The sequence below is a fragment of the Corvus cornix genome, chromosome 3 (genome assembly GCF_000738735.6).
Source record: "Corvus cornix cornix isolate S_Up_H32 chromosome 3, ASM73873v5, whole genome shotgun sequence".
Classification (NCBI taxonomy): domain Eukaryota; kingdom Metazoa; phylum Chordata; class Aves; order Passeriformes; family Corvidae; genus Corvus; species Corvus cornix.
In genome coordinates, this window is record NC_047056.1 from 45892220 (window position 1) to 46351039 (window position 458820).

Below are 458820 nucleotides of genomic sequence, written 5' to 3' on the forward strand. Positions count from 1 at the left end.
AGCAATCAATTTTTTAAATTATCTTGAATTTTCTAATATATGACAAGAGTTCTAGTCTACAGAAGTCCAATATGTAGATATGCAATCAAACTTTAGTAATATAAAATGACAAAAAGTAAGAATATAGACTTATTCCAGACTTACTGAAGTACCACCATAAAAAAGGAAGTTATTAGATTTTTTTGGTAGAAAACTGTAAAAGAAAAAAAAATGTGAGGTTTTAATCTCAATATTCTTTGATATAAAAGGAATTATTAAGCCCTAGGTGAACTGAAAAGAAAGAAAACAAGTCAGACATACAGATAAACAGAGCAGATTTTACTTTTCCATTGCTTTTCTTTCTCCTTTTAGGTATAGAATTTTGACTTACTGTGAACTCAGTCATATATGTGTAATGATTACACCAGTAAAATTTTCAAAACTTGGACTGCAAATGAGAGCAAAAGCTGAGCAAAGGCACCATGCTCTCCCCTTTCTGGCTGCAGCAATGGTTCACAATGGGAGAATACAGAACACTATGAAACAGAGCCACAGCATGCCTGGCACCCAAGCTGTAGGCTTAATTCTTTGTTAATACTGCTAGAACCTGTGTGGACCTGCTCGGTGGGTGTACCAGAGCCATGCAAACTGACAAGCCTTGTAACAATCTGAGGAGAGGAATTCACCATTTCTGGGTATTTGAGCACAGATATTTGCATCTATCTCATTGTCTGCAATCTCCTAATCATCAGTAGAACAATCCTGGAGAGAATTCAATCCCATCCTGAAGTAAAGGTCTACAACAGAGCAGATTAATTGGTAATTAAATTTGTCCACTATATTTTGTTGATCTAAATAGCCTATACAAGTGTCTAAAGGTAGGTGAGGAGATTCCCACCCCCAGTTTATCAACTGATGTAGAAGCTGGTCTGACCTTCAGTGGTGGAGATCGTAACAATCACTTTACTCAATGTATTCCCACATTCATTATAATTTTAAAAGTATTTTTTAATTACAAGCTGTAAATTAAGTCAAGTATTTTAATGCAGTCTATCACTGAGAAATAGAACAGAATAGTTTTTCTATTTTGAATTTTTTTTACGTACTTGAAGAAGGGCACATCTCATTTTGCTTTTGCCTTCTCTAGGTTAAACAAACCCAGGGTTCTTGATACTTACCTGCATATCATGCTTTCTACATCTGTGCTCATCCCAAACAATATTCATTTGAGCGAAGAATTTTTGCTGAAGCATCTAAGGACGGCTGTAATTTTCCAGCTGAGACCTTATCACAGTAATGTAGGCATCAGAGAAAATCTACTTCAAATATCATAGGCACAAATTTTCTGCATGGAAACTGCTTTTATCCCTCTCTCCACTCCTCCTCTGCCCGCTTCCATCAACAGCAAAAAGGTTACTCATCCTTGTTCTCTTTGTAAATCAGTCATTTTGCAGGCATGTCAATAGCCTATGCTGCTTATTCCTGCCTGTATGCAATAAGTTGCACTAGAAAAATAGCATGTTTTTCCTGATCCCATCTAAAATCTGCTAAGATTTCTTAGGATTTCATGGTAATAATTGCGATTTTCTTGCCTTGGTGGCCATTCATACTTAATGAGCATACTTCCTGTTCACTTCTTGAGGTCATTCATACAAATATTTTACAGTTTTATATCCTGCAGAGACCTTTTGGAGAGAGGAAACTGCTGAGCTTTCCATTTACCTGTCGTATTTTTATCTAAACCATGGTTTTCTATATTTCTTCCAGGAAAGGCACACAAACCTGTGTTTAAAACCTTACTGGAACTGCGATTTGACATGTGATGTTTCTCCTATATCCATATGACATTTACCTTTTGTAGGAGGAAATGAAGCTACTTAGGCATGGTTCATTCCAGAGACACAAAAGTTGATGGTTATTCATTCCTCTGCTTTACTCAATGTATTCCCAGTTTTCTTGCTTATTGGCTACATGCTTTTTTAAGGAGTGGGAGTTAGGATATCTGCATTTTTCAAGAACTTCCTATAAAGCAATACACCACTTTTGCCTTTTGCTATTTTTTTCATATCCATCTGTCATAACTTCTCAGATGCAGCCAAACACTCAACTTTTATGTATGAATTCTTTCAGTGCTCTGAGAAAAAAAAAATCTGATGAAAGCAGTTTGAAAACATCTGATTAAGCCAAGTATCAATTTGTTCCTTGCTACACCAGGCTGAAATCTTGATCCTTCACGCCTGATATTAACTATGATAGCAAATGAGCTTTTTAGCGAGAGTGGAAAAAGTCATTAAGTGTTCAGAAATTTTCAGCATTGAATGCCAATCACTTTCAATCTCTGCAGGAGCAGACTAATGATCTCACTTTTTTTCATCCTATTTCTGGAGTACTTACTTGTAACTGGTTTCTCTTGCGATTCATTTTCTCCACGATTTTCCTTTCCTGACTTTGTTTTCCTAACCCAAAGTTTAATTGTAGTGCTGCGTTTTCGCACCCATCCTCAGTAGTTTGACCTGGGGTCTGTTTTCTAAGCTGTTCACTTTGTGATTAAAAAGGCAACAAGATTACAGTTTCTCAGCTCGGTGCCCTTGATATTCTTGTAAATTACTAATCTCTTTTACGCTTTCTCCTAATACAAGCCATTTGAAAAGTTCTTTCCTCCAGTTCTCTGATTTCATTGAAGTCTGCCTTTCTGAAAGCTGTGGTTCTCCTTCTGGCGTTTTTTGTGCACTCTGTTAGGGTCATGAAGTTACAATGTTATGTTCACCCTGACCCAAGTTATCTTTTAATCTGATGGCCTCAGAATTCTTTTCTCTTGGTTGAAATAATATGTAGATTTTCTCCATTATGAATTCCCTACAGCTTTGTTACTAATTGGAAGAACTTGTAGGGTAGTCAATGTCTAGCTATGTCTCTGTTCGTTATTAAACATTTCCACTGATGATTACTCTTCTAAGGATTTTAAAGGATCGTAATGGCATTACCTACTCTGGTTTACACTTGCAGGAAATACTTCTGTTTGAGATTTTTCACTGGCTAATTCTATATTTTGTGACACTTTGCCACTTGAATACCTTTTATTTCCATTTCTTTTTATTTCCATTTTAGGGCCAGATATGAGCTTCAGCTATGGCTGAGAATTCAATCTTTTGAAATAACAATCCCTGAAACTTTCATATCCTTTAACAATGCACTCATTTCTACCCAATTCCTTTGTTTTGCCTGTGTTGCCATCTTGCCTCTATTTGTTCAGCACAGTGAACCTGTGTGTGTGTGTGCGTGTGTGTCCAGGCCTGCACTTGTCTGCATACTGAACTTAGAGAGTGATTTTGCATTAGGAGGCTAAATAATAATAGACAAAGGAGTGTTTGATTTCTAGAATTAAAAGTGTCAACTAACCTGCCTACAATATGAGGATTTAAAAACCTTTGGGAACAACAGGCAGATCCATGAGAACAGTGTAGTGACGGCAGCAACCTCAAAAATACTTCAAATATTCCCTTTTATAGAAACAATGACAAAGTCATCTTAGCAATATGTAAACAGGGTCAATTTCATAAACCCCCATAGATAATAATCTGTTCAACATTCAATTTTAAAAAGCATTTAATTTTGCTTTTTCCTTACCATATGTGACTTTAGTTATATATCCTTTTCTTTAGAGGTTTTAGAATTGGAATGAGACAATTTGATTTACTTTGGTCATGTTTCCTGTAAGTCTGCATTTAAGCATCTTATCCATGAAAGATAAGTAAAAAGAAAGCATATCAAGGATGCAAAGGACTGAGAAAAATGTAATGTTCTTCTATCCTGGAGTTAGAGTACCTGGGAATTATAATTTCAATCTGCATTAAAAGTGAACTATAATTTTTAATTCTCTGTGCCCTTAAAATCATGATTCAGTGAGGCTTTTAAACACCTGCTCTACTTCAAAGTATGCTCAAAATCGCTTTATTGGATCAGGTCCTAATTTTCTCAAAAACATAAATGGACCTTATCAAAAGTCAACAAGCTTGTGCTTTGTGGCTTACTTTCAAGTTATTTCATTTGAAGCACGGGATCCAATTAATTCCAATAGAACTGTTTTACAGATATTAAATTTACATATTAACTACTAAATTGAGGCCAAATGGAGGAATACCAATAGTCTAAAGGCTTTTGGTTCTATAGCTGTCTTCAGTGCAAAGCTATATTTGTGGAATAGTTTCCTGTTATTAGACAATTTTATAAATTATACAGATTCAATTCTCTTCACCTAACATTTAGTTCATAAATACATGCATCTTTCTTACACTGCTAGCACACAGTCACGGAATGATTTTCAAATATAGATAATAAAGTAAGTTAATGTAAATAAGTGGTACGTTTATACACTGGACATACTATATATTGAATTCCTCAGAATTAATTTTTGGAACACTTTAGCTGTATCTTGTTAAGACAAAGTTTGGTTCTGATTTACAGGATCACCGTGGAGTTCCTTATTAAACTGTCACTCAGAGAGTACAAGAGTGGAAAACCCATTACCGTGTTAATTAGATCTGTGGTAGTTTTCAGGCTGGTGGTGACAGCTGCCCGCATGTGGCCCAGCATATGCATTATGCTAGTGGCAACACTACCTCTGCTGTGGTGGAAGACTTTTCACAGCCATGACAAAAGGGAAAAGGATGTTGCTTTTCCCCTTAGGGGGCAGTATCATAATCCAGAAAAAAGCTTCAAAGGTTAGATTTATTTTCTTGCAAAACACTATTAATGACAAAACATGCTGCAGATTCATTGCACTTTGCTCTTTTTAAATTTATATCTTCCTTAAATGTAATTGCCTTTCACAAATACCCAGGTACATTCAACTAAGTACAAATGTTACCAAGAAAAAGTTAGATTAATGAATACTAGGGGACTATATTGTCCAAATATGTTGTGCTTCTTGCATGAATACAGGATTTCAGGAAATTATTCCATGATAAATTAGGTGGTTTTACTTCTGGACTATACCATGAAGGGTCAGGTGACAGGTAGCCCCCTACATCTCTTAGCACATTTCAGCTGTTCATTATTTTCAGTTTCAGAATTGGGGTGAGACAGAACATCCTAATGTGCCTTTGTGACATGAAGACTAGTTGAATTTTCAGCAGTATTCATGAAAGTAATGTCCCGGGACTACCAGCCTTAGGCTGCAATACACCCAGCTGTTCCAGCAATGGAAACCAAGGTACAATATTTGGAAGTTCACCTGCTCTTGAGCAAACTCATGTAGGCGCACACTTACCTCTGGTATAAGTGTAGCAGCAAACCCCACCTCCACTGATGTTCAGAAAGGCTGGTGAGCTCCTTCAAATTGCCTTGAATTTGCTCAAAACTGATATCAATTACTAGCTAATACTTCTCATAAACCCTAAAACTCCACATCACTAGTAAGCATTCACTCACTCATGTGGTCAGCATGTTAAGTCACATTTGAAAAGCAGAGTATTCTTTGTCAAGCCAGTACAGCATTTCTTCAAGAGCAGCTCAAAACTAGATTCAGTGAGTCAGGTCAGGCCCACCAAAAACAGGAGTACCGCCTGCTGAACCCAAGTGATTTTTCCTTTCTTCTACTTTCAAAAGGAAAGCACTCTCTCTTTTTGCTCCTGTAGTGTGCCGGGAGCTGTTGCTCAGCAGTGTGGCAAGCAGATACGGTACACAAACTGAATCATTCATTTAGTGAGTGTTCCTGGGCTGACACTCATACCAGTACTTGGGGAACATGATAAGTAACTATTCCCACACACGCTGCTGTTTCTGTGCATTAAAAAACAAACCAGTCCAAACAAGAATCTGCTGTGCATCCATTGAAGTCAGTGAACAGTCTCTCCCTGCCCTTTGTGTCAGTGTCTCATGCTGTGCCCTGCTGAGAAAAATGACCTAATGGATTTTTCCCATCTCTGACTTTGATGACTCCCTGATGTTATCTTCACCAGGTTTCCACTTCAATCTCATTTTCTTCTACATACTTTATTTCATTGTATTTTCTGTCACATTTTTTAAATTTGACATTTAATGCTGAAAATTATGTAGAATTTTTGACATTTAAGGGATCACGGACTGCTCAAAAGAAATAAGCCAAGTCTGCCAATCAGAATACAGGCCACAATTAGTGTGGAATCAAAACTTTTCCCATGGTTATAAATTATTCCCTTCTCCAAAGTCATAGAGAACAGGTGGATGAGACTTTAGTATCATAAAGTTTTGTTGATTAAAACAAGAAGCAGTAATTGGGACAGGAAAAATCTTTCTGTTCTTCAATTTTTGGTCTGAGCTCATGAACTTGCTTTCAGCCAAAGGATGGAATCCAGAGTCACTTCTCTGGAAAAATAAAGTTGTGGTCAGCTAGTAAAGCAGGTATTTCAGCCAGAATATTTACAAGACTGAAAAAAAATGTTACTTACATTTGTCTGGAAGCTTTGTGATCACTGAAGGGGATGTGTGACTGAGCTACTAAATTCAAAGCAAGGACAGCTAACATATGAGAGAGAAAATAGAAAGTGGCATCAAGATTAACTGCTCAGTGTTCATAGTCCACCTTTCACATGGTGCAAGAATATAATGGTAGGTTAAGTTTTTTCCACTCTGAATTAAGGAGTCTTTGCTCATGGAAATCACATGCCATTTTTCTTCCATCACAACCTCCTTTGGAGATCTCTACTGGTCAAAGATTTTAAAAAGTGATGGTAATCCACATTAGAACAAGGAAATCAGAAACTTCTTGTCATTTTGCCAAAAAAAGTTTACATTAGTAGTTTTCCTTGATTTACCTTTTAATGATAGAGGTAAGACCTTCAAGACAGACAGTGGATGAAGGATAACACTTTATATCCATCCCCAGTAAAGCAAGGATGCCAAGAAACTGGATTTTCAGAGGAAGGCACAAGAAATCAGGAGCCACTAAGAACATTTCAGGTTTTCTACTTATTATACCAAATATATTTTAAAGTCTGATATAAAAGAGAAGTAAAACATGAAACAATGATCATTTTCTTTTATTGTGTTCTCAGAAGTAGTGTCTGTCCCCCCAAAAAGAGTTCAGAATTTTTTTATCACCTTAATGTCACACAACTTGTTTGGAAAACAGGTTCTCAGAAGCAGCAACATGTAATTTCATGTGGGGTGAAAACCAGTAAGAGTATAGTACATTATCTTAATTTGACAGTTATGGCTCTATACCAGGGTTGCTCAGCTTGATTTTTATATCCACTGGAAAAACAAAGTGGCATTACATTTCTGATTTTGAAATGGAGAAGAATTTATGGTTCAGAATTTAGTCAAATTCTCTTCTTGTTTACACCTGAACAAAAGCAAAACTGAAAATTTCATTGTCAAATGAAGATTGCTACACCCACAGGTATTCACTTCAGTATGAAGATTGTTCTTGAACATGAATAGGTGTGTAAAGGCAATGTGATTTAAATTATGAAAGATTTCTAAAAATATCATAATTCAGGAATGCATTCACTGCAAAATTCAGTCCTGCAGCTCTGATGAAACTGGCAAGATGCATTGGCTAAAGTTATCATGAATCACAATGTACACAGCAGCACTAAATTTACTAGTTTCTCTCATGCTTATAACTACACTTATTCCAATAATGACTCTGACTATTTTGTTTTTGTATAACACTGACAATTTTGTTTCTTACAAGAACTTGGCAAAGGAGATGGAGAAGTAAATTCTTTTATTGCATACACTAAGAAGAAAATATTAAAACCTTTTTTTTTAACAACTTGGATTCGCCTTCCTAAGTTAACTGTTCTCTTGCCACCAGAAACTTAGATGTTGCAGTATAATGCAGCAACACAAACCACCAGTTTCTCATGCCAATATGTTTATTTCCATGAGAGAGGCTAGAGGAGTATTAGGTTTGTAACAGCCCTGCTATAAGGAAACACTTGCTCTCCTAGCTGCCATAATTATTATCAGCTGCAACTTACTGGGTTTCCTCTTATTAATGTTATCACTTGGCACAGAATCATAATGCAGGTTTAGCCAGTTATTTAGCCATCTGTGAAGTGGCTTAACTCTGTAAGGCTTGGTATTAAATAAAAAATCTTATTAGTTTTGAGGAATATGAGTTCACGATATTGTCTGCAATTCAGTTAAATAAAAATGAAGTCAGTTGGGAAATTGCTATAGTTGGACTAATTGCATATAATAGGCTAGAAAAATATGGGGATTATAGATGAAACTAATTCCTTCAAGAAAGCCTCCTTATGCTAGAAAGTTTTTGGATTCCCTCTCCTTGCAACAAACTATGTAAAAAATTGAACATCTCACTAAATTATCTTCCTTTAATTATTCAAATTTCAAATAGAGTATTTTTCATCCCTTGTCTTCATTTCCTGGCAGAGACCAGAAAAAACAAATTAATTTCATTAAGAGACATTAGAGGTACATTATAGAATACTAAATCTGGTCAATAATACACTGACTTATTGAATCATCTTGTAGTAAATTAAAAATTATTTCAACAGCCCACAGGCTAAAGCATTAAAACCAACATCAAAACCCTTTCTCTTTCACATGTAAGAATTAAAGGAACCAAAGGACTAGAGTCTAAACACAGAATCCTCTGCTCATTTATTCCCAGGGATGCCACCAGCAATTTCAGGCTTTCTGCCTACCATTGATACACACAAAATTTGCCAAGACTAATATTCCTATACCAGCAGAATATCCTAAGCTCATCTGTGTACCCCAGCCCACATTGCTGGAGGACCAATTTTCTGAGTAATGTGCTAGAAAGATCAGAATGTTCAGAAACCAGTGCCTACACCAGTATGAAGTTGTAAATTAGGTTAGTTATGTTGCTGAGAAGCCAGCATATTTTTTTCATCATGTCACATAGGTTCTAGATCAAATTAAAACAAAAACAAAAACAACAAAAACAAACCAAAACCAAAACCAAAAATTTTTTAAATTAAAAAAATCAAATATGCTTTTTTTTAAAAAAAAAAGTGCCACAATAGAAAACTTAAGAACAGAGCAAGAAATCATAGAGCCTTGTTGATGGTTTGATACATAACTAAAATTTACGGGACATAATTATTTTATCAAGGAATAAAGTAATTCTCATTTTCCACATCTTTGCTTGGGTGAATGGGAGTGCTCACAAATTTTATGTTTCTTGTTTGAGCTAAAAATGTATGAATATATACACATCTGTACATACATATATATACAAATATACAAATTAAATTCCCTCCAGGCAATGTATAGTCTTCAAGGATACTGAAGCCCATTGCAAAAGCGAACAGGACAATCTGTGTCTGTGGTGGATTTGATGAGCAGAAGTGGATTTAACAGTGTGAAGGAAGCCTCAACTTAATCTTTATTAGAAGTGTTTGTAAAGCAAGTAATATCCAAGAGGGAACAAACTAGAATAGATTATGTGGGAAGTGATAAGTCTACATTTTTGGACATTTTTACAGGCAAGATGGAAAATACCAGGAAAAATACAGTTAATCCTACATTAGGGGAAGAAAGCAGATCAGCTGACCTCTTCTCAGACCCCTAGATATACAGAGTTGTGTACATCCTGCTGAAGGGCAAAGATTGGAACTTCAGCTCAGGTATTTAAGCATGCATCCACATGACTCTTAATTTGGCTCAGGAAGATGCTTTCCAAGTGAATTTTGCAATCGTTCTCTCACAGCACCTTGGTTTGCATAGCAGAGGGGGTCTCAGAAGGCATGAACTCTGTTCCCTTTGGGTAACACTAAAGTGAAAGCTGCAATCTGGGATCACACTTAAGATATTTTAGCCACTGTTTGGCAATCATTTCATGGGGTCATACTAAATTGGTCTGGAGGAAAGTGACTGCAGTGCAGACAAAGTTCCTCACACCATCTGTGTTGCTCTACAGAGCCTTCCCTGTTAGAACATTCCCCTTGCTAGTGTAGACATGATTTAAGGATTTTACTTGTTACAACAATAAGTTGCTAATGCAGCCAGGATCTGTTGAACTTCTGAATCCTGTACCACACATACCAGGAAAATCAAGCTGAGGAAAATAAAAGGAGAGGCAGAAATTAAGATAAACAACTTTTAGTCCCCTTTAACAGCAGAAATAATTTTATTAGAAAATATTTATGCTGTATTAGATCATCTCTATGCTTCTCTATTTCTATATATGAAAATACATTCATAACATTGAGATTCAGTTATTTGAAGACAAGTCAATAGACACCAGGATTCTGCTTAGGCATCACAGTTCTTCATGTTTCCTGAGAGTACTTTCCAAAACAGACATTTCTAACACAGATTGCAAATGAAATAAAAATCTTTATGGTAAAAGATCATGCCTTTCATTCTTTTTCTCAATTCATATCTGACCTATTTTTTATCTTAGGAAGACACTATCTTTTGAAAATAGTAAGTCACTGATGGAATATAAATTAGTAGATCACCTCACAATACGATGGTCTCTCTCCTCTTGTGGTCCCCCGTGCTCCCAGCTGTCATCCAGCTACTAACACACAGCTGCAGAAGATTGGGAAAAGATTGTGAAGATCTGGAGAATAGGCTTCTGATTTCTCTAACATTAGAAACTCTTTCTTTTAGGCCTCAGACTCATTTCCAAATGCTTAAATGGGTCTCGTCTCTCTTGGTGGTTTCTCAGAGTGTTTCATATTACGTTGAAACCCATGGAGAATCATGATTACAGATAGTTTATAGCTAGAAGAACTTGTTTGTAATCCAGAAAAGGATCAGGAACAGACAGCAACATTAAAAATGGGATGCTAGAGGGATGGGCAATGGCTTGACTGTCAGAACTTTTTCCTGATGGTTGCAAACTACAGGGAGCTGCTGGAGGCGCTGAATGAGAGACAGCAATGTGCTAATTGTCAGTAAGCAAAGATTAGCCAAGAAGCATTGTGTTCAGGTGTTCGGGTTGGATGCTTTACTCAAAACTGAGCTGCCCTTTTAGGCTTTATCACTTAAGCAAATAAAGTTAAAAGAGGTCTTGTGAATCTTATGTCTAATTACTTTTGAAATTGAATGTCCTTGGAAAGAGCTAAATGGTGAACCCGAGTGCCTGCACCTTGACTGAAATGCTGATGGAGCATGAAAGAGTGATTGTGGAGGTTTGGGGGCAGCTTTATTCATTCTGACATAAAAAATATTTAGTCTACAGGTGACCGGACCTCTAGGAGTTCTCACAAAGTCTTGAAATTCCACTCTGAAATAGGCATACTAAAGCTGGAGAATAAAATCAGAGCCAAAATACTGTAATATCCTGAGATGATGAAAAAATAGGAATTTCTCTCTACATGTACAATATATATGCATCCTTGAAGCACAAACACACATACACGTACACACCCACATCGTAATTACCAGTAAGCTCACAAGAAGCTCTCATAGCAATTTGTAAGGAAAAATGACAAAAAAATGAAATGGTGAATTGTCTAAAATGCAAGAAGTGGCTCCTCTGACCAGTTGCATAATGGTAAGATTCACAACTTGAAATCGGCAGACTTTTTGTGATCCAGCTACAATGTGTTGCAGATATGTCCTCCCCCAGATGCCCTCATGGGCGGGACTTCAAAGTAGTCAAGGCAGCCAAAAGAAGAGGATGGTGGAATACTATTGAATATGCATGTATTTAGGAAAACATAGACTCTTAAAAATTTGCCAGTAATTGTCTTTCTGTCTTACAAAGCCATTTTTATTTCTCCTATGAGAGTGTTACTTCTATTAGCTTTGAGTACAAAAAAGCACAATCACCTGTTCAAACAATGAAGGACTGTCTTCTCTTTTAAACACAGACTGAGTGCTGGTAGGCTGCAGTATTTCACTAAAGACTGAGGCTAGACTGAAGATAGGAGACCAGGTAAGAAAGAAGATAAAAAGGGCAACACATTCCTGTGTGAAACGTTATATTCATTTTGTCTCAGAATCAGACACCGACTTCCACCTCTGTGTGCGTGCAAGCGGGCCCCGCCGGCACCACAGGGTATCGTTCGTTTCCTCCTGCCCCACATCACCAGGGCAAGATTTTGAAATTGCAGCTGAGTTTAACTCTCTCACAGACACATGGTCCAATCTCACAACTACTAGCATCTGTACAGCTGAATTGCAATAAACATCAAGGAAATGATAACTCTCTGTGGCACTGACCCTGCCCAGTGCTAACTTTTTGTATCTCTGCAGGCTCTTGAGGTTCATATATCCAAATATTAAGAAGGTTTAGCATCCATCCAGATTTCTTCCGCAGAAAGTATTAGGCTTTGGGAATGATGTTTTTTGGTGAGGAAGAGATTTCTAGCTCTGACCACTGGATAATAAACCCCACTATTTACAACAAACAAAGAAACCTCTATTAAGGCCAAAGTCAGTGCTCTTGACTGGGTTGTATAAGATGGCATTAATTTCATAATCTGTCCTTTTTCCACAAAAAAATGAATGATTCCTCAACCAGGAGCTTATCTTAAAAATACTGAGCCTTGTTCTTTTACGGTCTCTATCTGAAGTAATCTTTGGAACTAAATAAGAAATTATTTTCCTCTCATATTTCACAGTAGTATTGATTGAAATGAAAACTAACTTTGACGAGTGCAGTTTTACTCATTTACTTAGGGAAATGTCAGCACGGTATTTAAAGGAGGCATGGCAAAGGAATGATCCCTTAATGCCTGCTTAGGCCTTTCCAGACATTGCATCTCCTGAATTTTTTAAGGAGAGAACAAAAGAAAAGTCAATGCTGTGCAGTTGGTGTATAAATAATCCTTTGGATATTGTCCATGATAGTTGGCTCCCACACTAGAGCAGGTGAATTCCTCGCAACCATTTCAGTGTTAGAGGAAGTTGACAATTTGTGCAATAACAAGTGAATACATAGTTTAGGTTAGAAATGTGTACCAGGAGACAAGGTTACGGATGTTTTCCAGAAGGCAGAAAACAAAAGGCCAGTTATTCAACAGTTCCAGTTGGTGGAGGAGAGGAGAGTCAGCCTGTTTTGTGACTGTGTGTATGTGACTTATCTCACATAGCTCCTGCAGGGAGCACTTTTTGAACATAAAAAAACTGAAATCAGGTCACTAAGAGCAATAGAGAATTCTAGAAAGATTTTTCCCACTCCTAGAGTAAACAGAAGCTTTTCTCCTGCTGAGGTGAATTTTCTTTAGTCCTGTTGACACAGTCTCTAAAACCAGCAATGTTGTCTGCTTCACATAAACCATGAGGTTCTGCATGCAAACATGCTTCACAGCATCTTGTGAGCAGAGACCGTGTAAGAGTATTTTTTTAACAAGGTAATTACAGCATGTTACTCATGAGGTCACTGGAGATTGCTGCACAACGGGACTTTGTTCTCTGCCATTCTGGGTAATTCTGACAATTGAGCTCCTTATCCAATAACACAGTTGCAGTCCTGCCTTTAGAAAATCATGAGAGATGTTAAATACATGGGATAGTCATAGAAAAAAACCACATGTGATGTGTGTTATGCTGTACTACTACATTCTCCAAAGCAAATTCTCCTTGATTTCCAAACAAAAAGGAAATGGATGGACAAGCAAAACCAATCTAAATAAGCAAACTCTCAAAAATTATTGGCTTAAACACCTTTTTCTTTAGTATTTTTATTTTCTTCATGTGAAACCTGAGAAGTTCACTAAGGTTACATTTTTAAGCTTTCTCTGCAACTAAAAGGAAAATTTTCTTCTTAGCTGAAAGTTAACACTGGCATAGACTCAGGACTTGTGGCTGAAAGGAAAGCACCAGATACCACAAGAGTCATGATAATATCATCAGAGCTCACCTCAAACCTCCTGGTTGTGAGGCCGGTGAGTTGGTTGCAGAAACAGCTGGGATTGAGGAGATGACTCAGGTGCCAGATTCAGGATTGCTGTCATGAGGTGCCAGTTTCAGGGTTGCTATCATGAAACAGAAACTGCGGACACTATATTTCTACCCTCACAGAGATAGTAGAGTACGTGCTCAAGCCCAAAGGTGCTTCACCCCTGTAAGGTAAAGAAGCCGCGGTGAGACTACAACTGCACAACACTGTCCCGTTCCTTCTTCCCCTTCCTTTGGCTTTGCTCTGTGCTATTCCCTCCCTTTCCTGAGCACAATAAACAGCTCGAGCCTTTTGGCACCTACTTTTTTTTTCCAAAAATCACTCCAACAGATTTTTTAAAAATATTGTTTATTGAGGAAAAACATATATATTGTTTATTTTGCCATGGGTTGTGTTTTGCATATCTTTTCTCCTTCCACCCTTCCCTCTTCCAGTCCACAAACCCAGGTGTTGTGTAACTCTGAACAAGTAGCCAGTGCTAGAACTGGAATGTCAACTTCACTAAGACAGCAGTGAAAAATAACATGAAAAGGTCACGACTGTGATAAAGTATCCCTGCATCTTTCTCTTGAGAAATACAAGGCTTCTGTTGACTTTGCAGAGCTAATCAGAAACAGAATGATTTGAAATCAGGCTTCCTTTTTCCTTACGTAAGCCACTTACATAAACCAAGAGGTAAGCAACCACTTAACCTGGATTAAGGACTATCTGCGAGTTACGACAGCCTCAGTCAAGGAGTGACCGTGACTGGAAAGGTAGTTTTTAGGCATTATCAGCCTATTCATGTACTTAAATTTAGGTTTGCTACATAAGCAGAGCAGCTCCATTGACTTATCTGCATTCTTACCAGGGTTACTAAATGGAGATGTATGCCCTTCAACATGTAAGAGGACAATTTATTTTCATTTTAATGGAGTTTCTTTTAGGTTGCTAATATGTTACTTGGGAATCACTTCAAAATGCAAAATGAGAGGCATTTTCCACTGTTGGGAATCAAAACCAAGAAACTATATTTTGAAATTTATTGTCTCAAAATATGTTAAAGATTCTGTTGAAAGTGACTTGGATTAAATAATGCATTAAAATAATTGTCAATTGTCAATTAAGAAAGTGAGACTATTAAGGGGATACATTTCAGTGGACAGTTTAATATTTACTCTGAAAAACAGTCCAAGGCTTGAGTGAGTCATCATGATGAGTGGGAGAAGGACTTGAGGAAGGCTTCTCAGAGGTGGAAACAAATTTGAATTATTCTGTCTTAATGAAAAGGGTACAATCAGGTAGCTCTTGCTTGCAAGGTGTACTCTTTTTTTCTTATTTTCCTTTTATCTCCATCACCTCATCTGTTTCAGGAGCTACTTCCCCCACTCTGGCCCACTGCTTGGAAAGGAGGGTTTCGGGTTTCATACTCTACAGCTTTGTGTTGCAGAGTGAAGTGGACAAGACAGATTACTTGTCTGTCTTTTGGGGACATGTCCTGATCCCAAGAACTCATCCGGGCTATGAAGATGCCACTTTTGCCCACACCTACAGTGGCAAGTATCAGACCTTCCAACCAGATGCAACTCATTGACTTAAACAGCTTTCTTTCCATATGCTACAGAGCAAGAGAGGCAAACTCCCTATGCTACTGTGCTCTAGAGAAAACTGTCTCTGCATTAGTTATCCAGAAAAGCTGATGTTCCTAGACATTTAGTGTGTCTAGAATTAAACTTCCAATATCACCACATTATTATGCAAAGTTATTAATATTTCCCTTCACCAGGAACAGTCCTGTCCACAAGAGTTAGCTCCACAGAAAACTGGTCATTTGTAGTAGTTATTCCTGCATATTTTGATCTTTTTTAGGCTGAAATTAAAATTTGAAATCCAATTTTATTGATTAATGGAAAAATCTAGTGAACTAATAGAAAATTTCTAAAGATATGAGGGAAGCAGCAAGTATTGCAAGTATCTCCAAATGAGCCAGGGAAACAGTAATTATTTTTCTTTATTGAGGACAAGAGCTCATGCCTAGTCTTTCTTATTTGCAAGAATGTGTTAGTGGTAGAATTACAGGGATGTTAAGAAGCTTATGTTCAGAGACAAAAATCCTGGATTAACTTCAGAGGAAGCTTGAATGTTCCATTTGTTCTCCAAAAAACAAATCTTTTATGTAATTAGATTTTTTTCAGTCAGATTCAAGTAAGAAAATGCTAAAAAATACAATATATTTCACCTTTCTTGTTGCTGAACTGACCTCTCTTAATCCCTAATATATTGACTGTCTGGATCTCAGTATTCATATCAGAAAAGACCTTGAATCTGCACCCCGGAATTCAAACCTCCACCCATACTTTATTCTATCATATTCTTTATTTCTTAAGACCTGAATTCCTGAAACTGCCAAACTCCACTCAGCTACAAAAAAATTTCCACTTTTTTTTAACCTTGTAAAATCAAATGTGGGACGTTTGTGTGAACACAGAGCTCAAAGTTAAAATTAAACTTGTGCAGCTAAATCTGGCCAGCATCACTATTTGTACTGATTATCAGGCATAGCTTAAAGGGAAACTGGGAAAAAAAAATTTGTTACTTGTGAAGTCTGTAGTGCCAAGAATGAAAACTGACAACAGGGCAGAAGATTTCAGATCTCATTTCAAGTGCTTTTATGCCTGAACATTCCACTGTTGGTGACCTTGCAGTACAACTAGGATACACCTAAAACCAAAGTTAAATCAAAGTGATGCTGATTTGAAATTTTCATATGAATAAGCTTCAACAAACACACAAAAACCCCTCATTCCCCCTACAGAAAAATCAAAACATCTGACTCTGATTTCAATTAAAGAAAAAGGTTTTACGAAAATAATACAGACTGATGTGATCTTTCAATAGAATGAGTCCTGACTTGTAATTGGATATATTTTGAGTTTAAAATAAAACTGTTAACCAAGGTCATAATTTTTATATTTTGGACAGGAATAGTCATACCATATGAAATATTATAGCATTTTATGTTTTCCAACAGAAAAAAAGTATATGTCAAGGTTTTCCCTATACCAACAAAATCCCCAATGATACATTTTCTGTCATGTAAACAGCTGCCTTTCAAAGTCTTTGTTATCACATGAAACTTCATAAACTGTTCAAACCTCTTATCTATAGGGAACTAAGTGATGTATGATGATTAGGCAGGTTTTCCTTTTGTTTTGAAGGAGTTATCCTGGTCATCCTTCTATTCTGTGGGAATTGACACTCACCTGAAAACCTGACCATTAATTTCTGCAAAACGCCATCATAGCCATAAAAATCCTGAAGACATTTATTTCTGAAGCTTTAAGAGGAACTTCAAATTTCTGTAGCAAGTCCGTGTCTGTAGACTATAAACATCACTTTATCTTCACAACCCTGTTATAATAATTATAAAAAAATTAGGCAGAGCTTTTTTCTTTTCTGGTAATCACACATAGAACACTTCTGCCATAAGCATATTTCGGATAATGAGGGCTGCAAGGACCAGTGAGCAGCATCACTCTCCCTTCCAAAGTACAGCATTTATTGCTCAAGCTGTCAGAGCTGAATGGATTTAGCATGTGTGCTTGTAACAGTGTGTTAGCTGTTATGTGCTTGACATGTGGCAGCAGCTTAAAACCATTTGAAAACAGAGGTTAAAGCAGTCTTTTTCACAGTGAGGGATCATATTGCTGGAGCAATCATTACTGCACCTGTGAGGATAGCCGACAGACACTGCCTTTTAGATGCTGTTTTGCATCCTACTGTGAGAAACCTGCCTATGTGGTGTGAGCCTGCATTTTGTACAGGCTGCCTGCTCATCTACAGTGCAGGTGAGGGAAAACCAGCCCCCGCTTCCCCAAACCCCCTCAGTCTGAGAAGAGGCACCTTTAAAAGAGTAAATGATTAACATCCACTCTCACCTGAAATATCTCCAATGGCTGCATCAGAACATTGTTATGGTACAAAATGCAGTTGTATAGAGCAAAACCAGCAAGAGATTTGGAGTTCCACTTTCCTGGACTAAGACAATAAGCACCAGAACTCTGCTTTGAAATGAGCAAAGCAGTGCACAGTGCACTCAGCAGTCAGGCTGTATCTTTTCTTCTAAGTTGTTGCATTTTGAAGAAAGAATTTTTGGGAAAAAGATGGTAGTACACAGACTACAAAACCTCTTCCCCATTTGTTTTTTCAAATGCCTGAGGAAACCTTGCACACTTTTATCAGTAGATTTTGTCCGGTCTGGAACAAGGTGGGAAATTAATTCTAGGACCTCATCTCTCTCTCAGAAAACATGCTAGTGGTTCCCCCCTGCAACATGCCAGCTCTGCACCTGCTCACTTATGTCCTGCTTTCTCAGCTGGGGCAAATAACACAAAGGGGTAGCAATACTCTCATGGTCTTCATATTTCTTCACAAAAAAAGTAAAGCAAAACATCAACTCATATATCCACACTCTGTGCTGTTTTAAAAGAAGTTTTATCCTGTAATTGTTGTACAATACTTATGTAGTAAATTCGATCTAATCAAAGATTAGCTAAGAAAGTAATGGGTTCATCCCCACTTATTTCTCATGTTGAGATATACTTCCAAGAGATGCTGCTCTTCATCATATCTCAATAATCTCCCTAGTTTTGTTCTTCTCACTCAGTGACTCCTTAAACACTGCATGCAATCTGAAACTTTTGAACAAACTGAAATGAAAGTTCCCTATTCTCCATCACAGCATGTGTCCATAGGGACATCTGAACTGCTGGAATTTCCTTAAGAGAGCTTTCAGCCTCTTAGACTATTTCTTGCATAATCTAAAAATAGAAACTTGCTTTAATAAAAAACTAAGCCGTAGGCTTCACTTTCCTACTCGAAAAATATTTTTGTAGAATGCACTTTGTACAGAGGAAATAATTTTGGATCGTACAGAGATTCAAACCAATATGAGTGCTCAACACTGCTGAACTACTGGTGTCCACTGGGCACAAGTGCAGTTACAAGAGCTTAGGGAAATAAATACTTTCAGGGTTTCACCTGGGATGAGGTTTTAAACATTCTCTATATGGGAGTCAAGTGTTTAAATTAAATACTTAGTCTAAAAAGAGATTTATACAGAAATCCTCCAATATTGAGCAAAATAATTAATCCAAATCTTGAAGTTAATAACTGCAACAGTGAATAATACAGCAAGAGATAGTATTTTCTTTCAGTGCAGGGGAAGAGAAAAATGGCATTTGTGAAGAAGGAAGACAAAACAGGTGTCCATCATGCTTTCTTCTGATTTTCCACACCTATGAGAGAGGTAAAACTTCAGTAGATATTAATGAGTTTTACCTTGCTGATACATGAGCAGTTCTCCAGTGCTGCCATCATCCCTTAGTACTTCCTCTTCCTTTTATTTGTTTGCTAACCCAAATCTCCACACTTCACCTTCAAAGAGCAAGCAAACCCCTGAAGGCAGAGACTGTCTCTCACTCTGCACAGAACACTGCATGATCCTGACAGGAGCTACAGGAGCACACAAGCATAACTTCATTCATCAAATACTCCCAAAAGGAATGAGTATTTTTGAGGCAACAAAAATACTCCAGTGATCCTGGGGGAGAATGGACTACGGATATTTTTGCTTGGGGTTTATTTTGTTTGTTTTGGGGGGTTGTTTTCTCATTTTTTGGTGTTTTTTTTTGTTTGTTTCTTTGCTTGTTTTGCTTTGCTTTTGTTTGTGGTTTGTTGGTGTGTTTTGTTTGTTTGTGGTTGGTTGGTTGATTGGTTGGTTGGTTGGTTGGGTTTTTTTCCCCCAGAAGATTTGTCAGATCAGGGCTGAGCTGTATCAATGCTGTTTTATTCTGCCACACCAGCACTGTAATCAGGTCACTCTTGGTTTGCTCCCAGGATCTTCAGACATTGAATTCTCAGGTTTGCTTCTTATTTTATTTTCAGATTTTGATTGTGTTATCTAAACAGATTTTATCTGTTTCCTCTGTTTTGATGTTCTCTGAGCATGTTCTCAATACATAAATTTTTTTCCGTAAGATCTAGGGAGCCAGCACCCACTAACCCCAAACTCCACCTCCTCCTCAGGTTGCTATCACAGTTAAGTATGTTCTTTTGCAGAATTCTAGAAAGGGTACATGTCCTCAGGAAGACATTGTTCACAGATCAGCCCATCATCTACTTGTATGGTGAAGCTGAGTGAGCTGCAGCTGCTCTTTCCCTTAAAAGACAAAGCCCTTGCAAATCACAGGAAGATGGTATTTTGGCTTTTGAAAGTAAAGCTTATATCTACCTTATTAAATGGCTGCCTAAACAGCCTCTCTTCAGCTTCAGCTGCTAAAAATTTTTGAAGGAGTTACTATTCTCTCCCTTTCACAATTTTCAAAATCTGCATGAAATCTATTTGGCAAAATCACTATTTGGCTGCCTTAGGAGTTTGCAGACCTGTTACCAAGCCAGGGAGCTTTGCTGTTGAAGTGATGGTCTCTTTTGTGAAAACTCTGACTACTGGGTAGTGTACTACCTAGATGACTAAGTTCAGGGAAAGGACAGCTCAGATGTAGCAATCTCTTCTTGATGGGTAACTCGAATTTGAGATTTCCTGGGAGCCCTCAAAATCCTGTATCTGCCATTGCCCCCTTACTCTAACTGCTGCAGTCCTTTAGAGGAACTCAGTCAATTTGCTTTCCAACCACTGGCTTTCTGGAAACTCATGAATAAATACAGCAACATAGGCTACCTTTATTTTCTAAAAAAATCAGTCAGCTTGGAAGTAATGTGCTGTCATTATAGGTCATTTTCTTAGTTTATTATCTGGTCATTTTTTAAAGTCCATGTGTTAGTGGAAGCCAGGGGACAGAAGACAGGTAATTTGCACACACACCTATAAGTCATCTTTCCCTAAGTGAATGAAAGGTGAACTAGATGGCTCATTTCTTTCACATCCTTTAAGACCCCCAAAACCAGAAAGACAGATTATAACAATTTACCTGCACAGCTGCTGAATCTTGTATTACTTTTTTCAGAAACCAGCAGACTAATGCAACCATGGCATTCGACATCTTGTGTGCTAAGGCTGCATGCCAGCACTACAAGACAAAAGGTATTATCGTATATCACTTAAAAAATGGTGCATCGCTTCTGGAATGGGTTTGTGAAAAAGAATTCTAGGAGGAGCTTTACTGAGCACCGGTTTTCCTGTAACTATAGAAGACAATAAATAAGCTCAAATCTAAAGAAAATGATACTGTAAGTGGAATGAAGCTGTGATGCTTTGTGACTTATACAATTTCTTGTGATGAGTAGAAAAAAAAGTGTGGAAAGTTACACTATATATCACAGTTCTGCAAACGGCTATTTCCTCTTTAGAAAAATCTTATGGGTATTGAAAACTGTTTTCCATTTATACAAAATCCAATTATCTGTGAATAAAGAAACCCAAACACACAGCAACAAAGTACAGAGGTTTTGCCAAAACCAGTGGGCTTGATATAAAATACATAAAGAATGAACTTTGGTTCATAAAATAGGCTACAAACTGTGCTCACTACAGAAGTTGGGATCTGCTCCCCCAAGAATATCTTGCCAATTTTGTGCTGAGGTTCTCACCTTCCAGAATCTCAGAAGAAGCTGCATGCTGGTCAGCAAATATGAGTTTCAGATAATTCTAGTGGTTCACCCATTCATAAATCCTCCAACAAAGCTCATTGATGAAAAAAGCATTTTCACAAGAGCTGTTGATTATACTCACATACTACTAACTCAAGTATTGTTTTTCAATTATTTCATGGTGTGCTCAGCCCTGAAAATCATCAGGAAAGTTAGAAAATCATCTTGTCCTGAATTAATCTATTATCATAAGTGTTTGTGGTGTTTTATGTCAAGCTGATCTAAACATAAATGGATACAAAATGCATATTTAAAAAAAAAATAAGGTAATCTTTTGGCTCAGTTAAATTGCAGCCTGAAGTGTTCCCTCACGCTTTTGTCTTCTTAACATTTGCTCTGAGCCATTAAAAAAGCCTTGGCTTCACTTTGTTCCTGTCCAGAAGACTGTCCAAAATTGTGTTTGTCTTGTATGAACAACAACAAAAAAGTACTGCAAACCAAGCTAAAGTTGCTTAGCAGGCTTCTACTTTTGCAGACATTATTATTCATTTATACACTGTGGCATGCTAATGGCAATTATTAAAGCTTTCTTTACTAAGTATTTTGTGGGGTTTTGTTATCATTTACATGGTAAATACAGCAACAATGTCCACCTGACTGCCAAATCTTCTTTATGAGATCTATCACAGATGAGAATTCCCATATCCCATTAATGATTTGATTTTGTCACAAAACACACAGGAAAATCAAAAACAGTTAAGCAATAGATGGGAAACAGTCTCAGGCCTAAATGGATAATACCATGCTTTTTTCTTGCCTCTTGAGACAGGAGAATAGGAGGGAATATACCAGGACTATATCCATATGAACAGTTCTTAACTGCATTTGGCACTAAAGTTTTCAAGTTTTGAAATATCTAAAGATAGCCTTGAAAAAAGGATAGGAATAAAACTTTAAATTAGGCCTGGTTTTTGATATATGATATATGAAGGTATATATGCTGTTTCCATCCTGCTTTCTATACCTTTGCCTTCACTGGCTCTTTTCTCCTGGACTCCTGAGGGGCCACTAGAAATGGGAAAATTAAAACAACAACAAAAAATGTAGTTGATGCAAAGGGTTCTGGAAACTAAGGGGCAAAGAAAATCTCAAATTTGTGAGGAAGCAGCAAGAAGTGACTGTGACAAATTTCAGTTTACAAAATTTGATGCATGTTAAAGTAATGAAGCTTTTAATGAACTATCTCTATTTTCTCTATCAGTTTTAAGGGCTTCGAAAATTAGTGGTTTAGAAAAAATTTATCCAGTAGTTCTGGATATATCTACATTAGCATTGCCAGTGAACATTTCTTGGGCAGTGAAAATTAATAATCCCTATTGTCAAACTGTCCCCCTGTCTGTCCCTGGAGCAATCTGGCTGTCAGCCTGGGCCAAGGACAGATGCTGAAGGGAGCTGCCCTGTTCTGAAGGAAAAGGGCATTTCATGGGAGAAATATAGGCTGTCCCATACCTGTCGGTCTCAGTGCCAACCCATGTGTCCTGAATACATTAATTTTTAACCCAGTTATAGTCTTATCCTCCTAAAACCCAGAAAATAAAATGGTGATATGTTACTTTCACTTTGAGTTTCGCTTCTCTCGTGTGTAATTCTGGCAGACTTTTAGGGGCACTTCAGCTCTGTAGCATCACAAATTTACACACAATAAACATAAATGGATAAGTAAAGGGCTAAAGCAGCCTGGTACAGACCTCAGCTTGTATATTATAATCATCCACATATTTCATCAGCTAACCTAGTGTTTCTCCATCCATGATTAGCCTCTGAAAAAAATTATCCTTTTCCAGAGCAATACTTTTCTGCTCTGTGATATAGTTGACTACATAGTTCTCCCTGGCAAATTGCAGTGTCAACTTTATTGGCATAATTTAATTTCATTTACCAGGAAACAAAATTCTTCAACCAGAAAAACTGGTTGTGGCTTTTATTTTTCAAAGTTACAATGAAGTGGGCTTTCAGAGAGCAAAGTAAATATTTAATTAGCAGCAAGTTATATAAAGCAATTACCTGTATAGGAAGTGCACTTTCCCCTTCTTTATGTAAGAGATTTACTGTTTCCAAACAGGAATTTGGTCAGAATAATGACTGTAGGATATATTTATATGAAAGGAGAGAATATCATACACCAGTAGTGATCATAAGTAATATTTAGCCATTATTGGTTTATCTTTTGTCAAAAGTTCAGAGTATTCAAAGGAAATTAAAGAGGCCTTATTTGCATGCTGCATAAGGCTATCTGTGCTATAAGTGTTTATTACATTGAAATCTCATAAATATGTGTGTATTTGTGTAAACTGCCATCTTAATGCTTGATATTGTCAGAAAGTGACAACATCTTATTGCCCTAAATTACTGTCCTTAGAGATAACATTACAGAATAAGCAAATACCTTTAAAAGTATGTAGAAGGGAAACAAGAGACCTGTCACAACTTCTTGTTTTGCCTGGATAATTTTTCTGCTGCTCACTGTACCTCTGCTGCCTTCCCAGATGTTCCCGTCCTATGCCAGCACTGATCACCTCTTCTGTCAGAGTCACAAAAGTTGCCATAGCCCTGTCTCCCTCTGTGAGACTTCTTCCATGAGCAATGCTGAGAAATTAAGGGTAATTAAGAGTGACTAACTACTGAGATAGCCTCATAGAGCACAAGTTATTTTTTTAAAGCTCTTCTTAGTCAATGACCCCTCACTGATAACTTCATTGTCCAGAGATTGCAACAGTCAGGAAAAGCTTTTTGATGTGGGTATCCTGAGCAAAGGGAAAAAGAAAACAGAGTCACGTAAAGGACCCTAAAAGCTCAATATTTACAAGAAAAAAGTGTTCCCATTCCACTGAGAGAACTGAAGAAAACAGTGATATGACTTCCTGGGATTATTTGCAAGCCTTACTGGGGATCTTTGACATGGAATATTTCTCTCAGAAACTGGACTGGCACAGTGTCTCAGGGTTGACAGAGGTTCACAGGGCAAATAAGGGATGAGCTGATAGAATGCAGGCAGCTGTTGAGGCTGTTTGTGCCACAGGCTTGCTGGCCCAGGCAGTTGCCCACAAAGGGACTTTACCTTGTCTCTGTTCACTCTTGGGGTGAGTTCTACCAGTTGACTCCCAGAGTTACTGGCTGCAGGTCCATAACAGCTTCAGTGCATAGGCAAACCTGAGAACTCTGTGCTAGGGTCATGGCTACACAGACTCAAGGAAGCAAGTGCTGGATCCTTGTTTGTCTTCTTTCATTTGTCTTCACTGTCAGGGAAAACTGAAAGTACAAAACACAAATCTGCCCTGGGATGCTCTTACCCATATAATCTCTTCCACTGAGCGGTTTCTCAGCAAAGAACCAGATACAATACACGGGCTCTTTTCAGTAACCCTTTATCAGTCTTGAGGGGGCTAGGCAAAATACAGAAACTTTCTTCACAGTAACATGAGATAAAGGCATCTGAAGGGAAATCCCCTAAGTAGCTGATTTACAGAGAGCTATCCATGCTTAAAATTAAGCGCTAAAATTGAAGGGTTTGGGTGGCTGGGTACCAAAATTCATACATAGCGTCTTGGAGTATCAGACCCTTTATCAGTGTGTGTGGCATCAATAAGCATGGTAGAATTGAGAAACATTACATTACAGATGATTTCCATTTTGCTTTTAATTATGAAAATAATTCACTGTTTTATCATAATAGCCATCCTAACTCTACAGATGACTCTACAATGTTATATTAAAAAATAACTTTAGTCCTGCCAGTTTCAAAGACACATAAAATTATAGTCAGACTTTGAGACTTAGAAAGTGTACTCAAGATATCTGAAAAAGGGAAAACTCACAAGTTTACTTTCCCTTTGGCTACTGAAACATTCTATCTTTGAATTAAATTGTCTCAGGTTTGTGAGTGTCAGGATGGATTTACTGGAAATGCAGTGATGGCTGTGACACTGGCACTAGGAGTAATATTAAATGCATACAAAAGGTCTATTCTATGATACCACAGAAACATTGTTCATTTGTTTAATTGCCCATAGGGCTCAATTACAGGGTTATTAGTTGTCCCTACTGGCAGTGTTGTTCTCTATTTTTACAGGGCTACTTTCATGGTTAATGTATCGCTTACAATACAGAACACTCTTGAACTTCAAAGCACTGTGACTTCTGCTGGGCCTTGTCGTACCACCATAGTCCATATTTTTTAGTCTTTCTCTTATAAGGTATAGGAAGAGTTATGCCTTTATATGATTGAATTCCCACCTAAGGAAGCCTCTCCACCACAGGAGAGGCTGGAGCATCTCTTAGGAAAGGCTAAGAGAATTCATTTAATGGATTCTTCAGCCTGGAGAAGTCTTTGGGATCACCTAATTGTGGACTTCCAGTACCTGAAGGGAGTCTACAAGAACGATAGAGAGGGACTTTTGACAGGGGCATGTAGTGACAGGACAAGGGGGAATGGCTTCAAGTGGAAGGAGAGTGGGTTTATATTAGGTATTAGGAAGAAATTCCTTGCTGTGAGAATGGTGAAGCATTGGAACGGGTTGCCCAGAGAAATTGTGATACTCCGTCCCTGGCAGTGTTCAGGACCAGGCTGGATGGGGCTCTGAGCAATCAGGTCTAGTGAAAGGTACCTCTGCCAATGGCAGGTTTTTGGAACTAGACAATCTTTAATGTCCCTTTCAAACCATTCTATGATACTTTGATTCTAAAATACAAAATCTTGTATCTATTTTCTACTTCAGAAGTGCTGTCAAACTAGATGAGATGGATAAACTGATTAGCTGTGAAGATTGATACAGAATAGACAAAATCTCAGAACCTTCTTTTGGAAGCAAATAAAATCACAGTTGCAGATACCATAAATTTAAGCCATCTTGTTGATAAAACTTGTTATAATAAGCTATTCTGTATGTTGGGACTCATTCATCATTTTGAAAAGAGCACCCAGACAGGATTAATTTTTAAAATCTCTTTTGTTTTCAACTATAAAAGTCAAGAGAAAAAAAAAAAATTCTGACAAATGGAAGATACACATATTATTTCTATTATGAAATTGTTTTCTGTAGAAAGATGGTAAGAACAAGGAGTTGCATTTTTATCAGTCATCATTTGAGTAAAAGAAAACAGTTAAAACATGATTAAAATCACACTCTGAAGCCTTATAATAAGTCTGTGTGAAGTTTCTGGACACTGATTACAAATCTTATTTTTAGAGAAATCACAATATGCAAACATATTATATTCTATTAATAATAAGCCTTTAGGACAATATATAATCTATTTTATTTTTATTGTCTAAATTCTGTATATTACATGTGAGTTTATACTTTTAAAAATATGCTAGTATTAATAGGTTCTTTTTAATAGAGATAACAGTACTGTAAATGCCTGAATTTTTAACAATTTATTTTTTTACCATACCAAATCTAATTAGATTATATTAAATATTTGGCTCTTGACATTTTTAAAGCAAAAGCAAATCCACAAAGATTAGAAATTGTTATTCCATTTGTTTATGATTGTGATTAGGAACTCAGAAACATCATTACTTTGATTTTGAACATGATATTCTTGCCAGAGCTACGAATGAGATAGAGGTGAAATTTGCTTTTTCTTGAAATTGGAGGGAGTTTATTATTGACATTTTATGAAAGTCAGCATTTGTTTCACACTTCTTGGTTACATATCAACACCTCCTGTATAGTGTTTCAAGCACAGTTGTTTGGGGCATGATCATTCTGGTACGCAGTTGATACCCAAATTAATCTCACATGTGTTTTGCAGTGCCTTTTAAATTTGTAGTAAGGCACCAGAATGCTTGACGAGTACTGACTGTGTCTTGCTTTTGGCTTGGCTTGTACAGTGTGCCTTACTGCAGAGATTCACGTCTCTGATTGTCTCTATTTGCTATGTGAGCCCCAGGATAAGTTATTCTAAGAAATATGATGTTGCCAGTTACAAGACCAAACTTTAAAAAGCTGCTCCAAGAGGTTGATAAGGCATTGTCACAGCCATGTTGTCCATAGGAGTACACAATTCAGTAGCATATTTCTTTTCTGAATTTTATTTGCTAAATTTTGCATTTATTTTATCAAATACATACTGTTGTCTATCACAGAACCGCCAGTGACCCAAATCAATGAGGATGTTGAGTCTGTTTATACCGGAAATTTTAAGATTTTTCTCAGAAAGAGGAAGACAGAAAAAAAGCTTGAAATCATTTCATCGACATTGCCTGTGAAGGACAGAAGAAGGTTTAGACAATTACTTTTATGAAGCACCCCTAAGAAGTACACTCTCATCCCAAAAGGCAAACACAGAAAAATACAGGGTTTTCAATGGAATTCTCAATGGAAGAACAGCAGCACAAGTTGAATACAACCAAATGCTAAAGAGCTATCAAAAGACACGACTAAACACTGCTTAGAAAACACTTGTATAAAAAATGAGCTTATAAAATACTAGGTCTAGCTCAATGCTCCAAGTTCTCCAAGTCTTAAAAACAAGATGAGACAAAAATTGCCCTTGTTTCAACCTGTACCCATCCAGGTTCAGCTGAGATTAGCCACAACAGTATAAGTTTTAGTGTAAAATGTTTAATATTTTAATCTGCTCTGCTTCCAAGCCTATTTAAGAAGGCTGTGTATCAACTAAATTCCCTACTGTCAGGAGGTTTTCCTCAGTGCTGAAAGCGAACTTTGTCACCTTAAACTTGTGAAGATGCCCACTGCTGATTCCTTCCCATGTATTTAATTCTGTGTAACTATTTCAAGTTGCACAAAATCCAGCTCTCAGTTTCTAACCTCAAAAAAAACCCCTACAGCTATTTTTTCTCTGATCTATCGTAAAGATCAAAAGTAATGACTTTGGGGTTTTTTATCTGTTACGTTCAGAACAGAGAACAGTATCTGCATACTTACCAAGCTGATCTCATAACATAATTGCCCACATGAAACTCATATATGTCCTCCAACAAGTTTGCAGCAAAAATGTGCCCTCAATGGCAATTTGCACTTCATTCTCACTTGCATTATCACAGAATTAAATTTATATTTTTGCTTAACTTTTCAATTCACCTTGCACTGAAATATTTTCCTCTATTTTGTTCCATAATAAAATAATATTCTACAAGACTTATCAAGACATATTTGGCTGTATTTCAAATCTCCCCATGTTTTTTATTCTGTTCTTGATTTTTTATATTTCTAAGTCTTTTGTGGGGTGACCGTGGCTGGACGCCGGGTGCTGAACAAAGCCGCTCTGTCACTCCCCTCCTCAGCTGAGCAGGGAAGAGAAAATAAAACAAAAGGCTCATGAGTTGAGATATAGACAGGGAAAGATCACTCACTGATTACTGTCATAGGCAAAGCTTCAGGAGATTAAGGAGATTAGTGTTATTTATCACCAATCAAATCAGAGTAGCATAATGGAAAATAAAACCAAATCTTAAAAATGCCTTCCCTGCACCACAGCCTTCTTCCTGGCATTAACTTTACTTCAAAATTCTCTACCTCCTCGCCACAGCAGCATGGGCAGATGGGGAATGGATGCTGTAGTGACTTCGTCTCACTTTTTCTCTGCCGCTGTTTCCTAAACAGGGAGGGGACTCCTCACACTCCTACTTGAGCATGGGGCTCCTTCCATAGGAGATAGTCCTCTACTAGCTTCTCCAAGGTGGGTCCTTCCCATGGGCTGAGGTTCTTCATTAATTACTCCATTGTGGGTCACTCTCATGGAATGTAGTCCTTCAGGAACAGACTGCCCCAGCATAGGTCCTCCATGGGGTCACAAGCCCTGTCAGCAAACCGGCTCCAGAGTGAAGTCCTGTCTTCATAAGTCTGCCAGGAGGTGATCCAGCAAGGTCTTCCCACAGAGTCATAGCCTCTGAGCATCCACCGGTCCTCCATGGGCTGCAGGTGGATCTCTGCTCCACTGTGGACCTCCAAGGGCTGCAAGGACTAAGTTGTTTCACCATGGTCTTCATCACATGGGAATCTCTGCTCTGGCAGCTAGAGCTCCTCCTCCCTCTCCTTCTCCACTGACGCTGCTGTCTGCAGAGATGTTGCTCTCACATATTCTCACTCTTCTTCAGCTGCAGTTGTGCAGCAATTTTTTCCCCTTTAGCCTGCTACCACCACCGCTGATGGGGCTGGCCTTGGCCAGAAGCAGTTCCATTTTGGAGCCAGCTGATGTTGTCTCCATTGGACACAGGGGAAGCTCTTTGCAGCTTCTCAGAGAAGCCACCCCCGTAGAACCTCCACTACCAAAACCTTGCCAAGAAAGCCCAATACAAACTCAAATTTATAAATATTATTGAAGAGTTCTTATTCCTCTTTTTGCAATAATAATGGAGATGCTAAAATTGCTAGAAATATTTATCATTGTAATATCTCTTAACAGCTTGATGGGTCACCTTTTATTATATTTTTCAGTATGTACTCTTCAGGAAGATGTATCTTTTCCTGTCTAAGGCAATATGTGTTGATAGTGAGAACAAACAAGCTGTATTGCCATAAAGCTTGTCTACTTCAAGTACTTTATAGCTGCAATGTCTATGCTTAATTACTTAATATTTCATATAATAATAAAATGTGCTTCACTAGAAAATACTTCTAGAAAATATTAACAGCTTGCTGTTTATGTCTTTTTTAATACAAAGCTAGCTGGAATGTGCAACATGAACATTTGCTCATTTGCTTGTGCATCATATAAATTTCACTAAGCACTCAAATTCTGGGTTTGAATGTTCGTGCTGCAGTTACTCTTCTAAAATCCCCCAGACCGTTATCAACTTTCTTCACAGCTTTTAAAAATACTGCTTAAAGGTACAGTGTGATAGGTTAGCTAACCTTCCTAATGACTTGGAAGGATCAGGTAACCTCCACATATTCCATTTAAAGTACTTTCTTCCTCTTAGCAAGCTATTTTTAATGTCTTACTTTGATACCTCATTAATTTTTTCAGTAACTTAATTTAGTTACCCTCATCTGGTATGCAATCTATGTTGTTTTACCATATTTTTCTCTTATGCATTCATGAAAAACCTTTCTCACTTTTTTATACCCTCTCATTAAGTCCTACTGTACATATTAGATATTCATAATATTAGGTTACTCCAAAGTGTGATCTCATAATTGTTGGATTTTTTTTTCCAGTCATTCGGCTGAGACCTGCATGCATTGCTACAGCTGAAACAAGTCTGTTTAGATGGCACCAGGAATTTTGAGGAGCAAACAAGAGCTGAGGTTGCAGGTCCAAAGAATTTCCCTTGAAAGCTTGAATGATGCCTAGAAAAAAGCAATGTCTGCATGAATATCCAGGTAGCAAAAAAAAGAGATTGTGAGTCTATCATTCACAGCTTTACTCCAAGAAGAAGGTGGAATTTAGATTTCAGCAGAAGTCAACATTTGATAAGGAAGACTAAATAATGGCTTGGCTATTGGAAAGATTCAAATTCAACTTGAAACTGTAAAATTTCTCTGGTTCTGCCTATGAATATATGTATTGCATGTGCTGCATTCAGATTCATTAAATGTTACAAAACTAGTGAGCATAAGTGTGCCGGTTTGGACAAAATTTGGAGGATAGGGGATACACATCATAAAATCACCCCAAGAAAATAAGAAAGACTAATATTGAGTTACTCCCAATGAAAAGAAACTGGGTATAAAAAATCCTGCTTTTTTAAAAAGAGAAAAATCTACACCGAAATACTATTCTTGCATACCTACACTGACGTACATTGTTTTATAGCTTTCTTCCTACTGCTTTTGTAGGCATGTTAAAGCACAGGCGGTCACTAGCAACAGAATGTCTGCAGCAGCTGAACCTGAGCTTCAGGACAAAGCTACAACACAGTAAAGGAAATTAGGAGACACCACTTGCAGTATATAGACAAGGGAAGAGAAAAAAGATGAAACATTCTCTACTGTTATTGGATTTTTCACACCAGATGGAACTGAAGAAGAGGGGTCTACAGCTTGATAATATCACTTAAATATGCATTTCTATTGCTGTGCCATTAATTGATCTCTGGTGTGCCCTAAACATCTTACTGGCCATGAAACAGAGCAGAAACTGCAGCTGTACTCAGCCCTGGCATGGAAACTCTCCTACATGAGGCAGACAAGGTGATAACCACCTCACTGGAATAAAGAAAATAAACCCAGCTAATAATTAGTAGTAAAGGCTAAAGGCTTTAAGGCTGGGAATCATTTACAGCATAAGCCAATTAATGTTGCCATACTCCATATGACTTCCCCAGGGTATGTACCTAGGGGACTGTGGTTAATCAGCTTGACTAATTTCAGCCTATTTCATACACTTTATTTATAGGTGACCATTTCTACTCTAAATCCACAGTTGTCCACAACAGGAAGATTCATGCCCTGTCTTGGATTTCAGATGTCATTGATGTTTGCAGTTTGATTTAACTGACATGCATCTGCATGCAGTTATGTAATCAAGCTTCAATGTAAATACCCCTTAAAGATCAAGGCCATTAAATGTCTCCAAAACTCTAGGCCTAAGGCTTTACTTAGACGCTTTCAGATGTGAATTTTTCAACCTGTTCTACTATTAAGTGGTGACTATGGTGGCAGAAACAAAGATTTTGCAGTGCTGTGCAGGAAGTGAAAGTTCAAACGTGGCACCTGCTGAAGGATATCCCCACATGTGATGCCCATGCCAAGGGGTACCTAACCTTCATTCTGAACTAAGGGAAACTGGGTGAAATCTTAGCTATACTGCTGTCTTGTTACTTCATTGAAATTAAGCACTGTGCACCTTGCAGGTTTCAAAACTCCCCTTGAGTCATGTAGGCAGGTTCTGAGATTGTTTTAGTCTAAAGAACTTATCTACATTCCTGACAAAATTTAGTCAAACCCATTTGGTCACCCACAGAACAGTGAATCTTGGTACAACCCTGCAGCTCCTACCTCATAACTTAATTACCACTCCATAACTTGATATTTGATCATACTCCTATGTGTATTTACATGCCCTCACAAAGAGGTTGTATAGCAGTGCTCTCTTGGGACAGATTTGACTTTACAAGGTTCACATTTCCAGGTTCAATCATTTCATGGTTTTTCCATCATAGGCAGCTGTCCTTTAAAGAGGACTCTTTAAGGGCCATTTACTTCAAATGGTGAAAACTGCTGGTCTGTGGCAACGGTTTCTATCTGGGAGTAGGTTCTGGATCCATCTGCTTTTCACAGGACAGTTCATGCATTTCACACTAAGCAGCAAAAGAGGCCTTGAAGTGAATCTTTCATCCAGCAAGTAATGTACACAATTCAGTGCTGTATTCAGCTTGCTAATTAGGCCATTCATTTTGTCCCCTCATCTTGCTTCTGGCCCTCTGGAAAAACAGTTTTTAAAAACAGTCTGGTCAGAACTAAATTACTGCTTGGAAAACTTTCTCAGAAAATAGTCTTTGCTTCTTTCTCCCTGGAGAGACTTGGTTAAAAATAAGAAATGTGTTAAGTAAAGATTCAAAAGCTAATGGTATGTGAACTCTACTCTGGGCCAGACAGAGTATTTGGATTAGAATTGGTGTTAGCCTCCAGCAAATTTCTACATAAGCTCTGCTATAGTCTCTTGCCTCCCCCTTTTCTTTGTTGGAGTGTACTTTCTTCATTCACTCTATTTCCTGATTTATTTTTTTTCTGAAAGTATACTGAAGAAGTAATGCGGATAACAAAGAGGAACACAAAATTGTTGAAAGGTGGGGAAAAAAAATGTAAGAAATCTGTCTGGTTTTCCTCAGCCAATTAAGAATCTCATACTCAGTCTGAATACACTGCCTGTGGCATTTCCCAATCTTCTCTTAAGGATTTTGGAGCAAATGACTTTTTGAAAAGAGTCTGAGAGAGTGTGATTTGGCAAATGTGGAAAAAGGATGAGAGAGGAAGGGGTTTTTTTGCTTTCTTCTACTTCCTAATATGTAGTTATAGAGAAAGTGCACAGAGACTTTGACTGAAGAGGCACCCTGATAGTCTGAGAGGTAACAGGCATTTATTTCATCAAAGAACACTTCAATTAGTTTTTAACAAAAAAAAAATATTTCTCAGTGTTGGTCCAATAATTTACCCAGATATTTTTCCTGGAACCTCCCACTTTGGAGAGAGTGTATACTCAACCAGGAAAGGATATGACTAACTCCTAGTAATTTTTACTTTGGCCCTTCTCTGGGATGGAGGTTGGACCAGAAAAGTTCCATAGGTCCCTTCCAACCTCAGTTACTCTCTTTTTCAATAATTAGCAGTAGATCCTGTATCTGACACATGAATAGAAACAAGGAATATATTTAACAAATCATGCTCCCATTTCATGCCTTCTATCTGGTTAACTATTTTGCATTCTCCAATGCCGACATTTTCAGTACAGCATCTTTGGAAAAAACAACCATTCTTGACCTATCAAAATGATTTGCTTGAGTGCTTAAAAGTCTTCTTTTATCTCCCTGAGAGTCATGGAAGTTTTTAAAACTACAGCATTCCCTATGAAAGTACCTGTTATAAAGTAAAATAAAAATAATAATTAGGAAAAAAACTACCCAAAAATTTTTGAAAGCTCGCCACACCTGAATGGTTTACTTCAATACAAACTTTTAATCATTCTCAGATCAGCCTGATGTGGTCTCCATGCTGTCAAGGAAATCTTTTGCCTTTCTGCAAGATCCCAGTGGTATGAAGATCAGAGAGATAATGTTCATTTTCATACCCAGCTGTAGTTATAGTACTTCCAGAGAACAGTAGGTAATACCCAATCACATAGGGCATGCAGCCCTTGAGGTTCTCAGCTATTTCCCACTAGGACACTCAGTTACCAAGTGCATCTTAATTGCACCAGAACTGTAAGTATTTGCATTTATTTTTACATACTGTAGCACTGTTTTAAGTGTAATGTCTATATGAAATGAACTTCAAACAGTGCTCTTTTTCTATTTTCCAAAATGATAATAAATGGAGAATTGTTCTTTGTTCTGCAACAACAGATTCTGTTTAACTTTTCCGTGTGCAAAAACTGTACAAACACTGCACTCTGGAAGAGAGAATTGCAGCCTGTGCCATAGTCTGCATGAATCTGTATGAATCGCACAAATTAAAAGCTAAGCTTTGTTTTCACATGTGTAAAGGAAGTAAAATAACTCTAAGTTCCCACCAGGTTGTTCTCTGCCATGAGACCTTTGTGCTGCAGTGTGGAGTGGGGTCAGCCCTGGCAGGCAGGGTCTGTGCCAGCAGCATGGCTCTTTGCCCAGTCAGGGCAGCATAAAGGTAATCCACAACTGACTGGGGGGGAAGATAAAAAATATAAATATGTCCTCTCAGAGAAAAGGCAGATATTAAAGTATAACTTCTGCAATTTAAAAAAAATGCAATAAACAAATATTTATGAATAAAAGGACTTTGCTGACCGCCAAAGTGACCTTCCTTATCAGTTTTGACGTTACATAAAATGCAATCTTTATGAGCCTACATGGACTTCCTCTATATCTAACTGTGTGCTTTATAACATTTTCACAATAAAATTAATTAGAACTCCTAAAATTGATTTTGAGGCACAAAAAGTCTCAAAATTATTTTTTAATTGGGACTGTGCAGCTTTATGCCATAGCTTGGTCACCCAGTCTTTTCACTTGGCCTTTACCTCCATACACTTTAGGATCTTAAAATATTTATCTCACTGAAAATACGCCAATATCTATCATATCTAATATAAAAAAAATCAAGGTCTCATGATTTTGTTTTTACTGCAAGCACTTTTCCATAACTACTACATGCACTTCCCAATCAAAAAAAAAAAAAAAAGTCAGTTGTATAATTTCTGGTCCATGCTAATTTGCTAGAAAAGAGTTTTCTAACATGCAGAACCCAGTACCTCATTTACAAGTTGTTGTCAACTCACAGGACTCCAGTGATTTGTTTTAAGCAGAAGGTCGGAGGAAGATAAGAATATGAAACCTTGCTAACTTTTTTACAGGCTCATAGCTTTCTATAAGCAGTTGCAAGTGAAAATAATAGCACTGAAATTGTTAAACCAAAAAGAATGAACTGCAGAAAAAGGTCAAGATTTGTTGCTGAAGTACAAACGCTTCCATCTGGAAAACAAACCAGTTTTGTTCTCGTTAGCAAGGTCATGCAGCCAATTCTTTTCATCTAACTTTAACAAACCATTTTTAAAACTCTCAGTTTATTAGATTTAGGGCTTTGAGCTGATATAGATTGTTGTGGCACCAGCAAATCTTTGGAGTTACATCAGCTTGGCAACTGGTGCTTTTTTTTTCTCCTGTATCTTTCCAGGTAAATAAAAGAGGCTATGACAAGATTTCTTTTCAGAGAATTTTATAGGTCATGGGGTCACCAGCAGCAGGAACTCACTGAAATAATTTGTAGGTTCTTGTGTTACACGGGATGCAACTATATTTTTCCACCCCCAAAAGGCAGAAATACAGTTCTCAATGACAACAGACAAAGATCTACATGTGGCTCCTTAAGGGATCCTGCCTGTCACAAAGATCAAGTATGGATTGGTAAGATGAACAGATACCTCCCTGACCAACTGTGCTTCCTCCCGAGGTGCTTCCTCCCTCTAGAAGGACCAAAATCAGTCTGAGTTTCCTGTAGGAAAGGATCAATCCTAAAACTTAATTTGGCTTCTATATATTTGAAAGTAGATCAAATAAGAAGATGAACAAACCATTAGGTGTGTGTTGAATCCAAGGGTGCAGCTATTCTGACTGAAAGCCTGTTGTCTCTGCAGGCCTGATGCATGACCTGGGCTCAGTGGGGCTTCACTGGTGTGAGAAGGTGCTGGGGTGCTGGGGCTGGAGCCACCAAATGGCAGGTAAGAGGGTAAGAGATAGGATGTCCCACAGCTGCAGGTGCTGTATAACATCTAGCAGCTCCAGGATTAAAAAAATAAAAAAAGGAAGAAGTGAAGAAATAAAAAACAAGGGGGAAAAGGGATTAGGGGGAACCTATGGTGGGTAACACAGCAAGCTTTGGATTTCCTTCTCTAGGCTGAAGCAAAGTCTCACCAACCCCTCCCTGATGGAGAGCTGCCTGCAGAAGTGTTTAGTCTGGAAGAACATATTAGTGTTTCGTCCACCACGGTGTTGGTCTTGGCCATCTATTGCATCCACTACCCCCAGTAAATAAATAACTGCTGTGCTTTCTATGCTGTGCCCAGCCGCTTGCAAAGTCTCTCTGCATGTGGTAAAATGTGCCTGAACGAAGGTGACTCATGAAGGAGTGCTATTGGCACAAAGATTCCTGTTGATTTAACATCAGTGTTTGCATTTCACTATAAATATTTTAATTACTGATAAAAGTATTATAAAGAGGGCTTGGGGAGGGACAATTAATGGGAAGGGACAGAGGAATGGGGCAGAAGGGAGAAAAAAGCAGAAGCATTTCTGAACTTCGTCTGAAGCATAGGTTAATATGATATTGTACTCAAGCCAAGAGTGTCTTGACATGCGAGCAGAGATCTCCATCATGAGTAGAAGGTTGTTGAGACCTCTATGTTGCTCCACAGATTACCCTGCAGCCCTACCTGTACAGGGTGGGCATTTGACCCCAATGTGTGGCTTGAAGGGTGCACTGACTCTTTCAAATACAGTCTCCCCTGAGTTTCACACCACGTTTGAGAACAGAGGGATGACAACAAAATGTCAGGGCTTGGGACAGAGAAGGAAAAGGGCAAAGGAAAGAAAACCAACCTTCCTGGAAAAGTGAAATAGTTATCTCACAGTGGAATAATACCCACAGAGGTATTATAATTCAAATTTTGTCACATTTTTCTTGGTTTAAGTGTACTTAGCCACAGAGAAACATTTCAGATGAGCTGAATTTCAGGTAAAATATTAACCTTTAGTATTCCATACCCTTAAATGCTAAAAATAGTTTGAAGCATAAATTTTTCTTTTTCTCCTAAAACTGTTGGGCATGAAACATTTCATTATATGCTTACAAAAAAAAAAAAAATCCCCCTTGTAATGGACCTGAGTGTATTTTCTTTCCATACTGAGTGAAATTTGTGTGCAATATGGGACAAAACAGATCATTCAGTTTCTTCTACTGCAAGCCTCTGTGGAGCATGGAAAATCTCAGATACATCTCATTAGCTTTTCTGCATGTGGGTTTCTAATTATGAAGTGCTATAATTGATCATTTTCCTTTTCAAATTAATTTATAACATAAGAAGATTTGATTGCGGAAATATTCAAAAGGAATACTTTGGTTTGACCTTACAGCTTGTTCCAACTCTTTGGCTGGTATCCATCAGGATCATTAAAATCAATTAAGGAGTTAAGTACAGGACATCTATTGTTCTGCCATAGAATCAATAGACCCTTTCAAACCTCCTATAATTTTAGGGATCACAGCAGACTGTTTAAAGAATTGCTCTTTTGTAGAACCATAGGTTCTAATCCTATGATGGTTCTAAGCATACAATGACTTTTTAAGCTTTATTTATTATTTTTAATGGCAAACACATACACTTTTGGGGTTTGGAAATATAGCTCAATCTTTGGAAGAGGCATGCAATCCATATTGCATTTCTGATACCACAGACATGCTCAGTGAAAACTGAAGTATAACTGATTTCCTTGCTACAATCAATTTAATTGAAATTGTTGAATATTCAGTTCACTAATGTCTGGCCATTTGTAGCTGCAGCTATATTTAGAAAAAGAAAAAAAGAGGTATTTGTATCCCAGTAACAGAGATGTGGCCCACGTCATAGCTCCGTGGCTGGATCAGTCAGTGGCAATCATTGCAGCAGCTGAAATGAGAAACATGGGAAAGGACAGACTAACACTGTCGTTAAGGCCCAGAAACTACACTATTGCAATAGTAACTTAGGGCCAGAAATAAGTTTGACTTATTTGGTGAAATAGTATTATTTCACAGGAAGCATGTTTCTTTACAGTAACTGTATACTGAGAGCTAGGGCAGTGTTCACTCATGTTTGTGTAGCACCTCACAAAAGGGACTGGCAGTGCCGAGGGTGTCAGTGCTAATGCTGGGTACATGTTAAATGACTCTTATGCTTTTTATTATTTAGAAGCTGTTGCTGGGCTTTGGAGAAGGCAGTGCAAAATATAATCAATTTCAATTGCAGTGAAATATTACAGACCAGACAGTCATGCTGAAAACTAAGGATGAATGGAATATAATATCACACACCTTATTAATGACCGAGTTTAATACATATGAAGGAGAAAGAAATGAGGAGAGGAAATTCTCTAAAGTCGATGCCTACAGTTACATTCACACCTTATTTGTGGGCTCAGAGCAAGCATGCCTTATATATATAATGACAAAAGTTTATTGCTCATATAATCAAAATTGAAAAAGTCTAACATCCAAAGTTTTTCATCCAAATCTAATTGTTGAGGAAAAAGAAAGAAGAATAGAATTTGCAGTGGTATGCACACACATGTTAGTTTCTATCCCTTTTCTCAGGGTTATACTCCCCCTTTCCATGTTCTGACACTGGGAGGCTTAGGGCAAGCTCTGAGCTTCTGGAGTTCTTCACTCATAGGAACACTGTGGTCACGTTGATGGTTTCACCTAACTTGGCCTCCTTCTTACATGTTTGCTATCATGCCTCATTCTTTCTTCACTGGTCTGCTGCTCCATGTGATTTCCAAACCTATTGCCTACAGTATCTTTTTTCTATGCTGGATACTATTTCTTTGTTCTCTTTTCCACAGCCTCATGTGCATTTCTTTGACTGACCATGGCTGAGCAGTTTATATCCTTGGAGTCTCCAGTGCCAGCCCCTTCCCCATCTCACCAGTCAGCTGTGTTTGGTGCCTCCACTTCCCCAGCTGCTGTCTCACCAACCTGTGATTCTATAATTGATATCATCATGTTAGACTCATCAGAACAAAGGAAAACAAATTAGCTGTAGACAATCTGCAATTAGGAAATATGTTGTTACAGCTAAACCACATTAAAGTAAAGCTGCTGGCAGGTCAATAAAAGTTCAGACAGAGCAGGCATGACAAACCTCAGACCTCGGGCCTTGCAAACTGAGAACACTTATGGTCAATTGCTAACACTGGCAATACCATATTGTAGGGCTACAGGGTAACATCATTAGCTACATGTAAGTTCAGCAGCGTACCTTATAAAATTAATATTTTCTTTATCTGACTATGCATTAATACACTGTCAGCCTGCTCTGAGAAATAATATTTTTTTCTTCTGAAAAGCCAGTTTGCATATGTTTCCATATGTCGGGGTCCCTCCCCCTTGCCATGTAGCCCTGGGAGAGAGACGGGGTTTCCCTGCCCCTGGTCAGCCTCGTTCCCCATTGGTTGTTTTGTGTTCCCCTGCACAGGCAAGGACCCTCAGGTCCCGTGATTGAGCAGTTCCTCGGCAGAGCTCCGTCCATGCAGCTGGAGAAATAAACATCTCTGAAACATCTAGCAAGAATCGGTCCATATATATTTCTTTTCCACGGGACTCCTTGTTGATATGCGTGTTACAGTATTCACACTGTAACATCCATATTCAGTCAAAGGATTTCTGGGCACTGATTACTGCATCATCTGTAATAAACCATCAGAGGTGCCTATGTTAAAAAAATTAATAAAATACCAGTGAAGTAACTTCCCCTTATAATGTGATTTTTGGCTTACTTGAGAATAAGACTAAACATAAGCATGATACATCTCATAGTCCATAATGCCATCCATATTTGTTATCAGCCACAATTTAAGGGTAATTAAAAAGAATTTTCTTTCTTAATTTGTGGGAAGAGATGCTCAATTTCTACACTGGAAATGTGAAGACATTAAAAATTATGCTGCTTTTCTTAAATTAGAAGCTATTCCTCTTCCTCTTTGCTCCTCAAAGTTCTCGAGCTAATACCCCATCAGACTGCAATGAGCTCTGCTGCCATCTGGGCAGTGACAGAGGTGAGTTTCCCTTCCACCTGCAGACACCTGGCCAAGCAGGGGCAGGAAGGACACCCAGGAGTGGAAAGCAGGAAGGGACAATGGCAGGGCATTCCCTCCTTGGCCACCAGTCTCTCGGGGGTGACAGGGAGATCTTCTCTCTTCCTTGGTTGTCAGAAAAGCTACAAGCACTACTCTTTGATAGGCTCAGAATGAGGATGGAGAAAACCTGGAAGGATCTCTGCTGTGGCCCCTGTGAAGAAGTGGGACTCAGTGTCCCCTTGTGATGTGTCTCCAGGGTCACCTGCTGGCATGCCCATTGAGGGCTTCTCCACCCTTTTCTTACAGGGAGCTTTAAATGCCTCTCTTCCATCTGTGGGCCCCAGGCACATTTCTAAATGCGATGTGTGACTGCCAAAGTGAGAGGCAGGAGCTAAGCACCCTGCTGCTCCTTGGCTTGCTCTTGCTCTAGCAGCTATCTGGGTAACTGCAAAATGCTTACAGCTGAAAATTCATCATTGAAATGTTCTTCAGCATCAGTCTTTCTTTCCCCTATCACCAGCAAGCCACCAACATCAAGACAAACAGGGTGACCCTGACAAAGAGCTGACTATTGGCTTGTGTGTGCCAGCTATCAGGTTTTATTACTGCTGGTTTCTGTCTTAGCAGAGCTATTCCTAATTGTGTGTCAAGAACATTTCCTGCCTCAGAAAGCAATAATCTATATTGCAAAGAAATAGGCCACCTAAAGTACCTCCATGAGCCAGAGCCTCTTTTGTCCCTAGTAGTGCTTTGAGGGCTCAGCATCCTCTTTGTCTGTTCCCTGCACAAGCTGCAAATCCACAAATATCCGGAAATGAAAAAAGGAGAAAAAAGCTTTTTGCTGAAATACTTCAGATTCAGCAGAAACTGCAGGGTTCCTCTTGTAGCCTTCACTTGAAACACTTGAGATTATAAGGGGCAGGATACAAACAAACACACTTGGGAAACAGAGGAGCCTTGGCAAGAAAATCCTCTGTTAATACTCATTGATTTAGATCGTCCATGTGAAGAATGCAAAGCAGCACTACGGAAAAATAAAATGCTGCATACATTTCTTCTGTGGAGCAATTACCAGAACTGGCCTGCATTTTGTAATAAACTGCCTTATGTTTCTTCAACTATAACATTTTGATGTTTCAGTTTGTGCTACATTTCCCTTATGGAGTCCACGGGAAGAACATTTTCAGCTCAGAACACATGTTGAGAAACAGACTTGCCTGTCTATAATATTATTACATTCCTAAAAAAACCAAAAGGATGCTTCTGAATGCCATCAGAGTTTATACTTTTTTTTTTTTTTGAGCATGTTGATATTTTCCAGGAAAGCAAATTTCCACACCCAAACTGTTTATTCTGAATATTTTTCTTTGACAACTGTTAGCTATTTATATCTGGAAGATATGAACTTTTGTAGCTCTAAGAAAGCAGCCATTAAACAGCCTGACAGACTGTTTTCTTCTGCTTTTTCATGATGTCTTTAAACTTAAAGTCCTTTCAGCCTTTTTTATTTTCTTGAGAAGTCAGACATATAACATCTTATGTTACTCCTATAGATCATAAATTTTCTCCTTATAATTTTATGTCTCACGTAGTTTGCAGTATGTTCTTGTGTGCAAGCCATTGAGTACTCCAATTTCTACATATATCTTAACTGTCAAAAATATATATAATATTTCAGTGTTTACTACCTCTGGGGGAAAAAAAGGTATTTCTTGTTTTAATTACCCACTATGTGACAAAATTATTTTCACTATTTTTTTTCATATTACACAGATTAAAAATCCTGACAAAAACACCCTGTTAGGTAATAAAAAGCCTTTTAAAGAAAAGAACCATACAAATTTGATGTAGTTAATGTATTTTGAGTGGCACATTCTGCAGCTAAAAGGAATGATGTAGAAATCCACATTTTTCAATTACTATTGTTACATTCAGAAAAAAATAAAGATAAACTTATCAGAATCGAAGCAGGACTAAAAGTTTCCCATTTAACTCCATTTCCCCAGCTGTTATTTTTTTCTGAAAAACACTTCAACAAAGGCTCAAGAGAATATTTTATAGCAAAAACTGAACACCTGAATGACAACCATGTATAACAAACGTACATATTCTGTTTCATTACTCTGCAATAAACTGGGGGAAAAGTTATATAACCCTGATGGACAACATCTCTCTTTTATGTGATTATTATTTATGTGATAATTTATATGGATTAAAATAATCATTTTGTAACAATATAGAAAAAATAGTTCAACTCTTTTTTCTCTTGCGTGTGTAGCTTCCGCCTAAATGAAATCTGAAGATCTGTTTACTACAGGCTCTCAACTTGCTCAGTGAGAAAAGACACATTGTGTATTTAAGTCTGTATAGGAGGGAAACCTGCTTCTTAAATGATCTTGAACTAGAACTTTGAATGCAAATTACCTTCCCACACAAATTAAAAAAGAAGAAAATGGAAGCATCAAGAGTGCTTGTTTAAATCAAAGTCAAAAGGAGTAATTTTCCAAAATGTTTACCCAAACTTGGTACAAACAATAGCTTTGTTTACAAAAATTTCTATAATAAATTAAATCCAGGTCTCTCTCCTCACCTTCCTTTCATAATAAAGTTATCCAGTAAAATATGTTATTGCTGAATGAAGCAAAGCCAAAGTGCAATAGCCTTTGCCAATGGAAGCAACTCTCCCGCATATTGTCTATGTGCTTCTATTTGCACTTTCCTTCTGCAGCTTCCTATCCACAGGAACAGTTAATCTACATTTCAGTCATATCCCATTTTCTTGTCCTACTCTTCCATTAGTATGGGATCTGAGTGCAGACAAGCATTATATATAGCCCAGGCAGTGCCAACAGATTGTTTGTTTGTGTTACGCTGTCATCACTGTGATTTATTGCTACCACTCCCAGAGAAAGACACTACATTTACCTTATTGTTCATCATGGACCAAGTTTTAGAGATTATAGTGGAGAGCAGAGTAGAGTAGATGAAGGCTGTATGGCTTCCCACAGTCACTAAATTGATTTTTTTATGTCACTCTGATGCTGAACCACAGATTCATAAACTTAGATTGAAAGCAGTGTTTTCATGAGGACATTTCAAAAACACATGTACACAGTGTTATATGCTCCTCTGTAAAACATGAAAGTGCCAAATGCTAATCACAAGACTCTGACATCCTACAGGTACAGTAACACATGATCTCTATTAACTAATATTTTCTTTGCCATATAAACCACACTGGGGAATTATTTCAGAGTCAGAATATTAGCACAGTAGTCACGTTGCTAAGATCAGCTTCAGGTCCACCTTCAACTGCACAAAGGAAATACCTGGAAGAAATGCTTACTTTAAATGTTTCTGAGTTACCTTTACTTTCTGTCAAAAATTTCTTACAGGAAAGGTTTCTGTTTATCCTGCATGACACCAGATGTCTGTCAATCCTGCTGTGACACCAGGTGTCTGTCATCTGCTTCAGGAAAGTGCAGTCTGCTGAGATATTCCTGCTTGTTGGTGGGAGAAGTGACTGACTGAGTCAGAAAGAGGCAGCCACCCACAGCCAATCCTAAAATGGGATTGTTCTTATCTTAAGAAAACAATGCAGTATGATCAAAACAAACAAACAAACTGACCAATCATTCACTATCTTTACTAAAGGAGACATGACAGTGCAGTGTTGACTCACTTGTAACCTTTTGGGTAGCATGTCTATTTCATCACACTTTTGGGGTTGTTTTTCACAAGGAGGTATGCAGTAAAGCTGTGAACTAGCAGAGAATGTTAGGCACATTGCACTAAACATCTTCAGAAGCAAAGAGATGAAACATGAATCCTGTTAGGACAATGTAAAGCTCTGTGGTTTTGCTGTTGTTTTGTATTGCAAGTACCAGAGAAATCAAACCCAGTTTGCTGTGCTGTGTTTACCTTTTTCATTGCACATTCCATCTACCTGCAGTCCCAGACCGCTGAACCTTCAGGTTCAATATGGTTAGGAGTTACATATACCTAAGCCAAGAAACTTATAAACCAATCCAAACTTCAGCACCTAGTGCATATTGAAGGAATCAAGAAATGCAGTTTTTACTTGTGGGTGGGATTTCTGACACAATTGGGTTGCTGTGAGTAATGATAGCACTGTACACATTTAAGGAACAGTAAACTGAAATTTCTTGCCATCTCCATTTCTAAAAGTGAATTTTTTAATATCAGTAAAGCTAAAGCATAAACAAGCCATTTGGATGAAGATTCATTCTTCAGAACATTGCACTTGTTTTTGCTGGCATATCATATAAAGGTATTTAAGAGGTATTTCATATTTCGATTTAAAAATAGAGAAAGTTATAGAAGAGCAAAAGAGGAGATTTTGGCATAGAGGAAAGACTGCAGGAGCAGTTAACTACGTAATTTGTTTGTGGCTGCAAAAGGCTGTGGATGTGAACTAAGACTAAAAAAAGAAGATAAAGATATAAAAGACATGACATTAAGCTTAGAGCACAATGGTACAAGGTAATGGAGAGCAGCAGCTACTCCCACTCAAAGATATGAGGAAGTCTGAGGTCTGTTTGTATGGGTTTGTTGCAGTGGCTAAGTCCACTTTACACCTCCCAAGTTACCCTAAAAGTGGTGTCTCCCTACAACACTGTGCTAGAAAGTTCTCCCTTTGTCTAGATTCTGCAGGTCACTGCCCCTCTCCCCCCTCCCATCCCTTTTCCCATTGGCCCCTGTGATGTCACTCAACCTTGCCTCTGCCCCCTAGCCCTCACACTATTGGTTTTGGATGCTCTGCTCGCCTTTGGGAGTTTTTGCGATAAAACTGGCGCGGGCTTTTGTTCTTGGTTCTTTGCCTCTGTTCCCTTCAAGTGTGTTGGTTCCATTAAAGGCCTCGGAATTGCATTCAGAGAACCCCTCTCACCTCTCCGTCTCCAGTTCGTGCACAGACTGTGTGTGTGAGCGGCTGTTCGCAGCCACCCGCGAGGGTGAGATCGGGGGCACGCGTAGGCGCTATCACAGTGCCAGCTAAGTGTGTCCACGAGGGACCCTGTGGAAAAAACGCGCCATCAATCCACCGAAACCCTCCTTCCATATGGGTTGTCACACAATGTTGACCCATCCTCATACCCTCCTGTTTGGCATGCATAAAAACAAACTTTCAGCAGCACCTTGCACAAAAGCTCTTAACTTACCATGTCTATCAGCAACCTACTAGATGTTAGCACTGGAGTGGAGACACAATGAAGTCCTTTCACTGTTAATAAATTTCATCTGAAATGTGTAATTCAGCCACACAAAATGTGTCACCTGAGGCAAGGTCCCCCACCAGCCAGCTCCAAGGATGGCTATTTGTTACCCCCACTGTTAGCAAATGTGCTCCCTTGCTGGTCAGCTCCAAAAGGAGGGTATCCAGAGCTGACATGGGATCCTCCTGTGGGGCAAGCATTTGTCATGCTATTGGGGAGCCTAAGAGGGTTGAAAGCTGGGGATATGGATCATTCAGAGGCCATTAATGAAAAACTCCCCTGGTTCTGGGGAGTTTAAAGGGGAGAGGCAGTCCCTGGGAAATCTGTACAGGGAAAGAATTTTAAAAACATAAACATCAAACCAGTAACTGAAAGAAAGGGAGAAAGGAAATATATTCAATATGGGTAACGTTAAGGCTCCAGCTTGATATACAGCATGGGCATGCTCTATGTGACGCTGGGCAATCACCTGAAAGAGAAAAGCTGTTCACAAAAGTTGTAAAGGAGGATATAGCGTTGCAAACAACAAAGACATGCAAGCATAATTCAACATTATGACTGGAGACATATACAGAAGATTTAGGGTAACTTCTATTTATTTAAGAGCTGGTCTGTATTTTTCATCCCATGAATAGCAAGATAGCTTCCAAAACTATGTTCAGGGTTCTGGAAAACAGGAATTTCAAAAGAAAGAGCCAAAATCCTTCTTAAGTCTTAACAGTCTTGGCCATGTGTCCATGACAAGAAGAACATGATAACATTATCTGCCTTAGGAACTCCTGGTTTCCTCCAGCATGTATCTGAATAATGTGGCCTAATTTCAGCATTTTTTCTAAATCCAGAAAACCTCTGCTTAAAAAAAATAAATTAGAATGCATACTCTTGAAAGGAAAGCCTTTCTGACTCATATACCTAAACCAAATAAGGCAAAACTCACTCCTTCCCCACAGGACTGTGTGTATTAAATGTTGTGCATTACAACATCTGCACTGAAAATGGCAAGTCAGTCAAAATACAGAATTATCACCTTTAGCCATTTTTCATACATTTTTCAGTAGCTGGTTTTTTTACTTCTGCTTTATTCCATACTTGCATAATGTATGAAAATAAGTCTTTTCCTACTCTCAAGCTAATTTTGCAATTTCTCATTTACTGGCTTTTACACAAGATAAAAATACTTTCCAAGGTATATATTTAACTTGTTTAAGAACACCATATTTCCTTTAACAATTATGATGATCAAAATAATATCTAATACTAGTGCAGAAAAATAATTTGAAAAAATTGAAGTAAGATGATAGAATGGATTGTCTAAAAGGTTCTATAGTTTAACTCATTGTCTTGGTTTGAGACAATTTAAAGGAAAACACTCTGGAATGAATTTCCTCCCTTTTAGGGTTCCAACAATCCCTTTTTAAAAGTGGAGAAACCCCAACCTAGGACACTGATCAGTAATATTTGAGTTCAAAATGACACATTGTAATGAAGAAAACAAACAAGCTAGACTCCACCTGTCTGCCCTCACATCCAGGAGGGCCAACCATTTCCTCGGGGTTATCAGGCACAGCCAGTTGAGGGAGGAGATTGTCCTGATTATTTTGCACTGGTGCAGCCTCACCTCAACTCCTGTGTGTGGTTTTGGGCAAAACAATATAAAAAAGACATTAAGTTATTAGAGAGAGTTCAAAGGATGGCCAGAAAGATGGTGAAGGGCCGTGAGGAGAAGCCATACGAGGAGTGGCTGAGGTCACTTGGTCTGTTCAGCCTGGAAGAGACTGAGGGGAGACCTCATTGCAGTTACAACTTCCTTGTGAGGGGAAGGGGAGGGACAGGCACTGATCACTTTCCTCTGTCTGAAGGGGTAGGATCTGAAGGAAAAACATGAAACTGTTTCAGGCAAGTTTAGTTTGGATATCAGGAAAGGTTTTCTTACCCAGAGGGTGGTTGGGCACTGGAACAGGCTCCCCAGGGAAGTGGTCGCAGCACCAAGCCTAACAGTGTTCAAGAAGAGTGCGGACAACACTCTCAGGCACATGGTGTGATTTTGGGGGCTGTGCTGTGCAGGGCCAGGAGTCTGACTGCAAGGATCCTTGTGGGTCCTTTCCAATTCAGGATATTCTATGACTGTATCATTCTCTGCATTCATAACTGCATAAATAGGCTTTGAAAAACAGAAGTGGAAACACACACTATAAAAGCATCATAATCCTTTAAGTATCCAAATCTGTGGTGCTAAATATAAAGGAAAATATTTATATTTCAAATGAAACATAAGCAAAAGGCTAAAAGAATAATGCTCAAAATCCCCTCCACATCAACCTAATTTTTCAAGATGCTGTACCATTATATTACAACTCTATAACAGTTCTTCAGAATATGTGTTAGTAGCAGACTGTGTTAATCTGAATCAAGTTTCCCTGAGTAAGAGGATACAAAAATCCATTTTGAACTATTCTCCTATCTAAATATTGAGATAATACCCATTTCTCATGTGGCTAGGCTGTTCTCTGTTCAAAACCACATCTAAAAAAGATTAATAAATTTAGTAAATGTCATAAATGTCTGGTTGATGTTCTTTGTTTTCATATTTCAAAAACTTGTGACATCCAGTCAGGAAATATAAACAGTGGCATGTGTCAGGGAAAGCAGTCATATCCTGCACCTTACAAATTTTGAATTCTCTGCTTCACCTGTGTGGTTGTACTGTTCTCTAACCCACCTATATATAATGAAAGTGGTTTACATACTTACAGCTTGAAATCTATAGGCTTTCCTCACTCTCACCATAACCTTTAAACAGAGCCTAGCATTACGTATGCACCCATGTCATTTGCTTACCCAAACCAGACTGGGGAAAATACCTACATTCTTTGCCAAATTCATGTCTTTGCTGGTGTTACTGGATTCATGCATATACTGGCCCAGATGAAAGCCATGTAACTATACAACCAGATGATTGCATGAACACAAGAATGACTAGAATCCTAGATAATGCTTAGAGAGTGCTGCCAAAGAAAAGCCTTTGGGAAGAATGAAATAATTAATCAAGATTGTACTATTAACAACCCACATATATTTCACTTTCGGTGCTCAGAAACTCCTCTTTAGGACTTTCTGTCCCCAAGCTCATCATGCAGCACTCAAGAAAAACAACAAAAAAGTACTTGCTTCTAGATGTAGGAGTTTGTGTCTTACATAAAGACACACTGATAGATGAATGTCTAGACTCATTAAATTAACTGGATGCTGTTTTATAGGAAGTGGCAGCTGGTCTTAACAAGCTGCTTTGAAAAAGGTCTCTGTGCTGTCTTTGCTCACAAGCAGCTAATACATTACTGTAGGCAGGAACCATGCTTACATTAACATATGAGGCAAGATCCAGCTCTACCAGTGGTTGCCACATTTCTGTTTGCTCATGTTATAATAAATTACTATTTAGTTCAGGATAAAACTGAACACCAAAGCCCCTTTATGAGTCTATCTATTTGACATTGGCAGGCAACCCTCAAGTAGCTGCACAATATCTCCACGGAAGGGGACTAGTGACCTGGAAACTCCTAGGGAAGAACCTCATGTCAGTGTTTTCACAGTGATACTAACCGAGGCAAAAAACAAGGCAGCTGACTTCTTTAAAATCCAAATGTAGAGTTCACAGAGACACAAGAGCATTCAAGGAAATGCTTCTTACATCAAACTTTTGCAAGTCAGAATTAGTAGCCAACTTGAATTTTTTTGGCACAAAGCCTCACTTTGCCGGTGAAGCTATCTCTCTACACAGAAGGTATTTATAGACCTTCAAGGAGGGACAGAGGTAAAATTTGTTTTCAATGTACAAACATTCAGCCAATAATAATTTCCTAAATTTCCTTTATTCAGGCAGAAATAAATAACTTTAAGGAAATATCCCTTGTGCAAAAAGAAAAAATAGCCCTTTACTTTCAAATGCTGTGTGCCAAGTGATGTAAAATCATTTAGTGGACCAGCTCTAACTAGGACTTAAAATTTGAGTAAAAGTCTCTTGAAAATTTTCAGCAATCACACATTTTTAAATGTGAACTTTTGTTCCATTGTTTTAAAATTAATTCTGTGGAATGTGTATGTAGATGACAAGTAATAGATCTTCTAAAAATATCCCTGGATTTTCTCTGTGCCTAAAGATTTATTTTATACTTTCTTCAAATATCTAAAATCATTGCTCCTCTCTCTCTCTCTCAAAAAAAAAAAAAGAAAAAAAAAGAAAAAAAAAAAGGAAAATAAAACCAAGAAAGCATCAGCCTGTCTCAACAAATTAGTTCTTTGATCTGAATGCATCTGATGTGCTATATATGCTCTACACATCACTGCTAGGTGTCAAAGGTCTCACATTTCAGGATAACATTTTATTTTAAAGCATCTGAATTTATATAATCAAGTTCTGTTCCTCATTCATGACACTTTAACAAGCCCTTACAACTACGTAAGAATCTCTGATTCTTGTATGTATTTCTGAAGCCTTCTGTGCAGGAGGACTGTGGAGAAAGGCTTAAGATTTTGAGTCAATCTTAAGTCAAAAATGAACAAAGTAATGCAAAATATTGTATCTACATGTTTTTTCTTTTTTTTAAAGCCACTTCCAATGAAATCAGAAAAGTTGGTGCAGGTCTCTCTACACAGGTTTTAGTTTTACATATGTCTACCTGCATAATAATGATCAGACCAAATTATCATAGCACAACTACATCATATACATCAACCCTGTGTTCAGCACAAATCCAAAACATAGCCCCGTACTAGCCACTGGAAGAAAATTAACTCTACCCCAAACCAGCAGAGAAGGGAAAGTTGTTCCTTTCCACCAGAGGAGATAAGACTAAGCTCTGACTGCCTATAAAATACAAAGAACAAGGTCGACATAGCAATGCAGAGCAGAGTCAAGGAGCATTTTGGACCTGAAAGCTCTTGTCAGCAGATGAGAAAAACAGCATGGTGGCTAAGATCTAAATTGTCTTCAACCTCTCTCATAGCAGCGAAGAGTAGATGACTGAATATCAGAACAGGATAAATTGCAGTGTAGGGATATAATGGACCAGAAGCAGACCTCTGAGTTTAACAGCCTCTTGACATCCTCAGTGTTCCATGGCAAGAAAGGTCACTTTAATCCTGTGAAATAGGTCTATTCACTGCCTGTTTAATTTTTAAAAGCAGACATCTTTTCAATACTTCCTTCAGTGAAGACTGTTACTTTGGTCATATTTGTAACTCTTCTTTTACACTTTGTAAAATTATTATATTTTTTTGAGATAGGATTCAGGATCGTAAGCAAACCACAAACCTAAAAGGTGTGTTGTGGATTAGTGCAGTGACAATGTGATGCATTTTGAAATTTCCTAACATTCTTTTTGCTTTTTGAATTGTTGCTTTTCCTTTAAACATTGAGAGTATTGATGATTGTTCTCAAAATGTCTGATTAAAAAATGCAAAAATGTTATTGTAATTTCTGTAATTATTCAGTTTGACAGTGCTATAAAAACACCTTGATTTCATGAAAATTGCAATCACTGTAACATGTAACTGTTGACTCTACACTGTCGGTAGATGTTAGCACTTGCATGTACTCCCAAAAGATCTCTGACAGGTTGTCATCACTTCCTGAACTGTCTGTTAGCATTATGGTAAATTACACATTATAATCATAGTTTGTTCTTGTCTGCTCCCAAATTGGTTGTTAGTGTTTCAGGTATGATTGTTATCTTGTTTTTGAAAAAGTACAAATATTTGTGCTGGATGAACTTTTTTTGGCAATGACTTTAATGGCAATTTAATCTTGATATCCAAATGGCCTATCCACTGATGAGATCTAAGGATAACAGAGAGAATTAATTATCTTAAACAAGATCCATATTTTCATCATCATTTAAAGAGTAGAAATATTTCTTGCAAGATTCATTTTGAGTATGCTAGAAACTCTCAGCATAAAAAAAGCAAAAATCTTCTTTACCAAGCTGAAACTGTCATTCCCTGAATATGATTTCTAAGCTGGATTGCCAGCCTAGTCTAGAGATTTCCTACAGCAGTGGAAAACACCCTCTATGGATAGGACCTAACACAGCTTCACTGAGGACAAAAGAGTTGTCTCTTACCACAGGATGCTTACTTTGCTAATGCGTATGAAACACTGCCATTACCTGCCTCTCTACTGTGTCTTCTACTTGTAACTCCTCCCACATTTCTCATCTGTAATTGCAGTGCATGCAAAGGGTGCCTTCATGCAGGCACAGCACTGCACACAGAGCTGTAATCATAAATAGGGTTTGTATCTGAAAAACAGCTGACACAGACAGCAGCTCTGTGGATGGCACTGCACATACCACATCCATCTGGGAACAGAGCAGAATGAATATAGCATAAGGGGATTTCTGAATATTTCAGTGAAACCTGCTGAGTTTCACACTAGCATTGTTGAGGGCCTCACAACCCCCATGCTCACTGATCAACAGAACTGGAAGGTTTTCTCATTATTCATGTAGAAGACCTGCACAGTTGCAATAGTTCTGGAACAATCCAAATGAAATAACAGGGCCTTTCTCTACAAACACATACAGAATAATTTGATATTCACATATTATGTTATGATATTTGTCTAAACTGATGATGCCAGTGATTCCTCACATTATGAATCGTAAATGTACAATAATATTTGTGGTTTGTGAAGAGATTATTAATACACAGATATAGCAACTATATCTAATAATTGGGACACAGTCTAAACCCATTTCCTTCTTAGATTGATTGCCCCTGGCTTCGGAACCTATGAACTTAAAGACTACTACTCCTACCTAGACCTCATAACCACAACTTCTGTGTCAACTCTAAGAAAAGCCTAGAGAAGAAAAAACCTTCAAAAAATCAAAATCTCACTGTTTGATGGGCACTCTGTGTCATTAGGCTGACTCTTCTCTGAGAACTCTGCAAGCTCATATCATGTGTCTTCATTAACAGCTGACACTTTGCTGTGAGTCTCCAAGGCAAGGTGGGTAAGAATGCCAGCAGGTGGAAAGCAATGTTAAGGAAGTGGTTGCCTGTGTTAAGGGAAGCCTGTGTCCATGGATTGACTACATTCAAAACTTTCATTTATTGTGCTGGAAGTGCAATAATCACATTCTTTTTCATTTTCATATTAAATGGAGGACTAATGGATGCTGCTACCATAGTATCATTAGAGTCCACTTTCCTCAAACAGGTCTCTGTATGCCTTACCTTTGTTCATATCCACACATAAATACTTAGCTGCACCTTCCTGGAAAAGACTTCAGTTCAAAGCATGTTAAAATTAGTTTGAAATAGGTTTTATTTATAGAGATGAACATACATAACAGAGATGAACACAGGTTATTATAGTTCAGGCTAGGCAACCAAGTTCTGCATGGAGACTATGCAACTCATTGTGATTTATAAACTAGATGTGTATCAACAATGATGCCTGTTCCGGAAAAATAAGACAAGCATTTCATAGATATGTAAAGAAGACTTATATGAGATTTGAAGTAATCCTCTAGCTTTACTCAGCTGTACTTCAAAGGCCATGCTCTTATATATAGTGCTGACCATTAAAGACAGGGTCCAAAACAAAAAAATTGTCATAACCTTAGTAAAATAGCCTTCAAAGAGGGAAAATGTAGTTATTCAGCATATTAAAAAGGAGAGAGAGAGAGAGAGTGAAAGACACAGTAAATATTTTAACATGTACAAAATATATGCAAAGAGGAAGGAAATTAACCCTGCTGTTGATTTCCAAAACACATGAAAACATATACTGATGCTAATGGAGTAACATGACATCAGCTATGTTCTAAAACTCTCCTTCTAGATACACTAAGACAGAACCTGCTTTGGTCCATCCTGATGATTAGCAGACTGGAGAAAATTTGAACCTGATAGGAATTTGCTTTCTTGATCAGGGAATCCAGATACATGTACATTGGATCTAAAATTGGCACTGAAATCCTAATTGCTTTTCCTTTCTTAATTTTAAAGAAAATCTTTGCTAGATCCACAGGGACAAGTCCACCCATTCATTGTTCTCAGGTTTAACACACCCATCCATTCTCCTTTCTGATCCCATTTGTTCTATTTTAACTTCCTTATCTTCTGTACTTCCCTCTTGAATTCTAATATTTATTTTAAACTATAAAAGCTAATAAGATCTGCCAGAAACCTAGAATTCAAAACCAGAGATTACTGCCGATTATAATGTTATCTTAATTGTTATCTAACTGTTGGCAGGTACTGCAGAGTTACTACTGAAAACTTTGCTAACTGACTTTACTAAGCATAAAAATAAACAAAATCAGTAAGTTTAAAATTAAAACATTAAAAATGTTTACATTGAAGAATGAGTTACTATCAGTATTTTAATAAGATATAAAATTAACATGAATATTGTCCACTGAAACATCTTTTATTATTACATATGAATAATTGGTCATACATGTGCTCATGTATGTCTACATGCAGTAAATGAAAAATGAATGCAACAAAATTTCAGATTAAATGCCATTATTGATAACTGGATCATTGCATATAAAAAAAATTAAAAGACACATTCAGCAGATTTCAGTTTCATGAATGTACTCCATCTCATGCAGCTTTAAGACCAACAGTTCCAACTGAGTCACATGTATAAGTTGTATCCTGTTACTGTACTTATGGTGCACCATGCCTTTTGTCAGTGAATTTTCTGATACAAGCAAACTCATTTTATTCAGCACCTGTAATGTGCTAAAACCATGGCTACAGCCAGTTTTGATGGCTTATCTAGAAAGCAACAGTTTAGTTGCTTACAATCTTTATCCTAAGATAAATACTAGGTATTTAGGCTTTTCTATCACAGACAGGAGCTATAGACAATGTTATATTTATGACTAATAAAATTTGATATGCACTCATTGGGCCAAAACAAAGGACTTCAGTGACATAGAACATAAACCCATGAACACTGAGATTCAAGTGATTTGCGTTGTCCTGCACAGATGATTCTGAACCTCCTTTGTATACTGTCATTACAGTGATTGTCTCTGGCAGAGGCTGACCAAAATACTGTGGACCCCAACAGACACCTGCCTGCTACTCCTTGGTCAAAGAGCAATCTCTGTCCTTTGGTGACAACTGATTGCTGTTTTGGATGATAATAAACAAAACTAGCGTATTTTAATCTTAAATCGTGAATCTATTTTTTCTATTGTGTAATCCCTTTGTCCCCTGAATCAGCATAAATAATAGCTAGTGCATAGCATTCCTTATGGTTTTCTGTTTCTCTCATGGTTCATCTCAGGAACTATAGGAAAATGCCATCAGCAATATTGTTTGAGAATGATTAGGAAAACCAAAAATTGGATTTCCTAACGGCAAATACACATTTTTTTAATACTGAAAATTATAGTAAATAAATATGATCACAAGTTAAATGTGATGTTATTGTTCTTTTCTTGAATGTAATAGGTACACAGCTAAATTTAAAAATAATGCCACAAGAATCCCTGACAGCATAAATTGCTCTTGATCACTCTTGCACACCAGGGCTACACCACCGCCTCACACACAGATTAATGTTCTAATATTTGTCCTTCTCAGAGCCTATTTCATAGAGGACTCACTGTTACTGCAGACTAATTATTTACGTATGTTTTCTGAATCATCAAATTAGTGTAGGAGTCCCAGTTTGAAAAGGGAATTGTGAATTTGGGGCACAGATTCCACCTACATGATCTTGAAAAGGATGGGATTTGAAGAAAAACGAGAGAAATCACAGGGAGAAGAAGTAGGGCTCAGAACATTCAAGTCATGCGAGAGGACCTGTTAGAATATAGACTACTAAGATGAAAAAAAGAATACCTTAGAGTACTGAGCAACTACAAGCAGATAGTACTGTAACAACTTTCAGATAGCTGTTAAGACTCATGGTAGTGCAGTAATGGGAAGCAGACAGATTTTCTCTTATTTCCCTGCACAGCTTTACCTGAAATGTCACTGTGCATCATGCAAATCTCATTGCTATTTTTTAAAATTAATTTTCACATATATGTGATGTGTGTTGAAAGCAAGGAGTATGACGACTGATATTGAGCAATTTCAGGACTTTTCCTGGAAGAAGCACCACAAGTTCCTTAATTTGTGTGACAAATTAAGGAACTTTCACTAAATGATCGTGGGTTTTGCCAGTTACTTAGTCCACAGGAATTTCTCACAGGTGGAATTGTGCCCTTCAGTCACAGGAAAGAAGCGACAATATATTTTATTGATACAACATAATTCAGGAGTAAATGCTTCAATGGCACGGTACACTTAACTTAACTGCATAGAAGACAGGACCAGACAAAACTGCCAAGAAAACCCTCCCATGCTGTTCAGAAAGGACATCCCTGCTTTCTAAATTCCTTCTCAGAGGGGATTGTAGATGTGACTGGATCGACTCCTGGTTCCAGACTTGGTAAAGGGCTAATGTCTAAAGGATTATATATGTGTAATCAATCCTCTAGATCACGTAGCTAAGATTTCAAAAAGTTTAACATGCTATTAATCACTTACAAAATATCTGACACCATAAGGATTCTCTCAACCTCGAGGAGTAACCTTAAGAGGTGTCCCTACTTGGGAATATCCCAGTGTGCCACCTGCTGTAGTGCATGAGAACTCAATGGCCCTATGGCCACTGTTTATGGAGTAAGATGATTGACATATAGTGATATTTGCAATATTTGCATATTTGCATGATGTCTGGGTCACCCTTGCAGCCCAGCTTCCAGGTTGTTATTTGTCCCCCAAAGTACAGGGTAAGGTGGACGCAGCCATCACAACTCCCAGTGGTGGTTATGGCATAAGGTGGGGGGCATGCCACCACGTACTTGTACTTTTAAATGCGTGCTCCAATCTTGGTATCCATATGAAAAATAATGAGATAGAGACACAGACAGAAAATAACCTATTCCCAAAGAAAATATTGAGAAACTCATTGTGGAGCGGACAACAGCATTCTAACTATGCAAGTCACTATGATGTGAAAGAATTAAATTAAAGCCCCTGGTCCAAACTATTAAGTTAGACTTTCCTTATTTGACTATTCTAAATGAATCCAGAGCCTCCTGTTGTCACAGGAGTGGAGCTTTTGACAAAATTAATATAGGTTCACTGAAATACTGCTTTATCTGAACAGCCATAGAATTGCAAAGGTTAAATCTCATCTTTTTGTATCTTCTCAAAACTCGTAAATCCCATAAGATCAGACCATAGAGGTGTCCTTATCCTTGACTGGCTTGATTGTGTACAGAGGATACTGAGTAGATTTCAATTTAATTAATGTTATTCCCCAATTTCTTTAATAATTTCTGGAAGTTTCCTAGACCCCACCTCTTGGAAAAGTATTTTCTAATCAGTGCCAACCTGACCCACGTTAAAGACAGTGATTTTTTTGAATTTCTTATAGAAACTCCCATGACTTTGATGAAGTTCAACTTCTTCCATTTTCTATTTTCATTATCATAGTAGAATAAATTCGCCGCTTTTCTATACTGACATTTTCTTTTTTATTGTCATCTCGGTGCAAAGCAAGATCCTAAATGTTTAGTTTGACTGTGCTACAGCAAGTTTTTAAATTTTAACAGTGGTATTACTTGCTGGGCAAGAAATGTTTTTGCCCTGTAAAACTGCTAAATTATTTAGTACTTATATGTGTTACAATAATGTTCATTCTTAGACCAGTGGTTGCATAGAATAATTAATTTTATCAAAACTTTGAATTGTAAGATTTGTGCCAACACAGAATTCAGTCGGTCAAGAAGTCCTTTCAGTCTTTTATTAAGCAAGCAGTCGTAAGAGATCTGAAGTGCACATAAAGTAACAGTGCTGCTGTACCTTAGAGTTACTCCCCATTTTATAGCAATGCTCTGTTTAGTTCACAAATATGCCCCTCATGTATAAGCAAAGCAACAAGTGAAAGAGACCATCTATTACAGAGGTCAGTTCTCAGTGCTCATGCTCCAGGAAGGCCTCTACAATCCTGCTGTAAACCTCTAGCCAAATGTTTTGCTGTCAGGCAGGAATTCCCTGTTTGTGCCCTGCTCTGCATACTTGTTTCTCAAAGCTGTCAGAAAAGGCTGCTAAGAAGGAAAAAGTATAAGAAAGAGGACATGCACTTGTTCTCCACTGACATGGAGTCCATGAAGACCCTGGAAAAGTTTCTGGACTGCTTCACTGTGCGTCAAAGCCAAATTCTGACCCTGTGTGTAAAAAAATCATCTCAGGCTTCTTGAAATGCACTTATTCTTTACACATTGCTGTAGCTGGAAAAAAAAGGAGATAACAAAGAGTCTGTTTTGAAATCTTTGCAAGCTGATCTTGATCACCGTATTCCACAGAAGCCAGAGGGTATGTGGGACATTTGTAAAGAACTTTTTCCCACAGTCTTCTTTTAAAATAAAAATAAAAATGTGATTATATGCACAACTTTTAATTTTGTCATGGGAACACTGTTAGGAATATCTGATAACATATGAGCATATAATGAGCAGTAAAAGTATAAAAACACAAGTTAAGTGATTGCCTTTTCAGTGGAACTCACTCAAAAATGTGTTATTTCTCAGAAATGCCCATATCTACTTTCAAAAATTATTTAGGTTCTTTGCATCCAGAGTCCTGTTGCACACTAAGACTAACTGTCTTTACACCTTTTGAACATTTTATTTTGTGTGTTAGTAGTGTATTATTACCCCATTCCACTAGACTAGTTCATCAAAGCTAATTTTTTGGTGTTCTTTCTGTATAGGGAGAACTTAATAGCAGGACCACATATTTGTTTGCACATATTTTTTGTAAATTAAAAGGATTATGTCAAAATCTGATCCCTCTGAATGCAACAGGAATCAAATAGAAGGAAAGGTGTTTACTCCCTATTCCAGTATTTTAAAAAGTAATATACAAAGATTGTCTGGGCTTCATTTCAGGTTATGCTATAAGCGTTCTTTTGGCTGCCCACTACTTTTTGCTCCTTTTTTTTATCCTGTCTCTGCTGTTTCCCTCAGATACAAACACATTACTACAATCCATCCATATCAATATCTCATCCCATCTCTTTTAGCAAAACTTCTGGATCTCCTTATAGCCATGGCTTAAGTTCTATTACCTACTGTCGTACATAATCTGTTTCGACAATAAAATCATATTGCTTTGGATTAATATTTCATGGAAAATACAATTTTCTAATTTCTCTAAACAAAATTCTGCCAAACACAGTTTTCATTATGTTTTCTTATGCCTAAATTTTGGTTTTTATTGAAAATGGCAAGCCTTCTCAACTAAAAAGTTCTAAGGGATTTATCTATCTTTATCACTTACTCACTGTGGTCAGAAAAAGAGAGGACTGATTTATTACAAATGCTCTACATGCTGCTATTTTCAGGAGGTCCTCAGTAAAACATAGTGATGGATCAACCTGCTGGTTGACTGAAATAATTTACCTCATCTTCTTGAAAGGATGTCAGTGCACAGTGGAAGGCGCTGAGGGGAATCTCGACCATACTAAATGTCTTTAAAGTTCTTCCGAAGCAAATGAAGAAATCTGAGGATCTGAAAAGGTAGAACAGGGCAGAGGAATTTGCATTTCCCTGGCTGGGGAAGTGATATTCAGCTGCAGAACTGCAAGGCATGTATGTTTCCCTATTCAAAATGACAGTGGTGTAAAGCCTGATACAATTACCTCTTCCTGAAGCATCTCAGGAATTTCAAACTTGAAAATGGCCAAGTTGGTTAAAAGTGTGTGTTCACTTCTTCACTAGAATGATACAGAAAAATACAATTTTAAAAAATAATTTCTTTAAGTCAACATCAGCAAAAAACAAATCTTGACTAATATGGAAATAAATTGACCTTGAAAGAACTTATTGGATGACACACTGAGAATAGATCAGACAAATACATGGTAAACGGTATACATTTAGCCTTAAACTCTATTTCAGCAATTACATCAGAAGCACTGCTTCTAAATAGGTTATTAATATGTGTCAAATGCCTCTGTCTGTCTCTGGCTTAGTATAATCAAAAGTAAGATTTTTCAAGACAGAGAAGAAATAACTACACAACACACACTAGTAAAGGAATATGAGAAAAAGTGGAATTTCCAAATGTAAATTTTATACCAGTTCCTTCTTCATTTGACTTGGGTTTAGGAAAAGCCAATATTTATTTTCAGATTATTTCCTAGGCAGAATTGAGCAAATATAAAGACATATTCTTTTCCTGGCACAACTGTTCAAATTCACATAAAAATTAACAGATTCTGTTTATAGCAGCAGATAATTTTACCCCAAATAGTTGCTCAAAATCAGTGCATTTCCTGAGTGGTTCGTATCTTATTCTACTGCAGTAAATCTGCTGAGAGTCAGTATGTCTTGTTCTGCAAATAAGACAACTTCTACAAAAATAATTCTCTCTTTTGAAAAAGATGACCTTTCCAGACTGTTTGCATCTGGCTGGCAAAAAAAAAGTACAAATTTCAGCTCATTAATTCTTCCATTTTCCACATGGATCATCCTGGAATGAATTTATTCCTTCTGTCCAGGGTACACTTCAGAAGGTTAACTTCCACTGTGTTGCTCAAGCTGTAACAGGGCATTCACAAAACTCAGGTTTTACTCCAATTCTGTCAGAATGCTCCTGCCACTCCTCTAGTATCACCTTTTTTTAAATCCTAGTGCTTATGAAAGGTTTATGCAACAATGGAGATTCCAAGACATGTATGTGGTGGTACTAATAAATCAGGACCCAAGTCATTCCCAGTTATGAAGTCTCTCTGATGCTTTTAATTTGCATTTAAATGTTGCAAGAACTTTTTGTTTAAAAGAAGATGTGAGGCAATTCATATTTTAATTCACTATGAACTAGTTACCTTAAGAATTCATGCTGGGAATCAGTATTTTGTGTACTTAGCATACACACTCTGTGTTAAACATTACGTGCCTGTAGCTGGTTTGGTGTTAGTCTTGTCTGGAAAGCTGCCAGTGAAGCTGAAACCAGCCTTTTGACACATTAAGAATAGCAGGAAACCTCTTCATGAATAATTATTTCTACAGAATTGTTTACATTCAGGAGTTTTAAATAAATATAACACTCACTTTAAGTAGAGCCACATTCATCTTAGCATGCTGTTCAAGTGCATATAAATCATAATTTACCTTTGCTGCACAACCTAATGCAATCTATTAAGGAAATAGTTCTTTTAATAACAAGACTACAGGAAACAGAGAGCTCAATCACACATAAAGAGACAATAAGATTACTGTTAATACACTTTTAACCTTTTAATAAATCATCCTGATTAGTACACAGGGCTGAAAGGATCAGTGGTTGTTGTCTTACAAGCCCCCTTTATGGACTGAAAAATTTGCCACCCCAGAAAACCCACAGAACATGGTGTCCTCATTCATTCCTTCATCCTGCTGCTAGAAAGACTGGTATTTCTCATTCACATTCATATTTTTATAATTAACAGAAATAATTTTTAAAAGGAAAAAATGGATGCAATTCTTACATTTATCTGTGGTTCAAAACATTAAAATAAGTCTAAAATACAAAACTCAGAAGACAAATTGATACTTTAATGGTGTTCAAAAATCTTAAAATGTTAATAATTTGAAAATATTTACGAAACACTTTTGTTTTGGAGGCAACTTCCAGTACAGTGCAATCAATGAGGCACTAAGCCAATAGAGTTATATAGTGTAATAAACCTCTTCTAATTTGGTCATATAGTTGTAAAAAAGGCATACCGATGCAAAGAATACTAACCTTCACACCAGTCTCAAATTGTTTAGCCCTGAAGAGTTATAAGGGATTGAAAGTTTATAGTAAAAAACAATTTGCTTTGTCAGAACAGAATTATAACATACTACTGGCAAGTAGAAGACTATTCAAAGTTTAAATGGTGGATCAATATGGAAAAATATTGGTAATCTGAAGCAATTATACTTCAAGCATCTGCAAATATCAGAAACAAACTTGCTCTTAGTACTGACAGTATCTTTCACTTCTGGTCTCTGGCCAGTCCAGCCTGGTTGTAGTGCCAAAAAAATTATGTTTCTGAGGATTCCTTCACAAAGCCTTAGCCACAATTGCAAACATGGCAAAAAAAGTTTTTCAAGGGGGTGGTTGGATTCAGGACTACAAGCCTATTCTCATTTTGGTTTTGTCTTGAAAATTATTTTCTTTCTTCTTTCAAGCAACTTGGTTAAACCATGGATAGCTCACAGGAAACCTTGAAGTTTGTTTCAGAAGTGCAAACAACTTTCTAATCTCCATCTGATTTATTACCTGAGAGGTTGCTGGCAGCCAAATAGCCAGTAAACACACAGATTAATATCTCACAAGCAAAAATAAAAAATAAATAAGAGAAAGCATCAAAAAGACACTTTTGATATCTAAGGGTGTTACACACAGATTTTTACAGCTTTTTTTAAAAAAAACATACATGCATAACTCATTATTTTTAACTTCCTTCCAGGAAAAGGATGTATTCATTAGATGTACCCAAGGAGTACACAGACTGCAGTGAACCGGATCACACCTTGTTCTAGCTTACAGTGTGTTCCTCCCATATTTTGCTGAAGGGTTTTGTTTAGCCACCCATGTTTGGCTGGTGACATCATCAGTATGTCTCTCTGGCCATTGAAATAAAGCTCTAAAAACCCCTTATAGATCGCAGTTAGCTTGGAGAGTGGGACTTACCAAGGTAATTTCTAGCTTTCTGATGCTATATTTACTGTCCCTGAGCTGTAGATTTTGGATTTGCTTACTCCAAATACACCCTGCTTTGTAGCTAGGCATCCTGGCTACCTCTGCAGGACACTCAGAGCATTTCAGAGCATTTCACAGGGCTCTCAATGACCAACCTGCTCCCACATGTGCCAGTCCTTTGTGATGCCTCCTCTGGGCTTTCGTAGCCCCAACAATATGCACAGACATCCATGCACATCAGTACTGACACTGCTGCAGGGACACCCCACACCCTGCTGTGACTCCACATGGAGCACTCTGAAATAAACCACCAAGAGCAGGAGACAAGGCTGTGACTGTTTGGTGTAGATGACAGCTAGTACAGAGCACCATCCAGGAAAGAGAACCCTACGGAAACCTGTGATTTGCTGAAATTTTATAACATTTTACGTGGAAGTTTGGAGGAAGGCAATGCTTCATCAACTGATGGACTTCAGCCATTAGTGTTCAGCACTGAAACCTCAAGGACCAGCACTAGCCAACTCCTACCAACACCTGATCTTTTCCCGGTGTCATGTAGACTTTAGAAGCCTGATCTTTGTGACAAATTTTGTTTACCTTCGTATCCATGACAAACAACAAAAGCTGATCATGGGCTGTTTGTGCAATCAAAAGGATTGATAAGACCAGCAGCACACAGAAAAACAACAAAGTAAAATTAAGCTTTGGTTAAAAATTAATTAGCTATATATATATCTGATAAAAACATGCAAACAAACGTATTATATGGTAAAAGCTCTAGGTAAAAAGAGAAAGCTTAGAGTTATAAAATAACCAAGAGAATATTTACACATTTAAGTGTAGACCTTGTTTCTGTATTATAGGACACTCTCGCTCGCTGACTTCTTCATGGCTGATCCTTTCACCTCAACTCATACACTTGAGGTAAACATTGTCTCGGTTCTATCTGAATGAATGCTCACAGATAAAAACCCTTGTAACAATCTTCTTATAATGCTATTTCAAAAAAAACAAGAGTATATTCAGAAAATTAGTAGGTAGAAGTATTTATGTTGTCGTGCTTACGTACTCTTCCTGTGAAGAGAAACAGGTGAATATTATTACCATAATCCAACATAATTTAAAGCTTTTCTTCTCAAAAACTAGCTAACAGGTCTCTGAACTGGGTTTAGGTTTTCTTTCCTCTTTAGTGAACTCTAAAAAAACCCAAGGTTAAGTGGCAGAGCAGAATACTTGTAGTTTTCCCACATCTCCATCCAATAACAAATTTAAATATGTCACACCATATAAATGCTGAATAATAAAGATCACTAAATGTAAAGTTTAGGGATTATGAAACAGTTATAAAATCATGATAAAATTCACTTGCCTGTAGACTGAAGGGTGCTTTGAAACACTTTTGTTCACTTTGCAAAGAGTATACCTGGTGTCACTTCAGAGAGGAACACAATTCTTGTTTTCTTCATTTCCAGCTTGGCTTCTCTGATTTGGGTTAATGCTTTTTGGGATGACTGTTCTTGGAGGTGTTCTCCGTTTTGTTAAGATGATATACAGAACAATGATGTAGTGTTTCTTCTCAGCCTATAGACCACGCATAGCAAACAGAAGTATTCACTTTTTCTCCACTGTTGTTTCTTTCTCAGCTAAATTTCATATGGTTGTGGTAGTCCAGTTTGCTGTACAAACAAGGCACCACCAGGAAAATAAAGCAGAGTAATATAGGGAGTAATGCGTAGCTCAGATAATATATCAGCACAGTAAGAATACCTCTAGGTGGCATAACATAATGACTTTTTCTGCCATGCAAGGCCAGTTGACAGCAACCAGAAGCCATCATCTTGTCAAGAAGCATTTAGAAATAATGTGAAACACTGACCTAATACAATATTATTAATATTGTTTTCAAATTTAGGAAAATATTTGCTGGGTTGCTTGACATAAAGTAACTTTTTAATTTATGAATATTTCTGTAACAGAAATTCCAGAATTGTCAAAAAATATCAATAGTCAAAAGCAAGGAAGTTCACAGGATAACTTCTACAAAATGTAATGCAGAAACCACTGGTATTTTCATTCCATATCTTTATCTTTAAAAAGATAGAACTTCTGGTAGAAAAGTTGTGTATGTATTCCTGAATGGCTTTTTTTCTGCATGTATGGGTGATAGCAGCTGGGACTGGCTGCTATGACCTCTGTCATTTAGAAAGCTGACTGTACAAGCAGTGTGTCCTTTCCTGTCCCAGCAGTTCATTGTGATGCACTGTTGAAGTCTGCAGCTTACTCCAAGGAAAGCAGGTGAGAATCAGATCGATCTCTCATTTGTCCTTCTGTGTGTCTTCTGTTCATAAAGCAGAATTTCCATGAACCCACTTATGAAATTCCCCACCATGAGGTTACTTTTCCAGGCTTCTTTTAGGTGTTCCAGAGCTTTCCCATGCTCCATATTGGCCACAAGCCATACGTTTTTGTTAATACAGTGCTAAGCCAATGCTAATAGTCTTTTCCTTTCCAGTAGATTTTATTAGATTGAGTTAAACTTAGTTACACAGCTTCCAGTTCAAATCTGGCTCAGATTTGGATGCTTTGCACAGAGGATAAAGTTTTATATTTGCAGAATTTAGTTTAACCGTAGTCTCCATTAAAACACACGGTTACAGTATTTTACTGGCTCTGGTGTTAGAATTTTTTAACTGAGATCTGCTACATATAATTTCAAAGCACAGAGTTTTCACAGTTATCTATCATTTTAAGTAAGAGATCTAAACTCTATTTTGAAAGTTTTTGAGGCAGAGCAGGCTGACTATTCACAAAAGAGGTTGTGAATGTTATAAAACATGAGGCTTTGCTTAGAACAGAATTAAAGACTCATGTACCCATATCCTTCTTACCTGTACCAAAATGTGTCCTTTCCTGAGCTACGATATATCCTATACTTTTTATTTACTTCCTATTGCATCTGCTAACTTCCTGTCTCTGATGCTTATGCTTTCCCTGTGTATGCTCTGTAGGAAAAACCTTTAGGAAATAGTCTTGAATGCAAAGTCAAAATTTGCATTCAAGAAAAGTTGAATATGTATATAGAAGTTCACCATACTGCACTTAGATGTCAACCTTGAAAGTGACTTTGAGTAAAGGAAGAGCTTTATTTTTTCTTTGGAAACCTTTTTCCTTGGCATTTCATCAAGAGATCTGGTCAACTTGATGGCTTCCCTAGTGACTGCAGTAAATATCTATCCACAGGCAGTCATTTAAATGTTATTTCAGTTAATTAAGTTGGTGTTTGCAATGAAAAAATAAACATGTATTACTTCCCATGTTATCCAGTTTTTTCCTCACATTTTAGTTCTCATTTTCTAAACTCTACTGATCATCATAAGAATTTAGTGACTACACTAAAATTTATCAATTTTCGCCCATGATTATTAGAAATTATATCTCCTAAACATGTTTTTGCCTTACTTCTCCCCAACTAATTGATTTTAATCTACAGGTACTTAAACTGGCTTGACTTAGTTAATTAAATCCCTGACACATCATGCCTACTAAATTGTCCTTTCCAAAAGCATCCAAATGTATAATTACTTTCAACACATATCCACTCAACAAGTATCTTAGTACAGTAATCAGGTTTTCTAGTGTCACAAAGACCCACTTGCTTCCTTACTAACAGACAAATGAAGGAAAAGCATTATATATTGACAACATTTTGTGTAGGAGCAGTCTATTTCCATGTGTAAACTCCAACACCCGTCAGAGCAGGTGAGGGACATCAGACTGACTTCATTGTGCTTTTTATACCACAGTGTGGTACGGTGCTGAAAGGTATGTAAATAATAGAACAGTGTGTGGGACTGAGTTTATGTAAGTCTGACTAGTTCACAGAGTTTGATATAAAGATACATATGCATGGATACTCACTAAAGCAACACAGCATATTTATCTTCAAACTGTTTATATGGCACTAGGCAAAAGACAGTAAGAGTTGTCCCTTGTTAGCAAAGAAATTACGTGTATTTATATATACAAAAAGAAATCCAACAGAAAGGAATGTTGAATGTTTGAATTTCACATCCAAAGGATATAGCTGTTCATCTGTGGGGAATAGGCAGTGTGTGCAGAAGCGAAGAAGCTTTCAGATTTTAAATTAGTAAACAATCCATCCTGATCCTTGAAAACCTTTGAAGTCTAAATATTGCCTACAGAGTACAAGGTGTAATTGAAACTGTGTTTTTCTGAGATCAAACCCAAGGGAAATTGCCTGAACTTGAGTACACTAGTCAGGTCAATTTAAAACAGCCTTCTGAAGACAGCATGGGCTTTGTTTGCCTGATTGTTTACTTTTAATCCAACACCTTCCTAACAATTGTTTGGTAAAAGCCCCTAATTAAAGGTGGGTGTTATTGTGAGCAAGATTACTTTTATGAAGAAGCAGTTTCTAGGAAAGGTCTATTATGATCAGCATAGAAGGAAGCAACACTTTTGTCTTGTTTTATGTCAAATTTATTTGCTCCTTATTGACAAAAGAGTGGCGTTTCAAAGCCAGACATTGAAGCTCGGGGAGAGTCATGTCAGACATATTTTGCGTCACAAATGCAAGGCAAGTAATTGCAACTGCCTTTAGAAAAATCCTAACAGGACATCTGCCTGTGTGTGAAGCGTAGGCATCTATCTGAGAGCACACAGACATACTGTGCACAACTTTGCAGGACACTTTATGTAACTTTCATATGCTGCAGAAAGTTAAGAAAAGAATGAAATGACAGTGGGAAAAATTCTCTAACATTTTCCCTCTCCTGCGCAGTACAAAGGACTCTACAAGCTGGAAACGAGTTGATCTGATGCCTGCTTATCCAATAGTAAGCACAACAATGCCCAGAAAATTATCTTAATGGGGTTTTTTTCTTGTGTTTGGTCATTACAATTCTATCCTAGCTACATTTACTGGCAAACTTACTAAACAAACAAGGCTGTCCAAACTCTCCATCTGGTACTCTGACAGAAAGTGGAAGTTTGACTTTACACGCCCTTGTTATGGACTGATCATTATCACTTTGTATATGGTTTGTGGGGCGCTATTTTTGTGAGACAACAAGGGCCAACAGAACCACATAGAAGTACACTCTGTAGGTTTTCTATCTTCTGCCAAGTAATTGTTAGCAAAGTGAAGTATCTATTGCTTCACTTTAATTGTTGGGAAAACAATGCTTACACAGTATGCATCTTTCAGTGGAGAGAAGGGACAGGAGCCAGAAGCAGACAACTTCTTTAAGCCATCTGGAGGAAATATACATGAACCCACATGTAAAACCTCACTTGAGCCGAATATTCCAAAGCTGAGATGTAATAATACTGGTTAGCAGGACTGGAAATACCTGTGTGTTTTAGATACCCCCTGCCAGTTAAGTGCCTTATTTCAAATTAATGATGATACTTGAACAGAACTCCTGCTTGGAGCAGAAGTATGAAAATACAGGATAGGGGAAGCATCACTCTTGCAACTCCTAAGAGTGAATTCTTTCACATCTTCTATCATAAAACCTATATCAAAATAAAGATATTAATTCAGATGATTTATTTTCACTTGGTGAAACTCTGCCACCATGAAGCTGTAGTTATGATTGAAGGATAAAAAGGAATACAAAAGTACAATCACTGATCACGGTTGGAGGAATTGAATCAGAACCATGAAAAACAGCCCACATTACCACAGCGGTCAAATGATTCTCAGAAACTTCTTCAAAAGCATTAAAAATTACTGGTGCCTTGGGCTAAATTTTAAAATTATACCATGTATTAATCTGTGTACTTCAAATTTTAGATGAGATTTGTCACGCTCATTACAAATGCAGCATCGAGGGCTTTTTTCTACCACAGTACTGCATCATATCCTGATCTTTGTAGTTTCCCAGAAAGTTGTTCCTAGGAAACTAGATCCAGGGAAATCTATAGGGGAGTTCTCTATGCTTCTCCATATATAAAGCTAGGTGTCCAACATGAAGCTGACTGAGAGATAATCTGTGGATGGGGTTCAAACCCACTCTAGTACCAGCTGCAACAATTCTGTCAAAGAAGCTGTATTGTGCCCATATTTAGGGAGAAAAGCAAACAGGGCCAAGAGCTACTTTCCTATGTTTGGCATTTGACAAAACTTTTTCACGTGCACATGGCCAAAAAGACCACGGTTTTGGGAGCAACTCATTGAACTCAGTCCAGAAAAAACACGTCAGGACCATTTCCCAAGTAGAGAATGGCTCAAGGGCCATTGCAAACAGGAACAAAACTCCATGCCGGACTGGGAATTCAGCTGAGTTTTGTATTTGTTTGTCCCAGGCCACAAACAGATGATTAAAATCTAGAGCTGCATCCCAATAACCATTGCTGGGATATGGACTGAGAGGGAGGAGGCTGAACTCCCTCCTCTTTCTGGATCTTGCCCATGCTAAATGGCCCCACTCCATGATCCTCAGCACACAAACCTTGCTTTCTTTGAGTTTTGTAAGACAGCAAGGCTGTCAACATCAAGATTTTCTCCTCTTTTTTTACAGTTTGCTCCACTCAGGTTTTTACATAGTTAGACTCTCTTCCAGCATTTCTGAATTGAAACAATTTTAACTCCCTGTACCATCTCCTTAGCAATTTTACACAATTTATCACAGGAATGCAGTGCTAATGGCTAGGCAATCCAACTTCTGCACATCAATGCAGTTGAACTGTTGTGATTAGAGTCTGACTTGAAAAGATTATGATATACCTTTGATTACAAACAGCAATTTTAATGCTTAAATGACAAGTTCTCCATTTAATAGCCACAAATGAAAACCTGAAAAAAAAAGCACATGGCAACAAGAACTATTAAAATAAAATATGAAAGGTATAATTTATTATTCAACAGATACTGAATAGCAAAACATTAAAAAGGCAGTGCAACCATAAATTGCAATCATCAAAAAATAAACTACGAAAAAGGCATGGAAAAGCAACAGTGGCTAATCCATGTCACTAGATGTTTTCTGTTTAGTGCAATAAATTGGTAGACAACAACGAGGAAAACTCTAGACACGGAACGATACTGCTCAGCTATCAACTGGAGCTATCATTTTATTTTTATTCACTTTCAGAGGATGTTAAAATTGTACCATTCCAGTTTACTAGCTGGAAAGGGAGGATGCCATGGGTAATAATTTTGGGTTGAATAATTGCACTTCAAACTTTGTAATGGAAGTTCCCTAAGCATTTATAAATGTACCAGCAGAGCAAAAATATGTTGCTTTTCACTTTATCAGAAAAATGAGATTTTACATGCACAAACTATTTACATTTCAAAATCAGTATTACATGCTGAAATGGTTCATTGAGTGGATATTTTGAAAAGTAGATTAATGGCCCACCTGGGAAAGAGATTAAAACTGAAATTCAAATCTTGTTTTGTAAGAGTAATCAGAAGTTTCCTGGATATAATTTACAGTCCATAAGAGCAGAGTTAACTGAACATTAAATTCTTAGTTAACACCAATAGACTATACAGCTGCTGCTGGCAGTCTGGTCAGGACTGCAACAGTTAAAACTGAATCACTGAAAATATTATTATACTGTAGTATTGCAAAATAATAGTGATCCCAGTATTCATATGACTGTGTTTTTGTAAAAGCAAGAAGACACAAAAAAATGCTCATGGGCTGGTGCACAAAAATATTTCATAGAGTTTCTATAACACTCTAGCTCTCCCTAGCCTGCCTGATATTTGGATAATTTTTTGACCTGCCAACATCAGAGGGTGTCCCTGCTCATGGGACTGGAAGTGCAAAGGCATTTGGGACTCATCAGGGAGACATAGAATCACATAATTCCAGAATATGCTGAGTTGGAAGGGATCCACAAGGATCATAAAGTCCAGCTTCCTACCCTGCACAGGACACCCAAATGTCACACCATGTACCTGAGAATATTGTCTAAATGTTTCTTGAACTCTGTCAGGCTTGGTGCTGTGACCACTTCCCTGGGGAGCCTGTTCCAGTGCTAAACCGAAGGAACTTTTTCCTGATATCCAGTTAACCTCCCCTGACTCAGTTTCAGACCATTCCCTCAGGTCCTGACACTGGTCAACACAGAAAAGAGATCAGTGTCTGCTCCTCCTCTTCCCCTCATGAGGAAGCTGTAACTGCAATGAGGTCTCCCCTCAGTCTCCTCCAGGCTGAACAGAACAAGTGACCTCAGCTGCTCCTCATACGGCTTCCCCTCAAGGGCCTTCACCATCTTTCCTGCCCTCCTTTGGACTCTCTCTAAGAGTTTAATGTCTTACATTGTGGCACTCAAAACTGCACACAGGACTTGAGGTGAGGCCGCCCCAGTGCAGAGCAGAGAGGGACAATCCCCTCCCTTGCCTGGCTGGCGATGCTGTGCCTGATGCTGACACACTTGGCCCTCCTGGCTGCCAGGGCACTGCTGCCTCATGTTCAACTTGCCATCAACCAGGATACCCTTACCACAGTGCTGCTCTCCAGCATTGCATGCCCTGGTTTGTCTCTACATCCAGAGTTGCCCCATCCCAGGTGCAGAATCCGGCACTTTCCCTTGTTGAACTTCACATGGTTGGTGATTTCCCAGGCCTGTAATTTGTTGAGATCTCTCTGCAGGGCCTCCCTGCCCTCCAGGGAGTCAACAGCTCTCCCCCAGTTTTCTATTGTCTGCAAACTTGCTTAGTATCCCCTCTAGTCCTGCATGCAAGTCATTTATGAAGATGATGAAGAGCACAGGGCCAGAGATGGAGCCCTGCAAAACCCCACTAGTGACAGGGAGAGGCCATTCTTGGAGAAGGGAGTGCAAGGCTTGAGGGCCCGCCTAGCCAAAAAAGGCCCCAACATCTGTCCTGCACTGGGACCAGAAGGATGTAAACTTGGGAACAAGCACCCCAAATGGCTGGTGGATTCTGCAGCATGATTGCTCAGAAGAAGACTGTTGTTTCAGAGAGATTTGTTCCTGATTTTCAAAGAAACTCTTTTATTAATAAATTCCCTTTTCATGGAAAATGTAAATATTGTCAATCCTCAATCTCATTCAAAATTGAAGCTTCAAAATACTGGAATTTCGCCCAGAATGAAAAGTCCAGGCTTTAGTAAGCAGGTCCCTTTGTTTATGTTTTCTTTTGCTTAATCTCTTCTTTGTTTTGAATTCCGTTTTTATGTGCTTTCATATGATACCATGAGCTGGACAGTTGTTTCTTAAGCAGCTTGGTAGAAGGGTTCTGCAGAGCAACTTCTCTTTTATCATTTGAATTTTCAAAGTAATGGATGTTATTGGATTGATGCAGAAATTTCATACAGAAAATGAAAAATATATTTTCAGCTACTAAATACATTCCAAAATACTAGCTAGGGTGGAAAAAAGTGGGTTAAAGTTGATTTTCCTTTTAACAATGTCTTGTCCCAAATTTACATTTTCTCATTTCTCATGTTTGATTACACAAGAACATGAGTTTTCTCAGACATCAAATGAGCATGTCTCTTTCTCATTCCTTTCCCAAAATAGGCATCTGTCACCTTAGCATCAGTCAGATCTATGTCTGACAGGCAAAGGTTTTATGAAACAAAACTTACATACATTTTAAGTTCTTGAACTTTCTGTAGTTATCTCACTGCTGCAGTCAGTGAAAATATGCATGGTAACAGTGTGGTCAAACAGGCTAATTAGCCCTCCTTGGAATTTAGCCCACAGCATTAGCCATGGTCTCTTCCTCATAAACAAATACATCCATCCCTTCTGCAAAACCGAAAGTGTGAAACCTGGGTTAACAGCAAGCACAAGCTCTGGCCCTGTGACATTTAATTCTTCATCATAGCTGACCTTTTGTTAAGAGGAGCTAGCCCTTCATGTTGTTTGAATAAAAGTTTGATTTAACAACTTACTCTTCAAAAGTGTAAAACACTTCATGCTTGCTTCTTAAAAAATTACTTTATTGTTACATTTCAAAGTTACCACTGATAAAAAAAACCTGCAAACCTCAAAGTAAATGAAAGGCAAAGAAAACAAAGCACTTCTGAAAAGGTTATACAAATAACTGTAAGAATTGTTAAAGCTCTTTTTTCTTTGGATAGAAAGTTTGGGATTTATTCTTAGGCCAGTCAAGAACAGCACACTGAGCAATTTTAAAACAAGTTTTAAAGTAGGCAACTCAGCTACCCTACATTAACAGGCTTGTAGAGTGCTGGATTTCTGCGCCCCACACCACTCGTTACATGCAGGCAAGAAGGCTTTACTCAACACCATGGCTTTGGAAAATAATACCCAGCTATTTGTCATTTGAATATCTACCTATGTTCATATCCTGGCACCCAAAGGTTTCCTTGGCTGCAGCATCTTGTTCCAAACATTCAGGGCTTCTCCGTCTTCCTTTTTGCCCCTGCCACTAGGGACTGTACCATAGCCCATCCATGCCCTGAGCTGTGTGAGGGCCAAGTGGGGCACGTAGCCCCAGGGAGTCACCAGTGCAGCGTGAGCAAGCAGGGGACTCCCAGCCTCCTCTTCATCCTCCTGGGTGTAACTGTTTCCCCACATCTACTTCTCTCTCTGCTCTTTCACTTTGCTGAGGTTAAGGGTAGAATTCCTATCCTGAGATGACATTATTTTAAGCAGACAAGAAAGAGACTAAGCCCAACATGAAGCAAGATGTTCATGACAAGCATTTAGAGGATAGTTCTGTGCTTTGTGATTTCTCTCTTTTCTTCACATTTTTAGATTTTGCCTTCAAAGCCCCCTGAGTGCTCAGAGTTTCATTTTGGTTCCTTTCATGATGATTAGATTTTCCCCTTTTCCTTTCATTCTTGCAGTTTAACTCACCTTTCTTTGCTAATAAAATCACTCTGGCAGCCTTATCTTGTAGTCTTGTTTCATTTGTGACTATCCCAGCTGTTTCCTTATTTATTCTTAAGTCCATTATTAGGTCTAAACAATGCCTTTTAGAGTCCATTTTTTGCTTTAAATGTCCTTTAGCTGCCCATGACAGCTATTGGGTTGCATTTTAACACTCTGGTTCCCTCTTTTCCAAGCTGAAATGCTGAACTCTTTCTCATTCTCTTTTTCTTTGACACATTCATCTGAGGAACCAGGTTAATACACTCTGAATTTCTTTTGGCCTATCCCTTGTGTGCCTCTTTCAAAATTTCCTTCATAAAAGCCAACTCCTTATCCTTTTCTCATAGTCTCCCTCCTAGTTCTCCCTGTAGTGTTGCTACATTTCCTTAGAGTTTCACTTCAACACATGGCCCAGCTGCTGAAACAATACCCTGTGACCGAATGTTGTGCTTTAAACCAATAAATCAGATACAAGTTACCAGCACTGAATAAACAGTACGTTGAGGTTTCTGGTTTGTACTGCTGCATTTTTTTTTTCTTAAATTCTACCAGTTCTTTACAATTGAATTACTGCTTTTTAACTTTCTCTTATTGCAAATAAATCTTCCAAAGGGCATGCTCTGCTGCAGCATGCTTACACAGTGCAAGATAGGAGAAGATGCAAGCAGGGAAAGTCTCTGCCTACAAATTTAGGCTCTGTATAGGCTACCTTTAATGCTCTTTGAATAGGATCATGCATCTGGTGCCTATCCTCCTTCCATGCCAAGCAGACACTGTGGGTTATTGCTAGGCAAATCCAGAGGCAGCTGGGGTGAGGAGAGCATGGCCAGAAGCTGTCCCACCCCAGATGCTGTGTTGAGCACAAGCCAAAAGAGAAAACTTCACCCCTGCCCTTTAGGAGGCTTATTCACAAAGAAAGTAGGGAGAAGGAATGTTATAGCCTTTGCTTTAAACATCTGGCTGGGTATCTTCTCTTTGAGCCGTGGTCAAGCAGTGGCACCTCCACAGTGCCATCAATGCACCAGCAGCAGCAGAGCAGCTGCCTGGGATGCACATTTCAGCTCTGAAAGTCCTGACTTCCCCATGATCACCTGAGACTCATAAATACTTACTGATAACTGGCTCTGAGAGTCCCAGTCCTTAAGGTTCTGTCACTTAAAAGAAGAGAGTCATAACATGATTAAAAGCCTTTGAAACATAGCAGGTATGTGATCCGTTTCTGGTTTGAAGCCCCAGAGGTACAGTGAGAAGTAACTACTCATTATCCAGGGAGCTAAAAAGTCAGAGCAGAGGGGAGTGGGTTGTGAATTCTCTTCATTTCTTTTTTTTTTTTAAGTTTTGGCATTTTCATGCTGGTTTTTACCTCTTCAGAAAATATTTTCGTTCAAATAAAAGCCCCAAAAAACTACAGCCACCATCAATTTAGGAAAATAACCAAAGTTAAAAGCGATTCCAACCACAAAATATTTAAGAGCTCCTTATGCAACAACAACGACAAAGTATAATTGCAAGAAGGTAAGAAAAATATGAAAACTTATGTTGTCAACACAGCAGTACTTCAAATCAGTGATATCTGAAATATGGTCAGAATAAATCCCTCTGGTGTTTGCAGCAGTAAGCCAGTTACTTCTTCTGTGGATCAAATTATTTCTTAAGAAAACCTTGAGGTTTTTCCAAACTGAGTCTGAAAAGAAATACTCATTTTCAAAAATGCAAGATCTCCATAATATGTGTTAACCTCAAGGGTCCTGACTGGTTTATCAAATTTTACCCTGTTCATTTTAATGTACAAAAAGATACATAGGTGGTTAGAGATTGGTGTTCGTGTCTCTGCATGTCATTCAGTGGGTCCTTGACGGGATGATTTTACACACATCTGCTCTCTGCCTATGTCTGTGCCAGCTGTTAACCCTCTCGCTCTCTTATTTGAACATACAGAGAAATTAAGGGAAAAAGTTAGTGTATATATGTTATTGGCATAAGCCACCTTTTTTTAACCTTCTGAAAACTGGGGAAATGTTGGTGAACTACTCTGAAATGTGTGAGAGGCTGCCTCAGGAACTGCAGAGTCATCTCCAGGAGGGCACGTGACAGGTGACTTCTGTCCCCGTTTTCTCCTGGCCCAAGTACCCAAAGATGCACTATCGTCCTGGAGATATGTGCCCAAAAGGCTGTTGATTCTCTGTTTGTCTCCTGCCTGTCCAACCTGAGCATTAGGCATAGCACAACTCCTAAAGGCTGTCCCAGAAACTTCAAGTAACAAATTGCTCACAAGTACAACCAAAAGCTGACATTTTCTGGAAACATAATGATTCTGTGAGTCTGGGTTTTAGAGAAACAATGATTGTTGCAAAATTTTGTGAAAACAGGCTGAAATGTGTTAGGACTGCAAGCTGGAGAATGTGCTTAGGGAGTTATCCAAAGATTTTACATGCTCACAACAGATCTTGTTCTCAGCTATCATACAGTAGAGCCACCAACACTAGTGACAGACAGAGGTTGGTCGTGGATGGAGCGAGGTTTCTCAACTTGTCTATTTTCACCATGTTGGAAAGTTTTTGATGAAGTCATAAACCTCCTAAACTAAGGTACTCATATAATGTTTTCCTATGTATATCCACAAACACTTAACAGGGTTAGCTCTACAGTTCCTTTTCAGCCCAAGATCAAAATGAAAATAAACAATGCTGGAATACTTGGCTGGTCGAATCATTTAATTAAAATACAGGACCGCACCAAAATGCCTCCTCTTCTTTACTCTGCCCAGTCATTTGCACTGGGCTACTTAATGTTCTCTAATGTATTGATATCCATGTGCTTCTTCATAAAAATTAAAAATAAAAACACTTAACAACATTTATTTAATCTCTGAGGCAATTTTGCAAAGCAACCTGAACCTTTTGTTTGAAATCTTTCTGGCACAGTGTTTGTAGGTGGCATTGCCCCTGTTTGTTGTAAGCAGAAGCCAGCAAGTGGAAGTGGTTCACCCAGAAAGCCAAGGGCAGACCTTGAACCTGAGTCTCTCAAAATTTGCTCGGCACCTTGGCACGTTGCCTCTCGTCAGCCTTCTCTATTTGCCTTTCACAGGGTGAATGCCCAACCCTTTGTGCCTGTGGGTACAGCTCTGCTTTGGCTTCAATGGGTCTGCACAGTCCTGCCTGCCCACACTCCTTGGGCAGGGGTTAATGGGAACAGGAGTACACATAAAGTAAGGTCAATCCATTAAACACAAGACTTCAAAGGGAAGTCTCTGTTCTTAAAGCAAGAACTCTGCTGGAAGTAGTGTCACACTATACAATAAATTCTATTTTCTTGCCCTTTTTCTACTTCCATGGTTGTAGTCAATCAAAGATTTAGAAAAATCATAAGATCATCGTATTTTCTTTTGATGGGTATAAATGATGGTGATGATTCCCATGTGCTAATATTCACATTTTGCAAGAAAAGGCTCCTAGAGAAAAATGAAATTAAGAGTGTGTGTAATAGACAAAGGTAATTTCCTTGCATTCCTTTTTTTGGCCACGGAATAGTCTGAAAATTTAAAGTGGGGGTATTTTGCAAACTTTGAAATCCTGCATGCTAACATTACCTCCTTCAGTTAAGACACAAGTAAAGCACCTGCACATTTCAGAGGCAAAACTCTGACAATAGTAGATTGAATTTTAATGGCAATAGGCCTCTCATATAGACAACAAGAGGAACTGACAGAACATGATTATCTTGCTACAGTTGCTTGAAAATGTATTGGGTGAGGGAGCCTGGAATTCCTGGTTGGTATTCCCTTGCTGACTGTCGCTGTTGTGCCAGCCTTTACGCCCACATATCACACTTCAGGAGTAGGGGCTTTCTCTTCTGCCTGCACCTTCCTCTACCCAGTCATCCCCTTTCCACACCATGTCACCTTCCTGATGAGTGCCTGGGGCACTCTCACAGCTTTTTCACCTTCAGCACATCCTTGCTTCTTAGCTTTACACTATTTCATGACAACTGTAAGCTTAAGCGTAAAATGTGCCTCCTGGCCAGGCCCTGTAAATCTTACATGCGTTTTTCTATCTACTCAAGAGAGGTTTGGGCCATTTTCAATGTACGGCTGGGGCAGGTGGCCATGCCAGGGGGTTTTACTCTTAGCCCCAGAATTCATCTTCTCCGCATGGCATTTTACAGGCTTGCTTCAACTATATATATGGAGATTTTTTTTTAAATGCAATTTACCGTATAAAGGAGTAACACTTTTTCAAAGCACTCAGTTCAGAAACACCTCTGCTTGAACAAAGCTGTAAAAAGGAGTCTTCAGATGATATGGGTGTAGAAAAGCAGAAAAATAGCTTTTTGGAGTCAACACTGTAAAGTTTCTTCAGTCAAAAAAAGCCATATTAAGCACAATATTTCAGTTTTATTTAAAAGACTTCTAATAAAATAAGTAGATTTCTAGACAGAACATTGTGCTAAGGTTTTATCACAAAAAGAATTCAGGATATTTTGACAAAATAAATCTAAATATTTAACTTTTATCAGTTAATTTTGTGGTGAAAAATTATAACTTATAAATTCATCCAGTTTTATTCATGGGCCTAACTCTTGGATTATGATTTTTTAAAACATCCAACCTTTTTTGAATTAGATCTATGTCATGATTTCCATTCCAGTACAAAGCTCAAAATGGCATAAAGAGTCTTTGTAAAGGCATTCTCTTTGTAAAGAGATTACAATAAATTACTATAATGTAAAGTTTAAAGAAGTTTAAAACTGTAAAAAGACAATGTAGCTCTTTTTTTGAAGAACTAATAAGCATTGTGTTTAACCTAAAATACTTTTCTGTTCAGCCAGTGAACTGAAAACTTAGCTATTGAGAAGTGTAATAAGAGTACTGACTATATTCTGCAAAGCATTTCTCAGTCCTTGGCATAAAACACTTTACAAAGAATATAAGCATCAGTTTCTGGCAATAATCGTGATAAAATGTTACTGATTGAGGGACTCTTTGCCAGGCAAGGGACGGGATGCGACATGATGGCAAAGCAAGGAAATGCAAGGCAAGATGGGGGAGGGATCTGTTATGTCAAAAGGGCAGTGCGTGAAGGCAGTATCCTCCACCTCCACTAACAGAATCCTGCTGAAAGTCTGACGTGCATTTGACATTTGGACCTGTTTCTGAAGAGCAGGTTTTTTTTTTTTTAGGTGTTAGAGAAGTTACTAGATTTGAAAAAGCTGATCTCCTTAGAGAGGCCTTGTATATTAGTTTCTGTTTCAATATATGTGCTGACTTGCCATGCAGGGACCGATACAAAAGCTTTGCATTTTTACTTGCTTAATTTAGTAATAAAACATGTTCATGAGATCACTGTTGTGTCTAAAAAGTTAGGAAAATATCAGACAAATAACTTCTTCCATTGAAATATCTAGAAAATTGTACTCTATTGTATCGGAAATATCCTTAAACATCGGGCGCCCTTCCATGTATAAGCAAACATATTAATGGCCAGATTTAAGAATATGGTTTCAAGCAATTCAAAGATATGAAGTTCCTGGTTTAGTAGGGTTAGCCAAATTCTCCAGTAAAATATTTTCAAATTAAAAGCAAGCATCTTTTTTATTATCCATGGTAACTGAAGTAACAGTGTCTGAAACTCTACTCATAAACATACTTTTTCACCTCTGCAAGGAAAGTTTTCTTAAATGAATAAATGAAAAATAATTATACAGATAGTCTTTTAAAAATAAAGTAATAAATATTTTTAGCATTCTAAGCCAAATATTTTACATATTGTGTTCAAATGACCATATTATTCTAAGACACAAGATTAAGACTGATTAGCCCAAACTTTCATTGGTATGCATGCTGCACATTATTTTTACAGTTGTTTTGCACGAAGTGTTTGAGAACTATGCAGTTAATTCCAAGCAGGTTGCTATCTAAGGCAACCAAATTAGGAAGAATTATGTACATAAATTATCCTTCAGAGAAAGACTGTCATTATTTTCATCTGTCATGGAGTGGAATGAACGGCGCATGTTTCTCCAATATGGTGACATTGGGAATAATATTCTCAGTTAATTTTCAAACTAACTTTATTCTATATTGTGTCTGAAATGTGCCACACAATTGTGTGATTGGTGTTCTAGAGGGTTTTATGCTGTTGAAGGAAATGTTATTTACTTCTAATGTAGGTCTATTTCTTTTTTCAGAGAATTAGACGCTGAACATTTCCATATCTGATATGTATGCAAGGGAGCCCATAATGTACCCAGAGTCCCCAGGCTTCCTGCAGGCAACTTGGGGAAGGAGCCACAGATGTCAGCTTATTACCAAGATATCGTGCTTGAACCTAACAAGTTGAGCTGTCAGTTTTATAAATTCAGGCTCAGGTGGCTCAATGCCCCACCTTCAGGGTCCAAGAAGCACATTTCAGGAGCCATCTTTGCAGCTGGACTTTTGCTAACTAGGTAGCAGAAAGGTTAGTGGAGCTGAGAAGCCCTGAACTTCAGCCAGGCGAGCAAAGTGTCCAGGGAGAGCTTAGCTCAGACATTGTAGCTGCAACCATGGCTGGATGCCTCAGCCTTCACTCTTTGGTTAGAGAAGGAGGATATGCATTTTGGTCTTTTGTCTTGAAAATCACTGTGTACTAAAAGATTACTTTGATTTGGGTGAGAACAGGAAAACAAAGAATGCTAAAGATTCCTAATGACTTTTAAAATGACATCTTTTTTTGTGTTTGAAAAATAAATATTAATAAAAAAATCATTCCTAAAACCCAACATTTGCTTCTATAACTGTAATGCAAATGATAGTGCCTATAATCTAATAATTTCAGGGACCATCTTTCCAGAATGCTTTCACAGATGGGAGTATTTGCTCTCCTATTCTCCTAAATAAGAGAAGTGGAGGGTACTGTCTGCCTATCAAGAGACACACACTGCCTAAGATTAGCTCCATCTAGAACAGACTGCTTCTTCATCTTGCTCCTGAATTTCCTCTGGTACTCTGTGTTCCTTAAACAGAAACATTATTTTAGTTTGTAAGATGTCAAAAGTGATGTTCTAGATGCCCACCAAAATCTTGCTCCTGCAGTAGGAACCTGAGGTTTTGTGTTGCAAGCTCTGAGATCTGGCATGAAGGGGTAGGAGGGTACAAAGCTTTCTGAAGATGTGTTGCAGGACTTCAGGATGCCAACCAGCTTTCAGTCTTGGGAATGCTGTCATTTGGAATCCATCCTTGGAGTGAGCTACCTTCAGACTGTATTTGGAGAGAGCTGGGTGATGTCACCCTGAAGGAGAACTGGAGAATAAGCTAATATTAAAGTCAGAAGGGCATGGGTCCAGTACAACAGTTGCCACCAGCCTTCTTTTATTTTGCAGTACAAAAACTTTCCGGAGTCAATTAAAAAAAAGAGCTTCATCACAGCCATCCATGACAGTCTATGAAGTGCACAGCCACAGCGGCACTCGGGGCTCACAGCTGCACTGAAAAGTGATGCAAGGGTAACCCACCCTCGCCTCCTTCCCTTGAAAAAAGCAAGCACAACACCTACATGCTGTTTATATCCCAGTTGCATTTTACTCTGGCCTGAATGCAATTGAGATACAGACCTTGTATTACAAGGACAATTCCTTAGTACAATAATAAATTAAATTCTAGGGGACAAGCTATATCATATGGTTGAGAAATTCTGAGACTTATGTTAAGGATCTATCCAAGACTTGCCAGGTGTAGCATGAGCTCTTGATGTGATCCTCTCCTCTATTCATCTACAGCACTAAATGCTGATCTGGAAGCCTCTTATGCTTTTTGCTGTTGAAATCAAAGCTATGACTCCTCACCAGTGGCATAGCTCCTGAGAGTTAACTGCAGTGTCTCAAGGAATACCTCTGCTGCAGTGTTGCATGTCAAGGCTTTAACAGCAGCTAATGGTTTTGCTATTACTTATTTTATTTTGGGATGACAATGATAGATATTTGCTTTAAATATAGATGTACTCATGCCAGTAAGCTGAAATGTAATGTCTAAACTACTTGGAAGTATCTCTTTAAACACATAAGTAAGGACAAAAGACTTCCTTTTCTGTTTGAAAAGGAACAAATTTTACTGGGTGAAAAGAAACACAGCAAAGAAAACACATGCAATCAGTTCTAGAAATACAAAAGATTCTGACACAGCACAAGACAAATATTTTTCCCTCCTTTTCTATAAATTACAATAAATTCTTTCTTAAAACAGGAAAGTGATTCTGGATTTTGGACAATGGCACATTAATTCTTGGTCCTTGCTTGGCCGAGCTCTGTACAAGCCCATCACCATGCTGTCATCCACATGTGCCTTTCCAACCATTGTTCTCTCCCTGAGGCTTGAGAGTGACATTCAGTAGAAATGGGTTTGGGGGAAGCCTGCTGCTGCAGAGATGTTTCAGGAAGTGTTCTCCCTGCCCACCTCCCCTTCTTACCAAAGTCACCCCACACACAGCTCTGAGGAGCTTGAGCCTCTTTTATAGAGAGCTCCATGTGCCACCTTTCTGCCTGGAGGGATGCACTGATGGCTGGGTACAGCATGGACATGCTCAGTAATCAGAGTAAGGCCAAAGTCTGCTTTCTGCCCTTGCACTGCTAATTTAGGCAAGATGGGGAGAAAGGGGCTGCTTTACAAAACACATTTTCATTAAAATCTCTGAGATGAAGAATTGCCATCAGTATGAACAGACACAGAATAACTGACTACAATACAGTATAATTGACTTCTACTAAAACTGGGGCTTTGAAAGATAATTGCTGATATCTTTTTCCTATATAAAAAATGGCTTGCAGATTATGAGTAAATAAAATGGAGGGAATTTAAACTTTTTTTAAAAAGTTCCCAGCACAAAATGTCTTTGAGAACAGTAAGTAACTACATGAATAAAGACCATTATTTAAGAAGATGATTTCTTGTAAGGATATGTTAAATTATACACTAAATGACGTTACTATGCCTAATACTAAAAGTTAGGTCTGTGCTATCTTAGATGCTGCAATGAGAGGGCCTAAAAAAGTGAAGATGGTGAAAATCATTGTGTCTCTTCCTTTGAGTATGCCACTGTCAGTCACCCTGCTGATAGCGAGGAGGGTTGTAGGGAGGCCCTGATCCATCTCTCTTCTCTCCAATCTGCCCACGCATAGGCCAGCTCTGGTCTAAAAGCTGCAGACCTGAGGCAGGGTCATGCAGAGCCCAGGCTTCACTCACGTCAGCAACTAGATTAAGTCCATGCATTTATAATGCAGAAGTAAAGTAAGTTCCTGTACATCTTCCAAGATTTGTGCAAACATGCCCGTGGTGTCCGAGTAGAAAGTAAAATCCTTTGGATGTCTGTTTTCACTGCAGGGTGTGTACAGTGTAATTCAGCTTCTGTTTCTTTGTATTCTGGAGCTGTTGAGAGAAAAACACTTGACAGGTTTCCTCAGGTGGAATTTTCCTGCATGTCACAACTACCCACATTTTTTGGGGTTTTTGAACTCTAAAAGAAGGATACCTAAAGATAACACAAGTGTCCACCATGCAAGTAATAAATAGGTCACTTAAGAGATAAGAATGGCACATATTATTTAGTTGATTCTAGAAGTTAGCTACAAATTTCACTCCAATAAGACAAAAAAAGAGTGATAGGAATTAGTGTAAAACTAACATAAGCCTTTAAATTTTTTTTAAATGATTGATTGTGTACTTTGTTAATTTTTTTTCTTCAGAAAATGAAGAAATCACTAACATCATTTAAACAGGAATAATACTACTAGTAATACCAATACATAGCACATAATACTGAGATTTTGTGGTTTGCAATTAATTTGACATTTAGAGCTATATTGAAAGTCTAATCCACATGACCTGTGTTATATTGCCAAATTTGCCCATTAAAGCTTGTTAGGAATTTTTCAATTAAGTAATTTTTAATTCAAAACTTTTCCTGGAAAAGATTCAGACAAGAATTCCAATTAAATGAAAGGAAAAATAAGTGAACAAGATGTATAGAAAATACCCCATGACTAAGTAGTCATGGCACTCTTCAGGACAAGGGAAGCTCTGGTACATGTCCTTCCTGTACTTCTGAGCTCATTTTTCCGTATTATTGACATAATAATTTCTAAAAACTGAATAGGAATTTTAAAAAGATTTGAAATATCATCGTTGTGCAGGATACAGAAATCATCTATTCTGCAGTCTCTGTAGCCTGCCTACCTGAAAAAAATTGTGTTGTCACAGAGCACATGCGTAGAACTGAGAGTGTCTTTTCACTGAACAAGAGTAATCATCAGGCCTACAGAACAAATCTGGGTCAATAAGATCTGTGTCATAACTTCATTCCATTCCAGACCTGCCTTTATGCATCAGACAAACAATAACACTGTATCTACTGGCAGCTAGTATTTGTTTGCATTGTGTAATTTCAGATATATAGCAGCAGCAAAGCAAATGGTGGTAGCAAAACAGTGGCAACGTAGTTAACCTTTCTTTACTCTTAGAAGGTTATATGTGGAAAAGAGAACTGATTTTACCAGTGGTTTCTAAAGAAGCCACAATATAAATACTCAGCTACCTCCAGTGTTGCTTGCTTAATTCAGTGTCAAATCCTTCCCTAGCAAACAGGAACTCAGTATTTACCTAAATGGAATAGCACATATGAAACAAAATTTTGTCTGATTATTAGATATAATGCTTACCAGCATGACCAGAACTTGTATGATTATGTGACATCAAGGAAAGGAACATCCCACATAAATATTTATTTTCACAATCTTCAGTGGTTTGAAAAATATATTTACCTGTGAGAAGAAGATTTTGCCATAGCAACTCATGCTTTTTTCCTCCAGTTCAGGTCATTCCTTGGGATAAATTACTCTAAGCTGTCTACAAACGCCATGGAGAATGATCAGGAAGTGTCTCTGGCCACTTCCAAACCAGTATAAAAGGGAAAGAACAACCCATGCCTGTGAATCAGGGAGCACTGCTCAGAGGACTTGCTTGAGAGGTAAATAATTTGGTCAAGAGATATTCCAGAGACCTCATCCTCTCTGACTACTGCTGCCAAGAGGCCATGTCCTTAAAATTCAAAGCTACTGTTCATTTGTCTTGACTCAGTTGTATCAGGTAGAAAACGCAACACATTTCAGAAGCTTAGCAGGAGGAAAGAAATTTTAAAAGCCTGGGAAGCTTCCAGTGGCATGATGCAGGACAGAAGATCTCATCACCTGCTGCAGTTGAAAAATGAAATGAGGAAACTGCCTGTATTCCCTCTGCCTATGACAGTATGGATGTTTCCCAGAAACAGAAATTAGAGAAAATATCAGGGTGGGAGTAGCATATTACACTCTCTCTCCCTTCTGCAAGAAAGGGAAAACTACACCTAAACTATTCCTAATGGAGGAATATGTACCGAATCAAAGCATAGTGGGTTCCCCCTTTGATGCCCATCTCTGAGACATCCTGGCCAGCCTGTTCCATGCCCTTCTGAGCACACACCCACCAGCAGCTGGATTGGGAAGCTGTGGGATTTCTCTGTACCAGAAGACAGGAAGAAGGAAAGGGCCAGCCTGCAAGGCTTTTCTCCTCAGCACTGAAGGACAAGCATGGATGGAGGGGCAGGATCAGCTCCTGCCATGCAGTAATCTCCCAGCAGCAGCAGCAATGGCAGCAATCTCCTGCAGTCCCCTCTCGTTCCCTTCATCCCCATTTTTTCTCTACCCACAGTAGTAGGATGAGACTCTGGCTGGTTTTGGAATTGTATCAACTTCAAACATTGCCAGGCTTGGGGGAGTGGACAGGCTCTTGGAGGGGGTAGTTCAGCTCTTCAGTTTCTTCTACAGAACCTCAAACATATCCCCGAGATGCTCCAGCCTCAGGACACCCCCATACAACTGCTTCACCTTTTTTGCATCTTGCAGGCCTCCAGGGACAGGCCTCCTGCATGTGATCTCTAACCCAGAGCCTTCATCCATCTGGGAATTTTACCATGCCCCACATGCCTCCCCCAGCACCCCTTCCTTGTCCCCATACCCCAACAGCTTCACCTTTTCTGTGCCTGATCCCTGCAAGGTCTTCTTTCCAACAATGTGTCTCTGTAGCAGGGCTTCACTTCAAGCATGGGACATTGATTTCCCTATCACACTTGTACAAAGAGCCCATTAACAGAGACATACGTCTGCACTTCCATAGCACCTTATCTAACAGAAACAATCTTTCCTCTTAATAAATTGCATATGGCACAGCCATTAATAGTGAAAGCTTTGCAGCACCACTATTTGTTTTCAGAATGCGTTAACACTTGCTTCTACGCTTTTGGTGTTTGCCCCTTCATCCATTTTCCTTTGTGTTTGAGCTTTGGCTGAGCACAGAAAACAGTTCAAATAATTATTCCTCTATTTGGACAAAAATGGATAGCCTCTCTATAGTTACAACTGAAATCAGCACATCTTTTTTTACACTTCTACAATTTAAATTCCACAAAATTCGTTTGACATGCAATTTTAATCCAATATTACCTCCAGATTCAGAGAGAAATAATTAAGCTGTCTTTAAGCTAAATTTAAAGAGCACAAAGGAAAAGGCAGTAAAAACTTTTTCAAGGTTTGCATTTTCAAGTAACATTCCTTTGTCTACCACAAGCTTCTTAAAAATTCATGCTTAAGGTATATTTGGCAGTAGTTTTATAATTACAAAGCTATTAAGCTTTCATAAGGAAAAAGTGAAACTGTTTTTTTCCTAATTAGCTAATCATGAATTTTTCAAGGAAATCGTCTTCTGCTAGAAAACGATGATTTGAAGAGGCAAAATCATCACTGGTATTATGCTGATTATAATATATTCTTCTTACAAAAATCAGTATATCTCCCCAGTTAATTAAGTCTGTCCTTTGATAGCAAGTTCACTTCTCTGCCTGGATAACTCATATCCTACCTCCCACTACTGCCTTTATATATGCTGCACAGTGAGATGCTAGGAAATCAAGCAGTTACGGTGCTCACCACCTCATTAATTCCATTCTGAAAAGTTGACAGAAACTTCTGAATCATCGTTTCCCAGTGAATTTTCTAAATTCAGTGGGAAATATTTATGTCTATAAAGGAATATTTAGTGATTTGGAAAATTCTTCTTAAACAGATCACTGAACTCTCCAGCTAATACAATATAATTGTAGTTTAGACTTGTAATTCATTTTCCCAAAGGCCATATAGATCTTATGCATATTAGCTTTCTATTACAGACATGTGATGGCCAGACCGAGGACACATTTATAAAAATGATAGCTCTTCACTGCAAAGGAGGTACTAATATCTGGCCTCATGATTATAGTGTTGCATTACAGAAAATTACCAGCAGACTGGAAAAGTAGCTTGTTGGTTAACTGCAAAGTGATTATTGGGTGTATTTTCATCAATACATGCGAGCTCTTCCTTCTGCTTGCAGAACCTCTCTTAAAGATACAAAAATAATTTTTCTCCAGATATTTTACAACTCAGCATCAGATTAATATGTTCCAGGTGTGTTTTAGACATTAATAAAAATAAAAATGGGCTTTGCAAAGAGAACAAGGTGGCTGTATTCAACGTACAGAAAAAAACAAACACTTTCTACACCCATTCAGTCACACCCCCCCTACTTGCATGCATCAACAGTAACCAAATTTCCTGTCACAAAGAATTTCTACCTGCTTTTGCAAGATGTTATGAGAACTCTTATTTAAAACATATATTTGATATCTGATACCAAGTTGCCGAAAAACTCCTGCAGATTTTTTAGGCTCAAAGCAAAATCCTTTCTGCAAACACCAAAGAAATCTGAAAGCAGAGTATATGTTTTTATTATCTAAACTGACTTAGGGATCTTGCTAGTGCTAACTTGATTGTTTCTTGAATACCTAAAGTACAACATCTTTCTCCCTGATCTGTAAAACTAAAGTTAAATGTGGCAAGTGGGGAGACAAAAGTGAAAATTACAAGAAATTAGTGCATCTCCTGTGGGAAAGCTTTCTATTGCTCAGTAGTGAGAACTGGGAAATGAAAACAGGAGACCTTATGAAATGATCTTCTAAACCCCAAAATGAAGAGGGGTTTTTTTCCCTATCCCCAGAACAGACTTATCCCACTTCTCAAGGTTTTTAGTCCAAGCTGATCTCAATACTTCCCCCTTGTTCCTAAATTAAAAAACTCAGAGAAAAGCCCATTTCCTTTGCCTAGCAGTACTCAGAGAGAAGCTGTTTCCAGCAGCTCAAGATGTGTCTTGCAGAGAGATCACAAGCCGCAGGGTGCTGGTGGCCCACCGTGAGCCTGGAAGAGGGCAGAATTTTTTAATATTGTTTCAGCATGGGAGAGATGAATGATTTCTACCAAAGGATGAAAAGAAGTGTGAAGTGGATGGGACTCATAGGAGGACACAAAGCAAGCCTGTTGCTCAGGAGACTCATTCCCTTCTTCCAGAGCTGGAACAGCTTTATGCCACCCTCTGTCTTTCTATTCCTTGCCAGGTTTCCCATTGCCAGTCTCTTTTTCCGGCACCTCCATGTAGAACTCCAAGCAAATGACCTTCTGTGTCCCACACATGGGCTCACTTAAGCAGCCCTTGGCAGTTGCATTCATTGAAAAGCTTCATTTTTCCTCAGCCCAGGACAGAGCATAAGGATGGAGGCTTGCAAATGGAGGGAGTAGGTAATGCAGGCTTACTCTGGTGGCTCCTCTAGAAGAGGTGAAAATACTTGGCAGTGTAGTTCAACCTTCTCACATCGCCATGTGAGAAAGCCCGGGGATGAGCATTCAAATGTTGCAAAGAGATGACTTCTTGTCCAAATGAAAATGTGAGGCCTGAAGATAGGTTGAGAAAATTCTGCAACTGTGATATGTAAAATAGCTGCTGCCTAAAGTGAAATAACTATGGATTTAATAAGATTGTGTCAGGCTCTGTCATTTTCCTTAGGAAGAATTTTACTCTGTGAAAGATGTGAGTTACAGGAAAATCAGGTTGGAAGAGTAAGTTCAAGGTTGTGAAAAGATGTCTTCTTCAATAAAGCAGCAGAAAGAGAGTTTTCATAGTTATAAGGAGAGTAAAATGAAGAGGACCTGGAAAGAAAATGTTTGCTGGTCCTATGTCAGTATAGTTAATATTTCAGATTATATCAATTAATTATTATGTAAATAGCTATTTAAACTAAATGACAAGTCACTGTGATCTATTATGAACACTGTATGTGTAACCATAGATGCACTGCCAGCTTGGCTCTGATAGAATAATCAAGGCCCAAATTAATAAAGGATGATGAGAGATATTGTTGACTGACATGTCTTCCATTTTGAAGGCTGGCTTTAGCCAATTTGGCCTTAAATGAAAGAGAAATCATTTTTGATCCACATATCCATTCTGTTTTGTTCGCAGATTGTCTACTTTTGTTTGCAGATTCGCATGGGTTCCTGATGACAGCCGACTCACACATACTGTAAACCAAGAAATATCAAGTACAGTGCTGTTTGGCAGCAGAGTAACTAAAACATATAATCATTTAAATATTGACACTTGACTTTTGTCAGCATATTTTTTATGTGTCTTTTTCTTTTAAATAAATTCTTAAGATCCTATTGGTGAGCAGTATTTTGTCTACCATGCTTGATCATGCAATGGGCAGAGCAGCATTCAAGTTAAAGGGGGAATTGAAGGGAGCCTGCAGCTGCTCAGACCAGGCACCAAAACACTGAGGTTCTCTAATAAATGACCCATATAGCTTTAGAGATGGACAAGATAGACAGAAAGAATAAAGTATCAAAAACTTAGTGCTTCCTAGTTCAATAGTACCTGCTATTCAATTGGAGTTAATGTGTTAGGACATGTTGCCAAAGCACTGAGGAGAATAAAGATGAGACCAACCAGTTTTCTCATTCATATAAAGAAGGAAAGATACGTTATGCCTCATGTCATCTTTAAAAGAAAAATGCCCTTAAAGATCTGATACGAGCATCATGCACTGACAGATTGTATTTATTCTCAAGCATCGTCATTTTTATAACATTATTATACAGAAATTATTAAAGGGAGTGTATACAGAAAGAAAAGTTTCATAGTCAGTTAAATACAAAGGTTTTCTGAGTTCTATTTTCAGTTCATGAGCATGGAAAGTGAATGTGCAGATGTGAACTGAGAAGCCACGCATCTTAATATGCCTAAGAAATTATTTCTCACTTTGAACTGTTTAAGGAAAATTACTTTAACTAAACAGTTTTTTTGATAAGAGTTACATTCAAAGACATGAAAAAATATTTAATTTATTTCAATTTTACCAGATCATTCATTTTGGTTTCATAATGTTTTCTTCTGACATTTTGATGAAATTTTAATGTAAAGACTTGTAATAAAACTTAATAAAATAAAACCAAAAATAATATTTGTGAATTGTCAAAAAGTTGACTTTCCCTTGGTTTTGACCTGATTACAGTTGAAATGTTGCCAGCTGAACAACCCAATCAACCAACTAAAGAAACCAATTCGTTTCACATGCGTAACTTGGAAGAGCAGCAGGAAAGCCATTTTGTAGGTATCTCAGTGGTATAGGAAGGGATAAGTGCTAATGATGTAGTAAAGTTTATTCTCTTCTCACATGCTTCACACATCCTAGTTGACTTTCTCTTTTGTGTTGCGCCACTAACATATCTCACCATTACAGAAATTATATGGTGTCATACTCCCTTAAACTATACATCCCACAAATCTTTTTCTGCACATTATCATATGTGGCTGTAACTATGTAACCACAACTGCCAAAAATGATGTCAAATTAAGTTAGTCTTGAGTCTAAGTCCTTCAACACTTTATTAGGGGTAATTGTCTCAAAAGACAGAGACTTTGAAGAGCTACTAATAAAGTGAAAGATGTGTTGCTGTTCTTAGACAGGACTACTGTTCATTTCCTAATAGAGCTCAGTAGCAACTCCTGTGACTAAATGGATCCTAGCATTAGAACATGACTTACAAGAGCTCAAATGGCTCTACTGGTGTACTAGTTTGAAAGCAAACCAGTGGGAGGCACCAAGTCAGAATAACAATTTAATAGGAAAATTTTTAAAAATAAATAAATAAAGGCAGAAAACACTGGTTCAAACTGACAGTCAGAATACAACCTGACACCCTGTTAGTCAGGGTGGTGGTAGCAGTCCAATAAAATGGTGGCTGCAGTCCTCTTGAGGTGATAGATGTGGTTCTGTCGAAGCGGTAGTCCTGTAGAAGGGTCTGCTCTTCCTCAGAAGGTTCAGTGGTGGTTATGTAGCTCCTGCCCTCTAGGAACCCAGTACATAAGGGCTGACTGTGGTGTTCCAAACCTCAGATTATATCCAGATTATATGCAATGCTTGGTTCCTCCCTCTGGGTGGATCAACTCACAATGGGATGATGAGTCATGAGGCAAGGTGTTGATGAGCTCATTAACAGAAGATAGTCTGGAGGTAGTTATCTGTGAGTCATGTGGCAGGGCATTGATGAGCCATTAACAGAAGATAGTCTGGACGGTGGAGGCAAGGAAACACTGCCCCACCTGGTTTCAACAGCTCATTATCATGTGGTAATAGAATACCCTGCAACCCAGGACAACTTGGAGTAAAGTCAAATGATGAAAATAACTTACAGAAGAAAACTAGTCAAGTATTTTCCTAACTGCCGTAGATTCCAGGCTACTGCATTATTAAGGTAAAAAAAAATATTTTTAACTACACTTTTGACTTTCAAAACACTGAAAATAGCGTGAAATGTACATTCTTATGGTTTTTGTTGTTGAGAGTCTATGTAAGAGGTTTAGATAGATGTGGTGTTGTATTTCCCACTGATTCACTTATTAAACGCATGCCTTCCACACTGTTCCCCCCCTGCCCCTAGCCCTGGCCACTCCCTCCGGTTCTCCCTATTGGTTCCAGTACCCCAACTCCGCCCATGTATCGCCCCTGTGCCCTGAGAAAGCCCCCTGCTGCCTGACCACGAGGTCTTTCTGCCTCTGGGAATCAGCTTCTCACCATGCAATAAAAGCTCCTCTGAGGTCCATATGGAGGGACCCTTCTTGCCTCCTTTACTGTCACTGTGTTGCAGGGCCGACAGCTAGCTGGAACAGGAGTGTCCGGAAGGACTACGGGAGAGCGGAACTGCCGCTCTGTCCTAATCAGCCCCGCTGCTCTTTCTGGGAAGGCTGCGGCTTGCTAAACCACACCAAGCACTGCAACAGATAGAAAGATTTTTTTTAAGTTTAAAAACCTCACGCATTCCTAAAATATCTGGTGGGCGTATCAAGCTTTTCTGGTTGTCATTAATACTGACCCACACAGATCTGATCTGGGCTATGCTGTGCTTCTGGCCTTCTACAAGAAGCATGGTAGAAATAAACATCTTTAAGGAAGAACACTGGCATATCTCACACGGGTGTTATTTTTCCTCCTACTCCTTGTTTATGCTTGAAGATACAAAATCACAGCATCCCTTTGTAAGTCAGCACCATTTTGCCATGACTGTGAGCAAACAGACCACCAGCAGCTCTGTGGTGCAAAGCTGCCACAACTGCACAGGCTCTTCAGTCTCTGTGGTCCTTGAGCATCACAGAGCCTGGGCACACCAGGAGCAGAAATAGAAGCAAGAATTGGATAGAAATGGTAATTCCTAATACATAGTCAAGTTTGCCAGAGTTAGGCTCATCCGTAAATGCTGCTTTTTCTGAGAATGCATTTACATTTTATATAGCATTTCATTAACTAAGAGAATCAGTTTTAGTCATTGCTCCTGATAAAACTGTTTCTTGCCCAGCTGCAAGGAAGCTAAACTTTGCTGTGACTGCTTTTTTTTTACTGTGAAAACTATAGCACATTCACCTTCACATAGTTTACATAAGTATGATAAGAAATGCATATAAAAACACTGTTTTCTCTTTCTCTTGCCTCTAATGTCAATATGTTGTGTGAGAGAGGAAGCTGGGAGGAAATTGAAGTTTTCCTCTGAAAGATCATAAATCTAGATCTGTTACTCATTAATGAACTCCAAGTAGCTCTTAATTACCAGTAGATTTGCTCTGTAGAAAAAGAGCACAATGGAGAATCAGGAAGACACAAAGGCAGCAGGTGACCACAGGTGCAACTGGTGCCTTCTCTACTGTAGCTTGCTAAAGTGCCTGATAAATATACTGAAAACGTATAAAAATTTTGATTGAACCAAGTCTACTTGGCCTGCATTTGTCATCAAATTGATATTAAAACCACAAGTATTTTCTACTTGGGACAAGTCCTCAGAGGAAAAGAACCCTCTGCCTGTTAGGATGAGTTTGGTGATGAAGCTGGACACCTCATTGCTTTATCAGCTGCTGGATTTGTGAGGGCTGGTGCTTAGCTTGTGGTCCTTTTTGTCAAAACTGCTGAAAGAAGTCATCATAAAGACAAAGCAGTTTTTCACAGACTCACACATCTCAGCTGTAAAAATTGAGAGTTTTAGGCCATAAGTAGCTATTTAAATAAGCTGCATGATATACACAATTGCAAAACCCTAGTATGTCGTATTACTGGGAATTAAAGCCTTGGTGCCTGTGAGCATCACAGAATCATCTAGGTTAGAAAAGATCTTTAAGATCTTGAAACCAACAGTAATCTATTTGGAATGGCTAAAATGTGAAAAGATGATCTTGCCTGGGACGTCCATGAAGAAACAGCGTGTTTTGCATTTTGATAAGAGGTACTGAAATAATATGTACAGAAACAAACGAGGGTGATGAACCGCTGAAAGACAGAAGATAACAGGGTTTTTTTGTTTAAATTGCCATTTGAATCTAACAGAGCTGTTATTGACAAGACAATGAAGAAACATATTTTTCTAAAATTTCTTATCACATCCAACGGATACAGGCTAGAACAACTAAAATTTCTAACCCAAACAAATATGGGCTGTTTCCAAAGGCAGACCAGTTAATTAGTTTTCACATCAGTACTTTTCAGCAATGACAGTGAGAACTCTGTTGTATCACACTTGGGTTTATGCATGACAGCAGGCAAGGGAGAGTTATGTGAAAACCCTGTATTTTGTATGTTTATGATACCCAAATTGCTGCTAGGCACTGGGTGATGGGAGTTCTGTATGAAACAGCACTCTGCAACATGTATGCTCCCTGTCTCAGTTTGCTGCCCAGACTCAGTGTGCATCACCCTCAGGGCAAGTAGAAAGACACAAAGCAGAATTCACCTAATGCCTCATCTTGCTTAAAACACACTGAGTGCTTTGTTTTAATCAGGACCTTAATGGTAAACCATGCAAAGACTGTTTGGATGCCTAAAGCACACTTTTTCTTTTTTTATATCAGGAGAGTCTTATAGAAAAGATTAAACAGATAAACACTATAAAGGGTCCTGCAGTTGGGACAGCTGGGGGGCTCATGGTTCTCTCCTGCTGTGCATTGATGCGCTTCATTGTTCTGGAGTAGCCAAATGAGCAGGCTGCCATAAAACATCAACATTTTGTTACTTCCTTTTCTTTTGCTTGTCTTTTAAACAAATTGTTTTCAGCCAATTGATAAATTAAGAAGTTGGAGTAGAAGCAACAATGGATATATGACCACCTCTTCAGGACAAAGAACTGGGAGAACTGGGTATGGTTTAAGTGAACAAAATCTATTTATTTGCTTGATAGCAGAACAGTGCATACAGGTGTTACAAAGGAAGTGGGCATCTTTAACATATGGCGCACCTCGTGTTTGCATTTCCCCTGCAGTGCAGACTTAGCCTTTGATTACTGCTTCCAGCTCAGCTGTGGCTCAGCTTGGATTTATCCTCTTGTTCCCATCTACTATCCTTTTATTTATTTCCACCCTCAGTCTGCAGAAAAAAAGCTGAGCTAAAGTATGTGCTTAGGTTTTATCTTTCAGCCGTTGCTTCTGCTTGTTTACTCCTCAGCTTCCAGAACTTTATACTCTCCTTTGTAATTTTTAATTCTTCCTAATTTTTCTTTATTTTTTCTGTTGACCTTTATACCACTTGACCTTTAAGTTCCAACAATTTGCCAGGAATACTTTTTCTGCTCCTTGGGCTCCCTTCTTAGATATTACATCTGTCATACAGGAGAAGAATATGAAGAAAATGGGGATGAAGGAGAGGAGAGGAAGATCTGTTTTCACCAAAAGCTTTTTCCCTTTTGCTTAACATACAGATTAAATCTGTACTGATCCATGTAGGTAATTGACTAAAATTTATTAAATCAGAAAACAAACAAAAGAAACCTATCAAACAACCCCAAAAGACTATAAGCATATATAAGGATAACAGAATATGTGCTCAGTTGCTCAGTTCTGATTTATCCCTGGCTAGAAAACTGTATCTACATTTAAAATGCCACTACATATCAGTCACACTTTTGAGACAGTACACATCTTGCATTTAGTGATCTTAGACACATTCTTTACAAGAATTATTTCTTAAATGCCTTTTTTCATTTTGTGGAAATTACAGAATTGTTCTAATTTTAAAGTTTTCTTAAAAAACCTAAAAACTTTCACTGTTAGACAGTTAAGCTATGAAGCAAACTTCCTTGCAAGAACTTTCTTCAGACAGGTGCTGTCTCTTGGAATTGTCAAATAAATTTTAGTTGCTCCAATGGACCATATAAACAGGCTATTTTACTTACATATAAAAGATGGTTAGAGCTGTTATAGTTATAATACAGTCCGATTGCAAAATGGCATGGTATAATTCATGATGTGTGTAAAACAACCTTGCCACTTTTATTGAGGTACTCAAGTGTCCAAAATACTAGCTAAATAAAAGCAGAAACATGGATTAATTTGTGTAGCTTCTGTACACTGACTAGTCTTTCATACAAACGTCTGGTTTTAATCCTAGTCAGCAAAGCAACTTAATCTTTAAAACTAAATTGGACTTAATCTTCCATAGGTGAAAACTAGATGATCTCTGATGAAACTCATAGTTTGCTTGAAGTATCTCATCCATGCTGAAAAATCTAAGGCATAATATCTGTAGCAATGGCTGTGTAAGTGTATTGGTGAGCCCCCTTAGTGCCTCATAAGATACTATGATCAAGTTTGCTCCACTGTGGGAGCTGGTAATGCAACAGAGAGTTTCCAAGCAGCTCAGGAAAAAAAGTCTCTGACTCCCTTCACTTTTAGGACAAAACCAGAGAGAGAATCTTAGAAAAGATCACTGTAGATAGTGTGAAATGTTTTCAGCTGAGGAAAACGTAACACAAAAAAAACTTACGTAACTGCAGAGCAAGGAGGTGGTGAGTATAGGGGAAAAAAAACCAATTCTACTATTGTTAATAAAAGTCTAATTTATTACTCATTCCACTGTTCTCTGTAGTTCCATCTATGTTAAAACTGACAAAATCGGGATTAAAAAGAAACTTTCCACTAAGATGACTAAGACAGGATCATTTACCATCTCATACCTCTTTTCTTCTCTTTGAGGTTTAGGAAGTTATCACAAGAAAATTCATTTTCCTCTGCTCTAAATTTATGTATCACACAATAGAGCTGTCTACAGAGCAACATCACATCTAATCCAGAACACGAATGTTAAAAATAAGGGGTTTTTATTATAGGCTCTCAACAGTGTTTTGTAACGCACGGTTTTTACTTAATCTTTTTTAAACCATTTCATCCTCATCTCCTCCTCTTGATAATTAATGCAACTGATAAACATGAAGATTTGGGGTTTTCTACAGCTTTTTAGTGAGCTCTATGGAAAAATTGAAAAACTCAGTTAGAAATTTGTTTTTTCACCATTTTTGGTTGTTGAGAACTAAGATTTGCATTCAGATTGATTTTCAGTTACACGGATCTACAAGTCAATAATGTCATTGATAAAGTATGGTTTCAAAACAGCAGGATATTAAGAAGTCTGTGTAAAAGAACAATTTGGATCCAAGAATCAGACTGTTCTTTTGAAAAGATAAGAGAGATTCAATAAAATTCAAAGACATCAAGAAAACTTTACAGTTGTTATACTTTTTATTACCATAGGATTCATTGGCAATGAATAACTGGTTTATTACTTTCTTTTTCTCATTTGGAAACAAACACATGAATTTGGTTGCATGTGGAGAAATTTTACTTGTGCTGGCATAGGAAAAGATTTTAAACTTCGTCATTGAAAAGTACATGGTCCCATACAAAAAGTTCTTACAAGCTTTGTGAGCAAAATCCCCACAAAAATTAAACTTCAGTGAAATGCAACATGATAAACGCCTGAGTCACATCTGATTAAATCAGCAAATCAATACTGGTTCTGAAGACACCCCTAGATCAGGCAGAGGTGAGCACAGCTCTTCCTTGGTGCACAGTTACACATTTCAAATCCATCCAGCAGAAGCGAAGTGCTTGATCTCAGGTTCCTGTGAGCAGAGCCTACCTCACCATATCCCAGATAGGCCAGTTTGGAAGGCAAGTGGTTCTTCCCAGGCCCCTGACATTTCTCTGTCAGATGTCTGTGATTCTCACAGAAAATAATCATGATATCCAAAGCTGGATAAAAATCATTGCTGTTTCATTTGAAAAAATATTTTTAATAGTTTATCTCCTATTTATCTCATATATGGAAATTACAAAGAAGTTCACTAAGAGAGGACTTCAAAAGACTGTGGAATTTTCTGGATATATGATCAAATATTTGCCTATTGCCTCAACCACAAGTCTGTCATTGTAGAGGGAGAGTTGAAGAGAATATGGTCAGCACATGGACCCAGACTCCCTTGAACATGTTGCTGATGCAGTTACTCAAATCCACTGCCCAGAAGTAACTGCTGTCCTCCCCTGCCCTGATAACTGATGTCAGCATTTTACATTTTATTCAGTTTGAACACATATTTTAAAAATACAGATAAAAGCACTTCCTGCTTTTCTTTTTTATAATGGTATGCAATTAAAGGCAAACAAAAATGCAAACATTCATTATCTTTCTCTGCCCTTCAAAATATACAGACTTTCTTTGACTTCAGTTACAGAAATTTGACAAGGTTTTCTTACTCCGGTATAAAAGCAGCTTCTTTCTGTCTTTATCAGTGTATGAACAGATTCTCACTCATCTGTCTGGGGAAGCCAGGCAAAAGAAGGCCTGAAAAGAGCATTGAAGAATAGTCACTTGCTAGTTTCCTTGCTAGCAGTCTGTTCTCATTTACCTGTGGTTTTTTTTCCTTCTGTAGTTCAATATTTTTAGGCCTTTTCAGCAGGGGCTGATACATCTTCTCATTCTAGAGTTTTCTTTGAGAATATAATTTAGTTCTGTGTCTACAAAAAACCAAAAAAGCCCCCCAAAACCCCACAGGTATATATTTTTCTTTTAATTTATCTTTGATTATCAGATAATGTAAATTAATTTACACATGTTCACAATGTTACTAAATCTCTTCTAGTACTTTCTCGGGAAGTGATTCTAGAGTGCTTCCTGCAGACTTAAGTTGATGCTATAACAAAAATTTACAAAGACACATACTAAGTGGCAAAAGGAATTACATGGGGTTATCTAGGTAAAATAATTACTGAGATATTGGATAGTGAGGAAAGTGATTAATTTCTAGAGGATATTCACATTTTCCATGCATGATTTCCTGTGGGAAGATTTTATTCACACACTTTGTTTGGGTTTGAAAAAAACCCAGTTTAATAAATGTTTTCCTTTCTCTCCCTGTTTTGCTTTTGATCTTTTTAATCTTTTCTTCCATTGTTTGCTGCTGTGTACCGTAGTACTGCAGGGGTGCTCTTTGCTTTGTCTTTTATTTTCCCATACTTACTCTTCCTACTTACTACCACTAGTTCTTCAACTGTAGAAAAGTTGCAGAATGCTACAGAGAATAAAAGGGTTAAAGGGAAAAGCTGTTTTTTTTGCATCACCTGTTATATTTGTAGCATGTTGATAAAATGCATTTATGCATAAACCACTTTGTAAAACTGTTTCTTCCTCCCCTTCAATACACTAATACATGTGTAAAATACCTTTTAAAGCATTTTAAACAATCCTTATAATAATTGATATTTCTCATCTCAGTCTGTGACTTTTTTATCACTATGTGTTTTTTATCACTATAGAAGTTGTGTTCAGTCCTAGAATCTGATTTACAGGCACCTATAATATGCAGGTATTGCATTAGTTACAACCACACAAAGATACAAGAAAATATGGCCTCTATATTGTGATGAAGTTCAGGTTCAGACAGGCAAAAAGGTGATGTGATAGTTCTCTTTATTTTATAATAATGGCACAGACAGTTTTTCCTTTTGTGTCTAGTGGTAACCTAATTTCATGGTCTACTGTGTAACTAGACTCTACAGACTAGTAGAAAGTATGTGGGAGATTAAATTATTGATGTCAGCATGTTCCTCATACAGATGTTTACAGAGAAAGAATTACTTGAGAAAACAATTATTGCCTTCTAAAACCATGAGGGCAAATTCATTCTACAAGGCATAACTCTGGAAACACAAGAATCCTGAAGTTATATCAGAACTATGTAACCTAATTTTTTGTCGAGCTTGAAAGAAGTGTACTTGGAGGAGCCCTGCGCAGGGTAAGAGCTAAAAGACACTAGATTCCTTCTGCAGTGTTTTGGGCCTTACTGCACAATCCTGCTTCCAAAATTCGCCCCCCCACACCCCCCCATCCCAAACTGATTTGCTATATTTTAAAAACAAGTCTAAGTTCTACTGCCTTTTTTGCTGCCTGCTGCCAACAGGGGATGTAATAAACAGAGCAGAGCAAAATTTATCCTCTTCTGTACATCTTACTGTGTATACACAGAGACTGGCAAAACCTGCACCTCTTCCTACAGACAAAGTCTTTAAATCTTTCTGTATAGTTTATACAGAGGTGCCCTAGCTCAAAAGGCCAGTGAAAAAAATAAAGGTATTCTGCTGGAAGACTTTTATTCAGATGAAACCTGAGGGCTTTTTAGGATTCCTTTTTTTTTTTTTTTTTGCCAGGTTGGGATAAAGTTAGTTCAGGAAATCCTTGCTGAAGGGAGATGAGAATGTTGTCATTAGCTAACATTTAGCAGCTTGGCTCCAGCTAAAGTGTATCGTATGGCTTCCTCCTCCAAAATCCCAGAAAAGAATTTCTGTAATTCACATTGCAAATTTTTAGCAATGTTTGATACATATTGAAGTGTTTGAAATAAAATCATCCTAGTTAACTAAGAAATTTATTTCAGTAACTGGAATAAATATTTACTAAAAAAACTTGAATAAATATTTATTGATGGCAGGTATTTGTGATGTTTGCTAAGAAGGCAGGGAGCTTAATGTCTCATAAACTTTGTGCGTAAGAAGATCATTACTAAAATTGTATAAGCTTTGAGTTTCTAACTGAAATGTGAGGTCTTAGTGATATAGATCTTTATCTGAAAAATGAATCAAAAGATGAACTTCAGTTTCATGTACTAGAAACACCCCACCTTTCAGTTTTACTGGGGAAGATGGACTATTTCTGGCTTGCCTACTTTTCACACCAAGCTTTCTGAAATCCGGGGTTCATAGGTGTTTGTTCCTGGGTAGGACTAAGATGCATCTGGAGTTCTATTTGAACAGAATTTGTATTTGAATTAGAATAAGAGCCTTGAATATGCAGTAGCTCTAGGGATTCACCAACCATAACCTTTGAACAGCAAAATCAAAAATAAATTATCCAGCAATGGACCATGACAGAAAATCTGGACCTATATCAGATGAGCTGGATCCCACCCACCGATTTTTCCTATTGTGAAAACTGCCATCATTGAAGGAATGAAGAGACCATCACAAAAATAGTCTGTTGGATGTAAAAGAGAATTTTTGTTGTGCTTAACAAGAATCAAAGAATAAAATTACCTATGTCGTCATATGCATAAAGAGTGTTGGACTTTAAGGTGGGTACAGTCCTGTACTGTTTTATAATGTTTAACATCTGATGAACTGAGATTCAAAACCAGCTGGATGGCTGAAGAGATTTTATGGATGTTAACTCTCATAATACCATGGTATCAGTTGATGTTATCAATAACAATGAATTCTAAGATTAACATACAGAAAAATGAAAATGGAATGTCCAACCGGTCATTATGGAAATATTGTTTGCATATGAAATTAAATTGAGATAATCACATCTGGAAACTGCTTAATGGCACCCCACCAACTTTATAAATCTACATGCTATATGGTGACTTTTTTTTCTACTTTATTTCTTTTCTTTTTTTTCCCCACTTAAGTGTATATCTAACCCTGAATGAAGGTTAAAAAAGCATCAGGATCTATATGCCTCATTTGGAACCTATTTTCTGACCCTGTCATGGCTTTTGCTGAGCCTAATTTGGATGAAGGAAACATGAGAGAAGGAACTTTTCACAGGTAAGCCATTTTTACCTATTTTCACTATCATAATCTCCTAACAAAAAAAACCCCATCCAAACTATTTTTTTCCTCTCTCTGTTATTCTAAAGTCATGGTTCAAATTCCAAATAGATACATTGAACTAATGAAGTCTAAATATCAGGGATGGGTTTTTTTCCTTTTAGCTCCCTGAATGTACAGTGAGTTTTTCCTACTTCACGGAATAATTGAGCACTATGCTCTGTGTTGTTTTGTGGATTTCCGTGTGCCATCCTAAAAACTATATCTCCTGAAGTTACTGTGTGAAAATAGTGTGGTATTTTCTGTAAGTGGAGGATTTGTTACAATACCTTCATGGAGAGTTTCTCCATTGCTTCTAGGATCTCTCAACGGGCTGGTTTTTCACTACAGAAATTACTCTCTCACTACTTTGAGATAAAGGTTTCTTTACACCCAGGGAACCAGACTGCTCAATTGTCTAGATGCCTATTGATAATACTTGCTATAAGAAAATTTTTTAATTATCACAACATTTACCACATTTTTCATGATACTAATGATTTAAAATCTGGACATATATGAACCTGCAGTACAAAATATTACAAAACTCCCAATTTTAAAACATAGACCACAGTTTTCTGATGTGATAAATCTAATATCATACTGTTCTCCAGAAAAATCTCACCTTTTTATGAAGAAAATATGTAAAAAGTGATGTCAAATATTATCAAACAGAAGCTCTGGTAAAATACAAGTGGCAGAATCAGTCACTACACCTACCTTGCAATTTGAGCTGGTCAGAGATAGCCTGGCAGAAAACTTTTCATTTAAAATAATACAAAAACTTCTGCAAGCATGCCTTCATTTTATGTCTGCATGCATCTCTACACACATGTACCAAACAAGCGTCCAAAGAAGGGCAATAAAGCTGGAGAAGGGTCTCGAGCACAAGTCTTAGGAGTAGTGGGTGAGGGAGCTGGGGTTGTTTAGTCTGAGAAAAAGAGGCTCAGGGAGGCCTAGAAACCTCCTCTCGTGTTATGAAATTAATCAGTCCGTTAATTAGATAGACACCCTCAGAGTTATTTTGGTAGACGTTTTATCGCTCTCTTAGTTTCCTTTATTAAGGATTATTTACTTTATATCAATAAACTTAATATTTTTTTGTCTAAATGAAGAAAGTGTGATTTACTCTGTTATCTAGCAGTTGTATCACTTACCAGAGAAGCCAAAGTTCAAGTCCTTGCTCTGGTTTAGGCACGTGTGCCAAACTTGTTTTTAACAAAAAGAGTGACTTGCAATCCTCAAAAATCATGGTATATTTTAATGCAGACACTGGGAAATCCACTGCTGGTTTGACACCACATTGCCTTCAAATCCTCAGAACAAGCCTTTGGGCAAAGGACAAAGAGTGCTATAAATTCACAGGTCTGCTGTGAGCTGCAGCAGTCCATGCTGCACGTACCAAATTCTGCCTTTCAGTTGAGCTGCTAACTTATCACCTGCCTCCAGCACCTTCTGCAATGAAACAGGAGTTTTTTTCCAGTGGGAAAAAATGAGTAATTAGACCAGTGTAGTGCATGTAGCAATGAACTAACAAGAAGGTTTATGTCAAATAAAATAACACATCCAGACAGAATTTACTTCTTTCCTTGAATTTCAACAAAAAAAAAACCAAAATGGAAGGCATTACAAAACATTCAGATTTCACATTTTCAGATATTTGGATTTCCATTCAAATAGTGACCATGAATTTAGAACCATGTACTTAATATTTTGTTTTGATTTAGATACTCTAGATTTCAAAATTGAAGTCTTGCATCTGAAAATATGGACTTGACAAAGAAAATGAAGAATGTAGGAAAGTTAAGACATAAACAATATGAAAATTAAATATTACTTGCAGTTTTCACAAATAAAACATAAAAATTTTATACTGATTTTTCTTTTACGATGAGGGACAGTGAACCATTCTTGGTTTGCAGAACTCAGGTAGGTGTATCACTGAACATGTATCAGTATGTCAGAGTACCTTTGCAAATATTTCCTTATAATCTTTTGTTTTTCTAATACTGAGGTGGAGCTTAAATCTGCCAGGCTGTGTTTCTCCTGGCATACAGTGATGGCATAAAACTGATGAGTAATAGATGAGTGAAGACTTGCTCTTGTGTAAGTGAATCCTTATGGAATACCCTCTGAGCATAGACAGGTTACAAAGGTTGGGATGCAAATGTAAATGTGGGAAGGCAAATGTGTTGCAAAAACCTTCTTCCGAAGGAAAACATATTACAGATTTGGCAAGGTCCAAAATCAAGAAATTGTTGGCTTTTTTATTGAGCAAATTAAAATTTCTGGAATTCAGAGTTTGATCAAACACACAAACTGGGAAAATAACTTTCGTAAGCCCCTTTGCTCTTTTTGGAAAAGAGCTTAGAGCACTGAAATAATGATGTACTAAGCAATAGAAGTGGCATTTTCTCAACCACTACATCTTGCAGGCTGCAATTTTCGGCCTGCCCAGGGACTCTTGATCATGCAAACTAAATTGAACTATTGCATGAACGATTTAAAAGGTGCTTTTATCCAGGGCTGAGTTCTGTAGCTGAAATGCCCTAAATTAGATCATTTTGCTGGCACTATCATGTCTACCTCCAAAACCCTCCATGGTTATTTGCATTCCCAAGTTAAATAGGGACTATACTGGAAAGGGTTTGGGGCAAAAGACGGAAACAGAAGAGATTTTGCACTATTTTAAAATTAGCAGAAGACATATCTGAAAGTAGATATCTCTCCCTGGTCAATAGTGTGGAATATATCAAGTGCTACCAGAGGATGTCTGAATGCACAGTGGGTTACCCAATGAATCACGAGACCCCTCTTACATCCCAAATGGGTGACAAAATCCAGCAAGATAATCTTATCTGTAATAATTTTCTTTCATTAGAGTTTCCATCCACCATATACAATAAAGATAGGGGGGAAAAAAAAGGAAAAAGCCAACCACGAAAATCAAACCATAACCCACATTTGTCAATCACTTGTATTCAGACATAAAGAAACTGAAGCAACGGTTGGGTGTTTGTGATCTTGTACCTTTTTACCTTCACTGATTTTGTTTCTATTTATTAGTTCTGTGCTGGTTTCACCAGTGCTACTGTACTTAGAAGTTGGGAGAACTTTGACATGTTTGCATCCATGTCCTGCCATCACAACACCCCAGTCTGGGAGAACACTTCCTTGATGTGTGAGCAAAACAACAGCAACAAAGTGATGTCATGTATGCAGCAGGCTACCTATTTAACTGGTCAGAAACCACCACCTAAAGAACAAAAAATGTCACTGAGCAGCAGAAAATCGTATTTATTAAAGGTCAGAGGAAAACAGGTCAGAGTTTAAAGACCCCAATCTATACAGGGACTCCTAAGAAGATTAAGATCAAATTTCTTGCAATATTTTTTATACAAATAAATAATATTTGTCAGTATTTCATAAAGAATAGAATGTTATTGTGCATTAATATTTTGGCTATAAAGCAATGAAAACTAAATTAAAACTATTTAGCCTTATAAAGGGGAAAGAAAGAGGAAATTAATCCACTTGAGGACGTATACTGCACTAACACTTCACATGTTAATGGAGATTGGCGTATATCCCTCCAGAGAGTAGGACAAAATAATGGTTCTCAGCCTGGTATGAATTTTTATTTTCCCTTAATTCCATTGCTGAACTAAAAAATTAGTTTGTAGGGTTCTGGCCAGAAACATCGTATTACCCTAGCAAAAGATTTTCATCCTGCAAAGTTAGCCGCACTCCTATAAAACCTATCAACAGACAGGAGATCTGCTTCAAACATCTTTTTAAGTTTGCCTTTTGCTCAGATAAAGTCAATGGCAGGCTAAATCCAGAGTTCATGAAACTTGTGCACCTGCCTGCCTATATAACATCCATGTCATTCTCTCCAATAATTTATAAACATGTAAAATTGGGACTTTAGAATCAAAGCTTACATTAAGTCTCAAGAAGTGAAAGACTCATGCATTTGGTTTGCTGCATAATTTTTTACTGGATTTACCTTTCCAGATTTACCTTTCCAGCCCTCCCAGAAGTCGTGATTTTTTTTTTTTTTTTTTTTTTTTTTTTTTTAATTGAAGACAATTCTGAAGCTCAAGCCAGAGCCAGCACGGGGAGATTCTGCAGCCACTGGTAGACAGTCAGGAGAGGCAAATTAACAGCTCCTGTCGAATACAGCGAATCTGTATTTCTGAGAATGCTTTATGTTTTGACTACACCTGTTGGTATGAGGGAGAATCCAGAGATAAAAACAAGCCAAAACACAATAAATAACCTTTAGTTGGCTATTTAAAGTAGCTTTAGCTCATACACCAATGCATTCATGATGCACAAGTAAAGTCCTAAGCAGACATTTTTTCCTGGAAAATAAAATAAGTCTGTAAGGAATTTGATCGATACAGCTGTAGAAATTAAACACGCTGCAATGTAACACATCATGGAGTATGTAGTGTTCTTGCAGCAAAAAGGTAAACACAGTAACATTTACATGGCCAGAGCACCAATTTATGCCTAAATTCAGCAAAGAACTCTATGCAAAAGTAAAACTTTGGATGTGTAAGTCATAGAAAATAGTAATCTTTTTCCCTGCTGCTTCTTAGAGTGTCGTTTGCTTCAACACATTTGCATTCTGCTTGGATCTCCCAAGTAAGCCCCTAAGGAAGCCTGGGGATCATGCCTTCAGCAATTTATGGTTAAAAGAGGAGTGGGCTGCTCTTCTATTTTGTTGCCATGGCACCTGGAAAATAATTGGCATGTTATCACAAATGGTGGCTTTCAGCAGCTGTGGCATTCAGGGATTATAGCCTTAGCAGATATATTGGTTCCCCAGCTGACATTTTCAAGAGGGCTTCATGATGCATGAGCAGGATTGAAATGTGGGCCCAGGGATAAGAGAGAGGCCTCATATTTTCATCTGGAGTGACAAAACTACTTCTGACATGTATGAGAGCAAGAGGCTGGCTTTTAGATCACTTACTTTTCTTGAACTAGGATACCCAGTGGTCACCACTGTTACTAGTTGCTCAGGTGAATAAAGTGGCCCTGGTTTTCAATAGAAAATTTTGCTTTCTGTTCCACAGCTGTTCTTGTAACACTGTTTTTCAGGAACTCAGTCTGCTTCAGCTTGATCATCTTTGCAGAAAGTGCACTTCCTACCAAAAAAAAACTTCTCTACCAAGGAGGGAGAATTCTGAAACAGTTACTATTTTGATCCAACCTGCTTAATTATCCAAAACTCAGCCATTCATGTATAGTTTACAAGGGCTTCTCAGAAATCATAAACTTTATTTAACAAGTTTTCACAGTGAAAAGTCATGAAAGAATAAGCTCCCTAGCTAAAGACTGGATGAGAACATAATTCAAAAAAATCATTCAACTCATATGTCTATATTATTCTCCAGACTTTTAGTTTAGGGCTTGGGGTGATTTTTTTTTCTTAAATTGCAAATTCTTTGGAACAAGGGCCATTTTATGTGTGTACATGTTCTCATAGTAGCTCAACTTGAATCTTAGTCTTGGCTAGATTTTCAGGAAAACCTATCAGCTCAAATCACTCTGTAAGAGAGTTCTGCTTCCACATTAGAAAAGCAATCAAGACTGCAATAATTATGTAGTCTGAAGCACATTAATGATGACAATTTAAAATGTAATTTCACATCTTCCCACCTTTCTGTCCCACTTCTCAAGCTCTGAGCAGAGACAGCAGAATGGAAGGAAGGTGGGACAGAATTAATCAACTCTCATCTGCCTCTATTGTGCAATTTTAATGACAGGTTCACCTTTCACATTCCTCTGTGAAACAGAGCAAGACAACAGAAGATCAAGTGAAATAAAGTAGTAGTGAAAGTGCAAAATAAGTCAGAATAAAGTAGACCACGGTCAACAGCTAGAATAGATTAAATGGGGAGAGGGGGAACGGAAGTGGACAGGTGGAAGTGGAGTGAAAAGTGAAGCAGATAAATCTTAATGAGGCCTGAGAAAGTGCAGCAAATTTAAAGGTGCAGAAATTGAGATGGAAAAAGCAATCATTAAAAAGAAGACTGTTTTCTCAGAGTACAGAAGCAGAAAAGAAATGGTGTCTAAGAAGGCGTAGGAGAATTATTCATCAAACAAAGGCATGGGGGAGAGGAAACAGGAGTAAGAAAAAATAACAAAAAGACTGGGAATTAAGAATGTCGTTGAAGAACTGGAAAGCAAATCAAAAGATGCCAAAGAGCTGGAGGTAGGAAAGCAGATAGTGTCAAGAAGCGAATGAGAGCATAAGTAACGAAGAACACATTTCATAAATAGAATCAAAATATGGAATAAATAAAAGATATAAGGACAAATATTAAGATTAACCACAAAAGACAATAGCTTTGTGCCATGTGAATATTACTTAAGTTTGCCCTAATAACTGGTTGTATTTTTTCCAGTGCTGGTGTGGAATTTGTTGATTAAAAATATTAATATATTATACTAGTGAAAACATTTTCCATAGTGAAAATATGTGAAATTTGCACTTTTCACAGTGAAATTGCTGGGTATCCAGAATAGAAATGGACTTGGTATCTACATAGCCTGAGCACATAGCTTCAGATAACTTGTCTTCTGTGCTTCATTATGCTCCCTTACCTATGGCTTTATCCTATCATGCTGATACATGCTGAGTTGTACCATGACCTGTAAATGATTTGGGTGAAATCAATAGGACCTCTTGCTGAGCAAGGATAGGATTGTTGCTTTGCCTAGGGTCAACAGCAGAATTCCCATTACTTCCTGAATAACGATCAGGCTGTAAGATAATAGTGAGAAAGAATGACAGAACTGCATACAATACATAATGAGTACATGCACTGATATGTGTGCACAGCAACACTTTATGTTATATATAAATATCACATGTTAACAGCTCTTAGGAATGTTTCCCTTTTCCACAACAAAGTGCAGATGAAAACCACTGCAGAATAATAGGATATCAAATGAATGCCTTAATTTTCAAAAATATTGCACTCATAAACACTAGCCAGACATCGTCCAAAAGGTATAATGTGGTCTTCAGCACACCCTATTTATAATCCGATGTTAGAAAATTATATTCATTTTGAAATGTATAAAAAATTTTTATTAAAATCTTGTATTACATAGTGAGTAGATTATGGATGGATAGCAAACACAGCTCCCTTTGTCTTAATGCAGTGTAAATAAATAAAATGGGTCCTGAGGAAGAGCAGCTGGAATGCATTTAATTACACTTAGCTAACAGGCTTCCACCACCTAGAAATTCTTTTTTCCACCAAATCAGCAAAACATTTAAAGATCTTTGTAAGGTAAGCAATAGTCCATTGACAAACTTTTTAAAACTTGACCCTTCTGGTCTTAAGGTATCTTCTGTTTTATATGGATAAAAAGGAAATAGTCTCTGACTTAATGCCATTAAAAAAAAAAATCGGGAATTTTTTGCAGAACTGGTTTCACTGCATTGAACTGAGTGAGAATATTCATTTGATTCATCTGTAACTTTCTTTCGACTTCATGCATTGAGTCAAGCACTGAGAGGAATAAGACCGTTTCTTTTTTAACTGAAGCTCTCATTTTATTTACTTATTTGTCAGTCTCCTAATATTTCAGAGGCTCATTTCTGAGCACACAAACTCAGTAATGGTTTGAAGCTTTCATAGCCAATGATCAAATCACATTTGTACCTAAAATATACGTTTACTAAACCTAAATTTCAGAGTACACCTCTAGGGGGAAAAAAACCCCTGTAGGTCACTCAAGAAACAAAGCAAGTGGATACATAATGGTGAAACCAGAGAGTTCAAATGGCATGACTAAACAATCAAAGAAGACTGCAAAGACTAGATAAAGATGTGTCTAGGCTTATAACAGCTGGAAGTTTTCTGACCATTCAAATGAATTGTCTTTCCATATCCACAGTATTAAATACTGAAACTTACGGGTTTTGTTAGCTTGACTAGAAAATTGCACATAAGGGAACATTTGGAATGATGAATCAAGGGGAGAAAAATGAGAAATAGCAACAAGAAGATAAATACTATCATTGTACTACCCATCCCTGTCACAAAATGCCTCCTACTTAACTCCATGCTATTGGAAATCCATCCGAGATCCTGTTTGCTAACTGACAAAAAATTTCACACAAGGACACTCTTTCCAGATAGATCTTTGCTAAACAGATCTTCTATACCTAGGAATAACTTTGTTGTACAGTTGTTTTGCTTGCAATGAGCCAACACACTATGAAGACCTATTCGTGAGTGAAAGCAACTTCATATATCTTCATATATGGCTACAGTCATGCAGAAAATAGCTATCAGTCACAATAAAAGTAATAAAAAAAAATAATGCCAGAAATTAATGTAGTGCTATGAATTTTGTCACACTGTCTGGGTTTGTGATTCAGTAGGATTTCACAAATTAAATAATCTGTGGCCTAGTATAATAAACTTGTGTGCTTACAGACAGATTCATTTACCAGATCCATCATGTAGGCACCTCATGACTCATGGCTGGAGGCCAGCCCTACCACCCCAAAGCCACCAACCTCTTGGGCATATTGGGAGTTCAGTATATAGTGAGATAACATATGACTTATCTGAACCCTTGGAGACTATTATTTATATCTATTTCCAAGCCCTAATTCCTCTGTAAATACACATCTCTGCATTTTGTCGTGCATGTTGGATCAATGTGCAGATGGGCTGCTTCTCAGAAAAATCTATTTACTCTGGAAAAGATTCAGAAAGCATCATTAATCCGCACTCTACAATTGCTTGGTGCTCCAGTAGGGCACTAGAGTTACTATGTCTCACAGAAATAGAAAAAATATAAGGTTGTTAGGTCTTGGTAAGATTACAAGTCAGGGAGAGAAAGTTCATCTTAGCAGGCTCTGCTATCCATAGATTCTCCCATATTTCTTTTGCTATACCGTCCATTATTTCTATATGCCATAGTATTATTCACTTCCCTAGATCTTTGTTCTACATGTCCTAGAACAAGCCATCACAGTAGGAGACTGGTCCCACTGAATTCAGAGGAAACACTTACACTGTATGGTTTAAGATTTCCCGATTTGTTGCTACCTGGTTAGTAGCATTGAAGAACTTTGCTGCAAAACAAAGGACATATTCCACTTCTAAGTGTCTAGTTTTAGGACTCAGGTGTTTTCAATACTAGTATGAATTTATGTCCCTCACTGATTTTAGTGCATACGGTACACCTATTCTTGCTTAAATACTGTAGTAAGCTGAACCTAAGTCGTCTATTTCTCTCCTCTCCTTGTGTAATGCTTTCAATCACTCTGTTACATAATTTCACATTGTAAAGGCTTAAAAGAAACCGTGCACAGCAACAACAACAACAGCAACAACAACATCAACAACAAAAATCCAACCCTGAGGAACTTGCCCTCAAATGTTTCAAAACTCAGTTAGCAACAGTAATCTAATCAGAAATATTAGGAACTGGCAACTCAGGATCCCTCGTTGTTTTTAATTGCAACCTTGCAGCAACTTGACTAGCTCATTAAAAAATCTTCCTGTCCTCTTGGAACAATTTCATGTGTCTTTAACAGGAGGTCTGGATATATCTGCAGCTTTTGGAACCAGAGCTGGCCTTTGCTATTTCAGTCCCCTGAATAATGGGAATGCATCCACTGTCTCCTCTGTATCCCCATAATTTACTGTGCTCACCAATCAAAAACCTCTGAATGAAATTGTGAGAGCTGCACAGTCTATATGTAGATGGAAAACCTAAAAATGTAAATATGAGTGTATTTCAGAAACAGAACAAGCAAATAAAAATTCACCATCCAAGTAAACAGTTTTGCTGTTTTGGTGTGGTGTCCTCACATCATCACAGACACACATTTTTGATGAGACTCTTCAAGTCACTCCACACCCATCCTTTTACTGGAAAACACTTTACGGAAAGACAAGAAACTGCCTTTTTGTTGCTTTGCTTCTCCATTATGCTAATACTAGAAGGCAGCTAAAAGAAGACATTCATGAGGCATCTCAGCTGTAAATCAGAGAGTGGACACTCCTTCTCAGCCCTAGCCGGGTCCTCTTTGTGGCTGGAGACCCAGCTCCTTCCAGACCTGAACAGATGATGCATTAACTTTATCTTGCTTTGCCTTCTGTACTATAGTCCTCTGTAAAGATATCCTTGAGCAGGACTCTGGAAAGTGAAGAGAGTATTGGGATGACTGACTGTCACTAGGGAAAAGAAAACTGAAATCCTAGTAGATTATAAGCAGAGATATATTAGAGGACCAAGTAATACAGAAAATCTGTATATATGTACTGGTTTTCACTGGGATGGGGCTGGTTTTCTTCATAGCATCTCATGTGATGCTGTTCCAGATTTGTGACCAAATCAGTATTGATAACACACCAGGGTTTTAATTGCTGCTGAGCCTGTTTTACATGGATAAGTACTTTTAGGATGCGGGGCTTGAAAATAAGAATCAAAATGCTGGAAATTTGAGTTTTAATCAATTTTGTTGTCTAAAAGTTTCTATTAGTTTGTGTTAAAGTAATTTTGTATGCTAATAGTAGCTATTTATCACTGTTGAATAATCTCATTACATGACATCATATTAAAAACTAACATAACAGATCATTTTGGATTTTTCACTGTCTTTTTTTTTTTTTCTTTTAATATGCACTTAAGTTGCTGTATCATAGGGTTAATTAAGAGATTTATCTTTTCCTGGATAAAATATTGATGAAAGATTCAGCAATTATGAGTGATAAAGGTCATGGGAACATTGTGATTTTTTTCATTCCTGATGTAATCTTTAAGCCAAGAAGAGCAGCAACAAATTTTGTAAGACCATTAGCAAGTTGTGAAACAAAGCACTTCCATTTAATTGGCACTTCATTCTCTCTAGATTAAAAAGTATGCCTTGGAGCCCAAATGTATTACTTACATATATTTCATGATTTTTATACTGTTGATTTTAAGAACAAAATAATGATTTCTGTCACCTCCCACAGTGTGTGTATATGCACTCTGCATCATACATGTGTCCCACGTGGAAAACAAAAGAGTAACAAAAATGATTTTTTTTAATAACAAAGCTTTCCGCTTTCAGCCTTCATTCTGGTGAAAGGTTGCAGATAATAATGCCTGACTAAGATGTCTCCTTTTTTACCCGCTTGAAAACATTTTCTTTGTTCTTTTAAGTCGCAATTAAGTATTACAAATTACCAAAATTGAATTTTTTCTAACTGAAAAATCAAAGAGTCTGATGGAGGAGGACAGAAGGAAAGGATGCAGAGTGGGAAGAAAGGAGTTTTTCAATAAAGTAATGTTGTCATCAGAGATTGTTCTGTGACTCATTTGTTTGGAGACACAACAATAAAGTAGGACAGTGGGATGCTGAGATGCTAATCAGGAAAAGAGACTTCTTTCCCACACACTGCAGTGTCACTGCAGTTCTGCTCTCATCTCTGAAACTCAGTCCTCAAAACATACGTTCAGTTGGGTGATATAAAAATAAGTCTTAAATTACAGCCTTTACCATGGTAATTTTTTTTCCTAAGTTTTACATCTTGATGTTCTTCATCCTTCCATGTATTTGTCATTGCCTTTGTTCTTGCTGGAACAGGGGGACCAGCATTATCCCCAAATAAGGAAGAAGTCAAATAGCCCAAGTTGTCTTAGTCTTCTTTTTATTTAAGCCTCTATTCTCAGACATAATAATGTCTCTTCGATCACTGCTATGCTTTGGTGGGATCTGACTCAGGATCAGTCTTTTATCTCCTGTCTTGGTACTCAATATCACATAGACTTTATAATGTCCAAACATATACAGATTTGCCTATCCTTTGTAGTGATTTTGGTACCAGCATCTCTTCTAATATATCTTTATTCATTAATTTCTAAATATTTTGCTGCAACAGCTTCACTAAATGTTGCTCATTTTGCCTTCCATCTTATTATTTAATGTCACAGTTCATTTTTTCATCGTGTGTTTTTACTCACACAGGTTGTAGAAACTTAAATAATAAACACACATGGTACTCCTTCAATGGTTGTAGCCAGAGTGGCTGGAGAGGTGACTGACATAAAATAATATACAGTAAAGGATTAAAGGAAAATAAGCATACAGAATGAATTCAACAGAATTTATTTGTATTTCCACACAAACAATTCCTAATACCAACTGTCTGTCCGGCAGACTTATGTGCCTGTATATGGAAAATCAAACTAAGTAGGTGTAAGAAATCACACAACAGATTTTAAAGTTGATCTCCTAATGATCTTTCTCTGTCATAGCTTAGCTATAATATCCTCCCCTATTTTATTGGCAACCCTGTAAAAGATCTGCTTTCTCTCCACATGCAAAAAAATGAAATTCAAGCAATCAGTGAAGGAAGCCAAAAGACTTCCACAAAATTCAGCATGTCCACTATTTAGCTAGAAAACAAATGTTTGTCAAATAGAACAAGGAAAAATTTGAAGGATAAGTGAAAGGTCCAAATTATCTGGAGATAGAAGTACAAATCTATCATTCACTGATTTTTCATTCCAGCTGTTTCCTTGAGTAGCAGTCTGAGTTTCCTTTCTGCACATAACCCAAAGCCTGGCATAAGTGGGCTGAGAAGGGCAGTAACTGCAGGTGAATATCGTGCTGGGTACTGCCCCCTGAGCTTGGGTAGCTGACCTGATGATGGTTGGGAAAAAGGCTTGGGAGGAGACAGGGACACTGGTGTTCTCCAAGTTCCAAAATATTCTGCTAAATACTATGGCTTTTTACTAGGAAAAAGAATTATGGATTCAAGGGAAAATGAGAAACTAGACATGGTTCTCTGGTCATAACAGTTTGGTGCAGGTCTTGGGAAAGTTTGAGAGATCAGGTTTGCAGTTTGCAATGACAACCTAAGGGTTTACCTGGACATTCTCAATACCTCAGATGTCAGGTTTCTCCCTGAGATCCATATTTCTGACTGCTTCCCAAACTCTGGGGCAGCAGCTGCACCCTGCCATTGTACACAATGAAGTTATGAAGAAGAAACTACTTTTCCTCTGAACCCTTGCTACAGTGTGAATACTGTAACATGATGTATCAAACCAGGAGTCCCGTGGAAAAGAAATATATATGGACCGATTCTTGGTAGATGTTTCAGAGATGTTTATTTCTCCAGCCGCATGGCCGGGGCTCTGCCGGGGAGCTGTTCCAGTCACGGGACCAAGGGTCCTTCTGCCCGCGCAGGGAACACAAACCAACCAATGGGAACGAGACTGAGCAGGGACAGGGAAACCCCGTGCCTCCCACCCAGGGCTACATGGCAGGGGGGATGAACCCCAACAAACCCTGTACAATTGTGTCATGGTTTAACACCAGCCAGCAATTAAGTAAAATAAAGTAGGTGAGGTGGGGATCTGGGTTAGGTGAGTGACCAGGTTACGGGACACTGGGCCAAAGGGCAGCAGGCTCTATCTCCATCCCCACCTGCTTGAGAATTTTGGGAGTGATGCCATGTGGTATGGAATATCCCTTGGGTCAGTTGGGATCAGCTGTCCTGGCTGTGTCCCCTCCCAACTTCTTGTGCACCCCCAGTCTCCTTGCTGGTGGGGTGGGAAGCACAAAAGGCGTTGACGCTGTGCAAGCCCTGCTCTGTGCATTATCAGAGATAATGCTACTATATTATCAGTACTATTTAAACCACAAACCTATAACACAGCCCCATACCAGCTACTGTGAATAAAATCAACTCTACCCCAGAAAAAACAGTACAAATTTTTGTAGATTGTCTTTAACAGCAGACAGTTGGCATTTGAAGGAGGGAATGAACAGTGAGATGAGAGGGATGGTGGTGTTATTAGTGTGAAGGACACTGGAGGTCTTCTGTGTGCAAGGAATGTCACTGTATCCTTGACAATCACTTAAGTAGGAACAATGAGTCAGTTTGTGGTCTCTTAAAAACTTCCTTCTTCACTGTACATTTAGTTTTCAGCATGACAAAATGTGCTATAGGATTCTGCTGCTTAGAGTCTCCAGCCACAGTGTGCATCCCACCGGCATCTGTGGGAACAAATCCTCACAATTGTGATGGATTCATTCATAATGTGATGGCTTTGGCAGACCAGACAGTGTCAATTATGGGGATCTCTCAGACCAAGAACCAAAATTAAAATTCATGGATCCAATAATATCTAAAATTCCTAGGATATTTTTGAGGAGCTTATTTTCAGTTGTGTGTTTAATATGCATTAGGAAATCAGCTCAGTGGGAAAAGATGCTTCCTGAAGGTGCAGATAGAGACTGAACAGCACTGATTTTCTCACTGCTAATGCAAAGCTTCTTCACTGCTCACATTACCATCTAGCAGTTAACTTAGCAATTATACAACAGGAAGGAGGCTGGAGAACATCAGTTAATATCGACCCCAGTGCAGCACAAGCCTAGCAAATAGTACATTTTGCATTTGCTGCTGTATTTGTAAGTATTTGTCTATTGAAGAGGAAACACTCAATCAAGGCTGTAAATAGTGATTTTTTTAATTAATTCTTTTATCCAGGAAAGAAATATCACTGATTTGAGATGTTAACATTTGAGAATGGAAAACATTCTCAGACTATTCTAGATATCTGACATTTCACAAATTAGTCAGTTGAGAGGAAGTGCTTACACAAAATTAAGTTAAAACAGCTACAAGTCTAGACATAGCTATTAGAAATTATGCAATAAATGATATTACATTATAATGTTTACAGTCAAAATTTTTCTATCAATTCTTTTCTTTTTAACAAAATTTTTGACAAAATGCAACCTTTTATGGAATGCTTAATTGAAAAATGTAGATGTACTTTTAGGAGATTAAAGCACTCCAAATGAAAAAATTCCTGGACCAAAAAAAAAAATTCTCCCAATTTTCATGCTGTGACAAATAAAAAGCAAGGGAAAAAACAAGCCTTTCTTTCCAGACTAGACAAATTAGATTTTTATTATGCCTCTTCCCCTTGGGAAAGCAATCTATCCAAATGGTATCTGGCAATCCTACTTGTAAATATGTCATAAAAATATGTTTTATTTGCAAAGCTTCAGATAGCTCTTATTAAATAGTTCAAGTTTGTAATCAGTAGATACAAAAAAGCCCCACCCCTTTTTTCCTATTTCTTCCAACAAAATAGTGACTGTATGCAGGAAACCCACTCCATTTCTCAGGAAATGTCCAAACAATTTCCATTTTAAAATACTTTATTTATATTTCTAAAAAGGAGACTTTTCCTTTTGTTTTCCTGTCTTCAGTAGGAAGGTAGTAGTTTTAAGTCTGAAGACAATTCAGTGTTAAACTGTCTAGGTGAAATATAAAGAACAAGACCTTTGGTGCTTCTAATAAAACCACTGTCTAACTAATAACTCCTAACATTAACTACTTTGGCTTCCAGAAGTAAAAATGTATCCATGCAGTTAATTACTGCCAAGATGCAGTTTCAGATGTGAAATTTTAGAATCTATTTACTTCATCTAAAGTTCAATCATGATTTTTAGTTTCATTTTTAAATTTTTGTGCACTTAAATGTAGTTTAGCGTAGAAGTACATGCATAATGATGCTGAGATGAAATTATTCTTTTCTTGTACCTGCTTCAAGTTATCTTATAGAGAGTATAAAATAATTCATAATAATAATTATAAAATGATTTTATTTTTCAAAAGTTTTTTTATTTCCTAAGTAAGATCTAATATACATTTTTTATCTTTTCCTCAAGAGCAGCACTGCACTAGCACTGCACCAGCATTGTGGGACACTGCATCATCTTTCCCTGCCATCATTTGGAAATTTGATGTTTCTTCTGTGCAACTACAATGCAGACAATGGGGCTCTCCCATCTGGAGCTCCGTTTGCTCCTTTTCCCATTTGCTGTTTGGCAAAGCAGAAGCTTGGAAGTTAACTCTTAGCTTTTACAACTTCTCCCTGCAGTTGCTGAGCTACAGTTCCAATGGAATGCTCAGTTTATCCATGAAAAATCTGGAATGGGAAGTTTACTTTGAATTCCCGTCTTCTCTCCTCTCATGGTTCAGAGTTCTGCATGGGCTCTGAGTCAGGGCCACACCATGGGCAAGCCCCGTGGAATTGGGTCACAGTCCTGGACAAATGTTCCCACATGGGGCACAGCAGCTCTGCCCCAGCTTTCCCACAGTGCCTCTGCAGCTGCATCCCAGCTTCTTGACCTTTGATTTCGACACCAATTTCAACATTAAATGGTACAAAGATAAAACAAGTAGGTAGTATTAATGCTGGCCCAGGCAAATTACAATGGTTGCAAGGCAAAATTAACCAAAATACTCTAGAGTGCATCAGGCTTTGGCAGACTGCCAGCTGTCAAAGTCTAAGGATAAAATCCGTCTTGACCTGATAACAGAAGGGATTGAATATTGACAAAAAGCACTGTGGAGTCTGTGGAATTTCAGCAGTGTTAAAGACCAAAACATGACTTGGTATTCTGAAAAAGACAATACCTGACCATAAACATTCCTGAAATGAAATATTTTCATGACAATAACATCTGACCAGCTCAATTATGTAAAAGCTGCGAGCATTGTCATCCTATTCCTGTACATTTTTCTCACACATGATATTACTATTGATTTCTAATCAAATTGGAATTAATTTAAAACATGACTCAGAGCACACACTGAAGGCTTATAACAGCAACGTCTAGTAGCAGGCTTTCCTTATTTTTCCTGGTTCTGAAAGTTGGCTTTTAATTGCTTTAAACTGTTCATAAAGCATAGTTTCTTGAACAGACAGGTGGAACCACCAAATAAGCAAGTTTTGCACTCTAAGGCTCCAAATATGTGGTCTTCATTTAAAAAGGAATGAAGCTATTCTAGAAAACAGCTTTCAGTTGTCTTTCCTAAGTACTTCAAAATGGGTCATGAATTCTTCTGAGACATTCTGGGTTTCTATTCACTTGATACACATGAGCCCTTCCTTGGTGTGCAGTCTGGGCTATGTTGTGATTCCAAGAGATCTGGGTTTTGCTTTTTTTTCAATTTTGTTTAAGGTCTGCTTCAAAAGCTTAATACTCTATGGCAAAGAAAAACTACATATCAAAGATTAATACATGGGTTGAAGAGCTCTGTGAAATATATATAATAGTAAGACAGGTTTAATAATATCATTGTGACTTGTTTTTTAAAACATTTTTGAAGGATTTTTAATGTTATTGGCCAAAATTTTGGGGGATTTTTAAATGTTCAGACACAATATTGATACTTGTTTTTAGCACTTAGCTTCACCCAGCAGGAACTATAGTTCATAGCTTGAAATAAACATTGTTTCCTATGTCCTTTTGACTTTTTGTTGGTTTTCTGATTAAAAAACTTAATGGATAACAAATGAAAAAGCAGCTAATAAAATGAGGCAAATATTAATAACATATGTATCTATACATTTTCATTGTGCATATCTAAACCAAGGAAAGGTCTCAGAATTGTTTCAAGTGTTTTATGACAGATGTTATGGAATTTGCTACCCTCATGAACACACCTGAGTGTGCTGGGAGAAGCACTGAGGGAATATCTGCAGCTGCCTTGGGGCAGGACTGCTGCTGTGGGTGGACACCTGCTGCATGTGTGTCAAAGGAAAATGTTGTTCTACTTTTCCTTTTTATGGGCAGAAAACACAGCTTGAGTGTGATGTGATTTTGCCATCACGTGCCTCCTTGCAATAAGATGGTGCTCTTATTGTGTTATTTATGAGGGATGACATGCCTTTGACAAAATAAACAGAGATAGCAGAAGTATCCCATGTACTCCCTCCCTCATCTTGCAGAACTTCAGGGACTCTTAGGGATTCACTATGGCTAGTTGGGCTCCTGAGGTCTAGTGCCATCTCTAATTAAATTTAAATAAGTTAAACCACAGCCTTTCATGTCCTCTCACATGAATCAATCTCATTCTGTTCTGGGATTTCTAACAGTTTTGTGAATTAAATTGATTTTTACTTTTCCTATTCATCTGCATAGCTACATGAATAAATTTAAAGTGAGTTAGTGCTGTAAGCTGGGTTAGAAATTTACTTCATATGATTTCTTGAACTAGACTGAGAAATGTTCAGTACTTCCAGAACTAGGTTTTCAAAACGTAAAGGAATTTAAAGAACTTGCTTTATTGTTGAGTCCAATCCCTCTGCTGTCATAAGCAGATGTAGTACGTGTGGGCTCTTCTTCTATTTAGCCAAAACAACTGGCCAGATTTTCAGAATAAAATATTTAATTGGGAGTCATTCAGCACAGATTTGCCTCTGATAGCAGAGGAATTAGTGACCCCATATTCTTAAGGCCATGGGATATAGTCCTGACAGAGAGAATAATAACCAACATTAGAGAACTTGAAATAATAACCAGGTCTTTCAGAAAGACACAGAGACCAAAAATGTTATGAAAATAAATCAGGACAGCAGCTGGACAGATCTGGATGTACTCAGACCTGGAAAGGACAAAGCATTTTTAATTTTTTTTTACACACAATCATTGAAAATATATTTGTTGTACTTTTCCTTTTGTGTGGCTTAATTTTCCTGCAAACTTAAACCAGTATCATGTACATTTCAATAGTCATTGCATTCATTAAGGACCAGCTGTCAAGTAAAACTGTAGCAGCCGTGGGTATGTGATTGAGACAGGCTCCAGGCAGTTGTAATGCAAGTTATGATGAAAAGCCTTTATCAGGACTGAAATGAGGGGATTGTTTTTGTTACATGTGTCAACTTCTCCCTTCCTGAAATACTTCTACAGAATGTTACAATCCCTTAGTTAAACCCTGAGCTTAAGTTGGAATACATAAATCAATTAAGAGATACTTTTTGATTGTTTTGGAAGATAAATTATCTCCTTGCTTACTTAACTGTTTCATAGAAAAATGTTTCTTATTTATTATCTTTTGCATTTCATGTCGAGAAACAAGGTGTGTGAAAGTGACTTGACTCAGAAATCCTGATAGTTTGGAAGAGTAACTGCAAGACTTTTCTCTTTTTCCAGCCTCTCTAACACTCTCAGTGAAAGCAGTGGAAAATGTGACTTTACTAGGAAAGAGAGAGATCAATATTTCAAATTATTTATTTATATAATTAACTATCTTGAAATAAATCAAGCTGTAGCTCCAAAAAGCTTCATATTTCTTACAGACAACTGATCAGATACTTGCAGTGAAAGCCATTAGCAAATCCCATGTGCAGTATTCACCATTTGTGCGGTGCATTTACAGTTCTTTGCTAAGCAAGTGGTGGAAGGGTGAATAATTTGCCTTATGGAGCAATATGAGACTGTTTTTCATTAAATGCAGAACTACATGAGCTGCTTACAGAAGGGAGACAGCTTGGAGTTAAATCTCCAGGGAGAAAGTCACTGCTTCAGCATGAGAGACATTTTGAAAACTTTCCTAAAACATGAATGTGACAACCTCACTACCCCAGATGCACCAGATTTCAGTCACCATATGGATTGTTCATTGTGCTCATCACAGCCTGGATTTTGTAGAGTTATGAACAAGTGTGGCACAATGGTTGGACCATAAAATACCACTAAAGGCTCTGCTGCCACTGATCCAAGCTCTCAGCTGAGCTACAAAGTTCCCTGTGTCAGAATTAGTGCCATAGGTGGCAACTCTGAAAGCCTAAGGTGTGGGTGGGGTATCCAAGGTCACCAGCAGGAAATAATGAGAAGAAAGGCTACATCTAAACCCTCTTTAAGAGAGATTTGAAGGACACGGACCCATTTGGGACAATTAGAGAGAGAGTATTCAATATGTAAGAAACACCCTGGAAGAAAGCACAAAGAGGTTTGCAAAGTAGAGAGGAAGGGACTGAAGGACAGTGGCACTGGCACAGTAACACTGATTTTTGATTCTGTATAGAAATACAGAAGTTGGTTTCTGTGTGGAGCAATCCAAGAAGTATTAATGAAGAAAACAGCACTGCTACTGCTCAAGTCATGTAAGAAAACCTCAAAATATGAGGTATATTTTCAGCTCTGTGTGCCTGCTGGCTTTAGGAGAAGCACATAGTCTGTGAGCTCAGTTACCTTCCTTACAGAGCCTGTGCAGCTCCACTCAGGACACTGGGTCCCTGCCATCTGCACTCAGAAGGGACATCAAATAGAGATGGTGCTGACACACCACCTGATGAGGCAAAATTATTACATGCAGAAAATAAAGCAGTATCTTTGTGTATAACAACCCAAACATCCAACCCTAGATATAAATTACCAAGTTTTTCCTGGAGAAATTAAAAGTGAGGTCAACCTAATTGCTTACTGCTTGGTCAAGGGTCACATTTAGAGTTGCACAGACCTGACTTGGTTCAGTTCACATGATCAAACAAATGATGTGAAAAAAAATTTAAGAGATTATAAACAATATTGTAACAAATAAACCAAGAGCCAGATTGCATTCTGGTAATGCTGAAAGACATAGATATAGATATATAAAATGTTATATTTATGGAATATGTTCCTTTGCTGAAAGTTGTTACCAATGATCTCTGTGTACAGATTGGAGACTGAAATTTTAATCACTTGTGACATTTCTGTACATCTACTCTTCATGTTTTTAGCTTTGTATCTGCTACTCAAATGGAGAGGGAAAGTTCACAGTTTGGTAGAAAGCAAAGTGTCTCTTTATTCTTGGAATTCACCCACAGGAATTCCTCCTCTAAAAATAAATTCCCTGGAAAGAAAAGAGAAGGGGGAGAGGAGAGTAAGCAACAATTGTTTTATTTATCAATCCAAAATGAATAGTGACATTTATGCAGCATATAAGCATAAATATCTTAAGATTTATTATGTTTCCCATGTCAAAACAAGTTATGAAGTATATATGCTATGATCATGAGCTTTTCTGGGGTCTTGTCCTTTATTTGGATTAACAATCTCCTATACCAATGGAGCCAGCTGGAAGAGTGAGTACAAGAAAGAATGAGAACATATGAAAGAATAGGAATCTTAAAGAGAAAGGAAATACAGGAGCTGAAATTAGAAATTAATAAACTGATTTTAGAAAAAAAATCTCTAGTATTTAAAAGAAACTATGTGGAAGAAAGTTGACATGAAAATTTTGCTGAGCTGCTGATACCAAGCTCCAAATCTGAACCAATCTTTAGATTAATTTGCAGTGGTTTTTTGTTTTTTAGCTTAATCGGATTTAGTTCCTTTAGTTGCTTAGTTGCTTTCTTGCTTAGCAGGAAAGCAAAAGAACAATTGCCCCCTTTATATTATTTGCTGTGCTCTACTTTTACTTTATAGCATATCTTTATAGGATGTCTCCTCTTACTCATTCTCTCTCTAAATGAGACAATATTTCAATTTCCTTCCATACAGTAGCCTTTTTGATAACACTTCTTATCTGTTTGTGAACCTTCCATTACTGTCACATCCTTTTCTGAGATAGAATGATAAGAAGTGAGCCAAATATTCTGAAGAAGAATCTATAATTGATCTTCGTAATGACACTATCAGTTTCTTTGTGCTGTTTTCTAGCTTATTTTCACATCTTGTTCTTGCAAGCAATGCTTTGGACTTGAACAATTATTAGAGCAGAAGACATGAGCAGCTTAAATTTCCTTTCTATTGTACAACATCTTGATTTTTTCAATAATTCAATTAACTGTCAGCTCTATACCCTTCCTCCAAACATTCTGACCTCTCTGAAGGTGTTCAGAGCTTTCTTTTGTTATTTACAGCTCAAATGTTTGCTCCTCAAATATCCATGTCGAAGTAGTCCATCCTGCATCACAAGATGTATGTAAATCTCCTTTCTCCTCTCAGCTCCCATGCAGTGAGTTGCATTTCATAACTTTCCAAAAATAATTTTTAAAAAAAACCCCAAAACTCAGAACAAAAGCAAGGACGTCAGATTTCAGGTTCACTTTCCATTATAACTCTCTGAGGGGATGCAAATGCATCAGCTCAAATTCTTTTTACTAACTTTTTTCATGAGCTGTGAGAAGGAGAGACACCTTGCCATCAAATGTTCTGAAAATTCAAAATATTATTTATACATGATAATAAAAGAAAATTTCTCAAAACTGTACTCCCAAACAGTTCCCTCCTTCCCCTCAATCTGGAAGCCAGTACCCAGAGACTGACAGCAGTGGTGCCAGGGGAAAACCTACGTGCCTGTCTTGTGCATATCTTCCTACCACCAAGCCACCTACAGCTTTCCCTGGCACCTAACCAAGGCCTCTCTTGAGGTGTCAATGCATGTGTAATGTGGTGCTGCTCCTCTCTTTTCCCCTCTTACTTCCCTTCCATTTCTGCTGTCTTTCACCCTCAGTAGTCCCCAGCTCCTCGTTCCCAGCTCTCTCCTCCCACTGTGCATCCCCTGCCTTCTCCATTAGCAAGCTGCACCACCTGCTGTCCCCTTCACCCTGGGGATAAAAGTGTCTGGGGAAGGGGACCATGCCTCCACTCTGTCCCCTCCATCACTCCTGCTGACCTTGGTCCAGACGGTGTCCTGATCTTAACATAAGCCCTCCTGCAGGTGTCACCCCAAGAAGAGCTTAGCCTTTTGCACAACCACTTTAGCCTTTTGTTCCCACGAGACTTTCTCATTCAGAAAGTGCACACAGCCAACACAATTAGCAATGCTTTCCTGTAGCTTTTTGCAATTCATTGCATCCACTGCCTTTTCAAAGTCTCATGGTATAAAACTTGCTGTTCTTTCTCCAGGTAGGAATTCTAAAATTCCCTTTGAATAAATCAGGGCAAATTTATGCTGCTTGTTCGTTACACCTCTATCATTTTCTGTTTATATTTAAGGGTTATTATGTTGTCATTTTCCTTACAGAGTGGAATTTTATAAATACATAAATATATTAAATATGTTTGTTGTAAAGTGTTGCCCACATTTACTCACATGCTGGTGCACCTCTTGATTAAATGACTCATACAGATCAGTGACTCAAAGCCACTTTATATGCAGATATATTCTGTGTTTATCCTGGAGACCACCCACTGCTAGCAAATATAATTATAATGTCATAACTGGAAGAGAGCTGGAGAAATGCAGGGTGTGTCTGCCTCGCTTGCTATGTATGTGTGTTTATGTATGTACCAGTACATGGATGTATAAAATGCATACGTGCATACTCACTGAGGGTGAAAAATAAAGGAAATTAACTGAATTAAATGTCCTGGGCAATATGATTGCAACACATTCAAAAAGTATCATATTGGCAACAAGTGCACTGCAAATGACTGTGGAGGTCTCCATTAAGTGCAAGGCTAATGGCACTCCAAACCTCCTGCTCTGGTTTGCCTGGCTTTGGTAGAACGTTTAAAGCACAGCACACAGGGAATGGGATGGAGGAAGGGCAGTGCACTGGTTCTGCCTCACCCAAAAGCCCACTTCTCTGTCACTTCATATCTTTTACACAATTAAGATTAATTAAGGAAATAATTGCAGAGGATTAAATAATAGCATTAAATTCTGCAGGAATGTGTTTTTCCAAAGGCTTATAAAAGTAAGGCAATACAAGAGTAGCAAAAATAATATAATTAGAAATAATAATTTTGAAAGAAGACACCTTGCTGTGATGTGATTTGTAGAAACAGCTATGATACAGTCACAGTGACTAAGTGTTTGCAGTGCTAGTAGGTATTTACTGCCATACAGAGATGGCTGTGAATTCTTCATCAAAACACCTTTTGAAATAATCATGCTGATTTTGTCTAAATCAAAGTTTAATTCTCTTGAAAAAAATTAAATGTGGCATAAATTTTATGTCCTTTGTGAAAAGTCATAATAACTTATTAGTAAAATACTCTTTTCTTTTCTGGTACCTCATTTTCTCGTAATAATTTGTGTTTGCATTACCATTAAAACTGAACACCGAATTGTACAAGAGAAGAGGAAGGATGTGCTTGTTCTGAAAAAATAAGAGAAAATGTTTCAGTGAGGTAGCAGCTCTCTTTAGCCACATTAATAAAATTGAAGTAGAGCATCCTAACAGCATTAACAAGAGCTAGCATTATTCTAGTGACTGCAATTTCTGACAGTAAAAACCACTGAAATAAGAGATGTGACTTAGAAGATTTGAAACAATTTTGAATTTTTCCAAACAACTCAAAATCCAAATGTTGAGTTTCCCTATAAAAAATGCTTTTGTAATATCGAAAGTGGAAACATATTTGAAAGAGAGTGGAAATGAAAACAATGATTCTTAGTTACACTATTTATTTTACATACATATTTGTAGACACGCATTACAACATGAAGACAAATGTATTGCATAAAGTAGGCCACTATCATTCTTATGTCAGCAGAAGAGACTTTTCCAGGCTTCATAGCAAAGCTATCACAGGGAAGAGGAATGGATCCCATGGAGCTAGGAAGCAGAAAACAGTTTTGACAACCAAGACCTTCAGTGCCTGGGAAGAGCAGAGGAGCAGCACCATGGCTCTTTCCTTCCATGGAGAAACCATGGCTCTTTTCTTCCATGGAGAAATCATGGGTGTGGGTGTGAACTCCCAGGCAGCCAGCACAGCACCAGGGGACTGAGAAGAGCATGATGCAGTGAGTTAATGTGTGAGATTGTGACAGCTCTGAAAATGTAAAACTCCAGATGTGTGCATGCAAGTGTGGTGTACATCTCTGTCCTTCTCTTTTATAGATAATAATTCTTCAGTGACTTTTTAAGAATAGTAAGGTAGAGCAACTTCAGTCAGCTGATAGGTACTCATCACAAATAAGTTTCTGTGTAGCTGCTTACATGTGTATTTCAGGCCATATATTAAGGTGTTAGCAATATTTTTTAATGCACCTATTCTTCAGCAATCTCACCAGATTATTCCACTGTCAGGGGCTGGTCCCTCTCACAGTCCCATATGGTTTCTAGATGAAGAAATTTAGCAAGGAAATGTCATTTGAATTTATTCTCCTGTAAGCTTTAGGCAATGAGTTGTTTGATTTTCAGTTCATGTAATTTGGATAATTATTTTCCCATTTTTCCAGGTAACCACTTTTAAAATTAGAGGTCTGCACTGGACTCATGTGGTGGTGTGACTGAGAGGGGACACCATGACCTGCACATACCCATACCAGTGGAGAACTTTGCTTAGGGTCTGGGACTGGAGCTTTTGTTTTCCTCTCATGGACCTTTCCATTTTCATCCCACTGTCTGTTTAAATCAGGTGGTGAGGCTACAAAAATAACCCCAAGCACTTCTTTTCCTACAAAAAGATCCTCTAACAAAAACAGCTGATGGAGTGGACACAATGGATTTTACATTACGGGATTTTGTGGTCACTTCTCTTTTATTTTCAGCTATTTGAAAATGCAGTGCAGATATCAAGACCATGGTTTTAAGAACAACGTAACTGCTTTATTTAAAAGGATGAAAAAGTGATATATGCTCTTATATTAATGAAGACTACCATCTTAATTTCATGAAAGTTAGAATAACTATCCAAGATTGAGATTTTGGACATATAAGGTTAGAAGAAATCTTCCAAACTACTTAAAATAATTTAAATATTCAGTGAAAAAACACACACTTTCTGCAAACAGCCTGTTAACGTCAAATTTCTAGTGCCTGCCAAACTCCAACAGCTTATTTTTTTCTCCTTTTTTAAGTCAAGATTCACTCATTCAAGTCATTTATGTCAGTGTCTGGAGAAGGTGACACAGAGTGATTCCAGTGAAATCCTGTGTGTTGTGTCAAATCTGCTGCCTGCTGTGCCTCATCAACCATAGCATTCATTTCACATCTTATGCATTGTGTCATTGCAAAGGGAAAATATTTTCTCTTCTGTTTCCCCAGTTTTTAGTGTCAGTGCATCACTGTGTCACTCAGAATATGTCACAGACCACTCGCCAGTAAAGGTAATGAAGTGAGATCACCCACATCATGATTTTTGGGAGTTAAATCCGCATGCCTTAGTAATAAGTCAAGCATGCCAGCTGTTTGCCAGCAACATTATTTAAACCTTATTTAACATGCTACAAGGGTCCTGCCAAGAGGGTAGTCAACATAAATGAGCATCTTGAACTGAGAGGCTTCCTGGGGATGGGCAATTAAAAACCTGCAGTCTTCATAAAGGGAATATAGGCAGTGGTGGCAAAACATTGAATTGGTGTGTTTCAGCCTCAGACTGTATGGATCACCCCCACGGATACAAGGAGATGCAATTTTTCATGCTTATCTTGCAAGTCCTGACTGTGACCATGGGTTTCTATTAATATGGGGCACTGGAAACAGTTTATTTACACAGGCAGGCTTTCTGATAAGCTGTCTCCATCTTTTCATCTTTGTTGCATCACATTGAGGCAAAACACTGAAAAGTCCAAACAGAATTAATTGCTGCAGAAATAGCTCTTGACAATGACCTACCTGTGAAAATATATTTATGCTGAACCTCCCAAGCAAAGGAGTAATTTACCTGATTAATACTGGTTATTTCTCCTCTTTCTCTTACTTCTTTGAAGTGTGTGTCCTTACACCTTGCTGAAATGTAGCAAAACCCCCACTGATCAATCATGGTCGTGCATGACACCTTTCAAAGACTTTTCTTGCACTCTTGACTGGCTTAATCTAGACTTAAATTGGATACTGCATGCAAAAAATTACCTACTATATTTAATCAGTCTCCTGAAACATCTAGTCCTGTTCAAGAGCTTCCTTTACATGCAGTTATTAAAATATAGTGTGGTGTAAAAATGTCCTCTTCCTATGTGACAGCCCACACCATGAAGCTACCAAGGAATTTGCTGAGTATTTTCAAAATATTTGCAAAGCCACCTTTCACTTTGGCAAGGACTACTGAGAACTTCACCCAGAACAATCTGTGACACAAAAAACCTGATGGCTGCTGCTTGCTGTGATGTAAGAAGGAATCATCATTTTCCAGACTAAGTGCAAGCAGTAAAGCTTGTAGGGAAGGTGAACCAAGCAGCTCCTTTCACCTCTTAAATTATTTTTACTGTTTTAGTTTGCCTTAGCTCTGTTGCAGCCCTTCAGTCAGATTTTTCACTTGCATCAGCCTTACTTTAAATACTTTTCTCTCTTCTGTTGTTCTGATGTCCTGAGCAAGATTGCAACAAAGAAAACATACAAATTAGTTTTAACAAGACATTGTTGTGTGCCCACCATCTTTCTGGTTTATGCTCTTTGCCCAGTCACTAGGTACAGGCATATTTGGCCTGGAAAAACAAATCAAAACAAATTTTTCACTGATTAACATGTTGGGGTTTATTACGGTTAAGTTTATGAGGAAAGGAAGCTTGCAATTGCACCAATTTCTCCTGACCTTTTGGACAATTTATGTTTGCACATTCTCAACTTTAAGCTTTCCTACAGCTGCAAGAACTTCGTCCAACACATTCCTGCATTGCGCTGTAGGACTTTTCATCACTCCTCAGCCAGACTCATTTCTTATACAGTGTTGTGTTTGATTGTACTTGCCTTCAAATTTTCAATTTGCATCTTCCCATTAAGTTTTAGACCCACTGAAGGATTAGAACAACTCTCTTCAATTAAAGCTGTTCTTTGTACATGGCTGGTGATGGCAATAATTCAAGAACAATAACAGAAATCAGACAAAGGTGGCTATGATGATTCTGAGTGCTTGTTCTGGTTTTGACTGAAATCAAAGTAACTTTCCTCATAGTAGCTGGTCAAGGCTATGCTTTGTATTTGTGCTGGAAACAGTGTTGATAACATAGGGATGTTTTAGGTATTGCTGATCAGGGCTTGCGCAGCTTCAAGGCTTTTTCTGCTTCTCACCTCACCCACAAGGGAAAAGACAGGGGGGCGCACAGAAGTTGGGAGAGGTCACAGCCCGGACAGCTGACCCCAGCTGACCCAAGGGATATTCCAGACCATATGGCATCATGCTCAGCATGTAAAGCTGGAGGAAGAAGAAGGAAGGAGGACTTGTTTAGAGGAACAATGTTTGTCTCCCAAGTTACTGTGATTTGTGACAGAGCCCTGTTTCCCTGGGAATACTGAGCACCTGCCTGCTTGTGGGAAGCGACAGATTAATTCCTTGTTTTGCTTTGCTTGTGTACATGGCTTTTGCTTTACCTATTAAACTGTCTTTATCTCAACCAACAAGTTTTCTCACTTTTACCCTTTTGTTCTCTCCCCCACCCCATTAGAGGAGAGTAAGCAAGTGGCTGTGTGGGGCACAGTTGCTGTCCAGAAATTACCCATGATGGTGCTTTTTAAAACAGCTACATTTTCAGCTAGAAACACAAGAAAAATATTTCTTTGTGGCCTTAATCAATCTCAAATTGTCCCATAGATGAAATGCACTTTTCATTTTGGATGTATAGCTTCTTCCAAAGCATTAGTGCTTTTGGCTGGCTAACCACTACATCTCTCCTACCAAATTATTAATGATACAATTTATCAAAGCAAGTAGTCAGATAAATGGTTTGTCCTGTCTCCTTTGCCTTTTTGCTGTCTCAAATCTTCTTCCCGCTCACATGGAAGGATGAATATCACAACATATTCTTCTTCAACCTTAACCTGAAAGAATTTGGGATTTGGTGTTCATTGCTTAAGGGTGGGAGGAAGGAATGAGCTTTTGGGACAGCCTTTACATGAAAAATTAATGCGGGCTACAGTGCTAAACCTGAATGTTCTGATAGGAGGAAAGCCTGGAGGGAGTTTTGGAAGGAGGAATCTCGATCGTAATTTTTTTTTGTACTGTTATGACACTCATTTCTCCACCATTGCCAACTCATTTGACCCTGCTGAACTGGTGTAATAAACTTTTCAGAAATTAAGTTAGTAACAACTTAAAAATAAAAATTGATATTTTGGTTCTAATTCAGCAGTAAAAAAATCATTCTTCTTCTAAAACAAAGGGATCTAGGATCTGGCAATTCCTATTTTACACTTCTTGACAGAACAGCATAACTCTGTGTCCTGGGGTGACGTTATGAAGCCGCTTTATTCCTTACCCACCGCTCATTGCCCAAGGACGCTGTGCCTTTAGGATGGACCCGGGGGCGGGGCCGGAGCCAGGGCCCGAGGGGGCGGTTGAACGGTTCAGCCCAAGGGCTTCAGGCTCCGGGCAGGGCTCGGGAGGGAGCGCGCCGGGAGCGCTGTGCTGCTTTTTGGTTGCCTTTGGGTTCCAGCTAGCTGGGAAAAGGTTCTGTTGGCTTTTTTCTTGTTCTTTTTTCCCTTTCCTTCCCCTTGCCTCACTGCCTCCCTTCCCTCCTCGCCAGTCCGGGGAGCCTGTGGGGTGGCCCCGGCTGGTCTGAGCCCGCGTGTCTGTTCCCTCTCGGGGAACTTGTTGTATTTTGAGGGGGTTTTTTATCCTGTTGTACCCTGTTTTGTTTGTGTGTTAATAAACAGTTTGTTTTTTTCCACTTTCACTTGTTGTGACCCACTTGTATTATTGGTGGGGAAAGAGGGGAGGCCCTTTCCTCCTGAAGTTTTGTCTCCAAAACCAAGACACTCTGCCCTCTAGGACTCTGAACAGCTCCTTCCAGTGTCCGTTACTAGTAACACTATTCTAGAATCCATTCTGTCTTAATTCTTCTGCTGTTTGTTCAAAATCATGCAAATCACACACAGCTCAAAGCTAAGTTTAAGTCTTTGCCTTTGTGCTCGTGTACAGCCACTAGTTATCCAATTTAGCCAGCTTTCATAGAAGAATTATTCATTTTGTTTACTATTCTTCTTTTCATTATTCTTCTTAGAAAAATAATTATTTCCCTGTAATCTCCAAAAAACTTCATAAAGTAGTTTAATTCTGTGAGTTCAGCAGACATTCAACTCTTAATAGTTCCTTCTGGGCCAAGGAATAAGTAATGAACTCAATGCCGCTACACCTCTTCTTTATTAAGAGTGTGTTTTGGGAAGTGGAAAATATAGTCTGTCTTGCTTGAAATACTGTGATCCCACACCAGCTCTGGGTTTTAATTTTGATCTTCTGATTAATATAAAAAGTGCATCTGAGAAAGTGAGGAATTTTCCAAGTGCTTTCTCTTCTTACATTGTATTCAGCACAGAGTGAGTCTTTCCCAGACCCATGTCCTGCTGTTCCTGAAGCTCAGCCCTCCTGACAACATGACCACCTCCAGCTACACAACACACTGACTTCACCTAATGAACCCATCGCCTCAGTCCTACACAACAAAGGTGATAAAACTGTATGTCTTTCACTCCTTAACTCTTCTCTGTCAAATTTGGACTAGGAAAGACCTACCAGTGGAGGTGTCCAAGTTACATCTCCTTGGAAGCCACCTGGATGCTAACGTGTGCCACTGAGCAGTTTGGCTCTGGATTTTAATGTTTCTTTTGCTTTGATCCCTTTCATGAACATGGGTTGTACCAACTAGCATTTGTCACTTCAAATTTCACAAGTGAGGAAATGAAGCACTTGCTTTGTCTCCAGAAGCTGTGACGAGACGATGATGGTGTTTCTACCTGAGAGCTGATGATTTTCCCCTGCCACAGTGAAAATTGCAGCAATTTATGAAGTAGTCATCTCTGTAGCTGACAGAACAACACATATCCAAAAATTTTAGTATGGGCACAGACAGGTGTTCAATGTGATCAAACACTTCTAGATGGAGAATTCTCAATTTTTCATGGGAAAAATATTTAAGGGGCAGAAAGAATTTGGAATAGGTTAGAATAAATCTTCCAGGTTATTAGGGGTTATTGTTCTTGATGAATAAAGTTTTACTAAATAATTTTTTTAAAGTTTGCTATGGTTGTATTGATTGCAAGGAGATGATACAGGCAGCTTATACTTTACTTGTATACCTTTGTTATCAGTTAACCCTGAATTAGGACCACTTTTTTTTTCTGTGCTGATGACATCAAAGAGAAAAGAGACAGGTTTTAAGGGGAACAAATTTAAGTTTCAAAGCCATGAAGGGCTCTTTAAAGCTGTCACTACACTAAAAAAAAGTAGTACTTCAGTCACAGTCCACTCATCAGTGCTTTCTACTGGGTAATGGAAGCTGTTCAACATGCAATATGATGACAGTCTTTCTTCTGTGTAGAAGATCACTATGCATTTTCTAAGAGAAATATAGAACAGTGGGTGCCTGTTCTGGCTGCAGACACATAATAGGTTTGATAACATTTGCTGTACCATCCCTTGATAAGCAGTACTCGAGGCTGCATAGAATATTCCGAGTTATTTCAAGAGGCAAGTGTTGCCTTTCAGGTGGAAGAGTTATAGTCTGTATGGTATCTGTTTTCTGTCTTTGGAGACAGCGTATGTGTGCAGAATGAGAAAAAAAATTATGCTCACGTTGTGATTTTGTCAGGTTAATTGGATCCAATCCAGCATGAGATTTCTAATTTCAATTTAGATTCTATTATTTTGACAAAGACGCTACATATATAGGGCAAAAATAATAACTACATTATATTACCTGCCAGACTGAACTGATGGAAGTGATGAATTCTGAGTTTGAAGCCACTACAATTTTAACTAAATTTAAGAACCCTGATGCAGTCGGGCCGCATTACTAAATTCACTGTCTTATTGTTAAATGATTTTTGCTATTAAAAGATAAGAAAGTTGTCATATGCATTTCTTTCATTCAATATGCTTTCAAATCTGTGGGTAATATGCAAGTGTTGCTCTTAAATAACTAAGTTGTTTCAAAGTTGAGTTAATTTAAAGGTGTTTTTTTTTAAATGTACACATTATTCCTCATGCCATTATTTTCTTGCTACTGTAAGGAGAACTGATTGCTTTCTTTAGTCAAATATTGACCAGAAGAGCATCTGCAATGGTAATCACCTAGTATGCTTTCTCCAGACTAAATATTTATAGATTAAAAAAAAAAATTAAAAATCCTAGTCCTGTTACCAAGTTGTTCTAACTTCATGGACTCATCTACAGCCATTTTCATTCCTTCACTGTCACAGTGGGAGCCTCATGGACTGTGCCTTTTAATAGAATTTTACAGTATTCCTGCCCTGTGTCTTCTGGTTCAGGCAGAAGAGTAAACTCCTACTGCTGCTGACAGGTACTGCCTAAAAAGAGTGCTGGAACAGTGTAGAGGTTTCTTTTCTTTCAGTACAAGGCCCTAGGAAGTATTTATTATGGCCCCTTGGAAATGGAGAGGTGGCAGCTTTTGGATGATATGGAAGGGAATATAACAGCAATAGAAGCAGCTCAAGATTTCAAATCCTTTTGCTCCTTTCTAATCTTTACCTTCAAGTGGTACTCCCTGGAGAGCCTGGGGTCAACTCTTCCTTGCTGAGCCAGTGTTTCTAAGGTCAAGGAACTAAGTTTGACTTGTAGCTGAAGTAAGCAAGGGACTCCCAGTTGGCGATGCACAGAACTGTATTCAGAGCTCAAGGGAATGTGGATGTTCATGTGTACATAGTTGATGCCACAGATTTCTGATTACTCATGTCAATCCACAAGTCACATTTAGATGCTACAGCTGCCCCAGTTCTCCACTATATACCACAACTCCTAGAATAGGCCATGTTCAAGAAATGATAAGGCAAAAGTGGAAAGAAAGCCCTCCACCAGCTCTTTTTTCCAGCCAATCCCATTTGGTTCAGTTTAAATACTTCACACAATTCAATTTCTGTGAAGCTTAGAAAGAAAACAAGCAGGTCTCTTACCTAGAAGGCAGATAAAGGTTTGAAAGAACTAAGGACCTACTCACCAAGTGCTGGCTTCCCCTTATGCTGAGATGCCAAGTTACGTATTCTGGGATTGGGATCTGAGACCTCAGGGTTTCACAGTGAATTCTGAAACATGAGGCACAGGAGAGACCTCTCCATAACCCCCATGTTTTCACCTTAATTCCTTTCCTTCCTGAGTTTTTGAGAACTGATTTTGTTATTCTCGTTTGTTGACAGCTCTGTTCTTGCTTGATAAAGGAAGATATTTGCCAACTGGAAAAAAATGAAACGATGGAATGAAACAAAAAGGTGTCCTAAATGTATATGCCTTGGTGAAAGCATGATGGTCTGTAAATAGCTAGGGGTTTAAAGGATGGAGTTTAAAGACAGTGTTTGGATAACAGAAGTCATCTTTTATGAAATATCAAGATTTTATCATCAAGTTATTGAGGTACATTTTGAAATGGTTAAAAAGAATGGGCTATTGGAAGTCTACCACAAAAGGAATAAGCCATCCTTTTCTATGGATTATGTAATTACATGCTCAAGCAGCATTTGAAAATATTACAGTTAATACCCAAAGAAGATGCTCTTAAATGCAAAATGTGTCCAGAAAATGAAGATGACCATAATCAGAGCTAGAAGCTGCTGAAGTCATGATCAGGTATCAGTTAAATGCCCTTGTCAGTAAGGAGTGGGACACAATCACTACCCTTGCTAGAAGGGATGGCTCAAGAGGGAACATGGATCCATGAATTCACATTTAGGGTGCACTCCTTGGGAGAAGTTCACAGGAGCTAGGTATGAATTTTTAAATAATGTCTAGAGAAAAAATCTTGGCAGCCACTCCCAGAACTACTTCTGATGTGCAACCAATGCAGCCAAGCCTATCAACCGGGCTTGCACAGCCATATTCCTTCTTATGCTTTTGCGGTTTACCACTGTGAATCTTTCATTGCTTTCTGAATCTTTCATCGCTTTCTGAATCTTTCATCTTTCTACACAGAAAGCAATCCTGTTGTAGTCCCATCGGGAGGAACAGACATGACCTACTACAAAGCCTGTGACTTGGACTGAGTGTCTGGCAATGGTTACAGCACAGTCAATAGGCTTCTGGCAGATGTTCTTTGTCTTAGTTTTGCCCAGAAGAACACCAGTTTCTGGGCTCCCAGGCTGTTCCACACTGCAAACCAAAACACTGTGAAAGCTGATTAGAACATTTGCTTTGAAGATGCACTCTTGATCAAATGAAGCTTTTGAGATAAATAAAAGTCCTCTTAAAAATAGGATACATTACTTGGACACTCTGAGGATGACAAATGAATCAAACTTCAGTCCCTATCACCCTGTGCAAATGTTTTAGCCATTGTGTTCAGGCAAAAAATTATACAATAATAACTTTATTCTCTTCCGGGTCACTGTAGGTTTGGGGTTATTGTTCCATCCATGAAGATAGCAGTTCTTAGGGCATTAGTCACTGCTGAGACTTGGTACCTGTTGCCAGCCAGGGCTCCCTGAGCCAGGGGGTTTAAATGTCCTTTTTGTAAAGCTCTGGATGTTGTCTTACTTAACGGAAGAAAGTTTTTTGGATCTGAGTTTGATATCTTCCATGGAGACTAATGACGTAGTTTGGGGGCTTGGTACCTGGAAGTCGGATACTACAGTATCCAACAAATAGAGAAAGAAAAAAACCCCACAAACCAAACCAAGGGAAAAAAAGGAAAAAAAATTCTATCTTCTGCATAACAGAATTTCATAGAAGCTAAAAGTTTTAGAATCAGAACATACGGATGCCATATTTCAGGTTCAAAACCACACAGGTAGTAGATTCTTAAAAGGAGAAGCATTTTCATGGTATTTCTTGCTGACTTATTGGGCATCCCTGACTCCTGTCTGCTGATGACAGTGCTTAATTGGCTACTTCTGTCTCTTGTGCCTGCTTTCATCTCTCATACAAACACAGCCAGTCCCTAGCAGCAGCCTTTTACAGATAATTTCAGACATTTATTCTTTTGACCAAGAGCAGGTGAAACTTCCATATTCACCTCTCCACAGTTTAGCAGGCTGTCATACTAAAAAATAATTAAAAATATCCACACCACTAAAATTTAAGCACCAAACCTACACTCCTGAAATAAATTAGTACAATACAGCCAACTTTGCAAAAATAACTAAAAATAAAACAGTTCACCATATGGGACTCTGTCAAGCTCTGTGCCTGTGGGTGTAGGCTAGTCATCCCAAAACACCTCTTTGTATCTGACTGTTTTTATTTTTAAAACATACAAAGGCAAAGCAGCAGCAACAACAATAATAATGATATAAGAGCTGACTTGGTATTTTTCACAACAGGGTGCTTCCTATGCAGCAGATGTATATGAAGCCACAGTAAGACAGGCAAGTGCATACACCCACTCTCTGTTCACCCACATACACAAGGGCAAATACAGCTCAAATGATGAGTTTAAAAGAATTTTTCCCAGCTTTTGTGATTTTTATTGCAGAACATCCTCTAGTCTGAATAAGGGCTAAAGAAGTTCCCTTATAATTTACATATATAGATCATAACTTCTACTTAATCTGCAGCATATCTTTTAGACAGACTACCTTTTGGATAGCAAGCTTTAAAGGATGGAGGATCCTGTATTTTTCTAGGCAAATTAGTACAGTATTTTTTACTCTTGCTACTAAATTGCATATAATTTCTATTCTGAATTTGTCTAAATTCAATTTCCAGGCATTGGATTTCATTATCCTTGTTTTACTAAATTAAAGAAGTCATTATAGGAAGTCTTCTCTCCACTGAAGTACTTCTGAAGGCCATGATCACATCACATGTTAGACTAATTAACTACCCTGAGTCCCTTAATTCTCTCTAGACCTCAAATCAAGTTTGTAGCTCTTTCCTGAACTTCTCTAATCTTTCAGCATCCTTTTCCAAAGTGTGGATGGAATCAGGCATGCCCCTGCTCCGTAGGTGGCTCACTGCGGTGACAGAGGACTGTTACGTCCCCATCCTTTCCTGGCAATTCTCAGCTCAAACTTCCAAGGACTGAGTTGACCTTCGTGGCTTCAACAATGCTGTGGGAATTGTATGCAAGTTATTTGGCTCCTAGATGTCTGACTTTTTATTTAGATACGCCAAAAGGCATTTCTCTCTGATGAACCTGCACAACTGCTTTGTCCTTAGCTACATATAGCACTTTGCCTGTTTTTGCGTAATTTACTATGTTTTCTGATAAGGACACTTTATATGTTCTCCAGATCATGTTTAGGGTTACTAAAAAGCACAAGGAGCTGAAAAAATATATATGCATAAAAAGATTATACAATTTGAAAGTAATGAAGCAATGTTTAGTTTGTACAATGAAGACTGTCAGCTTGTTTGCTTCTTGAAACAACCAATTTGAAGATGTTTAAAGTCGGTATAATACACTGTTATTAAAAAAAATTCTAGTTTTAATTGAAAATGGAATCTAATTTGCTTGGCAATAAATTCCCTACGCAGGCTCATGTGAATTTGCATGAACCATAATTCCATCCTTTGAGTTGCCCCAAAGAACATTCCCATGCAGCACATATACAGCTCAGGCTGCACACCATGTCACATAGTCAAGGTTGAATCCTGAATAGTCTTCTTTACTTCCAAATTTCTATAATTTTTCTTCAAATCTTTCTTCACTAGTGAGCTCGAAATGCTTAAACACTTTCAATTCCCTTCCTGTGTCTGGATTTCATTCATGATGTTTATTTCAGTGCTGTATTTTAACTTCCTTTACCCTTAAAAAGAGGCATCCTGCAAACTTAATCAGGAAACCTAATGCCTGCACAAACAGCAAATGCAGGGCTCACAGCAAACTCTACTTTGCAGTGGGTTTGACTCACATTTTCAGTCCTAAATACATTAAATGCTCACTCCAAAATGATGACTTCAGTGGAGGAAAAGCCATTATTTGAAATTAGTTTAGTCTGAAAGTGTACCTGTAAATTTGTTTGATTTCTGTTCAGAAGACCTAGTGCCTAAAAGCATTCAGTTAAATATCAGGTGCCCAGTGGGAGTGAGGTTTGGTTGTCCGTTTGGAAGGGCAGTGTACCAAAAGTGCCAGAAAGCATATCTGCGTCTGGGCTGTATCCCAGCTACCACTTCAGTCCTTCCTCATTCCTTCTTCAGAGCTCACAGCAGAAGTTCAGGTTGGAGAGCAGGGAGTCAGAAAGATCTCTGTCTGATTTCAGTATTCATTTGGGGCTTGTTGAACAGGGGGTTTGGAAAGACTACTTTCTCCATGTAAATGGAACATCAATCTTATCTGCAAATCTCAGAGAGAAAATGGTAAGTGGCATCCACAATGCTACTTCCAAAATAATTTTGTGGATTGGTTGTGCTTTCAGAGCATTTAAGAGGGTACCTTGACTGCTAATTTCAACAGACTTTAACTATAAAAACTATTCATTTGAAAAACACATGTGACAGATCCTCTGTAGATTTATTAATATAATCATGATGAGCAAATTAAATGAAGAAGACTTCCAGGGAGGGTAAATTCACTTAACAATATGGGGAAAAGGTAATTTATACTTAAATAAAACTCTGCTAAAGATGAATACAGGTTATTTTTCATATTTTGGGAGAGAGTTTCCTCCAATTCAGACTTCTTTGAGTTTTTGTCTTTCCTTCATAGGATAGCTAACTGATAAAAAAATTACAAAAGGAGTTTTTAAGACTGTCAAGGTGTCAGGTTTCCTACTTCAGTATAGTGACATGATTAATTCCTGGCTGAGAAATAGGTACTTTCAATCACACTTAAGAGATTTCCATGAGAGGGAAGGTGCAATCACTGTATCCAATAAAATAAAAGTTAAATTACATCCCAGTCTTGTCTAATTAAGATTGTATACACTGAGAAAGCAGCTGGATGCTCTGTCAGAGCAAATATATAATTTTCCTATATTCCAAACGTGTAACTGGAGGAACAACATGCTCAGATATTACATTATGTATGTACACATACATAACCCAAAGTTCAGGAGCATTCTTTCCAATATGGAAATGCTATCTCTTCTTGAGTCCTAAAAAATCAAGGGATTTCTTCTCAGGTAGTCTGAAAAAAGTTTTTGAGATCATCTGAAAATTGCCCAGGCTAGGGATACATATTCCTGTCCTAAGTCTTATTAGAAACATAAGTCATCATTTCCTTCGACCTTAATGAAAGCAGTGTAGTTAAATCCAGGGTAATCATTTTATGAGACAGAGCTACATCTCTCCAGAATATTTGTACCATAATCAACTGAAGCAAATTGTCAGTAATGTCAGAGCAGCAGAAGCAGATCAGCAGAACATACCAAAGCCATATAGATAGGCTGGTACCCTTATTTGTCATATGTTTATATAACTAACCAGCTCAATTACTTCCATTGAAGGTATCTGAAATAGAGAAAAATCACTTGAGTTTGGAAAATAGTTATTCTTACAGCTGTTACTCTAAGTGCTGTTTGACAAATAATGTATCAATATAATATAAAAAATATTAATGTAGTCATACAACTGTTCCTGCGAATGTGCTCCTTATTTACCCAGCTGTGAAAATAAATTCAGATATTCCCTTGATAATTGGTATGAATGTATCATTATGTTAATGACATCTCTTGAGGATGAGCTACAAAATAAAGTTTACTTGGGAGTATTTCCAGCAACATATACAATTGCAGATTTCAGACAACATTTTCTTTGAAAAACCCGCACTACTTCCTATGATCATCATTCTTGTGCGTAATTTTCTTTTAATAGTCCCTTTAGAAAGCTGATAGGTCTAATCAGAGCTTGCATAATTTCTGTTCAACATTTAGGAAAGTTAGCTAGTTTTTACCAAAGGAAAACATCTCTGGCAAATAGTACACCTCAGCTCATTACTGAAAGAGATATATGAATGTATCACTGAGAGTTCTCCTTTCCTGGTAAAATTCATGTTTTGTTAAATCAAACTAAATTTGACTATAGGAAGTCTGGAGATTTATAACTTCTTAAAATAAATTAATATTCCTAAGTATGAAATGTACAGGAAACAGAATTCTTGCCAGCAGACAGATATAATCATCTATCTAATCGGCAAGAACATTGGTTAAAAAAAGCCAGTCTTTGGTTAATGGCTCCATCCCGGTGATCTTCAGCTGATGCATTTCCAGAGGCAGTCCTGCACAGGGACAGTCACAGACTCATAGACTTCTACCAAAATGCAACCTGGAGCTTGAGCTGGTGTAGTGGCAGCCCTTTAGTTCTGTCACTGCGAGATTTACTGAATGATAGACTTCCTCTTTTGCTTATTGATGCAAAAATTGCTTGCTAGAAATGCTCTGATTATACTCAACTGCCTTTAATTTTATAGAGGCAGAAGTGCCTTTTACTGATAATGCAAAGCCTGCACCCTTCCTGGCCCATGTCTACTATTGCTCTCAAAATCACAATTTCTGATGCTGTGAGGTATTCACACAGTCTACAGTTTGATGAAATTTCTTTCCTGAATCTTATCGTGCATAAAGAGATAACCTAGCCCACTGGGATATGTGAATACAAATAGTTTTATTATTTGTGCCTTCTTTAATTGTATCAAAATGTTTTTAATGCAGATGGATATTTACTGTATGTGATGCCTTTTCCTGGTCTTAAAATCAAGAGTCATACATGGTTAGAAGGGGAAAAGGGATTTTACCTTGGTATTTATTTTAAGGATCCTTAGTTGTACACGTCCAGGTCATACGCATCGAGATGCACCCCACCGAGTCTATCTCTGTGTCCCCTCCCCCCAACATTGGGTATAACATTTTAGGTTTTACTAATTAGCATAGCTATCAAAGATTCCCCAAGGAGAGGCTCAAGTGAGCCCCCCCTCCCCAAGGAACCTTCCCCTGGATGGTTCTATCTTGGTTTACAGAATGTGTTCTGGAGAGGACCTTGGGGTCTGGGGCACACTGATCCCTAGCTACAAAGCCTCTAAAATGTTTGGTCTCTTACCTTGACAAACAAGTCCAAGAATGTAGGCAAAAAGCACTGGGAATACAGAAGTTGTAAAAAGGTATAACAGGGGTATAAAAGAAAAGGCAAAAATCTTCATGGCATCATATGCAGTTCCAGCATCTTGAACAAACAAGTCTGAAATGTTTTCAAAGCATTTTGATGGGTAAAAGTATAAGTAAACAAATGTTGTTTGTGCAGTAGTGGGTGAGAGACTGTTTCATGTGTGCTCACTTTTTTTTTTTTAATTAAATTTAATTTGAAATGCTATCTGTATAGAAGATTTTTTTTCAGACTAGATTGTTGATGCACTGTGGAAAACCAGGTTGAACAGAGTTATGAAGCAAGGTACAGGACTACCCAGCTTTTTGTGATGTGATGGGGGCTTTGAGCATTTTCTTGTTCGTATGATCTTTAACATCCAGAAGGTCTTCAAGTTACAGCTAAATATACCTCTTCTAAATGACAATGCATGTGTAGTTTTAACAAGAATTAGAATGCAGAAGACATATTTTGCCATAAATACAGTACAGAAATGATGGCTTTGTGGTTAGGATGTAGTAGTGAAATTCACAAACCCCAGGATGTATCTTCCTTTGTGTTTCATTCTACTGCATTATGCATGTTAATGTAAGGGCTACCATCAAAACCACACCTTCTGAAAGTTACTGCTTTTAGGGAGAAAATAACTGCATGACAAGAATCATAGAATACTGGGTTGGAAGGGACATGAAGGATCATCTAGTCCACGCTTTTTTTGCCAAAAACACAATCTAGACAAGGTGATCCAGCATCCTGTCTAGCTGAAACTTAGAAATGTCCAACACTGTGGAATCCACATCTTTGCTGTCCCCACCCCTGAAACAAGGTGGTAAAATCCCCCCTAAGCCTTCTTTTCCCAAGACTGAACACATGCAGTTTTCTCAAAATTTTCTCAAGTGACAGATTTTTCAGTTCTTTGGTCATCTTTGTGACCTTTCTCTGGACCTTAATAGATTCTGTGAAATTAATATTTATCCCTACAATAATGCCTGTTGTGAATTCCAGTGAGTTCAGAGGAAATTACTCAACATCTCATCTGTTCCTTTCAGTGTAAAATAAGCATAACATCTATTTATCCACCTGTCAGGTGGATTTGAGACAAACATACAGATACTGGGAAAGAAGAAGCTTCAAAAACACAAATCCAGATAAGCTATCCCCAGCCTTAGATACTGTCTAGATGTTGTGCATTCCTCTTCCTGACTCATCAGAAAAATTAGATTTCACTCAGCATACCTTTGACACTGGACTTGTGCACCACCTTAGCTGTGACTTTCTGGATTTGTTTCTTTGCTCTTCTCACAGCTGTTACTTCTTTTCAGGCATCACACATGTACATCATGTAACTACTTAAAGCTACTACCTGATCATTTTAAAGTATATTTTTTCTTAAAACTTATTTAGAAGAAGAGGAATAAATTTAATTTTTTATGTTATTTCTATGCCTTTCCAACATATACAAAAGAGAGGTAAAGCATTGGTTTTCTGTGTGTGTGGTGATGCGATACCTTTATTGTATTTTTATATAAGTTTTCTGTACCCCAGTGGTTCATCCCTACCTTCCCCACTCCTATTCCTAGTTGGTTTCCCCCAGACCCAAGCCGCTCCCCCGGTGCTCCCTACGTGGTTGTTCTCCTCCCCTTGTTCTAGCTCTTTCCCTATCAATCACCCAAACCCCTCCTGTTGTTCCCGAAGGTCCAGTGTCCATCATCTGAAGCCTCCCAATTTACCTGGTCCCCATCAATCCCCCGAGACCCTACGCCTCTAGATACCTCCCCCTTTGGAAATCCCCTAAACCTCGATGCCCCATTGGGGCATGCGATCCCTTTCCCTCCTCCCCTTGAGGCTATTGGCCCAAGGAAATGTCTATCCTCATCCATATCCCTCCCTTAGAGATTTCTATTGGTCCCCAGTTAAGCCATCCCCATTTTAACACCTCCCTTTATAAGAGGTTCCCTGGAGCTGCTTGAGGCTTGTCCCCTGTTCGTTGCCTCCAATAAAGTTGGGTCGTCCGGTGTGGCAAGCCTCCTTGCTACTTTTTATCCTCTCCCTCGTCCAGACTGCTGACAGCCACTGTGCCTGGAGCTTCAGCTCCCCTGGGCAGAGCTGAACTCCTGAGGAGCAGCTTTAAAGCCAAGAGCCTCCAGCTGCTCCCCACTCCTGTCGCACACCACAGGAGCTAGCCTGGGCAGTGGTCAGTGGCGGTCATTGCGACATGTGTGTGTCATTTTAAAATAGGATCTTAAAATATAATGCAATCTAGAGATTATTCACTAATGAAATTCTAGAATTTCTTTTTTCTTCCCACAGAAAATTATTACTTCTCAGATAATTCAGGATAATTTAAATAAAGCTTCCTTATGAATTCCAAGTATATATTTTTACATCAAAAACTCCTAATCAGAATAGGATTAACGAAAACTCCCTATAGAGATAAATAAATCAGCCAATGGAGATTTGAATCACTAAAGATGCAATAAACAGATGCTCATCATGAGATATATAGCTCATACTCAAAAGATAAATAACTCCAAGGCTTTCATTACAATGCCTTGGGTAGCTAAATTTTCTTATAAGGAATTGATAGGTGCCTGCCTGAAACAAGGTGGTCAGCCCTGGGCTGATAGATTCCTTTACAATCCCAGCCCCAAAAATCCTGCTTCTTGCTTCTCATTCTCTTTTTCCTCAGAACAAAAATTTAATGGTACAGAAGAAGTAAGGAGCTAGCTTCTTAATTTAGCTCTGACTTAGCAATTTTTAGAGGCTTTACTACATTTGAAAGGATACCAAATAGTGGCTATTTGAAACTAATATTTTTTTTTTCTCTTGTAATCAAATGGTCAGATTGGGTGGTGCATCAATCCAGGATGGTGATCTGGCTTTTCCCATGCCACTGTCCTGGCATCTGTCTCTGTACTTCGGAGAACTCTTTAAGACTGGGACAATTTCCTTATATGCCCTATTAAGTGATAGTAAAATACAGCTGCAGCACTATTATACTGTAACTTCATTTATGGTCTGTGTACCTGTGTGCTCATGTGTTTGTAGGTGCGTCAGTGAAGAGGAAAGCCTGTACATCACTGTTCCATGCTCCCCAGCACAATCTGCAATGAACATTATCTGTTCAGCTGTGTCTCTACAACAGACACTCTGTCTGAGCAAAGACACTCTCTGAGCATGAATTAAGTTACCCTCAGTATGAAAAGCAATTTATTGATCCAGTCCCTGATAGATATCCTTTTGACTCAATTTTTACCTACTGTTAGCAAACCATAGAGCTTTAAAGGGAAAATTCAATAACTGCTGTTCCTCTTGGGTACTTTGTATCTGGACGACATAGAGCTTTAAAAGCATATGAACTTGTAAGAGCTGTACTGGGGAAAAAATGGCAAAAAAGAAACAGAGAGAAAGTGGTACCTTGCTTCTTTGGGAAGATCAGGATTTAAATCCTTGCTTTTTCTGAGCCAAATCTTAGAGAAGATTTTAAGTAGCATCCCAATTCATCACCATCGGGCTGTAAGCTATTTATTTTCCCACGCTTCAAAGAAAAGAGGGGCCTGTGTCAATCTCTGGACAAAACAAAAAGAAGCTAAAATCTTAGAAATACTTCCAGCTTTAAGATGTATAACTACTATTGGCATTTTCCTTTGGAAGAAGTATTCTTCAAAAGAATATATTCTTCAAATGAACAATGCCTTGATTTATGATGACAACCTGTTTATAAAGTTTATGCTACACCAGGAAGATTCTTGCTGTTCTGTTTGCTTTAAAGTGAAGCTAATACATTTTTGAAAGCTTTCGTGTCATCCTAGTGCGGTGTATTAGCCAGGGGTTGGGAGCAGAGCCTCGCTTTTTCCGTATACAACTTCCTTTTTCCTCCTCTCCCCCATGTCTAGGTGTATTCTTTCTTCCAGTGCTTCTTAGGAAAAAAATATTCGTATTCTTTCTTCATTCAGATGAGTGATTATAACTTCTAATCTTTCTCTAATATGTGTGATATGTTGGACTTGGGCCCTGGTTCTACAACTGAATCTGGCAGCATGCATGCCCCTCTGCAGGGACTGGCTTTGGCATGCTGCTGTCAGCGTGCAGCCGTTCACGTTCATGCTACCTACCATATTTCTTGTGAGTAACCATTTGGCCTCTCTCCATGTAGCTCGCTTTGCTTTCATGCCAGTTAACCAAACAATAACTACTTTCTTTTCCCTCTTTTTTATTGCTTTCTTGTGTTATTGCTGCTTTAGTAATTGCAGGTGAGTGATATTGGCAACAGTCTTCCCACAAATGCCAAAATACTAATTGCTTGCTGCCATGGGACAGTATAGTCTTCAAATCTCCAGGACTCATTGCTCTAACACAAAACATAAGGACTTCTGTTAAGACAAATACAACATATTAATAAAAAGAACAGTCATTAATGATAAATGGCTCCAAGTGCCCATTATGTAATAGACATATGCAGGGGTTTGTGACCTCAAATACTCACATGCACTCAATGTTTACAAAGAATTATATTCTTCCACAATAGCCATAATACAAGGAAGTTTATTTTGTCATGCTCAGACTTCATAAAATAACATCTTCAAGTATAACTTCCCTATCCTGAGTAAAACAAGAAAGCTTTTGTGTATTGCAGTACTAACACAGAATTCGGATCCTGAGGAGCATCTTAGATATACAGAGAAGAGCAAATGATTCTATGATTTTAATATGATTTGATACAAAATATGGCAAAAATTATAAGGCAGCATTTGCCAGAATTTCTTCAGCAAAGTTGTAGTCACCAGAGGAGACAATTACTATGAAAATCATACCATAGGCTTTGATGAATGGTGAGGATAAACTTTGTGAGTTAACAAAAAACTGGGATCGGAGTATATTTGATGGATTCAGAACAGGAGTTGAAGTTAAAGAATGACACATAGACAGAAGGAAAGATTTCAGAGCACCAGGAAATGAAAAGCCCATATTTACAGGAATAGACAGGTAGGAATTCTTTTCCAAGTTCTGTGCTTGACCTGCAACATGATCTTGACATCTCTGACATCTCTTGATGTCTCTGTCAGGTTTGGTATAATGGTGTGGTAATTTTCTTGCAGGAAGTGCCTATTAAAAAGATGCTTTCCACTGATTTTTTTGGTTTGTTTTCACTGGAAACAAAAAATCACTGAATCTGCAAACATTTTAAGTAAAAAACCCTGAAAACTTAAAATAAAAAGTTAGATGTTCCAAAAGAATTCTTCCTTTGCATCGCCATCAAGGATTTTCAAGGAATGCTACCACTTTCTGAAAAAAAGAAAAAAAAGAAAAAGAAGAAAAAAAAAAGTATTTGTCAAGAAGCACATCTGCCCATTAAAATTAAGCTTTACTAGAAACCACAGAGCAAATTTGGCCAGCCAACCATGCCTACTCATCCATCCATCTATCTGTCTATCTATCTATCTATCTATCTATCTATCTATCATGAAACAAGAGTTTTCAGTGCCCATAAGAATGTGGCTTTCAGCTGGCCAGATGGACTGAAATACACAGAGCTAGCATGTGACAATCTCCCTGCAGTCTCTGACCAGCAGCATGCCATACACTTGGATGCATCCATGACAAACCTCCTAACAATATCCAGCTCAAAACAACCTTCTCTTAGCAACAACTCAACACAATTCCTTCAATGACACTCATTTATTTCAATCACTTTGCTTTTAATTAGCCCAAATAACTGTTCACTGCTTTCTCACACAGCTCCCACTACCTCATGTATAAACTGGCAGGGTAGTGACAAGACTGTCTGCTCAGCTGACGAGATAGAATTATTTCTGGATTCATTCAAACTGCAGCACATATAATGACACACATCTGATAGGGATGTGATGAACACTCCACAGTGTACAGAGAGTTAATTGGCACGACTTGGAACAAAATGTGTGCAGGACATAGACAGCAGATTTCCAGAGCCTGAGATGAAACATGAAACTGGCTACAATTTCATAGTCATAAGTAAGGAGGAAACACTGAAAGCTGCTGAACAGAACACAAAATTCATAGGATTTCCAAAGATTCTCTCTGAAATGTCTTCCTTACTCTCTCATTTCCTGATGAAGCCAACAAAATGCGACTAACTTCTCAGCTTCATCACACATTTGTTTCTGCTTCAAAGCTAATTCCTTGGGTTTTTTACTTTCTGGCTTCCTGGAGATTCACATGGCAATGAGTTTGTTTTGTTTTACTTATGAAGGACTGGTTTTTTGGTGCTAACTGTTCATACATCTGTCCTGAAGAGGTCTGTAGCTTTTAGCCACTGGTTTGTCTTTGACTGAGCCAAAATTGAGGTCCCCCTAATATTTTCCTGGGTTCACTGAGGCTGAAGTTAGTTTTTGAGAAAGACAAGACAGGGAGTGTTTGCTGCTTTCACTCTGCCTTTGCACCCTTGGTACATAAATAAAGCATGGACAGTAATTTATAGCACCTCTAAAATTATCTGCTTGTTATCTTTTTGTGCTCATTTTTGCTTCTGAATCCAGTCTAAATAAACTCTTATGTCATGGCTACAGTGGCACAGTTACACCTTTCTCATGCAGAAAAAAAATCCTAGATGGCTGTGAGCTTGATTCCTGCCTGACTTCTCTAGTCATGTAAGGTAAATGGGTATGATGAGGAATAGGTAAATTTGCTTATAAGGAATTGATCAGTGCCTGCCTGAAACAAGGTGATCAGCCCTGGGCTCACAGACTCTCTTACAATTACTTACTTAATTTTTCTGAATATTTGGCTTAATCATCAAGTCAAGAGACTAATTCCAGGCTTAAGCCTAGTTTTGTGATGTCTGATTTGAACTATAGCTTTTGCAATGATAGCTTTTGAACTGTAGTGCACCAATACAGATTAAGCAGTGTAATCTGTCATGAAAAAATATCATCCAGAACTTCCCAGCCATAGTTCCAAGGCCTCACAGTTCCCCCCAAAACTCCTGCTTTTTCTTTCCTATTGTTGTTTTCCTCAAATTGAAAAACTAGTGGCTCAGAAGAAGTAAGGAACTAGCTTCTTAACTTAGCACTGTATTACTCAGCAGTTTTAGAGGCTCTAAAATCATCTGCTTGTTATCTCATTGTCCTCATTATTGCTTCTGCTGAATCCAGACTAAATAAACTCTTATGTCATGGCCAGAGCTGTGCAGTTACATCTTTCTCATGAAGAAAAAAATCCTAGATGACTGTGAGCTTGTTTTCTGTCTGTCTTCTGTAGCCATGTATAAGCCAGTGGCTATGAGTTGTTGCTTTTCTAATTTAATATTTTGCACTTACTTTGGAAGACATAAATATAGGAAAGCAGAAAGCATTTCAGAAAGATTAAATCACTGGAGAATAGTTCTATGTAATCTATGTAAATTAACTAATCTAGACCAATTTAATTTATTAGAAATAGCACAGGTCTATGCTGATAGCTTTTTAAAATACTTTTTCTTTATTTTCCATCAAAGGTTACCTTCGATTGCTGCAAACAAAATGAACCACGTGTTCTTTAAGAAAATATTTATTATAAAGATGACTAGCCTTTTAGTTAATCTTTTTCTGACTTAAGTCATTATTTAGATAATACAAAAAGTAAACGTTTTAGGCAAAGGCATTATTTACAAGAGAAAATAGACTTACATATATTGCAATAGGATACTCAAGTTTTCAAACACGTAAGAAATTTCCAGTTTGAGTCTAGCCCTGAAATGGATGACACTGACTTCTGAAAAGCAGTCCTTCATAATGCCTGTTAACTTGTTACAGGTAGCCACGTAAGGGCTGTCCAAGCATTCTCAAATGCTGCCATGACATCTCTGAACTTCCTTGACTGCTTGCTAACCAATAAATGTGCTCCAGCACCGTCTCCCTGGCCCATGCCCAGCACCGACAGGACTGAGTGATAACATGAGTTCCTGCTCACACCAGCACTTTTGCTTGTAACAATTCCTTGGTATATACAGATATGAAAAATTATAGCATTCTTCAAGGACAGATTTAAGGGGGTTTTGAGGTTTGTGGGGTTTTTTGGTTTTTTTTCTATATCTCTATCATCTATCTATCCATCCATCTGTTATACTACAAAACTAAGAAATTGGAAGGCAAGCGCTACTGCTGATGTATCTGAGATTTTACTTCTGATCTGAAAATCCTAAGATTCAGTCTATCACTACTGATACTTGATTTTCACTAAGAGACAGTAAAGCAGCATTTCTGGAAAAAAAAAGTAAAAAATAATCTTTGTCCCATATTAGACATGCTTTGAACCATTTTAAAATGCTTGGCTTATGTAATGTGGCTTTTACCAAAACCTGGGATACGAGACAGGAGCAAAACCCAAGAATATTTTCCTAATAAAGTCAAAGAAATCTCCACTTTTATAATGTGATAGGTAGTGCTGAATATCAGCTGGATACATGGTTAAATTATTATATAACTTAAAAATATAATATAGTAAGTAAAGAACAGCATAAAAAGAAAATACATGATATAGGCAATTCACTCAATTTATGAGTAAACAAACCACAGATGTGAAGAAAAATACATGTAACAAACATTTGTGTTTAAAATTAGAAAAATTCTCAAAAAGTATAAAAATATGGTACTAACCTACGAGGGAATCAAACCTTTCCCTAACTTAGAGGCTAAATTAGAGGTTTAATTAAAGGTTTGGGGGTATGCACAGATGGAAAATCTCAGTTTGAACATTGCTTCAAGATCAGAGAGACACCATGTTGGAATAAACATTTAGTTATTGTTAACATAAAAGGAATATTTTTAGAGTAAATAAATCTCTCACATTAAAAGAGAACCATATGTATATAAAGATAAGATCCCTAAGCAACCTTTGTGATTTCTATCCTTGCTATTTTTTCCTTCTGAAACATTTATTGTTTGATGGTTCCCTATCACATAATTTCCTGTTATCATAATGAAAATTAAGTCAAATGTATGCTGCTTATTATAGTTCCTCACCTTTGCTAAGCTTTTCCTGATTTTATATTCTCACTGAGGGATATTTTACACTGTTTTTATATAATCTTATGCCATTTAACACCTATAGACTGACTAAGTGAATGAGCATTAAGTAAAAGGGTAGTAGCAGAAGCGTAGCAGGAAAAAACGCCGCAATCGCAGCCTGCTCTGAACATCTGCTCAGGAAACTCTGCATTAAGGTTGATATAAGTTGATATAAAAAAATGCTGCCCTTCACGGGCTCATCCTTTTGTACTTGCTTCCTTTATGTTTCCTGTGGTATTTGCACCTTGATCTCTGGCAGGCTTACAGTTCTTCAGAACTACTTTCACAGGCCTATGGAACTACACTGTGTGTAATGGTCAGCATTAATCTCCTGCTCTCAAATCATATTTATTTGTGTGTGTTTGCATGGTATAACTTGTACTGACAGAAGTTCTTCAGATGTGCTTCAAAGTCGGAGGTTTTCCACTCATTCTTCACTCAACAGAATATTCTTCACTCAATATTCTTGCTGTGACAAAAGATAACAGAGCATGTTACACTAAATCTTTATGTTTACATATACAATTAAAGCCATAATATTACCATGGCACAACTAAAGGCTACAAGGTATAGAGTTCTTGAAAAAACTATTTCTACACACTGTAAAATTTCATTACTCCTGCTGCTACCTCAGGATCCAGGATTTGCTTTCCTAAGGGCTTTGTAAAAGGCTTCTGAAAGGGTCTCTGTTTTCTTTCTATGAGAATTCTGAACACAATAAAGAAGGAAGTTAATCAGAGCAGTTAATCCGGTAACTCCATGTTTTGTCTTTTTCTATTAACGTTCCATATCTAGCAGTCCCTGTCTACTGATATGTAAATTTGGAGTAGCTCCTTTCCTACATTTTAACTGACCGTGATCTCTATGAACATATGCATGCTTATCAGTATAAATATGTACATTTTAGGCCTTGGCTTCACAAACAATTAAACCAAATATTTACAGAATATACACAGTAGAATCCTACATTTGTTAGTGTGATTCATGTTTAACACTAGTGTGTAATAAATCCATGTCTGTGTTGGCATAACCCTTTGCTTGCACTTTTTAAAATTCTCAGGATTAAAAAAAAAGGAAATTGTCAATCTTCTCTCTCAGATGTGCTACCCTGATGAAAAATAATTTCTAGAAAAAGTTCTGCACCAAATTTTGAGAACAGGTTGCCATGAGCAAAAATGAAATGTGTGGGAATGTGGAAGTTATTATCAGTCAGATTACAAGCACAGAAAACTGGGGGAGAAAAAAAAAAAAAGGAATAATAATGAGAAAATTCCATCTTTTTTTGTTTGTTAGGGTTTTTTTTAAATATAAACTGTGGCACATCCTCTGCCTGAATCTTTATCTGCATTAGTGCAAAGTGCTTTTCAAATCTATTCGTTTCCTGATCAACTTTCCTAACTGATTTAAGTATCTGCTGGAATGCCCCAGAAGAGTATATTATTTTATGGGCATGACTTTTGCATATGAATATGAACATAGAAAATGTATGAAAAATCCATTACTGACTCTGAAGCAGATAATTAGCCTCAAACTGAAAGTTGTTGAAAAAAACCCCAATAGCTTGATTTGTGAATCTTTTGGCTGCATAATTCTCATAAATTTAATTATTCTGCAAATTCAGAAGAGTGGGATTTCAGCACTTTTAGGTTGCCTTTTTTTATTCAGAGACCTCAAAATAGATCACAAATACTAATTTATTAACCCATGAACTCATGACCAAAAAAATAAATGGGATCCCTGCCCCTCTTTCCATCTTTCCTTCCAAGTGACCCCTGCTTCTCCTTGCTGCCTCAGCCCTGGAACCAGCATATTGCTGGGGCTCTTGGAAATTACTTCAGCCATACACACAAATTTTTCCCTCTGAATAATTTCCAGTTGAATATACATATCTTAAGGAAACTGCCAAATCCTTTTCCTACACTGCTCAGCTGCAGAGATGGCATCTAACTATACCTCAGGGGACTTTTATGAGAATTTAAGACTCCTGAGGATGAAAGCCAACCACAATTGTTCATTCTCTTTTCAGATCTCAACAGGATCTCAACTTATTTCTCTCTAATCTACAGCAAGACGTGGTCTTTTGAAGTGATATAGCAGCAAAATACACATTTTTTCTGTACTGAGTGAATTGGAAAATCATGTGGTTTTAATTAGCTGTAAAAGGACAGTACAGCAGCTGGTACTACAAAGCATATGAAAAGATTTGCCTTGCTTTGGTTTTGCACTTAGAGAATCAAAGAGTTAAGTGCCTGCTTTTGTACAGTGAGTGATGTCTGTGAATTATTTGGATTGGAGAAGGCGTGGGGTTTTAAACACAGACTCTTCCCATTTCACTTTGGTGCTGCTGGGTGGCTGCTAATTAACGCCTGCTCTAGTGCCTGTTTCTGGATCGTTACTGAAACTGTGTTAGTCATAGACTCCCTGAGATGTTTTACAACATTTCTTGAATAACAGGCAGCTGGTGTACAGTGACAGCACAGCATACAGGCTCCAGTCAACTCTATACTCCCTTGTATGCTCCCAGGCAGAGGCAGGCAAAGCAGAGAAACCTGCAGAAAAATCTCTGAGAGGTAAAAAAGGAGACGTCTCCAGAGTGGGATTTCTGCCTCCCTGTTCTGTAAACTGCTGTGGTCTGAAAGAAAGAAAACAGGAATTTCAGGTGGTCAGGTGGCACATCTCCCTTCCTTGACTGTCTGCTTTTGGAGAAGCTAAGGAACAGTGCCAAATGTGCTCCATTAATATTTCTTAAAGCTGTATGAATATATTTCATGTATTCAGTGGTACTCATTTTAGGAGAAACAAACTTCTCTCAGGGTCCAGCTTCCCAGCAATCTGCATTAGCCTCATTCAGATGAAAAGGACACTGCACAGGAGTATTGAAGATTGGAATGTGCAAACAATGAATATTAGAGGCTAACTAATATTTTCTCTGTTTTGCCAGAGTTTGCCTTCAACCTTTGAAAGTGTATGGAAGCAACTTTTATAGAATCACAGACCGGCTTGGGTGGGATAGGACATTAAAGATCATTTAGTTCAAACCTTCCTGCCGTGTGCAGGGACACATTTCACTAGACCAGGTGGCTCAAAGCCCCATCCAACCTGGCCTTGACAACTTCCACAGATGGGGCATGCACAGCTTCTCTGGGCAACCTGTTCCAGTGCCTCACCACCCTCACATGTGAAGAATTTCTTCCTAATATCTAGTCTAAACCTACACTCTTTCAGTTCAATGCCATTCCCCCTTGTCCTATCACTAACTGCCCTTAATAAATGGTCTCTTTCAATCTTTCTTGTGGGCTCCCTTCAGGTACTGGAAGGTTGCAATTAGGCCCCAAAACCTTCTCTTTCCCAGGCTGAACAATCCCAATTCTCTTTGCCTTTCCTCATAGGAGAGGTACTCCATCCCTCTAATCAATTTGGTGTCCCTCCTCTGGACTCTAACAGGTCCATGTCCTTCCTGGGCTGAGGACCCCAGAGCTGAATGATGAGGTCTCACTAGAGTGGAGTAAAGGGGCAGAATCCCCTCCCTGGCCCTGCTGCCCACGCTGCTTTGGATGCAGCCCAGGACACGTTTGGCTTTCTGGGCTGTGAGCACACACTGCTGGGTCATGTCCAGTCTCTCACCCACCAGCACCCCCAAGTCCTTCTCCTCAGGGTACTCCCCACCTGTTTATCCCTCAGCCTTTATTAATACTGGGGGGTTGCCCCAACCCAGGTGCTTGCACTTGGTCTTGTTAAACCTCATGCCATGCCTGTTGGCCGACTTCTTGAGTCTGTCCAGGTCCCTCTGGCATCCTCTCCTTCAGGTGTGTCAACAGAACCACTCAGCTTGGTGTCATCATTCCCATCACCTTCTACTTAATTTGTGGATACACAGACTAAAATAGGTTTGTACTTTTCCATGTTTTTTCCCCTTCTCACTATCATTTGCAGATACTGGCAGCATTTACCAAAGCTTGTACAACTTCAGTTCCCTTCAGGACCCAGCATAACCATTCCCAGTTAGCAATATCGCACTATTATGATACCATGGAAATGGAAGATGTGTATGAGTATTAAATAGCCAGTATTATGTATTGTTATCAGAATTATATACCCTTCAAATCTGTGCACACCAACCTTAAGGCTCTAGAAATGAATCACATTTTTTATCATATTTATATATTTTCGTATATAATGTTCTAGGTACCAATGTGAAGAGTTTCCATGTTTTGATAACTAATCTGCTGTTATCACAGAACATTTTGCTGACATGCTAAGGTCTTGGCTAAAGTTGCAGTCACATAACCACAGATTTCCTACATGTATACCTACTTTAGTACAATTTTCAGACTGATTCCTTAAAGCCTTTTTGTCCTTCTCACAATTTCTGTGCAAATCACTACACTTTCAAAATATTCCTATAGTTTTTTATCGTTTCTAGCAAAAATAATGGAAAGTGAATTATTTAAATAAGGAGTAGCAAACACACAGTTTTAGAAAAATTTCCAGGTCAATGATCAAGAAATAGTACCTGCATCCTAAAGGTGGAGTTGCATGAATTGGCAGAGTGCTGATTTGTTGCAATGTGAAGAAGTATCTCCAGCTCCTTTGATATTTCACTGAAGAAATTCCTCAGTGTGTTCTCTACATAAGAATTGGACACAATTTCCATTAGTGGGAAAGCTATCTCTGGGGGAAAAAAAAGCAGCCAACCAAAGGAAAAAAAAACAACAACAACAAAACCCAGCAATTTTTTAACGCACAGAAACAGCCCGTAATTTTCTTAAACTTGTCAAAAATTAGAATCTTCTTTGCTTAAACAAAACTCAGATGTGGAGATACTAAGGATGAATGAATGGATATTTGTGTGACACTATTCCAGAATTAACTTTTGGTCCCCCGAAACTACTGAGCTTCATTCTTCTGAGGTATTTTTCAAAACAGCACCAAATAAGCCACTAGATGTGTTGGCTTTTCCCCATATAGTGCATACACCATAGTGACTGTCCACATAGATCCCCCAGCAGCATTGCAAATTCAGCTTTAGGGACATGGTGGGTTAACCTTGGTCAACTGCCAGGCACCTATACAGCAGCTCTCTCCTAAATCCCCTCCTAGACAGGAAGGGAGGAGGAAATAAAATGGAAACCTTGCAGGTCAGAACAGAGAGACCACTCACTGAGTACCCTCATGGGCAATACAGACTTGTCAATTAATTTAGCTTATTGCCAATTAGTAAAAGTGTTGGATGGTGAGAAATAAAAGGCAAAAATTAAAACACCTCCCCCTATCTCTCACCTTTTTTTCCCAGGCTCGACTTCTCTCCTTCATTTCGAGCTCTGCTTCCTTTCCCCCAGTCCCAGGCAGCACAGAGGGTCAGGACAGGGGTTGTGCTCATTGTGTGGCAGCTGTCCTCTGCTGCTCCATCCCCTTTGCACTGCTCCCTGCTCCAGCCTGTGGTCTCCACGGGCTGCAGGTCCTGCAGGGCATGGCCACCTGTTACTGCGTGACTCTCCTCAGGGGCTGCAGAGAAACCATGCTCTGGTGCCTGGAGCAACTCCCCCGTGTCCTGCTACTCCCTCCTCGCTGTTCATTTTGCTGTTTAAAAAATTGTGTTTGGCACAAAAAACCAAAAATTTGCTTTCCCCAAAGCAGCTGCAGCACGGCTGCAGGGCTCAGCCGAACCCTACACTAGCACCTTGGAGCCCGCTGGAATTGGTTGTGCCCAGCTGGGGCAGCCCCCGCCTCTCCGCAAGGAAGTTCCTGCGCCTCCTCCCTGCCAGCGCCTCAGCACCGGCACCTGGCAGAGGAGGCGAGGAGACTCCAAACCACAGTTTGATGCATCTCACAAGTGCATGGCCTGTTCTTAAAAACACGCGAAGCAGGTTAGATTTGAAATGGATGCAGCTGTCTAGATACTCTGAGCTAAAGGAGCTTGCTTGACCTACAAATTTCCGATGTGCATTGGATGTCCATAACATGCACTGGAATAATATGTACCTAAAGTTTATTTTTATAACTTAGAATCAATTAAAATATGTGCTTCAAGACCTGAATCTTACAAAACTGAATAATCGGAAGTATTTATAAGTTTTAAATATTCTGTCATAAATGCTTAGAAATTTATGCCAAGTAATACGATGTGCCTCTGGTTTCTGCCCAGCAGACCCTCTCCCAATCCTTCCATTACCATGTCACCATCTACACCTGATTGATGGTGCTTCAGGACTTCACAGTCTGAGATTAATGACCAAGTTCCCACATCTTGGTCCTCTGATTTTCATAGAAGAAGTAGGATTTGAATTGTGGAGGTTAAGAAAGGAAAATATTTTTCCTGCCTTGCAATGGCTGAAAGGTCATTCTTGAGCTCAAGTTGTTTAAATAATTTATCGTGAGCTACTGAGTCATAACAGTTACTGATCTGTCTTTTACTACAGTGACATTCTATTTTTTAAACTCTGTACTTTTTTATTCTAGGGTATTAAATAGCTCTCAGTCTGCAGTAACCAGAAATGTTTAAGCGTGCTGCAACTGCATAATGACACACCAGATCTGTACCTTTTACAGTCTGTGTAGCAGAGAAGTGCCGTTGTGGGATTACATGCTAAAAGAAGTGTTTTGCTTGTGAACAGCATTCCTCTACCAGCTTTGAGTGCATCATTTATTTTCTAAGCAGCCTGTGCATACTTGCTTTGCAACAGGAGATGATTTGAAACTCCAATGCTGATCTACTTTTTTCATTTCTGCATTGGCACTGAGAGCCTTCCTACCTCATTAAACTTGTTTTCTTTGTTTTGTGTGCTTCAGTGTTCTGTGCAGTCTAGGGGTTGATATACACCTTATTATAGCTTTTAGTAACTGAAAAGTTGCCTAGAAGACAAAATTGCTAGTATTTCACAAATTTAATTTTGTATTCAAGTTAAATAACAAAGTATTTTTATTTTCCCCACCTAACTTAAAATATTTTTAATTACTGAAGACATTCTGGATCACATTACTTGAGAGAATATGGAAATCCAACCCCATGAAAAGTGTATCTATCAAAATTGCTTTCCAGTTTCTAACTGCTTTGATTGCAAAATTTTCCCTCACCATAACTGTAAATGCTTCTAGTTGCTGTTGAAAACAGTCAGAACACCTTTTCTCAAGTAAGACTGCACAATCCTCCTCTTCACACTTGTTCTTTTTTCCTTGTCTCTTTTTTTGACCCTGAACAATGATTACGGACTGGAGCTATGGCGTCTGCAGGGATATGGGTCTCATTATGAGAAAATGGTCCCATTGGCAAAATTTCTGTCATTCAAGAAACGAGAAGTAATGTAAAACTGTCATGGAAAATAAAAAGCATAGGAGAAAAAACCACAACAATCCACATATAAAGAAGGAAAGAAAATGCCAGATCCTGTAATGAAGCTTTTGGGCTCCATGCAGAGCTAGACCCTATGCTGGTTGTATTTTGGCAGCATAGCCTGGTTGAGGACCGAAATTCATCTGTGTGGGCAAGGGACCCACAGGCTGCCACAGATTTCCCCCCTTTCAGCTCTACAGGCCAATTCCCCCATCAAGCCACTGGAGACTCTCCTCATGCATTTTCCTCTCACTCATCCTGCACAAAGTGTTCTGCCCAGGCTGAGGTGGGGCATCCTTAAGAGTCTCTTCCCAGCACATAAAGAGGTGGAAGCTTAAAACAAGAAAGGTAAAGAATATGGGAAATCATAATACTGAAAGTGAGCTATGGAAAATCTGCTTTTAAAAGGGAAGAACTGCTGTTAAAATGAGCATACACTCAATTTATACTTCTGCTGGGCATTAACAGGTGTCAGGAGAGGAAGGCAATAAATGTACTTCTTTTTGTATCACGTTAAGAAGAAAACCTTCATTTCTACTTACCTCATTGTTAGATCTGTTATTGGTACTGCGTGCATTTCACAATTAGGAAAGAATGATCTAAAGCTTACAAATGTCTTCAAAATATTAATTAATTGTTTTGGAAGTGTTTCCCATTATGTGAAATCAAAGTGTTACAAAAATCAAATTAGTATGTTAGCAAATATTTGGCCTAGAACTTGAATTGCTGTCTTGACTAGACCAGCTTTATGTAGGCAAGGTCCCATCTGAACACACTTTTCTGCTTGTATTTGTTTTTCTCGCAAACAAACAGTCAGATGTTATATCCAACAGTGTTTGAAATTACCAATTTGGAAAATTGTGAACCACTGTCATCTTTGTGGGATGTCCTCTGAAACCACTATGAAATGTGAATGAAATCATATTATAAAGATGTATTAAGAAAAAGGCATAAATTGTGTCTCATTGTTTAAGCTATGCTTTAGTTGCTGGCTTTAGCGTGACTAAATCATCAGCCATTAACATGACTTTGACTTTGCTTGCACTACAAGGATCACCTGAGTTTATGGAATGGTGTGTGGTTTGCACTGATTTACATGATGAAAATTGGATAAAAGGCAGTTTTAGTAGATTGTGCCTAACTTGGTCCCTTTTTTTAGACAAGACATAATTTTCTTGACAAGGGTAATTCTGCGGACTTGATTTATTTGGCACTCAGTAAAGCTTTTGGCACAGTGACATGTGAGAAATTGTTAGTTAAGCTGAGGAGGATGTGGATTAGTAAAAGAATGTCAATACAGTAAGGCATTGGACTAAGAGGAGACAATGAGGTGTGTTGTGTTGACACATCGTCAGGCTAGATGCCTACTGCTGGTGAAATTCCTTTCAGAGCAGCAGTTGCTTGGCCTTGGCCATAGTGAGGCATCTGCCAGCTGAGGCTCTTGGTGAGACAAAGTTTAGAGGCGCTGCCTGGGCTAACTGATGAGTATCTGGCGATTGGACCAAAAAACCATGGAGTGACCATAAGATCACAGTAAGGCACAAAGTGAGAAATACAATGAGGCAAAACAGAATAGTACACAGAGAAGCTAAATACTGGAATTTCTGTTGTGAGCTGGGCGTTATCACTTGGAAACGAAAGAAGTGGAAGAAATACTTGTCGATACTATTTGGCCAGAAGGTAACTACTAGACAGCAATGCTATGGAGCTGTGGAGGCAGCAGAGTGGACACTGGCTTACAGTCCAGGGCATTCTAACCACTCTGAGCTCTTTCTAACTGGCTGTATTTAGCACCTGGTTCAAAAGTGGTATATAATTTCACCTCTATTGAAGGAAACTCAACTCAAAAATAAAATGATGATACAAAAATGCAGCTTGGATAAGCAGAAAAAGAAGGACCCCATTTACAAAATAACACTATGAAAGCACAGGCTTAGAATAGCACAAGTATGCAGGGGACATTATAAAGACATTAAAACACAGGAGAATGGTGAGGTAGCTCAAGTCATGCTAGTATCATCAGGCAAGACGAATGGGAATAAAGTACTCAGAAATAAATTAAGGTTTAAAATTAGAAGTTCCTAACTATTATAGATGTGAGGATCTGCTGTTCCAGAGGACCAAATGGGCACCGGCAAAAAGTAAAAGATGATCTTTATCATCTGATCTTCTGAATGAAACATTACATGATTCCTGATTCCATGTAAAGAATGAAACCACAGACAAGGAAGTGATGTTGCCCAAGAAGGTCCTTCAAGGGTAACTTCAAGGAGTGCTCAGTTGATTTCTTAATGAGCTTGTTTGTACCTTAGCTGCAAATACACAACCACACAGTATCCAGAGGATGAATGCACATATTCTGGGAACAGCAGTGCCATGAACACAGGCACAAAAAGCACAGTAGTTCAAAGATGCAGAATCAACATTTCAGTGGTCCTCAATAAAACTGTGTGTTGTCCATCATTTGTCCAGTCATCCAACTGCATGGTGCCCACTTGTACATCCCCCCCTTTCTTGCAGCACTGCTCTCTGTGAGGGCTGGCATGCTCATGGTGACTTGGTCTTGATCCTCCAGGGCATCCCACATGTCATTTAAGTTCTATATTGTTCAGTAAGAGGAAAATAAAATGTTGAGAGATGTGCAACTTCTGATGCCAGATTTGTGTCTTATTCCCATAGATACCTCATAAAAAAAACAAACAAACAAACAAAAAAAAAACCAACAAAAAACCCAAGTAAGATTTTCTAGTTAAAAAGAACCAAACCAACCAACCAAAACAACCCACCAAAAAACCAACAGCCTTCTAATTCATCTCCACCTCAATGCCTTCTTAGGAATATAATGTAAAGACGTGTATTATAGCTAGGAGCTGTACTGTGCAGGTTTAAACCTCTGGTCTTTGCTCAGCTAAAGGTCTTGTTAAAATCAATGGATATTTTCCTTAAAGAGTATTATTTAGCAGTGTCATTGCAAAATTTATTCCCATACCTTAGGCTTCCCTAAACAGTTCCTTGCCTGCCTTGACACTTACTTCTTTACACAGACATTGTCCTATATAGGTTTTCTAGGATCATTGATTTTAGTGTGTATACGCTTGCTTCAAAGGCTCACTTTGCATGACTCAAGGTTAAATATATTTATGTTACACAATTGTACTAGGCAACTGAGCCCTGATTTATAAAGTATTGATATGTGCCTTAAAATATGGCAAATTCAAAGACAAGCTGGTCTCAGCTTGCTTTGAATCTTAAAAAGGATGCATTTTCTAAAATACATTCTGCATTATATACATAGATGACTTTTGCTACAATACAATCTCAGAAATTAATGAGGTTGTGGTAGATACAAAGCTATGTATTTTTTGACACTAATCATAACATAATTTACCATTTGGAGTGGTTTTCCTCCCCCTTATGAATGGTCTATGCATTATAAAGATCTCAGCCTGAGATTGCCTTAGCTATATTTAGTGTGATCACAACTGGGAAGCCCTTACACAAATTTAATGGTTAACGGAAGGGACAAAGGGGAAAAGATGGTCGAATTTTCAGCTACATCTTCAGTGGCACAAAAATAAATGCACTATTTCTAATACAATCTTAAAAGCCAGGGGTGCATCCTGTGAGCTCACCTCCGACACGTGGGGGTGCTGAGTGCTCAGCAGCTGAGGTGCAGAAACACCAAGGACAACCACACTATTAAGGATCACCTGAGATGACTCAGTCAGAGGGGCTCGCAGCTGCGCCAAAACCCCAGCTTCCTATTACACGGGATAGAGCTTTTTCTGATGCTATTTTGAGATGCAAGGTAAAAAGAAAAGCATAGTTTGGCAGTAAAGCAACACACCCAGAGCTCAAAAGCAGGGGAATCTTTGCACACCAAGAGATCTTCATTTTTTCATATGTGAGTAGTTCTCATTTTTTTGCTTTTTCATCCCACAGGTATTTTTAGAGTGTTGTGGATTACCACTGAATTAATTTAAAACCAGCAGATTAACAATTTTTGTTTCTTAGTGCGGAGAATTGATACCTGGAATTTTATATATTCTTTCACAGGCTCTGGTCATGGCTACTCATCACTAAGGATCCTATGGCATGTTCTGTGAAAACTCTGGCGTAAGGACATAGGGTGCAGGTGATTCCTCCTCACTGAACGCATAGGGTGCAAGACAGACCCCAAGTTTTCAAAATTTTGTTCTGAAGGTAGCAGATAGTCTAAGCAAAATTATTGATACGATTAATAGAGAATTAGTGCCCTCGAAAGGATACACTGTTGTTTTATGTTCTCCAGAGCACTACTTTGTAACTTTTCTCTTACCCCTAGCCAAGAAATACACAAGCAGGCAAGCAGAACACACCCTGCTCCCTTATGCCGTAGCAACGTGGCGGCCAGCAACGCAGCCCGCAAAAACAAGTGCTAAGTGCTGAACTTCTTTTGTGTTGAATGATTTCAAGTTAAATTTACCAATCTTTTATGACAGAAGAAACACGGCAGTGTGAGACACCTCAGTTTGATGCAGTTAAGTTATACTTCTACAGGATCTTTTAAAATGCAGATTTCTTACATTCTTCTGATACAACACATTTTAATGGAGTATAAGCATATATTAATAAATTATTTGGCTTCCTATGAATTTGTAGCACTGATTAGATGAGAGGGGAGAATATTTTAAGCAGACCTTTTGAAAAGTTGATAGTAATGAATAAATACCATATTAATATATATTACAGAGCTATATGAGGGTATGTGATTTGGTTGATGTCTCATTAAGAGGCATATTTAATATGCAACAGAACATTATTTACTCTCCACAAACGGACCACAATCTTCAAGCGATAGCTGCTCACATGTCTCAATTAAAACAAATGAAAATAGATTAAAAAAAAAAAAGGGGGGGAGAGGGAAGGAAAAAAAAAGGAGAGAAGGAACCATCGCAGACTGACGGAAGGCTTTCCCGCATAACCTCATCTTCTGTGGGTCCTTGCTACTTTTCAAGTTGTTGGCAAGGGCGAGGGATGCCTTTGGCAACCCTCTGCTTTTAACTCCCTGCACCCCGGGGCGGGGCTGCGGGCAGACTCCCTCTCGCTCGTCCCCGCCCGCCCGCGCACCGCCTCCCCCCGCAATGTCCCACCAGCTCAGAGTCACCCCGGGCCGTCGGGCCACCCAGCTTCGCACCTCGGCGGTGCCGCCGGTTGGCCGCCAGCGCGCTGCCCGCGGTGCCGCCGGGGCACCCAGCGGGCCGGGGTCGGCGGGCGGGGCGGGCCCCGTGAGGTCACGGCGGCCGGGCCAATGAGCGGCGCGGCGCGGCGGGCGGCGGAGCCGGGGTGTCCCTCGTGCGGCGGCTGCATGGGGCGGGCGGCGGCGGCGGGCGCGGGGTGAGTGGTCCCGGCTCGCCCCCGCCCACCCAGGGGCCGGGACTGAAGGGGCGGTGCCGGTGCCCGGGCACAGGTGCGGCGGTGTCGGCGTCGCGGGCGGGTGCGGAGCGCCCTCCTCCCGGCGGGGGATGTTCCGGCCGCCGGGGGGCGCGCCGCCCGTGGGAAGCGCGCTCCTAACGCCACCTGGGCGCCGCAGGGAGCGCTCGGCGCGGAGCGGGCGGTGCGGCGTTGCCGGGATCTGGGCAGGTAAGAAGGAGGAGAAACGCCGGTTCGGGCGGGTCTGAGGGGCTTTTGTTTGTTTGTCCTCTCTTGTGTGTGCGGGTGTCAGCGGCGGGGAGTGGCGTGCGGCGCCGCCCGGGCCGGCAGCGCAGCAGAGCTCGCCGCGGGGAAAGTTGTGCGAACGGTCCCCTCTTCGAAGCGGTTGAGGAGCCGCAGAACCCTCTGCCCGCCCGGGGCGGGGGGCTGAGGCTGTGGCAGCGGCGGTGGCCGCCGGAGGGCTCCGCGTACCGCGGCGGGGCTGCCCCACTCCCGGGGGGCACTCGGAGGAGCGGCCGCTCCCGAGGGCTGCCGCGCCCCTCGAGCAGCGCGGCGCGGTGCCGCCCGCCCGCCGTGCGCCGCTGGGGCAGTGGGGTCGGGGATCGCGGCTGCACGGTGCGGCGTCCCGTCCTGTGGCGGCTCGCCCTGGAGCAGGGCTCGACGTGCCGCCCGCTGCCGGGCTGGTCCCGCTGGGGCAGTGAGGAGTGCGCGGCGGTGCGCGGCCTCCCCCCGGGCAGGTGGTTGTAGTCCCCGCGGCTGTGCGCGGTGTCCGCTCCGTTCTGGATCAAACGAGGTTCTTCGGGACTGCGCACCGGAGCGCGGGCTGTCATGCAGCTGGAGTTTGGGAAGGCATCGGTGGGTAGGGTGTGCGCTGCCAGCGCACCCACAGGAGTGTCTGAAGCAGAGCCCAAGTGTTTACTTAAAACCAGAACTAGCCATATTCCCTTCGCTGTTTAAGTCTCGGGGCAGAGAAACCCAAATGGACTCGTGTGCAGGGCTGTGGATCCGCTCGTGTGGGTTTTCTTACTGATTAACTGGCTTCTGATTGCCTGGGATTACTTTGGAAAAACGCAAATCCCAGCTAATATCTGTGCTGACCATATATAGAAGTAGTCGCAGTCAGAAGTACTATAACTTCAATATTGCTGACACAGGTCGAGAAACTTTAAAAACAGCAAGCCAAAGCCGGGATCTGTCCTGAGGATATTTTTGTCCAAGGGATTTATTTTCCTGTGTTTGCATCCCACATTGACTGAATTATTCATACTGTTTGTTTGTTTGTTTACCTGCCTATACACCTCAAAGTTAGTGAATGATATATTGATTTTATTTTGTCTGCCTCTATTTAATCTGGCATTGTTTGGTTTGCTTACTTGTCTTGGACCAAGACTGCAGTAGGGAACACTGCTTTTTCCGGAACGGAAGCCTGGTTTGGTGGCTTTCAGAAACGTGCCTCAGCTTGGAAGCAAGCAGGTTGCTCATACAGTAGCAATTTTCCATGGCGTGGAAGAAGTATTGTAGGGTTTTCTGATGTTGTGTGTTTTGTGCTCTCTTAAAAAAAAAAAAAAAAAAAAAAAAAAAGAAACCCCCAAAAAACCACGTTGGGTTGTTGTTTTTTTTTTTTTTAAATAGCTCTGCCACTACCAGAAGCTTTTATGTGTACATTATTGTCCTATGGAGCGATGTGAAGACTATATTTTCCAGTGCTGAATCTCATTCAACATAATGTGCTTTTATTTCAGTGTCATGTGCATGTTAACAGGGTAACTCCAGCAAGAGGGAACAAGAATCCGTTGACTTGAGCTGAAGCATTGAAAACAATTCTCTTGGACTGTTTTAGATGTAGCAGTTTTGTTGGATTTTAGTAACAAAGAAATGAGATTCTCCAGGGATAATCCAGTATGAAATTCATCTGATTTGCTGGCAGCTATATCAAAACATGTTGCAAGTTCTTGTCTTCTACCTGATATACTTTGCCATCAAAACCAGAAATTAAGTTTTATATCCTTTTACGTTTAATTCAAAAGAAATAGAACTTAACCTAATTTATTACAGAAACTGTCATGAGGTGTAAATTCATCTCATTTTCAAGTAGATGAATGGTAACTTTCTGAAGGGAGCTGATTGCGTACTTTATATCATATATCTGTATATTGTCAAGTACAGTGCATTTTTCTTTCTGTTACTGAAAAGAAATTCATCTTTCTCGTAGTAATATAGTCTGCATCCAACAGCTTATTAGTATATTTTAGAGTAGCAATCTCTGAGGTTTTCATGGTGGAAACCAACCATGACCATATGAAACATCATAAACACAGTGCTCAATGGTGCCTTAAATTACAGTTCTACGTATTAGTGCTAAGGAGTAAAATGTCTTGGTGAATTTGTAAGCTGGTCTAAAAAATTGTCACACTTACTACATGCTTCATTCTAAAGCTATAGTAACTGCTCTAAAACTAACCAACCTCCCTTTCTTGAATTAGTGTTTGGATTTTAGTCTTAATGCTATGAATGTTTCCAGGGTCAAATCCTGGAATGCTAAAGAAAATCTTGTGATGAGTAATGTGGAAATTTCTTCCACATGAATACTACAGCATTATGGTTCTTATGTTCATATCTTCCATTCTCCCTCAGTCTTGATTGCAGCAGACAGCCTAATTGTGTACTTTGTGCCAGCAATTACTGTGCTTACGCAGTGTTATGTGACTCAAAAAGGAAGGGGTGCAAAAGGTGCTTGACACTAGGAAAATGTTTGAAGTGATCTGGATGACCTTAATTAATATTGTTCATTATCATATTACGGCTTGTTTGCCATTAAGAGGAGATGGTGTTCTGAGGATGAGACAAAAGTATCTGTGCAATATTTGAAGGCAGCGAAAGCTCTGCTCAGTGCATGAAACTACATGGTTGCTTAGTTCAGTACAAAACAAGATTTATTATGAAAGGTTTACTAATATTTATTTTATCTCTTACTGTAATGGCAGATTCTCTTTAGTGAAGATATATAATTAAGCTTTAAAATGAGGAGCAGTATGTATAAGAGATTATGTGGGGGAAGATATGCAATGCTATCTCAGTATCCTTATCTGTGTTTAAGTACCATAGTTTGTGAATATGTAACAGATGTTTAAATGGATCTGTCAGTTTGGAATGAAAAGAAAGAGCCTGGTAACACCAAAAGTCGTCTGTTTCAACAGTGTTGCTACTTTGTGACTTTGTTCTGTGTCTTTTTTCTTTTGAAGAATATCAGTTCTGCTAAGCTGCATGGCTGCTGTACACATGAAACTGTCAGAGGTGCTGGGAGAGTGCCCATCACCTACACCTCTAGAAGCACAAATTGTGCCTCCCAGTCCACCCAACAGTGTTGCAGCATGTACGAGTCTATGTTCCTGATGGTGTTGGGGTGCAAAACATTATAAATAAATTTAGTATAAGCCTGGTGTGCCGTGATTAGATTAAGACTTCATGCTCAGGAGTTGTTTATGTCTTATTTTTGTTTTAAGAGAGGCTAAGAGCAGGCTGCAACATTTTCTATTTCTTGTGCCTTGGTTGAGTGCCAGCAGAACACAACCTTGTCCATGCAAGCCTGGCTAGGAGATTCCGTGAGGGCAAAGAGAGAAGACGTTCTCCAGAATGTAAAATGTTGAAATTACTGTGTGTAAAATAGGCAACGATGTACAGTTAACCCCCTCGCATATTCCAAGTATGTGGTTTCATGCTGGAGGCATCTGTTGGTGTAAAGGAGGGAAGGCTTAAGTGAGTTTCTTTATTAAGTGTTTACAGACTGAAGGCAAAGTGTTTTCTATGGTTGGAAAATATTTGGAAAAACAAAAGATGTCAGTTATATTACAAATGATAAATTATCGGTTGCTGAAATGAGAGCTAGAGGTTGTTTCATATTTCTCTAAATTAATCTTGATGGAGATAGTTACAGAGAAATACTTAATAGTACAGCTCCAGTATGGATTATCAGAAAATGTTTTCCTGGGCATGATTAGAAAATGCAGATACTTGTCGATGCCATTACTTTTCCTTCTGTGTTTTCTGTGCTTTCTTTCTAAAGATAGAGTAAACAAAAACCTAACTGTTTCATTTAAAACAATTTCCTGCAAGCAAATTCAAAGTTTTGTTCATTTAGCCCAGTGCAATATAGCACTTTAGCCACAGTATCAGAGTTCCATGCACACCAAACATCTGATAAAGTGGCTGTTCTCTGTTGTGGGTGTTAGGCCTGGTCTTGCTCTCCAGGATGTTGTGGCTGCTCTGCTAGTTTGTAGACAGTTCTTGTGAGGGTAGTGAATATGACTGGGGGGTTCCAGGATTGTCCAGTTACATTCAACACGTTGATGGACTTGTGTTCTATAATGATATATATTTCTGTATTTCTATATTTTTCCTTTCCCTCTCTGGATAAGAAGGCTGTGTGATGATGTGTAAGGTTAATCTCTCACATTATTTGGATGATAATCTTTCCTCCTTCATTCTCACCAGAAGAAGGGTAATTATGACATACAAAGGTTTATAATACAAAAAGTCAAAAGTTTACCTCTTATAAATAAGTTCATAGATGACTGAGAAATTTGGAAGGAAGGGATTAAAAAAAGATGTTTGAAGTTACCAGGACATGTCTCTGTGTGTACATCACTTCTATTAAAGAAAACAATCTAATCTTGGTGCTAGGGGTTGGCCAAGGGGCTTTGTACAATATTATTTGTGTGCTGAGCTCTAGGTGTGTTTGTGTGTAACATTTTGTCCATCACTACCTTACTTGACAGCATTAGGTGTACTGGAGCCAGATGCTGAGGGCTCTTCTTGGACCTTTAAGGCTCCACGAAGTACGACGGGACAACTTTTCAGGTCAAGTGTATAAAGTCGTGACAACATACATTGTCTTGCAGCCTCATTACTCCTGTCTGTCCTTCTCATAAGCAGGAGAAGACCCTTCCAGCATCTAGGATTAATGGGTTTTAAGAAAGCTTCCCAACAGTCCTGCATGAAAGTCTGAGGTATCCACTGTAGCATCTAAAGGAAATAAACCTGACAGCTTTGAACTGTCATGATAGACATGCTATCTATCATCCACAAGGATTTATAAAAAGCCTCCATTATTTCATTATGAAATAAGTAAATTCGAGTTCAGTAATTACGTGGGTTTCTAGTAGTGGGAAATACATTATTAAGGCTGTCAAATCATACATTACAAAAATCTCACTAAATACGTACTGAAGAAGCAAAGTGTTCCATTTCCTTCAGCCTTGCACTACAGTCACGTAGAGCCACACTATATCCTTTATAGGATTGAAATAACAAGTCAAGTCTTAAAATAACCCCAAAACCGTAAATACCTTGTAGAAGGTCCTGGACTACCACAAAACCAAATAATTTGGTGAGATAATAGCAGTCTTGGTGTACAAAATTAATTACCTCTTTTGGTTTCGTGTGACCTGGAAAACACTTACCTGCTTCATGGCTGTTAATCAGGGATGAGAATAAGCAGGTCATTATCTTGAAGCAACATACTTGCATTCACTAAAAATGCCAAAGAAAGGTCCCTGAAAAACACTCAAGGAACAGTGTCAAATCTGTAGAGAAAGGTATTCGATTCCCCTTCCTGATACTAATGTAATGTCCCACAGGGTGCTGTTATGTATGAAAGGAGACACATCCCTATGGTCTTATGGGAATTCCTGAAACACAACAGAGCCTGAGTCTGTCTCGAGGTATTAAGGCAGCAGTATTCATGCTGCATGTACTGAAGCGTGAAATATCCATTATGCTTGCTTTTGTAGCTGCACGTTCTATATTGGTCACCTATGCAAAATCTTACTGCTTTTTTTTTTTTTTTTTTTTTTGGCCAGAAGCCTTTTAGCAATTTCCCATGTTTCTCTAGTAAAAATTAATAGTGCTAATTGCCACTTCTTTTATCATTAATTTCTGAATCAACATGAAATATTGCTATAGCAACAAATCCTTTCGAATTTCACTGCAGACAATTAGTAGGAGAATTCAATCTCAATATGTAATAAGCACAACTGTAAGAACTATTTGAAGGATTAAGGAACTTCCTTTTTAAAAAGAAGGGGAGTAATGCAAACACTCAAAACTGTCACGAAAGAACAGAACTTGAAAATTTTCAGCATTCTCTTCTTATTAATCATCTCCAGTTCCTGTACAAAGGTGCATAGTTGCTTTGAACAAAATAATTACAGCACACTGTGTCTCCTCGGAGAAAAAATACATAATTCCATGGAATGCTCTGGAGATTTTTATCTCTGAGAATAATAATGTTTCAACATAAACTGCTGCATCTTCTTTCAAAGGATGGTGGCTCTTCAGCCCTGACAGTGCATGTACGGGAAAACCCTAAGCAGGTTTCAGGATTAGCTGGACAGCAAATAACACAGATTTATGAAGTCAGAATTAGATGGTGCTTTATCGCTGCTTTTTCACCAGTTGAAGCATTTTTTTCGTCAGAATGGATTGCTATTTGCATTTTACCTTGTCATCTCTCTTGATAACAGGCAGACAGGGGAAGTTGCACATGTGCACACACAAAAATCAGGAGGCATAAGGGGTGTGGAAGTGCCAAATACCTGAGGAATACTGGAATAAAAGGGAAGGGTCTTGCACTGCAAGCCCATGATCAATGTTACTACCTGTGATAGATTTCGAAGTAGTGAAAGCTTATAAATCTTTAGGGGGAGCTATGCTTCTAAGGATGCTGATTGCGTTGAAAAAAGCTTGTGTGAGAAGAAAGTATGAGGACAGGTGAAGGGTACAAATGATAAAACTGTAAATTAGGGAAATGAAGGGGATAGTCAAAGGAGGGGCAGTGCTTGTAAGAGGGAAGTCTGAACAGAGTTTCCTGGGAGCCTGTGACTCTTGTGTACATACAGGACAGAGAAAAGAAGGGCGAACAGGAAAAGACCCAGAAAAAATGGAACAGTGTGACCCTAGGTGCTGAGGGGAGAAATGCCTTTGGTAGACGTCCTAAGAAGGACATGGTGGTTTCCTGGGAAGAGCAGGTTGTTTTGTGGATTCTTCCTTCACCTCATGAAGTGGGTGGCCTCATAATGGTGCTTCACTGGATGTCAAGGCTGCTTCTTCTGTGTATTATCAAAGTATGTTTCTTTATATGCAGTGCTCCCACCACCCAGCAGACCATCTGTGGTTACCCTGGCTGGACTGTTTGCCTTGCAGGTAGTAATTGGGAGGAGATAAATACTGAAAATGCAATTGCATGCAAGGGCACACCTCTGCAACCTTGTCCTGTCAGAACACGTCTCCTTGGAGAGCCCTTCAGAGCCCTCTGCATAATGTCAAAGTTACCATTTTTAAGCAGTCAAAGTTTTAAATTTCTCTTCAAGTTGTATCTCTTGGTTCTTCCTTTTATTAACTTTGTGGCTTTGTTAACTGGGAACTCTTAGAGAAAAATCTGCAATAAAGGCTAAAGGAACATTACAAGAGACAACCGTGAAGAAATGCTGAGTGTCTTTTACTTCCAGGATTCTTGGAAGACAAATGATCCTTGGAATATTTACTTATGTAAATATTGTTCTAAATATCTATTGCAGAAAACATCTAATAGCTCAGATAGCATCAAAGTCAGTTTAGCAGTGTATCTTAAGGAGAGATGGAAAAAAAGAAGGCTTGGAGTCCTATCTTGGGCTTGAACCTGCTGAGGTAAATTCAAGGAGACTTAAATCTAGTTTGGAGGCTTGCAGGGGAGACTTTTGGATATCAAATGTGTTATTATTATTTTTCTGATCATTGCTTTGTATAAAATTGTCTTGTATTTTCTGTGGAAAGAGATGGAAAGAATTCTCTTAAGAAAAAACGAGATTTTCTCTGGAAGACAGAAGAAATTGATCTCTAGTGTCTGGATACAGTAGAAAAAAAAACTAACAAAGAATGGCTTTAGAGCAAACATTGGTGAAAGGTCTACATTGAAGCAAATATGTGTCAGAGAGAAACTTATAGAACTACAACTCTAGGGGTAAAGGATTGTGCTGTAGAAAATAGTTGCTAAAAATACTGCTATACAATGCAGAGGGAACTAGTATAAATAGAAAAGCAAGAGAATAATTTGTAGCTCTCATTTCTGGAAACTGCAGTTCAATAGCTACTGGCTGGTGGTGATGTGTTAGGCACATGTATTGGTTCTCCTTTTCCTTGGTGTTAAACTGCAGTATGATACGGGCATACATCAACAAGTCTGAAGGCAGTGTCTGACTTTCCTGTTGATAGACAGTCATGGGTATGTGCCTTGGATTGTCAGGTTTTTCGTTTTCAGTCACACAGGCAGCTTTCCCTGGGAAAGCATAATGCCTACTAAGACTTTGAAATAAATATATGGGTGACTGTTAATTTTCTTCCTGTTTCATATCTCCATTCAAAAAATTCAGTTGTTTTGTGAAAGCAAGTATATGGAAGGTGAAGATGAACTGTACTTTTCAGAAGCAGCAGACGGTGTTTATACTGTTCACTACTGAGTCAGTAATTTTCATTCTCACTCAGCTCAATGAAAGCTGTGTTTGTTTGCCAAAGGGGATGCTAAAGAGGCAAAAATGTGCAAGCAAGATTGAAGAAAGTTTTATTGGGTTCTTGTGGCTGGATTTTGGTAGCAGGGGGGAGGGATGCAGGGGCAGGCTCTGTGTGAGGCTGCTAGAAATTTCTCATATGTCAGATGAAGCCAGTGCCAGGTGGCTCTAAGATAGTCCTGCTAATGGCCAAGGCTGAGCCCATCAGTGATGGTGGTAGCACTTCTGGGATAACACATTCAAGGAGGAAAAATGTTACTGTGCAGGACAGCAACTCTGTAGTTCCAAGAGCAGTGAAGAAGGAGGGGGAGAGCAGAGATTGCCCAGCAGCCCGTGGTGAAGCAGCTGTGTCCCTGCAGCTCATGGAGGCCCATGATGGAGCAGATATCCACCTGCTGCCCATGCAGCAGACCTGTGCCAGAGCAGGTGATGCTCGAAGGAGACTCTGACTCTGTGAAGCTCATGCTAGAGCAGGCTTCTGGCAGGATCTGTGGGACCATGGAGAGGAGCAGGTTTTCTGTCATGAAAGTGTGGATCAGGTTTGCTTGTGACCTTGCAAGGGACAGTTGAAGCAGTTAATGAAGAAGTGCAGTCTGTGGGAAGGACTCAGTTTGGTGAAATTGGTAGAGGACTGTCTCCTGTGGCAGGGACCCCATGCTGGAACAGGGGAAGAGTGTGAGGAGCTCTTGCCCCTGAGGAGGAAGGTGCATTAGAGACAATGTGTGATGAACGGAGTGCAGACCCTAATCAAGGTAAAAGCTGTCTTTTAGATATGTGTTTAATTCTCATTATCCTACTCCAATTCTCAAAGGGAAAATTTTCCAACTTACTACCAAAGTGGAGTCTGTTTTGCCCATGATGTCAGTCAGTGCGTGGTCTCTCCCTGCCCTTATCTTGACCCTTGAGTCTTTTGCTGTATTTTCTTTCCCCAGTTGAGGAGGGGAGTGATAAAGCAGCTTTGTGAGCACCTGGTGTCCAGCCAGGGTCAACAAAAGGTTTATAAATACAGCAGTAGGTTTGTTCATCTGTGAAAAATGGTAGAAGATTTAAAAATGAAAAAAAAAAAGTTAGTTTAATGTATAGAAACCTTTCAGTTAGTCTTTAAATACTGACTAAGATGTGATAATTTTCTGCTGCAATGTCTCTAGAAATTTTAGATTTTCTTTTGCAGTGATGTTAGTTTGAATACTTCCATATTGAGCTGGATAGAACTTAAAATAAGTTACAAATTTATGTTAATTTGGACATGGAACTATTGTGATGATTTCTTTAATGTCCAAACTCTTTGGGAACTGATGAGTTTTTTGTGTTGGATATCTAAGTTTTAGATTCATATCCAGTGATCTAAAAATTGGATGTTTGTTTTCCTGGTGGAAAGTTCATTGATGTATTCATTCAAATCTAATTTTCATGATTATGATTCTAAAGGTCATATTTTATGAGCTATGTTTCTTGTTAGCACCACTTAAGCAATCCATTGTTAAAACCACATTTTTACAAGTTGCAGAGAAGAGAGTTTTAAAGCTATTTACCTTTCCATCCAGTTTGGGGAAGAAAAATGTCATTTGTCGTATTCACGTCTGCATTCATTGTGATGTGTTGAAGCTGAACAGATAACATGATTTTTACTAGTGTATATTAGTCTTCTCTCCTGCCTCCTCCCCAGTTAACAATGTTACGTTAAATGAAAATCATGATTCTGGAGAGACACTTTTTTCCAGAGTGCTAAGCAGGCATGGATTTAGTTTTGTCGATTTGTATGAAACACTTCCTTGAACAAGGTTGGAAAAAAATGAATTAGGTTGGAAAAAACCCGAAAAAACTCTCAGCCACTCATTTAAGTAAGTGTGTGTTGAGTCTGACATCCAGAAATGTGGTTCACTAAATAGGTACTTGGAGTGCAGAACTTTTGTGAAGCATTACATGCTGAAGCTCTTCAGGGCACTGAAATCTGCTGCCAATGTTATCTGCCAGGATCAGCTCTTGAATTATGGTTATGGTAAAATCAAACTTTTAAGTGCTTGAAATGGAAGAAAGATGATTATGTGACTCTTGTAGGCTGACAGCAACAATCAGGAGAAAAACAAATATGATCTCAAGTTAACTTGAAAAAAAATAGTATATGAAAAAGCTCATTTTGCCCAATTTCTTTCCCACAGTTTTAGTACATATACACAATTTTAACTTGCTGTCATATTTGCAAGCTAAGAAAATAGACAAATATGATAAAAAGACAAATATGATCAGTTATGTTGTTTCCCAGAAGAAAATATTGGAACTGAAACAATTTTAACATACTGATTACTTTTTAATGTAGCTACATATCCAATACCTAGCAACCTGCTAGTATTGGCATGTGGAGGAATTATCCTTGTTACATCAGTTGGAAACTTTCCTTGGTACAGTCATACCAGGTGATCAGTATCCTTTTTTGTGTCAGATATGATCAACCTTTTCCACTTGATATGTTGTTGCTTGGTGGATTGGTTTGTTTCTAGGAATAATGCATTCCTTTTACAACAGCTGTACAGTCTTGCCTCTTCTTCTCTTAAATTTTGCTGTCGTACTGTTTTTATAGAAGGTAAGGAGAGGAAAGGTTCCTTTAAAAAAACCCAACAAACAACAACCCTCACCAAAAAACATCCCCCCCCCAAAAAAAAACAAAAAAAACAAAACCAAACCAAAACAGACACAACCCCAAAATGTTATCCTTTTGATTTTATCAGATGGCAACTTTTCCTTGCTATGGCTCACATAATGGGATGGGTAATCATTTATTTCCATTGTATATTGATTTATGTAACAAGAATACTAGAATACTGAGAGTACTTGGGCTGCAGCCTTTTGTGGTTGTGTGACTCTGATTCTGCTTTCTGATTCTAGTTGGAATTGGGTGTTGCAATGTCATTAAGGAGAGTGTTTCTGAATCTTATTGCTGGACGTACTGAAGCCCTGGATTTCCAGACTGGTCCTTTGAATATGCAGATTTTTTTTTTTTTTAATTGATTGTGTTTTTTGATGCTGCGGTCGTGTTTCTTTTTAGCCTGAGCAGTTATTTTCCATTACATGTTTATTGTTTACTACCATAAAAATAACTTTTGATGGCCTTTCACTTGGTTTTTCAATTGGTAATGTTGCTGCTGCTGCTCTGAGAGTAAACAAATGCAAGGCTTTGTGGACTCATTGGTAAGTGACTTGAATCTACAGTGTTAAATTAGTAATTTAATTTTTGCATGGATCGTGGAAAGTCTTGCACCTAACTCATGGCCAGATGCAGGTTAGTGTTGTCAGTTTAGGGAATGAAAGATAATTACCATACTGTTTTTTGACAGAAGTACTAAAAAGAAACACTTCTCATGGGCATTTGAGAAGTCTGATGACTAAGATGATAGGTTATGCTTGGGCCTGAATGTGTTTGCTAGAAAACTGTAGTGCTGATATTCCCTTTTACCCTCCTGTTTCCCTCCCTCTACCTCTCCCCCAGTCTTTAATGCCAAGTGTCCTGGATTATTAATGATTAAGAGCAATGAATAAATGCAGGAAAGGTTCACTAGGCATGGTTGACTACCTCCTGCAGAAGGTTAAACTTAAAAGGTACAACATAAAGAGGAAGCAACGTAGGAGCGTTCTTACTTTTGGTAGTGGTATGTGTACACCATCTAACTGTTTCTGTCTTACTTAAAAATGTGGGGTGACACCAAACACTGTTAAACTAAAGGTTGGGGTTTTTTTTTTTGTTTTGGATTTGAACAAATTGAGGTTTCACTTCAGCCTGTATTTCACTTCCCTTTTACTTTTTTTTTTTTTTTTTTAAGCTCAGACAAGGAAAAGTGTAGGGTTTTTTTCTGGTCAGTTTTACTTGTGTGTTTCTTTACAATTTTGAGTTTTCCATTTTTTTCTACTGAAGATATTACTGTCTCTTAGTTAAATTGAAACAGAAATGTGAATGTTAGAAGTGTGTGGTCAGCTGGTCTTGTTTTAGCTAATGATGTACTTGGAGTGTACGTGTGCAAAATATAGTTCAAGGCCTGTCCTAATCAACTTAAGAAAAATAAATTGAAATAAATAACCCCAAACTATTTGCAGCTGTTAAATTATATTAATTTAAATGAGATTAAAGCTATAATGTGTAGCTATTTTCATATGAAGATAAGCTTAAGCAATATTCTTCCTCTGATCCTAGTTCAGAGTACAGCCAGACCAGAACCTTTCATTTGAGGATTATAACTTCCCTTTTGAATTTCTGGTTGTGTCTTTCTTTACTTCTGTTCGTTAGCTGTATGCAATTTTCCCAAATATTCTTGTTTATATGTTATTTGTGAGTTTGTTTCTGATGCAGTGATCCATATATATTAAAACTAGTGAGAATCATGGAACTGGAATAAATATTCTAAATAGGTAGTTAAGCACAAAATCATAAGAATAGAGGTTTTTTATTCATAGCCTTGGGTAGGAAATTTTGGTTTTGATTGTGCTTGTTAATAGATCTCAAATCCGGAAGAAACCATGAACTATGGGAGAAACTTGAGTGAAATGGCACACATGGAGTAAGAGTTGAGGTTCTACAGAAGGAATCCCACTTGTATTGTGCATATGAAGGTAAGAGTCATATTCTGAATCAACCTGTAAGTTTGAAAGATCCTTGATATAGTATTGCTGTATTAGTAGTAGAATTAATGATGGATTTGTGTTGTTTTGGCATTTTGTCTTTTCAACAATATTTGGAGAGAGCTGACTGAGAGCTGAGTAATACATTGAACGAAAAGATGAGCAGCTGGTGACTCTTATCAGTAAGCTGTTGAAAACTGCTTGGGGTTTCAATGATATTAGTAGGTTATTTGACTGTGTTATTTAGTAGCAAGGCTTTCCCTTTCTACTAAATTCTTACTATCTGGATTTAGTGAAATGTTAGGCCCACTGGAATGTTGTATAAATATGTGAAAATGGCTTCAGCAGAAATCTGATGCAGGATGCTTTAAAATGGATAAATGACTATATTAAAGTTTTTTTGAGCTACATGTAGCAAAATAGTTATTGAGTGTTTGCTAGCTATCTGAACTTTACCTAAATTGATGGTCATATAAAGTAAACAAAAATTTCAGATATGGGCAAAGAAAAGGTGATTGAAATAAGGAATGTATGGTCACGAGTTGTACTGTCACCAAAAGATGACACGAAATTGAATGCGCACAGTATGTTTGACTGAAAGGCTATTTTTAGTTCTGTAATTGCAAATGTCGTGTGCAAACAGCCACAGAAGTATATTGTGACATTTTATCCCAATGAGCTTAATGTAAAGAAATGTGGGCTAGCATCAGAGTGGTTATGAATTAGCCACACCCTGTTAGCTCACATTTACTTATATCAATTTGCAGCTCTGAAATCATCTAGAGAATACCAGCTATATGCACTCAGCTTCTGCCACCCCTGAGAGTTTTAAATAACCACAGCTGAAGCTCTTTAGGCCTCTTGAGGGGGAAAAAAAAGGCACTATGTAAGCAGACTTGTGTACCAGCTGTTTTGTTTTCCTTTTGCACACCCTTGATGCTATACGCTTTTGGTTCCTTCTGTGTTGTTTGTTGATCTATCTGAGATGAAAGTCATTGAAAATGTCAGCTTAGTGTTGTAGTCCATCCTGGAAAAGTAAGTGTCTAAGTAGTGAATTGTCAATTCCCCTGCTGATATTTAGAAGTTTTGGCTGCCAATCCTGTATTTCAGGAGTTCCTTGAAACTGTTGTAATGAGAGTTGAGCTGAAATACTCAAAACTTTGTATGCTACAAAGTGCCTTTATTACATAAAAACTTCAATAAGAAATGTGAAAGAAATAACTCTGGCTTGAGGAATTTGTTTACTCTTCTGACAAAGTAAAAATTACTCAGATAGCTATAGACGAGGGAACTTACCTGATTTTTCAGGCATGACCTATGAATCTCTGCAGTTCCACAACAACTATATTACTACCTTAATAGAAAAGAAAACTTTTAAGCTCTCTAGCTTAGACAGCAGATGGATGTGATACTGTCTAATTTTTACTGAGTTAGTGCTATGGGATTTCCCCTTTGCTGTTCCTGTTAATCCTCCAGGTTTAGTTAATATTAAGAGAAAGGAGATGAGGACAGCTATCTTACTGCAGAGACAGGCTGGCCACCCAAGAGAGTTTAAAGTTTATAATTACTCTAGTCAATGAGGAACTGGGGAAGTTTAAATTTCTGTCATTTGTAGATCTGAAGTGCAGTGCTTTCAAACTTTGGCATTGCCATTATGCCTTGAAAATCTAGACAGATATTTTGGTTTCCACGAGACAATGCAAGTTGTCTGATAGTGAGGTATGGGAACCTGGAGGCAATGGCAGGCATGAGATAATGGGAAATGATGGTGAAATAGTTCCCTAGCATGTATCCTGACTTGGACATGGATAAGCATTTGCACAGACACTTATCAATGAGGGAGAAATGTTAAGATTTGGCTCCCAGAAGTCTTTGTATTTAATCTTAACATGACTAGCTGTATCCCAAAGTGCTTGTGAGTTTGTAAACTGATGGTTACTACTGAGTCATCAAGTATTTTATTTTTTTGTCCCCTGAAATATGGAGTTGGTAATCTATTTCAATAAAAAACTCCCCTTCTCCCAAAAATTTGCTATAAATCTGTGACAGCTAATCCCATGAAACATTGACCTTGATGTGGGTCAAATGTTTGTGGTTTTTTTCTGGGTGTTTAGCTTGAGGAAGTAGTTTGGAAGTGTGTTTCCAGTTTCCCAGCCACCTGTTACAGCTTTCTTTCTTGAAACTGTTTGTTATTTCTGAGGCTGCTGTATATTTCTCGCTGAACTATAAGGCTGTAGTAGTCAAGTATTTCCACAAACTGTGTTGCTGAAAAATCCTTTGGCCAGTACAATGTGTCAGTATAGCAGGTGTGTTTCACCATTAACATGAACTGCAAGCAGAACCATAAGCATGAGACAGGAGAGTTTGTGTGTGTTGGAGTAAAAAGAGTGAGTAGGTGGATTTGGGAACTCTTGTACAGGGAATTGGGTAGATTTAGCAGTGCTCTTCTGCCCTGTTGCTTTTGCCACAATCCGTATGTAACGAATTCCTCTGTATGCTCACACAAATGATTCCCCCTTTTTTTTTAATCTGTTTGAGTCTGCTCTGTGCAAAACGAGTTCATCAGTTGCAGACCACTTCTCCACCAGAAGCACAGTAGTCTGACAAGCCAGCAGAAGGGGTGAGAACGTGGACAGCATTTGCCATACCGTCATAGTACATTAATTTTACCTTAATTATACTTCGGCCTGTGATTAATACAGGTCATTGCTGCCTGGTCACATTGTAGATCATGCTAAAAATTGTACAATGACAAGTACAATTCCTCTGAGTCATTTTGACTTCATGGCTTAAATAACCATTGTTTAAACACAGTAAGGAAACTGTTTATTTTTAAAATGTTTCCAAGAAGTCCTAATCCCCTTTTGGGGTAAATGGAAGAGTTTCTGCTATGAGTTTACTCTTAACTGTAGAAAGCAGTCAGGTTGAATACTGAAAAGGAAACAGAAAAGATAGTTGTTCTGCTTTCTCAGCAAGTAAAGTGAAAAGATTTCTTTAGATTGGGTAGATTTGCTTAGTAGCACAAGGGCTGAGTGGGACATCTTCGCAGATCAAGTTATGAGTTGAATGTGTTCTCAGAAGAAGACTTTGGACCAGGAATGCCTAGAAGCAGTCTAGCTCAATGCCTGCACATCAATAAAACGCATCACTGGATAAGAAGGGGGAATCATTAGCTTGGGATAGATCATTCATTTGCCATACAAGGTAGCATCAGGTGTCTTGTTCTAAGGACTCTTGAATACTTCTCCTTTTCCTGAAGACTTCCTCAAACACACAACTTTTCTGGTTTGCATTGCTTGTAGATCATGGTTATACTTTTTGTAACTAGCTAGCACATACCTGAGTGAGAACTGCAGCCTTGCTGTTGCATCCCTCTTTGTTTCTTAGCAAGCATCTCTCTTTCTGTCTTAATTGTAAGACAGGTGTTTTCTTTCTCCATGTATTTCATATCACATGGTATAGCTTCAACAGGAAGGTCCAGTGCCTGTGTCTCATGAAGGGGAGAGTTGCATGTGAGTGACCTGAGAGACGGCTGCCCTGTAGCTGCATCCCCTGCTATCACTACACTGACCACTGAGCAGCCTTCCAAGAGCTATGCTTTGTCTTGAGCTTTTCAAGTAACCACTGCTTTGCCCGAAAGCTATAAAATGCAGGAATCCTGGTGCTACCTCAGGACTTGCTGGGCTGCCTGTGAAGCAAAGACAGGAACGCAGCTGGGGCTGACAGTGTCTGTGTTTACATTGTTCCTATTCATCATTCAAAGCCTTTGGAGAAAAGCCCTGCCAAGGGAAAGGTAAGGTCTCAACTGTGTCCTTGGGAAGTCAGAAATGTACCCTTGAACCCATGGGTTCAATTCTGTGCTGCCTCTGAGGATACTGTTTGGCCTGAGTGATAATTGTAAACTCTGTGCATGGGCTTTTCTTTCAGATATAAGTTACCTCAAGATATTTACATGGCATTTACATGCCTTTTCACTGCTGGTTGAGTGTAACATTTTCTTGACAGATGATGATTCAGTGTGGTCTCTGTTTTGCCATTAAAAAAGTCTGGAACAATAGTAATTTGGGTTGAAACCAATCAATTGCAAAATTGAATCTGTTGGCTTTATAGTTTCATTTAAAAGACAAAAAATTTTATACTTCTGAGTTTCTTGTGTGTTTATATAAAAAGCTGTGTGAAAGGATTAAAAGTTGAGTCACGCCAAGACATAAAGTAAAGCAAATTATTTGTTGACAAAATTCACAGCAAAAAATACAAAAAAAACCCCAAACCAACAATGCAAGCCCCTTCATGTGTAGTTGTGGTAGAGGTTATACTCTTGGGAGTGTTTACCGGCACCTTCTTTTAGGAGTAATGACTAAATATGTAAATATGTGTATAAGCACAGTTCTGTCACCCCTACTTCTTCATATTGCAGGAGTCTGGCAGGGCCGTCCATACATGATAGCTGCTCTTCAGTTTTAATTACTTGTACATAGATGTAATATGTCTTTAGAAGTTCTAAATTCTTGTCATCATGTATAGTTATGTGAGAAGATTTTTTGTTCATAGGACCAGATGATAACTTGAAGTGATGAGCAAGTGGGAGTAGGAAGAAAAGAGCTCTGTTTGCTGAGTCCTATATAATTACATTTAAAATGATGAATGAGTCAAGGCTGAGTTATCTGGGCATATATGCGTACTTAGAGGTTAGTATAGGTACAGTAATTGCATTTCTTAGATAACTTTCTTATTCTTTTTATGTAAATGTTTGCAAGAACATCAAACTTGCATTCAATAATAACTTTCTATCACTAGGCAAAAAATTAACATCAGAAAGCTCTTCCTGGTATACTTAATTTTATATACAAAGTACTTGACTAATTTGGCCCCAGAAGCTGTTCCACTCTCTCATGTACATATATTCTTCATTGCCTTGATATCTCAGGGAATTTTGTTCTTGGGTGGAAGTAAACAAAAATGTTCCGTCTGCTATTTTAAGCAACAAGTGGAAACTTTCATGAGTGAAACGAAGAGTTGAAATATAAACTTAAAGAGCCTTCAAGTTTAAGTTCAGTTTTGGGGTTATAAGCTGCTTTTGTAAGACTTCACTGTAGCTTCATTGCTTCTTAGAGATGCATGATTTTGCATGACTGCAAAACACTTAGCATTTCACTGAGGTAACAGGAGGGAGAAGACACTTGTCTCTTCTTCCTGAGAGAAGACTGAGGAGCTGGAAACCTTCACTCATCCATTTGAAGTCTCTGTTGGCTTCTGTAGTGGGAATCGACTAATGAAGAAAGCATTTGACTAAAACCTCTAACTGTCTGCTGTGTTTTTCCTCATCTTCACCTGATTTTTGTTCTCTTCTAGAAAAACTCTGGACTTGCCAAAACTACTCTTTAGGTGCTATAAACATACCGTTTTGTTTATACCCTCAGATTTTTGCAGGATCTTGTCTTTTATTGCCTACTGTCAAACTAGAAGTTGTAACTGCTGATGTGCCTCTTCTGAACTCCTGGATTTGATTTGCATTTAGCTGAAGGTGCCTGCAATTGCATGGCATGTTTAGTATGCTACAGAGATAACAGCCAAATAGAGATGCTAATCCATGGTGTGAGAGTCATAAAATAATCATACAAAGCTCATAATGATCCCAGTTTGTCACTTTGGATACTGAATAGCCTTTTATGGGGTGCCAGTGTAGATCTGTAAGAAATAAGTTGAATATAGTTTTGATCATCAGATGCTTAATAGAGATGAATGACGCTGGAATTGATACAAATGTTGTGCCCAGTCCTTTCCCAGAAAGATGCTTGAGGGAAATGTGCACTGAATTCTTCCACTATAAGAGCCAAAAGAAATGAATTAATTCACCTCTATAGAAACAGGGTCCAATTAAGTTTAGTATGTTGGACTTAATTTTTTTTTCTTGATATTCATATAAAAAAACAGTAGGAGGACAAGCTAGTAGCTGTTACTATGCAGGTATATAAGCATTGTTAGTGCAGTTTCAACTGCTTACATCTTTCAGGTTTGCAGCATTCATGTAAAACATGAAATAGAATGTTGTGGTGTTTGCTGTCTGTTTGTTGTGTTTTCATCCTTAGCATCAATTTTACTCAGTCTGAGAGAAGTGTTTATCTTTTCCAAAATCATATTTTTACTTTGCTATTTTGAACTCTGAAAGCATGATGGACTGAAAGGCAAGAATACCTAGATTAAAGTTCGGTTTATTTTGAGCTTAGGGCTATAGTACCAGTACTAGGGCAGCCTGAATAAAAAAATTCAATTTTTTGAAGACACTCCCCCTTTAACATGGTTTGAATTTTCTGTCATGGGCCTTTTCTCTTTAATTCTCCCATTTCTTCAAATTCTTTAAAAATAATTACCATTTGGAAAAGTGAAAACCTGCACCAGGTGAGCTAAAGATTTATTGGCTTAAATTCTTTTGTCTTGCATAGCTGGTTTAAGCAATGTATGCTTTTATTATTAGCAGAACCCATTTTGAGTTGGAGAGAGTAGGAAATAATATGTAATGTGAGCAATATACTTACTCTGAAGAAGGTGTATCAACAAATACTGTTAGTTATGTTTCAATAATCCATTCTGATATGCATTTGTGAAATTACTGATACTGTTATCATTGCAATAAGAGTTTTCTATGAAATATAACATAGTTATGGAACCATAGTATTACCTCATTCTGGTTTCCAAACTGGACTAAATTACACTGCAATCATAATTATGCTAGTCTAGTAATACCCATGTATGTCGAGGAGATGAAATGGTAGCATGCAGGAGGAATGCTGCTGTTGTGGGAATGGTTGAAAGCACAAAGCTTTCTGATATAGCTGAACCTTTAAAATCTACAAGGATGATCTCACTTGCTCCTGAAGCATAGCAGTCTCTGAGGCTACACACAGGACATGCAGACCTCTCACATATGCCAGTTTAAGATAGGTGAGGATGCATTCAAACTGCAGGCATGATACAGTTTTCTAAACTGAAATTTTGTTGCTAGGTCAAGCGTATCTCTATGAAGGTCATCAAATATCTGGTTACAAATGAACAAAGAGTTGGTTTTGAAAGTATAACTTAAAAGTTTCCACCTCTGTGATGATTCTCACTAACAGGCTTGTGGGTTTTTGTTGCAGTACTGACACCTGTAATAGCGACTTCCATAAAGAGATCATTTCATGTACGCTGCTCGTTTCTCTTCCCCTGAAATACCTACGTAATGCAAAATGTGGGGTTTTGTTTTCCTACCAAAGCTTTTGTCTATGACATGAGAATTTGTCACCTTTTTGTGTGCTGTGAAGTACCTAGTTTATTTATTTTGTATGATGGTTTGCATAATTATGCTTCGTCAATATATGTATTTCTTAAATGTTGTGAAATGCTATGAAAGCACTCAAGCTTTCATATATCCCTTTAAAAAGCGCTAGTTTAAAACCATAATTCACAGGTGCGATATTGTAAACTCTGTGAGATACTTCTCTCCAATTTATGTATGCTGCTCTCCTTAGGACTAGATGAAACTGTCCTCACATATGTGGTATCATTTGTTAATACACATTAGAAAAGAGCTGGAGATTTTTCCTCAGCAGTTCCCTACTCATAAAGGTCTCTCATGTTTTGTTTTGAAGGCTTTTTTTCTAAAAAATATTTTTACTTGACCTGAGTACCACTTTTTTTCCTTCTTGACTATGGTAGACTCCTTTTGTTTATTCGACTGAAAGCATAAGAAAAGGTTACATCACCATATGGTTATCTTTGCATGTACGCATCTTGAACTGTTAGTGTGCCTTGCTCTTAATTTCCAGTGTTTTTTCTTGAAAAGCTTTCAAACTGCATATTTCCTTTAAAATATATACACATGAATAGAAATAGTGAGCAGAATTTTTGAGAAATAAAATACACTAAATTGAGAAGACGAGTGGTTTTTTGTTTTAAGTTTATGCTTTTATGTTATTGGATTAGTTTCCTTTGAAATAATAAACATGCTGCTTGCATATATTCATGGGAAAACTTGAAAAGTAGTGATTGAAATCTAAGCCTCCAACTAAAACTATGGCCAACATCTAGAATTATCTTCAAAGGTGGTTGTATGGGTTTGTTTGAAATTATGTTGAAGTTGAATGCTCATAGAAGTAATTTTAAGGTGGTACTTTCAATTTATGGGTGATCTTTAAAGATAAATTTAGGAGATGTTTCATTTGTTGCTTAGAACGCAGAGGAGGTATTTGCAGGTTTTGCTTGTTTTTTCTTTTTTTTTAGTACCTCCAATTGTGTTTATGGCCTAATATAAATTTAATAAACTTTCTTGGTCTGAAATACCTCTTGGAATAATTGAAATTTACAACTTATTTGGAAATTTTGTAGAGAAAGGAATAGGCAGGTTTAGTCAGGAAATGTGAAAATAAATGAGGTCAGTTTAATTGACATTTTAATTTCTGTCTGAGTACTATGGGGGCTGCTGCACTGTCTCACACAGTCGTGTTTATCTGTATAAAGCGTGGCAGTTGTTAACATGTGTTGTGTCCTGGCTTGTTCAGAAATTAAAGCTGACCCAAAGTAAAATGTACCTGCCGTTTTCTAAAAACTGCTCATTTTGCAAAAGTTAGTTATTCTTTATTTGTTTTTTAAATTCATCTTGGACGTGAAGTGAACTATGAGCTATTCAATTAATACATACTGTGCTTATGTAGAGTACCCAAGGCACACTACTGCAAAGTTTGTCAGTCAAGGGGCTTAGCTTTCACCTGTGGGAGGATGCAGACCCCTACTACCTCCCCTTCCAGTGTATTTTAATTTTACTGTTCCTTTGAATAATTCTGCTTTATTCTAGTGTTTTTAGTCTGTAGAGTGAGACTGCAACAGAAGAAATGAACACCTAAAGTGCAGCTCAGAATTCAGGAATTTCTGTCTGAAGAAATTTTTACCTTGCTTGTTAAGTGATAGAGTTAAAAAATGTCTTGATGCTCTAATATTTCTGCCACAATACAGGGAAAAGTGAAACAGCATGTGGAAGGCTGTATACCCACTAGTGCTAAGTGATTTGGGAAAGGGAGGCATAAAAAATCCAATGTTGCCTGCAGTGAATGAATGTGGACAGGAAAAAAAATAAAATTACTAGGGAGCTTTCTGATTCTTGGCCTTTCTCTGTGAATTGGAGAGTATTTCTTCCCTTGACTCCTTCAGACATGCTAAAGCTTTCGGTGGGCCAGTCACCTTGGAGATTCTTGACTGCCCTGGTAAGGGCTTAAAAAGAGCTGGCTGGGACTGGTGCTGGGAAGTCAGCCCAGGTTGTGCAGCCAAGAAAGAAAGGAAGGTCACACAAAGGGAAAACTTGCGAGGAGTGTGAGGATCTGATCACCTGCTGGAGGAAGAAGATGTAAAATCAGTCTTCTGCAACTGCTCACAATGTTGAAAGTTACTCCTTTGAGGGGAGGTACCTTGTGTATGGGCTGGAAAGGCTGCAGAAGTAGCACAGCTTTTGTAGTCTGTTGATGCTTGCTGGGAAGGGGCAGAACAGCTTCTGTTCCTTGCATCCAGGACAGGTTATATGTTATTTCTGGTGAGTCCTAATACAAAATGAGTAAGCAGTCCCATAAGCAAAGAATGGAAGTTGGGAATGTGCTCATCACTTTATTGCACTAACTACATTACCAATAAAGCATACGCTAAATGGATTAAGAAAAGGATGCCATCCCAAAAGTGGCTCTTCAAAAAGAAGTCTCTGTAGATCATTAACAAAAATTATTTCAGGCTCTGAAGAGACAAAGTTGAAATCATTGACAATTATGCTGTCTACACATTTTATCAACAATAAACAGCTATGATGGTGAAATCAAAGGAGTTTCACAGTTGAAGCAGCCAGTTTCTAAAACTGAGGAAGTCAGACAGACCCCAGTCATAGGGCTGGGAATCACAGTCTGAAACACTTGGTCTTTGAAAGGGTCCTGTCCCCTAGGTGGTGCTGTAGAAAAAAAAAGATTGTGATATTTGTATATTCATTATATATATACGTATGTATGAGAATATGCATCTGTATATATGGGAATATATGTATACCTGTGTGTTTGTATATATATGTAGAAAATGTAATTGAGGTTGGTGAGGCTGACCTTAGACACTTAGCATTTGAATTTAAAACAAATGTTAAGGAATGCGGAGGAAAACGTTGACAAGAGCAAATGTTCAAGAAGTTAGGATAAATGTCTCTGGAAAAAAAAAAAAAAAACAAACAACAGAGCAAACCTGCCTAGCTAAGTTTGCTAACAAAAGCAAAAATTGGAAGTTAACGCAATAATGGCACAGAGGAATTTTGAAAGCAAAAAGCCAAGTATTAAAACATTTTCCTCTCTGATGCTGTGATTAGATGTAGGATGACTGAGAGCAAGGTCCAGATTTTAGCCTCAGAAGGGACAAGTTACCAGAATGAAGTTCTCCAGCCCCCAGCAGTCCTTCATCACACCTTAATCCTGTGCTGGCAAGCCTTCTGTGGCAAGCTGGCACTAGCAGACCTAAATACAGCAGATTAAATGACTGAAGTGAGATTTGCAACGTACAGGAGATCAGAAAAAAACAATCTTTGTGTTTAGATGCAATATCTTCTGACCTTAAATTTGGTTAAATGCTGTTATACCTCAAAGGACTGTTCTTGATGTTTTACAGTTAAATTGACTGTTGGTTGCTGTTGTACAGTAGAAGGGGTAATGGTTTTAAGAGCTTAGATTCAGACTAGATTTAAGAAGGAATTTTTTTACAATGAGGGTGGTGAAACACTAGAACACTGGAGAGGTGGTAGAATGCCACATCTCAGGAAATACTCCAGGTCAGGTCAGATGGGCTCTGAGCAACCTGGTATTCAATCTAGTTGAAAATGTGCCTGTTCATTGCAGAGGGCTGGAATAAATGGCCTTTAAAGCCCAATATATGACCCTTCCAGCCCAAATTATTCTTTGATTAATTTGTCTATACAGGAATTGTATGATTGCCTTGCTAATGTGGTGGTTTTGGTTAAAATATAGTTCAGTTGCATTGCATTGGTTAGCATCACTACTGGACACATTCTCTTAGTGCCTCCAATATCTCTGTCTGACCACAGACCACTTATTTTCTGGTTATGTCCTCATGACACATGATTTGATTGATCTTCTAGAACAACTGTTATTATTACCTCAAAATAAAATGGGAAGAAAAGAGACATTCCTCTAGAAAACTTCTATTCAGTTTTTCTTTTGCCTTGGTTTTATATCTTGAAAATGATACAAAAAATCCTCCTTTTTGAGCATTTTAAAAAAAATTTTCAAAAAGAGTAAAACTGGCATTTTTTGCTTTTTGCATAGTCTCTGTATTGAGATGTTTCTAAAAAGTGATATTACAGGCATTTAATATTTTTAAGACTGAGTAAGGTTAGTTAAAGGGGACTGCTTAGTATTTTTTCTAAAGTAATATATTCTTGTGGAAATAAAGCTGTCAGAGTTTACTTAGTAGTGTATTTTGGTTTTGTGTTGGAACTTTAATTTCGGCCATTAGAACAGAAATCTGGAAAGCTGTATTTAAAGCGGGGAAACATTTTTTTAATAAAATGCATCATCCCAATTCCTGCGTATCTCCTTGCTCCTGCTTTAACAAATTGTGTAGCGGAAATAGCTCTTCATAACATTTAGTTTCTCATCTAATGGTAAAACAAAAGAAGACCTAATGAAGGTCCTAGTCTTGACTTTTATTGCCGTTGCTCAGAAGAATTGAAGATAATGACACATTAGCTTCGGTGTGCTAGTTGTTTTGGAGGAAGCAATAGGGGAGTAATTCTTTGACCTTGCACTAATAACCAGAAGATGTTTAAATTACAGTTTTCTACCACAAAACAATGATTAATTTGTGTGTTAATAATTTCTATTCACTTAAAGAAGATTCAGTCAAAAAATTCCCCTGTGCTTTAAGACCAAAAAAAATATTTAAAAAGTTTAATGAGAGTTAATTAAAAATGCTGATTTTTCAGTTGCTTCTGGTATTACATCAGCAGAAAACTACTTACCTAAAGAACCTTTCACTAAGGGTAGTTACTAGTGGCAGTTGTTTGGGGGTTTTGGTTGTTTTTCTTGGTTAAAATGTTTCAAACCACTACTGCTGCTTCTTATCACATCAACCCTAAAAGGGAGCAGCAGAGTAGAGAGAGATCTGTTTTGGTCTGTATCCACAAATGATGCTTTTTATCCCCTGCTGCACCAAATGCTGCCAGGGACTCTTCATTCAACCCTGAGAAGAGGGGAATGGCCACAATTTGTCTGATGAAAGAGATGGAGTTAGTGAAGAAGAAAACCTGTTTTCTTTACTTTCATCAGTTCCCATTCAGTATCTCTGAATGGATGGGTGGCCCCTGAGCAACTGAAAATGTCAAAAAGCAGCTACCTCTCAGCTTTGTCTCCATTATATCATTGAAGTAATTCTTAAAAAAAGTAAGGAATATAAAATTAATTCAGGTAATGCTAATTCAGCAGCTGTTTTGAATATGTTAATATGTTAGAAATCCTGTTGAAGTAAAGGAAAGAATATTCAGGCTGTTAACTTCCAGCGCTGATCATGCAGTAGTATTATTAGTACTCTTCTTTTTATATTCTCACCTTGTGGAAGGAAGGAAGATAAAGGGAATGTAAGGCCTGTGTGCTAGTGTGTACCTTATGGTTTGTTTAATCACGATGCTATTAATCATTGTGCTCTTAATCTCTGGGGGAGTTTTGTTTCTAGTCCAGGAAAATGGTGTTGTGTATTTATTGAAAGCAAGTCTTCCATAGGATTTTAAAATTTATCCTTTGTTTTTTTTCTCTTCTACCTCACATGCAGTGTATTTCCTGAGGTCAGTACACATGTGAACAAAGAAGTTATTTTTGTATTATTTTCTGTTCAATGGTTAAATCATTACCTGCTCATCCCTTTCTTAGGTCTTTTATGTGCTTTTTATCTGGATGTTTGACTTTCTGACTGTCTGCACCATGAATTTCTTTAAGTTCTTTTTGTATGGTGAAATGCTGAGAGAAATCATTGTATTATCTGGTAGTAAGGCAAAACATCAAAATCTCAGAGTTGTCTCTCAAGTATGCTTTGTTGTTCCAAGGAACAAGAGCTCTCAAACTAAAAGTTTCCATTTGACTTCTGTGAAGGTGCTGTGAACAGCAGGACACTCTTACCTCCCAAACATTTGTTTCTCCAATGAAATTCTTAGTCAAGGACAGATAACTGGGCTCTATCTCAGTAAGTCTTCTAAGTGTTTGTGGCTTCAGAATCTGTAGGTCTGTAGTGCAGCTTTCATCAACCCTTCTTTCCCCCTATTTTTTTGCACTCCTGCTGTTGGCTGTTGGTCATTTCTCTCTTATTTATTCTGTAGAGAGTTAAATCACAAAAAAATTAATGAACAAAATAGTTTTGGCCTGATTGTTATGCTAAGTGTCACTTATCTGTTTTGATATACTGTCATTTAAAAAGGAAAAAAGGGCAGCTTACTCCTTCCTTCTTAGGATAAAAGCTTTTAGTAAATGGAAGGTGGGATGGATTGGGAGCCAGGAGACTGGGTGCTCTTGTCTCTCCTCTGTGAACTGAGGTTGGTTGTTCTGGGCGGCTCACAGTTCCTGTTGACCAAAACCTCTTGTCTCATTTTTAATGTTGATGTAACAAGCATTTTGTATATATTTAACTGATGCTATATTCAATAATTTAAGTGAGTGTTTGAAACAGGCATCAGATCTCAGCTGTTTAGCATGCTTTGATCTCATAAAACTTCTGGCATGAATGTGCAAAATACATATTCAATGATATCTGTTAACATCTGACTTCCTTAGTAGGGCAGAGTTTTGCCTCAGAGATGAGAAACTCAGGAACTACAGTGTTGGACCTGCCATTCTACTGTGGCCATATTTGTTACGAGCAGTGGCACAGGAAAGTGTGGGCAGGAAGGATGTCAAGGAAAACAATAAATCCTATGCTAGCAATTAGCTATGAGCATCTCCAGGAGTTCGTGGTTCAGCCAACTGTGTGTTCCATTTCTCTTTTAGCTTCTCTATTACCATGGGAGGCAGAGAGAGAGCTAAAAGATGATGTATTCACATCTGCCTGATCCACTCCATGAGCGGGGTGGTGAGGAGTGGGTGTTTGTTGAGAAAACTGTGATAGTGTGAGCTGTGCTCCTGACCCAGTGCATTACGCATTTTGTTATTAGAATTTTTGAGCATGTCTACCTGCTCCTCTTCGTGCTACTTGCTGTGTTAAAGATTTCATGGTAATAGCAATGTACTGAAAAAATGGAGGACTCTATTTATAAAACAGATCAGTAATGAAGTTTAGTAAAATAAGAGTAATTTTTTTAAACTACTCTTTTACTTCTTGATCCCTTAGTGCTTTCTGCCATATGCTGCTATGTAAAGAGAAATAGAATTACTGAAAGGGAAGATGTGCTGGAAGGCTGTGCTTATTTGTACTTTGTTAAGCAAATAACTGTTTGCTAGTGTGCAATTAGGAAAAGAAAAATCAGATGTCAGTTTATTGCAGAAATATGAGCAATGTAGCTCTCAATATTTGTGCTATTAACTTCATATTAAAGCTCAAAGACCTGCTTAATTTTATTAGCTAATAAAAAAATGGGATTACAAAGCACGTAGTGATACCTGAACTTCATCGTGTCTGAGAACCGTTCTCTAAAAAAAGAAAATACAAGTTTCCATTCTGGGGGAAAAATACAGTAAGAATATTTTAGATTTTTGACAACAATTACAAATTCTGACATCATGGCATTATCTATCTTTCAATGCAAAACAGACATAGCATTTAACCTAAAGAAACAAACTGAAGAAAGGTAAATGAAAAAGTCTTCAGAGGAATCTCCAAAATGGAAACAGTTTGCCCAAAAGGAGCAGTGTGAAGCATGGGGCAGAGAGGCCTGCTACTGGCATAAGCATGATTTTCAGTTTGGACAGGGAGACTGGATTTGTAGAACAGTTATGCTTCGCACAAAACTGAGCAGAAAAGAACATAATGTACTTAAAAAAAGAAACATAAGTACACATATCCTGGAAAATGATTTGTTTAATAAACTACCACATCCCCTAGTTGGAATAATTTCCTTGAACATGATGGAACATGGGTGTTGCTTATATACTTGACACTGAAACATGATTTTTTTGATAGCCAAGGTTGAAGCAGCTGAACAAAAAAAGTATTTTCATGTGTGCATAAATTAGGTGCTCTAGTACCTAAACTGCAATCAGAATCCTTGAAAGCTGGAAGCAGTTTTAGTGTAATGCTGGAGAGCACAGTGGGAGCCTCTTTAGTCCTTTGTTTGTTTCCTGGTGACATTTGATTGTGTAAGTAGAGATGTTTTATATAAAGGTAAATTTAAAATCAAACAAAACAAAAATGGCACAAGGACATTGCACCACAGAGAAAAATAAACCAGTAAATATACCGTGACTGAAGACTGCATCAGTTAAACTTTCATAGCTACAAATGATATGCACATAATGGTGACAGAGAATCATTTCAAAAGCCAGAAGCCTAAGAAGGGATGGGGGGATGAAAGGGCAGCCAAGCAGAAAAAGTATTAAATCACTTCAGCTTTACTGTAAAGGTAGATATGAATGCTTTAGCAGGGGTGCTAAAGCATTCAGGAAGAGTTCCACATAAGGTCACTGTTTGAGGGTTTTTTTTTTGGACCTGATGTTTTCTAAAGCAAGTTCCTACTGTGCTACTGTGGTGAGGCTGTTTGGAGACTGGGTCAGCAGCAGCATGCCCAGAGCCTTTTCCTCCTGCCTTCGGTTTGTGGTCTTGTGTATGTTGCTTTGACAGCAGCATTGCAGTTTCCTTCCAGGGGGTCTATCGTGGCATTTATCTCTGGCAGCACCTAGTAAAAGTGCAGTCTGAGACTTGTGTTTGTAAGTCACCAAGCTACAAATGCAATCGCTGTTACAAACAATGTGCACTTAAACTCTATGGTAAAGGCTGAGGTACAGCTCCAGTGGTGTGAATTGCAGACGTACCAGTTATGTAAGACTGAAAATACTACTTCTCTTACAGGAGAGCTGGAAGCTTTGCCATATTGTCAGACTTTCACAAATGAAAGTTAAATTGAAGTTAAATTGATAAAAATATCCAAATGTTTTGTCTTATGACCTAAACATTCATTATTTTCTTATGATAATCTTGATGATAAATCAGAATTCTTAGTATTGATCTTATTTTAGCCTTGCTAGAGGAAAGGGAACTAAAATGTTTTGATCTCGGTTTTTGCATAGTAACTACTGGGGCTTCTGTGAAGCTTCCTAGCTTTTTGATGTGTGTGCATGTTCTCCTTTCCACACAAAATCAAGGAGTTGCTTAAAAGAAAGACTCTAGAGTGTATTAACAACTTCTGGGTTTTTGTGTTTAAAACATGACTTGTATTTAATACTGATTTTAAAACTACCTTGAAGGATATGGATTAATTCGTTAGTATTGGTGATTACATCTCCCTAAACCTTTCAAGCCAGCCATACTTCCTGAGGAACTTTATTTTCTTCTTTGTCTTCTGATGTGATTGAACAGATGACAGAATAACAATGGTGATTGAACACACAAATTGGTGTTTATAAAATAGGTCTTGCTAGACTTCTTTTGTAGGACCCAAACATTGGCCTAAATACTTTGCCTTAAGGGGTTACTATAGTTCATCTGAGCTGCATTTTGACTTGAATTTTCAAGGAACTGAAATCATGGATGTGGTTGATGATTGTGGGTTGCCTGACGTGCATCATCTGTGTAAGTCACGGGAAGGCAAATTTATGTCAGAGGTCTTTTGAATCACTATCCAAACACATCTGACTGCAAATATTTTTTTTTCAACTGTGCCACACAGTGTTTCTGCCCTGGAGATCATGTTGATCCCCTGAATCACTGATCTTGAATAATTAGAAAATAAAGCTTTGTGTACTTGATTCAAGTAGTTGGAATGGCTTCTGTCTCTAAAGAAACACTTCCTTAAGATTAAAATTTTTAATCTTTAAATTTTATTTTTGTATCGCTTAAAATGTTTCTTTTTAGAATTAATATAATCTTAAACTATAGACAGATGGATGTATACAGGTGATTCTACAAATTTAATTCAGATCAGTTTTTTTTTAAATTCAGATTTTCAGTGAAAAGGATATGAATGCTGATGTGTTTATAGCATGCAGGAAGCAGATTGGTTGTTGGGAATAGATAGTTCTTTGTGTTATAAGTAATGTTTGCAGCTTTTTTTTATTCTTCAAACTCTGAAGCTAAAACTAAAAACAAAAAAAACCCAAACTAAAACCTTTCCATTCTACACCATAATGGAAGCAGCAGCCGTTGAAATTTTGATAGGAAGACTTCTGTGGTCAGGAGTGAGCAAACATTTGGTGGAACCCTGGAGAGCTTGCCTAGGGGAGAAGGGGGAAGCTTTGGTACCCCTCCTTGCCTGAGAGACCCTGATGCATTGTCAAGCAATTCCTCTGGTCAGGGAGCTACTGCTTGAGGGGCAGTGGGTGTGGTATCACCTTACCACCTCTCTTCTCCCACAGCCCTTCCTTTTCTGTTAGTTAAAAGAAATATGTAAATGTTTGTAAGGTAGAGTAGGGCTCAGTTTCATGGTAAAGATCTGTGAGGAGTTGAGTCTGTTGTTGCTTTGGTATTGTTGGGCTACCAAGGCCTGTATGGAATTAGAGGTTGGGTAATTAAGGATGTTTGCTTTTGAAAGCCTAAATTCCATAGGGGCTCAGGAACTAGGCAGGATATTTGAAAGCTTCTGCTTTCTACATAGATACCCGAATTTCTAACCTACCTCAAAAGACAGAGCATAGAAATCTTTCCTAAATGACAGGCAAAAAAGATTGTTTTAATCATTTTACTTAAACCAGGTATCCCCTGTAGATGAACTCCAATGCAAACCAATATATTATGACATTTTTAAGTGTGCTTCAGGGTGCAATAATCATGCTTATTTCAGTAGAAAAATATAATGGGTTGCAGAAGTCTGAGGTAATAACTCTGTATAACTTGCTAAGGACTTCATAGGCCTGCAGTGTCTGTCCTTCTTAACCCCCAGTTCCATTTGTAACTGTAGATAAAATTAATTGAGGGGGGGAAAAAAATCAGTAAAACTTACTATAGTAATTGTTTTTCATACATATTCAATGAAAACAAAAATTACAGCTCTACAAAGGCAGAAAAACTCTCCAATATTTAATGAGAGTTCAGATTATGTAGTCTTTTAAAAAAGTAAAATAAAACAAAATCAGTAAGTCTGTAACCTGAAGAATAGGGCTCAATTCACCATGAAGTTTGCTTTATGCATCAGTGTATTAAATTTAATGAATAATTGCTTGAATATAAAAAAGATGAATTAAAACCCTATTAAGAATAGTTTAAATATAAAGATACAGACTGACTTTACGAGAGTCATAAGAAGTGTGGCAGCATGTAATTGAAAATTTTGTTGTTAACATGAAACTATGTGTTGAGTTTTTCATCTAAGATATATTCAGATCGCAAAGAACTTTATTAAAATGTCAATTTAGAAAAGAATAAAGTGTTCTAAAGCACAGTTTAAAGTTTTTGACATAAAATTTCCAAAGTATGTAGTGTATATCAGCAGTTTAAAAATAAAATTATTGAAAATAAATGCTATTTTATGGAGCACTTTAAAATGTTGGGTTTTTTTTATTATTCCAAATGAACCCACGCATGCTTCAAAAACTGTTGAAAGAAATCTTTTGATATTAAATGCCAGCACAGTGGATATGAATTGTGTATAGCATTTTGATTTCAATAAAGCAGCATTCTGTGGTGGATAGTTGTTTGGTTATAGTTTTTTCCAACTAGCTCTAGTATACAGTGGCTTATTTATGCACTTTTCATTTGTGTATATTTTATTCCTATGGTATATTTCTATTTCATCTTAGCGGCTTTATAAAGATTAAGGTTTATAGAGCCCTTTTCTGGAGATCTTATCCCCATTACACAGGAAGGTAAGCAAATACAGAGGAAGGTTAATTGGATTGCTGTGCTGCAGAACGTGAGTACTGGAGCTGGAACTACAATTTGGGAATGATCGTTCCCAAGTCAGTACCTTAATTTAATATAGCACAGGAGTCTTTCCTCTGGTATTGTAAACATAGGAAAAAAGAAGGGCAGAAAACACAAAGTTAATAATAAAATCTTAAAATTAAGCTCCAAAGTATGGCTTTTCGTCCTGTTAAGACTGTGTTTTCCTGTTATTCCTGTTTCCAGTAACAGCCTTCTTTCCTTCATGGTGTAGCAGGTAAGTGGGACCAACTGTGGCCAATAGGAACCTTGCTGTTCATTTTAGGGACCAGAGTTTTAGTTGATCATACATCATGGTTGTATTTTCTTATGTATATAAATAAGTGACAAAGCACAAATTTTTTAAGGGACTTTAAAAGCTCAGCCTGGCAGTGAAGATCACTTTAAACCCATCTGCCTAATTAATGAACAAGATTGGCTTGTATTCATGGCAATGGCTTTGTGGTATTGACTGTTTACACAAAGTATGTACAGTCACTTTCCTGATAAAAGTAAATCCTTGACACTCCAAAAAGCTGTACAAGTGATCGGTCACAGGTATCGGTGGTCGCCTTCTACCAAAGTACTCTAAGTATTAGTTACAGCTTTAACTCCTGCTTGGTGTTCTTGTTTGACTTAAATGAAAATTGTCAGTAGAGATCTGGTCCCAAAGTATATTGCATTGATTCTCTGATTTTGGAAGAATTATTTAGTTCCAGCCTTGACTTTTTACTTGTGTTTCTGTGAATCACTTGGTGTGGTGATCTTGTTGGACTTAGAGCGGAAATTGAGGTAAGCAGTGCTGAAATGGGGCTCATTTAATGCCAAACCCCTGACAAGGAGAAGAGGGGAGCACAGCAGGGAGGGTGGCTTTGATCCTTCCCTGAAAGGAATCATCATGAGTGTATAATAGCAGCACCAGCCACAGGTACCGTGCTCCCTTTCACAGAGCCTGTCTAAGGCAGTCTTTGGGCTTTCAGGGAGGGAAGGAACAGCTTGTTAGAGAAAAGGATGTGCTCGATATTTTGCTTTCTCCCTGTGTTCTTGGAGTGTTGATGAGAAGCGAGGCTATGGGTATATTGCAGCCTCTGCAGGAGTGGTAACTTTGTAGTTCTGTGTTTCAGCTGTCCATTATCCTGAATATTTAGCACAAATATGTTTATGGGAAATTTAAGACTTTTATGTAGTAGCGGAGTGGCAAAAATTCCTCTTAGTTCAGGAAGTTTTTTTAACAAGAAGCTTTTTTCTATTAAAGCAAATGTCCAACTCCTGTCCTACTTTTTTGGGACTGTTTTTAGGTTAGTGTATCTTGGTTTTAAACTGCACGTCAGAAGATGATTTACCACAACATCTGTAAAATGTTCTGGGGACCTTGGCAAATACCTGATAGTTTAGGTGCATGTCCAGATACTGGGTCCTATCCCCAAAATAGTTCCGTGATAAATGGATGAAAATTACTAGCAGGTAAGCATGAGAAAAAAGGGGGAAAAAAAAGGCTTTTTTATTTTTGAAAAGTGTCTTTTCAGTGGTTTTCTTTTCTGAAAGGTGTTGGTAGAGCTCTTGTTGCAGAGAAACTTGCTTACTTGGGACCATAGTTTTAATGCAGGATCAAGATTTATGTGCTTCTTTTTTCTTGCTGAGACTTTTGGAAATAGGACAAAAGGACTACAAAATAGGACTACAGCTTTGTTATTTCGCTAAAAAACCGGAAGATACAGCACAGTCCAAATGGATTTGTATGGGTATGGGAAAGTAGGCTAGCTTCCATGAGAAGAAGTATCTGGGCCTCCTTGCCTTGCCTCCTAAGGAAAAGTAAGGAAAACATCTTTTTACACAAACATGGTGACTCTGTACTAGGGAATGTATTTTGACAGTGACAAGCTGAAAGTTCAGGATCTAATTTATTCTATGTCAGCATGTTGGTCTGTATCTGTAATTAGCCTTTAGTCACAGTGTCTCTTGAAAGTTTGACTATTTTTGCCAAAGACTGGAATACTAGACCTTTACGAATTTTTTTCTAGTTTTCATGCCTGTGTGCTAACAGTAACAGTGGAGTATTCATTTTTAAGGATGCAGAAAAAGAAGCATATATTGAGATACTATGAAACACACTGCGAAGTATGAACTTTTAAAATCAGTTTATTGAAACTCCCCAGATATTCCTAATGAGTGTTGTTGAGCTGTGTTTTGTGTTGGGCTGTGGTAGAGCTGGGCCACTGCATGAGGCCAAAGCCATTAGGGACTTCTGCTACCTTGTGCTACTGGTAACTTCTGCTCTGTGGTCACCTCTGGTCTTAGCTGTACTTCTGTGGGTTTTGAGAAGCTTAAAGTTAAATGACTGCTGTGACAATTCCTTGTTATCCTACAATATGAGTGGTGTTGACCAGCACGGAAGGGTGGGGAAGGCAACCTGGTTTCTCCTTACAAACCCTTTCTGGAGTAAAGGCAGGCACTATCATTGATTGACCTGGGCCCTGCAAGCTGCAGTTGTACCACAGCACATGATTTACATTTATCTCTCTGTAGCAGCTGGTGAACTTTTCTGGTTCAAAGCTGCACAGAAGAATTTAGAGACTTCTGTAATTATTTGTACTCTTAAGCTCAATAGGGCCTAACCAGTTTTCTATAACTCTTAAGGCCCACATTCATGATTGAGGTAAACTTTTCCTTTGTCTCTGTTTTTTTCCCACACTGATTCCACTGTCCAGTGTAAGTGCCCTGAAAGAGAGGAGGAGAGCTGTACAGAGAAATGTTGGGATCATTTGTGTCCTGGACTGTTTCCCCAAGAAAAAAACAGACCTAACTGTCCTGTACATACAACAGAGAGAGGGGATTGGTGGTACAACTATCTTCGTTGGTCAGCGCTTTCCATAAATACTCTATAAGATTAGGGGAAGTGTATTTGTTTCCTGTTCATGAGAAAGAGGTTACTAACAACTTGCTATTTTTGTCTGATTATTGACTAAAATTTTGCAGTTCTGTGAAGAAATACACTGTGGGAAAAAGTATTTATGAAGAACTCCAAAATAAACCTGTCTGACTTTAAAGAATGGGCCGCATGCAGTAGCCAGGCATGCACAAACTATAAGTTCCTCCTACACAGAAGAAGTTATATGCTGCTTTCAAGGTGGATGTCTTTCTTTTGAGAATGAAATTAGGTTGTTTAAAAACACAAGACAAATACAAACAGGATAATTGACTCTGTTATGCTATTTGTGAAATAGTATTTGGAAGGTATGCTGCTGTGCAGTTAAAACGCAGATCGGGAAAAGTTGTAAATGTTGGAGGGCAAAGATTTCATATCCTTCTGGAAACCCCAGGAGAAGGCTGAGGCACTGATCTTGCTTGCAGTTATCTGTCTGGTCCTTGGACTCAACCCTGCTTGCAAACTGCTGCAGGATGTCTGGGCAGCAGGGAGAATCTGGGGTAAGGGGAAACCCAGGAGGCAGATGGTGCCTTTCTCCATTTGTCCACCCCTACTGCAAACATGATCTTTACAAGCCAAACATTGTCGTGGCTTTGATTAGTTGACTCTGTCTCCTTTAACCAAAGAGCGCTGGAATTACTCCCTACTGTTTGGACAATCTACTTTCTGCCCACCCACCCCAGGCTGCTATCAGTGGTATCACAATCTCCTGGAACTGTCTTCACGCACATCCGGATGAATCCAACTTGGTGAGCCCAGAAGGGTGGGAGGCCAGGAAACAACAACACAGGAGCCTCTGCCTGGCACTGTGTTGGTTGTTCTTGGTCTTGAGGGCTAGAAATTGGGAAATAGTACCTAAAGTTGAAGGGTTTCAGCATTTTATTCACACCAGGGTCTGTTGGACTGTAGCAGTCATTCTGGTTCCTGAAAAAACTCCCTTGTAGCTGAGCACGTCTGTAAAGGCTGCCCCATCCCCTTTGCTGGGAGTTGGCTGGGTGGTGTGCCTGTACGAGCAGAACAGGGCTGTGTCCATATGTGATCTCACCCGAGATGTGTTTACTAAGCAGGCTGGGCATGGCAGGTGGTTAGTGGTTCCTCTCCTGCCCATGACACCTGGCAGCAGATGGCAGGGCAGCCGCTTGACACCTTGGATGCCCAGTTCCAGTCCCGCCCCATCAGCTCAGCCTTCCCGGCCCCCAGGCAGTATGTATGCAGCAGCAGCAGCTGCCTTTCCTGCTGGGATGGCTTGAAGCCACAAAACAGTGCTGTTTGCTTCTTTACTGATGTCTCGGTGCTCTGAACAGGGCCTGGCCCTGGTGGGCTTTTCTCTGAGGTATGCAGGAGAAAGTCCAGCAGCACAGGAGAAAGTCTGCTGAGCTGCACGTGCTTCCATGAGAAGCGGGAAAGAAAAAAAACTCAATAGTTTTGAATTCTCTTTGTACTGGGTAGTATTTCCCCCCTGCCATTGCTCTGTGCCTTCAAGTCATTTTATGTCTGGCAGCTCCCTCCATGTCAGAGAAGAAGTTATGGGGCATGACTTCACTTTTACAGGCAGCAGAGTGAATTTAAAATGGGCTCTGCAGCTCTTTCATTTAAGAGCTGAAGTCTGGTGTGTCTGAATAATAAATCCCAAGAAGAGTCCTATGTACTTGAATGGAAAACAGCTGGATAGCTTTTTCTTCCCTTCTCACATTATGATCCCATTGGCCATGTGCTTTTTCTTGCTCCCTCTCTTTTTTCCTCTATTTTTCTTTTTCCCGTTTGTTTTTTATTTTTTCTTTTGTATACTTACAGCAATACTACTTAAAAAAAATCTTAAAATAATGGTTGCACAAAGGCCAGGAGGCAGCCCTTCAGAGGAGCCCAGCCGTGTTGGCTTGGAGTGGCAGGAGATGGCTGTGCCCTGTGTGGAAGTAGAGCCCAGTGAAGAGGGGTGGGCTGTGACCCGGCTGTCCTGTCGTACCCGAGCCAGCTCAGCTTCATACCACTTTGCTGTACCCAGCTTCAGCCGATTTGGAGGTGACTTTTGGCAGGACCTGGGGATGATCTGGGAAGAGCAGGCCTGCGAGTGAGGGGGCATGTCCAAAAGCTAGAGCAGGTACAGGTGCTATAGCTTTTCCCTGTTTCGTCTCCCCTGTGAGGTGAGGAACAAGCAAGAGTGTATCCTCATGCCTTCTCTTCTGTGGCTTTTTTTTTCCCCCTCCTTCTGCATTTTATCAATTTAATCTGTACTATAGGGTGTTTCCAAAGAGTTGTGATAATATACCTCTTGTTTTAAGGGAAGAAATACTTTTTCCTTCAGTTGTGTATTGAGAACCTATGCACAAATATCTGCTGGTTTTGGATGCCTAGATGCCAAAATTCAGGATTTCAGGGTGCCAAGGGAGTCGCTGACTATAATAATTACGCAGTCATTATTGTACCAGCTGCTCCAATAGCCTGAATTCTTTGAGCCAATTTAACATCAGGTAGCACTATCAATTCTCTTGCAGCTCTTATCTGAGAATTTAGCTAGTTTTATTTTCTACTTTTTTTTTAAGTCATTGCAAATTGAGCTGCTGTGGGCTCATAGGTTTCTTCAGTGACTCTTCTATTGTTCCAGTTCTTGAAATGAAGATCTGAATCAGAAAATGGTAAACATCCACAATTTTTTGGAGTTCAAATATATGGGTACCTTTGTGTTTCTAATGCTGATACTCTACATGGGCTTTAAGTAAAGGACTTAATTTACCTGCTATTGAGTGCTGTAAGTGTCCGAAAATTTGACAACATAAGGTTTTCAGCCATTATTTTTCTAACACGTAGAATACTACAGTGTCAGAATCAAGGTTGACTGTAGAATACCTAGACATACACTGAGCATTATTGTTTTCTAGGTTTTGGATATAAATAAAACTTTTTTTCTGTTACCACATCCTGTAAAGTTGGTAAAATGTAACTAAATTTACAGCTACTCAGTGTTCAAGAGTAAGAATTAAATTGAAACTTTGGATTACCATTTTTTAAAATAATTATTCTGTTCATAAACTATTACTTTTAATAACTGGACTAATTCTAATATCTAAAACTAAAAAGTTAAGAGTTAAGAGCTAAATGGTCTCTAGGGTTTGAAAAGTATCACTGTTGCTACTTTGCATTGAATTTTAGCACAAGGATTCTGTTTATTATAAGTTTGTTACCATAGAACTATAAACTGAAAGGTAGCAATGATGACTTTGTGTAATATACTATATTAAATAAACTTGCCCATTAGCCCTGCGTGCAAGGCTTTATTTACATTACAGTAAGCTGTTTTCTGCTGCATTTACAATTCTGCTATATAGATAAATTAAGGGCTCTCATGACAGTATGATTTACTTTCTCCCTGCAAACTGAAAAATGTTAATATTTTTAAACCTATTTGCCTGAAGTGCTTACATTAAATTTTCTGTTGGGCACCATCAAATCTACCATCAGAGAATAGAAATAGATGAAAGTCAGTCTTATCTTCTTGTTCCTATACTTAAAGGATGGACAAATATTAAATATTGTGTTTAGAATTCATTGTTCTTGCAAACAGTATTGAATAACCCTTTAAACTATATTCCTGCCCTGCAATAACAGATGAGCTGCCACCAAATTAAATAAATAAAAAGATCTGGTACAATCACACATAAAGCTTTGACTGTTTGATCTTTTATGGTATACAAACTTACTCTTCCAGAAATCAGTGAATTTTTGCTTCTGGTTTCGTCGAGCTGAACAGGTGCAGTTGAGTGAGTGACTTGGCCTGTAATACTGGTGGTGATAGATAAGCTGTGAAGGAAACACTGAGCCTGAACTTCCAGTCTCAGGATAATTTGTAGGGCTGATAAATCAGGAGGTGAGGACAGGGAAGAAGTATTTCTGTTTACATAAAGGAGCAGATGTTGTCTGCACTCCAGGTACAAAGGCTGCAGAATGTTATAGTCCAGCCTTTTTATATAATAGTTTCGTTAAGGTGCATACTTCTGACGTGAGACAGATACAACTCCTTCTGTGAACACAGTTCCTTTAAAAAAAGTGTCAAGTATAATTTCGCTTCGTATAAAGGTAGAGCTGGTACACTTAATTTGAAATATCTCTTCTTACCCTTTTTCACTAAAAGCTGTTTGACAAAACACAGGGTAGTCTATTCTTTCTGTAAACTTTGTCACTTTTGGTTGCTCAGCTTGATGCAGTTTTTATTCATTAGGAGCTTTCAGCCTGGCTTTTGGAAGGAGAAGGATGCTCCTTTGCAAACAGCTGACTCCCTGTGCAGGACACCATATGGCAGTGTCCTTCATGAGGACATAGGCCATCAAGGAGTATGAACCACCAAGTTCAACATAAGATGAAGTTACAAACTATCTAGCTAAAACTTTTAGAAGATTTTAGTTATTTATCTGAAAAAGTTTTAAAAATACATGTAAGTAATGCAGCCCTTTTATCTGCAGTAGCTCCTTGCAGACAGTGGTACATACCTGGCTTCCACTATGGCATTAAGCATTCATGCTTTTATCTCCAGAGTACATAGGAGCACAAAAGAAACCTCATCTCTGCTATGCTCAGTTGAATGGGCTGCAGTCCACACTTAGGTTTTTGTGTTCTTCCTGGCTGGACAAGTTTCTTGGTTACAGCTTGGTTTTGTGCAATGTGGGTGATGCCATTGCTTCCAGTGTTTTGTGAGCTGTTAACTCTGTTTCCAAATAATTTCCTCCAGTGCTCAGGTTTGCTTTAAGGCTTGTTGAACACAGCAGGTGGGTGGGACTAGTTCACATGGAAACTAAGTATTGGTATTTGGAAAAACTCTAGATATTACTATAGTTTTAAATAGTTGGGCAGTGGGAGCTGCTACTCGTGGCCTTGAGCAGATCACTGAGAAAATGTTAGCTTTTAGTTTTTTAAAAACTATTTGCTTACATTTTTTCATTTTCTTATTTTAATTGTTTTCTCTTGTTCTTTTCCTGGAGCAGTGGAGTGGGCGAATAAACTTACAATCCTGTAAACTATTTTTCTCTTCTCTGTACTCTACTTAATACTTAAATGCTGTTCCCATGTTTTGGTTTTGGTTTGATTTTTTTTTTTTTCCCCAGAAGGAGCCTCCCATTATGTTTTGATGGAACAAAAACTTGGAAAGAATATTGAGAAATAAAAATAAAAAAATTTTCAGGAAAACTTAGACATTACTGAAATGTGCTCTAATAGTTTCTAACCTAGTGGGTCTGCTTTGAAAGCATTTTAGAAGTAGGATATTGTTTTGATTACTGTAGCAAAGTTGTAGTACTGCGAAGTGCTTTTAAATGAAACATTTTCTAGTTTTTATAAAGGCTCATATATAATTAAACATGGGTGAAGCAACCCACCAAAAAAAATAACCAATGAACAAATAAGGAGTAAGCAATGATGTGTAATTGAGAAAGAAACTACTTTTTAGCATCTGAGCTGGACACAATGATGACTTAGACGGGAAATTACAAGGTATCTGACATCAACTGCTGCTGATTTGAAGTTTCATTAGAAAATACTATTATTTTGCCATTTCTGGTGAAGGTGAGCTGAAATGATTTGTGTAATGTGTCTAGCACTGCAAGCTGTAATTCGAATATAAATTGTTACTACCTGACCTCTCTGTGCTTTCTCTGTCGGTAGAAAACCAAACTGAAGGCAGAATGCTTTATGCATTTATCAGATAATGCTTACAAAATGTTGTGAATCTGACAAACATGGAAGAGTAGAATACTTTGAAAGACAAATTAGCTTTCTGTTACTGAGCCTGTCTTAGGTCTGACCATGGTCTCCTAGCCAGGCACAGAGCTACCTGTGGTCTGGGTTGTCTCCTAAAGCCCTGTGAAGTCTCACTTGCCTGGTCTAGGTACCTATGATTAGGAAACAGAAATGGCTCTTAAATGTCCATCGTATTTAACAGACCTATAGACACCTAAATATAAGTGTGGAAATCTCAAGGTGGACCTTGTACTAGAGCTTGTAATTTTTCCTTATAGTATACGGCGATATCATCCTACTTTTTCTTAAAACACATTGTACAAGGTCAAGTTTGCTGTCAGTGTTTCTGAATGTGAAACTCCCACTTAGGTGAGCATCCCTTTTATGTACTTTACTTTGACATATACATGTGTAAAGTTTTTTTCTTTTACTGCTTGGCTTATTATTTTGTCTTTTCAGAAGAATTAAAAGAAAAAAAACCTCACAATTTTCCATTACTTCATTTAATCTCTTTGTTATCAGTATTAAATATATGTACTCACATGAAATTTTTTTTTCTTGCACTGTGAGGCTTTAGAATATGTGTTCATTTATGTGAGTTGGGTATATTTCTCTGCATATGTGTTATTTTTTTGTCAAAGTAAATTCTTCCATCATTTTGCTCATTTCTGCTACTCTGATCTGTCTGCAGCAGTTTTCCAGTCACATGACTAATAGAGACAAGCTTCAGCTTGTCTTTGTATATCATGTTCTTACATGGTTTAAAATTATATTGTCTGTTCTGTAGTCCTGTTGCATAACATTCAGGATTCATTTCAAATTAATTTTGTCTAGGGCTCTTATTAATGTTGCTTTTCACCTTCTCCCTATGTACTAACTTCTTATGGAGGCCCTCAGGTAAGAAAGGCCTAGTATTGTTAGGAAAGAAAAGCAGGGAAACAGAGGCTAGTCCTGTGTAGGGAGCAAGAAAAAGTCACTGGAGAACTGTTGAAATCTCTAAGATGCATGGGCGCAGAGACCATGGTTTTTTGCCATTGCCATAGTTTCTTTCATATCTAAATCACAATTAATTTAAAGATTTTATTGTCAAGAAATAGTCAGGTTTTATAGCATTGCCTTTTGCTGTTGCACAAGAATATGCAATTATTTCATTTAAGTGATACCACACGTTAATGTTTGCATTATGATGTGTACAATAATACATTTAGCTGAAAAAAAGTGTACATTAAAAGTGAACATACTTCAAAAATCTTTAGAGGACTCTGTTACTCAAAATACAGGTTTTATCTATCACTGTATGTCCGAATTCCTAAGAAACTTTCTTCTTATCTAGAGGCTTCGTGAATCACCACTGTCAACATTAGGCTAGACAGTTTGATTTACCAAAATATGAATATTGATCTAATATTGATATCCAACTGAGACAGACAAAAACTCTCTAACAGTTTAGCGTTAGAAAGTGTATGTTTATTTGGCACCAGGCTCTGCATGGGATAGCTCCCTAAGATACAGGGCCCCAATACAAGCAAACATGATACCTTTTATTTCCAAATGTTATGAATATCCAAAATACAAATGTATATTCATAACATTAACACCTCCCATTCTCCGCTTCGTATGGAAATGAGCTTAAATGTCATTAACCATGTGTAGTGTGTGTTCTGAGTTGAGTCTGGTCTTGAATTGGGTCAGTGGTCCTAAAAAAGATGAAGTAACTCATCTTCCTCATTTTGACCTTTTTGCTTCTCTGAACTTTAACAATAAACTAAAGTTAGTGACCTCTAAGTTTCCTCTTGCATGACTTTTGAACGGGTTCCCACCAAGGGAGGAAATTGGTGATTGTCCTTGTTCCCAACACCAACTTATGAATGTTTCTATTCCTTGTTCTAAGCACAGCTAAGCAAACATACAAATGACAGATCATCAGTTATTTGATAATCAGTTACTAACATCTTAAAACCCATTTCAGGTCCAGCTCTCTTAACTATTTTAATTAACTCTATCTGGGCCCAAATTCCTTCCTATTCTAACTAATTTCAACACAGCTAGCCTATAACTAAAATCTTTGTTTCTTCTAAATCTATGTTTCAAGTTCACCTAGATATTTTTATTTGTTATTGTTCTTAAAAAGTGACCTTTCCCATTACTCCTCAACTGATCATGTGAAACAATTTTCAGGAAGATTGTGCATGTGGGTGCAATCATCCACAAAGTGCTGAGAGGAACTGTGAGTGGCTGCGCTGCCGGCATCCTGCTTCTCACTGCCCTTGAGGCCGTGGAGCTGCTGCCATTCCTGCAGTCAGAGATGGGATGCATCAGAGTTAAGTGGCAAATGACTGTAAATTTTAATGGAATTTGTCTGCCAGAATTTCTTAGGCCACTTTTAAAATTTTAAGCTGCGATTGAATGTTTCTTGGGAAAGAGATTTTTACTAAATGCTCATTTTTTTATTGACCGAGGGAAAGTGAGTTTTCATTGTACTGGTTTTTGAAGCTGAAGGAATCAGACTTGACTGGAAGCAATTTTTCTCCATAAAATACATAATCATGTAATGATGAAAGATGATGCTGTGTTCTATATACCAGTCTTTTCAAAATTGTTTCTGTTGACATATCTGGTCAGTTCATATTGCCTTTTTTAAAAATTATATCAAGTGCCTTGATGCATTATTTTTATCTCATACTTCATGTAATATTAGGCTCAAGCCTTTACCCTAAATATTTGATCTGAGACAATAACATACCCTATTTCCTCTAGACATTCCTTTTCTTTAAATTTACATTAAAGGAAATTGCAGGCTGCTTGGAAGAAAACTCCTGTTCATTGCTATGACCTGTGTAAACAGCTATCAGATAGGCCTTGGTATCTGGGTCCTAGTCTGACCTTGCAACAGCAGCAGACTCGATCAGCCTTAGTCCAAGGCTGCAGGAGGGATGAAGAGGGGCTGCAGGGTAAGGTGTGTATCAGTCACACGGGCTGGTGGGGAGCAGGGTGGTGTTCAGGAGGGACAAGTCCCTTCTCTTCATCCTTTCCAAGAAGTCTGCTGGTGATTCAACATAATGAATATTATATACCAAAATGATATAATGACATTCCTTTTTATTAATAAACCAAACCCCCCCATTGTGGAAGAAGTCAAATTTCAAAATCACAACTGGGAAAATATGTCAAGTATGATACTCATCTGAAGCAGAACAATTAGGGTTAGGTATTTTTTGCTTTTTTGTATGTGCTGTTGTGTTTGTTTGGTTGGTTTTTTGTTTTTGTTTGTTTTGGTTTCTTTTGGTGTGTGTTTTATTTACTTAGTTAACAATTATATACATAATTTATATTATAAAAGTGGTGAAACAGGGAAAGGACAAAGTGGCTGGGTACTGCTTTTTATAATGCACTAAACTATTAGCCTGGTAATGAGAGTGGTCATGTTTGTGTAGTAAACTCAGATTCAACTCACTATTTTTGCCTAAGGACACTTGAACATGCAGATTCCCTCTCTGAAGAAAGTGCTCTGACAGCCAGATTAGAAATAACTCAGAAATAAGGTTTGTTGTGCTGCTCTGTATACAAAATTAAACACTCAGGGGAGCAGGGATTGGAACCAGATGTCTCATTTCCCAAGAGACTAATCTTGCCACCAGGCTGGAGAGTTGCATTTTCTCATTACTCCTCCCTTCCTCCATTTACATACAGTTTATACACAGGAGACAGTTCCAATTATCCTGGAGTATTAGAAATTTTCACACTGGCATATAATTTTCCAAAGGGTATAATTGGACTGCAATTCAAGTGCAGGAGGTAATGGTTAGCCAAAAGATACTTGAGTAGGTCAAGCACCAAGACCTGCATGGTTCTGTATAGAGACAAAGTGTTACTATTTTACTTGTTTTATCTGAAAAATTTTGTGCCCTTAGGGTTGCCTCAAGAAACCAGGAGACTTTCAGTTACAGTCTGAACTGAAATAAATATGAGGAAATGGCCTTCTGAGCTGTGTCAGGAGAAGTGTTGCCTGCAGGTTGAGGGAGGTGATCCTTCCCCTCTATTTGGCCGTGCTGAGACCACACCAACAGTGCTGGGTTCGGTTCTGGGCGTCCCAGTAGAAGAGTGATGTGGACATAGTGAAGCAAGTCCAGCACAGGGCTTCAAATATGATTAGGCAACTGGAGCATCTTCTCTAATGAGGAGAGGCTGAGGGAGTTGGGACTTCAGCCTGGAGAGGAAAAGGCTCAAAGGGAGCTCATCAACATAAAGAAATACCTGAAGGGAGGGACCGAAGAAGAGGATGACAGACTTCTCCATGGTGCCCTGTGGCAGGCCGAGAGGCAATGAGCACAAACTAAACCACAGAACTTCCAGTCTGAACATCAGGAAACATCTTAATACTGTGAGGATGAGCAAACACTGGCACAGGTTGCCCAGAGAATCTGTGGAGCTTCATCCTTAGAGGTATTCAAAACGTTGCTGGGCATGAACTTTGGCATGAACACCTGCCATAGGTGACCTTGCTTGAGTAGCAGAGTTGGATTAGACAATCCCTAAGCCTCTTCTGACTTAGTTTTTTCTCTGAAAATGCATAGTTCTATATTCTTCTACTCAAAAATACTCATTGACCATATAAACATCATGTACCGAAATTTATTATTCTGTCAGATTAAGATATGAAACATAAATTAAAAAAGAAAGACAAATCCAAAGCCAGATCAATTTTTAAAAAGTGAAAACAAAAATTAAGTTTTCCCTTAAATTTGTAGGTGAAAGAAGCCAATCAGGCTGGTATTACTGGTATGATTGCATAAAACACAAGAAATTTTCGGAGTTTAGATAAACTCTGAGGAGTTGCTTTGGATATAGGGGATTATGAGACAAAAATCTCTCCTTTGAGTCTGAAAACCATATGTGAGTGATTTTTTTTGAGACGTTGTGCTTGTTTAGACAAAATAATTATTGGAAAAAAAAGGAAGCTCTTTGTGCAAAAAGGTGGAAAAAATGTGAAAGCAGCAGGTTCATTTCAGTATTAACCTCATGATTTTTGACTCCCAGATTACAGGAGTAGTGAGGAGCAGCATGTGCAGATCTCTCAGCACATAGTCACTGGGAATTCTGATATGTAATTTGAAGAGCAAAAGCTGTAGTGACTGTATTCATGAATACACTTATTTCCATGATGTTTGAATGACATTAAAGCTGCAATAGTAAACAAGTTTTCAACAGAGAAAAATGTAAATTTTTTTCATTAATATATTCAAGGAAATAGAAGATTTCAATTGATTCTCTGAAAAAACAGTAGAGCAAGGTGTGAGTCTGGAAGATCATCTTTCAAATTCCTTTTTTTTTTTTTTTCCAAGTCTCCTCCTCCTGTTTAATTAAACTAAATCCTTTGTAGTATATATCCATAGTAGTATATAACTTCAAGAGCATTGGTTAATATTTGATTAGGGTAGACAGTGCTAGTAAGTTTATTGACTCAGTCTTTTACTACTAAATGAGATAGCACATACTGAAGATCAGAGTGGCAAGTTCTGTCACTTAAAATTTTTTTATGCCATTTAATGTCAATTGTGAAAAGAAAAAGCTGAATCCTCACTTATACTACATTCCAAAGGAAGGAATATACTTAGAACTTTTCTTTTTTAACTCCTTTCAATGAATCTGTTCCCTCATTTTATCTTGTCTGATGGAAAACATTTGTGTCATTTTAATAGCTATCAACAAATTGGCACAGCATAGTTGCTGCTTACTTCTTTTTTGGTACTTTCATTTCAGTCCTTTAGGTGATTTTTTTTCTCTTAACTTTATTAATGATAAACCTTATGAAAAGTTGGGGTTTTTTTAAAGATGAACTGTGGAAGGAGAAAAAATTGCGTTATATGTTTTGTTACAGGAAGTTTAGAAACAGGTGGAAGATGTGCATGCCTGTTTGGGGAAGAAAGGGAGCACAGGTGTTAAACTGAAGAAAATTAGAAATTTCACCAATTAACTTTGGACTATTACCTAGGTTACATAGGAGCTAGGTACTTAGGGGCTCCTAAGCTTTTAAGTATCCAAGTTAGCAAGTTTGATTGCCAAAAAGTTTTTTTTTTTCCCCAATCTTTTAAAATGACTTTATAAAACAAATAATTTTTAAAAATGGAACATTCTAGAGCTGGAATCTGGGCGATAATTAATTTATATTGCTTCAATAACTATTATAACTTTACTTTGTAGCAATAGAAGTCGGCAACAGGTGAACAAACTGAATATTGAGAGAGGAGAGATTTCCTTATACCTATGTTATCTGTTAGTTGCAAATTATATTAAAATGAACAAAATCAGGAAAATAACAACATTTGAATTACTGAAGTTTCTCTTTGTAGATTAAGGGAATTGAAAGTGATGGCCTTGCTTGACATGAGTTTGATGATTCATTTTAGATAATTTCATTTCAGCGGTCAAAAATAGTGTAAGACAACTCCTTGTTTTCCTTAAGAAGTATTTATTTTTTCCTTTTGTTGTTGATTTTCCTGCCTTCATGCTCTAGAGAGCTGTTTAATTATTTCCACTGAAATAGTTCATGGCTAAATGTTCCAGTTCAGCTTTGCTGAAAAGTAGAGATGAAAAAGTGAAAATTAGTGTCAGCCTTGCCTAATTCAAGACACATCCTTCTCTGACCACAGAAGTTTCTTACAGTTCAACAAAATGTTTGATGATGGTTTCTTGGGATTCAAGTCAACTTCCTTGAACTGCATTTTCGGTAAGAGAATATAGCTTGATCTTTAAATTAATTTTCAACAGCAGCTACTTTTGAACTTAATTTTCCGTTAATTTAACAAGTGGAAATGAAAAAAAAAAGTCATCTGGAATATCAAGGAATATTTATTATTTCAGTGAAAGAATCCAGATTATTTAAATATTTAAATATTTCTGTTGTAATTTTCTTTTTTTTCAACCTATAGAATGTTACCAGATTAGGAACAGGAATAATAGCAATTTATTCTGCAACCATTAGTAATTTTACAGTGAAAGTCTGGCCAATTTCCTTTCTTTTTTATTTTCCTAGTAAGCTGCTTTTAACAGGTTTCTTCAGTGAATTTGATTTCCCCGTAGCAATTGGTAATACCTTAATTCTTCGAGTTGTTCACATGTATTTTTTATTGTCACTAAGGAGAAAAAGCTGTGCTTAGAAGTATCCATTGTTAGTAAATCTTGGTTTTCACGTATCCTGAAAAATACAGAAAATTAGTGTCTGCAACTTGTTGATCTTCCCAAGGGAAGGATTAGTGGCTTAACAGCTCCTTTCTCCAGATGTTCATTTTCAAGCCTCTGCTGCTGTTTATCCCTCAGCAAGGCTGCTTGGAACATGTGTTAGGTGATACTGGAAGTGATCATTGCATGGATGGGGTTCATTGCTTATCTGAAAACAAAGCCAAATCCTCACTTTTTCTGGAACAGGGGGCTTGTGGAATTTCTGCACAATGCTAGGTACAGCCTGACACCTGAAATGCTTTGCCTTACTTTTTCTCCCTGAAGTTACTTTCACTCTCTCCTCCAGCATTGTCTATGAGCATAGAGATAATTTTTTAAGTAAATAATTTCATTAGTTTTCATAGGATAACTTGAATATGTAAAGCTAGACATATTTGAATACTTTATTGAATCAGGGACTAGATTTTTCATAATCTTCTCTTTATTTTTAGTCTCAGTGAGTGGGTCAGTCTCAGGAACCAGATGTCTTACTTTCAGAGCTCTGCACTTTGTAAATTGTGATCAGACCATACTTCTTTTTTTTAACCAGCATTTATTTTCTCCCAGTCCAGAAAAAAATGAGATTCTAGCTTTGTTAACAGCTCTTTTAAAGAAGGCATAAGTAATAAACCCACTGAATTAACAATTTCTATATTTCAGCAGCTCAGTTTGGGAAGTTGCAAAGTAATTTTTAAATTTCTTTAGAGATAAAGACAACTAATTCTGGGCTTTCTTTTATGGGTATCTCTGGCACAGTAATGTTAAGTTACAATAAATGAGCAAGATATTCAACATGACCTCTATTTTGTGCATGCCAGGCCTTCTGGAATTACTGGAAAATTGCATAAGTCTGAGTTAAGTGTTGTATAAAGTATTGACAAAATTCTTATTAAGCTGGGAGAGTGAAAGATTCTTAGTGTCCATGTTTCCTTGAACTAAGAGATGTCTGAATTGTAATTACAGTTAAATGTCCTACAGTTAAATGTCCTTCCATATAATCGGCATTGTTTCCTATTACATGGAAGTTTTTTGCAGCTTTTTTCATAGTTTTCCAGAAATTTTTAGATGCTTTTATATTAGCTTGTAAGCATTTTGAGGAGATACAAGTGTATTCTGGTATAGAGTATGTTTTTCCATCACTTGCTGCTACATTCAACCTATACAATGTTATCATTCAGAATCCAATGAATCACTTGAAAATATTGTTAATATTTTCAAATTTCAGTTCTAGCAAGGTTGGTTAGATGTCCTTTAGAGTGAAAGAATGCCTGACTTTTATGTTGGATTCCATTAAGGCTGCCACAGTAAGTTGGCCAGTATTGCATAGCCACAATATTTGTTTTTAGAAAAGGAAACATTCACTTCCTTTAATATGAGAACAAAAGTTGATTAATCTAAAGTGTTACAGTAGCCACTGGTCCACTTCTAGTCTTTAAGGAGGTTATTATCACAATGTTATTGGGAGGTCACAAGTCCTAGTGGGACTCTTATCTGCAACACAGATATTAGTTATGGAGATCATGGTAAAAATGTAAAGATTAATTGATTTTAATCAAAGGTGCTTAAAACCAATTTCAAGAGATTAATGCTTTTGAAATCAAAAACTATGTCATCAAGAACTATCATTTTTTAACACCAAATTTTTTTCCTCTTTAGTTCTTAAGCAAGTGGTAAAACCCTGGCTTGAAAGGTCTTAAATTGACTGAGCAAGTTGGAAAAGAAAGAACAAAGAAATGAATACCTACTAGGACTAATTGCAGGGTATTTTCTGAATTCAATTTTTTAAGCAATTCAGGTAAAGTTGTAATGTTTTTTATATTGTATTAGTTTCTTAACCTGAGATACTGTGTTGTACCAGATCTTAATAAAAGCAAAGTTATGGTGGTAATAAACTTAGCCAAGTCTATAATCTTGCAAATATAAATTTTACGAAAGTAATGTTCCAAAAACTCATATTGAGTAACCATTACTTATGTGAAGTTCCATTACTGCTTTTGCTGAATTAGCACTGTTTCCGTTGTCTGACCAATCCATAATACCTGTAGCTTTTTGTTTGCTAATTAATCTTGCTAAATATTTATAACATAGCTTTCTTTCAGTCTTCTGGAAATGCTGCTGAGTTCCAGGTGGCAGTTCAAGCAATAGAATACTTCTTAGCCATATCTTGTAAATTTTTGATTTTAAGATAGTAACTTGAATTTGCTGATGGAAAGTACTGTAGCTGCTGCCTAGCATTCTACTTACATACTATCATACCAGACAATACATACTAAATAAATATTGCCTACCTTTGATCTGCATATTGGTAACTTCTACCATTTGTCTATTACTGCTTGTTAAAGTTGTTTTACTTTTGTCCTGCATTGTATAGAATCCTGGGTCATGACAGTCTTGACAGTCACAGGTTTTTCAGTATGTATTTAAAATACATATATACTTCCTGGGGAAGTAGCCCATCACTGGAAAGGCTTTCTTCAATTATAAATAAAATATTTGGTTGTATTTGATCCTTTTCAGTAGAACTAGTTTTACTATTAAAATTAGACAGAACAATTGTCTTTCACATCTGCATGAAGGAAAGATGGTAATAATTATTTTATCATTTTAATGTATTCTTTTTATAGCATTTTCCAGATTTTTAGGAACAAATCATAACAGATCTTTTTCTCAGTATATTTCATTAACTCATAAATACACCAACTTATCATTATCTATTTCCTCCTTAACTAGTTGAAGTTCATGTGTAAATTTTGTGGAAGAATGGAAAAATCTGGTTTTCGTTCAGCATGGATTCTTGCATGACATTTCTGATAAAAAGTGATTTTTTTTATACCTATAACCAGATAGTCACATACCTTTTAGATGTGTTCTGAGAAATAAGCCTGCTGTGTAATATAATCTTTCATTTGCTATTTCTGTGAAGTGCCTCTGAGTGTTTCTTGAACTTAAAATATTCAATTCCATGTGCTGGCCTTTATCTATCTTTCCAGGGTTTTTGATGTCCAGGTATCAATGTATCTTTCCATGCTTTTCTTCATTTTCCTTCTTCAGTTTTGAATATAGTTCTTTCCTATATCTCTAATTCATGCCATTCCTTTATTTTTCCCTCTCACTTCAGTATGGATTTCTGCTAGATTCTTTTCAGTAGATTGGTTTCAAGGAACTGATTAATCAATAAATGAAATTAAATTGCTATTATAAAACTCTTTTCCCTTTCTGAGTGCCTGTCATCAATTCACAAGATGTTCTAAAACACATATCCTTGCCTGTGTCTGAACTGTACAGTTCTTATTTGTATTTGGAATTCTAATAACCTTGTCATTGTCCTATTTTTTGCCATTTGGAAGTTTTGCTGACAGAGTATATTCAGGTACTGAATCTCCTGTCTTTAAAATATACTTTCAAGTCCGTCCCTTGCAATGTAGAATTAATATAATTCTGGCAGTTTTAGTCAATTTTTTTCTTGAATTTCTGTCCCATAATAAAGCAAAATTTAGAATAAGTGCCCTTTTCTGCTTCAGTTGTTTTGTGTCAGAGATATTGCAGGTCAATGCTGAAGTACATAAAAGCTTGCTCAGCACATCACTACCATTTGTCTTATCACATTAAACTTGTCTTAATATATTTCTTGAGATCATTTAAAGTGAAAAAGAAACATTAAGCTAAACTCTTCATGAGGAGAAATACAGTCACAAATCATCCTCTTTTTTGCCATGATATAAATCCCCAGAACCATGAAAAACAGAATATTCATTGACCTTTTCTTGGTCACTATCTTTTCCCCTTTTTGGACTGGATCCTTAAACTATAACATTAAATTTGGTAGCTTATTTTGGTCCTTGCCTGATCTGTTAATGACTGCATTGTTTCACATTACTCATCTTATTCTGGACTAAGTATAAAATAAAGATACCTTCTTATAATATGACATATAGAACTTAACATTAATTAAGGAATCTGCTTTGCAATGCGGTAGAGTCTTGTTTGGATGCCATCATCTTGGGTAAATGTGAAATGATTAGTGTATATTGGCAATTCATTTAGTTTTACAGCTTTATTATGCACTTCCATGTAATGAACCAGTTAAGCATGGCTTGTGTTATCTGAACTCACAAAGAAAACAGATCAGTCTTTTTATTTGTTGGTGACTAATCCTGATGCTTTTATACTGTTGTACTGTAGTTACTCTTTTCTAATGATGTAAAGTGATGTAAAGTATTAATATAGGTACCGGAAAATGCAGAAGCCAGCTGCAGTTGTTAATGTTGAAGACATCAAAGTATTGGCAACATTCATATAAGAGAGGCAAGTACCTAGTAATTCCCAAAGAGAGAAAATAAAGAGCTAAGGGGTAGATGGCATTTTCCAGATCCTCTCCGTAAGAGAAGCTGATTCCCACTCCCACATATGAGCTGATTACTAAAGGAGGAAGCATTATAAACAGTGTGACAGAGTAAATTGCATCACTTGTCTTCCCAGTTAAAATACACAGGAAGGAAGTGACACCTGTGCAGAGGACAGGCTTTTAATAGCTCCTCTGTTTTATCTCAGGTGGCAGCATCTAGTCAGGGGGTTCATTCTTGCATTTAGCTTCGGAGCCCTGCTTTTTTTCAGCCCACTTGATTTACCCCTCTCACTCAAATGGGCTAGAGTCCTTGACTTTTCATGCCATTCTATCTTCTGTTCGAAGTGTGGATTTGGGATTTTTTGGGGGAAAGGGATCAGATTTTTTTTCCTAGTAAATTCCATAGGCTATGCCCATGTAACTCAGAAATTCCAGCAGCTGTAAAGTAAAAGACTGATTTTCTTGTGTGTCATAAGCAACTCAAGATTTTTATTACCTTTAGGTCCCAAATTATCATTTTGTTACACCAAATAGGTGTATTTATATGACTAACAGAAATTAGATGTGGATTTTCTCCACAATGTAATCTACGCAGTGACAAATGTATTTCTCTGACAAAGGTCCTGCAGCATCAAAAGAATGATCTAAATGGATGACTGTAGGTGGTCATTAAGAGATTATTACTCAAGAAAAGTAGTGTTAAATGGCTTTCTGGTCGTAAACTTAATGTTCTGGATATATTTTTCTCTTACCACTAAATGAGGTATTTGAAACAGTCCACACTGTGGCTGGCAACCTTAACCTTTCATTAACAAAACTTTGAACTGTTTATTTCCTTGCTGATTTTGCTTTTAATATGAAGGAAAAAAATTCATATTAGTAGTTCAGTTGGATGCTGTCATTGTTATTTTAACTTACCGTGTCTAAGAACAGGTAAAGGGTAACTTGTGACTAAATAACTCTTTTCCTTTATTTGTAATAAAAGGGCTTTATGGTCATTCATGTAAGTATGAGGAATATTTTATGATAGAGTGGGTCAGAAAACAAACCATGGATGTGGACTGTATTTTAAATGCATGTTGGGTATCCTAACATTAAACCATGAAGAGGGTGGGCCTACTGTGTGCCATGAGATTGACCTTTTTCCTCTCCCTCATCCACAACCAAGCCCTTGTCTCTTTAAGGAAGCCACTGATATTTTAGAAGAGCTTTTGTAAAGCTAATATGAATAACTGTCTTTTTGGTTACAAAAAAAGCAACAGAAAAGGAAGGATGTGTTAAGAAAACTACCGCAGATTAAGTAATTGTCATCTTTTTATAAAATAATTTTGTAACTTGGGCTTGGTTCCTTCCTCTGCCTGAAAGGTATTTCCTCCCTGGGAGGGAGAAGTGACTGCAAGGCTATAGGATATTTAGATGTTTTTAAAGGCTGATTACAGATGGCAGTCCTCTTAATTTCTGCAGGTCATATTGTTTCCTTTTTTTGCACTTTTCGCAAAGGTTGGGGGGGAGAAAAAAAGAGTGGTTTTGGGTATGCAACTGGGAAGATCAGTTGCAGGCATGTTTGGGCAGGTGTGTCTTGTCTCCTGTGATGGGGAGCGGAGACTAGATGTTCACAGAGAGCCGATTTTTATCCCTCTTTCCCAGTGTCAGCACACGTGTCACAGCAGAGGTGTTTCAGGGGCTTGGCAGGCAGCCCCTCTCCGGTTCCTTCCAGTGCATGACCACACCGCATGGTCACATCGCGTGACACCCTGTCACCCCCCTCCCACTTTTATTGGAATGATATTTTCCCATTCAGAGGGCTTCTTAGTTATAATTCTAGCTTGGGTTATTTCAGCCAGACCCTAGTTCAGATTTTTGGCTGCTGATTTTTGGTTCCTGACAACCCCTAGAACTGGCAGGGCTGGCAGCATGCCTCTTCCCTATCCTGTGTGCACACCAGCAGGTGATCTCTGTGGCCTGGGGATCAGCCCTGCCCCTGCCTGGAGAAAGCCAGTGCTTTTCAGATCACAGGAGTTACACATGGAGTCTGCTTTAAAGGTGTTCAAAGGCAGGACTGCATTCCAAAGTTTTTGCATTTTAAAGACATTAACTGGATGTCTCAATCTTAACAAATACTACTCATTGCAGGACTGTGATTTTGCAATAAATAACCCCATGAGTGAAACACTGCAGCTCCCTTGTGCTTTGGTGAGGTAGGGACACTGCAGGGTGACTAAATATTGTGGGGTTTGGAGCACCTAAGAGTCCAGTGTTCTTATGACAGGCATTTGCTGAAAACCGCATATATTAATTCATCTTGCCTTCAAAGTTGAGAAAAATTATCCCTTGACGGACATGTACTCTAAATTGGTTTTATTATTATTATTAGTAGTAGTATTGTTATTATTATATTTAAAGTAAATAAATACACGTTCTCTGTTCAAACCTGCAGTTTTAGAGTTATGGTGGCAATGTCACTGCAGTAGAAATGCCTAGGCAAAAATGGCCCAAATGATTAAAGGTAAATGATTGTCAGAAACTTAGGGAGAAGGGAAGAGGAAAAAAAGAAAAAATGCTATTTAGACTACAGTAATATAAAGTTGGACTACAGTCTGTGGATACATTCCTTTAGACAGCTGGGATGGACACAACTTTTTATTCTGAAGTACCACAGCCAGAAACGGGAACAGTTATTTTTTTTCCCCCCAGAAAATGAGAAATCCAAATTTTTTTGCCATCCTGGTCAAATTGTCGTCTTCTACTTACTTCAGGCTGTATTTTTAACAATTGATGCCAGAATTAATAGAATATTTATGTATAATGCCAGAACTAATTATGCCATTATTAAGAATTACCAACAGTAAGAGATGTGTGTGATAATCCAGCATGGCTTTAACTGCACACATCTCTGCCATTCTGTAAGGCTGAATGTGAAATCAAGTGTAGATATGATAATACATCTAACCATTTTTGGCTGTTATGATGCTGTACAGACGTAAAAATGAAGTTAGGTCAGAAGTATTATGGTGTTAGTAGAAACTCTGAGTTTAAGTCTGAATGTAGACACTTTAATCACTTGTGGTCTCTGTGCATGTTGCATATGAAGAGACTTGGCTTGAAGTTATGTTTCACCTACACTGTTTGTAATAACATTATTAGCATTCTACTTGTCAAGGGACTTATTTCAGAAAATGTTAATTCTTGGATGTTCTTCCAAAGAAAGCATTCTTTGTTTTTCTTTGAAAATACAAATGGGCCAGGAAGCCATACATGGTGCTTATTTGCTTTTTCCCTTAAAAGACAGAAATTTTAATTACCCATAGAAATTAACACTAAGTATTAAAAGACACTACAGCTCTTACTTAGTCTTAGCAGCTACTGTAAACATCTTTTTGCCTTCCTTGTTTGTTTTTTTTTCTTCTCAGATGTGTGAAGTTTTCTTTTTGCAGAAAGAGGGATAATGGCTATCTCATTTCACCCTAGGACCATCCAATATTATCTTACCACTTTGAACTGTTTGCCGCATTACTGTGTCCAAACAAACTTCAAAATTTCACTTTGAATATGTTTTTTTTGTTTTGGTCCCTGTCCCCCCCTCCTTTCTCTCCTGCCCCTCCCCTTCCCCCCCCCCCCCCCCCGCCATCAAAGAAACCCCATCAACCCACCACCAGATCAAGTGATGCCCAAACTCATGCCTGGCTCTGCTTCTCTAGTGCTTTAGCAGTGATGCTGAGGCTCGTACTTCAGGGGGAGGAGATGGGGGAGCATGTATACCCACTGTTAGACTTCTGGCAGGTGTGACAGTTTCTTGTTCTGGCCACCAAGGAGACTGGAGTTTATACAGTATCTGAGAAACTTACCTTGGAGGAAGTATTGTCAACATGGAAACATTCTTGCTAAATATCCATGCCAAAAAATGCATAGTTCTGGTTAGAAAAACTTGGACATAGTTCTGTGTCTAAGACCACTGTAGAAAAGCGTGGCACAACACTAAAAGGGGTTGGTTTACCTTCTGTTTCCCTTCTATGATTACACTCAGTAGCTTAGCACATAAATCTAGCGGAATTTCATTTGCAAGATGGGGCATATGTGTGAGTAAAGATGTAGACTATTGTGTGATGGACTCTGTAAAATATATGATGTAATTTCAGTCTTACATTGCATCAACTTCATAATTTTCAAAAGTTTTTTTTTTAGATACATTTCTGAAAGAGGTTTTTGACTCAGATATATATATCTCCAAATTTGAATAAGTTATGTAATTTATTTAGATGATATTTAGTTATGCCTAGATTTCTGTTACTTTCTTGTATAAGTTACCTTTATCTTCATTTTTTAAATTAAATTATAAGAAAAGGAAAATCTCTGAACAAAATGATTTCCAAATTCAGTTTGGTACTTCTGCTTCAAATTCTTAGTTAAGACTTTCTCTGGCTTTTGTTTTAGTATGTTGCCTTTTTGCTTTAGGAAAAGTGGCTTGCCTCACTGCAATTTGCTAGCACGCCTCTATCGACTGTGTAACTGTGAGCTATTTGAAAGAAAATTTGTGAGAAGTGGTGCCATGTGCTGAATTAAGATCAGTGAGCTCTGTCCCGTCTCCATCTGGAGAAGCAGCAGTCTGCTACCCAGCCAGTGCCTGTAAAGTGGCTGTCTCTCAGGGACATGGCCTGAAATCAGTTACCTACTACTCTCCTGGGAGTTGGGGAAGTGGGAATGAGCTGGTGGCCTGGCAGCATTTCCTGCGAGAGTTCCAAACTTTCTGTTCCAGTACGCATAAAAATGTAGTTGCCAGCCCTCTCCTGTGGAACACAAATGTGTAAACAGTTATCCTGAAAATAGTATTTCTGCTTCTGCATAGTAGGGTTCTTTGAGTTTGACTTAAGAAACTTTTTTCCTCTACTTCTATTTTGTGCTTCTCTGTGTTTCTGTTCACAGCGATGTGTCTACTCCAATCTACTTATTTTATGTGTAATGCTTCATGAATTCAATTTCCTAGTGAAATTTCTTTCCAAGTGTGACTTGAAAACACATTTTTTCTTTACCTTTCATGTTAATACTTCTTCCTGGCTTTAATGTATTATTTAATTCTTTAATTTTATTATTTAGCACCTGAGATCATGCTGAAGTACAATTTCTGAGAAGCTTATTGTATAGACATGCACTCTGTTTAAAGCTGGTTAGAAATTTTCTGAAAGCAGATGACAAATATCTTTTGAAATTAGAAATTGACTGAGGCTAAATATCTTGTTTTAAATGTGTGAGTTGAGAGAACATGGCCAGTTTGAAGGTAGGAGTCTGAGAAGAACCTGGCAGTATCAGGAGCTGTGGCTTTCTTCAGAATGAAAAAAGTAAAGTTTTGGGGGGAAAAAAAAAAAAGAATGGGGGAAAGCACATAATTTTAGCATTGAATAGTTAATAATAAGAAAGAGAAAAAAAAAAGTGTCATTTCTAGCTCCTTGCTCCTGGTTCTCCAGAAATACCATAAAACTGATGAAAAATCCACTCTGGTTCTGACACAGACCTGGGTCCTTCACAGCAGATAGCTCAAGTGACTCAAAAAGTCTGATTTTGTATATGCAAAGCAACTTGTGCATAAAACAGAAGTGAACACTCTTAAATAAAGATTACTACTTGGCTTTGAGCCCATACTCCTGAAAACACCATTTGCCTGATCCCTCTGGGATCAATTGTTAATACTGTCCTAAAGCAGTGACAAAATATCAATTTAGTCCTAGAATTCTCCAAACCACAGCAAGGTCTCCAGAAGGAGTTACAGCTGGCTGAATTTCATTCTTACAGCTTCTGTATATCAGAACAGATCAGTATTCATCACAAATGAGTCCCTTGGTTCAGGAAAGTGCCAGCAAATTGTGTTTTTCCTATGTATATATTCATTCTGGATATCTGTTGACTCGATTGTCTCTTAAACATCAGAACTAAGGAAAAGAGTAATTTACAATACCTGCTTAGAACACAGTTACAAAAAGTGGTAAGAAGGACTGATTTTTCTCAAAGGAAGGTAGTAAAAATACTGCTGTTATGGTCCTCCATGAGAGATGATTTTTCTGCAGCACTCTTGGTACATCTGTGTGCACTGTGTTCTGCCAAGTGAAAATAATTGAGCTAACTTGGAATAAGCAGTGCCTTGTCAGATTGAGTTCTGCTCGGGTTAAATGCTGCTCCTCAGCAGTGCGAATTGGAGTGTTGTGCTAATATTAACGAAACTTCCTTCTGCACATCCGTGACCTTGCACTTTTGATTCAACTCAGTTTCCATGAGTTTTGACCTTTGGATGTCCATATAGTTCAGGATATTTTCTAGTTACTATTTTACGAGAAAAAATTAAGCATTATGTTATCTGAATTTTTTACAGCATTAAGAGCATGCACATATGCGTGACCGGGTTTTTGAAAGATGCAGCAGTTTTGTATTTCTACCTACTTCAAATCCTGCTTAAAAATGTGTCTTTTTGACCAGTGTGAGAATCAGCTGAGAGGCTGTGAGTCTAATGAGGTTTCTTCATCTGGTGGACATAAAAAGAGAGAGTAAAATTTACAGTTTTACGTATTACATCTTCTGGAAAATGTGTTGTTATATATTTGACTGGATAAAGAAAGCTACAATATTTTTGATATTATGTGAAATTTTTAATGTATTTTGTTAATTCTGGATTTATGATCTAGAACCTGAGCCAAGGGACCAAAACTGTCCTCCTAAAGATGATTTACAACACTGTGAGAACGTAACTTATATTTTATGTGGCTTTGTGCCAACTTCCTAACAAAAGTAGACTACAAAGTTGAGGGGTTTTTTTCCCTTTTCAATTCTGTATTTGTTTTCATGTTTCAGTAACTTGCTATAGCTGTAAGTATTTCTGTATAGATGCAAAATCAATTACTTCAAGATTCTTATTTGTGGTTTAGGTTTAATCAGGTTTGCCTTGTAGCCATAATTGCAGAGGAGCACCCATTTTTCCTTTCTCAAAATTTGCATTTCATTTTAGCCCTTAACGTTTAAAAAAGTCACTAGACAGTTCCAACCAGCGGGATTTGATGTGGTGGTGCAGCTGAGGACTTACCTACCTGATAATCTGCTGTTAAAGTCGTGAAAAAGATCCCTGCTTAACTAAGCCATGTGTTAATGAAAAAGCGGCATCCTACACATGGTTAATTAGCAGCATATCCCTCACAAATGGTTTGTGGCTGAGACAGTGTAGGTTGTCTAAAAATCATGTGTCAGCATGGGGGAATTATGATTAGGTCTCATGATCTTTGTGAGTTGTTAAAATGCAGGGTCAGAGAGCTCTTTTTCTTGGAATTTACTTCTCTGCCATGGTCCAAAGTTGTTCAGGAACAGGCTCTTTGGAGGAGCAGAGGACATCTGCTGATCTTTTGTATTACAACATTGTAGTGGGCAAAGGACATCCTCTGAATGTGGTGCAAAGCCGTAGGTTAGGTAAACTGGAGGTATTAGCAAAAAGATACCTTAGCTGTGTCTTTGATGTACTGAGGAGTGAGTGAGAGCCATATATTCTGGCTTGACAGCAACTAGAAGTAAAAGAGAGACTTAAGGCAAGATAATTAATTTCCTAAAAGTAGTAGAGAGGTGTGATCACACCTGTGCTCATATGAAACAATCCTTCATCCCAAAGGTTGTCTGGGAGAATCAATGATAACTAAGTTGTGCTATGTATGTAGGGGGAGCCCAGTAACAATACTTGGTCTTCATCCTCTGTGGAGATACATGGAGAAGACCCTAATAGCTTAAGCCAGACCATAAAAGCGTGGTAAATCACAAGTCTGTCTTTCCAAATGCTGTATTAGTGGCACACTAATTTATGGTGTGTAGCATTATCTAATGGTTCTGCTCATAAATGCAAGTCTTTATTACAGTTTCAGGAGCTTCATCATTTTAGACACTACCTTCTGCCTCTCTTTGATGCAGCCAGATAATTTGAATTATATCATTAGCAGGAGAAAATTTTTTCATGCCAAAACCTCTTGCTGATCAGCATCTCTTATATCACCCTTCTACTACTTTACTGCTGTTCTGTGTGACATTTCTGTATGTATTTCTGCTGAATCTTGCTGACTTTTTACCTTTGTAATGGCTTACCATTCAATTAAGCTAGTTGGCTGAATATGAAAAGAATGAGCAATGATTTGGGTGCTATCTATACATAAGTTAAAAATATTTTTATCTTAATTAATTAAAGCAGATATTTAAGTTCATATTAAGAGTGAGGGTAGTGTGGATGGGAAGGGTTGTGGAAACTGCGTTGGCTTACACTAGGGAATGAAATTATTATCCCTTTTCAGAGAAGAACAATTCCTGTAAAGACTACAATTTGGGCAACTCATGGATTTTTTTTGTAATTTATTTCTTTTGGAGGGTGAGGGGAAAATTCTTGACATAATTTTTTTTACTGAAGATGCAAGTATATATTATTAAAAGGTCTAAAGCTGCTGAAATGCTCAACTTAATGAGGAGAAAGTGATGTGTAAATTCAGGCTTGGCATTGCCCAGTGGATGTACTTTAGCAGGCTTCACCTTCTTGCATTCAGTTCTGGTGAAGTTAAATTTAGCTTTAGTGCTGCCTTTGTCACATAATGCTTCCCTTGATCAATACAGCAAGGGCTGGGCCAGTGTGGGAATGCCTCTTCAAAATAAAATTTTCATAGAGATAGTTGATCTCTAAAGCTACTCAATGTCAAAAAGTTCTGGTTGGCTTTTTTTTTTTTGTTGTTCTTTAGTTTCGTTTTGGTTTAATTTATGTTAACTAATATTTATCAGAGGAATGAAAACGAAGTACTCTTGTGAAAGATTCTTCAGTTACTGTGGCATGGTAGATAGTAGGATCCGTGTTATATGCTCACCTGAGAGACAATTGAAGAGTCATAAGATGACGGTAAAATTATTTTAATGAGAGGAGAAGGAAAAATAGGAAAAAATATTGCTTGTAATGTTTGTATAAATTTGCCCAACGAAGCAGTACTTTTTTATTCCTACATAACTACTTTTAAGAGGCTCTTCTGTGTTTAAAATAACAGTTATTTTTAAAAGAATGCTAAGTTATTATTAACATGTGCCATGTTTTCCATCTGTTTGATATAGTAAAATACTGTAGTAATACTGCTTAGTGTTTAGCATTTACTTTGCTTGAATTAATATAGCTACTTTGAAAGGCTTGGTAATTACCCTTGCTTGCAAATGGCAGTTCAGACAAAGATGGTTCATAAATCTTAACATATCCTTAGAAGGACAGCAATTGTTCATGTGCCAGGGGAATTAGGAATAATTTATTTTCCAAGAATTACCCTATGCATTCAGTTAAACCCATTCTCTATGAAATTTAAACAATAAGGCTTCTAGTAAACCTGTATACCAAAATAACACAATCCTTTAATTTCTGGAGAATGAAAAAAGATCATTCAGTCACAAACGTTGTGTTGTGGAGATTTACAGAAGAGTGCTTTGCTCTGGTTTATAAAGTGTAAGTTGAGCACTAGGTACAATGTTATCAATTTCATAAACCAGCAATTGCAGCAGGATGACAAAGCTAAAAGGACTTAATAAAGTTAGAGGAAAACAAGTTGGAAGGATGGGGGAAACTCATCCACACACAACTTTGATGTTGAATACTATTTCCTGGTGGGAGTGTTCAAAGCCAATAGCCTTGGTACTAATTTGCTTAAGCCTCAATCTGTGTCAGCTCTGCTTTTAATTTTTTTGCCCTCAAGGAACAGTATTTGAGCTTTGCAAAATAACTTGGCTTAAAAGAATTGAATGTTTGAAAACATGTTTAGTAACTAGCAACTTTGCTGAGAATCAAGGCAGCTCTAAGGAGCCCAGGTATCTTAGAAATCTGGCTGCTTACGTGGATTGACCAACAGTAATTTTAGATGGTGTGCTTCAGTTATAGCAGGCAGATTACTTGTTCATATAATTCTACATTGATAAAATCTAGTAACAGGTAAAAAGCTAAAAACTGTCTTTATCCAGGTAATAGATACATAAAATTATATATTTTTAAATGAATAAAATAAAACTGAATTGCTAATGACTCCTGGATATTTTTTTTGTCATTGAGAGATCTGTTTTTGGGCCCATACCTTTTCCTCTTCCACAAATACAGTCATGCAGCAGGATTTGTGTCATGGTATTTTCAGGTTTTCTCCTCTGCACAAAGAAGTGGTTTACAGTTTGAAAGCAGAGGATACAGTTTCATGTCTCTAGCTCCTCTTCAAATGTAACTAAAAAAAATAAAGAATGAAGCTACTTTAAGTTCTGGGTAAACCAGTTCCTTTAAGGAACAAAAATACATCCCATGCTGCTTCCATTGCTTTACCTTTTGTCTTTTAATGAAAAAATAATTTTGTTGTGCTCCAGTACTTCAGTCCTTTTATCCATCACTGGTTGCATATGCATTAGTGTTTTTCTGATCAGTGGTGTAGTTATAATGCAAAGCCCCTGTGGGGGCCTTTTTACTGCCTACTTACTGCATGTTGCTTCATTACCTGGTTTTGACAATCATGAACTGGCTTCTCAGAGGAAATTAAACCAGAAATCCCATTTCAGACCTGTACCAGTGGAGTTTATCCTGATCTCTTTTACACAGGGAGATTACATCGATTATAAAATTGTTCAAAATTTTAGATCAAGCTTATCATCATTTGTAAGGCAGATAAAACAGAAAACATAAGAGCCTTGTGCTTCATCATTTTCTTTCCCCTCCCTCTCAGTAGTTTACTTTTAAATTAATATTTAAATTAATTGGCTTTTTCCTCTTAGGCAATTTTTAAAATATATTTTTTCTTAATTTTTTTTTTATTATTATTCTTAACATTTTCTTATTGTTAAGTTTTGAGGTAGTGCCTCATTGTGGGAAACACTTTTAAACAGAATAAGGTTTCTTTAAAATTCACAGTGGTAAAGGCAACTTTTAATTTTTAAACTTTTTAATCTTTAAAATACGTACATATATAGTTACTGGGTTGTTTAAAACTATTATAAAGGAAAATTAATTTTTTTCTGCCTGTGTGTTTTGATAATTGGAAGCTAAGGTTTCAATTTATACTGGTTCAGAAACTACACATGTATTTTTTTAGTAGTATTTAATTAGTTAAAATGCATATGTAAACTTGAAAATTTATTGGTAAGGTAATTGTAGAAGTTCAATAATAATACAGGCATGAAAAAAATCCTTTAAGAAACTATAACAAGCATCTTTCATTTGATTTATGAAAGGAAATATGCTGCAGTGTTATCCTCAACACTTATTATATCTAATGGGCAATTAATTTAAGCTTATTTAAGAAAGTGCAGGGAAGAAACAAAAGGATTGGGCTATCATTAAGAGAGGATGTGAATGTCAAGCATGGTGGATCAGAAGTGAGTCAGCAATTTGCCTTTTAAAAGCAGATGTCTGATGTGATCTACAGCTTTCAAATGCTTGGTGCTGACACTTGATTTTGTAATGGATTATTGCTAGTGCTTGTTGAAAACCAAAAATATTGCTTTCTAGAAAGCACTTCGAAAATTGTGGTTTTGTTCCAATGAGGAAACAAAAATTGAAAAGTCTCCATTTTATCTTAATAGAAGAGTAGATGGATGTACTTTCTCCTTTCTCCTTCTCCCCTACATTTGTGCTGGGGGGTGCAGGGTGCTGGTTGGCATGCCCAGCTTCAGTTAAATCCATTTTCTGGGCTTTGTGTGGCAGCTCTCTCTCTTTCCTGCTTCGCAAGTCTATGTACTTGATCTTTTGAGAAATGTTTTTCACAAAAATATGAGCACAGGGAGGCTTTCCAGTGAAGAACACAAGAGTTCAAAAATTTCCTCTTAGGCTTAGTATATTAAGTCATGTGCTTGCTGTCCTGGTCTGTGATGTGTTGGCATAGTTGGTTGTGGTTTATGTGAATTACAGATTTCAGAGTCTTCTCAAAGTTCCTAGCAGAGAAATGTCTGTGTCAAGACAAGAAAATGTCATTATAAAGATGGTTCTGCTGGGAATTACTGGGCATGGGGATTTTTGTTTCTTTGTGGTTTTGGGGTTTTTTTTTGGACTTACGCCTTCTTGTATCCCTTGCTGCACTTTGGGCAGAAGAAGCGCTTAGAAGCCTTCTGCAGTTACTGAGGCAGGAGGGGGCATGGCTTTAACATATTTGACAGACTGAACTGGTCTGGTAGTATAAAACATGCAAATTCAAGTGCATTTTGGGATGATTTGCACATCTAAGAAGATCAATCAAAAGTAAAATAAAACCAGGTTTTCAAAATAGATTGCAACTGTGTGTTTGACAGGTGATGTGTATATAAACAAATAAATTACAGTTTGTTTGGGGAGGGGATGGGGAACATTGTTGGCGTCCCTCCCCTGCCATGGAGCCCTGGGGGGAGACACGGGGTTTCCCTGCCCCTGCTCAGCCTCGTTCCCATTGGTTGGTTTGTGTTTCCCTGCGCGGGCAAAGGATCCTTGGGTCCTGTGACTGGAACAGTTCCTGGGCAGAGCCCCGGCCATGCGGCTGGAGAAATAAACATCTCTGAAACATCTACCAAGAATCTGTCTGTCCATAGATATTTCCTTTCCACGGGACTCCTGGTTTGATATATGCGTGTTACAGTACCCCCGCTGTAGCAGAACATCCATAGCATTTCTTTGGAAAGGACATCTAATGTAAGGATCACCTTGCCACTAGAGCAGGTGGGCAGCCTCTCTGCAGCACTGCTCTGTGCATGTGTTGCACTTCAGCTGCTGAAAACTGACAGTGAAACGTCACCATCAAGAAGTCATTCCAGATCTGACAAGTCTGCCCTCTGTTGAGCGGTGGCATTTTCTGGCACACGAGTAAGTCTTTGGGCAGTGGCTGCTTTAACAGCTTATGCTTTTAGGGCTCTTACCTGTTGTGGCTTGTGCCAGAAGGGAAGCATCTTTTATTTCAGAAAGGATCACTTGCTTATCTCTCTTTCCTTCACAAATGTCTTTGCTTATGTCTCTAAGACTGGTATCTTCTCTGAGTGATTTCTTACTGGTGGCTTTTTCTCTACAGCTTGTTGGTTCTGTTTTTCCCATTATAGACATGGCATATCAACGTGCTTTACTAAATGTATTTTGTGGCCATATCCCCTCTGTATGGCCAGCTGGACCTTCCTGTGACACAGAGGCACCCTGTGACTATTGCTAAAGCAGACCCTTACTCAGGCGTCTTATGTGGCTTCTTCTGCTCTCCCTGTCAGGTGGCTTCTCCAGTTTTCTTTTGAAGTAGACCTAGTTGAATATCTGTTAACAGCACAGACATAGCCTTACACTGACCTGGGAGAAGTTGTTAGCTTTTGGGTTCATGTGTTACCGTAATTGCATCCTCTCTCTTCATGCACTTCTCTTCTCCATAGGTGATCAGGTCTAAAGACAAAGCTTTCTGAGCAGTCCCTTGGCTGGGCAATGAGGTGCCAGGGTGGCCAGGCATGAGGGTGGTAATGCCCTGCAGATCTGGGATGACTAAGGCTGGCAGGCCTTCCCGTGTGGCTGTGGGCAGTTAATCATCCTGGGGAAGACACTACAAAATAAATGATCCCTCTGTGGATGTTTTTTGGTGCTGAGTTGCCTGCAGAAGGGACTCACCCCGAAATCTGCTGCTCCAGTACTACAGTGTATGTTCCTAAAGGCCAATGTAAGCCTGGAATGAATTGCATGTTGGAAGTCCAAGGTAGGCTCTTACCTATGGAGAGATCATGTACCTAGAGCCCTTGTCTGAAGACTTGGTTTGGGCAGGAGTGACATAGAGGGCTTTCCCCTCCTCTCAATGCCTCCACTAAAAATAGTCCTGTTACACTGTTACCACATGCCACTATCCTTCTGAATTAAAAACTAAATGTACCAGTTCTGAGTGGTGATACTCAGTAATACTGGTAATACCAGTTCTGATAGTAATCCTGAGGATTCTGTTTTATGTGTAAGCTGCATAGTGTGTTGTGACAGTGTCCTTTATTTAGTCTTGTGGTTGCTCCATGCCTCAGTAACATCTGCTATGACAAGAAAATACGAAGTATGGAAAAATTTAAAAAACAGATTACTGTAGTCCCAGTGATGGGCTCCATAGTGAGAGAAACAACTCTTTGCATCCCTACCTCTGCCACAAGTTGGTAAGGTGATTTCAAGGAAGTTAATTGGTACCTGCTCCTCATTCCCTGCTTGACATTCACTCCTGAAGACTTTCAGGAAGTACAATGTAATTTATAGATTGTTTCTAAAGGGAAACCCTTCTTTCTGACTTCAGGCTATAACTTCTAGGGAACAAGTAATTTCTCTTGTATTTGATATTGACGGTGTCTCACTACTGAGTGATCAGAGGTTTAAAAACAAGTTTTGGTGTAATTTAATTTATGCCTGTCAGTAGAGTAATTATAAAAATTCTGACAAGTTTAGATTATTTTCCTATTACTACCATTCTTATATTGCAGCATGGAGACAAGTCTACTGGCATATATGTGTGCAGAAAGAGTCATAATGTATTGCACATAATAAAAAATGGGAGGGGGGGGAATTGACAGGAATAAAAGAAAAGATTTCTACAAAGTGAGATGATTAAAAATGAAATAGATATGAAATGCAGCTTTAAGCAGTAAAAATACAGAAAGCTTCATCTGTTATCCTGTGATTGTAAGGCAGAACCCCTGTGTTGTGTACTGATAATAACTGTATATCAAACATAGTGGTGCCTCTGGATGTTTTTGAGAATAAGTGAAAACTTGTTCACTACATTTAATTGCTACTTTACAAATAACTGAGTACAAAGCAATAGTAAAAATGCTGGTCTGATAATGCAGTAATGACTATGGTTTGTGAGATTTGTTGCAAATGAGAATCACCTTTAAGTTTTTATTTTCCTTTGAAAGTTGGGAACCATTCTGCTTTTTTAATAAGCATTTTTAAAAAATAATTCTGGAATGTCACGTCACTTCTACTGGCACAAATCCGGAGGAATATACATGCCTTGGAGCACCTCCCTGCCTTGGTAGACAGACACACAGATTCACTGAAGAATCTTTTTTGTAAACACTGCTTTTGATTGCAAAATAAGTACTTTACTCTCAGTTTGAGCCTCTGAATTCTTGACTGTGACTTCAGCTCCTCCAATGTAAATCACCATAGTTATGCAAAGGCACCTGGAGGCACCATAAGTTAATGCACTGGGATGGAGAGGAGTAGTTTTATATTTTCTTGGCTTTCTGTTCCTGAGGTTGAGGCCTCCTTCCTGTGAATTTCTGATAAAAACATGGAAAGTTAATGATGATTCAATATGTAAAGGCTTCCTATAGCTCTAACAGACATAGGCATTTCTGAGATAAAAGTACTGGGTATTGTCACTCCCTTCATTTGACTATCCTTTTCGGTTTGTTTCCTTCATTTTTTTCTGCTATCCTAAACCAAGTCTAATCCACTTGGACATCAAAGTAATTAAGCAGAATTGAATCATCCATGCATCTGATGAGATAAAGACATCTTAACGTGAGGTTTTATTTTAATTGCCTTTTATGGAGCACAAGAGGATTGTAAATAGCCAAATGAGCTTTCTGTGATTAGTAAAACTGGCCATTCCTGGAAGATGACAAACCAGAGAAAACTTGCATTTTGACAATAGAAAAAGGAAAATTATAGAACTTAATTTTCATTTTTCATATTATTTGACTACATGCAAAAGCATTTAAAGTGCTTCAGAATTGCACAACACATTTAAAGCAGGAAGCAATTAAAAATATGTATTTAAATTTTCATGTTTTTCAGAAGCAAAAATACATGTTTAAAAAATGGGAATCCCTTTTAGGGAGATTTGATTAATCTGAATCCAGGTACAACCAGATTAACCTGGATTCTTGATATAATTTTTATAACCTGACTCACTTTTGAATATGGAGTGTGAAGTGGTTAAGAGAGTTTCTCAAGGCCTTGCAGGAATGGTATTTTGAAGCAAGGAATGGATCATGTTCCTGGTGAAAGTCAGTCTGGTACCCTAATTACAACAGCATCTGCTGACACTGCTGTCTTTGAAAGCAGATCTCTTCCTGACACTCTCCCAATATAAACAGGTGACTCCAAGGACGTGACATGTCCAGATTTAATTTAGGTATCTCTAGCCAAGCAATGAACTGAAAAATGAGTAAGTTACCTGTGAGATGTTAGCAGATTTCATAGAAAATTTTACAATTACAGCTCTCTACCTGGCACAAGCTGTCAGGGAAATTTTGCTTTTTACTTCTTAGGGAAAAAATAGTCCTTTAAAATACTAATTTTCTCACATGACATTGAAGGCGGCTTTGTATGTGGTAGGTCCTTTTCATGCCTTAAAATCAAAGTTTAAAGTATTTTACAGATCCTCTGATTCTTTGCCTTTTAGGAAGCATGGATTACATTTTTTTGAATTGTTGATACATGGGTATATACAACAGGAGTTTTGTTCAGTCACCACTTAATAAATCTTTTTATGATATTCAGGGTCATTTAAATATCTTTATCTGGAAACCCAGTAATTGAAGAAAGACATCCTAGACTTACAAGAGTATATTACTTAGAGTGGGTCCAGAGGAAGGCCATGAGCTTGATGAATGAGCTGGAGCACCTCTCCTGTGGGGAAGAACTGACAGAGTTGGGGTTGTTCAGCCTGGGGACCAGGAGGCTCTGGGAAAAACTTACTGTGGCATTTCAGTACTCAAAAGAGGCTTCCAAGAAAACTGGAGAGGGACATTTTAGCAGGACCTGTAGTGATAGGACAAGGGTAATGGTTTTAAACTGAAAGGGGATCAATTTAGATTAAAGGCGCTTTTTTTTTTTTTTTTTTTTTTTAACTATGACAGTGGTGAAAGACTGGAACAGGTTGCCCAGAGAGGTGGTGGATACCCCATCCCCAGAAACATCCAAGGTCAGGTTACACAGGACTCTGAGCAACCTGGGCTTGTTGAAGATGTCGCTTCTAATTGTAGGGAGATTGGACTAGATGACCTCTAGAGGTGCCTTCCAGCCTAAACTGTTTTATGATTGCCTTTTAGGCAAGAAAGATTTTAAAATCCTTACGGTGGAGAAGATACAACATTGTTCATTCAGGCCCAAAAATGTTAAGCAATGCTTAGGCTGATAATATGTCTGAGAATCAGATTCTCTTAAGAAGACATTATTATTTTTGTCTAGAACGATGTCTTACATTTGTTTCTTTCTTCTCAGACCCTTTTCTTTACCATTTTTCATGTGTGATATCCATGAGCAACTACTGCTGCTTTCTGTTCGCCTGTGTCCTCCTCAGAGCCAGCATTTCAGAGAAAAGCAATATACAAATTGTTTATTCATTCATTCATCCCTTCCTGCCTCTTCCTCATTGGCAAAACGAGCGGGAAGCTATTTGTGTCCCGTGACTCACCACCAGATCTTACGAGGGGATTATGCTGAACCTCACTGATTCACATACTCTAGGCTTTGTTGGAGGTCAATGTCTTGGCAGCATTCCCCTGTAAATACTATGCAAGTACCAAGCTGTTGATATTGAGAGAGCTTTAAGTTGTTTCTGCCTTCCTTCTGCTGTGCTTTTTGGTGACAAATTCTGTCCCTGTATCAAATATAGAAATTGGACATTCAGTGTATCAAATATAGAACTGGACATTCAGTTAGTGTGCAGGTACCTGCTCAGCAGCAGCTGCTTCCCTGGAATGTGCACTGATTTTTACTTTCCTTAATTTACAGAGCTTTTGTGATGAGTCCCTAAAATATGATTAGACCTTGTTCATGGTTTTTCACTTTGTAGGTTTTCCTCCCCTCTTAGCCCAAGAATGTTTCCTGCCCCTTTATATCTATTCTTGCTCTATATTATAGGATACATTCTTCAGGATGTTTTAAGGGTCTTTAAGATCTTTTAGCTTAGAGAGGTGTCAGGTCTTTGAAATCAGGGAGATCTCCATGAATTTCAGAGTTATGCAACAGAATCCCAGCTGGGGATTTGGTATTTACTTCTTTGTATTTCTCTAACTCTTCCTGCATGTTTAAGGGCACACACACGAAGCAGCTGTAGTAAGCTGTGTATTCAGCAGCATTTGGGGAGGTCCAAGAAGCAGTCCCAGTAACACAACTGCCTCATTAACTTTGTTTTCCTGATCCCTGCCCATGGCATATTACCTAATTTCTAGCAGAATGGGCCACTAAACAGGTTGTACACAAGACCTTGAAAAGGTCAATTGAAGGCTTACTAACAGTGGAAGAAAAGAAGGTTTTAAGGTGTTCTTCCTTGTGTTGTTGTAATTTTATGATTTTTAAAAAGTTAGCTTGCTCTGAAACCTTGGAATATCAAGGTAGAAGAAAGGCGAAAGAAACTTACCAGATGTGAATACAGGATTTTGCCATCTGACACCCCCAGGGAATCTTACCTGTTCCCCTGTGTTTCTCTGCTCGTGCAGGACATTTCCTTGGAGCCCTTCTATCTTTTCTGGCAATAAAGACCTCCCCCAGATCTCACTAGGCAGGTGCAAAGTTCATCGGGCTTGGAAAGTCTTTTGTATGGACAAGTTCCTCTATTGCCAAGCATGCCACTGGATGCTTTGTTTAACTTGCTGATGGAGAGTGCCAGGATTCCGGCAGTGGGATAAGATGAAGAGCATGTTCCAAGTCATTCATCCAACCCCAGGCACACTTAGTTTTGGGCACTTGGACTTTGGTGTAGACTTGCATCTTTGCCTCTTTCAGTATCTAATATCCAGTCAATAAACTCTCTGTCTACAGGAAAGTAATAACAGACCATTCTTCACAGCAATGGGGCTTTCCCTTTGTGACATGTTTTCTTACAGAAGAATAAAAATGTGTTTTCTAACCTCTATTGCTTTCTCTTTTCCTTTCTCCCATGCACAGGAAATTCAACCATTACCAGAATATTGCTCTTATTCTTTGCTGCTAAAACAGCATCTTTTGTTTGTTTGTTTGTTTGTTTGTTTTAATATAGGGATGTTCAGTTAGATCTGGAATTTGAAACAATTTGTTCTATAAGCAAAGAAAATAAATAAGCTTTATTTATTGTTAATTTGTTTTCTGTCTTATGTCATCTACATTTTCCTATCATCCTCTCCCTGGGTGGACCCAATTCAGAGAGGATAGATCTGCAGATACTCCTGGTGCCAGCAGAAGGAATGGCTGCAAGGCAAAGCAGATTAATACTGAGTGGGTTTTGCCCGTTTTTAATAGGTCTTCTTTCATTACTGCTGTCTGTTTCCACTACCTATTCATCCTGAAACTTGTAGAAACCTCACCAGTCGGAGACTAGACTCATATTTGCATTTTTGTAGAGTTTTTACTGAGAACTTAAAAACCAAACAAATAAATCACCTTGTAATGAGGGTATTTCTTCATCTAGTATTATCATGATTTTATTGTAGCTGATATTACAAATTTTGATTAACCTTACACAGAAAATGCTCATTCAGGTGAACATATATTTAATTGGAGACCAGCTGAATGGCAGGGTTTGCTGATGGTTGTAAACTTATTTGTGATAGTGAGGAAAACTGAAAGAATTGCAGAGGGATCTTAGGAGATGGAGATAATACCATACATAGAAGGCACCACCACATGGGGCTCAGTGATTCTGTCAAGTGTCTGGAAGCTGGGGAATTAGGTGGGTTATGCTTGTGGATCACTTATGTTACTGCATGGGCATTTGCTTTTGGCCACTGTTGGAAGAGACAGTCTGAGCTCATTGGACTCCTTTCAGAGGCAGTATTTATGTTCCTACAAGCTTCTGAAAAAAAAATGCATTTAAAAAGACAGAAAAGCTGTTTCAAGCATGACAAAGAGCTAAGCAAAGGAAAAACATGAAAGCAAATTAAAAAAAAAAAAAAAACAAGGCAGTCATGCATAAGCTGTACTTGGGAAGAAACAGCTATAATATTGACAATTAATGGATGTATTTCTTATTAGGAAGTCTTCAGCTGTCTCACTTTGGTGGTTTACACTCTGATTTATAAAGAAAAATGTTAGCATCTTTGTGATAATCAAATGTTTTCAGTTCAAAGGGCACAAAAATCTTTAGTTTGGCTGGATGTACAAAGTGAACTTCAGCACAAATTCCCCAAGATGAGATTAAAATCGTACATTTACAATTACTGTGTGTTAGAAACCTTTGGAGAAACAAACTGTGTTACAAAAATGGTTTGTTTTGCCTGGAAGGAGATGGTCATTAATGTTTGGCTTATCGCAGTCACTATCTAAAATATAAACACAGTTCCCTGTCACCAGAGTGTCTGAGGAATTGCTGCTTAATTGTAGTTGGAGGGAAAAGACAGCATGTTTTAGATCTCACCCTGTCAGAATTGTCATGTACTGTTGCAGACAGAAGTGTAGATAGTATTGATCTTTATTGATTTTATTGCAAAATGAATGGGCACCAAGCTCAACAGGCTTTCTGTGAAGAATGTCTAGAAATAGCACCATCTTTTTATTAAAAACAACAGCAGTAGCAAAATACTGATGCAAATGAAACACTTCAGACAATCTTAGGTTTTTTTTAACAAGGACTCCACTCTTTCTTAAAGACAAAACTAACCAAACACTGATCTAAACAAAAAATGTTTTCCCCCCTATCTTCCCTTACAACTTCTGCTTTGGAAAAAAACACACCAATTTTTTTGAGTGTGTTCAAAACTTAGACTAGTTTTCCAGAATCCTTTAATACTTTAAAAACTTACTTGAATTGATAAAAGAATATGGTTAATCATCTTCTATGTGAATAGGATTTCTCTTAAGAAAAAAATACAAAACAATAACACAATTTTGAGGTTTTTTTAAAGTTGCAGTTCCAGAATACCACATGCTGTGGAATGTGCCTGAATGAAATTCAAATCTCTTTTTACATGTAATCTGATTTAAAAAAATAAAAGAAAGAGAGACAATAAACAGATTGTTAAGTGGAATTAATTATGCGGTTTCTAGTATTTTACCAGTGATAGCTGCTTTTTGTTTTCTATCTTACCCTTTTGCCACCAGTTGCAAAACTGTTTTGTACTCTTGTAGGATCACAGTTTTGTGCTCTTGTAGGGTTGTTAAGTACACAATTATCCTGTTATTTTGTATAAAGCAAAGATTGTATGATTCTGTGGGTAGTATGAATGATCATGGATAATAAGGGATAAATTGTGACCAAAGAAGAACATTGTGCTTTAATGAAAGCATTTTTCTTTGTTGGTGTTCTCTTGAATTATTCTGGGGTTTTTTTTGTTTTTTTTATTATGGAGTTTGAAAAAGAACGTAGAAAAAACCACAATAACCTGTCTTTTAGGCCTTTACCAGCCTTTGAATCATCCTCCTCTCTTCTGAGCTAACTTTAAAGTGGTAGCAAGTGTTGGATTTTCATGCTCTCCCTCTTCAGCAGTTCCCTATTTCAGAGGTCATAGGGAAAAGTAGGATGGTATTGGTGAATACTTGTTGGCAGTACGTAGTGGCGCTTACTGTTTGAACACGGTGGTGGAACCGTTTCCTTCACACACTGCCCGATCTCCTCCGTGCAGGTAGAAGCTTGCTGGCCTGCCCATGGCAGGAGGAGTGAGGCTTTGCTGCTGTGCTCACAGGGGTGTTTCTGAGCATGTGGGCCACACGATGAACTCTTCAAGCCTGGTTACCCGACAAGGAAATAAAGTCAGCTTTTGGGCTGGATATCCTGGAGTTTCCTGAAAGTATAATTTTGCAGTTACTAAAGAATTCTTTCTGTGTCTTTGAAAGCAGAAAAATTCTATGGCATAGAAACCTATAGCCTAACTGGCTGAATTAGCAAAGTTATAATCCACGGAGAAGGGAGGTTGAGGAGTTGGGGTTTTTTGGACTGTACAAATATGTCTGTCTCTTATGCACAAGCATTTGTACCTCTTCCATCTACAGAAAAGGTATGGGATAAAGAGTAGTTTCAAAGGATGTGTTCTGCTGGAGTCTATCAAGGCTGAAAACTATGATTTCTCTTTCCATTTGTATTTCTAATTTCCATTCTAATGAAGCAAAACAAGAGTGATATGGTTCTTCAGACATCTGCCTAAAGTTTATGAGGTAATTATATTTCCATATATAGCATGTTCTTCTTTGCCTTTTGGAAGTTTTTTTTAAATATCTGAAGGTTAGCCTTTAGGTCATAGCTTTTGTAAGTTTAGCATAAACCTTTAATCTCTCTTGAATGATTTTTGTGTGTAAATTATTCTCATAATTTTTACTAATAAAGCTACCACATAGGGAACAGTATGTCCTTGTACTATCTGAATTCTTTATCTTATTTGTTTAGATCATGTTAGCAGAAAAAATAGTCTCTGTCCCTTCTTATTTCCTAAAAAAGGACCTTCCAAGACAATGTAACAGAGCAAGAGTAATGCAGAAAAAGAATATTAAGACGTGGATAACAACATCTTGGTTAGGAAAGCACTGGAATTTTGAGGGAGAAGGTTGCTTATTCTTCTCTCTCTCTCTCCCTCTCTCTCTCCCCCCCGGGGTTCATTTACAGTGAGAATTATGCTAAAGCAGTAATAAAAATAGATTTTTAAATGTTGTGTTTTATCACCCATATAAAAATCAGTAATATAACTTGGTTATCTGGGATTTGTACAATATGTACTTATGCCTTAATAACAGAAGACATCTGAACTAATTTGCTCAGCAATTTAAAGAATATTGTGAACTGATGAATATTCTCTGCTACCTCAAAGCCTTTTGAATATTGTCTGTCTTATTAATTATAAAAAAATTACTTGGTCTTTAGTGATTTTGAAATAGAGTATTTTCACCAAAAAAAAGTAATGAAACTATAACTCTATTTTCTTCCCATCTTTTGTGATTTTACTCCTACTTTCAGGATGCTGCTTCCAATAGAGTTGTTCTAGAAAGGAGAAGAAAGTTTGATGACTGTTTCTCATGTATTCCTTTATTTCTTTGATCCCTGTGAGGAAAAATGTTCTGACAAATGGGCCAGCTGGCTCCCTTCACCAAGAGGCAAAGAGTAATTTTCTTGGTTCCTATATTCCATGGTTTGAGGTTTTTACCTTATCTCTCTGCAAAACTTGCACTCTGAACAGGTGGCCAGTGAATTGCTTAGAACATCACAGGCAAGCTTCAGGGTAAATCAACATTTCAAATGTTCAGTAATTCATCCATGAACAAAGCAGGTGAAGTGCAGTACCAACAATTTTTAAATGCTTCCCAAACAGTTTTTCTTTTGTTTTTTGTTTTTTTTTTTTTTTTCCTCCAGTGCTGCCTGCTGCATCTTTTGAGAAACACCCCCATGTTTCTAGTCTGAACCTCTACCTGTAAGATCCTTGGGGGTTTTTGACTGCTTGCTTTTACCCGACATCTTAAATTTTACCTTTGCTTCCAAGAAACCAGTATTGTTTCCAGATTTTGTAATCCCAAATAGTGTATATAGTGAGTATTTGCTGCACCAAGTTGGGTGTTCTTCATACTACTGTAGAGGAAGATGAATGACTTCTGAAGAGGTTAAAATCAGTCTCATCCCGTAACTTTTGAGTCCAAATCCACGTTGCTGGTGTTGATGTGCTTTAAGGAGGAGGAGTTATGAAGCTGTTGCAACCTGATTTCTCTTAGAGAAGTTTTATTACAATATAATTAATATATCATAGGGAGCATTTCAAGGTTGGGTTCATTTGTTTGTTTGTGTTTCGCTTGTTTTTTAACCAGTGGTGATATGGCTGGTCTGTTTACAGGTTTATTGTTAACTAACACCAGTTCACTAAAGGATTCCTTTGGGGGCACGTGCTAAGCACAACCTCATTGCTGCTTTGTTAGAGTAAGATGATTCTGCTTTCAAACTGCATCCCCAATCAGTCCTGGATAAGGATTATTTCCTGGTTAAGGAGTAATTTTCTTTTTTTTTCCCTTTTTTTATTTTAATGAACTATTATTGCTAAATGCTAGAATATATGCTAGAGCCATCACTTCTGACTTTAATCTTTCTTCTTCTATTTCATTCATATCTCACACAGGCAAAAGATGCTAATTTTTTGTACAGAAATTTTCAAACAGAAATAATTGTACAGAAACACTGCTCATTTAAGTGTTATGGAGCACAACAGGCTGCATGGGAATTTTTCTAATTCCGCAAAATATTTTTTGGTTCATGTAATATGAGGATACAAAATACTTGCTTTGCCAAACAATTTGTAACTAGAATTTTTTAAAATAAATTACAATAAAATAATAAATAATTTTACATATCTCACAGTGTTGAAGAGCTGAGGCAAATAGCCTTAAAGTCGTTGCAAACATTGAATGAGAATATAGTAAGGTGGGGGAATCTCTGTGAGGAAAAAGCAAAGATGCAAGAGAAATGTAAATTATGTTTCATAGTTTCACTTGCTCTGCTACAAGCAGAATTCACTGTTCCGAAATCACAGGTAAATCATCCTTTCTTCCTTTGAGTAAAAATCTGTTGTTTGGAAAGTTAATATCAGCCAATTCTTTGTGAAATTTGCTAATTTGTGTTCCTTCTGGATACTTGCATAGGACACTCAGGAAATTGCCACTTTTTAGAAAGGTCTTTGTGGCAATGACAGTGAGACACACGTACAATCTAAAACTTTCTACACCGTGAAGTGAATCCAAGATAAAATTTTTACTTCACCCTCTGACACCATCTGAGTCATTTTGCATTCGAGGTAGAACCTCTGCTCTCGGAGCAGGCTGCCCTTCATGATGGCGGTGGATACAGGTGTCAATAACCAGAGTTTAATTTTTTTTAAATGCATGCTGCCAGATGTGTTTTTAATTAATTGTGCTTCAAATGCAGCTTTGTTCCATTTTTTTTTCTACATTTTTTCTTTTTGGAAAATAGAATTTTAATGGAGGATCGTATTCTTTGTCCTCTGAGTAGTAGATTTTTTGTTGTAAGTGCAAGCTGAATTGGTTAAACTTTGAAAATAGGTCAGTGGATAATGCAGTTTGTTTAAAGACCGAAGGACTCATTATCATCATCAGTTATCAGGACTCATTAGACATTGTGGTTAAGAGGTCTCACTCTTAAAACAAACTTGAAAGTTTTAAGCAATAATATGCTACTCCACAGTCAAAAATGTTGCATACTCATAACACTAAACAAAATTTGATTAAAACAAGTTCTATTAGTTGTTAAGGGACAAAATTCTCGGTCATTTAGATACAATTCAGTTTTTTTCATTTAAAGGGGAAAAATAAATTCATCCAGGTTGGTTTTTTGCAAACAATTAATATATTGTTATTTTTCAGTGTGTTAGAATAATCATCTGCCATTTAGCATGTTATGACGCAAATTTTAGTATAACCAAACCTGATGAGAAGTTTTCATTTAAATAAGGAAAACTGTATAAATAGCAATCAGTTTGAATATAGCCCATGATTTAAAACCATCTGTAGCTTACTTGTTTTGCCATGAAAGCTCTTTAGCACTTGTATGCATTTGCACTGTGTGTCCATCCTGGTTTGCACAGTGTGCAGCTGGCAGCACTGTTGGGTTTTTGTGTTTTCTTTCTGTACCAAGCAGTAACCACTACTTGGTATAAAATTTGACTAATTTAAAGAAAAAAAGAATGTGAGCCAAGAATTATGCTTACAATTACAGGTGCAGGTATAAAAAGTGTTCTCCTCTGTGTTACACTTTTAAGAGATGGAAATTAATGTAGCCAGCACCTAAGCGTGCATCCAACATGCATCTTGGCCCAGCAGGGTGCATGCAGAGCAACAGAGGCAGTCCCTCTGGGAATGACCACATTCCACTCTGCCCGTTCAGATGAGCAGCACTGGGACAGGCTTGTGTAACCTGACAATAAAGGGTGCTCGAGTGTCTTGTTGACTTTATCTGTACAAGCCCAGCCATTTGCAATTGGCTATTCAGGATTAGACTTCCACTGAGTGTGAAGTACAGCAAAATACCTGTGGCTTCTAATTAGTTTCCAGCGCAGGTTGCTTGATAGGAAAAAACCCTTTGCCTTTGTTGAAATGACAGTTTAGATTTCATTAGAGAACAATGCTTGCAAACTGCTTCTCTCAGTAATGTTCACTTCCTTCAAAGCAGCTTTTCTAATTAATGAAATCATTTGCTAATTCGTGTTCCATCTGGGTGCTTGTGTAGCTGCACAGGACACTCAGGAAATTGCCGGTTTTTAGAAATGCTTTTGTGGCAGTGAGACGTGTACAGCCTAAAACTGTTTCCACATTTCTGAGATGTGAATCTAGGATAAAATTTTTACTTCATTCTCAGATACCAGCTTATTCTTTTTGTATTTCATGGACCTTAGAGGCTCTGCCCTCGAAGCAGGCTGCCCTTGGTCCTGAAGTGGGTGCTAGTGCAAGTCCCTGTACCTGTGCTGGAGCACTGCTGATCTTGTGGGGACTGGCTGCAGGGACATGCACTCCCAATATAATGCTGGTGCACAAGGACTGCTGGTTTTTATGTAGTTATGAGACTGTAATTCAACTGGCTGTTTGTGTTCAGCAGAGAAGTCACAAATAAATCTTACTGCCCGCCTGTGACACTTGAGTGCTGGGAACAGATTAACACTCTGGCTACAGTGAGCAGATTTTTAGTTGTTTGTGTTTCAGGTGTTTTGTCACTTTAGTTAATATTTAGTAGCTTCCTTAAAAAGCCTCTTTGTAGTGAATAGTACCTTATTTGGTTTTGTGCATACTCAAAAGATGCAATGGTGTTAGTCCTTGCAAAGTTTATTTTTTCTTTCATGTTCTTAAAGTATTTGAAAACATCAAAGCCTTTTTATGGCTTTTCATTTTATGGGCAGTCAGAATACCACAGGACGGCCAAAACTTGTATTGTTTTGGCTCTGCAGACATCTTCTTGACAGATTAAGGCTGTCAGCAGAATGTGTAAACACCATTTCCAGCTTTTTACATTGGTCACTAAAGCATCCTTAAGTGCAGCTCAGTCCTGCAAGACAAAGCCCTCAATCATATGACTGAATAATGGTCAGGGGCTTCTGTTAAAATGTTTTAATAATTTTGCAATTCACAGCAGTAAATCAATCCTCTTTCATTTGAGTCACAGTGATTGATCATCTCTATATAGCTAGTCCACTGACATACAAGAGTGCATTCACTTTAAACAGCATACACCTTCAAGTTAAGACAGTGTAATTATTTAAATAAAAATGTAGTTCTTCAGAAATTATAGTTCAATTGCAGCAGTTGTCTTACCAGGCCCTGTTCATTGTGCATATTGATGGATTTCTAGCTTCTACGGCTTCTCACACTGCAAAGAAGAATCTGCAAAGTTCCTGGAAATTTTGTGGAATATACAGCTTTATATGAAAGGAATGATATGCTAATATAAACAAAACTCTTTGATTTCTCATGTTAATTTTATATTTTTTAAAGGAAAGAAGTAGGAGAGTGGGAAATTGTCTCCTCAGTTTTTCTTAAATGCTGAACTTTACAGCTTTTTGCCTAGTTTCAATGTTGTTATTTGGGGCTATTTGTTTTGGTTTTGTTTTTGTGGTGTTTGTTTTTTTGGTTTTTTGGGGTTTTTTTTGTCCTTTCATCACCTGGAAGGAAGCTCTTCAGTGAATTCTAAGTCTGCTCTAAGTCTGTTCAAGGAAAAACTAATTATCTGGTTGCCCACCTTACTGTCTTGGCAGGGCTAGGCTGGTGCCTTGTCATAGGTGCAGAGCTGGAAGTGATGAATGAAATAACAAATAGATCACTTTATCTAAATAAGTTATGGAAAGAGCTTATGATAAAGATATGGTTCTTGCAGAGTTTGAGGGGAAAAAAAAAAAAGAATGTCCTGTAAAAGACCCCAAACAACTGTATCTATTCTCCTCCACATTTTTCATATTTTATAAGAATTTAATTTTGTCTTTAGAAAGCCTAAAATTTTAAAAGCTTGTACTGCATAATGCATTGACATAGCAAAGCTGTGAACATGAACTACTGATTTAAAATATGAATGTATTCTTATAAATACTTTCTTTACCAATAAAATATTTTTTCAAACGAGAGTGCCTTTTGACATGCATTTCAGTAGTAACAATGGCAGGTGAGGCCGTGCATCTTCTCCTCTTTGTGCCTACCTGTGCGTACCTCATCCATCACGGTAGTATTTGGGGTTCAGCAGTATTCTAAGGGGAGAAAACAGACCTGCTTTAAAAAAAAAAAAAAAATAAGCTTTTCACATCTTATTTTCGGATTGGACCAATTCCTCACTCCTCTTCATTTGTGCTGAAAAGACAGAAGGGATGTGAGAAGTAGCAGCAATAAGCAGCCTGTTGTAGGACCTGCTAGAAGTTGCTGATTGTTTGAACAAAGCCTGATTATGCTTGAAAATAAGTAATTTTGTCCTGTGAAAGAGCATTAGAAAATGAGTACAGAAAAGTATTTAGAAGAATACATACATCAAAAACTATTGTATGTGAGTAAAATGCTTTTTCCCAAGCATATTTGTTGTGTATCCCAAGCTGGTCTCCACCATGATAAAATACTCTCATGGATAGGAAAATTAAGAATTTAATTCCCTTGTATAAAAAATCTGGCTAAGAGTTGGTTGTTCTAAATTCGTGTGATGATGTTTTCTACTTATGCACACTCAGTTGAGCCCATCATTCAGCATTTCTAGTGAGCTTTTAGAGGAGCAAAGCAGACTAGAAAGGTTAAATGTTTGGAAGGGTCATGTTACTGTCCTTAAGTTATCAACAGAATTTAGATGTAAAATTGCAGAAGACGGGTTCAAAAGAAAAGTGTGATTGATGCAGACAGGAATAGTCTGTGGAAAAATGTCATAAAATTATATTCATTTTACCTAAGTTGTTCTGATAAAAGGTGAAAAGAGAATCAATTTCTTAGCTTTTAAGTTCTTTGCAGTTTTATGGAAAATATAAAACCTCATTTCTGGGAGATGTCTGAAATCTCATGGAATCTCATTCTCTATCTGATGAAAAGTGTGTTTTGAAACATCTGACTTTATAAGCGTTCCGTGAGAGAGGAACCACTGTGCTAGGGTCACATTTTCACTTTAATCTTAACTTCCTTTTAACCTAAGATTTGACATTAAATAAAATTAAAATTTAAGCCCTCTTTTGAGGGGAAATATTTAAATCTGAAACTATTGAAATGGGATACGTCAAGAGCAGTGGAAGCCTCCCATCCCTTTTTACTTTGAGGAAACAAAATCCAAAAAAACAGCCAACCAGACAACAACAATAACAAATAACCAACACATAACATCCTCTCCTCTCCAAACAAACATAAATCACCAAACACAAGAACCCCAAATTTGTCAGGTTTTCAGTTTGAGTCAGTATTTCAGTTCAAACTGTAGGACTTCCTGGGAATTTTGAGGAACCATGAAAAAATGGTTCTGTAAAAAAATTCTTTCAAGAAGACCTACTAAGGATTAATTGGGGGAAAATGAGATTGCTGAAAATTGCTGATATTTTAAGTTTTTCAGTGAAACTCCATTGGCTGTTGCTTCCGTGCTATATGGCCACAACCCACCATTCTCTTGCCGTTCTGCCCATCATCAATGTTTAAAAAATGCAACTCTGGGATCAGATCCTCAAGCAAGCTTTGTAGCACACTGGCCTTTATGTTTAGCAAACGAGAAAAAAGGAATTAATAGGAATAGTTGCTGTTGATGGGATGGTGGGTGTCCCTTGTTCTGCATGCTCTGTTAACCCAAATTGAGCAGTGTATTTTGTGTTAGTGGTGTTGGCTTTGTCAGGTGCCTGCTCATGAGCAGTGCTCATCCCCATCATCCACCTTTGTAGTTAATTTAGGCATGTGGATTTTGTGTTTGGTAGAAAATGCACAGTGGAGCCCTGCATAAATGAAACAAGAAGGAAAATAAAATAGCACTTGGAAAATACTGTTTTGAGAAACTGCCAATGCATACAACTGTCATCATTAAACAACACTGAAAAAAGATATGAATTCTGAAGTCAGCTGAAAGTCAAAAAATCTGCAAAGTAACTGGAAATTAAGTGGCTGAGCAAAAGTCGTTGCAGTGGTTGTAAGAGAAGTTCTTGCTGGATGGTGATGGTGTGGAACAGGCCCTTTTGTTACTGTCTTTTTAAAAAAAGTATGCTTTAAAAAGCAGTAGAACTGTATTTTAAATAAGGAGCCTTCAGTTTTAACTTCTTCAATGTCTGATTTTTTTTTTTTTTAATTTTTTTTTTTTTTAGATCTTTATGGTTATGGCAAAATCTTTCATCAGCCTGTGGTATAATGGACTACCAGTTGGATGATACACAGTCGTCTGAAACATGATATATACTGCTCCTCTTCCGTGTCCATGGTGAGTTTTGCTTCTGTACATATCTATTAAATACTTCAGAGAAGGAAATAAAAGTTTTCATTGGCCCACATTGGATATTGTTTCTATTGTTTTCACGTGGATTAACCTAGAGTTGTCAATGTACTGAATACATAACCCATTCCTTTTTTGTAAGATGTTTGAAAATGTTTTAAAAACTTAAGATCAAAAAATAACTGTCTAGAACTTGTCTCTTTTTGGATGATTTTAGAGCTGTGCAAAAATCCTGATACACAACTTGAAATGTTTTTCCATTCAGCTTGAAAGCCTCTTCATCTTCATTTAGTGTGTCTTAGTTCAAATTAGATTCCAACCAAATGTTCTTTTTCTTCAGACATGTACCACAATATATTTAAGAATAAAATAACTATAACTGTGTTACAAATATACTATAAAGCACAGGTAAAAAAATTAATTTGAGAAAATATTTGTAAATAATTTTTCAGTTTTATTTTTGCACTGCTTCTCAGTTTTGTGCCTACAATTAATCTGATTATAGTATCTGTGAGCACTGTTAAGTACTGTATAATCAATAACACTGAAAGCAAGGCTTCTCATATTATAACTGAATTATTGCTTCTGTGTCCAGACATACAATAACGAGATCCAAAACCCTCATTGTTCATTTGGCTAAATGCATTGACAAACCAAATTTGGGTATCAAAACGTTCCAGTGACTACTCCTTAACACCAGAAACTGCAGCCCAGTCTCCTCTGCAAAAATCAGGTTAAGCAACTGAGGGTAAAATCCTCTCTCTTCACTCTTCTCCTTTTCACGGGTTTAGATATGGCTCTTATGCCAGAGTTTGATTATGAATGATACTGAATTGTCTGGAATAGTTGCTTAGCCACTGTTTGCCTGTAAATGTTTGTTACCCTAAGTTTGTGTCTAGTGTTCAGGTTAGAAAAGATATGATGTGAAAGGTATCTTTCTTTTTTTGTTCCAGATTCCAGAGTTCTTAGAGGCATGCAGAAGTAGTGAAAAAAGTAAAGAGAATAGAAGAGGCAAATACTAATTTGCCTAATGCCGTAACGGATTTAGTCAAGGCTCTTCTTATTATATGCTTAAGTACTGTAATGAACTAAGAAGCAATGCCGTTTCTAGAGGTGTGTTTGCACTTGATAATAGAAAGATGTGTTTAAATATCCCATGTAAGTGGATAGAGATACTTACCAAGAAAACTGGTTACTATTATTTTTGGTGAAAATGGGTATTTACACAGAGAAATGGACAGCAATATAGCACATTTTCTCATCCTGTGGAGGGCATTTTCTGCCACTTCTCTGTTACCAATTTCAGCTGGCTTTGCATTTCAAATTATGTCTCCCAGGTAGTAACCATACAACTCTGAAACCAGGGAGCCAGATAAATAGCAAAGACAGCATCACCTTGCTTGTTTCCACCTGCAAATTTTTGAGGGGAAAAACCTGATATTGTTTGATGGATTATTGACCACCTGTTGATTCTACAAGGCATAGCTCTGGGTATTTATTGAGTTCTGCAGTGTTATCTAACCAGGCTTTGTATTTGCCAAATTAGCAGATTTGCTTCAAAGACTTGACCTTTTCTTTTCTCTTTTTCCTTATCAGCAATATGCCATACATTTCTGAGCCTGTTTTTGCATCCTGAGTGTGCACTGACTCATCATGAAATCAGGGCTTTGTGACAAGTCTGACGGAAGAACTAGCTTCTTTAAACAGAGAAAACTGTCTATCCCATGTGTGTAAATACTGCAGGATTATGTCTCCTTTTGCAGAGGTCTGCTACACTACATTTTACTGCATTTATTCCCTGTGTCCACCAGCAGGAGAACAAAATCCATTCCAATCCACAGTGTTTCCACTGAGGCCAGATTAAAAAAAAAAAAAAGTGTGATAACATCTTAAATTGTTTAAGAAATGTCATTGTACATTGTCCTGACAATTAAAAAACCACTGCTTTGGCATTCTTAGTTGTTAGAAGCGTTCCTCTTTGCAGTCAAAATCTTCAAGCAAAGAGGATGTGCCATGTGTAAGGGCATCCTCATCCTCCTCTCACTTCTGTACCCACTCGAGGCTCACACAGGCCTTCAAATGGCCAATCAGTTACTCCACTGCTTCTTTCTAACCCGAGAAAGCTGAGGTGGGCATCAGGAAGTAAACTGAATGCCATCACACAGGAGATGAAACCTAGAGGATTTTCTACTATTCCCACAGTAGCTTGCAGAATGATATCTAGAGGATAAGTAAGCTTTGCTCATCAAATTCAAACCCTACAAGAGAAGAAACAATATTCAAGCAGTAGTATATACTTAAAATCTGTAAAATAATAATGGCAATAATATTTCTAGCTTGTTCCCAAATCCTATGCCCCATTAGATAGACCAGGGAAGCCTATTACAGAAAGGTGTGTTAAGATACTTAAGTCAGGCTTTTAGAGGACACAGTGGGATTTGAGAACTTGTGTGAAAAGGAAATAGAGTCTCTTACAAGGAAGAAGTACTGGAAATGCAAAATTGCACATCAGCCTGTAGTTGAGTGCTTTCTGATGTTCATTCTGCTTTGGACCAACTGATACCAACTTTGGTGGGGTTTTTTTGGTTGCTGGAAAGCACTGAGATTTAAAAAAACCCCCAACGAACCAAACCCCAAACAACAAAAAATAAACCAAAACCAAACAACAATAAATAAAAAGTGTAAATCTTAATTGTCTGCTATATATTGAGAAATTTCATATGGTATTTTAATATTGAAAGGATTTTTTTAAAAGATATTCAATATGCAAAGTCAGCACAGGATGAAAAATAAGTCATAGAGAACAAAAGCCAGGTGCTATTTAGGAGGTGTTTATGGTAATTGAAAAGGGAATATATAAAACACTAAAGGTGAGGACATCTACAAGATAAGTGGTTCAGGCCCTATGTTAAGTTACAAGAATAACAAAGGAATTCTTAGTATGGAGTTGCCTTCACTTACTTGGAAGACTGAATAATTCTAGAAAGATCAATTGAAAAAATATAGCAGGTATGCCTAATATTTACCAGCTGTATTTTCTGAGTGTTATATTGTATGGACAACCACTTGAAGAAACAACATCAGCAGCTGCTAAGATTTCCATTCTATTACCTGACTTAAAAAAGGAAAAGAAAAGAAAGAAGGAAAAAAAGGCAATGAGAAGAAAACATGGAAAAAGTCTAGACCTGTATCTTAGTTTCTCAACCCAAAACAATCTGTCAAAAATCATGTACTGAAACCTCCTGTACCAACACTGAACAGTGGAAGCTTGCATTTTGTCTGGTTCTGCTTCTGAACTCTTGATTCATCTTCTCTGTACTGGATGCTCCTCACAATTTACAAAGGGTGTTGTAAATGCACTGCTTCATTTTAACTGTAAAGCATCATTAATAAGCACTAAAAACAATTTTTGTTATTTCCATTGCTTTATGCCTATTGTGGAAATACTCAGGGTTCTCTAGACTGCCATTGGTCTTGCTTAGAGCATTGCTCCATCAGAGTTCACACAGGTGGATTCAGTGGACCTGGGTCCATCCATGCCACCTGCTAGTAGGGCTGTCCGAACACATCACAGCCTTTGTTTGGATGACAGAGTAAATGGCATGGCAGGTATACTGGAAGAATCAAAATGAAGCATATTATTTATGAAAGTAATCACAGTCCTTCTGAGATATATCCTGAACTGGGGTTCCTGCAGCTAATAGACAGAAACAAAGAAATAATGTTAACGTTTATCTTGAAAACTTCTGGTTTGGGTGAATTTAAACTCGTGATGCTTCAGTACATTCAAATAAAGTAAGAACTCCCTTTGCCCTTTTCCTTTTGTTTCCCTCCACCTTTATGTACTTCATTTTCAAGCTGATGTTGTGATACTGAAGGACTGCACTATGTCAAGGGTCTTGAATAAATTATGTCATACAAGCTTTGAAAGCTGCTGAGAAATCAGCCTCAAGGTTAGGTATTGGTTAAAGAAAGGCCTGATAACTGAAGAGGCATTGCTGCTGATGTGCTTTGTTCTAATGATTTTCTATTAGTAGGGAGTCTTGATTAATGATTCTCTATCAGCATGTCCTGATAAATGTGCTAGTCAATGAATCAATGTGTCATTTCATTTTCTCTTAAAGAGCGTCCTAACATGAGTGTGATAGGAATTGGCTTTAAATTGCCAATGCTGCAAGCAATTTCTTTATCTGAATGGAGAAAATATTTTCACTTTCTAAAGTTTTGAATTACTGCATATTTTTCTTCTGAATTAATGAATTATTTGTACCAAGTAACTACTTCTGTGAGCTTTTTGCATTTAAAAAAAATAGTAACTTTTTATAACTGCTTGGAATCAGAAGTGGTTCTGTGGTAATGTTACTGTTGTGCTTAAATTCTATACTCTTCTAACTGCATCAGGCTCTTAAAAAAAAAGCTGTGTCTACAGCTTGATCAAGCTTGCTTGAAAATATATTCAATGTATTAATATTTAATTTTTAGCTTTTCTACTGTGCTACTGTAAAAAAGCAACAGCAGCCATTTTCTACAAAAGACTAAGAGCTTGCCAGTTTTGTTAGGGTAAAAAAAAACACAGGCAAACACTACTAAACTGTTGGTTTGGTTTATTTTTGTCATTAGAATATTAATCTAGTTTGGTTTGTTTTGGTTTTGGCTTTTTTTCTCATTAAAAATAATACAAGAATATATTGAGTGCTTAAGATCTGTTTGAGTGGGTTTTTTTGGTTTTTTTTTTTTTAATACTCCTGCTATGAAGGTAAAGTTTCCAATGGGTAACCAAGATGTAGTACAGAATTTGCAGAACTACCCAACCCATTATCAGTTTTATAGGGGAGCATCCTGGCAAGCTGGAGGTGTTTAAATGGTGTGTGATCGAGCAGTGCTGTATCGGCGATGAACTGCTCGTGGTACCCAAGCAGCAGCACCTCCTCTCCTCAAAGTTAAGCTTTGTGGAGCTGCATGAAATTAGTGCAACCAACTCAGTGAGATACCATTTTGAAGGGAGAGGTGGAATATTTTAGACAATCTGTAACTGAGTTTACTGGTTTGTGTTCTCACACTGGCATGCTCACAGCACTGAAATACATGTCCAGGTGATCTGGCCAACATCACTTTTGTCCAAGTCTGGAGGCCAGGAGATGCCAGCAGCTGCATCCTCACCACCTCTCTTGGGTTCTTCTTGGTGGTAACAGATGAGTTCTAGGGATTCACCAAAGAATTTTTCTTACTTCAGCCTCTGTAAATGCTAGGCAAATCTGCTGCCAGATGTTCTCCTTTCATGTTTCTCAAGGCATCACTGCATGTTGTGTCACCTCTCCTGCCTGCTTGCACTTCTGACTCTTACAGCAGCCTGGTTTACAGTGTAATCAATTACACAGTTTTAATTCTGGATACCTAGCTTGAGAAGATATGCTAACTGCTTAGTAGAAAAGTTGAGGACCTAAAAATTACCTAGAATTAATCACCCAAGAATACGCCTAGAAAGTGGAACTTTATTTCTTCTGAAGAAAAGCTAAATATATAAATCTCTTATATGGTGGACATTGACTGTTGGAATCGGGCAGTGCTTCTAATATCCCTGAAACACCTGAGTTTGATAACTCCCAGGTTTGTCACAGAAGTGATTCAAAGTATGCTGCTTAAAGCAATCCATTTTTTTTTTTCTTTTTTCTTTCATTTATAGCAGGTAGAGTTCCTTTCTGAAGGCTCATTATTTTGAAGCTTTGGAGGTTTATGTTATATAAATAGAAATGTTGGAAATAGCTTTTTATATAAGCATAATTCTGAAATAAATAGTATGATAATGAGATATTTAAAACCATGTGACCACAACTGTGGCAGAGGAAAGCAAGCCTTTAATAATCAGAGTAAAGTAATCATAGTTAGTAGAAACTGTTTTAAAAAAACTGAATTCCTTTTTTTTTTTCCCTCAATCATCTAAATAATTAGAATACTTAAGAGTATTTGTAAGACCTGGGGACATGGTGGCTATAAGGTCCTCGGGAGGGCTCCTCCCACTCCTGGCAGGACCACTGCCCACCCAGATGAGGGCAAATGTGGCTTCTGCCCTTGCCAGGGCTCCTGCCTCTCTCTTCCACACCTGGTCCCTACTCATGCTGGGGGTTATTCTGTGATATGAACCCACCTCTATACCTGGGGTAGGACATAAGGTTTTTGTTGGCTTAAACCTCAAGAGTGTGAACATCTTCCCAGCTAGAGACACTGCCATCAGCTAAGTTAGCACTCCGCCTAATTTACTGTCAGTTGTTGCCTCTTGTGCAATCAGCAGGTCACCAATGAAACTAGTGAAAAATATAGGCTGCTGAAATTTACCTTTACAATGAGGTAAGAATTAATTTTTCATTTCATATTCATTCATATGTCAGTATACCAATGTTGTTGTATAGTTTACCTAATAGCAGAGAATACTTTTAAATACATGTACTCAAATTAAGCATAATATCTTAAGACTAATGTGAAAAGCGCCTTTGCAAGGCACAATGTGGAAAACAGGTAAGAATCACTGCAGTTCTGTGATTTCCAACTGATCAAATGCATATGGTATCTACATCTCCTCTAACTGACTGTTCCTGTACCCAGCATCAGCAATACCAAAAATGGCAGAAAGAAGAAACTGGTAGCAAAGATAGATCTTCTGATAAGCAATTTCTCAGCTCGGGGAAGAAAATCTAGGCATTTGAAAAACTAATTAAGTGCTTGAGAAGGGGAGGAATGAGATTCATAAGTTTAATTCATGCTGTTACAACAGGCATCCAGAGTTCAATTTTGCATTCATTGCTTTCAGATGAGGTTTGTATTAAATCTGAGCAAATTTATTCAGAAATTTATGTAAGGCTCAGGTTTTTCTTTTTTTTTTCTTTTTTTGTTGCTTTCATTGAAAGCATCTAAATATTGGCAATTTGATTAGCTTGGATAGAACTATCTAAATGAGATCAAAACTATATCAGTGCACTTTTTCACAAGTACAGCAGTCATACTTTCTGATAGAATTACTAATGTTTGTAGATAATGTTCACCTTTTTAGACTCACTGGTTTCAGTGAAATGCTCTTTGATATCCTTCTTTACTAGAAAATTAACAAAGTTGGGGTAAACCAGCTCAAATCTTGAAAACTTTAAGGAGTGTCTTTTGTAGTGTTGCTTTTGACAAAAGTATCTTTGGTATCCTTCTCTGCTTTTTGTAAAACATTGTAATACTTTATCTTATTAGCTTTCCTCTCATTTTATTTCCTTTTTTATTATACAGCCTTCTTGAGCTTTACATAAACATGTCTTCTGACTGTATTTTATGTGAATTGAGTGCATTTTTCAGCAGTTTGTAGCTACTAATTCGGACTATATGTTTCTGTGTATAAGCATTACTCTTGGGAAAGTTTAATTTTTCTGCTACATCATTTGCTTAAATGAGGCAATAAATAGATTTAGTATCAAAAGTAGTTCTTTTCCATGCTAATATGGAAACAATTTAGAGACTTCAGAATATTGGTTTGGAGTGATTGGTACCAATGTCTTAGTGAGACATGATATTCATTATTCTAAAAATTAACTTATGCTGTTATATCTTAATTTCATTTCTTGTGTGTCATTAACTGATGTATTTTTTTGTATGGTGTGTGTGTATATATATAAAAATGTGTACATAAATAAAAAGATGAAATAATAGTTTAAATTATACAGAGGCACTTAAAAATGAAGTTGTTTGGGTGGAAAAAAAAGAGGAGAAGAGCAAACTTGAAAAATAATTTTCATTTAAAATTATGTGGGGTTTTTTTTAATTGCACGCTTTATCTGAAATCTGAATCCATTACTGTGTATCTCTTTTTACTCAGTTCTTTACAATAAAGGTGGGATTGACCTGGTGTTTCTAAGTTGTCCATGGGGAGAGGCAGGCAACTTCAGAAGGCAATTCTTGTCTTACATCTGTCTCAGATACTTACCATAGAAGGGGATATATTACTCTCTGGGTAATTCTCTGTGCATGCAATATTGTTATTTCTTATTTTAAAAAACAAGGCCAAGATAAGCCATGCTTCCTGTAGTTCATTTTATTTTGTTGGAGCTGCAGTAATTGCATCTCTGGAGCAACCACACTTGTTCAAATGGATTGTACATTTTAAGTACGTAAGAGGTGTCTCAAAATGATAGAACTCAATGGTTTGACATTCACGGAAATAACACACTTTCCATTTTGCATGCTACCTGATGCATTTTTTATATATAAACAGAATGTTAAATTTATTAAAACTAGGAGTTTGTTTAAATTTAAAAAAAAAGAGAAGTAAGACCTTTTGAACCATTTTCTACTTGTTACTGGAAAGTATTTGCTCATATGTAGTAGACAGTCTTAATTTCCTCTTCTAAGTGAAATGGATGTTTTGATGCTCTGTTACATAGTCAATGCTTCAGCAGAGCAATGTGGGCATTTTAGTGGTGTGGAAATTACTTCCTATTGGAGTATATATAGCTCTTTTCAGGACTTAATACTTACAGCCCAAGTCTCACCTTCAGCCAAGTGAACTTAATGGCCTGACTCCATTATACAAGACTTTCTTGTGTAGTTCTAAGTAATCAATGCCACACTTTAAAGCTGAAGCATTTTGAGTGAGAGATAACACTAAGGCTTAACGATTTGAACTGATAAAACAAACTGTGTCAATTTGGGTTATCAACCAGATTTCAGCTTGTATTATATCTTTTGTTATAACCTTTTTATAATAATTTCAATTATGTAGTCTCTCATTCTCTAATTCTTCCTCTAAGCTGTTCTGTTGCTTGGCTGTGGTGAGCAGCTGCTGTGTCCCCTCCTCCAGGTGGCTTTGCTTCAAATGCCTGGAAAAAATTATTCCGTTTAGAAATAGGTAACACCACAGATACTTAAAATATCTCATGGTCCACCTTTTCCTGCCTGAAAGATTGTTGATATTTTGTCTTTGCAACATTAGAAAAAGGAGAGATCATTTTTTTATGTTCGAAAATAATTTTATTGCTTTATATGCTGCCCAGCTACACAGCTATGAAAGAGTTGCTCAAAGCTTTTGAGAAGAGAGGAATTGTGGGTGTGATTATACTTCGGGGAGAGGAAGTGAAGGACCTGCCTCAAAGTGATAAATCCGGTGAGAATTGAGGCATCAAACTTTCCAACAACAGCCTGAAGCAACACATTAGCATCTACAGCAGGTGATGGCAATGAGTCTGAAAAGCTCAGATTAAATGAATTCAGGTGTTGGTGTTAGAAAATCTGGTCTCTAAAGAGTAGTTACTATGGGAAGTTGTTCTTGCCAAAAGAGATTTGGAGGTAATTTAAATTGCAGTGCAAGTGAACTTTATGTTGACTCCAAGCAAGGCCATAAAATAATCATGTGCATGTGAGTCAGCTGTGGAGCAGGAATACTCACAGAATTTCTTTTGTTTGGCAGATATACATACTTGAGCTGATTCAAGCACAATTTCACCATATTTGTTAAAGTTCTAATACAGATTTTTAAAACCAGAAGAACTAGAGCTTGGGAGAAATGATTCACAAGGGGTGATTTAATTTCCGTGTTTTGGATGAACAGGGTGACTGCACATGGGGTGACATCATCCAGTGCTCCCAGTCTTTGTGGGTGACAGAGGTGGAAGAAAGGAGCATGCACGGCTATCCGTGGGAGGGCTGTGTCATTGCTATTTCAGAGGATAAATAACGCTGTCATATTATCATCACCTCAGTGAATATTACGAGACTGCTAACACTGACTTCCCCCTCTATTTGGTTAAAGAAAGCTATAAACCTTGCTTGTAAACTGTTTTATGCAGCTGCTTTTTTACCACGTTTTTGTGAGCCATATCATTGTTGACAGAGTTTTTGATTATGTTTGACTTTTATTTTTGCTCCCAGTGTTCTACGCATTTTAGATTGAATTCATGATTATACGGTGTGTGATTACTGATAAGATCCTAACTATTTGAAGGACTGAAATAAAGCTCTTTCACTTTTCCTGTCCTTTTCATCTCCCTTCACTTAAATTTGTCACGTAGGAGAAGAAAGTCAAAGCAAGACACCAATATTCTTATGCAAATTGGTCATTATCTGGTTATTCTGCTGCAAGGAATGCTTTAGTTCAAAGGTGTTGATACAACACTCCTAAAAAGGTGCCTGTGCTTCGTCTGGACTAAATTATTGGAAGAATTGATCACTTCTCAGACTTGATGAACTATAGAGCTATAATATTTCTTTCAAATTCTCTAGTTTACCCTTAAGGTTTCATTTTCCTGATGTGAGAGGTGAAAAATCAACTAAGACGAGAAATGATTTTGTGATTGACTATTCCAGCCAGGAAAAGCATTGAATCACCAGACTTGAGAAGAGCTCAGTCCACACTGCAGCTGAATGTGCTCCCCATTTCCCTCCTCCCCTGTCTGAGCCCCAGGCAGCACAGAGGTTACTATCTCAGCAGTATTTTGCCCATGCCTACCCATTTATTAGGAACTGTGAGTTTCCAGGAAGATTTTGAAAACAGAGGTTTTTGTAAGTTTCCCATGTTCACGTTAATTTTTTGCAGTGTCCTAAAATAACATTAAAATCTGTGAATGATTTTCTTGCCACAGTAATGAAATCCACACTGCTTTTCCAATACATTAACTGTAAAACTATCTTGTTTTTCCCAGAGAGGGTTTTTGTGTTATGTCAGTTAAAAACCAATAAACCATCACCTTTACCCCACCCTCGCCCATTTAGTATTGGTGGGGATTCCAGTGTAATGAACCATTATCCATGATTAACTGATACATCTGGGTGAATCTTCATGTGCCACCCAGATCACGTGAGGAATTGTATTAAGCATGAGAAGTAAGAGCTTCAAAGTGCTTCTATTTTGGTAAAAGAATGTGGCTTCCAAATATGTGAGCACTTCTCTGTTGGCTCAACCCACCTCATTTCAGAGATCATACTCTGCTGACTCTACTGAGAGTGGAGTTGCTGTGCCCTGGCACAAGCTTGGTAGGAAAAGTCTGTCATTGTTTCAGAGGGTCTCAAGGTGCAGGAAAATGGAAGGAACAGGCATTTGAGGAAACAAAAGGCAAAGATAAAACAGGGCTGGCTATCATGAAACTGTAACTGCCCAGCAGAAGCTGACACTGAGGTTCCAAAGGCAAGCCCCATGGCTTAGTTTTATTTTATGACTTCAGGACTTGTAGCTGTTCATAGGTGAGAAAATGAAGTTAAAAATTTATTTAAAAGATAGAGAAGCCACCTTTTTCAAGAGGTTACTTCACTTTTGTGATATCCACAGGAAGTTTGTAAGAGCTCTTTTGTAGTGTCTTAAATTTTGGCAGATCCCTGAGATCTGGGGAAAACAAGTATCTCACTGTGATAAGTGATAACCTAGCATTATGTCTTACATTTTTACTGCAGTTGTGGGGCTTGTTCTCTACTTATGGATACCTTAAAATACATAATCCAGGAAAAGAATAGGTGAGAATAATTTTAAACGTCTGTGACTGTGGAAAAAACGTGCAAATCAGTTCAGTTGCTAGTTTGTGTGCTCTTGTACATACTGGAGGTATAAATAGAGCAGAAGTCAGGTATAAAGGGAGGAGGGAGGAGTGTTTCTTTGGAAATCTCTTTCTTAGAAAGTAGGTAAAGCAGCTTCTGGATGTTTTGTTTATGAGGGAAAGGCCAAAATGAAAATAATTTACTAGCAATGCTTGAGAGCTGTCACCATCTCCTCTCTGATGGAGTGCAGATAACAGTAAGTGGTGTGTTAGGGTACAAGTTAAATTAGCGGTATTAATTAGCTGTCTGAGCTCTCCATTGTTTTCGCTGCTGTGAGTCTTTTCTAGACACATCTTGTGGGTCATACCAAATACGAACAAAGCAGGTAACTCTATATATATTTACTTATCTCTGGTTTATAAGTACTTGCTCAAATGTGCAAACTGTTCTGATTAACTCCTCTTGGTTAATCTGGTGTAGAGTGGTGGTAGTTGTCTCAACTTCTTTGTACTTCACTGTGGAGATTTTATCATTTACTTTAATTCGAAAAGGCAAAGTTAAAGTATGTGAACTAATATCAACTGGTAAGGAGTGATTTTCAGGACTTCAAACAGAGGAGAAACTGGCAGTGTATCAAATGATCTATAAACTCATCAAATTTAGGTCAAGTGGAGTGTGTTGATGTTTTTGAATTATGCTGCAATTCAGCTTTTCCTTTAGTAAAAGTCTGTAAATATGTTCCTTATAATTTTTTTTTCAAACCATGTCTAGTCTGATCTGATCTAAAATGATATTTTAAAATCAGGTCAGGAGAACAGTTACTAACCTTAGTAAGGTGTTTTGGACTGTCTTGGTCAGTTGAAAATCAGTTTGGAAGTAACCTTTATTTGTAGAAATGGACTATGGCTTGCAGAAGGAATTACAGCAATGTGTAATGGAAGGTATGATACAACATCTAGCATTTGCTTGTGTCCACGTGTGATGAAGTCTCTTCCTGTCCCAGCACTAGCAGCACGAAAGCAGTTGGTTTCATCAGCTGTGATACTGACACGGTTAGTTTTCTTTGCTTAGCCCACCATCTCCTTGTTTTTCATCAGAGGTTGGGGCTAGCGGGTGTGCCTGCCCAAAATCTGATTCCACACTGCAGTGGGGGGTACTCAGGAGCTGTGCCACATAGCAGGATGGAAAGCCCGTCCTGAGCTGTGCCACGCCAGTGTAGCTTAATGCAATACTGCAACAAAAGCATTTAAATGGTGCCTAGAAGGCTTGATTTGTAACCTGACTTTCTGCAGGGGAGCCTGGGCTGTGTCTCCCAGGCATTGGCAGGTGCAGTGCAGAGGGGATGTTGTCCAGACTTAGCACTGCTCTCCAGCACAGCTCCTGTCCCCCTGTTTGCTGGTAAGGCCTGACCACTTGTGTCCCTCACTCCTGAGCTCATTCAGCAGTAGCAGCATTTTTTGTAAGTCTGATTTGGCTTGGGTTTGTTTCCTGTTTGTAGTCAGTGATTTGACAAAATAAAAGGTTAAATTGATGACCAAATGAGGTTTAAAGTGGGCTTCAACCTGAATAGAAATTCACCTTTATTTTTTCTGATTTTCTTTTAATGGACCTCTTCAGTATTTACTTAGTTCTGACTTGATCAAGTCTTTGCTTTATCTTTGCTTCTGCTTTTATACAGAAAGAGATAGCAGTCTTTGTTTTTTCCCTTATTTATGTATCTAAACTGGTTATTGCTTAGTTTGTTTCTACTAGTCATTTTTCAGACTGTTTTGGCTTTTGTTGAGGTGCTGATTTAGGGTGGGTTTGTTGGTTTTTTTGGTTTGGTTTTTTTTTTCCTTAATGAAGAACAACACTCATTAAATGAAGGAGTAATTTTATAAATTATGTATAAATGTAGTTTAGGAGTTAGAAGAGAAGCTCTTCATCATTAGTGCAATTGAATTATGCAGAAAACTCTGAAATATAAATAATGAATTTATTAAATGAGTCATATGACCCTTTGCTATTATGCACCTGAGTATCTGAAGCTCACCTTGCTAGATCTGTATATGTGCCGACCGTGGTTCACAGGTGGCTTTTAGGAGTGTACCTGCTTCAGTAATTTATCAGAGACCAGTGAGACAGGATGGCATAGCAATGCAACAGAACTGATTCATTGGCAGCCAAGTCAAATCACATCCAAAGAACAGCATTATTTATCCATATGGGATCCCCCTTAAAACAAGAAAATATAGAACTTCCCATCTGCAGCTCTTTTACAGAGCAGCCTCTGGCATCAGGAAAAGCAGAATGGGTAGTGTGGTGTCTCAAACTGAGTCTTTTTCTACAGGCTGTCAGGATTTAGTAATCTAATCTGTTGGGTTGGTGAGAACTGATAGAGTTAAGCACTATAGGGTGAGGCAAGAAAAAAGTTATAAACAGAGGTCTCACAGCACTGGGCAAGTCTATTGAAATCATTCTTCTGAACAGTGTACGTCACAGCTGCCATAGTGACAGTGTTTCAGCACCTGAAAGGCATTTGAAGTGTCTTGGCATGGGGAAAAAAAAAAAAAAGAACAGCTATAGATGTTAAAAAGGAAGATGTTAAAATATATATATTTTTTTTTTTTTTTCTCAGTGATTTGAAGTATTTTGCATCTGACAACAACCTTCACTGAAGGGTTGTTAAAGATTGGAACAGCCTGCCCAGGGAAGTGGTGGGAGTCACCAGTCCTGGAGGTATTGAAAAGAAATGTAGATATGGCACTTAGGGACCATAGAGGGCTTTTCCAAACCAAGCAATTCCTTAGAATCAGGGATGGTGGGTCTGTGTCCCAGGTAGCTGAGAGACACCGTGTGTCCCAGGGGCTGGCATGAACTGTTACCTGGAGCCTGCTTCTCAAGATCCTGTCCTAACTTTTCCTTTCAGCTGCAAGATTTTGTACAGATACCAGAGGTCTGTGCAACCTGTGGCTCAGGTGCATGTTGTTTGATCCCTTCATTAGGAAACCCAAAGCCTTCAACCAAGTTTCTCAATCACTGTTGCCCATCAAACCTGGTAAAACAAGTGAGAATTTCATTGGGGGAAGAGTGGGGACATTCATTGTATATACCAGCAGTTACTGAAAATTTAAAGCTTTTGTAATTAGACTTTTCCTTTCTTTTTAAAATTTAATTTTATTTTTAATACAATGGTGCTGAAGAAACTAAGGTGCTCTCAGCTGCAGGGATGGAAGCATTACACTGTTATGTGCTGCAAAATGAAGAGCAGAATGTTGTTGATCTCTTAGCTTAAAATTCCTGTTCTCTAGTTTTAAAATGTCATCGATACAACAATTTGCTAAGATGTGCTAGCACTGCTTTACAGAGCTGTGACATTTTGCATTATAAAATACTGCTTGAAGCAGGGGGTTATTTATTATCTCATCCCTCTAAGCTGATAAACAATGCAGAGGTTGTCACTCAAGGTGCAGATTACAATATGCAACAAAAATTATTTAAATTGTTTCTGATGTGTTTGAGCAAGAGATATAAAATATGCTAGCATTAATTTGTGTTCTCAAAATTAAAAGCAGATTTGTTTTCAAATAAAACTGATGCATTATGTAACATTCAAATTTCAGGAAATATGATCATAATAGCACACAATAATAAGTTGGGGTTTTCTTTAATCTGAAAGATAAGTAAAGATTTAGGTACACAGGTAAAAATGGTCTTGATGTCTTTTTTTTTTTTTTAAATCCTCAAAGCACTGAGTCTACAGAAATCTTCTGTAGTCTGTAAATTCGACTTTTTTTTTTGTCTGCAGCTTGACACAGTGTAATTTTAACATTGAAATGTTAATAACATTTTCAGGCAATAATTCATGCAGTTCTATTGCTTATGTCAGTGGTGAAAAGGAAAGACATTTGCCAGACCTGGGTAGTTGTTAAAAGGTAGTGTAAGCTTGAACACTTTTGTGAAGGGCACAGGCATCCTTCGTGGCTCAGAACCCTGCAAGCTGGACAAGAATTGAGGACATCCTTCAGGTTTCAGTTTCTGCCTTTCTTTTTGTTTTTGGTGGCAGTGAATGATATTGCGTAACTTTGAATGCTCACAGTATTTTTTTCATGCTTGTCGAATTTGGGAGCACACCTGAGCCATGAATGGGGCTGAGAGACCTCTCTGACCCTATTAATGTGTTGTAGAACATCTTGTCTACCAGGATAGATTTGCCTGATTCAGGGAAATAATTGTGTTACTTTTAAATAGCTTTACTCATTTTTAATATGGCTTCACATTTGCAAGGCATAATCTGGCCCTTTCCATACTGTGACTTTCTCTCTGAATTTCAGCAGAACTGCTCGTGTGTTTAAAAGAAAACATGTGCCTAAGTGCTCTGGTGGCCAGAGGCCAGAGTACTCAACATGCTACAGGGCTGAGCCCTAAATGCATGCTGCTTTAATGTATAGTCTTCTCTAGCCCAGGAAAAATCAGGATTTACTCTATAAGAAGTGTCACAGAAGTGTGAGGAAAATATCTTGCTACGTGGAGGGTAGCTCAGGCTCCTAGCAAATACAAGCAACAGAAGCAACGTCAATGATTTTTTAAGTTGTATTCAAATGAGGTGCTTTTTGTGGCTAATGAATTGGTCAGTTAATTTTCTCATCACCATGTTTGAGCTTGTTCCTGCCGCTGAACAGTCTCTTATTTTTTCACACGTTGAAGATGGCATTAATTTAGCCTTCTTTCCTGTTATAAAGCTTTAAATGCCTTCACATTAATGTCTAATAAATGAAATTTGTGGTTTAATCTGCACATTATTGCTGCTGAAGGAGCAGAGGGATGCAGGTGGGAGATCTCAATTCTCTTTCTTTTCTTCTCTTCTCATTTACACCAGAGACATTCCAGGATCCTTATCAGTTAAGCAGTTTGTGTGCGTTTTTTCCCATGGTAATAGTGACATGAAGTGGGAAATACTTCAAACATGCATCTTTGCAAGTATTCTTTGGTAACTAAGTCTTCAATATTGAATTTAATGCATATTGGTTTTTTCTATCAATATCTGTGAGGGAGCTTTTCCTGATTGGGGGAGAGTTGAAAGATATCCTTTTAAATTATTATTAATTGCTTTCACTAGAATAAAATCTGTGTTACTTTGCTTTGGATAAGATACTGAGAGACAGAAGGGTGATGTTAAGTAGAGTGTAGTTAATTTTTTTTATTGATCACTGAACTCTTGGTGGCTGTTTCTGTTGCTTAGTTGTCCAGTCTGCTCCTGGTCAGCTTGCATTTTTCTTCTTTTCAGTCAGCTAGTTTTACATAAATTGTTACACAGCATACTGAAGAGGCTCTTTTGAACTGTTGCTTTCCAGAGGATATTTCTTTCCTCATGCTGGCATGTTGAAACAGGGGTTTCAGCAATCTGACTGAGCTCAACAGTTTAGCCCCTGTGCTCAGGAATCTCCAGGGGCACATTTTAAATGCTACACAAGCAAGATCCAGGAATTGTGATTACTGTCAGTAAAGTATGGGAAAGGAGCAAGTGGCTTTCCAGTCTCCAGGGGGGACTCTTCTGGCTTGATGACAGAAGATGAAATTATGGGCATAGGACGAAAATAAAATGGAGTGTATGGAACTAGTAAAGCTCAAAAATATGAAAGCTAAAATTTATAAATAAAGGGCTGGTAGTGGGGCGTGCTTGGGGCTGAATGCAACATGGAAGCGGGCCACAGCTGAATGTCTATAGAGTTTGGTGGATTTTCTCAGAAAAACTGAACAAAAAACCAACCAACCAGAAGTTCTTCAGTCTCAACTGTGGTGATGAAGAGTTATAAATAATACTAAAAAAGACACTAGCAATTCAGAGTGATTTGCAAAGGGTTCTCTGTAAAGGATGTGCAGCTGGTTTTTGTTCTGTGTAGGGGACTGGTTCCCCCCCATCTCAACAATTACTCTTCAGTCCTCAATTGAATTTCCATCTGTTTCCTAAACTTCTGCTGGCTACTGTGGCGGGTAGATTGTCCTGCTGCCTTCCAGCTAGTGTCAAGTGTCTCAACATGTCTTTATTCCTCCACCTATTGGTTATTTCCTAGCAGATTTGTGTGTTTCTAGTCAAAACATATGCTGGCATCTGCTAAATGCAGAGTGCTTATGGTGAATGAAAATAAATAGAGCATACAGTTTGCCTCTTCAGATATTGTAGGTAATGACATAACAACTGTTAAGGCAGGTTTTGTGTGGTTTTTTGTGCTTTCTGCAACATTTTGTACTTTCCAAACATGCCTATTTCTCCACAGTAATTCTGAAGCCTATTGATTGCCTTTTTCTTCCTCTGCTCCCTTTTTCAGCAGAGATCAAATCCCTTTATTCTTCAATTTTTTGCTTATTTTTATTTTCACTGAAATAATGGGGGAAAAGTAATGTATATGAACTCCAGGGATCTTGTGACAAGATTTTTATCCATGTGCAAATAAAAATATAGGATGAAGGAAATTGTCAAAAAACAGGAGAAAGGTTCAAAAAGGTATTTATTAAATGTTAAGCTTTTTTATGGATATATGTGACTCATGCTTGCCAAAATCTACAGGTTAGGAGGTAAGAAAGAAAAACATTCCTGTGTCTAGGGAGATCTTCCTGTATGTTGTTCAAGTAGTCCTTTGCAGATATTATTCTCAGCATGAATAGAAGGTGACACAGAAGTATGCAGAGAACCATAAGAGATAATATTGTTATGCTCAGACCTTTGCACTTCTCAGGGGCTAAAGAAAAAGGAAGTAAAGGCAGCTTTATGGTGGAAAGGACCTCTGGAGGCACCTTCTTCAGTCCACTGCTCTAGTCAGGGCTAACTTCCTAGTTTGACTGGGCTGTCTCAAGTCTTGGTCACTCAGGTTTTGAAGACATCCAAAGGTGGGGCCTCTGACTCTCCCTGCTTCTGGCATTGCCTCTGCTCAGCCTTCTGGTCCCAGAGTGGTGTTGTGTTCCAGGAGGAAGACAGACAAGTCAGCTTCTGCCTGTGGAGGACTATGTGAAACCTGTGAGATGGAGAGAAAGGACTACACCTCAGAGCTGACAGAAGGAAGTGTTACTTTAAGATTTGAAAGCAAAATAGTAGGTGAAATAAGCAGGTTTATTCCAACAGCATGTGCTGTTTGCTTCCATTAAAATTTGGAATGAGTGCACTGACACCTTACTAGAAAGCAATGCTGGTATCTTTCAAATGGGAAAAAAAAGTTTCATCTTCTATAATTATGATGAAGATTAAGAGCTTTCTAACCAGCATAATCTTAGCAGAATACCATAAACTGTGATAAGGGCTGTTTTTCAGGACTGCAATAAAATATGCCTGTATAGAGCATAGCTCAATCTTCACTAGTTGTATGTCACTGCTAAGTGGGTTATCACTGCCACTAGTAAAAAATAGCTCTCTGTCACAAGCCTTTGTAACTTGCTGTAGTACAGTGGTTCTAAAATACATTTATTTCTTACTGAAATACCCTCAAACACCCTACCCTACAAGATATTTGAGTATACATGGTACTGCAGTAGTGGGTTTATATAATGTAAGAAAATAATAAGCTTTTTCATGGTTTATTGACATTTATTATTTGAATAGTCAAGATTATTACCATTTAAGAATATGTTATTTAGAAAGAGTAAGGTAATGCTTGTGAATCCTACAGAAGAATGATTAGGAGCATTGCCAGTTGCCTTCTTTTTATGGAGCATAATGACAGGTTTCAAATGCATTTTTGCTGAGCTCCCTCTGAAGAAGCTCAGCATCCACAGAATAACAATGTCAGAAAACAGTTTGTGTTTCCACTTGATTAGCTCATGTCACTTTTGTCTCTTTTCTGAATTTGCTGTAAAATCCTGCTAAATCCTTCCATGGTTCTGTATATGCTTCAACCCATTCTGTCAAATCACAGAGAGCTTACGAAAGCATCTTGCCAAGTCATCTGGAGGATCTCTGGGGTTTTTCTGGCTTATAGCATGGAAGCATGCTGAGCCCAAGGACGGGGCTGATGACAAGGGAAGGTCTGTCCCTTGGAGGGAAGGGGGTAGTTGATATCCCTCCTTGCTGGTCACTGGGCAAAGCCTCTAGTTGTGTAGGAGATCATGATACTGTGTGGCCATCTAAGTGTGTGCTCATAGCCACGGTCCCCTTTTGCCTCTCCTGGAAAGATTGCTCTGAGGTTGCTTGTGACCGGGTGCTCTGGGAAGGGCATTTGGTTTCCTCTTTTCCGTGAATTGCACAATGAACTTTCTCCTGCACTTAGAACAATTTATTCTGAAATGGTAGGAGCAAGTGTTCCTCTGATAGCCACCCATCCATCAGCACTAGCAGAAACTAGTACTAGCCTGACTTTGCAATGAAAGTTGCAGAAATGTGTAAAGGGGCTTCATTGTTGCTTTGTATCAGAATACTTCAGTCAGTTACAGTCATTGTATGTCCTGCAGGATATGCTATAAGCCTGTTGTTTTTTCCTTATGGTAATTCTGGGTGATCTGTTCCCCTCCAGGGAGAGAAGAGGCATGGTTATGTGACAGAAGAGAAAAATCTTGTTTGTTTTGGGGTGATACTAGAGATGCAGTTGTGAGGAGATATTTCCACGAAGTTTGAGAGTCTGACTGAATGCTAACCTTTGAGCAAGTGACTTTCTATTTGGTCAGGTCCTTGTGCTGCAGTTATTTTACAGAGCTTTATTTCTTTTTTCCTTTTGTTCAATGAAACGGCACTAAAAATAAAAATCAAAAGTAACCTCTGTCCCAGTCCCCCATAAATAAATAAATTTACCCTTTATAATATTGTTCCAGCAGCACAAAAGGGACAGATAACATTAAGTAGTGGTATTCAAAATTTCCTGTGTTTTCTGCAGGCTTCTGTGTTTTTATATCTTTGATTGCTACTTCTCTCTGAAAATAACAGGCATAAATGTTTTCTAACAATGCATCAGCAGCTTATTCTAATTTCTGAATTCTAGGGATGTGTCCTCTACCAAGTGTTTGGGGGGCAAGCAGTAATTTTAATAATCTATGTAATATTTCTCATAATATATGACTTCTAAGAGAGGCAAAATCTCCATTACAGAGATAGCTCTAATACCAGGTAGAGTTTAATAACATCTAGAATGAAACTCTCTTATCCTTTGATAAGATACCTGTAAATGTTCTGTATCCTAATTTGTCATTTTCTGCTGCAGAAAAATAAGCATTGGTGACGTGGCGAATCCTTATAAAGCGTTTTCATGGCATGCTATCTTTAATGAGAATCTTGCAGTCTGCAGCTGGGATCAGGATAATGTATTGTCTGTGGCTAAGCATTATGGAAACTTCAGATTTGCTTAAGATCTTTGAATTTGAAGCTTTTAACTCTGTGTGTGATTGTTACCTCAGTTGATAATTAGTAGCCATGTGTGCACATTCACATTCCATGGAGCTGAGTTCATACGTCACGCTGAGCAGAATTTGGGCATCCAGCACAAAAATGTCCCAACTCCTTGGTGAAGGATAGCTGAGAAATGGAGAGCTGAGACAGTCCAAGTCTGCAAAGAGGCATGGCAGGACTCCAGCCTCCCGCCTGAACTTTCCATTTGTGACAAGCAATGAAGAAACTTGTTCAGGCCTCTTACAGCTCAGAGCGTTACAGCAGAGAGGCTGTATAAGAAACACTGGGAATCTGGGCACTAATTACAGGAACACTTCTGCAGTCTTTTCTGGGAAAAAAGTGGAGGAGGAGAGGTGCCATTATGCTTAGGTACAAGTGAAAGGAGAGGGAAGGAGGGAATGTTCAGCTCGTTGAAACTCCCTACAGATGAAAAGTTCCTGTCCTTGCAAACAAAAACACTCCATAATAATTCTCAAAAGAAAAGTTGGAGAAACTTAATAGACCATATCTATATAAAGCCAGAGAAGAACTATCAGGGAGATGCAAAATTGTCATCCCAGGACAGAGAGGAAATCTCAGTACAAACTCTGTCTTAAAATCCACTCTGAGACACATTGGGCCAGCCATGGTTTGCTGCCCATCCATGGGTCCCTTCACCTCCTGAGGCTCTGCAGCCACCTACTTCAGGCAACTGCGCACTAGCCCAGGCTGCCTGCTGCCTCTTTTCCCCAGAGTCCTGGGGATGCCCTCACTCAGCAGCTCAGCAGAGCTGCTTGGTGTGATGTGCTGAAGGTAACCAGGAGAGGTCAAGGGAGCTACAACCAATAAAGGGAACCCTGAAACCTGCTCTTCATATGCTCACAGCAGAAAACAATAGCTTCTTGCCTCTCCTACCTCTGAAGACTTGGTCTGGTGGGTACAAATGGTGCTCTCCCTCATCCTTTTCCCATTCCTCACCTCTGCTCCAGTCCTTTTCATCAGTCAAAATCTTGCAACCATGCACTTAAAAATAAAACGCAAAAATTTGTTATTTAATTCCTGCTCAGTCTCCCTGCTCCATTATTTTTTAGATTATATTAGAAAGAAAATAGTCTTTTCCATGCCAGATTTTCCTTTCCTTTTTTTTTTTGTGTATGTATATGTGTGTAACTTTGCTTCCAAGCCTAGCTGTGATCTTTAGCAGGCGCTCTCTGGAATTCCAGAGATGAAAGGCCTATGCCAGGCAGCCAAGCACCATATCTGTCTTTCAGAAACAACTTCCCTTGAAAAGGGGCAGTGGCTTTCCTCCTGTAGCCTGTGTATCAACTCTTACACCCCTTCCTCCTCGAGGCCTTTGCCTTTGGTGTCATTGAGATCATTAATTGATTTCTGGTGTCTGTTCGATTAATCCCTGAACTTTGTCACTATTACAGTGACATCCAAGCTGACTTTCAGCTGGACGCTGTCCCTGATTTTCATTTTCTCTCCATATAGCTGTAGAGCTGTGCCAGACAGCTGGGATATTTTTATTGTCACTTAAGTACAGAGGGGGGTATCCTGGTAGGATAGATCTAGAACAATCTTTGTGACAATTTATTCAGACATCCAGATACATTGGTCCCAGATCTTTCTTTAAGTAATTTTTTTGACTTAGTTCTTAAAACTTAAAAAAAAAAAAATCATTTAAAACATTGGCTATTGTATTAACATGGATTTAAAAAATTGTTTTATGGGCAGTTAAGCACTAGACTTTTTGCTGACTTTGTTTTCCATCATAACAGTATTTTACTGGGTGTATTGGGGTTTCACTAATTACATATGCAATTAGGTTTGTTAGTGTAACAAGCTTTGACATTTGTATACAAAGGATAATTGGTAAAATTTGCCCTTACAATTACTCGACTGTGATTATAAATGTGTAATACAGCACATGTAATAGCAAGGAACCCCATTCAGCAACTCAGGAGGTACTTTCTGACCCTGCAAAGTTAATGACTGAAACTCAATAATATTTTGTGCCTTGCACTGATAATATGCACTAGGGGTTTTTTAAGAAAAGAAAAATGTGTTGATTTGTTGTGTGGCAAAGCGAATCACAGAAGTATCTGAGCATACTCATCTTTTCTCCTGCGGTTTCTCCCCAGCCTCCTCAGTGTGGATATCATAAGAAATAATTCACCAAGACTTTCTCTTTAGGCAATGACAACGAATTACAGCATTGTACTGTTCAAAGTATTACATCTCTGATCCTGAAATGAGTGTACAGATCAGTCAGTACAATGCTGGATCATATTAATAATTTATCATAGGGATAATTATACAGGAAATAAAAGGGACAGGGAGGGCCATAGTCTACTTGCATAGTTTCTGAACATTAAGAGATGTATTACATGTCTGATGTGGGTTCTTAATGCGGCTTAGGAACATTGGTCTGCAACTGTGCAGAACACCTTAGAGAACTATTAACACAGGCCATAAAATACCGAGAGACCAGTTACTTATTAAAGGTCTGAGCATCAGGGAGAAATAGTGCAGCTTTAAAAGTTTTAGTTGGGCTGAACAGTGAAGTTTTAATTAAAAAAACTAATAATTGTTAAAGTCATTTAATGTTAGCAATCAGCCTTGTCAATAGCTTGTGAACTTTTTCACCAGTACATTTCTTATTCCCAAAAGTCACTTTTGGAGATCAGAATAATGAGCACAGAATAATATTCTTTTTTCTAGCAAGGTAGGACAGGCTTTCTGCTAGCTTGCACAGATCCAGATTTCATTCTGGCATCTTTGTGCAGACTGAAAAACAATGTATTACTCCATAAAAAGTCCTGTTGTGTATATAATAATAGCCTTACTTGTATTTGAAGTGAGCATGAGGATCATTCATAGATTGAAGACAGCAGGGAAGGTTGAAATTACACAAGTCTTATGGCTGTAGCAGTATCCTCACCTGATTTCAACTGAACCAGAGATATTTTCCCCACCCCCACTAGAAAACATTTTAGATACCCCTTACACCCTGTTGTAACTAATTTTGATTTTTAAACTTGGTGGTGGTGAATCTTAGTGTGAATACTAGTGAAGCATCATATTGTCCAACTTGTTTGGAAGCAAAGCACCTCACACATCATGTCTATGCTAAATGCTGTCACAGAGATGACAGGACTGTTTTGGTGGTGGTGGTGGTTTTGGGGTTTTTTTGTTGGTTTTTTTTTATTATAAGGAGAAACTGAAGAAACCAACCACTTTGCCCCTTAATCTTCTTTTTTTTTTTTTACACTTCGAAGAGTAGGTTGACCAAGGCAGGTGATGATATCTTGCTAATGAATTAATTTTAGATGCTTGTTCTTTTTTGAGCCTATATAGTGAAAATACTTTATCTAGGGAAATTACCCACAATACTTAAATTGAGCTTAGTGGCAAGCCCCAGTCACTGAGTCTCGTCTCTCTCATTTCAGGTCAAAAAGCAGGTGGGTTAGTATCACTCATTTTTTCATTTTCATTATAGCTCTTGTTTCCCAGTGTTCTATGCCATGTTTTAAAATCAGTCACTGGAAGCAATGTGCCCTAATTTCTTCAACCCTTGCTGAAGCCTTGAGACTGAACTTATGTTTTCCTTGCATGGAATTGAACTTGATACAACAACAAGAGACAACAGGCTCTCTAGGCACATTTTTCTTACAAGATCTCACCAGAGACCTGGTAAGGAATTACTAGGGCAACTCTCCATCCTGCATGCAAAAGAGAGCAAGGATGCATAATTATGTTCAGCTGTTTCCCATACACATCCTCCACCTTCCTTTTGTCTAGTCTCCCTTACCCTCTCCTGGATATTTCCAGCACATCACACCAAGCAGCTGTGCTGGGCTGCTCCAGAGACTGGTAGCTGCTGAGCATCAGGAAGTGAAGTGCTGATGGCTGGGCTGTAAATCGTGACTGGTCCTATGCATCTCGGGGATGAAGGATGAATTTTAAACCAGGGTTTGTATCCAGATATTTTCTCTCTCCTGGACAGTGATTTTTAATATCCCTTGTAATTTTCCTCCCATCATAATAGAAGTTCTCTGTTAGTTTCCTCAGAATTTGCTTGTGGGAATTGATACATAGAATGTTGCTAAATTTGTAAAGTAGTATGAGACAAAGCTTTCTGTTACTTCCATTGCATGTCCTCAGCCTTTTAATAGGTAATATAAACCATCTTCATTTGAGTGGGTTTTGTTTGTTTGAGAAGAAAGTTTACTGTATCTCCCTGAAGTGGTTAGGAAATTAGGGTTATTGTCTCCAATTTTTTTTTTTTCATTTTCGGCTTAAAGGATAAAAGCTTTATCTGAGACAGAGATATTTTAATGCAGATAAGCAGACTTTTGAAGTATAATAGACATTTAAACTGAGATTTAAAAATCGTTTACTATTATAAAGAGCTTCTCTGATGGAATCATGGAAATATGGGGTGGGGGAATCCCTCCTCTTTCATATAATATCCCTAGACTGAGAAATGATGTAAGTTATCTTCTATGTATTTTGTTATGTATATTGTAAGAAATAATTGAATTTGTCACTGTGGAGAATGTTCCCTTAGACGTGTAGTAAAGCAGTCTCTTTGAAGAACAGGAATCAAAGAAGTTGGTTTGAAGCATTGGAGTCTTTGTGCTCAGGGACTAAATGCTGACTTATGCCTTGTTTAGGTTAGGCTGCATGGCTTCTTCTTAGCCAGTCAGCGTGATGTGTGCTGACTAGGGAAGAGTCTCTTTTCCTGTTAAAATTCTTTAAACCCAAACTTTTCTCCCAAGTGGACATCCCTTATTGTCCATGTTCATGCTGAGTTTTTTGTTTATACATATAGGGTTCATCCCCATTCACAGGCCTAAAAATGTTTCTCTTAGGCCTTGAACATGTGATGTTTTCAAAGAACTACTCCCTCTTATTTCAGAGGTCTTTGCGGGGACAGCCAGCAGCACGCGCTCCTCTGAGCAAGAGTGGAGGCTTCTGGGCTGGTTGCTCTCTGGGCTCCTGCAAGCCACACCCTGGGTGGGGAGGTTTGGTCAGGAGGGGCTAGGGGGGAGCAGAAATCCCATGGTGCATGTCACACCCTGCTCACAGCGCTGGCTGCTCCACTGCATTGCACCAGCTGTTGTGTGCCACACCACTTACTGGTATCTCTCTCTGGAGACAGGTGTGCTCAAACCTCAGGAGAGAAAGAACATTTCTGTGATTATTCCTCCCCTTCCCTTTTTTTGTTTGCTTCACACTGTGAGTATGAAGCACTTTTGATAGAATTCTGCTGGATGGAACCCAAACATATTGCACAGGACAAGCTTTTGAAGAGATGAGAGCTTTCCTAATGTTTGGTAGTCAGTTTAAGGGAGTGACAGTTCCCTTTGATGTCCTGGGCTCCAAATATTTAAGGACAGTGTTGCAGAAAAGGAATAGAAAGCTGGTAATATACTACTTCATTCTGAAATCATAAGCTGTGTAAAGAAAACTTTGAAAGTGTTAGATTTAGGAAAGATAAATGTTCATGCCTCAGGAGAGAGATTTTAGGTTGCTGAAAAAAAGCTGAAAAATCATAATTCTGTGGTTTGATGTTTTGATCTGCGTGTCATAGAATGTTTTCGGATGGAAAGGATCTTAGAGATCACCTAGTTCCACCCCTGGCTGTGAGCATGGACACCTACAGGTTGAGCAGAGCTCCATCCAGCCTGGCATTGAACACTTCCAGGGATGGGGCATCCACCACTTTTCTGGGCAACCTGTTCCAATGCCTCATCACTCCCACAGTGAAGACTTCCTTCCTAATATCTAATCTAAATTTACCCTCTTTCTGTTGAAAGCTATCTCCCCTTGTTCTGTCACTCCATGCTCTTGTAAAATGTTCCTCTCCATCTCTCTTGTAGGCTCCCTTTAGGTACTGGAAGGCTGCTGTAAGGTCTCAATGGAGCCTTCACTTCTTCAGGCTGAACAACCCCAACTCTCTCAGCCTTTTCTCATAGGAGAGGTGCTCCAGCCCTCTGATCATCTTTGTGACCCTCCTTTGGACTTGCTCCAGCAGGCCAATGTCTTTCTCGTGTTAGGAATCCCAGAGCTGGACACAGTACTCAAAGTGAGGTCTTAGAAGGGCAGAGCAGAGGGGTAGAATCCCTTCTCTTGACCTGCTGGTCACTTTTCTTTTGATGGAACCCAGGATTCAGTTGGCTTTCTGGGCTGCGAGTGCATGTTACCAGGCCATGTTGAGCTTCTCATGCACCAATACCTCCAAGTCATTTTACCTTTTGTCCTAATTCACTCAAGGACACCTGGTATTTGGGTTTCCAGGAAGGTTTCAATTAGAAACATGTTCAACTGATTAACAGTAGTTGGAAATATTTGAAAATAGATTTTTTCAGTGATTTCTAAAGAAGGCAAGATGTTTACTGCTATGGAACCTCTCCATCTTCCCTGCCCTTTACAACTGGTGTTTTGAATGCTGAAAAATTAATGTCTGAAAGATAGCATTTCAAATCTAGGTGTGTGCACTTCTTGGCAATATTTTTCAATCCTTAGGAAACACTTTAGTAGTTTCGTAGTGGCTAATTTAGGAAAACCTGAGTTGAACAGAGGCGATGATTTCATCTCGGGTCTGCCTGTTTCAAGCTGTGTTGCCAGGAAAAGAAATACTATGGTTCCTGATTTGATACCAAAACTATAGCCATTTTCACATTGTCCATTTATGTAATAGTATCACAGCTGATTTCTCTCACTTCAGTTGCTAAGAGGAAGAACTCTAATTAAAGCATGATCTTTGAAGTAATTGATATTTTATTACTTTCTCTTTTTTGAAAAGACCTCATTTTGTGTATGTTAAGATCATTAATACTTTTGTCATTTCAGGAAGAGTAATCTGCTCTTCACTAGAAGGGCTGAGGAAGTGGCTTAAAATATTTCAGAGTAAGCAGCAGATTTTCCAGACCTCTCAGTCTGACAGTGCTTTCAGGTCTGATAAGTGTGCATTCCCAGGGAAATGCTCTTTTCAACAATGATGGCATAAGGCATGTAAGCCACAGAGGTCCCATTAAACTATCAAAATGAGTCTTAGTACGACTCAGATAATGTTTCTGCTGCCTTAATGAGAAAGAATTTTCATCTTAGATCACCTACCAGTAGCTCTGTAAAAGAATTACAGGGTGACAAGGCTAGCTGAGTGTTGAAGATAACCATCTTTGTCCCCACTCTGTTTAACATAGTCTCATTTCAGTGGGGTCCTACCAGTGTCATTCTGGGGTAGTGGAGTATCTGTCCACAAGCACATTTGGTTGTTCAAGCTGTTCTCTGCCTTCTCTTTTGTTACAATTGTACTATAACATCTACTTGGTGATGATGCTAATCAGAGAGTTTATTGGCTCTCTTCATGGACTCTGTGATTTTTTTCTGCCATATGAAAGGCCAAATCTTTGTAAGCATAGGCAACATATGGGTATAGGTAGGATTTGCTTGCAACCTGCCCCAGCATTTCCCACAGATCATAGAATCACAGAGTGCTTTGGATTGAAGTGAATCTTCAAAGACCACCTAGCCCAAGGCCCTGCCATGTGTAGGGTCATCTTTCAATTGATCAGATTGCTCAGAGCTCACAGAACCTGACTGAACATTTCCAATGATGTCTGATTCAAGAGTCTCACAGGACAGCAGGAGCTGGAAGGATCCACTTGCCCAATGGACTTCTTTGGGATGGGCAGAAAAGAGAAAGGTAAATGTAAAGGATGTACTGAAATCAGAACACCTCACTGTAGTACTACTGTTAGTTCATCAGGCTATGGGCTATTCTGAGGTGCCTCCCTATTGTTTTGACTTGTAATTTGATTTGGGAGAGTGTCTGATTAAGAACTTTGTACTGATCCATGAGCTGCCTTCATTCATCATAATGGTACCCACGAGATGTAGCTGAGTCACCAACCTGGGTTATTTTTTCTAGCGTACATCAGTATTTTATTTAATTATAAAGTCCAGATCCTTCTGCTTTCTGTTACAGGCTTTTTATCTTACTCTGGTCATGTCAAAATCAATTTGTAATTCTGTGGTGTACACATGAAATTAGTTTTAATTTGCTATGTGTTTCCAAGGGTGACTGACATTTAATATTTTGTTCTGAGGGTCTCATTAGCACTGTGTACCCATAATCTATTCTATGGGTGTAATGACAGAGGGTAAGTGAGCTACGGAACAGCATCCATCTGTCCCCATAGTGAATGGCCAGAGGGAAATACAGGGGGAAAATAAATGGATAATTGTCAGCATCTCTGTATTTTGCAGCTTAGAAAAGTCAAATATAGTACTGTGAGTCTGCTGTGAGCTTCAAGGATTTGGCCCTCCATGACCCAGAAGATGCTTCTTAGTATTAATTTGTACATGCCAAGGGAAGGGCTGCCACCTTCATGATGTGTATTTATATTTCACTGTACAGGGGTAACGCCACTAGAAACTTAGCACATTGTGTTAAATTGAGAGAATATTCACTTTACTAAAACATCATCAGATGGGACAATATACTTATTATTTTTCAGTGCTTCTTATTAATTTCTTATTAATAAGATGTAGTGAGTAAATTGCTTTATATTTTTAGTGTCTGAAAATTACTTCATTGAGGTATTTGGAAAGTCTGTGCTTCTCAGTGTAGTGGCTAATAGTGTCTGGTGATTTTTCCCTGGAAGGAAATCATCATATATTTTTATTAAAAATAGACTATTTTGATTTCTTTTATCTGGAAAATTAATGTCTGTTCACTAGAAGAGTAGTGATTTCTATTAAATGCAAGGATGCAGTTGATGAGAAAAAGCCTTTCATTGTATCAACATAAACATTTGCTTTAAAACACATTGGAATTGTTTTCAATAATGGATCTTTCAGCTGCGGAGTAGTCATTACAATCAACATAAATACTGAGAAAGAAACATGTACTGGAAAAGAAGCAAAAAGAATGCAATTAAATGATTATGAGATAACAGAAACCTGTGTGGAAGGAGGTAAAGAGAATGATGACTTATTTATAAAGTCATCATTATAAAGTGTTTCAAACCTCATTATCCTGAAGAATTCTTGAGGTTAATTTTTTCCGGATGTTCACTTTTATCACATTTTGGCAGAATACACATGAATTGTCTTGGTGATTTTGCTTTTGTGTGTTTCTTTAGAGAAAAAACAAATAAAACAACATGCAGGGTTTCTTTCCTCTGACCTTTCATTAGATTCCTTTTAAAAATCTGTTTTGCTTTTTATATTGTTCTCCATGTCTGTCTGATAAAATTCCCGTACTCACTGGTTATTGCTGAGGTGCCTATCATGGTGATGCAAGAGCAGGACAGATGGTAAGGGCAGAAGAAAGAGCAGATTGTACTTTTTGATTGCACAGTTATTTATGCCAGGGCAAAGGACAAGCAGAATTGCTTTACCAGAACAACTGCTCTTATCTAGACATTTCACAGGGCTTTTGAAGTTGCATCTGCTGCTTGTAGTGAGTGTTGTCACAGAGCCTTTGGCTTTCATCAGTCCGTGTGACCTGTGGTAGTACATTTTCTCATTTGCAGAAATGCTGCTCTGCACTGCAGAGGGGTTGCTTCAGTTTTCCTTACATTTAATCCTCATAGGACTTTTTTCTTTTGTTGTGAGCATTTCCACAACCTTTTTACAGAGAACTTTTTAGGTGATTTTTTTTTTTCTTTTTCTTTTTTTTTTTATATTGAATTCATGTAGAGATTGAACTTAAAGAAATTGTAAAATTATATAAGAATTTATATTTAGATATATGTATTCACTTACATATTCTATGGAAAATATATTCGGGTATGTAGTAAATAACTAGTAATTGTTGCAGGAACTATTTATCCCCCAATCTTTTTATCACATTATATTAATTACCCAGTGGTAGCCATTACTTGTATCCATATAAATCTTAAAACAAACAAACCCAAAAAACCTACCCATATTTTCATCTGAAATTTTTTAGCAAACACTGGAAACTGCAAGAATTTGCCATAAATATATGCATCTCACTATTAACTTTCTCCAATATGCTTTTAATTTTTACTTACTTCATGTAGATATTAGTTTTATCTTATATATAAATAGAAGGTTCGTTATTTTTGTAATATGGATATATATTATAGCTTTATACTTACTATAAGTATGATTTACATAGTTATACATATATAATTTATAGTCTTTATATTAAGAAGTGACTTTGTGATAGGAGATTATTAAAAAGAGGATGAAAGAAAAATTAAAAGTATGTTTCTTTCATTTGGGTTCAGGTTGCCTGTAAAAGAAACATAAGGACTTAGGTCTCTTTCTTATCTTAAAGAATAGGCTAGGCTTTTTGCCCTATCTCATGCCCATTGAAGAAAATTGTATGGAGCTAGAAGGTTCAGTTTTGCATTAGAATCATCTTTCCATATGAGAAATTACATCCCTGTTTATCATGAAGGTGGTTTGATTGCATATGGGAATTGGCTATCTTTATATGCAGCTACCCCCCATTGATCTTAATGGCATATGAAAATAGAAAAGAAAAACAGTAAAAATATATTCTTGACATTCAAAAGTTAAAATTTTCCTTTCCTTATTTATCAGTAGTAATTCTATTAGAATGTATTGTCTCTCGATGACAAGAAATGCCAGTGTTGATATCAGCTTATTTTCCTTTTAGCGTTTGTAATGGCTCTTCTAAATTATTCTCACAAATGTTCTAATCATTTGGAAAAACATGTGAAGGGATGAGAAGAAAGAATGGAGGGGTTTGACTTCAAGGTTTTCTTTTCAAACAGATGAGTGAAATGTGGTGGGCAGTATTACAGTAACTGGGCTTCCTGGCCTGAAGCAAGGCTGCTGACTGCATTTTGACCTATCACAGCACTGCATCTCTTCAGAGTTCTGTTAAGCTTGTCAAACTTGTCTACACTATTTAAGCAGAAGACAAGAAGGACAGGAGAGAAAAATACGGGAATAGGGACCAATTGCTGCATGAAAAGAAAAAAAGAGCAGAGATTTAAGACTCTTTAAACATATGTTTAACATATTCATCCTCTTTATCTATATTGAACATGTTAAGCATTGGCATCCTGATGGGGTATTGGGCTATTTTTACAGCCACTTTCTTTGGACTTCAGAGACAATTTGTTTGCTCTTACAAATTCAGCGGATCTTGCCACTTGTAAAATTGGCGGTGCTGGTGGACATAAGTCTGCAATGTGTGCTTGCATCCCAGAGAGCCAACCATATCTTGGGCTGCATCAAAAGGAGCGTGGCCAGGATGTAAAGAGAGGTGATCCTCCCCCTCTTCTCCACGGTGGTGAGACCCCACTTGGAGTTCTGTGTCCAGCTCTGGGGCCCCTAGCACAGGAAGGACATCATCCCGTTGGAGTGAGTCCAGAGGAGGGCCACTAAATTCAGTAGAGAAGGTGGAGCACCTCGCCTATGAGGAAAGGCTGAGAGAATTGGGATTGTTCAGCCTGGAAGAGAGGAGGCTTTGGAGTGTCCTAATTGAAATTTTCCAGTACCTGGGGGGAGCCTACAAGAGAGCTGGAGAGAGACTTTTAACAAGGGGGTGGAATGACAATACAAAGCCAAGTGGTTTCAGACTGAAAGAGGGTAGCTTTAGATAGGATATGAGACAGAAACTCTTTGCTATGAGGATGGTGAGGCATTGGAATAGGTTACCCAGAAAAGCTGTGGATTCATCATCCTTGGAAGTGCTCAAGACTGGGTTGGATGGATCGCTGACCAGCCTGGTCACATGGAAGGTGGAAGGTTTCCTTGCCTAAGTGCATGTCCATTTTTTGATCAAAGAATGCACACCACTAAAAGAAAGACATGGAGCTGCTGTCTTTATTAGCTTAAAATATTTTCTTCACATTTGATTTGAAGTTTTAGAAAGAAGTAACAAAGACTTAGAATGTAAATTGCTGTCTTGCCAAAAAGGAAATCCTGTTTCAGTTGAACTGTTGAAGTGGGTGTTGGTCTTGTTGTTCCTTAAGTAGGTTTCAGTGGGCATTTATACAAATATAAACTATGTATTTACACAAATAGAAACTATATTCTTACAGTCACATAACAGCAGGAATTTTGACTGCAGTTCAGCAGAGTTAAAAGCAAATATTAAATGTCACACAGTCTATTATAGTAACTGTCTAATGTGACTATACATACAGATATCTTATTTACGTTTTTGTACAGAAGAATAATTGTAGGAGTAAGGTGGTGTACAGAAACGAACTGTGACCAATGGCTGTTGGACTACTGAGAGTTTTAGTTCAGTAGTGCACCTCTGGAGCAAATCTCATCTGCATTTTTCTTGATGTTGCAAAGCCATCTTCTTGCATGCAAAGTAGACATATGTGGTGAAACTAAACTGCAAGAAAAGTGCAGTTTAGAAGACAAAATTGTAACTACTTTGTAGATTCTGTATATTTCGCGTGTTTTAATTCACTGTAACCTCTTTCTCAAAATGTTTCACTTGTGACTTTGAATCTTTCCACTGAGTGATGAAGCAGAAAACACTTGCATCTGCATTCTTTAATTTTGGCTTGAAATAAGCCCAATGTCATATGCAGCACATTTGCAGTGTTTCTAGGTGGTTATCAGCATATGAAATAAAGATTAAAAAACCAAAACAGACAAGAGAAAAATCTGAACCCACCAAGCATTAGTATTAATCTAGGCTTACTTTCTTTTGCTTTGTGAGGGGTTTTTTTAATAATGCTCCACAATATTTTCCTTTATGCCAATGTAGCAGAAAGGAAAATTAGATTTTTTTCTGTCTCTAACCCATTTAATATTCCATGAATGAATTCAGAATTGATTTTGATATGAAAAGTAAAAGGGCTATTATGTAATTTTTTTGATTGATTAATTAATTACATGTTAAGAATGTCACATTATGAAACCTTTCACTTTGGAAATATTCTGAAACTATAAAAATTTGTAAAATTTGTCTCAGTCTTTCTTTCTGGGATTTCAATGTAGTGTTTTCTGGAAACCAACAAAAAATTGTGAGACAATTTGAAATCTTACATGATCTTTTTTTCTCTTTATTCATTGTCATTAGCTTGAAGTTTTAGATTTATTTAATCTGAAAACCAATTATGGGAGCAATTGTTTCAAGCCTTATTGTAAGATAAATAAAAATTGTAATCGGTCTTGAAGCATCTATATGGACTTGGAAACAAAAACCCCTCTTAGGTAAGTTTTGATATATGCAGGATTACAGACTGTAAAACATCTTAGTGAAGTTTTGATATATGTAGGATCAGAAAAATTCATTGGCATGTTTTGTGGCCTGTTTATCAGCATTTCGTAAGGATGCATTATTGGGATACAACTCCACACTGGGCTTATTTTCAGGCTCCAGATTTAAAATGCAAAAAGGTAAATCCTGCAGTGTTTAAACATACTAAATGTAAATAAAAGGACTTGACAAGGCAGATAAAATTCAGCAAATCACTTGTTCCTATGATTGGACTATGATTTGGATTTATTTGGAAAAAAATGCTATGCATTTAAGAAAGAAAGAAGGCAAAATACTTAAAGGAAGGATCCATGTAGAAGCTGTGGCAACCTTTTTATTTTTTCTCTCTTTTAATGAGAAGGTTACTGAGTAAGTAGGAGAGTGAATATGGAGTATAAACTCAGTGCTTTTTACTTTTCAAAAATTTAGTTGGAATAATGTGTATCTTGCCACTGAGGACTGTCTGGAACACACATCTGTGTTAAACATTGTCTCAGGGTTGTCTTATTTACATTAGTTACCAAAGACAAAATTCTCTGTCAATTTTGCAGAATAACTCTAAGCAGGGGCAGAGAGAATATATGTACTTCTCCTTATCAGTTCTGACCTTTCTGAAATTTTAAGGCTGATGTAATTTCAGAAAAAGCGTTTATATGAACTAATTAGGTGACATTTATATGAACTAAAGGTGACATTTAGATATGACATGATAAATGATGGTATTTCCAAAACCCACTTAATTTATGTCGCAAACCTGTTAGTATTTTCATTTGTGTCTCTATATGCAGTGTGAGAAGATCCTGAAGTAGGTTCCAGTTTGTGTTAGATTCATATATATGTATTTTCAGTGGGCTTCCTCAGAATTTACATTGGTCTGACATTAGCCAGAGCAAATTTCAGTCTCAAAAAAATCCCAGGCAGGACTCCAGACTCTTCCCTTTAAACCCTTGTGATGATATAAACTTACTGACTTCCCTGAAGTTGATACGAATTTACATTCAAATTTTTTGCCTTCTGAGTGAAGATTTTTTTTAATATGTAAGAGTATATGTCACATCTAGCTGTTAGGTGTTAAGTATACAGTATATACTGCAGGCCCTTTCATGCTAATTCAGTGTAGCCAGTAGTGGGTGTGACAATGAGGTGTTACTGATGTAAAGAGATCAAAAAGTGAACTGTACCAAGTCACTGCGTGATTCATTTGCTCTGGTGTGGCAGCAGCGGAGATGGGGACTGGTCTGGCATCTTGGGGCTCCTCATTTGCTGTTTCTTACCCAGCACCCTCTTTACCCCACTGGCTCACTGCAGGGGCTCCTACTGGTTTTGCTAAAAGTTGGACTGAACATGACACACAGGTTGGCTAAGTTTTATTAGAGTGCACTTTCTAGCCAATAGCAATAAAACTAAAGTGAGTGAAACTGGGGAAAAAAGAGGAAGGGAAAAAGTCTGTGCAAGTCATACCATAAGGGAAAATCACCTGTCATTCTCAAGAAGTTTATTCGTTTTGGAGAAAAAATGCCAATATTAAAGATGACAGATGATGACAACTGATTTATACTGCAACTTTTGTGGTATCTTACATCCTATGTGTGTACTTTTAAGAAGAGATATGAAATATATGAATTCTCTGCTTTGGTTCATCTAAAGTTCAAAAAGGTAGAAGGAGCCGACATTTCAAAGAAATACTTCAGTCCAGAGATGTGCTGAGAGCACAGTGTATATCCTATCAAAAGGGTAATCTCACATACTATTGTCTGTGTATCTCAAGTGTTTTCAAATATATAATTGAGTTTTGTAGCTGTTCCCCAAACTCAGCTCTTCTAATCTTGTCTGATTTCCCTGTTGTGCAACCAAACCAGAGCACTGGGAAGACACAGAGGGACTTGTGACAGCCCAGGGGTAATTGATCAGGTGCCTTCTTTCAGAGTCTGGGAAAGGATGTAAATGGCAAAACAACATCAAGGTGGAGAATGATGCTTTTGAGTCTTACTTGTTTTTACAGCTTCAGGATTTTCCCAGGAAAATTGGTCCTAGGGACCCTTTTGAATAGCAATGATTTTTGCATAATTCTCTTTTGCTGACTTTGCTGAGATTACTGCTGAGAAATTTTTCATATTTTAGAGTGGTCTCATCACTAATAGGAATTTGCACATTGTCAGAGATACGTACCCTTGAAGTACAATGACCCATGAAGAAATATAAGAGCAGCAGTAAGAGCTTGAAATATAACCATCACTACATGGAAAGTCAGAGATAAGTGTGAAGGATAGAGTTGGTAAATTCTTTACCCACAGAGAAATGTCTAAATAATGAGGTGTTTTCAAACTGAGCCTTCAGGTTCTATTAAGTATGAGAATTCCACCCTCTGTCTAGTTTTAAGGAATTATTTTCTGTCACCTCTTTCTCAGAGCCCTCTCTCCCCACACCCTTCTGCCAGCAAACTGAAAATGGACTATTCAGATTGATTTGATTTTTTGTTTTTTCCTTACAGAGAATTTCTATCCTATTATCCACTGTTGGTGCAGCGAGCAAATATCCAGTCAAGATTGCGAAGACAATAAAATAAAAGGCTTAGCTATTCACCAAATCTTTATCTAATTGAAATGATACATGGCACAACTTAAATTTCACTAATGTAGCTGCAGTCAAAGATTTTTTGCTAAGCATGGCTGACACACAAATGTTTAATGGAGTAGATTGTGTTTGTCAGAAATGTGTGTCTTGCTCCAGCAAAAGGCTCAAATGATTTTGCCAGGATGTAGCCATGTGACTAAATGTTGTTCTCTGTTTAATACCTAAGCAATTCTCAGTGCCTTTTTTGTTTTGTCTTGTTTTCAATCCACTTTCAGCTTGTGTATTCTTGCCAACACAGAAGTTGCCAGCAACTCTGAATTCCCAAATTTTAATTTAGTTCAAGTGCAAAGTAGCTGTTAATAATGACTTCTGGATTTGAGGAATGTAGCAGATTGTTTTAATTATCCATGCTAATTTACTGAATGTGCAAATTAATATGTTTTATTTTGCAAAACCTTAAAGAAGGCAGTAAAGTTAATGGTAAACATATTATATTTTCATGTATGCCCTTTTTTTTTTAAAATGCATCAGAAATTGGAAATGAGAATAAATAGATTTCTTATTGCGAAATATTTCTATGATCTGACATTCTTCTAACCAACACATCGCTATTAAATATACATTTATGTGTGGGTTATGTCCATAATATATATTACATTTCACAGCTTGAGCAAGAAGGGGTTAGGATGGTCATTGAATGCAAAAAATAATAGTGAAATACTCAATTTTAGTTAGATTTTCATTTAAAAATACTTCAGTAGAACAAGAGGAATTTACTGAACTGAAATTTTCTTGTAAGTGTTACAAATTATTAAAAATAGGTATTTAGGATGCATTCTCTGTCTTAGGTAATGTATGCTAACAAATTTGCTATTCTGAAGATAATACTGCATTAGTAAGTACTTGTATCTAGTACAATTTGATAAATTCAGATTGCTTTAAAAACTACATTGCTTGCAAAAATATTACCCAAGCCATGTAGTTGATGTTTTTAAAAACTTATTTCAGAGGCATGTAGAAGAGTTGTTGGAACACTGAGGGGAGGTACATAAGTACTTTCCATGCACATCCACTTTTCCATCCATGCTCAGAAGCAGCCAAGAACCAATTCAGCTCTAAAACCAAGCTTCTGACTTGCTCTGATTTATTCTGGCTGATGTAATAGTTATGCTAGTTTCAAGTCAAATATGGACTTTAGTGCATATATTGAGGGAGCTGGAGTTGTTTAGCCTGGAGAAAAGGAGTCTCAGGGTGACCTTACCACTCTCAACAACTGCCTGTAAAGAGGGTGGAGCCAGGTGGGGGTTGGTCCTCTCTTCCAGGCAATCAGCGACAGGATGCAACAACACAGCCTCAAGCTGTGCCAGGGAAGGTTCAGGCTAGACATCATAAAGAATTTCATCATGGAAGGGGTTGTTAAACATTGAAACAGACTGCCCAGGAAGTTGGAGTCACTATCCTGGAGGTGTTCTAGGAACGACTGGATGTGGCACTCCGTGCCATGGTGTGGTTGACAAGATGGCAGTGGGTCAAAGGTTGGACTCAGTGATCTTAGACGTCTTTTCCAACCTAAATGATTCTGTGATTCTCTGACTAGAAATTTCCCAACCAGCCATTAAGGCAAGTCTTGGGAGATTTCTGCTGGTGATTGGGGAAGAAGATTATACTATGGTGTGACTACTGTAGTAACTTTGTCACCTTCCCATCTTTTTAAAATGATGAGAGGCAAAGACAGTGGCAGTGGAATTTAAAGTGATGTAAAGATTTTAATGTACTTTTTAATGTGATTCCTAACATTCTTGCAATGTTTTTCACATGCAAATGATGCCTGCAATCCAATCTTCTGGCAATAACAAGACACAACAATTTATCTTTTAACACAACAATTTAACATAATTATCGGTGTTCATAGCATATTATTTTCAGATAAGATTATTCTGTTAGATTAGTTTCAAACAGAGTAGGTGAGCTTTTGTCGCCTTTTCCCTGTCAAGCCTACTCATCCTCCATGTGAATGAAACTCAAAGAAAAGCTTTTGAAACTCTTCTCAAAATGGCTATTTCTTTTCTTTGTGCATGCATATGGCATTCAATGTTTGAATCAGCTGTTACAAGTCACTGGGCCCAAGACTGACTTTAAGTGACCACTAAAGGTTGTTTGAGTGTTAAAGTGTTTGGCTGAAGACATGAAAAAACAGATTCACTAGTTATTTGAGAAATATTCCACATAAATTTTCGGAATAAATTTTCACGATGGCCCTCACATAATGTCTTTCTAAATTTCAAAATGGCATTGCATCAAATGCAGTGCTTCACAATTTGGTTCAAAAAGTCTTTTGCCATGTAGCATAGAGTTGGTATTGTTTGTTGGTGTAAAAGGGAAAATTGACTTTTTCCTTCTGGTTTGAAAGGAGGAGTTGGTTTACATTAGACTGGTCTAGAAATCATCATTCATAAATTATTTTCCCATTTATAAAGTTGTCCATTATACTTGTGGAAATTTTCCTGGTGAAGCCCACATAAGGTCAGGTGTTTAATAATCCTGGTGAAATATATCTGTACCTTATGAACGCTGAGTTCTCTTCCAAGTGATGTTGCTTCTAGCTCAACCTGTGACTCTTAATTGGATTCTCTTCTGTATTTAATCACAAAAAATAATTAGGCAATTGTTATCTATTTCCTAGATCCATCTTATGAGGATTTGATGATTCTGCAGTGTCAATATGTGTTATTAACAATAGTTAATAACTGTGCCACTAGTAAAGTTGTTTCTGCAGTAAAAACGGGGCAGATGTTCTGAGCGAGCAGATTCTGCTTTATTTCCTAATTGTGTAGTCTCAGTTCCTGAAGAGGTAGATGGTGAACTTTAAGAACTCGAAATAATTAATTTGTCTCCAGTAACATCATGTAAAGGCAAGGATGCTCTGTGGTCTCAGCAGCACCGACACCTTCAAAGCAGTCTTGGGTTTCACAATACAGGTATTCAGCTATGCTGAAGTCTGGTATTTTTTGCCTGTCACCCATCCCTGTGTTACCACAAAGCTGTTGGTGCAGCTATGTGCTGAAACAGATTGGAAAAGTGATTCATCTTCTTTTCTTGTGAGAGGCAGAAAAAGGAGGAAAGGAAATTACCAAGAGATGGCCTAATGTTTTATATCATAGATCATAGTTCAAATTTTTCTGTAGGCATCCAGAGAGATTGCTTGCTGGTTATAACCTCCATTTGACAAAAGTGATATAAGTTATAATTTTTAAAGTATTGTTCAGAAGCATTTTGCAATTAGGTCTGGAATTGAGTGTGTGAAGTTAAAAAGTGGTTAAATGCTCTGAACACATTTCTCCTCATATAAAAATGTTCCCCACTGTAACATACCCTTCACATTGTGAGTAACTCTGCTGCAGACATTTAATACTAAAGCTGCTGTTAACCAAAACTGACAGAAAACTGTTTTCAGACATGGAACAGTACTAGCAAAAGTTAAAATCAATTAAACCCTTTGAAGCTTTGTAGTGCTCATAAAAAATGTTAATACCTTATGTACCACCAATTAGCACTTTCTTTTGTAAGCAGAAAAAAAATCCATTGTTAAACAGAGATCTTTCTAAGTTCAGTATCTCAAGGCTGTATTTTCATAGTCATTAGTAACTGATCTGTTCCCTACAGGGTACCCATAAATACCATTCTGCACCAAGAGGAAGCAAACTCTTGTTTGTTTCTGTTCACATTTTTCAACCTATGTTAAAAAGAGTTTCTACCACCTTTATCATTGTGTACATCAGAACAGTACAGTCAGCATGTAGGAGAAAAGTGAAACACATGGAATTGAAAGCAGGAGGTTAAACATAGTAGCCTAAGGCACTTCTAGCCCAGAAATGAGCATCTCACATTTTGCGGAGTCAGATGCTTAGCAAAAGTTGACATCAAACAGGGAGCTCTGAGAGGGCTGTATGAAATGTAAGAGAGAAAAACACTTCATGGCTGCTGCCAGGGAGTACAGGCTGGGTGTGAAGGCAAGCTCTTGTCAGTGCTTGCCCATGTATTTCTCAGGTTCATTTCAGTAGTTTGCCATGACCTGTTGTGTGTATTTGCCTGTTGATCCCACTTCAGAAAGCAAGTTGCAGTCATGCCTTTTTCCTGCAAATTTCCACTGGTACTGATACTCTGTGAAAAATGGAGAAGCTGCTGCCTGTAGTAGTGTTCTCCATGCTGGAGAACTGGAAGAAGAGACCAAGTGGTGCACTCTGTAAGTGTCTGTAACTGAGCAGGCATTTCAGCTCTACAAGATCTGTAGAAAGTGAAGACAATATTTTTCTAACATGCTCTTTGATATGCACAGTGCTGTGGAACAAAGAGAGATTTAATATGAGGCAGGCACGGGGGTAATAAATTTTTTTTTTTTTTTCTGCAATAGTTGAAATGGATTGAAAATCTGATGCAAGGAATTAAAAATCAATTAATTTGTATAAAATCAATCATGGCAATAGTATCAACTGATACTATGAAGTGATCAATAACAGTATATCAATTTTCAGTTGATACTAGTAACTTGTTACTAGTATCTTTTTGTTAAGTGCCTTAATTGTCTTTAGACGCAAAAAAATCAGTCCATTTTTAGCAGAAGTGGACTTGCTTTTGTAAAAAACCAAAATTCTCACACATATTTCTTGTATTTTTGAAGTGTGTTAATTTAAAATTAGTTAGAAATATCAATGTTTGGATGTCAATTTTTTCCTGAAATTAGTATTGGAGATAGATGTGAACAAGCATTTTTGCACGGTTTTGCCTTGCTGCTTACACTAGATGTGGTTGGGAAGAGTTGTTTTGATTTCTTGTAAGAGATTTAATTGCGTGCAATGGATGACATGGACTGGAACAGGAAAAGAAATGTGAGAAGACTCTCAAACAAAAAAAAAGGTCAGCTAGGTGACTGGCTTGTTCACAGCTTTCTCATGTTTTCTGATTCTTCAGCAAATTCTTCTCTCAGACCAACTCATCTGATTTTTATGACTTCCTTTAGAATAAGTCTCCTCAGGCATTTTAGTGACACCTAGTAGTTCTTTCTGATCCACTTTGCTGTTTTGCTTTTATTCACGAGCCTTTCCTTGGCAAGGTATACTAATTCCTATATCTCAATTTTTCTGTGAATATATGAGAACTCGTGCAAATTTAAACATCTTGTCAAGATTTATCATATTATCATCTGAGAGAGCAGATGTATTCCCTATAACTTAGATTATATCTTCTTACCTTAATTATTAATTTTCCAAGGAAGGTTGTTTTATTTTTCTTTCTTCATTGTTTTTATGACAGGTCTGTGAAAGCAAATAGCATATCGAGTTCTCTATTCAAGTGTTATAAAACATTAGTAATCTGTAAATATCCTTGACTAAATTTATTAATTTTGGGGCTTTCTTTTCTCTTTCCTATGCTTATATCAACACTGATTCCCAGGGTTTTTCTCTACAGGCTTTCACAGTCGTAGTTCACAATTTACAGTGTGCCTCATCACCTGGTTTATGTCCTCCTTATCATATTTTATAAGGGACATATGCAGAAGTAAATAACTAGCATATATACTGAAAAAGTAAATTAGAACAGAGGTAATGCATTAGCTCATCTCTCTCTCCATGGCACTGTTAGGGCAACTTTTTGAAATATGTCTAAATCCTCAGTGTCCTTTCTACTCCCTACTTGAAGGCAAAGGAAGGCTTAGCTCTGCTCTTGTTCTGATGGGAGCAATGGTGGTGGATCTTCATGATCTGACTGAGTTACAAGCCACTTCTTGGCCTTCTGAGGACACCTGGCAGTGAAAACTGTCTGGAGATAAAAGCAATGTACAGGTTTAGGTTTTCCTTGTTTTGAGATTGCTGTTTGCAAACCGTCTCCAGCACTTTCATGATGTTTATGTCCCTCTGCTTCCACCTTTCAAAATCTGCTTTCTTTCAAAATCCCTGTGAAAAGTCCCATTCAAATACAAAAGTTAAAAGTATAAATAATAAAATAGTCTGTGACATAAGAATTTCTAACACACCTTTTAAACATTTTTGACTTCCAGACTGCTGTGGCACTGATGCAGCAGTTCAGATGCTTCTTGTTGGTGAAAAAAGGTCATCAAAAGGGCTATCAAGAAATTGCTAAGGAGAGAAATAGCTTACAGAACTGAGATCTAGCAAGAAGAAGGATGGTGAACAGAGAACATCTCAGCAACAGGAAAGACAGAGAGGAAGGACATGAGAATGAAAAATAAATTATTTAGAGGCTGAAGGAGCAGCACCCACAAAAACGATAATGCTGCAGATCAAGAAAAATATGTTAGAAGATTGACATTTTGTTTACAGAAGTGGAAGGGAAAGTAAGTCAAAGACTGAAAGAAGTGTGAAAGAACACATAGACTTCATTATTGCAGGTATTTTTATACATTATAATCTAGTTTCTCCTTTTCAAATGTGGCCTGAAATTTGTATTAGTCAGGTTCAGGCCAAGAGCTGCTGGCTTTTTCTCTTTAAAGTGTTCTTCGAGTATTATAGCCTACTTAATTTTGTGAGGGAAAAAGGAGTGTTGTTGCTACGTTTCCTTACAACAGTGGGCCAGGCAGCAACAGGGTTGGTCATCAGTTTGCCATGAGCAAAAAAAAATATCTCCTCATGGGAGAAACTCAGTTGATCAGGTGTGCTAAAAATCATAACCAGAGGGAAGAAAAAGCAGAGTTGTACAAAGAAAATGTTGGCTCTGAAATCAAATTACATCAATCACAATGCATGTAGAAGTAACTTATGATTTGCATTGACTCTTGTACAAAAATTAGAGAGTGGTGGTTTGTTTTTTTTCCCTCCCATGCATTTTATAGTATTCCTTTACTTTATATAGCTACTGGACTACTTCAGCTATCGCTTTAGAAAATGCTGTTCTTTTCCATTTACTTCTGTTGTTTTATGACTTCTTATCCTACTTTAGAAAGAAAAACCAAACAAACCAAAAACAAAACTGATCCAAAAAGCCAAATCTACAGCAAACAAACAAACAAAAAACTCCCTCAAAATCCTATTCTAAAAAAATTCTGTTATCGAGAAAAGTGCTCTGCATTTTAGACTGCTATAACTCTTGACCCTGGCAAGTAACACTATTCTTTTATCTTATCTTGTCAGAGCTGGAGTAAGATTTGGTAAATACACAGAGATAATCTTTAAGCTGCCAGTATTTAATGATGATCCCAGGATTGCTTGGAACAAGAAAGATTCCAAAGAAATTGTCATCCTTTGTAGGAAAATACTTTTAAAATAGTCTTGTACACTACTTTTTATTAGATTAAGTGTGTAATCAGAAAACTTTTTTAGATCCAAAACTTTGAGTGCTTTGAAGTCCCAATTCAAAGGGAAAGTTATCTGATTGTTTTAGAAATGAGTAGTAAAATATTGATGGAAATGCTGGTTCAAGGACAGAGCATGGGTTATGGACTGTCTCTTCGTCTGAGCTCTGTGTATATCTCTAGGAACGTGTAACAAGACAAATTCCCCAAGGCGACATTCTTCTGTTGTTAATGAACTTAAAGTAAGGTTACACAAACTGCTTATTTTGGATCTATGAACTGTAGAATTCAGTTGCAATTCCTTAGAAGGAATACATACTTTTATTAGGTTTTGTCAAATTCTTATAAAGTATGCAAAAGCTGAAGACAGTATAGCTTAAGAAGTCTCTTTTTAAATATATCTACACGTTTATAGGTGGTATTTCTGATGGTTGAGGAAAAAAGTTGTCTAGAACTTTCAAAATATGTTGTTAATCTGTCCATTTCACTACTTATTTATTACCTGCTTCTAAACCCAATACCGATCTTGTTCACAATACAGGTCCCCAGGCTCTAGTGAAAGAAAAAAACCCTGTTAATTTTTAACATTAAAACACAAAACTAATGCAAAGAAAAGCGAAATCACTCCCACCACATTTACCATTCCAGGTATTCATAATGTCCCAAAACTTAGCTGTGGTAATAAGCAAGTTAGGTTTACATTATTGCAAAAATATGTAACTAATTGGCAAAATTAAAAAAAAAAAAAAGCAACAAAACAAACATGTATTTTATTTGCTAATATCTGTTTAGGTTTAGATGCAAATCTGCTGTCCATGATTACTTATCCATTAATTTTCATCTCTTATTTCAAGCAGTCTTGTAAATCTTTTGATCAGGATATAACTCTGCAGGGATTGCCAGTTATCCTATCCCATGAGATGGTTTGTCCACCTTTTTTCCCTCTTGCATGGCAATCACAGAATGCAAATGGCAAGTTCTTGAAAGATATTTTCTGACATCTGGCTCTTGATGGGCTCCTTAGGCAGCTGGGTTCAATGCACTGGAAGAACTTCTGAGCTGTTCTCATAATTAAGTGACTGCTTGGCCTTTTAAATGTGTTTTCTCCAAGTGCCCTTTGGAAGTGAAATTATCTGCATGTTATACATTGCCAGAGAGCCCAAAGATGCAAATTGTTATACAGCTGGAAGCTGCGAATGTGTGGTGTAAATTGAATACTCTGCACATCCACAAGGCATGTGGACAGTTGGGTCGTTGTTGTGATAGCTGCTGTGTTTCACATCAGCATGGGAAAACCTCAAATACATGAGTTGTAGCAAATAATTTCACAAATTATTGGAAGAACATACCTCAACGTAGAGGCAAAGGAAAAGAAGGCTTAGACACTTTGACATTAAATTGGAAATGAATATTTGCTTTATATGTGAGTTTGTCTGTATGTTATTTTTTCTTTTTTAGGTATGCATTCTTGGGCTATAGTTCTGTATTACAAGTAGATTACTAGGGGTGCTATACAGTCTAGTGGGATTTCAGGCACCCTGAATGAGAATGTTTATCTGTAAGTATAACTCAACTACATTTTTTTTTTATGGTTTGGAGTTTCAGCTTCAAGTAAATGTCATGCTTACTATTCAAGACTGCAAAACAGCCTCGTATTAAATCACAGGTCACAGAATATTTTGAGTTCAAAGGGACCCAAAGGATCATCAGGCCCAATTCTTAAGTGAATGGTCCATATGGGGATTGAACCCAAAACCTTTGTGTTATTAGGACCATGCTCTAACCAACTGACCCAGTCTCAGAGGCTTTATGTTAACATTGGTAACAGGAAACCTAAAAATAGAAAGCATCTTCATTTTGTCAATTGAATTAAATTTTTGCCTAACCAAAAGTGGACTTGACAGCTACTTGTAAATAATTGCTTTCTGGGTTTTGCCACTGATCATTGTCTTAGATAATCAAGATTGTTGTCTTGATGAGTATTTGACAGGAAAAAAAAAACTAAAGACGAAACTTGAAGAAGTTTAGCAGCCACATTTAAAACAAAAAATTGAAAAAATATAGGGATAAACCCCTAACCACATCTCACTTGAATAACTGAGATGCTTTTCATTGTTTTTTCAAAATGCAGCATTTTTCTGCGTAAATCAAACCTGATTATAGTGAAAACCTAAAAAGCTCAAAAAATAATTTCACTTTCAATAAGCATATAAAACTGGAATATGTTAATATCTGCTTGAACTCTATTTGAAGAAATAACCTGGATTGAAAAGACTGCATATGGCTGGATTCTTTGAATTCCTTTAGCAATAAAAAGAACTTTAATCTTCCAAAAAGTAACAGTACAATGATGTTAGAATGTCTTCTTGTAAAAAGGAACTTGTTTTTTATTGATGCAAGTGAAAAAGACGAAACCCAGGAATACATTAGGAGGAGTGAGACCATTTTCTAATTGTCCTTTTTCCTTTTCTTGCTATAATGTTAGCATTTAAAGATATGTAAACCTGAGGTAGGAATGTGGTATATTTGTCATTTCTGAACAAGTAGAAGAACTTAAGTTTAATAACAAAAAAGGTTTTTCATAATTAAAATTCTTAAAAGATTTCAGTTGGATATTTCTCTAGTCAAATAGATAAAACACTCCTCAGAATCAGCTGAGATATTATGTACAGATTAAATTTCTTTCCCTTCTTTTCTTTGTTTTGATTTATTACTTTATTTGTATCTATATTTTAGTCTTGATATTGTATATTTGCTTAAAAGGGGTTTTTTAGACTTTTTTGGTTTTTGACTTGCATCTTTACAGATACAGAATTCCCAAGCAGCTGATCTTCTCATCCTGCATCTGGAAAATTAAAGTTAGTAGATACAATTAATGTGAACATAAGAAATTTTAGTGATTCCCTGACAGCAGAAAAATTTAATTTCCTAGGAGTGAATGAGTTACAGTTAAATATATTTTCAGATACGACTTGCAGGGCAATGTTCTGGAATATGCCACTGCAAAACATGTAGCAATCTTGCCATCTTCCCAATTCTTTTAGGAGAATTCAGCAAACTAGTTTCTTAAACCAAGAGATAGAGGTAGATTGAAGAGTGCGTAGATCATGCACTGTAAGCTAGGGGAAAGCATTCCTGTGTTGAAGAAAGGCGAAGAAAGGCGAAGAAAGGCAAAGAAAGGGAAATAAAGAAAAGTGCAGCTGGAAATTCAAAGCTGAGGCTTTGTTTTGCAGCATGTGTGGTTCCTCTGTTACTATGGAACTAATCCTGGCTTGAGACTCGCTGGTCTGTGAGGAGCCCACCAGAACTGCTGTGCTGTACAAACAGGTTTGCATTAAGGATTGCAGGGTGTTTGGTGCACCAGAATTATTGCAGCAAAGCCTAATAATTCCTTTCTACACTAGAATACTAATCGCCTAATCTTTCTGCTTCTGCAGTATTTGGTTGGGTTTTGGGTGAATTCTTTGGGTTTTTTCTTTCCCTAAAAGCTTTTGTGTCTAGGAATGAATAAGTATGAATGCTATGCATAGATTTATTATAAAATTTCATCAAAATAATCTTTTAAGAAACAGTGACCTTAATTCTTCAATTTGAGCACAGTACATTTAGAAGTGGAAGAGAGAGACTCCTTTCCTTGTGTCTCTTCCTTTTGGGATGAGCTTTGGCTTGAGTAGAGTATTTGGGTTGCAGCAGTTTAGTAACTGGGATTACTGTGAGGTGAGGATATGGGCAAAAACCTACCTCCAGAGGCAGTGGAGTATGATGATGAACTTTTTTTCTGTAATCTTATGTGGATTACGGGGTTTTTAATAATCTCAAACTTGTGAGAAGAAAACTACAGTGAAGCCCAGCAAGTCTGCTCTACCATTTGGTAGGTACTGTTGCACTGTTAAAATGACGAGAAAGCAGCTGGGGAAGATACTTTGCTCAGAGTGGAGTTTTCCCCCTTCCCCCAAATCAGGTGCATCCTTCTTCACTGAAGTATAAAATCCTAGGGAAAAGGTCGTGTCCTAACAGGCACAGATTGGTTGCACATCAATTTGCTGGAGAGACTATCATGAGTTTACTGAGTGGTTTGAATGCTAGAACGTTGTAAAAAAGGCTTCTTTTAAGTAAAAGTAATTGTCAAAGTCATGTCCACTATAAAATTCTGTTCTCTGCATGAGGGCAAATCTCTTTCTCATCTAACTTTTCTTTGAAATTCACCTCACTTGTCTTTGCAAGTACACAACCAACAGCTACTCTCCCTCTGCCTGAAATAAGATGATACCACCAGGTTGAAGGCTTATAAACCCCACCTGGGAGCTTGCATTACTGGACCCTTACTATTACCCATCATGGGTTTCCTTACACTGCTTTCTTCTCTTTCAGAGTGTTAGGCCTTTAAATATATGGCAATTTTACTTCTAATGCATATACAACAGTGTTTGAGGCATCAACACAATTTTTATAATTTCATACTGCTTTTTGAATTTACAGTCTTATTAAAATATTCCCAGTTGTTCCTTTCATTTGCTGGGCTGAGAAAGAGCTATTTTCATACTGTGTAGCCATACAAATAGCAGGACCTTGAAAGGTTGACTTGTTTGATATTATATGGTAGGGAAAAAAAGTTTTGTAGATGGAATTTATTTATTTGCTGCAAGGTAATAAAGACTGTCCTTGAAAATTACTAGCTGTTAAAGAACCACCCTGTGATTTGAACTGGTATTGCCATTAAATTAGCTCCCCATAAGAAAACTGTACTACTTAAAGGAATAAATGACACCAGAAGCTGTTTTCAGCAGTGCTTTGCCAAGCAGTCTTCCAGAGCAGTACCAATATTGAGCAATTAGGAATGCTTGCTTGTTTTTGCTTCATGGGCGTTGACACTGGATTTCTTTCATTGATTTAATGTAGAACAAGATTACGACCTTATTCCTGGACTGTAAAAAAGGATATAAAGAAATTTTTTTTTCTTCTTAAAAAAAAAGGAATATGATAACATTCAGAGTTGAAGCAGCTGCTGTTCCTGTCTGTAACCAATATATTTGCTTGGCTGGCAGCACTGTTTTAAAAAAATAGGAGGGCATGAAGTACTATCTTAATGCCTGTTGAAGCTAAACTATGCTTTACCAAGGTTTACAGAGGAAGATATCTGCAGGTCAGAGAACCTGTGCTGAAAGAAAGGTGGCATGAGTGGTGCCTAAAGGGTGATATTGTAGCTTCGTGTTCTCAGAATAATCCAGTCAGTGCAAGGACAGTCTCTTTCCTGTGGAAAAGGATGGCTAAGGGATGCATTATATTTGGAACAGACATGCAGAGCAGCACCTTGCTCTCCTCCCTGTTTCAGAGCTCAGTTCAACAACATGCTATTCCTGGTAGAGTTCTTGTGAAAACCAACGTTTAGCCATGACTCCTGAAGCAAACTGATTTCTCTACTGACATATGTTTACAAAGATTGGTGGCATGATTTTCTCTCTATCTAACGTTACCTGTTACATAGTTATATACATCAGACTCATTTCCTCATTGCACATTCTTAATGCTTAGATTTTTGTTCGTAAATGCTGCTAATTAAACAGCAGCTAGACAAATCAGGTAGAAATACAGGAATTAATGAGTGAGTTTAGTTACTTTGGTGACTTAGAAGTTTAGTTAGCAATCAATGGATTTCAGACCATTTTCAGATGGCTGGGAAGAGGGTGATATTTTCTGGCTTGAAAAGTCTTCAGACCTTGAGTGTATCACTGCTGTATAAGAAGGAAAGGGATAGATTTTTACTCAGACTCTTGACTTAGTTTTGGGCAGAATCCAGCTTGCCTAAAGTTACCTGTCTAGGTGTTGGATATTTAATCTAAATTAGCCAGTGGGCTTTTTTCCTATGATCCTGGGGAGAAGCTCCAGCAAAGAATGATTCAAATCAGAATAAAATAAATAGTTAAGTTACATGGTATCAACAGCCCTCTTCAGGACATTTCTTATATCTCTGGGAAATTAAGCCATAGGGATATTGCTGATGGAAAAAAATGGAGTGTTTTTTAGAATTGATGCAGTTATCATTTTTGTATCATTGGAGTGGTATTATTCCTCCTGAATGCAGTTAATTCGAAAGTTACCCATACTAACACATTTTTGGCAAGAAAAAACAAGGCACAATGAGTTCTGTTGGTTATTCTGCATTGGTATTTTTTTATACTAATGTAAGACTGGGCTCAGCCTTGAGGGTTTTCACTCCTCTTTGATAATTTTTCCTTTTGCTGCATTTAGAAAAATAGCTGAGATTTCTGTCTCATTTTCTGTAATGTCAGCAAGACGCATAATTTCTGTAATTACGTTGTTAGCTTGTAATAAATCAGGACCTTACTTGACTTAAGAACCTCATGAAGATGATCGCAGAATTTTTGTCCATAAAGTCTTTATTAAGTAATTTAAAATCTTATCCCAGTGAGAGCCCTTGCTTGGGCTGATGGTGTGCTAATATTATGTTGCCTTCCAGAGGCAGAAAATATCATAAAATAATGCTGCTAAAGATCTTAATTGTCTCAATACATCCTGGTGTTCTTTAATGCCTCTAAATTAATTAAGCAATTTAATATTTTTATTAAGTCTTGAATTGCATTACTTTGGCAGAAATGTAAAGCTAATATGATTGTGTACCATAGGAATGGAAGTACCTGTGTTTTTAAGGCTTGTTCCCCAACATTGCAATTATTAGTAAATTTCTAGTTCAGAAGGTTCATAAAGCATTTTACTGGTATGTTCCTGGTGGCCACTGAATATGTAACTTAAAAGGTCAAAAGCACAATTACAGGATACTTCAGAAAAAGAGTATAAGAAATGAAGGTTATTGCCAATGGCTTAAGTGCCTGTAGAAATGGAAAATATGTTAAATAAAACATATTTGTAGGAAAAACACTGCTTCTCATAGTCCAGGGAAAGACAATAATAAAGCCAAACACAGCAGTCCCTGCCAATCTAACCAGATTTTCTTCTTACCTTCAGATTCAGCTGTTGGCTTAAAGATAGTTTAGTTTAGTTTTTACAGAATCTAGCCAAGTACCTGATTTTAGTATTGCTGGTAGGTAGCATTGGTTCACATCACTTTGGGATTGCTCTGGTACAGTTAAGCTTTCCTTGATGACGAAAATGGTTTTCCAGTATATTTCCACCTCCACCTGTAACAGGAAAGAAAACAGGTATGAGTCCTCTCCCCAGTTTCTAAGGCATCTAATTTTTCTGGAATATTTAAAAATCTAAGTCACCTCCAGTTATATCATCTATCAGAAGAAGCCCATCATTTTCTTTGCCTTCCAAAGCATCACTGGGAAAACTGTATATACAGGAAAAACAGAGTCATTATGCTTTAGGGAATGTCACTTCTTCTGTGAATGTATAGAAACAACACTATCTCTTTGATTAAATTGAAATGCAGACTGAAACATGCATGGGCAAAACCCATGTTTATTCCAGCTAGAAAATGTGGCTGGGGTTGCCATCAGTTCTCAAGAGAAAGGTGTACTTTTACATTTTGTCTAGGTGACAGCGCTTCCATTGCTATAATGCCTGTGAAATCACAGAATAGCACAGCAGTGCTGCCTGGCAGGAGTGATTACAGTGAATCAGTCAGAAGTGCCTGCTCTTATGATACCACTTGTGGACGTCAAAGCCTACGTACAGCACACAAACCTTCTGGTCTGCACTGATCCTCTGTCCCCTGGTTAGGGTATAGGTCATCCTACTGCTTTCATAGATATATCCCATTAGAGCTTAATCTCATGTATCACCGAGTTTATATACTTCTGGAGTCATTTACAGTGTTTTACTCATATTAACTCATCTGAGTAAACATATATCAACAACAGATGTTGATTACTACTGCCCTTGGTAGTAATCAGTCCCAAGCTTTTCCTAATACTCAGAATTAAATAAATCCTGAGCAAAGCCAAACCTGTATTATCTGAGCAGAGGAGTTAAAGCGTGGTAGCAAAGCCACTGGCTTATTTTCCCTGCGCTGTCTAGTTTTAGTAGTGCATTGGGATGATACAGTATACTTTGTAATTTTGGGGATCTGATTTGTTGATTAAGTTTTGAATTTAATGACAGAATGTGGCATGACACAAGAGTCTCATGTCAGGGCTTTTATCTTTCCACATGTCATTCCCTTCTTTTTTTTTTTCTTCCTCATCCCTTCTCCCCACCAGGCAAAAGCTGTTCAGGTTTTTATTTTGTATAAACAAACAAACCAAAGAAAAATTCAAGATACTGATAAAGAAATGGCTGAGCTGCTTTTTCCAGTACTGAAGTTCTATATACTAATTCAATACACAATTAATAACAGATCTTTAACATCAGCTGCACAGAGAACCATTCTGCAAGTGATCTTAAGAGGTTAACAGGTTTTCAGACATGAGCAAAGGCATGTTACAGTCCCAAAGCATACTTAAAATGTTCCCCCATAGCGGGTCAGGACTGCTTTCCCACATTGAGCCTTTTTCTTGGTTTTTGCTCCTCCAGGCGCAGGGGGACAGGGACAGGGGTTGTGGTCAGGCTCCTCTCTGCCTCTCCTTCTTTCTCATGCTGCTCCCTGTTCCAGCCTGAGGCATCCACAGGCTGCCTTCAGGATGAACCTGCCTGGGCTCTCCATGGGCCATGCATCCCACAGAGCACTGCCAGTGCAGCTGCAGAACTCATCCGTACCCTTGCAGCCAGCTGGAACAGATTGCACCTGGCATGGGGCATCCTCTGCCTCTCTTCACAGAAAGTCCTGCAGCATGGACTGGGAAGCCCAGAGCAGAGGTAAATCCAAGGCTTCTTAGCTGATTTTATTTCCGTGTTTCAAGTGGCATTCACACGGCCAGATGTGTCAGTGCTGCAATGTTTGCTGCTGTCCCTGGGGCATGCAGGAATATCTTCCTTACCTTCTCAGGGACCCTCTGGGTGCCTGGGAGTAGCCCCAGGATGGGGGGGACATCCCCAGATGGCGGGGACACCTCTGTCACAGTATCCCAGGGTCCTGCCCCCAGGGAGGGGAAGGCACCTGCTCCACAAGAGCTGCAGTTGAGGCTGGAGGTGGGCAGGTGACCCCATGCCAGGCTGTTGGCTGCACTGTGGATGTATAAGAGTGGATTTAGTAGGTGGGTGTTGGAGATTATTGCACCTCTTGCCAACAGCTTATTTCTTCTCTGTGCTTATAACCATCATTAATGCCATAATTCTCATCAGATGTTTCAGTAAGACATTTGTTGGGTAGTAGTTTGTATCAAGGATACAAAATAAAGAAGTTTTGTGTATCCTTGCTACAAAATGGAGTTTAAAAAGAAATTAATGATTACTTGGATTTTCCTTTACTGCCTGGCAGGCGTAGTTAGGAAAGGCCAAGTTATAGGACATTTCCTACCTGGGTATCCCGGTTAACAAGCTGCACATTTCCATTAAAAGACTTACAATCCCTTTTCAGGAAAGTCCATCTGCTTCCAACTGATAAAGCAGCATATTACTCACTGCACATTCAGCTGCCTCATGATAATTCAAAATTTTACTTAGGCTTTCCCACTTTCTCAGATTTAACACACCAGACATGTATCTTGTGTACATAAGTCACACCCAAATATTTCCTCAAATGCTGAAAAGTCTAATGTTTCATGAGACTTTTTTTTTCTGTTTAGACTAATCAGTTACAGTAAAAAACACTGTAGGGGGGCTTATTAGTTGCAGAGATGGGTGGAGAAAAGGCTATCAATACAAGGGTCATTAATACATTGGAACTTTTGGGTAACTGTTAAAGTGAAACTCTGTGTGAAAGAAATGGAGCGGTATGTTTGCTCAGGACATCTTTTTCAGATAAGGCTGTCTTCCATGAGAAGGGGTATGTTTTTTTCTCCCATGCATATAGTGGAGCCTAATCTCACTCTAAGTGGCTAGATGGATCAGAGTATTTATAGACTAAACAGTGGATGGAAGGGATTTTAAAAAACAGTTATTAAGGATGCCAATATGTGATCATGAGAAATGAACACTCAGGAAGGCATTAATCAAAACAGATTTAGATGTGCTGTGTAATGGATGGTGAACATAGGACACTCATAAAGCTTACTTCATCTCATCCTAGGGCCAGCAACTAAAACACATCAGCTCTGTTGAGTGGTTCTTTGGTGTGGTAGCTTTTCTTGTGTTGACTCTGAAGCCTGTACAGCTCAGGGGTAGATGCCTGTAACTGCAAAGATATCAAAAGTTAAGTGGGACTGCTTCCTAAGTCATTAATGCTGATAACTGTATACCAAATAGTGAGCTTCCTGTTTTGGTCTGTTTAACCATTATTATCTTTTAGTGTCATATAAAATTATGCCTGACATTTAAAAAATTTCAGTGTAAAATAATAATCTTTGTCAGAGACACTAGTAGTGAGGTATCAGTAAGCACCTGAGGGAATAACAATCTAAGAGAGAGTCTAATCACTTTGCAAATTTTAAAAAGCTTTTGTGGTTATATGCCAGATGTGTAGAAAACATAAGTAATAGAGCAATTAGGTTGAAGTACACTTCTAGTGTTCTTTTCCTGATGTTTTCCTTTTTTCCTAGCTGCTTGTTCTACTGATTATTCAGACACTGTAGTGCACTTCTGAGACGCTTTGTATATGAACTGAACTGAGTTGAACACCTTTATGCTGAGCAGTCCTGAGTATTTCCATGATAGGCACTCAGCTTTGTCAATAAAACACTGAAGTCCCTATTCTAGAGTGAAACAAATGTGACTGAACAATTTTTGAGCTATGAGACTACCAAACTAAAATCATATCTGAAATGTTTGGATTTTGTTTTACCATGCTCCTCAGAACTTCAAAACAAAATGAAGGCTTCTAGTTCTCCAGCAGCTGAAACAGAGTTGGCTAAGACAGTACTATGAATTGACATGTCTTCACCAGGAACATTCTCTTAATTCAGGATATTAATCGTTAGTTTTTACCTCTGTAAAACTGAATGAAAGGAGCATAAAATGATTGGTTTTAGTCATCCTGAATAAACAAAAGTAGAGCAAGTTGAATGAACTTGAGTGATAATATATTTGTCCCAGTAAAGAAATTCTGTTTTGATCTACATTTTGCACATTTTTCTGTCATATCAGTGGGGAGGCACTTTTCAAGTGTACAAACATTGCAGTTGCAATCTCTTACCATCCATCTTTTATATTGTCTTGGTCCAGAATGATCCTAATGTCTTTCTAATGAGATCCACTGAAAGAAGTGCAAGGCAGAGACGCTTCTTCCAGCTTACAGTCTTTTTTATGTCTGAAGCTTAAGGATCAAAGTATTTTCTGCCCTTTAAAGGCCATTGGAAATAGAACTTGCCCTTTTTTCTGATTTTTTTTTTATCAGGATCATATTCATTATTATTTATGTTCATTCAACTATTAAGATGCCTTTTATCTATTTAGGTACCTCTTTAGGCTTTTTTGAGGTTGATAAATGTGATGTGTAGGAGTGTTGATTTTTAATAGATTATTTCAACAAGAAAATAAAAATATTTAACTAAGTCAAATTTTTGAGACCTTTTTTGTCCTGACAGCAAGGCAGAAATTGCACATAATTCATGTAAAAGATCCCAACACATGAGATCACCTTTATCTCTCTTGATGCACACTCAATGTGAAATACCTTATTATGTATAAAGTTTTAACACTCCGTGAATTTTATTTTTCATAGAGAGGAACCTACTTGGTGAAACACAGGAACTAATTTTCTCAGTGCAGAGCCAATGCATGCAAATTTGTCTTCTCAAGTAAACAGGATAGAAATTACTGTATCCATAGTTTTGCTTTCCACAAAAGTAGTTCTCTTCTTTAAAGGTCTTTCTGACACTCTAGTCTCAAGTGAGATTTTATCAAAAATAAATAAAAATCTAAAGGCAGCACCCAGGGTCTCTTCTTGTTTTAAATATTCTCATGAATATAGGAAAGGAATCATGCAAGTCATAAAATGTGATTTTCAGTTCTGTACCTGGAATATCGAGTGCCTGCCTATCCAGACCACAACTTTTTTTTGGAAGGTATTGAAATCACAGCTGTATTTGTGGTGCCATAAATTCCAGTCCTCTCTTCTTCATAGCGTATCTCTGTGTGCAGGGCCTAACTCAAATTCCTTGGCTGTGTTACCTCCCAAACCACACCCAAGTGAAAATCCTGCTAGGACCACTCTCACAGTTTTGTGGCAGAGATTGAGTGCCAATGCCTAGAAGCACCCCTCAAATTAAATTTTCTAGGGCAGACATGGCAAAGGAGGTTAGAGGTGGCTGATGATGGCTTATTTAAGGTCCAGGGTTCATGCTGGTAGCTGGAATGGGGTTTGGGGGGTTTGTTGACAGCGTTGTTCAACTGGAGCTTGATGTTCTGCATAAGCTGAATTGTCAACTGCCTTTGGTTATTATTCATAAAGAGTTGAGTTTATTAGCTTTGTAGCTGAATAAACAAACAGCACAAGCTTATTTGAGGAGACTTAGTTTATTGTAAATTAAGGCAATGAATTCCAAAGCTCTGAGTCACAACCTGCATTATTAGGAGGGTAAAGCTGGATTCTTGGTAGTAATGGTATAAAACTAAAGTAAAGTAGAAAATTGCAGGGAAGAATTTTTTTTTTTTTTAATTGAGAATAGCTTGAAAAGCTAATTTAATAATAAATCAGTTTTTTGCTAACTAAAAGCATAATAACTCGATAAGAGGGCAATTATTAAAATTCCAGTTTTAATTGCCAGAAACTTCAATTCCTCAGCTAAAAGGAGGCTTTACTAACTAAAAAAGGCTTCTATTTTCAGTTGTTTTGCAGGCTTAAAGTTTGAAAGTTATTTAAAACTGACTTTGATCATGTAGCAGAGTTTTTTAAATTACTTTTCTGCATTGATAATGTAAGTGAGAAATATTTTTCAGCCTTTATACTTTCTGAATAAAAAAAGGGTCAATTAATTTTTAAACTTTCAAGTTTTTTTTAAGTGTAATTCACATTGTTGTTTCATGTTGTTGACACTATGTAAGCATTCCACTAAGGACCTCTAGGGACCTCAATCAAACAAAAATTGGTACATACTGTGCAAATTGTAGTTTCTCTACGTGAATGAATTATTAGTGTGTAGATTCACTGCTGCATCGCTGGAATGAAGTACTAAAATCAGAGTTGCTGTCTTGAAAAGTCTGGAACCCTCCTTCCTGAGCCAAAAGATCGAGCTTTAGCACCAAAGGCTCCATGAGATCCTTACAGAGCTTCTGTGTCACTTTACAGAGTGAAAACCCTTTCCAGGTGGGAGGGAGTTCTGATGCACATGATCTCCCTGGCTGCTCTTTGCCTCTTTCTGAGAGTTTTGCCTTCTTTGGCACATGACCCTTGCTGCAGACGCGCTTCCTTGTTTTGCTCTTCCCGTGCATTGTCAGTCTGGGAGCAGTGGTGGGAACACAGCGTTATAGCAGTGTAATGGCCAGGCTGAGAAACGCCTAGCGAAAGAAATGTTTCAGGAGGTGAGTTTGGTGTGACAGTCTCTCATCAAACATAGATCCTGGCCTGAGAAGGTCAGTCTCAAAGCCTGTTCTTGAAAAGGTGTGCCACACTGACATCTCCAGCTAGGAATTGCTTCGCACTGCTTGCAAGACAAATAATACAAATTCTGGCCATATTTAATCTGATTTGCTTCCTTTCTGTCCATTCATTCAAATATGGCCTCTCCTGTGTTTATTTGGTTTAAGGGGCTGTTCATATTGGCTTCCACTCTGACTCATTGCATTTCTTGACTGTGCAGGGTTAGTGAAGGGAGCAGGTGTCATCCAGGAGAGTGTTTTACCAGAGGAGGGAGAGACCTTCATGGTTAAAAGGATATCAGAAGTGTATTACAAGTGCTGGGCTGGCATGCAGCAATGTACGTGGGTAGTCAATGTGTATTTTCTTCCCTCCTGAAAATTAACTGGAATATAGTCTCAGCTTTGTTAATAACCTCAGCCTTGTTGTTGCTCTTGGGTTTTGGTGTTGTTTTGGGCTTTTTTTCCTGAGAAACTGAACATGCAGCATAGCAAATATATTCCCTCTCTGGTCTGTTGCCTCCTTTTACTCCTTACCTGGGAGTAAAATCCCTTGGCGTTCTGGTACAGTATGAGACACTGAAAACCTGTGAAATATCTTGATTCAGATTCACTCTTCTGTATTTTAAGTTATTCAAAGGGGTCTGGAAGCCTTAGGCTGCAATGGCATGCAATAAGCGGAATAATAATGGCACATGGTTCTATTTGGCCCTATTTGTAATGAAATGGAGCATGGTGGTAAGTTGTTAATCTTTCTCCTACACTTCTGACTTCAGAAATTTACAACACAAGAGGAAAGTGTTTTGTTTAGGTTTTAACTATTAATATTTTTGCTTCCTCTGTTACACTTTTTACATGAAAAATAATATTCCAGACCAACTTTTTAATTTGGTTAGCTTGAAAGATTGCATAATTTGGAAGAAAAGGAAACCCCAGTTCTTAATTCTGCCTTTGTGTCAACCTGCTCCTTGGTTTGAATGGGCTCAGCATCCCTTCTCCCTCTCTGCTGGAGGTGCCCATTTCCAGACTTGTGACTGACAAACTACACAAGTTTGCCTGCTGATTCGGCTGCAGATTTATAATAATAATCTCCCCAGGAAATGGTAGATCCCCCAACACTGAACACTTTTAAGATTTGGCTGGACAGTTTGCTGGGCTATCTTGTCAAGACCGTGATTTTGCCAGGAAAGGTCCAACCTCATATTCTATGATTCTATGACTGCTTGTACTATATTGGAGAAACTGTTATCTTCAATACAGTTTGGTCACCAGGTTTGAAAAAAATCTGAAAATACACAGTAGGAGGTAGGTGTGAGCAGCCCAAAGGCTTGTCAGTACCATGTTATTACCACTGCTCCAGATCTCTGTGTGATAAATACATGCTTGAGTTGTTCTATTTTCACCTAGGTCTCTCAGATTAAAAAAAAAAAGAAAAAGAAAAACCAGTATTATTTGGCAATAAAAAGTATTTAAAGCTTTTGTCTTGTCTTGCTCCAAATGGGGCCTTTTGGCTTTTATGTCTGTGTTTTCCCCATGTTTCTATAATCTATTTTAATAAATGTTCCATCTTTTGTTTTGTTCACAGCCTACATGCTGACACAGTACCAGTTTTGTTTCCAAAAGAGGAGTTCACAGAATTACAGTGTCTGATCCAACTAGCTGCTCTGATGATCCTCACTGGACCATGTAGGTAAAATTCAAAAAACCCTGTATATATCCACACCATATCTTTGACAGTATTCAACATACTGGGAAACAGCTGATTTTTGGCAACAGCGCTCACTTTGTGGAGTCAGGATCTTTTGGAATTATTGGACTACAATATCATTAAGGCCCTTTCTTGTCAATAGAAGCACAAAAGTAGACTGTCATGTGTCACAATGTGCATGGTCTTCTTGCCACATCTATTTTAAGTAGTTGTGGGAGCTGGCAACAGTGTGATGCCCATCATTCCTGTAGGAGTACCTGAGCTAACTTTAGTAGCAGCAGCAGCGGTGAAATTTTCAGCATAGGCACAAAACCCAGCAGAGAAATTGAATAAATTCTGAAGCTGCTAGTAAACCTTGAGCTTCTTGTTGTTACAGCCACACAGCTAGCAGAATAACAGCTAGCCAGGAAAGAGATAGGCTGAACAGGTTTACATGCATGAACCTCTGTGGTTGTCTATAACAAGAGTAGAGGAGTATCATGGTATTAGTATTCAGAAGAAAGATGCCTTCAAGCTATTTGTGTTGATCATCTTGAGCTTCTGCACAAATCTTCAAGTTTCAGACAAAATATAAAATGTAGCCAATATTCTATCTCCAGGATTTCCCTGCAGAATAATTCAGTTTTGCTATGAAAGAGGTGTGAATCCAACAATTTAGATTCAGTTTCTTGAAAAGTGTATTTTTCCTTTTTGTTTTGATATGCTAGCTGCATTTAATTTCAACAAGTCACCTCCCTCTGAGCTAGCAGACCTAGGCAAAGGACTAAATTGTTCTGATTAAATTGCCAGCATTTATTGTCTCTTGACTGCTTTCTCCCTTGTATGCTATGCTGTTTTATGTCTCAGTTGCAGTGGCACTTAAAATAATTCACATGAATAGGTAAGCTGCAGAGTTTATGTCTACATTATAATTGGTGTTTCTTTTATATTCCTAACACTGTAAAAGCTCCACCTTGGTTTGCATTTCTAATTTTGTGGAAATGAACTGTAAACTTGGATGTGTAGCAGTGGTTTACATGGCCTGTATTTACACATGCTGGCACAGTCTCTGCACATAACAAACAGCTCTCCTCACATTCTCTTTTGGGACTGTGACACTGACAGTTTATTGTGATTGTTTCTGGAGCATCTTGAGATTTCAGTCATTCAGTTCTGTCTGGAGAAGGTTTCTAAGTAAGTCATCTCAGTAAAGCATTTTCAGAGTGTACTGGCTGAATTTTTTATGGCTTCAGTTTTAACAGCAGGTGTCTCAGATGAATCCTGGAACAATGCTTATCCCTGCTTTTGTATCCTGAAATTATGACAAGGTATATTACACGCTATTACACACAGAGCTGACTTTCATGTTGTGTTGACTATATTCCAGATTTGATTAGATGGTTTTCATATATTTTGCAAAAAGTGAAAGGTTGTGGTTTGGGATTCTTATGTTATTTTCTTTTTTTTTTTTCTTCCCCTAAGATGGCAGTTTTTCTGTTAATAAATACTGAAAACATATTTTTTATGGTTTGGTGGTTAAAATTAAATTTAAGTTATCATAATTCATAAATGGGTTGCCATCTCCAGAATGGAGAAGAGATTCATTTCTGAGAAGAGATTCATTTCTGTTGTGAGTATCCAAAGTCTTTCCCAGTTGTAACTGATGGGTGTAGAGGGATTCCTTGTGGAACAAGGGCGTATGATACCCCTGGAAAGACTGGACAACCCAGGGTTGCTGAGGAAAATGCCCTGAACAGGCCCCTGGCTGCAGGCAAGCCTGGAAAGCACCTGGCTGCAGGCAAGCCTGGAAAGCACCTGGCTGCAGGCAAGCCAGGATAATACCTGGCTGCAGACAGCCCTGAAAGTCCTTGGCAAAGCAATACACTGGTCATCTCCCCCGCTGATTAGAGGCTGTCTAGAGGGACTGGGCGTGAATCTTTGCAAAGTAGATATGAGCTTGTGTAGGTAAACAATAAAGGGAGAACGATGCTCAAATTGTATCGGAGTACGTGTCGTTACTCTGGCCAGCTCTCCAGCCTCGGTCCCTAATGGATGGGTAGGAAAGCAATCCCAAAAGACATTTATTATGCTGGAGAGGGTACCGAGTCTGAGCTGAATGGGAGAATGTCTTTTTTGTGGCACAACTATTCCTTTGCAGAAAATTTTATAATTGATGTTGAATTTCAGGATACCCGAAAAGAACTGGAACTGCGCTCAGTTTTAGTGTGAAAGGAAAATAATAAAGAAAATACCTAAATTTATATACTTAACTTCTGTACATTTTGTTAGTGTCCACATCTCTCGACCTGTATAGACACGCAATATTTGTCACTTAGACTCCGATGTGACCATGGGGAAACAGTAAGCAAAAAATGAAGGGTTAAAGCACCAATCCATATAATCCATTTTCAGAAAAGCCAGAGATTAATATCTGTTGTTTAGGTTTTTTTCTTGATAATAAATTAATGGCAACAAAGCCATTCATGCAAATAAATCAATGGTTTACTTTAGATTTACACTACACTGTCATGCTACCTCTTAAGGGATTATATCTCTAAAGAAATAATAAAAAATGTTCTTTATTACCCGCAAATGTGCAGAACACTAAACAAAATTTGTCAGTTGTTGTGAACGTGTTATATTCATCAAGAGGAACAGCATTATCTTGCTTAGCACAGGTACATTAGCTAGACTGGGCTGCCAGAATCTTAAAATCTCACCTCAAATGCAAGGATAATGGTCACTATGATGTGCATTTGTCATGTAATGCAAGGAATACTTGTGCTTGAGTAGCTTTTAGCAAAGTATAGATGTTTCCAAAGGTTGTGGTACATCTTGAATCTCTAAAATCAAGTGCAATTTCTAACATAATTGGTGTCACTTTCAAGGGTGAACTGCATAATGTCTTATCTAAGAAGGGCCAGAGGTAATGTCTTTTCTTAAAAGGTTTGTACAGTAGTATATGGAGAAAGATTATTTTTAAAAAAACCAATTTGTAAAAATTAATTCATATTTGTTCATATAGTCATAAATTTGATGTAAATATTTTAATGGATTGAAATGTCTACCTGAAACTTTGTGATGTTGATAAAATCTACCAACTCAATCAGAAATGTAATGCCAGAGTTTTATAGTTACAAAGAAACATTTGCTCCTATATATTATCCCTTGAAAAATTATTCAAGCTCTTAATCCAAGACTAATAAAAACTTGTATTTTAATTTATTTCTATATTTATTTATTGGCTTTGGTAGTAGGTTAGAGCAGAAAAGCAGGTTTAACAAAAGGAAGGGTCATTTCAAAGCATATGTAATCTGTGATTGTGGCTGCCATGAGATCATGCTGTAAGCAGTTGCAGAGTCAGCCAAGTATTACAGTGCTTACTTGCCTGTTCCCTTTGAAGTGACATGGTGTGACGTTATTTCAGCAGAAACATCACAGCTTAGACTCTTGTATGTCTGTGCTGGCATGTTAAGCTAATGGTTATCCATGAGGGTAAGGTACTATTATGCTTTATAAAGATGATTAATGGCCAAAATTAATTTTCTAGAAACTATTTCCTCTTTGTCTCTAGTTATTTAACCAACCCGATACAGTAGCTATTGATGGTGAGGAGAGCACATAGATTGCGGTTCCACTTATTCATTCATAGCTGCTTATTTATTTGTAAATAGATAATTTTAATTACTTGGAAGAAAAAAGGTGATACAAATTAGGCATTTGTAATTTGCCTCCTGAAAGAAAATCTGCTGTTTATACTTGAATTAAATTTTTAAGGATTTTTGATTTAAATTAAAGATGGAAATATTTATACAGAATATAAATTTTCCCAGCTGAAACTCTCTCTAGGGTATAGTATAAACAATTATTTTTTCATTATGTGCATTAAAAACTCAAGTGAAGTGATTATGGCTGAGTTCCATTCCCTCTGAAAAAACATAATGTTTATCGACAAAGATCTTTCAATAACTTTTTTTGAAAGGAAGACTATTAGTTTGCAGAATTACAAATTTTTATTTCCTCTGGCATTTAAAAAAATCTCAGGTTTTCTTGTAGTGCACTTTACCAGACAGATCATGTTTAACTTGTGAGGACTGACTAGTTTGCAGCTGTAGGTGGTATGTGAAATACAGACTTCAGGAAGAGCATGATTTCCATAATCACTTCAAAGGAAATACATTATAAATAAAGTTCATTTCTCTGGGGGCTTACAAAACCATTCTGTTTATAATTTAAATTACATTAAGCTAAATAAAATAGTACAACAAAACCCTCAAGAGAAAAATACTTCATTTAAGTTTGAACATTACATTACTTCCATTAATTGGAAGTATTTTATTCTCGCTCTAATAGTTTATTTTTCATGGAATATATATAATTAAAAGTGTTTTCATTGCAACAGGAGTAATTCTTTCCCATCTTGTGTTCCAAGCCCTTGTGTTCAGTAGATCACTACAGTTCTATTTGCCTGCCTTCCTTCCTTCCTTTCTCAGTGCTTTATTACGAGTGACTAACGCTCTGAGCATCAGGCTGTGACAGAAGATCACCATCGCTGTGTCACGCATGTTCAACTTTGTCAAACTCGTACTCGAACCGAGTCTCTCAACTCAGCCTGAAGTTCTGTATCAAAACAATGGTGGGGGGTGAAGCTTTCTTCTGTAGGAATATTTTAGAATCTGCTCATCCAAAATATGCTGCTTGCTCTTTCCAGGGTGCTTGCAGGGGTAACTGTTGAGCAGGGACCTCATCACAAGCAACAGAATCCATTAGTCTCCCTACTCTGTAAAGATAACTTAGAGGCAAGGGAGCCTGATATGATATGAAGATAATATGTCTTCTAGGAGAGGATGACTAGGAAACTATTGAAAAACCTTAGTGGACTATCTAATTGTAAGAGTGATTTATTCTACCTTCCTTTTTCACCCCGTGACAAGACTTTACAGGCTGAACTTAATCAAGCTATCATTCCTAAGAGCAAGGAGGGCAGTAAATCTGTACTGCTGAGCTCCTCTAATATTGACAGCTTTGCAATATGGGTTTCTGTAGAGATAGTCTAAGCACATATAAGCTTACAGGAGCTGAAATAGGTTGTATAATAAAAGCAGGCCAATCCTATACACAACACTTATTTCCACTTTAGAGTCAACTTTAAAACAGCCATTAACTTCAAATTAATCCGTATTTAAGTCTAAAATGTGCTTTTTGTTTCATATAACTTAATTTCAAGTTATTAAAACTATTTTTACATGGGAAATAATTGTTTGCAGCTAGATATTAACACTGTTGAAATATATTAAAAAGAAAGAGGCCATGCACATATTTTTCCCTAATTTATAAAATGTTTGCTTTTTTTTTTTAAGTGCTTTCAAAAAGCAATCGTAATCAAAACTAATGCTGGATTGAATAAAGACTTTGTTGACCTGAGAGTTCCAAGTAGACTAGGTAAACCTTGAGGGAAAAAAGTAGTGCAAGATGTCAAAGCTTAGACATGTTTTCTATTGATGCAGAACCTTGAAGTTTTATGAAAAAAGTAAAGAAACTTAGTCACAAAAATCTAAAGAAAAAAAATCTTCAGTAAAATTTCTAAGCTTTTTCATTAACATTTAAATAAGGTTATAGTTTCATTGTATACACTAAGGAAATATTAGTTTTTCCTTTCTGCTTTACAGGATTTTTTCCCTCCAATATTATTTGTTTGCATTTCAAAACTAGCTTTTGTTCCTACTGTAAATGGTTGCCAGGTGGTTAAACAATAGAGGCAGTGAACTCTAATGAAATACCAACATTACTGTACTGTGGCAAGTAGGAGTTTTTCTGTATTGTTTTTAACTTTCTCCAAAATTGGGCATACTGGTGGATGAAAAGCTGGATGTGGCCCTCTTGCATCCTAGAGAGCCAACCATATCCTGGGCTGCATCCAAAGCAGCGTGGCCAGCAGGGCAAGGGAGGGGATTTTGCTCTTCTCCTCCACTCTGGTGAGACCCCACCTGGAGTGGTGTGTCCAGCTCTGCAGACCTCAGTACAGGGAAGACATGAACCTGAAAATAATCAGAGGGCTGTAGCACCTTTACTGTGTGGAAAGGCTGAGAGAGTTTGGTTTGTTCCTGGAGAAAACTCCAGGGAGACATTATTGCAGCCTTTCATGACTTATAAGGGACCTACAAGAAAGATGGGGATAGACTTTTTATCAGGGCCTTGTGATAGGACAAGGGTTAATGGTTTTAAACTGAAAGTGGGGAGATTCAGACTACATAGAAGGAAGAATCTTTTTTACAATGAGGGTAGTGAAACACTGGAGCATATTGCCCAGTGAAGATGTGCATGCCACATCCCTAGAAGTAGTCAAGACCAGATTGGATGAGACTCTCAGCAACGGTCCCTTCCAACACTTTTATTCTATGATTCTATGAAAGATATTAAAAAATAATTTTCATTAGGCAGTTAAACTTCACCATAATTATTTTTTTCCCTTTCTTGTCTCCTATCCATTTTGACCAACTTTAAGGTTAATAGATAATAATTTTATATTTTATATTTTATATTTTAATAAATGTATATTTTTATTATTTTAATAAGTTTAAGATGCATTTAAGATGCATATATCACCACATATTTAGTTCAGCTCTCTGGTTGGGATGGTTTGTGGTAGGCAGAATAAAAAGCTAGTTCCTTATTAAAAGTCAGAGACTTTTGTGCAATGGGGTCCATATTTCTGTAGGTAGATGTATGTTTGAATCTCCAATAAACTTGGCAGGCTAAGATGGCTCATGTCCTACTTTAAGGGCTGATAACAAAGAAACAAGAGTCCTTGGAGAAATTTAGGTTGACAGCAAACACTGGAAACATGGGGTGGGAAGGCAGCAGTCCCTTTGTCCCTTTTCCCAGCTCTCATTGCAGCTGTGTTCCCCTTGCACTGCCTGCTCCTCTCCAGACCCATGCTGCACAAGGTTCTCCTTGATCTGTGTCAAGTTCTCCTTGTAAACCTTCATGTGCAAGGACTTAGGGAGGAATTTACAGTCGTTATCACAGTGATATAACCTTAGGATTTCACTGAAATGTTTTTATTGTTGTCATAGAGGTGCATAGCCGAAGCAGTGAGGTAGCAGGAATGCCTTTAATGAGGAACTTTGAAGTGAGGGTTTGTTTTGAATTTGCAAATTTGTCCACTTGACTAGTTGTGCACTTAATCATGCACTCTGTCTTCATATGCACTGCCACCCAGCCACCCAGCCATACTCTGAATGACAGCAAGGCAGTAGATTGACATGCTTTATTCAGAATATGAGTCATAGGCGAACAAAGTTGCAAGTCCACTGGATCTGTTGTTTCACTGTAATTTAAAGTAAAGTCAACTTTCAAATGGACAGTTAATGTGGAAAGGAAAATATTTTAATTCCAAAATATCCAAAACTTTTATAACAAAATATTTATATAAATATGTATATAATTTATTACAATTTTTATAACAAAATATATCAGTCTCCTGTACCTAGGAGAACACTTGCCTGGCCTGTTTTTATAGTTACATTTTTCTGAATGACTGCTCTCATCTCATACCTGTGCCTGTCATATTGTGTCTCATGATTTTACAGCACTGTCTTTAAATATCCCCTCAAATCGTACTCTTTTTTTTATCATTTTGAACACTGTGGTGAGCAACTGAAAATGAAATATTGCAGTATTAAAGTCAGATATACTTCAGGGTGCGTTAAGTTACCTAAATGTGTAAAGATGTAATGTAAAATGTACTACATTTTGCATAGCTGCTACCATCTCTCTGTTGTTTTCTTATTCATCCTACAAGTTTTGTAGGGAATGCATTGCGTGTGATGTGTTGGTGGCTGCTATCAAAATATAAATATTAGCAGATATCATATTGGAGGTGTCAGTCCAGCTGCAGTTAGTAATCAATGTTGCTTTGAAGCACAGAATGCTGGAAGAAAGGAAAAGGTCCAGACAAAGAAGCTGCATCTGTACTGTTTCCCTGGGGTTTTCCAAGCTTTTTTCCATTGTAGACGTCATTATAAAACTGAGATTTATACTCTGTTCTTGGGCACAGTGCATCACTTGTGTTGGGAGGTTCACAGTTGGCTCTAGCCAGATGGTCACTGCTGATTTGCCTGGTGCTGGGGGAATTACAAAGCTTATGCTTTCATGCCAGTGCATATCTTCTGAAGAAATGCCTGAATTTCGTTGGGACCCTCTTGCAGAAATGATCATACCCTAAGGTATAGTGACTCTCAACATCTATTCCTGTATTGATTTAAATCTAAATTAATAAAATTGTTTGCATAGGAAAAAACCAAACAAAAAAACCCAAACAAACAAACAAAAAACCAAAAACAAAACAAACAAAAAAAAACCCCAAAAAAGATTCCTCAATGTTCAAAATGCTTTAAAATACCTGTTTAGTGAGGGTTTTGAGTAGGTAACTATGACTGAAGCTCATTGTTTGAGAACAAATTAAGCAAGTGCTGACTTAGACATGCGCTGGTACACTGTGCATGAGAGAAGACTTAGACTCACATTCACTGTAACTACTTTGTTGGAGGGCTTTGTAAAACTTACCCTAGTGATTGATAGAAAAGAAGAAATTAACAGAGTGCCTCTACATTTTTTTTAGTTGTGGATATTCCATGCCTTACATTAATTTATATTGACAGGTTGACCATGTTGACAGACTGACACTAAGGAGCAGAACTTAGGAATGATTGCATTCTAGGTGTAAAAAAGTTGATTCGTGATGATTCATCAATCTGAAACCTTTCTCAGAATTAATCAATTAAATGATTAATTTAATTAATTGAAAGAATTGTTGTTGTTGCTTTGGTGCTTATCTTATTTGATTCACCTAAAGTGAAGTTAAAAGTATTTTCAAGAACAGCACAACAAATTTGCAATGTCACACAGTGGCCTAGACTATGCCCAAGACAAGGTTTTGCAGCACTTGGGAAAGATCAAGAGAGAATTTGTTCACTGGAGAGCAGGGCTTTCTGCAGCAAGGTAACAAGAACTCGGACTTGGTAACCCAAATGCCCTCTGCTTCTATTTATAAATGGCAGTCTGTCAAAGCATTTTCAAGATTTGTTTCAGTTTTTCTTTGTGCTCACTTTTTAGCATTTGCCTCACAGCTTTTTTACGCTGAGGGTGGCAGAGCACTCAACCTCCCAGGGAAGTCGTGGATTCTCCCTCTGTGGAGACATTGAACAGCAACCTGGATGCATTCCTGTGTAACCCACTCTGGATGACCCTGCCACGGCAGTGGTATGGGACTAGATGATCTCCGAAGGTCCCTTCCAGCCCTAACACTTCTGTGGCTCTGGGATTTTTCCACTGCTCTGTGACTTCTACATCATTTTTCTGAAGACCAGGGTCTCAGAGTCTTCTGTGTAATTGTGGACCACTCCCTATGCAATCTCTGGGTTACAGAGCTGCAGGCAACACAGCCTGCAAGGGAGAACTTCTCAGCCTTGTTCCTGATTTTAAGGTGCACTTCAGGCACTGGCGCTTAATCTAAGGTTCCTGCAGCCCTGGTGGGATTGTGCAAAGGGATTTGAACAGCTGGAGGCTTGAGAGGGCTGACAAACATGTACTGGGGCTGCTCTTTGGCTGGCATTTACCAGCTCGAGCAACTTGTAAAACAAAGCTTGAGAAGCAATGTTTTGACACAAAATTTGTTGGTGACATTTGTAATAATGTGTGTCTTCAAAAGTACTGATCCAGATCTTCAGGCTGTGTTGCTCTGAATAATTTTAAAAGTGTATCTTCTTCCCTTCTGAAATATTAGCAGACGTTGCATGGTTAATAAGAGTTACATGTACTGAAAGGACCCTGAGGAAAGAAACAACAGGTGTTTCATGTCAGTCTTCTTTTTTTCATGTGGTAACACCAAGATTGGCTGTAATATACTATATTTTATTTCTCTCTCAACAGAAAATAGGTTGCATTGTATACCAAAGTATTGCCTGCGGCTTCTTGGGGAGAGGATATAGACTCTTAAGTTTCTGGTCTTATTTGTGCAACCCAGTGCCTCTTTTGATGAACTGCATTTCTACTCTCCTCCCATGCATCCACTCCTAGGATTCCTTTTTCCCCAAAGAGCAGCCAAGATTGTCCAATCATTATTATCCATTTTCTTTAGGCATCTTTCTTTTTGGGGACTCTTTGGATTATATGCCTAAACCCCAGTCACCATTAAGAAAGACTTAAAGTACAGACAAATTAATTTTCTTATTAATCTTTTTGTTTAATTTGGAAATCAAAAACCTAAGGACTGTGAATCCACAGATCCCACTTTCTCTCTTGTCAAGATATTTTGCATTATCACGGGTTCTATTAGGAATTTTTCGGTCCTTTGTAATTTCTGAAGAAGCCTCTCGGACAAACTGTACCAAGTATCTACCAAAATATATAAGGTTGTGTAATGCATTAGTTGTCATTAAATGCTTAAATTAGGTCCCTAGTGCACACACGTACAATCACTGATGCTTATATATGTATCAACAGTTTTAGCTCTAAAAATTTCAGCTCAAACTGTAGTAGCCACTGTCATTAATTTCCTCAGATTGTTTCTCAGTACCCCATGGGATTTGTAGGAGACAGTCAATAGTTATTGGGATATTTGCTGAGGTTTCTTCCTCTCTTTAAAGAGAGTTTTAAATTTTATTTCAGTGTTTTCAGTGTGTCTGATTAGCTTTTTGCAATTAAAAGAAATTAAAAGAGCACATCTTGAACTGGGAAGAAATGCTTGTATTCCTTTGGGCCCTGATTCCACTAGTGCTGCCTGTGGCATAGAACAATTCTATAGAAGAGGGTTTGTTACACTAAAATAAAGAATCAAGGAAATAAAGCTTCAGACCCTCAAGACAAGAAGGCAGGGAGCCATCTGTAAAAGAGAAATGTATTTAGAAAAATGATTTCAAGTTCTAGGATTTATTTCTAAGGGGGGAAAAAGAAAGAGAAAAGATATTATATTTAACAACACTTAGAGGAGATAGGACTTCATCTTTTTAAAGTCCTGTGGAGGACCCCTATATGCTAAGCTACATGGAATTTAATCTACCTTTGAAAGATGAAAGGATGAGATGAGCCAGCCAGAATTTGAGCCCCTGCTTCCAGGGAGTCCAGATTTTTCTACCTTAGTGATTAGATGTCAAAGCTACTTTCTCTGGCTAAAAATCCCTCTAAATCATTGCTTTAAAGAATTTTATACGAACTGAATGTATCTCCATGACGTAGCTAGGAGTTTCCATTATTTCAGTGCAGGGAACTAGAGGATCAGGAATCAGGTATTTGAGAAAAACACAAACTATTCTTGGTTGTTTTCTTCTTTCTCAGTCCTTTTTCATTTAGGACACTTTTCGCATAAATAAGTAATACGTCTTTGATTTTCTAGTTCAGTTTATGGTATAAAGATCCCAAAATGTAGGGAAATATCTTTTTTATATATCAGATGTAGAAAGTTCTCTGAAAACTAATCAAAAGGGATTCCTTTCTTTACCTATATATGTATACATGTACTTGGGTTTGTTTTTTTTTACCTTTGCTCTCATAACTAGAAGTTTAAAAACTGTGGAATTCTGTTGCTCCATTTAATGAGGCTTGAATAAGCAAATTATAATGGAAATACAGAAAAGCAGGCAAGTGTTCTTGGTCTGTTATTACTTACTGACTTAAAAAGGTTGGACTTTGTATTCAAAGTTTTAGATATAAAAGCAGTATTTTTTTTTCAAATATAGTAATATTGTATAAACCTAACATGAATGAAAACATCTTTTTTCTTGAAATGTATGGTTCAATGTAATAGCACATATTTTAATTTTTTATTTTTGTAATCAAAAACTTACTTTTAAAATTTAACATAATCAGAGATATGAAATTTTTTTCATCTTTTTTTTTTGTTTTAAAATTCTATTTAGTTTTTCACTCTGAAAGTGTCTAAAGGAACTTAAATTTTCAACAAGATTTTTTTTTTTTGAGTGCAACTATGTATTTTTGACAGTTTCCTGACCCAGAATATTAAACTCAGTTGTAAGTGAGGATTGGGTCAGAGAGGAGAAGCACATGATTTCTGAACTTTGTGCCAGTGGGAGGGACATGAACCCAGGATTTTTCTGCCCCATTTACAGGGAGCTGAGAAGCAGCAGCAACAGTATTGCACTGGGAAAAGCTGTGCATTATTTGGTTTCTCACCTCTGTGCAGAAGTATAAAAAGTGGGGTGGTCGGGATAGTCCACTATCTATTTTTCATCAGAAAAATCCCAAGGCAAATCAATCTTTGTATAAGTGCAAACACATCTCTTGGAAAAGCATGTTTTTCCAGCTGATAGTGACTGAATGGGCTTATATGCGTCTCTCACCAACTTACTAGACCAAGGAAGCAGAACATTTATATGATACTGTTAATCTCAAAATAGCACAGGAGACTTTAATCTGCAGTTTCTGATAGTGGCTAGATAGGAAGCATGGATAGACTGTTGGACACTGCCAGCTCAGATGGGATCTTGGTAGCAAGGACTTGAGAACACCGCTGTCTGACGGCGAGCACAGCACTCTCTTACTCACAGGTGCAGATGCCTGTATCTGCTGCTAGGAGTAGCCCTGCACAGAGGGCTGTAACAGGTAGGCTAGAGTGGATGTGGTCTAAGCTTCAGTATGATTTTAGAGGAGGCTAAAGATATAAAATAGATCAGCATTGCAAAGAAAAAAATTCTATAAAATCAACTATAGATGTGTGGTCTGTTCAAAGCATGACTTAGGGCAAGCTGATATGTAATACAAGGAATAAGGTTGCTGTAGCACAAAAATTGCACAAAAGTACAGCTGTTTAATGTCATTATGATTTCATTATTCCATTTTAATAGCTGAAAAGTGAATTCTAGTGTAATGGTCTTCAAAGGCCACTAGAAAAAATCTTCAGTAACAGTACTGCACTCAGGGTCCTTCCAAATGTCTGCAGTCAGGACTGGTCATTCTAAATGTATGATTTTTTTTTAAAATCAACTATTTCCAGTTACAAAGACTGAAACTGTAAAACAGTAGAACATAACTCAAACCTCTTAATCAGGGGGTATTTAGAAACTTTTTAAAATTTGGACCAAAATACACACTCTTATGTAGTAACCAACAGGGTTTGGAAACACAAATCAGTTCTTGTTTTATACTGGACATATTGATTGCTTGCCAGATGCTGTTCTCCATCTCTTTTAATGCTGTCCTCCACACAGCAATGTTATAATATCTTTTGGATGCAGATTGATTAGTTATCACATATGCAAAGAAACACACATAGCATTGTGTTCCATTGTGGAAGGTGTTACCTGAAGCATTCACACTGATAAGGAACAATAAAAAGTGTTGAGGCAAAATTGTGCTTGTCCTTTGTCTCTGTGGGAATTCATTCTTCATGTTCTAGCTAATTTCTAGGAAAATTTACTCTACTTTCCATGTAATCAGTATCTCCATAGAAATTTTTGTTATGACAACAAAATAAAATCACATGTTTGTAAAAAGCTCAAGTCCCTAGAGGACAAGTTGAAATATTACTTGCAGATGGATCTGCCTGAACAATGCATTGCCAAAATGTGATCACGTTTAGCGACCTGCCCATTAAGGGATACTGCCATTAGTGTTTGTGACTTTTTTTTTTTTGTGCAGGTGAAATATAAATCAGTATCCTAGTCACTTTTGCATGCCATGTAACAGTGAACTCCTGTTTTTATTTTGTGTGATGTTTCCCCAGTAAATTGCTTTCCTTCAAAAACAAAGATTCTGTCATCCTCTCTGTCACCTCCTAACCAGTCTGAATGGGGATAAGTTAATTTGTCACTGGAAGCTTTGGAAGAGCTTCAGGAAGGTGGTGAGCAAATAGATAACTGTCACTGAAGTCATTTGCTGCTCATAAGCATTCAGGAGGGACAAACTTTGAATGAAGGAGAAAATTGCTTGATTTTCACACATGGACAGGGATCAGAAACCTCCACCCTACTCAAGATTTCTTAATGTCTGGGAAAAATCTCTGATATGCTATAAATTATGCTGCCACTCAGTCAGCCATTAGGAGCCTGTCTTCCATAAGATTTTAACCTTTGATGAGATGAAGAAGATACATAATATTTGTAAAAATAAAGAATTAAACAAGGGCTATTTTACATGTATATCAGTTCTATTCTTGCTGTTTCTGTTGGAGCAAGGTCACCTTTCACATAAGAAAACTGCTAATTCTGGCTTCACATCCCTTGAGAATGAAACAGTATCTAAAAAGTGCCTTTCTGTGTGAGCCATTTTCAGACTTTCCTCATAGATCCAAGTTATTGCACATATGTAATGTGACAAATCCTCCTAATTGGCAAGGTTTTGAGACCACACCCTTCAATTTCTCAAAAAAATTTCAGATATGGGCAGAAGATAAAGTTTTAAAACTGTATTGTTATGCCCATTTAAAGCACAGCTCTTCCTGTTACTCTAGAGAAAAACACTGGCTGCATTTCTTAACTTTTCTGTTCCTGTTCCTACTTTTTTTCTCTTATCAAATTAATGTAGACATGCTAAATGAATTATCATGTGTTCACTACAAATCAAAACCCTCTCAAATGAGACACTGTGTCTGTGTACTGCTGTGAGGAATCTGTGTGGCCCAGGTTTTCTGCCTTATTTTCCATCTTTTCAGTTCTGTCAGCCACAGAGAAATATAGTTAATAAAATCATTGCTCTCTTACTTCCAAATTAGGACCCAGCTTTACTTTTTTTAAACCTTATACACAGTAACTTATCCTAAATTGCATTCTCTGTGTGAGATGGGGTCAAAAAAAAAACTAAAAATAGCGGATGGGTCCAGCAAAATCTGGAAGACAGATTTTTTTTTCGTTAGGTTGAGATACCTGTAATACTCTAAAAACTGTTTTCCTAAAGTTCTAATTCACGTGACTATGAAGATATGTGCCTCTGACACTTTTTCTTGCAGATTTGTTTTTTCTTTTTAATATGTATAGGGCTATTTGAAAAGCCAGATTCTGTATCTTTCTATGCATGCAGAACTGTTCCAGGAGCAAAAAGACAGTTTCCAAAAGAGCATATCTCTATTTAACCACAGTTTAAACTAGTTACACCAGTGTTTAGATTAGCCTATCACACGCACTTTTCTTTCCAGATTAATTTCCTGTGTGATTAAAATCTGGTTTAGATAACAGTTAAATGATGTTTGAAGACATTCTGATCCATGACTAGGACAGTTGTGTTTTTTTCCCTAAATAATACATTATGCCAGCATGGAATCAAAGTGGATGAGCCATGGACTAACCCAAAGACAGGCTGACTTTGGAGGAGTACAGAAGAAGGTGGAGAACTGTCTTGATTTCTCCCTATGTAGTATAAGGAGGTGCTGAAAGCATCTATGATCTCATACTCTGAACTATGTAATCTCTTCCTGATTTTGCAGAGATTAAGAAAACGCGATCATAAATTCTATGTTTGATACACATTTTACTCCATTAAAAAAAAAGTTATCCTCAGAGAGAGCAGAGAGAGTTGGTTTCTTCCTCAAACCTGGTTCCTGCTATCCCATCCACTTTTTGTCTCTTAGCAATGAGCATTTACATTTCTTCTTGGCCCACATGAACAAGGAGGCCTTGGGTTCTCCTTTCTGTCACCAGCCTCTTCCGGAATTTGCTGCTTTAATGCCTTTGAAGGTCTATACTGAAATATATGCAGTGAGGAAAACTTTAGTGGGAACTAGATCTCCATGTGGTGGGCAGCTGGGACAGTTAGTATAAAAAGGCAAGTATAAATAAGTCCTTGATTTAAAATGGCAGTGACATATGTTGTTAGGGAAAAAAAATAAGATTCACTTCTCTTCCATATCCTTTCGATTTCTTGGACAATCTCTCTGGTTTACTGCCAGTCACTATTTACTTTTTCCTTAAGCCTGTGTTCCACTGCTTTTATTGTAATTTGTTAGGGAATGGCATTTTCAAACTTGAATGGCAATAGCCATCAATGGGAAAGAATGGAAAGAAAGAACATGGGACAGCGTAGGTATCTGTTGGTAGCAGGAGTAGATTTATTATATATGCCAAATTCCAAGACAAAGCTTGCTTTCTGAGGCTTCTGTGTGGGATTTCAGATGAAAGCATAATTACTTTGGTTATATCCATTGTGAGATTTTTGGAGCAGTTGTATCTTATACATGAAACTCAAAAGATGTCTTAAGATCTAGACTCTACAAAGCCATTGAGGAAATTAAATGACACCTTGCTGCAAACTGGAATAGCATAGTTTGCAGATATCTAGGTTTGGTTTTGTTTATCAGAGTAAAAAAGGCCCAATTCGATGCCTACTTATCTGAACCAGCACAGCATATTTTGTGTTCCTGATGAATAGTTCTGTCATGCAGGTGACTGTTCAGTTCTCTGTAGTAAAGTTCTATTTGCTGTTGATTTATTATCAATTATTTAGAAAAAGAAATGTTTATAAATTTTGTGGGGTTTATTTTTTCTTCCATAAAATCCATAAAAGAAGTAAAAATTATAATAATGTGTAATATCTCGTAAGAGTAAACTGTGAATTTCTATCTGTAAAGAAATTGGCAAATCTGGCTGCTGTTACCATTTTGCTGCAGTTCTGTCTCTGAATACTTTTTTGACATATCTTTCATTGAGGGAAAAGTAATTCTGCCCTTTTGCCACATGCAAACACATCTCATGAGGGACATAAAGTCCTGCAGCATGGTAAGGTCTGGAAGGAGAAGAGTAAGGGGCAGCATCTACTGGTACTGCAGAACTACAAAGTGCCAGCTTACATTTCCAAGAGCTTCTTTGGATCTCTGGTATTTAGTATTGGTTTTAGCCTTTGTTCCTAGCAGAGTTCATGTAATCAATAATTCCCTGTGGTGCTCTTTGTATGAAGCTCCTTGGAGGAATGAAAGCAATTGTGAGAGCCTTGGTGGCAGTGCTGGAAGCAAGTGGCTGCCCCTCTCAGTAAATAGTACCTAATATTTTTTTTATGATTACAGTCAGCATTGTTCAATGAATAAACTGAAAGAATTGTAGGAATGGGTGCAGCCTGTCTATTGACAAGACCATACACTAAAAAATACTAGCAACAGCTGTTCCTGACTTTTGGAGACATCATATTAAGGACTATGAAGTAACTGAAACTGCTAAGTTTTTTCTTTTAAAAGAAAAAAAAGGAGTCTCCATACTTGTAATATTGGACTGCAGTGCTTTCTCAGAGATAAATATTTTCAAAGGGATAACAACTGTCAGCCTAGTGAAGAGCAAAAAAAGAAAAATTATAGTCAGATAAAAATTCCAGTCTCTTATCTAGGCTAAAAAATCACAAACAATCAAATTTTGCCCATATCATCAATATTTCCCAATTTTCCAGCTCACATGTCCTTTATTGCTTTCTGCACTGTATATTGCAGAAAAATCTTCAACATGCATCTGTGTCTACAGTGACAGTATGAATGTACCACATGCAACAGGTGCGAGTAGAAGAGAGTTTGCTAAAACCAAACAGCATCCTTGCAGGAAATTCTTAGGTCTCATCTTTGTTTAGAGATTAGCTGGTTCTGTTTTGCCAAATTTCTTGGTCTACACCATTCATACTTAAGATATGGAGAACCCAGAGCATTGATAAAATAATTATATAGGGTCACAGAATTGTTTCGGTTGGAAAAGGCTTTTAAGATCATCAAGTCCAACCATTAACCTAACATTGCCAAGTCCATGATTTTAAAAGCCAACATATTAAATGCAAAAGATATTTTTAAAAATCTGCAAATTAAGATCAGATAAAATGAAACTGCTATGCAACACTAGAAGTTTAGAGATATTTTGTCTTATGTATATTTCATCTCAAAGATAAATTTAAAATTTTAAATACCAGTTTTTCCCTCTTAGCTTTCAGTTAGCAAGGTGAAAAGAACACATTAGCATCGTGAAGAGTCCTGCAAAATGTATATTGGTCTGTTTTCAAAATAGGCCATGGAGTATTTATCTACCAGACTGTGATAAACTGATGGCTGTAGCTACAGTGTAATCACTCGAGATAATGTGCCTCATATAAACACCTCACAGCTCGCTTGGAATTGCTGGATCTGGGATAATTAGAGAGTTCAGTTCAAGTTAGCAGCCTACATCCATATCTACCAAACTTCTCAGACAGGCTGTGCAGTCAATGTGTTAACTGACCTTGGGCTTCACGTTGCCACAGACGTCATTAACCTTCAGATCATCATACTAATGTCTCTATGCCTATGGAACTATTAAAGCTTCTAGAGTTTTAGTTGAACAGGGAATGTGAAATGGACCATCAGCAATGGTCTTTGCATTGATTTTATGTGGCTTGTGCACTCACCATCTCGCCAATGGATTTTTGACCAAATGGAATCAGACAGCTTAGACATTAGAACTGAAAATGATAATAAAATGCTTCTGCATATCTTCCTTAATATCAAACTTCATAGCTACACTTAAAGGTAAGTGCAAGATGAATAAACATCCCTTAAGAGTCTTTAGTATGGTAATACACTGGATTCATTTGAATTTAAAGCAGTGTGCTCTCCAAACCATACTAACATTGGCCACATTTGATTTTGAATTATGCTGATTATTCTGCAGTGCCTCAATCCATGGGAATATCTGCAGCTTCTCATAGGCTGTCTATGGCACTGAAAAGCTGAGACCAGGGGATGTACTAAAACCTGATGTTTATTTTTTGTGTAATACATCTACATTCTGAGCACACCCAGAATACGTTTTTAACTAGGGTCTTCAACCTTGAACTGCAAATGGTGAGCTCTGTTGTTGTCTCTGTACAGAAAATCTGAGGTTTTTCTGCAGGAAGCCCAGATTGAATAAAAGATGGCTCTTCTGGAGTTTTCAAGCTTCAGAGGCTTGATTTTTCCAGCTAATCAACTAAGAAGTAATGACAGAAACATTTCACCCACTGACGCAATTCAGAATTGTGTTGCATCTGGAAGTTGCTCTGTGGTCTTACACACTTGCAGAGATTTTTATTTTCCTGCTTTTTGGTCTATATGTGCATGCTGGTTGCTTCTCTATCTGGCTCATGAGGACTGCAGTTTGGTACCTGGTTGGTGTGCACAAATTGCGACTTTACATCATCACTCAGTGCCTTTTGGAAGCAGCTCTGCCTTTGCACTTCTTTGCAATAGTCTCATGGGCAAATTCTCTGTGAGTTCCCCTCATAATCTTATTATATTATATAAGCAGAATTTAGTAATAAAATATATGCTGAACTTGGCTTCAGCATAAGGGAGAGTTCCTGCATGGCCCTTTTCAAATTAGAAGAGGATCTATATTTGATTTATTTGGCCTTTTGTTTTTATTCTTTGAGATTTTTGGGGGATTTTTAAAGAATTCTCAGAGACACTTAGCTCTAGAGTCACATTTTTGATATGTGTCATCAAGACAGCCTATCTTCTGCCTCTGTTGATACAACAGATGTTGATACCAAATAACCTTTTGCTTTACAAATTCAGTTTCAGAGGAACATATTACCCCCTTTACTCTCATTAAATGGGAATAAAGCACTTGTATATTTCTCCCTGGGTGAAAATAAGGGAAAACTGTGGTCTCAAAACAAAACTGATATGTAAAATAATCTTCTTTCTACTTATCTGTCCTGCTCTCCCATCTCAAATTACAAAATAAAAATTCAATAACCCAGACGTATTCATATAGCAACATTTTTAAACTTAAAAAACCCAGAAACTAAGCCATTGTTTTGCTGAACTTTGATGAAGGGTAAACTTGGCCTAAATATTGGTTTTGGAGCACATTTTTCATTTTTGGTTGATTTTGTTTGTTAGGACTTACTATGTGCTGATATTATATAAACACATCTAAGTTACTTCATTATTTTATTTTTAACTAGAAAGCATCAGGAATCAGGAGGCAGCAAACAACTCTGGGATGAGAAACACCACCAAGCAGCTTCAGGTGTCTGTAGTGAGTGTCAGCAAGGCACTGGGCATGAGCACAATGTTCAAAACATACTCCTGCAGGATGGGGCTGGTACATCATTATTTTGCTGGATCCACACTTGTGCAAGAATCCAGCCTGTTTCTGTCCCTTGGATACCATTCCAAATCTGCCCTCAATTAAAAACATAGAAATATTAAAAAGAAAGTGGTCTTTACAATATTATGTGGTGTGCCTGCAGAACTCACCATCAGAAAGTGTTTCAAGACACAAAGTTATATTTTCCCAGATTTTGCATGTCATAGAGAACATGTTGAATGTTCTAACTACTTTATAGGATGTTCCATGAGACATTTACAGTAGATTTTCCTTAGTTATAATAACCAGTGTTTTCTTAATCAGTTCAGAGCTTACAATTAGTATTACCTCTTACTACTCTTGCTTTTGGTTTTGGTCATTAATTTTATATTGTTACTTTTTTTTTTTTTTTTTTTGGTTGTGGGAAGGGTCCTAAAACAAAGCACAGGGGGAGAGGAATCAACATTATAATCAACAGTCCCAAATTTTCTATTTTTTAAAATAATTCATCTTACCTAGTGTGGAAAATTCATCTTTCCTTCTGCCTAGAAAGTTCAGGACACGATTAAATAAGTGAGTACATGCAATAAAGATACTAATCTATGGTAGGTTTCTCAGGTAATACTTGTGTTTATAATGAAAGCATATTTCATTGAAACTGAACATGTATTGCTTTATATGGACAAAAAGAAAGTCCAAACTTAACTCATGAAATCATATATTGTCTGTAATAAGAAAGTTTAAAAATTCCCTAATCTCAGGATTTATCAAATTATATTTAATATGTTCCAGATGCTACAATTAATCTTAAAACCCTCCAGAACTGTATCTATTGGTGTTCTTTCAGTTACAGCTGAACTGATTTAGGTCCATATATATATTTTCAAATACATGTTTTTTATGGTAACTTATTTATGGATCATTCATAGTTAATTCTGTATTTTAATCAATCACAGGGGTGGAAAAGATGTAATTATCAGGACCAAATTATTGTTTGACCAACTATTTTAGAATCATTGAATAACTTTAAAGGCCATAAGAATCAAATAATGTTGCATTTTTTATTATTCCACTAAATACAATATATCCAATATATGTATGCAAAATATTTCCTGCCTCAAGGTTAAAATTATATTAAATAGTTGATTTTGACTTCTAATTCAGGCCCTGTTACAATCTTTGGGCAAGACCATAAGCCCTAGACATGCCAAAACTTAACCAGGTCTTCACTGCAGCAACACTGACCATTGAAAAACTGCATTTTTTGGGTGCTATACTTTCTTAAGAGAGCTTAAACTGTAAACCTAGCACTTTCTGCAGTGTATAGGAAATGGCACCTAAAAAGCCATTACAGTGTGTGGGACTCTCCCTAAAAGAACCACCAGGAAATGCTGAGTAGGAAGGTGGGATCTGTAGCACATCTTTTGTGCAGAATAAAGGGAAACGTCATAAAGGGAAACATCATCTTCACTCATGAATTTTCTGCTATAGTCAGTCAGCAGCCTTTGGCACACACTGTAGTTGGAGGAAAAAACTATCTTTTCAATATAGGTTTGAGGAAAATCTTTGCTTGAAGAGAACACATTCTTCCTGCTCCCAAAAAGTGTCACAAAGGGATGAAGCACTATGGTTGGGTTTTCCCCAGAAGTGCTGCCAGCAGAGCCCTCCTTTGCCTGAAGCACCAGTGCTCAGCAATCCTTGCAGATCCAAAGCACTGTGGCCTTCAGAGAGCAAGGGGCTCCCCTCCCTCCTGGATAACTTGAATATTTTCATTTTAATGCAGAGATCTGCAGTTTGTATCATTTGTTTCATTCTGCATCTGTTTTGGTGACTCTGAAATCCTGACCCCAGGGAAAGGTGTCATAGAAAGCCAACGAAAGGGCTGTGTGCTATTCCCTCTTTACACATCTTGGAGGGCCAGGTTTTTTAGGGGGCAGTTTTATGTGTGTTTTGAGGGGAGCTGTGGATTTGGGTTTCCCCTTCCCTTTTAGGGCATCATTTTGAACTAAGTAGCGTATAATCGATCAAATTTATTGGATTCTCTGTAGTGTCTCTATACTCAGTGTTATGAAAAAAACCTTCAGTCAAGCGTGATTTTAATAACTGTAAACTGATGCCAAAATATTAATGGATTTAAAGGTTTTTATCCTCTGAGGTCTTCAGGAGAATAATTTAAAGGTTTTTTTTTTTTCCTTGAGGACTTTTTTTCTTTTTAAAAGCTTTTCATTTTCAAATACCAGTTTTTTCTACTTTTTTAATGCATTTGAAGGGGTTTTGTCAGCTCTCAGTAAAAATTAAGGTATTTTCAAATGACCTGATTATCCCTCTACAACATTGTTGATCCAGAGAAGGAAGAGGAGTGGGAGTGACAGCAGTATAACAAATGAGAGAAAAGAGTGACAGGGCTGAAACATGTAGACTAAAATCCTATGACTAAGGCATCACAATAAATGAGTTTGAACTCTTTCAATAAATTATATCTAAACCTCACTTGAAATCTCAGTAAATAGGATGGAAGTTTTGTTTAGGGAATGGTCAATATTTCACTTATTTGGCTTCCCAAAAGAAGTCTCATGTTTCTCCAGACTTTGAAGATTGATAATAATATGGCCTGCCAAATCCCCTGGGAGCATTGCAGAAATGAATGCTGCCTCTGTCCACCTGCCTCAGGCAGAAGGGCTTTAGCTCACACCTGAGAGAGATTTCTTTATACGCTGGGACTTGACCTTTTCAGTTGTTTACACTCATGGCTTGGTTGGAAATGCAGTTTTTTTCTGAGCACCCTCAGTTTGCTCCAAGTTGCAAGGGTTTTGTCCTGCACACTATTTATGAGAAGTACTTTATTCTTGAGGAATAATATGCCTCCCACCTCTCAGGTTAGATTGAGACTGCTCTCAACAAGTTTCACCAAAAATGGTATTGTCTGTAGAAAATCAAAGGCTCCTTCTTACTTGCCATAGATGGCACGTGAATGTGGAGAGGGCATCCCCACCCCAGAGCTGCTCTGGCCTGGCAGCTCTCCTGGAAGCAGCAGCCTCAGCAGGACCTCTGCCCCTGCCCCAGGTCAGCCCTGTGCTGTGTCCCTGCTCTTGCACCCACCATGTGTGAGACCACAGGAGGCTGCAAGGGGCTCACCAGGCTCAACATTAATCGCTTCATGCCTGAGGGATGGGGGCTGCAGCAATCTTTGCTTCAATTAAACTGCTCCATATTTTGGGCTACATCTACTCAAGGTATCTTCCTGAAAGTGCAGTCCCTCTCCTCTGCCACATTTGTGTTTCTTGAAGACACTTCTTGATCCTTCCTGCAGGAGGAATGAATTTGAATACAGTTGTGCTGTTGGTATTTACTTTTCCACCTTCTTGTGTTCCCTAAACTGGGTTATACAATCCAAAGCTTCCCCTTTTGTAGAGATTGTATCTAAATTCACATTTTTAATGTATGTTTAAGTTCTTATTTCTTTAATTTAAGTGACTTTTAGTTGCTCACAGTGTTTCCATGACTGACAGCTTATTTTATGGCCATAAAAAGTGCATGATGGGCAAGGGCTACTTCTTAAACTGCCCTAAAATCTTCCATGAAAAGTTGATGGTTGAGGTGTCAGGTTGGGGACTTGGGATGCTTTCCTCATGGTAGATTTGTCCTACTCTTTCAACTTTAGGAACATGTCCCATTTATTCTTCAGGAGGGCACTGCTTCCACAGTCCCTCTGCATTGAGCTCTTCTGTGTGAGCCTGTGGCCCTGTTTTTTCCCTGAAATACAACTGAAGGTCAACTCTTTAAGGCTTGCGTTATATTTAATGCCAACATCCAAAAGAAGGCTGGGAGTCATTTTACATTCAAGTAAGGACAGTGCAATCCTACAAACAGGGATTAGTTTCCAGTTCACTCCTCTGGTTCACAGGTGTCAGTGCTGGTACAGTGATAGAGGTAGAATACACGGTTAGTGACTTGAGAAAGCACAAGCCCATGGTATCCTTGGTTTAAATGAATTCTAACTGCTGAATTCTAGCCACACTAGAAATTTATATTCTGAAGGTGCAGAAAGCTGACAGGCCAACCAATCTGTCACCATAGAGAAGTTCCACTTCTGCTTCCCTATTTCCAAGATTCAAAGTGATGTGACATCCTTCATCCCTTGTCTTTCTTCTAAAGGTAGAGGTAGATATCCCTTGCACAGGACATATCACACATCACAGCAATAAACTGGTGTGCCACCATTTCTTTTCACTCTTCAGAAAGAATGAAACATTCTTTGTTTCTGATAAATCCTGACTGTTGGGCTTGAATGAACATCCGAAGCTCTGGGTAGAGCACAGATCTGGGCTTTCACAAGAACCATTATTTTAGCATTGCATGGAACTGAGAGACAAACATCAGTTTACATCTAAATATAGAGTAGAACTGGTGGTACCTATATTGCACATAGCTGTGTCACTAGGTTCAGAGTATTTATATATTTCTGGGAATGCATGTAATTCTTCACTCTCCTGGATTGGATTTAGAGCCTGACTTGTATATACAAAATCAGTGGCAGAACTTAAATTGTCCTCATTTTCAGTTTAAAAGACTTAGTGCCAAAACAGGATTTCATCAACATTTTTTGTATTGGTCAGTAAGTATCTGCAGAACTGCTGTGTGCTATAAGATTACTAATACAAAATAGTAAAGACTGAATATTGGCCAGATTCCTTAGCGGAGACCATGGGAGGACATTCCTTCATTTTGTGTCTCTGCCAAGGAAGTAATACAGATTGTCGTTTTAACACAAACTCACAGTTGTGTGCAATAGTACCCATGTTTGCATGTGACTGAGAATCAAGATAGTTGTTTATGCTGTTTTGGATTTTTAGTTGTATTTAGGTTGACAGAAAGAAGTTCAATCTTTCATGACCTTCCAGCTGTTCCAGAAACAGCCTACTTAATGAAACACTATCGTGGTATTTGCTGTGTTCTGAATTTATTCTTTATACTTAGCAGAGGGATTACTTCTCAAATAAAGGCAAATGTATCTATTTATCCCTAATCACTGATGTTAGCAGTGCTACAAGTGGTAATAAAGAGCAGACACAGAATCTCTCGTGCCTCTACACCAATGCCAGGATAATCTTTATTTTACTGCTCCACCTTAGCAATTATAATAAAAGAATTCACTTCCTCTCAATTTATGCAAACATGAAAAATTATTTAGCTGTATTGCAATGTATGTTGTTTTTTTGCTAAACTGTATTTCTCACGAGATAATGGTGAAATGTTTACTTTTGTTTGTGTAATATTTCCATAAGGGTTAACTTTAAAATCCTATAGTTGTATATCCAAAATTTTAATTTTGAGAAATATGGCTCATCACAACTTCTTTTTTTAAAAAAACATTTTTGTCCCATGGTTACTTTTTGGTGACTTGTAAGTAATGCAATTAATATAATACAAAAGTAACAATTGTCCCACTGTTGCTGATTGCAGCAACAGGATATGAAAGTAATATTAGCTATCTTTTTTTACTAGAGCAATATTAATGGATCCTAAAATGCAAACCTTTTCCAAATTTAATAGCAGATGCAAAATGCTGCAGCTCAAAAACGGAAACTGTCCAAAAGGTGAAAGCAGGCATGGCTCCATCCAGGAGCAGAAGCCTCATGGCTTTGCAGGAAGGTGCAGAAAATAGGGCTGACTGCTTTGCTTGATAATATATGTACTTATATATATGCAAAACCTTCTTGAGATTTGTCTGGATTATTCACTCTTCTGAAAAATCTGAGTGTTTATTCATTAGGGATGTTGTGTTTTTTGTTGATCCACAGGTTATATTATGGAGGTGTTTCTTGGAATTCTTTTTTCATGGATGGTGTTTTCATTATTTTAGTAAATTTAAGAGGTTGTAAAATACCAAAGAGTAAATAAAATTTTCATACTGAGTATCTAAACTTCATTTGGGAGATTCCTCTCCTGAGAGACAGTTTTGGAAGTTATGCCAATCCTTTCAAAATAGTTATAATTGTATTTGCATAAATATTATGCAAAATTGCCCAAAGGAGAACTGTGGATATGATAAGTTTCACAGTACTCATTTACAAGGTTCAGGAACAGTAACATTGCATTTCCTGTACTAGTCAAGTTAATAGGCATAGCAATGTAAATTCATAGTTTGTTCCTCAGTTGTCCTTTTGGTCCTGTCATATTTGCCATTTCTCTAATACATACCTATCAGTATGCAGTCTCTAGATTAGATCTAAAGTAAGCTGATTTTTATCAAGCCACTGGGTAATTCTGACTACTTCGTCTGACATTTTTAGTATTGTGCCATGGCAGCTGACCTGTGTAAGTCAGGGATTCCTCTATCACCAGCATGCTGAAAAATATCTTGGAGCATCCTTTCAGCATATTCCTGTCAAAGGTAAGAGAGGGAAATGCTTTCTGCATATTAAAAATGTAATAACTGTTAGGTGGAATTAGGGGATAAGCTCTGTTTTCATTTTCAGTTTTTGAAGGCTTTGAAGGAGCAACTGTGTGGGCCTGTCATGGCATCACATTAGTTTTCTGTAGATAACATGCTATTGTCATTGCAGTGTTCTTAAATCCAGAAGGAATTTTATGACAGGTTCTTCTTGAAATTTGTTACAGAACTGGGAATGTAATAATTTAATGTGGCAAAACTGTTTATTCCTTGTATCAAGGGGTTTTGTATGTACAAAGTACTTAGCAGCAGCAGTGCTCAGTATGTTCTTGGTGCCTTTATTTCAGCTCAAAGAGGAGCATTTTCTCTTACTGCGAATGCTGAAACAGGCAGTATGTTTTCCTTTATCATATTTAGTGTTGCATGAGGAGTAGAAAATCCTCATTTCAAGCTGATAAGCCTGAAAGGGATTTCAGCTGCTTGTTTTAGCAAAAAATCTTTTCTCCACCTGCTTTATTTCTTTCTTGTTCATGAGTTCTTTCAATAAACAGTTTGTATTTTCAATACAACAGGAGGGTATTTTTTTTTCTAGCATGACAGACATTCTGGCTGGCTGACCCATCAGTCTGAGATATGTCAAGAAAAATAGTTACTTCTGATCAAGGCAAAAATGTGGTTATGAATCATTCTCATACTGTGAAAAAAAAAAATCATGTCCTCTGTAAGAAGCATCATTTCATAAGCAAAATCAACTTGTAGAAAACTGCTCCAGCATAAATGTATGCTCTTAAATAGACATTGAATCATCCAGGAAGCATTCATACAGCAATCTTTTACAATTAAAGATCCAGGTAGTCAGTTAATGAACTGGCTTTTGCACTAAAGATCTTCTTATCATATGCCTTGCCAGATATGTATGTCAAGAATGGGTTTCAAAACTTAGCATACAGTTTGCATAAATGATTACTGTTCTGGTGATCGCCACTCTCAGGAAAAAGGACACTAGTTTCTACTACAAGACTGAGAACATTTACTTTTACACATCCTAGTTTTTTATCTTCTCTGTAGCATGGGAAATGCTGATCATATTGTGAATACTTCGGTAGTTTTCACAGTAATCCTTGTACCTCAGTCTGAGGTGATTATAGCATTTAGCTCTTGTTCTTTTCTGAATAGCCTTCTAAAAGAGTAAGATGTAGAATAAAAGGTTTTCTTCTACCTGAAAGCAAAGTTTGCTGTACCATTCAGCAAAGAAAAAGTCTAAGTGGTTCCAAAATTGCCAGCTCAGTACCCCAACCATTGTCATGCCTGTCTTCCCTGCCTGATTCATAACAATGGCTGACAGGCTTTGGGTTTGGTTTAAAATTCGTACTTTAGGCAAGGTACTCACTTTTTAAAAATGTATTTTCACTTTTTTCTGTTACAAAGATATGCTATATTAAGCTCTTTATAGAGATTTTCAAATACTCCAAATTTTTCTTTCCTTTAAGTTTGTTAAAGCATAGACAGAAATCCCTGGTGAAAGCAGACTAAGACAGGCTTTTACATTAGGAGCATTATAAGGTACATTGCATAATGCCATTTGTGCTGATACAATTTTGTTAGATGAGAGAAACTGAGGAGAGAGGGAGAAAACCAAATTCATGTCATGTCAGAAGCACTAATACTTAAGGGAATTGTTCTATGCACTGCATATTAAAAGAATAAATGATTTTTCATCTAAAGAGCAACTGCACACTGGAATTTTTAGAACTCCCACATACATGAGTAGTGCTTTTCCATTTGTTATAAAGGAAGACTTAATGTTTTAAATAGAAGTATTGGAAAAAAAGATGAATAAAGATCATATTAAAGTATGGTAATTCATTTGAGGAAGGCAAAAGGAAAGGAAATGTATTTGGTGGTTCAGTGGTTTGGTTGGGGTTTTTTCCCTTCATTATTGTTTACTCTAGTAAACTATTTCAAAAAGAAAATGTAAGTTCAATTACTTTTCTGTCTGATCTACCAAGGGGTGATCTTCTGGGATTTTTTCCTTCCAGAAATTGGGCAGGATACTTGCTGTCAGGACCAAATCACCTGAATGGTACTTGTGTCCAACTACCCTGTTCCAAAACCAGCACCTACACTTCACCCTAGGTAGCATATGATGCATATGCTCATGCAATAACCTCATCAGGAAATGCAAATTCTAATCAAATTTTTTCATCCCAGACTGGAGTGATTTGTGATGTGCATTCTCTAATGTTAAAAAACTGTGGTCACAATGAAGGGGCTCAGAGCCTCTTTATCGTATTGCCCATGAATTACGATATTACAGCCAAAATTGTGGTTGTAGGAATTCTTGCAAGGATCCCATCCATTTTAACAAAAGAAACTGCAATTGTGTCAATGGCCTGGCTGCCCTGCCCACCAAATCCTCTTGATATTTCTATATCTGAGCCAAGATTTAGAAGGGATATGTAATAGAGAAAAAATAGAGGTCAGGATGGCAAAACATGTTTCTGACTCTGTAGCCTGGTAGAATATGGCTAAAAGAATCTTTCAGATGATGTAACATTTTTAAAATACATAGAAAATAAAATCACCAGAGCTCCTCAGCTTGTGTGCTGTGCAGCAGCACAGTGCTGTTACACAGCATCTAGGTACAGCTCTGTTTATTGGTTCTTGTGCTCAGAGTGATGCCTGAGGACCTGTAGTTTTACAGATATTATGTAATGTCCTCATTACTTGAACTGGAAGACAAGTCAGAGCTTCGAGACCCCATCTCAGTTCCTCTTCAGTGGTGCTGAACTTGGCTCTAAATTCATACGTGCTTGGCACTGTTTGTTTTCTCATCCCTCTCTGAAATTTCTCTCAGCTGCTTACAGCTTACTATTCCAGCTAATTAGGTGACAATCTAATAATTGATTTGTAGGTGCTTGCTAATTAAAGTTAATCATATATGCACAGTTGTGATTTTTTCTCATTTCAGAGGAGTGTGATCACAACCAATGGAAAGACGGCAGGAGGGAATGATTCAATGTGTGTGCATAATTTTCTTGAAAACCGTATAAATGCTTTTCAGGTTTCTAAATGTGGTAGATTTATCTACCACTTGAACTGAAAATGCTGCCAGTGACTGAACAGAGAATCAGTGTCTTAGGGTATACCTTAGGTATATCAATATTAAACTAAAATTGAATCTAATGAAAATCTTGTAGAGTGGGTAAAACCTGGGACTGGGAACCCTCAGACAAATCCCCCGGTGAATCAGACAAGTCCCCATCAGCAAAACATAATGAAGCTTTGGTGATGTAAGTGAGAACTGGACTGTTCAAAATTTGTCAGTATCACCCTTCTTACGTACATTCCTGTACCTGTCTTTGTTCTTCATTCTCCAGCCCGTAGTTTATCCTGTAGGTGCAAAACACTGGAGAGCTGTAGTCTAATGTTAGATAGTAAACGTCAGGGGTTGTCGTCTCCTGAGTTAAGCGTTAGTTGGTAAATATATCCAATGTGGTTTTGAAAACTGTTCACTGAGAGAGCCTTGAGGATGTCTTCCTTGTCTGTATGCCAGTAAATTTGAACTCTTTATGTGGGATTCTAGACCATTGTATTTGCATGTAAATCTTGCTATGTATTATTCCTGCTGCAGTTGTGGGTGGACTTCGTTTAACTACATATTTTTCCATAGCTTTTAATCTTCCCTGGACTTTCATAAGAATGGAACTTTCCTGATGGTTTTTATGGAAATAAAGGGGTTAAAGGATATACAAAGTACTTTTTTCTTCTCTCTGCATATCAGGAAAATATGATTTTTAATTCAGCTGGTAACATGGATTAAATTGGTTCTGAACTTGAAAAAAAATCATCCTACTGGAAGGAAATGTGGCCTTTGTGCTTCCACTGTGGATATGGCCATGGGTAGCAGCGCTGAAGTAGAGTGCCACAGTGAGGCTGTGAGTGTAAAAAGTGTGAGCTGGTGAAAGTGCAGAGTTGAAACTGGGGAGGTCACAACAGGTGATAATTTCTTTCACTGTTCTAAAGAAAACAAATAGGTGAGGAGATTCACTTCCCACCTCAGAAATGGGCTGGCAGTCAGCCGGACAAGGGTATCTTGGGAAATTGTATCCCTGCCACTGAGGAGCTGTGGATCAGTTTCTCTCACACGAAGCAAGCCTAAAGTGCATTTAGCACCTTTGCTATGACCCTGCAACCTTTGCTGCATGTTCTGCTTTCCTCATCTCCTGGGTGCCTAGTGCAGAAGTGGATGCCCCTTTCTCACCACCTCGGAATTGTCACTGTTTGTAAGAGTTTTCATCCAAAAGTGAAGTGTGCTAAAGTACTTCAGAAAGCTTAACTTCAGCGATGGCAGTGTAACTACTTTGCTGAGCAGTGTCTTACAAATTGCAGGTATGCCTCATAGGCACATGTGTTTTCCAGAGGTTTTGCCTTTTGGTTTTGTGTTTTGGGGTTTTTTTCCCTGCTGTTTTAGTTACAGCTCTTAGTTACACATCGTTAGAATTGTTCATCTGTTTGTACAGCTTATATTCAGTGATCCCAGTCCTGCCCTGGCTCTGCGCTGGGCTGCAGCCAGGCGCAGTTGTAGGACAGGAGTCAGGGCTAGCAATCGTCTTCGGTACTCACCAGCTTTGCGTCGAGGAGCAGCTTCAGGGGTGAGTAGCAACATGAAAGTAATTGTATATGGCTTTAAGTACAGAATGGATCAAAGGAGCAGGAGGGCAAATAGTTATCTTAGTCTTGTGCAACTGCTAGGGAAAGCAAGAGAGGACAGAGATGGGAAGAATAAGAAAGAGGTTTTTCAAATTGTTTTTGCTACATGTCTGTGATAAGTTGCTCTGTGCCACTTTGGTGATGCAGAACAGCCATAAAGTTGGTCTAACATGTTTTTTCTGCATTTACTGCTTCACCAGAGCACTGCAAAACAAATGGAGTGTGAGGATGAATCAGTCCTGTTTATTTAATTTTGTTTTGCATACTTGAGCTTTACAGCAACATTATTAATGGCTAAAACTTGAGAAACATTCATCTTTGTTTATAGCAGAAGCCGAAATAATTGGAAAAAAATGTTTTCCTCTGGTTTTCAACTTTTTCAATTAAACTGCATTTGAATTTTCTATCTGTTGAGATTCATTCTTCATTATCTTTTCTCAGGGTTGCATGTGTGTGTCATTTCCCTAAACTGAACTCCCTAGGGCTAAGAGTCACTTTACATATTCCTTAAATACGAGGCAATGAAGAACAAATACATTGAGCAAATAGAAAGGAAGAACAATGCTGTAAAAGTAGTCATCACCTTATGCAGTTATAATTATTACATGTTGTCTTCTTTTGTATCTCTGCTTTACCTTGGATATCCTCTTACATACCTTTCTGTGCATATATTGTATTTAACTGTAACTTAACATATTGGACCAGTTCTTCAGTAAATAGACTCTGCTGGTGACGGAGAGATTGGAGGTTAACAATGTACATGTTGTGAGTCCTGACAAAGACCTCAGACTGTTTCCATTGATTTCAGAGGTGATTTTAGCAATTCACACCGGGGAAATGAAACCTTGAAATGTGATGAAAATTATCAGCTGGATTCTTTAGTAGCCCCATAGAAAGTTTTGGTTCAGATCTTCTCTTGGGCTGAAGAGTTTGGCATTTTCCTTTTTGTTACATTTATTACTCCACTACTTTTTATATAGCAACAAATTACATCCAAATCGGGAGCAATTCACTATTTGATTGCATTTGATTATTTGTTTTCTAAGACAGTCGCTTTACAAGCCAAAAGTTGAAATGTGGGTTTACATATTTCTGTTCAAATGGGAAGAATTTTTTCTCTACACCCTTCCAGTTTATGGTGGTTATGTTTATTCATTCTCATCCAGCTCTAAAGGAAAAACTGAGGATCATAAATACCTAAAACTGAAATGCAATAAAATTTAGTAAAATATAATTTCTCATAATGCATCAAGTACTTTCCCCTTCTGATGGCTTCATCATCATGATGAAATTTGAGGAAGGGTCTATATTTGTAACATTTCTTACAGCCAGAGCCTATCTTGGTTTACTGCAAAAGATGGGTCCACAGATCTTATCCTGCAGTATTATGAACCATGCTCCCATTCACCAGCAAGAACTTGATAAACATCTGACTCCCAAGGTCTGTGTGCAAAACACAGCTGGCAGCTAAGGGGTTCTTGTACAGCATGCTTTACTCAATGCACCATGCTCCAGAATGTGTTGAATGATGAATACACAGTGCTTGCAGGGGGAAACACAAGTCATATAGATCAAAAAAAGCATTATATTCTTTGCCAGAAATAAATCACAGTGATTTTTTTTTTTCAAAACAGATAAACTCTTTATTTACCTGTGGATTTTTAAAATGTGATTCTAGGTGAAATACAGCATATTCACATGGAAGGTACATCGAACTTAAGTTGAAATTTGGATTTCATAGCTTTTGGTGGCTGTCATTATCCACTTCATTATTAAGAGCAAATTCTAGTGAGAAGTAAGCATGTTATTACATTTGGACACTGAAAGCAGGAATACTATTGCTTCATTAAGTAGATACCAGTAAGTTCTATTTCCCATCTGAAATATTTTCCCTAAGTCAGATTATTGCAAGCATCTGAAATAAATCCACATAGGAAATCTGATTTTTCTTAAAACTGCCAGAGAATAAACACACCTGGAGAGGCATCCTACTACTAGTCCTTTTTTATCAGGGTCTGCCACTTAGAAGTCATTAGTTTTAAAAAATGCATCATTTTTACTCCTTAGAGAAAAGGCACCATCAACCTCCTTGGGAGAATCCATGCAAATTTAAGAATCTCCGTGTTATGTATAGCTGTCTTGTAATTTCCTGTTATCTTCTGCAAAGTTACTGGTATTTATTTCATAGTAAAGTTTATCAGTATGTACCTACCCATGGACACAAAAAGTTCATTTTTTTGGTAGTACAAAAGTTTAGCTCAATTTAAGTTGCTTGTAAGCAACAGGTCTCTTGTTTTCTTAAAGTAAGGAGACTTTAGAGATATCCATGGTGGGTTTTGCCACTTTTTCTTTGAAGCTTGAATGTCACCCTTTGTTTCACTTTTCAGTGAACTTGCTCTGCTCCTGGGTCTCAGCATCAGCCTTTTTCGAATTGTGCATCCTGACGAGTGGCTGCTTTCAGGCTTGCCAGAAGCAGTGCTACTCACATCCCTCCTGGCTCTGTCCCTGGGAGACCTCCATGTCCACACTTCACACTGTCATCAGCATGTTTTAAGGAATACTATGAGGGTACTGCACTGCCCAGCCATCTGGCAGGGAGGGAGGTGTCCTGTGACTGCTTCCAGGGAGTGTATGCAACTGGATTTTGAACTGAATCCTTTCAGCCTGAGGATCACTGGCACAAAGTCATCCAGGTTTGCTTTAGAGCCAGGTTTATGTGTGGGTAGAATTTTAAAGCATATTTGTTCGATAAAGACTGCAGTCTCTGTGTACAGGAAGCATCTGCTCATTGACGGCTCCTCCCTTTGCCATGAAGCAGCTGGACTGCTTGGAAGAGCCGTGCTGGCAGGTGGCTGCAGAAGCACTGGCCTGTGCCCCTCCTTTGACCCAGACTGTCAAGGCACACTGGAACTGGGTGTTCACTTAACAGCTCCAGGACTGGAGTGTGGAATTGGCATACAGCTGCCCTGCTGTTTCCTTCTTTGCATGAGATAAAGCGCTCAGTGCCGCAAAGTGAAATCCAAGCTCTGTATTAGTGCAGGATGGTGTGCGGATCTGCTGTGCCAGTACAGAGCAGCCTGGTTTGCACTGAGAAGAGATACATGGCAGTATGTTTACTGTATTTATTTTTATTTCAATTTTCAGTTCTAGATTTCCAGGGGCCTGCTTTGAAACTTGGAGAAGCCCCTCTGGAGGTTCTGTGCATTTAGACTGAAGTAAAATAAGCAATATCTTGCTTTTCCATTCCAGAGGAGTCACTGCCAAAATAGGCCTTTTTTAAAGGGATAACTTCTGAAGTTGAGAAGTTGCCTGCTTTCTAAGGTATGACTCTTTCAACTCGCTCTGGTATTGTGAATTGTTTACATTTCCTCTGGTAAATTTGAGGACTTTTTTTTTTGTTTTTTTTTTCTTTGATGCTTATTGCAGGACCTATATGTAAAACTGGAAAGATAATTTGGTAGTTAATTCAGTTTGTGGCTCTGCATCAACAGGATCACAATGACTTTCATTCTTATTTGGAATCAAGTTGTCATAGGTGTTCAGACTTCAGTTCCATTAAAGTACAGAAGATGTAGTAAATTTGCTGTACAACTTTGTGAATTTCATGAAGAGTTGAAACACCCTGGTAAGGTGAACATGTGTTATTTTCTGTGAAAATGTGATTTTTTTTTTTTTTTAATCCTTGATAATGGTTTTATTCAAGAGCTTAAGTCCAAGAACATTCTTTGAACACAGCTATAATTGCTTATGAATATTCCAATTATTGAGAAGGCAGTGGTAAATCATCTTGTCTTCATAGAGAAAGAGGAGTGTCAATGTGTGATGAAGACTGTGGGTGGGTAATCAGGACTTTAGAATTTGAAATACTCTTTTCTGCCATTCATTCTAACTTTCAGCAGTCACTGGTACTTTTCTTGCTTCAATTCTTCTAAATATGTCAATAACAGAAAGAGTCACCTTACAGGGATACTTAATATTTGCAAAATGCTTTTCAGCTTTAGCAGAAAAATGCAAAGACAGATAAAAATTATTTCTTAACATATTAATTAATAATTTTCTTTTTACTTGTGATATATTAAAATGAAAAGGAAGTTAGTTAGAAAACCACTACAGTTTTCAATGGTTTCTTTATGTAAAATTGCTAATAATAAAGATATCTTAATGAACTTATAATTATGGAAATGCTGACACAGCAAAAAGTAATACAGCTTTTTCTTTTATTTATTAAGTTCTGGATTCTTCCTTCTTTCCTAATAGCCCATTTTGGTTCCTATGGAAGTAAGAGTAAACTCAGTTTAGTTGTTCATTGCCTTCAGTAGAGAATTTCATAACATCAAAATTAGAACAGCAAAAGTTTTGAGGACTTTCAGTCAATTATTAAAAAAAATGAGTACTCTGTTGCTGAAGGAGTTCTGAAAAGGGTTTTCAGTTATTGGCAATTGCCTTTTTGTTTCCCTAAGTTCAATGTGATTGGAAGTACCTTACATTTCAGTAGGTTTAACTGTTATCTGTGTTTCTTTTAATTATTTGTAAAGCTTCAAATGAAAATGGAGTGTCTAGGCAGAGTTGAGAAGAAAAAAAAATACACATAATATCTACAGTTAACATTAGAACTAAACAGAAATATAATAGGGTTTGAAATACAGGTGAAAAATGATTTTATTTTTTTTTTTTTATGTAAGCTTTGTGACAGTCACCAGATCAGAGGATGAATGACTAAACAGCACAGATTGCTAATTATATCACTCTTATTAGGGATATTCTGATCTCCTACCATGAGAAAGAGATGGGGAAGAAGTAAAATCCCACACAGCTCACAACCCTCTCGGTGTAATCCTAAATGCAGTACTTGAATTCCTCTCTCCAAGGATGTAAAAGTTTTTGAAATTTGGATTCTTCTATTCCATCTTCTTTTTTAATCTCTTTATAATTGTTAGTTTGATGCAATTGATATTTCTTCTATACATTTTCTAAGATAGACATTTTTTAAATTAGTGTCATATAGATCAATTCAGGAGCTTCCAGCCCTGAAACCATTATCTATTAAAATGTTAGGCTCACATTCAGAAGAGGACAGGGTGGAATTTGTACTAGATAATCCTCTCTGGTACACATAGTCAGTGAGGAAAATTTTTCTTTCCTTTTTTTTTTTTATCTAATCACAGTATACTTTTTGCTTAGTATGTGAGTGTTCTGTGTGGGTTATCTCCCCCTCTTCAACTTTTACTGCATGCAGTTCCCTGTTAGTGTCTTAAGTGAATTAAATTGGTCTACGATGTGTGACTTTATCTCTTGTTTTATCAAACACACTGAATAAAACTGAAGAGGTAATTCCAGGTAAAGCAGACCAAGCACCCTCGCAAAATATTGTCTGAATTATTAAAGGAAATGCTTAAATGACAGTTTAGTCCTTCTTTGGAGTAATAAAAACACTTAGGATAGGACAATATCTGAAATATACTTCCTATACGGAAATAATTTTAGAACGTCTTCCAAAATTTTTGTGACATTTTGAGAAAGATGTGTCTCTTCTGTGTTGAGTGTTATGGATAGTATCAGTTATGGTACAGCATGTAATATCATTTAGAGCTTCAGAAATGCCCTAGATCCATTAGTCTGAGAGAGGAAAAAGAAAATCATTAATCATCCAGGAGATTCCTTATGATACAGAGGCACACTATATTAGGAGAGTGAAATACATGTCAATTAACAATATTTACTGTGTTTCTATGATGGATTGTTACTTACTGAACTGCACTGAAGCAGTAATAAACATGGAAATGGTGAGATCAATTCCAAACCCCTTTATTTCGCATTTCTTTGCTTGTAGTCGTGCGTTTCAGCTGAAATCTACTTGATAAAATGAGCTGCTGCTTTCCTATATATCCCAACCTGTGAGCTCAGCACCACTTTGTGAAACAGTTTTTGAGACTAATGTAAGTTTACTGTGTAAGAATTATTGATGTATCTCTGAAAGAAAGATTTGTCTCTTTGGGCTCTGTCAGACAAGAGGATGAGACACATCCTCAGCACTTTTACCCAGAGACAGAAGGCACTCACAACACCAGAGATTGCATCTGAGATATGAAAAGAAAGTGCTGGAGCACAGAGCCTGCAGTGATGGCATTTTAGCACTTAATAGGCACACGATGGCAAAACAAATCAGTAAACATGTGCAAACCTTAATGACAGTCCTGAGAGGTGATGGCCATCATATCTAACTGGGTAGTGACATGTCTGTGATAGATGTGTGGCACCCCTAGTCTTCTCAGGGATGCTGGTATGAGGAAAGGATCACTGCTTCCCCCTCAGCATGAACTGGTATGCCAGATGTGCATACAGTACTCTTGGTGGAGAGCAAGGAGATTACTTTGTGCTCATAGTCTCTAATAAAAGCAATCAATTAATGTGAAAACTCTTTTCTGTTTGTGTATAGAAAAATAAAAAGATTAATTCTGAGTGTTGACCTTGTGTCAACCTGTGTTATGCGAAGATGCACTGCCAAAATATATGGATTTGGAGACAAAAAAGACAAATTCTGTACATAGGAATTGATGAAAAAATAAAACCTAGGTTTTTATCATACAGGGGACACATGTTTATGAAGATTCATATATTGAATCTTTTATGCCTTTCTTTGTTATCATTGTTGATTAATGAAATATCAAAGCTATGGATGCTGTTGTATTCTGAATTGGTAATTTGAGATAAACATGTTTAATGATGTAGCTTCAGAATTTGTTTTGAAAAAGTGAATGCAGTATTTTTATGTGCAGTAAAGAGATAATATTTAGTATCTCTTTAGTTATATTTATCATAAAAAGAGTTTTTAATATCCCAAGAGAGCCTCTTCTCTTACCCCTTACTCCTTTTTCAGATCCTGCTTTTTCTTCCTAAGCCTGTACAGTTTAGGCACAAATAGATTCTTAGCAAGGTTGTGCTACTGGTTGATCTTGGGGAAGCAATTAAAGTATAAATAGAGGGATTAGTCAATTTCTGTGTAGTGTGTGCATTCATATATATAAATATATATATATGTATATACACATGTGTATGTGTAAATATATACAAGCATGCACTGCTAGTATTTTGCTAAGATAAAATGCTGTCTCTATTAAAGTTTTGAATCCAGACTTGACAATTGCAGTAAAATTTACCTTTTGTTTCATTTGTGTCACTGGAATAAAGTTAGTGATATTTGATTCTGATGACACTACTAAGGTATGTAAAATTTACTGAGTAAAAAATCCAAAATTGAGAAAATGCCTCCAAATTATGATCTATTAAAAAATTCTTTGAATTAGCTCTTTCAGGGCAATGCAAATTACTCTGGCTCTGTTTTTAAGAACATTTCTTGGAAGTAAGTTCCAAAGAAACTTATTTACAGTAATTGAATCAACAGCAAAAACAAATTTGGATTTCAGTAGAAAAACAGAAACTGTGGGAACAGCAAACAATAATGGTGCTGCCACCCTAATTTCTGTGCACAGGAAAATGTTCTTTGAGGGAAACATGTTCCATGTTAGCATAATACATATTTCATTTCCCTTTTTTGATGTGAAGAAAATGAGATAAATTGATGCAGTCTGTAAATCCAAAATTAAAATTTGTACAATTGTACGTGAAATAAATGCATACAATTTATAAGTTGGACTAAGTGTGTTTTCCTCTAAAGAAAGCAAAATGAAGTCAGCACATAACCTTTTATATACATGGCAGATGTTATGTTGAAACTATACTCAGTGGAGTTTGTTTCACAGTTAACTACGTGACCTATTTGTCATTTTTCATATGTCACAACTTCATGTTGTTTAGGTCTATCAAATCAAATGTGAGATTATGGATTTTGCCTAGCTTTCCTGGAGTTCACTTGCTTGTCAAACTCTCCAGTGAACATCCTGGTGATATTCAGCACACAGGAAAATAAGGGAAAGTGAATTCAGCAGCAGAGGAACTGCAAGGACAGCAAAATATCTCCGACTTCAATGAGGTGCTGTTCAGACAGAGCTTCATAACTACGTTTTTGTGATACTGGGCAAGACTGTTAGTAGGATAAGTAAATAAACAGATAAGTAAATATTCCTTTCCTAACTCACCTCAATTTGTGTTTCAAAATCCTAACTCTTTCACACAGACAGAACTAATACAGGTAGGAATCACGCATGTTTTAAGCTTAAGTTCTCTACCAGGGCTTTTCCTCATGCCTGTCACAGAAATGCAGACAGTTTAATTTTTTTCCCTAGATGAAACTCATGCCTGCGCCCATTTTTGCTCACCTGCAGTGAAGAGCAGAGTGCTTCTTGGCCCACTGATGTGATGCAGAGTTCATCAGTGGAGTGGCCACAGGGTTTGTCCTGAGTCTCCTCCAAAGCCTGGCCAGAAGAGCACTCCTTCCAATAGGTGTAAGCATCTTCTAGCCAGAAGATAAGTGCATTCTGCTTGTCTGTGAGATAAGCAATGTATCTCAGTCCATTGGAGGGGCAAATAGCATGTGTTTTCAACTAAATGAAAAATTCAGGTGATTATTGCAAGAAGAAGGGTAGTAGACATCATCAAAGCTGTAATATGGAGCATAATATAGGAGATAGGGATACAGGAGAACTATTGTGGTAGGACAAATTAATGGGAAGAGGGGAGGGTAGGAAAAAGAAATATTTTATGTTGATAATGTCTTTCTCATTTATCTGACCTGGTAATGCTTATCCTAGTTCCTTGATCCTGAAGAGGATATTTGTTTTCTGGCAGTTCCTTTAGCCTTACACCATTGATACAAAGCAGTCAGTCATCTCTTAAGTGTTGTTTTTGGAGATAAACACTGCAGAATTATAAAACCTGTACACAGTGATGTTGAGTATCATTCATGTGTAGCCAGCCTGAGGCATTGCTAAGCCTACACAGACTTAGACACTGCCAGCCTTTTTGAAGGTTCTCCAAGAAAACAGGAGCAGAGTTTCTCTTTCTTCATACTTAAGAACTTACTTCTTAGTTTGGAGGTTGAAATTATACCTAATACCCTGTTCCCTGTTCTTAGAGATGCTTCTAAGACAGTTCCTAGAAATAAACCTGGCTTCCTCCACCTCTCTGCTACGAGTTTTACATAGAGCCTTTATCAGTCTGTCTTTCCTTCACATTCTTTGAACAGAGTGATCCTGTTTTCACTGCAAGCTTTTTCCTTCTGAAATACTGCTATCAGCAAGTCAGTCCCAGTCACTCTGAAAAGGATCATTACTTATTCATTGATTATGAATTATTCATAATTCATTACTTATTACTTAACCTTCAAAAGCAAGCAGAAGGTCACACGACAATAGGACTTTGTGCATGTGACTTATTCATAAAAGCTGGTAAGAAAAAAATAAGACCAGAAATTTTCCCCCATGTTTGTTAAGCAGATATCCATATCTGATAAGCAGAAAATACCTTTCCTGCTTTCAGGTTCCTTATGTTATCCCTGGTCAAGCTGACAGCTTTTGTGATCATTGCCCTGGAATCTCTGAACTGTTCACTACACTTCTGGCTCCACCCCTTTCCCAAAGACCTCAAAGGTTTGATAGTCCCTCATCTCTCTGTTCTCCGCCTTGGCAGTTGTGTCGTGGACTGGACAGGACCAAGGGGTTGTTCCTGGGTGGGCTTCTTGATTGCATTTTTTATTTGCTTGGGTGCTCCTAAGCAGCTTCATTTCTTTTCTTTCTCTATCTGAAAACCTGTTTGGTAGCAGTTTGCGTGTGATTGCAAACACACAGAAGCTGGCACTGAATTCAGAAAACACAATGTATTTTCATAACTCTGCAGTGTTTCTTTGTTCAGCTTGGCTTTGCACTCTGCCTCAACAGAAAAAGGTAATTTGAAGATGGTCATAAAGGTATTGGTAACAAAGAGTAAAGAAGTAGAGAAAGAAACATTCTTGCTGTCTACGTAGGAGGAATGTCTTCTACCAAAACAGTCGAGTGAATGGCCAAAATCACAATCAGAAGACTCCTCAGCTTCGGCTACAGTTTACTGAGATTGTTAAATAATTGTATGCCAGGCATATAAGAAGAGTCTTCCTTAAAGAAGCTAAAAGAAGAAAAATGTAGAGGATGAACTGAAAGGGAAGGTCAGTGAAAAGCTGGGAAGTATCAGGGAGATTGCTGCAAGAAAGCCAAAACTTCCTCTCGGCTGTGAGAGAAGTAATTCCTCATGTACATCCATGTAATTTTTGTCTGGTTTTGTACCTAGGACAGATATTTTCATTCAGAAAACCTTCAGAACATCCAGAAATCTTTAAATTTCACAAAGTTATTCTTGTGTTGATCTAAAATGCTTTAAATTAAAGAGTGACCTTCTGAATGATGAATAAGACATCAAGTGACAGAGGATCGGTTGCTTATTTTGATGGATTTTTTAGTGGATGACCATGCTCCGTGACAATGTGTGCATTTTGCTTGTTTCCAGACATTTATTTCAGCTCCAGGCCACTAACTCCTGTGCTGACAGGATGAAGATTGCTTTAGTATTTTCTCTTTTTGATAGAATGCATACACTGAATAGATTATGGTTCTGTTTTCTTTTGAGTAAGGTAGAGAAAATACAGGGTTTAAAAAAAAAAAAATCTATATTCGGCAGCTAGTCTTAATTTTCTATTTCTTTTACAACATTGCCACCAGAATGGAATGTATTTTTTTCTTATGTTTTCTCAATTTCAGTTGCAGAGATAAAATTAACTCCTCCCTATATATGTGTGCATACACATCCCTTATTCATAGGCTTTATTGATCTTATACCCTTGTTCCAGGGTACATTGTTCCAGGAACATCTCTTAGTCTGCTTGAACCAAGAGGTATTTATATTCACTATTTCTAGGTTGGGTCCCTGCCCAGTAGATAAAGAACACCTTTAAAATAATTCATCATAAAATCAGAGCCTTCCAGACCACATGCTCCACCAGAGGACTTCTGTGGAATCAGAGATTTACCATCAGGGAGCTGATCACAGGAACAGGCTTTTTCCTAGGAAATTGTATCCATGTGTCCTTTACCATGAATTTACATGCAGTATTATATATAATACTCCCTTTTGCTTCTCTGCTGTAAAACTCATCTGGTGACACCAAAGAGAGAAAAAAATCAACCCACACTATCTCCAATGTTCCTGTTAATTTTGCACTGTCAGTTGTAATTGCTGTCTGCTGAAAAGATTTTATATTCAGTCTGATTTTCACTGCCTCCTCACTGTGCTTAGGGCAGAGAAAATATATCAGTAAATATTGAAGAGCAAAACTGTGTTATGACTGACAGTTATCCTAATTCTTTGAGATACACTGATAATGTCGGTTCAAGAATGAAGTCCCTAATTTCACTTTGTTTTGATTACAAAGCTGATTTGTTTCAATCAAAGAGTGACAGCTAGTATAATTTTTAAGGCAGGTGTCATACGTGCTTCATTTTTATAGTTCTGTGGTCCAAAATGGCAAATAAATGATTTTCTGTGCTGTGGTCATATATAAACACATATACTTAAGAGCATATACAAGAACAAATCAGGGCATCATCTGTCTCAGATACATCCAGCAGAACCAGTTTCCAAATACCACTTGGCCTACTGGGGAACTCTCACCAGTTCTAGGGCAACCCTGTGGGAAAACAGAGTCCAGAGAGTCCAGCCAGCTGTTGTTGCAGGCTACCTATGGTCTTCAGCTCTTTCTGCACTTTTGACAGGCTTGCCTCTGCCCCTCTACTTAGTGGATTTCTGCTCTGAATCTCTGCCAATACCCTTCACCTCGGTTTTAACTCATTTCTGTCCCAAGTGCATCCATCCTGGTCCTGCTCACCTACGTTTCTTTGTCTTTTCTGCTTCAGCTGTCCCTTTCTTAGTGCCCCCTTGTTCCCCCTCACTCTTCACAGCATCTCGTGTGCTCGTTCTCATTGCAAACCTAGCATTTGCTGTGACTGCATTTTTCCCACTGCTCATTTTTTGCATCACTTTCTCCTCAGGTACCTATATTGTTTGCCTAGTCTATAAATTCTTTAGGATAGCTATGGTCTTTTGCTGTGTGTCTGCATACTACAAAATCCTATGAGGCTCATCTTCTGCATGGTTTTAGGCACTACTGTAGTAAAAATGATTAATAATCTAACAACAACCATAATGTACTTGCTTTATAACTGTACCATAAAGGAAAACTACTTCTTCACCCAGCTACTGATTGTACTTTGTATTTTGTTTACTGTAACTGTAGATATATGTATTCTTCTACAAAATAGTTTAATATCCTAATTTTTTTCTGGACTGAAATTTTAACACTGATCTATATCTTAGCTTTTTTAAGCCAAGTGAATCCAACTAGTTTGACCTTACTGGAGTTCATTAGATTGCCCCTGAATCAGGTAGAATAGCTCATCTGGCCATTAGAATGTTATTTAATTGTTAGTACTCCTACAATGTGTGTTGGGTTGATCTTGGCTGGATGTCAGGTACTTACCAAGCTGCTCTATCAGCCCCCCTTCTCAGCTGGATGGGGGGAAAAATACAAAGGAGAGGAGCAAATAAGATGGAAGACAGCTCTTAGCTTGAGACAAGGCAGTTTACTAAAGCAAAAGCAAAAGATTGTACATGCACAAGCAAAGAGAAAAAAAAAATTATTCTCTACTTCCCCATCATCAGACAATGTTTGTCCACTTCCTGGGAAGCAGGGCTTCAGCACATGTAGTGGTTGCTCCAGAAGGCAAACATTGTAAGTAACGAATGCCCCTCATGGAATATCCCCTTGGTCAGTTTGGGTCAGCTAGGTGTGGCCCCTCCCAGGAACTTTCCCATATCCAGCCTACTGATGGGAGGTAGAATGTTGGAGAGACAGCTCTGATGCTGTGCTAGCACTGCTCACAGTAGCCAAAACACTGGATGAAATCAGTATCCACCCCTCAATCTGTATGTGTTGCACCTCTTTCTAGATGTCCTGATGTTTCCTGGGCCCATCAGGCTATAAACAGCTCAGACTTCTGCTCCCAGTCTATGTCTGTCTGAGCTATTTCAATTTTTGACAGCCTTATCTGCCTGTTGTTTGCTTCAATGTTCTTCAGTGGTGCAACTTTTGGGCACACGAGCATCTACCTGACGTCCCTTCAGGGTCATATTTTCTACCATGCAGTGGTGTCTGGCCACAATGCAGCAGCCCAGATGGGTTTATCCCTGCCTTGCCAATTCTTCCATTGCTGGAGCCACCTGCATTGGGCATTAGCCACCATCAGTCAGTCTAGGAGTCAGTCTAGAGACAGAGTACAGGCCACTTTTCTTGTTCTGATTGGATGCCTTTCACTTCTGCAAATTCACTTCACTTGCCTTCTCTTTTGGCAGTCTCAACAACTTGTCAAGGAGCTTTCTTGTGAAAACACAATTAAAATACTGAAAATAAAAGGAAGATAAGCTGTCCCATGGACTTAGAATTGATTTTAGGGAAACAATGAAAAACTACTCACTATGCCTACACCAGATGCACAATCTGTGTACACTGTCTGGTTTTTTTGGAAGTTGTGATGGTGGAAGAAAACTAAAGGGAGACATTTTGAGGAGCCTAAGCAGGGGTGATTGTATAATTTCTTTAATGCTACCCCAAGTGTTTGAGGACTTCATCTATCAGGGCACTAAACTGACTCCAGAAACCTTAAGAATTGTTAATGCTTGCTAGAAAGAAAAGTTTAATGTTCTTTTGCAAAGCACTGAAGAGCTGTGGGCTCACAGAGAGCCCATTGTGATGTGGCACATCTTTGTACTCTATGGCAAAATTAGGTTTGGTGTAATCCCAACTGAACTATAAAGGAGCTGGAATGGCTCCCTTTGGAGATACCTCAGTAACTGCATGTACTGCTTATTGAACAAAGAAGCAGAATTTATGCACTGCTATCATTGTCATGGTGTGCGTGTTACCCACACCTGTCTACTTCTCAGAATGCTACGGAATATCCTGAGTCTTGGTAACCTTTTATGTGCTCTATTAACAATCCCAGTCATAGCTGTTCCCTGTGTGAGTACTCCTTTTGCATCCAGGTAGTCTCACGTGTTCATTTTTTGTGGTTTTGGTCTTTTGTTGTTAAAACAACATGGTTGTAGTTTCTTGCTGCAGGCCACTACATAACTCATTTCTTGTATTAGTTTTTTTGGGTCTTTTTGAGAAGAGTAGGGAAAATATTAATTTCCTTCAAGCTGAATTATGCTGCCATGTTGTTATAACGAAAATATTGAAATGAATATTTACCAAAAATCCCGTCTTTATTCACCTCTTTAAGTGAACAAAGCAAATGATTCATCATACCACACGTGTTTTCTAATATCAAAGACCAAGCTCGAATGCTTGACAATAAAATTCTGTCCCAAATATAAAGCTGTATATGTTGTGTGTGTTACATGTACAAGTCTATTCGGAATACCAGTACAAAGCGTTGCTTATGGTGGTGTAGGGTCCAGCTGAAATCACAACTTCACTAAGAAAAGAATTATTCTAATCTAAAAACAAAATCCTGTGGACTACAGCAGAATTGTCATGTCCAAGATGCTTGAGAATTCATGCGGTTTTCCTGCTGATGTTCAGCCAACCAAACAGACTGGTTGTGAAGATCTTACTGATGGATATGCTGCCCACTCCTGAAATTTGCTTTTCCAAACTGAATTAAAAATCTAGACTTTTGAGGTTTTTTCCATAAATGACAAAAATAAGATGATACAGTGATTTTCAGGCTGACAACACAGTATACAGAACATGCAGATAATTACAGTTTAGGAACACCAGGTGCACAGGAGTTAAAATACAGATAACATTGAATGGAAACTGTTTTCACTTAAGATGAATTAGCAAGTACTGAAATGAGCCCAAAGATATGAGTTCTCATACTTTTAGAAATGTGTTTCAAACTTTGTGCACCTTCCAGATGCTCTTCTCTTCCCAAATATTTAAGCTTTGCTATTTTTAATAGGGTTCTTATAATTTAAATGAAACTTTAAAACTATTAGTTAACATAGCTTCTCTACAATTATAGCACTATTCCATATTTAATTTATTTTAAAAAGTAGGGAGAAAAGTTAAAATCTTGTTTCAGGTTATGTGGGAGAAGGGATATTCATAAAATGTCATCTAGAAATCTCTTAAAACTGACTTAGGGAGTTCATTTGTCTTCTATGGCTGATACACACAAGAAGATAAATGTAGGTGGCCTGAAAAATGGTGGGTATACCCAAGATATTTGTATCCTGATTGTTCTGACAAACATTTAGTCTAGAATTTATGTTCCTGGTGTTTTTCCATGTAAAAGGTCGCACCTTCTCTCAGCCAGTGGACATCCTAGAGAGAGGTATTTGAGGAATGGGTGGCTCATCCAGCAAGGGATGATAACGAAGGCATGGGAGGTGAATAATTTTCCAAAGGAAAGAAGGTTTTGTCTCTGAGCCATTTCCTCCTAGGGCTGAAAGCCAGACATAAGGAATCTCAGTGGATTCCCGTTACGTATGTTTTAGTATCCCAGTCTATTTGTAGTTGCTTAAATACATTCTCTACATAATTTCAGTTAGGAAAAAATATCTTTTCACTCTGAAGTTATTATGCTTGTGTCTTGTACAATTAAACTACCAGAACATAAACATCTATGTTTCTAACTATTTTATATCAGTTTGTAAAGCTGAAGAATGTCCTTGACTCAAATTTCAGTGATAAGGCACCTGAAGAGTAGATACAAATATTTTCCCCAGGTAATGCAGATGGTTACTCGCTTACGAAAAGCAACCTGTGTATCTTCAGTCTTGGTCTAATGCTCTAATTGTTAGGAAAAAATATGCTTTGTGATGTTCAATAGTCTAAACACCCTATCCTGTAAGTTTTTCAATACTCCCTATGCTTAACTTTGACACATACAATTAATCACACCAATTTAAAGCTATGAAATTTACAGGCATTTACAGGCTTAAAACCTGTTATTGTTTGCAGTTGTATTTAAATGTTGCAGATCATTCAGTTAAAGCTTTTTATTTTTTTTACAATGATTACCTTTATTGATCATCAACACACATCAAGTAAAACATCAAATTGTATTCTAACCTTGAAAATACAAACAGTGTGAAACACTGTGAAAACTTCACAAAATTTCTGCTATGGATCTCTTTGACAGCAGGGAATTGTGTCTCTGTTTTCCTGGGAGTAAATCCACTAAAAGGTAGAAGATAAAGAACATGTGGGGAAGGACCAAGAAAGGAGATAGCTTTGTTGCCTCTTTCAAACAAGGGGGCCAGAACTTTGCTCTCAGAACTGTAGTGGAACCAAGGTAGAAAAACCCTCCCAGTTATTGTAATGGAAGCATTACAATAGTGCAATAAAAACCAAATTGTTTGATATCTTCTTGTTGGGAAAGATGAAAGTTTGGTAAGAAAGTTTCACAGGTATGTAGGCTTGGCAGAAAGATCTCTGAATGTAGAAACTGAGGATGAGATAGAAATGAAAGCAAGTTTTGATACAGAGTAAAAGATGTTTTGCTGAACCAGTGATCGCTGAGTACCTGAGAAGGCAAAGGTTGGACATGAGTTGGAAGGAGATTTTTATGATTAGGACAAAGGTATGTGACTACAAACAAAGACATGTTTTTCACCAAGTAAGTAAGTCTCAAGAAGAGCATAAGTAAATAGAAAACATGTTTTTACCAAAAAGAGAGATATGGCAGGCAAACAAGAAATGTTGATGTAGCAAGAAGAAGAGAGGTCTGAGAATTTTCCATTGTAAGCTTAAATTGTAACTTACTTACTCTTGTGATTGGATAATAATGACTGTAATATGGTGATGGTAGTAGCTATGATAGGCTATAGGCAAATGTAAAGGTATTGTGTATGGTGCTTATTGGTTGTTATGTGTTAAGATACTCTGCAAAGAAAAGTATATAATGCTTTGTAACTTGAACAGAAGGTGGCTTCAGGTATGCCTACAGCTGGAGCTGGCAGCTGTAGGGCTGGCTCTGGATACCCACTCCCTGAAATGCTGTAACTTCGCCTATGCAATAAACAGCTTTCAAGAGAGCTGCCTGAAGTCCAGACATCCTTCGTAGACACTTCTCCTGTATCTTATGAAAACATTCTGAAATGAAAAATGTGAGCTGAAATGAAAGAGGTCCATAGCCTCTTACTCCCACCTTTGGATATCATAACAGATTTGCAAATATGCTGTCAATCACACCAAATGACAGGTGTAGGACAACAAGATTATGGAGCATCACAGACACAGCTGCAGTATTCAGGTTACTTGATTGGTCCCACCCATGACAAACATATTGTTGTAGAATTTAAGGGATTAAAATTCTATAGGCATCACTGGAACATACTAATTATTTTGGTGGAAGAAACCTCTCTTTGATTATTTGTAGTTTTGGTGTGACATTCAGTGTTAGCAAGAGGATAAAATTAGCATTAAATAGCTCACAGGCAAGTTACATAAGATAACTGAAGTGGTCAGGATAGACATCCCTTATATTCTGATGTAAGAAAGCAAATTGGCAGTTAAGCTTTCCTAATGATAGACTATCATATTCCTGTCAAGTAGACAGGCTTGCTATTACATTTTTTATGTTTTCTCAAAAGAATAACGTACCTTTCTGCCAGATAGCTCTATTGCCTGGTCAGTTTTGAACTAAATATGCTTCCTTTAACTAATGTATCATAGCTGTCTTGCTGATCAGACCGTGGATCCATTACTTGATATCCTTTTCTTCTGAAGTTCTGTTTTATACTCAGTGGGAAGACAACATTCTCTTACTCTCAAAGGTGTGTATCATATTGTGGGGTAATAGAAATTTCCTTGCCTTCCGTCTGGTGGGAAACAACTCTTTCTAGTTCAGACTGGACACATCTATCCAGAATTCTGCTCCTTTCCATCTGTCCAGATACCCTGACAGGTCTTCTGAAAAAAGACCTGCTTGTGATTGCTTTTGAGAGCCCCCGACTGGCTGTACACAGAACAGCTCAAGGGATCTCTTGCTTCCTGCAGCAGCAGTAACATGGGTGTGAGAAATGTTCTAAACTTCTGCAAGTTAGAATAAAGGCATTTCAGGAAATTTAAAATGCATATTCTGTTCAAAGCCTTAACTTGGCTTCACAGTTTCTGCAGGGTGAGTGATTTGCCTTTATGGAAGAGGAGTGCAAAATCACACTCTGAATGCAAAATTGTAATGAAATATGGGCATGCTAGAATCAATCGCTGCCACCAATGCTTAAGAACCCTCACTCTGTTTAGCCTGATTTAGACAGACTTGGGAGCTATTCTGCTTGGTAGATATTAGATAGTGTTTCAGTATGCCGTGCTATCTGAAATGACATCTTAATTAGCATTTATTTTCTAACGTGTATTTTCTGAAAGACCTTTAAGACCAAATTTTGTCCCGCCCAGTTATTCTGATTTAAAAGATCATTAGAATCTGCCTGAACGCCTCCTTCTGCTGTTATTCTCTCAGGCCTGGAAAAGGCTAAGAGACATTTGTTGGCTCAGTGAGGCAGATGACTCATAACTTCTGGATATAAGAAAGGGAAGTGGCTGCCTGAAAAGATAGAATCTAGGGTGTGGGCTCAGAAGTCCCAAAGTTTTCATCTTAGCAACAGGCTCAATGAAATGAAACAGCATCAACAGAATTTTTGAGCTGAAGTTTATCTTACTTTTATTGTTAATAAAGACAAATCCCTGAAAGGCACTGGAATAGGATTTTGTTTAAGTTGTGGACTCTGTGGAGCGCAAGTGAATAAGGTACCTGTTGACAGAAGGGACTACCAAAGGCTAATTCCAGATGAGCAGAGCAAGATCATAATACTGAACTAAGTGATTACACCAGGAAACTTGCATGACCCAGTTTATACCCTTCTCTTAAGTGTAGTGGGCTTTCTTGCAAATATTTCATTAAAAATTCTATTTTCCTCTATGTTATTTGATGCCTTTGTTCTATATTGGCCTCACTGATGCAGGCACATAGTATGCAACATGTCTAGAAACAGAAATATACCTTTTTTTTTTTTCCCCTGTGTGGTATCCAAAAGAAATGCATTCAAAGTGAATATAGGAGGCAAATAAGAGAAAAGTAAACTGAAATAATTTAGCTTTATTTTCTCTCTGATATTCTAATTTCCCTCATGAAAAAATGTCTTGGTGTATACTATAAAAATAGTCTCTTACAAGATTATCTCCATGCTACTGGTAAATTCAATTTGCCCTTCTTTAAAGCATCTTGCTGCTGAGCAGTCTTTTCCTTGTTTCTGAGCTCAAATCATCCCTTCTGTTTGCAAGCCACATCAAGTCCAATTTTTCTTCCGTTCCATCATAACACTTTTGATGAGATTCTTATTCTCACTATCTTCAGAGGACCTTTATAAAGTTCATATGTTCCTGCAGTTTCATCTCCTGAAGAGACACCGTTTTCTGTTATGTTCAACTGATTATATTTTCCTGACCACAGCTGAAATTCATGACAGTTTTTAGCAACTTCTGTCTTTGCTATAGACAGATTTTTTTTTTTTTTGCTGACATACTTGGAATATATGTTTTGATATAAGAGGAATTGGTTCTAATAACTTGTAATTTTTAGTTTATTGCTTCTAATAGTATTTTGAAATTAAGGCATATGTAAATCCTTTACATGAATCATCATCAGTAACATTAGCGTTATGTCCCAGGACTGAAAGGTTAAATAGAGTGCAAGAACACGTAAAAGAACACACAAAGCTATTTCTGATCCTGTGCTGTGCAATGTGGGGAACAGAGACAACAGGACATTGGTTTGCAAGCTGTTTCACTTTGCAGCAGTTCAAAGCTAAATCAATATGGATACAGGATCTCTAGGCTTTTTATCAATTTAAATATTTGTAAGCAGACAACAGCAGTGGATGTGCAGTCAGAGCTTTCTTATTACACTAATACCTGTTTGCTACAGCACTTATGGATCATGAATATATTCTAAGGAGCTCAGAACTCAGAATATATTCTAAGAAAGGAACAAATCTTGCCTTGCATTCACCTCAGGTTTAGCAGGAAGTCTTTTACTCTGAGATAAAGCTCAAGTCCTGTCTGCCATCATCCTAGTTTTCTTTATTCTCTCTGCTTTTACAACCCCTATAAACTATTTATTTCTTTGGGCATTCTAGCTCATCTCCTTCTGTTACCATCTGCAGTCAATAGTGATATATGTACAGTTTTAGAAATGAAGTTTCTGTAACCTGTTTCTGTTTTTAAATTCAATGAGATTTTATGTTAAATTTTTTATTTTAGGTAACTCCTGATATCTTAAGAGTTTACATTCACAAATTCCAATTGCCAGGTTAACCCAAGAGTACCATTCCTCTGTCAGTATTTTTTTCAAAATTGATTCCTTTTTCGTCTTCAGGAAATATCTCAAATTGCCCTCAGTTGAGTAGTTCTAATTAAGAAATATGAACTGCATTTTGTAGAGCCATCTCTTTGGCAAAAAGGATGGAAATTTACACCTAAGCAAACAGCTAACTGCTGTTAATTCTTGCTTATTGCTCCCCTAACAAGTGCTATAAACGAGACAGTGGCAAACAGGTGCAGTCACCAAAGAGAATGGATCATAAGGTGATCTTTGTACAGCACAGAATTCCTTTCCTGACATTTTCTGAGTGCTGCAGAGTCTTAGAGTCGAAGTCAGAAGGAGTTCATTGGTTTTATAAAGCTTAAACTTAGAAAACTAAGTTACCCAGATTCCCTCTTAGGCCATTTTTCATTAATTGTGAGACAATTAGCTTAACATAAGCCATCTTAGATTTACATTAAAGTGACAATGGAATCTGAGAGACTGTCTGCATAATACACTACTGACATTCAGCACTATAAATCTTTTCTTTCTCCACAATGAGGTCACTCCCAGGCTTCTCTCAGGTACCTCCTCCCACAAAGTGTTACGTCTCCCTCCAATCACTGGTACAGTCTGCTCAGCAGCTCAACCTTGTTTGTGCACCATTCATTCCAAACATCACATGGTGGCATCCTCACAAATAATCTGACTGCAACAGTCTGGCTGATGCCTATTTAGGAGGGAAAGCTGGATGGACATATCTTGCTAAGTTGTGCATGCTAAAAAGTAAGGTAACATTCATTTGAGATAAAAACCATGATTTGTCAACATTTTTTTCTTACATATCCTTGATGTAGGTAGTGCTTGTATACGAGTTAGTGACCTGTACAAGCTCGAGAAGTAGGCCCATGGGAAGGGTTTAACAAGGCGAGTTTAAACAAGTGCAAGGTGCTGCACCTGGGTCGCAGCACCCCCCGGGACTGGGGGATGAACAGAGAGAGCTGCCCTGCTGAGAAGGACTTGGGGCTGCTGGTGGGTGAGAGGCTGGACATGTGCAATGTGCACTCACAGCACAGAGAGCCAAGCATGTCCAGGGCTGCACCCAGAGCAGCGTGGGCAGCAGGGTGAGGGAGGGGATTCTGGCCCTCTGCTCTGCTCTGGTGAGACCCCACCTGGAGTGGTGTGTCCAGCTCTGGAATGCCCAGCACAGGAAGGACGTGGACCTGTTGGAGTCCAGAGGAGGGTTACAAAGTTGATTAGAGGAATGGGGCACCTCTCCAATGAGGAAAGTTTTGAGAGAATTGGGATTGTTCAGCCTGGAAAAGAGAAGGCTTCGGAGTGATCTAATTGGAGCCTTCCTGTTCCTGAAGGGAGCCTACAAGGAAGATGAGAAAGACTTTTTACAAGAGCATGTAGTGACAGAACAAGGGGGATTAGCTTCAAACTGAAAGAGGGTAGGTTTAGATTAAATATAAGAAAGAAATTCTTTATTGTGAGGTGGTGAGGCACTGGAAGAGGTTGCCCGGAGAAGCTGTGGATGCCCCATCCCTGGAAGTTTTCAAGGCCAGGTTGGCTGGGGCTCTGAGCTGCCTGGTCTAATGAAAGGTGTCCCTGCCCATGGTAGGGGGGTTGGAACTAGATGGTCTTTAAGGTCCCTTCCAACCCAGGGCATTCTGTGATTCTCTGTTTGTTAAATAACTGTAGTTGTCCTGCTAGTTTGTATATGAGACACTAATAGGCAACAGCATCTATACTGTGTGTACTGCACTATACTATACTATACTATACTATACTATACTATGCTATACTATATCTATAAAGTTGCTTCTCAGCCCCAGGATAGTTGGCAATAATAAAATGAAAGTGTCCCATCACTGAAATATTTTACGTGATGTTACAAACACAGTCAGAGAGAAATCACAGATAAAAATCTGTATCCTACATTAAGCAGTAGCACAGGAACTCAACATCTGAGAGAAGAAACTGTATATGAATTCTTCCCTTTTCTCTTATAACACTGTCTCCTTCATGATTCAATGCTGGACACACAAATGTCATCATTTCATTAGATGAAGAAAGTTGCCTTATGTTTCCTGTTGTCTTCTGCTTTATACCTGTTTTTTATCATAGGCACCTCTGTTTAGAAGGTCACATCTTTCCTTGGTTACAGCATCTGGCATATACTGACAGGTAGATAATTTTGATCCTCTTGGTCTCTCACATCCAAGTGTTCAGTCAGTTTAAACAAGTGGCTCACTCTGGCAAATGCTCTCAATTCAGGTAGTTTTGAGGTGATCTGTAGACACTTTCCCAGATCCTTTTAAAATTTAGTTCACTTAAGTGCAGAAAGAAGAGTTCAGAACATAGGAGGCAACCATGACCTTGGCGAGTTGAATCTTGTACAGTCTTTCATGTATATAAGGGGGAGAAAATAACCCTTAAGAGCACCACAGATTCTGGGTCCTACAGGTATGTGGAGTTAGGCACAAAGAAAGGGGCAGGGAAGCATAATTTCTAGACCTTTTATTAAGCACTTTGCTATTTCCTGGATATTCAGATCAATATTACACAATGTGGCAGGTGGATGCTTTGGAAAAACTGTGTGAGTTTCCAATTACTGAGAATATTCAAACCATGCTGGGAGTCAAGCTGTTATTTCCATGTGGGCACAAAAGAAGGTTTTAATATCTGCCAGCCTTCAAGAAAAGCAGTATCTGCTGAGTGATTTATCTATAAATATATTGGCTAGAGTGACATCTAAGTGTGGTGTCTTTACCATGTTCTCCTCCATCAGGAGAGACACCAAATCTGAGTATGTATTTTGGAGAACTTAGTAGTATTAGGTAGAACTGCTGACCTTTAAAAAAATTATTCACACTAGTGGTTGCAGTAGAACTAGTGGTCTGTATATTAAAAGGTTTGAATGGTGAAAAAACCACATGAGTTCTTTTTCTGCATTATTTCTGCCACTGTGGTTCACAGTGGGCAAATACCCACATAGCAGCAGTGACTTGAACAGAAGCACTGAGCTGTCCTGACTGAATTCTTGGAGATCTTAGGAAAGAAACTTGGCAAGCAGAAGACTTTGAAGTAGGGTAGCATTGATGTCTACTAGTGTCAAGGCTGCGTCATAGTGCATTTCAGACAGATTTTTGTTTGTTTTCTAGTACAGCCTATTTTAACTTGTTTGTTATAAAGAAGGTGAACACAATAAAACAATTATTATATAAATGTTATAAATAGTATTATTTATATAATAAGAAATCAAGGAAGGAAACTTGCTGAAAGACTGTTGCTGAGTGACTGTATGGTCAGCCTTTAGGGAAGGAAAAGCAACAGTCTAATCTTGCCATACCATCCTGGAAAATCTGAGCCTTACAGTAGCTGCAGACAGTGACTCACTGAAGTAGTAGTAGAAAAGTGCATGATTTCTGTCATCCAGCCCACAAATAATGTCTGGAGTCTGTGTGTCTCATCTGTATCAGCTACACATCATCTGAGCTACCTGGCCATTGCTAACAAAGTGCTACTAGTGCTGAAAAATGGGCTTAGAAATACACAGTAGAAATAACTCTACTCCTACCGGAGATGTTCTTGAATACGTTTTCCTAATCAATTGTCTTTAGAATGTTTCCTCAGTCGATAGGAATGGAACTCTTCTGAGTTATCTAATGAGATTGGCTAAAGATGTCCTGAAAATGACACCCAGAGGGATTGCAAGGGATAGCCATGGCAGTTACTCAGGTGATTTTTCTTCCTTTTATGCATCACTGTTCCTCCTCTGAATCAATTCAGAACAACACAGAAAAGTTCCCACAGGTTCGGACTAGCATCTAAAAATTTTCCTGCTTACATCTGAGCACTGTGGAAAAGTGACATCCTATGACACAGCTCAGTTGTGTGCAGGCCTATGAACCCAACAGCTTGGAAGAGCAACCTGATCCAGCATGCTTTTCTTTTGCTGCTATATGTTGCAGATTTGTTGCTGCCCAGCCTGTAGATAGCTGGACTGGGGTCAGTGCACAAGAACTGCCATCACTATGGTTACTTTAGTTAAAGTTTTGTCCATTTGTGGAGCATATCCAGCTGGTAGTGGAATATCTACTAAAATTCTGTTTCATTCTTCTGTACTTAAAAGGAGTCAAGGGCTGTAGTCATGAACCAGTGAAATGTTCTAAGCAGTCTTGGCAACAGCAGTATCAAAACCCAATGTCTCACTGTTCCACATGTGTAGTTGCCATAGGTTGTCTTGCTTGAACACAATGACCTGGAATGCTCTGGACGTTTTTTACCCCTCATTCGTATGAATCAGGACACACAGCCTCATTTACCATCACGGAAGGAATGTGTTTGAAATTGCTGTTTGTACAGTTGAGATTGTACTGCAACTCCTCAAAGAGCTGTCAAAGTCCAACCTTCCATGATGGTTCCTTTTCCATTTCTGTGATGTCAGTAGTGTTGCCTCTGTGAGTGCCTGTTTTGGTAACCAGCACAACAGTGGAGCTCAAAACTTCATTAAGAGTTCAATTCTGTACAGGATCCTATGTTGATGGGCAAGCAGTATGCAATTCATCTATGGAAAATACATCTGGTGGCAATGTGCACATTTGTGTTCATATTTAACCAGTGTTTTGCTTTCAAGGATGTGGAAGCCATAAAAAGTGTAAATCACAGTCTCCTGCCAGTAAACCAGAGCATTTAGAAGACTGAAAGCAATAAGGGCTAAATGAGGGAAGCAGCACAGCTCGCTTGAGGGGTTCTGCTGGCATGCAGGCTTGGCCCCACAGCCCTTCTCCCATTCACTCACACAGTGCAAAGGCCATGTAGAGCAGCAGTTTGGGGAAAACCCAGCCTAAACATCACAGTTGCTGACAGAGTCTTCACATTTCCTTCATCTCTTACGATAGGGCTCGCATTTTGTCCTAATATTCTGTGCATTAGCAACTACCATTTTTTTTCTCTCCTCTGCCTGTGGGATGCTTTCCCAAGATGAAATTTACTTGATTTTAAACAAACTCTCTTTTGGAACCATAATGAGAATCAAATGAAAATTAATTACACTGATATACATCAGATCAGGAAAAGGGGGCTGAAAATCTTGCTAAAACTCCATCAGGATTTAGGGATTGTTAATAAAGTCTTTAACTCTCATAAAAGCCCAAACCTCCCATTCAGTAAATATGACTAGAAGTCTGCCCTAGAGATCAAAATTAGTGTATAATTTTATAAAGATACTATGCTTGAAAAAATGTAGTTGTTAGGACCACATTTATGTAGTGAAATACAATTAGGTGTGTAAGAAGAAAGAAAATCAGGTTTAAAAAATCACCCTCAGGATCTCTGCCCAGTGTTGTAGATACAGACTCTGATCTGAGATCCCTACAGTCCATGCAGAGCTTTGCTTTAAGAGGATATTTGGACTGAAACTGTGAGTGGCTGAGGACTGGGACAGTCCATGTATTACACTGTACAGACAGGATGAAAATATTCTGGTCAGGAATCCTTTTTGTCTACTTTAAATTATTGCTTACACTCCACTTGAAAAGGGGTGGTGCATCTTACTAGCTGGTTTACACATAAGTCTTTCCATAAATTGTTCCTTCCTCCTTTGGATTGCGTGTTCAGTAAAGCAGTCACTTCCTGTCCCAGATACTTGGAGAACTTCCTTGCACTACTTCACAAATTTAAACCACTTTCTTTTTTCAAACTTTTTAATGTGTTTGTCTGGTTAGAAGCACATATAATAGCATATGAAAAAATAAAAGTGTTTTTTTCAAAGCTGAAAGTACTTATGCAAGGGCAGCTATTGTTTTATGGAAATACTAAAGTAAGGTATTTCTGAAACAGGAGTTTTACAAGTGATTATGTGTATGTTATTTCTATGCATTGATAGGGCTGAAATCTCAACCTAAACAGTATTCACTGAAAGTAGGTAATAGCGGGAACAATGCTGTGCTTTGTGGTAGGTGTGTGAAATATAATTCACTAGAAATCTGCCTTGCTGGGTAAAAGAATTAGTATGGACAAAAGAAAACTTACTGAACCTTGATTCAGCAGATAATGACCTGTCTGAAGTTTCAATTCCTACCTACACATTCCAGAGGAGATGCAAAGTACCACTCTGAATACCTAAAATGTTCCAGTACATAATCATTGGATGGGTTAAGATGACAAAAATGAAAAATACAAGCATTCGAGCTATAATTTGAAGAAAACTTTTCTCTGGTCCAAGTAGTGTTCTGAATATATAACTAACTAATATTTATCTGGTTTAGGTTCTTAATCATATTGTTTTGGTTTTCCATATGGTATTTGCATGCTCTACTTCCAAAATATTTGTTTAAATGTAACACACAGTTGGTGATTCAGTGTCAAAAATTAGTTCCTTTCCTTTGAACTCCGTCTGTGTTTAATTTGTATTCATCCTATGAATATGCTGGCTTAGTGTGTAATGTGGTAAAACAAGTAGGCTCAAAGCTGAGCTGTTTCTAAGAGAATCCTGGAGAGCTGGTAATATTGTAGGAAATAAGAGAAAAAGATTCAGAAAAACACAAGTTTAAAGAACTTAGGCAGATTTAAAGGAATCCTCCTTAGTCCAGGCACTGGTTAGTCTTCCAGTAAAGGTGACCAGGGAAGTTACTTCTAAATAAATGTGTTTATATTAGTAGTGTATATACTGTTCATCCTGCTTTGAAAATAAAGATCCTCATCTGTTTTGACTAGTTGTGACTGAGTGGAAAACAACTGATGTGAAGCATTGTGCTTCAGAGCCTTGCTTGAGAGTGGGATATTGGAAAGCTTCACCTCACAGTAGATGGGGAATACAGATGTATTTGGCCCTTTTGCAATTTTGAAGTACTCTGTGGTGAAGGACATGCTCATTTTTGAGAAGAATAAACATGTTAATTCTGGGAGTATTCAATTCAGTACAAAGTTTAGTTAGTAACTGTAGTAGTAGTGGAATGATGGGCATATTTTAGAAAAGAATAAATTTCACAGGAAGTAGGTTGTTCTCTGGAAATTGTGAATGTTCAGGGACAGAAAAACATAACATGACATTAATGATTATGTGTCTTAGAGAAAAGAAGGGTAATGAAATAACAGATATGATTCATTAGAAGAAAAATATATGAAATATACAATATTTTAAAAAAATTTTAAATCATTAGTGATCCAATAATTTAATTTTTAGGGTGCTTTTGATACTTCACAATAAAAAAGTTCATTAATATATCCTTAGAGAGAGGAGGAAGTAGGATCCTAATTGGAAAGCCACAGACATTTGACTGATTTGAAAGTGAAAGTCTTATCTATAACTTTAAAGAATATTCTCTTTTGATAGATAAATTTAATTAAAATTATGCCTGTGAAGTCCCTGCATTTTCTTATTTTATCTTTAAATATTTGTATCTTGCTTGCATATTCGTCGCAGAAGACACAAGTTATGCAGTACAACTTTTTAAATGAACTATCTGACCAGTTTGGCTCACTTCAGATTCTTTAGCAGTATATTTTTTTATGTTTTTCCTTTATGAGAGGAAAAATATTAATCACATAGACAGAGAAGAATGGAAGTGATTCATTGCCCCAGAAAAAGTCTGCTGTAAACTATAGTAGGATTTTTAATTCTGTATTATTTCAACAGCTTTGAAATGAGTCATTTTCTAGAATTACTTAATGGTTTGTTTTTATCTCTACCAGTATTAAGTTTTTAGCGTGCTTGAGTTTAGTAAAGCCTCTGTTACTTTTTGTGAGGGAAAAAGAAAATTAAAACTGTTCTGTCTCAAGATGTCTAAAAAATTGATGCACAGTCCAACAAAAACAATTTAGTTTAAGAAAAGTGGAATTATCCTTTCAGTGAAATTCTCAGTTTGTCTTCATGGAGGAAGCTGTGACAATAAGGAGCTTTTCATATTGCCCATGAGGTTTTCTAAATGTGACAACTGAGTAATGAACAGGAATTTCAAAGGGAAGCTGTTCTTGTTAAGTTCAAACGAAGTTTACTTGACCTTAAGATTAGTAAAATTGAACCTTGTATTATTTTTATAACATATGTACAAAGCAACTTGCTTTGTGCCTGCAAGACAGTGCTGTCCATGGTACATTAGTTTCACTTTTATCTTGCTTGAGCCATCTTAACCATTTTGCTGCCCACAGCACCTTGGGAATGGAATGAAACAGAATGGGAAGCAGAGCCTCCTTCTTGTAGCACTGGCAGTCATTTTCTTTTATTTTTTTAAATTAAAATTATTATAGATTAAAAATGAGCCAAACTTGTTTGTGGTTCCTTCATGTTCAGGACTGTTCATTAGCCTGTGGATGATGTTGCAGTAGTCCTTCTGCAGAGGGGACCAACCCAGCAGGAGCTGCTTCAGCAAGGGGTTGTGCTTGAGAAGGATTTCCAGGGTGCTGGAACTAGACTGGAAGACGACTCAGAGACAGCAGTGTAGCCTTCCTTTAGAAGGGCGAGAGGAGGGAGGAATTACATTATATGATTTCTTAACATTACCTTTGTGATCTAGAAGATGCATTCTAGTTCCATTTTCCTATTACAAAGTTGCATTATGTCTAGAAATTAGAGCACCTGTAATGGGGAACTACTAGCAAATAAATGCTGTAAGTAGAAAGAGTAAACATAATGCAGAAGATAAAATAGAAACTCCATGAATACATTTATACCCCCCCTTCACATTCCTTGTTCTGTCCTTTAGAAAGGCCACTAAAATGTGAGAGTGAAGGTTACATGCAAGAGTATTAGCAGTTCTTAATCTTGCTTCTAATTCACAGAAGTCCCAAATAGCAAATCAAGAAGCTAATTAAAGACACAATTCCAATTCCAAAGAAGTTTTGTGCTGAAAGTAACTCAAAAATTGCATAATGAGCCTCCATTATCTCTCAGTGATTTCAGAACAAAAGTTCTGAAATCACTGACAACAAAAGATAACCCAAAAGAAAAACTTCCTCCTGTAAAGTCTCACTCTACAGTGCAAGTCCATGTTTTAAAAATGATGTTTTAAAGCCCCTGTGTTGGTTGTTTGCTAGTTCTTCCCAGATAGCTATACATCATGCCAATTTGACAGGCAATGAGAATTGAGCAAAGTCTTTTGTTTCCCCCTTGTCTTCCCACTCAAGGGTTTTATCCTGCTGGGACACCCCTGCAAGCATGTGTAGATATGACTTGGTAGCCTGTGGTCTCCCCACCACTACATGGTGCTCTGATAGCATCTCAGCAGTTCTGTGTCAGATATGGTAGGCTCCAGTGGTGTGGTGCTTCTTCAAGGGCCATGTCTATTCATGCTTTAAGAAAGCAATTTAAAATTCTAAGAAAAAGTAAACTTAATGTGCTTATGAGTAATGAGGGTAGGACAACATAAATTTAGGTGGGTGGTTGACTTTGTATGAATGAAGCAGGTAATCTTCTACTGTGGCCAATGGTGATCTTGCCAGTAGTCAGTGAACCCTAAAGAAAGATTTATTTTTACTGCTTTAATTGTTTATGTAGTGGCCATAACCCAAAATTTATGAACATGTGTTCCCTATAAAAGAATGTTTAAAACCCATGAATCCTACATATGCTCTACCCAAAGTGGTTATGCTATGTCTTGCATATTCAATGCCCTCCTGGAAATTTTAGAAAAACATCAACTATGACTACCTATGGACTTCTACAGACAATTGACTTAAAAAGAATAAAAATACTTAGCTACTGTTGGAGGCTGATTACCCCCAAATAAACACCTTCTACTGAGGTTAAATCCAGCCATCATCACTATGAGATGCATATAAATGTTTTTCAGTAGATGAGTCTGGAAAGTGAAATTCAAGCCTTCCCAGATTACCAAAAATTAATGGACTCAGCTTAGACCTTGGGTTTATGTCTACTTACAGTCTTTCTGCTGCCACGTCCCTTAATCTCTGATACCAAAAAAATCTCCTTCTGTGTCACAAAGTCTCTTAGCCTATCAGTTCTTCTGTCCTTTAAATGTGCCACCTGCTTGTTTTACCCAAGTAACTGAAGAACATTGTAATTTTAGCAAAGGACTCGTTTGCCTGACCTGTTCCAACCTGGAATTTTGTTTCATCCAATTATCTTGGATGAGGTTAACAAAATATCTTAACCATATCAGTGAACCAGTTAAGAAAACCAAACCAAACAACTCAAAACAAAACCCCATAAACTAACAAAAAGCCACCTTTCCTCAGCAGGGGTATTTTTTTAACCTGATTACATCAATGATAAAACACACCATGTGGCACATTTGCAGTGCAGCAGTGATGAGTGTGAGGAGTTGGAATATAGGCAAAAGATATTTTTCCCACTAGCTTCCTTGACAAAGAAAATGTCTCATGTAACCCTGAATCTGAAAGTTACGTGCTTTTCCTAATTATCTCAACTTGTCTAATAGAAGATTAGAAGATAAAGAGATTACCTATGCCTTCAGGCTGTTTCTTGTCTATACTTATACCCTCACAGTTGCAGAAAAGCTATGTTAAAGAACAAAAATTTAAACTTTTTTCAAATTTTTTTTTAAAATAAATAGTAATTTTAATTGCAAAAGACCCATACTTGTTGAATAAAAAGGTGGATATTTTATAAATTCATATTTTGTTTAATAGCAGGTATATTCAGTATTTTATTTTTGCAGGGGGCTTAAGATTCTACCTTTCCCACTGTTGATATGCATGTAAAAACATATGCTAAGTTACTAAACATCTCCTGTAAACTGTTTCAAAACATCTTGTGCTTGCTCATAATCCTTACTTGTATTTCTCATCTCAAATAAAATCACAGGAGGTTGGAGCTGTAATCCCATATTATGAACATCTGACTTAGTAACGAGAACATCTCATGCAGTTTACTTCACATTAGTATTGATTCAATTCTTAGTGTAAGGTTAGTAATATGAAATTAGTTACTTTTCCTGTCAGCAGTCACTAATCCAGTTCTATTATTGACACATTTTTGTGTGTCTGCCCTATGATTTTCAGGCTCTTTTTTGTCTTTTAGAAAGAGAAACACAGCAAGTACGGCAGGGCTGAGTTTACTGGGGAGAAGGCAAAGGTTTGGTGGTAGCTGGGCAGTCTGCATCATCCAGGTGGTAAGGAGGGGAGCAGCTGGGGCTCTTTGCTGTGTGGCTCCCATGTGAAGGCTGCTTCCCCTTTTCCCCCTCATGCCGCAGCTGTCCCTGTCTGGCAGATTATCTGGTATGCAGCTATGGATAAACTGAATCTGATTTCCAAGTGCACCACCCTCTCTTTAAGACTATGCAAAGGTAAATTAAATTATTTTCCTATCACAATGCTTTTAAAAAATAATTAAAATTAATATCTGTTTATTTTAATTGCTCTTTTTAGTCACAAAATTAGCTTAGATACTGAGTTATTTCACATTAGACTTGTACTTTTAACAATGAACAATTTTGAAAATGCCAATTAAATTCCCTTTTGGTTTGGGTGTTTTCTACTTTGTCCTCATTGATTTCCACCAGTGTTCTTTCCTCTTACTCTAAATAATTTTCCACTTTTTCATTTCCTGTTTTATAGTTCTTCCTTTTGAATATATTCAAATATATTTGAAAATAATGTTTGTCTGGTAAGACAGTTCATATTTAAATATACTAGAATATCTAAAAGTTTTATGTGATTGAACATCAGGCCATTGACAATGACATTAAAAGCTACTATATAAAGGGCAGAAAAAATTGTTATGAAGAATACTGAGGGCTTTGAATTGTAGTTTGATTTCCTATCAGAATTGATTCTCCAAATTCTTCACACTTCCCAGTAAATACAAAATCTGCTTTGAAATGATCAGCATTATCATATGACATTTTGATGGGTTCTCTAATGTTTATAATTTAACATGTACTGCAAGCATCAAAAACAGATATAATGCCAAATTGAGAATCACTGCATTTTATTTGGGATATGTTATTACTGAATATTTTAATACTTTCAATGCATCTTTTTTTAAAAAAAATATTAAAAATGTTGGTAACATTGGAATGGATTTTAAAAAATTGGCAGTTCATTTAGAATTCATAGATTTGTATTATATAATTTGACAGAATGTTTTTTAGTTGATGAAAATGGTTTCTTTAGCATTTCTAAGTGTTCTTTTTGCTCAAAACTTTGTAACCTCTTGTATCTTCATTTACGGTGCCACATGGCACATTTACACAGTGCCACAATCTGTACGTGTGTGTCTTATGTATTAATCAACTTAGATTCAGGATACTTCCTTCTCTTACTCTGCATAATTATTTTTTAAACCACATCTATCAGACATGCAAAATTAGTGAGGTTACCCTTCATACAGGTGCATGGAGTACCTCAACTATATACAGGGATATTACAGAAAATACGAAACTTCAGGAGGAGCAATGAGAAACAAAATGGTTTAACTTTCTCTCAGCTGTGGTCTTATTGTGGACTTCTTCAGTTTTGTAAAATGTGAACTCATATTTTTATTTAATTATTGTGTCTTTCATGAGACTTATACGCCAAAGAACTCACTGAATTCAAATGACTGGAACAGGGACTTTTTTGTTTTGGGACTTTCCTGGGGCAGATTTGCTTTATGCTTTACATACAACAGAGTAAAGTCATTCTTTATTAAAAGAGGTGTTTGTGTGTTACTGTATCTGGAGAAGTCCATGGTAAGGAGAGAAGCTAAGCCAAGACGGTTGTTCGGATATGTGTGGTGATGCGGGAGATGCTTCCTCCACTAAAGTGAGGAGGAAGGGGTGGAGTTCCCAGTACATGAGGTGGGATGCAGGAGCTGTCCCTCAGTTGGCTGCAGTGGCACAGCAGCCAAATACCAAAGGACCAAAGGAAATTGCTTTTGCATGCTCCCTAAAGCCTGCATGCCCAAAGGGAAGTCAGATGTTTCTTGAGTGCCCTTTTACTTCATCCCTGTGGGGAAAAGGGGCCAATGAGTCAGTCTCTGATGGAAAAATGTACTGTGACCTGTATGAGAGAAAACACAGGAGTTTTCTCAAAACCAACTACAGCAAAGTGTAGTTAAATAGTATGAAATCTTGGAACACCATCCTTAGATCCACAATTAAAAGAGAATTGGGGATCTATTGACTTTAGCTTTGTCCATCTTTCTCTTTGGCAGATTGCAGACACCAGCTCTAACCATATAAGGGCTTAAAAATTAAAATAGGTCACAACTGGTTTCATGTCCAAAGCCTTTCTTTTTGAAAATGCAAAAAACAATCAGATCCTTGAAGCATTCCTGTGATAACTAGGCCTATGCATAAATTAATATATGTGTTTTCATAAATTTTTTTATCATTTTATGATTGCATTCAGTGATAGTATATTCAGAGAGTTAATAGAACCTCTCTGATATCTTTCTCAAGCTATTTTATAAGTGTTAGGATTCCTGCCAGCATGTATATGTTTTACTGACCTTTCTTTAATTGTCCTGGCATTTCCATTACAGCATTTGAAAATTGCCCTTAGTTTATTTGCTGAGTTACCAATGCTTGTATTATGTTTACCACCTACAGAGAAGTGCAGTAATACTTGCTGATAATATCACACATTATTCTCAGCTGCACTTTGGCTCAAAGAGTGGGGAGTGTGGGAGGGGAGGCTGTGTGTCTTTTCTCTAGCTTCAGTGTTCTGGTTTTTTCCTAAAAAAAAATCATTTCACTGAGATACAGTGTCTCTTTCCACCCAACAGGCAAGTTTAAAAGCTCATCTTGTAGATATTATGTCTATGGGAATTTTTCCTAATTGTACACTTTCTTCCTATCTTTAATTTGACATTATTTTCTATCTAGTTGCTTTTTGGTTTGTATCACTATTTGATCAGATGCTGGTGTATTATACCATATTTTACCATGATCCAGAGTGGATTTTTGCAAGCTTTCTAATGTAATTTATTAATCAAAGTCACAGTAATTCAGGGGGATACCCAACCAAATCCCAAATGTACTTTCTAAGAGGAAGATAAGATCTGCAAGCATTTGAAGGGTGTAAGCTTTAAAATAACTGATTAGAATACTCCAAATGGATGTGACTAGATGCAATGGGATAGGCAAAAAGAATTTGAATTTGACATGGAAAGGAAGTTTTTTAGCTATGAGATCTTCAAGGTGTTTAACTGTCTACTTACAAAAATAATAGAAGCTTTATCATAAAAGTTTTAAATAAAAGTAGAGGATGTGAGAAGAATAATTTTATATAGCCAGAGGATGAATGAGATGATCTTCTGATAATATTTTATCTCTGATTAGGTAACTCCTAAGTAATCAGAATATGATTTTCCTTATGAAAATAATGACCTGTGTCTAGAAGTGCTAGAGAGCAGCACTTTGAGTTTTGAGGAGTCAAATTAAAGAAGGTTCAGATCTAAATCATGTAGGTGTGAGAAGGATTCAGAACCCGGTTCCTCCTGTCCTTGAATCAGCACCAGGACACTGTGCAAAAGCAAGCTGCATAGCTGTTACTTTGATTCACCTAATAAAGCCTGGATTTTCATGTTGTGTAAGGAGAGATACAGGCACTCATTTATCCATAGAAATATATTACTGGGTCTACATACATGTTTGAAGTTAAAATCCAGGAGAACTGTGAGAGAGATCAGTTGTGGGTACATTCAAGGCTGGACAGAAATGGAGGTTGAGAGAGCTGACTCACTGGCCAATAACCTCTTGTTCATTATCCAGACCTAAGGCATTTTAATTTTCTTGAGATCGTTATGTTCCATCCTCACTTACTCTGATACAAACTAATGAAGAGTTGGACAATTTTCTGTTTTCTGAGAAAAAAAAAAGGAGGTAATAATTACAGATGACATTGGTCCTTAGAAGTAAGCCCTTACTCCTAATATGTTTAATATTGCACCTGAGGAAATACTCTTCTATTAACTCTGGGGACTGGTCTTATTGGCAATGATATGCCTTCCTATATCATATTAAGATAGCGAGTTTTTTCAGGTCTTTGTATAAAAATTTATTCTGACAGCACCATGTTTGGTCCATCACATTTGCTATCTGTTCTGGAGTTGCTAAGCAGTTTTTTGCATTTCCTCCCCCATTTTTAAAATCAAGACTTTTGATTCTTCAAGACTTCAGGGTTTTAATGCTTTTTTGATCACTTTTCACACTATCTCTGTGCAATGAAATATTAAATAAGCAAAGCAAAGTTTTATGCTTGACTGTTGTCCTCCTTGAAGTTATGATCAGCATAGCACCGAATGATACCAAATTGGAATGAGCCCTGCTGTCATATATGGGTCTGATTTTAAATTTCTGGAGAATTTGAAACTGATGCCACATGGTAAATACATGCTTCATTTATATTTGTATGCTATCCAACTGAACAAAGAGTGAATCTGGTATACATATTAGCAGGAAAAAGAAAAAAGTAAGAAGTTAAATGAATGAAGCTTTTATCCAATTGATATATGTGTTCAGATGAGATTCTCTAAGATAGGGATTCTGATATTTTTCCTATAGTTGATACATTTTTAACACCTATTTGCAATCAGAGTTTAGGGTTCTATTTCTCCTGTGTGCCATGTACCAGGGTCTCTTTTTAATAGACACTAATTTTTCATGAAATTTGTAGTCATTTCATACCTCTCAGGTCTTCCTTATCAAATGGGAATTAAATTAGCAGATGACTCCAAGCAAGAGGAGGACAGAAAAAGCTCATATACATACACGTAAATACAGTTTAATACTTAAGCCATGTCTAAGAAGCAAGGCTAGAAACGGCATAAAAAAAAAAAATAATAATTCCTAAATGCCTTTGGTCCTTGCAAATCCAGCTCTGTCCTTAATGTATTTATTCTTCCTGTGTGCTAGAGAAAGGCAATGAAGAGACTAAGAAGAACAAAAATACTACTTAACAACAAATGATTGTGATATTGGTTAATTACTGAGGCCAAAGTACCTTGAGAAACTAGAGACAGCACCTAAGTGATGCAGGCATTGTTGTGCCATGACTGCAGAGTTGCATATATTATCATATTTAGCTCAGATAAAACTAGAAAACAAGTACAGGGAGCTCAATTTTTATAAAATTATTTTCAATCTAAAACCACTGATTGGTCCTGTTAAGTGTGAAGTCCAGAAATTAGAAGAATTATGGAAAATATATGATGCCTTTATTTGTCTAATCAGTTAAAGCATTGTGTCACTCAGGTTTTAGTCTCAGACCTGTATCCATAACTTGGTGTGGTGTAGCTGCAATGCAGAGCAGAGGTGCAGTAAGCCACCTCCTTCAGCTGGAAATTCAAGGGTCTCTACATCCACTGGTCCCTGTTATTAGTTCTGCTCCATTCTATCAAGAATATCTGTAACCCATGTTCCTCACAGTTCTGTACCCACATCTCTGCCACAGTGCAGAGGAGGGTTGGTAGTGAGGTTTTTTTTGAAGTCAAATCTTCCATTGGCTTTCTTCAGTCACTTGCAAGAGAAAAAAAAAAAAGGAGCTTAGGAATTAGGCAAATTTGCATCTCAATTTAAAACAAATTGGGTTTTTTCCTTTTGCAGACTTGTTCCCTCAATAAAAGGTCAGCTTTCTACCACAAAAATTCGTAGCTTGTATAATTAAGACAATCATTTCAGGTAAAGACAGCCTGATGTTTCACATAAGACTTGGCAGGCATATGCAGAATATGCAGAAGTCATGTTGGTATCTGCTAACAAGAAGGCGTACCAATGCTGTTCCCAACAGTCTCTGAGAAGTCCTATGTTGGCTTAATCTACAATCCCTCAGAGATACATACAGCAGTACCTCTGAACATATGTTTCTTTCCAGGGCACAGTCCACCTGAAAAGGTTTATTTTGGATTAGTTTACCTGGGTTTGAGAACAGAGATCATCAAGTCCCACCTTAGAAAGTCCTTCTGCCCCACTGGTACCCCACTTCTTACATGGCTGAAGTTTCTTACAGTGCAGGGGTGCAGGATACACACTGGCCAAGAGCTCCTGAAGGCTGGTAGGGTATGAGTTTCAGCTAGGAAACCTTACAGATTTCAGATCTTTAACAATCACAGAATCATAGAATGCCTTGAGTTGGAAGGGACCTTGATCATCTAGTTCCAACCCTCATGCTGTGGACAGGGACACCTTTCACTAGACCCAGTATTTCAGAGCTGTATCCAGCTTGGATTTGAACACTTCTAAGGGTGGGATATCCACAACTTCTCTGGGTAGTCAGTTCCAGTGCCTCACCACCTTTACAGTAAAGAATTTCTTTATAACATCTAATCTAAACCTATCCTCTTTCAGTTTGAAGCCATCCCCCCTTGTCCTGTCACTACATGCTCTTGTAAAAAGTCTCTCTCCATCTTCCTTGTAGGCTCCCTTCAAGGAAGGGAGCTCTACAATTAGGTCATCCCAAAGCCACCTCTTTTCCAGACTGAACAATCCCAATTCTCTAAGACTTTCCTCATAGGAGAGGTGCTCCATGTTTCACACCTACCTCCTTTTTCTTTGCCCTCCTCTTCTTTGGAAATTCAAGCTCTCAGACAGGGGGCATCAAAGGTCCTATAAGTCCTGTCTTGTTTTCCCAAAGGAACTAGTGGACAAATTTTATTTCTGGCAACTGATATTTTGATATTTGGCTTCCAGACATAAAAATCAAATATTGTATTTAATTATTTTTTGGCTTGGAATTAATGTGGCTGTACTGTAACATAGAATTTTAATGAGCAATAAAATGTATAGAATGTATAGAAATAAAGTAGAGGTACAACATATCATATACACTTTATCACATGCACTACTTCAGCTGAATGCAAGTTTGATCAAAATGGAATACTGTATATTGGAACTGAATTGTTTTGAAGTGTTCCCTAAGATGTAATCAAAGAGTTATGTTCCAGCAAAATATTTCAAGTTTGACATAACATTTTCTAATGAAAAATCTTCCATCAATTATTTTTTCTCTAACAGCCTCTTTCTATTAAACATTGTTTCTTGTAGGGAGACCATGACCTTTGTTTCGTATAATTCATACTGATTTCCAGGAGATACAATGCCGAGAGATAACTTCAGTTGATGTATGATGCCTCCACTGTGATCTGGATCATGTAATGTTGCCTTTGTCACTGCGATGCCTTGCAGTAGTTGTACCTGCAAAAAAAATGGCAAGGCAGGAGCTCTTTAGCTAATACAAAAGAAACATGATGGTAGAAAGTTCTCTGAAAAGGACTAGACATTTTTCTCTTGTTCACCAAACCCAAGCTTCAGGCCATCAACCATGTTTCTCATTTGGGGCTTTTTCTTGTGCCAAGGATTGAACGAAAATGGGGGGTGCAGGGCTTTTTGTGATAAAATTTCAGCCTTGACTATCAATTTTTCAGACTTATGCACATGGTTTTGTCCACACATTAATAGTCTTTATTGGCTGTATTTTAAATAGATATAAGTTGATATGCTGAAGGGGAATGGGAAAGGTAAAGGGTAGGGTTACCCGACAGACTTTTTGCTATTTCCCTTACCAATTTCTAGCAAAGTCTAGTGGGAATTTTTGCCAAGAGCTGTTCTGCATAAAGCAGAGTGCTGGCCCTGACTCTATGAAGCAAACCAGACACAGCAAGCCACTTTTATAGCTGGCAGGTCTGATGGCGAACCATAGCTGGTTTTACAGACAAGGAAAATGGCAGCATCTCCTGCAGAAATGTCAAAGCATCACAAACATGTGACCTTGGCCACATCAAAGTTTTCTTGTGGTCTGGATCCAAGTCAAAGCCCTCCATCTGGTCAGAGCCCTCCATCCGAGTAATTCTGGGTTAAGGGAGGATCCGGGGCTTCTTCCCTCCATTTCTAGTTTTGATACCAAACCATCGCAGTGGGAAAATAATTTGCAGCTCTCCTTTTCATAAAGAGGCACTCTCTTTTTAAAAAACCTCAGCATTTATAAAAAGGCAGTCCCAGAGGCTATTGACTGTTCAACTAAAGGAAGGGATTTCTTTTTCTCAGCTGGCTCTCTTCATTACCTTATAATTTAGTGTCGGTATTTGCAATAGTTTTTTTTCATTTCCCCCTTTTTTCTCTAAATTATTTTACACACAAACTTGTACAAATTGCTGTGTGACTGGTATCCTGTCCTAATATTGTGTGCTTGATGCTGCATTGAGACGAAATGATAGAGGTCATGGCTTATGTCTCCAGAATGCAGCCAAAGGAATCTTTAATTTTTTTGGTATTTCTGTAATTTTAGTTTGGTTTAGGGTGTTTTTGTTGGGTTTTGTTTGGTTATTTTTTTGTTTTTTTAGTTTACTGTTTTTGTCAACCCTGAGTGGAAATTGCCCTATATCTCAAATGGTTAAATATCCTCAGAAGGATTTACAGCTTTAAATGAAGTGTAACCTCTTTCCTTGTGGCTGTGAATTAACTGAGTTCCAAGCTATTAAGGTTTCAAAACATGTTTAAAGTATGAGATGATAATACTTCAAGCCTCATAAGACCTTTCTCATTTCCATAAATGGTGACATTTTTACAAATTGTCAGATTCATCTTTGTTTACTAGCAGAGGATAAAGTTCTAGTTGCTTTAGTTTAACTCTTCAGTTTTATTGCCCCTTTATATGTCTGAAATTCTAGAGATTAAGGAAAAGGGTCTGAGAAAGGAAAGGTTCGGAACATTCTTTTCAATAGTTATTTAATTGGTTGTCTCACAGGGGATATAGTCAGCCAGTCATATGACATGATGTCCATGTGTATTTGTGCTTCTATCCTACCCCTGTATGTTTTCCTATGAATTCAAACACATTAAGCCATGTTTTGGTTTGCAAGCTGCAGTATTGTACATGCAAAATAGGATGAAAGGTGCAGCTTATGGTCCTCCTTGTACTTATTATTTCTAAGCAAGAGAGAAGCTACAGGGAAACCCCTGTTAGGAAATGTTAAATACAATACTGTATTCCTCCCTGCATTTTATCCTTGGCTATTGAAGAGAACCATTGCATGTCATTAAAGAGTTGATGTGTTCCACCCCAGAAACACACTTCATTTCACTGAACAGAAATTCAAGATAGCAGAGACCATGTCAGGATGAGAGCACATGGCTGCGCTGGCATCTGCACTGTGCATGGAGAAGGTTCCCGCATATGCTCACATGCTGTGGACATGGCTGCATGTACAAACATTATCAGATAAAATTTTGACTGAATATCAGCTCCTTTTCCCATTGCACTTACATGACTTTTTGAATCTCTGACTTTCTGGGAACAAAAATCCTGTTTTTATTCTCCTACATTGCTATATTACTTGTAAACAGAACAGTAAATTTAATGAATGGCCTAGCTAGTTCTTGGTTTTTCTTTCTTTTGACTCCAGGGCATTTAATGCATCTTTTATTTCTAAAAGAGCACATCATTGCACAGATTCATGTTAGGCAGTTGATGCTTCTTCACTCCGAAGCATTTTAACTAAGAGTATAAATGTAGTGAAATGCATATCGAGAGACTCAAGTGAAATGTACTGTGCAAAAAAGGGTAGCAACATATTAAATCAAGTCACATTTTCCCTCTGTCTTGGGATGTATAATGGAGAGGAGATTTAAACATATTTTGACCTTTTTATGCTTATATTCAAATACTAATATAACTCCCTTTACTTGTTTTTTATAACACTGTACTATGCATTTTCCCCTTTAGGGGAGGGGCAATGAGATACATGTTGCTACATTCATGGGCAGAAGTCCTTATCTAATAGTCCTTAGTGGTAGTGCTGGGCTGATGGTTGGACTTCATGATCGTAAAAGTCTCTTCCAACCTTGATGTTTCTATAAGTTATGCTCCTTTCACTCCACCATGACTCCACTCCCAGGATGAGTCCACCTTGTTCTCCTCATAGGTTGTCTCTGCTGCTACTGTGTTTTGTGGTTCCTCCTCGAAGACAGAAGGCAAGAACCACGTGAGATACTCCAAACCATTTCTGTTAAATCTGTAGAATCATAGAATATTTGGGGTTAGAAAACACCTTTAAGATTGAGTGTAATAACAAACCTAACACTGCCAAGTCCACTAATAAACGATGTTCCTAAGTGCCACATTAGATATCTTTTAAATATCTCTAGGGATGGTGACTCAACCACTTCTCTGGGCAGCCTGTTCCAATGCTTAATAGCAATTTCCATGAAGAAGTTTTTCCTAATATCCAATCTAAACCCGCCTGGTACAACTTGAGGACATTTCCCCTTGTGCTATTTCACAGCTCATTGCCTGCGAGAAGAGATCGACCCCCACCTGGCTACAGCCTCCTCTCAGGCAGTTGTAGATGGTGGTAAGCTCCCCCCTGAGCCTCCTTTTCTCGGGGTAAACACCACCAGCTACCTCAGCTGCTCCTCTTAGGACTTGTGCTCCAGAGCCTTCATCAGTTCCGTTGCCCTTCTCTGCACACACTCCAGCACTGCAATATCTTTCTTGTAGTGAGAAGCCCAGAACTGGACGCAGGACTTGAGATGTGGCCTCACCACAGATGTTTTGCTCAGCAAAAAAAGTACAGCTACTTCTTCTGTGGGATAAATATAATCCTACTTCAGTTTAGAACATATTTCCTGTCTTTAATATCACATCTTTTCATGACCATCCCCTCAATTTCTTTTCCACTTTATTTCTACTTTGGAAATTATATTTTGCCATTTGACTTTTTTTCTAATCTCTGGCACACAATGCGTACTTACCAGCTTCCACACATCACGTAGCTGCAGCACACTTTCATTTCCCCTTCTTCCCAACGGTACCATGCTTCTGCAACTGTGCCAACACTGATGTCTTTGGGCAAAGCATCACCCTTTATGACATCGAACTGCAACTATTCTGTCTAGTCTATCCTGAAGGGAAAGTTTTGCAGATGTAAAATCCCTAGTATGCCTGACATCTTGTACAATAAAGTGAATGGAGAAGCAATGATTAACAACATTTAGTGTGGACTGTGTAGTATCTATGTTCTTTGTAAATTAAGATACTAGCTGCATTAGTTGGAGCAAATAAGGAAATTCCTGATTTCCTTAGCACATAAATGTCTTAATGGTGTTTTTTCTCCATTTGCATTGGTTTTCACCTTCTTCAAAAAAATAAGACATATTAAAATATACTCTACTTCTATTTTGACAATGTTGGATCAGGATTATTTTTCCCACCTGAATAAAGCCAGTGATGTCTCTGTTATGTTATGTGTTCAACTCAGCATTTCTTAGTATTTCTATGAAAGATGTTGCGAGCTGCATTCTTTGGGTTGGCTTAAGAGAAACTAGTATGTATGGGTAGAAAAATTCATGATGTTGCAATTTAAACTCTATCATATCTTTATGAAGAAGCTGTACAAAGCCAATTACAGAAAACTGTTAGGCTCCAAGCTCATAGCAATGGATTTCCAGTTGGGCGCAAGTTTCTCCCAGAAGGTCACCAAAAAGCCAAACCCCAAGGATAAATCTGTGCTGTAGTCAGAAGGGTAGATCTGTGCCCTTGCTGATTCACTGCCATAGAAAGCCCTAAACACATAGCTCCCAGTTCTGTTATGAAATTGGCTGTATAATCATCACCAAGGGTTTAATCCACCCCTCTTTGCTACCTGGGAGCATTAGCATTTCTCCATCTCACAAGATACTGTGTCTGGAAGTTTTTCAGCCTATGGACATAGTTGCCACATAAACATGTGAAAAAGAGGGGTTGCTACCTGAAAAAAAATTTAATCCAAAAGGTGGAGAAATATCTTGATTTTATCCCCTGAACGGGCATGAATTTACCAGACTTGCTAATTCTAACATTCAAATATTAAATTCCTTTAGAAGGGAATTGCCAGGAAGTCATCTGCATGGTGGTATAGTGCCTTGCAGATCTAGCGTCTCATTCTTGGACTTCCCATAGAGTTTTTTAAAGTGATGAAATCTTCTCTCTGTATCAGAAAAAGAATATTTACTCTTACTGCTTGGGAATTCTTTGGATGGCTAGAGTAGTCCACTAGATCCCTGTTTTGTTTCCTAAATTAGTTTGTAATTGGCTTCAGTTCTAAAAAATATGGTGGTCTAGGGAAACTCGCCATCTACAGGGGGTGAGAAAACGTGTTATCGTAAGTCTATAGCTCCTAGGGAAGTCAGCCGTGTTTGAAAATTTAAAATAGACCATGCCTTTAGGTGACATGTTGCCCAGTTTTGTCCAGCTCAGCTGCTCTTAAAGTTAAGTAAAACAAAGTGATTTTTTTTATCAGTAGACTATGAATCAGGAATACATCCCTACAGAGGAGTAAGGATACATCGTTTACATTTATTGTTTAAATTGCATATTGCTGGTCTAGATCTAGATCCAGATCTAACCTCCCTAGTCAAAACCCAGAACAGACAGAGGATCTCTTCCAGGGCTGCCACTCTAGAGGAAATATTTTGTGCTAGATATTTGCTGCCCTGTATTGATTCTTGCCTCTGCCACAGGGAGACCAAGGATGGAACTTCAACTATGTGACATTTCTCAGTCCGTTCATAGACCAGGTCCTCTTTGTGCTGTGACTTGAAGGTGGTTAAAAACAAAGCCAAGATTCAACCCCAGATTATATAATTGGTAGATAAATAAGAACATAGAAAAGGGGAAAAGCAGTCATAAACAAACATATGGGGCTTTGTTTCAGAGTCTGTAATTCTTGTTTCTATTGCTAGGATCAATGTAGAGCAAGGAAGTTCACATTTGTTTTCTCTGTACATGAGTGGTTTTGACACTTCATCTTGCAAATGTGCATATAGCAGCACCTTTATTTAGTGTTAATGTCAAAACCTAGAGCCTTGCAGCATCTGTGGAATGCCCCTAGAGTGCTTAGAAATAAGGCTTAAAGGAAAAGTAATTCCAAATTCTTCTCTTTCTTTCAAGTGGAGCATGGAGCATTCAGACTTGTATGAATCAGATTTATATAGTGCAAGGCAGGAGGAATATCATGCTTTCAACAAACATTCCACTAATATATGGTGTAAGAAGCAACGTAATTCTCAAACCTGAGTTGAAACTTTACTTATAAAAAGAGTGTAGAGGCTTTCTGTTTGCATGTTTTAAGAAGTATTGGTATTGTCAGCCACTACAGAGCCCATATCTGCCAAAGTCAGAAGACACATTTTTCAGTGCATGGAGCTTCTTAAACAGGTACAGAATGCAGCCAGCCTTCTACTCACTGATAGTGGCGGCTGAGGGGCTTCCTCTAAAATAAAATAAATAAAAGGTAAAATGTTACGCTGAATTTTTTTTTTCCACTGAGAATTTCATTCTTCTCTGTTAACTTTTCAAATGCAAAATATAAATAGGGAAATTTAAATTTATAAATGAGTAATTTTTCAGCCTCATCAAGGTATCCAAATGTTTAGAACAATTTAGAACAATCCTTAAATGTTGTCTGTCTGACACTTTTTTTTTAACCTCAGTTGTGAAAACAGTACTTTCAGCACTTCCCTGCTTTTTTAACTAGCAGAAGACATACAGCATTCAGAAATTGCAGGAAATCTCATTTCTAAATACCTTCTAACTTTTTCCAGCTAGAAACAGAATATAAAAAGAACAAGAACTATAAAAATTATTTTCTTCATACAAAAAAAAAACACACTAGAATAATAGCAAGAAAAATCTGTTAAGTTCATCCCTTAAATCCTTAAATTAATTGTTTGCTGTTTAAATGAATGCTTGCTGACTTATGACAATTCAAATTCCCACAGTTTCTTTTCAACTAGTCTGGTTGTAGAGTTGTAAATAATTCCCTTTATCTGTCCAAACTGCAGTTAGGATTAGATAATTGCTTAATGCAATGGCATTTATTTAAGGGATTCCCATTACAGCAGTGAAGACCATGGGAGAAGTTCTGGCTGAATTCCCTTCAGGGGTCTGGAATGAGTTCAGACAGGAGTGGCAGCTGTACTGTCTTTTGGAAAGACAATCCTTTCTTCTCCATCTGTTCCACTCCCAGCCAACTCCACTTGGCCAGGTCCCTATCCTCACTGGGCAGGGAGCGCAGATGGCAACCTGTGGATTTTCTCCAATTTAGCTGGAACTAGGTGCCCAGATTTACTGGGACAGGACATATTTTCCCACATATTTTTGAGTCCTTCATATTTTTTCCATAGCTTTTCTTGTAAGTGAAAAATGTGGAAGCTCCAGAAGAAGCGGTGAATATTTCAGCAGACTCAGAACTTTATTCTCCCCTTTTTGGATCAATACTCTTACCCTGCTTTAATCCTAGAAATGATCTTGTACTGGAGAAACCCAAGAGACACATTGATATGCACTGAGCAATATGGAGTGCCTACTGTGAGAATTGTCAGCTGACATCCAAAAGATCCATGAATTTATACAATCCTCTCCTTATAGGTCATAACACTTTATTTATTAATATAAATCCTTCTAGGGAAAGTGCAGCCTCAGCAATAACCAGTGGTGAGCTGAGCTGACTGGAGCAGCTGGAAACCATCCAGGTTCCTCTCCAATTGTAGGAGCTACTGCTGGTGAAAAACCTGCACGTATTCACTCCTGCCACGGGGTCACATCCTGGAAGTTCTGAGGGCTGCTATAGAAGGAACTTCAGGGTTATTTGGAGATAAAAGAATCTGTGTGCCTTTGGAAAAATTTCTTGAGGCATGTAAAGGGGAATGAAAGGAGAAACAAGACCAATTTGTAAAGTTCCACTAAGAATTTTATCATGAGGACATTGACAGTTTTATTGCTTGATGGAAAACCAGAAAATAATTTCTGAAAAAGTCAATAGACTCCACAGGTGGTTCCAAAAGGACGGAGTGGTAATCGAAAAGCTGAAATAGAGGACTGTTCAAGCTCTCAGATAGAAGGGAACAAGCTGTTAAAAATAAAATGGACTCAGCTGAGTTTTCTATATTACACTATTTTATGAATCTATCCCATTTAATTTTCATAAGATAAAACACTGACAATTTTTGAAAGGGAAATGTGAGACTAAAGTAAAATTTTCTGTAATGCTTCCTCATCGATATTTCAGGAAAGTGTTTTAATTAGGTGGGTGAATAGGCAATTAATAAATCCCTGACTAACCTAAATACCGATCAAAGTGGTTTCTTGGAGGATTTCTTTAATTTTTCCTGAAGTTAATTTGACACATTCTTCTTGTATTATCAGATCTTAAGTCCAATTAATTATTAAGGAAGAGTTAGGAATATATTTGGTTGCAGAAAGGTGTTTTTAAAGCAGTGAGCTGTAACCCCTTCTGAGGAACACAAAGGCCTTGAGATTTACTGAAAAGGTTTTGGAAAAGCTTCTAAGATGGCTCAGGCCTTCTATGGGAGTAATACAGACAACCAAAAAAGATGAGTCAGGTTAACAAAAAGTTAGATAAACTCTTCTATAGATTATACCATATTTTAAGATTATAGGATGAAAATTGTTTAGAAACTAAAACACACACCAAAAAATTCAAAGTAACTGGATTGTGATGCGGGGGCAGCTTAATTAAAACAAAGGAGCAGCACTCTAAAGAACTGGATAAAGCCCTTAAAGCCCCTGACAAGAACTAGATAGAGTCAAAAAAAAGAAAACCCAAACAAAACCAAACTCAACAAGTTTTAGATTTCTCTCTCCATATCTAAAGTTCTTTGCTGTATCTTCAGAGCTGGAGAAATATAAACTAAAGTGCATTGAAAAGACAGTCATTAATCTTGTGCAGCATGGAAAGCCTCCTTAAGGGGAAACAAAGCATGTCCCAAAACTTGCAGACTGATAAATTCCCATTGTCCTTTTAGTCGCCTGCAGTCATGCACAGTGTAATTTTTCACACTTCCACTTCTCCTAAAATGTGTTGAAAAGCTTTTCTGCTTTCATTAATGTAGGGTGAAATCAAATACAAAACATTAAGGATTTTTCAGGGGACATAAATATCTTGTCTGTGCAGTTATTAACTACTGTACCATTGTGCCTCTTATCCTACAGTACATTTTTTGTCTTGATGTTGGTATGACTTTGCTTCAAAAGAATCTTCTGATCCTCACACTGGATGTTCCTTGCTGGGGTCCCTCTGTGGTTATATGTGGGTAATAGGATAGGGAAGAGTCACATCCCAGGGAAGAGGCTAATACCACCCCTATCACCTTTGTGGCTGCATCCAGCCCTTACTTAGCTGTTGCAAGATAAATGTAGGTAAGAAGCCAAAGTTAGTGTAATTCTTAACTTCACTGCTTGATGACTTGTTTTACAGAGTGTATTTAGTTTCATTATTCATTATAAAATGGTGGATGATTTCAGGTTATTTACGTAGCTGGAAGTGAAGAGGAAGGTTGCCAGAAGCTTGTTCTTTTATTAAAATGACCAAGACATCTGAGCTGACAAGACAAACTGAGAGGTACTTAAGTGGAGGGGCTTGTTCTGGAGCTGCACAACTGAGGGCAGGCTGGTTGCAACCACCTGGCTGACAGCCAGCTTTCTCACCTCTGCAAGACATTTTCTCATGCAGGGACAAATGCCTCAGCATGCAGCCTATTCTCCAGAATGACATGGCAGGCCCCTGTTTATATGGTGCTTATTAACCACAGCAGAAGTATTCTTTGGTTTTCTGGAGTAGCTTTGTCCAGGAACAGCTAGTTACTGTCTAAGATAAATGGATAAATTTGTCAAATTGCACCCATACAGTAATTCTAAAAGGGAAAAGGGGAGGAAGGAGGAGAGAGAGGAAAAAAAAAAAAAAGCTGCAGTCCTCAGGTTTTCCCATAAGTCTGATAGATCAAGCTGAAGAAAAGAGAAAGAATTTGCTTCTTTTACATCTCTGGGAATTGCAGTGAGACTTAAGCAATTTCTTTTTAGGCACTGGAGGATGCCAATCAGCATTTGACAGGATTTCACAACCACTTCTATGCTGCTCTGCTATAGATTTGTTTCTGCTCTGACTCTGAAGGCTTGTTCTTTCAAGTGCCTCATGTTCCACATTCCCTTTCAGGGTCCAGAAAATCAACAATATGCAGCCACATCTGAAGGCTGCCACACCAGGGCATGGCCAAATATGTTTATGAATGAGACTGTAATTCTTGCCTTGGTGAGTTGAAGTTTGACTGAGTGTTGTTTACATAGGTTGTGGTGTTCTAATTCAAGACAGAGATTGTTAAGTTTTGAGTGTGCCACTGAAGTTTGAAAGCAGTAGCATTTCAAACACACACTCACACATAAATTTGAAGTGAGGCTGCAACTGAGAATGTAAAACAGCAACTTAAACCCCAGGGTAATAAGTGAAAGAAAGTTCCAAGCCCATGATAAATGTAAAAAAGCCAAACATGTGAAGATACAGGTAATAGCAGTTAGATCTTCCAGAAACCTTACTATTCTAATAACAGATGAAGTACTAGAAGGACTAAAAGTAAAATGTTAATGGACTTTAATAAGCAACTTACTGAGACTAAATACTGCATTGGTTTAATCATTAACAGTATACATTAGCATGACCTCAGGCAAAGTATATATTTTATATTTTTAAAGGATTTTTTGTTGGGTTTTTTTATTTATTTTTTTTATTCTGATGTTTGCAATGCTTGCAGTATTGAGCAAAGTATTGCCTACCTCAGTAAAAATCACTACGGGGCGAAATACAGGAGGTTAAAGCCAGCAAGACTTTCTGCATAACATTTGGTAAAACAGTCTTAAGTTTTAGAATGAACTTTTTCATACAATTTCAGTACCTATGAATGCAAAATGATGAAGCATGTACAACAGAGACTGAAATGAGGCCTGCCAAATAAAGAGAGCCCTTTGCTGTCCTACGTGGTGTCTTGGACTACCCATCCATTAAGAAAGGCTAACTCTAATCATACAGATTTATATTTCTGGGTGATTACATAAGATCAGTGGAGTAGAGATGAGTATGTTATCCACAGCCTGTTTTTATTTCTCAGTGTGTTGTGGTGTTCCAGGGGTAAATCACCAGGTCACCACTCTGGAGCTGCTGGGCAGTCCCAAGACTAGTTTATTCTTGGAGACAGAGCAGAGGCTGAGATAGGTGGGCCCAGGAGCAAGTCATGTTGAGACACAGCTATTAAATATGAGATATCATCTCAAGTTTGATGTCAAAAGGAGTAAGATGTGGTATAAATAAGCAGATATAAGGCAAATCTCATGGAAAAATCAAGAAATGTTAAAAGAATGTACAGGATGTTCAAAACCAAAGTATATCAACTTGACTTCCTTCTTTTTCTTGAATGACCCTGGTTTTTTCCTTTGCAAACAGCTCTCAGATGCACACCATTCTGAACCCTTTTCCTGCCTCCAGCCTTTCAGTTCCCATTTTCTCTAGGACAACTAGGATATAACCTTACAGATAACTTATTGTACTGATACTTGTCCTTCTTTTCTATTTGCTCAATCCCCTTTCCACTATATGAGTATGTTTCTAATGACACACTAAATCATGACTGTCTGCCCTTCTGGGTGGCAGCTGTATCTTTATTTGTTAGTGGGTGACCACTTGTTGAGGCTTAACTGGTACAAAACTCACTCTAAAGGCAGAATGGGTGATGTTTGAATAAAATTGTATTAATGTTCGTTCATAGAGCTAGTGAAGTCTCTAAGGAAAGGTTTGAATAATAACAAATTCACCCAGGATCTGCCTCCCTTTTTAACTAACTTGCAATAAAAGTTACATTAAGCGTTAAGTTCTGTGATATCCATTTATTTATTTCTAAGCAAATAAATTCTGAGAGGCAGTTTCCTTCTGTAGATGGATGTCTTTGTTTACCATTTCCTGTTTATTTTCCCACATTTCCTTTTCTTGTAAATCTGAAGTTCAGTTCATGCTATGAGATCAGAACTGGTTATAATACTTAAACAGCATAGTGAGAATAGCTGAAAGTCAAAATTCACTGACAGTAGAACCCCTTAGCAAATCCTTGATACTCAATAAAAGCCTGGTTTTTATAAAATAATTTATTTTTTTAGTCAGCTTCTCTAACTTATTTGCTGGGATACCTGTAAGAGTAAGGCCTTTATTTTTCAAACCAACCCTCTGTTTGCTATTTTATTAGAATTGCTAAATTAGTTTTTGAGAAGACATTAATGATCATATGGATAGTGCAATATGTTCCAACCATGTTATGTTAACATATAAGTCTTTTATTTTTAATGGATCTTAGGTTTTTTTGAAGTACTTTAGATGTGCATAGGTATGTGCCTTTTCAATTAAAAGTCAGAGGCCCCTCAGAGCCTTTCATGGATGGTGGTAGAATTTAACCAGGTTTTGGTGTTGTGCCTGTTGAACAAGCCACCATTATTCTTCTAACAGTTGATAGAAAAAAGGTGAGTAAGGTCTGATTAGTTTGGAGATAGGAGAGTTATTGAAGCTGAATAGCTGCCTGAGCCAGAAAGAAATACTGTCAGGAAGTGAATGATTCTTTGGAAATTGTTTTGAAATGTTCAACCAAAATTCATGTCATAGTTGTATTTATAATTTATTTAAGTTAGCAATAGAAAAAAATGACAGAAAGTAATAAAATATGGCAGTATGATTTGTAGTTTAAGGGGAAAAAAAATCACAATTTCACAGCAACATAAGCAGAACAGATTCTAATATGCATGTTAGATTATCAAAATTGCCTGTTATGAGCAGCTTGTAAGTCTAGCAACCACATATTTTTACACAGTTCTTGCACAGATTTTTAATGTACAAGCTAAACTCTTTCAGTTCAGGAAAATATTTTGGAACTCATAATTTTCTGGTCATTGCATGATGTTCTCAACTATAACCCCTAATTCCATTCCCATCATGGTAGCTTCAGAGATAAAATAGAACTTGGTGCAATTTTTGCTATGATGTGCCCTACTCATATGTGTTTACTGAGGCATTACAAAGAACAGCCATAGCAGCCACTGTGCAATGCAGCACACACTGGTTGTCATTTCTGAATCCATGTGGCTGCAGGGACAATAATGACAAGTGTCTTCAGTACTCACCGTTCTTAATGCGGTTTCTTAGTTTGCTAATTGTTCTTGTTCTTTTAATAAAGATAATTTTTAAGCGGCAATTCATATAAGAAGTTCTCAGCTGGCAGGATTCCTGAGCCCTGGGATTTCTGGCAGGAAAGCTGGGTGACATTGCTTATAGCACCAAACAATCCAGATCGTATCCAAGATAATGTGTAAGAAGAATACCGAGAGGGTTCTTGGAATCTTGCTTCTATTTACTCTTCCTCTTGTCTTTCTCTGCTGTCAGACTTTCTGTCAATTAATGTATGGAATGACAGGGCTAGCTTGTCTGTTCCAAATTAGACCATTCCATTATTTTACTTTATGAAGTTCCCAGCCTATGGGTAACTGCAAACTAGGAAAAAAACTTTAGCCAATAGTTTGTGAATTTGAACAAGGCGGCATTTGAATGAAAAGGGAATTGGTGCTTAAGCAAGTACCACTAGGCAAGTGGTACAGAGATTATTTTTGAGGTAATACTACATTTGGGTGTAAAAAATTTCAGTATTTGCTTGTACCAAGTATATGACATCTTCCAAGCTCTGGAGTTCTGCTCCAGCTTCTTTTTGTTTTGCACACTGTGCCAGGCAAGCAGAAGGAGCCCATAAGCTTTTTAGCACACAATATTGCTGTAAACAATTACTCCTTTTATAAAAGTTGCCTTTTGTTTGAGGTAGATAGAAACAAAGCCAATTGCAAGGTCATTATAACCTGAAAGGAAATCATGTTGGGTTGGGATTCTAGGGTATTACATGACTGTCACGAGGTTGGAAGTAGGTGTACTGGGGTTGTGTGGCAGAAATACTGCCAAAGGAGCCCCAGGAATTCCCTTGAGGTTTCCTGGGAATTCATGGGGACATACATTGTTATCATGATGTATTCTCCTGCTACATAAAATGCCAGCACCACCAGCAATCTGTTTCCCTACAGGCAGAAGATGAGTCCAGAGTAGCCTGGGGACCCAGAGCTGTCACATAAGGCAGCAGAGTTTTCTGGTTTGGCTGGATCAAGAATTCAAATCCACACGCTTTCTGTGTGCTCTGGAAGGTCCAGCAATATGGAGTGACTCAGAGTTTCTGAATCAGCAGCTTGAGTTTGTACTCATACACTTAAGTGCATAGGTTTGTCACCCAGTTTTGGAAATGATGGTACAGGGCTTTATTTCCTCGGGAAACAGGAGTGCATCAGCAGCAGGTCTTCTGGTTCATGTATCATATTTACATAAGCGGAGGTTCACATTCAGGACAAGAGGACACGGTCTTTAGCTGTGCCAGGGAAGGTTTACACTGGACATTAGAAAGAAGTTCTTCACAGAGTGCCATGATCTAGTTGACAAGATGGTGTTTGGTCATAGGTTGGACTTGGATGATCTCAAAGGTCTTTTCCAGCCTAGTTGATTCCATGATTTCTGTTTTCCTGAAATGAAGTTCATGAATTTGTAGGACTGGCTTACATTAAACAGTAGGTAATGATCAAGAGTAAGGGGGAAAAAAAGAGTAAACTTGAACAAATAGGAATGAGATAAATGAGTTAAATTGGAAAAGCGGCAAGAAATAATGTGCCTTGAGAAAATTACTAAAATGATCTATGGAGAGTGATATTGTTGAAGAGCTATTGTAATTATGTAAAGTAGTCAGCAAATCCAGGGAGCTGTCACATGTTTTATCAAACTGGTTAATTTGCTCTGTCATTTCTAATGTCTTCTTCATCCTACACAGTCCATACAGGCATGCAATAATGCATGTTTTCTTCATATGGCGAAGATTTTTTCCTTTTTATTTAGACCAACCATTATAATCCATCTCTTCATTGTCAAAAGACTGCTGATAATTAAGAAATAATTAAAAGCTTGTACAAGAAACATTCATCCTTCCTTTTCTGAAAAGACTAAATTCCTGTTAAAGGTTTTCATTCTCTTTTTGATTAGAACTGCCTGTCCCAGCAAGGGCTTGTGAAATCATTTCAGTACGATCAACACTCAGCTTTCGGCCAAGTGTCAGACTGAGAAATATTTGAATGCTATAACTGTTTATCAGAAATCAGTATTCTGAGCTTTGGTTTCTCTCAGGCTTTTTGATCCTTGACCTTCACTACTTATTTATTTATATACTTATTTGCTGTCAATCAAGTTTGTTTTTAACTTTACAGTAAATTAAAATCACAATGTGTGACTCTCCTTTGTCTAGCAAGGATGGAATATATACTGAGACTAGCACTATATAGAAAATACAGTGTATAATTGTAAATACACTTTTGTATGTACAAATCAGGAAAGAATCCCTAATGAAATGATTCTTCAAAACAACTCAGACTTTTGTTCTTTGAAGAGCTGGAGATCAGAATTATTAAAAGGTCTGTTATTAGTGCTCCAGTATCAAAAGCTCTGCAAAATATGAAGTGTCAAAACTGACGTGACCTGTGCATCTTGATATATAGCCTAGATGCTTGATGACCTCACTGCAAAGGGCAGCTTGAGGAAAGGTGGCAGAAATATTCCTTAGAGCTGTTAAAGCCTTTCTCACCTCTTCTGCTTTCATTCCCTTTTTTCTCCCCTAGCCCCATCATCCAGCATGCCCTTTCCACATTGCTTCTTTTTCTGCTTTAATTTTTCAATTTGTTTTGAAAGACAACAAAAATTTCCTGTCAAGGTAATGTTTCAAGAGCTGGAGAGGAGCAGTCAGCTCTGACTGGCGGTGCTCTTGCAATCTGCTATGCAGTCTGCCAGGGTCATGCTGTAGCACACCCACTTCCAAACTTCAGGATCGTTCCATTTTCCTACATAGTGCTCCAGCCAAGCAGAGAAAGAAACTCTGTCTTCTTTCATATTCTCCTCCTCCTTTGTCCTGTTAAGAAGGACAATTCAGAAAATAAACATTACTTATTACAGGAGCTTTGTAACATTTGCATGTGAACCACATCATCTAAGCATTGAAGCAAAACTAGCACTGCGTGGATACAATTTTTCTAGAAGCAAAAGCTGGCTGCTATTTAGGTATTTCAAATGCAGCTGAACTCTGCCCAAACTTTGAATTTATTCTGAGTGTGCCGACCATGAAAAACTGGCAACATAGTTAAAACTGAGATGAATGCATCAGAGATAGCAGATTTGCTTCTAGAGTCACCAGACAGATCCCACAATATCACAGATTTGCATTTCATCTACTATCATCAGTTAGTGCAGTGCTTCCAGAGTGCTCATAAACTTCCCAATCCCTTTGGCAGGAGGCTCTGGGGGAGAGAAGGGCAGGAAAAGAAGCATGGCAGCAGCAGTGGAGGAGTGGTGCCTGCAGATCCTTCAGCTGATCTCCTCCTGAGTCATTCCAAAGAAAATATTTACATGTCTAACCTACAAGTGTGAATTCTTAGACATCATATGGGAATCTGATAAATAAGGATTAGGAGGCAGGAATCCCTGCATCACAGTGAAATACTTCAGAGTCATCCAAAAGGATGATTTTGGATGTCTTTGAAGCACAGAACCCATATTTGCACTAGAAAGTGAGTCTCATGTATGTCATGCCAGGAAACTTCTTTCGTAATTTAATGGCCATTAATATATATCAGTACAACTTTTAAGTATGTTGTAATGTCTCTTTTTGTGACCAGAAGCACTATTGCCTAGAGTTTGGAAAATGAAATTAGTATTCTCTGTGTGGCAGACTCTTTGTATGTAGCTTTCACATTTAGTAAAAGGAAATTATATAAAAGTCTGGGCTGTCACTCTCAATTTTGTACGTGACCCTTATGAAAATAAGGAAAAAACTCACCAATTTTTCTATTGTGTTTCCAAGGAGAATTCATAACTCAAAGGAAAAATATAATTATTCCTGGAATAAGCCAGTGCAAATAACAGTAGGACCTTTCTTTATTTGAACAACACTCCACCAAGTTTCTTTACAAACCTCAATTACAGTTGCTATATTCAATCTTGTTTGCTCTGCCAACCTGTAGAAATAGCTGTCACAGTTTGTGTTATGAATGCTACACTATGAAAAGGTCTGTGTATCCACAAAAATATCCAACATACGCTGCCTAGTTCTCTCTGCAGACAGAAAAGGGAAATGTTAATGCCAGTCAGCTCTTCTTTATCACCAGAGCTGGGAGTGGATAGTTTTAGAAATGAAAGGAAGTGGCACAGTCCAAGTCCTTATTCCTGGTTGTTGTCTATAGTCAGCAGTCATGTCTTATGTTACTCTGTGGTGATTGGATGACTTAATGAAATTAGAAAAGAAATGCTGTATTATTTCAAAAAATATGTTTTGGAAAATGTTTGCGTAAGTATATGATAAAAATATATTAACCTCCAAATGAAGGTTTAAAATTTTGTCTTCCCAGGACATTTGATATAACTGTGTGAGAGAAGGAGAAAGGAAGAAAAGAGTGCATGCAGAAGGCAGTAGGTTTTATGTGAGTGTCCTTCCTTCCAAATCAGTTAAATGAAAATGGTATAATCAAATACACAGCAGTTAGGAGTATGACTCCTAGTCTGGAAAGCAAATTTTAGCATCCTGTCTGGCAGGAGATGGTTTAGGATGTGGTTAGAGGGGTGGAGCTGTAGGCAGAAGTTGTACCTTAGCAAATTACTGGTGAATAATTCTGATAATGAAACAAAACTAATTATTTGTTTGTGATGGCAATTGTAAAATATACTTTTTGATTGGTGATGCAAAGAAGCTTGACATTGATGATAATTAACTTAGACTGGAGGGAGAAATGTTTTGAAAATTCAAATTAAATCAGAGCTGGTTTAAGTTGCAATATTTGGAAGGGAGATACAAACAGGTGTCTTACCAACATGAACATCAAACCAGCTGATACCAAAATGGATTACAGTCTTTTAGTCCCATCTTCCATAGTCCCATATAAGAGGATATATCCACAGCCTTATGTATACTCATATGTCCTTAGTTGTGATCATTCATGCTCATATTGGGATTTCAAGGGCTGATCATCTTAGGAGAATGATTATTCTTCAGCTCCCAGCACTGATCTTCCAAATTACCTCTAAGCAGGGCAGAAAATTAACAGCAGCTCCTTTTTCTTTTGAAAATGACATATTTGGAGAGTCCTGTGGAAATAAAATCCACTGAATAACTTCTTTAATTTCCTCAAGTCTTTGCTGCTCTTTACGGGACAAATCATGGAAAGGAAAGGAAAGGTTAATGGGACTACATTTTACTTTAGTTCATGTCAGCATAAGCTTGGAGTGGATTCCTAGTGACTGACTCCTGACTTCCTAGTGAGGTTACTCTAAATTTACAGTGATAAAAATTGAAAAATAAGTTGACTCATAAGATTGCATGTTCTAATATTTTTTTTTTTTTAATATCACAAAGCTTGTTTTGGCACTACCCTGGAATTTAAAATTCAATTCAGAGAAATTAATGTGAATGTTCAAATAATGGCTTCTAGGCTTTCCTTGAAGGCGATTTAATCTCCGTTTAGAGATTGATTATTTTTCATTTAGTTTTGTACCGCGACTTTGTTTTTTAGAGTCACCATTTCAACCCATGCTATATCAATTTCAGCGATCAGGTACTAAGATATACTGCCTATCAGACTTCACTTTGCAGCAAACTAACCAGAGGTCTTGTCAGCCTGATTCCTAAATTCCTCTAAAAGCAAGCAGTCAGTTCAACGGACAGTAGTAAAAACCAGAAAACATTTGAAACATTTTGGTGGCGTTTTCCTATCAGGCACAACTTAAATTGGAAACACTGTGTTCATTTCATATTTATTGGAGCTGTATAGAAAACCTCATTTTTTCACATGAGAGCAATTTGGTTCTTTCTTTTAATGGAAAATGTCTTTGTGTCATGGGTAAGATCTGGTTGACTGTGGCAGTTAAATTTAAGCGATGTTTTAGATGACCTGGTGTATTATAGGATCAATTTGTGTTTGCAAAGTAAAATTTGACATTTAATGGTACTAAAAGAACTTCTGGATTATTTAGCTCTTACTGCTAATAACTAGATGAAAAATAATATCAGGACAGCTGTTAGAATAGTGTGGACTTCCTATTTCTGATTTGGAGCAAGACTTAAATGTAGTGGCAGTTAATAGTTACAATCATGTGAAATGAAGCCAGAACATAAGTATTTTAAAAGTTTGTTAGAAAGCTGATTGGGTTTTTCTTAATTTTCTCTTGCTTCTGTAAGGGCATAGGAATCTCCAAGGGAGAAGGGGGAGGGAGGATGTGGGTAGCAAGAGGTGAAATACTTGTTTCTCAAGAGGTTAAACTGATTAATCAGTTTTTATCACAGCTCAGAGGACTTGTCTTTCCACATCTGAAAGCTGAACTCAGAAATGTGTAACTATGCCTTCTCTGCACTTCAGGCAAAAGCAGAGATGACAGGTTCGACCACCTTCCACATGTTGGAGAAGCACCATGAGGATTCAGGAAGCTTTTTTCCTTTGGCTGGAAGCATTAGGTCAGTTATACATGGAAGGCACAACTGTGCCTGGAGTTATTGCAGACACCAGTGATAGGGTGGGCTGTCACTGCAGGGAGCTACTGGAGAAACAGGGAACGAAGGAATCATCTCTCACAACGACTTTGTTTGCTGTCAGAAAGTCTAATAAAGCAGCTATGTTGTGACTGTCGGTCACAATTGCTCCTAGTGTTCCTAAGATTTCTATTGCACAGTTTTTCCTGTATTTTTATGTAAATAAAGAAAATCCTACAGAAAAACTCAGACAAGTCAAATAAAGCTGTGGCTTTCCAAGCAAGCATGGCTGGATATGAAGTAAACCAGCCTTCTTGCTTAAGAGGAAACTATGACTACATTTTCATGAAACAAAATTCAGAACTTGTGGACACATTAATGTAGTAATTTAATTTAATTAAAAGTTATAATTCATTTATATTACTACATAAACTTATGCTCCTAACAAAACTAAAGAATTGCTTTTTTTAGCTATTTTTTAATTTCATTTTTAAATTTCCAACTACCTTTCATCACTGTACGAAAAAATACTTGAAAGCTGAGCAGCGCTTGGTGATTTTGTTGTTTTTTGGGGTTTTTTTTAGATTTCTTTCATCTTTGGCAAGGTGATAATTATATGTGGTTTGAATATCTTTGGAAAAAATAGATGATAAGCAGTACTTGTATCATCCCATGTATGTAACAATCCTAATACAGATGTTATACTCTTACCTGGATGCTTTTATCTTAGAAACTTAGTATGCTTTGCAGACATACATAAGCTGTTTAAACAGTGTATAAGATGAGGGGAGTCTATAGAGGTAAAATCTATTCTTGTAAAAACCAGCACTATTTTGGTATTCTTTTAGAGAAGCTGCATTTTTTTTGACACACATTTGGGTAGTGATTTAATGGAAGTATTAATTTAGGATGAAACAAAACTCTGTTGAGAAGTCTAATACAGCTTTAGGAAAAAAAATTAAGTCAAAGTCTTATTGGGACCTTGCTGCTGCATAAACTTTATGCTTCCTTTTTGCGTGAGCAGATTTTCCACTTTGAAAGCATAGCATAAAGATCTTCAGTTTTGAAACTGATTTTGAAATTGAAGGGAGTTTAAAATTAAAATTGTACATCTCTATTTCTGTTTTTATTTTGTGTTTTAAATTCAAGAAGCAGAGAAATCCCTGAGATGTGGAAAATCATTGTGTGTACAAAACCTCTGTAGTGCGTTTTTTGCAAGGACAACCTTAGGTGTATCAAGTACAGCATTTTTCATACCTGAGCTGTTGTTAAAATTTCCTCATACAGTTAGTTATTATTTTGCAGTTAGATTTACTATATTGGGACCTGCATTGAGACTCAAGGAATAGAATTTGGCTGCTATCCATTTTCACTTTTTGCAGCAAAAGGTGTTCTGGGTCTGCTGGAAATCTGTTGTTCCTTATTGCTTCAGGCTGCACAGCCTCCTGAGGAGGCACTATGCTGAAAGAGCACCACAGGCGTTGGGTTTTCTTAAACTGAGACACTCACTTCCCCAATTCTGCTCTCCACAGGTCATGAATTAATCTCTTGCTTGCTGCCTGGGGTATTTCAGATGTGTCTACAAGTCTCCTTGGCTGTCCTTTCCTTCTTGGCTTCTCTTCAATATACTGATCTAGATTTAAAAGTGGATTGATGCAGAAGTGTCTTCCCTCCTTATCTTCTCAAACGCCCTCCACTTCTTAATAGCCCTCTGTGCAGGGGGATGCCCACCTCCACACTGCCTGTGGGAGCAGTCCCTGGTAGGTCCCCAGTATGGTGCTTATGTTACCTATTTGCAAAAGTAGGGGAAAGTTTAAGTTAGCCCCATACCTTGTGGTCATGTCTCAGCCCAGTTGTAACATTAATATAGGCTCAAATCCATAGAAAAAACCCCTGGGTCCCTGCTGAGGTGAAATTACCTTGAAAGGAGAAAGGTAGAGAAATCTTGCACAACACATCAAAATTGAACTGTTCCTGGCCCACATCCCCAGCAGCAGTCTCCTCATAAATTCATTTTACTTAAACAAATTAAAAGCCTTTAGCCCAGTTTTGAATATAGATCTTAGTGCAATGTACAGAACTGAGTACCTTGTAGGTATTTACAGAATATATTTAGTAACCAAATAAATCCTATTTCATTAGGACTAGAACGACATTTCACTTGGCTGGCTTTCACTCACAAACCTCTCTCTCGATCTTTCTTTATTTCTTCTCTTCCTGAAAAACCCATCTAACACTGATATTTTAGATTTTTCATTTAATTCTATTATGGAATCAGATAATTTGGCACTTCTTGTGCTTTTAACAACTTTTGTATATAAGATGTCAGTGACACCCAAAAGAGGCACCTCTGTTCTGCTGTTGGTGTTCTGATATTGGAGACTTATATATGCCCAAGTCAATATGACTCAGTGCAGGACATGCGTGTGTGAGACTGGCTGGATACTTTGTACATGGCCAAAATTTCTGCAGCTGATTAAAGAGACATCTCTTTTCCTTAATTTTTATTGATGCTGGGTAGGCACAATGTAGAGCTGAGTCTGGATGCAAGGCTGATTGCTGCTTTATCAACCCCATTCACAGATGGAAAATTGCCATTTGCTCTGTGCCGTGTGGTGAAATCTGTGCAGATGCCACATCCATTTGAAAGGTAATTGACTATCTGTTGGATACATGGATTTGTCTTATTCTGAGGTGTTGCAGGCTTCTAAAACACAATATCCAGCCTTGGCTCACAGGAGCAGACGAGGTGTAGGGAGAGCAGTCAGGCCTGAGGAAAAAGCAGACAGCTTTTAGCTGATGTTTGGGCCTGGCTTTGCCACACTAAACATGGTTTGTTGAGTGAAGAGGACTGCAGGACAAAATGGGAGACAATTGTTCGTGAATGTCCAAAGCTATAAAAGTCATGCAGTATGTTCACATGAGATGGTGAGATGTAGTGAAATAGCCCCTCCAGCTCAGGCTGTGAGCTGTTTCCTAATATATTTTGTATCCTGAAGGGCTTTTCTTGATTTTCTGAAACCTTCCTGAGAGGACTCACACACTTAAAATCTTGTAATGGCTTTTTCAGCAATAAGTAGCATTTTACAGTAAATATTTTACCCTTTGTAGTCAGTGAAACTGGTTGTTATGTGCAGCAGAGACACAGGAAAGGGAGTCACTCCTGATATGAGGGATCACTGGTTTCCAACTTTTCTTTCCAAAAATCCAGTGAAGGTGTTGACCATACTTTAGGAAATGTTGCAGATCCAAATCATATGTATTGCATTTGAACTCACAAATAATCAGCCGCTGTCCTTAGCTAGAGGTCAGTCAGTGTTCACATCAAGTTTAGATCACATTCCACCTCCTAGTAAATCTCTGGAAATAAATGTCATCTAGTCAGGCTACTCATCATCTACTCCAGGTTAGGCTACTATATGACAATGTCAATTGATATCTTAAAACTAATAGACTACCACTTTTTTCACTTTTGCCATTTAAAAAAAAAATGGACGTAACTAATCTGTACACAGTTTAACACCCTACAGTGTTGGTAGCAAACAAACTACATTCCTCTTTCTTTGTCTCACAGATAAATAGAAACAGTCTTGAAATAGTTGCTTTAACAGAGAGGATTACAAATGGAACATCGTTGGACATTTTGTGACTATTCTACTGTTCTCAGCCATTATTATTTGCAGCAGAGTATTTCAGTTTTTATTTTTCTTCTGTTTGGGAATAGCTTGTTCTTGTAATTGATCCCTGCAGGGATTTTGTATCTCAAACTTCCTTTTTAAAGGATATTTCCAATTAGGCCAGCAGTATGTTTATATGCTGGGATAAAAGAAGCATGCCACTTTCAGTAGAATGAATCAACTTTTAGGTTGTGAAGAAAATGTTAAGGATGTCTAAGATCAAAGCTTTTAACCAAACTAACAAGAAAGCTTGTCACAAAGGAAAAATTATCTTTCTGCAGAGAAGAAAATCTTTGTTAGAATTTGGTCATAAATGTAAAGCCCTCAGTACGCAGACTCCAAAGTCAAGATATGTTCATAATTTTTGGTTTAAATATACTGAGAAGAAATGCAATGCCAAAACTAGGATTAAATGGTTTTTTTAGTGATATCTGTTATTTTTCTATGAAGAACCACAGTTAAAAATACAATTATATGCTGTGATGTCACATTTCTAATACTGGGGGGAAAGGCAAGTAGGAGTGAAGGGGTAGCAAAATTTATCAGATGCTGAGCATTTTGTCTGTGGGAATGCTAATAAAGAAAAACTCTTATTCATAACATTTTTTAAGGGCGAATATATTTTGCTTAAAATGAGTCATTGCTGCATTATTCTATTTTCATCATGTATATTTTTCACATATAAACCACATATAAACCCAATACATTTCCTTTTTAGTTGCCAAATATAGCCATGCTATAAGAGTACTATCAGCAGTTAGAGATAATTCCTATAAATAAACTGTTTTCTTCATTGTAAACAGTATGAACTCAGTAAAACTTTGTATTGACTTGCTGCAGTCAATAATAGCTGCATTCAAATGTCATTTACAGCACAAGACTGGAGTTTATAAAGTTGTCATTAATGTCGTAGTTTTATTGCGGCAAGCGTATTTTGCTAATTGTCTTCAGCATTGCTTTGCTTTAGTTTTAAAGATATGATGTATGAAATAGTACTGATATGACTGGAGTTTCAGTATTGCCTTTTAGTTACTTTTATTGATCATCCTTTACTTACTTCATTGAATTTGCAAAGGTTCTTTAAATAACTGCTCTCAAAAAATGAACCCTCAACATCTAGTAATTAAAATTAGTCTGTGGTCTAAACCTTTATCTTGACAGACTAATTGAAGTATAACTCAGGGTAAGAACACCTGGTTTTATTGGATTGTTCCACCAGCTTGTTTCCAGATGCTGAATCATACCTCTGATGCAGGTCCTATCTGTGTAATCTGGATTTCTCATATTCACAGGAGACAAGTGAACTGCATTTCCCAGGATTACTGCTGTTTATGTGTGACTCATGCACGAGGGCTGTCGTTTGACTGAGCTGATGCAAAAGCAGAGCTTTCACCCTTCCGTAATCTCCTGCTGCCTGGGCAGCTGACATGTGGCCATACCAGCAGGAGAGCGGTGACACACCACCCGCAGTGCTGTGACACTCCATTCACACTCTTTCACTTCACCTAAGTAAGATGAAAAGTATCTCTGCCTTTCTGAGCTGACATCTCCTCTCACTCCCTCCTAGTTATCAAGCTGTGGCAAAGATAGGTTTTCAATAACTCCTCACTTCCACCAGTCAAATAAAATTATATATATTTTCTGATTACATTCCTCAGGTTTCCACAGCAATTTCAGCTCCAGTTGAGAGAAAAGAACAGACTCAGAATTAAAAATTTGAGGATGTGTGGGATTAAGAAATCATTAAGCACTGATCTTCATCAGTGGATATAGTCTAAAATGATAGTCCATAGATGTCCCTACTCATAGTACAGAAGTGTTTTAGCTCTCATTATCATCATTGTTAAGCTCTTATTTCAGTAGAGCTTCATGTCTCAGCCTGGCTATCCTCTGGCACAGGGTGTATCTGTGGATTTCAAAGCAACAGGACTTTTTTTTTTTGCTGGATGTAGTCTATGAGCAGTAAGTGTTCATTGGTGGGAACAATTTCTCAAATTACTGTTATTAGTACTTTTTGCATGAATGCAAGCAAACCATAATTGACTAAAAAAAGCCCTAAAGGAATAAAAGTATTTTTCATCGGAAATGAAAACTGACGAGCTCCTACAAGCACAAAAGGGCACAAAAATGTGATTCTTGTCAAAAGATGTTGTAAACCTTTTTTATTGGATATAAGAGACCTTCAGAAGATGAAAACTTTAAAACCTGTGATCACATTTTTATTGAGTTTCAGGTGTGAATGTTGTGAAGTAAGCCTTTTTCATTACAGTTGTTCCTGATACAAATAACATTTGAATTGGCAAGGTAAATATGTTCTCAGAGTCTATAATAGCAGAGAACAAGTCTTTAATTTCTCTAGTGCTGGATTCTTCCATTGCAATAATTTAGGTGCCAAATATATCTTTCTCTCAGAATAAACTTAAAAGCTATACATTTTTCTAGACTTGAAAAAACTTTAGATAGCTAAAACTCATTGGACCCTCTAGTCCATCTCTTTGCTAGTAGGAGTTTCTTTCTTATAGTACTTCTCACTTGCCAGTTTCATCTGTTTAGGTTGTTTGCCAGTTTAGCATTTTAAGAACTTTCTTTAGAGCTTCAAATGTATCCTATAATCTAATAGTTCATGGTCCCAGATGTCATAGTATAGCCCTCAGCTGAAACCAGGACACCAGGAAATAATCTTCCCTTTGCTTGTATATAATTGAGTACCCTCCTAATAACCCTTAATAAAGTCCTTCCTTTCTTGGAGCTGCACTCTTGAGGGTTTTGCCCCTGCTCTCATCCTCTTCATTATTTCTGAGATACTTGTGCTTCATTGCTGTGAATAATTTATTTGAAGATGTAGGCACAACCTGTGAGAATAATATTGTTTCACTTATTCTGTTACAATTTCCAAAACTACTTGATGCCCCTCTACACTTTAAATATTTCTCCTGTACTTGTTATTTTGTTTAAACAATATGTTTCCTCACTCTTTTCCCATAACTCAAGGACTTCTATTCCTCAAACGTTTGGTTTTTTTTTTTTCTTTAATCTTTAGTTATTTTGTAAGTATCTTGTACAGATTAAGGTGGCTGGACCAAAACTCTCCGTTACACTGTGGTAAGACAGATGTATCTTTCAACCTTTCAGTATTCTCAATATGAAGTATCATAGAACTTTACTTAAGTCTGTGGGTCATAAAGATGTCTAAGGCGAACTGAAATTAATTTATAATTAAAAGGTAAAATCTTGTTTGGGTAAAAAAATAAATAATGTAATTTTCTTTTTCTGTTCATACGTCAGAACTTCAGAACCTCAGAAGAACTTTCTCCCTTAACTGCAATATATATTATTACTACTGCTGAAATAGCATGAGGCAAATAGCTCCCATGTAGGCTTAAAGTGTTAAGGATATCAAGTTCTGCAGAATCAATTTGAAACCTTTAGCCTGAAACCTATTCCTGCTTGAAATGTTTTCAGTTCACCTGTTAAAAAATTACTAAAATAAGATTAATTCAAATTAAAATAAACACATCAAAAGATGATGTCTCTCCAAAGTAATTTATTTTTGTAATTTCTCCAAAATTCAGCGTTAATATTATGAACTACTGAGTTCATTTGGATAGTTAATATTTCAAATGAATATGACTGTGAGGTATAGAACAATTGTAGAAAACCTTTTATCCTCAGAAGGATGATGTTTTTAATTCTTTTCCATTTCCCACCAATTTTCTTTTTCTATATACTCTGATTCTGTAGTCTCAGATTTGTAACTGATATTCCATTATGGAAGTCAAAATCAATAGCATGGACAATTTTTTTTTCACATTGGCAATTGCACAGATATTTGCATAGTATTTTTTTCTGATCAGGACCAGTGGGTTTTCCAAAAGATGCTACTGGGAAACACCTTGGTAGTGCAGAGGGACTATCCATTGTTCCTGCACTGATACAGTAAAGAAGTTAATGCAGTATCCATTAGCAGTGACTGAGTATCCATTTTCTTTCTCCATTATTTTAGCCCTTGCCCACAATGTACTTGCTGCCTGGCATTTAGGATTCTGATTCATTAACAAATGGGAGAAAAGAACATTAATATTTCTAGTCAAATATGTTTTTCTATGAAATTCAGTTCCAAGCATCTGTCAAAGTAGTTTTGCTACATGTATACAATACACAAGTGTGTGTGTTTTATATATAAAATATGCAAAAATACTTCTTTGATATCAAGAGTTTTCTAACTCAAATACTTAATATCTGGGATTGTATTCTGGCTCACTGGAAACTTCGAAGACAACTTTTTTTTTTTTTTTCATGTAAAAGTACAGTTTCCAAGAAGTAGAAATATTTGCACTAAAACTTTCAGTAGAAGTATTGTCTTGGTAAAAATCCGTATGAAATTTTCAGGTAGATTTTACTCTGTAGGTGGTGACTTGATTTCATTTTTGTCTGAACTCAGTATGCCCTGGAAGTTTCTTGCCTCTGAATATTGAGACAGCTGTACTAGCCAGAAAACAAAATTGGAACTTGCAAACACTGCATGGCTTTATTGTCTGTGATATAGATGCAAAGTGCTGTAAGTCATTGCAGTCCACTAAAGGTGGGCCAGAATTAAATATCAGCATGTCAGAAATTCCTTCAGGAATAGAAAGTTCACATTTCACTTATGTCTGGTCTCTGGTTGTTTAATTGACATTGTTTCCTACAAGAGGAATTTGCAGGCAAAAATAAATCACATATGCTGCTGTAATAGAAATATAAAGTATGTGTTGATTGAACTTTTTCCTAGAATTTTGTAAAGTGTCAGTAGCCATTTTTACTCCCTAACAACCATTGCACATACCTGTAGATTGCAGTCTGACAATTATTGTTATCAGGAAAAAAGCAGCCAAACTTGCTACATATGGCTGGTTCCATTTTGTGCCAGAGAATCCTGTGTGCAACCCCGCATGGCTGGAAAAGGTCTGAGAAGCTTCAGGGATTCTGCTGAAGTGCCCTTGGGGATCTCAGATGGAGATACAGAGGCAGAGGAAAAAGTAAATGAGAAACTGGCAGTAAACCAAGAGGCGTGTTCAAATGAAGGGGACTGACCGCTCTCAGGACTTCTGCTGGAGCTTGGTTTATTTCTTCATTTCCAGTTAACATCCTTATCATTTGGCACTCTGTAAAAGCTCCTAGCCTTTATGCACAGGATCTCCATTACCACCCAGAAAATCCTTATCAGCTAGATTAGTATCCATGAAAAAATCTATCCCAGCGTAATTCCTAAGTTTATTCAAAATAGTAGGTATTTGGGGATTACAGGTTCTGCTTAGTATGCTACAGCTGGTGTAAAAAAATTAGGCACCTTGGGCAACTGCAAGCCTAAGTGTGAAGGACCAATTTGGGGATGTAAATTGCTTCTTTCTCAGAGTTGCTGAAATCTTATTTAAGGTTGTATTATTACTAATCTTGTACGGGCACTCAAGGCAGGAAGGACAGAAACTGCGAAAAGCTGCTATCTCCCTGTTTGTGCAGAGATGAGGTTCCAGCTGCTGCACTCCCTGAGTGAGATGTGTGTGATACCAGTGCAGAGAGAGGTACCAATCTCCTGGAAAGTAACAAGCTGAACAAAGCCTGTTGTTTCTCAGCAGCCAGTGAACCTCTTGTGCCAGAAAGCAAGTAAGGAATCTCAGTACAGCCTGCTTCCTTGGGAGGAGAGAGAGCTGTGTGCTACAGTCAATCACTCGTTACAGAGAATTTATTCCTCTAATTTAAGCACACAGAAAATGAATGAAAGCTGCAGTAGAAGTTCACTGATATATACACACACATATATGTATAGATATATACACACACAGTGTCGCTCACAGCATGGTTGTAGTTGGATGACTGCATGTAGTGGATCTTTAGAGTCTTTGATTTGTCTTCCTACATATTTCCCATTTCTCTTGTGTCTAACAAAAAATGTCTGTGAAAAAAAACTAAATCTGGTGTGTGTAAATAGTACAGGAAAATTGAGGGAGCCATAAGACAGTTGATAACCATTCTGTTCTTGTTTCACAAATATTCCATAATCACTGAGAAAACATTCTAATGGAAAGGTATTTGTGTGTTTGCACATGAGTACAGATACATGTATGTATTTCACATGCATGTCTTCACTCATAACTGATCTGCACAGCTTTGATAAACCTGTCTCTGGTAATAAACTGTTGTTAGAAGGACTTAAAGATGTGGTCTGAGAACAAAGAGACAGTCTTGCCAGCAGTCTCTGTAAATACACATATGCATTGTAGTGACATTGGTAGTAATAAATCCCATAATCCATATATCAAACTGTCCTCTGTTCACTCCTGTTATGAGGTACTTTTAACTTTCCAAAATCTATTCATTTAAGTAAGCTAGACTGTATGTGTTTGTATAAATGCATAAATATATGCACAATATATTGATCCCTGACAAGAATCAAAGTAGTGATCTGTTTGGTACATGGATACTGCCAAACTGGAAAACTGAAAGATAAATTTTGGTCACATACCAGTGCGGGGTTGCCTTGCAGTAGTGGGGTAACAGGAATACATCACTGAGGAAAAGATTTCCTCCTGGATATAAAGCAGAGCTCTAACACCGTGAGGTAGAGAGCTGGCAAGGTTGCCAAGTACGGATGAGCCAGGAATTCAAGGACCTGGGCAATTGCCCTTGATAGGAAATGTGTTCTGTCAAAGAAAAAAAAAGCCCTGCTGCAATATTTGCAGCATTAACTTACTGTAAAAGGTTAGCCATCTAATGCTTTGCTTTATTGAAAAACATGATCCATGACTTCTGTTATGATGCTTGTTATAATTCTGCTGGATTCTACGTTAAGATTTTCAATCTATATGAAATTATTTCTTATATTTGCTTGAAGAGAGTGGTTCAGTGTTTAGAGATACTAAAAAATTCAAGACAAATTAGCAATTCTTTGAGAGTTGAGGAAATGAAAAATTAATTATATAGACTCAGTGTTTTTGTAAATAATTAGCTATAGTCTTGACAATTAAATACATTTGGGGGTTTTTTTCTCCTTGAATAGATAAACTGAGGCACAAATCAATTAAAAGCCATGACCATAAAGTTTATATGAGTCTGCATTTTGATGTTCACCTTGAGCCATCTTTAATCTTCTAGACTTTCCATACACACAAGTCAATAGCTTAGGGTAAAAGCTTTGCTAGCCCCATTGAAAATTCTATCATGAGGAACTTAGTTTCAAAGCCTCTGTAAGAACTAAAAAAAATGCTGACTACTAAACTAAATGGGTGACCTGACTCTCAGCAGTGCTAGCAATGTCAGATGAGAGCACTCCCTTCTCCAAAGGCTATGTGGCAGAATCCCCTCGTTGTGGGATTTGGGAGTTTAGCTCTAAAATTATCACCTAACTTCTTTTTCCTTAAAAGCTGATGAATTGATCCTCCAAAACCCTTGGACTTTGTGAAAACCTCAGCTCCATCTAGTTATCTGAGGTTTTGAAATTTTGTTTTTAATTATAATCCAAATGAGAATGGTATGAGTGAGTATGAGATGCAGTTATGACACAATACTAGAATGCCATATACCACATGTTAATGGTTTCTAAAAACATACCAGTATAATTAGCATAACCTTGTATCTGATTCTGCCACCAGACAGTATTCCCATATTGTCTCTAATGGTTTACTCCTGTGTATTAAGACAGAGATTTCTTTCACATCTTTGGAGCATTGATGCTTTAATTCCTTTGGTGACAGTTCTTCTGTTTCTTCAGGTGGATCAAAAATGAATGCTATTGGATCAATTTTTCACTTCAGGCATGGAGACCATTTAGAGGACCAAGGGAAACACACTCTCTTGTAATTCAGTTTGTTCTCCTGAACCTCCTATGCGCCTTCTAGGTCAGTACTGCAGTAGTGCTTGATGGAAACAAAGTCTGATGCTTGATACAAGCCTTTTAAAAAAGACACTTAGAAAAACTCTACTTTGAACAATTTCTAATGAGATTGTACCTGCACCTCACCAGAGGAACAGATAATTTCACTTTTGTAAGCCTTACAAAGAGAGTTGGCCAGAAAGCTTCAGGTACAGAAATTTCCACTGCTAAATGCATTTTTCAGGAAATGGAAGACTTTCTCTGGAATCTAGCAATTCTGTTTACATCTTTTGGATGTAAAAGGATGTAAATGCATTATGTAGACTAATGATTAATTAACTACCGATATTTTTAAAATCTAAATATTTGAAACACTTAATGACATTATCAAAGTAAAGTCTTTTGACACTGAAATAGTTTTACTACATTGTTGATACAAAAACCTGCTTGGATTCCAAATAAAATAAAATAGAAAAAAGCCCCAAACCTGTCTGAATTTGAGCTATTGCCTTTTCATTCCAAGAAAAAAAAAATTTAAAAAGGAACATTTCTTTTGAGAAAAACTAGGGATTTTAACATGCCCAGTTTGGCCTGTCCTGAGCTGCTCCAAACATTCTAGCAAATGAGTCTTTTTCAAGGTTTCTCTGCTCAAAGTCACCATTTTTTTTACCATTTTTACACTGAAAAGTCCATATAGTTTTTGCAGTTTCATTAAGAATGCTGGGAAAAACTCTGCAATTGGAAAGTTGATTTTCAAACTATAGTTTTAGAAGTCCAGGTGCACTTTATGCTGCCTTTGCCTGAAGAAATGCATTAATTATTGCCTCAGGGATACCTGGAAACCAAATTTAGTTTCACTGAGCTAAGAAAATTACAACTATCTTTAGATGTAGCCAGTATTTTTCCATAGTTCATAGAGCTATTTTGAAGCTCTGCCATCAATCACAAAATTATATTTAAATTAGATTGTAGATTTTAAAAGCTTTGGTAGAAATAGGTAATACTGAGAGTCAGAGAGGAAAATATTTTCCATGCTGCGATCTGGAAGCAGCTGGACTTCCTGTAAGTTCAAGTCATTAATTTCATTGGCGCCATCAGTTACGTTAGACATGTAGGACCAATACCTTTCAGATAAACTATTGGAATTATGAGGGAGAGGTTTTTCATGGAATTTGAGAAAGCAGTTTTTGATTTGATATGATTTGTTGAATTCTATGTTTAGTATATCTGATCAACTATGCAATGGCTAAGGAGATCAATGGACCTCCACCAGGATCTGTGCAGTGTTTGTGTAAGAAGCAGCTGTATTTGGTTCAGGAGATCTCCTTCCATTTTCTGTTTTAAGCAAAGTGCCATCACATTGTCAGGAGAGGATGTGTCACAGAGGAATAGCTCCTTAGCATGTAAATGTTGGCTGGACTTTCATAGAGACTGATGCTGAAAGGGCAAAGTGATCCACAGACCATATTTGTTGTCAGGGCTGGTAAATGGTCAGTTTGGTCCTCAGCAAAAAGAATTAACTTTTTTATTCTTTGTTTCACAATTATGTTTTCCTTCTAGTATTCTTTTCTAGTCCTTAATGAACTACAGGAGATTAAGGGATTAAAAGCCCCAAAATAATAGCAATAAAAACCTACCACACACAACCCTAAAATAAAAAATACAGCTTATAAAATCTATTGAATGAGATTAGGATCAGTTATGCTGCAGGCTGATGGAAATATGCTAGGTTATGAATAGGGTTCTTCATGGGGTTTTTTTACCATTTTGGTGTGTGGGATAGAGTGTTCCTTTAGTTAGAGAAATAATATGTTACACCTTGCTGTTGGGAGCTTTGTGTAATGAACTTCCAACATTTTATAAAATGCTCAGATGAATGACAGTTGTAGAGCATAGTTTTAGCAGAATTTATTTCCTTGGAATCTTAAAAGCACCTGCATAAAAACAACATGTGAATCAATTAATTTTTGTTTAGTTTTAAAATTGCATAGCTTTACATTCAAGTTGCTTTATTTTTCAGGCTTATCAGTCATGACTACATGTGTAGTCTCTACAGGCAACATGTTCTCTACAGATATAGTAGACTTAGGCACATTAAATCCATAGTAGATTTATCCAGATTTAAGAACATGCATGCATGAAGAACACAGGGCAGCACAGGAGGTATTTGTAGGGCTGAGCTGCGGAGCACTGGGGAGCTAAAGGTTCCCCAGTGGTCCAGGTGATTTCCCGCACTCAGGTGTCACCCATCTAATCCCTGACTCCTACACATAGTTCAGAATTCAATGATCTCTATTTGTCCAGTGGTGAGTTGCTACAGAGCTAGTTGACCTCATCATTCTCTGACTGCAAAAAAAAATCTAGTGGATATATGCTGCCAGTTCTTTTAAAGTAAAAGCAAAAAAGCTGTTATGTATATCCCACATTCACTCAGATCTTGGCTTACCTATAATGTCCAATATCACCCAAGTATATAGAAAGTATACAGATCATTGTTTTCTTTCTGGGTAGTAAAAAAAGGAGAAAATACGGTGAACCATTTTGGTACCTGATATGTTTTATGCAATTTTGATGCAGTTTAGTAATTAATTTTTTAGAATCCATTCTATAAACTGCAGGTTAAACTTGCAGGGAAACAAACACTTCTTTACAGACAAGCATATTTGGAAATTGCTGCTTGCTGTTGAGTGCATTTTGAGTGAAAACATAAATGCTGTGCTTCATTTACTATGATCCAGACTTAGTATTGATTTTTCAGAAAAAAAAACCCACTTGAAAAATAATCATTCTTCACTCTTTTATACTTTCTGAACTTATTTGCCTCTGTGAGTTATTAGAATTATCATTAGTAAGAACAGTAGGGCATTATTCCAATTTTGCATGGATGGAAGTGAACTGTATGAAAAATGAGAGGTCAATAAAAATTTGCAGAAAAGTTGTATTAGCACAGATATAAAGAAACTCTGACATTTGGGTATATTTAGAAAAGGTTAGGGTGAAGATCTTATGGCAAACAGAAGAATAAAATGATGAAAAAGAGATCAGGACTGTTTGTTATTTAAAAGGCTACATCAAAATCTATTAAGAGCATGATAGTGCATGGCAGCCTGGAAGTGAAGAACATGAGTGGTCTAGCAGAAACCTCATAAGGACAGATAAGTCACTCCAAGAAGCTTTTGAGCACCTGGAACAGGCTTGCACCCAGAACCAGTGGGAGTGTCCCATGCAACTCCCTTGAAGGTTAAATTTCAGGCTTTATTGGTTAGCAGGTGGCACATACACAGAGAGAACTTGCAAAGCCCCATTAAAAAAGTGCAGATTTATTAATCCAGCTGATGGTGACCTTCTGCAACGCTGAATGATCTGAATTTCGCCTCTAGGTTTACTTGCACTGTGTCCACTACTGAAGATGAGCAAAGGCAGCAGACTCAGGGTCCTGTCTAGTGGCTGTTCTAATTAGGTGCGATAGCATCGCTCAAGACCTGGGAAAGTATCAGTATTCCACTTGGGTTTCTCAAATCAAACTTCACTTAGACATGCAAACTAAGGTTTGATATTTACCTGGCTTTAAGGAAAAGGTCAAATTAAATAGCTATTAGCTGTCTCCTATTAGCTTTAAAGAATTTTCTTCCAAAGGCATGAATATGTCTTTCAGAATAATTCACTTGGGGCTTGGACATTGCGATTAGGTAAATGGATTTTATACCCATTTATAAAAATAAGGGATTAAAGTGATTTACAGAATGGCACACCAGTGACTCCTTTTAAGAAGGAAGCCAAGTGTAGCCTACTTACTTCTCTAACCATGCAATATTGCATGCACAAGGACTCTGTGCTTCAGTGTATACAGGGGAAGATGTTTGAATGGGTATTTTCACTGGAAAGTGTTGCTTTATGAACTGGCTTTTACAACATCAGAGAAACCAAAATGTTGGTTATTCAGAAAATTCTTTATGTTAGAAGAAAAAAAACAACTTCCTAGAGAAAGAAAAACTTAGTTCCCATTCACTTTGAATATACACCTGTTAGAGAATTAAGTTGTCTGAATTTGCTTGCATTTCACTCCTATCAATTTAAGTATACATTGTAGTGAAATTATTTAATGGAGCAGTCTGTCTTGAAGAAACCTTCTAATAGAGAAATTATTTTTTTAACTTCCTGGTTTTGCAAAAAGACATTCCTATTTAATACTGATGTAGTTTTTGAAAAAAAGTTATGAGTTATGTTATATTGATATGTATCAGACTTTGGAAAGAAAAAGTACTTGATTCAGCCAGCAAAATGAATCAGAAATAAATATACCTATATATATATATATAGTAAAGTGAAAGCCCCATGAATTCCTTCCTGAGTAACTACTAAAGGAGGCATCCCAAACTCCTGCCCAGTGTCCCTGTATACCAGTTATCCCCAAACATTTTGTTAGAAAAGCTGTTTTTCTCTTCACTTACCTGTTTGGATTATGACTGGTGCTCCCTGCCTTTGACTAGGCTAGAGGAAGGCATTGTAAGTGTAATCATCTGAGATTTGGTTACTCAGGTACACAGCTTCCAGATGTGATCTCTTGTTCTTCTGATTGGCTTGGTTTCTGGACAGAAGTTTCAATGAATAAATGAAGAAACCTAGCAAATACTGGCAGTCTCAAGTGAACTCTGACCTGCTGTGTTGTGGGGGCTGTTAGTGGGATATTACATTGTGGTATTTCCTGCACAGGATCCCAACCTGGCAGTGCACCTGGAAAAACTGCAGCCAGTGGAAAGCACAGTGAAGTTAGCACTTGGGAACCAGGCATTCTGGCACACACAGAGAGCAAAATCCCAGCCTTTCATATCCTGGGGTTAATGAGGGCTTGCAAATGTGGTAATAGCTCTAGATATTTTGTGTGCTGTCTCTGACCATGAGGTCCCTGTAAGCCACATCCCCATCATTCCCGAAAACTCTCCTGTACTAGAGACTGTAATATGGCTGGAGTGTAAATGTCTTCCAGTTTCCTCTTCTGATACAAGTATTTCTATTTCTTCTTCCATTATACGTTAGGGCCCCCCATTTCCAGCTGACCTTTCCATTGCCCATGCCAGCAAAGCTGCACATGTATTCATGGCTCCAGTTCCCCTTCCTCTAGTGGCCAAATTTTTTATTCCAAATTTAGTAATTGTAAGGCTTGGTTTATACTTGTTTCCTTTCTTTCTCTTTCCTCCTTTCTTTCTTAACTTACAAACTAAGAGAAATGAGAAGCTTTGCAAATGTGCTAAATTACTCAAATAGAAAAAAAGTTTAAATTGTGAACAGAGTGTGTTAAAATAAATTCAGTGTGAAATCTTGCAGTACTGGAATTAGGGGCAGTATTTCCAATTACACTGATATTTATTATTTCCCAACTCTCAGATTTTTACAAGCAAAGCACACATTTTTATTTCAACCTCTCAGAAAAGATTTTCCTCATTTTTGTGAAAGAAAAATCAAGTACTGATAAGTAGAGAGACTCTACTGAAACATTGATTCATCTAGGTCCTATCATTTGAAAATTATTTTTAATAGCAAAAAATAGGTGGTATATTATCCCTTTTTGAATAAGGTCACAGGAGTGCAGCAGTAGAAACTCATTTCTGCTGACACTTTGCATCTCAGAAATTGTTCCTCTGGTTCACTAAGGAATCTTTTTGGTTTTTTATTTATTTGCCCTTGTCTGACACATTTTACCTCTCCCGTGGCAGGAAAAGTCATTTCCTCCTGCGAGTAAATGACTGATAGAGGACAGATGAAAGGGCAGAAATGTACAAGAGCCATCAAAACCTTCATTTTTGATTTTTTAATATGCTGCAGCTGTTGGCGTGGAGTGTTTCTCTTTCAGTTGAAAGCACAGCCAGCATGGGAATATTGATAGGTTTACATGAATCCTAAAGAGTCACAGCTTATTTGTATTCACTAATAATTTAGCACTTGGAGGGTACTGCCTGCATGGGTGCATTTTCAACTAGAAAAATTGTGAAGCAGCAGTAAGGATTAGTGAAAGGGATTGATGGGGACACAGAGACATTTGGAAAAACAATCTCAGATCAAGACAGTCTACAGTGAGATTTAAGTACTAGTCTCTATTTCAAAAGCTAACGTAAACATTAACACATATCCAAGTGACTGTGATTCAGTATGGTCCCCCATGGATACATTTTGCCTTTTGAAAACCTTACCAGTTTTCTGGCAGCAATTAAGGTTCTGAAGTGTCAGTAGTTAAGTTAGTGTTACTTCCTTCAAAATCTTTGAATTCCTGTATAAATTTATAATTTATCAGTAACTTCATCAGAAATGCAGATAATCTTAATCTCTGAAATAAGGCCACATTTGCTGAGGTAAGATTTTTGGATTTTTGAAAAAGCTAGAGACACTGGATGTTAAATGCCTGTTCAAAGTTAATCGGTACTTTTCAGTAATGGATAAGTACACCAATGCTTTAATTTTCATATTTAGTTAGAAAATTTACATTTGGCATGCAATATTGAGAATGGCAGGGAAATCCTGCACCATTTTGTTGATAAATCCACAATACAGCAAAAAATATGGAAAATCCTGCTGTGTGCTGTATTGATGATGCACATAAATATAGGAGCTTAGGCACATTCCTGCTAAGTGTTAGGCACAGCACTGCTCAGTGTTGCCTGGCTAGTGCTACCAGTACTACATTGCAGGTGTTTGACCTCCTGGAGACCAAGGTTTTTCAAATGTTAACACAACATTAACATATTCACTTTCCTAATAGCATTGCTATATCCCGTGCCTTTAGTTCTCACTAAAATATGACTATCACTTTGAAGAAAAAAAGATAAGCCATTTGGGACGTGGAGTCCAGTCTTTTATGGTATTTCAGCATGAAGCCACTTGAGGATCCACCTTGTTTCCTTCCACATGCCCTCTGCCCCCTGTATTTCAGGTCACACAGATAAATCCAGTGTATTTTCCTTGTGCCTATGGGTTTATTGAAATACCGTAAACTCCTCCTCTTTTAGCAACCACTGCCTCCCTGGTAGCAAGGAGTTGTTGAGGCTCCCAGCTACAGCCATTGACTGATACAAGGTTAGGCCTGGAAATGTATTTTTTTTCTTTTTCTCATCTGTCGTTTTTAATGTCTAAATACTTTATTGAGATTGAGTTCTCCCTGCCTTCTTTCTCTCATAAAATGATACTGAATCAGAGAGGTCCCATGCAATGACTACTTCAGGAGCAAGCATGGTGGATTTACTTCGTCTGAAGCAGCTGGAGTGGCAGAAAGCAGGACTTGACTCAGAAGCCCACGTGTTTATCTGCCATCACCTGGCTCTGGCTCACAGCTTCACTGGCTTTGCCGTAATGCCTGGTCTCTTTGGAAACCTGTTTCTCTTTTTAGCTCTGTTCTTCATGCTGCTGTACCAAGCATCTGTGATCAGATCTCAGTCTCAGCTGAAATGGTATAAAAGTGATGTAAGTGGGTGAGGGATTTTATGTATTTATTTAACACAAAGTGTGGGTTTCCTGAAAGCCTGGGAGGCAGTGTGGCATCTTCCTTCTCTTCACTAAGATCATCACTGGCACTTTTGTTGTCAGACATATGAGAAATAAGACATTGATTTGTTTATAAGATATGCCAAAACAACTCTGTGCACTTGTCTTGTTCTGATATAAAATTCTGATGTTAACAGAACCCTTGTTCTTCTCTTCCTACTCTTTGAATCTATATTTCTGCCATGAAAAGCAAAAATTTAGGTTCTTAGAAAAGAGGCATTTCCCCAGACATTCTCAAGCAATTCTTTCTCTTGAGTGATTCATTGCTGAAGACGCTTTCTTCTGTAGAAGAGGGTTACAAGCCCCAGCGGTTCTTGACCTGTTCAGTCCTTTATACATGGACGCCTCTCCTGACTACATGTGTGGTTGTAACAGCCTTTCTTTTAGAGTAAGCCGTGAGAGCACTGTAGGAAGAGAGAGAACTGATGACAGAGAATTGCTGCTCCAACTAATGGAAATGTCTTTTTCCTTCAAGTGATTTTGTTGCTACTTTCAGTTACAAGAATTGTTATCCCAAAAGGGAGGATTGCCTGCGTGCCTTCTCTGCTTTGCCTGCTGACTTCAGGTTCCCATAAGCAGTTGCAACATTGCATCATCATGCATCTTTTTACTGTATTTTATAATTTGTTTCCCTTTTATCACTATCTAGATTGGTTTTGTATGCGCAGTTTATGCTGACCATTGCACTCTTCCCCTAGTACTCCTGCCCTGGATGCAAACCCCAGCCACACCTCATTCTCTCCAAAGAACATACCCTAGCCCACAGGACAGTTTTTTAAGAACACAGTGACACTGCAGTACATGATTCTTGTGAATACAGGGAACCCGGTCATAAGTCCTGCAAACTGGGAATACTGAGTTTGAAATACCTCTGAGAGCTCTTGCTCAGGTCATGCAGGAGAATGACAGACAGAGTCTGCAGTGGCCTTTCTACAGTAAACCTTTAATCCTCCAAGAAATGGGTGGGAAGGTACCAATAGCAGCAACTGAGGTTGAAATTTGTCCTCTTCACTGATGTCCACCAGTAGAATTCCAAAATCATTTAATCTTCTCTGGAGTCTGTCCATGGCTTGCTGCAGACACTTACCTTATTAAGACTACTCAGACCTAGGAGCTTTTACCCACATGTATCCTTGCTTGACTGCCAAGAAAGATTAGAAGAACAACAAACAAAATACCCTCCTGAGTGGCAACGAAATAGAGAATTATTTTCTGATTTTAAAAAATAATTGGTCAGATAGACCCACAGCAGCCTAGAAGTACAGCTCACTGGCAAACCAAAGCATAAAAGTGGGGCAGCTGGAAGATACAGATGAATGGAAGGAAATAATGAAGCATTATTGCTTCTTTTTTGGGGCAATGGGACTTCATGAAAAGATGTGCAGCATGTGTCCCTGCTCTTAGTTCAAGCATTAAAATGCTTCTGACCTTTAAGAGCAGGAGTTATTTTTTTCTAAGTACAGATTCTCTTTCTTCTAGCTTTCCACTTCCTTTCTGGAAATAACATATTATACTTGCCATTTGAGCAACCCTATCAAAGCTAGGAGAAATATTTTCTTCTAATGTATGTCGGACTCCTGATTTTAAGTCTCTTGGTGATTATCCTAAATTGTAATGGGTTTGCAAAAATGCAGGCTTTTATAGGCTTGAAAGAGAAAATGCAAACAATCATAGGTCCTCTTTACCTTCTTATTTTAGAAGCAAAATCCTGTTAATTAGATAGCAAACTTTACAGCTAATGTAATTGTATCTCCATGTCTTTTACCATGTACAGAATGCATGAATCCTCAGAAACAGCAACAAGGAAGGACTGCAGAGTACCATGACTGTGTAAGCTAGATAGAATAGAAAAGTTGTAGTGTAATAGATGAAAATATAGTTGCTGAGTTTAAAAAAGGTCTTTTCTGTTGATAGAATGATTTTAAAATTTTAGAATCATGTAGAAAACCCTACAAAGATACAGTTCAAGATCCTTCATTTTACAAAGCTGCATATATGAAAGTTGAGGAATGCCTGTGATTTACTAAATTCAGCTTTGCACTACCCTTTCAAGGTAAGGTGATATTATTTTAAAGATCTGCATACATCACTCCTCCTGTAGTGTACGGAGATCCTGTGACAGAATTAGGAATACACTTGACTTCCACATTTAACTTTCTTAACCCTGAGCCCTTCGTTTTCCCTCCTCACCCTTGTGCCTCCTTTACTACAAACCTCCTACAACCATCAGACAAGAGGGTCTTAAAGAAATCGATACTCTGCTGTATAACTGCAGTGAATTGCTGGAGCAGATCCATTTTGCACACAGAATAAAATCACTGCCTTGTGAATGTGTATTCTCTATACTAGCGCTGATTTTTTAAAACTGTAGTTCCCAATTACAGGAATATATTTCAAGTGGGCAGAAAAGGAGATAGTCAAGCAAACCTTAAATCTTAGTAGGAAGAAGATCCTGTAATGAGGGCTACCGAGAGGCATTTATGTAGAGTAACTAAAACCAAATTTTTCCTTAGTGCCTCCTCCCTTCTCTGTCAAGTCTATTTTCATTGGAGATGTCTCCATTTAGTGACATGCCCACTTGGGCATGTCTTTGCTCTGTAACTCAAAACCAAGAGAAACCCACAAACCCTGCAAACAAAGCCTGAGAAAGAAGCATAGCATTGGAGCATTATTCGATTACCTCTCTGCATCTCACTGAAGAACAATTGCTTGCATGCATTTAAAATCCACAGTGCCTGCCACCACCGATTTCCCAGAGACTTTACAAATTCCCGGCAGCATGCATAAAGGGATTGAAGTTTGGAATAGGCCATTTTGATTAATCTACAGAATTCCACTAGGACTTGCAGATGTTCTATTCCAGGAAAACAAACAAACAAACAAAAAAAAAAAACACAACAAAAAAAAGAATTTAACTTAAACTGCAGCAGAGAACACAGTTTTCTGCAATTTGGCTGCTAGTTTGATTTAGATCAGTACTTGAATAACATGCATTTACTTTAGCTGCTGTCCCTATCAAGGAATAGGGCCAAATATACATAAAATATGTATAATATAATTTATACAAACCAAATATATCACCTGGCTCTGGCTAAATTACAATTTAGTTTGTAATTTTTATGTGTGAGGCAAAGTCTTTATAAGAGACTGTTTAAGATTTTGTTGAAGTCCAGACTTTTGCTTCTGAATAACTATTGTGCCACCTAGTGAGTGTTAAACAGCACTTTTAAACAGATGGAAAGATTGACTTTAAACATACTGGTGAATAAAGAAGCAAAGTATTTATTAAAATATTTTGAGAGACATGTTGAAACAAAAATTATTTTCTCTCTTTTCCTGATTATCTACTAAGGTGTTCCAATGAGGTAAAAAATACTCCACAGCATAGCATTTTGTTTGCAATTGTATTAAAGAAACACAATACATCAAAAGGATGCACACAGAGCTCTTTACCTCCCCAGCAATACAACCATTTCAATAAATTATTAGCACAATTCATAATCTTATCAATATGAAAGGATATCCCCAGATCTCGGATGATAGGAGTTTCCATTCTGTAAAACCATTAAATAAATAAATAAACTGAAAATGTTCTTTTCTGACCAACTATGACAACTTTCACTTGGCACCAAGAAAAAATGCTTTAGCATGTTGTTATGATTGCATGTGTTAAGGCAATATTTGGACAAAATAATAAGCAGTGTTTTATGTTAAAATCATTACATTCTGACAAAGTTTCTCATAAAATTTCCTTTTCCATATAAATAGTTTGTGTGCAAAAAGCTATGTAGATTTCATTAGCCTGCAGCTATTTCTTAATGATTTTTCTCCTCTAGCTGAAACCTCTCAACAGGGTTGTGGGGTTTTTTTTCTTTCACTTTTTAAGTAAACCATCTGTCCAGTGTGGGAGGATTGGGTTTGCCACAGTAGATAGCAGTAATATTTCAGTCACCAAAGCCAATAACAATAAATTTCCCTTAATAGAGCATTTTCTAGAATTCTTCCCTTTATTGCATCTTATATTAAATTGCCACACTATCCTTCATCAACAACAAAAAAAAAAGCTAAAGTGGGTAATCTGCTCTTTTAGTACCTGCATGCAGGGCCATAGTTACAGTAGAAAACCTAGTGGTCAGCCATAGTTCAGTTTAGAAACATTTACATTCTCTGATACTGCAGGGAATTTTAAATTCATGTTGTTTAACACATTTAAATGATGCATATTAGAGATCTTTCATGTAACAGGACCTGACACCAGGTCAAAATGACATCAGGAGCAGAGACTTGGATAGCTCTATGCCAGACCTTGATGTAAACTTGAATATTTTTATGATTTTTGCCTCAGTGAGCAATGGAATGGAGCTCATCTTCTTTCAGCACTTTTTGTTACAAAATATCTGAGATTCAGTTCTGAGCTGAGAGAAAATGAAATTAGTTTCCGTAGGTAAAAACCATACTGTTTTGAAAAGCAGAAAGCTGTGGTCTGAGGGGGCTTTTTTACACTTTGTTGTTTTTGTTTGGGCTATTTATTTTCCCTCCATGAAAAGTATTTCCAGAAAAAAAAAATTTCAATTTTTTCATTTCAAGGCTTGACAGACAGTTTGTCATTTCATTTTCTTCTTGCAGACAAATGAAATTGAAAAGATTGTGTCAGGTGTCAGGTGAGCTTCTTTAGAGCTCAGTTTCCAGGCTCTTTGAATTCTTTGATACTTGAAAAGTGTTTGTACTCTGTTCCAGTTTCCTCTGGAGGTATATTGTGTAGTGAGCAAACAGAAAAAGCAAAAGTTTATATTTGTTAAAAGCATAATCAATTTATTACTTCATTTTAAAGTAGTTCCTTTAAGATAGTAAAGAGGTCTGCTTATGAGGTTTTTTGTTCCCTGTAAAGGTTCTTAATGGCCAATATTCACCTTAAATATGGAATTTAAATGCATGCCAAGTATTACTAAAAGTAGGGCAAGATGAGAAATATAGTAACATTTGTTCGCTTTATCTAGCATTGACAACAAGCTCTTCTCGATATCAAAATTCTCAAACATTATTATTTTTATAGAGGAGGATGCCATTTCAGTAAGAGGAGAAATCACTTACAAGGCTTGGGTTTTTTTTCTCTTTACACACTATTTTTTCATGTTGATTCAAGGTATTCTAGCATTTAACAACAGCTAGGAGAATGATATAATTAAGCCTAAGAGTTCCCATTACTTTATTTCACGTAGTCAATGTTTTAATGTGACTCTGAATATCTCATTGGGAGGATTATCTGTGGAGTCAATGGACAGCATTTCATAAAGAGAGAGCTGAAAATCTAGATCATGGCTCTGATCCAACATTATACTAATTAGGAAAATACTAATAAATCCCAGGTTTAAAAGTGCATATACAATAAAATATTGAAATGAAGTCTCTAAGATGGACAGATTTTATTCAAAGGAAAAAATATGCACTAGTCACAAATAGAGGAGATAATTGAATGGCATGTATTCTTCTTTAATTTAAATCTAATACCACATTTATATTCAGTGTAGTAATAAACCCTTTTTCCAAGCTTTCCTGTCCCCAGATACCTGCAAAGTCAGTTTGCAGTGGTTTGCTCAAAGTGAGTAAAACTCTCAGTATTTGTAATTCTTACTAACTTCAGGCTGCATGTCTGTTTCCTCCAATATCAATTAGACAGATAGGGTGTAATTCTAATAAATCTTGCTGGAACTGCCTGGAATTTAAATAATTTCCTTTCTTTATAGAATTGCACCTCATAGATTTAACTGAGCTCATAGTCAATATTTACTGTAATCTTAATTAGGCAAGAATTGATTTGCTCTGGTTTTCAAGCATTTGAAGAGTGTAGACATGTCCAAGCTCAGGCTTTTGAAGATTTCACTTAGTTCTGTATTAATTGTTTAGACAATAATCACTAAGTGCACTTGTCCAGGAAAGAAAAGTACCCTTCCTTCAGCAAGTCTGCTGCTTCTGTGAGAAACCTGCACTGCCCTGAAGCCATATCACAACTGAGATTAGCAGCTCATTTCTGAAACTTCTAGGAATCATTTTAGGGATTTCAAGATAGGATTATTTTGAAACTGAAAGTCGTGGTGTGAATGAGTATTGGGTCACTGAGTGAATAAATAATAAATAGTACAGAAACACTTATTCAGTAAATCTGTGAAAATCGCTGGCCTTTAACTATGCAGACTAGGATGGTTATAGATGGTATATTTGTAAAAAAAAAAAAAATGCAAGATAATTAAACAGGTTTTGTAATAAATTCAATCTTTAATGCAAGTCTTAAGTGAAAGAGATCAGAAATGCATATCTGGATTTTTGCACAGATGCAACGTCTGAGATTTTTCCTCTCTGGTCCTAATGGTAACACAGTATTTATTCTTATTTTCGAGGCCATGTAAATAAGCAGATGTTTCCACTGAAACCACTGGCCATGAAAATTCATTACTATTCAAAGTTACATTTCTATCATAATGCAAAAACCCCCAGTGAAGGGTTCATACTACAAGAGGTAAGGTGCTTGGAAGAGCAAATTCTGTAAATGCAAACAGAGCTTAAGCAATCAGGTGCCCAGAGAATGTTGCAGGTATGGCTGGGCTATATGAACATAAGTCTCTCAGTCCTAGTGAAGGAGATGGGAGATGTTTGGCAAAAGCTATCTGGCAAATTAAGGCATAGAAGGGGCTATTGCCATGGCCCAGCTTTAGACAGTGTATTTCCTGGCTGTGCCAGGTACACAGTCTTGAGTACTCCCGGTCTGGCATCCTTAGGTGTCCCAGCAGGAACAACTGAGGTAGCATCCCCTTGCCTCTGCCCCCCAGGAGGGATGCTCCCGTCTTCTGACTGCAGGGCTGCAAGGGAGATGAATCAGGTGCCTCATTAGTGCTGTGCATTAGGTTCTCTATACACTCTTCAAAGCAATGAAAACGACCCATATGATTAGAGAAATGAGTTCCTGATTTGCTCATGCTAGACCTCACACTAGCAGCAGAAAAAGAGTAAGCAAATAATGAGCAAATCTAATTCATTAATCACAAAAGTTATTTTAAAGCACTAGCATTTAATTTAGGTGATTTTAGTAAACAAAACATATTTGTGGATGAAGAATGGAAGAGCTTGGGTTGAAGTGTTACTGGGATATGTTTGACTGAACTTTATCTGTATCAAGTGGACAGCTAATTACAGTCTTCCCTTATAACAATATTTGGAATAATGTGACAAAATTATGTGTATATGTAGCTGCAGATATATGTGCATACACATAAGGGTATCTATACATATGTTTTCATCTGCAGCTATATATACATATACTTGTCACATTATATGTGACATACATTTGTATGTGGATATGTCTATGTGTACATGTATATGACAATCAGTCATTTGTTTTATCTACTGTGAATGTGCAAGACAGTTGTCAGGATTTTTGCTAGTGTGCTTGATTTCTGTGGTTCTGTATTATTCTGCAAAGAAGCAAAACTCTATTTAGTGTAATAGATTCAATATCAATTGAAGTTAGAATGGTAAATCTGAGGTTGTGTTCACTGATGATTACACTGTGCTTCCTGTTGTCACATAAACATTCATATGGAATCCTGTACTTTCTGCTACACTAACTTCTACTGGTATGAGCTACTATAAATGTAAAACTGTGAATGCTTTCATCTTCATTTTTTCCATTACAAGTTGTCTTGGTTTTGAAAGACAGGTGTCTGCTAAGGAAGGCAGAAGCCTCCCTTGAAGTGGCAGATGTAACCCCTTTCCCTCCGAGTTATTATAATTTTGAAAGCAAGGGCCTTTAGGCAAAGATGTGGGAAAATAGGAATAACAGTTCTTTACTATTATATATATAACCAATCAGACAAACAGCAATAACTATGGCAGTAACAGCGAACAATCACAAACCCAGTCCCAGCCTTCTCGGCTGTCGGGCCCTTTCCCCTCGGGTGCAGTTCCGCTCGCAGCTGGCAGGGGCGCTGGCGGCTCCCGGTGAGCAGGGCAGGTGCGATGGTTCCCCCGCGGCTGCAGGGGGCGCTCCGGAGCGAGCTCGGGAAACCCGCGGCACCGGTGCCCTGGGATCCCGGGGAAGGATGGAACAAAGGCTTCACAAACCCCTGGGCAGCTGGCCCCGGTGTCCAGCTGGACTCTCGGGAACAGCAGGCTGGAACGGCGGGCTGGAGCAGCAGGGACGAGCACAAATCCCGGGTGGCAGACGAGATGTATCCAGATGGGAGAACCCCCCAGAGGTCGGGCAGGCAGGGCGAGCACGGCTACAACGCAGCGAAGGCTCGAAGCAGCAGCGGGGCAGGGCGGCCACAGCCCGGCCTCCAGCAGGGCAGGGAAAGCGGCTTTGGGATCCTGGCGTTGTTTCCAGCAGAAAGAAAAACGGCCGGAAAAAAAGAACCAGCAGCTCCTTTCTCTGCAGCTTCTCTCTCTGGACGCTGAGAGGGAACTGAACCCACACCCAGGTGAAACAAAGGAGTAGCTAGGCCCACCCCACCCCCAATGGGCAACTCTTTTGTCTTCCTTAAGTACAGCCATTTGTCCCCTAGCAACATGCATATGGGAAAAAATTCCTTTAACAGGAAAAAAAAAAACTAGGACTAAACTAAAACCCCAACACAAGTTTTTAAAATTCTTTATTGTATTTTGAAAAAAACCAACAAAAACAACAAAAACCCCCCCTCCATGTGCTGTGAAAAATTGTTATACATAATCTTGATAATAATCTTAAGAAGACTTTACAATTCAGATATATATTTTTATTTTACCAAATAATAGTTTTGGAACAAAGTATATGTGCTAGTTTAGGTAACTGTATTAAGCATTCTGAAGGCTTCCTTTCTCTGTGTTATAAAAGACTTTTATAAATCACTGCATGGAGCTCTCTGCTGTTTAGGCTAATGTGTGTATAAGAGCAATGCAGAAGAAAATGGAAAAATAAGGTAAGCAATTTTCTTGGCTCTGTAAACAGATGCAATGTGAAATTCTTCAGCCGTAAAGGCTTGCTAGTTTTGAGCTCACAGATTGCCAAGCCCATAGAGTGCCACCTCACTTCCCAGGAAGTGCTTCTTAGAGCCCTTTAAAGACAGCAAGAAAAATAGACTTCTTGAATAGGGAGGTTTAAGGAAAAGAGAAATTTTGGTAAAATGTGGAGTAGTCACAAAAGTATTTAAATATGAAATAAGCAGAGAGAAATTCAATGCACTGAAAATGTGTGACAGAACTGTTACTACTGTCTATTCTTGCTTTCTATTTACAGCAGTGTGCCATAAATTAGACTAGTCATGAAATTCAGGGTTTTAAATCTGGGTTATACCTATTTATTGAAATAATTGACCATTTCTGTAGATGCTTCCTACCCTTCCACTTGGTCTTAGTGGGATATCTAATATGTCACTCCCTCTGGCTGGGCAGAGAGCAGAGGTGTGCTGGATGGATGTGTATGAAAGTCTGTATAGCCACTGCCTGTACTGGGCCTCTACTTTTCCTGAATAATCTTGGGAAGTGTGCATTGCGTCTGGTGGTCTCTGGCCTGTACCTTTCATAAGAACCTATTAAAAAGCAGAAACAAGAACAAAAAGACTCAAATCCACAGGGAATACCATTACTATGATCTTAGGTAAGCAATTATATATCCTTAGACTAAAAGGAGTTTCCTTTGCTACTCCCTGGCTTGAAGTTGTAATGGAGTATATCATACCAATGATTTGTAAATTCTTATAATAAAGATTATAAATAAAATAAATAAAATAAAAATATAAATTCCTATAATCATTTCACAGTTTGGTTGGTTTGCCTCACTCAGACAGTGCTGCACTGTTTGTTTTACCCAAGTATGTGTGGCTGCTTTCCCACTTGGTCACACATCTTTCTGTCTGAGCTTGGCTTGCTGGGCAGGTGCTGGTGGCTGCACTGTGAATCCCGCTGTCATCTCGTCAAGCCCAGGACACTCTTTCCCTGTAGCACTTCTTATACAGAAAGCAGAAACTTCATGGCAGCCCTAAAGGCAAGAAAATCCTGTTGTGCTGGTCTGGTATGTTATAGTGGTGGTGGTGGTAGTGATTTTTTTTTTTTTTTTTTTTTTTTTTTTTTTTTTTTTTTTTTTTTTTTTTTTTTTTTTTTGTGCAGATGAACATATGATTAATACATTTTTTATTGAATTAAATTGTTCAATTACAGGAGCTTGTAGAAGAGGCAGAATAACAAAAGACTGTACTAATCATCTCACTAGTACTTCCATTTTATCAAATAGTTCAGTCAAAGTGAGTTTAGGGCTCCCTTTAATCCCTGCGGAGTTTAAAAAGCCGAGTTTCATATGTAGGATTGCATTGGACAGCAGGAGGTATGGAGAGATGTGGGTTGTTCTCAGTTTCTCCTCTTCCTCAGTTACTGGACTGCTATGGACTGTTTGGGTTTTCATTGAAACAATGACTTAGAAAAGTTACTTTGAAGTCCAGATGTGAAAGAACTGACCTGAGAAAGAGTGGTTCCAGCACTTCTTCAGTGTCTGAAAGACTGCAGCTGAATTATGATGTTCCCAGGACTCTTCATCATGAGTCTTTTGAAACATGGCATTTCTGAAAGGATTTATTGGTAAATTTACACTGAAACTCCATTTCAAAGTCTGCAATTAAACAGAATTCACAGTTGTTTTATGCACTTAGTAATAGATAGTGTGGCATTTACATATTAATTTTGCAAGATTATTTGTTTCACTTATGTGGTATTTGTTTTGGACTTCCAAGGCTAACACTCAGATTAGTTCATGGTTGTGTTACACAATGAAAATAGGAATTACTACCAAACTGATAGCTATTTTTATTTCTTAGTATTACTGTTATTTTTACCATCCCTTCTAAGTGATATTGGTTTTCATTCTATGCATTGTAGTGGACATTTGATCTCCTTTATCAATATATTCTTCCTGGTCTGTTCTTGTGTATTAGAAGACACCAGCTTGTCTTTTTTAATGAAAAAGCAGCATAATTATATCATTGCCTGATGTACCTGTCAGACTTCTCAACAATTACTTGACTATGTTGGCTGCTACCTTACGAAGGTCTTAGAAATTTATGGCTGCAGAGCGGATGCTTTCTGGCTTTCATTCTCTGCTCTCTGTCCCTAGTGTGAATGAAGGAAGATCTGCACCCTATAACATTAATAATTTCTGGCATATATTTAGCAAATATCATTATTTGAGATGTCTCTCATACTATTCTGGTTTTGACCTCATCCTGTCTGACAGCTCTGGAAAAAATGCCTGCTTCCTAAATAAAACATTGCAAGAAGGATACTTTCCAGCAGTCCTGTCTTACCATTTTTCGTTTTAGAAGTTGAGCTGCTCTGAGTTTTCAATCATTCTATGAGGAAAAGACTTAAAATTTAACTATGTGATTTACCAGAGCAATATTTATTCATTATTATTGTGTTCGTATTCTATGTTATACAATGATGAATGCATTAAAAGTGGACTGAATTAGACCATAATATGGCATCTTCATTGTAACCTTGTGTTCCTATAAATCAAAAGAAACAATAATACCTCATTTACACTGGACATTAAAATAGGGGAGAGGGTTGTGTTAGTTATTGTGCATGAGTGAAGGAAAAGAATTGGTGATCTATTTATTGCATATGTCAAAGAAACTGCACCATTGAAAGTCACAGTGTCTTATGGCTTGGTAACAAAACCAAGTACAGTTCAAGGGAAAGCAGAATTTAGAAATTAATTAGAAAAACAGAACCAAACCTTCCTCTTTTGCATAAGTTTTTTTGTGTAAGACCAGTGTATTGTGATACGCATTATTATTTCATGCCATAATATATTGGCTCTGGAAGGACTCACATTTAGAAAACAAACAAACATAGACAGCATATTTTGCTCAACATTTACAGTCAATAATAGACTTTTTCATCAGAATCTTTGCTTTTGATGAAATAATTAATTTGTTACTATGGATCCAGTCAGCTGACTAGAGAAGCCAATGAAATAAGAGAAATGCAAATTCCTACTCTGAGCATGTTTTCATTTTATGTTAGTATTTGGGGAAAAGGATTAAAGCTTAGTTATTAATCCCTTTCATGCTTTTTCCCCTATTTTCCTAAAGTGTTTAATGATTGCTTTGACATACATCTGCCAAAGTTTTTTTTCCTGACTCTAGAGACCATACTTTCAAAGGAACTTTTACCGTGTGTTGCCCCCAAAGAAATTTTGATGTCATTAGATGTGCAAAATCCTTAGTCCCAGTATAAAAATGTGCATGAAAAAAATGAATAGTGGCATGTGCAAAAAGTGCTAATGAGAAGTTTTACTACTTGTATCAGATAGCTGAAAGGTAGATTAAAATGGGAAGAGCTTTGCAGCCCCACAGGTTAGAGTAGCTTGACATAATGAAATGATGCTGGCTTGTATCTCCATAGTTTAAGGAAAGGCAGAACAATATTTTTGTCTGTCATCAGCTATAGCTGGAGGTAGCAGAGGCTGGGATTCTGTTTTGCTAGAGCCACGATAGCACTGGGGACCAGTATTGATTGGAACTTGGAAGATTTGTGGTTTCATATGATTGGAACTTGGAAGATTTGTGGTTTCATATGATTGGAACTTAGTTTTTGAAGGCTCCAGGATAGTGGATCCAGCAGGGAGTGTTTTAATTCAGAGTTAGTCAAGGGGCATTTTAATACTACTGTGGGTTCAAATTCTCCTGGGATTTTGGTTCTTCTGTCATTGAATGTTTGTAAGGAAACACAATGTGATCAATACAAAGAGCTCAGATTAATCACAGTCTGGATATCACATACATGTTTGACTTGAAATGTGTCACAAGCAGCTTGGCTTTTTAAAGACATCTTTCAGAGTGCTAAAGTGATTTTATATACAAGTATGAGTGTAGGAGCTTTGGGTGGGTCGGACGGTTGGGACGGACGGAGACGAGAGATCTCTGAAGTCAGATCTTGGAACATGCGGTTTATTGCAAAGGGCATGGGTACAGGGGCACTGCTTAGAGCTGCCAGCCGCAGCTCGGAGCAGGCCCAAGAGAGCAAGAGTGTAAAAGTAAGAGCAAGTAGGTAAGAGTGGAGTAAGAGTGAGCGAAGAGGAGGTAAGTAAGAGAGTAAGCGGGTAAGGGAGTAAGTAGAGTGGATAGGTCGTGAAGTCCTGGTTACAATACAATAAATCATCTTCTGTACTGAATATTCTAATTCCCACTAACCAATCTAATACAAGATACAAATCCTATAGCATTTACATACAGCCTATAAGAATTGTTATATTACCATAGAGTGTTACATCTTAACTTCTAAAAACTACTCTTTGGACCCCTTCTGCTGAGCTAGTAGGGTCTGCTCTGACCCTTGGACCTGTCTGCAAGCAGAGGGTATTGTTCAATCAAAAGGGGATTACCTTCAGTCGGCCATACCATTGTTTTCCAGTTGTTCAGTAACTAAGACTTGGTATCTCAAAGGTGGCCTTCATTTCGATGTCGCTTATAGTTTTCATATTCCCAAAATCTTTTGTCAGGCAGTCATATTTATAAGGCTTTCCTGTTTCATCTTCCCCAACATATGAGGACTATTATTTATTTAACATCTTCACCTGTTCACTTGATTTTTGTTTGGTTTTTCTCTGCTGCAGACTATGTCAGACAGCCACAATGATCATGCAAAATAACAGTTCATCCTCGCCCCTGTTTCCAAATGTGAGCTCGTTCTGGAAGAGAGATTCACGTGGACTGGGACTCCTTGATGAAGCAGCATCACTCATTGGCAGCTATGATTTCCCTCAGACCACAGAGAGTTTTCCCTTCTCCACTGTGGAATCAACAAACATGACCCTAAATGCCACAAGCAAAGACCCTCTGGGTGGACACACTGTCTGGCAAGTAGTTTTGATTGCTTTCCTCACTGGGATCCTTGCACTGGTGACCATCATAGGAAACATCTTAGTGATTGTTGCATTTAAGGTTAACAAACAACTGAAAACAGTCAACAACTACTTCTTGTTGAGCCTTGCTTGTGCAGATTTGATCATCGGTGTTCTTTCCATGAATCTTTATACCACATACATCATCATGGACCACTGGGCTTTGGGAAGTGTAGCCTGTGATCTTTGGCTCTCCATTGACTATGTCGCCAGTAATGCCTCTGTCATGAATCTCCTCGTTATAAGTTTTGACAGGTATTTTTCCATCACTAGGCCACTAACATACAGAGCCAAACGAACAACCAAAAGGGCTGGGGTGATGATTGGTTTAGCATGGATCGTCTCTTTTGTTCTTTGGGCCCCTGCCATCTTGTTTTGGCAGTATTTTGTTGGGGAGAGGACTGTGCCTCCTGATGAATGTTTCATCCAGTTTCTAACTGAACCTATCATCACTTTTGGCACTGCCATAGCTGCCTTTTATTTGCCAGTCACCATTATGAGTATTTTGTATTGGAGGATCTACAAGGAGACGGAGAAACGCACCAAAGAGTTAGCAGGGCTACAGGCTTCGGGCAGTGAAGCAGAGGCAGCACGCTTTGTACACCAGACCGGCAGCTCTCGGAGCTGCAGCAGCTATGAGTTGCAACGGCAGAGCATGAAACGCTCCACCCGAAAGAAATACAGACGCTGCCACTTCTGGCTCACAATGAAGAGCTGGGAACCCAACACAGATCAGGGGGACCAAGAGCATAGCAGCAGTGACAGCTGGAACAACAACGATGCTGCTGCCTCCCTTGAAAATTCAGCCTCCTCTGACGAAGAAGACATTGCTGCAGAGACCAGAGCCATCTATTCAATTGTGCTGAAGCTTCCTGGTCACAGTGCTATCCTCAATTCCACAAAACTACCCTCCTCAGAAGATTTGCATGAGTCAGGGGATGAACTGCAGAAATCCGACACAGAATCGAAGGAAAAGAAACCTAAAAAGTTGCACCCTCCCAAAAGTGTTCAGGATGGTGGAAATTTCCAAAAGAGCTTTACTAAGCTTCCAATTGAACCAGAGTCAGAAGAGACAACCACAGCTTCTGATGGCATCTCGTCGGTGACCAAGACGTCGACAGCCCTGCCCTTGTCCTTTAAGGAAGCAACCCTGGCAAAAAAGTTTGCCTTGAAGACCAGAAGTCAGATCACAAAACGAAAACGAATGTCACTTATCAAAGAAAAGAAAGCAGCACAGACACTCAGTGCCATTTTGTTTGCCTTCATCATTACCTGGACCCCATATAACATCATGGTTCTGGTGAACACCTTTTGCAGCTGTATCCCCAAAACTTTCTGGCACCTGGGGTATTGGCTTTGCTACATCAATAGCACAGTGAACCCCATGTGCTATGCACTGTGTAACAAAACATTCAGAAACACTTTCAAGATGCTGCTGCTGTGCCAGTGTGACAAACGAAAACGACGCAAACAGCAGTATCAGCAACGGCAGTCCGTCATTTTTCATAAGCGGATCCCTAGGGAGGCTTCATAGAATAGTATTTTTAAACAAGTAAAAAAATAACGAAGCAGGGATAGGATGGGATGGGATGGGATGGGATGGGATGGGATGGGATGGGATGGGATGGGATAGGACAGAACGAGATGGCACGGGACAGGGCAGGATAGTAAGGGATGGGACGGAATGGGTTAGGGTGGGGGGGTGGTTCCAGGGTGCTGTGATTCTATCATTTAAACATCAAGATGTGAAAGCAGCTGCCAGGCTTATTTATCTTTCAATAAATCCCGTTTAATATAAAAATCAATCCACATTAAGAAACTTCAACATTTTTACTAAGGAGTGAAAGGTTTAATAAAGTTTTCCTACAAATTTGCAAGAAGCTGTATAGCAATTATAAACCCATTACTGATCTGCCCAGCTCTTTGATTATAATTAACTCTGGGATCTCAGGTAAGCACATCTAGCTAGCCCAACTCTTCTTGGTCCAAGTAATCCAGCAACTTTCAATTCAAGTTACATACAGATGTAGCAAGCTAGCGAAACAGGATTATGAAATTATTTGAGACAATTTATAGGTTGGAAAATTGCTTGTTGTTGTCCAGGTAGAGTTTCCTGTTTACTTCTCTTCTGGTATATTTTTAATTGTATCCCTGATTCCTGATTTCTGAGTATCTATGTGCAGCTGATGTTATATGTGTGTGAGTGTGTATGTATGTATAACATACATTCACACCTCTGAAATACACACATACCAGGAAAGAGGTGACCTATTGTTCTAGGTTTTACAGGGTCCCCCATCATGATTACATGTGATTGAAATATTTAAAAAGTCAAAAAATCATGTTATAAGTACATAGCTCATTATTTGCCACCTGAAACTCAATCTCTGGAATGAAAACATGGTGTTCACATTTGAAATGGAGAAAACCAAAACACAGCCTGTGAGCTGAACAGTTTACAGAGTTTTATAATGGGGTACATGCCCAGTAAAACCTTAATCTTGAGCACAGAGTCTCTCCTCAAAGTGATCATGCCTCTTTAAAAGATACAAAGGGGAAAGGAATTGAAGGCTACATTCAATGGAGGGAATGGGGAAGGGTATGAAGCTATCATCTTTGTAGGGCATAGGACGATGAGAAGCCACATCTGGGCTGCATGGTACTGATGTTCAAAGGGAGCTGCTCAGGAGCCAGGCAGGCGCAGCCATCAGCAGCAGCCCCGTGTCCTGCCGGGGAGGCTGCATCGCTGTCCAAGCACACGCGGCCCCTGCAACACCTTGTCCTGAGCTGCACCGTGTGGATGCACCGCCCTTCTCAGAGCCAGCTCAGATCCTGTGTGCAGTACCTGTATCGCTTCCGATGAAAGTTCAAGTTGTCATTTTCTGACAAAAGTTGGTGGAGCCCTGCTGCTAGTACTGTCTGCCCAGGTGATCTTCAGATGCAAGTGATTGGTTTAAAAGAAATGCTTTATTTTTGCACATGAAGGATGCTCACTAAAAAGTGTTTCTTTTCCACAACCTGTTTTAACAATCATCAGGAGAAGCGCACCTAAATCCGTTTGACGCCAGGTTATTCGGTGGTGTGAAAAATGTGATATTGCCAATTTGTAACCTGGCAATTTTTGATAAAGACAATTTTTAAAGGGCTTTAATATTTATAGTTTAGACATGACCAGTATTTCCTGGTATTTGTGATGTGGTCTGCACCAAACATGATTTATAAAAGTCAGAGGTCCCCTGGGGAAAGGATTGTACTTTAAACTGTTGCTCTAAATCTGATTTAGTTACTTGTTGAAAGATTATTTTGTATTCTCCTTTGAACTGACCAAAACTTTTTTTTTTTTTATTGCTTAAACTCTTATTTTGCTGAAAATAAAACAAGTATCTTATTTTACAAAGGGGCATCAGTGTTGTGAACACAGAACTGATGTTAAAGCTGCTTTTGTATTCAGTGTGAGATGGTGTTTACAGATGATTTTGACAACAGTGGAAATATATTAAATGGTGTCTGTGTATCTGAACTATTTAATTTTGTGTTATGTTCATATGAAGAAATATTTATACATATTTCACCGAATGTTTTATTTAATGTTGATAAATATTGCTCTTCAGTCTTCAGCTGTAGTGTCCTTTTAAAGTGATTCATAAAGGTCTGCTTGAGAAATGAATAGACTATACCTATCTTTCTTGTCATTAAAACGAATTCTCTTTTGTATGAGTTGTTTAAAATGTCTACCCTAAAGTAATCTCATAAATTATATTGAAATTCTACTGCAAGTACAATTCTAGTATAAAACATAAAAAAAGTTGAGCTTCATCTGTAAGTCACAAGTGCATTTTGAACTAAAGATACCAGAATTGTTTTGCTAGTTTGCTAGCCACATACAAAGGCACCCATATTGCAAAGAGAATTAATGACCTTTATTTATGGAAAGAAGCATATATTTGAAATATATTCATTACTCAAGTTGACCTAACAAATGTTTTAGCATTTAAATATATATCTATATCTATATATATTGCCATATTATTATATTCTGATATCTAGAGTAGTGCTGTGCCCCTAATACACAAAATGTGAGAGCATGTAAGGAAGCAAGAATTCATCGGGGGATTTATGGTATATTAATATTGATTTTACAATGGGAAACTATTATTTTTATTGAAGTTAAGCTTCCTTGAAAGCATCTGTCACCACTGTTTACATAATAGGAAGAGTTAAATCCTTGGATTGTTTTAACAGAGAAATAAACAACCTGTCTTTTAATGTGTGAACAGGCTTTAAAATGTTATTTACAGGCATCATAAAATGTGTATGTATACACATATAGTAGCATAGATCAATTTAGTTATTATTTATTTAATGGACTATGCACTATAAAATATTAAGAATTTGGCTGTGTTACAAGTACAGTGGGCATAAATTAATTTGTATTTTATATGTTTCTGTTTTTGCTTTAAACCCATGCACACACAAAAAATTCAGCTGTATGCACTAGTGGATATATTATTTATGAACACAGGTGCACACAATAGGTTGCAGAAGAAGAACACTGCCAGACCAATGACACAGCATTACTTTTAAGAAGTACAAATGATGTAATATTTCATCTGTTTTGAGGAAAATTAAGTCAGAAACACAGTAGAAAGCATCATTCTGATGGCAGACAAACAGTTCAGTCCCATTAACTCTCCTCACAGCTCTGAAAGCTGGCTTTTCAGAGACCAGTCTCCGTTAATTGCAATAATACAAGATTAGACTCCATATAAAGAGCACCAAAAAGGTTAGAAGCAATAGCCAGACAGGAGCCATTGGGTAGTCTGGAGAAAGCTTTGAATAGACCCCAATCAGTGTCAGCCTCTGAACAGGCAACAAAATACATTATAATATACATTTGGCTTTTTCAGTGTAAATCTGTGATAGAAGTTTATTACTTCTGTAGTGGTATAGGCAGTGAGAAATATCTGATCTGAAGATCCAAGGGCAGGGGTCATGGTGCATGAAGCACTTTTTTCTACTCCTGCGCAACACACTTTCAAAAAAGGTAAACTGCAAATCAGTCTGGCACTGTTCTAAAGCTAAACAAATGTAGGAAAGGCCTGAGTAGTTCCCAGGATCTAAGACTGTGGATCTGTGTAACCTAAACGATAAAGGGCCTGAAGGGTTCTGGCAGTGAAAATATGCACACAGATACTCTGAGAGAGCTGGTGACACTTCTAAATTACGTAAAATTTCATTTTCTTATTTTGCTGTCTTGATTATTATATTTCTTTACTTATTCTGCAAGAATATTCTAGAAAGTCTTGGTTCATTATCAACCGTATATATCTAAGAAGTGAGGAGAGGTCCCAAAGTATACTTGCTTTGCCTCTACAGAATGCAAATATCAAAGTGAAAGGAAGATTTTATCTTTTTTTCCCTAATCAGCAGCATCAATAATTTTAAAGATACAGTTATCATCATGCTACCCTATATACAGTAGGGATGGTCAGGCAGTGTCATGCTATTTATAAACTGCTTTTCAGTTGCCCCTTAGCCATCTGACTATTTATGCATCCCTATTCAAAATTATATTTGAGATTCTAAACCCTCATTTTCCTCCAGATAGCTCCTAAAGTCTTATGCTAAAATATGGTCTACAAGCCTGTCTTGTTATCAGGCATTTTTTTCTTTTCACAATCTCAATATGCAAAGTTATCTGCTCTTACACTATCAAAAGACACTTGACTAATTTCAGTTGTATACTGGTGAGGTCTGATACTTTAATTTCTAAAGATGTATGAAACATATCAAAAAGAACTGGAGAAGGCCAGGTCCTTACTGGCAGAAATGGTCTGTGCCACAAGTGGTTTGTTCACCAAGCCTGACCTGTCCCTAAGGATGTTCTCCCAAACCCCCACTAGCTTGAACTTCACCCAGTTCATGAAACATCATGCATTTTAATGCATTTGGAAATTTAAAAAAATCCATACATATTCATTGTGGTAGTTCTGAATATTCTTTGACCCATACAAATCTACTGTCCCTATTCACTACCTGCTTCCAGCCTCTGTGATTTTCTATTTTATATATTCTTTTTATCTTTTAAGTATTTTCCCATTCAGATACCACTGCACTGGCTTCTGGGAGCAGGTCAAAGTGATACATATTTTTAGGTTGCTTCTTGTTAGCCTGAAGGGTATGTAGAGATGTCTGGTGGAGCTGAGGTGTTCATAATGATGGCTGCCTTCTGACTCGTGCACTGCACTCCCATGATACGCAAGCACTTCTGTTTGGAAGCTTAGCTAGACCGTGCATTACATTCAGGTTTTCATGGAATTGAAAACTTCATTTAATTAGGATGTTCTTCCTTGTAGCAGGCATAGATCATTTATAGCATCTGCACTTACCAGCTTCTTTGGGCTGCCAGAAAGATATTGGGCAAAATGTTAATTTTTAATGTCTGATACTTGGGTATTTTTGTACTTCAGCTTTTAAAGTAAGGCAGAGGTAATACAGTCATGCTATTTGTTGAGAACAAGTTGAGTATGAATAGGAATTGTACACTGTGTTTATTTCATTTCATACACCATGGCACTGCAACTGGCTGAGAGTGAGCATCACAGCATTTGATGTCACTGACAGTTCTTCACAATCCTAACTGGCAAACTCATTACCTATGCTGTACTGGCATTCGGGACTTTGGCTGCTCTTCACCACTCACACTGCACATTCAAAATATAACATAGATTTTAATTTTTTTTCTTGAGAAATATCATTGTAGTTATTTCCGCATACATTCCTAGATGTGCTTGAGGATGTTTTGCTTAATTTTAGATATTACATTGGCTCAAGAGAGCCTATTCCTGTCAGGGATCATTTAATGGAAGGAGCACAGGTAACATGGGAAAACATTAAGATAAGTGCTACTTATTTCATGGCCTCTTCCACCATGTATTGTATGGTGTGCATATTGCACTTATACATCTCCATGCACTATGTATATCTCAGAAGGAGAACATACGTGTTAGTCTGCTGTGCATGTACATACAGAGAGATGTACCACATCTAGAGCAATGTTTACAGATGTATATACAAACTTACGCTGAAATTGTCAGCCATGGTAAACATTGCCTTTGATGCCTCATCAGCTGTAACTGGACAGTGAAACTGTGTTTAAGTCTCCTCTGCTTATCTGCAAGAAAACTTTCTACATCTTTCCTTAGTGCATATTTTTACAATTGCATTGTCCTTATTTCTGGATGTGGTGTTTTCAGTGTATTGAGCTGGCTTTTCCTGCATTACCCAAAATATAGAAATGCATGAACACATTTCACTTCCTGAGCTATTGCACCAATGCTGCACTAGGTTTAACTCCATTATATTAACCAAACTCATGCTGCCTCTTTTTCAAATAAGAAAAAGGCCACTTAAGAGTAGCTTCTATCTAGGTTCATGTAAGAGAAACTCCTATGTCCATGTGAACATCACTGCCAGTTTCTCAAAGTTGAAAGAGAAATCCAGTCATTATGAAAACATTTTGAGGCAAATGTCACAAACATATAAAGGCAAAATAAGGCAAGTCACCAATCCAAATTCTTTGAGGTAAGACCAGCACTCCATCCATTAGAAGAGGAAAAAAATTACGATCCTCCCTCATCCCATCCTATTGCTCTGCCCTTTCTGTTGCGTGGTATAATGCTTTTCATTTGCCAGTCCCATGGGTGAAATTATGTAGGCTTTAAAAACCTTGTTTGCCTGATAGGACTTAAAAATATGCAGTATATCTAGATCATTCACCCTCTTCTGGGTTTTTAAACAATAAATCCTTGACTGTGTGATGCTGGCTTAAGGGAATGTCTTATGAAAATGATGATAAAACCATTCAATCTAACGGTGGTGAGGAGAGGTAACTTTCTTCCAAGATAGTGAAGCTATAAAATTTATGTGACTTGGCAGAAAGTGTGGAAAAAACCCCAAGGCATTTAAAGGCTTTATAAATGTGCACATCCTCCTTGCATAAGGGTGAATAAACACTTGTAAACAGTGCCCAAAAAAGTTCAGTGTATGAATGACTCTCTAAGCCAAAAGCACGCGTCAGCATCAGCTACGCTGTTAGCAAAGCAGCCTGACACTCCACTCAGGCCTCTGCAGAGATCCAGATTATAGCACTCTAGGACTAATTAACCAGACCTTAATATGTAAGCAGGGCTTGTTTGTCTGGGTGCATATGCATTTTCCAGGCTATTGATGGGAGATTCTTACTTGCTGCAGGACCAAAGTTACTTAGTGCACTTTCTGGAATGAAAAGACTTCTGAAATGATCTGGTAATTATCACTCAACCTAACAATCAGAAAAGCACAGGATATTGTTGTGCCAAGAGAATTTAAATGTATTTTTCAATTCATTCATAGAGGCAGAGTTAATTTACTTAAAACACTCAAAAGATCTGAAAAATATTATGCTATCATGGATATAAAGGCCCTGGACAAGAATCTGATTCCTTATGTGGCTTTAAAACAACCAGACTTCTTGAGCCTGTTTTTCTTCTGGATTGAAGTCTTTGGGTAACAAAGCAACTGTAGTCACTCCTGAAATACTACCTAGTCTAGAGATGCCAAAAGGATGAGGAAATGGTCAAATGGCCTTCATTAATTTGTGCCTAATGTGCCCACATTAAGAATTATTGTTACCATTGTGGCACAGACTAATTAACACCATGGGGCAAAAGAAATAAACCAATTTGCTTTGAACCCTCCACAGTGCTGCACTCTGCTTTGTGCAGATACATCACAAGAAATAGACCTGTGCTGTATTTCCTGATGCTCAGTACTTTTCTCCACACATTACTTTTATCCTTCACATAGATCATTCCCCTCCTATTGAACATACCTATCTCATGTACCTACTGAATATACCTACTGAATACCCTCAGCCATCAATATAGAAATATGACTTTCCTTTGCATCTGCAAAGCTATATGAAATCAGATATAGCTGGAGTTAATCAGCATTTATCCTCCTTTGGCATGGTTTTTTCTGATTCAGAAATACATTCCATTTGGTTGCCTCATATTGCCGTTAATTATGTTCATTTTAGAAGTGATGTTAGGACCAAAACTTTCCACTCTTCAGGCTGTAGAAGTACATCTGAGTAAATGTTTCGTTCCTTTGTTCAAAATGAGTGTGATTTCCTGACCATAGGGTAATCTGAGCAAAATCCTTGTGTAAAGGATAGTACAGCTTCTGTGTCCTGCTCTGCCCAAGCACTTCACTGAATATGATGGAAGGTCCTTTCAGACTTGTTTTCAAAACAGTACAGCTACATTACGTAGCTGCATATTTCTCCTGCTGTGAGACAGGAAGGATCAGCATGAAAAATGCAAGACAATCTTAAACTGATATGCACAGGTGCCACTTCTGGTTTTGTTTTATTTTGGTTTTTAGTCTCTGCAATGTATATTGACTGACACAGAATCCAGCATTAAAGGTAAAATGTAAAAAATAAGGATGGACAGCTGCTCTTGAAAGGAAGCTGCATAGGGATGGATCACTGAAGGCCATGTACTAAGTGCACACAAGAGCACTTAAAAGCCTGAATTCATTGCTTTCCAAAAGAAGTAAGAAAGTGATAAATATAATGTGAAGTTTTGTAGTTGTAAGCTGTAGATGTTAGAAGATGTCACTGAAGGAGATGTAATTTTTTTTATATGAATTATCCCTGGGTTTCTAGAGGTGTCCCTTCACCCAGTTGCCTCTTAACCCAATTCCTCCTGCCTCAAAGCTGACCAGCAGTCATGGGACTTCTGCCTCACAGGAAGCCGGAACTGAGCTCCTGCCCCTGCCACCCCACAGCAGGAAGGGTGTGTGCTGCACCAGTCAAGTTCTTACAAGAAAGAGCCATAAGCTTCCTGCTTCTATGTGGAGATAGCGGGTATTTTTGTGATAGAAATAGAGATAACATTGCAGGAATCTGATGAACATATTTTATGTGTTTCCTGATATGTTCCTATTACTTGAAAGCTTTCAGGTCTGCTAGTTATAGAGCAAAACAAGTCCCAGAGACAATATCTGAATACACACATTTAAGGCTTGAAAATGTTAAAAAAATTGACTTTTGCCTGTTGCTTTCTGATTTTGAAATATTTGGAGAAGTTGCATGCAGTAATTAAGCAGCTCATAAATATGTTTCATGAAAAGGAATTTGTAATTTTACTCCTTATGAAACTGATTTTCTTCAGTAAAACCAGTGGAGCTGAATGTACTGTAAATTCATAAAATAACAGGAAACAGTAGAAAGGAGACACTCACCTTCTGCTGTGTAAAAAGACAGTGCTTGAGCTTTCACTCAAAGTCTGGTTTCTATTGCTCTGGTCACAGCTACCCATTCAGGTACTCTACAAAATATTAACATTTTTTAAATTATTGGCGAAGTTGATCTTTTTTTGTTGACACCTACCTTACTCTGCGGCAATCTTTCTGCTGAGTAATTAAATTCTATGTCTTGGTAAACTCTTAGAAAGAATAATTGGCGCTAGCTCATACTGACAGTAGTTTGCAAAACACTAGCATGGGATAATGATGAAGAGCAATCGTTTTCCTTGGCTTCAGTGTTTTAGAGGAACCTTCCCTTTTGCAGCTAATAAAAATGAGAGTAAGAGAAGGTGTACTGAGAGAGGCTGAAATGCTTTGTTCTCCCCTCTGGAATGACTGCCAGCATTGCAGTCCTGAGGGCAGAAGGTGGATGGCTGTGTGTTGGTAGAAAAATCAATACATTGGTCTAGGTCAAGTGTCCTATGAGAGCTCACATTTCTCCTTTCACCACATGGGTATCAGCCCAAAATGTGTTGTCAAAACTTGGCTCCCACTGAACTATCACAGTGGAACATTGTGCTCTTAAGAGATTTTCTCCTGCCAAGATGCTTTAACATCTTTTTTTTTTTTCCTTTTTTTTTTCTTTTTTTTAAACTCTCCACATAAAACTAATCCGGTGGCACCTTCCCGTGTGGAAATTTCCTTGCAAATATATTATTGTAATCTACAAATGACTTTTACCCTGTATGCCCCTGATAACAATTGCATTAATATAAGCAGATAAACTCATTTCTTTAGTTGCTGCTCATAGAGTGGCTTGCTAGTTAAGATAAAAAGCAAATTATGGGATATAAAAGACATATCTGATTGTACAGTAATACACTGTGTGCCAAGCAGTTGTTGAGGTAAGGTTTACATAACTGCTAGATGTTGCTTGAACTTTTGAGACATATTTCCATGTTCTCTTTTCCTCTCGAGAGCCAAAACAAGGGCAGAACACAGAACAAGCAATTAAGAGAAATGTAATTGTTTTGATTGAAGTAATTTGAGATTAGAAGTTGCAAGAGGGGTAAACAATCTAGAAAGTGTTTTGAAGCCTTCATCATGTAGATGCTTTCCTTTGGGGAAACTGTCCTTCCCTTCACTATGGGAGGATTCCCTTTAGATGCAGATCTGTAGAAGGAAATTTTGACTCCATTAATATACTACAATATTCTTTGACTGCTCTTAATCCACTTAATGACCCAGTCTGTTGCTCAGTGAATTTGCTCTGTGCTCTCTTCGCAGTGGTGAAAAACAGCCTTTTCCAAGGGCTGATTCAAGCCCAGCTCCAGCTGATGGAAAGGCTCCCTCTGTGCTTCTGAAATGAATATTTTTCCCCAGATGAGCAGGAGGCAGCCAGGCCCCTGCACCATAGTGTGGGGCTGGACTGTGTAGCCTCCCATCAGCATTACAGACTTCCACTTCTGTACCCCCCACCTTGCACTCCCTAGGTAAGAGCCTGCAAAGAAATTTTCTTGGAAAACATAGATCAAACAGAGCAAGCCATCCCCAGCCATTTTCATACCTACATATATATATGTGTGTGTGTATATATATATCTCCTTCCAGTTCCCGTCCTCCTTCCTGCTGCCCAGTGACAGCATATTCACACAACAAAAACTGTGGCTTCTAAAATAATTTCCAGCTGAATTGTAGACTTCAGTGGTCTTTATTACCAATAACGTTAGAGAAAAATGGAAATGAGGAATTACACAGCTCTGCCCTATTTATGACTCCTTTTCTTCCTTTCTCGTTTAAATGATGTACACAGAACATTTATTTGTTTGGAGGAAAGATTGTGGCTTACTGGTGCAGCATTCTGATAAGATATTTTAACTCATTCAGAGAAGAGAAAATTCAGTCTCACAAATAGACATCTTGAATTTCTTTTTTATTTCTTACCAAATTAATTGCAGGCAGTTTAAGACCCACCTCTGCACAAGTGTCTTCCTGTGTTTTTGACAATTGAGCAATTGTGTCACATGTGCCAGTTTGTTCAAATTTTCTTTATCTGTTTTCTCACTAATGGTTTCTGAATTATCAAGCCTTTGCCTTTTTGATGGTGCACAGAGTCTGTTTGCAGCAGCTTTAGTTTAAGTTATTGGGAGCGATCCAGCTGCAGTACGAATTTCCTGCACCTTACCTTATTTTACAGCTTGAATTAGACCCTTGGCATTCTCAATTATCACATACTCAGCAGCCAATGAGTTTTGGCCAATTCTTTTAATCTTCATAATATTTAATAAAGTAATCATGTGCATATAATTGAGGTTTTAAAAATACAAATCCATAATCCATCCCATTACTTCAAAGTACCATACAAAATATATTTTCCTATTAGTTGTGGAAGGAAATATGTCAGTGCATAGCCATGACTAGCTATGTAGTCTGTAATGACATCTAATACAAAACAGATATTCTTCAAATAATTCATTAAATAATTTGACCTAATTCATCCTGGCTAAACAGACTTAGTTTAGCTCAACCCTGCTGTTAATCTTTCTTCGAAATTCTCATTAGCATCAATGGAAATTCTAGAAAGAGCAGATAAATCAGTCTCTCATTATAGGACAGATAAATAACACTTTGGGTTTATATTTCTAGCTAACAAATGTAATCAAATTACTTAAAATATAAACACTCAAAGCCTGTTCTGTGCCCTCAGGGAACCCCTTTATCCCACTGCAGTAAAGCTGCATATAGCAGGATATATTCCACTAATACAGTCAAAAATATATGGGTGTATAAGACTAAACATCTTTAAAAAATCATACTGTAAATGATGTGATTGAGTGAAACTGTATGTATACTTTTAAGTCTTCAGAATAGTTGAAGTTTTAACTTATTTCAAATTTTTAAGTTGAAATCTATTCATATTTGGGAATTTTGTACAACCTTGTAAAGTTAAATACTATGTCACTGTAATTTATTTTTGTTGTCATATATTGACACATGCTCATTTATATATGAAGTGTACTGTTTATCAATTGCTTCTAAGGCAGCAATAAAAACATGAAAGTTGTTCTCATTTTCCTGTCACAGCTGTCATTTATATCCAGTACATTATTTAAATAATTGTAATTCTGTTGCTTACCTAAACACATAGTGTCCTGCATTCTTAACTATGTGTCTTCCAGTTCTCAGTGAACACATGGGCTATTCTTGCTTGTACTGTGAAAATTTGGGGATACACTTTGCAGAAGTCCTGGAAAGAGATTGCTGCTTCAGTGCATCACTCCAAGAGGACATCAGAAAGTGAAGGGGAACAAAAAGTCGAAACTCCTTCTCTTTTCCTACAAAGTTTGGTTTTACTTTTTAACTGAAAGGTTTCCACGTGATACCATGTGTATCAGCACTCCAGGCTCTCTGGAGTGTGGGGCATTCAGACCTCTTACAACAATGAATGTGGGTAGAAGTTGCAGAGCACCTTAAAAAAATCAGTCCCACTGTTGAGATTTGATTCCGTAAAATAGCTCTTCTCCAGTTTCCCTTCATCCTGAAGTAAAGGCTTTAAAACTATCCTCCACAAACACAACCTGTAGAGGTCTTAAGTACTTTCTTCACCTTGTACACTATGGGATGTACCTGCAAATTCACAGCCATTTGGAGTGGTTGCACATGTCCAGCTCTTTCCTTGGTCCAACCCAAAGGCCAGGTGTGTAACAAGGTGCAAGTATATGTTCCATACATCAAGGACCATTGGTTACTATGGAATACAATAATCTAGAGACATTTGTGTCATATCTACAGCCACTATGAAACAGAGGGCATGGGAGAAATGAACTTAACTGGAGGGGTTTCCTACAGTGATTCAACTTCTTTTTCTCCTTGCTGATCTGAGGAACATAAATGTAAAGGGAGCTCGAAACAATCAGTGTCACTTTATGTGATGTTCTCTGCAATAAAGTGCTAGAGGAAATAGGTAAAATACAAGAAGACAAAGACAAGGGCCTGGACATTGACCACACATAATAGAAAAGGGAAACAAATGTTGTGAAATGGGTTTGTTTGCTTTTTATGGTTACTGCAAAGGTGGATTATTTTCTTGTTATATGTAATTTGGCATCTGCTTGTGTCATGAGCCTTTCTTTTTCATCACTATCAAATTTCACCTGTTCATTTTCCTTCCTTTTGTTACAGGATGGAATAGATTTTTTGTCACCCTTTCAGGAATGACTGTGAACTGTGGATCACAGAATAACTCAAGCAGCTGGAGCACAGCTGGATGCAGTGAGCAGCTGAGGGTGCCACTCCTCCAGCCCCAGCCGGCTGATCTACAGTGGGCTGCTTGTGACAGGCTCAGGAGGGAGATGAGCGGCACCACACACTCCCAGTTACAGCTGAAAGTGGTAACTCTCCACCCAGATTAGGAATGCCTTCACAGCTGATACAAACTGACCTATTTATGCTGTAAGAGATGAAATAAAGAGTGGGGGTAAGGAGAAGGGAATCTGCGTTTTTCCTGTAGTGCTTTGTGTGGCTGACATGGGCTGGTAACTTTGGTTGGCACAGTCTAAGAGAAGGCCTGGCTATTGGAATGACAGTAGTGAAAGACCTGTCTTGAAAAGTCTTGTTGCTGCATTCAAAGGTCAGTTGCTTCAAGTTAGGCTAAAGCAGTTATAGGTTAAAATCCTGGATTAAAGTTTCAAAGGTGCTTTTAAGCAGTTCTAAAGAAACTCTGGGTTGGGACTAGAGCAAACTCCTGATGTGTGTACCTTGAAATTGTATAGTCCAACTGATGCTCAGAAGCCCAAATAAAAGTCCTTATGAAGCTACTTATTCCAAATTCTCTGAACATCCTCAAAAAAAATCTGTACACTGCTTTGACCATAGCAGTGTTGCCTGTGGGAACTTAGTGGAAAAACAGGGAAAAATGAGAAGTGGATATAACTGTTAACTAGAGTGATCTACTAAGCGCAGAGAGAAGGATGATACGGGGCAACTACAGGTGTGTGGATATTTGTGGTTTTACTATGTTTTTCATTATTCAGAATTATTGTAGCTGTATAGTCCAAAAATGAGTCTGAGCCCGCTGCCTTGCTTTTGCGGCTGTGTGTTCTTTGCCAGCATCTTCCCTTGTGAGAATAAACACCATTATTTTGTTGAAATGGAGGGAAGGGGGAAAAGAAGAAAGGATGTTGCATGGAAGAAAATAATCTCAGGCTTTTGCAAATTTCATTTTAAGAAATACCAGCAGATTCAGCAGCTGTTCTTTGACTTAATTTGTAATGAAATTAATTTTTCCTAGTTCTCAAGCCTAAGTCTGATTCCTCCTGAATAGGCATATATTTTGCTTCAGTGATTTGCAAGAGTAATAGCACATATAGAATATCTAGCCCTTCACATCCTGGTTATCTTTAGGAAAATAAGGAGAATGACCAGATAGCAGATGGTTGGTTGAGATGGAATATCTCCAATGGTAAGAACTATTTAATTGTAATAAAAATTAACTGCAAAGATCTAGGAAGTGCACAAGGAGACCAGGTCTACTACATCACAGATTTTCTGTTACAGAAAGCAAAAGAAAGTAACATTTTGTCTTCAGTCGTCTGAGCATTCTCATAACTTTGAGTGGTGTGAATTCTCTATCTGTCAATACAGGGTGTTGTTAACCTTGTTTTGAATGCCTTTTTCAGAGGAGACCAAAAAGGAAAGGAACTGCAAAAGCAGTCTCTCAGCTGCTGCAGAGTAGTGCATGGAACACCAGTGAGGCTCAGTGAGTGGTCTAACAACAGCTGACTTATAGTTGCTGGTAGTTCCTTGTCAGAAGACTTACTTAGAGCTGCCTGACTGGCAGATCATCTAATCTACATGTGATCACTTTCTTCAACAATTCCTTCATATTGTAGATATTCACCATTTTAATGACATACTAATACATTTTTAAAAACTTTAAAACCTGGCTTCCAGCTATTGTCTATTAACAACAGCCCAGTACTACACCACAGAATGGTTAAAGCAATGGATTAGACAAGTTTTGGGTAAGTTAAATTTGCTTTCAGTTCATCTACTATTTTTGGGAAGTGACAGAAACAGGGCACAATTATTTTATAAACCTGGGATACTTTGAGCTAACTGAGCTGAAGACAGGACAGCCAAAAGTTAGGGGAGGTGAGGGAAGTTAAATTTAACAGGAATAGTTTAATCCTGAAAAGTTTTGGCTTCTTTCCTGCTATGTGAAGGTGCCCAGGGAGATTCTTGATGGATTCGATTCTGAAGCTGCTTTTAAGCGAGGACAGTGACTCCAAATAGGCAAGGTAAAATTAAAGCCCAAGAATCAGAGGCTGTGATACTTTGCTACACAAGGGATGCCTGCCAGCTCTGATGGCACACAAAGCACAGAGAGGTCTGGCTCTTCAGCTGAGCCCATTCTCTTGCAAGGAGGGGACTGGGTTATGTTGACATTTTTTGTCATCAGTGACAAGTGTGTCAGATGGGAGGAGCATTATATGCCATACAAGGACATAATCTCTGATTGTGTATGTATGAAGACTATACAGACCATTATTCTGTCATAAGGAACAACACAGATAACATCACAACTGATAAATGTGTGCAACACCTGGCAATAGAGCACACCCTATCAGCACCTCCTTACAGAGCACAGCAACTGCAACTCTTCTTACATGCTTTAGAATGATTATCACTAGTAAATGGTTTGTTGCTTCTGGTTTAGCTTTTGTGGGACATGTAATACTAGAGTCAAGAATTATCCAAAGTGAGGAGGTAAGTGATTAATCATTCAAGACAGTCAAGGAGCAAAGGCTGTGAAGCTCCAGATGATGTTGAAGAGAGTATCAGTAGGAATGAATATTAGAAGCATTGATTTCTTCTATTGCCAATGAGGAAAGCTTGAAAATAACTGAACCAAATGACTTGGCTGGCAGTAGGAAGGTTCTGTTTGGGATCATGATGTAGCTTTAGATTCAGTAAGTGCACACCCATAAATTCCAGCTAAAATCCACAAGGATGTTCAAAGACCTGAGGATGTAAAGATGCGATATTTAGTGATGTATTAAGTATTGCTTATAAGAGTAGAAGTTGTTTCGGGTGAGTTTCATCTGGGCTGTTACACAATGACTCATCTAATGTAGATATCTAATTATGGCCCTCATGAAAGAAGGTGTTTGTCTCAATCACCTATAGTCATCTCAACAATTAGCTCAGAATAATATTTCTGTTGCAGGTATTTCAAATTAAAAGTTAGGATTCATCTTGCCATTCCCCCCTAGTTGTAGGGGGGAAACATCACCACATAAAAAGAACAGGAGCATTTTCCCATCAGTTTGTTTTCTTACGTCATTGTTGCCGATACTTCATAGACACAAATAAGCCTGGTGTATGAGGTCAGTGGTTGCTTGCTCCAGGAAAGCCCTAGATTGAAAGCTAGATGGCTTCAATAAGGTGTCAGTGTGCTCAAGCACATCCATAAGCCCTGCTGGTTGTATACTTGCTTTCAAATCAGACCTTGCTCACATCTAGCCAGCTTGGTTAGATGAAGTGAAGGTAGGTCATCCAGCAGTGGGCTGTGTGCTCCCCAGTTGTAGTGCTTCACACAGGTTTCTCTGGAAACTCCTATTCCACTTTTGGCATCCCTGTGTTAGGTAAAACACTTAGGTACACTCAAGCCTAAATTACAATTTTGAAGTGTCCTGTATATGTGCAAGTAGAACACACAGAGTTATACAAGATTACAAACTCTGTTTTCAATTACACCTGTGAGATACAAATTTGATCATTCCCAAAGTTTGGCTCATGTTAAGCTCTGAGGATTTGGTGTGACACTAATTGTAAGAAGAGGATAAGGCTAATTACAGCAAAGTAAACTGACCTAGTAAGAGAAACCAGATCCTTTAATCCTGTAAACATACAGATCAGTTAATTGCTAACACAGTTGGTACCAATTGCTCCCTCCCTTGTGGAGGGAGAGGCAGACAGCTATGTAGTCTCAAAGACTGTTCCAGTTTCACAGATAACATCTCACAGAAGTGAAGCAGCTTGCCTGGGATTCTAAACCAAGTTGGTGGCTGTAGCCCCGTATGCCAGCTCGGGGAGAACCCAATGAGGTGCATGCTCTGGCTCTTTGGGTTTTGTACAAAAGGTGTTTTGTGCAGAAGGAAATAAGAGGTCCTAGCTGGAGAAAAGTGAGTGGGGAAGAAGTAGTTTTTCACACCAAGAAACATACTGACCAAAACTATGTTGGAGCTCCTACCACTAAAATCACTGAGCAGGGCTGCAGCTGTCAGTACCAAGCAACCCCAGAAGGAAATAGGAAATCAGAGGATGCAGCTCTGGAGAAATTCAGAGCTGTTATCCATGCATCTGGAGAAGGCAGTACTCAGTAAAATGGGCTTTTGGACTTGGGGGTCTGTGTGGTCCCAACAGCAGCTTTAGCCTGCAGAAATGTTGCACAGCAAAGGTGAAGAGTCAGTGCTTTGACCTTCTAAGAAAAAAGAAAGCAAAGGAAAATGTATATTGATTATTAGAGAGAAGGTGAAAGACTACCTTTAAAAACACTCTTGATCTTGGACTCTTGCTTATACAGAAGGCAAGAACTTGTAGTTTGCTCAGAACACAAAAAAATCAGGTATCGACCAGAATTAGTCTCTGCAGTATTGAGCTCAGAAAGGCTAGTGGCCAGATAAGCATGGTCTTCCGCCTGAACTTATACATTGTGTTTAACTATTCATTCCTCTCTGTAAATGTTTACTTTTAGCTTTAGAATGTTTACTTACAATGCATTCTTTGGGCATAGGTGTTGTGGACTTCTTTGTGTTAATATTACCACAATGGCAAGAGACAGTGCATTTTTCTGTTTTGTTTTTGTATGATTAACAGAGAGCAGCAAAAAATTAAAACAAAAATATTCAATTTTTAATTGTACTTTTAAACTCCTTTTTGTATGCAAATATATATATATATGAGGGTTTTATTGCAGGGTAACTCCAAAGGCTGTGGTAACATTTAGTGCATGTCAGTATTTATTAAGGCTGGGCACTCCTACTCACAAAGCATTAGCCACCTCATTACACATGCATTAAGAGAACAGGTTTTGGTAAGAGACAGCATCACATGCCTTCCTTGATAAATGGCATGTGCCTTGAGAAAAGTCCTGTCAGATATGGGAAATGTATGGCAGATGTCTGGGAGCTGCTCTGTGAGCAGCCTGGTGCTGCTGATTAAAATTCCACTAAATTGTGTTAGCAAGTTGGTTTGCTATTGCCAACAAGAAATGAAATCTTTCAGAATCAGACACCTATGATAATATCCAGAGCAGCAGTGTTTATATGTGACAGGGCAGAGGAGCTATTCCATTTCAATAAGGAAGAAATATACGCAAGCATCGTGGCAGCCAAGGTCTGACCTTACAGAAACACTGACAACCAGTAATGTAAGCAGGCTTCCTCTGAACATTTTGGGAAGAATGGTAGCAAGTGAAGGCAAGCTGTGTAATTTGCACACCCTGTTTGCAGTTATGCCTATGCACCACAGTAAAAGCATTTGCTTATTAACAGCACAACTGAGATAAGAATTTGGCTGTGGGACTCAAGTGGAGACCTCTGCAAGCAGCCACAGGGAAAGGATGGCATGACAAGGAGAGTGTGCTGAGTTTCACAAAAGCCTCCCAGCAGCCATGAGTGAGGCAGTGGGGACTGTCTGCCTTGTCTGATAAGGCACAATGCCTTAAATAAACTTAAATCAAAATAATGCTCTTGTCAATCTATAGTAGCACTATCTTTACAAAACTCAATAGTGAGAGAATTAAAGCACTGTGCCATTTTTTTTCAATCCCTGAGGCTAGAAGAGTTGGCTTAAAGCAGAGTCATCTACTGGTTAGCACAATATTCTAAGGTAACAGTTGGAAACATGTCACTTTAATTGTACTCCTGAAACTGAATCCCTCCATTTTTAATGGAATTACACTGCAGACTCTGTCCCCACTTCCCATGTTACATGATTACATTGAAATCTTTTGCTACCTGCATCTTGAAATATTTGATCTTCATGGATTAAGGAATCTTAGCCCCTTCTGCATAGAAACCCCTGCAACATTTCTGGGGGAGACTTCTCTTCATGGGGTAGTGCAAAGAGATGCTGATTCATGATCTATTTCAAGGTTCAGTGCTTCTTATTATTCCAGCAGTGCCCAGCTGTGAGCTCAGTTGTTGACTAGATGCACTCAGTATATTCCAGGTTCAGATTTGAGGGAATAAAACAGAACTTGCTGCACAATTCTGATAATTTGAAATTGTAATCTTAAAAGAAGTCAAGTGCAGAAAACGTCTTTTCATGTACTCAGAAAAAACATTATTTTCCTCTACTTTGATCAGGGGATTTTATTATTATTTTTCAGAGTATGGATATTGTAGCCATGACAACAGTGGGTGCCTAGATGAAAAGTGTGGAGATGCAACAGACATGTCAGAAATACATTATTTGATGTGATAGAAGAGTCCTTCAAGACCTTTGAGTCACAAAACTAAAGTCCCTTAGAGGGTATGTTAGCTCATATTATTTTCAATGAAAGAGGGGCAGGGTAAGCTCCACAGCAAATGAATGGAAAAAAATCCCCAAACCTTTATTCCGTCCCTGTCTGCATTCCACTTTCTAGGATCTCGACTGGTACATTCGCATTACAGCGCTTAAAAAATAGAAGTGAGATTTTTCTTTCCATCTTAAAATAGCAAATAATTTTAAAATTTCAGTTTCAATTAAATGTAACAACACAAATATTTTTGCAAAAACCCTAATAGGAAGGAGGGAAGGAAGGTCTGTTCCCTCTGCCCCTAGCTAGATATCCACTCAGCCAGAATTTAGGACTGAGGACAAAGGGACCCCATCAATTTCAGTGGGAATCTTTCTCTTGTGTTCAGTCCTTACTGGTTCTGGCCCTCAAGCTGTATTCCCCTATACCTGGAATCAGAATACAGGCCTTCTAAAGTGTTCCCAGCTCCTGGGAGCCTTAGCAGGTTTCCTGATTTAGCCCCATGTACCCTCATGTGCATATTAGGGTAGGACACCTGCAGGTAAGTGCCACACTGTCAGAACAATGAGGTAAGTTTTGGGTTACTTACAAACTTCTGATGCCATTGCCACATTACTTGGGGGCTCATCCAGGAGGGGATTCCTTGGCTGACTTGATTGCAAATCCTTCTGTAAATCCAGAGCATAGACACAGCACAGCTCATTTTCCATCCATCACAAAGAGATGCACATTTTTATCTCTCCCCTGTGAGCAAGCTCACAAACAGAGCGTACACCACTGTGTCCATGGTGTAGGTTCAAAGTAAGGTTGACACTGAAGCTGTGGTTTGGTTTGCATTCAAAACCAAGGTACAACGTGCAAGTGTGCTTATTTGCAATGGAATTAACTCCATTGTGAACGATGGAAGCCTCAGCCTCTATACCCATGGCAAAGGAGCCTGGCAGTTCCTTATGCCTTTGCCTACCCATATGATCCACAAATAAAGAGTTGCACATTTGCCCCTTCTTACTGCATGCAATGCTTGAGCTGCAGCACAGCATAAATGCTGCCAAGCATCAAATGATCTCAGAGCCCTATGCCCTGGGGAAGGTGATTGCTTTGTCACTGGGTTTGTGTTGCCTCTCCACACTGACCACATGACGCTTTTCCAGCAATGTTGTTTTGTCTGTCTTACCTTGTTTCAAAAAGTGTTCCAGGGCTCTCAGGGAACTTGTGATCAACTGAGACAAAGTGATCAAAGCCTGAATGAGGAAGTTCCTAAGGTACTCTATGGTCAGAAAATGTGGTTTTTGTACAAGATTACAATAAAGCAAATTTTCATGCTTTGTGCTTAGAGACTAAAGAGGTAAAGTCAGTCATTTTTCACTATTGCAAGACCTAGTATGTTCCTTGCAGTGGTTGTAGGGATGATTTGTTCAGTCCAATACTTAGTCCAAACACTTTCCATTGCAAGTGATCCACAAAATGTCAGAATTAAATAACCATTAATTTTGTAGGCTTTAGCATGAAAATAAACTTTAAAAAAAGATGGATTTGCTCAAATACAACAAAATCTGTAAAGTACTAGGCAAACATAAATCCATATATATTTTATAATTTAGGAGATGATTCTTTACATGCAAGCCAACAGTGCCATCCACTGATTTTTTGTATGTTTTCACACAGATATTCTTCAAGATGTTCTAAAACAACAGGTGATCCTAAAAGCATTTTTAAGGATGCTTGCCTAAAAGGAAAGAATCCTCTTGAACAGATCAACAAATAGTAAAGAAAAAAGCCTGTTTCATGGTGTGGTTGGATTTTTAACGGCTTAGTTCCTTATATCTGCAGGAAGCTGACCTGTATTAGTTAGACACTTCCTCATACCTTCCAAAAATTCCAATATCAAGAAAAAGTCTAAAGGTCAGATGGACCTGTTAGTACTGTTTATGAAATATTAGCCCTTATTCATTTATCAAAGGACCTAAATTTGCACTAGTATCATGCATGACTCTTTCAACTTGTTACATACTCTAGAGGGGACCCAGAAATCTGTACAAAATGAATCCTCTGAAAAAATCTGTTAATTCACTCTCTCTCTGAGGGGAAAGTGTTTTGATCCAGGATATACAGTCAGTTTCCACACTACAAATGGAAAGGTCATGCATTAGCACTCCCAGAATTAGGGACTTTTAAAAATATTTATGTATAGTTAAAGGAAGCCAGGATGTAGAAAAAATTATTTACTTAACACTTTGGTTTTTAAGCCTTTGATGTTTGTGTTTTTAAATTGTGTTCTGTAGCTGTTACATGCTGGAATCCTGTTTATTTTTGTTTGTTTGCCTTTTGATTGCTTACATAAAGGTGCCAATTACCACATAAGTATTTGAGATGCAGATCTATTTTTCTGTGGTCAATCATATTTGTTGTAACTGGTCTTCTCAAGCATCACTTCTTAATTGCCTTTTGGAAGTTTGGTAACTTTCTATGTTGTTCAGATAAACATGTTTTATATGCCATAGTAATAAATGTGAGCATCCTAAAACTGACATAAAAGTAAAATTTTTTAATATTCTACAAAGAAATGATGTTAGAATAATATTGAGGGAGGGTAGGAGGGAACAGCATAACCACCCTTCCTCCTAAGAGTCGAAGAAAATCACTTCTCTAACAACCCTTTAGAGAAGTAGTTGTTTTCAATTAAGTGTTTTTTCTGCAAACCTCAGCAGCAACAACTAGGTGGCACTGCATGACCACTTGAGAGAAAAAAAGTGTTATAGGAAAGCAAAGACAGCATGAAAATATATCAAGATAGTTAATATCTGTTTTTAAAAAATCAGCTTGTTAAAAATTGATTAAATATATTCTATTAAATTCACTTGTAGTCTCAAACATTAAATATATAGCTATATGAGTATCTGTATCTATATATCTATATATACCTACACCATGTACACTCTCCAAAAAAAAAGTATGCGATGTTAAATGGTATTTATTCCTAAATTCTACTTTCTGGACACATAAAAACCAAGAATGTACCTCTTCAGTAAAACAGCTATTGTTCATGGTTCTTGATACAAAAGTGAACGTGACACAATGGAAAAGAAAACTTGTAACAGAACTACTTAATATTGTTCCTCTGTTTTTTCTTCAAAGGCAGAACAATCAGGAGTTAATCATGAGGGGTCAGTGTCATCTTAGGGTTTTTCACTCTAAGCAAAATACACTCATCTTACTACAGCTCAAACACCCTATTGTCAGCTCTCCAGGTGCCCATGCAAGAGAATTGCTGAGACCTGAGGAGGGTGACCTGAACACCTGTTCCACAAAATGTCTCTCTTGCTAAAGGCCACGTAAATCAATGCACCTACAGACTCCTAGGAGAAAGGACTGAAGAAAGAGGCCCACCTTTATTTATGCTGGAGGGAGTCAGCATCCCCTGTGCTGGATTCCCTTCCCTCTCAGCACAGACTGGCTGTGCCCCAGGCTCAGCAAATGCACAGGAGCTGCCTGCTACCTCTCCTGGCTCTTACCCTTCTCTAACTGGTGGCCAGAGTGTTGCCCTGGCCATATGGACAGGGAGCTTGACCTTTTCCACGTTTCCTACATGTTTAGCCAATTCCTGCTCAGCAAAAGCACTGTACCACTGCTAACTCATGTCTGTACACAAGAGCATGCCCACTTTGGTTAGAAAGCTGCCCTCCAGGGGGAGGATGAAATTCTGAATCCCATGTACTTGGATACACCTATCTCAGAAACCGAAAACTGTTGAGAGATTACCTCAAACTTTGGGATTTCTGCTTGTTGGGTTTAGGCAGGTTTTGTTTAATATTATAGGACAAGGAGTTACCACTTTCAGGAGCCTTCACCTCACAACAGGCTTTAAAGCTTTGCACCATTTATGTGGGCCACTGACATGAAGAAAGATTTTTTTTTCTCCTAGTACAAATGCTTTAATTCCAAAAGTATACCTTAGTATATTGCTTCCTTCAGGATTAACTAACCCAAAAACTAATTGCCTCTAACCTATATAATCTTTCTTTCTGCCCTGGCAGGAAAGGATCATCATTTTTTCAGCCTGCTTTCCCTGTTAAACCCAAATGACAAATAAAAGCACTATAACTTCTCAACAGTCTCATCATCATACCTGGGGTTTTTCGTATTCGTTTCCAGGTATGAATTTTTATCATATAATTTTAACAGAAAAAGATAACTCTTTTAGTAAGAGAAAAGAAGAACAAAGGACTGGGGCCTAGAGAAAAAGAGCATCTTTAGGATATACAAAAAGTGGGATCAGAGAAGGAGCCTAGGAAAGGAAAACTGGGGAGCAGAAAGAGAAATACAGTGATTTCTAAAAGCTGCAGAACTGACAGCTTCCACCAGTTTGGTGTTATGCTGCAGTGTTTTCCTAATGCTCCACTGTCTGGAGTTGGATGGTTATATGAAATTGCCTATTTGTTTGGTTTAGGGGAGAGAAAATTAATTCAAAATATATGGGCTATATTTGATTAATAGTAATTATTCTAAATAAATTGCTCGCTTAGCCATATTTATTTATTTAGATGTAGAAGAAAAGAACATAATATTGAACAGTAAAGAGACCAATATAACCTTTCCTAAGTGCTGTCCTGCTGACATCACTGGCAATACTAACCGGGAGATGGATTCCCAATTTCATCATTAGATTTTTAATTTGGTTGCTAAGCCTAGCTCCACTTAATTATTTGCTGTATCAATAAATGTGAAAGACAACCCATGCCTGTGGACTGTTTATTTTTCCATTATGCTATTTTGCCAATCAAACTATGCAGAAAAGCCTAACAAATGCATGTGAAACCAAATGAAACAGGCATTCTTAGTATCATCTAAAATGCACAAACATGCACAAAGTTTTTCACAGCTTAACTCTAACAACTTTCTGATGAAAGTGTAGCTGGTAGAGTCATAACCAGAGATATGAACCTACAGCTTTTTTCTGTTCAGCCATCCACACGCTTGCCTTTATACAAGTACTGGCACCTTATTTGATTAAAAGGTAAGTGTAAGAGCTGATATATGTATTCTCATACTGGGGCCATCACCCTTACTCTCATGGCTGAGTTAGTTTGTAATGTTTTTGGTTAAGTGATAGAAAAATCAATTTTGTGCAGGCGTAAAAGTCTACTACATGTGTGCTCGTTTATACCACATTTTGGGACAAAAATATGAAGTTATTAAATTAGTATAACAGTAAAACCTTTCCAGAAGTTAATGTGGGAATAATTTAATAATCTGTCGGCCTGCTTTTAATTGAAATGAAGTATTTGCCAGTACCCAAATAAAAATATTTTCCTGGAAATTAATCTTGATTTATATTCTAATTACTGTGCTGTGTCACAGTTATCTCCTGTCTTCACTACTCTACCTGCATCCAGCTCCCTGTGTAGGCAGCATCTTCCCTGTTTCAGAGCTGTGAGTTTACTGAGCCTCACCAAGCATAATTCTAGTGCTTCAGAACGAAGATGTTAACCAGATGTTATTTATTGTGCACAAGACAGATTTTTCTCCATTTTTTAAGACTAGCCCAAAGTAAATTTGCAGCGATGATTTAAAAGACTTTTTATGCATGGGGAAAACTGGTGTTGCTCATAGATGTCAATGCCAAAAGACTGGGGATCATACTGCTACTATCCTAGTTGCCTTGCCAGCCTACAGTGAATGGCTCTGGACGGTAAAGCCGTGTTACATCTGTTCTGCCTAAAACAGCTCCAGAAGAACTCAGTGCCAGCCCTCACATTTTTGCATTTCACTATGCAGGCAGAGCAGAGAGGATCTGCTACCAGTGAGGAGGCAAAAGGCCCTCCTGCTCTGCCAGCAGGACTGCCAATCTTATGGGAAGGCATTCAACAGCTCCCTCCTGCTTGAAAGAGTGTGGTTGTTTCTGCAGCCCAGAGCACTTCATTTAGCAATATGCTAAGTCTCCTGCCTCACAACCTTGTGTGCCTGGCTAAGCCCTGATTCCCCCACCAGTCACAGGGGCACACAGCTGGTCCTGGGCTGGGGAGACCCTCCTGCTGCCATTGAGTAAAGAATCCTGGTGGAACCCTCCTCTCAAGGGAGCCAGGCTGATGGTCATGCTCTTAAGGAATGCCTGCCACTGCAGGCCTTTCCTACCATGTGTTGTGATCCAAGAAGCAAAGGGAATAGAAAAAAGTTTGTGCCGTATTCTTTCTACCTAAACTCTTTTTGTCTCCTATTCTAGTTTCTTTCTTGCCCGCTTAATTTTTTTGTTTTATTTATTATTTATTTATTATTTATTTGTTTTATTTCTGCTATTTTCTCCTTTGCCCTGCTCTACTCTCCTCCACAATATTCATCCATCTTCCTCCAAATGTATGCCTGGTTTAAGCTGCTCACTTAAGAGCAATAATAGTAATAAAAAATAATAATAAACAGTAACAATAATAAACAGAGATTACTATGATGTTTGTGTACTGTATAAGTTGTTATGCTAATAGCCTTTTAGCAGGAAAGAGTCTTTCAACTTATGCTCTTCAGGGAGCTCTTCTTTTCCCCCTTTCCTGTATTTTTCAGCCTTTATTGTTTTCTGGTTCCTCCCTGTAAAATCTTAATACGGCCCACAGAGAAAACTACCTGAATATCCTTTGCTGACAGTAGTAATGCAGCCCTGACACAGGCACTGGGACACCTGTGGCAGAGTCAGGAGAGGTGGTGAAGAGTCACAGGTGCAGTTTCACAGCCCTGAAGAAATGGTAATTTCTACCGATGATTTATCAAAAGAGGGAAAGGTAGGTCTGACTTTCAGTGCTTAAACAAGACATGTAGGCAAAACACCTTAAAACTGGAATTTTATCAACTGGGTTCTTCATCCTGAACTCCATAGGAAAAGGTAAATGTGTCCGTATGTATTTATATTTTTTTAAAGGAAGAACTAAATTATGTCACTTTTTTTTCCCTGATATTCACCAGTCACTCCTTAATTGTTATCTGTCTGACAGTGTACATGCATCTCTCTGGAAATGAAATGAAAAATCTTCCTTTCTCCTCTTGTAAAGAAGCATTATCTAAATGCTTCTTGGCAGCTGATGATAAGTACACAGCCTGTAATACATTTCTCCAATTAATTTCAGGCAGAAAGCCAAATGTTACTCCCATTCAGTTTGCCAGACCTATAGGAGCTCTTAGATTCTGGCTATCTGTTTTTTGACCACTACAGAGGTGGAAGGAGTCAGTACTAAGTCTTGCCATAAGCATTTGATTGAATAGGAGGTAAGAGAAAAACTAGAGCCTCTGTGCTGATTCTTCTTAAGGTAAGTTTTGCTGTCGTTTTAGTGAATTCCTGGGGTTTCTACTGGGTCTTAAGATACTGTCTCAAGAAATGTATCTTTATATATTTATTAAAATCAGAATTGTTTGAAAGTTTGCAGGGGGTATTTTTATATTTTGTTAATTTTTAGACAATATTATCTCTGTAAAAGTTATTTTCACACCTAAAGATGTCTTGCAAGAAACCTTTTGCAAACAGAAATAATTATAGATTTTTTTAAACATGTTGTGTATACAGCTAATGTTTTATATCTTAAGGGCAGGAACCTTTTAACTGGAAGCAAAATGTAGCTTGCTTTATTTCAAACTTAAATACCAGAAGGTCGCCAAGTTCAAGAAGAGGAATATTGTGGATAAACTTCATTCAGGCATCCATCTTAACATATTCAGACATTCAACATATTGCTCTGGAGGGAGGAAAATGTTCATAAGAAAATTTGGTTGGTTTTTTTTTAAACAAGGAACTGAGCCCTGAATGAAGAAAAATAATTGAAGAGTGAGGAAGTGGCATATAAAGTATACAAACTGTACATCAAAATAATGTGCTTCTGGTCAGTGGGAAACTTCAGGCTGGTGGATGAGTTTGGAAAGCAATGTGAGAACATCCGTCGCAGCACTTGTAGCCTCAGGTTTAGGTAGGATATGTTTTTGTAATAAACATTAGAGAACATAAACCTGCGTGGCTGCTGACACGTGGCATCTCCATCTCTTCCCTGAGAAACACCTAAAAGGAGATGCATCCACACCCAAATCTTTCTCTGTCCTTAAACAGTGTCTGTCTCATTTGGTGCCACTGGCACTACCATGAAGGTACAGCTTTAGACTTCTCTGACAAGTGGAGTCTGAGGATCAGCTGGGGCCCCAAAACAGGGATACAATTTTAGTTAAGGCAATGGGCTTTTTTGTAAGGATTATAGTCTTCAGTGACTTGGACGCAGGCCTTGGGCTCGAGGAAGTTCTGTTACTTGTTTCACAGCTTTTGGAAAGGCACATTGTCTGTGCATTCCTTCATACTTGTAAAAGGGACAAAAAAATACCAAGGTGTCAGTGAGGCTGCTGTTGCTGGGGACCCCTCCTGATTCATGTGTTTGCCAAGCATGTAGAGCATTACATACAAGTTCAGCTGTGTGAGTTACCCAGGATCTGCCCAGAAGACAATGACAGACACTAGAACTAAGTTTCATTTTGAACTGTGAAACACTTTCCCAATCCTTGCAATTTTCAGGAAGAAGCTTCATGGTTTTCTATAAACAAAGTCAACAGCTTTACTTTCTTAATTACCAGCTTTCATCTTCTCTTTATCTGCTTGCTATCTTTCTCTCTCATAACACAAGTTCTTCTTTAGAAGCTGCATGAAAGACCCGGTAGGCACAGTGTTAAAATCTGGAGCATATTCACTGGCAGGCACCTAATTTCTGAGGTAATAGGGTATTATCCCATATACTGGGATTATGATTCTCCTCAGAATCCCCTGCCTGGTGGTTCTCCCTGCAGCTGACAACAGCCAGTAGAGCAATGAAGTTGCTGTTTCTGGCTGAGGACAAGAATCACATGTTTTTCAATAGTGTAGTTATTGTAGACACATTCTGTACTATTTCTGGCCATTTGTGCTGTCTGATGGGGCTTTACTGGGAATTCTGCCTCTACCTTTGAAATGTAGAACATGATGTAAAACCAAATTGATACTCTAATTGGTTTATGAGTCTTTCTGTCTCCATAAAATGAGTGTTATCTCTGTACGGGCTACCATAAAATTTGATAATATCCATCTGGTGTTCTGAGGATGTTTTATATCGCATAAAAAACTGCTTATCCAAAGTAACTGCCTTAACTTACTCTGCAGGAACTCTGACAAAACAGTATGTTCGGCAGTATTTCAGTAAATGGATTTGAAATAATTATTTTATTTTTTAAAATTATTATTATTATTATTTTATTATTATTATTATTTTACCAGGAAGTAAAATAAAGACTAAAAATTAAAGAGAAATTTACAGAGATTTATCACTTAATCTCTTATGGTTTTCTGTGCTAGAGAAATGAGTCACCTGGCAAAATATCCACAAAAAAAAAATAAGGATATTAGGAGATTTTCTCTTTCTTTCTCTCTATGTGTAAAGATATACTTCTGAGCAGTTATAACGACAGTGCAGACCTTTATGTTTCTCCATAATTTGGCTTTTTCCTGTGTCCTTTGAGTGCCTTCATTGAGGTGTGATTCTCTTCTGTCTTGATCAACAACTCAGTTTAAACTGCTTAGTATTTCTGTATGCAAGAATTTCAGTGCCTGGACCATCACAAGTACCGAGGAATAACACACCTAACAGAACCAAGAAATCAAATCAAATATTGTATCACAGGATTTGAGAGCAGTGAAAGGCCTTGCCCAGTACTGAACTTTCAAATTAAGGAAAATGGACATACTGAACACATTTCCTTATGTTAAAACTAGTTTGTTTGCTACTTTGCACTTCTACAACATCAGAGTGATGTGTTCCAAGTGAAAGTTCTTAATTCACATGTGTGGCTTTCAGTCTTAAGGCCCCATTTTGGTAATGGGGGTAGGATTAGAACTTGTTACAGCTAAGTACTCTGTGATTTTGGTAATGGGGTAGGATTAGAACATGTTACAGCTAAGTACTCTGTGATCCTTCAAAATTTGATGTAACGTCCCATTTCCCGCATATGGGATCTTCGCCTCTGGAAAGATTGAATTACATATAGAAACCAGAGTTCTGACTTTTTAATATTGAGAACCTCTGCAAGATTCTTCTTCAAAAAAGCTATTGTACTTGGCAACTCAGTTTCCAAGAAATAACATTTGGATGCTGCTTTGGGCAGTGGAATACCATTCCAGTATTGCTATCCTAGGCATGACTTCTGGCAGGGCAATGATTTTAATGCATACTGCCTTCTATTTCTATTTCACCAGCATTAAATTTCTACTTATGTCCTGAGCAAAAACCAAAAAAAAAACCCCAAAATACCCCCTAAAACAACAGAAAAAACCTGAACAAAAATCCACAAACAATCAAGAAAAAATAAAATCAAACAACCAAAAAAATCCTATGTTCTCTGGCTCTTTTACTGCTGTGATTTTCTAGACAGTAGTACTAAATATGGCAATTTCACTATATTATTTTCTCCTGAAGGATACGAAAAACCAAAATCCACTTTCCCCTCTTGCCTCTTTGTAACACTTGGAGACATGTTGAAGCAAAACACATCCATGTAGGTGCTTTTCTTGTAGGGCGTTAGTTCTTATCATATTTGTCTAAACATTAAGATAGAATCATTTAATAGTTGGAGGAAAATTATTTGCACCTGCAGTTAAATTAGCTTATGTAGTGTTAAAGATACAAAATCCACCCACATGTGACTCAGTAAAAGATCAGTGCATAGCCCTCTGTGGAGGGTTGAAACCAGGATTGTAAGTTCAGGTGATCCCACACACAGTCTGATAATTGAAGTGGAAAGAGCTCTGTAGATCGGTGAGATGGAGCATATTCAGTATCTGTTTAATTTGCTGTGGTGACGGCTCTATAGACAAAATTAAGTCAAAAGGAAATTTTCCCATTCAATTTCTGAAGCAATCTTGCCACAACTTGCGGGTGTTTTTTTGTTGGTTTTGGTTGTGGTTTTTTTTTGGGGGGTGGAGGGTGTCAAGATTTTTTTAAACAATTTTTCTGCCTGTCCTGTATCTTCTTATATTGCTTATGCTATTTTCCTTCTTTTCAATATCTTTGCTTCATAAGCTGTCTTCATTAAATAGTCTCAAACGATATCTTCATGATAACCTTGCTAACCTATCCTGCATAACCCACTCTGGCAGGAGATTCCCCCTGTTTTGAACTGTGGATTTTTCAGATGGTCATGATGTCTTTGTCTAATTTAGTGTCTTAATAATGATGATGCTGTAAATATGAGGGTGGAGAAAACAGTGAGCTCATTAACATCCTTTAGATCTAGTCCTTTAAATCTAATATTGGGGGAAGAAATCTCATGAAGCAGGCATACTGTGGTTTCACATGGCTGCGTTTGAAGTTTGCTGGAATTCTTTATTCTAGAGTATGGAAGTTTCACACCTCTTGGCTAAAACTATATATTGTTTTAAAGAAACACTTTAGCTGTAATATAGACTCTAATATAGACTGAAAATAAATAGTAACATCTCATGCGCTCAAACTAAATGAAACAACTGCTCTACTCGCTGCCTCATTGTATTTAACTTTTGGGATGTACATGCAGGGTCATTCCCAAGAACTGTCTATGTTTCAGGGGAATTTTCAAAATGAATTACAAGATCATGTCTACTCTCAATTATTTGCAGGCATCAGACTGATTTGCCAGTGTGGGTGCTACACCGAAAGTATAGTAGCTCTTACTGAAACACCACACCCCAACCATTTCTGTGGAACACCAACACTGGCTGTGTAGCTCATTCTTATTCAGTGTAACATGCTGCTGGTGTCCAAAATGCTTATGGAAGAGGCAGTTTCCTGTCAGTAATTCGTCCTTGAGGGACATGATCATTAATTTAGACTACCACTAGATTCTGAACAACAACAAAAGTCATTTACAAAGGGATACTCTTTGCTTCTGTCCTTTGCTCATCCAAACACAAAAAATTAGCCCCTTTCTGACAAATGTTGGATGAATTTAATGTAGAAATATGATACAGGCGATCTGTGCTTAGTTGGGAAATCTGATGGCCACAAAATATGTATAGGCTTTCCTGCATAACTCGCACTAGTAAGCAGGATTTTACCAGCTGTGTTAGAACAGCTAGTCACTGTACACTTACCAATTTATTATTTCTCCTGTACCTAGCACAGAATCTTGGTTTGACAATCACTTGGTTACCTTTTTAGTGAAGGTGCAAGAGCTGTGGGAATCATATTAACGGGGAAAGAGGAAATATATGTCTTCTTTTCCTCTGTTTTTCCTTAGAAAAATACCAACATTCTGCTCCCAGAACCATGAAAAAGTTATAAACAATGTGCATGTATTGGTTTTATCTACATTTATCTGGCTTGGAGTTATTTCTTCCTCTATCCCTG

The 458820-nt window shown here is 37.9% G+C and overlaps 1 protein-coding gene and 1 long non-coding RNA gene across 3 annotated transcripts; one reads left to right on the forward strand and one right to left on the reverse strand.

Annotated features, from left to right (window-relative positions):
* Positions 1-161987: 161987 nt before the first annotated feature.
* Positions 161988-427314, forward strand: CHRM3 (cholinergic receptor muscarinic 3). Of its 2 annotated transcripts, none has more exons than XM_039569951.1 (4): positions 161988-162222; positions 244586-244698; positions 303773-303873; positions 425347-427314. In XM_039569951.1, the coding sequence occupies exon 4, from the start codon at positions 425366-425368 to the stop codon at positions 427166-427168; it is 1803 nt and encodes a 600-aa protein (XP_039425885.1). In that variant the 5' UTR covers positions 161988-162222; positions 244586-244698; positions 303773-303873; positions 425347-425365; the 3' UTR covers positions 427169-427314. The 2 variants fall into 2 exon arrangements, with proteins under 2 accessions (XP_039425885.1, XP_010397220.2); XM_010398918.3 differs by lacking the exon at positions 161988-162222 and adding an exon at positions 175051-175151.
* LOC109144603 lies at positions 277358-296233 on the reverse strand. The gene is made up of 4 exons (XR_002045468.2): positions 296162-296233; positions 295899-295966; positions 295697-295811; positions 277358-289206 (listed from the first exon to the last, which is right to left on the reverse strand). It is a non-coding gene; the product is annotated as an uncharacterized LOC109144603 (long non-coding RNA).
* Positions 427315-458820: the final 31506 nt, after the last annotated feature.

Bases quoted from the DNA above. Each gene is read 5' to 3' on its own strand.
- CHRM3 (XM_039569951.1), top strand. From the start codon at position 425,366: ATGATCATGCAAAATAACAGTTCATCCTCGCCCCTGTTTCCAAATGTG.